Source organism: Sminthopsis crassicaudata, chromosome 6 (assembly GCF_048593235.1).
Source record: "Sminthopsis crassicaudata isolate SCR6 chromosome 6, ASM4859323v1, whole genome shotgun sequence".
Taxonomy (NCBI): Eukaryota; Metazoa; Chordata; class Mammalia; order Dasyuromorphia; family Dasyuridae; genus Sminthopsis; species Sminthopsis crassicaudata.
In genome coordinates, this window is record NC_133622.1 from 164,567,550 (window position 1) to 165,144,265 (window position 576,716).

The following is a 576,716-nucleotide window of genomic DNA, read 5'->3' on the forward strand; positions in this document are numbered from 1 at the left end:
TTGTATTACTAGAAAACTTGACATAGACAATATCTTGAAGAAGGGAAAGTACTAAGTGTTGGATCATAAGAGGCAAGAATTTGGGCTGCCATGTTGTTCTTAGCCTGGCCAAATTTTTCTTTGTTGATAGTTAAGATTCCAAAGTTTCTTTGCTGCTAGAAACAAATATAACAACTTTACTTAAGAGTATTTGTGATCCACAAGAAAAGCCTTGGGAGATGGTTTGGCTAGTATTCACCACTATTTTAATTTATGACTTTTGTCATATGTAAGGCTATTAGCTATTTTAATAATTGGCACTAGATATAATCAATACATTATCTTTCCTTTTTTTTCTCTCTTGTCCAAAGGGTAACAAGCCTTGAATATCTTTTCCAGATCTGTTTGTGAAACTATTCAGGTATGTATTCAGTCATTTTCAGTCATGTCTAACTCTTCCTGCCCCCATTTGGAATTTTCTTGGCAAAGATCAATATCTTTATATCAGGGTTAGCGTGCTTTGCTGTTTTCTTCCCTTGTTCATTTTACAGATGAGGAACTATAGGAAACAGAATTAAGTGACTTGTTACATAGCTAGTAAATGTCTAAAGCCATATTTGAAATCAGAAAAATGAGTCTTCCTGATTCTAACTCAGTGCTCAAGGTACTGTGCCACCTAATTGCCCTTGAACTATAAGGTGATATTGTCCAATGGAGACAATACTCATTGTAACTAGCATCCATGAATGCCTCTATCCACATAGATTTCAAACATTTTGAGGTTGCTTATAGGTATCTACTCATTAAATATAAAATAGTTGGGAAAGGAAGGTTGAGTCAGCAATATCAAAGATTTTACGTGCAGAGGAACAAAAGGTACCCAGAGATGATGTGGAGTTCTTCTAGTAGCTAGGATGAATTGTCTTGATGAGAATATATGCTAATATATGCTAATATATATACACACATATACATATATGTACATGTGTGTGTGCGTATGTGCGTGTGTGTGTGTGTGTGTGTGTGTGTGTGTGTGTGTGTGTGTAGATGCCACACTTGATTTGGATATGGCCTTTTCTGAAAAATGCATGAAAAGTTTAATCTGGAAGATGCTTATCATCTGTGTCAATTTGGGGAAAATAAAGAGATTCAGAATTTTCTGGGGTCACATCCTGGTACCTTTCTTCTGGAATGCTATTTTCAGTAAGGAAAAAGTAGGTATAGCTGTTGCCTTAGGCAGAACCCTTGCAGATCTCTGGGGAATGGATGACTTTAGGACCTGGAGATTGCATGAATGACATTACCTAGAGAAACAAGAATTTTTGATTTAATGATTTTTTTTTATATCAGGACACAAACTTTCCAAGGTACCCAAAGTCTATTTCTGAATCTTGAGCAAATCTACAATCATTCCTCAGTTCCATTACTAATGACTGTCTTAACCTCTAAAATTATAGGATAGACACGTTTTTTAATTGTCATTCATTAATTCATTCAAGTATTTATACCTCAGTTAATTTACTTATATTTATTTAGTATTCATTCATTTATTTTTACAAATATTTATTATCTTTTCCACACCCACAATGGAGCAATAAAATATAAAAATAAACTGTACTCATAACAGAAATACATGATCCAGAAAAACAAATTTCCTAATTGACCATTATATATTGCTTTTCATGAATATCTATAAATTTTTTCATATTTAATGGTTCCATCAACACCCATGTTTTATCACAACTCATCCATGTCTTATTTTTCTGTGATTCTTGCCCATGTTATTCCCCAAATTACCAATGAAATTAAAGTTTTCTAGATATTTTAATAATTGGGGAATATGTACCAGGTTATCCATTATTCTTTCCCCTTGCTACCTGACTTGCTTACTTCCTATCATCGTTATCCATGTTCTTATTGATGCCATTTATACTTTTCTGTTTAACTTGCAATGTTTAATGTAACAGCTTTAGAATAGTTTCAAACATATCAATCCCTCTAAAATATGCCTTAGAATACAGAATAATGTACCTTCTTATTAAATGCAAACTTTCTTTTCATAGTGAACTGCGTCAATTTTTTTACATTGATCCTGATGCAAAAGGAATTTCATATTTCATCCTGGAACACAAAAATTTTCTATTCTGAAACAGAATAACTGCCAACAATTAGCTGCTTAAACTCTCATTTTCTATATAGGTTAAAAGGCAAATTTTGGAATTTTACTTAATTGTTGCAAATGCAAATATACATATTTAAAAAAAAACCTTAGATGGAATAATGTTCTGGAAACATTAAGACAGAAAGTTTAAGAAAGAACTATCAATTCTATTATTTGATGTACTTAATGGCAACAACAAATAATGGATTTCAAAATAAAAATTCACTATAATATTTGCAGAATCATTCCCAAAATAATGCAATAAGAAAATAAAAATAATTTTATTCCCCCTTTCAAATTATTTTCCCTAAATGAGGCAGTTGGAAGTTACAGTGGAGAGAGCACTGGACCTACAATCAGAAGACCTGAATTTAAAAATGACTTCAGATACTTACTGTGTGATCCCGAACAAATCACAACCTTTGTCTGCTTCATTTTCTTCAATTGTAAAATGTAAAAAAATAATAAAAATAGAACCTCTCAATTTGTGAGGATAAAATGAAATAATATTTGTAAAATACTTAGTATAGTACCTGGCACACTGTAGAACCTAAAGGAAAACAAAAACAACCTTGCAAAAATTGCTAAGTGAGATTTAGTTCACATGTTTTTGACCTTTTCCATCTCTTCTATTTAAACCTTTCATCCTTATCTCCTTATGTATTTTTGAAAAGAAATGTCTCAATGGAGCTTCTGTTCTTTTTTTGTTTTTAATTTTATAGTTGTATTTCTCTTTTTAGTTCCCCATCCCAATTTCTTTTATTGTTTGTTTTTCTTCTAATCCATATTCAAGTCTTTTTCTTGTCTTTCTGTTGTCCAGGATATCTGCAAAGCAAATAGTCTTCTCACATCATTATCTGTCTGTCTGTCTATGATCTATCTATCTATCTATCTAAATGAGTCACAGATTCATCTTAGAGAAAAATTTAGTATAAGGTCTGTATATCTTGGCTATCAACTTCCAACAATTTCTAAAATATGATCTCATATTAATAGGGTCCTTTAGCATGGACATTAAATCAAGCCTTCCTCTTTTGAAGCTGCCTGAACTGTTTCAGATGAATAATAGTATTTTGGGGTCATTCTTGTCATTCAATATACTTTTATTAAGCATCTACTATGTGAAATACTTTATACATGATAAAAGGGATGATTTTATATGGAGCATGGTCCCATAGAATATCATCTCATGACAGTATTAATTTGCATGTATTTAATTACATAAGATCATAGATTTAGAGTTAAAAGGAACCTTAGAGACAAACCTTTTGTTGAATAGAAGATGATACTAAAGCCCCAAAAGATTGTGATTCATGAAAGGTCACACAGGTTAACATCTACATGTGGGTTTTTAAAATTCTAAATCCATTGCTTTATTTGTTCTTGGCAAAGATTGGGTTTTCTGCAGCTTTGTCTACATCATACCAAGAATCTAGAAGAAAATTGCAATAGTCAAAAAGTTATCTATGTCTCATTTACTTTTCTTCTGGAAGCTCTCTAATGCTTGATTGGTGAGAAACTCATGTCATTCTCCTTGGGTATCCATATCCATATATGCTAGGCTGGTTTCCAGGTTGGCAATGCCTGTTGGAAATTATATTTCCTGGAACATGATATCCAGCCCAATGGGTAGATGCCAAGTGATGAGACCATTGAGGGTGGGGTTGACTACACACCTTCTTCAATAACATGGGGGCCAGAATGGATGTTCTCTATACCATGTTTAGACCTGGAACCAATTGTTATTGATGAAATTTGAACTAGAACCTATCACCGGTTTTTCCATCCTGAGCAGCTGATCACTGGCAAGGAAAATGCTAACAATATCTATTCCTGTGGACACTACCATTGACAAGAAAATCATTGACACAGTTCTAATATATTAAGTTCCTTAAAATGTGAATTTTTGTCTTCTTTTGTAAGAAAGAGAATGAGAGACAGAGAGAGACAGAAAGAAGACATATTGCTGATCAAAACACAGATCTTCCAGGTTTCTTGGTGAGATTTTGGTGGTGGGACTGGCTTTGGTTTTACCTCTCTGCTGATGGAGTCTCAGTCCATTGATTTATAGCAATAAAGCCAAGCTGGACTTTTCCATTTACCTGTTTCCTCAGGTTTACACAGTTGTAGTTGAGCCCTACTATTCCATTCTGACCACTCACACAACACTGGATTACTCTGGTTGTGCCTTCATGGTAGACAACAAACCTTGATGTTGAATGCTCAAATTATACTATTCTGTAAAACTTTATTAGTTAAATCGTTCCTTTCACATACTGCCTTTCTCTGATTTGATATTGCCCTGAATGTTGATCTGGCACTTTATCCCTGTATCCATTTCTCTTTATCCACATATGCCCCAGTCTTTTCTAATGATAAAACATGTCATGAGCAGCTACCTGTAGCAGAGATCACCAGTGCTTGCTTTTAGCCTGCCGACCAAATGAAGTGAGACCTTCTACAGTAAAAACATGGCTTGCTGCCTATTGTACTGTGGTGATATGGTTCCTAAAGATGTCAAAGCTGACATTGCTACCATCAAGACAAACCATGACATCCAGTTTGTGGATTGGTAGCCAACTGACTTCAAGGATGTCATCAATTATCTGCTTCTCTCTATGGATCCTGCTAGTAACCTGGCCAAAGCTGTGTACACGTTGAGCAACAATACAGCTATTGCTAAGGCCTGGGTGTGCCTGGATCATAAGTTTGATCTGATGTATGTCAAGTGTGCCCTTGTTCATTGGTATGTGGGGAAGAACGTGGTGGAAGGAGAGTTCTCCGAGTCATGGCAGGATCTCTTCCCTGGAAAAGATTATGAAGAAGTAGGAGCAAGTAGTCTGGGGGGGGGGGAAGATGAAGATGAGGAATATTAATTTTTTATGTTGTTTATACTTAATGTGTCTCCTTTATTTGTTCTGTGAAAATGTCCTCTGAAGTCATTAAATGACAATAAAAGGTGTGGTACTTGAAGAAGGGGGAATTATTGATATATTCCTTCCTTCCTTCCTTCTTTCCTTTCTTTCTTCCCTCCTTCCTTCCTTCCTTCCTTCCTTCCTTCCTTCCTTCCTTCCTCCTTTTTCTTTGTCTCTTTCTCTCTTTGTCTATGTCTATTTCTTATAAAAGAAGACAAAAATTCCAATTTTAAGACACTTAGAAGCACTTAGCTACTGAAATATTTCATAAATTTAGGCACTTATCCTCAGAAAAATTCTCAAAAATTTGGAATAAAACATGGAATAACCCGGTTTTATGAACCCAAGCAGTGCTCAGAAGTTTCATATAGATAATGGGGGGAATAGGTAAGTTAGGATTAAAACTACCCAAGTACTACAAATTAACAATTTAAGTGTAGCCAAAATTAGAAAAGGATATAAAGAAACTTGCTCATTCGAATGAGGTTTTGACATGTTTGCACTGGTTTACTTTTGACTCCATGTAACTATTTAGGGTACACAATGCTATGAGACTCAGAGAATACAAAGAGAATGGAAGTTGACAGTATTGGATCTGGAGGTAGGAAGACTTCGGTTCTTATCAGGTTTCATACAGTTAATGAGCTATTTGACCCTTTTTATCTCAGTTTCTTTATATCAAAATAGAAATAATAATAGGATTTAAGCCCCCAGGTTGTGGTAAGGACCAAATGAGATAATATTTACTAATTGTTTTATAAACTTAAAGTGATATATAACTTCTAGCTCCGATAATGATGAATTAGGAAATATTTGACTGAATTTTTCCACTTTCACCTAGATTTAGCACCCCACAGATACAGCCTATGTGTATATTGGGAAACATAGGAAATGATTGTGGTTTGGCAGGAAATAGAAGCATGATCGTATCATAAGGGTAGCCTCATCCCCTCTCCTCCTCATTCTTCTGTCTGCTCTGTAGTTCTGAGAGAGTGGAAGTAGAAGCAACAAACTGGTTTTGAGCTGGAAAGGACCTTAGAGACAATCTAGTCCAACACCATCATTTTACAGATGAGAAAACTGAGCCCACACAGGTTGTGTGCTTTATATGTGATCCCACAAGTGGTAAGTAGCAGAGTCAGGATTCAAACTGAGATGCTCCTTCTGTACCATGTTGTCTTGAAGAGAAACTCTCTTGTGTGTGTGTGTGTGTGTGTGTGTGTGTGTGTGTGTGTGTGTGTGTTTAATGTAGAAGGTAAAAGAAGAGAGAGAGAACTCTGGCTCAAGAATGAAGTTGTAACAGAATGCCACTGTATATTCAATATTCTCATTGGGTTTTGGTTTCCCTCGTTCAATCCCAGAGTATGCAATCATAGACAAATAAGCTTATGGTAGGTCATGTGGTTTCTTCAATAGCAGTTTAAATAGCATAGAAACTGAAAGCAAACAGTTAAGGAAGTAAAGCTTCCAAAGGTCACTTACTTCCACTGGAAGTTAAGAAGGAGTAAGAAAACACTCCTCTTGCCTGCAACAGGGAGGAGGAAGTAATGATGGACTGACAAATGGGATAATGATTTCCCTTCTAGAGGGATGGATGGAGAGGAGAAAGGTACAAATTGAGTTCATGCATATCTCTCTGATCTTCCCCCTGGCTTGCCTTGGTCTCCCTTCATGACTTCTTTTAGTTGAGTACTTTGGTTCCATTCTCATTCTCAATTTCTCTATCTTGTGTTCTTCCCCACCTAAGAATATTTGTAATCCAGGAAGGGTCCTGTAAACATGGATGCTGAGGGATATTTCTTCATTCTCAAGCTTTCTACCTGCCTGTGCAGGCTTTACTGAATATATATTCTTAGTTTCCCTGCTTTAGGGTCTTTAATGCCACTCCAAACTCACAGGAATTTTGGGAACACTGGGGAATGGTGAACATTAACCTTAATCTGTTAATTCTGCATGGTAATAAACCTAGAAAGAGGCATAATGGAACAAAATGAGACAAAGTGATTTTTAAATGTTAGGGGTGTGATTTTGGTCTATTATTTTCTATTTTTCCAGAGCTGTGTCTCAGTTCTATTTATCAATTCAGGGAATTTTTTTTCTAAAAGTTCAATGATGGCAAAGCCTTTTAAAAATCAGATATAGGGAAATATACAAAAAGGTAGACCATCTGAAAATTAAATGAAATGTTAATGGGCATCCATCTAGACACAAACATACACACACATTGGGCCTGGGAAGAAACCTAATTTCCATCCTGTCTATATTTGTAATTGCTTTAAACTATTGATTTCCCTTTATCTCAGAGATCACCAAAATTGACTAGCTAAGGATAGTTATGAAAAAAAAAGGAACCTAGATCATTGCTTCTTCTCATTCACTCTGGAAAGAAGAGACTAGAAAAATACATTGAAGATGGCTGTCAGTGTAGCATAGTAGAAAAAGCACTTCTCAGAAATGTTGGGTTCAAATCCTGGATCTGGTGCTTACTTGATGTCATCTTTTCAGTAAAAAGCTGAAGCCAAGGCGACTTCTGATTGGCTGCTAAGCCAAACTGAGCCCCAGTTCCAATATTTTAGAAGGAAAATAATGCTCATACTCTTTGTTTCACAGTGTTTCTGTGAGTATTGAATTAGTATACATAAAGTGTTTTGTTACTACACAGGGTCTTACAGTGAGAGAGATTTTTTTCTTCCTCACTTTTCCTCCCATGCAGTTATAAAATGCATAAATTCTGGGAACAAAGCATATTCAAACTTTTAATCTTGAGTACATTTAGTGCTCTGACGTTTGGTGTTTAAAAATGGTGTTTAATAAATGCTTGGTGAATTAATTGGAATGATCAGAATCACACTATCTGTAGTAATTAGACATCTTGAATAACGGAAGGGAAATTGATGTTTTGTCCAACATTGTGAAGGGTATATTATGAAAGAGCAATTAAATTATGCATCAAGAGTCCTTCTGAAGAAAGAAAAAATGATGAACCTATTCAGCATAACCTGGTTCCATCCAGAAATAAAATCAATGAATTTTTCTTTAAACCTTGCACATTTTACAGCCTCTTTCTTTTCCTCCTGAGAGTAATAAATCCTTTATTGTCAGACAGTTCAGTTGCCAAAAGGGAAAATTCTAATGAGATTTTTGGAAGTTAAATGAGAAAAGGTTCACAATTTTGAAAGAAAGGGGCCCACTTGTTGTGAGGTATAATTTACTCAAAGGCTGATGCAGTGACCTTCCTTGTACACAAACTCTTCCAAGCACCTTAATAACCCTTGAGTAAATTAGTGAAGAGAAGCCAACATTCCCCTATTACAATCAAATCTGCCAGCATTCTTGGCAAAGCTAAATCTACTTATAAAAAGTATTTGGATTATTTGAAATGTCTCTGGGATAGAGAAAAAATATGAGAACAATAAGAGAGAAAATGCAATTTTCACTAACTTAATCATTTTAATTATCATTTCAAGATTTTAATAATGGAAAGAATTTATTATCCTTTAACCCTTTATACCTCTTTAGATACTAGAAGATAATATAGATTCAAGATCCAACCCATATCCAAATGAAACATAATGGGAGATTGTCTGATGATAGCCCAGTTATTATATTATAGACGGGAGACACATGGAGATATTTGGTGTGTCTATTCCTGGAAATACATATTGATACAGAATGAAGAAACCCAGTTCTCAGCTTCACACCATGCACAGAGATTCTGTGATTCTGTTATGTGTACTCACTACATGGTTAAAAAGGGGACTCCTGATTGATTACTAAACTACAATTAAAAATCCATATAGAGAAAACCTTTTTTTTTTCTTTTGTGTTGTTCATAAGGTATAAGGAAGACTCCTTGAGCTCTGGAGGGCTGTGAAAAGGTCTCTTTTCTCTCCATGCTAAAGTGCTAAACCTAAATGACCTGAGTTTTTTTTTTTTTTTTTTTTAAATTTTTATTTTATTTTATAATTATAACATTTTTTTTTGACAGTACATATGCATGGGTAATTTTTTACAACATTATCCCTTGCACTTACTTCTATTCAGATTTTTTCCCTTCCTCCCCCAACCCCCTCCCCCAGATGGCAGGCAGTCTTCTACATGTTAAATATATTACAGTATATTCTAGATACAATATATGTGTGTAGAACCGAATTTTTTGTTGCACAGGAAGAATTGGATTCAGAAGGTAAAAATAACAGTTTACATTCATTTCCCAGTGTTCCTTTTCTGGATGTAGCTGGTTCTGTCCATCATTAATCAATTGGAATTGGATTAGCTCTTCTCTATGTTGAAGAAATCCACTTCCATCAGCATACATCCTCGTACAGTATCATTGTTGAAGTGTATAATGATCTTCTGGTTCTGCTCGTTTCACTCAGCATCAGTTGATGTAAGTCTCTCCAAGCCTCTCTGCATTTCTCCTGTTGGTCATTTCTTATAGAACAATAATATTCCATAACATTCATATACCATAGTTTACCCAACCATTCTCCAATTGATGGACATCCATTCATCTTCCAGCTTCTAGCCACTATGAAAAGGGCTGCCACAAACATTTTGGCACATACAGGTCCCTTTCCCTTCTTTAGTAGTTCCTTGGGGTAAAAGCCCAGTAGTAGTATGGCTGGGTCAAAGGGTATGCACATTTTGATAACTTTTTGGGCATAATTCCAGATTGCTCTCCAGAATGGTTGGATTCTTTCACAACTCCACCAACAATGCATCAGTGTCCCAGTTTTCCCACAGCCCCTCCAACATTCATCGTTATTTGTTCCTGTCATCTTAGCCAATCTGACAGGTGTGTAATGATACCTCAGAGTTGTCTTAATTTGCATTTCTCTGATCAATAGTGATTTGGAACACTCTTTCATATGAGTGGAAATAGTTTTAATTTCATCATCTGAAAATTGTCTGTTCATATCCTTTGACCATTTATCAATTGGAGAATGGCTTGATTTCTTATAAATTAAAGTCAATTCTCTGTATATTTTGGAGATGAGGCCTTTATCAGAACCCTTAACTGCAAAATTTTTTTCCCAATTTGTTACTTCCCTTCTAATCTTGTTTGCATTAGTTTTGTTTGTGCAGAAACTTTTTAATTTGGTGTAATCAAAATGTTCTATTTTGTGATCAATAATGGTCTCTAGTTCTCCCTTGGACACAAACTCCTTCCTCCTCCACAAGTCTGAGAGGTAAACCATCCCATGTTCCTCCAATTTATTTATGATTTCGTTCTTTATGCCTAAATCTTGGACCCATTTTGATCTAATCTTAGTATGTGGTGTTAAATGTGGGTCCATGCCTAGTTTCTGCCATACTAATTTCCAGTTTTCCCAGCAGTTTTTGTCAAATAATGAATTCTTATCCCAAAATTTGGGATCTTTGGGTTTGTCAAAGATTAGATTGCTATTTTTATTCACTATCTTGCCCTGTGAACCTAACCTATGCCACTGATCAACTAGTCTATTTCTTAGCCAATACCAAATGGTTTTGGTGACTGTTGCTTTATAATATAGCTTTAAATCAGGTACACTTAGACCACCTTCCTCTGACTTTTTTTTCATTAGTTCCCTTGCAATTCTCGACCTTTTATTCTTCCATATGAATTTTGTTGTTATTTTTTCTAGGTCATTAAAATAGTTTCTTGGGAGTCTGATTGGTATAGCACTAAATAAATAGATTAGTTTGGGGAGTATTGTCATCTTTATTATATTCGCTCGGCCTATCCAAGAACACTGAATGTCTTTCCAATTATTTAAATCTGACTTTATTTTTGTGGCAAGTGTTTTGTAATTTTGCTCATATAATTCCTGACTCTCCTTTGGTAGATATATTCCCAAATATTTGATACTATCGACTGTTATTTTGAATGGAATTTCTCTTTGTATCTCTTGCTGTTGGATTGTGTTGGTAATGTATAAAAATCCTGAGGATTTATGTGGATTTATTTTGTATCCTGCGACTTTGCTAAAATTCTGAATTATTTCTAATAGCTTTTTAGCAGAGTCTTTGGGGTTCTCTAAGTATACCATCATGTCATCTGCGAAAAGTGACAATTTGATTTCTTCATTTCCTACTCTAATTCCTTGGATCTCTTTCTCGGCTCTTATTGCCAAGGCTAGAGTTTCTAGTACTATATTGAATAGTAATGGTGATAGTGGGCAACCTTGTTTCACTCCTGATCTTACAGGGAAAGGTTCTAGTTTATCACCATTACATATGATGTTTACTGAAGGTTTTAAATATATGCTCCTTATTATTTTAAGGAATAGTCCATTTATTCCTATACTCTCAAGCGTTTTTAGTAGGAATGGATGTTGGATTTTATCAAATGCCTTTTCTGCATCTATTGAGATGATCATATGGTTTTTATTAATTTGATTATTAATATGGTCAATTATACTAATAGTTTTCCTAATATTAAACCAGCCCTGCATTCCTGGTATAAATCCCACTTGGTCATAGTGTATTAACCTGGGGATGATTTTCTGAAGTCTATTTGCTAATATCTTATTTAAGATTTTAGCATCAATATTCATTAAGGAAATTGGTCTATAGTTTTCTTTCTCAGTTTTTGATCTACCTGGTTTAGGTATCAGTACCATGTCTGTGTCATAGAAGGAATTTGGTAGGACTCCTTCAATCCCTATTTTTTCAAATAGTTTACATAGCATTGGAGTTAGTTGTTCTTTAAATGTTTGGTAGAATTCACCTGTAAATCCATCTGGTCCTGAGGACTTTTTCTTAGGAAGTTGGTTAATAGCTTGGTCTATTTCTTTTTCTGAGATGGGACTATTTAGACTACTTACTTCTTCTTCTGTTAATCTGGGCAAGCTATATTTTTGAAGGTATTCTTCCATTTCATTTAAGTTATCGAATTTATCGGCATAAAGTTGAGCAAAGTAGCTCCTAACTATTGTTCTAATTTCCTCTTCATTAGTAGTGAGTTCACCCTTTTCATTTTCAAGATTATCAATTTGCTTTTTCTCTTTCCTTTTTTTAATCAGGTTTACTAAGGGTTTGTCTATTTTGTTGGTTTTTTCATAAAACCAACTCTTAGTTTTATTAATTAATTCAATAGTTTTTTTACTTTCAATTTTATTAATCTCACCTTTTATTTTTTGAATTTCAAATTTTGTGTTTGTCTGGGGGTTTTTAATTTGTTCCTTTTCTAGCAATTTTAGTTGTAAGCCCAATTCGTTGGCCCTCTCTTTCTCTATTTTATGCAAGTAGGCCTGTAGAGATATAAAACTTCCCCTTATTACTGCTTTGGCTGTATCCCACACATTTTGGTATGATGTCTCATTATTGTCATTTTCTTGGGTGAAGTTATTAATTATGAATGACCTGAGTTTTAAAAAATGCCATATGACCCTATGCAAGTCAAAAAATTTTGCTCAGCCTCCATTTGCTCATATGTGAAGCTCAAATGGAATAACCTATGTAAAGTACTTTAAAAAGTACAAAGTAATAAATGCTAACTATTGATTATTATTGTTTTTGCTGTTATTAGATAATTACTAGCTATTTGACCCTGAGAAAGTCCCTTAATCTTATTTACCTCAGTGTCTTCATTTAAAATGAGCTGGAGAAGGAATGGTAAACCACTCCAGTATCTGTGCCATGAAAACCCCAAATGCAGTCACAAAGAGTCAGTCATGATTAACAAGAATTGAATAATAACAAGTTATTATTATTATTATCATTATGCTAATCTATGGTTATATGTGGCTTCCTATGTAAGTCTTTACTTGGTTAGTTTGTATATTTTTTCATTTGATGCAGGATCTTGTGAAATCTCAAAAGTTCAAAGAACCAGAGTTTACTCTCAAGCAATTTTAGTGAGATATAACCCCAACTCAATAGTAAAGATATCATGTCCTGAAAACAGGACAATAATTTCTTCCATTAGTCATGTTGCATTAGAAATAAATGTGGTGAGGCACTTGCTTTGTAATAATTACTTTGAGCTTGAGCCCGCTCTCATGCAGGAATCAGAGTAGTGGAAAGGATAATATGTCTGGGTCTAGGGTGTTATGTTTGTACTTTTGTTCTTGATATATCTTTTCACTAAACATTCCTTAATAAAAATTAGTGTTAATTATTTTAGCTATAAGTTAATTTAATAAATGTCAATTGGCTAAATTCACAGTGTTATGCTAAACAATTTTATTGATAATACCAAGGACATATAATCAACTTAGGATCAAATAATATTTCAGAGAAAACACTGGAATGGATACTTAATACTATAGTATTAAGACTTTTTAAGTCTTTAGGACTGTTTCCAGTACCATCAGGACTAGATGAACCTGGAAGTGCTCTGGGAAAAATAAATTCAGAGTTTGGTTACCTATAGGAGCTCATCTAGGATTTATATTAGTGCCTTTGCCTTTACAAGGACCTATTTATTTGAGAGATTTTCTATCATGAATTGGATTGTTATTGGATTTTTTTAGGAGATTTCCTACTTTTATTATTAGATTGTTATTAGATTTTCTTGTTTTTATAAAACTTGCTATTTGTTTTCTCTTGTTCTTTCTTTTGTTTTTTAAAATTTTAGAAATTAATTCCATTTTAATGACTCAATTTGGCCTTCAGGATAATTTTTTTAAAAAAAAATTGGCTGGTCATTATTCAAGAAGTTCTATAGAAAGTTTATAACATAAGTTAACTTTTCTAGTTTTAATGCCCTAAATCATGAGGCAATAAATAATACCTCAAAAAAAGTTCTATGTAGAGTATCATTGAAAAGGTTAAAAATCTGAAAAAGCATGAAGTCTAGAAATGTTCTGATCTGATCTGCTAAAGTCATAGAATTGAGAATACAGCTCAGTTCTCACATACAAGTACAGGAAAGTTGTATATTCAATACAATAATAAATAATACAATAAAACACATATGTTTTTAAAAGTATTACAAATTAATATGAAACTATATTTTTATCTTAAGGAGGAGATCACAGATCAACTCATAGAAATAATTTCATAAAAATAACAATATGAAACAGCATAACAAAATTATACCTCTAAACTCTTTCATCAGCAAAAGAGAAAGAGAATGGGTCAACAAATTGGACACAAGATTAAAAAAAAATTATGCTAGAAAACTAGTAACCTAATAAACCTCAAGGAACACCAAAGCAAAAATTATAAAGATCAAAGAAAATATCAACAAAATCAAATCAAACAAATAATTAAATAAGGCTAGAAGCTTCTTTTGAACATAAAGTAGATAAAAAGATAATTTGATTTTAAAAAGAAAAGAGAACCAAATAATTTCCCCAAAACAATTGGAAATAAATTTCCCATTAATTGGAGAAAGATGATTGAACAGATAAAAGATGAAAGGGATGGTTTTAGAAAAGCCTACAAAAAATTCTATGAACTAGTGCTAAGTGAATTGATCAAAACCAGGAAATCAATTTATTTAATAACATTTTAAAGGAGAAAATACTTTGAAAGAGAGACAGAGAGCAATGACTATATACAATTCCAGAGGACTAAAGATAAACCATTTGGCCCTCTGACAGAGAAACAATGAACTCAAGATGTAGAATGAGACATACAACTTTGGACATGCCCAAGTTGGCAATTGATTTGCTTAACTATGTATGTTTGTTAAAAGAGTTTTTTTTTTAATTTTCTTTTCTAATAGGGAGGAGAGTGGGTGTGAGAGAAAACAAATGCTTCACATCTTCCCCATAACTCTGACACATCATTACAGAAATGACTTGGGAATCCATATCCATCTTGCAGACCATTTGGAGCCATCTTCCCCTCCCCTTCTACTCAAGTTATCCTACCTATAGAACTTACCATGAAGTCAATCAGCCTAGTGTTTGATGAGCTTCTCTTCTCTTAAATGTTCTACTCCTCAGAAAGCAGACACATCTGTTTCTGGGACCATGCCTGAAACCTTTTTAGAATATAATAAGTTCCTACAATCTATATTTTGGTAACATGGCATTAGAAACCCAAGGTCAAATCTGTACCAAAGAGAAACCTTATAGAGTTGAGGATATCAGCTGTAATTTTTGGTAGATGAAGTCAGTACCATTTATTGATTTTTTTTCTAGTGACACTGAAGAAGAGCAAAGAAATTTAAGAATGGCATTATCCATAGATGAGGATTGGCAAGCCTGAAATTCTGAGAGGGTTAAGGTGTTGAAGGATTCTCACGGCTAATGAGCATTATGGTAGCAAACTATTGGAACTTGAAAGGAGTAGAGGCAAGTGAAATGATGGACTGAACTTGAAAAAAGTAAAAGGAGAATAAAATGAAGAGTGTGGTTTAGTGAAAAGAGATGACAATGGAAAAATAGTAAATCTAGTATGACTGCATAGTGGAATTAATAGATAAATAAGAGTTGTGAAAGTGAATTTTCAAAGGTATAGATCATGGAGTTGGTCCAGTTCTATGAGATACTGAGATCTACAATGTGATCACTCTGATGTGTAGACAGTACTGGTATGGAGAAAAAACTTGATGGAGTAAAAAAGGTTGAGAAACTATGTATTCTGCATTTTAAAAAGTCTGACAATCCTTCTTGCTGACCCTACTACTCAGGGGAAGAGGTAGGTTGGAAGTGATAAGACCAGAGCTTAAGGATGTTTTGAGATCTTCAAGGGGAAAGCAAGGATGTACAAACATGTTGAAGTAGCAAATGAAATTAAATCAATTACCATTCAATATTATAAATTTGGTTTTCCCTCCATTGTGCTTAGGCTCTGAGTAATTTCTTATTATAAAATTTCCCTCATTTTCTTTGAGTTAGTGAAATCCTAGTTTTGCATGTACACCAAGAAGCTCCTTCTGACAACCATCCATAGCCTTAGACAACAATTTTTATACACTAATGATCATCCTAAAAACAATCATAACCCTAATTTTTGTTTTTAAGATAATTCAGCTCTGTAGAGATTTTTTATTATTATTAATTTTACTCCTACCTCTCCTTTGTCAAATTATTTTCTCTTCTAATTTCTATACTCTTCTTTCTTTGATGTTTCTATTGACAATAACGAAGTAATAATTTTTTCTTCACAATCTTTCTTTCCTTTTCTTATTTTACTGCATAATCCTAGGCAAATATTTTTTAAATTTATATGTTTTTTTCCTTATTTGTTACTGTCCCTCATCTGTAAAAAGGAAATAATAACAGCATCTACTGTTGAAGGATAAAACGAGATTAATATAAGTAAAGCATTAAAGTCTTATGTAACTATTAATTATCATTATTATTTCATAATTTATTTAAATATATTTTAAAATGTTATTTAAAATAAAATTTAAATTTATTTAAAATATAGTTAAAATTAATTGTTCTCATATTCTTCAAATGTCATTTAATTATTAATGAATTAATTAAATTATCTTACTTCTGGTCATTTTTAATTGATCATAGAATAATAGAATATGAGAGTTGGAAGAGACCTCATTGGCCATCTAGTTCGACCTATACGTAAAGAAATCCCTAAAATTACATGTATGGCAAGAAATCACCTACTCTTTGCTTAAAGACATCTAAGGAGAAAGAATAGACTACTACCAATTGAGTCAAAGTCTATCTTGTCTTATAATTTCTTTATAAAGATTCCAAAGGGAGAATAGACCAATAGTTGCCACTATGATACCCCTTCTCCAGTACCTTACTTTGCACATTTTTTGAAGATAATTACAGTCTTGTTGCAACATTTAACAGTCACCTCTGGCTTTGTGCTAATTTTGAATAACATTTATAACAAATCTGCCAAAATCTGCCCCCATCCCCAAGTTCAACCCACTATTGTTTTTCTAACTTTGTACATTTATCCCAATCCTCTTAGAGGAGTCATTCAATGAATTCACATCAAAAAAATGAAAGTATCTCAGTGAGTTAAATATTATTTACATATTATAAAATACACTTTTACTTGATGGTGGCATTTGCAATTTTCCCTGGGTATTGTAAATTTTCTTGAGCAAGTTCTTGGAAAACTGTTATTTGACTCTTTGCATTTTAGAGTTATAAGAATGATTTTTATATTGTCTTCCTAAATTCTTATAGTTCTGTCTTATGTTTTCAAAGCTATGTCCACCTGCACTTTCCATTCATCTTATTTTACTGATTTTCTCCTATTTTTTCTGTTGTGTCTTCCTGCTCAAGATTTTTATTTCCTATTGGCTTCATTCACCTACCCCCCCCCCAATTTTCCATTGTTCTCTCCACATCATTGTTGGTAATATGTTAGTAGTGTGTCTTCTGTTTTTGCTGACAGAGTTTTCTTTATAGATGTTAGGTTTTACTTGACACATGATCCTTTTTCATGGCCTTTAAAGTGCTTGATTTAACGTTTCTCAGGGTAGCTCAAACTTGATTTCTTGGAGCTGTTGGTGAACTTGATTTGTTATTTTTTTTTCCTTCTGGTGATATCAGTTTAGGGTTTTTCATGTTATAGAATTTATTCATTGTGTTGGAAGATTTCTCCCCAGTTTTTTGCTCATTTACTTGCTCTTTCCTTTTCAGTCAATCATTCGGTCAATAATTAACAAGCACTTTTGAAGAATTTACTATATAATAGGCAAAGGCATTGCAAAAGTAGAAAAGTGAAACAATTCCTGTGTTCAAGATGTTTATTTTCTGTGGGGGAACATATAGATGCAAGCATATACAAAGTAAATGCAAGTTAATTGGGGAGAGTTATTAGCAGGTGAAGATAGGGGTCAAGAATCAGAGAAGTCTCTATAGAAAAGATAATTCTTTTGCCTAAATTTGAAGGAAGTTAATGATTCCTATCTATATCTAAGCAGAGGTGAGGAAGGCATACATTCCAGGGAGAGGGACCATCTTGGACAAAGGCATTTGAACAAGAGATGAAGTATCTTTTTCTGCAAAATGGTGAGTGTAGCACCTATTATCACCATTACACAGTTGATCTGAGGAACAAATGCAATAATATATTGAAGGTGAATGAATGAAAACATATTTGTTAAGATCTTACTATGTTCTAAGTTTGGTGCTTAGTGCTAGGAATAGAGATACAAAAGTAAAAGCATTCTCTGCGAAGGAGCTGTTTTTTCTGAGGAGGGGAAACAACGTGGAGTATGTGATGAGCAAGAGTTTGGGAGATGATGTGAGACTTGGAAGAAATCTGAACCTCAGGCCATGGATGACTGAGGCAACCACCAACCACGCCAGGGAGTCCCCTTGTTAGACATTTGAAACATAAAGTCCTCTAGGACTTGGTTTCTCGGGGTAGGAAAGGAAAGGGAAAGGGCAGTAAAGAAATGGCCAATGGCATTTCACAAATCTTAAAAAAATGACCTAAATATAAATTATGTCTGTTAGTGTGCTAGCCAGAGAATAGATTATCCCAAGTTGCTACTTTGGAAAGGAGTTCACTTCGCTGCAGTCTGTGAAGAACTGCCTTACTTCTTTCAAGGCAAATGCGTGTGCTTTCTTTCCTCACTTATGCAAAGGAATCCTTTGAAATCTCCCTAGAGTTCTCTTTGCTATACACCTGAAGAAGGATTACCTAAAATATTGATGGAACTTTCAAGAAATAGGACTGTTTTAGGGCAAGGAACCCCGACTTCCTCTCAAACAATCTGGCATCAGCTAGTGTGCATTGTACACATTCAACTAATAGCAATGGGAAAAGCAGATTTTCCATCTGCCAACAATCAGAGAAATAAAATTGTAGAGGAATGGACAGTAGGAACTACACAGAAAGGACCTGCCTACTTATGCCTCCTGGTAAGGACATTAGTGCAGAAAGCTTTGATGTTTAAGCAATCACATAATTGAATCTACTGTTGGAGCCAAGAGTCAAAGAGTTGGATGCTGGAATGAGCCCTGGACAGCCTTAAGATATACAGTGACAAAGGTTAAATGGGCTATTCTTTGTGGAAACTGTGATAGAGCAATAATACTTTGCAATCTACTTCTTCCTGTATGAGTAGCTTTAAAATGCATTCTAAGTGTTCCTGAGTCAAACAACTCAATACAGTTGAGGTTATCTGTGTAGAAGAATATATCTTTGGATTTCTTTCTCTTTGAGCAGAAATGATTGGATTTAAATAATCAATATATTTTTTTTCTTCTGGATTAACTTGTACCTAACAAACAAAATATTGAATTTTTTTCTTGCATGAGTGGTGAGATCTGTTTTCTGGGAGGTTTTTATGAAAGAAATGCTTGTGATGATCGAGGGATTATGCTGCATTATGACACAGTAAAAAGAGTCCTAGTCCTGAAGTTTGTGAGTTCAAATCTGGCTCCAGACACTTAGTTGTATGACCCAAATCCTATTTGCCTCAGTTTCCTTGTCTGTAAGATGAGTTGGAGAAAAAATTAGCAAACTACTCCAGTTTCTAACCTCAAGAGGGATCAGAAAGAGCCAGAGATTACTGGAAAGGGCTCAATAATACAGAAAATTATGAAAGCTATATATGAAATTATAATGCTAATAATTAAAAATATTTTATGAACATTCTGTATGAATTAAAATAAAGTATCCAGAAAAACTTCATAGCATATCGCCTGCAGATTTAATATTAAATTTCTTTTTTAAAATAAATTTTGCTGAACATAAATAACATTTCAATAAAATAAATTACAACTTGGAAGGTATTTCACATAATGTAATAATCACATATAAATTTAATTTTGATATTGGACTTTTCATTTGAACAAAAATGTGCTATATTTGGCTCAACACTGGATAAACACAATCAAATATGGTTCCATACTGAATTTATTTCTGTATTTTTATTTGAAACATGAATAAAGTGAAAATGCTTCCTCACATAAACTTATGATGGAAATAGTGGATGAATTTTATAAGTTCTTTTAATGAGAGAGAGAAATTAAATTTTTTATTTTTAGACAAAAATTTATAAAGCCATTATTTTTGAATGATGTTTGTAGTCAAAACCAATTAGTCTATCATTTAAATTGTCTTCTTTCATCCCTTGTCAGTTTTTCAGCTAAAGTCATAAAAATATAACAAATGGTTGAAAGTCCAATTTATTTAAATTTTCAGAAAAATATTAATCGAAAATCATTTTTAAGAATTTCAGATGATCATCTCATGCTTTACTTGGCATTTTGATACAAAGATGGTTCAGTTTCTAATAAGAAATTAGGTAATGTCACAAGGGACTCAGTATTTTTCTTAAATGTGTGGTCACAAAATTTAATTAGTCATACCTTTTATTTTGTCTTGAATATGGAATACATTAGCATTTGCACTCTGTAATGATGTGTTAAGTTCATTAATTTTTAAAATGATGTCTGCTAACTATGCTAATCTTTGTATGTCATATCATTTGTATACTCAGACAAATGAAAAGAATGATCTGTGAAGAACTCAGCTAATTATTCTCCTAATCAAATAGACAAATAATAATTTTGACATGGGAAAGTAACTAAATATCTATGGGTCTTAGAAATTTAGCATACTCATTGCCCATTTCTCTGCTTAAAATGGTGAACAGCCGAGCGTTAGTGGGTCCTGATTTTATAAAAATAATTACTCATCATCATTAATTATTATGACATAAGTTGTTGTGACATTATGTTTGGTGCCAAAACTGATTTGTATGTACAACAGCATGTCCATATTATATTCACATTAGTGTTTTAAAATATTAAATTGCATTCAAAATTTTTCCAGGCATCAGTTTTGCTCCATCTGTGCTAATTTAACAATAGGACCAATTGATGTATTTTTCTTCAAAGTATGAATAAATTACATTTAAAATGTCTTCCTCAATGGCACATCCTGTTAACCAATGATAAAACAACACATTCTCTTCCATCTTATCATCGTGCAGATATCTTATGAATATAATTCAAATTTCTAGGTTTCAAATGGCAGTTGTCTCATCCGATTTCAAAGTGTAAGTATTACTTTCTTTTTTTTTTTAATGGTTAGATGAGCAATTGTGTTCATTTTATTTTTATTTTTTTCCTTCTATATTAGCCATGGAAGTTTTCTTTAAAATTTGCGGACAAACTATTCTTCAGGATACTAAAACTCAGGCTGTTGATATAACTTCTGGATCACCTGAGTACAAAACAACCCAGGAAGCTCTGGGTCTTGTCCAATGCTTTGAGGACCCAAATGGACAACTCAATCACAGAAGCTTTGCTACTCTGAATCAGCGTGATGTGATTGTTTTCAGTAGATAAGAGCACTAGGCTAAGAATTAGGAAGATTCTTCTTCCTGATTTTAAATCTGGCCTCATTCACTTGTTAGGTATGTGAACCTGGACAAGTTACTTAAACCTGTTTGCCTCAGTTTCCTCATCTGTAAAATAGCTGGGGAAGGAAACTGACAAACCATCCCATTATCTTTGCTAAAACAACCTCCAAAAGTCACAGTCAGACGTGATTGAACTTCAACAGCAAAATCTTCAAAACATATTCCTGCTGAATACTTTTCTACTGTTATGGTTAAGTCAATCTCTTTTTGTAAACTGTTAGAAGACCTGTGATTGTCTCATTTTGTCAATACTTGACTCAGGCCCATCTCAGAACAACACAATTTCATCTCACTGTTTCTGTAACATGTTTTCTATAACTTACAAATTAGCTGAAGTCCAAAAGAGACTAATCCTTAGTGTGTGTCCACATGGGTCAGTACTGTCACTTATCTGGACCTCAATTATATAAAATTAGAATAATAGAATAGATAAATTATCTCTAAGGTACTTTCTACATCTAAATCTCAGAATCCCACAAGACTTGTTATTGTTGTTTGTTCTCTATTTTCAAAGAGGACAATGACATTATGGGTGAGGTTTTAACTTACATATAAATTGGATTTAGGAGAGACATAGTTCCATACAGTCACTCTCTCTTCCACAGTCATCAAAGTATAATGCCGGGACAAAAGTCAGGACCACTGACTATGGCCCAGGGTCTTCTATGGCTGACCAAACTCTAAGTTTTCTACAGCACGCGATTCAGCAATTTTCATGGCTGTTGAAACAAATTGTTCTCATATTCTCATTCCACTAAGTCTTCACATGCTTAGGGTAGATATCCCTCTAATTCACTGACAGGATTGAGGCTGTCAGTTACTCTCATTTAGCTTGCCTAGCAAGGTGGTTGAATAGGGTGTGATCACTGCTATAGCTTCTTGTAGCCACAATGAGCGTTGAGTACCAGGTAGACACCATTAGCAGCCTGAAAACACTTAGCAAGCCCTCACACCCCAGGGGCTAGTCTTCTAAGAACATCCTATACACATCATGTCTACCCCTATATATGGCAGTACTAAGGAGGTTAAAAATATATCCCATATTTCAAAAAGCTAGGAAAAGGATGAAAACACAGACATGATACTCAATGAGCAGTTATAATTATAATGAGAGGATAAAACAGTGGAGTGAATTTGATATTCTATCTCCTGTGCTACCAAACTTCTTGTAACTGCTTAGTTATGCCTTAATTTTTGTAAGAAACCCGTCTCTCCAGGTACATTAAGATCTAGATTTTTCTAAAGTCTCATATTTTGATGGCATCATTAATAATTTGGCAATGGAAAAAGAATTCATGCTTCAAAGCACAACAAGATCCTCTTATAGGAAACATCTTCCAGCTAGTCCTCTGATTTCCCACTTGTGGTTTCTCAAATTTTTGAATCAGGTCATAAATGAACATTCATTTACTTAACTTCTACAATATCCTTCTGAGTGAATCTAATATTATGATGCTCTGAACAGACAAGGAAGCAGACAGATGGTAGTTAAAATGATTTGCTGAAGATTATACAGTGAATCAGCTGCATGGTTAGGATTAGAATGTACAGTTTTCCATATTCAGACCACAAAGTTATGGGGCCATCAAATTATTATCTCAATGTCTTTGATGCCTTATTTGAAAACTGACTCTTGATTTCTATTAGATAATCTTGAAATTGCTCCTTAGCCATCTTCTTGATGGCTTTATCCTTGATTGAATCAACATTGGATATAACAATGTAGTATTTATCTTGTCAGGAGAAAGATATTGAGAATATATCTGTGTAAAAGAAGTAAAGAAAAAAGCTTACCCTCCCAATGACCTATTTGAAATATGCTAATGAAGAATTTTTGTTTCTTTTGAAATAGAGTGCAAAGTTTTATTCAACATTATTTTAGTAAATTCAAATTAAGATTTGGAACTGGAAGGGGCCTCAAGTCATTTTGTCCAAACCCCTCATTTTCCAGAAGAGGTAACTGAGGCTCAGGTACGTAAGTTAGGTAACTTGCCTAAGATCAAGTAGATATTTAGGTCATAAATGGGATTTGAACCCAAAATGGATGATGTTTCTTTTTCTTTGAAGAAGGAACTGCGTAATTTTTAGAAATTGTGCCTTTTCTCTGTTGGTCTTCTCCAAATTGTCCTGTTCATATCTTGTTTGGTATTCAATATTCTTCATAGCCTGCCCCTCCTTACCTCTGATGACAATGACCTTCTGGGAGTTCTCCAAATAAGATACTCCATCTCCTGACTTGTACTCCAATCTCCAGATTTGTACTAACTTGCTCTCCTCTTCTATACTTACTGACCTCCTTGGCTTCCTTTAAAAACATCCAACTAAAATCCTGACTTCTACAGAAAATCTTTCCAAATCCTCCTTAATTCTAGTGATGTCCCTCTGGGGATTAGCTCTAGCTGATTATCTTCCTGTCTCTGACTCTCTCTCTCTGTGTCCCTTCCTTTCCCTGCCCATCTCTGCCCATCCCTGCCCATCCCTGCCCTGCCCTGCTCTTTCCTGCCTTTTTCCTTCTCTTCTCTTTTCCTTCCCTTCTCTTTCCCTTCTCTGTCCTACCCTTCCCTGCCTTGCCCTGTCCTTCCCAACACAACATCCAGAAAGGAAAGTGCAATCATTATTTTCTATTTTAGAGTTGGGAGACCTGAGGCAAACAGAAGCTAAGTGACTGGCCCAGTCACTAGCTAGAATTTGAATTTATCTTCTTGACTTCGGGACCAGAGCTTTTTAACCACTGTGCCATGTAGCTGCCTCCTAAATGAATATAAATTGCAGTTTTGAAATCTATTCCTCTTTATCCTGGCCCAGACATTTCTTCTCTATTTTATTTTCTGAGCTGTATTTGTGTAAGGACACACACAGATCAATAACATAATGGTTAACCACATTTATCTGAACAAAGTGCTTATAAAAAAACAAAAGACCAGAGGGAGCAAACAAATTCTTGAGGAATGGGAATTTGGGGAAACAAGCTTTCCAAGTGAGGAGAAGGGGAAACAAAGACATCATCAGTCTTGGTCTGTTCCCTTGAGTGAAAGAAGAATGATAAGATCCACTCATGTCCTGGATTCTGCTTCATATGGAAACTTATCATTAGTCATAAAGTCTTGTATTCTATATCAGGTTACTTAGTCCATGGTAAGAAAAGGGAAGTGGAGAAAGTCAGGGTTAAGATGGAAATACACAAATTTTAATTAGGATCAGGAGCTGAGTATCTATTCAAATATTAATAATTTTTATTTTATTAGTAACATTTCATCTGATGTACACTCTACATTTCAAAGAAAAGAGCTATGGGGACCTGAGGGTCAGTAGGCTAAAGGCAAGTATGTGTGTGCGTGTGTCTAGGACAGGTAAAGCTCGCAGTATAAGTTCTCTGTTAGTTTTTTCTTCAAAATTAAACTCCACAGGTGATCATCTGACAGATTTATTTTGATCTTTCCTCACTCCTTAGGAATACCTATAGCATCCATTATTGCTGTTGATATTCAGTCATTTCTGACTCTTCATGTTTCCATTTGGGGGTTTTTTGGCAAAGATACTGGAGTAGTTTACCATTTTCTTCTCCAGCTCATTTTACAGATGGGGATATTGAGGCAAACAGAGTTAAGTGACTTTCCTAGAATCACACGACTAAGAATTGAGTTTTTCAATTCAGGAAGTGTTCCTGATTCCAGGCCCAACACTCTATCCACTGTACTATCTACCTGCCCACCCATCATTAGTGTAAGTCAATTATGCTCAGTCACCTTAGGCTAAAGGAGAAATTTGTTTCTCTCTAACTCTCAGGCAGGGGCTTTCCTCTCTACTCTATTCTGTAAGATCTAGTTTGTCATTGAATTATGAATTCAAAAAATTGAACTTTACCTGAAATCTCTGTAACAACTACCAGCTCCAAATGAAATTGAAGTTAGCTTATGATTTTAACATAAATAACTGAGCTTACCAGGCTCAATTGATACAGCTAAGGAAAACTTTACTCAAGACTCCCATTGCTAGACTTCTGATGATTCTTCCAGCCTTCCAAAGCTCAGAAGGTCATTCCGCCTCAGAAAAAAAATCACTATGATTATAAATATAAGCAAAAAAGTCACAATCTCTGCCCTCAAGTAGCTTACATTATCATGGGATGGTGGTGGTGGTGGGAAACAGCACACAAAAGAATGATGAAAAGCAAGATGGGGGAGACATTTGTGCAAAGGCCTCAATGAAACTGAGAAAGTATGAAGCTGAAACTGGACGAAGGTAAAAGTTGTTTGGTCTGGGCCTCTCCCCAAAATGGAGGCCCTGGGAAGAACTCATCAGTGGAAAAAGAGGCTGACATGGCAGAGGAATGTTCCACGAACAGAAAATAGCTAAGTTTCAATTATGGTTTGTCCCCTAAATTCCAAAGGGAAATTCTGACTTTATTAAAGTTAGTTAGAACACTCTTTTTCTCTTCTCTTTGTCTTTGTCCCTGTTTCTCTCTGTCTCTGTCTATCTCTCTCACACACACACTTACACACAAACACACAACTCCTTTGAAGGATAGAGAGGTATTTTAGATGCCTTTCTTTTCCTTTCATCTCTTAGGATTCAATTTAATTTTGTCGAGATCACAAATAAAAATTAGTTGAGTGAATTGGAAAGACCACAGGAGGATATAATAACCCCTTTTCTGGGTGGTCTTCCTTAGCTTTAATTTTTTTTTCTCCTCACCTATATTTTCAAATCCATTTTAGATAACTGAACAAATAAGGCAAGGAAAACCAATCCTTGTTATAAATGAACCTGCCATGAGAGAAGAAAAAAGATACAGCAAAGAAAGCCAAGGAGTGGTTGATATTTGCTTCCTGAAGCTTCCAAAGAAGCCAACCTCAAATGCTGTCTAATAAAATGAACCAAGAGTGAAAAGGTCGAATCTTCCACTTTCCAGTAGAGCTGGCTTTAGCAGCACCTGAGGGCCAACATCAACAGTACGCTAGTGAGTAGTTCATGTTTCTGTCTAGTCTGTGGTGAACTGCTGAGATGGCATCCTTGGAAGGGGATGAACTGCCTAAAACCCAAACAGAACCTTGATTTCACAGAAGCCCAGTGACCAGAGGTCAAAGACAACTTGGCTTCTGCTACCCCATCCATCCTTGTTGCCTTACCCACCCTCTCCTCTCTATTCTTTAGCTATAAAGCTAAAAGAAACAAAAACAAAAAAAGGGGGTAAAACATCAGGATTTCCAACAAAAGACCTTTTGTTTTCTATGAATGCCATGCACTATATGAAAGTTGCTGCCCAGCTGGGAGACAACTGACATTAAATTAACAGTCTCCCAAACTGTTCACATCAATGGAGATTTTTCTCTTCCAGGAAAAAAAAAAATCCATAATTGCCTTGGCTTCAACAAAGCAGAAAATAACAGAGTGGAAGTAGACGATTTTCTGAGTAGACTGCAGTTGAACTGCAGTTCACATATGCTGAAAGTCTTTATAATGGGCTTTGACTATAGAAGCTCTAACAAGCTATTTAATACCTCAAGCTGGTTTCTACCAAAGTACAGATGGTTCACGAATGTGTCACGGCATGAGAGGCTAAACATTCATGAGAAATTCTGCGGGGAACCATTTTATGACATCCATTTTATGAAATGATTATAGGATTTAGAGCTAGATTGTAAAGGTCATAGAGTTTGACTCCTCATTTTACAGATGAAGAAACTGGTGTTAAGAGAGGTGAATGGCAAAGGTGGGGACCTGAATTCAGGTCTTCCAGGCTCCAAATATGACACCTGATTTATTACAATGGGATGTTTCTGATGCACTAGCTGTGAGTATTTTAAGGCAAGGCAGATGGTGAACAGACAAATGGGTATACTCCACTATTTGTCACTTTTAGCAGCACTCATGTCGTGGACTAGCTTCTGTTTTTCTCTCTAGATTACTTCACTTGGTGATCCCATTAGCTCCCATGGATTCAATGATCATTTCTATGCTGCTGACCTTCAAATCTACTTATTCAGTCCTATTCTCACTGCTGATTCCCCACACATGTCCAATGGCCTACTAGATATTTCAACTGGATATTCTATAGACATTTTAAACAAGATATATAAAATAGAATTCATTATATCTCTCCCCCCCCCAAATCCCTTTCTTCCAAACTTCCCTATTACTATCAAGAAACTACCATCCCTATTAAGATATACCACTATTCTCCCCATCCTCCAGGTTCACAACCTAGGTAGACTTGAATCCTCACTCTAGTTCACCTTTGTAATATCTCTTAGATATAGTCCCTTCTTGTCCTCTGACATTCCCACCACCCTGATGCAATTAATCTTAAAGTTCTTTTTTTTTAATAGCTTTTATTTACCAGGTATATGCATGGGTAATTTTACAACATTGACAATTGGGAAACCTTTTCTTCTAATTTTTCCCCTCCTTCTCCCCCCCCCCAAGATGACAGATTGACCAATACACAACATTAATTTTCAATTCTTTTATGGATGCTGTTCTTTTCATTTACCTAATTTTGGACAATGTGTAGGTAGGCTCTACTTATTTTGGTTTGGAGCTATTCATTTAAATCTTTCAATGTTTCATGATATTGTAGAGAGCAATGATATCGTATTGCATTTATGTATTCATTTCACACCTCCTTTGTTTCAACTTCTTTACTACTACAGAAAATATTCTTAGGAATATTTTGATTTATGTGGGAGTTTTCTTTTCTTTTTTTTCTTTCTGATTTTTGTTGCAAAAGGAAATGAATTGTTTAGCAACTTTATTTACCTGAAACTAAATACTTTTTTTTAGGATGGTTGCACTAATTTACAACTCCAACACTGCATTTTTGTGCCTGCCTTTGTACAACCCTTCCAACACTAACCCCACCTTTTGTCCCCCACTTTTTGTCAACTTCAAGATTATTTTAATTTTTGTTTCTCTTATTATTAGTGACTTGGAGCATTCTTTTGTATGTTTATTAATAGCGTGAATTTTCTGAGAACTGTTCACACTTTTTGAAAATGTCTATTAGTGAATGGTTTTAGGTCTTCTAACAGAAACACATTTCTGTCAATTGTTAATGTATTCTGGATATGAAACCCTTATCAAAGATATTTAATGGAATGATTTTTTCCAATTGCCCTTTTCCTTTTACAAAATTTTTTAGTTTGGCAAAAACTTAAAAAATAAATATGAAACTTAATTACTGAGGGGGGGAGATGCTAAGTTTTAAAAAGTGAATGGAACGTTAAAAATGAAATTAATAAAGTCCAAATAATATCAAAATAGGTGGATTTTTCTTAAAAAATTGAACCATTTTAATTCAAGGCATTCATATCAATTCTGTATACATAACATAATATGAATTTTACTTGTCCAGAAACTTTTCTTTTCAAAATTATTTAAGTATTTTTGGTAATTGTCTCTATCCTTTGTTGATTAAGAATTTATCAATGCATAGCTGTGAAATATATATGATCTTGTTTTCTACTCATTTTTAAAAAGTTTCATCTTTAATATTCAGGTGCATCCATTTTTAATGTACTTTGGGAAATGGTATAAGATGTGGACCTAAGCTTAATTTCTAACAGATTACCTTCCAGCAGTTCTTATGAAATAGTCTTTTTTCAACTAATCTATGTATAAAGAGAGCTTTATCTCTTTATACAATTCCCCACAAGTAAAAGACTAAGGAGCACAATTCTGGAAAAGTATAACGATGAGTAATAGAAATGCCCTGATCCCTAATTTGAAGCATGTGGACATTCTATAGCTGATTCCAATCATTTAACCCTAAAATGAGATGACAAACTATTTATCAGACGCAAAGGTGGATGGTCATCCAGGGCTTGTCTCTTGGCTTGATTCTGTCCTTTTTCTACCTGATATGTTCAAGTGGAAAATTAAGGATTCAATTCTTGATAAGAGAAAGACTTCAGGTTTTAAATCTTCTAATTAGAACCATCACCATGTGACCAATGAGCTTGTAGCTCTTTGGTTATTTCTTTCTCTTTTAGGTCTGCTTTTAGGTAGAGGAAATTATGTTTATCTATGTTTTGGGATCTCTGAAAGGTCAGAATGGTGATGGCAAAGATTGATAGAGCGACCAATCTGTCTGACATAGTCCAGCGGTAGCTAAAATGAAAATTCATTCAGCAACTATGCTGCATTTGGAAGTAATCTTGGTGGGACTGATACTAGTCAGGGGCTAGTTTCAATTTGAACTTATTCTCTCTAGATACCTAGGTGGTAAAGATTAAACAAGCTTAGTATATGCCCTGATCATCTAAAAGGGAATTACCCACATTTTTTTAAGAACAGTCTTTTCCCACTGACTACTTAGCTAGATTTGTCTTTTAATCTCCATTACTAACTACTGTTTCTTTCTTTTCCTACATTTCTGTGTAGAGATATGGACTTTTTAACTTACAGCAGGTAACACCATGTGGAAAGGGGATAAAGCTTGTGACCAATTCCCTTTGCTTAAACCATTTGACCTCCTAAAATGAGCTTGGGGCTTTTGCCTTATATTTTATTTTATCCTTTTTGGTTTGAGGTAGGAGAAGGAGAGTTCCTGAACTAAGAACTTGAGCTATAGGACTTGGATTCTAGGATTCCAGGCAGCATATTGCAATCAGCCCAGGAAGAAAGCCTTAAGAAACCAGATCCAGAGATGTTGAGAAATGTAACATGTAACAATGTGCCCCCACGTGTTGGGGAAGAGAAAAATGTGAACTTCTGTTTTTGCTGTACCATCAAATTAAATATGCCCTTTTAAAACTAATTGATGTTAATTTGTTTAAATGTAAAAGGAATGCTAATTGTTACCAGCTAACCTTGGGGAAAATGCACTGGAATGGGGTTTGAGCTGATAGACTTACCCTAGGAGCTATATTCCAAAAGAATGAGTCCAGAGTCAATTAAGGTATGTCTATTCCTTTGTCTGAAATAAAATCACACCCCTTTGCATTTTCAGGAACTATGAAGCCCTTCTTTACATGAGGCTTCTATTACTGGACGTCATAGTTTGGGGAATCCACTGGAGAAAAATTGGCCAAATATTTCTATATGTAAATGTACGTAAATATGTAATGTAAATATAAGGTAAAATGTAATATTAATGTAAAAAATGTAAAATGTAAAAAATGTAATGTAAAAACGTATGTCAAGTACACAAAAGTAAATAAAAAGCAATTTTTAGGGAGGGAAAACACTAGCACTTGGAAAGAACAAGAAAGCCTTCATGTAGGAAATAACTAGAACTATGCCTTGAAGAAAACTGGGAATTCCAAGAGTCTCAAGTGATTTGGGAGTCTATGCCAAACATGGAGGATAGCAAGTGAAAAGGGATAGAGAAGGAGATAGTTTTGTTCTGCTTTCTTTTTGCAGGGGCGAAGGTGGGGAAAAAAAACAGCAAGTAGTCCTATTTGGCTAAACTTTAGAGGAATAAAGGGAGCAAACATTTGTTTAGTGGCTATGTTGTGCCAGACATTATGTTAAGTGCTTTGAATTATCATCTTTTTAGAGATTTTCCCAGAGCTTCAGGTTTCACATGCCAGGGGTCATCTAGGACTTATGTCCCAGTTACATCCTATGGGTCATTCAGGACTTATCACTATTTTTTACCTCCCATATCTGTTGCCAACTGCCAATTTCACCAATGCAATATCTCTCAAATATTCTGCCTTCTCTTTTCTGACACTGGCCTTATTCTAATTTTGAATTCTGACACTAGTCCTCATCACCCCACTCCTGGACTATTAGAAATGCCTGCTGCTGAGTCAGCCTGCCTCAAACCTCTCCTCTCTTCAGACCATATCCTTCTCATACTCAAATTCTAATGACTTCCTATCAACTCTAAGATCAAATATTCATCAAAACAAAATATTTGTTGTCTTTGAAAGTCCTTCATAATTACCTGTAGCGAGCTGTCGTCTCTAGAAGCTGCCGGATCGCTCTCTGGGAAGAGATCTGCTGTGTCTACTCAAATCTTTAAGACAGATTCTTCTTCCTGTAGTGAACCGTTGTCTCCAGGCAGTTACTGTTAACTCTTGTCCTTAGAAGTGACTTCCCTTCCTGCAGAGAGCCCCGTCAGGCCTGATGTAATGCAGAGAGTCTTCTCTTGAATCCTGGCTCTGAATCTCCTCCAGCTCTTATCCTTCTCCAGGCCGATCTGCCCTTTGCGCCCAATGCTGTCTCTTTTTATCCTCCCAGAGAATGGGCGTGGGATAATGCAAGGGCTTCTGGGAAGAACCACCCCAGCCAATGAGCTTGCCCCCTCTATCAAGTCAACCTGAGTTCTCACCTTGTAATTGTCCAGAAAACCTGAATTCTCACCTTGTCACCATCCAGACAACCTGAGTTCTCACTTAGTAATCCTAACATCTCCCCCTTTCTTTTGATTTAGAACATAGGACAGTCATGACCTTGAAACATAAATCCATCAATATGGGAAGTATTACAGATAATTACATAAATTACATAAGCATATAGTAACATAGTAACATAACACATGCTAGAAGTATATAACATAATCAAATAATCATAAATTGAAAATTTATAAATGTCCATAAGTCCATTGTCCATTAGTCTCATCTTGTGTGAGGAAGTCCAATGATTCCTGCTGGTTTTAAAGTTCTTTAACAGTCTTTTAATTAGCCATGCTCTTTCGGTGTAAGATGTTTCTTAGATCTTCTCCTTTATTTTGAGGTCTTTCTCTTTTTCTGTCTCTCTCTGATGGACAAGGCGAATATGACTCGTTGGCACCCATCTGATTCCTTCTCCTGCTGAAGAAATACAAGCAAACCCTCTCTCCCAGGCAGTTAACCTATCTAATTACTTTCTATTTACCATTTTCTAAATCTCTTCTCATCATCTGGCAATTACATTGGAATTGTTTGCACTGGACACAGCCCTGTTGGTTTAAAAGGCCTGTATTCTCCCCAAGTGTAATCCATTTTTGCAATCTGATTGCCTTTTGACTCACTTATCAGGTAATCCCTTTCTGCCATGTGATTGCTTTTCTGCTGGTTGATTAAATCAGAGTCCTGGCCTTCTAAAGGTTCTTTGGGTGTAACATCAGCTGCCATCATGCCCCAAGTCTTTTTTGCCTGGGGCCCTGGACCTGGGCCCCTCATCCCATTTCCCTGAATTATTCTACACTCTGATGCCCAATGGAGTCCTCTGTTGCATTTTGGACATGGGGTTTTAGGTCTTCTTTCACCCTGTCTTCTCACTGTATCTCCATACCTACACTGAGCTCTTAGATGTCCAATTTTTCCACATTGAAAACATCGCCGAGTTTCTCTAGAAGTCCCTTGCCAGGAGGGACCCTGTCTTTCCACATTCATCATTGTCCGGGTGTAAAAAGCATTTGTTCCCACTGTAGCACAGCGTCTTATGATCTCCTCTAAAGGAGCATCTTTGTCTAATCCCCATATAATTCTTTTGCAAATCTCATTGGCATTTTCCTTAGCCAGATGTCTGGTCATTATTTCTGTAGCTGAATTTTCTCCAATAGTTCTTTTGACAGCAGTTTGCAAACGTCCCACAAAATCTGCAAAAGGTTCATTGGGACCTTGCTGTATTTTAGTGAAAGCCTCTCCACGATCTTTCTGTCCAGGAAGGACACCCCAAGCTTTTATTGCAGCCTTAGCAATTTGCTCATATATTGTCATGGTATAATGAATCTGTTCCGAATTCTCTCCATACTGACCTTCACCAGCTAAGTGCTCAAAAGTGAATTGTGTGTTAACTCCTATTTCCAAATTGCATCTGACTTGAATTTTACATAATTCATGAAATTCCGCAAGCCATAATAAATTTTCTCCAGGTTCCAGGCATATCCTTGCTATGGATTTCCAATCATTCGGGGTTAGGACTTCATAAGACAAACCATCTAGTAACATTTTGACATAAGCTGATGTAGTCCCATAAAGGGTACAACCTTTTTTCAAATCCTTAATTTTATTCAAATCTAAAGGTGCATATCTTCTCCTTTTTTTACCTACAGAGTCAGTATTTTCAATCACAGGATATGCATGTATAAAATCACTTATATCCTGTCCTTCTCTCTTAGCTTTAACCAATGCTTTTTCTAATCTTGTCATAGGCTTAGGCTGCTTCACAGGCAATTCTGTTTGTGTTTCTGCCTCTTCCCCTCTTTCTTCCTCCATCTCTGAAGGTGGGGTTGATGTGGGCCTGTCAATAATCTGTTCTCTAGGCAGGGTTGAAGCTTCTTCAAGAGAATCATACCATAATTCCTCATTTAAATCCTCTTGCTCTAGGGAAAGATCTTGATCTTTCCTTTTTTCCTCACACTTCCTCCTCTGTTCATTTTTAGAATTTTTCCTTCTCCTACAACTTGCTTGATAGTTTAAGGCTAATTGAACTATGTTGTAGATATAAAATACTTCTGCAGAAATTGAACGAGGCCCATTTTTTGCTTGAAATTCTTTCATTTCATATCCCACTAGCTTCCATTTATCTACATCTATCTTTTCTTCCTCTAAGAACCAAGGGGATGTGCGTCTTAATGCAGCCAAGAGTTTAGCAATCTGTACCCAGGTTACAAGTAAACTCTGCTCCTCAATTATGTTGATTATACTCTCTATAGTACCACTCCTGAATGGGGGTGGAGCTGAGGTTGCTTCTGGGGCTGGGGTTGAGTTGGCTGAGGTCCAGGGATTGAATATAGCTAACATCTGCCCCATTTCAGCTATAAGAGATTCCTGGTTTAGCCCTTAACAAGTTAAGTTCCTTATTTATCTATTAGCACGCTCACTTAATCTTTAACAAAGTTTCCTCGTTACTCACGGTTCTGGGTCAGAGAGACTGAGATCTAGATCAGAAGCTTTTCCACTGGAATCAGGACTGTGTCTGTCCCTGTTCGGGCGCCAAATTGCGAAGGTCTGGTCTAGCTCCTCTTGTCAGGATAAGCAAAAGTCCTTGCCCCACGTGTGGACGCCAAATGTAGCGAGCTGTCGTCTCTAGAAGCTGCCGGATCGCTCTCTGGGAAGAGATCTGCTGTGTCTACTCAAATCTTTAAGACAGATTCTTCTTCCTGTAGTGAACCGTTGTCTCCAGGCAGTTACTGTTAACTCTTGTCCTTAGAAGTGACTTCCCTTCCTGCAGAGAGCCCCGTCAGGCCTGATGTAATGCAGAGAGTCTTCTCTTGAATCCTGGCTCTGAATCTCCTCCAGCTCTTATCCTTCTCCAGGCCGATCTGCCCTTTGCGCCCAATGCTGTCTCTTTTTATCCTCCCAGAGAATGGGCGTGGGATAATGCAAGGGCTTCTGGGAAGAACCACCCCAGCCAATGAGCTTGCCCCCTCTATCAAGTCAACCTGAGTTCTCACCTTGTAATTGTCCAGAAAACCTGAATTCTCACCTTGTCACCATCCAGACAACCTGAGTTCTCACTTAGTAATCCTAACAATTACCCTCTCTCCAACCCTTACCTTTCCAATTCTTTTTTACCTTACCAGTGCCTCCTGATTATTTCATAAGTAAGACACTCCATCTCTCAGCTCTGGGCATTTTTTTCTGTTTAGAATGCTCTTCCTCCTCATCTCTGAGTACTGACTTCCAGAATTTTTATCAAGGTCCAGCTAAAAATCTCTTCTATATGAAGCCTCTCCCAACCATTCTTAATTCAGATGCCTTTTTATTCCCCTGAGGCAATTGGGGTTGAGTGACTTGCCCAGGTTCACACAGCTAGGAAGTGTTAAGTATTTGAGACTAGATTTGAACTCAGGCCCTCTTGACTTCAGGGCTGGTGCTCTATCCACTGATCCTCTCCAGTGCCTTCTTTCTGTTAATTACTTACTATGTATCTTATATTTAGTTTGTACACATTTGTTTCCCTGTTGTCTCCATGTTAGACTATGAGATTCTCCAGAGTTAATGATTGGTTTCTTTTTCTTTCTTTCTTTTTTTTTTTTTTTTTTTTTTTTGTATTTCCAGTGCTTAGCACAATACCCTGTACATATTTGGTGCTTTTTTGTTTATTGCCTGACTATGAAAATTAAAGACTAATAAATTAGATTGTGCAATGTTTTAAATAGCCAGTGGAGAAATTTGCATTTTATCATTTGGGAAAATGAGGTAGTCAGAACTATGCCTTAGGAATATCATGGTAGAGAATAGTTTAGAGAAGAATGGAAGCAAAGGAACTCATCTCAAGAATAATGTAATGATGTAAATAAGAAGAAATAAGGACCTCAACTAAGGCAGCCACTTTTTGAGGGGAAAGAAGAGGACAGATATTGCCAGGACTTACTAGCAGATTAGATCCAGAGTGAGGGAGAATGAAAAAACCAAGATGATTCCAAGGGTTTAAATCTGAGGGACTACAAGGATTGGGTTATCTTTGGAAAAAATAGAGAAATTAGAAAGAGGGATTTGGTAGATATGATAATATCTACCCTATAACATAATGATAAAATCAAATCAAATTATAAAATTATAACTTCTATTTTAGACATGTTGAGTTTAAGATGGCCAAAGAATGTCCTGTTGGAAATGTCTGGTAGGCAGTTGGTAATGGACTGGAATAGTCTGTTTATTGGGCACATTTGAACTCACAAGAGCCATGGAGACCATCAGACAAAAAAAGAGTAGGGGACCTAGAAAAGAGGGCCTGAAAAAGGAGAGAGGAAACAAACATTTGTTAAGTTCTTATTATATGCCTGATACTTTATAATAACATATAATTTGTATATATTTAATCTATAAAATGACATATATATTATATGTAATATATATGTATCCTATAATATAATAAATATATCCTATAATAGGTTATTATAGATTATTATATTACTTAATATAACAATATAATTCACATATGTATAATATATAATTCATACATATATACAATATACATGTCTATAGTATTATATATACACACATGTGTATATATATGCATACTTATGTATTATTTCATTTGATCATTGCAACATCCCATTATACAGTTGAGAAAACTAAGACAGAAGGAGGTTAAATCACACAGGGTCATATAAATTTAAGAATCAGACCAAATTTTAACTCCGGAATTTCTGACTTCAGGTCTAAAACTATTCACTGCATCACTTTATTGCAGAAATTTCATTATAAGCTTGAGAAACAATTTTGAGCTGCATTTTGAGGTGAAACAGTCAGAGCAATGCAAAGCATTCTTCAACAGAGAGCATTGGGCAACTGTTTATCTTCTGGGAAATTAGAAGAAATTCAGGAAATGGGAGCTGCAGGGCAGAGCAACATAGGACGTCAAAAAGGGCCCAAGACGGGGGAGAGGCCATTGACATCTGGAAACAGTCATAATGGACAGGAACTATTGGGAAAGAAAGATTGTACAGACCAGAAATGAACATAGAAGCATCAATATGGGAAGAGAAGTGGAAGTGTCCATTGAGTTCAACTCAGAGCAAACAAGAATACCCCTTTAAAATTTGTTTTATAATTTGTCCTTCAGTGACTAGGAGGATTCCACTACCTTTCAAAGCAACTTATTACACTTCTTTAGATTTAATTGTTAGGAAATTTTTCCTTAATTAAAGTTAAAATCAACTGATTTGCAAGTTTCACACATTGAGAATTTTGGTAAGAAGGATGAGAGAAGTTATGTTCAATTAGCATCTGGGGCATCCTGATGTCAAGGGGAGGTTCCTATAATAGCTACCTCAGGTTCAAACACTTCATGCCTTCACATGCATATATAAATTTTCTTTTTTGAAAATTTTAAATTTTATTCTGGGTACTACATACTGGTTTTACAAATAATAACATCAACAAAAAATATTAAAAGGACCTTACATACCATATTCTGTATCTTCATTTTACTGATGAAAACTCTGAAACTTAGGGAAGTAAATTTACTTGCCTAACATCACACAGTGAGTAAACATTGGAAGTGGGATTTAAACTCAGATTTCTGATTCCAGAGTGCTTTGTTTTTTCATGTAACTACCATTGTTAATGGATTCACAGTCTGCCACTTGAAACCATAATCATATTTTTTCCAAGTCCCCATTCATGTTTACTTTTTTCTAGTCAGAGGATACAATTAGTTAAAAAACAAAGGCATTAATGAAATAGCATTGTTTTAAAAGTAGAAAAAGAATTTTCACCTGACAAACTTAGGACTCATTCGCTTACAATTATAGACACCATTGGTGAAGAGAGAGAGAACATGCATAGAAGTACACATATAGGATATACCTTTGGCCCTTTCATGACCTTTCCTAATCATGAAGTGATAATTCACCTCTGTTATTCAGGATCATGGACCCTAATTATGTCATTGTATATGACTTGATATGATTTTTTGGGTATTACTTCACTGGTCTCAGATAGTCTTGTAAAGGCTACCCACTTCTGGGATTATTATTTCATGTAGAATCTATGTAGAGCATTTAGAGTTTCTATATTCATTTTAAAGGCCACCTTCTAAACATTTTCTTTTGTCTTTTAAGCCTTTAGAATCTAATCTAATCTAATATCTCCCTCATAAGGGCAGAATGACAACTCTTCTGTCTTAGTCATCTTATCCAGCTAACAAGAGCCCACTTGTGTAAGATGGCACTAGACTAACATGAAGTCTTTTTTTTTTTTTTTTTTTTTTTTTTTTTACTTCTTTGACACACTCCTGTTTTAAAAGGATTCTACACTCAGATAGTTCAGCATCATCTGTGTCATTGTTCAGTCAAAACAACTGTTTTGTGTGTGTGTTTTATGTGTCAGTGTGACTGTGACCTCATTTGAGGTTTTCTTGGCAAAAATATTGGAATGATTTGTCATTATCTCCCCCAGCTCATTTTACAGGAACTGAGGCAAACAGGAATCGCCAACTACTAAATGTCTAAGGCCATATTTCAACTCAGGAAGATGAGTCTTCCTGATTCCTAGCCCAGTCTTCTATCAACTGTACCACCTAGCTATCCCAGCATCATCTGTTTATTCCCTTTTGCATTCAAAATGAATCCATTTTAAATCTCCTATCATAGTTTTCACTATCTCAGCACTCTCAGCTGTATTCATGCCTGGGACTCTGAGAGAGACTTAAGTTTTTGCAAGTATATTGAAGCTCTTAATGAAAAGATAAAAGAAAAGTTTTCTTCTGTCCTCTTCCCATATTTTCGTGTATGACCTGATATAGCAGCTGCAAGGAGAGATTTGTTTCATAATTTGAAATTCCCTCTTAGCTTCCCTGTGCATTCTAAGGGCTTCTCCCTTAGATTTATGACAAGACATTCAGAATCCTATGCAGTTAAGAACCATATATATGTTTTGAAAAATGGAATAGATTGAGCTATCACTGTTCATACTCTAAATATCTATTTCATCTCTGAATAGAGACTATTAAAGTTTAATTAAATTAGATTTATCTTGATTTAGATAATTGCAGAAATCAAGGAGAGAAATGAGCCTTGAAAAACTATTCATATGGCAAAATGTGAGTCAAAATAAGAGAGAAGACAGTAAAATTTCTCACTGAATGTTATGGAATATTATTGTTCTATAAGAAACAATCAGCAGGATGATTTCAGAAAAGCCTGGAGAGACTTACATGAACTAATGCTGAGTGAAGTGAGTAGAACCAGAAGATCATTGTACAGGGAAACAACAAGATTATACAATAATCAATTCTGATGGTCATGGCTCTTTTCAACAGTGAGGTGATTCAGGATAGTCCCAATGGATTTGTAATGGAGAGAACCATCTGCACCCAGAGAAGACTGTGGGGACTGAGTATGGATCACACATAATATTTTCACTTTTGTTGTTGTTTTATTTGCTTTTTTACTTATTTTTTCCTTTTTAATCTGATTTTTCTTGTATAGCATGATAAGTGTAGACATATACATATAAAAGAATTGCACATGTTTAACATATATTGGATTACTTGCTGTCTATGGAAGGGGGCAGGGGAAAAGGACAGAAAAAATTGGAATACAAGGTTTTGCAAGGGTGAATGTTGAAACTATCTATGCATATATCAATTCTTTCCATAGAGGGGGTAAAGATTTTTAAGGCCCAACTGCATCTTCATTCTTTTCTGCTATTATTTTGGGTTAGTTTTTAATCAATCATTCCCTTAAAAACAACCTAAACCTTCTTAACGTTTTATTTTTTTCATCCTAGACCTCTTTCGTCATCTGGGGATGAGGGGCTATGGATTTCTCAGAATAATGTGATTAAATGCTTAACGGAATTAGAAAGGAAATTAATTATATGAAAATAAAGTTATCAGAATATTGACAAAAACAAGTTTCCAAACCCAAAGTTAAGAACCTTTAACATGAAGGGAGTTAGTTAGTTGCCTATTCTATGCTAATAAAAAGAAGTTGAAGCCAAGGAAGTTTTTTATAAAACATTTTTAAAAATTGATTTTCCTGAGAAGCTAAGAATAAGGATGGACAGAATCAGAAACAGTTAGAAAATGTTGTGTTTAATTCACTGAATAAATATTTTAAAGCACCTGCTATGTAGGAACTTTCATGGGTGCTAGGTCACAGAAAGACAATAAAGAAAATGATTCATGTATTAAAGGACATTAATGAGATAATATCTGTCAAGTGCTTAGCACAGTTTCTGGCACACAGGCACTATAGAAATGTTAGCTATTAGTAGCTATCAAGCATTTAATTGAACTCCCTTGAGCTGGGCCACCACTTCACCAAAAATAATTCAATATATTTATATTCATATGGTCTGTTTTTTTTCCTTGGTTTAGCCTTCACAGACTTGCTCCTGATGGTTGAACTCAAAATTGCCAGGTATAGTACCTAGCTTCCCCTTCTGTATTGTTTTACACTGACTTCAAATGTCTGCTACTGGGCATTGATGTCATGGGAAAAATGCCTGCCAGGGGGCCCTTCTAAAATTCACAGGATGTAGAAGGCTGCCCCAGTGACTTAGCTAATAACAAGAAGCTGAAGCCAGAGTTGCCACAGCCTATTACTGAAAATGTCAGTTCCTTGTAGACCTCCTTCCGTTGCATCCAGTAAAGGGGCAATGGAGCCAAAGCCAAATTGTTGAGCATGCTCCAGACTGAAACCAGAAGGAGGGCAGAGGAATCATGTCACCTTGAAATAATCATTTGAGTGAGTCATGCTCCACTCCTTTTCATGCATCTGTTTTTGCTAACTATTGCCAATATGGTGAAAATGATTTGTTGGAGAGGTGGCAAACTTCTTTTTTTCTATTAAGGACCACTAAGCCACAGAGAAAATTAATCTGGCCACACAGAAATAGAAAAGCAATTTAATTTAGTTGGCTGGATTTTTTTTTCCTAAAAAGGTTATAATTATCTGATCTTTAACTTAAAAATCTGATTTTCAATTTCATTTTATTTCTTTCTCTTTCTTTTTGTTATTACTTTTTCTCCTTCCTTCCCTCCATCCTTCCCTTCTTCTTCCTTCACCTTTCACCCTTTCTTTCAGTTGGGATTTGGGATTTAATGTATGGAACTCCTGGTCAAGAAACTCTACCACTAGTGTATATATGTGGAAACATTCTACAAACTGTTTGAAGTCCTCGGGAGTCATATGAAGGCACTGAAGGATTACATAATCCACTGAATCATTCTCATAAGTAAGACTTGAATGAGCTCTATTCTGTAAAGGGCTAGAACTGAGCAGATGCACTTAACCAAGATAACCAAGCACTTGAGGCTAATTACCAATTGGACAATACTCTATTAACATATTCTTGTAGGATGAACTGCTCAACTATTCTGTGCTGGCTAGATCTGTGGCTGTGGAGAGAGAAGGGTTAAAGAGATCACAGGGTGGAATAGGACAAGCAGATTCATTCTTTGGAGGTGGAGAGAGAGAAAGGAGGTGTGGAGATTCCTATATCTAATCCCCTGATGGTGATCCCAAAAGAGCAAGAATAAAGACTTTTGCTTATCCTAACTCTTGCTGATTCTAAGATAGCCAGGGTACTAATGCAGTTACTACATTTGGTGCCCAAGGTGGGGTCAAACACCCTACTTTCAGTGAAGAAGTCCTCCCGTGACCAGGAAATTAGGTGAGTATTTTAATAGACAAACAGGGAATTTACTTTGTTAAGTGCTAAACTAGTAACCTTTTTTAGCTGAAATGGGGAAGATGTTAGGAAAAGATTCCCCCCTCGACCTCAGCCCCACCACCACCCCAAAGGGTGAAAGAAATGCTTAGAAAGCATGCTTAAGTTAATTGAGAGGGAAAGGTTTAATTATAACCTGGGAACAGATTGCTAGGTATAATAGGTACATTAGGGTACATTAGGATGCACGCCCCCTTGGTTCTTAGAGGAAGAAGAAATAAATGCAGATAATTGGAAACTTGTAGGAGAAAAACTCTGTGAATACTATAACAATAGATGTCCTCATTCAATTTCCACAGAAGCATTCTATGTACAACATAATTCAATTGGCCTTAAAGAATCTTGCAAGTTATAGAAAAAGTAAAAGTTTTAAAAACGACTAGATGAGGAAATATGAGGAAAAAGAGGAAGACAAAAAACAGCCTAATGACCATATTGCCAGAAGGCATGGGAACTTAAATGAGGTTCAAGGGCATGGTGATTCTGGCTCTCTAGAGGAAGCTTCAACCCTGCCATGCCCCCATCAACTCCACCTTCCCGGATGGAGGGAGGAGGAGTAGTAGGAGGGGCAGTAATATCACCAGCACCTCCCCCCCAGCAATCACCCCCTCCTATGACTAGATTGCAAAACACAGTACTTAAAGCCACAAAGGAAGGGAAGGATATAGGTGATCTGATGCTCCAAATATATCTGGTGATTCAACAGTTTAATTCTTCAGGTCAAGAGAGTAGAAGATACACTCCTTTTGATCTAGAATCCTCAAAGACCTGAAAAAGGCTTGTTCTCTTCATGAGGCTACATCAGCTTATGTTAAGATGTTATTACAGAATTTGGCTTAAGAAAACTTAACCCCTAGTGACTGGAAATCTATAGCAAGGGTATGCTTAGAATCGGACAAAACTTGTTGTGGCTTTCTGTAGTGAGCTCTGTAGGATACAAGCCCAATAAAATAGTCATAGTGGAGCTAATCCTCCAATCACTTATGACCAACTAACAGGTGTAGGTTCTTATGCAGAAGTTTCAGTACAGATTAATTATCCCTTAGCAGCATATGAGCAAATTGCTGCTGCTGCTATCAAAGCATGGGCTTCTCTTCCCAATAAAAACGACAAGGGAGAGGCCTTCACAAAAATTGTACAAAGATCAAATGAGCTTTTTGCTGATTTTGTGGGATATTTTCAGACAGCTGTGGACTAATGGTGAAAATACAGTAACAGACACTTTGGTAAGGCAACTTGCTAAAGAAAATGCCAATGAGATTTGTAGAAGGATTATACTAGGACTACACAAGGATGCTCCTTTAGAGGAGATCATAAGACCCTGTGCCATAGTGGGCACAAATGCCTTTTATAGCCAGGCTATGATGCAGACTTTCCAAGATCCCAAAATGGGAAGATAGGGTCCCTTTTGGCAAGGGACTTCCAGAGAGACTCGTCAATGCTTTCAATGTGGTAAAGTAGGCCATCTGAAAACTCAATGTTGGCATAGAGACAGAGTGAGAAAACAGGCTGGGAGAACAAGACCCAATACCCCATGTCCAAAATGCAACAGAGGCTTCCATTGGGCATCAGAATATAGACTGATTCAGGGAAATGGGATGAGGAGCCCAGCTCCAGGGCCCTAGGCAAAAAACATTTGGGACATGATGGCAGCTACACCCAGAGAATGCCTAGAAGTTCAGTACCCAGACATGACCAATCAGCCAGGAAGCCATCTGATGGGAGAAAGGGATTACAATTGAGGAGGATAGAGTTGTATGCAGCTGGGACAACTGAGATAGCCCCTGGAGAGGTGAAATCTGTTCCTCTCCAGCCTATGGATACCTTGCCTCCAGTCACAGTAGGCTTGATCATTTCACTTCCTGAGAGTACTTATAAAATCCATACACTGATGTGGGAAACTGAGGAATGTGTAGATAATATCCTAGTCACTAACACAGGTAGACAATGTGTGACTTATCAACCAGGAGAAGTAGAAGCATCAGGTTTACTGATACAGACTCCTAATAAGCAATCTGGTGACAGTTGCCCAGATTCTGACTCCAAGCAACAAAATCCAGGAATATACTGGACAGCAACTATGACAGCTGACCGACCTATGCTCACTATTTATATAAATGGCACACCATTAGAAGGATTGGTAGACATTAGTGCAGATCATACAGACATTAGAGGTGCCAACTGGCCCAGTCACTGGCCAAAGATTAAGGCAGACACCTACATGTCTGGCATAGGAGGATCAATAGCAGCTGAAGTTAGTGCTACCCCTTTGAGATGGACTTTTGAAGGCAAAACAGGAGTTTTTACTCTTTTTATAGTTGAAAAAATCCCCATCGATCTGTGGGGAAGAGACATTTTACAACAATTAGGATTAAAAATGAGTACTTCAGTTGTTTAGGCAGGGCTGCTGTTGAAGGCCTGCCAACACTTTCACCTGTTCCTATCCCATGGAAAACTGATACACCAGTGTGGATAGAACAGGGGCCCTTAGGTAGTGATAAAATTCAGGCCTTATTAGATATAGTACAGGAGCAACTCGACCAAGGACACTTACAACCTTCTCTAAGTCTTTGGAATTTCCCAGTATTTGTTGTAAGAAAGAAATCTGGAAAATGGAGGATGTTGACTGATTTAAGAAAGGTAAATGAACAAATGGAAACAACTCTTCAACCTGGACTTCCATCTCTTACTCAGTTGCCAAGAGAATGGCCTCTGTGGGTTATAGACATTAAGGATTGTTTCTATTCTATCCTTCTAGATAAGGAGGATATGAAAAGATTTGCCTTTTCAGTGCCCAGCGTTAACTTAGCTGAGCCTTATAAAAGATATGAATGGACAGTTTTGCAACAGGAAATGAAAAACAGCCCTACTATATCTCAAATATATGTTGCTGCTGCTCTTACTCCAGTAAGAAAATCATTTCCAAAAGTAATGTTATTACATTACATAGATGCTATATTGGAATGTGCTCCTGAGGAACAAATGTTATAATCATGTCTACAAAAAACATAGAAACACTAAGGAATTATAAATTACACATAGCTCCAGAAAAAAATTCAAAGACATGCTCCTTTTCAATATTTAGGATATGGAGTATATCCTAAGGTGCTTATAGTACAAAACACTTTCTTTAAGAATAGAGAAGCTAAACACCTCAAATGACTTCCAGAAATTGATAGGAGATATCCAATGGATGCATCCAGTGTTAGGCTTGACTACCTATCAATTGCAACCATTATATGGTGCTTTAAACTCACCATGCCAGCTTACAAAAGAAGCTCAAGAGGCTTTGAGAGACGTTGAACTGGCTTTATCCAATGTGATTGGATAAAACCCTTGGAAATATCATTTTTGCTACACAAGAGGCACCCACAGCAGTCCTTCATTAAGGAGACAGTGTGATAGAGTGGGTGAACCTCCCAGCACAACCAGAACAAAGCCTTACTCCTTACCCAGTACTTATGGTTAGAATTTTATTAAAGGCCATTAAGCTAGCAATACGATTCAGTGGGATAAGACCTGACAAGATATATACCTTTTATATTAATGCACAAGTTATTGTGTGCTGTGAAACCATCCCTGAGTGGCAAATTTTATTAGCCATGGCTCCAAATTTTACACACAGGTCTCCATTAAAGATAACCAGACTATTATATAATTGGCAACGGATTCTTGAAGAAAAGGCTTCTAAAATTCCTCTTAAAGGACCAACTATCTTTACGGATGCATCTAAACATAATATTTGTGCTGTATACTCTTGTGACTTAACTATAAAGAGAGTAGTCAGAACTCCTTTTCAGTCCACTCAGCAGCATGAATTGTATGCAATCATTCTAGCTCTTACTTATTATACAGGAGATATAAATATAATTTGGCCTATTCAGTAGGTGTGGTACAAAGAATTGCCACAGCCCAAATAAAATTTGTAGCCTCTAATATATATCAGCTCTTTAAAGAACTTCAAGAGCAAGTGAGAAAGCATCCAGGTAACATTTATATCTTGCATGTCCACTCTTATAGTAGACTTCCAGGTTCTATTTTTTATGGTAATTCAAAAGCAGATAGCCTAACTATGTTGGCCATTTATTTCAAGAAGCCCAAGAATTTCATTTTAAATATCACCAGGCTGCCCGAGCTTTACGTTTACAATTTGGAATAACAAGAGAAGAAGCTAGGAACATAGTAAAAGCCTGTCTAGCTTGCCTTCCTTTCCACGCTCCTAAACACCCTCCAGGGAAGAACCCTCGTGGTTTGAGACCTAATGAAATTTGGCAAATGGATGTGACCTATTATAAATCTTTTGGTCGTCTGTCTTTTATCCACATTGTGGTAGACACCTTTTTAGGATTCACTTTTGCAATAACAGCAGCAAAGGAGACAGCCCAAGTGGTCACTAAATTCCTTATACCAACATTTGCAATTATGGGTGTGCCACAAGAAATAAAAACAGACAATGGACCTGCATATACTTCTAAACATTTTGCATACTTTTGTGCACAGTATAAGATTTTGCATACCACTGGCATGCCCTTTAATCCTCAAGGACAGGCAATAATAGAGAGGAGAAACAGAGACATTAAGACACTCCTCCAAAAACAAAAGAAAGGGGGGAGCCCTTTATACTATTAACTTCTTAATCTTTGATAAAGATGTACTGGCTCCAGAAGACAGGTTTTATAACCCACCAGAAGGGCAGTGTCCAATGTGAGCAGCTACACTGTCTTTAGATAATCTCCAGGTCATGTGGAGAGACTCAGAAAGTAGTGAATGGAAGGGACCAGATAGGCTAACTGCTTGGGGGAGAGGTTTTACTTGTATCTCTACAGATGGAGAAGGAATCAGATGGGTGCCAATGAATTGTATTCGCCTTGTCCATCAGAGAGAGACGGAGCAGACCCTTGAAATGAAGACCCAAGAATCATTGGGTGGTTCCATTGCTGACTGTGCCCACCACTGAAAGAGCCTGGCAGTTATGGCATTTGATTCATGGACGTCAAAAATTATTGGACTTCAAAACCTCAAGAATCATTGGATTCTCTGAGACATCATACGACTGTTGTAGGACTTGAAAACCTTCAGGAATCATTGGATTCTCTGAGACACCATAAGACTGTTGTAGGACTTCTAAACCCTCAGGAATCATTGGATTCTCTGGGACATCATAAGACTGTTGTAGCACTTGAAAACCCTCAGGAATCATTGGATTCTTTGAGACATCATAAGACTGTTGTAGGACTTCTAAACCCTCAGGAATCATTGGATTCTTTGAGACATCATAAGACTGTTTTAAGACTTGAAAACCCTCAGGAATCATTGGATTCTCTGAGACACCATAAGACTGTTGTAGGACTTCTAAACCCTCAGGAATCATTGGATTCCCTAACATATAAAAAGACTGTTGCAGGACTTCAAAAACTTGTGGGGATCATTGGATTCCTTGATACTGAAGCAGTGGACAATAGATTGGTTTTGGACTATCTCTTGGTTGCTGAAGAAGGCATATGTGTGACTGATGTTTACATACCCTTCTTCTTGGACTTCTGGAAATCTTTTACAAGACCATGTTGATTTACATTGTTTGTTATATCACTACTTGCATGTACGATTCATGTTTGTTATACCACATCGAGCCTACACTGACTGTGGGAAGAGTCATCACTGATAGCCTGTGCCTTATTGCTATGTGCTTGTGTAATACCTCCTATGCTGATGGATTTGTGCATACCTGTCTCTAATATGACCCGTCAGCTCAGAAACTCGCTAGCAATCCCCACTTCCCTTTGGTGCTTTTCATCTCCCTTCCTGAGAAGTCAGTGGTGGCATGATCACCTCCTTTTTGGGGTTCTCGCCTCCCTGAGAAGTCAGGGATGGAGTGACCACCTGTGTTCTAAAACAAAAGAAAGCTGGAGATGTAAAGGGTTAGAACTGAGCAGATGCACTTAACCAAGATAACCAAGCACTTGAGGCTAATTACCAATTGGACAATACTCTATTAACATATTCTTGGAGGATGAACCTGCTCAATTATTCTGTGCTGGCTAGATCTGTGGGTGTGGAGAGAGAAGGGTGAAAGAGATCAGAGGGTAGAGTAGGACAAGCAGATTCATTCTTTGGAGAGAGAGAAAGGAGGTGTGGAGATTCCTATATCTAATCCCCTGATGGAGATCCCAAAAGAGCAAGAATAAAGACTTTTGCTTATCCTGACTCCTACTGATTCTAAGATATCCAAGGTACTAATACGGTCATTACACTGTTCTTCATGTTCCTAAGGCCAGTTCTCTTTCCACTGCCCTTCCATTTTATTTCCTCCCAATCAATTAAAAAATTGACCTTGATAATCAACAAACATATACTTTTCCACTCCTTCCACTGCCCTTCCATTTTATTTTCTTCAATCAATTAAAAAAACTGGCCTTGATAATCAACAAATATGTACCTTTCTATATACAAACAACAGAAAAAGAGGATTACTTTTAAACTGAGACTGTTTCAAATATGTTTTAAGTTAATACAATATGACCCTTATTGTCTATTTAAATTGTTTATGTTTAAAGTTGTTCTTCTTATCCAATATTTTCTGAACTTCCTTCTGCTCTTTTCTTTACATTTAAAAGAACCAGAACTCAAACCACAGAACAAAGCAGTAATCATAAGAACAAATTGGTACTGCATAGGAAATATAAAGACTGAACAGTAGAACAGATTAAGTATATGATATATGGAAGCACATAAGCACAGTAGTTTAATGTTTGATAAACTCAAAACCCACAGATATTATTGTATAAAAACTGATGAGAAAATGGGAAAGCATTTGGGAGAGACTAGTTATAGTACAACATCTCACACCATATAGCAAGATAGCTTCCAAATGGATACATAACTTAAATACAAATGGAAACATCATTAAGAAATTAGAGGAACAAATAAGAAATTAACTTTTAGATCTATGGATAGGAGAAGTGTTTATGACCAAAGCAGGGACAGAAAGACTCATAGAAGATTAAATGGATAATTGTGATTACAGAAAATTAAATAAGGATTTTTTTGGATAGGAATATAATCAACACAGCTAAAAATCAGAAAGGAAAAATAATCAAATGGGGAGAAAATCTCTACAATAAATTTCTCTGAAAACTCTTGAATATATATAAGGAACTGAATCAAATTTATCAGAATAAGAAGTTTTCCCAAATTTAAAGTAATTAAAGAACATGTGTAATTGTTGAGGTTAGAAAAAGGACCCCAAAAGTTTGGAGTCACAGACCATAAGGTCATAAGGTGTCTCAAAAGAATTTGCAGGCTTGAACCCATTTCCCGGTCAAAGAGCAAAGTTTATTGTAACTATAACACCATTACAAGCAGACTAAATTCTAAGAGAATTTAGCAAAGAAACAGGAGCAAGGACACATTTAACTAGTTCTTCATGTTATAGATATGCTAATTTTATGGCCCAGAGTTAGGATCAAGGAGTGGTCCCTGCAATTTGGCTGGAGTTTGGTTTGTGGGGACCAGCCAGAAGCTGGCCTGAGGGTGTTTGAAACCCCCCAGAAAGAGAAAGGGTATTCCCCCTTTCTCTCATTATCTCCATGAGTGTGCAAAATATGAAAAGCATTTCTGGAGTCTGTATAAATGTTCTTCTCATTCCTTTCCCCAGTTTTAAAGCTCTGATCAGGGCAATGAGTTCAGTTTTCTGGGCAGAAGTCCCAGGAGGCAGTGACTTAGCCTCCAAGGAGCTATTTAGGGTCACCACAGAATAACCTGCCTTCCTTTCCCCATTTTCAAGAAAACTTGACCCATCTGTAAGCCACTCCCCATCTAGGTTGCACCTGACTGAGTGTAGTCAGGGATCAGAGTGGCAGGATTAAGATTGTGACACAGAGGAGAGTCTAGTTAGGAGTGTCTAGCAGGAGAGCCTGATAGCTGGTCAGCCTCCCACTAGCAGCCACTGATGCCCTTTGGCTTCCAAATGGTGAGCCTAGAGGTTTCCTCAATTAGAAGAGCTATGGCAGGTCGCTCTAGGGCAAGTAGTTGGGACTCCTAGGACCTGGTCCCGCCTTCCATCAATGTACAGTGTAAAAGGCTTTAGGTAGATTAGTTTAGCTTTCAGGTTTTTCACAAACTAAGTGTGGGCCTTTAGATTTTAGACAACTTCATGGCCCCAGGTAGGGAAGGGGCTGGAAGTTAGGGGTTTGTTCAAATGTATGGGGGGCTGTCACAAAAACCCTGAGCTACCTCCATGTAATGGACATAACTATCCATTCATTAGTGAGGGGTTACATTCCCCTGCATTTGCCCCTTCAAGGGCAAAAAGAAATTGTGAGTCATTATGCAATGGTATGCAAAAGAAAGCATCTCTAAGATCTAAGGAAGAAAACCATTGTGTCCTCCTGGATACTTGTACTGGGCTCATGGCTTCTACTGACCACTTGTTCTGATTATAGAAATTTGCTATGAGAGGAAAAAGCAGGGACAGGATTATAACAGCATCAAAACTTGTCCTTCAGGCCTCAGCCTACATGACAGGATAAAGCACCCTTAGCTCTGACAACCAATTATGCAGTAACAATTCCACCTCATAGCCAGATTCAAGAATAATCAGGTGGGAAGCAAAGAAACAGAACTGGGAAACTGAGTCAGAAGGATTCCATCTTAAGCAGAGGCTAAGGTTGTCCTCCCAGCTCTTGCCCAGATAAGTTGTCTACCTAGACATGTCAGGAAGGCATTCTCTGAGTAATTTATGGCACTTAAGGATAAATTGTTGATTTAATGATCAGACAATGAAATTCGGAACTCAAAAGAATATCATTTACAGTCCAAAGAGATTTTATGTCTAATAGCAAATTCTACCAATCACAGCTTAGGGCTAGAAATATTATTTTAAAACTTTACCAGGATTTATATACATCGGAGATTTTGACTTAACTTTAGTTAATGAGATTCTCTAAATTCTGATTAAATATTCTCGACAAACTGAATTGCTATTTGGTTATTTTCCAATCTACACAAATCATTTCTCTTTTGTGAGCCAGGAAAAGGGTTAGGGTGCTAGTTTTTACTGAGAGGACCCTGAGAAGTGTGATTCTAGTTAACTAGAATTTTTAAAGTAGTAGCAAACTGCTTTTCTGTCTTCCTAAAGCTAAAGTTATCAAATATGAAGCAATTATATCCAATAAAGCAGTTAACATTCATATAGCATGTTTTATGCTAAGAACTTTTGCAATCATGGTCTTCACAACAATTATTACTCCTCTTTAAAAATCAGAAAACTGGGCAAAGATAAAATAATTTGCCATAAATTACATAGCTAATACATATCTGCAATTGAAACAGAGAATGGTGATCTTACCAAATGCAAAGGCTGACTGGCTTTCTCACCTCAGGCTGCCATGCTGGGTGGTTCAAGGGGTATCCCAATTCTTCCTAGGCAGTTTCTGGATAGAACCTGCTGAAAGCTGGGGTGATTGGTGCGAGGATCTCTCTTCAGTGATAGTTTCAGGTGCCAGGGTTCAGGGAATGCTGATCATTGAACCTGACTCCCACTTCATCTCCATTCCCTCAAGATGGATTGGGGAGGCATTTGGCCAAGGTTGTGTGAGTAGGCTGCATCCCCTACTTCTACAAGTGAGGCAGAATTTGAGTTTTAATTTATCTGCAATGAGAAGGGTTAGCAAATAGAGGGATTTGGGCTATGGTGATCTTGTTAGCAATCCCCACAACTGAGATACACTCAAGGCTACTCCTGGACCCTCTAGGGTGCTTTCACAAAGGAGCAGAAGGGGAACTCTGGACAAGATAGGAGTCAAGGAAGGGTTAGCAAAAAGTTGCTACTTACCTGGTTTGTTTTTTTCTTTTTCTTTTCTTTCAGAATGGAGTAAAGTACTGGAATTATTTCCAATGTTTTTTGCATTTTTATTGTAATCTTAAAATAATTGCCAAACTTATTAATCACTGCTCTCAAAACTTTGAGAATCTGTAAAGATGTTATTTTAATTTTAATTAGCTAACTTTACTTCTGTAGTCCCCAGCTTAGCCAGAGCTGAGTTCCACAGGAAAAAGTTAGTTTTTTTTCCCTTTTTAAGATGGGGAGTCAAGGATGTTAAGAAATTTCTCCAGCATTCTAACTACTGCATAGAAGTTTTTTTTTCCCTTACTGGTTGTGTTTTAAATCTTTCCAGGTAACAAAATCTAGCTCATAGAACAAACATAACGCAACATTTCATTCTGCACAGAGACACAGACACAGACCAAAATGACATGAAAGAAGACAGTCCCATCTTTTCCAAAAGCCATCCTATAGCACTTTGTCTCCCCTGGTATTCCAGAAGAGGTGAAAAGGTGGCAAAGGTTCTCTAGAAACTTTGCTGAAAATTGTAAGAATTTCCAAGTCTGGGCATCCCCAGTCAAGGAATACTTCTTGAGCATGGAGCTCAGCATGACCCAGACAAGCCTTCTCCCAGTGGCTTGGGGTGACCCAGTTACAGTTGTCTAAGGAAAAAAAAATCCAAGCTATTTTTTATCCCCAAGAAAAAATACCTCAAATCATTAATAATTAGAGGAATTCAAATGTAACTGTGATATACTACTTCACATCTATAGGACTGAGAAAGGACAAAAAAAGGAAAATGATAAATGTTGGAGAAATTTTAGGAAAATGAGGACATTAATGCACTGTTGATAAAACTGTGAAATGGTCCAGAAATTCTGGACAATAAGTAGAAACTATCCCTCAAAACTTACTAAACTATGCATATTCTTTAGTCTGGCTATCTCATTACTAGATCAATATCCTAAAAAGATTTTAAAGAGGAGTAAAAGAACTTATATGTATTAAAAGATTTAAAACAGCATTTGGTTTTGTTTTTGTAGCAGAAAAGAAAAGAAAAGTAGGTGGTATCTGTTAATTGACAATTGGCTGAACAAATGGATAAAATTGTAATGTAATGCTCCTCAAATCTTTTTGGAGGGTAAATATTCTTATAAAGTAATGTGAGGGGCAGCTAGGTAGTGCAGTAGCTAGAGCACCAGCCCTGAAGTCAGGAGGACCTGAATTCTAATCTGGTTTAAAATACTTAACACTTCCTAGCTGTGTGACTCTGAGCAAGTCACTTAACCCCAATTGCCTCAGCAAAAAAAAGAGAAAGAAAGAAAGAAAGAAAGAAAGAAAGAAAGAAAGAAAGAAAGAAAGAAAGAAAGAAAGAAAGAAAGAAAGAAAGAAAGAAAGAAAGAAAGAAAGAAAGAAAGAAGGAAGGAAAGAAAGAAAGAAGGAAGGAAAGAAAGAAAGAAAGAAAGAAAGAAAGAAAGAAAGAAAGAAAGAAAGAAAGAAAGAAAGAAAGAAAGAAAGAAAGAAAGAAAGAAAGAAAGAAAGAAAGAAAGAAAGAAAGAAAGAAAGAAAGAAGGAAAGAAAGAAAGAAAGAAAGGAAGGAAGGAAGGAAGGAAGGAAGGAAGAAAGGAAGGAAGAAAGGAAGGAAAGAAGAAAGAAAAAGAAAGTATTGTGTGAAAGTAAACTAGATGTTGATATATTTAACCTATGGGAAATGGGGATTTAGATGCCTGTGACCACAAAAACCTATAATCGTTTGCTGGAGATCGCTGAAAAAATACTTTTCTGTATATACATCTTTATAACAAAAAATTAATTCTGATAGTATGCACTTTTCCTAACACCATAACATTGGTGATTCATTAGCACTAAACTCAAAGTCAATGCAGTGGCTGTAGAATTTTCAGCATGTTGGATATCTAACACCTTTATTTTCATCTATCTATCTATCTATCTATCTATCTATCTATCTATCTATCTATCTATTCATTTATTTATTTTTTATTATAGCTTTTTATTTACAAGATATATGCATGGGTAATTTTTCTTTTCTTTTTTTCTTTTTTTTTTTTTTTTTTTTTTGTTGTTGGTTATGTTGATCTGTTTTTTTTTTTTTTTATTCATTTTTCCAAATTATCCCCTCCCTCCCTCCACTCCCTCCTCCCAATGGCAGGTAATCCCATATATTTTACATGTGTTACAATATAACCTAGATACAATATATGTGTGTAAATACCATTTTCTTGTTGCACATTAATAATTAGCTTCCGAAGGTATAAGTAACCTGGGTAGATAGACAGTAGTGCTAACAATTTGCATTCGTTTCCCAGTGTTCCTTCTCTGGGTGTAGTTATTTCTGTCCATCATTAATCAACTGGAAGTGAGTTGGATCTTCTTTATGTTGAAGATTTCCACTTCCATCAGAATACATCCTCATACAGTGTTGTTGTTGAAGTGTATAGTGATCTTCTGGTTCTGCTCGTTTCACTCAGCATCAGTTGATGTAAGTCTCTCCAGGCCTCTCTGTATTCCTCCTGCTGGTCATTTCTTACAGAGCAATAATATTCCATAACCTTCATATACCACAATTTACCCAACCATTCTCCAATTGATGGACATCCATTCAACTTCCAGTTTCTAGCTACAAGAAAAAGAGCTGCCACAAACATTTTGGCACATACAGGTCCCTTTCCCTTCTTTAGTATTTCTTTGGGATATAATCCCAATAACAGCAATGCTGGGTCAAAGGGTATGCACAGTTTGACAACTTTTTGGGCATAGTTCCAAATTGCTCTCCAGAATGGCTGGATTCTTTCACAACTCCACCAACAATGTATCAGTATCCCAGTTTTCCCACATCCCCTCCAATATTCATCATTATTTGTTCCTGTCATTTTAGCCAATCTGACAGGTGTGTAGTGGTATCTCAAAGTTGTCTTAATTTGCATTTCTCTGATCAGTAGTGATTTGGAACACTCTTTCATATGAGTGGAAATAGTTTCAATTTCATCATCTGAGAATTGTCTGTTCATATCCCTTGACCATTTATCAATTGGAGAATGGTTTGGTTTCCTATAAATCAGGGTCAGTTCTCTATATATTTTGGAAATGAGACCTTTGTCAGAACCTTTCCTTTTAAAAATATTTTCCCAATTTGTTACTTCCCTTCTAATCTTGTTTGCATTAGTATTGTTTGTACAGAAACTTTTTAGTTTGATGTAATCAAAATCTTCTATTTTGTGATCAATAATGATCTCTAATTCTCCTCTGGTCATAAATTCCTTCCTCCTCCACAGGTCTGAGAGGTAGACTATTCTCTGTTCCTCTAATCTATTTATGATCTCATTCTTTATGCCTAAATCATGGACCCATTTTGATCTTATCTTGGTATATGGTGTTAAGTGTGGGTCCATATCTAATTTCTGCCATACTAATTTCCAGTTTTCCCAACAGTTTCTTCCGAATAATGAATTTTTGTCCCTAATGTTGGTATCTTTGGGTTTGTCAAAGATTAGATTGCTATAGATGTACCCTTTTTTGTCCTTTGTATCTAATCTGTTCCACTGATCTACCGTTCTATTTCTTAGCCAGTACCAAATGGTTTTAGTGACTGCTGCTATATAATATAGCTTTAGATCAGGTACACTTAGACCACCTTCCTCTGACTTTTTTTTCATTAGTTCCCTTGCAATTCTCTCTTTTTAAAAAAATTTTTATTTTATTTTATAATTATAACATTTTTTTGACAGTACATGTGCATGGGTAATTTTTTACAACATTATCCCTTGCACTTACTTCTATTCAGATTTTTTCCCTTCCTCCCCCAACCCCCTCCCCCAGATGGCAAGCAGTCTTATACATGTTAAATATATTACAGTATATTCTAGATACAATATATGTGTGTAGAACCGAATTTTTTGTTGCACAGGAAGAATTGGATTCAGAAGGTAAAAATAACAGTTTACACTCATTTCCCAGTGTTCCTTTTCTGGATGTAGCTGGTTCTGTCCATCATTAATCAATCGGAATTGGATTAGCTCTTCTCTATGTTGAAGAAATCCACTTCCATCAGCATACAGTATCATTGTTGAAGTGTATAATGATCTTCTGGTTCTGCTCGTTTCACTCAGCATCAGTTGATGTAAGTCTCTCCAAGCCTCTCTGTATTTCTCCTGTTGGTCATTTCTTATAGAACAATAATATTCCATAACATTCATATACCATAGTTTACCCAACCATTCTCCAATTGATGGACATCCATTCATCTTCCAGCTTCTAGCCACTATGAAAAGGGCTGCCACAAGCATTTTGGCACATACAGGTCCCTTTCCACTCTTTAGTAGTTCCTTGGGGTATAAGCCCAGTAGTAGTATGGCTGGGTCAAAGGGTATGCACATTTTGATAACTTTTTGGGCATAATTCCAGATTGCTCTCCAGAATGGTTGGATTCTTTCCCAACTCCACCAACAATGCATCAGTGTCCCAGTTTTCCCACAGCCCCTCCAACATTCATCGTTATTTGTTCCTGTCATCTTAGCCAATCTGACAGGTGTGTAATGATACCTCAGAGTTGTCTTAATTTGCATTTCTCTGATCAATAGTGATTTGGAACACTCTTTCATATGAGTGGAAATAGTTTTAATTTCATCATCTGAAAATTGTCTGTTCATATCCTTTGACCATTTATCAATTGGAGAATGGTTTGGCTTCCTATAAATCAGGGTCAGTCCTCTATATATTTTGGAAATGAGACCTTTGTCAGAACCTTTCCTTTTAAAAATATTTTCCCAATTTGTTACTTCCCTTCCAATCTTGTTTGCATTAGTTTTGTTTGTGCAGAAACTTTTTAATTTGGTGTAATCAAAATGTTCTATTTTGTGATCAATAATGGTCTCTAGTTCTCCCTTGGACACAAACTCCTTCCTCCTCCACAAGTCTGAGAGGTAAACCATCCCATGTTCCTCCAATTTATTTATGATTTCGTTCTTTATGCCTAAATCTTGGACCCATTTTGATCTAATCTTAGTATGTGGTGTTAAATGTGGGTCCATGCCTAGTTTCTACCATACTAATTTCCAGTTTTCCCAGCAGTTTTTGTCAAATAATGAATTCTTATCCCAAAATTTGGGATCTTTGGGTTTGTCAAAGATTAGATTGCTATTTTTATTCACTGTCTTGCCCTGTGAACCTAACCTATGCCACTGATCAACTAGTCTATTTCTTAGCCAATACCAAATGGTTTTGGCGACTGTTGCTTTATAATATAGCTTTAAATCAGGTACACTTAGACCACCTTCCTCTGACTTTTTTTTCATTAGTTCCCTTGCAATTCTCGACCTTTTATTCTTCCATATGAATTTTGTTGTTATTTTTTCTAGGTCATTAAAATAGTTTCTTGGGAGTCTGATTGGTATAGCACTAAATAAATAGATTAGTTTGGGGAGTATTGTCATCTTTATTATATTCACTCTGCCTATCCAAGAACATTGAATGTCTTTCCAATTATTTAAATCTGACTTTATTTTTGTGGCAAGTGTTTTGTAATTTTTCTCATATAATTCCTGACTATTCTTTGGTAGATGGATTCCCAAATACTTTATACTCTCAACATTTGTTTGGAATGGAATTTCTCTTTGTATCTCTTGCTGTTGCATTTTGTTGGTGATATATAAGAATGCTGAGGATTTATGTGGATTTATTTTGTATCCTGCCACTTTGCTAAAATTCTGAATTATTTCTAATAGCTTTTTAGCAGAGTCTTTGGGGTTCTCTAAGTATACCATCATGTCATCTGCAAAGAGTGATAGTTTGATTTCCTCATTTCCTACTCTAATTCCTTGAATCTCTTTCTCAGCTCATTGCCGAGGCTATCATTTCTAGTACTATATTGAATAGTAATGGTGATAGTGGGCAACCTTGTTTCACTCCTGATCTTACTGGGAAAGGTTGCAGTTTATTTCTATTGCATATTATGCTTACTGAAGGTCTTAAATATATGCTCCTGATTATTCTAAGGAATAATCCATTTATTCCTATACTCTCAAGAGTTTTTAGTAGGAATGGATGTTGGATTTTGTCAAATGCTTTTTCTGCATCTATTGAGATGATCATATGGTTTTTATTAATTTGATTATTAATATGGTCAATTATATTAATAGTTTTCCTAATATTAAACCAGCCCTGCATTCCTGGTATGAATCCTACTTGATCATAGTGTATTATCCTGGGGATGATTTTCTGAAGTCTTTTTGCTAATATCTTATTTAAGATTTTAGCATCAATATTCATTAAAGAGATTGGTCTATAATTTTCTTTCTCAGTTTTCGATCGACCTGTTTTAGGTATCAGTATCATGTCTGTGTCATAAAAGGCGTTTGGTAGGACTCCTTCATTCCCTATTTTTTCAAATAGTTTATATAGCATTGGGGCTAATTGTTCTTTAAATGTTTGGTAGAATTCACATGTAAATCCATCTGGTCCAGGGGATTTTTTCCTGGGGAGTTGATTAATAGCTTGTTCTATTTCTTTTTCTGAAATGAGACTATTTAAGCAATTTATTTCCTTCTCTGTTAATCTAGGAAGCCTATATTTTTGGAGGAAGTCATCCATTTCACTTAAGTTATCAAATTTATTGGCATAAAGTTGGGCAAAGTAACTCCTTATTATTTCTCTAATTTCCTCTTCATTGGTGGAAAGATCCCCCTTTTCATTTGTAAGACTAACGATTTGATTTTCCTCTTTCTTTTTTCTGATCAGATTTACCAAAGGTTTATCTATTTTATTGGCTTTTTCATAAAACCAACTCTTGGATTTATTTATTAATTCAATAGTTTTTTTTACTTTCAATATTATTGATTTCTCCTTTTAATTTTTGTATTTCAAGTTTAATTTTTGGTTGGGGGTTTTTAATTTGTTCTTTTTCTAGCCTTTTAAGTTGCAAGCCCAATTCGTTAATCTTCTCTTTCTCTATTTTCTTCAAATAAGCCTCTAAAGATATAAAATTTCCCCTTATTACTGCTTTAGCTGCATCCCACAGATTTTGGTATGATGTCTCATCATTGTCATTATCTTGGGTGAAATTATTAATTGTTTCTATAATTTGCTCTTTCACCCAGTCATTCTTTAAGATGAGATTATTCAGTTTCCAATTACTTTTTGGTCTATTTATCCCTAACTTTTTACTGAATGTAGCTTTTATTGCATTGTGGTCTGAGAAGAAGGCATTTATTATTTCTGCCTTCCTACATGTAATTTTGAGATCTTTATGTCCTAATATATGGTCAATTTTTGTATAGGATCCATGAACTGCTGAGAAGAAAGTATATTCCTTTCTATTGCCATTCAGTTTTCTCCAAAGGTCTATCATACCTAGTTTTTCTAATGTTCTATTTACTTTTTTAATTTCTTTCTTGTTTGTTTTGTGGTTTGATTTGTCTAAATCTGAGAGTGCAAGGTTGAGATCTCCCACTATTATAGTTTTACTGTCTATTTCTTCTTGCAACTCTCTTAACTTTTCCTTTAGGAAGTTAGATGCTATACCACTTGGTGCATATATGTTTAGTATCAATATGGCTTCATTATTTATGCTACCTTTCAGCAGGATATAGTTTCCTTCCTTATCTCTTTTAATTAGATCAACTTCTGCTTTTGCTTGATCTGAGATAAGGATAGCTATCCCTGCTTTTTTGGCTTTACCTGAAGCATAATAGATTCTGCTCCAACCCTTTACCTTTACTCTATATGTATCTCCCTCCTTTAGGTGTGTTTCCTGTAAACAACATATTGTAGGGTTCTGCTTTTTGATCCAATCTGCTATCCGTCTCCATTTGATGGGAGCGTTCATCCCATTCACATTTACAATTAAAATTACTAATTCTGTATTTCCTGCCATCATATTATCCCCAGATTATGCTTTTTCCCTTGACCCTCCTGAACCCCTTCCCCAATATTTAATTTATAGACCCCCCCCTTGTGACGCACAGCCCTCCCTTTTTTTTTAGTATCCCTCCCCCCTCCCTCCATGTCCCTTCCCTTATTCTCCTTTTCCTTTTCCCTTTTCCTCTCCCCCCTTTTAATGAGGTGAGAGAGAATTCTCTGAAAAACAAATATGACAATTATTTACTCTTTGAGCCTCTTCTGATGAGAGTAAGATTTACACAATGATTCTTCCCCTCTCTAAATTCCCTCAGATATGGTGTATTTTCTATGCCTCTTCCTGGGATGTAGTTTCCCTCTTTTTATCACTCCCTCCTCTTTTTCTGATACTACCCCCTTCCCTTTACTGCACCCCCTCCTTTTTTTTTCTTTTATATCAGTAAAATCCAATTATCCATGCGTACTTTCTATATACCCACAACAGAGATATAGTTCTCAAGGGTTCTGTGTACCTTTTTCTGTTTCTCTTCAGTCTTGTGGATGTAGATCAAATTTTTTGTTTAAGTCTAGTTTTTTTCTTAGAAACATATGGAATTCCTCTATTTCATTGAATGACCATCTTCTTCCATGGAAAAAGATGCTAAACTTAGCTGGGTAGTTTATTCTTGGTTGCAATCCTTGATCTTTTGCCTTTCAGAATATCAGGTTCCAGGCCCTTCTATCTTTTAATGTGGAGGCAGCCAGATCTTGTGTGACCCTTATTGTGGCACCTTGGTATTTAAATTGTTTTTTTCTAGCTGCTTGCAGGATTTTCTCCTTTGTGTGAAAATTCTGCAGCTTAGCCACAATATTCCGTGGTGTTCTTTTTTTAGGGTCTATTTCAGAAGGAGTTCGATGAATTCTTTCAACATCTACTTTCCCCTCTGTTTCTATTATCTCTGGACAGTTCTCTTTGATAATTTCCTGTAAAATAGAATCTAGGCTCTTTTTTTGGTCATAGTTTTCGGGAAGTCCAATGATCCGCAGATTATCTCTCCTAGATCTATTTTCCAGGTCTATAGATTTTCCCAGTAAGTATTTGACGTTGTTCTCCAACTTCTCATTTTTTTTTTTTTTTTTTTGTTTTGTTTGACTGATTCTTGGGTTCTCTGTGAATCATTCATTTCTATTTGTTCCATCCTGACTTTTAAGGAGTTATTTCTTCTTTCACAGTTTTTAGTTCTTTTTGTAAATGCCCAATTTCATTTTTAAATGAATTATTTTGCTCTATTGAATTTTTTTCCATTTCCCTAATTTTTTTTTGACAATTATTTTCTTTTTCCAATTCAGAAATCCTATTTTCTTGGGACTTTTTTATCTTCTCCAATTCAGAAATCCTATTTTCCTGTGATTTTTTTACCTTTTCTAATTCACTAATTTTGTTTCCCTGCATCTCCTGTGAATTCTTTATTTTTTCCAACTCCAATTTCAGAACGTTGTTATTCTCTATCATAGCTTCCCTTTCCTTTCCCCATTTTTCTTCAAACTCTCTTAACTTTTTAATAGTCTCTTCATAGAGAGAGTTATGTGATGGGGGGCAGGAATCATTCCCTTTTAGGTTGTTATCTGCTGACTCTCTGCTGTTAACTTCCTTGGGGTTGGATACCCGCTCTTTCTCTGTGTAGAAGGAATCTATGGTTTTTTTGGGCTTCTTGCTCATACTTAAAAAATCTTTTGGGGTCTGTCCCTGGGGTAGGAAATTATTTATTTATTTCTTTACCAGTTTCCTCCCAGACCGGATGGATGCAGCGGCTCCTGCGCCTGAGCTAAGATAGAGCTCTGGGAGAGAGTTCCCCACCCCCTCCCTGGAAGTGCCTCAGAGGTGACTAGCACTGCTGTGCCCTGAGGGCGCTGTGTTTTAGTGGCTTCCCTGAGGTTAAGACTGACCAGTAAAGGCGACTCAAAGCCTAGCCTATGTGTCCCGGTGGGGCGTGGATGTCTGCAGCAGGTGACGTGAAAAGCCCCTGCGCTCAAACTGGAAGTGTCTGCCAGGAACCGTGGTCCTGAGTTCAAAGGTTCCGCTTCTCTGGGACTTCTGTTCCACAGCCTCCAGCCAGCTGAGCCAGGCACTATGAGTTACCGCCCCGCCCACTCTTCAATCTCTTAACTACCCCAAGGCGAAAGCCTGGATTGCCTATGTGGGCCACACCCCCGGTGCCAAGATCTGCTGAGTCACCCCTGGGATCCGGGAAAATCCAATCTAGTTTTAAATTTTAAAGTGGCTTATATTTCTCCTCTGAACTACTGTTTTATAAGCAGAGAAGAGCTAACAGCCTGTGCCAGATTCTTTTATGTCAGTGGATTCTCTGATCCCAGAACCCTCCCCAGCGCGACCGGTGCAGTGTGCCACTACCCCACCGTCTGCGCTGGCCTCTCTTCTTCCTCCCCTGGGAGCCGACCTTTCCTGCTGAAACTCCAGATTCTCTTCAGCTGGTAAGTCGTGCTTCCAGTCCTTGTGGATTCTATCAGTCCAACGCTATTTCTGAGGCTGATTAAATCTAGTTGGTTGTGAGGGAAGAAAGGAGCTTACACAGTGGCGTGTATCTTCTCTGCCATCTTGGCTCCGCCCCCCATGGGTAATTTTTCAACATTGACAATTGCAAACCTTTTGTTCCAACATTTCCCCTCTTTCCCCCCACTCCTTCCCCCTGATGGCAAATTGACCAATACATGTTAATTATGTTAAAGCATAAGTTAAATACAATATTGATATACATGTCAATATAGTTATTTTGCTGTACAAAAAGAATTAGACTTTGAAATAGTGGACAATTTGCCTGTGAAGGAAATCAGAAATACCTGCGGACAAAAATAGAGGGATTGGGAATTCTATGCAGTGGTTCGTACTTATTTCCCAGAATTCTTTCACTGGGTGGTAGCTGGTTCAGTTCATTACTGCTCTATTGGAACTGATTTGGTTCATCTCATTGTTGAAGAAGGCCAAGTCCATCAGAACTGATCACCATATAGTATTGTTGTTGAAGTATATAATGATCCCCTAATTCTGCTCATTTCACTCAGCATCAGTTCATGTAAGTCTCTCCAGGCCTTTCTGAAATCATCCTGCTGGTCATTTCTTACAGAACAATAATATTCCATAACATTCATATACCACAATTTATTCAGTCATTCACCAATTGATGGGCATCCATGTAGTTTCCAGTTTCTAGCCACCAGAAAGAGGGCTGCCACAAATATTCTTGCACATGCAGGTCCCTTTCTCTTCTTTAAGATCTCTTTGGGATATAAGCCTAGTAATAACACTGCTGAGTCAAAGGGTATGCACAGTTTGACAACTTTTTGAGCATAGTTCCAAATTGCTCTCAGAATGGCTGGATGTAGTCACAATTTCACCAACGTATCAGTGTCCCAGTTTTCCACATTATCTTTCCCTGTCATTCTAGCCAATCTGACAGGTAACACCTTTATTTTCTCAATAAACCATATTATTGATTTTGTACATGGGCTTAGAACCAAAAAGGCTTGCACTATGCTTTGTGGGGCATTAATTACAAAACAAAAGATGAATTTTAATGGCAACTATCAATGCATATGCAAATGAAAATATGCAATGAATATGTGGAGAGCTCTTCATAATGGTAGGTTGAAAAAGATCAGTAAAGCACTTAGTAGGATACGGGCTGCTCCACATCAGCCCTTTTTTTTTTTCTCACTGCACAAAACTGTGAATGTGTTGCCAACACAAAAGTAAAAATGAGGTTAGTAATAAAATCATGTAACAGTTTAATGTTTCAAAAATTAAGTTCAGAAGAATTGACTGTACTGTTTTTCTATGAGAAATGAAGGAATAATTTCAGTGGAACTGGGAAGTCTTGAATGAACTAATGCAGAATCAAGTGAGTAGAACAAGGAGAAATTTATTCAATAACAATAATAATACCATAAATAAAAACAGTTTTGAAAGACTTAAGTTATCAAAGGATGACTATCTTTGCCGACTGAAAATCAAGCATGTTATATACCACTTGACAAAATGATGATGGACTCAGAGTTTCAAAATTGTGTGTTTGTATTCAATCTTCCTCTTCTAACTCCTCCTCCTCCTTCTCTTTTCCTTTAAAAAAAAAAGTAAACATAATCCTGATAATCTAGGACTTTCATTATCAGACAGCCTGGATTTTCTAAGCAGGGAAATAGGTAATCTTTTTGTTTATCTTCCTCTCTTACACTAGGTCTCTCTATCTTGCCTAATCTGGAAATTTGGTGGGCGCATGGGAGCCTTTATTCCCATTCTGTTTTTCTGATCTGGATTGGTTGATGCCTTCTTTGACAGTCTGGTTGTCCTCTGGTTTCAGAGACTCATTATTTATTCCTGCTATAGCTCCAAACTTCTGAGCTTAAATGATTCAGCCTTTTCCTCAGAAACAGCAGCAGAGATCATAGTATGCATAAACATTTCTCTATCTCTTTCTCCCTCTGTCTTTCCTCCCATCTCTTGTTTCTGCTTTTCTTTGTCTCTGCCTCTTACTACAATTGTATCAGTAGTTTTTTGCTTTTGTTTTTGGATTCGTTTCCTTAAAAATCACTTCAGTTCTTTTGAGATAACCTTTGTTTGTTTGAATGCTTACGTACTGATAAATGTGGAATTCCTGAAATTTATTTTGTCTATTATAGTTAATATAAAAGAATGCATTATTTGCATCCCTAGATGCAAGTGCCTAGCAAATTTACTTAGAGCATACACTAATGGCTGGTTATTATTCATATACTTTTTCTTTTTAAAGAATATCTAGAAGGCTCAGTTTACTTATGACACAAGTCTAGATTCCTTTGGACCTTAAATCCAATGGATAAAGTTTTTTTTTTTTTTTTCCTGCAGGCCTAGAAACTCTGAATAATCCAGTCCAAACATTTAATCCCTTTTCCTTGAATCCTCATTCTTATTTGGAGCCTATTTGATCTTGTTTTATTCAGTCTCTAATTGAGTTTTCTTGCCTTGTTGTTGAGTGAGTTTCAATTTCTAGTCAAGAGAACTTTTGCTTTTGACTAGGATCCATTGCAAAAATTTTGGCTGCCTTTTGTGATAAGCAATTTGAGGGAATTTGTTGATTTTAAAGGGGATTGCTAATGATAAGGGACCCCAAAGAAAGCTTGATATGATCTGTATGGAAGGGGACACTTAGAAAATGTCATCCAGACTTTAGTTAGGTGGACTTTACATTCTGTTTTTTGTTTGTTTGTTTGTTTGTTTGTTTTTTGCTTTTTTTTTTTTTTTTTTTTTTTTGCTGAGGCAATTGGGGTCAAGTGACTTGCCCAGGGTCACACAGCTAGGATGTGTTAAGTGTTTGAGGCCACATTTGAATTCAGGTTTTCCTGACTTCAGGGCTGGTTCTCTATCTACTGCACCTCCTGGCTGCCCCTGACTTTATATTCTGAGAAATTCATAGAAGAGTTTTCACCCAGGATATTTTAATTTCTCACCACAAAGTAGAGGGGATGACTTCAACATAAATTCATGTGCCCAATTTCTGGCAGATCCCTGTTGTAGTGATTATATCTTCATTCTCAAATGGAAAGCTTGGCTTTCTTTTCATTTTAAAGTTAATTAGTAATTAAATCTGGTGTGAGGGTGGGCCTGATGTGGCCTGATACCCTGTGGTTCAGGTTTGGAGGTGCTCATAGATTATTAAACAGCTAACAAAAGGAGATTTACACAATCTTTATCATAGAAAGGACATCCAATAAAGATATAACAACATTTAGTTTGAATAGATATAGTTCACTTTGTGTCCATGTGGAAATGCATCTTGCTAACAGGTAAAGCTGTGGTGACTAGTGCAATCTTGGGGTATCTGCCAACTCTAAAGGATCCTAACTCAATGTAATTGGGTCATTTTATGTCTGTGGGTGTCAGGAGACCTCAGAGGCTACCAGGACGCTACATTAAAGGAGACTCAGCTTAAACCTTAGTTCTATGAACTATTTAAATCCTGGGGACAGTTTTCTCACCTAATTTGTTTAGGGAAAGGGGTTAGGATATTGCTCTTTGAAACTATGTATGAGGGTCCAAAGGAAAGGGGGCTATTTAATGGGAAATACAGAAGACAAATCAACTCGGATTTCCCTATAGCCAGTGCTAGTTTTCTTGCAGCATTTGGTACCCAACTGAGACCTGTGTAGAGAAATCTCTATGAGTAAGGAGGAGTGCAAGGACCTCAGTCCCCTAGAGAGCCAGTGTTCTATTGTTGTTACATAAGAAGTTTGGTTTCTAACACAAACCAACCCAAGGTCTCTAATCTTTGAGAAGAGTTCAAATATTCAAGGAATACTCTAGGGAAATGAGGTGGTTTTTTTGTTTGTTTGTTTGTTTGTTTGTTTTGTTTTGTTTTTACCCAGTATAAAAGCTTGATTTTCTTTCTTTTTTTCTTTTTTTTTCTAAGTTCTTTTTTTTTATTTTAGTAGGCAACAAGACAGGTGGATTATTTTTAGGTTTTATTTTGTAAAAGAGTATTGTTTTTGTGGTGGAGCCAAGATGGCGGAGAAGGCACACATGAGAATCTGAGTTCCTCTCACCCTCATTACCAATTTTTAAAATCAGCCTCAAAAATAGTGCCAGACTGGTAAGGTTCATGAAGATTGGAAGTACAACAACTCAGGAACCAAAGATAATCTGGAATATTACCAGAAAAGATTTGTCCTGAATGGTGGGAGTAGACTGGCGCAGGACAGGGATAGAATCAGGAGCGGGGCAGCCTCTGAGGTTGGAAGGTTTACATAGAGCTCTCTGCCATAGCCTGACTGCTTTGCTTTGGTGGCCGAGTAGTGGACCAGCAGAGAAGTTGGAGCCTAGGGTAGAGGATACTCTGAGGGATGCCAGAGCCTAAGAGGATATGGCTGCACCCACCCAGAACCGGAAGTGACTCAGTGCAGACCATAACACAGCTCTTCACGACATTCTGCAGCTAGGGGCTCTTGTGGGGGGGGGGGGCAGTCACACACAACAGAGGCACAGTTTAGGGCAGTCTCTCTGTGGGGGGCTCAGCCTGGGATAGTGGAATTTCCCCAGCTCGACTATACTGCCCAGGCAGAGACACTTCTGGTGCCATGAGGGATAGGGCCACTGCTAATATTCAAAGCAGGAGTTTGTGAGGGGCAGTGATACTTTTCCTGCTTAACCTCTGACCCCAAGGCAGTCGCTAATCCTCACAGCAGGGGTCTTGGCAGGGCACTTACACAGATCAGCCCTTGTTGCCCAGGCCTACTCACTTCCCTATGGAGTGCTTCCCAGAGCTCTTCTGCAGCTTGGCCAGTTCCTTGCAGCCCATTGAGAGGACAGTTACTGTCCATATACCCATCCTTGCTCTGCAGAGGAAGCTGGTAACCTCCTTGCCCTGAAGGCAGACCCTAAAGGCTTTTTTAAAAATGAGTAAAAAAAATGAAGAAAATGATTGATAGCTTCTATACAGAAAGAGAGTGGGTTTCCTACCCCGAGGAGACTAATAGCAAACAACCTCCAGACAATACCCCAAATAATGCTCTCCTATAAGAGACTATTAAAAATCTCAAAAGAGAATTAGAAGAAAAATGAGGAAAGGAAAGAGAAGCTATGCAAGAGAGTAACAACTTCTTGAAATGTGAATTGGAAAAGATAAAGAATTCACAGGAAGTGTAGAAACAGAATTAGGGAATTGGAAAAGGTAAAGAAATCACAGGAAAGTAGGATCTGTGAATTGGAAAAGATAAAGAATTCCCAAGAAAGTAGGATTTGTGAATTGGAAAAAGAAAATAACTCACTAAAAACAAATTTAATGAAATGGAAAAAAATTCCATGGAACAAAACAACTCATTTAAAAACTCAATTGGACATATACAAAAAGAAGTAAAAAAAGCTAATGAAGAAAATAACTCATTAAAAATCAGAACTGAACAAATAGACATGAATGATTCATTGAGATACCAATCAAAAGCTAAAGCAAAACCAAAAACATGAAAACCTGGAGAAAAAATGTCAACTATCTACTTGGAAAAATGATAGACCTGGAAAATAGATCTAGGAGAGATAATCTGAAGATTATTGGACTTCCCGAAAATCATGATGAAAAAAAGAGCCTAGATACTACTTTACAGGAAATCATCAAAGAGAACTGCCCAGAGGTAATAGAAGCAGAAGGTAAAATAGGCATTGAAAGAATTCATCAAACACCTTCTGAAAAAAGACCCTAAAAAACAAAAAACAAAACAAAACAAAAAAAAACCTCCATGGAACATTGTGGCCAAATTTCAGAACTATCAGACTAAGGAAAAAATATTACAAGCAGCCAGAATTACAATTCAAATACCAAGGTGCCACAATAAGGGTCACTCAAGATCTGGCTGCCTCTATATTAAATGATAGAAGGGCCTGGAAGCTGATATTCCGAAAGGCAAAAGAACTTGGAATGCAGGCAAGAATAAACTACCCAGCTATGTTTAGTATTTTCTTCCATGGAAGAAGATGGACATTTAATGAAACAGATGAATTCCATTTGTTTCTAGGGAAAAAACCAGATCTAAACAACAACAAAAAAATTGATTTCCAATCATAGGACTCAAGAGAAGCAGAAAAACTGCTTGAGAACTGTATTTCTTTTGTGGATATACATTAAGACTACATGTCATAATTTGATTTTACTGATAAAAAAAGGGAAGTAGAAATGGAAAAGGGATAGTGTCAGAAAAAGGGAAAAGGGGAGATAAAAAGAGGGAAACTACATCCCACAAAGAGGCAAAGAATACCTATCATATCTGAGGGAAATTAGAGGGGGGAGGAACATTGTGTGAACCTTACTCTCATCAGAATTGGCTCAAAGAGAAAATAATTGACATATTGATTTTACAGAAAATTCTCTCTCACCTCATTAAAAAGGGGGAGAGGAAAAGGGAAAAGGAAAAGAGTAATAAGGAAAGAGAACAAGAAAGGGAAAGGGATTTTAAGGGAGGAAGGAGGGATACCAAAGAAGAAGGACTACATGACACAAGTGGGGCCCATAAGTTTAATACTGGGGAAGGGGTTCAGGGGGGGCAAGGGAAAAATGCATAATTGGGGGATAACATGATGGCAGGAAATACAGAATTAGTCATTTTAACTGTAAATGTGAATGGGATGAACTCCCCCATTAAGCGGAGACGGATAGCAGACTGGATCAAAAGTCAGAACCCTACAATATGTTGTTTACAGGAAACACATTTAAAACAGGGAGATACATACAGAGTAAAGATAAAAGGCTGGAGCAGAATCTATTATGCTTCAAGTGAAGTCAGAAAAGAAGGGGTAGCCATCCTTATCTCAGATCAAGCAAAAGCAGAAATTGATCTAATCAAAAGAGATAAGGAAGGAAACTATATCTTGCTAAAGGGTAGTATAGACAATGAAGCAATTTCAATACTAAATATATATGCACCAAGTGGTATAGCATCTAACTTCCTAAAGGAGAAATTAAGAGAGTTGCAAAAAGAAATAGACAAAACTATTATAGTAGGAGATCTCAACCTTGCACTCTCAGAACTAGATAAAAAACCACAAAACAAATAAGAAAGAAATTAAAGAGGTAAATAGAATATTAAGAAAATTAGGTATGATAGATCTTTGGAGAAAACTGAATGGTGACAGAAAAGAGTATAGTTTCTTCTCAGCAGTTCATGGAACCTATACAAAATTGACCATATATTAGGATATAAAGATCTCAAAATTAAATGCAGGAAGGCAGAAATAGTAAACGCTTTCTCTTCAGATCACGATGCAGTAAAAGCTAAATTCAACAAAAAGTTAGGGGTAAATAGATTAAAAAGTAATTGGAAACTAAATAATCTCATCTTAAAGAATGATTGGGTGAAACAGCAAATTATAGACACAATTAATAATTTCAATCAAGATAATGACAACGATGAGACATCATACCAAAATTTGTGGGATGCAACTAAATCGGTAATAAGGAGAAATTTTATATCTTTAAAGGTTTACTTGAAGAAAATAGTGAAAGAAAAGATCAATGAAGTGGGCTTGCAACTTAAAAAGCTAGAAAAAGACCAAATTAAAAAACCCCAATCAAATACTAAACTTGAAATTCTAAAATTAAAAGGAGAAATTAATAATATTGAAAGTAAAAATACTATTGAACTAATAAATAAAACTAAGGCTTGGTTTTATGAAAAAAACCTAACAAAATAGATAAAACTTTGGTAAATCTGATTAGAAAAAGGAGAGAGGAAAATCAAATTGTTAGTCTTAAAAATGAAAAGGGGGAACTTTCCACCAATGAGGAGGAAATTAGAGAAATAATGAGTTACTTTGCCCAACTTTATGCCAATAAATTTGATAACTTAAGTGAAATGGATGACTACCTCCAAAAATATAGGCTTTCCAGATTAACAGAGGAGGAAGTAAATTGCTTAAATAGTTCCATTTCAGAAAAAGAAATAGAAGATGTTATTAATCAACTTCCTAAGAAAAAATCTTTAGGACCAGATGGATTTACAGGTGAATTCTATCAAAAATTCAAAGAACAATTAGCTCCAATGTTATATAAACTATTTGAAAAAATAGGGAATGAAGGAGTCCTACCAAATTCCTTTTATGACACAGACATGGTACTGATACCCAAACTAGGTAGGTTGAAAATGGAGAAAGACAACTATAGACCAATCTCCCTAATGAATATTGTTGCTAATATCTTAAATAAGATATTAGCAAAAAGGCTACAGAAAATAATCCCCAGGATAATACACCATGATCAAGTAGGATTTGTACCAGGAATGCAGGGCTGGTTCAATATTAAGAAAACTATCAGTATAATTGGCATTAATAACCAAATTAGCAAAAATCATATGATCATCTCAATAGATGCAGAAAAAGCATTTGATATAATCCAACATCCATTCCTATTAAAAACACTTGAGAGTATAGGAATAAATGGATTTTTCTTTAAAATAATCAGTAGCATCTATTTAAAACCATCAATAAGCATCATATGTAATGGGGAAAGATTGCAACCTTTCCCATTAAGATCAGGGGTGAAACAAGGTTGTCCACTATCACCATTACTATTCAATATTGTATTAGAAATGCTAGTTTTGACAATAAGAATAGAGAAAGAGATTAAAGGAATTAGAGTAGGTAATGAGGAAACTAAATTATCACTCTTTGCAGATGATATGATAGTATACTTAGAGAACCCCATGATACTAAAAAGCTATTACAAATAATTCACACCTTTAGCAAAGTTGCAGGATACAAAATAAACCCACATAAATCATCAGCATTCTTACATGTCTCTAATAAAATCCATCAGAGTTACAAACAGAAATTCAATTTAAAGTAACTACCCATAGTACAAAATATTTAGGAATCTATCTGCCAAGGGAAAATCAGAAACTATATGAGCAAAACTACAAAACACTTTTCACACAAATTAAGTCTGATCTAACCAATTGGAATAATATTAAATGCTCTTGGATAGGGGGAGCAAATATAATAAAGATGACAATACTACCTAAACTAATCTATTTATTTAGCACTATACTAATCAGACTCCCAAAAAACTATTTTAATGACCTAAAAAAATAACAACAAAGTTCATTTGGAAAACAAAAGGTCAAGAATTTCAAGGGAGTTAATGAAAAAAAAAAATCAAATAAGGTGGCCTAGCTGTACCAGATCTAAAATTATATTATAAAGCAGCGGTTACCAAAACCATTTGGTTTTGGCTAAGAAATAGACTAGTTGATCAGTGGAATAGGTTAGGTCCAAAGGACAAAATAATCAATAACTATAATAACCTATTGTTTGACAAACCCAAGGACCCCAGCCTTTGGGATAAGAACTCAATGTTTGACAAAAATTGCTGGAAAAATTGGAAATTAATATGGCAGAAACTAGGCATTGACCCACACTTAACACCGTACACCAAGATCAGGTCAAAATGGGTTCATGACCTAGAAATAAAGAATAAGATTATAAAATAAATTAGAGGAACATAGGATAGTTTACCTGTCAGACTTGTAGAGAAGGAATGAATTTATGTCCAAAGAAGAACTAGAGTTCATTATTGATCACAAAGTAGAAAACTTTGATTATATCAAATTGAAAAGTTTTTGTACAAACAAAACAAATACAGATAAAATTAGAAGGGAAACAATAAACTGGGAAAACATTTTTACAGTCAAAGTTTCTGATAAAGGCCTCATTGCCAAAACATATAGAGAATTGATTCTAATTTATAAGAAATCAAGCCAATTTCCAATTGATAAATGGTCAAAGGATACAAACAGACAATTCTCATTTGAAGAAATTGAAACTATTTCTAGTCATATGAAAATATGCATATGAAAATATGCTCCAAGTCATTATAAATCAGAGAAATGCAAATTAAGACAACTCTGAGATACCACTACACACCTGTCAAATTGGCTAGAATGACAGGGAAAGATAATGTAGAATGTTGCAGGGGATGTGGGAAAACAGAGACACTGATTCATTGTTGGTGAAATTGTGAATACATCCAGCCATTCTGGAGAGCAATTTGGAACTATACTCAAAAATTATCAAACTGTGTATATCATTTGACCCAGCAGTGTTACGACTGGGCTTATATCCCAAAGAGATCTTAAAGAAGAGAAAGGGACCTGAATGTGCAAGAATGTTTGTGGCAGCCCTCTTTCTGGTGGCCAGAAACTGGAAACTACGTGGATGCCCATCAATTGGAGATTGGCTGAATAAATTGTGGTATACGAATATTATGGAATATTATTGTTCTGTAAGAAATGACGAACAGGATGATTTCAGAAAGGCCTGGAGAGACTTACATGAACTGATGATGAGTGAAATGAGCAAGACCAGGAGATCATTGTATACTTCAACAACAATAGTATATGATGATCAATTCTGATGGATGTGGCCATTTTCAACAACGAGATGAACCAAATCAGTTCCAATAAAGCAGTAATGAACTGAACCAGCTACACCCAGCAAAAGAACTCTAGGGGATGACTATGAACCACTACATAGAATTCCCAATACCTTTAATTTTATCCACCTGCATTTTGGATTTCCTTCACAGGCTAATTGTACACTATTTCAAAATCTGATTCTTTGCAAAACAACTGTTTGGACATGTATACATATATTGTATTTAATTTATACTTTAACATATTTAACATGTATTGGTCAACCTACCATCTGGGTGGGGGGGAAGGAGGGGAAAATTAGAACAAAAGGTTTTGCAATTGTCAATGTTGTAAAATTCCCCATGCATATATCTGGTAAATAAAAACTATTAAAATTTTAAGAAAAGGTTATATAGAACCTATTCAAGTCACTAAAATGTTATCTAGGATTTTGAACTTTGTCAAACACCTTCCAATGTATTTCTTGGAGTAGTAATCATTAAGACTGAGAAGATAATATAATGGTTGGGTAGACTGATTTAATCAATTCACTTCACCTTACTTGAAAGTGAGAAGAAACCTTGATACTTTACTAGATGAGAAATCTATCACTCTCAATTGTACCTTTAGTATTTCCTTTTAGGAAGATTAATTTGACAGCTTCGAGGACAGCATGGACTGGAGTCAGGAAAGACTTGGGGAATGGAGACCAATAGGCACTCTATTTCATAGTAGTACCAAAATAGAAACAAAGAGACTTGGCAACTGATTGGATATGAGGTAGTGGTGACAGGGAATGAGAAATGTCATCTTCAAATGACATATAAGGTAGGTATGAGCCTGGGTGACTGTGAGGATTGTAATATTATTGATAATAATGGGAAGTTAGAAAGAGATGAAAGTTTTGAGGGAAAAATGATGAGTTTAATTTTGTATATATTGAGTTTAAGATATCTATGAGATATTAAGGGATACAGGAAAGGGTAGAGCCAATTACCAGTTGGGAAAAATAGAAGGAGAAGACAGAAGAATCAAAGTCAAAATTGATGTTGCACTACCATAAGAGAATCCAGAAGCCAGGAAATGAAGCAGAGGCAGGGACACATTCCCTGTTATATTATCTATTAGACATCAGAAACAATTGCCTCATAGAGAACAAACCATCAATCTGATTTCCTAGGGCTTTCCAGTAAGAATGTCTCATAATAGTACCCAGTAAACAAATGTTTTTCTGTTTCTAGCTGGAGACTGTATATCTTCCTCTAAGCTTCTCCCTTCTTTTCCTCCAGTGTGATTGCCTGACATATCAGGTTTCTGTCAGTTAATTAGAATTGCCTTCAAGTAAGTGTAGCATGGCTTAAGCCACAAATTCAGAGAATACAGGAGCTACTACATGGGAAAAGCTTAAAGGCTGAGGGATTTCTACGAATTTTTTATAGCTCTAGCAACAAATATTGACTCTTTTCACTCTGATTCAGGGCTAGTAACTTAAATTGTTTGTCAGTTAATTTGATTGACATAAGCTAGTGACAGATCTACTTACCAAATTTTCCCATTGGGGGTCTGGTCTATGGGCGGGTTCCATAGTGGTTTATGAACATACACTTAGAAAACCCCCCAACCAACCTATATCATAATATATACTTATCTTAATATTGAAAAAATTATTAAAAAATCAGATCATTTTATTATAAGATGATGACCTAGTAGAAAGTAGAATCAGTTACATCAAGGCAAGAAGTATATTCTCATTATATTTTTAGTTACCCTATCCAAAATGATACCAGCAGCTATGTGGAGACAGAAGTAAACAGGGCTTGCTCATCCCATCTGGGAGTTGGAGAGAAGAACAGATCCCGGCCCTACTAAAAAGTCTAAAATCAGAAACTGAGATTGGAGATGTGAGCAAACAAAAGAAAATAACTCACACTTTAAAAATTATCCATAGGTTAAGAAAAGCCCAAGAGACATCCTCCAAAGAGGGAACTCCACAAGTAAAAATGAGTCTTGGAAAAATAATAGTATAAACATAAATAGCTTGATAGTAACTAGAAATGAAATGAGATTTTTTTTAATGCTACTAGAGCTGTAGATAAAAAAAAATTAGAAGAATAAATAGCTTAGAATAGAAGATAGAGAATATGGCCCAAGTAGTAGATCTCCTACAAAATTAGACAGAACTTAAGAGATACAACATAACCATAAATTTTAGAACAAAGTCAAAAGACTAAAAAATTGGAAGAGCATATAAAGTATCCACTATGAAAAAACAACTGACTTGCAGAACAAGTAGAGAAGAGAGAATTCAAGAAGCACTGAATACTATGACTAAAGAAAAAACCTGGGCAACATATTTCAAGAAATATTTATTTAAAAGATCATGCTTTCATTGACTTTTTAAATGATATTATATGAACCCCAAAACTTTCAGTGATAGATAAGGAAGAGGATGCCTTTCTCTGTGCAAGCATCTAAACTTTGCTGTCTCAGTTTCCCTATTGTTCCCAAATTGGGATAGAGGGAATAAATTAGGCCAACATTTGTGCCTCAGGCTGTTTTTTTTAAAAAAAACAAACCATATGTGCTTTTTCATGATCTTAAGAGAATGAGTCACTGGAGATGAAAATATCTAGACTTGGAGAACAAGATTTTGACTTTTTTTTTTGAAAGTCCCAACAATTTGAGGTAAATGGCATAGATTTACTACATCTTCTCCACTGTTCTTGGAGAAAGGGTGACCACTGACAAAATGAGAGGGTTCAGACTAGACATTTTACCAGTAGATGTTCTGGGATTTGTTTGAACTGGGCAGAGCCAAGATGAAATGCAAAATGCCTAATCAGTAGTCCTGAAAATTGCTTTATGTTTTGATGAGATTTAAGTATTAGTCTCCAAGAAAATAATAACAGTTATTTTAACTAAAGTTATTGAAACATGATGTGTATGTGTGTGGTGTGTGTGTGTGTGTGTGTGTGTGTGTGTGTGTATAATACATGCTTATTAATCTTTCATTATCATTAATTATGCCTGGGGAAAAAAGAGAAAACATCCAAATCTAAAAAAATAGAGGGTAAAGTAAAAATAGAATCTATTGGTCACTTTCTGGTGAAAAAATTTCCCAATTCAAAACATCCAGGAAAATCAAAGCCAAAATTCAAAGTTTCTAAGAAAAAGAAAAAATACTGTAAGCAGCCAGAAGAAAAGAGTTCAAGGAACAGGAAGCCACAGTCATAACCATACCAAACAATGCTACTCTGTTTCTTAAAGGGAGAAAATTTTGGAATATGATATTTCAAAAGGCAAAATATGAAGGCAAGATAACAACCTACTGAAATATAAATCTATGAGGGTGGGGAGGAGGACTTTTAGGGAACTCTCCATGAGGCAAGGAATAAATGAATGAAAAATTTTTAAAAATTTACCATATGCTAAGGTGTTAAAAATGAGAATACAGAATTCAAAAGGAAAGAAAATTCTTTCTCTCAAGGAGCTTACATTCTAAAGTAGAGAATAATATCCAGAGAAGGGGGGGGGAAGGAAAGTACAGTTATAGAATGATGAATGGGGCAATAAAAGATTATTAGAATGCCATATCCTTCCCAAGAAAAATGTTGGAACTAAAGGCTGAGAAGAGTTTTGGCATACTGTGTATATGTTAGAAAGAATTTAGAGATGTCTAGAGCAGAGGGAGATGAATAGTGGGACTTAATTAGTGTGTCAGGAAAGGGAGTCACTAATTAGGACAATAAATCCCCAAATTGAAAATTGTTGGGGTTTTTCTTTTAAGTTATTGTCTTTGGGGAAGGCAGCAAAGTAGTTGTTGAAGAGACTGAGGAAGTAACCAGAGAGAAAAGAAAGTGGCAGAGCAAAACCCTCTTCCTTGCTTCTCACTACTGCTCCAAAAAAGATTTTCTTTTTAAATACTGAAGAAAAAATCACAAATCAAAGAAAAAAACTGGGGCAAGTATATTTTGCCAGTCCAAGTCTATACAAAGAGGCACCCATAAGTCTGAAATACTAGACAACGGGTTCAAACAGAGAGGACCAAGACTAGGAGTATATCTTATTGAATCAAGCTACAGAAGCTAGGGCACCCAGAAATAAACACAATTTTAAAAAAACAAGCAAACCTTTATCACCCTCTATCTCTTTCATATTTCACTGGAAATAGTAAGAGAATTGGAACTCCTGATCGAGCCATTTGTTAAGAATGTTGATCATAAGAAAAAAGAAAGAATAAACCTGAAGGTGCCCAATGTTATCTCCTTTGTCCTGTGAGCCTTGTGACTGTATATATATAACCAAAAGGAAGAGTTCTGAACAAGTTTGCCTACACAAAATTCAAGTTTAGACACTTGGAGAATCAAGCCACAGCATACAGAGGTTTTTATTAAGAAGGTATCATTTTTAGGATTGCACCAAAGATGAAGCAAAAACAAACAAAACGAAACACCAGCTCAGTTTAATTGGTTTCATCTGTATGGATAATGAACAGTTATTTTAATGTGAATAGTGATTTTAAGGAAATAAATAAAATCTCTATTTAAAAATATTATTTGGCTCTATCTCAGTTTCTAGCTGGATGTCATATTAACAATATGCTCATTCTAGTACAGGGCCTGACTGATCCTGTCTGGTTTATCAGGTATAGCTTTGAGGTGCTCTAGCTGTGAGGTCTATAAGAAGGGAAATTTTTTTTTTTTACTAGAAAAGCAGAGACCCTGGATACTGAAGGGAAAAAAGAGGTCTGCATTGTTAGTAGAGAGTTCTCTTTTCTCATGGTAGCCTAGCAACCAAACTACATCCCTTTGATGGAAGGTGTTCCTACTAGAAAATAGCTTTATGAATGGTGTCAGGGTCATCTTTAGAAAACAAAATTAAACCTCTGCAAAAAAAAAAATCCTACCACCCAGAAGACAGGGGCTGGGAGAAACCTCACAACTCAATTATTCAGCAGCACACAAATGTGCCTGTCAGGTCTTCCTAACAACATTCACCCCAAATTTAATTATGTGAGCCCGGATAGCATATGAATGGCTTTGGTAGAATTGGGATAAAAAGCTTGAAGTCACGCAGCTTAAGGGTATTGTAGAGAAGGGTACAACATTTTGAAGGGAGGAAATTTCTCATCCATCTCTATGCAGATAATCTTCCTAGAAGGTGTTTTCTTTGGTTGGATGATATAAGAATGAGGCTACAAATGAATAATCATTCCTTGAGGAACTTAAGAAATTACATGGATCTTTCTTCAAAAAATAACTTTGGAAAGACCCTACAGTGTACTCAAGAAGTGCTAAAGTCCTCTGGATGGGCCATTTGGGGAAAGCATCTTTCTTTTTTGAGTCTGTGCTCCCTCCTTGCTCAGATCCTATGTGAGAATCCTTGTCGTGTGACAGTTCCTTATAGACAACCAAGAACTTTCTTCAGTGTTTCTTTGTGTTCTTCCAATATCTTTCCAATTAAAGCCATCCAGGTACAAGACCCCTTCCATAAAATTTTTTCTCCAACTAACTTTTAAATACTTGAGTGTATGATCCAAGGTACTTAAGGATACCTGCTGCTTTTCAATAGCTTATTTACAAGTTAGTTGTAGAAACAAGTGGAGACATTCATGGAGTATGAAGACACAGAAATGGTTATGCACTTGAATGGCCTCATCACCTTTGGAAAAGCAGTCTGTTGATTAACAAACATTTATTAAGTATCTACTATGTGCCAGGCCCTATACTAAACACTAAGGATAAGAGGGAAAAAAGTTCTTGCTCTAAGTGGCTCACAAAACTAATCTATATAGAAACATGCTATATGCAGGGTAACTAGAAAATAATCAATAGAGAGATAGCACTAGCAGCAACGTGTGGGAGAAAAGCAAAAGCCTCCTATATAAAGAAAGAATTTAGCAGGAGCTTAAGGGAAGCCAGAGAAGCCAGGAGGCAGCGATGAGGAGGCAAAGGATTTCAGGAATGAGGGAAAGTCAGTGAAAATGCCTGGAGCTCAGAGATTGTCTTGTTCAGGACCACAGGTCAGAAATTGGAAGAATAGCTCAAATTTTAGCTCAGCCAATGAAAACTATCTTTTCCTAGTCGTCCCCTGACAAAGGAATCTAATTGTATAATCCCAGTCCCCAAAATCTAGAGAAATCAGTCAATACATTTGATGTGCTAGTTTCTTCATCTGTAAACTGGGAATAATAATATTATCTATTTTATGGGGTTGTGGGAATCATAGGAGATTGATCAGTCAGCTAACACTTATTAAATCATTATTATGTGACAGGCACTGTGCTACCAGGGGTAAAGAGAAAGGGAAAAGGTAGTCCCTATTCTTTTTTTTTTTTTTTTTTTTTTTTTTTTAATTTTTTATTTTATTTTATAATTATAACATTTTTGACAGTACATATGCATGGGTAATTTTTTACAACATTATCCCTTGCACTTACTTCTATTCAGATTTTTTCCCTTCCTCCCCCAACCCCCTCCCCCAGATGGCAAGCAGTCTTATATATGTTAAATATATTACAGTATAGTTTAGATACAATATATGTGTGTAGAACCGAATTTTTTGTTGCACAGGAAGAATTGGATTCAGAAGGTAAAAATAACAGTTTACATTCATTTCCCAGTGTTCCTTTTCTGGATGTAGCTGGTTCTGTCCATCATTAATCAATTGGAATTGGATTAGCTCTTCTCTATGTTGAAGAAATCCACTTCCATCAGCATACATCCTGGTACAGTATCATTGTTGAAGTGTATAATGATCTTCTGGTTCTGCTCGTTTCATTCAGCATCACTTGATGTAAGTCTCTCCAAGCCTCTCTGTATTTCTCCTGTTGGTCATTTCTTATAGAACAATAATATTCCATAACATCCATATACCATAGTTTACCCAACCATTCTCCAATTGATGGACATCCATTCATCTTCCAGCTTCTAGCCACTATGAAAAGGGCTGCCACAAACATTTTGGCACATACAGGACCCTTTCCCTTCTTTAGTAGTTCCTTGGGGTATAAGCCCAGTAGTAGTATGGCTGGGTCAAAGGGTATGCACATTTTGATAACCTTTTGGGCATAATTCCAGATTACTCTCCAGAATGGTTGGATTCTTTCACAACTCCACCAACAATGCATCAGTGTCCCAGTTTTCCCACAGCCCCTCCAACATTCATCGTTATTTGTTCCTGTCATCTTAGCCAATCTGACAGGTGTGTAATGATACCTCAGAGTTGTCTTAATTTGCATTTCTCTGATCAATAGTGATTTGGAACACTCTTTCATATGAGTGGAAATAGTTTTAATTTCATCATCTGAAAATTTTCTGTTCATATCCTTTGACCATTTATCAATTGGAGAATGGCTTGATTTCTTATAAATTAAAGTCAATTCTCTGTATATTTTGGAGATGAGGCCTTTATCAGAACCTTAACTGTAAAAATTTTTTCCCAATTTGTTACTTCCCTTCTAATCTTGTTTGCATTAGTTTTGTTTGTGCAGAAACTTTTTAATTTGGTGTAATCAAAATGTTCTATTTTGTGATCAATAATGGTCTCTAGTTCTCCCTTGGACACAAACTCCTTCCTCCTCCACAAGTCTGAGAGGTAAACCATCCCATGTTCCTCCAATTTATTTATGATTTCGTTCTTTATGTCTAAATCTTGGACCCATTTTGATCTAATCTTAGTATGTGGTGTTAAATGTGGGTCCATGCCTAGTTTCTGCCATACTAATTTCCAGTTTTCCCAGCAGTTTTTGTCAAATAATGAATTCTTATCCCAAAATTTGGGATCTTTGGGTTTGTCAAAGATTAGATTGCTATTTTTATTCACTATCTTGTCCTGTGAACCTAACCTATGCCACTGATCAACTAGTCTATTTCTTAGCCAATACCAAATGGTTTTGGTGACTGTTGCTTTATAATATAGCTTTAAATCAGGTACACTTAGACCACCTTCCTCTGACTTTTTTTTCATTAATTCCCTTGCAATTCTCGACCTTTTATTCTTCCATATGAATTTTGTTGTTATTTTTTCTAGGTCATTAAAATAGTTTCTTGGGAGTCTGATTGGTATAGCACTAAATAAATAGATTAGTTTGGGGAGTATTGTCATCTTTATTATATTCGCTCGGCCTATCCAAGAACATTGAATGTCTTTCCAGTTATTTAAATCTGACTTTATTTTTGTGGCAAGTGTTTTGTAATTTTGCTCATATAATTCCTGACTCTCCTTTGGTAGATATATTCCCAAATATTTGATACTATCGACTGTTATTTTGAATGGAATTTCTCTTTGTATCTCTTGCTGTTGGATTGTGTTGGTAATGTATAAAAATCCTGAGGATTTATGTGGATTTATTTTGTATCCTGCGACTTTGCTAAAATTCTGAATTATTTCTAATAGCTTTTTAGCAGAGTCTTTGGGGTTCTCTAAGTATACCATCATGTCATCTGCGAAAAGTGACAATTTGATTTCTTCATTTCCTACTCTAATTCCTTGGATCTCTTTCTCGGCTCTTATTGCCAAGGCTAGAGTTTCTAGTACTATATTGAATAGTAATGGTGATAGTGGGCAACCTTGTTTCACTCCTGATCTTACAGGGAAAGGTTCTAGTTTATCACCATTACATATGATGTTTACTGAAGGTTTTAAATATATGCTCCTTATTATTTTAAGGAATAGTCCATTTATTCCTATACTCTCAAGAGTTTTTAGTAGGAATGGATGTTGGATTTTATCAAATGCCTTTTCTGCATCTATTGAGATGATCATATGGTTTTTATTAATTTGATTATTAATATGGTCAATTATACTAATAGTTTTCCTAATATTAAACCAGCCCTGCATTCCTGGTATAAATCCCACTTGGTCATAGTGTATTATCCTGGGGATGATTTTCTGAAGTCTATTTGCTAATATCTTATTTAAGATTTTAGCATCAATATTCATTAAGGAAATTGGTCTATAGTTTTCTTTCTCAGTTTTCGATCTACCTGGTTTAGGTATCAGTACCATGTCTGTGTCATAGAAGGAATTTGGTAGGACTCCTTCAATCCCTATTTTTTCAAATAGTTTACATAGCATTGGAGTTAGTTGTTCTTTAAATATTTGGTAGAATTCACCTGTAAATCCATCTGGTCCTGGGGACTTTTTCTTAGGAAGTTGGTTAATAGCTTGGTCTATTTCTTTTTCTGAGATGGGACTATTTAGACTACTTACTTCTTCCTCTGTTAATCTGGGCAAGCTATATTTTTGAAGGTATTCTTCCATTTCATTTAAGTTATCGAATTTATCGGCATAAAGTTGAGCAAAGTAGCTCCTAAGTATTGTTCTAATTTCCTCTTCATTAGTGGTGAGTTCACCCTTTTCATTTTCAAGACTATCAATTTGCTTTTTCTCTTTCCTTTTTTTAATCAGGTTTACTAAGGGTTTGTCTATTTTGTTGGTTTTTTCATAAAACCAACTCTTAGTTTTATTAATTAATTCAATAGTTTTTTTACTTTCAATTTTATTAATCTCACCTTTTATTTTTTGAATTTCAAGTTTTGTGTTTGTCTGGGGGTTTTTAATTTGTTCCTTTTCTAGCAATTTTAGTTGTAAACCCAATTCGTTGGCCCTCTCTTTCTCTACTTTATGCAAGTAGGCCTGTAGAGATATAAAACTTCCCCTAATTACTGCTTTGGCTGTATCCCACACATTTTGGTATGATGTCTCATTATTGTCATTTTCTTGGGTGAAGTTATTAATTATGTCTATGATTTGCTGTTTTACCCAATCATTCTTTAGTATAAGATTATTTAGTTTCCAATTATTTTTTGGTCTATTTTCCCCTGGCTTTTTATTAAATGTTATTTTGATTGCATTATGGTCTGAAAAGGATGCATTTACTATTTCTGCCTTACTGCATTTGATTTTGAGGTTTTTATGCCCTAGTATATGATCAATTTTTGTATAGGTTCCATGAACTGCTGAGAAGAAAGTATATTCCTTTCTGTCTCCATTTAGCTTTCGCCAAAGATCTATCATATCAAACTTTTCTAGTATTCTATTTACCTCTTTGACTTCTTTCTTATTTATTTTGTGGTTTGATTTATCTAATTCTGATAGTGCAAGGTTGAGATCTCCCGCTATTATAGTTTTGCTATCTATTTCCTCTTGCAGCTCTCTTAATTTCTCTTTTAAGAATTTAGATGCTGCACCACTTGGTGCATACATGTTTAATATTGATACTGCTTCACTATTGATGCTTCCCTTTAGCAGGATATAATGCCCTTCCTTATCTCTTTTAATTAGATCAATTTTTGTTTTTGCTTGATCTGAGATGAGGATGGCTACTCCTGCTTTTTTGGTTTTGCCTGAAGCATAATAGATTCTGTTCCACCCTTTTACTTTTAGTTTGAATGTCTCATCCTGTTTCAGGTGTGTTTCCTGTAAACAACATATAGTAGGATTCTGACTTTTAATCCAGTCTGCTAACTGCTTCCTCTTTAAGAGGCAGTTTGCCCCATTCACATTTATGGTTAGAAGGACTATTTCTATATTGCTTGCCATCCTATTAACCCCTGCTTATGCTTTTCCCCTTTCCTTCCCTTTTACCCTCCTATCCAGTATTAAACTGGTAAACACCACTTGCTTTTCACAGCCCTCCCTTTTTAGGATCCCTCCCCCACCTTAAAGATCCTCCCCTTATTTTATCCCTTTTCCACGAAATTACTGTATTCCCTTCCCCTTAGCTTACTCCTTCCCTTTCACTTTTCAATGAAGTGGAAGAAGTTTCACCATAAATCGAATATGTCTATTGATACACGCTATGTTCATCTCCCTCCTTTCTTTCTCTCAGATATAATAGGTTACCTTTGCCTCTTCATGAGATGTAGTACCACCACTTTATACTTTTTTATGATATAATCTCCTTTCCACCTCTAGTTTCTAAGACAAATTGTACATATGTTCTTTACATATTTTTTTGACAGAAGTATAGTTCTCAAGATTTCTTTTTACCTTTTTTAGAAGTCTCTTGAGTTCTGTATTTGAAGATCAAACCTTTTATGTAGGTCTGGTTTTTTCATCAAAAATAGATGGAATTCATTTATTTCGTTAAATGTCCATCTTCTTCCCTGGAAAACGATGCTCATTCTTGCTGGGTAAGTTATTCTTGGCTGCATACCAAGTTCCTTAGCCTTTCGGAATATCATGTTCCAGGCCCTGCGTTCTTTTAATGTGGACGCTGCTAGATCCTGTGTTATCCTTATTGTGGATCCTCCATATCTGAATTGTTTTTTTCTAGCAGCTTCCAATATCTTTTCCTTTGTCTGATGGTTCTTGAACTTGGCCACTATATTTCTTGGCGTTTTGATTTTAGGGTCCCTTTCAGTAGGTGATCGATGAATTTTCTCAATGTCTATTTTACCCTCTGTTTCCAAAACGTCTGGGCAGTTCTCTTTGATAATTTCCTCGAAAATGGTGTCCAAGCTCTTTTTTTCCTCCCATTTTTCAGGGAGTCCGATTATTCTCAAATTGTCTCTCCTGGATCTGTTTTCCAGGTCTGTTGTCTTTCTGGTAAGGTACTTGACAGTCTTTTCAATTGTTTCATTTCTCTGGTTTTGCTTGACTCCCTCTTGGTTTCTCCTTGAGTCATTCATTTCTACTTGTTCCAGTCTAATTTTCAATGATGTATTTTCTTCACTCACTTTTTTTATATCTCTTTGTAATTGTCCAATTGAGTTTTTATCTTCTATGGAATTTTTTTCCATTGTATCCATTTTATTTTTTAGAGAGCTGATTTCTTTTTCCAGCTCTCTAATCCTGTTTTCCTTGGAGTTGTTTACCTTTTCCAGCTCACTAATCTTGTTTCTCAATGATTTGATTTCTTTATCCATTCTGTCTTTGAATGCATGGGATGACTTCTCCAGGCTCTCTTGCCAAGCTTCCCTTTCCTTTTCCCATTTCTCTTCCAGCTCTCTTGTGAGAGCCTTTTTGATTTCCTCTATGAGGTTCTTTTGTATTGAGGAGCAGCTTATATCCCTCCCAGGGGATACATCTGGGGACAGTCTGTTCCTAGTCTCCTCAGCATTTGAAGTCTGCTCCCTCTCCACACAGAAGCTGTCAATGGTTAGAGCCCTTTTGAATTTTTTGTTCATTTTGTCAGAGTAGGAATCAAAGAAAACAAACTGACAAGAGAAACAATTGATCTGTTTTGCGGGGGATAGGGCTGGATGGTATTAATGGGCTTCCTCTACAGACTGGGGGTAGGGCAGCAGAGAGCCACTAACAGAACAGCAATGACTGTACTGAGTCTGCGCTCTGAGGCTCTGAGAACGCACCGAGTCAGTCCAGGTGGGGGTTGGGGGTGGCCAGGCTCTGAGAGACACTGTCTTTCTGGGGTTTTAATCTTCACCTCCGGTGTTTACACCCTTTGCACCGCTCCTGGCTTGCTGCCAAGACGGAGCATCCACACTGGGGCAAAAGCCCTTTCACAGAAACGGCAGAGATCACACCCCTCCCCCTCCGGTCTGAGCTGTGTGAGCTGCCTGTCTTGCTCTGGCTGTCTGCCCTCAGTCTGCGCCCAGTCTGATTGACCCTCCCCCGAACAAACACAGACCTTTTCTGGAGACTTTCAAGGATGTCTTCTCTTGGTGATAATTTGTGGATTTCTTTCTGGGTCAAGCATTAAGTCAGAGGCTTGTCATGAAGTAAGTTCTGAGAGAAAACGAGGAGCTCAAGCAGCTGTCTGCCTCCACGCCGCCATCTTAGGTAGTCCCTATTCTCAAGGACCTCATAATATATTGGGGAAACAACATACAAAGAGCCAGGAAAAACAAGCATATTGGATAAATTAAAGATAATAAACAGGGATGACCCTAGAATTAAGAGGGATCGGGAATGACTAAAAGCCTCCAGGCCATGAAGAGACGCCAAAGTCAGGCTCTCTGACTTTACTTCTGAACTGGAGGAATCAATAGTCTTGGGATGTTCTATGCTGCCACTGGTTTCTCTTTTCCTGGAAGTTCTTCACAGGCTGTATGAGTGACAAAGGTGTTCTCATACTAAACCACAGCTTGTGACTTGCAATAAATTGCTGGGGTTCATCTCAGTTCACATGAAAACTCCAGGTCTATGCTATAGAATGAATGTGTCTGCCTTCTTAACACCAACTGCTTTCCTAGTGAACTTCAGGTTCACTCTGATGTAGCCCTAGTGTGTGAAATCCTTGTCATTCAGTGCACAGTGTGCTGAACATAATGATTACTTGGAAATTGACTATTCAACATAGGAGGTCATGGCACTTTTTATTTTCATGGTGATTTTTGCACAAGTTGTATGAATTCAAGTAGAAAAGGCAAAAACAATTTTAATTTAGGGCAAGTTCATCAAAGCCAAGAGTGTTCATTTTGCTAGGTTTCATACTTGTTTCCTCAAAGAACATATCTGTAGACTATGTGGTCAGACTGGACAATCAATGCTTCTGATGCTGCTGGCCAATTATATCTTCTGATGATATCTGCTTCTGCTGGTCTCTACTTAATACGTAGACTTGGCCAGATGACACAGCACTAAACATTGCCCAGCTTGTCTTTTACAGCATACTTATGGCCTTTTACACATTTGCTATAAGCAACTCTGATGGACACTGGACAATGTTCTTCCAGATGTACATTTATCTATTTGCTTTATTGGATTGGATACCATTCTACTATATACAAATCTTCTAGTTTCTTACTTCAGTTGAAGTCTTTAGCTTTCACTGTTGCTTATGTTCTTTCCCTCAATTTTTATGAATGTATCTTATTTTTATATTAGTAGAATTTTTCTAGTATTCCTCTTTTTCCCCATTTCTAGAGTCATACCTTATGACAAATAAGATTTTTAAACGAGAAGAAGAATAAAAAGAAAAAAAATCAGTAAAACACATTAATAAAAGTCTGACATTATATGAAATATGCCATGCCCATGGATCTTCTACCATTGCAAAGGAATGAGATGGAATCATCTTCTAATTTCTGTTTCTGAGAACTATGCTTATTCTTTATAATTTTGTTATGTTCACTTTTGATACTTTGGTGGTTCTTTCTATTTATATTTTTGTAGTCATTGGGTATAATTTTTTTTGGTTTTTGCTTCATTGTTTCAGATTGTGTAAGTCTTTTCATATTTATCAAATTCTTTATTTCTTATAGTCAAGTTATTCTTTGTTACATTCATGTATTACAATTTGTCTATCCATTCCCCATTTAAGGAACATATTTTGTTACTCTTTGCTCCCATGAAAAGTACTGCCATAAATATTTTGGTAAACAGGAACTTTTTTCTGATCAATTATCTTGTTGGGGTATCATCCTAATAATGGAATCTCCAGGTCAAAATACATTACAAATTAATTTGCAAAATAGTTGTACTGATTGACAGCTCCACCAAGAAGAATGCATGTGTTCTTTTTTCTTTTCTTTTCTTTCTTTCTTTTTTTTTTTTTTTAACAACCTCTTTAACATTGACTTTTTCTTTATTGTATTTGCCAATTTGCTGGATGTAAGATGAAATGTTAGAACTGATTTTATGTGCATTTTTTCTTATTGTTAGTGATTTGCAACATTCCTTCATTTGTTATTAGATTGCAGCATTCTTTCATATTTTAGTTAATAATTTATAAGGTTTTTTTGAGAATTATTTGTACATATCCACTGATAGTTATCCATTTGGCAATGACTTTTGGTCTGATTTATGATGATTGTCCACATACATTGGATGCCAAACTCTTATCTGAGAAATTTGATAAAAAGATTCTTTTCCCATTCTACCACTTATCTTCTTACCCTAGATGCATTCATTTTATTTGTGCAGAAGCTTTTCATTTTTATATAATCAGAGTTATCTATTTTATCTTTACAACTATCTCTGTTGCATGTTTGGCTACAAATAAATCTCCAAACCATAACTCTGAAAGTAATGTGATCTGCTTTTCTTCTCATTTTTTATGTATGACTTTTAATATTAAGGTCATCCAGCCATTTTAAATTTATTGTGTAAAATTTGGACTAAGATTTAGAAAGTTATAATTTCTGATAGATTGCTTTCTAGCTTTCCTAGTGGGATAAAAATAATCAAAAAGGGATTTCTTTTTATAAGTAATAAATGCCTTCTGGTTTAATCAGCATTGGGCTATTAAATTTCAGTTTCTAGTTCTGTTTTAACTAGTCTACTGATCTACTTCTTCATTTATAAACCAATGCCAAGTGGTTTTAGTGAATGCTACTTTATACCATAGTTTGAGTCTAGAAATACTATTCTCCTTTCATCCACACTTTTTTGTTTATTATTTTGCTTGTCATTCTAGATGTTTTTTTCCCCCAAATGAATTTTGTTGTTTCATCAAGTTCTGAAAACTTGATAGCTTGACTTAATGCAAATTAATTTTAGTAGTATCATTTTTATTACATGAGCATGCCCAGTCATGAATACTTTATAATTATAATGATATATTTAAGTATTTTGGGTGATTTGGTAAATAGATCCCCAATTATTTTAAGCATTTGGTAGTTACTTTGAATTGAATGTCTATTTTTATTGTTATTTTAAGTATTTAGTTATTTTACTATAAAACACTGTTATTTTTTGTGTGTTTGCTCTATAGTCTACAATTTTGTTGAAACTATTGTCTTTTGGTTCTTTAGAATTTTCTAAGTTTCTAAGTCATCAGCAAATAAAGATAGTTTTATCTCTTTTTTACCCATCTTTATACCTTTAATCTATTTTGTTTTACTGTTATTAGTAGAATTGTTAAAATGCTATCATATAATAGTGGGGAAATTAGACCTCCTTGTTTTATTCCTGGATATACTAGAAAGTTTCTAGAGTATCCCCAGCACATACCATATTTGCTGTTGGCTTTAGATAATACTTTTAATGACATTGTTTTTTGTTTTAAAGCCTCTTTATACCTATATTTTATAGGGTATTTGTGTTTTGTTTGTTTTTTTAAAAATGCAAATGAATATTGCATTTTGTCCACACTTTTTCTGCATGTATTGATTTAATGATGTGTTTTTCTTTAATGTGATTTTATTTTTTCTAATGTTACTTCTTGTATAAATCCAACTTAGTCATAATGATTGATTTCTTTGATAAATTATTGTAGTTTGACAGTATTTTACTTTAAAATTTTAAATCAAAATTCTTTACTTATATTTGGCTATAGTTCTGGTATGTTTATTTTGGTATTTCTTTCCATTCCCAACACTTACCATAGTGACTGGCACATAGTACACATAGAACAAATGCTAGTTTGAGGGCAAGTAAAAGGGTATATGATAAGGTCAGACCTACTCTTTAGGAAGAGCATTTTGACAGCTTAGTGGAAGGTGAACTGGAGTGGGGAGAGACTTGAAGTAGGGAATCTAACCAGTAGATTATATGATAGAACTTGCAAAGAAAGGACAGGATTTGAGAATTGGCATAAGTTCTTTCATTCCTCAAAAAATTGAAGTTTCTATAGCATCTATTTTGCATTTTCTCCTCCAAACAGTTTCTATGTTAGTATCCCCAACTCTCTTTTTTTGTTGTACCTCAGAAGTATCAATTCCTGCATAATATAGAGAAGATAGAAGTATTGCTCTTGGTAGAAATTCTCCTTTGTTATCAATCCTGAGGTCTATTCTTATCCTCTGACTCTTTCAGGATGATTTCCCCACCCTCACTGGACATGAAATGACCAAGAAGATCAAAATTATAATATTACCTCAAATTTCTATCACAATTATTTCTCCTGTATTGTTTCTACAATATGATTGATTTTATGCTGTATTGATTTTTGTTAGGATTACTAGATGAGAACTCAGGTTGTCTGGACAATTACAAGGTGAGAACTCAGGTTGACTTGACAGTTCTCTGGCTCAGACTTGTAAAGGGAGTTTACACCTTAGGAATCCTAGAAGGAGCAAGCTCATTGGTTGAAGTGGTTCTTCCCAGAAACCCTTGCATTATCCCACGCCCAATCTCTGGGAGGATAAAAGAGGACACCACTCCAGAGATAGGAGAAGTCTCTGCATTACATCAGCCTGACGGGGCTCTCTGCAGGAAGGGAAGTCACTTCTCTGGACAAGAGTTAACAGCAACTGCCTGGAGACAACGGTTCGTTACAGGAAGAAGAATCTGTCAGAGAGATTTGAGTAGACACAGCAGATCTCTTCCCAGAGAGCGATCTGGCAGCTTCTGGAGACGACAGCTCACTACAGATTTTTGTAATTAAGTCCACATCTACCTAATCCTACTTTTCTTTATCCCTGAGTTGAGCTAAAGAATTTAAATTCTGAGTTAGTTTTTTTTTTTTTTTTTTAAGTTGCTCTTGGGATACTCCTTAGACATCTGTTTGTTATCTCTAAACCCCACAAGTTAACTTAGTATGATTCCCCCAAAGGATTTTTTTTATCCCTTGCCTTTGTGCAGTTAGGGGAGGTGTTGTATTCTCTCTCTCTCTCTCTCTCTCTGTCTCTCTCTCTGTGTCTCTCTCTCTCTGTCTCTCTCTCTCTCTCTCTGTCTCTCTCTCTCTCTCTCTCTCTCTCTCTCTCTCTCTCTGTCTCTCTCTGTCTCTGTCTCTGTCTCTGTCTCTGTCTCTGTCTCTCTCTCTCTCTCTCTCTCTCTGTATGTGTGTTTCTGTCTCTCTCTGTCTCTCTCCCTATTTCTCTCTCTGTTTTATCTTCTATAGCAAGTCTTGTAGTTTTAATCCCCTAGCAAAAATTATAAAATGCATATGGGTCCCCCCAAAATTACCATTCCTTAATTGTTAGAAAGGAACATGATTAGCTTTATCCAGACTTCTTTGTTGAAGTTAATAAAAGGGTTCCCTCCTTCTCATGGGGTTACTAGTTTTACTGAGGTAGCTATTTTAACCTTCTTATTGTTAATAAATTGATCTTGTTTGGAGTCTGTACCTTGACCTACCTTTATTAAGTTTACTCTGGACATGACAATTATAAAAACTCTTTAAGGCAATGCACTTCAATAGGATACCTTTCTACTACTAAATTAGTATTTATTTCCTACTTTCAATAGTTTTTTGTTTTGTTTTGGTTTTTGGTTTTTATCAACTCATCCTGTAAGACTTCTGAGACACTACAAGAGTTAGTTTCCCTTTCATTATTATCATTGACTAGACTAGGATGCATTACACATTCCTCTGTATATTCTGTATTCCCTTCCCTCTCAAATGTTCTTATCCATTCTGCATTTTAGTTCCCTTGTGTAACAAAACAAAATGTTCATTCATTTGTAGGCTAAATGTTGTTAGATTTATTCTATGTTTTTATGGTTTATTCTTTCTCTATAATTTCTATTTAAGTTCTTGTTCTCTTTTATTTTCTTGTGTACTTTTAAAAGAAACTCATCAATGATATTTTGCTGTTGCTATTGTTTTTAACCTAAGTTTAAAATTCTTTCTCTTTGTTAGAGTAATTTACTGTGGTTTTTTTTTTTTGCTGTTTTATTTATTTGCCTTTTTTTATGTTTCTGTTATCCAAAAGGTTTGCAAAGCAAATAATCTGTTAAAGTCTATTATTTTTTGTAAGAACCTCAAATGCCTTTCTTTAAAATGCTTATTTTTTCTTTGGTGACTAAATCCAAATTTTCATAGTATGTGAACTAAGTTTGCATCTTGATCTCTTTTGCTCTTTGGAACTTTTTCTTTCTTTCTTTCTTCCTTTCTTTCTTCCTTTCTTTCTTCCTTTCTTTCTTTCTTTGTTCCTTTCTTTCTTCCTTTCTTTCTTTCTTTCTTTCTTTCTTTCTTTCTTTCTTTCTTTCTTTCTTTCTTTCTTTCTTTCTTTCTTTCTTTTTCCTTGAATATGCAGAATAGTCTTATGTTAGTTGAATTTCCTTTCCTTTGAACTCTAAGCTCTTTCTCCTGGTCACTGTCAGAAGTTTTTGTTTATCATTGAAAATTCTTAAATTTAGTAACTTTCTTGGAATTGTAGCACAAGATTTTATAGATAGTTCATAGATTCTTTTGATTAGCACTTTGTTTCCTGTATTCAGAAGTTCTATATAGTTTGTGTGTGTGTGTATGTGTGTGTGTGTGCAAGTGTGTTATTCTTCACATTATAGTCTTCATGATTTTTGTGTGCCTGATTATGTTATTTGGGGGAACTCGTAGTTCTTAATTTGTCTCTGTGCATCATATCTTCTAGAGAAATATATTTTCCTCATATAGAAACCTTGTTTTCTTTTAATATTACTTTTGTGTATGTGTGTGTGTGTGTGTGTGTGTGTGTGTGTGTGTGTGTGTGTGTTTCTTCTTCCATTTACTTTTGCATATCTGGATCCCTTATTAGTTAGTTTCTTCCCAATCATTCTCTCACTTCTTTGGTGAGCTTGCCACTGTGAATTCAAGGTTATCTATTCTGGTAATTATTTTTGTTGCATCAGGCTATAAATTCTAATTTGCTGATTCTTATTTTTCTCTTGAACTATTAGGGAACACTTTACTATGGTTCTGTGTTCTCTTAGAAATTGGTAGGATCTTCTGCCTCATCGTGTCTCAATTAATTTTCATCTTTCTTACAATATTTGTTCAAAAATGTTAGAACTCATTTAGATGCCCAGGAATTTATCTTATCTTCTATTATTCATATCTTTCCTCTTTGTTCCTTTGCTTGTGTTCCAGATTTCTAACCAGTTTTTTTTCCTCCTGAGAGCATTGGAAATTTTAGTCTTTCTTCCTTTATATTTCCCCATCTTCAATTCCTAACATTTTCCCTTTCATGGTTCATCCCTTGATCTCTACAGTTAAAAACTGAATCTGTCTCCTCCCACTTTTTCACTTTTCAAGTAAAATTCGCTTTCAACAGCCTCAATCTTTACCCCAAGTGATTTCTGATGGGAGGTGGATGGGAATAAGGGCAGAATTTGACTTAGCTAGATAGTAGTTTTCTTTCCATTAAGATGGCTAGAGCCTGACACACATATATTGGAAGCCTATGCCAGTTCCCTCTGTTCCCTAGTTCTCTGGCTGTACATTTTTATAAAGGACACTTATCCTTTGTGGGGTCTTTTTCTTCCTCTCTAAAATTGAAAGTGACCTCTAAAATACCATCTACTTCTAAATCTATTTTTACTAAAATCTAACTATAGATCATGACAGAAAAAATAACCCCTATTTCATTAAGACATTCTCAGTTTTTGGCATGAGCTTTTTTTATAAAAAGAGCAGAGATACTCCTAGCTAAATAGCTATTCCCCTCAGGCTCACATCTATCTGCCCCCCCTCCCCAACCCCCACCTTAATCTAAGCTTCTTGCTTCAGGGACTTTGCCATTTTGTGAGAGATCTTAGTTGATTTATGTTGAATATTCCCTATGCCATCTGATGTTAACCTCTGAAACCTAGACCTCCCTTATTCATTTTTCTTATAATGTGGATTTCTCCAATAACTGGCCAAAAACTAGAGTTTCAAGTTCACCAGTATTCCATCTCCAAACCTTTTCCATTTAGACAGAAAGGCAGAAACTGAGAATAGGCAGAGTTAAACTCATAGCCAAAGCAACTGTCTCTTCCCACCTGCCTAGCCTTGCCTATGTAGATAGAGCCAACTGAAGCCTAAAGAGTATTTAAGTTTATCGCTGCAAATTTTTGGAACACAAACAGAAAAAAGTATCTTTCTGATAATAAGTGTTGTAAAATGTTAAAGGAGGCTGCTAAGGGAGAGTATGGGTCCTCCTTTGGCAAACTTTAAAGCAATTGGAATTATTATGTGTCTGGATTTCATTAAAGGTAGACCTGGTCAAAAGCAGAGGGACTGACTAGATAACACTTTGAAGTCCTTTCTAATTCTAGAAGTCTACAAAACACAGTCTAAATGTTTTCATATGGCAGGAGGTGGGGAGGAGAATGGGAGAGTAGTTTGTACAATTTGGACAAACCCACAGAAAATGTTTGCTTTCAGAAAAAAATTCCCTTATTTGGTAATTGCTAATTGCCAGAGTAGCTTCAGTTCCATTACCATGGATACAAGTACAGTGATAGCCAAGATAGGTTTTTTTTTTTTTTTTTTGTCTTCAACACCATAAGGTGTTTCAAAGATATTTGTAAAATTCTCAAAATTAAAAAATTAGGTTTTTTGCCAGTTTTAATTTGCTTTAGAAATGATTTTTATTCATTCAAAACAACCAAACTAAATATATTGTGTTTTGTAATGATTATTACATAAGGTATTTAACTTAATTGTCTCTTTTTAAAAGATACAAGCTTTGCTTACATATTACACCCTCCCAGGGGAGAATCTTTTCAAACATTTTCATTGCCTCCTTTTCTGTGAAACATTCTTCTAAAACTTTTAGTAATTTAGTCAATAGTGACCTAAAGAGGCTTTCATTTCATTAGCACTTATTCTATTAGTCATTCAAAAATATCTTTTTTATGAATGTAGTTTGTTTTTATAATGTGTGTCATTATAGTATGTCTATGTTTCTTTCCTTTCTTCTCCCTAACAAGCCATTCTTTTAATCAATGGTTTTAAAAGAAAGACAAAAAAATCAATTTATCAAAAAAAGCAAAATATCAGTGGTCTGAAGGAACATGCAATACTCTATACTCCTAGTACCCCCGCATCTTCAGTGAAGAGAAGTTACATTTTAATCAACTTTCCTCCAGGTCCAAGTTTGAATGTTTAATTGTCCAGCATCAAACTTGATGCTACTATATTTTACATTATTGTTATTGTACTTTTGCATTTGTTATGGTCATTTTTTATGTGTTTTTTAACTTGGATCTGTTTACTTCATACTATATCAACTCATTTAAGTTTTCCTCTTAATATCAGATTTTTGTTTTGTTTTGCTTTGTTTTGTTTTGTTTTTTTGTGAGGCAATTGGATTAAGTGACTTGTCCTGTCTTCCTGATTTCAGGGCTGGTGCTCTAGCCATTGTGCCATTTCCCAAGAATTCTTAATATTCATTGTTTCTTACAGTAAAGCAATGTCCATTTACACCCATTTGTTTAGCCTTTATCCATTTCATTAGTCCCAACTTTGTTCTTTGCAACCACAAAAAATGCTGTGATGATCATTTAATTCGATCATTGTAGAACTTTTCTGTCTTTGATCTCTTTGAGGTAAACACCCAGTAGTGGAGATCCCTGCATTGAATCATCAAAGGGTATGAACATTTTCATCAGTTTTTTAACCTAAATATACACTACCTTCCAGATTTGTGGGGCTACTTTACACATCTATAACCAGAATATTAATGTATTCATCTTTCTGAAGACCTGCCAACATTGACTATTTCTATCTTTTGTCATCTTTTCCAGTTTGTTGAAGATAAAACCTCAGAGTTGTTTTGATTTTCATTATTCTTAATATTAGTCATTTGGAATATTGTCTTATGATGGGGGCATTATTTTACCCATAGTGTAAGTTCTCAGTGTTTGCACTGACACTTTCTGTGTAGTAGAACCTAACAATGCTTATATCCTTTGTATATTTTTGTCAAGATCATTATGATACTTCTTAATTATCTGTGTCTATCAATTTGAACTTTAAATGCTTTATTCTTGGCTGTAATTTTTCTGCATCCAAATTATCTTTTGTTTTTGTTGGCCCACGATAACTGGGAGGGTGTTTGTTGATTGCTGATAGAACATGTCTTTTTTTCCATGTGTAAGGTATCTTTTTTTTTTTTTCTTTTTCTTTTTTCCAAATTGCTTTGATGGCCTTAACATTATTGTATTAGTTAAGAGGGCTCTTTTAAAAATTGAGGTAAGGAACTATTTGGGCTGAAAAATCCAAGTTATCCATTTCCTCTCTCTGCTTCTCTCCACACAGGAAATTCCCAATTAACTTTTCATTATTTAGCACACTGGTAGTATGTGTTAAAAATACTTTTTATTTTTGGAAGGAAGAGGGTTTGAATTGTATTTTTCATTAGTTTATAAAACTCCTGGTATGAAAACTCCCTCTAGTCTTCCCTCAGTGCCTTTTGACAATTCAGCAACTTGGCTGTAGTGTGTCTTAGAAAGTTGCCTGGGACATTGAATGGCAACATGATTTGTCCATGGCCATATGGTTATTATATGTCAAAGGTAGGACTTGAATACAGGTCTTTCTGGCTCCAAATCTGGTCCTCAATCTGCTAAGTTTTGCCACCTTAAATATAACACAGAATGATATAATCTCAGGGTTAGAAGGTATTTAAAATTAATTGTTTAAACCACTCAATTGACAGAAGAAGCAAATGATGTTTGGAAGTGTTTTAATTTATTCATTTCCATAGCAAATGGATATATGTAGAAAAACAGCAAATTCTATAGTTCACTCTTTAGATGGATCAGCAAACCAAAACAGGTTTCCATAATTAATAATCATATTCAGTTAGGGATAGGAGGGCTCCTGACAATAGCTCAACTCTTATTTACCTACATTTAGCCCCTCTTCTCTCTTCAGAGAACAAAGATTCTCATTGTTTCTTTTGGCTTTCTGGCTTCTGCTTGCCATGATCCATTTGTCCTTCCATCTAGTGAAAATGATTCTTCTTATCAGCTAGGTGACACTGGATATGAGCCCTGAGCTTGGAATTGGAAAAATTTGAGTTCAAATCTGGCTTCAGTTACTTACTTAGCTATATAATCCTGGGCAAGCCAATTAATCTATTTGCCTCAGTTTCCTCAAATGTAAAATGATTAGGAGAAGGAAAGAGCAAATCACTCCAGCATCTTTGCTAAAAAATTACCAAGACAGGGTCACAAAGAATTGGACATGACTGAAATGAGTAAATAACTGGTACATAGTACTTGATAAACTCTCATTTTCTTTCTTTTTCCTTTCCATCCTTTTCTTCCATTTTTAGCTTCCTTCTATCATTTTTTCTTTTTTCCTTTTTTTCATCCATTCCATTTCTCCCAATCTTTCCTCCCTCCTTCCCTCCCTCCCTCCCTTCCTTCCTTCCTTCCTTCCTTCCTTCCTTCCTTCCTTCCTTCCTTCCTTCCTTCCTTCCTTCCTTCCTTCCTTCCTTCCTTCTTTCCTTCCTTCTCCCTCCCTCTCTTCCTTTCCCCTCACAGGCTTTTTGCAGAAAAGGGGTGGCATTCCTCCCAGGCTTTTGGAATTTTGCAATCTCTTGAAAAAATTCACTGTGACATACTTGATATTTGAAATTACACAGCATAGCATCCAATTGAGTGTCAATACCTGCTGGAATGAAGATGAACAAGTCAATATCCCAGGTAATAGGCTCAGCATCCCATTTACGTGAAATATACAACAAATCTATGTGAAACACATAAAAACAGTGATTACAGTCTACATTTCATGCTAGTTATAATATATGTATATGCCATAGCAGTACATGTAATTCCACATAGCACAAGCAGAAGCAGAAAAATAGAGCTACCTAGCTAAAAGGTCAAAGCATCTATTATATAGATGTCATATCAATAGAATGCTGATAAACAGAATGAGAAATAAGAATCAGAGGCTTACCTAAACATGCAACAATTAACATGCACAACAATATATGTAATAATGGGTATATGAATTAACCTTGGCATTAGCTCCTGAGTGTGTGTGCATCTCCATTTCTCAGATTTAATCAAGAATCTTGTATAATAATTTGGTCATGGCTCAGATTCCTAACTCTTTTGTGACCAGCTGTCCTTTCTGCCTGAACCCATATTACTGAACTTTAAAGTGTGTGTCTGTATCCTAGGAGTCTGTGACTGAGAAAAGACATTTCCTATTATTTAAATTTGTTTTTGTGGAGGTGGAAGCGGATATAGTATACAGGGTTTTCATAATCTTAAGTGTCTATTTCTAATCCATTGTCTGCATCAGATGGTCCTTGCATGACTGGCAGGCACTTTCTTTTGCTTAGAGTTTACTGAAGCAAGGTGAACCCCAACCAGTCCCTGGTGCTATTTTGTAAATAGTTGAGTTGATCATTTTCTCCATAATTAGAGTTGGAGCAACTTTCTGTCAGTCTTCTAACTCCAGTGTCCCATGGACATGGAGGTTTCTGAGCAGAACCAACCAATCTTGTGGAAGGTTTTGACAACAAACATGGGAATCATTTCATAGTTTACTGCTTTCAATGTTCTTCCCAGCAGAATTACTCATGATTACAGTCAGTTCATCTTTTCTTGAAACTGGTTTACTGCTGGCATGCTTTCCCCTCTCCTTCCCCGCCCTCGATCTGTAAAAGACAAAAGTTCCTAGGCTTTCTCTGTGACCATTCAGTCTCTTCTAACTAGGAAAAATTAGGCTTACCACCAGTCCCTTTACAGATAAGTCTCTTATCTGTAAGTTATTCTTTCTCCTTCCATTTTTTACTTCAGAGCTTTAATTTTAGCTCAAGATTTCCTTTTTAAAAAATCTCTTGCTTAAGTTTTTCTAGGCATTATTAAATCCTTGTCACCACATCAACCTTTTCTCTGAGTATCAATTTGAATTTAAGAGTTCCCTCCCGGACTTTTCTCCACACATATTTTTCTATTGCTGATCAGAAACCCTATCCTCACCCTCAGTTTTTATGTTGAGACTTCATGTCAGATTTTGGCTCTGCCCACACTTTTGGTGCCTAGATCTTGCTTGGCTCTGACTTTACTGTAGTTCTGATCCTGCTGCCTGGCCCATTCTGGATATGGTAGACAGGTCTGTACTATGTGCTCTGCGGGACTGATTTGGCTCAGTCTTTTGGTGGCTAGATGTCTTTTTGACCTTGACTCAATTTCTGTCTTCTTCTCCTTGTATATTCTTTACCAAGAATTGGTTTCATCCCTTGCTGTGGCTTCAGCAGGCCATAGGGATTTTAAAAAATCAAGAAGGAGGAAAAAATTAAGGCATGATTCTATTAATCATTGCCATAACATTGATTGGAAAAGAAAGAAGATTGTAAGAGTTCCAACAATCCATTGATCCAGAAAGTAGGAAAAAAGACCTCAAGATTATGAAGAATACAAATATTTCCGAGAGGACATTAAACATAAAAGCCAAGAGATATAGTCCATTGATTGTAATGTTAGTAATTCTTTTGGAAGATCTGGGGTATTTGAACTGCCCAAGTGCTGGCCTTGGCTCTTCTTGGAACTCTCGCACTCAATGCCTGGGGGTTATCCTGAGTTTCATGGATGCTCTGCCCATAGTCTATAAATCTGATGTAGGCTTGGGTGCTATAACTTCCTCCAACCTTGTCTATCTGAGCATCTACAGGGCTCCTTCACTCTTGTTCAATGTAACTAAAGGTATTTCTTCTTGTTTTTCTTTTTCATTATTCTTTCTGGCAAATTAAAAAAAATCTCTGGGAGAACTAGGATCCTCTGATGGCTCTCAGGTTTCATTCTTTCTCCAGTTTCATTCTTTTTTTTTCTTCTTCTTTATTATAGCTTTTTATTTAATATATATATATATATATATATATATATATATATATATATATATATATATGTACATGCATGGGTAATTTTTCAGCATTGACCCTTGCAAAACCTTCTGTTACACCTTTTCCCCTCCTCCCCCCTCCCCCCTCCCCAGATGGTAGGTAGATCAATAAATGTTAAATATGTTAAAGTATATGTTAAACACAATATATGTATACATATTCATACAGTTATTTTGCTGCACAAGAAAAATCAGACTTAGGAATAAGGTAAAAATAACCTGAGAAGGAAAACAAAAATGTAAATGGACAAAAACAGAGGAGTGGAAATGCTATGTTGTGGTCTGCACTCATTTTCCATAGTTCTTTCGCTGGGTGTAGCTGGTTCTCTTTATTATTGAACAATTGGAACTGATTTGTTTCATCTCATTGTCGAAGAGAGCCACATCCATCAAAATTGATCATCATAGTCTCTCCAGTCCTTTCTGAAATCATCCTGCTGATCATTTTTTATAGAACAATAATATTCTGTAATATCATATACCATAATTTATTCATCCATTCTCCAATTGATGGGCATCCATTCTCCAGTTTCATTCTTAAGTGTTGTTGGGATGCCTTGGTTTAATTGGGTCTCTTGTTAATCTTTTCCTAAGCTATTTTTTCCTTCCACTACTCACTATTTTTATGAAACATCAGTGTTCATAACTTTCTATTATACTTCTAAGTATGAGCTTATAAATCAATTCATATTTATTCATGGTTGACATATTTTGTCATCTGATAAATGACTGTGCTGATTGTATCATACATGAAAAAACATGACAAAATCTCCTAAATTAGTCCATAATCATTCCAAACACTTTGCAACATATTTCCAGAAAGGAAAAAAACAAGTAGATAAAGGATTCCTGTTGTCCAAATCATCCTCAAAAAAAATAACTGATGGAAAGTTATGTCTTCCACTGGTATTCTCTTTGTGATTCAGTTGTTTTCAGTTGTGTCTGACCCTTTGTGACCAAATTTTGGATTTTCTTGGCAAAGATAATGAAATGATTTGTCATTTTCTTCTCTGGCTCATTTTACAGATAAGTAAACTGAGGCAAACAGAATTAAGTGACTTTCCCAGGGTTATACAGCAAGAAAGTACCTAAGGCTATTTGAACTCAAGATAAATCTACCTAAGGCCAGTTTAGAACTCAAAAAGATGGATATTCCTAACTCCAGGCCTGGTATTCTATTCACTGCCCCACCTCACTGCCCAAAGTATTCATTATGCCAAGAAAAAGTAAGGCAAAGGAATAGGTTGGGTAGGTGAGCCCTTTGTAGCAAAATCATGAAAGGATGTGAACAAAAGTTTCACAAGATGAAGAAATATGGAAAGATTGCAATCCTTACGTCATTGAGATTCCAAGGATGAATATCCAATTTCCTTACATAAAACACAGGCTACTGTGTCCTTCATTTCTGATATACAACATGCTAAGAGATTCTGATGCACAGAAATTGTGTCTTAAAGTAATAGATTGTAAAAACACAATTATATTGTGGGTGACTTCAGAATAGGAATTTAAGTATTTGCTTTTCTTGGTATTCCCAGCACTTAGTACAATGCCTGGCACACAGTAGATTCTTAATAAAGAAATACTACTTAACTGATTGATCTATCTCAACTCTGTAAACTAAATGATATTATTGTTTCCATTTTATATATGAGGAGGCTAAGGCTGAGAAAGCTTAACTCATTTATTCAGAGTCATAGAGCTAGTACGTTTCTAAGGATAAATTTCTACTAAGGTCTTTCTGGGTCCAGGTCCAGTGCTCGATCCACTGCATCACTTAATTGTCACTGGGTTCTGTTCTGACAGCTATTACCCTCAGAGTGACATGGCTTTTAGCTTTGGGGGAGAAGGGAAGTAATAATAGGGAATTGTTCAGGACCCAAAAGTAATTGTAAGGAGTTGTTCTTCTGACCTGTCAAACAAATCCCTTCTCACTCAAGTGGACAACTGCCATCAGGACCCAAAATGTACTTCTGTCCAGGACAGACAGAGGGAAGGAAATATTATCCAACTTACACTATTGGGTTTGATTTTTCATCTAGAATCTTGACTCCTATATCCTCTGATGATTCTCAGTAAAAGTATAATTAGCACATCTATATACAGAATGTATTAATTTTTTGATGGATCTGAGACTTGACATTCCTTGAGGATAATTCAACTGAATCTTGATTCTATGTAGTTCTCCTGGGTCCAAAATCAGAGCTATTCTACTAATGAGGTTTTTTTTTCCCTCCCATTTTTAAAATTATGGGATAAAACACGCATTTCCATAACATAATGTAATAAAAAAGATAATTGAACATAAAACTGCAAATCTATTATGTACAATTTCTTATTCCTTTTAATTATAATATTAAAGTTATCATGTACATTGCTTTTTGTTCTTTTTCCTTTCCTTCTGCCGCCAAAGATATTTTATTTGTTAATTATAATACTTTGGGGAATATTCCATTTTAATAGAAAATAAATTAAGAATCCAAGAGGTTCAAGACTGATCAAATTATTAATTAGTCTAGATTATTAAACATGATAGAGGCTAGAGTAAAAACAGAGTTCTTGACTTATTGTGATTGATCTGAGAAATAGTCTTAGTTTATGCAGAACTGGGAACTCAAGTCAAAATTTCATAATCTCAACTTCAATTTCAGTTCCGTAGTGGGGAGACCTTTTAGGGTTTCTATATTTAATTTTTTAGCATTGATTTCTTTCATTTATTGAAGTTTTTCCATTTGTAAACTATATATGTGAATTAGATACAAAATCCTGATTGGTGTGATTGAGTTATGTGTTTCTGTATAGAGCATCTTGAGCTACTCTTGAGCTAGACCTCTATAAAGAATAAAATAGAATATTAAACTAATGTTCTAATAAAATTCAAGCTAATAAAATTTTGAAACATATTCTTTTTAATAAAAAATTAAGATTTTTCTAAAAAAGTATGTCTTACAAAGTCAATAACCATTGATTAAATGCTTACTATTTTTCAGGCACATGCTAAGTGCTGGGGATATGACTGTAACCACAAATAGAGACTGGTTCCTGCCTTTGTGGACATTCCAGTGGGGAAGACAACACATAAAAATGAGATGAAAAGTAAGGAGGGATTGGGATATAAAATAACAGCATAATAATTAAGGATGATAAGATGCTATTAAGTTCTATAGTGTATTATGTAATCTATATTTATAAAGTTTATATCAAATGCTGCACTTGAATTTACAAAGACTAGAAGTAAATCTTGATTTACCTATGTGACCTTGGAAAATCACTATGTCTGTGTTTAAATTTCTTATCTATAGCAGGACCAAGAGATCATTATATACTTCAACAACAATACTATATGATAATCAATTCTGATGGACATGGCCCTCTTCAACATGAGATGAACCAAATCAATTCTAATAGAGCAGCTACACCCAGTGAAAGAACTCTGGGAGATGATTATGAACCACTATATAGAATTCCCAACCCCTCTATTTTTGTCCGCCTGCATTTTTGATTTCCTTCACAGACTAATTGGACACTATTTCAAAGTCTGATTCTTTTTGTACAGTAAAACAACTGTTTGGACATGTATGCATATATTGTATTTAATTTATACTCTAACATATTTAACATGTATTGGTCAACCTGCCATCTGGGCGGGGGAAAGGAGGGGAAAAATTAGAAAAAAAGGTTTGGCAATTGTCAATGCTGTAAAATTATCCTTGCATATATCTGGTAAAGAAAAACTATAAAAAATAAATTTCTTATCTATAAAATGAAGGGTTTGGACTATGCTTACAAGATCATTTTTACTTCCAAGCCTATATTTTAGCTTAAAGCAATTATTTTATAATTATTATTATTTACTAATCTCTTACCCATTCGTGATTCTATTACTATTATTATTATTATTATTATTATAGCTTTTTATTTACAAAACATATGCACGGGTAATTTTTCAACATTGACCCTTGCAAAACCCTCTGTTCCCATTTTTCCCCTCTTCTCCCCACCCCCTCCCCTAGATGTCTAATAACATGTTAAATATGTTAAAGTATATGTTAAATCCAATATTTGTATACATATTTATACAGTTGTCTTGCTGCACAAGAGAAATCAGATCTAGAAAGAAGGTAGAAAAAACTGAGAAAGAAAAAAAAGCAAGCAAATAACAGAAAGAGTGAACCATAGTTCTCTCCCTGGGTGTAGCTGATTCTCTTCATTACTGAACAAATGGAACTGATTTGAATCATCTCATTGTTAAAGACAGCTATGTCCATCAGAATTGATCATCATATAGTCTTGTTGTTGCCCTGTACAATGATCTCCTAGTTCTGCTCATTTCACTCAGCATCAGTTCATGTAAGTCTCTCCAAGCCTCTCTGTATTTATCCTGTTGGTCATTTCTTACAAAACAATAATATGCCATAACATTCATATACCACAATTTATTCAGCCATTCTCCAATTGATGGGCATCAATTTCTATCAATCAGTTTCCAATTTCTAGCTACTACAAAGAGGGCTGCCACAAACATTTTTGCACATGTGGGTCCCTTTCCCTCCTTTAAGATCTCTTTGGGATATAAGCCCAGTAGTAACACTGCTGGGTCAAAGGGTATGCAAAGTTTGATAACTTTTTGAACATAGTTACAAATTGCCCTGTAAAATGGTTGGATTTGTTCACAACTCCACCAACAATGCATTAGTGTCCCAGTTTTCTCACATCCCCTCCAACATTCAGCATTATCTTTTCCTTCATCTTAGCCAAACTGAAAGCTGTATCTCAGAGTTGTCTTAATTTGCATTTCTCTGATTAATAATGATTTGGAGCATCTTTTCGTATGACTAGAAATAGTTTCAATTTCTTTGTCTGAAAATTGCCTGTTCATATCCTTTGACCATTTATCTGGAGAATGGCTTGATTTCTTATAAATTAGAGTCAATCTCTATATATTTTGGAAATGAGGGTAAAGCAATTATTTTAAAATAAATAGACTCTGCATTCTCTTTTTACTGGGGCTGATGGGTCAATCCTTGATCATTTTGATAACTTTATAGAATCTCTAATGGGGATGGAGAACAACCTTTTGGGTAGAAGTATAGAAATAAATATTGATACCTTGTTTATAAGACTCTGACAACAGACTAGAAGATGACTGGAGTTGCATTCAAGATGAGTGAATGAACCAAAATCAGATATAATAGAGTAGGAGCATTCTGTGCTACTTACATGGACTCACCCAAAGTTCTTTAAGCTAGATCAGAGACTAGACTGAATTGTGTTTGTGGGTCAGTGAACTTCCTATTCAAAGAGATGGCAGTAATCAGGGCAATGTTAGTGTTTTTGCAGAAATACATGGCAGAAGCATACATGTCCTTGTTCACAGGGACTGATCTTTCATGAATGATATAAACCCCAATCATCTGTGTAGGAAGGAGGGGAGATTTCAATGCTATAAGCATTATCCCTAGTATCAGCCAGAGAAGGGAGATATCCAGGGAAGAGGAAGAAGAAGAGGAAGGAGGAGAAGAGGAGGAGGAGGAAGAGGAGAAGGAGGAGGAGGAAAAGAAGAGGAGGAGAAGGAAAATGAGGAGGAGGAGAAGGAGGAGGAGAAGAAGAAGGAGGAGGAGAAGGAAGAGGAGAAGGAGAAGGAGGAGGGGAAGGAGAAGAAGGAGGAGGAGGAAGAAGAGGAGGAAGAGGAAGAAAAGGGGAGAGGGAGAGGGAGAAGGAGGGGGAATACAATATTTCCTGAGAAGTTTTGCCTCTTAGGAAAAGGAAGAAAATTCACATAGTTGTGAAGCAGTATTCTTTTTGGAAAGGCAAGCCATGGCAATGGACGTAATATAAGTCTGGATCTTTCCAGGCTTCACAATTATAATGGATGGGGGTAGCTATTTGACCCAGTGGATAGAGCACTGACCCTGAATTCAGGAGGTCCTGTGTTGTGTCCTGCTTTCTAGAGCCTCCACACCGGGGTGATTAAAATATACCTTCCTAGTGGAGAAGTGATAAGGTGGGACTCCTGAGGATAGTGGAAAAATGGAGACCGTTTATTTCAAGGACTATCCCATATATATAATGTAACAAAAGCAACACTGCTCACGTGGGACCACATAAACAACTTGCTATTGTCCATAGTTTGCCACCTGGTATCACTCTGCTTCAGTCTCAACACAGGTTGTCACTGCCCCCTGACTTCTTAGGAAGGCTGAGAGCCCTAAGGGGGGATGGAGAGCCCAACCAGACGTTGTTAGCAGGTTCCCTCTGGGCTGAAGGGTCTTATACCTTACCCAAAGTTTCCCCACTGGCTGTGACATTCTACAATCCTAAATTCAAATTTAGCTTCAGATGCGTAATACTTCCTAGCTGTGTTACTCTGGGTAAATCACTTAACTCCAATTGCCTCAGGAAAACAAAAGAAGCCAATTACAATAATGATTTAGAGTGAGTGGTCCTCAGACTTTTTAAATAGGGGCCAGTTCACTGTCCCTCAGACTGTGGGAGGGCGGGACTATAATAAAAACAAAAACTCACACTGTCTCCATCCCTCAGCCCATTTGCCATAACCTGGCAGCCGCATAAACGTCCCCAGCGGGCCTCATCTGGCCCATGGGCTTAGTTTGAGAACCCTGATAGACAGTGTATGGCAGGTAGAAAGTCCTTTTGCAATATACGATGTTGATATGATCCTTAGGGAGAGGGACTGGTCATTTAGCAATAGTAATTATGAAAAGAATTTTGAAGCAAGATTGTCTGACGTAGGCCTCATTTCTCAAATGTATAATGAGCTGAATCAAATTTATTTAAAAAAATAAGAGCCATTTTCCAATTGATAAATGATCAAAAGATATTATCTATGTCCAAAAGATTGTAAAATCATACATATCCTTTAGTCTAAAAATAATACTACTATTAAGTAGTATTATTAATCCTAAAAGAGATTTTTTGAAAAGAGGAAAAGAACCTATACATATAAAAATATTTATAGCTGCTCTTTTCTCAGGGAAAGGAATTAGAAATTGAGGGGATGGCCATGAATTGGGGAATAGGTGAATAAACTGTGGTATGGGATTATGAAGGAATAAGATTGTTGTATAAGAAATGATGAGCAGATTGCTATCAGAAAAGTTCTCCATGAGCTCAAGCAAAGTGTTCTTATTGAACATGTTAATAAGAAGTTGTGAGGTGCTATCTGTGAATGACTTTGCTATTCTCAGCAGTATAATGATCCAAGACTACTCTGAAGGATTTATGATGAAAAAAATGCTATCCATACCCAGAGAAAGAATTGATTGTGTCAGAACACAGACTGAAGCAGATTTTTTTAAACTTTCTTTTTTTTTTCTTGAAAATTCTTTTTTTTGAGGGGAAATCTATGTTTCCTTTTGCAACATGACTTTTATGGAAATGTTTTGCATAACTTCACATGGGCCTTCTCAATGGAGAGTATAGGAAGAAAGGGGGAGAATCTGGAACTCAAAATTCTAAAATCAAATGTTAAAAATTGTTTTATATATTACTGGAGAAAATAAAAATATGTATTTTTTTAAAAAATGTGCATGCGCTTTGATCCATGAGTGCCACTAATGGGTCTGTATACCAAAGAGATCATAAAAAAGGGAAAAGGGCTCACATGTATAAAAATGTTTGTAGCAGCTCCTTTGTAGTGACAAGAATTTGGAAACTAAGTGAATGCCCATGAATTGGGGAATGGTTGAATAAGTTATAATATATGAATATAGTAGAAATTATTGTTCTATAAGAAATGATGAGCAGGCTGATTTCAGAAAAGCTGAGAAAGACTTGCATGAACGGATGCTGAGTGAAGTAAGCAGCACTAGGAAAACATTATATAATTAATTAACAGCAAGAATGTATGATGATCAGTTATGACAGACTTAGCTCTTATTAATAAAACAGTGATCCAAGGCAATTCCAATAGACTTGGGATAGAAAATGCCATCGGCATCCAGAGAAAGAACTATGGGGAATGAATGCAGATAGAAACACACTATTTTCACTTTTTTGTTTTGTTTTGTTTTTTCTTTCTTGTGATTTTTCCCTTTTGTTCTGATTTTTCTTTCACAAATATTTAAAATGGAAATATATATTATATGTATAACTGAGATCAGATTGCCTGCTATCTTGGGGAGGGAGGGAGGAAAGGGAGGGAGAGAGAAACAAAATTGAAACTTAAAGTCTTAGAAAATGAAACTTGAAAATTATCTTTACATGCAATTGAAAAAAAAATACTATTAAATGAAAAAAAGAAAAAGAAAAAAGGCTACCTTGGCTAAATGGCACATGTAACTTCTATTATTTTTGTGGGCAATGGAAACTGTAAAACTAATTTGGGAAACTATTAAAAATTAGTTTAAACTAATCAAGTGACTGAAAAGCTGGCTTTTTATTGTCCAGTAATCAATCATGGAAATACTTTCTAGATTATTAAGCACAACCAGATGATTGTCTTTATCTTGATAGAACAGATATATACACAGAGCAATGTCTGCTTACCTTTTAAAAACTCTTTTGATGGGGTACAGACTGACCAATTTATTAATGTGAAAAGACAAGAAAAGCAAAAGGGATATGATTGAACAAGATGGAAGATGAAACCCATTTCTATAGAATTCATTGAAAAGAAATTAATTCAAATGTCAAATTCTAAGTTCTGTTGAGATACAAATATGATGATCACTAGATTCAACTGGTGAGTCCAATGAACACCAGAAGGCAGAGACAATGTCAGTGGAAAGAATGCTGGGCAGGGAGATAGAAGTAATTTAGGTTTGAGTCCACTTCTGCTTTGGCATTTACTGGTTGAGTTACCTTGAGCTAGTCAGTTTCTATAAAGCATAATTCCTTTATCTGTAAAATACCTGCCATTTCTACTTGTCTTGATTTTATCTTGCCTCTGGCTTGAGCACTAGGAAGACAGAGTGAGGCTTATGACTTTGCACAGCTCAGCTTAACTTAAATCCAGTTCACATACATGTGAGTTAAGGCTCCCTCATGATGCCACTGATCCTCTGAGAATGGACCAAAAATACCCATTGTATATACCTCATGTGTGTGCCTCACAGGATGCTATAAGAATAAGTGAGATAATATAGGTAAAGCACTCTGCAAACTCTAAATGACTTTTAAAATATCAATCAATTAATGAATTAGCTTTTATTAAGTAATTGTGATATGCTAGGAACTGGGAAGAAGAATATGCAATAGCATCTGCTCTGAAGGAGCTTAGTTTTATACATCTATCTATCTATCTATCTATCTATACATATATATATATGTATGTATGTATTATATTGTAATATATAGTAAATATTGTAAGTAAATATTGAGTATTCATGAGATAATTACTATGTAGAGTAAATATGAGGTAATTATTTTAGGGAGAAATCGGAGAAAGTTCATTTAAGTAAATGTATCTGCTGTATCATCAAATTAAAAAAAAACTATTCTGAAAAAAATTGCAAAAACTTTTAGAAAGAAAACATCACCTTAAAAGTCTCCAATTTTAAAGTAAATTTAAAGTAAATTTGTGCAATTCTACAAAATACTAGTTTGTAGGAAAATAATTGCTTACAAGGTAAACATGCAATATTACTATGCTTCCTAATTTTGAAATACTTATTAATGACAAATAATCATATCTTTTTTCACAGAGCAAACTAATGTTAATATTAAATTAAGAATAAATTACTCTTGGGGAATTTCCAGAACTCATAAACCTGAGCTATTCTTCTCCCTCCTCCAAATGATCTGCAAATATAGTATTTATATACATCTGTTTCTATATAAATGTATTTACATGTACAATGTAAAGACATATACTTGGGGGAATACAGGTACAAAGAAAAGAGCATTAGGCCTGCAGTCGGAAAGTCTTCAAATACAGCTTCAGACACCGGACAACTCATTTAATCTTTGTTCACCTTAGTTTATCTGTAAAATGGAGATAACAATAGCATATACCTTTCAACGTTTTGAGACTCAAATGAAATAATAATCATAGAACACTTGGCACAGTGCCTGGCATATTGTAAGCACAATATATATGTTAACTATTATTATTGTTGTTGTTTACATACCTTTAGTTATACTACCTATATTGGCAGAATATTTATCCAGAGCCCCCTATAAAAATTGAATCACAGATTGAATCTTTCTCCATGTCTTTTAAATCATATCAGTACCAACAGTATTGAATAGAATTGGCACATCCTATTCAATTTATCACTTATTAAATGCCTTCCATGTCTAAGTTCTGGGGGTACAAAGATTTCTTTTAAAATGTGGTTTTTCAACTGTTTGGACATGTATACATGTATTGTATTTAATTTATACTCTAACATATTTAACATGTATTGGTCGACCTGCCAATGGGGGGGGGGAGAGAGGGAAAATTGGAAAAAAAAAAGTTTTGGCAATTGTTAACGTTGTAAAATTACCCATGCAAATATCTGGTAAAGAAAAACTATTATTATTTTTAAAATGTGGTTTCTGCCCTCAAGGAACTTACAGTTTCTTAAATGGGTTAAGGCAAGCACATTAATTACTGTGATGAAGTTAAAACCCTTCTATCTTCAACTGGAGTTCATGGACTTATAAAACTTTGAGAATAGATTTCAGGACAGTCCTGAAGTAAAAGGATACAGTAATCCAGTGTTTAGAACAGTGTTCTGTACACAATAGAAATTTAATAACTGCCAGTTGATTGACTGAGTGGAGAGAAATTATTTTTTACTATTAGTAAAATATTAAATATATTTTTAATGTGTTGCTGCAAACTTGAGTAACTTTTGTTTAAAAGCAAGGTGGTCAACATCCATCCCCCAGCAAAGAACAATTAAGTTGAGAAAACATTTATTTAGGGTTTTCTAGAGACAGGACAGGGCAGGCAGATGTCCAAGTAGATAGAATATCTGGAACCAGAAGGACTAATTTTTGTGAATTCAATTCTGTCCTCAGACATTTACTGGCTGTGTGATCCTGAGCAAGGCACCTCTCCTCTGTTTGCCTCAGTTTCCTCATTTGTAAAATGAACTGGAGAAGGAAATAGCAAATCTCTCTGTATTTGCCAAGAAAATCTCAAATGGGTCCCGAACAATCGGACACGACTGAACAACAGAAGCTCTGAGGCATCTAGCAAAACGTTAGATGAGACGAAACTTCTATTTTGTCGTCCAGGTGAGATAAAGCAACGCTTTACAAGCCTTAGTGGGATGTTTCTCCCTCACTGGCTCAAGCTCGGGATCCCCCAGCGGAAGGAATCCTGTGGCACCGAGCACCCCCGCGACGCGGTGCCCCGCGTTCAGGGGGAAACTTCTGATTTCTGCAGCCCCGCGGCTGCTTCTGGGCTCCTTCCTCTGTGGGAGCTGGGCTTCTCCGGGCAGCCCAGTAGTTCTGCATTTCTTCCATCCTCCGCCTTGGATTCTGCCCCGCTCTGCTTCCTTGATCGCCTCCATACTTTCTCTGGGTTTGCAGCGATCACCCCCAACTCAAGCCAAGGAGTCCCATCCCCTCACCCAGTCTCCTAAAAAGCAGTCGGACAGTGCTGGAGCTCTGAGCGATCTCGCAGCACGCATGCATATATGCACACGCAAGATCATGCATGCACTTCGACATGCATGCACGCATCTTTCCTTTCACGCTGCCCCCGCTTGCTCCGGGCTCCTGTTGTTCCTGCTCTCTGGGGAGTCGGCTCCAGATCCCCCAGCCCTAAGCAGGCCGTGTGTGTGTGTGTGTGTGTGTGTGTGTGTGTGTGTGTGTGTGTGTGTGTGCCTGTGTGTGTGTGCGTGTGTGTGTGCGTGCGTGTGTGTGTGTGTGTGTGTGTGTGTGTGTGAGTGTGTGTGACGTGGGCAGGGGCAGCTCCCACCGCGGTGGTGCAGGGAGGAGCTCGTGCTGCTTTATTAGCGCCCCGCAGGTTGCAATGAGGGAGCAGATTGCAGCTCAGAGAGCCACGGGAGTCAGCGAGGGGCGCTCTCCTTCCTCCGCCCCCCCAACCCCCATCCCGCGCCTCCCGCCCCCGCCCCCGGGTCTGGCTACCTCCCTCCCTCTGCCTTCTTCTCTCCCTCTTTTTTCCTCTCTCCCTCCTGCTAACGCCAGACCCAGGCGTCCTCGGCTCTGCCCGGAGGGACCAGGACTGATTGAAAAGCCCAGGGCAAAACCCAACTGAGCCCAACTGCTTGGGGATCGCGCTGAAAGCCGCCCCTCAGTCTTCTCCTCCTCTTTCCTGACCAGCCTCTCTTCTGTCTTTCTCACTCACTCACTCACTCACTCTCTCTCACTCTCCTTTTTTCTCCTTGCACACTGGGTTTAAGAGCAAAGGGGGGAGAGAAGCTGCAGAGGAGGAGGGGGTGGGGGTGGGGAAGGAGGCTGGGATAAAAGCTCAAATTTCATTTTCGGTGAAGGAAAGCGCAGAAGAGCAAGTCTTTTTTTTTTTATGTTTTCCTTTTTTTTTTTTTTTTTTTTTTTTAAAGAAACTTTTTTTTGGGTTGTTGTTGTTGCTCCCCCTCCCCCGCCCCCTTTTGGGGAGTTTTGCTTTGCCCAAGTAGTTGAAAAGTGAAATCGACTCGTGATGGTCCTCCTGTCCCTTTGGTTGGTAGCAGCTGCTCTGATAGAGGTTAGGACTTCAGCTGATGGACAAGTAAGTGGAACAAACAAACAAACAAACTCAACTCTTCCTCCCTCCCCCCCCTCAAAGAGTTGATTTCTCCTCCCACTTTTAGCTCTCTTTTGCAGGATCCAAAAGTGACGATTGGATCAGGACGGAAGGATGGATGGATGGATGGATGTGTATGTGTGTATGTGTGTGGTATTTCTTTTAAAAACAATTAACTGCATGAGATTTCAGAAAATCTTCCTGCCCACTATGTAATAACCAGAAGAATTATTGGTGGGGGGGGGGGCAAATTTCCATCCACCTTTTGGAAATCTGGGATTCGCCTGCCCCTAAGTGTCAGATCATGAATGAGATCCTAGAGGAGAGTTTCCTTAATTTCTTCCTTTTGCCTCCTTCCGTCCTATCCTGTTTTCCCTGGATTTTCTTTCTCTCGTGATTGTAATCGACGAGGATGGACCCAACAGCCAGTTATACACGTGTGCACGGAGAATCGCTGCCCGGTTTGGGGTTTGACAGATGGGGAGGGGGGCCTGAAAACGTTTCCTGACTTTTACATTTTCTTGCCCCACCACTCTACCCCTGTTCCCTGTTCCCTCTTCTCTCCTCCCTCCTCCGCAGCCCCTTCCACTACAGCTCCTCCTCCTCCTCCCCTCTTTCTAAAAAAAAAACCAAAAAAAAAAAACTAAGTTCTGTTTTCTTTCACCCTCTTTCCCCTCCCCCCACTCTTTGGAGACTCAAGGTGAATGCTGTAAACTTAGATGAGTCCTTGAGCACTCTAAATCGAAGGAAGGAGCTGAGTTTTGTAAATAAAATATGGACAGGAAGACTGTGGTATGCACGCACTCAGGCTTTGCTGAGTGTGCTTCGCGTCTTCCAATCTGCCTACTCTGAGCCAAAGCTATAAGTTAGAGAAACTGATTTGTTGTGATTCTTCCCTGAGCTCAGATCCCGGGAGCTCTGTCCTTTTCCACGACAAATCCCATTCCCAGTGACCTTCAGCAACCCTACCCCCTCTATCATCCCGCCTTTGTAATTTAAACACTTCCTTTCCTGACCAAAATCTTCTTCCTTTTAATCTTTTCAACCTGGCCCAGATTCAGTGATTTTCAGAATACAACATTCAGAGTTAAGAGGACTTAGTTGGGTCCCTGAAGTGGAAGAGTTTGGGTGTGTGTACAATTATGTAAATACATTGACATATGGTTATAGACAATATCATTGAAGAATTAAGGCAGAAAAAAATTGTGACAAGACTTTCACTCAGCATAGTTTTAGTGCCTAGCTAGTTTCTGAAAATCAATACTTGAAAGTAGAAAACTTTCCGGAGAAAATGCTTATTTGACAGGACAGGACCTCAAGTAATTTTTTTCTTTCTTTTTTCTCTTTCCCCTTTCAGGCGGGTAATGAAGGAGTGGTGCGAATAGGTAAGCCCCCTTATTTATTTTCACACAGCAAATCAAGTAAATTCAGAAACTTAGCTTAAAAATGTTTCTGATGGGTATCCTCATATGTAGTTGGAAGTGCTGCCCCCATTCATTAGTTTCCTGAAGATTTCTCTGAATAGTTAGGGTGATAACTTTCCTTCTTTTACTTATTCCTTCCATTTTCCTCCCTTTCTTCTTTTCTGGTTAACAGGGCCTTCTTAAAATTTTAATTGTTATTGTTTTAGTTATTTTATACTCTTTATATATGTGTGAGTATATATGAATTATATGTGTACATATATATTTGAATGTATGTGTGTTTATACGAATATATGTATTATGTATAAACATGTATGTTTGCATGTTGTATACAAGCAGATATATATGTACACACCTATGAATCTTGTTTGCTTATATTTTGTTTGTTTTCCATATTAAATTGTGAGCTCATTGAGAGTAGGTATTGTCTTACCTCATTTTATACCCTAGTTATTAGCACAGAGCCTGGTATATAGTAAGTACTTATTATTATTTATATGGACAGACTGATGATAGGATTCTACAAATCTTAAATTTATCATAAAAGTTTAATTATTATAATATACTCCATTATGAATATTATAGTACCCTTACATGTAACATTATAATTATAATAACTTATTGCTGACATTCTTGCAAGCAAAAGAAAATACTTTCTAGGCAATAAGCAAAACTTTTGTTCATTGTCTTTGGGTAAACATTTTCTGGTAGTTGCTTAGAAAAAAAAATTATCTCTTTGGGTAATGAATTTGCCTCATTGACATAATTAGGAATATTATAGTCACCTTTAAAAGAAGTTATACTTTATGCTGCACATCCATATACACACGCACCCACATCATCCATCATTACACTGTGTGTATGTGTAAAATTACTGATGGGGAGAAGATAAATTCTAACAAATTGTTGCTATTAAAAGATAAAAAAGTGATGAAGAAAAGATAAATTCTTGAAATTTGTTGCTATTAAGAGATAAGGAAGAATTCTACTTGCCTCATTCTTACTTATTAAGTTTGGATCCCTTAGGTCTTTTGTCTTGGACAGTGAGAGCAAGTCATAGATCTTGTGGAGTAGGAAGGAAAGAAAGTTTTTTTGTTTTTATTTTGGCATGTGGACTTTACAAATAATTATTTATAATTTCTTTTTATTTCTAGCCCATATGATTTAGAGATCAGCACATATCTAAGGTCTCTTCAACTTTTTGGTCTATTGATCTTATAAAGGAACTTTTAAAACAACCTATAAAACCAATAATTTCCTCAGCAGGGAATTCCCTTCTATCAATTCACTTTCTGACTTGGTAAGTAGGTTGCCTGAGTGCCTGAGGGAAGGTTCAAGTCTTGCTTCTAACACATAATAATTGTGTGGCCCTAGGCAAGACCTGCAAATTCTCTAGGCAGATCTTAAATTGTCACTCTATCTATGGAAAGAGTTCTTACAAAACTGACATCACAATCTAGGACCAAATATAATGATTGTAAAGTTTACAAAATCATATAATTCAAATTATGAAACACCTTTTGCACAGAATCCCAGCTACATTGATAGTGCAAGTGTTATCATCCTTATTGTACACATGAGGAAACTGAGACTCAGTCTTGACTTGAAATCCAATTTATTTTCTATTCCTACTTCATGATACTTTTGAATCAACTTGGGGACTTAAAAGGTAGTTTTCTTTATTAACTACGAACTAATATTAAAAAACTTTGTATAGAACTTAAGAACAAACCTTTGACTTTAAGAACTTGTTTATAATTCTAAGGAAACACTTCAGTTTAAGTCAACTTGTTTTAGGTGGGACTGGTTCTTCCACAAATTGTCCCAGCTCAGGCTAGAGGCCTGATTTTTACATTATTATCAATAATGGATAGAGATCTGGCCTAGGAAAATGGGAAAACTAGGTTCATCTCTGAACCATACTAATCAAATGAGTGGGTAAGTTTTTAACCTTTTAATAATCAAGGCAAATCCTTAATATTAAAGATTTTTTAAAAGCTGATTTTACAAAAGCATTGATAGAAGGAATTTCCTCATATGGAAGTTCCCTTTAATCATTGTAACCATAGAACCATTTTTATGAATAATAATTATAGCAGTAATTATCCAAGAGCCTGGCTGACTTTTTCCAGGGAAAAGAGGTAGGATTATGGAAAGAGAGAGAATATATATAAGGAAACAGGAAATAGACACAGAGAAAAGAAGTATGTATGCGCTAATGACTTTCTTTGAACATTAAATGTGATAAAATGAATACCTTAATATTTAGAGGTATCTTCTTGCCTAAAAAGGATACATACATACATACATACATATATATATATATATTTCTTTCTACAGAGTTGCTTGAATGACACAATACATAGAGTAATGGGCTTCAGCTCAGGAAGATCTGAGTTCAAATCCTGTCTCAGACACTTATTAACTCTATGATCTTTGTGAAGTCACTTAACTTCTATTTGCCTCAGTTTCCTCAACTATAAAATCAAAATATCACCTACCTTCAAGTCCTTTCCCATCCCTTCTCCTTTCCTTCTGATAGTAATGAGTTGTTGGCTTCTCAGAGATGCCATTGATAGGAAACCTTATATTATATACATTCTTCTAACATCTGAATTGGATCAAATTGTACATTTCTGATTAATTTCTACATAATTAATTGTTAAAGGCACAGCAAAAATTTTTCAGGAATAATAACTATAGAGAACCTGAATTTTATTATCATCCATTTGACCTTTTCAAGTACCTACAGTAGATGGAGGTACTTAATAAATATATTTTAACTTCTGATGTAAACAGAGAGATGACCTATGTTGCTAGGGAAAGGGGGCAGTGTTTCTATCCTTATTCCCATACTACCCTTTGGAAACATTGATTCTTGTCTTGTAGTTGGGTCTGATGTTGCTAGAAACTGAGCTTCTTCAAATGACTCAGATTTCCAATCATGACCCATTTCTCCATCTCCATCTCCATCAAAGACAAATGCACATCTGTGTGCTTTCACATGACTAATCTAATCCCTCCCTTCTTCCAAAAAGCCTTTCATTTCTGACTCATGAGATGGAATTGTGGGCTTCTTGGGGGGTAATTATGGGTACTCTTGCTGACTCTCCTTATTGGGTAATGAAGATAAGCTCTGGTGACACACAAAGTTTGGGACATCTGAGCATGCTATAAAAACTGGAGAACCTGCCAAAAAATCTCTCTGATTACTACCTTTCTTCTTCAGGAACCACACTGGGGTTGCTGTGAGTTATTTTTGGGGAAAACATGGCCAAGATTTATTGTAGTGGTGACCATTCCTCCCTATCATATTCAACACCTCCCTTCCCTCTGCTATGGATATGAATGGGACATATTGATCTTTTTCTGGTTGGATTTAGTTCTACATTTTCCTGGTTTTTTTTTTCCTTGCCATTCTTCCCTGTCTCCATCATGGTGTTAATACCATCTTCTGACTGCTCATTTGTCCTGAATTTCTTTTGATAATTTTAAAGTCTGCTTGATCAAACAACAAACATGATACAATAAAAATTACCATGATGATGAAAATGATGATGATAATTGGCATTTATAGCAGAGATAGCTAAGTGGTTTAGTGGATAGACTGCTGGGCCTGGAATTGAGTTCGAATCCAGCCTCAGATACTAGCTACCTAATTCCAAGCAAAACACTTAACCTCTGTTCTCTTCAGTTTTCTCTATTGTAAAATAGATAACAGCACTTATTTCTCATTGTTGAGATATTTATAAAATGATTAGTCTAGTTTCTGGGACATAGTAGGTACTTAATAAATGCTTGTTCCATTCTATCCCATCCCAGACTTTAAGGTTTATGAAATGCTTTTTGGATATTATCTCATTTGATTTTCATAACCATTCATCGGGGTAGTGCTTTTATCATCTCATTACAGATAACGAAATTGAGCCTGAGAGATTTAGTTAGGAGTCACAAAATGACTGTTTAAGATAGGACACAAACTCTTTTCTTCTTGATTCCAGTTATATGTAGTTAGGTGAATACTCAAAATGATCTGAAGCCTTCTCTTCTTCTCTCTGGTTTACTTCCCTACAAAATGCAATGTTGATAACATTTCACAAGTGATTGCCCAAAGATGGGTCCAGTTTGAGGGTCATTAAGCTTCTAATTTTAGTTTCTTCGACTGTATATCCTCAATCATTCAACAAACCTCTTTTAAATTCCTTCTGCTTGCAAAGTACTGAACTTTGAATCATTTTCCAAGGTATGGGAAATAAAATAGTTGGATATTCAAATTAGTTCCATTTGTTATCAATTTGTATTGAGGTGTTTGATGGATGGTAAAGTTGAAATTATTGACTGAATGATGGCTTAAAAAATATCTTAGGACTTGAATCATTTATGGTGTTGAATTTCCTATAGCCAAAGAGAACTAAGCAAATATTTGCCATGGTCATTTATTACATTCTGTTATTACATGCTTTAAGTTTTTTATATATGATATTTATATAGCATATTATCAGCATGAACTTTCTTTTTCCTTTATCATTGAAGTATTCCACCCCCATGATTTTGATGCACCCCAGCTTCTTTCACTTCTGTGTCTCAAGTAACTATGGTAAACCTAATCCTGGAATCCTAGGACTGGAACAAACCCCCAAGGTCACTTTGAGCCTTTCCCTGCTTTTAGGCAGGGCTGATCAGCCTTTTGACTGAGGGTAGCCAGCCCAAATTATCTTGAAAATCCATTAGGGGCAATTCTAGGTTGCCTGGTAAAATCATCAGTGGTTCAGATAGGAAGAACTTGGCTATTCTCCTAGGAATGCATGTGTTGCCAATGATGACCTGAATTTGGGACCCTAGCTTAATTTCTCAAAGTAGAATGCCATCAGCATCAGTCTTGGAAGCCACTCCATGGTCTTCTTTTGTCTGATAACCAGGTTATCTTTTCCCCTTTGGTGATATACTGCCTGCTACATAATTATGGTAGTATAAAAGTTTTTGGCATTTGGTTTTTTTTCCAAAACTTTTTTTGGCCTTGGCATACCTAAGGCTGATAATTGTAGTATGTCACAGAGATTACAAATTTTAATTCTATTTTTTTCCTCCTGAAAGTTGGGACCAATTAACCATTTAGACAGATTTCTATTTTCTAACTATCCATTATATCTATCTATCTATCTATCTATCTATCTATCTATCTATCTATCTATCTATATGTGTGTATGTATACATACCCACACACAAACATATACATGTATATAACTTTATTGCTATTAGAAGGTTCAATTCCTCCTTAAAATAGATTTATGTTCCTCAGAATGTGGATAATGAATTTCTTGACTTAGTAACCTCAGTTGACATGTAATTAATTTAGTTTCATTTCTCAGATGCTTTCAGAGTACTTTGATGACTTGCTATAAATTCTTGAGAAGACAGTCTAATGTTTTGTGGTAAAATTGTAATATATTGTTCATAAACATGATTATTGTGGGTTCAAGATGAGAATTTATACAAATTTGGCCCCATTTGAGCTGCAGGCTTATTTAAAGGTTTTATCTGATAATTAGAAAGACAGGAAAACACATAGAGGTTGAAATGACTTTTAGTGTGCTGCAATGTCAATGAAGAAAAGGCTGTGGACCAATAGGAAATCACTTCTTTGACAATTTCTAGCGGAGAGTTAACATACATGGCCATGTCCTGCATATTTGAATACATTAAAGGAGAAGCAACTTCTTTAGCTCTTTTTCTTTCTTTCTTTTTTATTATAGTTTTTTTATTTACAAAACATATTTATGGGTAATTTTTTCAACATTGACCTTTGTAAAACCTTCTGTTCCAGATTTTCCCTTTCTTTCCCCCACCCCCTTCCCTAGATGGCAGGTAGTCCAATTCATGTTAAATATGTTAAAATATATATTAAGTCCAATATATGTATACATATTTATACAGTTACCTTGCTACACAAGAAAAATCAGATCTAGAAAGAAAGAGAAAACCTGAGAAGGAAAACAAAAATGCAAGCAAACAATAACAGAAAGAGTGAAAAAGCTATGTTGTGGTCCACATTCAGTTCCCACAGTCCTCTCCCTGAGTGTAAATAAATGGCTGTCTTCATTACTAAACAATTGGAATTGGTCTGAATCTATCCACTATTGAAGAGAGCCATGTCCATCAGAATTGATCATTATATAGTCTTGTTTTTACCATGTACAAATGATCTCCTGGTTTTGCTCTTAGCACTTAGCACCAGTCTCTCCAAACCTTCTCTGAAATCATTCTGTTGGTCATTTCTTACAGAATAATAATATTCCATGACATTCATATACCATAATTTATTCAGTCATTCTCCAATTGATGGGCATCCATTCACTTTCCAGTTTCTATAAAAAAGGCTGCCACAAACATTTTTATACATGTGAGTCCCTTTCCCTCCTTTAAGATCTCTTTGGGATAGAAACCCAGTAGTAACACTGGGTATGCACAGTTTGATAACTTTTTGAGCATAGTTCCAAATTGCTCTCCAGAATGGTTGGATTCATTCAAAGTTCCTCCAACAATGTGTCAGTATCCCAGTTTTCCCACATCCCCTCCAGCATTTATCATTGTCTTTTCCTGTCATCTTGCCAATCTGAGAAATGGTTGAATCACTTTACAGTTCCACCAACAATGTAGTAGTATCCCACTTTCCCCACATTCCCTCTTAGCCAATCTGAGAGGTGTGTAGTGGTATCTCAGAGTTGTCTTAATTTTCATTTCTCTGATCAATAATGATTTGGAGCACCTTTTCATATGACTAGAAATAGTTTCAATTTCTTCATCTGAAAATTGTTCATATCTTTTGACTATTTAGCAATTGGAGGATGGCTTGATTTCTTATAAATTTGAGTCGATTATCTCTATATTTTGGAAATTAGGCCTTTATCAGAACTTTTGAATGCCAAAATGTTTTCCTAGTTTATTGTCTTAGCTTCTAATTCTGTCTGCATTAGTTTTGTTTGTGCAAAAGCTTCTTAACTTGATGTAATCAAAATTTTCTATTTTCTGATCAATAATGATCTCTAGTTCTTCTTTGGTCAGAAATTCCTTCCTCCTCCACAGGTTTGAGAGGTAAACTGTCCTATGTTCTTCTAATTTATTTATAATATTATTCCTTATCCCTAGATCATGAACCTATTTTGACCTTATCTTGGTATACGGTGTTATGTGTCGGTCAATGTTTGGCTCTGTTTCTATGTTTTGAAAGTTTTTGATTTAATATAGCTTGTAGATCAGTTTCTCTAACAATCCATTGAAAGCATAGTTTTAAAATGATTTTTTTTGTTCTCATTTTTTCAAGAAGTTCAGATAGTAATAGTCCTGGAATAAATTGATGTCCTGATAGAAACATTCAATGAACATTGCTGAAATGGATGGTACAAACACATTCTGGAAACAACTCCATAACAGACAGGAATGTTTCCCACAAGGTCTTTTTAGCCAGACTTTTATGCTTCAAAAGCTTTTCATTCCATGTAGGTTGGAAACTGAGGTTTGGGACAGTGACATCTATTCAACCTTATGAAGTTTTTCTGATTCATTGTTATGTATGTAATGTCATTGATGGACCCAACTTGTATAGACTTCTTGCAGTGATGCAGATCAGACATTTTCTCCATTCTCTTTTCTTATGAATTTGTTCTGTTTCTTTCTCAAGAAATCAACGTTTCTGATTGATATCTAAATGCTTATTTTGGTCATTGTGCTACATTAAATGTTTGATTTTCAATTACTAATTTTTACATAGCACCCATTATGTGCCATTCTAATGGGGGAGATAAGTCCATATGCATATATCTTACAAATATGAAATAAATCCAAACCAGTGGATTTGTAGTTTAGGGAGGGAGGGCACTACCAAAAAAGGCTTTATACAGAAGATACTGCTTGAGCTACATTTTAAAGAAAGTCAGAGGAATTCTTTGAGGTAGAATTAAGGAGGCACAAATGCCTCGTGTGCAAACACATAGAGATGGAAGATGGGATGTTGTGAGTAAGAATTCAGTATTGTCTCCAGAGCTCAATTTCATGTTCATAAAGTGTTCATAAAGAATGCCTTGACATCTACTTTTCAGGGACCATGAAATCCTCCTCTGGACATCACTGTGATTAGCATTCCCCTATTTTGAGCTTGCTGCCCCAAGCATGGATCATAGGTTGACCTTTAAGGAGGAAAACTAGGAGGATGATGATATGAATTAACATGATTGTTATTGAGGAAGGAGGCAAGCAGTTATTAAAATTATGTGTCAGACAATGTTCTAAGTGCTTTACATAAGTTATATTATTTGATTCTTACAACAATCATAGGGAGTAGGTGCTATTGTTAACTCTGTTTTATAAATGGGGAAACTTGAGGCACACCATGGTGAAGTGGCTTGCCTAGGATCATATAGCTAGAAAATGCTTAAGGAAAGATTTGAATTTAGGCTTTCCTGATTCCAGGCTCAAGGTTCTACCTAATACACTATCTATTTGCCAAATAATTTTTATTTGGATAACTTTTAAAAATTTAATTGGAATCTTTTGAATCTAAACTTTCCTACTTATATTTGTGGGATCTTGGGTAAGATATATTTCTATAAATCAGCTTCTTCATCTACAAATCTTAGAATAGGAAATTTCTAAAGACTCATTTTTTTTTTGGATAGTCCTTTCTCCCCCTTAGGATAATTTTATTGATATTTTTTGACCAGGTCTATATTTCCCAATATATCCATTTCTTATAACATAGACTAAAAAAAATTGGAAAAAAGCATCCAAGAAAACTAAACAGTGCATTAAATAATCTGACATTATCAACAGGATTCCACTCTCATAGTTCTCTACCATTGCAAGGAAGGGATATGAACACATGCCAGTGTATGTATGGTGCTTTCTCATAGCTCTTCCTTGGAGTCATATTTGGCAGCATTGTTTTGATTGTTTTGCTGTTGGTTGTAATTTCATTGTTGTAATCATTATATGTATAGTTTCCATGTTGACCTTTACTTTGCATCAGTTCATATAAGTGTTTTCATATTTCTCTGTATTTGTCATATTTGTAATTTCTTACAGCACAATCACAGGCAGTTATATTCATGTACCACAACTCTGATTAAACATTCTGTAATCTATGGATAGTTACTTTGTTTCCAGTTCTTGCTTCATAAGAAATGCAATTCTCTCAATTATCTCTTATGTATGTGTGTATACATAATATATATATATATATATATACATATATATATATATATATACACACACATATATACATATGTGTATATCCTTATCTATCTAGTTATTCTTTCTGCCTTTGAGTTTTTTTGGGAATATATCTGACAATGGAATTAGAGTCAATATGTATCAATATTTTAGCTTTTTTTTATAAAAAAATTAATTCTAAATTGTTTTCTAACATGGTTGAACAAATCATAGCTCTGACGATAATATATTCTTGTTCCTGTCTTTCCCTAGCCTTTCATTAATGGTTCTTGTTTGTCATCTTTCCCAATTTGCTGATGAAATCTTAGTTGTGTCTTGATTTGGAACTCTTTCATGTATTTAATAATTTAGAATTTTTATTTTGAGAAATTTTTTTAAATTTTTTATTATATATATATTTTTTATAATATTATCCCTTGTATTCATTTTTCCAAATTATCCCCCCCTCCCTCTATTCCCTCCCCCTGATGACAGGCAATCCCATACATTTTACATGTGTTACAATATAGTCTAGGTACAATACATGTGTGTGAATATCATTTTCTTGTTGCACAATAAACATTAGAATCCGAAGGTACATGCAACCTGGGCAGACAGATATTAGTGCTAACAATTTACATTCACTTCCCAGTGTTACTTCTCTGGGTGTAGTTATTTCTGTCCATCATTGATCAACTGGAAGTGAGTTGGCTCTTCTTTATGTTGAAGATTTCCACTTCCATCAGAATACATCCTCATACAGTATTGTTGTTGAAGTGTACAGTGATCTTCTGGTTCTGCTCATTTCACTCAGTATCAGTTGATTTAAGTCTCTCCAGGCCTCTCTGTATTCCTCCTGCTGGTCATTTCTTACAGAGCAATAATATTCCATAACCTTCATATACCACAATTTACCCAATCATTCTCCAACTGATGGACATCCATTCATCTTCCAGTTTCTAGCTACAACAAAAAGAGCTGCCACAAACATTTTGGCACATATATGTCTCTTTCCGCTCTTTAGTATTTCTTTGGGATATAATCCCAGTAGTAGTGCTGCTGGGTCAAAGGGTATGCACAGTTTGATAACTTTTTGGGCATAATTCTAGATTGCTCTCCAGAATGGCTGGATTCTTTCGCAACTCCACCAGCAATGTATCAGTGTCCCAGTTTTCCCTATTTTGAGAAATTTTTATACAAAATTTAAAACTTTGATCAAAACCTTTGGTGCAAAGATTTTTTTCCCTCCTCATTGACTGCTTCCCTTTTTATCCTAGTTGTGTTGCTCTTGATTGTATAAAACTTATTGATTTCATGGAAACAAAATATCTATTTGTAGTCCATGAGTTTGAGCTATTTTCTCAGGGGTAGCCCTGAGGAACATGGTAGGATTTGTTATTGAATGCTACAGGTTCATAAGTGTCTACTGGTGTGTTCCCTACTATATTTAATAACTTATTTAATTTAATAAACCAAATTCAATTATCTCTCAGAAAGGGACATTTTTCTAAGGTAGTAGAAAAGGTAAGGTATATTCTAAGGTAGTTTATTTGAATAACCCTTGCTCCTCCAAAGTCTCTGTCATACTCTTCTATAAATATATACAGATTTCAAAGTAACATGGATCCAAGCTAAGAAATCAAACTAACAAAGGGATAATTCTTACCTCTTGGAAGCCCTTTTGTTAACATTTTCAAAATGTTCCCCTAGCTTTTCTATTGGATTCTTTGTGGTGCTTTGAATCCTCACCTAATCTATCCTTGGCTTTTAATACATATGCTGCCTTCAGATGATTTGGGGAAACCTGCTAGTGGAGGGTTGAAAAGTGTCCTTGGGCAGCTAGATGGTACAGGGGATGGAACCATGGACTTAAAATCAGGAAGATTTGAATTTAAAACTGGCCTCGGACACTTATTAGTTGTGAAACCCTGGGCAAGCCATACAAGGTTCCTCTGCTTCATTTCCCTTATCTGTAAAATGGTAATAATAAAAGTACTAACTCCCAGGTTATTGTGAAAATCAGAGATGATCATTGCAAAGCAGTTAACATAGTGCCTGACACATAGGAGGTATTTAAGAAATGCTTTTCTTTTGGTCTCTCTTTTCTTTATCTCTGTTTGTTTCTGGCTCCCTCTTTCTCTTCTCTCCTTCACTACCCACCTTTTCTCTTCTTTTTCCTCTGAAAGGTCCAGAGCTCTTTATCTCCATCATCTAATCCATTCTAGGAACTTAAGTAGAATGTTCTCTTCCTTGCATTTGCTCAGCTGTCCCAGGTTCTGAATTACCTTCCTCCTTTTTTATATGAGAATCACAGGGTATGATGTCCTTGACCTATCCCAATCTGGATAAATTTCCTGTATCTCATTGAAAAATTGTCGTTTCAAAGAATTCACATATAATGTTCATTTACTGATTCAATCAAGAAATGTCATTCCTTAGTTAATGTACTGGGACTTAGGATCATGTGACTTTAAAGGCGGTAAGATGATTTGATTGATATGCTCAACCTTACTCTTACATATTTTATCTTTTATAATGACCTCAATCTCTTTATCCTCTAGACATAAGTGCAACAGGTACCTGATCTAGATGTTTTATAATTTTTAAAAATCATATAATCTTTAATATTCTGTTTATATTTATTTTGTATAGTATAAAATTATGGTAGCGAGGTGGTGCAGTGGATAGAGTGGGGACTGAGAATTAGGAAGAATCTTCATGAGTTTAAATCCTGCCTCAGACACTTATCAGCTATATGATCCTGGGAAAATTACTTAATACTGTTTGCCTAAGTTTCCTCATCTGCAAAATGTGTGGGAGAAGGAAATGGCAAACCACTCCAGTATCTTTGCTTCAATGGACTTCAAATGGAGTCTAGAAGAGTTGTATGTGACTGAAAAACATTTTCTAAGCAGCCGTCTTCTCCCAGTAGTGAGGTCTTCCTCCCATTCAGTAGCCTAAATTCAAACCTCCTTTTTGCTGTCTTTTAAATTTTTCTACAGCCCATAGCTAGGGTCATAAGTTGGTCTATGTGATGTTTTTTTTCTTTTCCACAATCATTTTCTCTTATGTTTTAAAGTTCTTCTTACATCTTTATTCCATTTTCCTTTTTTATTTTGTGATTTTTTTATATTGTAATTCAATATTGTCTCTGTTTATTAGTAATCAATCTCTACAACATGATATAAATGGCCAACAGGTTATCTATATCTTTTAGATACCACATTTTTATTGGAAAGTTTGACACAGGATTGTTTTACCCCATTGGATTGATTCTCTCCTCCCAGCTACATTAATTTTGTTTGTTCAAAAACATTTTCTTTTTGTGTTATCTATTTTATCTTCTGTAACCCCTTGTTTGGTTAAGAATACATCTCCTACCTATTGCTATGACATGTATATGATAGTCTTCTCAGAATAATCTTTCATATTAAGGTTACATATCCTTTTAGAATGTGTTGTGGAATATGGTGTAAGATGCTGATTTGAACCAGACTATTTCCTGGTTTTCCTCAAGTTCACCACTGTTCCTTAACGATGTACCCTTCTCATTTGTCATTTACATTTTGGTAACTCATTTCATGGGCTTTATCAGAAGAACTCCTCAATATAAAGTTGTCCAACTCCTTTTTATAGGAAAAGAAGCTAAGGTCCAACTAAGGTCCTTTTTCAAGGTTACCCAGGTATTAATCCAATTGGGATTGAAACCTACACATTCTAATTCTTTAACCCTATGATCCCCTCTTATATGAAATTGTTTCATTTACTTTATCATTATAAGTATTTATATTTATAAATATATAATATTATATATAAGTATATTATATTATAACAATTTTTCCTTCCATGATAATCTTATTTCCTTCAAATTCAGTATTATTGAACTTCTTGGGGGACATTGTATAGGGAGAGAGATGGAAAAGGAAAATGTGGATGATGTATCATTTGCTATACCATGATATCGAACAAACACAAACAAATATAATTTGAGAGTGAGGAAACTTAGGGGATTGTGCCATACTAAAAAGTTCTGAGAATAGCTCTTGAGACAGCATACTCAATCTTCAAACATGGTCCATTATCTTGATATTTCATATTCAATGTGCCTCATAGATAAACACTTTTAATGGCCCTATGCTTTTTGATGGATAGAATTTTTTTTATTTCAATACAAACAAAAGCTCCTTAGATGCAGAATATATTGGTCTGTCAAGTTTTCTTGCTAACATGGATTCTTACAAGGGAAGTTAGGCACTTGAAGAGATGTTAGCAGCAACACTAAAAGTCAAAAGGTGCCATGATTCCAAAGAAAAGCTGTATTACACATTCATATAGCTCTTTAAATTTTACAGAACACTTCCTTTGCCATCACCCTATTTAATAGACTTATAACAGACATTATTATTTATTATATAGCCCCCTAAACTATAGCATCATTGATTAATGCTCTAATTTAAATTTTCACTATTCTTTCTGGTACTGTAGTGACTCATATTTCATGTGCTTCAAGAAATGCCTCATCTAATCTCAGGAACAGTTTAAAAATGGAAAAAAAAATCTGATTAATTAAAGTTTATAAATAATTACAGATTGAAGAGCCCGTAACTAGACACATAGCAATGTTTTCTTGCTTGTAAGTTTATTGGTACTTCTTTTGAATTGACAGAACTCTGTATCTGATAGGGATCTGAAAAATGCCATAGATTATATAGACATTTTTAAATTATAATGATTTTAATGGGATTTTTTTTCCCCTGGATTCTTATTGCCCCAATGAAATGATCATTTTTTTTTTTTTTTTTTTCTGGCACTGATTATGTTGCTTATTCTTTGCTCTTAAAGAAGACTTTGGAAAGGTGATGTTATAGCTTGTAAATGAATTTGATTTAAGTTAGGCAGGGCTATGCAAAGTCACCAGTTGTACTCTCTCCTCTGAAGCCATGGGGTCCATTGGCAAGATATAGATCAGGACGACTAGAGATGGCCCCTAAATGCTGTAGGGGACCTTGGTCTTTTTAAGCTAAGATCTTTCCCAAGTCTCAATTTGTCTGAGGCAGCATCCATTCAATGATTAAGGATAGGCAAAAATGAGCCTTTTGAGGCAAAAAATGACCTCTTTTATTGAGCAAAAAACCTCCAAACAAACAAGCAAACAAAAAAACAAACAAACAAACAAACAAACAAACAACACAAGAATCTGGGAGGAGAAGATTCTTAGCAACCAAAAATAATTGCTATTTACACCAGGGCCCAAAGGATGACTAAAAGAGTCTTGGGCTGGGACCTAATGTTGGCCTATTAATGAGAGTTGTTTGACTTGGGTTTAAGGCACAATACTTAGAAATAGAGCTCATAAATCCTGATATGTGAAATTTCAGTGATCGAAATTTATATTCCTTTGGATAGTGCACCTGCAGGTAAGAGTATAATTTCTTATGTGGACAGAAGAGGGAGGAGGGAAAGAGAGGAGGAAGAGAAAGAAGGAAGGAAGAAAGGAAGGAAAGAAAGAAGGAAAAAAAGAGTGAGCTATATGAAGAGCAAAGCCATCATTACACTCATTGTTGAAGACTTTTTTTCTGGCATTTATGTCTCCTTGTCAAAGTATTTATCACTTGACATCTGCTGGGTATTAGTTGCCTTATTGATACCATATTGATGATGACAAATTAGTGATAAGAGTTACTTATTGACACTATGTTGATAATGATGGATTGGTGGTAATGGTTGCCTCTTGACACCATGTTATAATAATGGATTGGCAATTGCTGATCAATTCATCATTAGTTCATATACCTCAGATTACCTTTGTACTTGGCCTTCTAAAGCTTATAGATAAAAACAGCAGAGACTAAAAAGTTATAGAGAAATACTGAGAGAAGAGGGGCTATAGGAAAATGTGATTCCCTGAAAGGTGTCCTTTCCACTCCCCTGGCATCCTTCAAGGAAGCTTGTGACCCCAAGACTGGCAGCAGATGGAGAATATAGAATAGTAAGGAAATCTTGGATTAGGCTATGATATGAACCATCAATAGTGGTTGTAACTGAACAACAGAATTCTTGGGCCAAGCAGAGAAGTTCTAAGAGCTGAAGATCAGCCAGAACAGAGAATCACAGTATGAAAGAGCAAACCTGGACCTCTTCATGGTTATCATAAGCTATGTAGGTTGAGTAGATCTTGGTGTAATGTATTGTTCTCTTTTGACTATAAGTGTTTTTACCTTTCAGAGGGATGATAAAAACATTTCCTTATCTGGGAGTCCTTTATATCATTTAAATCACAGGGTTCATCTCTGTTTCTATTCTTGCCCAAAGCCAAATTTACTTATTTAAGGTCTTGGCTCTGAAGCTTCTTCTTATTTGCTTCTAATTCTAAGTGTTCTCATTCGTGAGTGTTTGGGGGAGAATTTTTGGCTTGAAATCGTATAGTAAAGACAACTTTAAAAAAAATTATTTTATTCCCTCCCCCAATTACATTTGCAATTTTAGCTTCAATTTTTACAAGATTTTGAGTTCCAAAATTTCCTCTCTTGCTTTCTTTCTCTCTTCCTCTCTTCCTAAGAGCAAGCAATTTGACATAGTTTATATGTGTAATATCATATAGAATATATTTCCATACTAGTCATAGTTGTGAAAGAAGAAGTAGATTAAAAGGGCCAAAAAACCATGAAAAAGAATAAAGTGAAAAAAAGTATGTTTTGATATGCATTCAGAATCCATCAATTATTTATGTGTATAGTACTTTCCTTTGTGAGTCCTTTGTACTTGTCTTGGATCATTGTGTTGCTGAGAAATACTGAGCCATTGACAGTTGATCATCACATAATATTATGATAGTGTGTACAATGTTTTCCTGATTCTGCTCATTTCATTTTGCATCAGTTTACACAAATCTTTCTAGGTTTTTTCTGAAATTGCCCTATTTATATATTTATTTTTTTATTGTATAATAGTATTCCATTACATTTACATATCACAAGTTTAGCCATTCTTAAATTGATAGACACTCTTTCAATTTTCAGCATTTTTGCCAGTATGCAAAGACTGTAATAAAATATTTTTACACATGAAGGTCTTTTTTTCCTTTTTTGTGATCTCTTTAGGATATAGATCTATCTAGTAGTGGTAATATAGGTCAAAGAGTACACACAGTTTGATTGCCCTTTGGACACAATTCCAAATTGCTTTTCAGAAAAGTTGGATCACTTCACAAATTCTTCAAGAGTGTGGATTAATATCCTAATTTTCCCACATTCTCCAACATTTGTAATTTCCCTTTCTGTCGTATTAGCTAATCTGATAGATGTGAGGTAGTGCCTCAAAGTTGTTTTAATTTGTATTGTCTAATTAAAAGTAATTTAGAGCACTTCATATGCCTGTAGATAATTTTGATTTCTTCATCTGAAAACTCTTTGTTTATATTCTTTGACAACTTACCAATTGGGTAAATGGCTCATATTTTTATAAATTTAGTTCCTATATGTTTGAGAAATGAGGCCTTTAGAAGAGACGCTTGATGTAAAGATTTTTTTCCCTAGATTTCTGCTTTCCTTCTAATCTTGGTTGCATTGATTTTGTTTGTGCAAAAGCCCTTTAATTTAATATACTCAAAATGATATGTTTTATAGTTTGTCATGTTCTTTGTCTATTTTTTGTTCATAGATCTATAATTGATTTAACTTTTCCTTTAAGAATTTTTTATGCTATACCAGCTAGTGCACACATATTAAGTATTGATATTACTTCATTGTCTTTGGTACCTTTTAGCAAAATCTTGTATTCCTCCTTAATTCTTTTAATTAGTTCTGTTTTTTTTTTTTTTTTTTTTTTTTACTTCAGCTGAAACAAAATAGGTTCTGCTTCAGCCCTTCACCTTTACTCTGGGTATGTCTCTCTCTGCTTCAAGTGTGTGTCTTATATATAAACAACATGTAGGATTCTGATTTTTGATCTACTTTGCTATTGGCTCCCATTTTATAGGATAGTTCATTCCCTCCCATTTTATAGGATAGTTCATTCCACTCACATTCATTACTGTCTGTGTATTTTCTTACATTCTATTTTTCTTCCTTTTTGTTCTCTCTCTTCTTTTAGCCTTTTCTTTTTCATTAGTGTTTTGGTTCTATCTACCATCTCCTCCGATCTGCCTTACTTTTTGTCAGTCCTCCTTCCCTTTACTTAATTTCCTCCCTTTCTACTTCTCCTTTTGGGTAAGATAGATTTTTATATTCAATTGCTTGTGTATATTATATCCTCTTAAAGCCAGTACTGATGAGAATAAAGTTCAAGTGATGCCCATTGCCTATCCTCCCATCTTTCCCTCTACTCTAATAGGTTTTTTGGTACATCTTTGTGTGAAATAATTTATCCTATTCTGCCTCTACCTTCCTTCTGCAGCCAATGTACTCCTCTTTCTCATACCTTTGTTATTTTTTGTCATTCTCTCACATTCAACTTATACTCATACCTCCTATGTATCTTTCTCCTTGCTACATTATTAATGATATAATTTTTACATATTAGAAAGGATCATCTTTCTATATAGGGATGTAAACAGTTCAGCTCCATTGAATCCTTTGTGCTTTCTTTTACCTTTTGAGACTTTTGAGACTTTGAGGTTTTGATTAGAGATCATATTTTTGTTTAATTCTAATCTTCTTAAGAAAGCTTAAAATCTATTTTATTGAATGACCATTTCCCCCTTGGAATATTATGTTTAATTTCACCAGATAGGTGATTCTTAGTTGTAGTCCTAGCTTCTTTGCCTTCTAGAATATCATGTTCCATGACCTCTGATCCTATAATTTTGCATCTGCTAAGTCTTGTGTAATCCTGATTGTGGCTCCCTGATATTTATAATTGTTTCTTTCTGGCCACTTAAAGTATTTTTTCCTTGACCTGATAGTTCTATAATTTGGCTATAATGTTTTTTGGAGTTTTTATTTTGGGATCTCTTTCTTGGCATTTTACCTGGTGTTGACCTGGGGTCTTAATGGTGCTGTCTATTGTGTGCAGAAGCCAATGGGGGTATTTCTGCATTTCTCTGGGGCTACACTGAAGCAACTAGAAGTTGTCTGTTTGCCCAGGTTATGCTGACACATATGGTAGTCTTGGAGCTGGAGTTCGCAAATTGCCCTGGCAATGCGGAGATATGGGGAGGGGGCATCTTTGTATTGAGGTTTACCTGTTCCACTTCACAGAAACTCAGGATTTCCCACTGGTTCCTGAGGTGATCAGTAGATTCTTTCAATGCATTTTGCCCTTTGGTTCCAGAATATCAGGGCAGTTTTCCTTGATAATTTCTTGAAAGATGCTATACTATGATTATAGCTTTCAGGTAGTCCAGTTATTCTGACATTATCTTTCCTGGATGTATTTTCCAGTTCATTTGTTTTTTTTCATGAGGTATTTTACATTTTCTTCTATTTTTTCATTCTTTGAATTTATTTTATTGATTCTTGATGTCTCATAGAGTCATTAGCTTCCACTTACCTTGGCCAGGGCCATAAGTAAGTGTTAAGGGTCTGAAGGGCATTTGAATTCAGGTTCCTCAGACTCCAGAGCCTGGGTTCTATCCACTAAGCCACCTAGCTGCCCCCTAATTCAATTTTTTTATTAAAGCTTTTTCTTTTTCAAAAAGCATGCATGAATAATTCTTAGACCCTTGCAAAATCTTGTTTTTCAATTTCCCCCCTTCCCCCACCCTCTCCCCTAGATAGTGAGCAGTCCAATATATGTTAAACGTCATAGAAATATTTGTTAAATCCAATATATGCATACATATTTATACAATAATTTTACTGCACAAAAAAAATCAAATTAAACAGTAAAAAAATGAGAAAGAATACAAAATGCAAGCAAACAACAACAAAAAGAATGATCCACATTTAGTTCCCAGAATCCTCTCTCTGGGTATAGGTGGCTCACTTCATCACAAGATCATTGGAACTGGCCTGAATCATCTCACTGTTCAGAAGAGCCACGTCCATAAGAATTGATCATTGTATAATTTTTCTATTTCCATGTACATTGATCTCCTGGTTCTATTCATTTCACTTAGCATCAATTCATATAAGTTTCTCCAGGCCTTTCTGAAATCATTCTGCTGGTCGTTTCTTACAGAACAATAATATTCCATAACCCAATTCTAATTTTTAAGGAGTTGTTTTCTCGTTAGCTTTTTTTAAAACCTCCTTTTCCATTGGACCAATTGTGCTTTTTAAGGAACTGTTTTCTGTTTTCAAGGCATTGACTTTTTTCATAATTCTCTTGCATCACTTGTTTCTGTTTTCCATTTTTTCTTCTACCACTCTCACATCATTTTTAAGCGTCTTTTGGATACTATTTCCAATTTTTCTTCAGGGTTTTGCCCATAGGTGTTTTGACATTGTTGTCCTCTTCTGAGATTGTGTCTTGATCTTCCCATCACTATAATAATCTTCTATCATCATATTTTTGTTGTTGTTGTTGTAATATTTTGGTCATCTTTTTTTTTGACTTTTTCTCCTTTCTTTTAAATTTTAGCTCTGCTCCCAGGGTGGAAGGGGCAGTGTCTTAGGTTTCTTGTGTGAGGGGCTATAGGCTCTGACTGTTTATCTGGTGCTGCACTGATTATGCCCTGAGGCCCATGAAGGACTTTTGTGTCTGGTGCAGTACTGATGGAGTAGGGTGGTGATGGTGGCTGGTGCTGCTGGAGACTCTAGGAATCTGACATCTTACCTGGTATTGACCTGGGGTCCTAATAATGTTTTCTGGTGTGTATAAAATGGGATGTTTCTGCATTTCTCTGGAGCTACACTGAAGCATATGGTTGTATGGCTACTGGAGGTTGCCTGTTTGCCCAAGGCTCTTTGAAGCATATGGTGGTTCTTAGAGCTAGAATCTGCTCCTTCCCATAGCAATGTTATAGTATGGGGGGGACATCCTTGTATTGAGGTTTGTTTGCCTGCTCCACTTCACTGGGGCTCAGGATTTCCCATTGGTTTGCTAAGATGGGGCTTGATTTTCTTGGGATACTTCCTATTTTGGACTGCATTCCTCTTTTGTCTGAGTGAGATAGACCTTTCTTGGAGATCTTCCAAGTTTCTTAGGCTGAAAAATTGTTTTGCTCCATCTTTTTGTTGGTGCTGCTATTTCAGCATTTGTTACAGGCTGCTATATTATGGTTATTTGGAGGTGAATATAAGAGAATTGTGGTGATTTACTGCTTATTCTGCCATTTTGACTCCTGGAAGTCAGGATTATCTCTTGATAACTTATTTTGTACAGGTCTCAGGACAGATCATGGACCAATAAATATTTCTGATGGTCATGAACAGTATCAATTCCAAATATTTTTAAAAAGAATGTGTCCCCAGAGCTAATATTAGCATATTAACATTCTCACCTTCTGGTACATTTTTTTTTAAAAGAGCTCTTTTCTACATTTATCAGCAAGCTAACCACATTAATATAAATTGAACCAAGTTAAAACTACCACAATATTTTCCTTCAAAATATTTTCCTCTCTTTTTAAATTCCCTCCTTACCTGATTTTATGCACTGAAAGAATGTGCTGTTCTTAACTAAATGTCTTTCTTGAACACAAACATTGGGCAATTGGAGTTTATTTTCAAAACTAGATGAAAAAAAATGAAAAGAATTTTAAGATCACAACTATTTGTTTCCTCTTTCCTAATAATGAACAAAAAATTAACATGTGCCTTCTTTGGAAGTAAAACAAAGATTTGCAGCTGGGATAGAAAGCTCATGAACATATTTCTTGGGACTGAAATGATAAGGGTCTAGAAATATAGTGGGCCAAAAAGTTTGGCAGGATTAAATTTTTCTACACATGTCACAATTAATTTTACTTGCTTTTGAGAAAAGATGCTTCCTTTTTATCTCTATATTTACAGACCACAGAAGACCTTTATGTTTGGCCAATTCCTTTATATGGTTTCTTAAGACCATCATCCCACCTCATTTTTTTCGCTTCAGGCTCTTTTCATTGCTGATGGCATTGTCACTCTGAACAAGACAACTGAAAACTATTTTTAGAGTAGTTTCTTTAGCTACTGAAAAAAGTTCACTTGAAATTATTTTTGAGGTCAATTTGTTGCATGTTTAGCGTGTATTCTTGTGTAAAGGAAATGCCTTTATAGCTAGCCTTTGATAATAGATGCATCACTAATTTGTCCTGCAGCATAATGGGTAAAGATCTAGATTTGAAATGACTAAAACCTAAATTCTAGTGGGACTCTGAGCAAGTCACTTACACTTTCTAATCTTCTTTTTTGGCAAGGTATTTGGGATTAAGTAGTATGCCCAGGGTCACACAGCTAGGAAGTATTAAGTATCTGAGGATGAATTTGAATTTAGGTCTTCCTGACTCTGGCATTTTATCCATTGTACCACCTAGCTGCCCCCATCCCCACTTTCTGGTCTTCTGACCAGATCTAGTCTTCTGTGATCTAGTTCTATAGATTTCTTGATTGGCTGGTTCCTTTTGTCTAAAATTTGTACCTTCTCATCTGTCTCTTGGCTTTCCAGGCATCTTTCAAAGTTTCAGTTAAAATCTAAAAAGTCTTTCCAGATCTCCCTTAATATTACTATCTTACCAGTTAATTATCTCCAATTTATCCTCTATATGGCTTGTTTATATCCAATTGTTAGCATGTTGTCTTCTTCATTAGATTGAATGTGTTCCTTGAGGGCTGGTATTATCTCTGTCAATTATCTCCAATGTATCCTGTATATAGTTTGTTTATATCTAGTTGTTAGCATGTTGTCTTCTCCATTAGATTGATTATATTCCTTCAAGGCTAGGACTTGTCAGTTTTGCCAGGTTTTTTTTTTTTTTTTAATTCTCACACTTAGTACATTGTAGAAACTATTAAATGTTTGTTGACTGATTGAATGACTGTTGACAACATCTCATTGATCCTTTCTTTTTTCTTTTCTTTTCTTTCCTCTTCTTTTTTTAAAATCAAGACAATTAGGATTAAGTGACTTGTCTAGGGTCACACAGCTAGGAAGTGTTAAGTCTGAGGCTAGATTTGAACTGAAGTCCTCCTGACTCCAGGGCTTGTGTTCTATCCATTGTACCATCTAGCTGCCCCTGGAATTTTCTAACAGTATAAATTGCAGAAAAATGGTAGCCTGCATTAATAGCATTAATAATCTTCCCCTTTTCTGTGTTCAATGAAATCATAATTTGATGTTCCATGCCCCTTTGTGTAGCAATAAAGATATATAGTGTATATAAAATTGTGTAGCAATAAAGAGTATGTTATAAATTTTCAAAGTGAGAATTTGTATCTTAGAAATCTGCAAATGCTGCCAATCAGGACTTGATTTGTAGTTTTGCTGATTGTTCAGATGTCAGCAAAGCTAAATAAGTAGACATTACAAATATTTATTTACAATAAATATAATTAAATTTAAAAATGAAATGTAAAAATGCAGATTCAACTTAAAGATGTTTTATGTATAATTTTTTTTGGAGGGCTGATTGTTAAGTATTTTTCACATAATCCTATGTGTATATATATGTGCATTCATAAATCTATAGCTCACATTTGCATAAAACTTTTACATTTACAAAATACTTTCCTTATGAGAGGCCTCTGAGTTCAGTTCTTGTTAATCTAGGACTTCACAGCTTTTGAGGGAAGGGATAATGAAAATGTTGGTATTATACCCAGCTTAGTCTGACACCTGGGTCAGTTTTTGACTGTAGCTATCAGAGAAAGTTGGGTGAGATAGCCCTAGTAATGATCTCATATTTTTTATTTCTAGAGAGTCAATAAACTCTTCACAACTTTGTACTAGAAAGAGTCTCCTGAAAGGGAATGAAGGAAAGAGGGTTGTTGTTGCTATTATAGAGATGAAAACACTTTCTGTGTTGAGTGCAGTGGGATGAAATAGCTATGTGGACTTGTACTTTCAGGTGCAAGTGGGGAAATGCAGGTGAGGAGGTTCCTGCTGAATCTCCTTATGGCAATACTTTCATCCCAAATTCATCTTATCTCTTCTGATATGATAGATATTTATTTTGCTCAGCCATGGGAAGGAAAGGGAGACTTGGTGTTTGAATGCGACAGAAAATGGGGACAGCAGAACAATGGTAGAGGGGCCTAGATGGAGAAAAAACTTCCACTTGAGTAAAGGATGATAAAAAAATCCTCCTGGACCCAATTATTGTTCTTTATCTCTGTTCCTTCTCACTCTACCCAGTTTATTCTGAGCAGGGACTTGAATCAAGTCTTCCCTTGTTCTTCTCTACCATGAAGAGGCTGAGGCTGCCCAACTTCAGGAATTTATATATTACTTTTAATGGGGTGGAAGAATCCAAAAACTTGAAAGAAAAACTGAAGAAAATTGCCTGGCAATACAAAAAAATTAGAAGGTTTAATTAACCAAAGACCAAGGACTTGAGTAAAAAAATCTAGCTCACAAGTAAATCAAGAATCAGTTGAAAATTCACAAACTGATAGGCGAGTATAGTATAATGAACAAATATTACTTAAGGAAGGAAAATGAACCAGAATTCCTCATTTAAAAAAGAATCCAGCTTATTTCTCAGAGATCATGAAACAGTAACAAGGAATTCCAGAATTCATCTTTCTGTGTTCAAATCCAACCTCACACACTTACCATCTATGTGACCCTGCACAAGTCAGTTAACCCTGTTTAGTTTCCTCATCTGTAAAATGATCTGGAAAAGGAAATGGCAAATCACTCCAGCATTTTTGCCAAGAAACCCCAAATGGAGTCATGAAGAGTTGTACTGACTGAAATGACTAACAATAATAATGAATTGAGGGGTTAAAAGAAATAACATAAAGGGATCATCATAGACAAAAAGCATCTAAGAGGTTGAAAGTAAAAGGAAACTTAAAGGATAATGAAGAATTGATAAGTGAATCAGTGTGTGTGTGGTTTTTTTTTTTTTGTTGGGAAGAATAGCACAGTGATAGATTGTATAAATGGGGGAGAAGAAGAATTAATAGATATGGGACACTAGAAAGACATCATAAAGTGAAAAGATATGTGGGAGTGCTAATAATTTCCTAGAGAATGATTATGGTTAGAGTGGAGGGTAAACTCGATGTCATGACTAGTCTAGAGTGTCTCAAGCCAGAGTACAGTACTTCCAGTTGGCATTGCTTCCTTCTCCAGTTAATATTTCTAGAAATTAAGATATCTTAAGTAAAGAGGATGTGGTATAATTGGCAAGGACAATAATAGTATAAATGAGAGTTCTGAGTATTTCAAAAGCTTTACCCTTAGGAAGAGAAACAATGAAGACAAAAAAATAATTCACAAAAGAATATTACTTAACACACAGATGGAGTTTATGGATGAATATGAACCATAGGTTTACCTGAGAAAAGTGAAAAGATAAAACCTAGAAAGAAAGCGAGCAGAACCATAAAATCATTGTATAGCAGTGGCAGAAAGATTGTGTAATGATCACCTATGATAGACTTGGATCTTCTCAGCAATGCAGTGATCCAAGCTGATTGCAGTAGATTTGGGATGGAAAATGCCATCTGTATCCAAAGAAAGAGCTATGAAGATTGAATGTGGATCAAAGCATCCTATTTTCACCGTTTTTTTCTTTCTCGTGGTTTTTCCCTTTTGTTGTGATTTTTCTTTCCCAAGATGACTAATATGGACATATATTTAAAATGATTGAAAGTGTATCACCTATATAACCTTCTGTTTTGAGGGAAGGGAAACAGAAGGGAAAAAATTGCAACTCAAAATCTTACAAAAATTTATGTTGAAAACTATCTTTAACATGTCATTGGAAAAATAAAATACTATTAAGATAAAAAAGAAAAGTGAAAGGACAAAGGGAAAGTAGAGGAGAGACAAATTTTTAAAAATTAACAATCAAAAAATTAAAAACTCTTTTTTAGAGAAGGTACATAGGAGCAGAGCAGAAATCTGTGGGGAGAAAATCAGCATCAAAGTAAGTTTAAAAAACTTACTTATTCATGACATGAAGTACTGACTTTATAGAGGAGTGGATGAAATTGTAACCAGTTCTGAACCCCATGGTTCAAGAAGGACTTTGATAAACTGGAGAAGTGTCTATTGCCACTAGAGTGGGAAAGGGCCCTGAGCATCAGTTGAAAGAAATAGATATGCTTAGCTTAGAGAAGACTTAGGGATGTATAATAGTTGCCTTTGTCATATGAAGGATGGATTAGACTTGTTCTGTTTGAACCCAGAGGGCAAAACTAAGAGCAATAAGAAGTTGCCAAGGGTAAATTTTGATGCTGGGAAAAACTTCCAAATAAAACTGCCCCAAATAAAAGGAAAGGCTTACCTTCAAAGGTCATAGATGTCTTCTCATTGAAAAGAGAGTAAGAGTAATGGATTCTTTTGGAGGATGCCTCGATATATTCTCCACATTGTCATGCTGTAACCTAGTGGGTTCCAAAGATTTTCCTTGGGGATTTAAGAATACTTCTAAGGACTATTCAGTGTCAATGGATATAGTTCATTTTAAAAAATCTATAAGAAAGAGAAATAACACTAATATCTGTCTGCCCAGGTTACATGTACCTTCGGAATCTAATGCTTATTGTGCAGCAAGAAAATGGTATTTACACACATGTATTGTATCTAGGTTATATTGTAACACATGTAAAATGTATGGGATTGCCTGTCATCGGGGGGAGGGAGTAGAGGGAGGGGGCGATAATTTGGAAAAATGAATACAAGGGATAATATTATAAAAATATATAATAAAATTATTAAAAAAACTATCTTTTGAGCAAAGAAAAAAGAATCACCTATAAGAAAGCAAAGAAAACATGGAGAGTTGTGAATATAATTTCTCCATTATTATGTGTGCTTCTTGAAAAAGAAATTTGTTAGAAGACCCAACTCACTTCTAGTTGATCAATGATGGACAGAAACAACTACACCCAGAGAAGGAACACTGGGAACTGAATGTAAACTGTTAGCACTACTGTCTATCTACCCAGGTTACTTATATCTTCGGAATCCAATACTTAACGTGCAACAAGAAAATTGGACTTACACACATATATTGTATCTAGGTTATACTGTAACACATGTAAAATGTATGGGATTGCCTGTCATCTAGGGGAGGGAGTAGAGGGAGGGAGGGGAAAATCTGGAAAAATGAATACAAGGGATAATGTCATAAAAAAAATTGCTCATGCATATGTCCTGTCAAAATTTTTTTTATAATTATAAAATTAATAAAAAAAAGAAAAAGAAAAAGAAAGAGAAATAATAGGGATGAACTTATTAATTTTCTTTTTGCTTTCTTTTTTCTATAAGTAATATTTTATTTTTTCTCCCCAATTATAGGAAAACATTTTTTTAAAAAAGTTTTCAGTTACAAATTCTATTCCTACCTCCTCTCTCCCATTCCTGAGAGAGAGTGAGCAATTCCTTATTGGTTATACATGTGCAATTATATGAAACATTTCCAGGTTAGATATTTTGTTGAAGACTAGAAGGAAGAAAAAAAAAGATACTATGCTATACCTAGTTTCTGCCATACAGTTTTTCAGTTTCCTCAGTAGATTTTTTTTTTTGGTAAATAATGAGTTTTTAAACCCCAAAATCTGGATCTTACCAAACACTAGATTCCTACAGTCATTTACTACAATATATTGGAGTGTATCCAGTCTGAATAGTACTTAATAGCACCACAGAAGTTTGAATTGATATTTAGCAAATTTTGAAAATAAGATAGTGTTTTTTTAAGAATTAAAAATGCTGGCTTCCCTAAAGATAAAGGAGAGATGCATTGTGGGTATGAGTACTTGGTAGCACATTACTAATTAGGAAGGCATGTTATCAGAGAGGTATTTATCCAGACTGACCTTCAATCTCCATTTACAGATATGTAAAACACCCAGAATTCTAGAGCAAATTCCCTAGCCTTTTAGATGAGCTCCCAATCATGAATTTATGCAGAATGGGAAGCTGCATATGAGGTGCAATCTGCCCAGTAGGAGGGAGTTACTAACAGAATAAAGATCACAAATCCATCTAAGTTTTGAAATATGATTAGGGAATTTGTGCTTCCAGATCAAGATGGCCCTGATCTTCTTGTAACAGAGTTTGGTTCTGTGAGAAGAGCAGTAAACTTGGAGACAGGATGCCTGAGTTTGAATATTGACTGTCATTGCATGACCTTTTAAAAAATTAATTTCACCACTCTGGGCCTAACTTTCTCATGAGGAAAGCATTTTATCACTGTAATGAATTATAAAATTATTTTCTATTAAGTTATTCTAGTAAATAATGATAATTGAGTTCAATTTTTAGACATGAGGAGTTACAGATGTCTTTAGGATATCCAATGTGAAATATCAAATAGGGAATAAATGATCTGGGACTGAAGCTTAGGGAGGATGTATAAATGTATATACACATGCTTATAAGCACACATGGAAAGGTTGGAGGGAATAAGCAGTTAGTTGTATAGTCCCTACTATGTGCTGGATACTGTGAAAAGCTTTTTATAAATATTATTTTTATATGCACATGTTATCTTTCTGTCTGCTTATCTATCTCAAATACCTACATCAAAATGATATTTATACCTGTGGGAGTTCATGAAGTTACCAGGTAACCAGGAAACTCATTCTAATGCTGAGAAGGTTGAATATACTCCCCTAGGATATTTGTATTTTAAGAGGAGACATAGGATTTCTTTGGCTTAAGCTAAAGGAACTAATTTCTAATTGTGGAATTTAGATGACTAATAGGAAAGTTGGGGAATTTGTCTTCTTGACGTCCCTGAATGTGCAATAGAGATAAATGTTCTGATTCAAAATCCCATGTAATTAATTGAGTTCATGTTTCATGGGAGAATCTGTTAGGTTACAAAATGAAAATGTAGTTAACTCTGAATTAATCATTCCTTGAATACACATCTTGTTTATCGCTTTTCTTTCTCCTTCATTTTTTCTGCTTTCACCTTTTCTTTGCTTATTAGCACTCTTGCCAACACTAGGATAGCAGATGAATTAGAGGTGGTAACTTCTATCACAGGAAGATTCTTTTTGTGTGTGTGTGTGTGTGTGTGTGTGTGTGTGTGTGTGTGTGTGTGTGACAGATTATTTATTCTTTTACTTTCCAGCAGAAATCTTTACCTCCCATACTTTGTATGTACAAGACTCTAGAGGCCAGGATGTGTTTGATAAAAAGCTCTATAGGTAAATTATTACTGAATTTGGTTAGTAAAAGTTTGATATACATATGAAATATTTGAAATGTACTTTTTGGGTCAAGTAAAGAGTGCGATTGCTAGTCATCATATTTTTAGTTCTATTTTTCCCTCTCATACAGAAAGAGTTCTATCGCTATATTTTTTTCTTTCCACAGATTTGCCAAAAAAGCTATCTAGAGAGTACGAGCTGGTCACTCCCATCAGCACCAACCTCCAGGGACACTACCTCTCCCACATTCTTTCTGCAAGTCATAAAAAAAGAGTACCAAGGGATGTGTCTTCCAACCCTGAACAATTGTTTTTCAACGTGACAGCTTTTGGAAGGGACTTTCACCTCAGGCTGAAGCCAAATACTCAATTAGTAGCTCCAGGAGCCATGGTAGAGTGGCATAAGGGCTCCGTGGTCACCGAGGAGAGACCCAGCCATTTAAATGATAGCCAGCCTGGAAGTGATGCAGAAAGGATTTGGAAAAGAGAGCCTTTATGGACCAACTGTGCTTATGTTGGAGACTTAACAGATATCCCAGGAACTTCTGTTGCCATTAGCAACTGTGATGGTCTGGTAAGACTTTCCCCCCATTTTATCACTTTTCTTATCCACCATTCTTGCTCCCAACCTAACCCCTCACTGAGATATTTCTTGTCATTCAGCATGCTTTAGGAGAAAGGTGGATAGGATCTTATTTCAGGTTATTAGACACTGCATTAAAGATGTGAGTGTCTACTTGGTCTGCTGTCTTTATAAGAAACTAGAAAGGCATAGAATAATGTTTCTTAGATATGTTATTTGTATCTTATACACAAAGACTTCAAAGGAAAATTGCAATGTGTGTTGGTTTTAAAGTTGGAAAGCTAATAATTATCTTTTTACTTCATTCTTCTAGTAATAATCAATGTGTCTTTTGAATTTTAGAAATCTCAACATTTTCCAAACTAATATAGATTCTTTTACATCTTACATCAGAATCTTGTCCTTCATTTTAAGAGAATTTTGATACAAAACATTCCTTATCTTCTCCAGTGAATGCTATAAACTATGAATTGATCTCTACTTACCCCTGACCATTTTTAATGTCATAAACCCATTGGCAAGTCTGAGGAAGCATATGGATCCTTCTCCAAAAAATGTCTTTAAATGAATAAAGCATATAGGAACCCAGTTATATTCAATATAATGTAAAAGTTACCCAAGTTATCTAAGGTCCAGCTCAGGATAAAGACCCCTGCCTTACAGTCTGTGTACTTTTCACCCAGAAGAAGGCATTTTTTGAGTTTGGGTGAGTGAGTAGGTATATAGTCAATGTAGTTTGCTTTTTTTTTTTTTTCCTTTTTTTTTAATATGCTTCTGCTGCTGATTGTGGTAGAAAAGATGAAAGGACACCTTACTGTCATTGTTATATCTTGATCTTTGGTTTGCATCTATAGCTATTATTTGGAAATGTTCACTGCTGGTGACTTTTCCTATATCCCCTGTCAGCTGTTTTCCCACAACGAAGTTCTCTAAGGTTGTTTCTTTGGAAGGAAATGGGGTATGGGGAAAGAGCACTGATATTGGAGGCAGAGGACCATGTCTGATTCTGCCTATCTGTGTGGTCTTGGAAATATTCACTTTGCCAATTTGAATTTCAGTTTCTTCGCCTGTAAAATAAGATGACCAAACTAGATAATAATAGAAATAACAATAATAACAATTACTGATAACTTTGAGGTTTTCAAAATCCTGTATGTGTGTGATTTTTACAACAGCCAGGTAGGTGCTATTTTTGTCCCCATTTTACAGATGAGGAAACTGAAGTGATTTAAGTGCTTTGCCCAGAGTGGCATAGCCTTTAAGTGTTTAAGACAGTATTTAAATTCAGATTTTACTGACTTTCAAGTTAGTAATCTATTCACCGAACTGCTTGAGTTGCCAGTGGTTTTTGGAGTCCCTTTTAGGTCTATATTTATGATCCTATGATTTCTCCTGGCCAGCATTTAGTTTGCCATACAACTTAGGTTATCTGTTTTCCTCACGAGCAACTCAATGGAATTTTGCTGTTATGGGCTTCAGTGTTGGTAAATTGCTTATTTTCAGGATCTTATTTTTAATGATTTTGTTTTTACTTAGTAGGGTTTGTAGCTGATACTGAAGAAATTAGTCTAAGAAGCTACATGTAATAGGTTTAGCTCTCATATTGACTGAATATATGTGTACATGTTTATATATGTGTGTATGTATATGTGTATATATGTGTAAGGTCATACAGATAAGAAGTATCAGAGCTGGGAATAGAACCCAGAACCCAGACTCTCAGAGAAATATTTTTTAGAACTTAACATACAGTTAAAGAATGGTATTGTTATGGATTTCTTTTTGAGAAAAACAAACAAACAACTACAGGTACAGACATATGTAGCCAATATCAATTAATTGATTGAATCTTTCAGGGAGCCTGATTTTAAAGAGAGAGGATCTGGGCTTTTAGTACCATAAATTTTGTTCTGACTGAAATCCAGACTCTTGGGGAAAATTGAGTTGTCTGGGGCAGCTAGATGCTGGCTAGAGGGTTGGGCCTGGAGTCAGGAGGATCTGAATTCAGATGTGGTCTCTGATACATACTAGTTGTGTGACCCTGCAAGTCACTTTTAACCTCTGTTTGCCTTAAGTCTGTTGGAGAAAGAAATGGCAAAACTTCCAGTATCTTTACCGAGAAAACACCATGGACATTATTGGCATGATATGGACCATGGATTCATAAATTCATTGGATATGACTGAGCAATAACAACAACAGCTCATGTTTAAGGTCAGGATCTCCAAAGGGGAGCATTCCTTCTAGAGAAGTTATTTAATGTACAAAGTGATAAGTATCAGGAATAGGACAGTTAATTATTTCCTTCACTGAAAAATCATGCTTCAAACACAAAAGGCTCATAAGCATATGTAGAGAGCCAGAACTCTGGAGAAGCATACTTGAAACAAGGTGTTAACTCAGAGGAATTGATAATACAATGGTTATCTAGTTTAGCATGGTGCTTAATAGTTCTTTAGTTCAGTACATGTACTTAGTACTTAATATAGTTCTATAAGATTGACACCTACAATGATGTAATTTATAATAGAGTCTATAAGAGCCAATAAGGACTGGATGAGAGACATTCACTCCATCTCCCATCACCCTGGTGGCTGGCCTGTCCTTCTTCATTTCTCCATTGAGACCAAGGCCAGTCTGAAGGGCCTCCAGAAAGTTAGTCCAGGCCCCAGGCAAGGGGACAGACTGTGAAGGGGATAATAAAAAATTTGGACTTTATCCCTGGCTATTCTCGTGATGATTACTCAGCTGAAACGAAAGCTAGTCCAAAGACCTCCAAAAAGCTAATGGGGACATTACAAGCATACATTGACAGATTCTTAAAATGTACTTCTTTCCTGGGAAATAGACTTCATTTTCATTTTAGTCTATTCTGTCTGAGTTGCTTTTCTCTCTCCCACTTCCTTCTCTCTTTTCTCCTTTCTCCTTACTCCTTACTTCCTCCTCCTCCTCCTCCTCTTCCTCCTCCTCCTTTTCCTCCTCCTCCTCCTTCTTCTTCTTCTTCTTCTTCTTCTTCTTCTTCTTCTTCTTCTTCTTCTTCTTCTTCTTCTTCTTCTTCTTCTTCTTCTTCTTCTTCTTCTTCTTCTTCTTCTTCTTCTTCTTCTTCTTCTTCTTCTTCTTCTTCTTCTTCTTCTTCTTCTTCTTCTTCTTCTTCTTCTTCCTTCTCTCTCTCTCTCTCTCTCTCTCTCTCTCTCTCTCTCCCTCTGTTTCTGAATCTCTATTTTATCTGTCTGTCTCTCTATCTGTGTCTGTCTGTTTCTTTCTCTTTCTCTTCCTCCTTTCTTTCTCTCTCTTTTTTCTCCTCTTCTTCTTTCTCCTCTTCCCTCCCTTGCTTTCTGCATCCTCCTTCCCTCCCTGTCTTTCTCTTTCTGTCTCTGTCTCTATGATTTTGTCTCTTTCTTTTTCTTTTCTTTCTCTCTCTTCTCCCTCCTTCTTTCTCCTCTTCCCTCTGTTTCTTTCTTCTCTTTTGAGTATGTCTCTTTGAATTCTAAGTGTCCCTCAAGTTCACAGTGGGATAAAGAATCTTTCTTCCTTCCCTTTCTCAAGGAGCTTCTATGGAGGCTCTGAGCACATGGCCCTGAGAACATGTGCTTGCCTTGGATAGGACCTCTGGTTCCTGGCTACCTTCTCTACTTCACATTTCTTTTCCACGTCACAAGTATATGAAAAACAATATTGAACAAGAGCTGTTTTTGCTGGTGGCTACTTTGTGAATTCAAGAGATTCCTAGTTACTAACTACCAGTAGGGAAGTGCTTCCCATTTCTTAGAGGAGGGGATGTATAGAGAGCCAGCCTTAGAGTTAGAAAAACTTAGTTTCAAGTCTTACTGGTAGTAAGTCTTAGCTGTAGGACTTTGGAAAACTCATTAACATTTCATTGCCCCCTAAAACTAAGATACTAGCAATTGGGAATCTTCAGTGATCATCACTTATTCTCTATACTAATAAAGTCATATCTAGACAAAAAACTAAAACATTATAATATTAGTAATCTCAAAAAATCAGAATACTAATGGAATAACAGAACACTAATAATCTCAAAACATCAAGCTTTTAGATTAATGAGAACTATGAGCTTAATTTATTGAGGTCAAAGAAGCTAACATCTTACTATTTTAGAAATATAGTATCACCTCCTAATTAAGAGCCCCTAAGATATTTGAATAACAATACTATTAAGTGTTGTGTGAGTAAAACACAGCATCACAGAGAAAGAAGGCATGTGAGAGGCCAGCTAGACCAAGGTGAGTGACCTTGCAGACTCTACTTAAAGACCTTCATTGGGTTAGGATTTGGAGTATTAATTTTCCACTTAGCAGCCTATTTTCTTTTTGGGGAACTTTTAATAGTTAAAATGTTATATTAAGACATTATCTGCATCACTTTACACCCACTGCTCCTATTTCTGATTTCTGGGGTCAAGCAGACAAAGCTACTCCATATGACTGTCTCAAACCAACTGCATTCAGAATTGGCCCGTGTTTTGCAAGTCATGATAATGGATACTGTAAAGCATGATGGAAAATGTTTAACAATAACTTTGTTAATAAACAAAAGGAAAACTAAATATTTGGTTTTGCTTTGTAAATATTACCCTAATTTCAGCCACTTATGGTAACTGCTGATACTTTGTCTCATTACTGTGAAACATGAGGAAAATGGTATAGATCATTAATCTTGCATCATAAAGCTTTGTTCTAAATTTTGATTACAAAAAGAAACTTTATAGATATACTGAGTTACCATCATAACTTGTTGATTGTTTATGCACAACTTAAAAAAAGGGGGGGGGGAAGATACGATGAGGGAGTCCCCTCTGGTTCTAGTTTTTAATGATTCTATTAGTGTATAAAAGTGGCACTTAAAAAAAAAAGTAAATTTGGAAAAATTTTAATAGGCCAGATGCTTACTGAATTGGCTAACTTTATTTGGAAAATGGAGAAATCTCCAAGATTTTATGATGACTAAAGCTGGCAATTAATCAGATTTTATATATTCCTCATTCACTTATGGTTTACATATTATTTATACTATTAATTATTATTATTTGCTATTTTAAAAATTATTTATGCTATCCATATCTTCACCATTTTTGGAGGGCAATCTTAAATATTTGATTTTACATAAAAATAATAATGATGATAGTTAGAATATTTTAATATTTGTAAAGCTTTTGACATATGTCCTCTCATTTGATCTTCCCAATAATTCAGATAGGTGGGTATTATTATCTCCATTTTACAGATAAGGAATCTGAATCTGAATGACATTAAATGACATGGCTAGGGTTCACCAAGTTGGCAGGTGTTCAAGATAGAATTTGAATTCAGAACTTGTGTCAGAGAAACCCAATTGTGGGAGACCATAGTGAACATAAGTGGCAAAGTAAATATTATAATGGTTCAAATACAGTGCTAATCACAGTCAACTTGAAATTCATGAGTAATTTTCAAAAGATCAGTCACATCTCTAATACTAAATTTGTTTTTTTCTTCTAGGAAGGTGGTATAGAGTATGGGACCTAGTGTCTATTAGATCTTAATTCAAATTCAGCCATGGACACTAAATAGCTGTGAGATGTGGACAAGTCTTTTAGTCTCTGTCTCAATTTCTTTTGTCTGTAAAATTGGGATCATATAGCATCTCTTCAGAGTTGTTGTATAGATTAAAAGAGATAATAAATGTAAAATATTTTATAAACTTTAAAGTCCATATAAATGTTACTGTTATTGCTATTATTATATCCTTGATACTAGTGCCCTGTTCACTACCATCCTTAGAGAGGGCAGAGATTTCTTTAGATTATGCATACTATAGTATTTGGACATATATGAATTCTAGAGACACTGGCTGATCCTTTTCTCTATCCAGTCAAAATAGCTGTTTTGAGACAGGAGAAACAGACTTAAATCACTGGTGCCTGCCTTTAAAATGCCTGTGCTTAGCTGTTCCACCCATGTGAGCTCCCAGCAGACTCATGCCTTTTACCATCCTCCACTTCCAGAGGGCAAAGGAAGAAAGCAGCTGGCAGTAGCTTTCTGTGAGCATCACTTTTCAAAGGGAAAGTTTTCTGTGAGTTAATGCCAATGTTAAGTCTTGGAATACCCAGCTGGATGACATCCTTCTCCCATTCTGGTCCTTGTGCCTTGATTGAGAAGTAGTCCATTGGGAACTAACAGTGCTTCCTGAACTCTGTGTCCCTGACCATCTCAACTACGTAATTAGAGGTGCTCTCAGGTCCCTTTGGAAGTAGGCTATTTTTTTTCATTGCCTACTAATGGAAGACAGTTTGAAATATTCTTCATAATTCTAGTCATTATGTATATATGAAATTAATTTTACATATGTAAACTTTTCCCTAAACACCCCAATTAATTGAGAGTTGACTGTAATTGTGATTACTGCAATTTTAGTTGTGTGTGGGATCATCTTTGGAAAAAGGATCCTAGTGTGCTTTCAAGATATAAACTTGGAAGAAAAAATAATTAGAAACACAGTCTCAAACTGTTTCTCTATTCTGTTTTGCAGTTGTTGATCTTTTCAGAATTAATTTAGGGAGGCTAATGTCAAATATTATTTGTTCAATCATATATACCGCTGACATTATTATAGCTTTGAAGCAAAAATTTCACCCATAGGAATTAATATATTTTATCTATTTTATTAAATATTTCATAATTACATATAATTTTTTATACTTAATCATTCATTTAAAATTAATTTCCAAATTCTCTCTCTGTAGTCCCTTTCATATATTATCTCACTTGTTCTTCACAACAGCTTTATTGTATGTATGCTATAAATCCACCTTACAGATAATAAAATTGAGGTAGACTAAATCGAGAGACAAAATGACTCAGCTTCCATGTTGAATAAATGTGGAACCAATCCTAAGTACCTTCGGCATTTTTAGTCTGTGAGATAGGAAGAGTCAGTCTTTTAAAACACACACACACACACACAAAGGAATATGTGTGTGTGTGTGTGTGTGTGTGTGTGTGTGTGTGTGTGTATAAAATAGCATGGAACTCAGCTGAGATCCTCCTGCTTCATTGTCAACAAGCCATATTGACATTTTTCCATTACTAACTACTATTTCCATCTTTTCTTTCAACCACTTTGGAATCTAATTCTATTATTTTCTTGTCTGCATCCATGTGTTTTCTCCACAAAATGCTTTGTCAAGAGCTTTGCTAATATCTAGGCAAAGAATATCCATAGCATTTTTCTAATCTATCAGTAACCCTGTCACCAAAAGGAATGAGGTGAATCTGGCATGAGCTATGCTCAGTGAAATCACATATAACTCCTTGTAACCATTGCTTTGCTTTCTAGATGTTGGCCAACTATATCTAATGATCAGTTCTAAGATTTCCCCCAGAAAGCCAGGCTCAGTGGCCCATAGTTTGTCAATTCTGTTTACTTCCTCCTCCCTTTAAAAATTTAGGACATTTTCCTCCCTATAATCTTATTATACTTTGCCTTTTTCCACAATTTTTTTTGATATTATGACAGCAACTCAGTAATCGTCTATCATTCATTCAGTCTTTGAATAAGTAGCATATCTGTGCAGATGACTTCAGTTTATCAATTCCATCAGCTACTTCTTAACTGCTTATTATTTTTGTAATTGGTGGGGGCGGGGGGCTGGCCAATGAAATAAGAAATGAAGAAAGCAAACAGGCAATTAGTGAGTATGTTCTATGTGCCAGGCACAGGGGCTTTACAAATATCTCATTTAGTCCTGTAAACAATTCTGGATGGTAGATCCTATTATTATTTCTCACATTTCATAGTTGTGGAAATTGAGGCAGACAGAAATTATGTGATTTACCCAGGGTCACATAAGTAGCAAATACTTTTCTCTGGCTCTTCCCTAATTCTGGAGTTACTTCAAGGAAATCTCTAAAGCAAAACTTTGGTTTTGGCTTATATCTAATTTCTTCCTACCAAAAGTGGGTAACAGGATCCCTTCCATAAAAATACTTAGTGGACAATATAGTATCAGCTGTGGGACAGATTTTTCATTTTCTTCTCTGAAAATGAATAAGTTGCTGAAGACTCAGGTACACATTACCATACAGAGAAAACAAATAACTCATTTTATTTTCCTGGATAGTAAAGACAATTTTGTGGAAATGTTGCCCAAACTTTAGACCTCTACCTTTTAAGGAACCCATAAGAGCTAGATCTTCTGCAGTATGACTAAGATTGGTAACAGAAAGCTATGTTCAAATACAATAAGGCTATATATCCCTAATGATTCTGTCTTTGTTCTGTCTTTGAATGCCTTTCCTATGATATGACTAAATGAACCTCTTTTGTCAACTATACCATATGCAACTCATTTTGCTACAATCTCAAACCTAGGGTACTAGATCAGTTTGAGTAAGGACTGGCCTGGTAAATTTTGACTATCCAGAAGATCTGGAGGGCAGAACTGATCAAATTCCCCAAAACATAGCAGAGAAAAAGAAACATAGCCCCAGGAAAACCTGTTCTGTTCCTGCAAGTGCTACCCCCAAAGCACTGAAGTGGAATATTGCTCAGCTTTTTTCCCCTGCATGAATGTCTTGACAACCTTACAAATCCCCTTTGTGGGCCTCCCAGTCAGGTTTTCAGGCCAACCCTGTGACCCTGGTTGGATTGAGGGATCACTGCCAGAGAGAGGCCAGGGCCAGGCTATTTAAAGATGTAAGGAGCCACTATAGATCAAAGAGAATGCTCCAGCAGCAATCCTTGCTGTTACCTATAAGCAGATCAGTTGAACAGGCAGCCACTAAGTATTTAGTCTGCTAGGCATGTATCACATGCAGCAATGTTTTTTGTTTGTGTTTTCAAATTATTCTTCCCCACTGAACAAGTCTAAATTCAACTTTCCACCCATGAGTCCTAAATTTACTTAAAATATTTTTTCTTCACCCACATAGCATGGAAGTTGTCAAAATTACCAAAAATTCCTCTAACTACACGGAATGCTGGGAACATCCATGGGAAGCACATTGGTCAGCTGTTGTCCTTTGTTCTCAAAGATGACCAAAATGACATTACTATGTTGGGGTCAAAGTACAGTGTGTCTGACTGTGGTTGATCAGACCAATACCAGCTCAGAAGGCTCTACCGCAGGTCCGGCACAAATACATTAGGAGTAGCCATGTCTCTAAATTTGCACTATCACATTTCTTTTGAGCTATTATAATTCGGTTTTGCTCATAGAGTATGGTGACTTCTTTGATGGAATCACAGCATGCTGGGTAATCTTATGTCAGTATCTCCCATGTCTCACAATCAAATCCTAAGTTCTTCAGAGAAATCTTGAGAGTGCTCTTATATCACTTCTTCTGACTCCCAAGTGCTTCTCTTGTGTGTTCTCTGTAAAAATATTCTTTTATAGAAATGTACTTTTGGCATTAAAACAATATGGCCAGCCCAACAGAATTGCACTCTGAAGTAGAGCTTGAATGCTTGGCAGCTCAGCTCAAGAACGAACCTTGATGTCCAGTACCTTATCTTGCCAGGTAATCATTAGAATCTTCCAAAGACAATTCAAATGGAAGTGATTCAGTTTCCTGAGATGGCACTGGTATACTTATCGAGGTTTTGCAGGCATATGGCACAACAGTTCTACAGAACTTCAGTTTGGTAGGCAATCTAATACTTCTCTTCTTTCCCAGACTTTCTTTCAGAACCTCCTTTCCCAAACACTGGGCTAGCTCTAGGAGTGTGTGTGTGTGTGTCAATCTCATCATTTAAGTATAGATCCCTGGAAGATATATTGCAAAAATAAGTGAACTTATTCATAGCATTCAAAATTTCTCCATTTCCTGTAACAGATGTTTCCATATGCTGGCTGCTGGAGAATCTCTGTTTTCTTGGTGTTAAGCAGCAGAAAATTAATCAATAATTTGTAGATCTCAGCCTCAGAGGCTGCATGGAGTGCAAAATCATCTGAGAACAAAAAATTGAATCCCAACTCTCCCTTCACTTTAGTTTTGGCTTGCAGCTTTTTCAAGTAAGTAATTTCTTATCAGTACAGGAACTAAATTTGATGATATTTTCATCTTTATTATATGACTGAAGCCGTCATGCCAAAAAAAAAAAAAAAAAAAAAAAAAAAAAGAATGGGAACAAGCACACAGTTTTACCTCACTCCAATAGTGAGTAGGAAAGTCAAAAAAATTGTCCATTATCCAGAACCTGTGAGAGCATGCTGTCATGAAACTGATGTACAGTACTGACAAACTTCTCTGGTTAATCAAATTTTGACAGAATTTTCCACAAGTCCACATGACTGACAATATAAAAAGGCTTGGTTAAATCAATGAAAACTCTGTACATACCTCTTTTCTGCCCCTGGCATTTCTCCTAGAGCTTTTGAACAGCGAACACCATATTGACCATTTTTTAGCACTTTCAGAAACCATACTAGCTCTTGGATAGATGACTGTCTTCCAGGGAAAAGATCAACCTTCTAAGGAGGACTCTGGCAAGTATCTTGTCAGCAATGACTAAAGGTAGAGGACTCTTTGTGGTCATCACAAGACAATATATTTCCCTTTCCATTATAATAACAGACAATGGAAAAATCATTGAACTCCTGGGGAATAAACTCCTCTTACCATATAATGTGAAAAATCTCTGTCAGATTTTATATGAGCACTGGACTTCATGCCTTATAAATCTCAGGTGAAATAGAATCAGCACCAGGCCCTTTACTACATAAAAGGAGCATAATGTACTGAGACATTAATATATAATTGGTAGAGTTGTGAACTGATCCAACCATTCCAGAGAACAATTTGGAACTATGCTCAAAAGGCTATCAAATTGTGCATACCCTTTGATCCAGCAGTGTCTCTATTGAGCTTGTATCCCAAAGAGAGCATAAAAAAGGGAAAAGGCTTTACATGTGCAAAAATGTTTGTAGCAGACCTTTTTGTAGTGGCAAGGAACTGAAAACTGGGTGGATGTCTATCAGTTGGGCAATGACTGAATAAGTTATGATAGATGAATGTAATGTAATGTTATTATTTTATGAGAAATGATGAGCAAGATGATTTCAGAAAAATCTGAAGAGACTTGCATGAACTGATAATAAGTGAAGTGAATAGAACCAAGATAATCTTGTACACAGCAACAAGAAGAATTTAAGAAGATCAATTCTAATGGACATGGCTCTTTTCAACAATGAGGCAATTGAGTCCAATTCCAATATACTTGTGATGGAGAAAGCCATCTGCATCTAGAAAGAAGACTAGGGACTAAATGTGGATCACAAGATAGTATTTTCACCTTTCTTGCTGTTTACATGATTTATTTTCTTTTTTTTTTCCTTTTTGATCTAATTTTTTTGTGCAGCATGTTAATTGTGGAAATATGGATAGAAGATTTGCACATGTTTAACATATATTAGACTAGGGGATCTAGTATTGTTGTTGAAGTATATAATGATCTCCTGATCTTGCTCATTTCACTCAATTCATGTAAGTCATTCTGTTGGTCATTTCTTACAGAACAATAATATTCCATAATAGTCATATACCACAATTTATTCAGCCATTCTCCAATTGATGGGCATCCATACAGTTTCCACTTTCTGGCCACTACAAAAAGGGCTGCCACAAATATTCTTGCACATACAAGTCCCTTTCCCTCCTTTAAGATCTCTTTGGGATATAAGCCCAGTAGTAACACTGCTGGATCAAAGGATATGCACAGTTTGATAACTTTTTGAGCATAGTTCCAAATTGCTTTCTAGAATGGCTGGATGTATTCATAATTCCACCAACAATGTATCAGTGTCCCTGTTTTCCCATATCCCCTCCAACATTGCGCATTATCTTTCTCTGTCATTCTAGCCAATCTGATAGGTGTGTAGTGGTTTCTCAGAGTTGTCTTAATTTGTATTTCTCTGATTAATAATGACTTGAAACATCTTTTCATATGGCTATAAATAGTTTCAATTTCTTCATCTGAGAATTGTCTTCATATCCTTTGACCATTTATCAATTGGAGAATGAGTTGATTTCTTATAAATTAGAGTTAATTCTCTATATATTTTGGAGATGAAGCCTTTGACTGTAAAAGTGTTTTCCCAGTTTATTGCTTCTCTTCTAATTTTGTCTGCATTAGTTTTGTTTGTACAAAAACTTTTCAATTTGATATAATCAAAATTGTCTATTTTGTGATCAATAATGATGTCTAGTTCCTCTTTGGTCATAAATTTGGGTTTTTCTTAACATAGGTAACTAGAGTGCTTTGCCATTTATTTCCCTCTCTAGCTTATTTTTATGAGAAAACGATGCTAACTGGGTTAAGTAAGTTACTTGCCCAGAATCACACAGCTAGCAAAATGTCTGAGTCTGGATTTTAACTTGAATCTTCCAAACTCCAAGTGAGGCATTTCATTTACTGTACCATTTAGCTATTCCTAGCATATAGTAGGCACTTGTCAAATGCATGTTGATTTGAATATATTATATTTTTAAAAAGTTATCTTTTATTTCTTTTTTCCCCTAGTTTTGTTAGCATGCAACTTTTCATAGTAGAGTAGGATAATATTTTTATTTTTTCTGGTTTTGTTGTAATTTTACTTTGTTCATTTATCATTTTGCTAATTTGGTTCTCTCTTTTTGTTTTGTGGTCAAGTTGGCTAAATATTTATCATTTTTATTGGTTGTTAAAAAAAACCCTGCATTTAGTTCTTTTCATAGTCTTTTTGATTTCTATTTTTTCTACTTTTTTAACTTTGTGTCTCCTTTATGTGCTTATTTTGGTTTTGTTTGTTGAATTTTTAATTTTTAAAAATCTGTATTCATTTCATTTATCTTTTCAATTTTTGTTTTGTTAGTATATGCTTTTAGGTATATCATTTCTCCCGACCCCCAAGACTAGTTGTATCCCAGAAATTTATCTGTGTTGTTTTGTTATTATCATTGGCCTTCACATAATAACAATTACTTAGTTCCATGATTTTCTTTGATCTCCTTTTTATTCACCTTTCCTTTAGTTTTTCTCTATTGGGGTCAGTATATCTTATTAGCGCTCTAAAATCATTACTAATTTATTATGCTATGCTATATGAAGGATGTGTTTGTTCATTTTTTTAATCTTTTTACTTATAATATCTCTGTGCTGTAATGCATGGCAGATTTTTATAAAAATTTCATGTGGTTCTAAGCAATATCTATATTCTTTTAGTGATCTTATTTAGATTGTCTCTTTTTTTAAATCTCACTAGAAATTTGTTCAATATTTTATTTTCCTTTTTTGTTGATCTTTCTTTTAGATTTATCCATATCAGAAATAAGGAAGCTAAAGTTTCCTAATATTGTTCTGGTATATGTTTTATAAATCATTTACTTTCCCCAAATTTTTTCTTATGTATTTGCTACAATTGTGTTATATTGTATATTAATGCTAATTGTTCTTATTTGATGATGCTCATATAATTTTATCTTGTAGATCAAGTTAGAGGGCATTGTTATTAAACCTATTTATTTTCATGTTTGTCTTGCTTCTAATTTACTATGGTTTATATGGTGCAATTTACTGCTGCTAACTTGCATTATTAGAACATTTGGAGAATAGGTATCCAGATGTAGGAAAGTTTGGGTTCCTATAGTGATCACCTTATCTTTGGAGTGGTCTCAGAAAAGTTCTCTCTTATCCACTTTTCTTTTCATTCTTTCCCTTATGTTCATAACTGATTTATATGAGAGATGTTTTGCACATGTTGCCAGATTTTTTTCTTATAAGTAATGCAACTACTCTTTTAACTGAAAGTATATAAAAAAATTACCTGAAAATATGTTGGTATGATCTTTTTGGGGGGAGGGTGCTAGTTTTTTTTTAAATGACTACATATCATATGCACTATTTTTAGTAATTAATACCATCCTGTGCTATTTTTTTTTAAACCACTATTAGAACAGCAAACGATTGTTCAGTTTTTTGAACTTGGCATTTAGAAAGTACAATAGAGTTCAGAGGCCATCATCCATTTTTCTTGGGAAACAAAACCATTTCATATTAGTCAAACAACTATATGATCATAATTTATATTATGATTAACTGCAAACTAATTTCATATATGGGGATACTGAGGTTTGGCACTTCGGTGCCTGAAAGGTCTTTGGTGTCTTTGACAATAAAGGAAAAGTTCTGAAGTTTGTAGCAGGGTCAGCTACTCATACAAAAAAATTAGAGGGCTTAGTGCTTACTTTAGTCATTTATTCATTATTAAGTTTGATGACATTTTCTTACAGGTTAAAAAGGTGAATCTCCATAAATTCTAAGCTGTTTGCTTTAGATGTTTTACTTCCCCACCCCCTTTTCAAAAGGATTTGAGACAATTTATATATTAAACAGTGTCAGATAAGATAGGGATAAGTCTGAACTAAAGATGTTGGAAGGAAGCAGGGACCCAAGGTAAGGAGATTACAGAACTCATGATAAATTTAGCTCTGTTTTCTGGCAGCTGAGACCAAGCTGGGTTACTCGCTTTAACTTTATTGACAATGCAAAAGCTTACACATTTGTCTGAATCAGCTCACTTTTTCCTGGAATTAAAGTCAAGCTGAGGCCAGTACCAGGAGCTAAAATAACCTTGATAAGCCAGAACTCAGATCATAAATTTTGTAAGGTCTAACTTCACGTTAAGGTCTTCTTTTACATAATAGTTTAATTAGATCCAGAGTATATGGTAGGGATACAGTCGTTTGGATACACATGGAAATAATTAAATGCCATACTGTGAGTCATAACTGAACAGGCTATGTATCTTTGGTTTCATTAATTTTTCAGACTAGAAAAGGCATCAGGGATGGCTAATGAAATTAGTTAAAACTGCTGTAAGCAAAGAGATTTTTGGCTAGGTCAATTATATTTAATCTGAGAACTACATTTGTATAGAAATTTCAGAGTGATTGGCACTTTTCACATCAATGGAAAAAATCCTTCTGTTGGAATATGCAGTAAGAAGAAAGCAGGTTTTTTTTTTTTTTATGGCTTCACTTTCTAAATCCGAATCTAAGATTTATAAACCAACTCATTTCATCTGTATGGACATTGCATTTCAGAAAAGTTCCTAGAATTCATAGATGAAGAAGGAAAAGAAAGGACTCAGACCAGTGTGAAAGGAATATTGGCCTATAATCAAATTGTGTTTTGGTTTTTTTTTGTTGTTGTTGTTAAAGTGTGAAAAAAGCAGATGTAAAAAGTAGATTGAAAATATTATGTGTATTATTGATTTGCTTTTCTGAAACAAAAATTTCCATTCCATTATTTCTGACTTTGTATTAGTTTGGTAAGCATTAATTATGCCTCATGATTATTAGGGATGTATAGATATCAGATTATTAGATTTTTGTTTTAGGAGCAGTCCTTTAGCAAAATGTCATTGAATGCACCATTTATTATTTGCTTTTATTAAAATAATTTTTTATCTTCAGGTAATCTAAAAAAACCTATACAGTGTCTTGGGAATTACTTGATTATTGTAGTGGTGGTTGTTCTGTCTTATTGCTTTTTGCTTATTTTAAGTTGGCAAATACCAGCTGTTCTTTCTTTATTATAGTTATGACTCATCTCTTTATCCCATATTTCTCCAAGTCTGCTACATCAAGGTGTAGAGATTGCTCCAGTATGGTTAAATCTGGGGGTGAGGGTGGGTGGGTGGCAATGCTTAATAAATTTTATTTGATGGTGGGTGTAGTTAGGTTGCATTGAATTCACAATTTTAAATGTCCAGATTTCATAGTACCAATGTTTGTATACTTGCAGTAACCAGGATGAATCACAGAATAACAGAATTTAGTATTGGAAGGGACTTTAGCAGCCATCTAGTGTCCAACCCATATATTAAAGGAATCGACACTATAACATACCAGACAAATTGTGGTCTAGCTTTCCCTTGCCTCTCCAAGCAGCCCATTTGTTGTGGGCCAAAATATTGGTGGAAAGCTGAGAAGGATTCAGTTACCTACAAATCTACCCCCTCTCCAGTATTCCCTCCCACCTCCCATCAGCCTCTACTATTTCTGCAAGCACTGAAGTTGTGGTGTAAACCTGGGGGGAGTTAAATCTTCACTCCCCTTTGTAGATTGATCTGGGATCCAGCTGTGGGCCTTTTGGGTAAGGGGAATGAAAAAGTAACATTCTGAACTGTTTTCAGGAGCTCTTGAGACCCAGAGAACCTTCTTGATGACAGCTTTAAAATTTTCATTAATATTTTATTTTTACAAATACAATGTAAAGATAGTTTTCAACATTCATTTCGTAAGACTTTGTGTTCCAAATTTTTCTCCTTCCTTCTCTTATCTCCTTCCTCCCCAACATAGGAAACAATCTGATATGAAGTAAATACATACAATTCTTTTAAACATTTTTCCATATTTGTCATGTTGTGCAAGAAAAATCATAGCAAAAGGGAAAAAACCCGAGAAAGAAAAAAAAGAGCCAAGTCCTTGATAAGTGCTTTTAACATTTTTATTATTTGGAACTACTTTTTAAATTGCCTTGAGAACTACTTCTACATGAGGGTGTTTTTGGTAAAAGGAATGTTTGTACTTCTGAGGATTGGAGTGACCTATTGTTCCACGTATATAACACTAGTGGCTACTACTCCACTTTTGGACAATGATATTACATTGAGCCTAATTTGATCTCTGTAGCTTCCATCTCCTTCTTCTAGGACCCAGCTGAGCGAGACTAATCTCCCTGCCATATAACCACCATTTAGATACTTTTAAGCAGCTATTATACCTTCCTTGAGTGTTCTCTTATCTTTTTCAGGCTACCATTCCCTTCAGTTGATCCTTAAAACATAGCCCTACAGCCCTTTACCATTATGGTTGCCTTCTCTAGACACTCTCCAGCTTATCAATCTTCTTCTTAAACTGTGGTGCCTGGAAATGGCAACAGTATTAGAGATAGGACTGAAGAGACCACCTGGAGTCCAAGATTACATCCCATGGCGCAAGATTACATTAGCTTTGTGAAGTTTGGTGACACACTGAGGAGTCAAGGGTTATCTCCCTCCAAACCAAGACTCCTGTTTTCAAGCTTTAACTAATGTTGATTCACATTCTTTGGCCCAGTCCTAATGAGCCAAACATAAGAGAATTCTTCTGTCATTGGATAAGAATTACAACCATGATAAGATAAGCTGCATTTTATAGTCTTTTCCATTGCAAGAAGGTGGACCCTGGTAATGAATTCAGACGGGGTCTGAATTAGAGACTTTATACTAAATTCAGCACAGGATTTGGAGTCTGGTTTAATCATGGCTCTGTTATTGTGCTATATTCCTAGGCCGGATAGGTGATTTCTTTGAATCTCAGCTTTTTTCAGTCTGAAAATTGAAGGAGGCTGTACTAGATCATTTCTAAGGTCCCAAACGTCTCCAAGTCTTGTGGTCTAATGAGCATTAGGAGGCTTTCATGTGCTTTAATTTAAATGGGTATCCTGGGAGATTGACTATATTTACATTTGGTAGTTATACCCTCCAGATCGTCATGACTTTCAGCTCTTACCACAGGCAATTATATGAATAAGTTACCACCTTGGAAAGGGATATCAGCAAACATGACATTCACTAATTCATTTAGATCCTAGGGATAGATTTCTTCTCTAAGATTTTACCTATTATTGTAACTCACTTTGTTCTATGGGAAGTAAATAAACATTTATATAGCTCCTCCTATATAGTGTACCAGGCACTGTGCTAAGAGCTTTTCATAAAAACTGTCTCATTTGATATCTGGTTAATAAATCCTGAATTCCTGTCTATTAGATCTTACCATCTGCCTTGCCAATATATCCTAAAATATTTTGTGTCTTACTATATGTTCTCCCTTTCTATCCTGCTTGCCTCCAGGTTCTATCATATGATTTGATTAAAACAAGCAAACAAAAAAACCCTGCCTCTTGCTGGGTTTCAAGGCATTTCTATTAATCTTGCTACTCAATTCTTTTTTATGTGTTGCTCCCTCAGTTAGAATGTAAACTCCCTGAGGGCAGGGGCTATCTTGCTTTATCTGCATATATTCTAGTGCTAAGGATATGCTTTGTGCATAATTAGAACTTAATAAATATGTTTTCATTCATTTGAAGATTCATTCTTTCATTCATGTATATAGAGTCTGCCCCCATCCCCAGAATGCCCTTCAACATTTGCTGTCTGTTGAAATCCTGCTCTTATTTCAAATTCCTGTTCAGGACCACATTTACTATGAACCTTTCCTTGATTTCCCCTGGCGAATGTGTTCCTCATCCTCATATTTTCCCAGAGTGCTTTGTCTGCCTCTCTCCCTCATACTGATTCCCTCTCTTTGGACTTCCTTGCCTACACATCCTTCCCGAATATCCTGCTCAGATTTTTTTTTTTCTGAAGAACTATCTGTGAAATCTAAGCTGGGGCAGGTTCCTGACAAGCTCCAGGGACATTCTTAGAGCAGGGATGGGTAGTGTGCCATGAAGGACCAGCCCATCTCAACTGAGAGATATTCTTCACCAAGATGACTTTTGGGAAGGAATTTCTTTTAGCCACAGTCACTCAAAAAGCATCAACTAAGTGATATAGAAGTTTCTGTCTTTTCTTGGAAGGACTACTCATGTCAAAAAATTATATCCTAGAAGTATTAAGGTGTGAAAAAATGTCATTTTTTTCATTTTTATATTACTAGTAACAACCACATAAACTTGGATGATAATTGTAAATCCATCATTTTCTAAGAGAACCAGTGATATCATGGGGTCATGTTTTAGCTGGCATGTGATCTAGATTTAAGTGAATCAGAAGTCATCTCTTTATGAATGATTAAAGTCCAGTGACAGGACAGAAGTCAAGATAACTGCTGATGATCCAGCATGCAGTGGATGACCTTGGCGCCTGACCAATCTCTAAATGCTTCACAATTCTTTTTTTCACCTCCTTCATGGTCATTGGGATATATTATTGTCATCTGTCTATTCTGCCAGGGAAAATCTTCAGTGCTTGGTATAGACACCCTCCTCCCCAACCCACCAGTGGGTTTGAGCCCATTGGTTCCTCTCCACTTGATTTAGCCTATCTACCAAGATAGTTTTATCAGAGTGTGTGTATTCTACAGCTTCTTGAAACCTCAGGTGAGAAATGGGTGGCAGGTGGACACCAAAGGTAGATGAGCAGTCCTGAAAAGGGTTCTCACAATAAAGATGCTCATCCTCCTTGAACACCCCATTATATCCCTAGTGTTAATAACCATAAGCAACAACAATAGTTATAAAGCTTTTTAGGATTTACAGAGTGCTTAAGAAATATTATCTCTCTAACAATCCTAGGAAATAAATGTTATTATTCTCCTTTTATAGGTAAGGAAACTGAGATTCAGAGAAATTAAATTACTCTCTCGAGATCATAAAGCTATTAAGTATTTAAGGCAGGATTCAGACTCAGGTCTGTCTGACTGCAAATCTCTCTCAGTATTGACTGTGCCATCCAGATGCCACTTAGATATTGTAAGTGCTTAATAAATGTTTGTTGAATGAATATTGAATAAGTAGAATGAGGACAAACAAGGTTAGCTCTTTTATCATGTGGATTTTTGCTGTCGTGGCTCATGCTCTTGACCAGGTGCTAGAAAACTCAGAGTGTACTCTTTGGGCCCCTGCTTTTCCTACTGTACCAACTTAGAGGGGCTGTGGTGAGAAGACCAGTTTCAACTATTTTGTTCAGCTGCAGAACTGTATGTAGGAGAGAGCATATGCCGCTTCCTATCTGATGATGAAATATGTATCCCAGGAGGCCACCCTCAGTTATTAGCAATTTCCATAGATTACCCAACTCTCTCACTTCATTTCCACAAAGGTCTCTTCCAGCCTTATTGCATTTTGCCATTTGTTGACTTGCATTCTCTTCTCATGGTCTTGAGATCTCCCTTCCTGTCCCTTAAAGGAAAAGTTTAAATTGTCATGTTTCTATAAAAACTGTCAGAACCATTTGGAAGGGGCCTCCGATGCCATCTAGCCCAACATGTACAATTCCCTCTTGGTCATGCCTGCCAGAGATTCATTCATTCTTTGCTTATTTCCAGTCTAATTCAACAGAATCAATCATTGAGTCAATAAGCATTTATTAAGTATCTATAATGTGGTAGTAACTCTGCTAAGTACTGGGAATATCTGTACAAAGAATCTGTACTCTCAAAGAATTTGCATTCTAATTGGGGAGATAAGTATAAAAAAGACCTAAAAAGAAATAAGGTTAATGTAATTCATACATATATTAATATAATTATGTATAATGTTATTTTGGATGTATGACATAAGAAATTGGTGTGGAGATTTAGCTTAGAAGGGATTTAAGCAAAATGGCTTTTAAAAAACACTACGTATTTATCTTTTAACCAAGAAGCAATAATTACTAGAATTGGTTGAATTGTGGCCTTACTAACTGTATGTAAAGCATTGGCAATGTAGAGAAAACTGCCTGCCCTCAAGAAGTTTTTGTTGTTGTTGTTGTTGTTGTTGTTTTGTTTTTGTGGGGAAATGTAAATGTTAATACTTAAGTTTTGTCTATAGTGATTTAAGAAGGGACCTATGAAGGATTTTAAGGGGACAGAGGTGAAGGCTTTGCTGTAGGTAATCCGTAATCTTATTCTTATTCTGAGGTTATTTGCAAGTTCAACATAAGATTAACCTTTATTGGTAGGAAGGGTGAATGCCATCTTGTAAAATCTGTTTCATTGAGTGTGTGTGTATATGAGAGAGACATAAGGAGACAAAGAGAGACAGAGACAGAGACAGAGAGACAGAGACAGAGACAGAGAGACACAAGGAGAGAAACAGTGACAGAGACACACACACACACACACAGAGAGAGAGAGAGAGAGAGAGAGAGAGAGAGAGAGAGAGAGAGAGAGAGAGACAAGGAGAGAAACAGTGACAGAGACACACACACACACACACACAGAGACAGAGAGAGACAGAGAGAGAGAGACAGAGAGAGACAAGGAGAGAAACAGTGACAGAGACACACACAGAGAGACAGAGAGAGACAGAGAGAGAGAGAGACAGAGAGACAGAGACAGAGAGAGAGAGACAGAGACAGAGAGAGACAGAGAGACAGAGAGAGATAGAGAGAGAGACAGACAGACAGAGACAGACAGAGACAGACAGGCAGAGAGACAGAGAGACACATGGAGAGAAACAGACAGAGACAGAGAGAAAGACAGAGAGGTAGAGAGATACAGAGACAGGAATAGGGACAGGGACAGAGAGAGGAGAGATTAAGAGTAGAGAGATTGAGAGATTAATTAAGAGAGAGAAAGACATTGGGAGAAGGAAAACTAGTGAGACAAACACAGACATAAAGACAGTTATACACAGAGCTCTAACAATCCTTTTTAAAATCAGTTTCAAGACTTTTAAAATAGAATTATTTTTCACTATGGGAACTTGATTTTATTTGTCATGGTTTCAAACACATAGTTTTGCCACATCTCATACATGCCCAGTTCTGTATCCATTAAGTCATTTTGTCTTTCAGCATGGACAGGGAGAAGATAGGCAGATTGAAAGCTCTTTCTAGATTCTGTGGGTGGTGAAATGATTAGTCTGGTTAGTTCTGATAATGAATTGAGATTCTTGCATGCTAACTAGCTACCTAATCCTCAAGTGGTTGGAATCCAACTTCTAAGAGAAACAAGTGAAATTCATTCATCTGAACTTGAAAAATAACAGATTTGGGAGGCTCTAGACAGCCACAGTTTGTGTGCCTGTCCTATGCTGGAAAGTTCAAGTAATCTATTGAACCCCATTAGTGATAGGAGTTAGGAATGATAGTTATTTCGTGTGAATGAGAAATGCCCAACAGTGTATGTTTCTATTGATTAAGTGTCTTGCCCTTCAAGGCAATCCCGATAGACTTTGGATAGAAAATACCATCTGCACCCAGAAAAAGAATTATGGAGATTGAATGTAAATCAACACATGCTATGTTTATTCTTTTTTCTCTCTTTTTTTCCCTTTCCCAAGTTTTTTCCCTTTTGTTATGATTTTTCTCTCCCAACATGATTCATAAAGCAATGTGTATTAAAAATAAAGAAAAGAGAAAAAAATAGATACAAACAGTATGGATATTTTGGATTGATAGTTAAAATAGACAATGAATTGGGTCCAGAGTTAAAAAGGAGGGAGATTAGGCTAAATTGCTTTCAGGAAAAGAGAATTCTTGTCTAGCCCTAAATTTCCTATGAAAGCAAAGGGGCATTTAAAAAAAAATACAAACATTTTTCTGGTACTGCTATATGGCATTGAGATTATAGAAAATAATCAGTATCCCAGTGAGGTTCCAGAGTATGCAGGTGATAGATAGTAGCCAGTTGTAACATACAACCAAAGAAAGAACAGGAATAAGGACTTTGTATTGACATTGAGGACTTGTATGACATAAAGATATGAGCTGGTTATGTGTCAGAAGCAAAAAATAAAAGGTATTTTATATTTGTAGCAATTTAAAAAAAGTTTCTTGCCCTTTGCTATTGGTTGGGTGGTTTAGCAAGGTCCTCAGATTATGGTATAGAGAACTGAGAAGACAGTTGAATATAAATAAAAAGTTTTGAACGTATTTTATAATGTTTACCTACTTTTACAAACTCACTTCATACCTTCTCTGTCTTTCTTATCTATTTACTAAAGTGTTAATGCTGACAAGTATTAGAACATAGTAGGCATTTGGTAAATATAAATATATGACATATCATGTGAATATATATATATATATGTGTGTGTATACACACATTCATATATGCAGAATACAGTCTCATACATATGTTTGTAGATATATATCTATCTCTCTTGAATGACAATTATTTAGAACCTCTGATTTCTTGAGGAACTCCTGAGAAGGAAATTACTTACAACAATGCATTATTCTCCATTGTTCAACAACTTGAGTCATTGCTCTTAATTTGAATCTCAGAGATATGGGAGTAACTGAGACATTACATGATACTTTGGAGTCACGTGGCCAATAGGTGCTAAAATAGTCTTTATGAATCTCAATTGATTCTCTCTGCTATCCTAGATTTGCTTGTTCATTCAGAAAATTAATGGAAGAGCTAACTGAGAGAATCAATGTTTTAGAAAATTAGTGCAACTCTAAAAAAGCTCTGGTTGGAAAAATAAAGTGCTATTTAGGCATGATGGCACACATTTGTAGTCCCTGTTACTAGAAAGGTAGAGGCTGATGAATTGCTTGAGTTCATGAGGCCTGAGCTACAATCCAGATAAAAGCAAGTTGGGTATTTGCATGAAGTTGAGCACCAATATGGTGAAAGTACAGGAACCAAGCATTGGGTTACCTAAAGAAGGTCTAATTAGCTCAGGTTATAAACAAAGCAAATAAAAGCTTCCATAGTGATCAGCAGTGAGATTGGTCATGTATAGGCTGTATTTCTAGCCTGTGTGAATTAGGGAGACCTAATTTCAGAAAGAAAGAGAAGAAAGAAGGAAAGAAGGAAGGAAGGAAAACAATGTTTTATAAAAAGTCATCAAATCACTCATTACAAAAAGAGGGAATGGTTTCACTTAATTACCGAACTATATGAATTTTAAAAGGAATATTATAGTTTTGTTTCCTTTAGGCAGTAGTAATATAGGCTAATAAAAAACAACTAATGTTTGCATAGCATTTTAAAATTTGCAGAATTCTTTGCGTACATTATCCTATTTACTTTTCAAACCTGATTCTACCAGAACAAGCTATTAATGACTAAATAGAGATTCTTAGGAGACTTGTTTATATATCTGTATATTATTTATATATAAACAGTAAGACTCATTTAATAAGACTTATTTGTGATATACTAGTTACATATAAATTATTTTTAATTATGTTTGAACATGCTGAGTGATGCTTAAAGACAATTTTAAAAATATTTTGGCTTAGAATAAAGAAGATATTCCCAGTAATTAGAGATGTTCAGAAGTTGAATAGGATGCCTCTAAAAACAATAAATTCTAAAATTAATGGATGTGAAGAAGCAGATGTTGGGTAATCTCTTTTTCAGAGCAGATGAATAAAAAATTAAGCAAGGTGGCATGAAACTTTTTCCAGTAAAATCTTGTAAGCAATGCTTAGCTACCTAAGCCAAGCAAGGCATTCCTAGACATTGGAGCTACAAAGAGAAAATGAAAAAGATGGTTCTTGCCCTTAAAGAGCTTTTACATTCTGGGGGCGGGGGAGGAGAGAAGGGGTTGTAGAGAGTATAGTTTGAACAAATGAATGGATGAGTAGTGTTTATTAAGCACTCATGTTGTGAAGGAGCTCATCTTCTAATGAGGGAGACAATACATGTGGAGAATTCGAGTCATAATATATGAACAGATAAATTGATGTAGGATTAGTGGAGGAGAAGGGAGAACAAGTACTGATAATTAAGGAAATCAGTAAAGGATGGTACATGAAAATGTATCTTTAGGCAGCCACATAGAAGTGTGAAGGTGAAAGCTGGACTGTAATTTGGGTAAAAGCAATGAGGTCTATTTGGCTGGTATCTTGGAAGAGGAGTAATTATTCCAGAGGAAGCAGTCTGGGAGTGTGTCTTTATGCTTAAAAATGCTATGAATGCATCCTTAATATTAACCTGGAGCACTTTTCCTTTAAAATTTCCTTAGTAGCTTTTATATGAGTATTCTTGCTAAATCATTTGTAGGTTTTCCAGTCTGAGAACTTTTATATCCTAGGAATTATTTTTTTTAAAGAAAGAGTTCAGTATGTGGTTTGTATTTTTATTATTCTTCCCAAGTGTCATGAAATCTTGGTTTTACTGAAACATAAGAAACAGAGCAGAATGAGAATTAGATAATTACCTGAATATTTATCTAAATCCAACTGCTTCATCTTCGGTCCCTTTACTTACATGGCAGCGCTAATGCCTGAATTCTTTTGACCAAAACATCCAGATAGAAAACCAAATTGCTTTTGGATTTTACAGTCTCATTTCTAGGTGTATGATATATCCAACCCAGGAATTCTAAACATCTGTTTAAATCGCATAGTTTCTGACATTCCAACTGTGAGACTCTGCAAGCTCTGTTGATAACCCGATTCAAGAGAAAAATTGATTTCTGGAAAACCTGAAGAGAGAGAGAGAGACAGAGAGACAGAGAGAGTATGTGCGTGTGTGTGTGTGCGTGTGTGTGTGTGTGTGTGTGTGTGTGAATGTACAATCAAAGGAAAGGATTCTTAGTGCTTTAGATAACTCCCTCCTTAAAAATTCAGAGATGCTCCTAAAAATAGCCCTGATAATCTTCTAGGAAATAGGTAAGATTGGATTGTTCTACAGCAGGGGAGAGAGAATCAGAGAGAAGTAATTTCTATGGTATCGTGCCCAGTAAAATCCTCTGACTCAAAGCTCTGTTGCTTCAGTCCTATTAATCACTGAAGAACTCCGACTAATGCTGAGAAGGGACATGATGTTGGGTATAGACAGCTGTCTGATACATCCTGGTCACTGTGTGACCCCACCAATTCTCAGTATCCTATGCATCTCTCCATCATAATTATGGGGTGAGAATTTATTTATATTAGTAGAGGAAAGAAAAATGTATTTATTAAGCATTTATTATGTGCCAGGCATTGTGTTAAGTACCTTACAGATAATATTTGATCCGCACAACAGTACTGAGGCAGTTGCTATTATCATGCTCATTTTATGGTTGAAGAAACTGGGATAGATAGAAATTAAGTGGTTTGCCCAGAGTTACCAGAGTTTGAGACCGGAGTTGAACTTAGGGCTTTCTGACCAGCAAAGAATTGAAATATCGGATTTGTAATGGTCTTTCTCTTTCTTCTATCTCCTTCTTTCCTTTTTCTCTCTTTTTTTCCTCTCTCAATACCCAGATTTATTGCAATATTGTAACAGCCTCCCAACTGGGTCTCTCTGTCTCAAGCCTTTCCCTACTTTAGCTCTTCCTATATATTATTGTCAAAGTAATTTTCTTTTAAATATAGACTTGACTATGTAATTCCTCCACTCAATGAACTCCACTGGCTTTCTATTGCCTCATTTATTGTCATTTTGATGTCTATTGTTAAATGAACAGACAATAGACACTAGACACCATATATAGGCACCAGACCTATAATGGCCAATGTACCTGTTTTAAGTGTTGGGGGAAATAGGAAGATAAATAAAGCATAGTTCTGGTTCTAAAAGATCTTAAAATTAATAGAAGTTTCCATAAGGTCCTCCAATTTCTTAAACACAATATTTTGAACCCATGCATAAATATATGCAGCTATTTGAAATAGTAGATAGAATTAAGGACCTGGAGTTAGAAATACCTGAGTTCAAATTATATTTCAGATACTTGCTAGTTGTGTGACTCTAGGCAAATCACTTAACAATTTCCTCAACTGCAAAACAGGGATAATGATAGCAACCATTTCTCTGAGTTGTTGTCAGTATAAAATAAGGTGATATTTGTAAAGTGTTTTTCAAACTTTAAAGTGCTATGTAAGTGCTAATTGCTGTTGTTCTTTTCATCATTTTGGCTATTAATGGTACTCTGTTATAATGCAATGATTATAATGCAATTTCCTTTTGATCAGAAATTTAATAAGCCTATTGAGCAGATAGGTGATTCAATGAATACAGTGCCAAGCCAGGAATCAGAATGACTTGAGTTCAAATTCAGCCTCAGACACTTATTAGCTATATGAATGTGAACACGTCACATCTTCATTTACCTCCATTTCCTCATCTGTAAAATGAGTTGGAGAAGGAAATGGCAAACCCTTTTTGTATCTTTGCCAAGAAAACCCCAAATAGGGTCATGAAGAATGAGACAACTAAACAGCAACAATGATAAGCGTACTAAAATAATATGTAAATTATTCTCAATAAGCCCCAAATATTGGCTTTGTAGGCTTTTCCTGGGGACCGCAGTGGCATAACAACAACAATCTAACCTGTTAGCCAAGTACTTTGATTATACCAGAACATCTTTCCCCCTGTTTTCAGGGTCTTAATTAAACTCTTGATATCCAGTTCATCCTTTCATTTATAACTAGAATGGAGTCATGGTGGTAGCAAGGCCTTTTTCCATTCTGACATTTTGACATTCAAGATTCAAGAGATTTCTATTTATGGTTCTACACTGTCTTCACATAGCCATATTTGAGGATTCCACAGGGCAAGAATATGCTTTGGGGACTGAGGGTACTGTGATAGTGAGACAAAGGCATCCGTCAGTCGGTCAGCTTTGTCCTTGCTTCTTCCCAGTGGTCTCCTAAATACATATATATATATATATATATATATATATATATATATATATATATATATATATATATATATATATATATATATATATATATATATATATATATATATATATATATATATAATTATAAAAACAGAATGTGAGTGAAGTTGCACAAATCACAAATACATCAGGACCATTAAAAACTCACATCCTCTTTGGTAGCACACCAATAAAGCCATTTCCCCCCATTTTTGTATCTGCTGTAGCAGATTTCCTTAATTGAAACAGATGCTTTTGAGAGTTTGGCTAGAGATGCTGTCCCATGAGTTGAATAGCTGAGCCATTCAAGTGATTAATGAATCACTGTGAATTTTTCCAGGAGAAGTGATTGGTGTGGGAAACACCTGGTATATTTAATAAAGACCTATCTTTCTGTTTGGTGATGGTTTGTGAAGAATTGGTCTGTAAATCAATAGCCACATAAAAGTGTTGGGGCAGTTTATGAAACCCTCTGCCATGGAATGGGAATGTGTTAGCATTGCCTTGAATAAGAATAGTGGTGCTTAGATTTGGAATCGGAAAGCTCTTAGTTCAAATCTCTCTTTAGACATTTCTCTTAGAATCAGTTTGCGTGAAATAAAGGAAGTGGCCTGATGGGCTTCAAGGTCCTATTTGATCTAAATCTGTGATCCTATAATATTGTGATATCTTAACAAGAATCACATTATCCTGGGAGGTTAATATTTAAACTGCATTTAAATATAAGGGCATTGTTGTAGGATTTCTGAATAGACTTTTCCCCATTCATCTCATCTCTGCACTGTTCCCACTTGGGGCTGATATTTCTTGACAAGAGGAACCAGAATGTAGGCTCTTTTTGATAGTCATCTTCTCTAAGAACACTAGAATCTTTCCTAAAGTTAGTTTTCCACTGAAGGACCCAATACCATTGAACCTATTGAAATTACGACATGACCTTCAAGTCTGGATATGTTCATCTTGAGGTCTATACTCATTCACTTTAATAGAAAAGGCCAAGAAGAGGATGCCCTAAATTCAGGATAAATTTTCCATTGACTGGCGGAATATGGGTTTTTAGCTGCCATGTCCTAGTGAGCAGATGGTGGGCCAGGTGGAGGATAGAATGAACTGCCCTTCCCCCATCTTTCATAGGAAGTTTCAGAGCTACATGATACCATCTGGAAGGTTGAAAGAATAGAGGGCCACTGGGGTAGATTCATTCCTTTTTTTAAAGATCCACTGAGACACCAGTGGCCATTAAGACTATTTGTCATCACCAAAGAGCCTTTCATTGCTAAGGCACTGGAAGCAGCATCTCCAAGGCCTGAAAGCAGTAAGCTAGTATACATACATGTTCAGCCAGAACCAGTAAGGATAGTTCCATAAATGTTCTGTGTCACCCAATGTCATTGGGACAGGATGAAGGTTCTATGGTGTGACTAAAATGGAATTTCTCAGTTTGCTTTTGAACATTCATTTTGGTGCTTTCTATTCATAACCTCCCTTTTCAAATCATGAAAATTGTTTTTTCTTCTTCCTCAAGCATATCTTCTTGAATTGATCTAATATTGAATATACACTAAAGATTAATCTTAAGAAAAAATACCACTCTTATTTTTTACTTTAGAATCCAGTAGTCAGTGTCTAACAGATTAACAGATTTCAAAACTGACTCACATTTCTCATGTCAAAAACCAAGATGAACATTTTCAGAAGCTTGTCAGGCTTCTTGGAAATATGAGCAGCAAGTGCAAAGAATCTTCACATTTAATTGAAACCATGTCCACATAGCTGCAGCAGTAGAGGAAATCTATAATCAATGATTCCCCTCCCACAGCTCTATTTGGATGAGGTTGGGCAGGAGAGAGGGGAATGTACTAAGGCAAAGCATCCTTTTTCACCCTTATTTTCCTTCTGATCAATCAGTCAGTGTTCAGTTCAGTCTGGCTCCAGAAGGTTTTGGTTTGGGGATTAAAAAAGGGAGCAGCAGGTAGCAGTGACGCAGGTCTTGCTGGTCCCAGTGCTGCACACACCTTAAGCTAACACGACTGGTGAAAGGTGACAGTGTTTGAACTGAGTCGGGGGGGCGTTGATGGAGCAGCACCTTTTCCAATAAAAAGCACATTTATACCAGCTCCTTAAGAAGTTTAGACTGGAGGGCTGTCTCCAGAAGCTGGCTCCCCTTCAACCCAGTCCCATATGTTTTTCTTGGCAGTCTGGCAATGTCTGCTTGGCTAGTGCTAATGCTGGGATATTAAACTGATGAAATGCAGAGTTCTTGATCTCTTTTTACTGGGACTTCTATTTAGCTAATGACAGGGAAGAACACTCTGCTGTTAGCCACCTGTAATTGTCCAATTTTTTTTAAACTATAGAGGGGGATCAGGAGGAAATTTTTGTTTTAATACTTAATTCTTAACTTAGCATATATGTATGGAAGATTGCAATCTTTTTATATTGGGAAAATCGATATGACTTTGATTCTGAAATCTACTTCATCTTTTCTTTGACCTAGACTGGATGCTTAACTCTGGATGAAAAAAGGAAAGGGGGGTGGGCAAGGGAAGAAGTATTTATTACATATTAGGCGCCTCTTATGTGCCACTTACTTTGCTAGAACCTTTACATATAATATCTAATTTGATTTTCCCAACTGCTTAAAAGAGTAAGTGCTATTTTTATTCCCATTTTATAGTTGAGAAAAATGACATAGACAAAATTAAGTGACTTTTCCAAAGTTATACAGCTAGTCTTTATTACAGTCTAGAGTGGGATTTGAACTGGTCTTCCTGATTTCAGCCTTAGCAATCTATCTCCTATATCACCTAGCTACAAGGAATGTAAGGGAAGATTTTTCTAGATGTTATGATATATAATACCATTTGTGTCCTCTCAAGCAAATTCTTTCTTAGACCTCATTTTCCTAATAGGAAATGGGACTAAATAATACCTAATATATCTGACTCAGACTTATAGGGCATTATTTATTTTTTTCAATAGTATTTTATTTTCCAAAATACATATAAAAATATTCATGTTTAACATATATTGGAGTACTTGCCATCTAGGGGAAGAAGTGGGAGAAGGGGGGAAAATCGTAATACAAGGTTTTGCAAGGGTTAATGTTGAAGAATTTATTATTCATGAATATGTTTTGAAAAATAAAAAAGCTTTAATTAAAAAAAATACATGTAAAACAGTTTTCAACATTCATTTTTGTAATACTTTTCCAAATTTTTCTCCCTTCCTCCCTTCCTTCCCACCCCTGACACCAAGCAATCTGATAGAATTTAAATATGTGCAATCCTTTTAAAAATATTTCCATATTTGTCATATTGTGTAAGAAAAATCAGACCAAAAGGTAAAAAAAAAATGAGAAAGAAAAAGTAAACAAACAAAAAGGTTAAATACTATGCCTCAATCCACATTCAGTCTCTATAGTTCTCTGTCATGATATGGGAGACATTTTCCATTCCAAGTCTATTGGAACTGTCTTGGATCACTGCATGACTGAGAAGAGCTAAGTCCATAATAGCTGATCATCACATACTGTCTCTTGGTCCTGCTCACTTCACTTAGCTTCTATTTGTATAAGATATAGGGTGCTATCTTTAGAGGTGAAAGGGACTTCAGCAGTATAACAACAACAACAGCAACATAGCTAGCATTTATATATCTTTGAGATTTGCAAAGTGCTTTATAAATATTATCTTATTTTATTCTCATGACAATTCTGAGAGGTAAGTGTTATTATTCACATTTTATAATTAGGGAAGCAAGACAGAAGTTAAGTGATTTGCTCAGAGTAATATAGCTCTTAAGTCTGAGGCCTCATTTGAACTCATTTTCTATCACCAGATCTAACCCTCTAGCTAGTTCAAAGACCTCATTTAACAGATGAGGAAACTGATCCTCAGATAGATTGAGTCACTTATTCAAGGCCACACAGGTAGTGGGTGCTCAAGCCAAAATGTAAACACAAGTCTTCTGTCTCCAGTAGCCAGGGCTGTTTAAACTTTATCCAGGAAGAGTTTTCTCTCTTTTGTGGTTGAGCTATGGCTGAGAGATACTGCCTTTCCAAATTTCTCTTGTGCTGACACATGTTTGGTTTGATTGGAATGGTGCTAAATGCCAGACTGCTAATCTTCATTATCATGGGCTGTTTTTCTGTATGGAGTGAATCTCATTTCAGTTAGAAGCATTAGATATAAGAACACACAATTAGGAGTGACAAAAAGGTAAATTTTCTTTACTCTTCCAAGGATTTCATCCAAGTGGACCTTCCCTCTAATGACAGAATCAAAACCCTCTGATAAATGGTCTTTGTGAGCTTTTTGACTACACTTACTCTGACTATACTCCCCCTCAACCCTGTTTGAATTTATTCAGGATGCCAACTTTCCTAAAAATGAACACCTCTAACCTCATGGAATAGTCCTCATACAACTGAGAAGCTGTTGCTGAATCCATAATCGAAGTATTTTCATTGAATAGGACCTAAAGGATTTTAAACCTCAGTAGTAACATCTCTGAGAGCCTGGTAGGACATTGGAGAACACTGGAGAAATCCAATTTCAAATAGCAATGTAATTGTTATTATTCTGTTTCACAGTTCTTTGTGGTACCATTTGGGGTTTTCTTGGCAAAGTTACTGGAGTGGTTTGAAATGTCCTTTTCTAATAAGAAATGATCAGCAGGATGATTTCAGAGAAGCCTGGAGAGACTTACATGAACTGATGCTAAGTGAAATGAGCAAAACCAGAAGATTAGTATACATGGCAACAGCAAGATTATATGATGATCTTTTTTTGCTGAGGCAATTGGGGTTAAGTGACGTGCCCAGGATCACACAGCCAGGAAGTGTGATGATCAATTCTAATGGACGTAGCTCTCATCAATAATGAGATGATTCAGACCAGTTCCAATGGTCTTGTGATGAAGAAAGCCGTTGCACCCAGAGAGAGGACAGTAGGAACTGAATATGGACCACAATATAGTATTTTCACTCTTTTTGTTATTGTTTGCTTGCATTTTCTTTTTTCTCATCTTTTCCCTTTTTGATTTGATTTTTCTTGGGTAGCATGATAATTGTGGAAATATGTATAAAGGAATTGCATATGTTTAACGTAGATTGGATCACTTAACAACTGGTGCTGGAGCTTGGGTAAAGGAAGGGAAACCATTAGAACACAGGGTTTTGTAGGAGTGAATGTCAAAAATTATCCATGTATATAGTTTGAAAATAAAAGTTTAATCAAAAAAAAAAGAAAGAAATTTTCTTCTTCAGCCCATTTATAGATGAGAACTAAGGCAAACAGGGTTATGTGATTTGCTATGATCACACACCTACTAATGTTGGAGGCTGAATTTGAACTCAGAAAAATGAGTCTTTCTGACTCTATGCCTGATGCTGTGTACACTAAGGCACCACCCAACTGCCCTAATAGTAGAAGTGTTTTTGTGCGTCCCCCTTTTATAGATAAGGAAACTGAGGCTAAATTACTTGCCCAGAATTATACATTGGGGCAGGATTTGAATCCAACTTCTTGATATCCAGCATTTTATATATTAGTCTACCTAGTATTGCTTTCTGAAAGCAGAGTAAAATAGTGGAAACTGTAAAAGGAAAAATTAAGTGTGTATATATGAGGAAAGGTCCTACCTATGACATCTAGACTATGTAATGTTCTTTTGGGGAATTGCTTCCTTAAAAGTGTTATTGAGAATCTTATTAATCACACGTGGATACATGGGAACCCTTAGTGCAATTTGGAATGTAAATGGTAGAAATATCTAAAGATGAGTTTGGGGTGTAATTTTTTTTGGCCCTAGGAACTTGTAATCATTGATGCAGCCAAAAATAAGGCTACATAAAGACACATAAAATAGGCCCAGAGGACTAGAGGGAAGATGAAGGTTGAGTTCTGGACTGAAGAAATGAAATTCAATAATGAAAAGAGATAAGGTTTGAAAAAATTTTTGAGGATTATTAATGAACATTGCATACTTGATGTTCTGAGCTAGAAAAGGTATTTTTTTCCTATATCAAGCCTCTCTATTGGTGATGGGATTGTCTCTTTCAGAGTACTCTTTGGACTACTTGACTTTTTAGTATCTTGTGGCATGTGATTTCCTTGTTAGAGATGAGTATATTAAAGGCTTTGGTGGTGCAGCCCATATTGTTACAGACAGATGGACTTGACTGAGGATAACAGACCTATCCCCTGGGAAAAACAGGAGAATGCCTACTACATGACAGATGGCATGAGAAATCTCCTGTCAAGTTGAGATTAGTAATATTGGATTAGTTATCATTCCTGATACTCTTGTATAAGAAGAGGAAATATATTGTAAAAATGACTCTAATTATGTCTTTCCCCCGCTCTTTTAACACATTGTTGGTGAAATTTACAACCACATTTGGGCACAGATGGCATCTTTATTTGACTGACTTTGTATTTCTGGTATAGTAATTTTCAGCATGTCTAGGCATCTGCTTGTCTCTGCTTTGGGGGCTTTTATGCAATTGTTTTTTTTTAATAAAACATCCTATTAATTTTTCTAAGGCATTTAGAAATTTTTGAGTGTGGGCATTCCTAAATAAATAATGGTTGCTGGCTCAAAGTGCTTCATGAATATCTTACTTCTTAGGTGATCTCTATTATCATTAAAGTCTTGAGAACTTTTTATTCCATTTTTTTCTCTCTTCTCCATTTTTGTCCTTATGAAATCTTATCTAATATGGAGTAAATTAGCATTTAGATGGATGTCAAATGATCAGTTAAATTCCTAAATATTAGAATGCCAAGCCCATCTTGGATTTGAACAGAGCCATGGTTAAACCCATGCTAGAAATGGCTCTTTCCTGATTATATACTAATAAAAGAGCTAATAATTTGTTTTCCTGCTTTAGAAAATAACAATTTATGTAACAGTGACAAATTTATGATCTTAAAACTTTTCTTTCATTTTGTATGCTATATTGAATTTTGAATGTATTGTATTGCTAACAGAAATGGGAACAGAAAGATTATGAATCACCCTTTTACTTTGGAATAGAAGAGAGAGAGAGAGAGAGAGAGAGAGAGAGAGAGAGAGAGAGAGAGAGAGAGAGAGAGAGAGAGAGAGAGAGAGAGAGAGAGAGAGGAGGGGGGGAGGGAGGGAGAGAGAGACAGAGAGAGAGAGAGAGAAAGAGAGAGAGAGACAGAGAGAGAGACAGAGAGAGAAAGACAGAGAGAGAGAGAGACAGAGAGAGAGACAGAGAGAGAGAGGGAGGGAGGGAGAGAGAGACAGAGACAGAGAGAGACAGAGAAAGAGAGAGACAGAGAGAGAGAGAGAAAGAGAGAGACAGAGAGAGAGAGAGAGAGACAGAGAGAGAGACAGAGAGAGAGACAGAGAGAGACAGAGAGAGAGAGAGAGAAAGATAGAGAGAGACAGAGAGAGAAAGAGAGAGACAGAGAGACACAGAGAGAGAGACAGAGAGAGAGACAGAGAAAGAGAGAGACAGAGAGAGAAAGACAGAGAGAGAGAGAGAGAGAGACAGAGAGAGAGACAGAGAGAGACATAGAGAGAGAGAGAGACAGAGAGAGAGACAGAGAGACAGAGACAGAGAGAGAGAGAGAGAGACAGAGAGACAGAGAGAGACAGAGACAGAGAGAGGAAAGCAGGGGGAGGAAGGGTCTATAGTCTAATTCTTAGAGAAAAGACTTTGTTCAACTTCTGAGACTAACTTCCACAACAAGTTTTATAAAATAGCCATTTCTTTACATAATAGATAAGTATAGAGAATTAAAGCTTATCTTTCATTTTCTATAATGTATTGAGTTTTGAAGGTGTATTGACAACAGAAAAAATTTTGTGTGGTTTGTTTTGTTTCTTAAAAATTCATTTTAACACTCCACCTTCAATGCTTCCCATGTAATCAGAAATAGCACACTATATTAGTTTTATGTATTAAGGAGGATGAATTTGAGGAGAAAGGATACAAATGTAACAATTCACAGGGAGAGGAACTGATGAATATAGGGAGTGGGGGGAAAAAACAGCGCTATAGATTTTCTGAATTTCAGGAGCAAGGACAGGCTTCCTAATCAGTGAGAGACATCTTGCCTTGAGAGGAGGCAATCTCAACCAAACTGGATTCAACCCAAAGTTCAGTATTATTATATTTGAAATAGTTTGACTACTTAACAATACAAGATTACCATAATGTAATGTCCTTTTGTTGAGTTGTTGAGAATACCACTTGATAATTGTGGCTTTATGTATTGTGTTCTTAACATCCTCTTAAAATTTAAGATCTTACTCCTTACCCTTTGGTATAAAGGCCATCATTAAACTGATCTGAACTGCCTTTATCCACCATGCTGACTTTTTGATTAATGTTACTTTAAGAAAGGTAGAGAGGTAGGTGTATTTTTGTCTCTGTTATCATATCTACCATTTGGCTTTTAATTTGTAGGAATAATTCTATGTATGAGTCCTGAGAGAGATAGTTATATAAAGCAGGAGAATTTGGACCTTCAGATGTTTGTTTACTTTGACCAGACCAAGTTATTTCTAAACCTATTATTTCTGTGATTGGTATAGATAATTCTAATAACCTAAAAAGCAATCACAGGATTTCCTCTTCCCTTTTAACCAGTCAGTGCAGGATAATTCTCATCTCTTTTCTCTGTTTATTCTGCCAAATGTTATTAAAAGTGAGTTCCCAGAAGGCCAATCAAGGTAAAGAAAGCTTGCTCTTATAAGATGGTGTGAAACTCTTGGGTCCTTGGCTTTGGTTATTTGAAAGGGAGTGGAGAGATGATTGCCAGAAATTCTCTGTCCTATCTACGCTCTTCCTAAATTTCCATTTTTTTTTTATCATGGCTCACAAAAGATTCTAAATTACAGAAACATGCTTTTCTTGGTTGTTTTAGAGGGAGATAAACAGTTATTGAATGAGAAGGGTGAAGGGAGGAAGGATACAAAATTTGTAGTTGTTTATGAAATTTACAGGGAATTTGGACAGGGGTGATTGACATGGCATAATCTCTGGTTCTAAAAATCATGACTTCTGTAACCATCTGTTTTCTTTGACATTTCAGATGTTTTACTAATTCTGTCAGGGAGTATCTAACATTTGCATATTCAAAGCAACAAAGGAGATGAAAAGTAGATGAATAATTTTATAATCTGAACAACATTTTTTGGATCACAGAATTAGAATTGCAAAGGAGTTAGGAAGTCATCTAGTATTATCCATCCAATAATAAGAATCCTTTTATGAGATTCTTGATCTATTATTGCTTAAAGATCTCCAGGGATAGATAACCTTTTCACTTTTGCATACCCCTAAACATTAGGAAGTTTTCCTTTGTATCCCATTGAAATCTATGTTTTTTTGATGGATTACTTGGTAATATGCTTTGTAATAAACAAAACAGATTAATTAATTGTTTTTGCATATTCCTTGAATTTCCAATGGATTTATTTTGATAGAATTTCATCTTTCAGGTTCATTATATGCAGACACTCCAAATTAATTAAACATATAATTTAATAGTCAACAATCAGGCAACAAATATTAAGCACTTAACTTGTGCCTGATGTTATACTAAGCATGCAGGATGCAATGAAAGATAAAAACAGCCCTTATACTCTAATGGTGCTTACAATCTAACATGTAAAGAATTCGGTACATAAAAGATATATGTAGAATGGATGGAAAAGTAATCTCAAACAAAAAGACACTAGAAGCTAAAGGGTAGGGAAAATGCTTCCTACAGAAGGTGGGATTCGAACTGAATCTTGAAAGAAGCAAAGGAAAATGAGAGAGCATTCCAGACATTGGGGTGAGCCAGCACAAAGGCACTGAGAAGGGAAATGGAGTTTTTTGTGCCAGGAACAGCAAGAAGTCCAGTAAAGCTGAATTGTAGAATGTGTGGGGAGGAGGGGAGAAAAGTGTAAAGTAGAATGGTAGGAATCAATTTGGTTAAGAAGAACTTTAAATCCTAAGGAGAGGATTTGATCCTGAAGGTAATAGGGAGCTGCTCAAGTTTAATCCATAGGAGTGTGACAAGTTTGGACCTGCACTTTAGATTTCTATAACAAATTGTTTTTCTTCCTTAGTGACCAATAGAGGCTTCATATATGGGCTCTGACATAGTTGCATGGGGTGTTGCATGGTAAAATAAATATGGTGTTAAAAAGAAGATAAGCCAGGATAGATGAATGCAAACATAGACATGCATATACTTACACATGTGTGTATATAAATATATGTATATATATACACGTGTGTATATATTTGCATATATATACACACATATATATGTTTATATATACACACACATGTCTATGTATATATTGAAAAGTGTCACTTCTTTTCATGAGTACCTTCTTTTCCCTTTTCCCTTCCCTAAAATATATTTCTCAGAGGGCCAAGAGCTGTCTTCATTTATTTATTTATTTTTTTGACTTCACATAGTGCTTAGTAAAGTATTTCATGTATAGTGAAGGCATGATGAATGCTTTTGCCTGAATGATGAAATTTACTAGGGAATAAGGTGAAAGTGGGGCATAGGAGTGCCATTATTTTAGGAAGTATGGATGAAAATTTAGAAAAATTAGGAGCTCTTCTAATTAAAAGATAAGCCAAATGTCACTGTTATCCATCTAAGATAATAATGCTCTACTGATTCCATCTTTCTCACTAAAACCCTCTTTTTGTTGTTTTATCATGGCATGGAGATAACCAAGCTGCATCAGTGGATTAAAAACTTGTGACGTTTCTACCAATAAGGAAAAATCAATATTTTGGTTATTATAGCCCTGATGGAAGATTGTAGATGTGTTCTTCAGGATTATAACAGAAGGATTATTTAGGGTTGGGAAGATGAGAGAATGTGGACAAAATCATGAATTTGTGAAGTATTGCAGGGAACTTTTCTTCTGATTTTAGGATAAAGTAAGAATTTTAGAGAAACTTAGCCTAATTAATCTTAAGAAATTAATTGGGGTGTTTAGGGTATCCTGTTTTTCAATTTTTTTCAGTTCCATTTTTTTTTTGTCTACTTAGCTTGGGAATTCCAGTGACAAGAAGAAAATGTTTTCCATCCATAGAGATCTCATGTAAATATAACTATATGCAGCTTATATATTTGATTCTCTGTCTTTATCTCGAGAGAATGTAATGTTTTTGAGGTTATATCATTTGAGGCAACTCACCAATTATCTTATATCCCTCCATGCATCAATTCTAGTAAGTTTTAATTGACTCAAATATATTTCTGTAACAGATAGCACAAGGAATAGAAACAGGTCACCTGAGACTCTAATTTTCATGTTGCCTTTGACAGGCTTAGACTTTACCCTACTTTTTTTTTTTGGTCAGGATTTTTAGTCAAAATGAAAAGCCAGAACAAAATTTATTATGGATCAAGCTAATTTTTTAAAAAGCAGAAATAACAATCCTGTTATCAAGCAAAACAAAAATAAAAAATTTCTACATATAAATGTAAATAAAAATATTTTACTATGCATAAGGGATTGTATCAATATAATTTAAACTTTCTATGTTCCAAAATTATATAGCATCTAAATTAGCATGAGAATAATCAATTGAATTGCAAAACCAAAACAAAAAATACCTCCAACAAAACAACATAATACTAGCATGATAGTTTAATGTTCCTCTCTCAGAAATGGACCTGTCTATAGGATAATAAGCAAAAGGAAAACAGACTTGAATTGTTGGAGAATTTATAGCAACATATTTATGACACTTTTTTGAATGGAAGATGTGAAGAGTATACATATTTTTCATTCAATGTGTACTTTAAGATTTTGTGTTAAGGCACAGAGAAATTTCAAATAAATGTAAAGAGGTAAGTAATAAACAAGTCTTTGCAGACCATAAGATCATTTCAGGGAGCATAAAATAAATATAGACCTAAATGGAGAATTAAAATGCTAAATAACAAATGGGCCAAAGAAGAGATTGTAAAAAGAGTTAGGAATTACATGAATACAATAACAGTGAGATTGTGTGATGATCAATTATGACTGACAGGTCTTCTCAACAATATAGTAATTCAAGACAATTTCAAGAGTCTTCTGATGGAAAATGCCATCTACATGCAGAGAAAGAACTATGGAGACTTAATTCAGATCAAAACATACTATTTTCAGTTTTTTTGTTTTGTTTTTTCTTTCTTGTGGTTTTTCTCTTTTGTTCTGATTTTTCTTTCACAACATGATTAATATAGAAATATGTTTAACATGAGTGTGCCTGTTTAACATATATCAGATTGCTTGCTGTCTTGGAGAGGGAAGAAGAAAGGAGTGAGGGAAAAAATTTGGAATTCAAAATTTTACAGAAATGAATGTTGAAAACTATATTTATATGTAATTGAAGAAAGATAAAGTACTGTTAAGAACAAAAAAGAATTATGTGAGTGACAACGATCATGATGAAAAACATACCAAAATTTCTGGGATATAGCTAAGCAATCTTCAGAGGAAAAAAGTATATTTTTCAAAACATATTACAAAATAGAAAAGGAGATTAGTGTACATTTAAAAAATTAGAAAGCCAAGAAATAAATAAACCTACTATAAACACAAAAGAGGAAATATTGAAAATCAGAGGAGAAATAGATAAATCAGAAACTAAAACAATTATAGAACTGACAAAACTCAAAGATGCTTCTTTGAAAATGCTCTTTTTTATAATATGATGGCAGGAAAGACAGAATTAAGTTCTTTGAAAATACTAACAAAATTGACAAACCATTACCCAACTTGATTAAAAAGGTTGCAGAAAATCAAATCAACAAAATAAAATTGAACAATGTAAAATCACAAAAATTGCAGAAAAAACTTAATAAAACCAACTATGTACAATTATTTCAGTGAAACTGAAAATACTTAAGAAATAGAAAATTTGGGGCAGTTAGGTGGCATAATGCATAGAGCACAGTCTTGATGTCAAGAGGACCTGAGTTCAAATCTGGCCTTAGAAACTTAACACTTCCTAGCTGTGTGACCCTGGACAAGTCACTTAACCCCAATTGCCTCAGCACCCCCCAATAGAAAATCTATAATATGTTTAAATGTGTATTTTCAAATCTATGAAATATCCATATTAACAGAACACCAAATAAATTGAAGAGCTTAAGTAATCCAAGCTTAGAAAAGGAAATAAAACCAATAAATAAAAAAAATAGCAAAATCTTGGTTCAGATAGTTTTATAATAAAATTATAACACACCTTTAAAAAACCACTAATACCCAGGAAGGAGACAAAAGGATGATTTGATGAGTCAAATACAGAACCAATGCCTAAACTAGGGAAGGATAAAGCCAAAAAGAGGACTGTATGCCAATTAATGAAGATCAAGTTTAAAAATTTAAATAATTTTGTCCTAAAACAAAAATATCACATAAAATCATATTCTTATGTCAATCAATAGAGGAAAACCTTTGAAGAGGTACAATATTAATTTATGCTTTTAGCATAAATTAATAACAGTTCTGGAAATGTTAGCAACAATAGATAAAAAGAAAGAAATTAAAAATATATAGGTAGAAAGGATGCAAAACTAGCCATAATTGCTGATGACATGGTGATATATATATAATATCTTAGGAAGTCATCAAAAGAAATAATTTAACAAAATTAGTAGTTTCAGTATAGTTGAAAGCTATAAAACAAACCTACAAAACCAGCATCTTCTATATAATAATAACAAAATACAGAAGGCAATAATAAAAAGCCATTCAAAATAGGAGATTATTGAAGACAACAAATAAGGCACCATGGAGAACAAAATATTTGCAGCAACATTTTTTTTGTTATTGTTGTGGAGAACTGGAAATAATTTAGATGCTCATGAATTAGGAAATGGCTGGGGAAATTGTGCTTTGATAATACAATGGAATATTGATATGCTGTAACAAGCAACAAATATGAATTTGAGAACATTGAAAGACATTTACAGGCTGCACAGTCTAAAATAAAGCTAGTAGAGTCAGGAAAAAAATTAAAAATAGCTTCAATCATGTAAATGGAAAGAATAACAATAACAAAATAATTGAAACTGAATGGTATAAAATTAAAAAATAAGCTTTACCCCAAAGAAGTGATTATCAAAAAAATCCCCTTTTTTTATCACAAAGGCGGGAAATAGTAAGTATGGAATGTTGCATATAATTTCTGATTTTTTCATATATTCATTTTTGTTAAATTTTTCCTTAAAATTTTCTTTTAATTGAAGGGATTGGTTTTGAGGAGAGGAAGGGAAAAGTAAATATAGATATGATGACAAATATATCAATATAAAGTTATTTTAACAAGAATAAACTCATCTTTAAAAAAGAACATTGTTAGATTCTGCAAAAATAAGAGGAGGGCAGAAGGGAAAGCAATTTAAAGAGATATATGAAGCTCATCAGCCAACTTAGCATGAGGGCAAATGACAGGAAGAATAAAAAGCATGACATAGTACCATAAGTGTTAGAAAAGGTAGTGGTCTATATCTCCAAAATTGTCAAAGAAAGCTCAAGATAATAAGTTCTTTATATCTGTTTTGAGTAAAAAAAGAGAATTAATAAAGTACACACTATTCTTTTCTCTGGATCCTAAGATAGGGAATGGGAAAAATTAATCCTGCCCAACAACTAAAAAAGATCAAGCCAAAGCAGTCTTTACAGCCTAGAACCCAACTGTCTCAGATATTTCCAGGAACTATTTCTAATAGTTTAGAGGTAGCCTTAATCTTTTACCACAGTGCTAATCAATTTATGGACACACTCTGTGGATGACTCTTTAGTGTGGACAAGATGATACTAAAAGATGATATAGAGAAAGTTGAATTGCTAAACACATTTCATTTTGGCTTTTTTCTTCCAAGGAGAATGATCTTTTGGCTATGTGGGCTAGGGGAAAATGACTTATGAGCATTTGATACCTTGGGTAATTAGAGACTTTGTAAAAGAGCACCTGACTTCTCTAAAAGAATTCAAGCTCCAAGCTCAATTGAATAGCATCCTAGACTTTAAGAACTGGTAAATAGTATTGATGAGCCATTTATTCTAGTGATCTTTGAAAAGTATTGAATAAGAACATAAAACAATCCTATATAAAGATAAGTATATTCCTAGTTATAAATAGGGAAAAAGGGCAAAGTCTGAATATTACAGGCAACATTTGCGGAATCTGAACTGTATATTGAAAAACATTTTAAATTTGAGAGGGAAACATGGATGCTGTTCATCCGTCAGTTACCAGTAAACCATTAACTCAAAGTAATTCATGATTTCCCCAACTGAACACACTATATTCTTTTTGATAACTAGAAATTTGAGATGTTTTTGTTCACTTGTACATTTGACCATGCCAATGGCTTCTAGAACTTTCTAGAATTATCATTTGTGATATCATATCTTTGCTAAACTGGGTTTTTGGCAAGTACTGAGTAAAAAGTCAACGTGGTTCAGGAAATGTGAGTGGTGATGTCCAAGGTTGGAGAAGTCAGCCAAAAAGGTAAATATATCCCATTAGTAAGTAATTTAAGAATGAAATTAAGTTTTTTTTCTTCAAATTGAACTGTATCTTTTTTCCCAAACTACTACTAAGTAATCAAGACATTAATACTTATTAATTTGTTTGGACATTGCCTCTTAATAAATGGAATTGTTAAGTGTTTCTTTTGTTTTAGGGGAGCCATTATTGGGACAAAATTACTGACTGATCCATTATTTAGACAAACTTACTTAGACACTAAATGAATTGTAAATCAAAAATGTTTTGGAACTTTCAATCTAAAATTTGACTTTGATTTTGACTCAGGTCTAGATCCCCCAAGAGCAGACCATGTCTAGAAAATTAAGTTTTTTGACAATATCCTTTAAACTGGTAGATTAGGGAACTGATAAAGATAGCTGCCTATAATTTAATAAAGTGTTTGGGAAAACATTTTCCTGCCATTCCAGGGAAGTTGGAGAGAGATGGAAGTGATAATAAATGATTGAGTGGATGAACAAAAGAAATAGTCACTAGTGGCTTGATAATCAACTTGGAAAGAAACTTCTAGTGAAGTGCCTTCTAGGATCTGTGCTTAGTCCTTTGGTGGCAGACATTTTTTTCTAATGGCTTTAAAAATGCATAGATTATACGTCCATTATATTTGCAGATGACAAGGCTTGTCCAGAAAAGCAAACTCTTATTTTCTGTGTTCATATTGTTTGAGATTTGATTTTTTTTTGTTTTTATTTTTGTTGTTAATACACTGATGATGCCTAACTCAAAGCATCTTACTGGTTGATAATTTTTCTCATATTTATAAGCTTTTTTTCAAGTTTTCAAGCTATGGATTCTTGTTTTGTTGATTTACCCCCCAAAAGTCTTCATTTTCTTTTTGAATCATTACCTCCACCTGGAATTTACTCCAAGAAAATCTACAAATAAATCTCATATGTAGCTTTTAACAGGTGTAATTAGCATAAAGATCCTAAGTTTCCATACATGTTCTTAATATGGTAAATGATCACATGGATAATCCTCTTATTCTCAAAGATTTTTCTTGCTCAAGAAATCTCCATTTTTTGAAAAAGTCTGATAATCTCAAATTTGAGATTTCTTTGAGGCAACCTCCAAAGCAGATGCTACCTCCAAAAATCCCTAATATTTTTGGCTAGAAAGTTAGACTTTGAAATCATATTCTTTTTTAAAAATAGTTTTTCCCCCAATTATATATAAAGACAAATTTTAGCATTCATTTTACAGAATTTTGAATTCCAAATTTTTCTCCCTCCTTCCCTCCCCACTTCCTAAAACAGTAAACAAATTGACATAGGTTGTGTCTGTGCAATTATGTAAAACATATTTCTTTATCAGCCACAGTTATAAACAGATTAAAAGGAAGAAAACCATAAAATATAAAATGAATTTAGCATGTTTTTATCTACATTTAGAGTTCTTTCTCTGTATGTAGAGCATTTTTCATGAGTTTTTTTTTTTTTTTTAATTGTCTTGATGAGAAAGCATTGAGACTTGAGGTGGAAGATTGTGTGGAATAGTAAGAAGGCATGTTTGGTCAGACTGAAGAGTGTATGAAAGGGTATAGTGCCTAATAAGAATGGAAAAGGTAGCTTGTAGACAATTAATTAATAAGTAGAAGAATTTATATTTGATAACAGAGATAGTAGAGAGCCACTGGAGTTTATTGAGCCTCAGTATAATATGATCAAAGTTATGTTTCATGAATATCACTTTGGTAGCTGTGTGGAAGAGGAATTAGAGAGAAGAGGGATGGCTGTTTTAGTAGTCCAGGGAACAAGTGATGAGGCCTGAATAAGAATGTGGTTGGGAAGAAGAAGAGCAGTATGAGAGATGTGGAGCTCAAATAAAAAAGACTAGAGAACTGATGGGATTGTAGAATGAGAGAGAGTGAGAAGTCAAGGATGGTTCTGAGATTACATCTCTATGCTTAGAATGATGCTCTCAAAAGAAACAGAAAAGTAATGAAGAGAGGTGATTTGGACATGGGGGAAGATAATTATGTTTTCCACATGTTAATTTTGAAATTAATCCAGGGGAGAATGTTTACTAGGTAATTGGTAATGTGGAATTTTAACTCACAAGATAGATTTATAAAAGAATAAATTAATATAAAAGCAATAACAACATGAAATAAAAGAGGTCTATACATAATTTTTAATATTAGAAATATTTTTGTATTTTACCACATATTTCCATTCATTTCCTTACCTCAAAAGCTTATGATGCTTTTCTTTCCTTCTTTCGATTTCTAGTTGTCCACTACTTTGAATCCTGTGTAGCACAAAGAGAAAGCACTGTAAGATATTTTTTCCATAAAACTTTCTTCAGTAGCAAAATTAAAACATATACATTTTAAAAATAAGAGCATTTACTGAGGATATACTTTGTGCAAAGTAATGTGCTGAGTTCCAGAACTATAAAATACAAAATACAAAATTAGGATTTCCTCTGATCTTAACTTCCAAAATTTTAATAAGAGGAGATAATATAGAAAGGGGAGTGGTGACCAGAATTTTGTTTTGTTTCATTTGTTTATTTGTTATACTATAGATTTGAGCTATCATAGGACTGGTGAGTAGAGCCATAAGGGAATTGATGGACATTTGTTTTTGTTTTTCAGTATCAATAGCAGGTTTGATTTGATTATGGTTTCAGAGTTAAAGAGACATCAGTAGAGAGTACATGCTTGGAGAGGGATTGGAGAATGTGGGGCAATGGGGTAGTGGGGAGCCAGTTGCTAGGTGTCTGGATTTATAGGGTGGGGTGTAAAGTGAAGCATAGTTTGGATTGAAGTGATTTGAATTAATTAAATATAGTAGGCCATGTGACATACTCACCAATCACGATAGTCCCAGGTTGAGAGAACTAGGGCTAAGAGGCTTTAGGTCCTTTGGTCCAGAATGAATAATAACAGCGTAGATAACAAAATATTATTTTCCAGATTGTGAGCAGTGTAAAATGCATCTAGCAAAATAGATTTGAAGGTTATTTGCTTGATTATAATAACCAAACCCAGAAAAATGGATATGATCACCAAAAGAAAGTATAGAGAGAAGAGAGAGCCTTGGGGGAAGCACCTGTAATTAGAATGTAAGCTATGGATGAGGATCCAACTAAGAAGACTAAGGAAGATAGGAGAACCAGAAAATATGTTCTCATTAAAGCCAAGAGAGAAGAGTATCAGAAATTTCAAATCCTGCAGACAGGGTAAATAGAAAGAGGTATAAGAAAAGTTCAATGGATTTGGGGACTGTCTACAATTGGCTGCAGAATCACAAGGAGAATTCTGTGTTTCTAATTTCTGATAATATGGTATAAATGCATGTCTTTGTTTCCCGTCCTGGTAACTGACTGATACCCGCTTACCTCTTTAGTCCACTGCTTTATTATACTATTGATAGTTTTCAGTTAAGATACTTCTTTTATTCAGAAAGAAAAATTTAAGTGATTTAATTAAAATATCTTATTTCCAAAGCTTTAGCATTATTTCGTTGTTCTCTGGTCACTCTGTTTCAGTTGACAAGTTCCTAGTGGATATAAAACTCTAGTACTGCAACTGGGGTTAAGTAACTGGCCCAGGGTCAAATAGCTAGGAATTAAGTATCTGAAGTTGGAATTTGAACTCAAATCCTCCTGATTTCAGGACTGGTGTTCTATCTACTGCACCATTTAACTGCCCTAGTACTTGATTTTCTAATGTGAAAAGGCCCTAGTAGAAAAGATTTTAAAATTTAGATCTCTTTTCTAAGTAGAGAAGCACCAAGTAGTCTGTAGAAGCTGTCAGATTCACTTTCCTGGTAGAATCTAGAAAGTGCAAATGAGGAGAGGGTGTAACAGGAGTGGCTAATAGCACTAACCAGCTCTTTTAGTACTGAAAGAAATAAGAACCATGGGGAAAGGATGACAGTCACTAAGTTGAACAAGTCAGGGTTTAAGTGGTAATGTATCATCCAGAAGAGGGCAGGAGATTGTAAAGATGCTTTGAGGACCACAACCCTTTCCTACAGCATGGCAGTTAACAGAGGAAGAATGCTCTTTTGGTTACTGGGGACTTGCCAGTTGATTAAATCATACACTTTTTCTAGAGGGGGAAAATAAGAGAAGAGGAGCCTGGGAAAGGGAGAAGGGCAGAGGGAAGGGAAGGAATGTCATCACTTCTGTCAGTAGTTGTAATTAAGCTGTTGTGAATTGGTTCATTCAGCACTGAGATGGGGACAGCACTTTCCCATTTGCAAATAAGCATCTGTACATCCCTATTGCAATATTTTATGGGGACAACAGCACTGAGAACATTGAAGGAGTACTAAAAGCAGTTAAGAGTGACAAAAGATAATAACATCTAGAATTGGAAGAGACTGGATATCTTTGAGTTCAAACCACTCATCTTAAAGATAAGGAAACTGAGGCTCAGAAAAACAAAACAAAACAAAACAATATTTATAGCAGAGTTAGCTTTGATATCTTATCTTCTGACTCCAAATCTAGAACTCTTATTATTCCTTTACATTTTCATAGTTATATAAAACTTATTTCATTTTATGTTTCTAAGGTCCTCTAAATTGTTCTAAAAAGAGTTGGAAAATCCTGGTGAAACTCCAGGGATAGTGAGGTGGGGGATGGGGCACAAGATTGACTAATTTTCTCAGAGAGAGGCTTACTTATCTTATATGGGCTTTGATTTCTTTGGGGTGGAAACTCACAAGGAAATGATTAGGCTTGACTTGAGGCATCATTTGGTACGGTCTTGAAGTGGGAAAGGATCCTTACTCAGCATTTCTTTTATAGTGCTTATTCTCAGCCTCTACACTAAAAAGTCATGGAATTTCTTTTCTTTTTTTTTTTTTTTTTTTTTTTTTTTTTGATAAAGGCCTTATATCTCTCAAAAATATAAAGAACTGAGGCAAATCCATTTATTTTATAAGGATACAAGGTACTTCCCAATTGACAATTATCAAAAGATAAGAATTACCTAATCTGTAGGTTTTTAACCCATGCTTGAATATCCTGAAGACCTTTGAAGATAGTCAATTCTACTTTTTTTTTATTTGTTTGTTTTAGCTCAATCCACTTTTGAACAGCTTTAATTGTGAGCACTTTCCCCCCCTCAGGACATCAATCTTAAATTTGCTTATCTATTGTTGCTAGGCTATGAGATGGTTGTGATTAGGATTTGTGTGTGTGTGTGTATGTGTGTGTGTGTGTGTGTGTGTGTGTGTGTGTCTTACTTTGCCCCAGAACTTAGAAGAGTTTAAGATAGTAAATGGTTAATACATGCTTGCTGACTTCCTTTTCTCCTAGTTTTCTCTGGATTAGGCAGAATGAATCATATTCCACTTTTATGTGAAACTCCTTCAAATACTTGAAAATTCATGGCCAAAGTGAATTTTCTCTTTTCTAGGCTAAATATCATCAGTTTCTTTAGTTGTTCACCACAAATATATTTTTGAGAACTTAAAACAACAACAAAAATCACAATGATGTTGCATTTGTTTTGCTTTGAATACCATCAGGGGTTCTTAACTGTTTTGTGTGTGTGTTTGACCCTTTCATCAGTCTGATGAAGCCTCTGGGCCCCTTTTTTTAGAATAATAGTTTTACTTGTATAAATAAAAACCATAGGATTACAAAAAACCCAATTATATTGAAATATAATTAATATAAGCATACATATATATCTCTCTCTGTCTCTGTCTTTCAATATAATTTATAGACATATATAAACGTACCTTAATAAATATACGAATCCATACTATAAAATTTATTAATGTTTCATCAAATGAGATATCTAGAAATGAATAAAATACTTGAGCTCTGAGTAGAGCATTGCAAGTTGGATACCATATCTCTCTTAATGTAGCCAATAGTTTCTTTTTTGGCTGCTATCTCACACTATTGACTAATCTTTCCACCCACAAAAATTCCTAGATTTTTTTTCAGGTAAATTGTTGCCTAATCATGTCTCCTCATGCTAAGGGCATATCACTATCAGTATCCATGGGTTTAATTATGGTCTCCATGTATCCAGATCATATAAGCAGCCTTTATCTCTCTCCTGAGTCACTACCAACTACCAGATATTTCAAACTGGATGTCTTTGAGGGAGAAGCAAACTCTCCTTGTCCAAAATGGACATCTTTCTCTCTAAATCTTCTCTTCTTCTGAACTTCCTTGCTTCTGTAGAGTGTATCATAACTTTTCTAGTCATTTAGGTTCATAGCCTCTTTACTATCCTTCATATCTCACTCTCTTTCACACCACATACCAGTTATTAATTCTTGTCATTACTATATTTTTTGCATCTACTCCCTACACCTACAGCTATAATTCTTTTTCAAGTCTTCATTTGACCTCCTGCCAGGACTATTATAATAGTCTACTAATTGGTATCTTCTTTAATTCCAAACCATTTTCTGTTAAAGTTTGGATTTGACCATGGAACTCTCCTACTCAATAAACTTCAGTGTTCTCTATTTTTTCTAGGATCAACTTTACATTTCATTATTTATCATTTAATGTTTTGGATGTAGCTTGTTTTTCCAGCCTTATTCAGTTAGTCAGTCAGGAAGTATTTATTAACACCTACATGTTCCAGACATTGAAAGAAACAAGCATTTATTAAGTGCCTACTGTATGCTAGTATTATGTTAAGCACTTTACAAAATATCTTCTTTGATCCTCACAATAATTCTGGGAGGCAGGTGGAGTATTATTTCCATTGTAAACTGAGGTAGAAATTAAACAATTTGCCTAGGGTCACACAGCTAGTAAATCTCTGAGGTTGAATTTGACTTCCTGACTCCAGATCCAGTGTTGAATGATTTAGATGCTCTAGGATACAAATTCAAAAGTAAAACAAGTCTTCTTTCTGCCATGTGTGAAGGCTAGTGAAATTGACCTTCTTGCCAGTCCTTATCCAATAATCCATTCTCTTATCCCTGATCCAGTCACACTGGCCTCTTTGCTCTTACATGGACAAGACTATTTCAACTCTGGTTATTTTCTCTGACTGTCTCTTCTGTCTGAAATTCTCTCCTTCCCCATTTCTGCCTACTGGTTTCTCTTATTTCATTTAAGTCCTGATTAAAATCCTGTTATTTACAGGCAGATTCCCAAACCTCTTTAATGCCTTCTCTGTTTTAATAACTTCCTATTTATCTTGTACATAGTTCATACATATTTGGTCATTTGTTGTCTGTCCCATTGGAATGTGAGCTCCTTGGGGACAGTGACTATCTTGTGCCTCTTTTTATATTCCCTTTACTTATCCCAGTATCTATACATAGGAGGTGCTTAATAAATACTAATTGTTTTTCCATCACTGTTCTCCCCAGTCTGGAGTGAATTCCCTTCTCGCTTCTGCCTCCTAGAATCCTTTATTTCCTCAAAATCAAACTCAGTCTCTCTCTGTCTCTCACTCACTATTTATACAAAGATGATAATTTCATCAGTGGGGTTCATCCTTCCAACGATCAACATTTTTGTTCCCTTACATTTTAAGAAAAAGTACTCCATTCTTGAATCATAAGATTTAGAAGTAGAAATAATTTAGAGAACTAATATAACTTCTTAATCTTACTGATGAAGAAATTGGGGCTGAGAAAAGTGAAATAGTTTGTTCAGAATCACAGCACTAGTAAGTATCAGAGTGAAAATAAAACACGGTTGAACTGATTCCATTCATTTGATATTATTCTGTATATCTATTTGCTGATACATCATGAGTTGTTGTTTAAAAAAAAAAGGTCATCATCTACTAAAGTAGTGAACTTTTAGTTAAAATGTCAATGAGCCCACTTTTCCTGCATAAGGCCAAGGGGATATCTGAAAAGTGTTAAGGGACAGGTCAATTCTCTGAGAGCCTCCACAGCTGTGAATAATAACATCTGAAGAAGTTGCAAGGCAGCCTTTGCTGACACAGGTGTTTCAGATTGGGAATGAGATAAATTGGAAGCAATGGGAAAAGGAGGGAGGTCAGGCCTCTCAGTCAGAGAGCAGAGAACAGCAACTGCCTTTCAGTCTCCTTGTATTATCTTCTCAGAAAAGGAGATCCATTCTGGGTTGGATTTCCAGCAGTCACTGTCAGGTGGCTCCTGTGTATTGCAACCGCTCTCCCATGTAATCCAACAGAAAAGGATCTCGGAAAGTAAAAGAGAAAACTGAAAATAAATTCAAGAGCTCTTCTATCTAGATCACAACTATTTAATCAATCAATCAAAATTTATTATGTACCTACTATGTGCTAGGGATTCAAAATAAGAGCAAATGAGATTCTTTACTCTCAAGGAGCTAAAAAAATCTAATTATGAAGGCAACAAACAAATATATACAATAAGTTTCCAGCATAAAAAGGAAAAATTAAGTGAGGGAAGGTACAAGAATTTAGAAGAGTTGGGGAAGGCTTCCCATGGAAGAAGGGACTTTAGTTGGGACTTAAAAGAAACCAAAGAAGCCAAGAGCCTGAGATGAAGAGGGAGAGCAACATTTTAGTTGTTGAATGGAAGGTAGAATTGAGTTGGGAGAGACTTGAGGCAGATGTAACTGCCATGAGGCTACTGCATTATTCTAGGGATAAAGTGATGGGGGCTCACACTAGAGTGATGCAATATAAGGACCAAAGAGGATATATTTGATAAATGCAAAGGTAAAATGGATAGGTCTTGTCTCTAGATTTGATGTTTGTGTGAGGGTAAGAGATAGAGAAATCCATGATTACAAAACTAAGGAACTAGTAGGATGGTGGGGGGTCCTTTTAAAATAATAATAGAGACCTACCAAACATTTAAAGTAAGTTAACTCAAATACTATGTAAACTATTTGAAAAAAACAGGGAATGAAGGACTCCTACCAAATTCCTTTTATGACACAGACATGGTACTGATACCTAACCCAGGTAGTATGCAGAGAAACAGAGAAAGAAAACTGTAGATCAATCTCCCTAATGAATATTGGTGCAAAAATCTTAAATAAAATGTTAGCAAAGGAATTACAGAAAATCATCCCAAGAATAATACATCATGACCAAGTAGGATTTATACCAGGAATGCAGGGCTGGTTCAATATTAGGAAAATTATTAGCATAATTGACTATAACAAAAACTATATAATTTTATCAATAGATGCAGAAAAAACATTTGATAAAATCCAACACCCATTCCTATTAAAAACACTAGAGAGTATAGGAATGAATAGACTTTACAGGAGGAATGAATTTGTGACCAATGAAAAACTAGAGATCATTATTGATTACAAGATAGATAATTTTGATTATATTAAATTAAAAAAGTTTTTGTACAAACAAACTAATGCAGATGAGATTAGAAGGAAGGCAACAAACTGGGAAAACATTTTTACATTCAAAACTTCTGCTAAAAGCCTCATTTCCAAAATATATAGAGAATAAGAAATCAAGCCATTCTCCAATTGATAAAGTGTCAAAGGATATGAACAGACAACCTTCACATGAAGAAATTGAAACTATTTCTAGTCATATGAAAAGGTGCTCTAAATCACTATTGTTCAGAGAAATGCAAATTAAGACAACTCTGAGATACCACTACACACCTCTCCTATTGGCTAAGATGACAGGAAAAGATAATTGCCATTGTTGGAGGGGATGTGGGAAAACTGGGACACTGATACATTGTTGGTGGAACTGTGAACAAATCCAACCATTCTGAAGAGCAATTTGGAAATATGCTCAAAAGTTATCAAACTCTGCAAACCCTTTGACCTAGTAGTATTACTACTGGGCTTATATCCCAAAGAGATCTTAAAGGAGGGAAAGGAACCTGTATGTGCAAAAATGTTTGTGGCAGCCATTTTTGTAGGATTAGAAACTAGAAACTGAATGGATGCCCATCAATTGGAGAATAGCTGAATAAATTATGGTATATGAATGTCATGGAATATTATTGCTCTGAAAGAAATGATCAACAGGATGACTTCAGAGAGACTTATATGAACTAGTGCTAAGTGAAACAAGCAGAACCAGGAGATCATTGTACATGGCAACAAGTCTATATGATGATCAATTCTGATGGACATGGCTCTCTTCAACAATGAATTCATTCAGATCAGTTCCAATTGTTTAGTAATGAAAACAGCTATTTATACTCAGGGAGAGGACTGTAGGAACTGAATGTGGATCACAACATAGCATTTCACTCTTTCTGTTGTTGTTTGCTTGCATTTTTGTTTTCCTTTTCAGGTTTTTTCTTTTTAGTTCTGATTTGTCTTATGCAGCAAGATAACTGTATAGATATGTAATCATATATTGGATTTAACATATATTTTAATGTGTATTGGAATACCTGCTATTTAGGGGTGAGGATGGGGAGAAGGAGAGGAAAATTTGGAACAGAAGGTTTTGCAAGGGTCAGTGTTGCAAAATTACCCATGCATATGTTTTGTAAATAAAAAGCTACAATAATAATAAAAATTTTAAAAATAATAATAGGAAAAATAACAAGGTAGGAAGATTTAAGGAGAAATATGATGAGTTCCATTTTTCAAGTAAGGATGGCAGAAAAGGTTACTAGCCACATCAGGGAAACTAGCACCAAATCAAATAAACTTAGAATCTGGAAGAGACAAGCAAAACCATGTCAAAGAAAAAAAAAGCATATACTCTTGTTAATGGACTTGAACTCAGCCAGAGCTTTGAACAGGAAGGTTGCACACCTAACAATCTCTTGAAGTTCTGAAGTCAGATCCTGGTTCAGGTTTGTCCAAATGAAAATTAGGAACAGAAGTCCCTAACTATTAATAGGAAGAAATGCTGAGCATTGCTGCATATTATTCAAAGCACTGGGAGTTACATACATTGTATGTAGTTACATACTGGGATGCTCTACATTGGCATCAGTATAGAAAGGGGTTCTCATTAGTAGGCTTGAGATCAATATGATCTCCACTATTCCATTAGAGTTCATCATGGCAACAACAGAAGATAAGACCGATTTCTAATTGACAATTAGTACAAGAAGATCAGAGAGACTGTCTAAGGTCAGAATGCAAAATGGACAACAAAGATACTGAAAAAGAAGCCAAAGATGGAGGCAGAAGGTGGAATCTATAGTGATGAATTCTATTCAGATTGTCATTCAGACTTTAGAGAAAACAGAGCCAACCAAGACCTAATCAACCCATCTAAGACTGTCATAAAATCCCTTTCTAAGAAATGATACTGAAAATATGACCAAACAGAAGAAAACACAAAATCCAATAAAGTAAAATGGTGAGTTAAGACAGGGATTAGCAAACTGCTGCTATTGGAATATAGATTGGATCCTTGGGTTAAGAGAAATCTAAGAGGTAAAGAAGAAAAACAAGTAACTTCAAGACAATTCTAAGTAGAATTTCAGGGAAAAATCAGCTTGACTACAAGGACTATATATGTGGTTGGAAGAAATGGTAATTATCTTTAAACCTCAAAGGGAACCAAAATGACATCACTTTGTTAGAGTCAAGTTAGTGTATCTGACTAACTGATAAGACCATTATGGGCTTGGAATATTCTGCCACAGGTTGGACAAATAGTCCCTATGAACATTTGAAGTGGATTCTCTAATTTTGCACATCTTGTCTTTCTTCTGAGTTAATTCAATTCTGTTTTACTCATATAGCACAGCATCTTCTTTGATGAGGACACGCCATGCTGGGTGGTCCTGTGCCATTGTCACCCATGTCATACAATTAATCTTAAAGTTCTTTTTTTTAATAGTTTTTATTTACCAGATATATGCATGGGTAATTTTACAACATTGACAACTGCCAAACCTTTTGTTCTAATTTTTCCCCTCCTTCCCCCCACTCCCTCCCTCAGATGGCAGGTTGACCAATACATGTTAAATATGTTAAAGTATAAATTAAATACAATATATGTATACATGTCCAAACAGTTGTTTTGCTGTACAAAAAGAATCAGACTTTGAAATAGTGTACAATTAGCCTGTGACGGAAATCCAAAATGCAGGTGGACAAAAAGAGAAGGATTGGGAATTCTATGTAGTGGTTCATAGTCATGTCCCAGAGTTCTTTCACTGGGTGTAGCTGGTTCAGTTCATTACTGCTCCATTGGAACTGATTTGGTTCATCTCATTGTTGAAAATGGCCACATCCATCAGAGTTGATCATCATATAGTATTGTTGTTGAAGTATACAACAATCTCCTGATCCTGCTCATTTCACTCAACATCAGTTCATGTAAGTCTCTCCAGGCTTTTCTGCAATCATCTTGTTGATCATTTCTTACAGAACAATAATATTCCATAATATTCATATACCACAATTTATTCAGCCATTCTCCAATTGATGGGCATCACTCAGTTTCCAGTTTCTGACCACTACAAAGAGGGCTGCCACAAACATTCTTACATGTAGAGGTCTCTTTCCCTTTGTTCACATCCTTTGACCATTTATCAACTGGAGAATGGCTTGATTTCTTATTAATTAGAATCAATTCTCTATATATTTTGGAAATAAGGCCTTTATCGGAAACTTTGACTGTAAAAATGTTTTCCCAGTTTATTGTTTCCCTTCTAATCTTATCTGCATTAGTTTTGCTTGTATGGAAACTTTTCAATTTGATATAATCAAAGTTTTCTACTTTGTGATCAATAATGATCTCTAGTTCTTCTTTGGACATAAATTCATTCCTCTTCCATAGGTCTGAGAGGTAAAATATCCTCTGTTCCTCTAATTTATTTATAATCTCATTTTTTATGCCTACATCATGAACTCATTTTGACCTGATTTTGGTGTGTGGGTCAAAGTGTGTGGGTCAATGTCTAGTTTCTGCCATATTAATTTCCAATTTTCCCAGCAATTTTTGTCAAACATTGAGTTCTTATCCCAAAAGCTGGGGTCCTTGGGTTTGTCAAATACTAGATTATTAAAGTTATTGATTATTTTGTCCTTTGGACCTAACCTATTCCACTGATCAACTAGTCTATTTCTTAGCCAATAACAAATGATTTTGGTAACCGCTGCTTTATAATATAATTTTAGATCTGGTACAGCTAGGCCACCTTCATTTGATTTTTTTCCTCATTAATTCCCTTGAAATTCTTGACCTTTTGTTTTTCCATATGAACTTTGTTGTTATTTTTTCTAGGTCATTAAAATAGTTTTTTGGGACTCTGATTGGTACAGTGCTAAATAAATAGATTAGTTTAGGTAGTATTGTCATCGTTATCATATTTGCTCCCCCTATCCAAGAGCATTTAATATTATTCCAATTGGTTAGATCATACTTAATTTGTGTGGAAAGTATTTTGTAGTTTTGCTCATATAGTTTCTGATTTTCCCTTTACTGATAGATTCCTAAATATTTTATACTATCGGTAGTTACTTTAAAATGGAATTACTTTAACTGTTGGATTTTGTTAGTGACATATAAGAATGCTGATGATTTATGTAGGTTTATTTTGTATCTTACAACTTTGCTAAAGGTGTGGATTATTTCTAATAGCTTTTTAGTAGAATCTTTGGGCTTCATCATATCATGTCATCAGCAAAGAGTGATAATTTAGTTTCCTCATTACCTACTCTAATTTTTATAATCTCTTTCTTTACTCTTATTGCCAAAGCTAGCATTTTTAATACAATAATGAATAGCAATGGTGATAGTGGGCAACCTTGTTTCACTCCTGATCTTATTGGGAAAGGTTGCAATCTTTCTAATATCTTTTTGGCAGAGTCTTTGGGGTTCTCTAAGTATACCATCATGTTATCTGCAAAGAGTCATACTTTGATTTCTTCATTTCCTACTCTAATTCCTTGAATCTCTTTCTCGGCTCTTATTGCCGAGGCTAGCGTTTCTAGTACTATATTGAATAGTAATGGTGATAGTGTGCCCAACCTTGTTTCACTCCTGATCTTACAGGGAAAGGTTCCAGTTTATCGCCATTACATATGATGTTTACTGACGGTTTTAAATATATGCTCCTTATTATTTTAAGGAATAGTCCATTTATTCCTATACTCTCAAGCGTTTTTAGTAGGAATGGATGTTGGATTTTATCAAATGCTTTTTATGCATCTATTGAGATGTTCATATGGTTTTTGTTAGTTTGGTTATTAATATGGCCAATTATACTGATAGTTTTCTTAATATTGAACCAGCCCTGCATTCCTGGTATGAATCCTACTTGATCATGATGTATTATCCTGGGGATGATTTTCTGTAGTCTTTTTGCTAATATCTTATTTAAGATGTTAGCATCAATATTCATTAGGGAGATTGGTCTATAATTTTCTTTTCCCATTTTCAACCTACTTGGTTTGGGTATCAGTACCATGTCTGTGTCATAAAAGGAGTTTGGTAGGACTCCTTCATTCCCTATTTTTTCAAATAGCTTATATAGCATTGGAGCTAATTGTTCTTTGAATGTTTGGTAGAATTCACCTGTAAATCCATCTGGTCCTGGATATTTTTTCTTAGGGAGTTGATTAATAGCTAGTTATAATTCTTTTTCTGAAATGGGACTACTTAAGCAATTTACTTCCTCCTCTGTCAATCTGGGAAGCCTATATTTTTGGAGATAGTCATCCATTTCACTTAGGTTATCAAATTTATTGGCATAAAGTTGGGCAAAGTAACTCTTTATTATTTTTCTAATTTCCTCCTCATGGGTGAAAAGTTCCCCCTTTTCATTTTTAAGACTAACAATTTGATTTTCCTCTCTCCTTTTTGTAATCAAATTTGCCAAAGGTTTATCTATTTTTTTTTTTTTTCATAAAACCAACTCTTAGATTTATTTATTAGTTCAATAGATTTTTTACTTTCAATATTAATTTCTGTTTTTAATTTTAGAATTTCAAGTTTAGTATTTAATTGGGGTTTTAAAATTTGTTCTTTTTCTAGCTTTTTAAGTTGCAAGCCCAATTCATTGATCTTCTCTTTCTCTATTTTATTCAAGTAAGCCTCTAAAGATACAAAATTTCCCCTTATTACCACTTTGGCTGCATCCCACAAATTTTGGTATGATGTGTCATCGTTGTCATTATCTTGCGTGAAATTATTAATTGTGTCTATGATTTGCTGTTTCACCCAATCATTCTTTTTATTAATTTTATAATTATAACATTTTTGACAGTACATATGCATAGGTAATTTTTTACAACATTATCCCTTGTACTCCCTTCTGTTCCAAATTTTTCCCCTTCTTTCCTCTACTCCCTCCTCTAGATGGCAGGCATTCCCATACATATTAAATATCTTATAGTATATCCTAGGTACAATATATATATATATATATGCAGAACCGAATTTTGTTGTTGTTGTTGCAAAGGAAGAATTGTATTCAGAAGGTAAAAATAATCTGGGAAGAAAAACAAAACAAAAAAATAATAAACTCATTTCCCAGTGTTCCTTTTCTGGATGTAGCTGATTCTGTCCATCATTGATCAATTGGAATTGGATTAGCTCTTCTCTATGTTGAAGATATACACTTCCATCAGAACACATCCTCATACATTTCACTCAGCATCAGTTGATGTAAGTCTCTCCAGCCTCTCTGTATTCCTCCTGTTGGTCATTTCTTACAGAACAATAATATTCCATAACATTCATATACCATGATTTACCCAACCATTCTCCAATTGATGGACACCCATTCATTTTCCAGTTTCTAGCCATTACAAAAAGGGCTTCCACAAACATTTTGGCACATACAGGTCCCTTTCCCTTCTTTAGTATTTCCTTGGGATATAAGCCCAGTAGTAGCACAGCTGGATCAAAGGGTATGCACATTTTGATAACTTTTTGGGCATAATTCCAGATTGCTCTCCAGAATGGTTGGATTATTTCACAACTCCACCAACAATGCATCAGTGTCCCAGTTTTCCCACAGCCCCTCCAACATTCATCATTATTTGTTCCTGTCATCTTAGCCAATATGACAGGTGTGTAGTGGTATCTCAGAGTTGTCTTAATTTGCATTTCTCTGATCAATAGTGATTTGGAACACTCTTTCATATGAGTGGAAATAGTTTTAATTTCATCATCTGAAAATTGTCTGCTCATATCCTTTGACCATTTATCAATTGGAGAATGGCTTGATTTCTTATAAATTAAAGTCAATTCTCTGTATATTTTGGAGATGAGGCCTTTATCAGAACCTTTACCTGTAAAAATGTTTTCCCAATTTGTTACTTCCCTTCTAATCTTGTTTGCATTAGTTTTGTTTGTGCAAAACCTTTTTAATTTGGTGTAATCAAAATTTTCTATTTTGTGATCAATAATGATCCCTAGTTCTCCTTTGGTCACAAATTCCTTCCTCCTCCACAAGTCTGAGAGGTAAACTATCCTATGTTCCTCTAATTTATTTATGATCTCATTCTTTATGCCTAAATCATGGACCCATTTTGATCTTATCTTAGTATGTGGTGTCAAGTGTGGGTCCATGCCTAGTTTCTGCCATACTAATTTCCAGTTTTCCCAGCAGTTTTTGTCAAATAATGAATTCTTACCCCAAAAGTTGGGATCTTTGGGTTTGTCAAACACCAGATTGCTATTTTTATTCACTGTCTTGTCCTGTGAACCTAACCTATTCCACTGATCATCTAGTCTATTTCTTAGCCAATACCAAATTGTTTTAGTGACTGTTGCTTTATTATAGTTCTAGATCAGGTACAGCTAGACCTCCTTCATTTAAATTTTTTTTCATTACTTCCTTGAAATTCTTGATATTTTGTTGTTCCATATGAATTGTTGTTATTTTTTCTAGGTCATTAAAATAGTTTCTTGGGAGTCTGATTGGTATAGAACTAAATAAATAGATTAGTTTAGGGAGTATTGTCATCTTGATTATATTTGCTCGGCCTATCCAAGAGCACTCAATATCTTTCCAATTATTTAAATCTGACTTTATTTTTGTTTCAAGTGTTTTGTAATTTTGCTCATATAATTCCTGACTTTCCTTTGGTAGATATATTCCCAAATATTTTATACTATCGACAGTTATTTCGAATGGAATTTCTCTTTGCTCAACTTTATGCCAATAAATTCAATAACTTAAATGAAATGGAAGAATACCTTCAAAAATATAGCTTGTCCAGATTAACAGAGGAAGAAGTAAGTAGTCTAAATAGTCCCATCTCAGAAAAAGAAATAGAACAATCTATTAACCAACTCCCTAAGAAAAAATCGCCAGGACCAGATGGATTTACAGGTGAATTCTACCAAACATTTAAAGAACAACTAACTCCAATGCTATATAAACTATTTGAAAAAATAGGGATTGAAGGAGTCCTACCAAATTCCTTTTATGACACAGACATGGTACTGATTCCTAAACCAGGTAAATTGAAAACTGAGAAAGAAAACTATAGACCAATTTCCTTAATGAATATTGATGCTAACATCTTAAATAAGATATTAGCAAAAAGACTTCAGAAAATCATCCCCAGGATAATACACTATGACCAAGTGGGATTTATACCAGGAATGCAGGGCTGGTTTAATATTAGGAAAACTATTAGTATAATTGACCAAATTAATAATCAAATTAATAAAAACCATATGGTCATCTCAATAGATACAGAAAAAGCATTTGATAAAATCCAATATCCATTCCTACTAAAAACACTTGAGAGTATAGGAATAAATGGACAATCATTTGCAAATAAAAAGTCATGCACCAGCCCTCCCTGAAATTTTAGTTTTGGCTTGTAGCCTCTTTAAGTTGAAGAATTGACTAAGATTATTGTAGCTGATTTCCATGCCATGTTTGTCCTCATTGGAGGTGTTTGACAACATCATGCTAAATAAAGCATGAAAGCATGCACAGAACCTTGTTTTACTTGATTGGTAACTGGGAAAACTTGAGAACATTGTCCATTGATGTACTATGCTGATCAATTTTTCTGGGCAACCAAATTTTGACATAATTTTCCATTAGCCCTTGTAGCTGACAGTATCAAAAGCCTTGGTCAGATCTATAAATTCTGTATAGAGACCTCTGTTCTGCTTCTTCATTTCTGCTGGAGTTGTTGGGCAGCAAACACCATATTAACTGTTCCTCAGCTCCTTCTGAAGCCGCACTGGCTCTGGTAGAAGACTGTCTTCCAGGTGTACGATAAGCTTATTAAGAAGAACTACTGTGTGTGTTAAAGCTTCTTGGAGCCACACATAAGTTTTAGGATTAGGTGGACTACAAAGATAGAAAATATCCCTTCAAATGGCTCAGCAGCCCACATTCTGGAGGGACTAGTCTTCCCTGAAAACACTTCACACCCTGGCTGGAAGAAAGAAGCAACAGATTACAAAAGGAAATTATAAATGAGAGTTTGAGAGGAAAAAATGAGAGGAAAATAAATATATAAATATATAATATGATAGTCATGTAAGTAAATATATAAATAAATATTGTCCAAATTTAAAGGTCCTTGAAAAATAGGATGGAACAAAAAAATCCAATGATTCCATGAGAAAATAAGAACTACTAGTATAAAGTCATAAAAATATGAACTATCAAAAATAACTGTACTATTGGAGATGGAGAAAAAATTTGCAAGTATTACCAGGCTCTTTGGGAATCATGACCAAATTAAAAACTTTGAAACTCTATTTCAAGAATTCATAAAAGAATGCTTTTTTAGAGCTGTTAAAACTGTGAGACAATGATCAACTTTGGAAAGAAATGCCCAAAGGAAAAGTTCCAAGAATGTCACAGTCAAAATCAAGAACTTCCAGTCAGTGAAAAAACATTGCCAACTTCCAGAAAGAAAGAATTCAACCTACAAATAACCAGTCTGGATCACACATGACTTAGTAACAGATATTGTGAAAGATAGAAAATCTTGGAATATAATTTTTGAAACAAAAAACTTATTTTGCAAGCTAAATATTATCCTATCAGGAAATAATAGACCTTTAATGAAGAAGGACTTTCAATAATTTTTCTTGGATATTTAGTTTTTTATTTCTGTCCAGTTACATGTAAAAATAATTTTTAATATTTGTTGTTAAAACTCTGAGTTCCAGATTTTCTTCCCTTCCACCCCTCTACTGAGAATATAAACAACTCAATATAGATTATACATGTGTAATCATGTAAACATTTTCTTAATAGTCACCTCATAGATAAAAAAGCCTCAAGAAATATAATGTTAAATATCCTTAATCTGCATTTAGATACTATCAGTTCTTTCGCTGATAGTATTTTACATCATAAGTCCTTTAGAGTTGTCTCATATCATTGTATTGCTGAGAATAGTTTGTCATTTACAGCTGATCATCTTACAATATTGCTGTTACTTTTCTCACAGTACATTTCACTTTGCAACAACCCTGTCTTTCCAGATTTTTCAGAGAGCATCTTGCTCATCATTTCTTATAGCACATTATTCCATCATAATCACATTCATTAAGCCATTTCTCCAATTTATGGACATCCCCATAATTTCCAATTCTTTGCCCTCAGAAAAGAGCTGCTATAAATATTTTTGTACATATAGGTCCTTTTCCTTTTTGTTTTTCTCTTTTTGGATACAAACATAGTAATGGTATTGCTAAGTCAAAGAGTTTCTATGATTTTATAGTCCTTTTTGGGGCATAGTTTTAAATCACTTGCTCTACAGAATGGTTGAGTAAGTTCACAGCTGTACCAACAGAGTTTTAATGTCTAATTTCCCCCACATCCCCTCCAAGATTGGTCATTTTCCCTTTTTGTTCTATTAGCCAATCTAATATGTATGTGGCAGTACTTCAAAATTATTTTAATATGCATTTCTCCAATAGAGCATTTTATATGGTTATAGATAACTATTATTCCTTTATCTGAAAACTACTCATAACTTTTCATCATTTATCAACTGGGGAATTGGGGAATAGCTTTTACTTTCTTATAAATTTGGCTCAGTTCTCTGTATATTTCAGAAATGAGGCCTCTGTTAGAGAAATTTTCTTCACTGTTTTTTACTCTTGCTAACTGTATTTTTCCTCCTGTTTATTCTATTCTCTCTCTCCTTTCACCCTGTCCTTCCTCAAAAGTGTTTTGCTTCTGATTACCCCTCTCCCAATCTACTCTATTTTTCATTATCCTCCCCCCCCTATCCCCTTCCCTTCCTACTAGATTGTAGGATAATATAGATTTTTATACCCAATTGAGTGTATATGTTCTTCCTTCTTTGAAGCAATTTTGATGAGAGTTAAATTTCACTCTTTCCCCTTTTTCCCCTTCTTCCCCTCCAGTATAAAAACTTTTTCTTTGCCACTTTTTTGGCATTTGATAATTTACCGCATTCTACCTTTCCTTTTCCTTTTCTCCTAATTCCTCTCTCACACCTTAATTTTATTTTTTTAGGTATCATCACTTTGCATTCAATTAACACCTGTGCCTTCTGTCTAAATATAAACTCTTTCTAACTGCCTTGATGAGAAAGTTTTTATGGGTTACAAGTATCATCTTCCCATGTAGCAGTGTAAACAGTTTTACCTTATTAATAAGTCCCTTAAGATTTCCTTTTCCTATTTACCTTTTTATACTTCTCTACAATCTCCTATTTGAAAGTCCAGTTTTCTGTTCAGGCTCTGATTTTTTCATCAAGAATGCTTTAAAGTCCTTTATTTCATTGAATATAAAATTTTCTCCTGAAGAATAATACTGTTTTGCTGGATAGATGATTGTTGGTTATAATCCTGGCTCCTTTGCCCTCCAGAATATCATATTTCCAGCGCCGCCCCCCCACATCCTTTAATGTGCAAGTTGCTAAATTTTGTGTTATTCTGACTGTGGCTCCATGATACTTGAATTTTTTTTTTTGGCTGCTTTTAACATTTTCTCCTTGACCTGGGAGCTCTGGAATTTGGCTATAATGTTCCTGGGAGTTTTCATTTGAGGATCTCTTTCGGTAGGTAATCAATGTCAAGCATTCTTGATTTAAAAAACTAAAAGAGATCTGAGTAGAAACTTTGAATTGCAAACATGGAGTTAAGGAAAACCTAGAAAGTCAAATATATTTGGGGATTTGGAAGAGGCAAACCAATGATGAAGTACTTATATTTTAATAGGATTCCTTCAGAATCTTTGTCTTTAAGGGCTACAGAGGGATATTAAGATAAATATAATCTGGAACTGGCTTCTTTCTATTTCATTAATTTTGGAAGAGGAAAGAAAAAGGAGTTTAGAGGGAGGAGAATAAGAATTCATATTGGACTTACTATGTTCTAGGCACTATGTTAACTCTTTCAAAATGTTATCTTGTTTAAATCATACGAAAATTCTTTAAAGTAGATGCTGTTATTATCCCCATTTTATAGGTGAAGATACTGAGGTTAAGTGACTTACCACAGAACAAATAACTAGTGTATCTGCAGCTACATTTGAACACAGGTCTTCAAGTCCAGTGTTTCAAATCCATTACTCTAGGGAAGAAATGAGGAAGGAAAAGAAATTTACTATTTGATGTCAGTGGGTTATGAAAGAACAAAAGCATATAAACCTAGAGAATGGGTGGAAACCACTAATATAATAGTCTCATTGTTAACTGAGTAAGATAAAGGAATATTGATATATACTCACAAAGTGTTTGTATAGAAATACATTAACTTGATAGGGAAAGGAGACAGGGGTCAGGAAAAAAAGAAGGAAGATGAGTATAAGAACGAAGTAAGGGAGAATTCAGGATGGAATTTTCAAGAGAAAAGCAAATTTCAGCTCCAGAATGTTGTTCATAAGAGAAAAAATAAAAAGAGAAGGAAAGTCATCAGAATTAGAGATTGGGATCTGGATATAATGAGGAGATAAGGGATCTAGCATTAAGAACAAATCATTTCCATCATTGATTATGAGTCGGATCATATTTTTTTCCCTTTCACCACTTTTTTCTTTGTAAAGAGAAAAATAGGAGGAAAAGAATCGAAAGTATAAGAAGCTATGTTGAAGAGAAGTACAATCTTAATAATGCATGTGGATCAAATGAACTCTCCCATATGATGAATGGAAGATAGCAGAATAAAGAACATATGCCAATAACATGTTGCTTAGATTATGATCAGTTGAATCATAATTAAAGTTTTGCAAAAGTGAGGATAGATTGTAATTTGCATTGTTGAAGAGAATTCTGACATGGAACACTTGAATCTTCTCTATTGTTATTAAAACACATTTTCCTAGAATAATTTCTCAAAATACACTTTCTTCTTGCTGTAATATTAATTAAAATAGTAATCTTTGGTTCAGAAAGAATTAGAAAGATTAGCAATACAATTTAATGGTTACTTATTAAGTACTAATATAGACAGTCATCAGAAAACTGAATTTAGTGCTAAACTGCCAAGGGGGAAAAGGAAGAACTCAGTGAAGTATTTAATGACAGCTTTTTAAAACCCAGGATAAGATCAAGATGACAACCACCAACTTATTTTTATGATTAAGGAAAGACAGGAAAGATAATATTTCATCACTGTGATTTGTGGGACAAATATATATAAAATGCCTTGCTGCTTTTTTAGATTTCTTATATATTTTTATAGGAATAGCTCCATTAGATAACAACAGAAGGGACTTTGTGCATTGTGGGGGGATGATGTTTTCTCAGAAGTGAAATCAGCACAGGTGTAAAGTATCTGCTTCATTAGTCCTCAGAACTGACATCTTTTATTTTTCAAATGCTACAAGCACAAGGAATCCCTATAAGAAGGAAAACTTCCCCTATGTGCCTGTCATTGAAATAGGCTTGGATTCAACTTCCTCATTCAAATAGGGTAGGATCATGCCTTTGAGAGACCCTTTTGAAGTGATGGATTTTTTTTTTTCTGACTAAGGTATTTGAATTGCTACCCCTTAATCTCCCAATTTCCTTTTTATTTTGTAGCTTTAATGAAATCATAACTTTAAGTAACTATTGGCCTAAAGAATGTGGTGCTTGGCACACAGTAGGGGAGAAGAGATTGTACAGATAACATTGTAATATTGTACAGAGGAGAGTGAACTATTTATTTAGTAGTTCCTTAAAGTTCCCTTCCCTTTCTTAGAAAGCATAAATAGGTACTAGGTCATTGTTTCATGTTTTAAATGAACACTTGTGAAACTTTTTTGTTCTAAGTATTTCTTTTGTTGTCAAAGAAATAAATAGGTTACCTATACCAAATATCTGCTTTCAACATAGAGCCTTTTTAATCCTTTTAGGAGAGATTCTAAACATGAAGACTTAAGCTTTATTTAAAAGATCTTTTCCCAGAATTCAGGGGTGGGAGCAATGGGTCAGAGAAAGTATAAGAAATCTATCTTCAGTAACACACTCTGACTTGGGTGCCAAGTTTCCCTTGTATTATATTCTCATTCCCTGTGAGTACCAAACTTATTTCTGTTATAGGAACAAGTGACCATTGGGTCCCTGTTGATAGTTTCTCATATTGCAGAAAGTATTTTGAAGTACTTATTATGTACTAGGTACTGTGTAATAACTTGTGCTTAGTTATGTGCTAATTATTAAAATTTTTGAACTTTGCAGTTTTAGTAGTAATTGTGTGGTAGAACAGGGCAAGTTTTAAGGAAGGGGAATCTGAAAGATACTTTTGTCTACATTGGATGGAAAAAAAGTTAATCTTAAGTGAATTGAAAGCTATTAAAAAGTTCAATGGAAAATTCTGCAATTTTACTTTGGTACTCACAGTTTTACTTTGGTGTTCTAAAAAAATGAAAAAAGTTATTATATAGCAATAAGCTTCTTTTTCTCTGTGGATTTGTAGACATCACAGAAAAGAAAAAAAAATCACCTCCTCCAGTTGGAAGGAAAAGCTAAGGTTAGCTTTTCTTTTATATTGCCTTTGGAAATAGATATTTTAAAATGTAGGCAAATAACTTTGCAGCAAATGGATTATTTAAACAAAACTTCTGTGCCAAGATAAGGTCTTATACCAGTAACATAGCAACTGTAGGTATAAACTCAGTTTTGCCCACAAAGATGGCAAGAAAGCGAGTCATTAGCATGAAAAGAAAGTGGTGGTGTTTTGCCAACTCAGAAATGCTAATTATCCTACCTGAAGAGGGAAACCTACTGGTATGTTGGCAAGGTTTTCTTCCATCTCTGAGTCTTAAGCCCATGGGATCACTGTCCTACTGTCATTCATATCAGAGAGGTTCTTGAGAATTTCCTATAAACATATACTTAATTGGGCCCCAATTAAATTATGTGCCTAATTTTGAAGAAATACATTATCGGAGAAACATAAATGATAGAAACAGATGACTATTACTTGACAGAAAACTTAGTCATACTCCTAGGTAATTTCATTTAAAATAAACTGTTAGAGTGAGGAGGCAAGACATGTCTTGGCACTTGAATATAGTAAAACAAAGTTTGTGTGCTTCATGAAAGAAGGCAATATGAAAAAAAAATATTTTGTTTATTTTTTCCTACTTTTAAAAAACTGTGGTTTTGTATATTATGAACTTGATAAAAGTTTCCACAAGCAAAGAGCAACAAATGAGTGCTTATAATTTTTTAAAAAAATATATGACAAATTTAACAAAATTACATACAATATGATATATATATATATATATATATATATACGTACATATACACGCATGTAAATTTCTAAATTTAACATGTTTATTTCAAAGCTATCATGCTTGTTTGCATCTGTTAGTTAACTTCTGTTCTTTATTGTGAAGTAAGAAAAAGTTTTCATTGACATACAAAGACTTTTGCTTATCCTGACTCCGGCTGATTCTAAGATATCCAGGGTCTCAACAATACAATTTTTTCTTTTGTTCATTTTTTGGAGGCATCACAATCACTAGCTTATTCCCTCTTTTTCCCCTCCCACAAAACTCTGTGCTTCTAATAAACAAAAGTAGCCAAGGAAAACACCGCAACCCCCCACTCCCTCACAGATTATCAGTGTTAGAGAATGTATATTTTGTTTTTCACCTACAATCCATTCCTTCCTTGTCAAAAATGAGGAGCCTGCTTATTCCTTAGTGTTCTGCCCTCATGACTATTCATTGAATTGAGCTGAGTTCCTATAACTTTTGCCATTTTGTTTTTGCAGTTTTATAGACACTAAGAAAATTGTTTTCTCATAGTTCTTATATCACTTCATACAAGTTACCTTAGATTCATCTAAATCTGTTCTTTTTTGTCATTTGTCATGGCATAATCACATTTTATTATCAAATATCATAATTAGCTTAGCCATTTACCAATTGTGTAATTTCCAGTTTTTTTGCAACAACCAAAAATACGTTGCTTTGGGTGTATGTGTCTCTGTGTGTATACATGTGTACTTTTGTTCTTTCTTTTGATCTTATTGTGATATAATAATATACAATAAGGATGATATTCCTGAAACAATTGGTATTTATGAATTTATAATTTTTGGTGCATATTTAAGGGATGTTATTCTCTGTGTATGCTGCTCATGTAAATCATATATCTTAAATGTGTCTTGCAAGAGGCAAGAGTAGATTTCATTTGAATCTTCTCTACCCTCTCTTTCCAAGGAAGACTGATTTTTTGCCAGAAGGAAGATGGGTTGATCACTCTGTTCTCCTTAGATAAAGGAAGTACTGGGCTAGAATTCTATCTCTATGCTTTCTAAATAATTAGTTCAGTGGAATAATTTTTAGGTTTCAGCCAAGCTCTTATTCACTGTCCTTTATTGAAGAAACTATACCCTAATCTATATATTTAAGCTTTGACTTTCACCAAATGCCAGTTTCACATTGAACTTGTATAGCTAATAGTATTTATTTGAGCTGATAACAAAGAAAAACTTGAGAAAGTATACAGATGAAGCAATATAATGCATAATACAGAGAGTAAATGGACTGTCCTTCAGGAGTAAGAAATCTCAGCTTAATCAAGAGAGATTTCTAGATCTCACCCAAGGGGAATTTGCCTGAAGTCTTCAGTGTAGAAAAATTGGATAGAGAGACATGTTCAAAGTGTCAATTCGTGAACGTCAGCTTTTTCCCAGAGTATTTTTTCCTGATTGTATTTGCTTTGGTTTTATTATTAGTGAAGTAGAACATTTTTTTTTCATGTGGTTATTGATAGCTTATATTTTTCCTCAAGAATTATCTGTTTATATTCTTTAAATATTTCTCTATGATAAAATGACTATTAATATCATCTATATATTATATTTTCTTTTCCTTTTCTTTCCTCTCTTGATACCATGCCTTTTTCTTATTTTTAAATCTTTTTCACTTTGTTATGATATTTCTTGGTGTTTTAGAATCATTAAATTCTAGTTTATTTAGTTTATAACAATCTATTCTAGACTATTTAACCTTAAAGTTTTTTTTTCCCTACAAAATTGTTTCATTTTTTTAACCTCTTGCTTCATTTATTCCAGGTACTTTTCTGTTCCTTTTTGACATATCATTATTTTCTTTGAGATTCTCTGAGATTGTGGAATTTTACTATTTCTGGGTTCATCTTTTAGACATCTCCTAATTCACAAGATTTCTTTATTGTGTTGGGTGTTTTGTTCTCTTTATTCATATTTTTCTTGTTGTTCAGTCATTTCAGCTGTGTCTGACTCTATGATCCCATTTGAAGTTTTCTTGGCAAAGATACAAGTGGCTTGACATTTCTTTCTCCAGCTGATTTTATAGGCTAGGAAACTGAGGCAAACAGGATTAAAAGATTAAAAGGGTCACATAGTGAGATTATGTTAGGATGATTCATCTTTTTGACTCCAGACCTGGCACTCTAGTTACTACATCACTTAGCCTTCCCATTTCTTTCCTCTTATCTTTATCTTCTGTTAATTAGCATAGAATTCTATTCTGGGACTAAGTTCTACCCTTTCATGAATGCTTGAAAAGGATAGTAAGACTGTTGTTTGTACCTACCTGATTTCTATACTCTTCTATCAATTTTCATCTTTCTTAGTGCAGTAGACTTCATCTCTCTTAGAGAATCCTCATATAGAGCTGAAGGCTTCATCATATGGAATATCCTCGGTAATAGTATAAAGCTTTAGGCCTTCTGAAGTTTCCCCAGCTATTGAAGGTTTCAGTCCTGATTATGTGAAGTCAAATTGATGTCCCTATCTCATGACTTACAGATCTGTAGCTATCTTTTTATACATTCTCTCTTGTCTTCTACCACTCCTTCACTCAACTTTTGACTCTCTATGCCTTACCATCATGACTCAGCTATCTCCTCACCTTGGAATTCTTTAAACACCTGGGGCCTTCTTGCCCTAGCACATCACTCTGGCATGCTATCCCTAATCTCAGGAGAATTCTTTCCAATATTTTAATTTTGGCAATGGGCCTTGCAATCATGCATCCTTTCCTCCTAGCTGTTCATTTGGCTCTTTGAATTTTACAATCATGTCCTCCTCCCACATATATCTCCCTCCCCCATTTTTAGGTTATTCTTCCATTTTGTCTTCCCTAATTAGAATGTAAGCTCCTCAAACATTGGAATTGTCTTTTTTATTTTTTTGGTTTATATTTTTATTCTCAGTACTTAACACAATACATGGAATAAAGTTAAGAACTTATTATTGCCTGCCTAATATTCCTGGACTAGATGGAGGAGTGGATTTCCTTTTATATATATATATATATATATATAAATTTTTATAATTATAACTTTTTTTGACAGTACATATGCACAGATAATTTTTTTTTACAACATTATCCCTTGTATTCCCTTCTGTTCCAAATTTTTCCCCTCCTTCCCTCCACCCCCTCCCCTAGATGGCAGGCATTCCCATACATATTAAATATCTTATAGTACATCCTAGGTACTCTATATATGTGCAGAACAGAATTTTGTTGTTGTTGTTCTTGCAAAGGAAGAATTGTATTCGGAAGGTAAAAATAATATGGGAAGAAAAACAAAAAAACAAACAAAAACAAAATAAAATGCTCACAGTTTACACTCATTTCCCAGTGTTCCTTTTCTGGATGTAGCTGATTCTGTCCATCATTGATCAATTGGAATTGGATTAGCTCTTCTCTATGTTGGAGATATCCACTTCCATCAGAATACATCCTCATACAATATCATTGTTGAAGTGTATAGTGATCTCCTAGTTCTGCTCGTTTCACTCAGCATCAGTTTGATGTAAGTCTCTCCAAACCTCTCTGTATTCCTCCTGTTGGTCATTTCTTACAGAACAATAATATTCCATAGCATTCATATACCATAATTTACTCAACCATTCTCCAATTGATGGGCATCTTTTCTTTTTCCAGTTTCTAGACACTACAAAAAGGGCTGCCACAAACATTTTGGCACATACAGGTCCCTTTCCCTTCTTTAGTATTTCCTTGGGATATAAGCCCAGTAGTAGCACTGCTGGGTCAAAGGGTATGCACATTTTGATAACTTTTTGGGCATAGTTCCAAATTGCTCTCCAGAATGGTTGGATTCTTTCACAACTCCACCAACAATGCATCAGTATCCCAGTTTCCCACAGCCAGAGTAGATTTCCTGATCCTTATTCAATCTAAGGCTTCTTTTAAATATTTGATGAAAAGTATATATTTCAAGACCTCTGCATACTTTAAAGTATTATGTAAGTATTCACTATTATGTATGTGGGAGAGCTGGGCTTTTCCAAGCTGGGCATTTCACAATTTCATCTTAAAGTTTAAAGAATACTTTGAAATTAACTCTGAGCAAATAATTATTTTTGTTCAATGTATCTAATTGTAAAGAAAAGGATAAAATTAGTGATTGGGGAATAGATATTAAAGGTAGAAATGTACAATTTTTTGCTATGAAAGTTTAACACTCATGGCTAATTATTGAGCTATATTGCTTCCTTTGTAAGGTCCTAAGCCACAAGAATTTAAATAATTCAGATTGTGAGTTTCCTCAGTAGGATAAAATAAACATTCATATTGGCAGATGAATTGCATGCTGCTCAAAAGAACCCTCTGGTCTCAGAAGACCTGTCTTATGCTATGGGATAGCATGTCTTGGTGCTAGTACCAAAGCTAATATCACTGGGAATCAGGTATTTCTGGTCCTATTTTGTGTACTATTTTGAAAGGGTCTTAGAATCTGCCTTTGGACAGATCTTGATGGAAGTCCAATTCAGGCAATGGACTAATAAGCTTTATCCTTAGAGTGGTGAGTCCTGGATGACCTCAAGGTTTTATTATTTGTACCAGTTTTCATACTGGTGAAGTAATAAAAGAGAATCAACATTTTCTTTAAGAGTTTTTGTCAGAAATAACAAATGCTTGGAAAAGTATCTGTAAATATGAATGTGAATGATTAGAGGTCATGCTTTTGAGAGCATAGAGTTTCTTTGATTGTATAAAATGTTAGGAATCTAGTTTAGAATTCCTGACCATTCCTTAATGATTAATTTAAGTGCTTGAAGACTTCCTGAGTCTCTATGCCATTCTACTTTCAGCTAACTTATTGGTAGCAGCATTCTCTTTAGACAAAATGTATTACTCTATTTTATAATTGCTATTTTGTCTTACTTCTCTACTACACTCTAAGATCCATGTGTGCAGAGACTATGTACAATCTAAAATTTTCTTAATTAAAATGTATTATTTGAACAAACGACAGATCATTTAATCAATTAGCTTTTTAAAACAATTTTTGAGCCAATCATTGTGTTAATCACTAAGAACATTTAAAGACTTCAATGAAACTCCCTATCCTCAAGAATCTTACATTTTATTGGGAGGAAAATATTCTGAAACCGTTCCCTCCCCAATTCTTGGTGGTCTCTGATGGCCATACAAAAAAGATAGTGAAAAAATGTGAGGTTTAGCCCTAAGCTTCAGGTTCCAAGATCATCTTAGGATTCAGAATTGGGGTTAGGGTTTGGAGGAATATAATGATATATATTAATTTCTTTTTTTTCTTTTAAAATATTAATGCATATTCATGGAATAAAACAAGATATTCTAAAATATAGTTCAATGAAAAAGATGATTATACATTCAAGGCTATTATTACACAACTTGCTGTTCCTTTCATATATACAACAAAATTATCATGTAGTTTTTTCTTCTTTTTTTTACCATCCCCTACCCTAGAGATAACTACCATTAGACACCCCTCCACACACCCATACTCTCCCACACACACACATGTAAAATTGTTCTATATATACACTTCTATTTAATCAGTTCTTTCTCTGAACTCAGTGTCTTTTTTCAATTGTCTTTTATAGTTAATTTGATTATTTATAATACATAAAATAACATTCACTCAAAGCCATTCCTAAAACAATATTGCTGTTATTGCATACAATGTTCTGCTTATTTCATGCTTCATTATTTCATGCAAGTATTTCCATGTTTTTCTAAGATCTTTGAGCTTATCATCTCTTATAGTACAACAGTATTTTGTAACAGTCATATACCGCAACTTGTTCAGCTATTCTCCAATAGATGGGCATCCCTGGAATTTCCAGTTCTTTGCCACCAGAAAGAGATCCCCTATAAACATTTTAGAATACACAGGTTATTTTTCTTTTTCCCTAATCATCTTTAGAAATAAATCTAAAAGTAGTATTGCTGAGTCAAAGAGTGTAGATAGCTTAATAACTCTTTGGTTATAGTTTCAGATTGTTTTCCAAAATAGATTAGTACACAATTCCACCAATAGTAAATTAGTGTCCCAATTTTTCCATATCCCCACTAACATTTGTTGCTTTTCCCTTCAATCATTCCATTCAATCAATTTGGTAAATATAAAATTATATCTGAAGGTTATTTTAATTTACATTTCTCTAAGTGGTAATGATTTAGATAGAACTGTTTTGTTTACTGTAAATTGTTTTGATTTCTTCACTGGAAAATTGCCTGTTAATATCCTTTAACATTAATCAATAGGGAAATAATTATGATAATATATTAAATAAATATTCTGTATTTATTTTTGGAAAAAAGAGTAGTAGGTATATACCATCTGAGAAAAGATGGGACCTATGATTTCACTGGCATAAAGAACTCTCTCTCTGTAAGATCAGATTTAAAAGTGTTCAAAGAGTATGTAGCATTCAATGATCTGAAATACTGTGGAGAAGATCAACCCAGCTGTAATGAAAAACTTTGGGGATGGAATTCTGAAGGCAGAAAGAAAAGCAGCTCCTATAAGGCTTGGTCCAATAGAAAAGTGGTAGAATTTGGAGTTAAAAAACCCCAAAAGCATGGATTGTAATCCTGACTTTGCTTTTTACTACTGATGTGACATTGAGGAATGTTGTGAGGAACAACAGAGATAATTTTTAAAGTGCTAGCTTAAATACCAGCTCTTCTTGGCAAAAGCTACAGATCAGAGTGTAACTTATTCTTTTATTGCCTAGGATCAAAAAAGATGATAAAGCAAATACTAATACCATTAGGCTTAAAAGTGAGTTATATATGTTTCCCACCCTCCTTTCCAGCCCCACCACCCAGAGATCTGTTTTTTGAACATTTACTATCAAAAACCTGGTCTAAAAGAAATGTAAGAAGATAGGGTATCTGAACTGATTTAGATGTTGAGGTTTTCCCTTCTGATTCTATGTATAATGTTAATCTTTTTTCTTTGGTTGAACCATTATTGAACATATTATCTTAATGATAATATTTATTATTATATTATTATTGTTATTATATTATAACAATTATAATATTATTTTATTATATTATAAACTTTAATAACATCATTTCACTTAAACTTGGGATACAAATAATGAGGAATAAATTATAAAAATAAAATATATGAGGGCCAACTCTAATAGTTCAACTAGAATTTTTAATCATAGAATTATAAAATAGGAAGGAGTTTATATTTACCCAATTTTCTGATTTTTACAAATGTGAATGGGAAACTTTCATCAATAACAATAAATTACTTGCCCAAAGTAATTTCTTGATAATTTAATATCTAACTTGATTTTCCTTATTTCTCATCTACTAACCCAGTGTGGTATTGGGTATCTCAGATTAGATTGGGAATCTGGGTTTTGGCTCAAAAGCATTATCAGCTATTTGGAGGAGAGATGAGAAAGTAAAGAAGGGAATCAACTCAGATAATGGGTGATTATCAAATGAGATAATTGAATGTGAAAGCACATTTCAAAGTGATAAAAATTGGTTTCCTTGAATTATCCACTGCCTAATTAAACAATCATAGAATTCAATTTACTTAATCAAAAGGATGGCATTTTAATTGGGGTTTTTTGGGTATGTTGAATTAAGTTAAGCTTTTGCTTATTGCCTTTGTAATTTTAATATGTCTAATAGTTGAAAGGCATACAATCTCGAAGGCTTCTACAAACTAATTGAATCCATTCTTTAGAACCTTTTTTCTAAGATTCCTATAGGAACCACGCAATAGTTGAACTGCTGGTCATGGATAAGGAGATTATGGATAAGGCTGAGGGATTTTGGTTTGCTTCACTTTAAGAAATTCTGAGATGCAAAAAACAATTGAAGATGTATTTTTCTTATGAAAGAAATATATATTATATATATTATACTATTGTGATATTCTCCCTTTAAATGGATATTTAAGACACCAAAACATAAATGTTTTGTAGACACTGCTGAATCAGCATTTTGCTTCCAATGGAGCTGATTCTTTCTCCCATACACTGTCTCTCTCAAGGCATGTCTTATAAACCAGGCCTCGGTTTGGACCTCTACTCCTATTGATATTTCGGCTTCTCTTCCAAGAAATTCTGTAATACTTTTTTGGGAAGCCTTCCATAATGCGTTGATTGAAAGATCCAGAAACTTTTTAAATTTTTAAATCCAGAAACATTTTAAATTCACAAGAGTGCTTCCAAGACTGGAAATGTTCATCTTGGGATCCATATTCAGTCTCATATGCTCAGGAAGGAATTAAGGTACTGTGTTGAGATCCAGGTCCCAGAAAGTAGTTGAATGTGTGGGTGTGGGAAGAGAACCCATTGTATATGTTGAAAAAAGTTGAGCAAAGATTGAAGAGAGTAGGATAAGAACAAAGAAGGGAATTAAGTTCAGATTGTTTAGAACATTAAATACTTGAAAGATGAGACAGTACTATGAGATAAGAATTTGAGTCCAAGGAACATCAGAAAATGGTATTTAATGCTCAGCAGGCAGAGGAAATCCTTGAAAATATTCCAATAAAGAAGTAACATGATCACACCAAAAGGGGACTATTTAAACATACAGGATAAATTAGATAGAGAATTAGGTAAAGCCCTTGAGGATATCATTGTAATAGTTGAGACAAAAGAAATTATGGTGTATAAGAAGAGAGGGATAGATATAAAAGACATTGCTGAGATAAATCAACAGGTCTTGGAAACAGTGAGTATTTAGAACAAAGAACTATGAAACAGTTACAAAGAAATTAATGATATCATCAATAGAATGAAAGAAAATTAGAAACAGAGGTAAACTTAGAGACAAAGATTAATCACTTCAGTTTTGCCAATAATGATTTTTAGGTGGTGGAGGTATAAATAAATAGAGACAATTAACTGATGGTTGGAATCATAGTGCTGGATTTTGGAGAGGAACCAGGGGAGATATGGAATTGGAACTCATATGCATGTAAATTATAGTTGAAACATTTGATATAGATAAGATTGCAGGGAGAGAGAGAGAGAGAGAGAGAGAGAGAGAGAGAGAGAGAGAGAGAGAGAGAGAGAGAGAGTGAGTGTGAGAGTGTGAGAGTATGTTCGTGTTGGTTGGAGAAAAAACCTTAGAATAATAATTCATGTTTAAGATAAGAAGGGGAAGAGGATGAAGAGTCAGAAAAACTAATTCTTTATTGTTTCTTCAAAAAAGTCTGGCTAACATTGATATATACAACTGAAGCAACTGCTTTTCTTAGTACTATCAGTGGGTAAACTGCTATTATTTCAACCAAACCATAGTCTTGTTATTTGAGGAAAGTCAAATTTATACATAGAAGTCAGAAAATATGATACTAGTTCTTTATCTATCTTTGTGTGTTTTCCGAACAAATCCTTTGCTTCTTTGTAGTTCAGCTTCTGTACCTTTAACATTGGGGGAGTTTGATCATGTAATAGCTAGGGCTCTTTCCAGTTTGACAACTGAGCAGCCATAACATGACTGCATGGAGAGAACTTCTTCCTGTTTGGGCCTTCTTCAGGAAAAAGTATAAATGAATGGAAGAAGAGACTCAGCCCAAATGGGAAGAGACTTTTTGACACTGCACTCTGGGAACTCCAGGAAGAAGAAGGTGGAACATCATGGGGAAACTCATAAATTTTCCCAAGATGTTACATTTATAGTACCAATATTTAAATAATTATTTACAGATGTCTAAAAACTTTTAGAGTCTTAATATCCCAACCACCTTTTGTCACTAAAGAAAATTCTGAATCAAAATCCTGCTTGTCCTGAATGGTGTCTGCTTCTCCTGGTTTATTATTTCAGGAAAAGCATTATTCCTGACTCACTAGCTTTCTTTTCTTCCTTTGCAGGTGCTCTTTCCTCACTCTAGTATCCTCCTTCCCGTACTCCCCATAACCTATCTGGAAGAACTAATTGATAGCCTCAACTCTGTTCTGGGCAGTTAGGCTCCAGAGGGCAGAGTCAGAGCATAGCTGGACATGATAGTTCTTTTTTCACTAATTTTTTTTTTTTTTTACCTCCAAGGGACATATAAAAATTTCCAAGAGATAAAATAATCATTGAAATTTAAAAAATTGGAAACCAAAGAAGAATTGATTTACCTAATTAATTCTTAGCAGCAAGATGGTATAAAATGCTGGACCTGGAGTCAGGAAGACCCCAATTCAAACCCTATACTGCCTCAGTTTCCCTTTTGGTAGATAATAATAGTGCCTACCTCACGAGGTTGTTATGAGGATCAAATGAAAAGATACTTGTAAAACACTTTGAAAATTTTAAAGCACAATACAAGTGTGAGCTATTTTCAAAGACTTGCCCTTTCCCATTTTGAAATACAAAATGAACTATAACAAAAAAGTCAAAAAAAGTTTTGCTTTAAGTTATGTATACATTGTGTTCTTCACTTCCATTTCCTTTCTCCAGGCTGGAATGATAAGGACAGATGATGATGAATATTTCATTGAACCTTTGGAGAAAGGTAAGCAGAAGGAAGAAGAGAAAGGAAGGATTCATGTGGTATATAAGAGATCATCAGTCAAGCATGTACCCTTTGACATGTCCAAAGACTTTCTATACAGAGGTAGGTATCTTTGCTAAACTTTAATTTTAAATTTAAATGACAAGTACTAAAAAAAAACATAATTTCTCCCAAGTTGCAAGAATTTGGCTGCATTCATTAGAATGAGTCAAACTTCACAAGTAGAAGAAAATAAATGATTGAAGGCATAATATGCTGAGTTACTTTACTCTGGGTCATTGAATGAACTGTAATATTCATACAAATAAGACATAGAAAAGCCATCATCAGAGGAAGTTCTGTGTTTGAATGCTGATTTAGACAATTACTACCTACTTGAATCTTCTTGGGCAGGATATTTAACCTGAGTCTCAATTCATTCATTTGTAAAATGAAGGGATTTGAAATTAATGATCTTTAAGATAACTTTCATCTCTAATGCTAGGATAGTATGCATATTTTGATATCTAGCCAGATCATTACTTACCTTAAACCTTTAGGCAAAACTGTTTTTAAGCCTAAAATGTGAAGATATTTGTGCTTTTCAGTTCTCTTTAAAGAAATATATACTTTTTATCTTTCAAAAATCTTTATAATATGTTTATTTGATATGAATGTATATCTTAGTATAGAAAGATGTATGTCTTGGTATAGCATACAGTTGATTATCAATTTCTAGTTCAGAATTTCTCCCTCAACTTTTTTTGAATGTTGGATGAGCCCAAAACTCGAGCAACAAATAGCTCTTTATTTTTTGGGGGGAGAATAAAGAAAAACAAACTCTGGTTTTCTTATAGGTAGTTTCTTCCCCATTATTTTTCTAGTGATGTCTGAAAATAGTTGTTATTAAGTAATTATTCCTTTGAAAAATTATTTTAATTTTTTATAAGTATAGGATATATAAATGGGAAATAGTTATCTCAGTTTCCAAGTATATAGCCTTAGACTTAAAACATCTGCATCTAATTGCTATTGTGAAGCTTTCTAATTTAAGGTTTAAAAGTGAGTGTATCTTTTCCCAGATCTGCTATAACAATGATATTCCAGAGTTTAGTAGGGACATCCTTAACAATGTTATCCCCTTTAGCTGAAGGTTTTATGTATTTTGTTCATTATGTTTATTATTGTTATTTAACTCTGGAAGCTGAGATAGACCTGTAATATTTTCAAATGATATTGAGGAAAGCAATTGTTTCACAGATTTTTATTCGAGTTCCTTGAAGAAGCTGAGAAGTTGTGTTTTATTAGTCTAATGCTTACCTCTATGCAACGATTATGTCTTTGGACAGTTTTGATGCAATTTGACTTTTATGTAACATCATCCCCTCTTACACAGTGCTTATAAGAAATATTTACTTTACTCTTTGTTAAAATTAAACACATTTAAATTTCTAAATTAATATTCATCAGTGATATTGCTCTATTCTCTTTTTCTGCTTTATCCTTTCCTAGTTTAAATATTTACAAGACATGATGTAATGGTTGGAACTGATTTAGGTATATCCTTTAGTAGTTTTATTTCAGTTTTAAAACAAAAATATATTTGTATGTCATTCACTATTTTAATATCACAAAAATATTAAGCAAGAATACTGTGTCACTTTTCAGTTCAGAAAAGTATCTGGTTAATAGGGAAGAGTGTAATGTCTCCCATGACCTTAGGACATCCACCAAATCTGAATGGCTTCTTCAAGGAACTCGAATAAAAATCCTAGTGGATTGTAATCCTATCACCTATGTTATAAAGTTAACTTCTGAGGGCTGCTAGTTTACTTGCTTAGTAGTTTTAATGACTATTCTTACCTTCTGAAGTTCACAAAGTTGTAATCTGATCTGTTCTATTTTTTGCTATTCCACATAAGAGCAAGAAAGAATAAATACACCAGAAATAAAAGAAACAGATACAATACCCTGCATTCACTGCCATCTAATGCTTAGATGGGAAGACAGGACAGAAGTACCTAGAGGCTTACAATAGTTTTTACTTTCCTTGTTACTACGGAGCCAACACTGAAGATGCCCAGTATTGAAGATGTCCTCCCTCCTCCCTTGTTTTCTTCCTTTGCCCCCTTATTCAGTTGGGGCATCCAAAACTTGTATGGCTTTTTCAATGGCACATTTGACTTGAGCAAAATGGAAGTTCATCAACCTTATTTTTGGTTAGATAGAGGAAACATTTAACATTTACCAAACTTTCACTGCCTCTTAAGACTTCCAGGCTATTCCTACAGATCCCTCAGATCATCATCTCTACCATTTACGTAATATAAAGATCCCAAGCCTTGTCATATCTCTTGCTTCTGAACCTTGCTTTCTATCAGCTTAGACTTCTTTGATGTGTTCTCTGGCAATTAGAACTATGAATTTCTTGCAAACAGGAAGTACCTTACTTTTTTCTATTTGTATCTTTCATACTTGGCATGTATTAAGTATTAATGAATGCTTTTTATTCATTCATTTAATTTTTGAATGACATTTTTTTCTGGCTTAAGAGTTTTATTGACAACATACAGAAAGGTTGACGATATGTGTTTATTTTTATATTCTCCTATTCTACTAAGGTTATTAACTTTTTAACTATCTCAGAGTTTCTCTAAATAAACCATCATATTATCTAAAAAAGCAATCATTTTGCTTCCTTTTGCCTATACTAGAGGTTTCTACAATGTCTCAGTCCATGGTGCCTTTGGTAATTTTTTCATGGAATCTCAAAGCCAAAAGAAATACCTAACAGTTCTGTTTATTAAGTAGTTAGATCCAAACAGCTTAATAAGTTGTTGTGTTCTAACAACTTAGTAGCTATTAAAAATCATAATACACATAATTTCAAATAAAAATAATATTTTCATTTCATTTTAAAATAAACACAATTACATACTAATGAGATGTATGTTCCTGTTGGGTGCTGCATAATTTCACAAACCTTGGAATCATATTAGAAACCACTATATTTACTGTCCCACATTGACTTTCTTGAATTACTTGCTTTATATCATAGCAAGTGCTGAAAATCCAGTCTCACAAAGATATGATATAGTAAATGGAATTAATAGTGGGTGAATTTTAGCACTTAAAACTAGATATTCATTCATTAAAATGCGAGGTTTGAAAACCACAGGTCTATGTGTATTCCATACATTTATTTGTTAGTGGTAACAGTGAGCATTCTTGCTTTGCCTGTGATTATATTGGTAAGACTTCTAACCTTGCCAATTCACTAAAGTGCTTTAGATAGATGCTCTTATCACATTAAGGAAAGGCCCATTTATTTCTGTGCTGTTTAATGTTCATAGCATAAACAAATATTGTATTTTGTCCATATTTTTCTGGATTTATTTATATAATTATGTGATTATTAGTCACTAACATGTTTTCTTATGTTTATAATTTCCTTACTATGGAATCAACACTTCATTTCTGATATAAATACACTGTACAGTTTTATTATATATTCTTCTCCCTCATACATTCTACCTCCAGCAAAAGAAGAATACTAATTGTTGTTGTCCCATAGATGAAATTCCATTTTCTGTATTTCTACAGTCAGTTCCCTGTATCTTGAATTCTCTCTTTCTCATATCTCTAGCTTCCTGCACAGTTCATCTCAAGATATATCTTTTTCAAATGGCCTTTCTTTTTTTTTTTTAACAGTATTTTATTTATGCAAATACATGTAAATATCATTTTTAACATTCATTTTTGCAAGACTTAATATTCCAGACTTTTCTTCCTCACTCACTGACTTCCACACCAAGTCAGAAAACAATCTAATATATAGGTTTATATATATGCAGTTTTTAAAAATACATTTCCACATTTGTCATTCAAGAAAAATCAGATCAAAAGGAGAAAAAAAACATGAAAAAGAAAAAAAACAAGCAAACAAACAACAGCAACAACAACAAAAGTGAAAAATCCTATGTTTTGATCCACATTCAGTCTCCATAATTTTTTTTTCTGGATGCAAATGTTATTTATTGGAATTGTGTTAGATTACTATATTACTGCAAAGAAGCCAAGTCCATCACTATTGATCATCACATAATCTTGTTGCTATGTATGATATTCTCTTGGTTCTGTTTATTTCACTTAACTTCAGTTAAGTGGTTGTTAACTGATGAACTTAACATCAATTCATTTAAATCTTTCCAGGCTTTTCTGAAATTAGTATGCTCATTATTTCTTATAGAACAATAACATTCCATTATATGAACCATTCCTCAGTAGATGAGTATTCACTCAATTTTCAATTCTCTTTGCCACTACAAGAAGAGATGCTGCAAACATTTTTGTATTCTGGCTTCTTTTCCCTTCAGGAGATCTTTCTTGATACCACCTCTTGCCAGGGCTCACTCCCATCCTCCTGAAATCACTTTCATTTACTTATAAATATCTCACTTATACATCTCTTTGGATCTATAGTGCAGTCCCAGTGATGTAAACTGATATGTAAACTTCTTAGCTTCTTTGAATCCCCAGAGCATAGCATAGTTCCTGGGACATAGTAGGTGCTTAATAAATGCTCAATTGATTGACTAAATTCTAGCATGCTATTAGTTTGATAATTCAACAATGAAATGTTGAAGTATGTATATTTTTTAGGACTTTGGTGGATTGTTTTTAGAAATCAGATTCTTGGAAAGAATTGGAATTATTTTAGAGACTATTCTCCTGCACCATATTAAGTAATAAGTTATGTCACTTAATACAGAAAATTCAACAACAAGAAGAGAAAAAGTAAAAGAATTTGTCTTTTGTAATAAGATAGGTTCTTCTTGCAGAGTGAAGACCCCTTTGTTAAGCTGTCCCTTCTGAAACACTGACAGTGCTTCTGCTCTATTCCCCATTCCTATAGTTTGCATACTAGGGGAGACAGGAGCATGAATCCCATGGAAGCAGAAATTTTAAGCAATATATTTTATGGTAGTTCCTAAAGACAGTCTTTCAGTGGCTCTTTTTACCAAGTTGGGAATTTCTCCCTTTATTAGGAGCTTCCTCAATCCTGACTTTCTTCCTTTATTATTATTATTATTATAAGAAAGGATTATTATAATAACTGGTATTTACATAGCACTCCAAGATTTACAAAGCATTTCACAAATATTGTCTCACTTGATCTTCTAACAGCCTTGGAAGGTAGGTGTTATTATTATTCCCACTTGACAGTTATAGAAATGAAAAAAAAAAACAGGTTAAGTGATATGTCCAAGTTCATACAACTAGCTGTGTCTGAGGATGGATTTGAAATCAGGTCTTTTTTTTTTTTTTTTACATTTTAATTTTTATTTATGTTTTTGATGAGGCAATTGGGGTTAAGTGACTTAACCAGGATCACACAGCAAGGAAGTGTTAGATGTCTGAGGACAGATTTTAACTCAGCTCCTGCTGACTTCAGGGCTGGTGCTCTATTCACTGTGGCACCTTAGCTGCCCCTTAATTTTTTTTTAAATGTGAGTTCCAAGTTTCATTCCTCCCTGCTTCCTGTTACCTTCCCTAAAAAGACAAGAATTTTAAATAGATTATATATGCACAACTATGTAAAACATATTGATTTTACTCATGATAGAAAAGAAAAAGATAAAATGGAAAAATCAAGAGTATAAAGAAAGTGAAAATAATATGCGAACTGACATATCTAAGGCAAAAGATATTAGGATACAATTTGAGGGCACAGACAGCAGGTCCTAGATTTTTAGTAGGTAAAAACACAGTCGGAAAATGGATTTCTTTTTGTTTGTGGTTTGAGGCATGTTTCTCCTACATTTTTCAGTTACAGTTATTAGAGGGGTCTTGTCAGTGTCAGAATAGCTGATTTTACCTCCTGGTAACAGTATTCAGAACTGAGACTCAGGTTCTTAAAAGTTCATAGTTGTACAAATATAGGATTGTACAGAAAGAAAACATTTTATCCTACTGCAAAATATATATTTCCTTTTTTTAAATTATAGCTTTTTATTTGCAAGATATATGCATGAGTAATTTCACAGCACTAACAATTGCCAAACCTTTTGTTCCAATTTTTCCCCTCCTTCCCCTCCTCCCTCCCCCAGATGTCAGGTTGACCAATACATGTTAAATATGTTAAAGTATAAATTAAATACAATATATGTATACATGTCCAAACAGTTATTTTGCTGTAAAAAAAAGAATCAGATTTGAAATAGTGTAAAATTAGCTTGTGAAGGAAATAAAAAATGCAGGTGAACAAAAATAGAGGGTTTGGGATTTCTATGTAGTGGTTCATAGTCATCTCCCAGAGTTCTTTCGCTGAGTTTAGCTGGTTCAGTTCATTACTGCTCTAGTAGGACTGATTTGGTTCATCTCATTGTTGAAAATGGCCACATCCATCAGAATTGATCATTATATAGTATTGTTGTTGAAGTATATAATGATCTCCTGGTCCTGCTCATTTCACTCAGCATCAGTTCATGTCAGTCTCTCCAGCCTCTCTGTATTCCTCCTGTAGGTCATTTCTTACAGAACAATAATATTCCATAACCTTCATATACCATGATTTACCCAACCATTCTCCAATTGATGGGCATCACTCAGTTTCCAGTTTCTGACCACTACAAAGAGGGCTGCCGCAAATGTTTTTGCACATACAGGTCTCTTTCCCTTTTTTAAAGTTTCTTTGGGATATAAGCCCAGTAGTAATACTGCTGGATCAAAGGATATGCACAGTTTGATAACTTTTGAGCATAGTTCCAAATTGCTCTCCAATATGGCTGTATCTATTCACAATTCCACCAATAATGTATCAGTGTCCCTGTTTTCCCACATCCCCTCCAACATTGTATATTATCTTTCCCTGTCATTCTAGCCAATCTGACAGGTATATAGTGGTATCTCAGAGTTGTCTTAATGTTCATTTCTCTCTTTAATAATGACTTGGAGCATCTTTTCATATGGCTAGAAAGTTTCAATTTCTTCATCTGAGAATTGTCTATTCATATCCTTTGACCATTTATCAATTGGAGAATGGCTTGATTTCTTATTAATTAGATTATATTATATATTTTGGAAATGAGGCCTTTACCAGAATCTTTGACTGTAAAAATGTTTTCCCAATTTATTGCTTCCCTTCTAATCTTATCTGCGTTAGTTTTGTTTGTACAAAAACTTTTCAATTTGGTATAATCAAAATTTTCTATTTTGTGATCAATAATGATCTCTAGTTCTTCTTTGGTCATAAATTCATTCCTCTTCCATATCTCTGAGAGGCAAACTATCCTATGTTCCTCTAATTTATTTATAATCTCATTCTTTATGCCTAGGTCATGAACCCATTTTGACCTTATCTTGGTGTATTGTGCTAAGTGTGGGTCAATGCCTAGTTTGTGCCATACTAATTTCCAATTTTTCCAGCAATTTTGTCAAACATTGAGTTCTTATACCAAAAGTGGGGGTCTTTGGGTTTGTCAAACACTAGATTATTAAAGTTATTGATTATTTTGTCCTTTGAACCTAACCTATTCCAATGATCAACTAATCTATTTCTTAGCCAATTACCAAATAGTAACCGTTGCTTTATAATATAATTTTAGATCTGGTACAGCTAGGCCACCTTCATTTGATTTTTTTTTTCATTAACTCCCTTGAAATTCTTGACCTTTTCTTTTTCCATATGAACTTTGTTGTTATTTTTTTAGGTCATTAAAATAGTTTTTTGGGAGTCTGATTGGTATAGTGCTAAATAAATAGATTAGTTTAGGTAATATTGTCATCTTTATTATATTTGCTCGCCCTATCCAAGAGCATTTAATATTTTTCCAATTGGTTAGATGAGACTTAATTTGTGTGGAAAGTGTTTTGTAGTTTTGCTCATAGTTTCTGATTTTCCCTTGGCAGATAGATTCCTGAATAAAATATATATTTCCTATCATTTTTCCCCCAAGATCTCTATCATATCGGAATTAAATATCTTGTTTATAAGTGAAACTTGGCAGTTTTTGAGACTGCCTTTGTGAAAAGATTTTTTGGCAGTTTAAGGTATGGGGAGAACTTTTTGGATATTCATATTGTTTTTTACTTCATGAAAGTCATTGGAGGCAAATAACAGCTAAGTCAGTTTTAGGAGTTCAGTGATGAAAAAGAAATCACTTGATATAAAAAAGTAGGCTATAAAATGCTTACATGATTTTTTCTAACAAAAACTAAACAAGTAATAAGCATGAATGTATATGTAGGATATACAAGAAATTTATTAGTATAGTTCTTGATAAGGATTTTATATACTTTCAGAGACTTCAGTTTACATGTCTCTAACCTAAACAAAACAAAACAAAACAAAACATCAGTTTGTTTTGTTAATGCTTTGGACTTAGATTAATTTAGTAGAAAGCAAAGAAAGATCTCTTTAACAAACAAAACAAATAAGCATAGAAGCCAATTTTTTTTACCATAGGTAATAATTGGGAGAGACACGTTTACTATTAAAGAAAATAGGAGGGAAAAAATAAAATATTTTTAACCAAAATAAAAATTTACATGCATAAAAATATAGACTTATGTGTATATATAAAGAGTTTACTTTTGGGACAGTAAGATTTTTGGGGGAAAACATATTTGTGTATGTGTGTGTGTGTATGTGTTAGTGAAATATCTACCATATTCACCATATTAAAAATTAACATATACTGAATTACTTTACTCTTGTTTGATTCTGCCTTGAACCTATTCCTTTTTAACAAAAGTAGTTTTAGATTGTTTGAAACATATACAAAGTTTAATAGATATCAAGAATATGTGTCAACGTCTAAGCAGCATCTGTAAAATTTCTGTTGAATCACATAATAGTGACTATATTTTAAAGCTATGTTGAAATTTGACATTGCTCATAGTTCTAAAAAATGGCAGCTATGTCTCAATTAGTGAAAATAAAGTAAATAAAGGATCCCCTGAAGTGATACTATTATTCAATTTTGCACTGTGTATTTTCATTAGGCCAGAAGCAATTACAATATTTTACATAATTGCAATTTCAAATAGTATGAATTAAAATATATGTTGTAATTACAGCTGGGTCATAATTAGTATGAATTCCCTGAAATAATAGTATTGATTTGAATTTTCACTATGTATTTCCATTGGACTGGCAGCAAAGACCATCTTTTCATAATTATTATTTAGTATAGTGCAAATTCAAATAAACATCACTACTTCAGGGATGTCCTTATTCATACTAATCTGTACTTAACTGTAATAGAAAAAAAATATTTGTTTTTTAATATAGGAATTTATTCCCACTACCTTCCCTTCCCTCCATCCCCCCATGTCCAGTTTTATCTAATAAAGACTATAAAAGATAGTCTTTAATTTTATGGTTTAAAGAAAAAATGGCCAAAACCATTTTAGGATCTTAAAGGAAAGTCTAATAGAATTTTGTAACAAATGAAAGGGTAACATTCAGTTACAAAGTGACCGAATTCCGTTCAATAGATGTAAATTAGAAAACAATTTGAAATGTTTCCCATAATTTACATTCACTTAGTGAATTACTAAATTCAAAGTCAACTATGAAGCAATTTTATGGAAACAGAGTTGCTCCTTAAATGTCAATTGAAGATGGGTTTACTTTTAAGTTAGTGTTTACTTTATTTTTTATTTACATTTTAATTATTGTTGAATGTCTTGAAAGCTTGAATAGACTCCATTTTTGGCACAGAGAAAAATCTATTAATTTATGAAACTGCTTTTCCATGTTGGTGGATGTTTAATGAACGGGGCCAGAGGTAAACCAATTTGTGACATAAATAAATTTATTTTCTGAGTCTCTGTATACTTCTCTTTACCTCCTTTTTCTGTCGATTTTGTTGCTCTCTGTCTTTATTCTGTCAGGTATTGAGATTCAGTATTTTTATATTTACTGGATGAATTAATATAGAAATATATCCATTGATTTGGGAGTTCTGAACAATAGTTTAGATCTGAGCTTATCTTAGACATTTCATGCTAATCCCCAAATTCACAGAAGTTCTATCCATAGTCCATATTTCCTCATTTTTTCTAAATTTTGAAAGGATATCAGTGGAAAGATCTAGATGTCTGCCTGCCATTCCTATCTCTTGCACTTGGCCAATTCATTTATTCTTCCTATCATCAAATTCCTTGCTAACATACTTTATTTCTATATTTCAGAATTTATTATTTAAATGATATAATTTACTGAATTAAAATATTTATTAATCACTTTCTATGTGACATCACACACTATGAAACATTCTCTGTTCTCAAGATCTCACATATTTTTCTTAATTTAATGAACATCAAGAAAAAATTAATATTTCCATAATGAAAGTAGAATAGAAAAAAAATTCCTATTAATCTCTGTTATGTATAGTTTGCTTGGGTAAGCTTACATTCTAATTGGGGGAGACATTACGTGTAGGAAGGTTCTATGTTGGAGCAGATGGAAAGACCCAGGGGTCTTCAGTGTATAGTATCAGGACAGATGAAAATGCCCAGGGTTCTGCATGGCTCAGTGGATGGGGAGATGATGAGACTTAGTGGGGCCTCCATCTTACTAGAGAGATTTTAGTTGGTAATTCCCTCTTCAGCAAAGGGTATGAATCCCTACTATACCTAAATCCTGGAGTCATGGTAGGGATAGTCCTGACTCTGGTCAGTTCCCTAGTAGTTTTGATTTGGTATGGGAATGAAATGAAAATGTCATCCCACAGTTAACAAATGAGGCTTATTTAGTCATGAAGTAGGAAGGGTATTCAATAAAGATCCTTATTTGCTAGTCCTCATTTGGCAATGCATATGGTAATCAGAGCAGAATTTGGTGATATATATAGTCTTAGGAAACCTGCCAAGTCTGGAGGGCCCAGACTGCACATTTGTAGAGATGGAATTTGCAAAACTGGCACTTGGTTGAAAGACCAGTTCTAAGAGGCCTTTAACTATTTTCTACCTCTTTCTTTTGTCATGCATAGAAGCTGTTGGCAATTTGGTGACATTACTGGACATATTAGAGTAATGATTTGTTGCTTACATTTATAATTAATGAAAATGTTAAATTTTAGTTAAGAGGTCAGTGAAAATAGGTGTAATTTTTATATCTATCAAAAGGTTTCAGGGTAAGAACCCTTAGGTTATGGTTCCCAAACTTTTAGTATTCAGGATCTTTTATTCTTTTAAAAATTATTGAGAAAAAAAAGAAAAAAATTATTGAGGATTTCCAAAGACTTTTTACTTGTATGCTTTATAATGATAAGTATTCACCATATTAGAAATTAAAATATTTTATTATTAAAAGTTGAACCAAAATTTGGGAATAAGCTTCTAAGGAGATCCAACTTTTTCACATATTTCATATTCAGTTGATGCATATCTGTTGCCTTGTTGCATTTTGGTATCCATAGATACTTCTATTATTTCAACACTAGCAAGTCACCAAAGAAAAAAATTTTCAGGCTATATCTGAAGTTGAGAGGCCAGTGCTCTTTTGATGTTCACTGTCTCATTACTTGCCATTATTGTCCATATGATTCTGTACAGTTTGCATGGAAAATAAGTGTTCAGTCTGTTGACTTCACTATCCTCTTGTTATTTTGAATACACTGGAATTGGTTCCAATAAATTCTGTGTTTCTTACATGCAAGTCACAGTATCCAACTTTTTGTTGATGCCAGTTGATTTAGAAATATCTCATCTTTTCTTTAATGGAACTCAGAGTCTTTGTCATTGTGTCCATCAAGGTGTAGTGTTTTCATAGGCTATAAAGATAATTTACTTAAGATGTCTCCAAAATAATGATTGGATTATGATTATGATTGAATTACACTGTCCAGGATAGCAGTACATCTGACATCCTCATTCTTCACCATCAACTTTGTTACAGGGTCATTGAATCACAGAACTTGAGAATTGGAAAGAATCTTAGAAGAAACTAGTCTAAGCCAAACAAAAATATACCTACCATGATATTCCAATGATAATTTCCTCTGAGTCCAAATGAAGTGGACTCATAAGTACCTGATGATGAAGTTTTAATTACCTTTGCATTACATTCAATATTTGAAGTAACCATATTTCCTATCTCCATTTCCAGGGCAGATTCAGCAGCCTTCAGCTTCAACAGGATCAAGGCTGCCTTTTCTTGGCAAGTGAATCTAACATTTAGATGGCTATATTATCCAAAATTTTAACAATAGATAGTTCTTGTAGGCTTTTGCTTTTGAATCCATGTTCAGCATATCAGCCTTGTTTGACTTCTATAGACTGTATATGAAGAGTTGTTTCCAAATTGATTGATGTTAAAGCTTCCCAGTAGCAAATCTTGATAATTATATCATATACATCATATTCATCAATGAAGTAAAACAGATTTGTGACTGGAGTGCAGTTCCTTGCCCTCCTGGATAGAGTTCATTCTTCTAATCATTCACTGCACTTTGACCATATTTTCAGTTGTTACAGCTCTTCTGTGAATCAGTCTCTCTAAGCTGGCAGCTACCTGAGTCACTAACTCATTTGCATTTTTTCCTTTATACTGAACTCTAAAGTTAATAACTATAGCAAATTTTCCCATGGACTCTATTACTATTACTAACAGTAATAGTAATTACTAATACTAAATTGACTTTTAAAACTGTTAATTGTCATGAAATGTCAGATGTTATGTTCTTAGGTTTAACACAAATCTCAACACTACTCACCTAAAACTTTCCATCAACATATTTCTATTTCCTCAACAAACTAATCCTACAGTGTTTCTTACACAAATGACTTAAGTTTCTCATAATTGTTCTGCAGGACAATTTGCTTTTCTTTATGATACGATTCCTATAATGGACTTCTCATAGAATATCCCTGTCCTTGGACTTACCAGTGATGATGTTTCTCTGGCCTTAAAGCTGGCCTTCACTTCATCTAAGGGTGTGGCTTCAATTATTGACAGAGGGAATATGGTCTCTCCCTTGCCCACAAATAAGATGTCTATTTCTGACATAGAAAAACTAGCCTTAGTCTCATTCACCTAGAGGTTTCTATTTCTGACTGTAGTTTGCATCATAATTTCTTTGCTGAGGTTCTCCCTTTGCTTATTAAAGTGGCAGATTTTCTCAAGAACACCTTTTCTTCATCCTCAGATGGGGAGAAATGGGTGTGGGGGTAGAATGAACTTGTTGATTTAGATTCATAAGGGAATAGTCACAAGTAAAACAAACTTTAGTTTCAGAAGTAGAGTCATACAGGGTATATTAAGAGTAAAGAAAAGGTAAGGACAAGTAATTAGGATGGAAAGGGAATATGGGAAACAAAGTAGAAACAGTTTGCTTCAATTATGTTTTACTAGTGATAGCCACCTTACATTTTCTCTACTTTCTTTTTGCTAGGAGAGTTAACAAAGTGAAAGGGGATATGAAGGAAGGGAATATAAAATTGAGAATCATAATAATGAGGTAAAGGAAAGGGGGAACCCCATTTCTCAGCGCATAGATAATAAAATAATCCCATGAGGCACAGTGTCCTCTGTAAATGAATTTACAAGCCCCAAAATAAAAGGTTTATTGTAGAAATTTGGAAATAAGGTTAAGTTAGAAAGATGCCAGGGCCAGAGATGGCCGCTGGGTGGGCAGGAACCCTTACATGGTGTTGGCTGGAAGGGCTCCTGCGAAGAGGGAGTTCCGGCTCACCTCTTTTTACCTAAAAGATTGTTGGCAGTTCCAAGTTCTTGTCGGGCTTTTCAGTTAGCTCAGATCAGGTGAGGGCTGGGGGAAACTGAGCTGATAGTGGGGCTGGCCCGGATATTCAAAGGGTGCCTTTGACCAGGATTTGTGAATCAAGGTCAGCCAAGGGTTGGGCAATTAGAAAAGAATCTTAAAGGGACCTCGACCCCCATCAATAATTGTGAATGTGAATTTTAAAAAATCAACCATAAATAGAAGAATAGAAGACATGCAGAATATATTAGAAAATAAAAAAGACTCTAATAAATATTTACCAGAAACCTACTTATAAAAAATACTCAGAGTTAAAATAAAAGCCCAGAGCAGCTGGAAGATGGTAGTAATTCTGCTGTCAGACAGAGCTCTAAATCACTAATACTAAGAGAAATGCAAATTAAAATAACTCTGAAGTTCTTACTCATCAACTTGCTAAAGATGCAAACCTCCACCCCATCCCCCCCAAAAGAAAAATGACAATAGTGGTAAAGCCATTGAAAAAGAGACATATTTTACTGTTGGTGAAGCTGCAAACTAGTTCAGCCATTCTGGAAAGCAATTTTGAATCATATCCCAAAAGTCCCTTAATTGTGATTTTAATTCAACGATAACATTTCTAGTCTCATATCTAAAAGAGAAAAGAAAAGTCAAGGACTCATTTATGCAAAAGTAGCATTTTAAAATATAGGAGAAAATCCTGAGAAAATAATTTATTCAATAATTACATATTATACAGTGATTATTCTACAACTACAATATACAAGATACAATACAAAGAAAAACCCTCTGAAAGATTCAACAGCTCAGGATTTCAGATGACTAATGATGAAGAAACTCTTGACAGAAACATGATGAAACACATATTTTACGACTGGACCAGTGTGCAGATTTATCTTACTTGACTGTTTGTTATAATAGAGCATTCTTAAAAGATAAAAATTGCATGGGGGAAGCAGACTTAGGGACAATTATGCCCTCCCCTAAAATAAAAAGAAGACAGAAAAGAAATTCATTAATGTATTTTTTATTTACAAATGACAACAGAAGAAAGTTCAAAGGGATATAGATAGATAGATAGATAGATAGATAGATAGATAGATAAGCAAAACAACTTTGAAGCTGTGTTGAATTTATTATATGCTTACTAAAATAAGCTGTATATACTAAATTTGTGGCTTCATGTATTGTTTTTCTTTTTTGTTCTTTATATGTGGAAAATTTATATTTTCAATATTTGTCTAATTCAAATGAACACAATATTTAAAATATTAAATAAAAATACTGTATGCTTAACCAAAGATAATAGTATGTAATTAATAGCAACTCAAGATCACATTCATATACCAGCAATTGGTATGTAACTACTTAAAAGAAATCAATTCAATATGAGTGACATATATACATATTCTCAATTAGATTTACTATATTATTTGATAATATTGAATAGTGTACTGTTATATTTGTCATATGAGTGCAATAGGTTGATTTTGATAGAAAAGTGTGCATGGAGATGAAAATAAATATAAAATGAAAAATAAATTAAATACTATTTTAAAAATGTTAGATTGTAAAACTTCATTGAGCTTGAAATAAAATTGTAAAATTAAAAATAAAATTAAATTTAAGAAAAAACAGGAAAATATAAACTAAATTAGACTAGAATCTTAAAATCATCGGAAGGAAAAATACATTTTCCTACCCACCCATATCAGACTCCCTGTAAGTATTACTGAAACAACCCTGGAAAAACAAAAGAACAAATCTTTTAAGTGTGTGTGTGTGTCTGTGTGTATGTGTATACACATACACATATAAACATAGACACACTCATTTTCATAAGAAGCCCCATTTATAACCACTAGGTGGCATTGATTAGCAAAGCAAACTGTCAATCAAACCATAGCCTGAAGGGTCTGTTTGCACATGTTATGGAGTGAGAGGGGGGCTGGAAAAAGACTCATTTCTTCTCTTTACTTCTCAGAAGCATAGTTTTCTGTCTCAGTAACTTATATGCTATTTTTCTGGTGGCTTTAGCTTTCATTTCAGGTCTAATATGTTTTCCAGAGGTGCCTTATTCCATTCCCTAATTCACCACCCTGGTTTTTACTAGCTTGTATTTACCAGGAGGATCTTGACCTAAGGATGATTTTCTCTTTCTCCATTTCTCTTTCCTCTCATATAGAGAGAGAAGAAAAGAGGGCCAAGGTTTGGAAGACACTGAGATGAGTGGTCAGATAGGCAGGAGGAGAATCAAGATGAAGTAGTCACTGAAAACAAGGAAGAAGAGAATATCAAAAAGAAGATGGTGACTGATTCTGTAAAATGTTACAGAAAAGTCAAAAAGGATGAGGACTCAGAAAAAGCTATAACATTTTGCAACTCAAAGTTCATTGGTAATGCAGAAAAGATTAGTTTTGGTTAAATAATGCAGTCAGAATCTAGACTATATAGATTTAAGAAGAAAGTGAGAGAAAAGGAAGTGGAAGCATCTGTTGTTAATGACCTTCTCAAGGAGTTTAGGTATAAAAGGGAAGAGAGAAAGGGGACAGTTAGTTAGTAGTCGAGATGGATGGAACAAGTGAGGGTTGTTTCAATTTAAAGAAGACACAGATATGTTTGTAGATAGTAGGGAAATAGCCACTAGATAAGGAAAGATTGAAGATAAGAGAATGAGAAATGACAAAGAGCACAAATTCCATCTTAAAGGATGGAAGAGGATAGTTTGTGCATATTTTCCTTGGCAAGGAAAAGAGCCACCTCATTATATGAGAGAAGAGTAAGGAACAAGATATAGCAAAAGAAAACTGAGATATTAAGGAGGGAGAAAAGATGGGGATAATGACAAATAACCATTATTTGTTCATTAAAATAATGCAAGGTTCAATGGGAAGTTGAGAAAAGATAGAAAGGTATGGAAGAACCCTTGTAGTGAGTGTAGATAGTCAATCAGGGAATTGTAGAAGGATTATCTAGCATCAATTAGGGCCCAATTAAAGTCCTGTAACATAAATTTGTAATGTATCCATTCAGCACAGTTCCATAATTTTCTGAAGAAAATTCAGCAGCACATGTGAAGGGAAAAGGTATCCATCTGATAACTGAAACTTAATAGTGCTAACTCAACAATTAAATAAGTGGGCAAGGGATTTCAAAGAAAAAGACAGTGCAGAATGGAACTAGTTCACCAAGTAGCTAAGATAGGAGAGGGAGGATAGAATTATCAGTGATGGTCTGGGAAAGAATTGGAGAACTGAGGTTTTGGAGGTCACCATGAGGATTAAGAGCATCCTTGGGGCTGCAAAGCAGAGAATGAGGTGGAATGGCAGTAGATTGTAATCGGATAAAAGAATTTCAAAATTCATGAACATGGAATTGGTGCATTTGTGGAAGATGGTGAAATCAAGGTCATGACCATCTCTAAGTAGCTGAGGGAGAGTGGAGGAATAGTTCATGAAAAATGAATAAGTTGAGGAACTTAGAGGACAATGCCTCTAAGCGAGTCTCATTGTATATGTTGAAGTATCTAATATGAGAGGAAGAATTGAGGAAATAAGAAAGACTATTAGACATTAATGTTATTGTGGAAAGAAAGGGAGAGTCCTACAGGTCACTAGGTAATAACTACCAGAATTTTAATTTGTTGGCAGATATAGACTAAGTAAACCTCAAGGAGAAGAGGTTATTGAATGATGTTTATAGAGAGAGACATGGAAGTGGCAAGGGGAAGAAGGATTACTCCAACTTTCCCACTTCAACTAGTGATTGGATAGAACTTATGGAAGAGAGATAGGGAGAAATGAGTCAAAAGACAATCAGTAATTGAAAGGGTGGCCAGGGAGTATATGTTATCGGGAGGGAGAAAGATTTCAGTGAGAGCAAGAAGAAGGAAGGAGCAAGATAGGGAAAAAAATTAAGATAAAAGTAAGTTTGTTATTGTTAAGCAAGGATGATACAACAGCAGTAACAAAAGGTGGGAGGAAACAATAGAAAGGGAACTTTTCATTCAAGATGTCTGTAAGACATACAAGATATATAGTTGCCTAAACAACTGAGAGAAAATTTATATAAATAACATCTACAAAACATTCTTTAAAGTAAATAAATAATTTGAAGGCTACTTAGTGCTCATGGTAGGGCTATACTAATATAATTTTTTAAATGATGATACTACCTAAATTAGATTTAGTGATATAGAAATTAAACTACCAAGGGGAAGGGTTTATGGAGCCAGATAAAATATTTACCAAATTCTCTTGGAAGAACAAAACCTGGAATGTCAAGAGAAAAAATGATAATGTGTCAAAAAGAATAAGAAATAATACTTCCAGATTTTATATAAGGAAGTTGTTTTTGTTGCTCAGTCATGTAGTACTTTTTGTGACCCTGTAGATCATATTATCCAGGGGGTTTTCTTGGCTAAAAGACTTTAGTAATTTGACATTTGTTTTTCCACTGGAAAAAGTTTTTCTTATTCCAGTCCCAACACTCTACTCACTGACCTATCTAGCTGCCTATAAAATAGATTTGGTATTAAAGGACCGGGATCCAAATCTTATCATCTCATCAACTCATCAAAATTATCTGTTAACAAGTAAGAATAGAAGAATAGGTTAGTATAATAGATTAGATAAAGATGAATCAGAAATCCCATGTTTGATAAACCTGAGAATATGAATTAGTTGGGGAAAAATAACCTATTTTAAAGCTTCTTAAATTATTGGTTGTGAGCCTTTATGGGGTTGACATAACTAAATGTGGTCAAATAAATTATGATTTATTATCAATAAATGTTTGATTTGTAAATCTATTTTATCTACCTATATAGCCAAGATCATGTGAAAAATTTCTGAGGTGAAAAGAGATATTGAATGGAAAAAGTTTAAAAAGTTTAAAAAGCCTTGATTTATTTGACAAGAATTTCTAGAAAAACTTGAATTCACTTTGACAGAAATTAGGTTTAGAGCAATATCTTACAACAGATACCATAGTGAGAGCAAAATGGATATTGAAAAAAATTAGAAGAAAACTAGATTATATACTCTTCACAGAAAGAAGAAATATTAACCAAAGACAGGATAGAGGTTACCAAAAATATAAAATAGATATTTTCACTTATAGGAAATTTTCCTTTACTTTAAAAAAAGAAATTATTTTGTTCAATAGGGAAGTTATTTTGGAAACAATAATAGAAGATAATTTCCAAAAAAATCTTACTGTGATAGGAAGATAAGAACATCTATTTCAGTCTCACTCATTTAAGTAAGAAACCTAAAACAATTTATTCATTTGACAACAGAAAGTAATACATTCTACTCATGTCATAGCTGGCAAGTTTTCCTTGGGCATAATGTTGCCACTGTCTAGCCAAAAGAGTCCTTGCTCTTCATTAAAACAACAGCAAACACACAATATCTATCTCTCTCTGTCTCTGTCTCTCATACACACACACACACACACACACACACACACACACACACACACACACACAATCTGGCATGCTAAGTCATAGAGACTTACTCACTTCATCATTAGGGAAGAGTTCAATTTCCTTCTGCCTTTTTGAGATTTTTACTTGAGAATTAGGTAAATAGCATCTGTCTTTGCCATTTTCACTCTGGATAAAGTCATTTTCTCCTTTTAACTTCTTTTCCTTAAAAATCATTAGAGAAAACCTGGATAGGGAAAATATTAAAGGGTCATATAGGAAAGGATTACCTCTCTGGCAAACCAAGGACTAATTTAGTGGAAAGAGCATTGAAATTGGGGTCAAAGTAAAACCTGCCTTTGAATTCTGGCAATGCTACTTTGTGACCTTAGGAAGCTCATTTAACTCCTATTGCCCCTGTTCCTTAACATATAATATAAGAAATTTTCATTAGATGTCCTCAAAGATATCTTCCAGGTTCAAGTCTATACTTGTGGTGCTCTGAACTCTGAGTTTTAAGTCTGCTTAAAACCAATTAAGTAATCAAAAGGTAAAATATACTATTGAGTTACTCAGCTTGAAAAATGAGAGAATCTGCATCACATTTCTTTTTAGTGAAATGTGGCTTGGAAGGTATTTTTTTTACTGTACTGTACATAATATCTTTGCACTTCTTTACATGCTTTTAAAAAATTTATTTGGGCACAATTTCCCCCTGCCTCCTTCATTCACTAGAAGTGCTGTGTTAAAGTAATTTTGGTAATTACTTGGAAACCAGGAATAGGAAGCCTTTATCTCTTTGCTTCTTTTCAGGGTTTTCATTTTCTCTCATGAACTCAAGTGCTTGAGTGGGTGGTGTGGTTGTCATGGCACTGTCCTTGAACATCTTTGTCCCAGGTGACAAACATGTAGGAGTCACAGATGATTTGGGAGTTGTTCCTGGTTGCCAGGGAATGAAATCGTGAGTCAGAAGCTGGAATAATGGGAAGACTATTGCTTATTTTTAAAATCCTAAGAAGGTCTAAAGGCACAGTGATATTTCTTAATGCCACAGTTGCATCAGCAGGGGCCAAAGCTCTTTCTCTCTTTTGGAATTTCTCATGACCTGTGCACCCTGATCAAAGAGATATTCTTGCCTGCTTTGATTCATTGCACTTCAGAATTCAATAAGAAAGAGTAACTTTAGTGAAGTTGATTTCCCCCTCCTTACTAATATAAAGGCATAGAAGACGATAATATTAAAATCAATAAAATCTATCCAAAGAACTGTTGCTGTTTTAAGTTCTGCAGTTATGGATAAATACAAATGTTTTACAGCTATCAGGACCAATTTATTCACGAAGTTATCAATCCAATAGAACAGGTATACACCAATCTAAAAGTCAGTTCTATTTTTAAGTCTTGCAAATATTCATTGATATTAAGTTTATAAAAGACCTAAATTTAAGTTGGAAGGAATCTTAGAGCCATTTAATCCAACCTATTACAATGTATTTGTCAATTGGTCATCTAGCCATTGCTTAAAAACTTCAGGTGGTGGTAGCCTACCTCTTCTAGACAGAGTCATTTTCATTTGTCATCATTTTAATGATGATTTTTACAATTTATCCCATCATTCCTTCTCTGCCTTCTGATGTCAAATGGAATAAGTCCAATACTCCTTCATATTTTCCTCTCTCTACCTTCCTACAAATATTTGAAGGCGTTTTCTGAGCCCACCATGGATCTTCTTTTCTTCAGCCCCAGTTGTTTCACTCAATCCTCATATAACATGGACACAGGCCCTTTACTAAAGTGGTTGCCACTCTCTGGACACCTTACAGCTTGCCATCACCCTTAGACTGTGGTGCCCAAAACTGAACCCAGTATTCTAGAGGACGTCTGGTAAGAGTAGAATGCAATAGGACTAATCACCTCCTTATTCCTATAGGGAGTCATGTCTCTCTTAATATGGACTGAGATCTCATTAGTATTCTGGGCTGCAACATCACACAATTGATTTAATATTGACCTTACAGTCCACCAAAGGTCCTGATCTTTTTCAGAATAAATGCTTCCCTTAGCTTGTGTTCAGTTAGCCAATGAACAAGCATTTATTAAACAACTACTGTATTCCAGGCCTGGTGCTAAACAGTGGGTATGCAAAGAAAGGTTTTGTAAATGGTGGGATTTCAGCTGGGGCTTACAGGAATCCAGGGAGGCCAAGAAATTGAAGTGATAAGAGAATTACAATGATGATGGACAGTCAAGTGAAAATACCCAGAGTTGAGAGATGGAAGGTCTTATGTCAAGGCAAGGAAGTCAATGCTATTGGATCACAGAGTATATAGTAGGTATAAGACTTGAAAGGTTGAAGGGGGGCAAGTTGGGAAATACTTTGCAAAACAGAGGTTGTAAAGCGTTTTGAATGTCAAATATAAAATATTCAGTAATGGAAGTGATAGGGAACTACTGGAATTTATTGACGAGGGATGGTGATGTACTTTAGGGAAGATCAGTTTGACAAATGAATTGAATAGGGAGAGACTTGAGATAAGTAGAAAGTTATTGTGATAATCAGAACTTGTGTGGATGAAAGCCCACCCTGCAGGTGGGCAGAGAAGAGATGTATATACAAGAAATGTTGTAAAAGAAGAATCTACAGGACTTGTCACCAGTTTGGATATCTGATACTAAGCACACACACACACACACACACACACACACAGAAAGAGAGAGAGAGACAGAGAGACAGAGAGAGAGAGAGAGACAGAGATGGAGACAGAGAGGGAGAGACTAAGGAATCAATGATGATACCAAAGCATATTAGAGCCACAATCAGCCTCTGGGGGAGCCTGTTGTCTAGGAGAGGGGGCAGAGACATCCTAATTTGTAATCTGTCATTGATCTTTAATATAAAAGACAGGGCAAACTTTGTCTTTTGGTTGGCCTTGTCTTTAAATCTAGGTAAAGGAACACAAAGGACAGAGTTTCCAAAGAACTAAAATTTATCTTTCAATGTTATAAAATGACATTTTATATATATATATATATATATATATATATATATATATATATATATATATATATATATGAAGAGTGAGTTCCTCTGTCCTCTTGTTTCCCCCTTATGGGGAATCTTATGGGATTCCATACCAAAGAGACCTAACGTTAACAGAAAAAGACATGTTAACTGTGTTGTTGTTGTTGAATTGTTTTCAGTCATAACTACATTTGAGCTTTTCTTTTCAAAGATACTGGAATGGTTTGCCCATTTCTTCTCCAGCTCATTTTTCAGATGAGGAACTGGGGCAAACACAGTTAAGTGACTTTCCTAGGGTCACAGCTAGTAAGTATCTGAAGCAGATTTGAACTCAGGAAATTTAGGTCTTCCTGATTCTAGGCCTGATGCGCTATCCTCTGCCACCTAGTTATCCCTTCTTGCTTTTTAAAAAAAGAATTAGATTAGATAATTCACTATCTCCATAGTGTGGGTGGTGATGAGAGGTGAAAATGCTATCAAATATGCCAAACCCTACATTAAGATGCAATCTGTAAGGTAGATACTTTTGTCTTACTGGTGGCCAAATGTGGATATACAAAATCTGGGACTAAGTTCCTTAAAAGTCTTGTGTTAACTGTAGTATATCTGTCTTTTTACTAGTAGTAGTACAACCATTCTTAATATTAGCTGACTATAAATATATCTTCAAATGAAGAAAAATCCATCAGTGTATTTATAAAAGTTCTTCATGGGGAAAACTTTTCATCTTTGTTGACTCTACAATTTGTTTCATGGAAGGAATAATTCATTCACTACTGCTGGGCTTCCAAAGTTAGATCAATGTCCTCTATTGTTTCAATTATAATCATTACCATCTCTTTTTGTGTTAGTTTTGCACATAAAGATATTCTGGCATCTACAGAAGTACTTAGGGTCCTCTGAGCTAGTTTATTGATGAAAGTTCACCTATTTTATTCCTTAAATGAATATTCTTGAAAAATAGGGATTATTTAACCATAAGTACCATGCAACAATTAGGAAATAGTTGGTTTTATCTGAAAAAAATCATTCCCATATTTGTATTATTGTGGGCTTAAGGACAAAAAGTCTAACAACATGTTTGTTATTTGATATTCTTAGAGGGATTCATTGTTAGAAAACAAGTGAGTTACTTGATGATAGCATAAACTTCTCCTGTATGGATCTGAAAAAAAAAAAAAACGATCTCTCAAGGCAAGTTAAAGTAAAATTTTGTTAGCTTTGGTCCTAGTTGAATAGGTCAGAAAATAATTTGGAATATTCAGTTTATAACAAAATTTTACATTACTTGGTAGAATATGAACCAGGCTCATGATCTCACGAGTCAGGGCTTTCCCATTGTGAAGAGAGATGCAAAAGAAGAGTGTTGAGTGTGGGAAGGGGAATACTTTGGTATGCTGCTGCCCTTATCTTTATGACTGTCACAAAAATCTTCCTAGTAATCTTCATCTACTTCATCAACTTGACTTTTTGAGTCTAGCACATGATGGACTGCTATAGTATTAGAACACTTTTAACTAATAAAACGAACAGAAAAAACAAATTTTCCATCTAAAGATTTTTCAGCTTACACAGCAAATTCCACTACTCAGAATTTAGGGTGGGGTATAGTTGTTTCTCCATTAACATTAATAAGGATTACTGACATTGTTTCACATCTGTAACTCAATCCATAAATATAATAATAATAATAACACAGTAATAGCACATTGAAAGCATCTTTTTTACTCATTAGGTTTATACATAAGCTATTTTAACATTTCAAACTCCTTTTCCTTTGGTTCTACTAACAAACTTTAACAAATTGTAAATAACACATTATGATATAACAAATATAATATATATTAGTAAATATTATAAGTCAGTATTACAAATAACATTCTATTCATAGTACAATTCAAAGAAAACATCAATTATGACTTTTAACAATCTTTTAAAAAAAGCAATGATATGAGATTTTACAAAGCAAATGTATATGTAAAAGTTTATATAGAGAGAATAGATTAGGATCTAGAGCAATGTAAACACTCCTAGGATAGGATCTATATTTTGAAATGATGAAGGCCTTGAAGAGTTTTTTGATTTTATTTAAAAGGTAATAGGAATAAACAAATGTTAATAATAGATATTGCTACGATCACTTTAGAATCATATGCCTTTGATTTGATTCCCTTTAATCATTTCCAGCAAATTAGTCCCAGTCATTTCCTCTCCCCTTATTTCTAGTCTTCAACCTCACTTTGGCCATTGGATCTTACTTACTCTGTTGCTTCAAACATAGCCAAATCTTCCTCATTCTTAAAAAACAAAAAAGAAGAAAAAAACAAACAAAAAAAACACCTTACCATTCATTTAACTTATTTCCTACATCTTCCTTCCTTCCTTCCTTCCTTCCTTCCTTCCTTCCTTCCTTCCTTCCTTCCTTCCTTCCTTCCTTCCTTCCTTCCTTCCTTCCTTCCTTCCTTCCTTCCTTCCTTCCTTCCTTCCTTCCTTCTTTCCTTCCTTCTTTCCTCCCTCCCTCCCTCTCTCCCTTTCTCCTTCCCTCCCTCCCTTTCCCTCTTCCTTCTTCTCTCTCTCTTTCATAAGAAAAAAAAGAAAGAAGAGGTTATACTCACATGTTCTCTATATCTTCTCCTCTCACATCTTCCTGATTGCTTTGCAATGTGGATCATAATTGAGCCAAAATTGCTTTCTAAAATTGACATTGTCCTTTCAACAATGAGGTGATTCAAAGCAATTCCAATAGATTTGTGATGGAAAAAGAGCCATCTGCATCCAGAGAGAAGACTATGAAGACTGAATGTGGAGTAAAGCATACTATTTTTACCTTCTTTTGATTGTTGTTTGTTTACATGGGCTTTTCCCCCTTTCTTGTATTTTTTTTTCTTATTTGATCTGATTTTTCTTGTGCAGCATGACAAATATGAAAATAGTTTAGAAGAATTGCATTAGGTTTAACCTATATTTGATTGCTTGCTGTATGGGGGGAGGGACAAGGAGAGGGAAGGAAGGGAGAAAACTTTGAGAATACAAGGTTTTTCAAGAGTGAATGTTGAAATGAGGTGATTTTCATTAACTTGTGATGGAGAGAGCCATCTGAATGGAGAGGGGATTGAATGTGGATCATAACATAGCATTTTCATTATTTTGTTGTTTGTGTGCTTCCTTTTTTTTTCTCTTTTTTTCCTTTTTGTTCTGATTTTTCTTGTGAATAAATGTAGAATGATAAAATGTGGAAATATATTTAGTAGAATTGCACATATTATATATATACATATACATATATATACATATACATATATACATATACATATACATATACATATACATATACATATACATATATATATAGGATTATTTGCCATCTAGAGGAGGGGGGTAGGGTAATGAGAAGGGTGGAAGAAACATTTGGAACACAAGGTTTTGCAAGGGTGAATGATGAAAACTATTTTTGCATGTATTTGGAAAAATAAGATTACTATTTTAAAAAGAAATAAAATACCTAGCAATAAAAAAATAAAATAAAATTGCCATTGTTCTCGTAACCCTAACCCTAAACTTGTAACCCTAAAAATTCTTCTAGATGTGGAGAGAGGGGATATTTAAAGACGAGACTAGGTTTGTGAATGTAGGTTTGCTGTTATTGTTCACTCGTTTCAGTTATGTTTAACTTTTCATCATGTCTAACTTTTTCTGACCCTGTTGGTGTTTTCTTACCGAAGATATTGGAGTGATTTGCCCTTTCCTTCTCCAGTTCATGTTACAGATGAAGAACTGAGGCAAAGAGAGGGAAGTGAGTTGCCAGGTTTTCACAGCTAGTAACTGAGGATGAATTTGAACTCAGGTCTTCCTAACTCCAGGGTAGGCATTCTATCCACTGCACCACCTAGATGCCCAATGTATTAGCCTGAATTACTGGACAGAAATTCAGAAGAAGGGAGAGTTTGGGGAACAAGATAATGAACTTTATTTTCGATGTGTAAGCTTCTTGTGATTAGGAGTTGTTTCACTCAGTTTTTGCTTCTTCAGAGTCTATTACATTTTTTGTACCTTGTAGGCACTTAATAAATTCTTATTATTTGATTACAAAAAATTGGCACAGGAGTTATTGGAGGAGGTTAAACTCTTATAGTGAAATAATATTCTTTTCATATATTGCATCCTCATTTTTGTATTTTTATTTTTGAATTCAAACTTAGAATCAGAATTCAAAATTTTTAAAAATATCGTCAAAGCTAAAAATCATTCTATTCCATTGTCTGTTATACAGATTGCTCAGACTCAAATTAATTTGACATTGAGATTACATGCTTTCCAATGTCAATATTATAGCTTAAACATTTTAATTCACAGCATTCAAAGACTTTCTAAGGCACATATGCAATTTTATAAGGAAAACCTTTTTCAAACACATTTGAAATATTACACTGTATATCTTTAGTTATACAAAGTACCATGATTATTTTTTTTCTCCAACTATAAAAGATGTCTTGGACACATGAGAGAATGATTAGATCAAAGTAAAAACATACAAATCAATCCTTCAGTTAAGTGAAGGGGAGTAAATAGGATTTAACTTAGTTCCAAAAAGCACTTAAACATTAAAAAAACTAAAAACAAACAAAAAACCAAACAAATGCAAGAATTGGTGAGTGTTTGTCTTCGGTTTTAAGAAAGCTTTTAACACAGCTAAATACACTCAACAGTTGTACTCTGAACATAAAACTTTTCCCATCCTGAGGCAAGAAAAAAAAAAGGCTCTAAATACACATCTGTTTCATAGGAGGAGTGCTATATTCTGTAATTTCTGCCTTTGTGAAAGATGTGTGGGAAAGCAAGGTCAGAAGCCTGGATACAAATTAGAACCTTTCCCCCCTATATATTACAGTCAAGGTAAAAATGTCACGAAGTTCAATTTGTAAAAATCCTTTAGATAGTTACACATTTTGTAAACCTCACTCTGACTACTTTAATTTGTTTAGCACTCTTTTCTTCTTCTCATGGAGCTGGTATCATCCTATCCAATAAATCTTGCTTCTCCTTTGTTTATCTTTTAAGTCGATACTATCCCAGAGGAGCAGGGAAACAGGCAAGAGAAGATTAACAGCTGCTCAGAAATGATCCTAAAACCTAGATATTTGGGTGGCTTAAAATACTTTGCTACTAAAAACAGAAGAAACCAAAACAAAGAACTCAAAAAAGTTTCCTTCTGAAAATAGACTATACCTTAGTTAATTGATGTTCATAAGCCCATCAACTTGAGCAGGAGCAGAGAGCACATGTAAGAAAACCTTTTAAAATCTCATTTATCAGGCCACTATAGTAAAGTATTCTACTAGAACCTGGTTCCAGTTCACTTCACTATAAGTAAACAGACAGCTTAATAAAACACTTTCCCAGCCTCACCCCTACCCACTCACATATTGAACAAACCAAAGAAGTATTCTCTGGATCTCTAATGTACACTCAAATACTTAGCAAAAACAAATCAAGCTCAAATCCAAGCATATTGTTTTGTTTTGTTTTTAACCCTATGATACCAGTTAAATCTTAAGAGAATAAGGCCTCAAATAAATATTGCCTGTCCCTGCATAGACACAAGGAAAAAGAAATGAAGGACTTTTAACTTAGGATCATTTCAATGTGAGAGTCCAATCGTCTATTGAACTAACGGTGAGGAGGAAAAAAATCTTAAAGGAAAATCAAAAAGATTTAGACAGACAAAGAAGGAAGGGGTAGACAGACAGCAAATATGCTCCCTAGAAAACCTTGCAAGAGGTCTCAATTCTAAACAAAACATCTACATTCTCTGGGGTTACAGATATCAAAACAGGCTAATACTCTATTTGAGATTGGGGAGACCAGAGTTCATATTTGACCTCTGACACTAGAGGTGTGATTTCGGGCAAGTCACTTGACCTTTACCAGTGGCAAGGTACTGTTTTGAGGCAAATTAGTTTGAATTCACTTATATCAAGTATCTTTATTTAGGAGTATTCTATTTTTGTTAAGATATTATATTCAGTACATTTCCATTTTGTGTTTGCCAAGCTTAGTTGTATAAAGAACATTATAAAGAGTGTGCTTATTTCTCCTCCCAGAAACATCTATTTTTATACTTCTGATGACGGTTCGTAGGAGGCATTTGTGTAGGAAAACTGATTAGTTCCAGAGGTTTGGGAAATCTATTTCTTGGCACATAATTCTAAATTTTCGTTAATTAGAAATTTTTCTTAATAACTTTTCTTAATCAACAAAAACCCTTCATTAAGTAGGTTAGCTTTTTGCTTACCTTCATTCTCATGTGTATGTCATGAAACCTTTCTGGTTTCATCATTTCTCTTCTGTGGAATACTTAGTTATATATTTTGATTGGATTTCTTCTGCAAAAATCATCCTATTTTCTACTAGACATCTTGAGATGTCATGCTTTGGATAAGATCCTATGTCCAGTCTCATGGAGCTGTGACCAAGTGGCCCTCTTGGGACCTCCTCACATTCCGTACTCTGATTTCCCCCCTATTCTCTATGGTGCATTATGTGGCAAAAATGTATATATTATGTGGTAACTGGGAATAAATATACACTGAAAAAATGGTTTTATCTTAAGGATGATGATGTTTCAATTTGACATGTTCAGTGATTTTTTAAAGGGATCTATAAATTGCATTTATTTTCACATAAATTCATTTTGACTCCTAATTATTTTATAAACCTGGGAAACTTGTAATGGATATTACTTAATTTGCCTCATTTCTTTTTTCTTTTTTAAATACTCATCTTGGGGATGGAGCCTATATTTTCTTCATGTGCTTTTAAATAGTCTTTCTTGGATTTAAAGGATAATGCTGTCCTCTCAGACTGTTGTAAGTAGATAAAGTTACTTTATATGAAAAACTGACCTTGAGACTGATCTCATTCAAGCAAATTTGCATTTTATTGTTGCCATAAATTGAAGTATTAAATAGATAAGCTTCCCAATTAATATCTAGGGGGAAGAAACATTAAATAAAGCATATTTATATGGTATCTCAGATCTGGGAAAAATAATTAAAAAGACCTGGAAAATTTTTATAAATTTATTAAAGAAACTTCATAAGGACCCCACTGTATGCTTTTGAAAAAGAATTATGCCTGTGTTAAGGACAAGATGGATTTAAAAAAAGATAATTGTGATTTAGGAAAAAAATCTTTGAATCCAATATTCTGATAAGAGTCTGATATCCAGAATATATAGGCAATTAGGAGAAATATGTAAGGACTATCTCCATGATCTGTTTCTAGAATGCTTCCCTTCCTCACTTCCAATTTTTGGAACTCTTACCTCATTCAAGACATTTTATGTTTAACCTAAACAGTCTTCTTTAAATGGAATGAAATCAGTTCCAAGACTTGTAAGTAGAGATGAGGCTTTGGAGATTATCAAGGAATAATGATGAAAGGAAGCATGACATAGGAGAGATTTAGCTGTGAAGTCAGGAAGGCTGGGTTTCAGTTGTTGTCTGTGATACATAGTAGATGTGGGAGTCTGGTAAAATGTTGTCTCAGTGCTTTAGATTAAGACAAATTTGTAGAAAAGATGCTATCCTGCCTTGATAGAAAGAGATTCCTGGAATTACAGGTCCAGTATTTAACTATCCCTACATCTTAATATTCAATTTCACCTCTTGGTTTTTAAGAGCAACATCCCAAATCAAATCTATCTCTGCTTAAGGAAACTAAGTGACTCAGTGAACAGAGCTCCAGGTCTGGAGTTAGGATGGTTCATCTTCATGAAGTCAATCTGACCTCAAACTTACTAGCTATGTGATCCAGTTACCTCAATTTCCTCATCTATAAAATAAACTAGAGAAGGAAATTGCAAACCCTTTTAGTATCTTTGCCAAGAAAATCCCAAATGGGGTTATAGAGACTTGGACACAACTAAAAAATGACTTGATATTATTTCTATTTTAAGTTCAGTGTAGACAACTGAGTAAAATTTTTAAAGGTTCTAATTCACCATTATAGATTTCAACAAGTTCAGTATCAGTGAAACACTTCTACTTCACCCCTTCATAGTATAATTTATATTACATTTTATATATATTATATATACATTGTATTATTTCTGTCAAAGTATTGCACAGCTCTATGTTAATTTGCATTCAATTTTTTTAACTTTACCTTTTGTTCCATATATCTCAACCCATAATCAAGAAAATAAATAATTTTATTATTAAATATCAGACAGTTATTAAGTATTTAGCATTTTGTTTCAAACATTTCTGAAAGCTGTATCTATCGTGGCTGCTGTCAGAACTGGGGAAAGGGGAAAAGGAACAAGAGGAAGAAAAAAAAGACCCAATTCCAAAAAACATTGCAATAAAACAGAAAGGCAATGATAGGAATATAATAATTTATACAGGCCATAGATGTATGGTTCCCGTTCCCAAGACATAAATCACTAAATTAATTATTTACATATTATATAAACCATTCTTTTACACTTACATTCAAAACCCCAGTTTTGTGTGTGCTGCCTGGTTTTTAATTATTCTCTAAATGATCAATGGTTACCTTTTCCAAAGGAAGAATTCATAAGGGATTCATAAATTTACAAAAGCTTTTATATATTAATCGGAGATTTTAAATAGAAAATCAGTTCACTAATTTCTGTATTTTAGAGAAATATAACTTTTTTTATTGAATGTAAAGGAACATCTAGTTTCCATTTTAATTTTAAGCTGCTTTTTTCTCCCCACAGAAATTATTTTGTCAATTTTTCCATTCACATAATTAATAGTGCAAGGTCTTGAACAATTTAAATAATCATTTTGTTTGGTGAGTTCACCTGGCCAACTTGACATAGCCAGGCCCAGATTATGGTTGCCTTCACTCCCTACTCCCCATCTGTCTTTTTGCTGCCTGGATCAGAGACTAATCTTTGGATTTAATCTTTTTATATCTTAAAACTTAAGTCTCAGGGCTCTGCAATTCCTTGTCTTCCACCACCATTTGGAACCATGCTAAAAATCAGCTTTTTGATTTTGACAATCCTGGAAGGAGTATTTCAGATTACTCCCCTATTACTCCAGCACTATTGGTATAAATTCTCTGGTTCAAAGTGCTTCCCCCAGCTATGACATTCTTATATTTGTTCTGTCCCATTAAAATGTAAACTTTTTGAGAGCACGGGCTGGTATTTTGTGTGTGTGTGTGTGTGTGTGTGTGTGTGTGTGTGTGTGTGTGTGTGTGTGTGTGTTTGAGGGGGAATTTATATTCCCAATACTTGGCACAGAGTAAATACTTAACAAATTCTTGTTTTATCATTCATTCACTCTTTATTTTTAAATGAGTATTTTATTCCCCCTCCCAATTATACGAAGAACAATTTTAGCTTTTTTTTTAAATTTTGAGTTCCAAATTCTCTTCCATCTTCTTCTCTCCTACCATTGAGATGGCAAGCAATTTGACATAGATTATACATAAGCAGTCATGCAAAATGATCTTTCCATGTAAATCACACTGTGAAAGAAAACACAGACAAAAAAATCCCCAAATTAAGAAAGTAAAGAAAAAGTATCTTTAATCTGCATTTAGACTTCATCAGTTCTATCTCTGGAAATGGATAGCATCTTCTATCAAAAGTCCTTTGGAATTGTCTCAGATCATTATATTGCTAAGAATAGTTGTTATTAGCCATAAAACATCATATAATATCATTACTGTGTATAATGTTCTCCTAGTTTTATTTATCATTCATTCATTCTTAAGTGCAGAGAATCTATGTTTTGACTATATGAAAACTGTAAAGACTCTCTGTTAATTTTGCATTAAAGATATACATTCTAATTCACTGAATAGTCTTATAGGAAATAAAGAAAACAAAATTTTAACAAATCTTTCTGCCAAGTCTAAGGATTCATCATATTTAACAAAATGTAAGTTATTTTTCCAGCTTTACTCACATACATACACTCAAATATCAGAAAATAAAAGAAACTCTCAGTTTCATTCACATAGTGAACACAAATAAAGCTAGAGTTGAATCTAGCTGCACTTTAATATATGCTCTCATTTTAGTTACAACTTAAAAGAATACTACATGACATACATGGAATCTTTTATGGCAATATATTGAAAGAGACCTGTTTCTTCCAAAGTCAGTGAGGAAAATATGGAAGGACTATCAGCCTTCAGTTATATCAATGGTGGTGGTGGCAATGGCTGTTGGTGGATAAGGGGTGGGAAGGTATCAACCCTTTCTCTAAGGGTGATGATGGGCAATCTTCAATTAGGCTGAGGAAAAAAAAAAACATAGAAAACAAAGAGAAGATCAGAAAGCCAGAGGCAGTTAAGGAAAGTGAGAATACACCAACAAAGATCATATTCCACTAAAATATGTGTGTGTATCACTCACATACTACACACACACACACACACACACACACACACACACACACACACACACACATACAAGCTCTTACACCTAAAATAAATAAATACACATTTTTCTGGGACAGATAGAGATAACTCTCCACAATAGTTAATGTAGGTCATAAAACAGACTATCTCTTATGGGATCTAAACTCTAGTTTGTCCCAAATAAACATTCTTAAATCCTGGACTCAAACTGGAGAATAATAGTAATGAAAGTTTTTGCTATCCAAACAACAACAGATATCTAAATTGTGAAGAGGTTAAAAAAAAAAAAACTCACTTTGGTGTTCTCCATTCCCTGCACTGATTTAAAGAGTTTCCCAGTGACTGAGACATTCATAAGTTGCCTCAGTTCTGATACCAGGAGAGATAGAAGAAAGAAATAGCCAGCATATTCATCATTATATAGACATAGATAGGTATATATAGTATTTAGTCACACTGGACTCATATAAAGGGTAAGAATTAACTCCAAGGGGGCCTCCTGGTGGTTTAGATTCAAACAAGGGACACTCATAGATCATTCAACAATTAGCCAAAGATTTACTTAGTCATAGCAGGTAAAGTATATTTTTTAGAGATGAGCATTGTGGATACATAGCTTTGATTCAACTGATTGAAATGCCCCTGACTTGCTCATCAATTTCCACCAACAGAACATTAGAAATATCTTGGAGTTCTTTATAGTTTTGTGATCAGGTGATGAGGAAATGTCAACATGTAAATCCCTTAAACCATATCTCATTTTGAGGCATGGCAAATGTTAGGATAGTTATCCTGTCACAGTTTTCATTTAAGTCAGTAACTGACCTGGGAAAAGGTAATTATAGTCTAAAAGAAGGCATAGAAATTTTCTAAACTATTAGTTTATTGTTGGCCTTGCAAGCTTGAGACAAGGCAAACTCTGTCTTATGATTGACCTAGTCCATTATCTCATAGAAAAAAAAAAAGAAAACAAAGGAGCTAATTGTGACTGTCCATTTATACTGAAATGGAAGCTTATTCTAAAAGGGCATTCCTCATGTCAAAGAGGGAAAATACTGTCTTTCTCCTTCTTTCTCAGACACCAAGAATATTTTTTCTTTTGTTTTATATTTTCTTTATGTTTTATATTTGTTATTATTATGTAGAAAAAAATTTTAATCCATAAAAATAGAAGGAAAATCATCTTAAAAGCTTTTCTTCATGGGAAGGGCAAAGTAGGCAAAAGATAAGAACAAATAGTTCTCAAAAAAAGACTTTAAATAGCCATATAAAAGTATACTTTAAATCACTAATAATAGAAATATAAAAATAAACCAAAGTTTTACTTCATACCTGCATCTTGACTAATATGACAAAAGATATAAATAGTATTGGGAGATATGGAAAAAATAAGGCACACTACTGTGCTGTGAGTGGAGTTGTGAATTGGGTCCAGCCATTCTGAGAAGCAATTTGGAATTAAGAGGAAAATTATTAAATTGTTCATATTATTTTACTCATAGATTCTTCTCCTAATCACATGTTTTTAAGGATGTCAATGATGAAACAAAAGATCTCACATATACAAAAATATTTAGAATAGCTCTTTCTGTAGCAAAAGAAATTGAAGGGGCAAAAAAGATTCTCATCTGTTGGGGAATAGCTAAACAACTTATGATAGAGGAATTTTGTTAAATATTACTGTATGATAGAAAGGATACAAATATTATAAAGGAGCACAGATAATATAACTGATGCAAAATGAAGTAAGGAGAATCAGGAAAATAACACATGTTATGACTGTTAATGGAAATCCAGAATTTCTCTGGATTTCTAAAGACTGAACTTTACCCCAAAGACAAGATTTGATAAATCACCTCCCCCTGATTCTTTAGAGAACCTGGATGACTTATAAGACGGTCATATTGTAATATATTGTGGAATTTTTTATATATTGCTGAGTTTTTCAGAACTGTTTTCTCTTTTTTATTCTTCATCTTTTCAGGAATGGGGAGAGGGAGTAATACCTTGGGATCACACATAATGTTTATTATTGGGGGAAGAAAAAACCTTAGTCTATACGATTGATAACCAAGAAGCAATAAGAGTTACAGGCCTTTTTTTACATGTAATATTTAAAATTATTTTTACGTTTGTTTTTTAAAAAAATTTGAGTTCTAGATTATCTTCCTTATCCCCACCTTCAACCCCCATTAATAAAGCACATCTGAAGTTATGCAAAACATTTCCATAAAAGTTATATTGTAAAAGAAAATATAGATCTCCCTCCTCCTTAAAGAACCTTCAAGAAAAATAAAATTAATAAAAGAAAAAGAGTATGCTTTAATCTGTATTTAGACACAATCAGTTCGTTCTCTGGATATGGATAGGATTTCTCACCTTAAGTTCTTCAGAGTAGTCTTGGATCATTGTACTGTTGAGAATAGCAAAGTGATTCACAACCATTCATCCCAGAACATTGCTGTTACTTTGTACACAGTACATTTCACTTTGAGTTCATGGAGGACTTTCCAGGTTTCTGTTGAAAGTATCCTGCTCATCATTTCCCATAGCCATAATATTCCATCATAATCACATACCATGATTTATTCTGCCATTTTGACAGGCATGTACAATATCTACCCTTTTTCTTTTTTTAAAAAAATTTTTTTTGAGGATTCATGCCTAGTAGTGGAGTTAAGTAGTTAGATCAAGGGACAAGCATGATTTTATAGCCCTTTGGACACAGTTCATATCTTTGCTACAAGTCACTTTTGATGTATGAATTCAAGTTACCTGGCTCAAATGAATAACATTTTCATGTATGAAAGAATTTTCATGTATGTAGAACTGGCAGATGTTATTGCAAGGTCATATGATAACAAGATGATAGAAATAAGATAGGTAGTTGTCTTAGGACTAGAGAATGGAAAATGTCCTTTTCTTTCTTCTTTTATTTTTTCTTTTTTTTCTTTTTTTGCTTAGGCAGTTGGGGTTAAGTGACTTGCCCAGGGTCACACAGCCAGGGAGTGTTAAGTGTCTGAGGTTAGATTTGAACTCAGGGCCTCCTGACTTCAGAGCTGGTGCTCTATCTACCGCACCACCTAACTTTCCCAAATGTCTTTATTTTCAAAAAAGGAAGGAAAATAAACTTATCCAGTCTTTAGGCTAGTGAGCTTAACTTCATATATAGTAGTCTGTAGTTTCCCTTCACTCTCTTCAATTCTACCCCTTTAATTGATGCACAAAACCCTTCCATCTCCCAGGCTAGGTATCCTCAGAATGGGGTATGTGAAGCTCTGCAGTTGTTCTTACCCAGAATAAACTTGTGGGCAGAGTACTGACCCTCAATTGGCCATCATTATAGCCCCTTTCTCTTGGGCAGAAGTGGTTTCTCCAGTAGCCTTTGCCTTTGAACTGTCTCTTTCTTCTGTCTTCTTTTGTCTCCCTGTTCTTCCCTTTCTACTTTTTTTGTAGGCTAAAGAGTGGAAGTTGGCTGGGTCAGGTAAAATCTCTAAGGAGTAGGGTATGGGGTCAGGCAATAATTCTCATGGTGAATCCCTAAAGCACCATCCTGGGAGGTTGCTAATGCCAGGTTAGTGGTAGAGGCAGGTGATGGGCTTCTCAGTTCTCCGATTTTTTCTGAGATTTTAAATGTTTTTATTTAATCTATTTATTTATCATCTAGCTGTCTGTCTGTCTATCTACTTGCTTATTTTCCTCCCTGAAGTTTTTAACTTTGTTTTCTTAGGAATTCAGCTTAAGTTGCTGAATATCTGGTGCATAATTCCTTTTTTTTTTCTTTAAGATTTTAGGATTAGAAGAGTATGCCATTTTGTACCTCATGATCTGACTCATTTTGATAAATGCATTTTTTTAAAAACTATAGGAAGAGAAAATATGTCATTCATTCACATTTTAGAGCTTAATTTTTAGATGCTAGTCTGGAAGATACCATCATCATCTTGGGAAACTATGTTCTCTGGAAGCAATGACATCATTGTTCCTTCATTGACTTCAGAATTCAAGGGGAAAAAAGACTAAACTCTGCAAACGTTAGAGAGAATCTTTGTGATTAAGAGGAAGCCAAGAGTTTTGCACTGAGTCATGGAAAGGTTTGTGACTCCTTTCCCATTTCCTTTGTGAAAGCACGCAACTGGCCTTGTAGAAGATTAACCCCCTTAACATTTCAGCAAAATGTTAAATAGACTCCAAGTAGCTTGATCACCTCTTTTCATCTCTGTTGTTAATTCAGTGTTATGGTTGGCATGAATTATTTTGAATTCCCTAGGAGAGGCTGGGGCAGTCAATGGGGAACTCTGAATGAAGGCTCTCTAAAATGCTCTGTTGGGGCTTTACTTGGAGCTTTCACACTCTTTGTGGCATTATTCCCCAGAAAGCCTTCCATCTAAAATTGGGGTCAGTGTAGGACCCTTTTGTACTGCTTAAAGGAACCTTCCCTTTAATCTTTTCCTTCCTGTGGGAAAATGAGGATGAAAGAAAAGATTGAGATAGTCATTACCTTCAAATATAGCTGGTTTGATTTTCATTTATCACCACTTTTTTATAAGGAAAATGGTCTCTTTTCAAATGCATCTAAGAAGGGAAATAACTCTCTCCACTTTGTGTAAAAGTAGAGATAGCTTTGTTAAACTGATATTAAGACCAAACAATTTAGCATTCTTAATGCAATTTCCTTTTCTAGTTCATATCATGAATGCTACAGACTTTTTTTTTTTAAATAAAAGTCCCTTAAAAGTTTACTGCCCTAACAATAATTAGCTTTTATTCTCACCCCTACATCCTCATTCTTCCCTCTTCCCACACAGATGTGGTTTTAGGCATCCTGCAAATTGGAAGGCATCTAATTTCATATTTTATCATTACATATCAAACTGATATGTTTTCCAGTTGAATACTGACATGTGGCTTTTCCATTTATTCCCTTTTATGACTTAACCAAGACAACCTTCGGAGTTGAATTTCTTTTGAGGAAAGTGGGATGTAATCACCTGGGTAGTGTGCCACTTTGCTGAGTCTCCTTTTCCTGTTCATGGGGGGGTTAATCTCAGGACCTTCCCATTGCTTCTCATGCTCCATTTTTTATAAACATAGTCATTAAGAAAAAAACAAACAAAACATAATTGTTAGAAGAAACAATAATCAACACCTAACCTTATTTGTTCAATGATATATGTCAGCAAAGATGAGAAAAGAGGATCAGCAAGGCTCTCAACAAATTATTGATAGGGATAGGCTTACACAGGACTGGAAGCAACCAACTCTGTCATCTTCTTTTCTCATCCCTCATCCTTGTTATTGTCTTTGTAGCACTTTATATTGTTGCCCCCTCTCTCTTGCTGACCACTATTTCCTTCTGAGTTTTTATGAATCTTTTTGTCTCTGTTCCTTGCTCTCTATCTCCTCTCTGCATTTTGTCTCTGTTTTTGTTTCTCTCTCTTTCTCTATCATCTCTTCTCACCATTTAATTATTATGTCCCACTCCTCTCTCATTCCTGAGTGCATCACTGGAGTTGGTATAGAAACAAAGTTAAATTCTTCTTGATATTCTCTCCATCATATATTAGAAAGCCTTGCTTTTCAACCATAGGATATGAGCAGTAAACTGTGAAGACACATTACACTGAATTTACTCAAAAGGAATGGCTATGCCCATGGTGTTAAATCTTAGTATTTTTTCAGCCCTGATCCTTCATGACTTCTCTGCAGCATTTAATAGTTAACTCTCTCTATTCATTCCTATCTTAGTTTCCATGACACTGCTCTCTGTGTTTGTGTGTGTGTGTGTGTGTGTGTGTGTGTGTGTGTGTGTGTGTGTGTGTATCTATCTCTATTTCTCTGTCTCTCTATGTGTCTCTGTCTCTGTCTTCTTTTCCTTTCCTCCCTATATGACTTCTCAATTTTCCTACTGGTTCATCATCCTTATGACTGTCCCTAACTGTGGATATTCTTTAAGGTACTCTTCTTTTCTTTATTCTTTAAGGCTCTCTTCTTTTCTCCCTATGCATTCTCTCTTAGAAAATTTCTTCACTCCCAAGAGTTTAACTATAAAGATGATATTCATTCTCTTTCCTTCCTTCCCTCTCTTTTTTTCCTTTCTCTCTTCTCTCTTTCCCCCTTTTTCCTCCTCTTTCTCTCCCCCTTCTCTTCTTTCATCTCTAGCCCCAATATCTCCCCTGAATTTTTTAAATGCCAATTCTATATTTTACATTTCAAACTGGATTGCAGATTTAAATTCAAGAAGTCAAAATTGATTTTATTTTCTTTCTGTTGAAACATTTCCATTTTCTTTTTTTTTCACTATTTCTGTTAAAGTCCCACCAGACTTCTAGCTTCCCAGTTTTGTAACTTTGACTGCTAACGTTCCCTCAGCCCCACATCTAGAGAGTTGCCAAATCTTGCTATTGATCCCTCCCTCTCCTGTCTTGTATCCAATTCTTCTTCTCTATTCTCAGCTGCCATCTTTAGTCGAGGCCCTTATCACCTCTCACCTGGATTATTGCAATAACTTACTAATTTGTCTTTTTGCCTTAAACCTTACCCTACTCCAAGGCCACTCTACACACTTCTGTCAAAGTAATTTTCTATGATATTTGATCTAATCTTGCTTCCTTTCTACTCAATCAATTCTAGATGTATACCTTCACTGAGAATTTTGATTGTGTTCAGCCCTTTCATTTAGAGAACTCCCAAAGTGGAAACTTTATTGATGAAGAATACAAAATCTCCTAATTCCTATTCTAAAAGTGGCTTCAGATACTGAGGAGGTCAGTAATTTGTCCTGTATGGATCAGGTTCAGAAATTGGACCCAGATCTAATTCCACAGTTGTCCTTTATCAGCTACCCACAGTGCGATTATTGGAGTGCTAGTCATATCAGTTAAGATAGTTGACAAAGACATGACAAGTATGTGTATATAATTTGTGGACACATCATGAAATCAATTAATTGCAAAGACTGGTAACATTTCTGGAGTGCTATGAGTATAAGAAAGAAGTGAAAAAAATGCCTATCCTCAAGGAGCTTACACTATTAGGGGAGATGACATGTAACTAAATAAATAAAAGGCTGAGGATCCCTTATCTGGTTAAAAGGCTTCTTGATCTTGGAAAAGGGAAGGAAAACATTTATTAAGCACCTAGTCTATCCCAGACACTGTGCTTAATGCTTTAAAAGTATTATCTCATGTGATCCTTAGAACAACCCTGTGAAGTAGGTAGAAAACTTATCATTATGTTGCCCATTTTACTTTTGAGGAAACTGGGGCAGAGCTAAGCAATAATAATAATATAACAGCTACCATTCAACTAGCACTCACTATGGGCCAGGTTCTGTGATAAATACTTTACAAATATTATGTCATTTGATTCTTACAACAATTCTTAGATGAAGGAATTGAGGCAAACAGAGGTTGACTTGGCCAGAGTCACAGAACTAGTCAGTTTGTTTCTGAGGATGTATTTAATTCTTAATTTCAGGCTTAGCCCTCTATCCATTGTACATTCTAGCTGCCTTGATTTAGATGAGTACTTGGTTCAGTTCTTGGGGAAAGTTGATCTGTACAGAAATGAGTGAGACTTTTCTCATTATCTTTGACTTTTTTAAAGCAGCCACCATGGAGATATTGGGAAAATCACTTAAAATTTAGATTTGGGTCAAGTCTAAAGCCCGTTAAAAGGGAGTAGGTAGGTATATAGTTACCAATGTCCAACAGGCATAGGATGTATTTTCCCCACAAAAAGGACATGCCTAAACACAAAAGAGCCAAAGGCAAATCTTGACTAAGAATTAAAATGTGAAATATTAATTCATAGTCACTATTATACTATACCAAGAGATTGGTAAAAATGTGCATTTTTAGTACTCCTGAATCACTATTTCACCTTGACCTTGGCTTTATTCTGTTCACATGACTCCTTAAATATTTGTATCTTTCTCTCACCAGGACCCGGATTCATCTTCCTATTGGTGGTCATTGCCAAAACTTAGTATAATAGCTTCTGAAAATTCCTCCTGCTTCCAGTCCTCTTTGGCTGAGAGAAACAAGAGCTCCCAAATTCTAAAATTTACAAAGTTGTCTTAAAGTCTGGGTATATCCATCTCAGTATTCCTGTTTGGTCACTTATTCTCAGGAAAATAAATATTTGAGGTCAAGGATGCTCATAATTGCCGAATAGAGAGTTTCCTTGCCATGTTCTAGAAAAAGAAAGAAGAGAAAAGAGAGGAATTTCTTTTTCCTTTTAAAGTCTGCTGATTGGACAATTCTTCTTGGCTAACAACCAACCTTCTAAACCTACTTAATCCTACTGCCATCATAGGTACCAATAAGTTGTTGTATCATCCCTAAATTCTTCCATAATGAACATATATATTCCATGTTTTATGAACCATATTTCCCTCCCCATTAAATATAGACACACTATAAATGTAATGTAACTTTTTTTTTTTTTTTTTTTGGCAGGGGCAGGATACTATCATTTAGTGGAGTCAGGAGGGGTGTTTGAGATGATGGTGTTTGAGCAGAGTTTTGAAGGAAACAATAGATTCTGAAAAGACAGATCTGAGGGGAAAGTATCTTCTAGGAATTAGGGATAACCTCTTCACAGAGGCAGGTATGAGGGATGGAGAATTGTGTGTGAGCAAATGCAAGACTAGATTGGCTGAATCAATAGAGTACAAAAAAGAAAAGGAAGAAGGTTGGAAAGGCAAGTCGGGGTCAGGTTTTGAAGGGCTTTAAAAGCCAAACAAGGGAAATTCCATTTGATCCTAGAAGCAATAGAGAGCCATGGGAGTTTATTGAAAAGGGAAGTGACAGTGTTAGATTGTTGCTTGAGGAAAAACACTTTGACAGCTATTTCTATAATGGATTGAAGAGAGAAGGAACTAAATCCTCATTTAAATCTCTTGGCTCTGCAATTTATATACTGGTATTAGAATGATAGAACACCCAGGGATGGCTTGGCTAAAAGCATAACTGGCAGCAGACTTGCAGATGATGAGATGGAACTGGGAGGGATAGTTAAAACACTGAATGACAGAATCAGGATCTCAAAATATCTCAACCCAGTGGGCTGATTCTAATGAAATGAAATTTAATAACAATGACTAAAGCTTTTTCACTAGTTTTCAATTGCCATGATATGAAATGGGAGAAATATAGTTAGAAAGTTTTTCATGTGAAAAAGCCCTGTGCTTTAGCATGCATTTTACACTTACTCTATGCAAGAATACATAAAACAGGAGCACATCCAAATCAGGGATTCTCATTAGAAGCTAAGTTTATTCTACTTCGGTCAGACCACCATAATACCTACCTTGACTTATATGACATGAACATTTAAAGCAATAATAAATTTTTATTGCTATCTTTTGCTTTTATATAAATTATATTTTAATCTATTTTTTAAAATCAATTAATAATTATTATTATTATTGTTATTGTTTTTGTTTGTTCCTTTGTTTGTTTGTTTTTGTTGAGGCAATTGGGGTTAACTTGCCCAGGGTCACACAGCTAGGAAGTATTAAGTGTCTGAGGCCACCTTTGCACTCAGGTACTCAGGTCCTCTTGACTGGCACTCTGTCCACCGTGCCATCTAGCTTCCCCTTTTAAGTTTAAATTTAATGAATCCCAAAATCCATTTCCATATGAAAAGTAGGACACATACAAAAGATTCTTTATAGAATAGTTAATACTGATTACTTACAGCTTATTTATGTTTTTTTGAATATATAAGTTCATGTTACTTTAAAGTTGTCTAATTTGACTTTTTTCTTTCTGTATTCTTTTTTTCCCCCCTGTGAATTAAAAAAAATGCTTTAGTGACCCTTCTTTCCTTTCTTATTTTTTAGGAACATTGTTCCTAGTTCCCTTCTTTCTTTCTGAAGTCTCTTATCCCAATTAAAAAAAATAGAAGTTTGATCCTCATAATAAACTTAGTCAAGCAAGATAAAATAAAATCCTGTATTAGTACATCCAAAAAATTGTATATTGAATTCACAATCTCTGTCACGAGAGAGTAACATGCTTCATATCATTTTTGGGGACTCATGATTATTCATTGAATTGATCAGTTCTGTTAAGTCTTTCAAAGTTGTTTTTCATTACATCATTGATATTAGTAGATAAAATGTTTTTTTCTTAGTTATATCTGCTGAATAATTGTTCATCATCCTACCATGTTTTCTTAGGATTCCCTAAAACCACCCCTTTTGTCATTTCTTACAGTATGGTTATATTTACATAGTGTAATTTGTTCAGTCATTCCACAATTGATGGTCATACACCCATTAAAGTGTCTGAAACCAGATTTGAACTCAGGGAGATGAGTCTTACTGACCCCAGGTCCGGTGTTCTGCACAACTTAGTTGTCTTCTCCCCCACCCTTGTTTCTAATTATTAGCTAAATAAAAAAGATCTGCTATAAATATTTTTGTTCCCATGATTCTTCCCTCCTCTTTTTCTCTGATGCCTTTGGCATATAAATCCAGCTCACCTCCCCTTGGTCAAAAGGTTTTCATAGATTAGTGACAATCCAAATTACTGTCTAGATTGACTAAACCAACATTACGTTAGTGTGCCTCTATTTTTCCTCTAACAATTGTCTTTCCCTTTTTTCCCAGAATTGTTTAAACTTTCATTTATCTAATTATTAGTGGGTTTGAACATTTATTCATATCTTAGCTTGGTTTTCTTCCTTTGAAAATTATCTCTTCCTATCTTCTGACTAGATGTATATATATATATATATATATATATATATATATATATATATATATATATATATATATATATATATATATATACACATATTTATAGGAATGGCTGTTATTCTAACACATTTGAATCAGTTCTTTCATTTCCTTCCTTGTTTATATTGGATAGTGCACCTTTACCAGAGAAACTTAATGTTAGTATTTATCCTCCAGTTAACTGTTTCCCCTTCTCATTTAATTCATTTTTTAATAAAATCCTTAAATTTTATGTAGTAAAATTGTTTTATATGTTTTTGTATGATCTTCTCTACCCCTAGTCCAGTCAGTCAAGGAATATTTAATAATTGCTCAGTATGTGCCAGGCACTAAGTATTAGTCACGAACTCTTGACCTCTCCATAACTATAAAATATGTTTCTTTCCTTGATTCTCTAACTTATAACTGATGTGTCCTCTTAAAACTAGGTTGTATATACATTGGGAATTTATTATAGTATAGAGTATGAAATGCTAGTCTAAACTTAATTTCTGCCAAAGTACTTTCCAGTTTTCTTAGCATTTTTCTTTTTGTTTAAATGTGAGTCCTTACCTTGAGATAGTTTCATTATTGCCAGGTTCATTTTCTTCTTTATGTTGTATACTTAATATGTAGTCTTGATCAGCTCTTCTAATTTGTTTAGCTCATTACCAAATCATTTTGATAATTATTGCTTTATACTATGATTTGAGATCAGGTGTTATTAAGACCCCTTTCTAACTACTTCTTTCATTATTTTCTTTATGCATCTTCACCTTTTTTTCCTTAGTGTGTTCTTTGTTATTTTTTAGAGTTCTCTAAAGTAAATTTTTTTGATGTTTAGTATATATATAAATTACTAGGCAAAATTGTGATTTTTATTATATTCATGTAAACATTTTTAAAAATTAAGAATTTTTTCAACATAGCCATTAGATTCCTTTGAAAATCAGAGGGAGAAGAGTAAAAAGGTAGGCAAAAAGACTGTTGATGTATCTCATAAAAAGGTGTGAAAGACCTGAAGTTAGTGAATGGTGACTGAAAATAAGAAAGAAGGTATCAATCTCAGAGACATCACAGAAGTGGAATTGGCAGGAGGTAGTTGAAGGTTAGAAATACTCCTGTGTTCAACAAGTTAATTTCAGAGGCTGGAGAGGTGCTCATTTGCTCATTCATTGCCCAACATGGCAATGGACAGTCTTTTTGAAAACATATTTATGGTCTTTGGAGCTTTGGCTTGAATTCAACAGTCTGAACAACTTTGGACACTGGTAGCTATTTTCTGTTTGAAAGGCTTATATTGTACAAAATTATGCTCAGGATAACCTTGAAGGGGCTACTGTTAGAGTCGGGCTGAGTCTGTTATAATATTCTTTAAAGAGAACTGTTACTTCAATGTGCAGCCAGAGAACCTTTCACTCTGTAGTGTGCATATGTTATGTGTGTGTGGGGATGCAATGGGAGAGCAGAGCTGGCTTTTTATATGTTGACCTAGTTGATATAATCAAAGAAGTATTCATGTGTTAAATGAAGTGCAAAGATATCTCTATAACTTATTATCCTTTTATTAAATAAAACGTTTCCCTGATGAAATTGGAAGGGTGTATTGCTACAGTTAGGCTAAGGATTAGCCATGTTTGGTGGCCCTTAAAAAAGGAAGCTTACCATCCTTGAGAGTGAGATTGGGTGGGAGGCAGCTTTGTGGATATGTTCTTTTCTGAAGAGCGGTAAGAGTGGCCAAGAGTGCTGAGACTACATTCAGGAAGATTCGTATCTATGAGTTTAAATCTGGCCTCAGACACTTACTAGCTATATAATCCTGAGCAAGTCACTTCATCCTGTCTGCCTTAGTTTCCTCATCTGTAATATGAGCTGTAGAAAAAAAAAGGCAAAACACTATAGCATGTAATTAGTGCATGATAAAAACACGTTATTGCTAGTTCTTAAATAAAGTTATTAAACTTTTTTTATTGTTTCCAGGAAGGCAGAATCATTATTTATGTTCTTTTTTGTAAGCTGAAGTGTGTCAAATTCTTGGAAAAATATGACAATGAAAGGCATCTGGGGCTTCTAGTAATAGAAAATCTCAAATGGGGTCACAGAGTCAGACATGATTGGAATGATCAAACAACAATAACAAAAAAGCAATTTGGGAAGCAAGGGTAGGATTTTTCTCTTTCCCATTCCCATCAGTACAGCATCATACTCTATACTTACTCATCCATCACAAACACCAGGGGGAAAGAATCAGAAGGGGCAATGGAAAAAACCAATTATGGATTTGAAAGATCATTATCCTTGACATTTTGGAGTTGAGCTGTGGTGAGAGGGTTCAGAGAGACTGAGTGACTGAACTATTTAAGATGCTACACTTATTGGGGACATCCCAAGGAAAGGATAATAGGAGCCCGTGTTACCTGAGATGTGTGTTGCCTTGACTACATAGATTTTCTACATGAGTCTAATAAACATACTAACAAGCATTTATTAAGCCCTTATAATATGTCAGGTATTGTGTAAGTGCTGGAGATACAAATAGAAGGTATAATAAAGACAGTTCTTACCTTTCAGGAACTTATATCTGAAGAAGTGAAGACAATACATAAAAGGAAATTGAAAAGTACAGGAAGGGAGAGATGAAGGAAGGTATATGGCGAGTAAGGAGCAGAGCCCAGAATGGATGAAGGAGGGAATGTGGCTGGCCTGAAGGGCCTTTTTAAAACTGGAATTTCTGAGAGAAAATGACCAAAGTAAGGTACCATAGGTGCATGGTACTGAAGATAGCTTCTAGGTAAAAAGGCTACTGGGACATATTGAGGAAGGAGTCCAGAGAGTTAGGAGTGGAATGCAGAAAAGAATGAAGGAGCCTGTCTACTTCTTTTTTGCATCCCACTCCTAACTCTCTGGACTCCTTCATTCTTTTCTGTGTGTATATATATATATGTATATATATATATATATATATATATATATATATATATGTGTGTGTGTGTGTGTGTGTGTGTGTGTGTGTGTGTGTGTGTGTGTGTGTAGGTGTTAAATTTGTGTTCACTCTTCCTACTGACATTGTGTGTAAATATGTTAGTGTTTGCCCTACATCTTTGAGGGCAAACATTGCATAGCTATTATTTTTGCTATATCATCTCAATAATCTCTTCTTAGTAATAGTATCTACTGGTTGGCTACTAAAAGTATGTTCCTCATGGGAGCTCACGAGCTATAGTTTTAGATGTAGTAGGGACCCATAAAGTAAATCAGAGAATAACCTGCTCTCTGCTTCTCCACCTTCTCCTAACCAAAACCTCCCCTTCTGTGAGTGTTAAGTTGAAGGCATATAGCTTGGGAGTACTACAAACATACTTCTATTTATATAAATCTTCTCTCTACTTAGGAAGGGAATTTCTACAAGTTATACTATAATTTCCCCATCCATTAAGCAATAAATTAACATATAGGGTCTTCATTCATCAGTGAGCTTTACTTCTGTAGGTAGACATTAATATATCAATGAAACATCAAAATAGGAAGGGGCCACAGTAGTCAGAGAAAGCATTACCCAGCAAAGGATACCCCACAGTAGGAATTGTTAGTGAAAAAGAAAAAAAAAATCAAGTAATAAATGCATTTAAGATTCTTTGACTATGAGTCACAGAGGGTAGCTAATGGTAAATAAATTAATAATGAAAGGCAGTTTCAGGTTGAAATGGTGAGTGCAAGTTTTTTATGTATTTGATGCCAGCTTGGACATCCCATAGAACCGAATGAAGTTCGTTCCCATCTAGGTGTTTTTCCTTTACTTGGAGCCACAAATGTTGGAGGACTACTTTAAATCTTCTCTCAGCTCACAAGAAGTAACATACGTCTTTGCTTCTTCCTGTACTATGGCACTTTGGGGGCCAAAATTATGAGTAACCAGTAGAGGAAATGTATTTATTTTTAGCTGAAAATTGCTTTTTCATAGGGAATGAGATAATCGAGGAAGAAGTGGGTGAAATAAGTTAAGTTACAGGAGGCTAATATTTCAAGGAAGATCTGCCATGAAGAACTCTGGGGGATTAAAAAAAAAAAAAAAAAAAACCTGTTTGACATTCCATGAACGCAATTGGTATGCAAACCTCATTAGATTAAGATTATGGAACTGGGATTTCTGTTGATCTGCCAGGACTTCCTCCTTGCTTATTGCCATTCCAGAATATGTAATTAGTGCATGATAAAACCACAATGTTATTGCTAGTTCTTAAATAAAGTTATTAAACTTTTTTGTTTTTTATTGTTGCCAGGAAGGCAGAATCATTATTTATATTCTTTTTATAAGCTGAAGTGTGTCGAATGTCTTGGAAAAAATATGACAATGAAAGACATCTGGGCTTCTTGTAGTATATTTTCAGCTTGGAAATGTCTACCTCACTATTGGGAACCTCTGAGTGTTTCAGAAATATAGACTATATCCCTTCCTTTTTCTTCTCCATCTCTTTTCCTAAGACTAATTATTTTGTGGGTGGTTAAAGAAATTCAATAAACATGATAAATTATTTACTTACACATCTAAATAACCCAATTGAAACACATTGTGCTTAAATGAAGGGAGTGTATAGTACGGGAGTTTTGAATCCCCAATTTGATTAATGGAATATAGAATAGGTGATACGAAGGGCAAGTAGTAGAGATAGATCTTAAGTGACCATCTTGAGTGGCCGTCTTTACACAGATGTAAGTGCTTCATTTGAACTTGAAAGGCTCAGAGAATGCTGTTGAAGATTGGCCAATTTCGTGAACCTGCTGCCTTTTTAATCTGCTCCCCACCACTTACACACCTGAACAAGAAGAAGTATGAATTTCAAAACAGTAAAGCCCACCTGATCAGTAATTGAACCATGGAGGCAGCTGAAAAGAATTAGCTGTAGAAGTGTCCAGCTCTTGAGAATTTGTTCTTTGCTTTCTTTCTTGTGTCTCTTAGAGTGCGCAGCTAGAGAGGAGATGATTATTTTTTCTCTTTTTTTTTTCATCCAATGATGTCTTGGTCACATGTGTCACCTGATATTACATAACCAGGGATGGTAGAAACAGTATAGCTACTTATGATAATAGGGCTCTTTACAATTCCATCTCTAGTAATGATGATTTATTGCTAATTCCTTTAGAGCATTGGAAAAGTTTATAAGATAGTAGTGATTTTAAAAAAAAATTGTTCCTCAAAAAAGAGGCAGGATCAAGTTTTCTTCTTTTTGAATTTTGTTATTATTTGAAATTAGTTTTTCAGAGCTCTTCATTTGACCTTATTTCATCAGCTTGTCAAAGATCTAACAATTGGTATTCTCGAACCTGGGCCATTTCCATTAATTTACATCTGCTGTCTTTAAAAAAAAATCTTTTAATAGCATGCTGAGTATGTCAAGGAACATAGATTTCTCCCAGTATGAAGGAGGAGGATCTAGGAAAATCTCTTAAGAAATTTTCACCATTTTACAAGAGAAATTAAAACAAACTATATATCTTATTTAAACATTTGTTTGTTTGTTTTAAATGCTTTTCTTTTCCTGGTTAAGGAATGACTTTTTCCTCCAGTGAAATGAGAGCTCACTACTACTTGAAGGCTCCTTAAAGTTTACAAGTTCCTGGAATCATAGAAATATTGTAGGAAAGGCCTCATCTTGAAGGCAAGAACCCATCCTTATCTATATCTCCAACAGCTTTAGCTTGAAGACCTCTGGTGATGGACTTTACCCATCTGGGTGGCAGCTTCTTTCTTTCCAGGTTTTTGATGGTTCACTAACAAGCTGAATTGGTTAAAAGAGGAGAAACAATCAAAACTCAAAAGAATTGGATTACTGCAGGCACCATATTTAGCTGGAAAATCATAAATAAACATTACATGTGATGTATTGTACTTTTACTTATTTTGTTGAACATTTCCTAATTATGTTGCAGCTTTATTTATTTTGTTGAGTATTTCCCAATTACATTGTTGTCTTATTTATTCTGTTGAACATCTCCCAATTATATTGTAATTTAATTTATTTTGCTGAACATTTCCCAATTATTATGTTTTAATCTGGTTCAGACTGTACATGGGAATATTGCTAGCCCTGAGTTTGACCCCTCTGGATTAAAATATGTTAAGATCTGAGATTCTGTCCCTTATTGCATCTGTGACCCTTGGCATGTCCATTTACCTTTGTAGGCTCTCATTTTGTCCTTGGTAAAATTAAGAGATTGGTCATGATAATGCCTACAGACTAGGTCTAACAATATCTATGAAATTATGGACAAGAAAGGACAGAAACATAGATTAAAGATTAAAGCAAATATATATTTATATATTTTAAAACCTATTAATGTATTTTTAAAATTTTCCCTCTGTCAAAGAAAATGAGGTCCTTAAAATCTACTAGGTACTTGTTCCCTTATTTCAAGCTTCTAAGGATTGTATCCTTCATTCTGTACCAATTTCAAAAAAGATAAAACAAAAAGTTAGGGAAATTCCTGGCCACAGGACACAATTTATCAATAGCAGAACCCAGAATAAAGTTCAGATCTCCCACTTCCAAAGCCTGTAATCTGTCCTTTCCTCATCGTGTTTCCTCCTCACCTTGGTTATCCATCTCTCCAAGTGTCTTTACTGACTGGACAAGAGCATGGGGAAAAACATGACAGGTAGGTGTGGATCACTCATGATCAATGAACAGGCATATATTAAGCACCCATTTGTGCCAGACACAGCTTTAAATTAAATTCTATTGATTCAACTACATAAATGGTATAGTCCCTGTTGAACAAAAAACTTATAGTTTTATTGAGGGAACTTACCTATAACAAAATTAATATGAGGGTTAGGAGATCAGGAAAACCAAATTATATGTTTACAATACTTCTTAATTTCAGCTCATTAGTTGGGTTTTTGATGGTCAAAGTGAGTGCATATAGCAGCTGTTCTTGTTCTGGCCAGAAGCTCTGAAGATCTACTACTTCCAGCTTGCTTCATTTGGGAAGGCAAATTAGACTACATTTTGCCTCTGTTTTTACCCAGCCTTTAATTATTTAGTGGGCACTCCTTCTGACAAACTGAGACCGGGGAAAGACCTTAACTTAAAAAGGCCATTGCGTCCTGGGCCATTGCCACTCTTGACAAATGTCTTATCCTTGAACTCCAATGATTGGAGGGGAGAGAAAGGATGATAACTTTCCACAGATTTGCCTCAAATCCAATAACTTGCAAATCAAGATATCACCTTCCTTTAAATTTTTTTTTTTGATTAAAGCTGTTTATTTTGAAAATATGCATGGATAATTTTCAACATTCACTCTTGTAAAACTTTATGTTCTAATTTTTTCCCCTCCTTCCCACACTCTCATTCTCCTCCAACATTTATCATTATCTTTTCCTATCATCTTAGTCAATCTGAGTGGATGTCATTGGTCCTTTTCTAGAATGAAAGACTAACAACAACATTTTCATAGTTCCAGGATTTTTTTTTATATATTATGTCCCCTCATTCTCACAGCTATTCCATAGTTGCAAATATGAGTACCCCTGTTTAACAGATGATGAAATTAAGATATAGGAAAATTACTGGGACAACTTATCAATAGCAGAGCCCAGAATAAAGCCCAGAACTCCCACTTCCAAGATCAGTGGTCTCTACTCTTCTCATCACTACTAGACTAAATGACTCGGCATGTGGTGTGATAGAAAGAACATTAGGCTTGGATTTACCAAAAGAATAAGCGACTTGAGGTTTGATTTTACTCCCTTATTAGTAACATATTTATTACTTCCCAAAGTTTTCTGAGTCTCAGTTTCCTCATGCATAAAATGGGAACAATAACACATTTTATTAATCATAAAGTACTACAAAGAATAAGCTACTATTATGACTTCATGGCTGAATTGCTGTACCATCTCTATCCTATAAGGACAACATGGTCATCCAGAAGCACACTTTGCCATTTTCGTTGATTTTGGAATTCAGCAATGTCTGAGAATCCAAATTGGATAACTGACCATTTTGGGTCTAATCTTGTCTTTCATTAGGTTCATACTTTGATGTCAGAAAATTACTTCCCTCATGGCTAATGTTATTTAATGACTTTATTGAAGAATTTGCAACACTGTGTTTTTCTTTTTTTTCTTTTTTTTTTTTTTTTTTTTTGCTAATTATATATTCTAAGATGGCACTAAGGAATATTTTAGGACCTCAGCCTTTTAATCAACTGGAAAGAAATTGGTGAGCTTTCTGAATTTCTGAACCCATGTTGGTATGTTGCTTTGGGCACTGAATTCATGCTAATGCCAAAAAAAAAGATAAAGGAACTGTTCTTAGCAGGCCCAAGTTTCACCATGTACAAAATGCACTTTTTATTGAAAATTGTATGTCCTTAGTCCAGCAATGAAATTCACACAAATTTGCCCTTTTATCAGAGAAGACTCCTCAGATCATTTCTTCCAACTTGTTCTCACATTTAAGTGTTCTGAATTAAAGAAGACTAGTTACCCATGTGTTTGGTAGTGATAATTAGACATAGGAAATTCTGTTAAGTGTTTGTTTTGTTTATCACAACTTGTGACTTTTTAAAGTATCAGTTATAATGAACAAATTACATTAATTTATGTATTTATGGGATTTAAATGACATATTTTTGCCAAAGGCAAAATTAAAAGTTATGAAGTAGTCTCAGGTCTCAGGTCAGTTAAGTGGCACAGTGGATAGACTGCTGGACCTGGTGTCAGGAATCTGTGAGTTCAAATACATTATTAAACACTTACTAGCTATGTGATCCTGGTCAAGTTATCTAATTCTATTTGACTTAGTTTCTTTGTCTGTACGATGAGCTGGAGAAGGAAAGGGCAAACCACTCTAGTATCTTTGTTAAGAAGACCCTAAGGTCATGAAGAGTCGGACATGACTAAAATGATTGAGTAACAATAATAAAGTGGTATCAGATTATTGGTTTACATGATGTAATAAAATAAATTAATTGGGCCAAATTATCTTAACATTTATATTAACTTATATGAGATATATTAATTATGGACAATTAGATACTATCTTGTTCTTAACAGGTAATAGAGTGGCAATGGAATGGTTGGAATTAGACAATCTGAATTTGGAATACTTAGCATCTTACTTTCTATCTATATGATATTGGTCAAGTTATGGGTTCTCATTTTCTTTTTCTGTAACATGGGAAACAATAATCTCCCAAGCTTATCTAATTTTATTCCTTTTATACATTTAAGAAAAGCCAATATTTATTTCAAATTTCAGTATTCACAAAAAATGAAGAGAATTAAACAGTGACCTGACACTACTCACATCCTGTACAAATAAACAGAGAGTACCAAAAAGGCATCATGAAATACTGTGACTGTTTACATTGCAAAATAAAGTCTGCAGTAGCTGAAGTCAGGTCTCCTGTGACCAGATGAAACCAAACAGAAGGTTTTTTAGATGGGTACATTTATTCTTATATTAGTAACAAAGCCCCACCACTATGAAGTCTTTAAATGAAAATGAACTAAATATTCATATTTAAGATGTATAATGTTATATCTTAGAGCCAGTTCTCTTTATTGCCCAAAGCAATGAAGATTTTTGCCATTTGTCTTCCTTCCTCTTCCCAAACCAGTGGAGTTTATTGAGCAGGAAATTTATATAGAAACTCACTTTAGAAGCTTTGTGGAGAATACAGAAAATAAATTGGGTTAAAATACCACTCACGTTTCACAAAGTTCCGATAAATTTTTTTATTGAGGAAAATTATGTCAAAATTGCCTAATTTCATTTCAATCCAATGGGCTGAAGGCTCAATTCTTTAGCAATATTGAATGGATAAGTTTACTTTTAGTCAATGGAACAGAAGACAGTGAAAGGTTCTCAAAGGTTTCTTTATCTACTGAATTTGGCTCCTCCAGTCCATACTCTTATCACAATTCCTGGTTTTTAAATGAGAGAATGAAATCTGTACTGTATATCAAGAAGAAATATTAATCATTAAACATTTATTTAAGTGCCTAACCTCTTGTTGTTTGTCCTTTTTTCTCTAAGAGAACCAATGACCAAAGTCAAGACCTACAATGAATTAGGTGACCTTGGCTTTTCTAAATTTAGGTCTTTCTCTGGTCTCAGTTTGCCTGAGATCATACCCATTCAGTGACTTCGGGTCACAAACTAGCTACTACTATGCTAAGCAGTGGATGTTGATGATAAATCTTGCTTCCAGATCTCTTTCTTGATTTTTTTTGACTTTATAATTTATAACTCTTTATACACAGAGGAAACAAGATCCAACAAGAGAGAAAATTCAGTATACCAAGATGTTCCACCTAAATAACTTTCCAAAGTGGAAGAAAATACATAACTAGCAAACACCCTATGATCAATCCAAAAACCACATAACAAACAAAAAATAAAAATCAAATAACAAAAAATCCTTTTGCACACCCTGATTTATAAACAAACAAATTGAGCATGTAATATGTTTATTTACAAATTAAGATATACTACTATAGTAATAATTATATGGAGTATTAAACTTCCATATAAGAATTTTAATAAAGATGAAATAATACTTGATCTTAGAGTAAAGAGAGAACCATTAACATTAATGGAACAAATGAGTGATATAGAAAATCCCTTAAGCAATTTTGTGGAAGATTGGAGATGGGACTTTTAGGATGATCTTTCAAGAGGCTAAACTGCTAAACTTTGTGTACAAAATTCTGTTTCCTACCTTTGTTTATATGGGTCTGGTTGAGCTCATCCCAGAGTCACCCATAGGGGTTTCAATTAGAGTACTTTTCTCACTACAGAGTATCTTCTTTTTACCACATGTTGATTTTTTTCTGCTTCATGGCTAAGTATACCCCACATGCCTCTTTTTCTGTTTATTTTATTTTGGGTTTTTTTTTTCCTTTCCCTGAACAATTTATCCTTTTAATTTTCCCTCCTCCCCTAATTGCCTTCCTAGGTATTCTACATTAACTTTTGGACATCTTGGCTAACCTTTCAGTAAGCCTTTAAGGTTCATTAAAACCTACTGTACAGGAAATTGAGAAGCAGTCCCAGAGGATATTGGGCAAGAGTATGTTAATAAGGAGATGCCTTACCTTTTGAAATGGCCTCATCATTCTTAGTCAGAGAGTATGTATGTGTGTGTGTGTGTGTGTGTGTGTGTGTGTGTGTGTGTGTGTGTGTGCTTTACTGTATAGGATGACTGAAATTTTAAAAAGATCCTCTATAAATCAAGCCTACCTTGACAACAACTATCCCCCTTAGTGACAGTATTTTTTCTCTTAACTTCTACAGTACTTCTAATAGAATACTTTAGCAATTCCAAATAAAATTCAGGAAAATCACTTCATCTGAGTGAAATGGAGCTTAAGGGATGATGCTTATAATGCAAAATTTTGCCTGTCATGTTTTGAAAGTGAAAGGTACTACTGTGAAGTGATAAATTTTATACACATACATGTATTTACACACACACATATACATATATATATATACATATATATGCATATATATGTATGTATATATATATATATATATGCATATATATATATATATATATATATATATATATATGTATATATATATTCCTAGGGGTAGAGAGTGGGAAGGAGACTTTAAAGTAGCTGCTGAAAAAAGAAATATGTTTCTTAGTGGTGGTCCTTGTTGGCTTTGCTCATACTTTGAACAGAGCTATTCATCCATTTTTGGGTGGGTGGGGTAAATACCAAACTGGGTTTTTTGCATTCCCTCCCCCTTAATACTTCTCTGTGTCTGTGGATATGTAAGAGTGGAAAGGGGATAAGCAAAATAAGGGGACTAGACAAAACTAAAAATATTCTCTGTTTACATGACTATTAACAGTGGGAGATTTAAAGACACTATTTCTTAGATTAGGAAGAAGTAGAGGACTGAAATGTGTCGAGAAATTTATTATCTTATGCCATGTTCTCTGTGAGTTTCTTAAAGGGATAGGGAGTAGGGGAAAGGATGGGAAGGAGACTGAACTCCAGCATGATCTACTGTGATGGGTATTATGAATTCATCTTATAAGACTTATTTAGGGTTAACTCATTTAAACAAATTTTTTGATTTGGTGGAAAAGTGATTTTTTTTTAAAGATATGAATGTAGCATATAATAGACAAATGTAAAGTGTTACTATTGTGAAACATCTGTATCTTATTTCAGTCTCGCATTCTTGAATAGATTAAAGGTTATCTTACTTGTGTCTCTGGAATTAGTTTTTAACTCATCTTTATCTTTAGTTGCAAAATCTTCTCCAAATGATTATAAACAGCATAAGATGTCTGATAACTTAAGATTTAGTGCAAATCATAGCTGGAGAAGTTAGTTGTAGCATTAGAACTAGGTTCCTAGATCGTTGTCTACTTCAACAACTATACTATATGATGATCAATTCTGATGGATGTGGCCATTTTCAACAATGAGATGAACCAAATCAGTTCCAATAGAGGCAATAATGAACTGAACCAGCTACACTCAGCAAAAGAACTCTAGGAGATGATTATGAACCACGATATAGAATTCCCAATCCTTCTATTTTTGTCCGCCTGAATTTTGTATTTCCTTCACAGGCTAATTGTACACTATTTCAAAGTCCGATTCTTTTTGTACAGCAAAACAACTGTTTGGACATGTATACACATATTGTATTTAATTTATACTTTAACATATTTAACATGTATTTGTCAACCTGCAATCTGGGGGAAGAGGAGAGAAAATTAGAACAAAAGGTTTGGCAATTGTCAATGTTGTAAAATTACCCATGCATATATCTGGTAAATAAAGACTATCAAAATAAAAATAATAATAAAGTATATATAAAATCAGGGTAGATAGCAAAAAAAAAAAAAAAAGAAAAAAGAAAGAAAAAGAAAAAAAGAAATGGGTTCCTAGACTGAAAACAACTTTTTTGTGAGACAAAATAATTTATCTTTATTTCTTTTTACCAAACTTTCCCCTATATATTCTTCTACCCTCAGTTTTTCCTCTGGATATGAATAGCATTTTTCATCATGAGTCCTTTGGAATATGTCTTGGATCATTGTTTTGATCAGAGTAGCTAAGTCTTTCATAATTGATCATCCTTATGATATTGTAGTTACTATGTAGAGGGTTCATTTTCTATTAGTTAATATAAGTTCAGAAAGTTTTATGTTAATTTTGCAAGCTTCTGAGTAGTTCAATCTTTTAGCAATGGGAAATATTCAGCAATGGGAAAGATTCTCCTAATCATCCATCTTGGAAAAATTAAAATGAGGGAAATGCACAGTCTCAGTTAATATGTGTAGCTGATTGGGTAGAGTTCTTAATTAGCCCAGATAAATATATGCATATGTCTTAAGAAAGGAAGTAATGAGGAAATAGAGAAACTAAGGCACAGACTTGAGTAGGTTGAAGAAATCACATGAGAGAGCATTTGAGAAATCATATAAGAATTTTTGATTCCCCTAAATCAGTCATCATTATAAAAGCTCTTCTTATTTTTGTTGTTCAGTCATTGCCCTAGATGGGGTTTTCTTGGCAAAGATACTTGAATGTTTTGGCATCTCCTTCTCTTCTTTTCCTTATAGTAGAATCCAAAATTATCTTGACTGACAAGAACATTGGACCACATTTAATAAAGTGAAATTTGACATGCATCTTTTATCAAATTATTATTGACTCTTGGATTCTTAACCAGCATAGGATGCAGTGCATAGGATTAAATAGTATTAACATGAAAGAGGTGTGGGGTTTAGTGAACTGAAATTTCTATTTATTTGTATTAAAAGTGACACTTTTTTTGCAACCTGGATTGAGCTTTTTTACTTCCTTGCTGCCTAGGACATAAAAGGCTCAGCCTGGGTGAAGTTGGTGTCAGAAATTTCACTCAACTCATACTGCTTTACAGGAAATGCTTTTATAATTTAGTGTGGCTGTTTGCCATAGTGGCTGTGGAGACTCCATGGAATAGTGTATTATCTATGTCTATAACCTTTTAAATCTCAAATAATATTTTCTTTAAATAACTTTATCAGTACAGATGTTTTTATTGCATTTTATGATCCACAAGAGTCTTTATTGCATTCTGAAACTTAAGACTGAAAAGGTTAAACCAGATATATATATATATATATATATATATATATATATATATATATATATATATATATATATGTTATACATTCTGTGTGTGTGTGTATACAATTGTATGTGTACATGTGATATTGTTTATCCTTTCAAAGAGGGTCACTTTCAGCCACCTTTATGACTATTGGACACAAATTGTTCCTAATATGTCCATTCCTTTGGGGAAAGGTTTCATGTGCTTGGACTAAATATCCCCTTAACTTATTGACAGGTTAAATCCTGTAGGTTCCCCTCAATCTGGTTTAGCCATTTCTGAGACAATTTGCTGGGATTGGGCCACTGTTCTTGCTACAACTTTTTGGAATATGTATGTATATTTATGTTTATGTACATGTTTACATAAGTCAGCTAAAAAAGTTAGTTTTTTATGAAGCTGAATCAAGAGAGTTATAATGTCTAGGACAGAGAAGATGATGCTAAGTCTTTTATAGTTGACCAACCTTATGATTTTGTAGTTACTATGTATAGGGTTCTCCTGATTTTATTCACTTTATTTTGTTTCAGTTCATATAAGTTCAGAAGACTTTATGGAATTGTATCAAGCCTTCAAGTGGTTCACTCCACAACTGAAGGATGTTCTTAGTAGAAACAACAAGATTTTGAAGGGCCCTCAAGGTCATGCTAAATGAGGGCTGGATGAAGGAAGTGAATCATTTTAACTTTAAGGAGAGCTATAGGGATGCGTTGAGAAGGGTAGCAATCATCTTCTATTTGAAGGAAGAGTAGGTCTGGACTCTACCAGACCCATTTGGTCATTCAGATTTGAAATTAGCATGAAATTTTGTAGCCCATCTAATAGCTGACAAAATGAGATGGAAATATCCATAAATATTTCTCACCCCACACAGAAAACATTGACTATAGAATGTGTTGTGATTCTCTGTGGTCTCCATAACTCTTCAAGTTACAGTGAATGCTTGAGTTTTTTCAGGGAAGAGAAGTGAAAGGAGCTTCAGTTAAGGGGGAAAAAACCAGCCTCTGAATAAGTTCTTCTTAACTCACTATTAAGGAGTTCTAATCATGTTATGCAACATAGGCAATTAGGTGATACAGTGGATAGACTGCTAGGACTGCAATCAGAAAGATCTGAATTCAAATGTGGCCTCTGACAAAGCATTTTGCCAATTTTATCTTATTTCATCCAGACTACACTCCTGGGAGATAGGTGCAATATTATCCCCATTTTATAGATCTAGCTATAGAAGATTAAGTGACTTTTTCAGGATCACTCTGCTAGAAGTGTCAGTGGTTGGATTTGAACCTGATTCCAAGTGCAGCTCTTAGGCACTGTACTATCTACCAGCCACCTATTTATTTCATGATTTCAAGAGTACCTTCATTCATAAGACCTTTTCTGGGTATGCATTAGAAATAAATAAAATCAGCTCAGGGGCAGCTATATCGTGAAGTGGATGGAGTATCTAAATTCCTGAAACAGGAGGACCTTAGATGCTAGCTATGTAACATTGGGCAAATCACTTAACCCTAATTGCCTCCAAAAAAATAATAAAATCGGCTTTTCTGAGAGGGATTATGCAGATATTTATATACTTAAATGATGAGACAAAGAAGTTTATAGTATTCATTTACATGCAAGTAGTAACCAAGTTTTGTTTGCTTTGATTCAGTCATTTTTCAGTCAAGTCTGACACGTTGTGACCATATTTGGGGTTTTCTTGGCAAAGATATTGGAGGGATTTGTTATTTCCTTCACCAGCTTATTTTACAGATGAGAAAACTGAGGCATACAGGGCTAAGTAACTTATTTGATTTGAACTCATGAAGATGAGTCTTCCAGACTCCAGGCACGGTGCTCTATCAACTGAGTCAATTAACCAAGTACAGTATGTGAAAATAAGGAGGAGTAAAATATTTATGTTTATTTCTATTCCATTAACAGCTTCTCTCCTGTTTCCAATTGTCCTACAGAAGCTAATTCTCTTGAACTTTTCACTGGCTCATTTCCTTATCATGCAGTACAATTGTCAGCAATTCTCCAGTTTTCATTAGATAGAGCCCACACTTCTGATGCTCTAAAATTCCAAATATATCCTGAAAAACCTGTGTTTTCAGTCAGACCCAGCACCTGTAGAGGCATTGACCTAGGTCCAAAGTGGGAGAACCTCTTTGTTGGCCAGATGCCTGGATAGACCCAGAGCCAGAGGGAATGTCACAATCCACCAGGAGCTGAAGGTGCAGAGCTCTTGGTACTGGATCCATGCCATTCCAGATGGTACCTTGCTACTCACTAGTATTTGGAGAAAGGAAAGCTTACTTAAACTGCTGAAAATGCCCTGGCAAGAAGATAGGTGATCTTTTATTCCAGAGACCCTTCTTTCATTAGAAATCTAGTTTGCTTCTCTCTCTCTCTCTCTCTCTCTCTCTCTCTCTCTCTCTCTCTCTCTCTCTCTCTCTCTCTCTCTCTCTCTCTCCCCCTCTCTCTCTCCCCCTCTCTCTCCCCCTTTCTTTCCATCTCCATAGTCACCCAGGCAGAACACTGGATTTCATTTCAGAAAAGCTATCTCCCAAATTGTGACTATCTGCATGTTGATACAAGAAGTAATCATACAGATGAAATCATTGATCTTGAAAGGATATTTTATAGCAAAGTCCAATATAGTAGGTGTTCAATGAATATTTGCTAGTTATTTTCCAAGTACTCTTCACAAGTGATTTTTAATAAGCTTCTGCCATACCCTGAAGTCCTTGTGGGTCACCATGACATTGGCTATGCCCCCTCTGCTTTGTCTCTTGACCTCACTTACAAGGCTCTAGGAACTGGCTGACACATATGAGGAAAGGAGAAAAAATTAGAGGAAGCCACAAAAATTGCCTGTAGTGAACAATCCATTAGGTACTCCCAGAGAAAAACATAAAATATAATTATAAATTGGAATTAGATGAACTTTCCATATAATAAAAATAAAATATGGTAGGAAAATATGATTCTCAGATTCTATTATAATATGTTGCTGCCAAAAATTTATATTAGGACACCTATGAATGGTATTCCAAACATATTATATAAATACACACACACACACACAAAGTTCAAATGTGTAGTTCTGCCTGCTCTGCCATATTGCTTTAAAAGTGGGATTCTGACAATTTAATATTCATATATGAAGTACTTAACAAAGGCACTTTCCTTCTTTTTCCCCCCACATTCCCCTTTTGTATTTATACACATATAATGTTTCATGGTTAATATACCATCAGAGAGAGATCATTGTTTCTAACTTATTCTCCATTACTTTGTGTTAATGGAGGTAGGTGAAAGGGGATAGCTAAATAATGAATATCCATAATTTTAAAACTTTTTTTAGAAAGTCATTTGACTTTATATAGTAAGAAAAGAATCTATTTTCAATTTAGGAGCTATAATTTCATATTCCAGATTTAATAATTTCTCCATTATATTTATTGTTAAGTCATTCAGTCATGTCCAACTTTGTGATCCTCTGTACTATACATAACTCACCAATGCTGTCCATTAGGTTTTCTTGACAAAGATACTAGAGTCATTTTGCCATCTCCTTCTCCAATGGATTGGTAACCTAATGTTATTTGTCCAGAGTCACACAATAACTCACACATTTGAACTCATATGTTCCTGACTCCAGACCTAGTATTCTATCCACTGAACCACTTAGTTACCTTAGCAAGCAGAGGTTAGTAATTTGTCCAGGGTCACCCAAGTTTCTGAGGCCTGATTTGAATTCAAGTCTAATAGATTTTTGTCTAATTTAGCTAGTTGAATTAATTATATTTTATTTCATTTTTATTTTATCTTTATGTTTTTCTTGTATTTTCATTCAATCAGAAGTGAAATTTGAATCCTGGTCCTTTAATACCATGGCCTAATTTCTTTCTGCTGAATCGTGTTACAAGTGATTGAAGATGGCTCTTCAGTGTGCTTTGTTAATTAAAAAAAAAAAAAAATATATATATATATATATATATATATATATATATATATATATATATATATATATATTTTGCAGGGATTGGGGGGAAGAGATGGTCCTTTCTAGAAGGGGACAGTTCTGGGATTCAGCACTTGTCAGAGAAGTAATTTATCTCAAATCTACAAGCATGTTCCTAGATATGGGTAGAACTTTGCCTTCCATTTTATTCTGTTCTAGAGTAGGGGTTTTGGTCCTATCACTTTTTCAGAGACTGAGGATTCATAGATATCAGTTGCCATGAGTAGAAAATAATCCCTCCCATAACAGTGATTGAGGTTAAAGGTATAGTTCAAATCTTTCCTGAACTGGTCCCTGTCTGTTTTCAAGCACCTTGAGGGCCCTGGTTACAAATTCCATATGCTCAGAAACAAATACCTTTCACAGCTTTTTATACAGAGCATTTGTGTAAAAGCCTAGTCCCTCACCTCATTCCCATGTACTGAAATAGTCATATATAATCCAGCAAGAGGGAAAAAATGGAAGGAACAGGAGTGGAAGAAAATCATGCATAAGGGAAAAATATCATAAAAATCTATTACATTTGGGTTTTTAAACATCACTCTGTTAATTATTAGTGACATCTCTTGCTTCTGTTTATAGCTTTCTTCTTTTTTAACCACCTAAAAAAGTACCTAGCTCTTCTTATTTTTGTGTAAGTATTTTTCATTGCCCCCTTCTCCACGCTGACTAGATTCAGTCTCATCTATGCCTTCATCTTCTATAAATGAGAATCTGACCTATTGTTGTTGTTCTTAATTTTTTCTAGTTGTGTCCAATTCTTTATGACCCCATTTGAGGTTTTCTTGGCAAAGATATTGGAGTGGTGTGCCATTTCTTTTTTAGCTTATTTTACTGATGAAGAAATGGAGGCAAAAAGAGTTAAGTGATTTGGATTTAGATGAAGCCCATCAGAGGCCGGATCTAAATTCAGAAAAATGAGTCTTCCTGACTCCAAGACTTCCAGTCTATCTACTACACCACGTTGCTGTCCAGTCTCAGGAAAACCTTAGATCAAATACTGCCTCAAACATTTATTAATTGTGTGACTCTGGGTAAGTTATCTAACTCTTCCCAAACTCAGTTTCCTAATCTATAAAATGGGGATAATAACAGTACCTGCCTTCTAGGGTTGCTGTGAGTATCCAATGAGATAATATCCTTAAAGTGCTTTGCAAATATATATATATATATATATATATATATATATATATATATATATATATATATATATATAAAATAACAAAATAATATAGAATAACAAAACCAGATTAGACTAGAAGGCAGATGTGCAGCTAGACAGACACAGTAAAGAACTAACAAATACCTGCAAGCATAGCCTCCCATATCAAATATATATATATATACATATATATATAAATGTATATATATATATGTGTGTATATATATGTACACACATATACACACATAGAGAGAGATTAAACCATAGACCAGAAATCCAATGAAATGAAGTCCAAGGAAGTGAAACTATTCATATTTTTGTGGTTAAAATGTTTAATGAGCAAATGAGAATATATCAACCACATTAAAATAAAAGACTAATAAGGTTATTTTCATAGGAAATTAAAAATTAATAAAATTTTATGTCCCTTCTTTGAGCTAATTGTGTCTACTGGCTGAGCATTAAATAAAATTTATTGGTGGGGCCTCATGAGCTTTAGTTTTAAAAATTTAAACTCCTATTATACCCTTGGAAACTGGGAGCAATTGAGTCTTCCCATAGTCTCAATCTTCAAATCTGTGAGTTCCAAATTGGGGAGGTACCTCAAAGAGGGGTACACATTGTAGTTAGCCTTTGTGGGGAAAATGGGATTATATATATATTCAATTTAACACAGTAATAACAAAACTACCCTAGTTGTCTGCATTCCCTTCTGAACTTCCCTCTGTTATTTTCTGTATATTTAAAAACTTTTCACTGATACTTTTTTTTTTACTATGAATTACTAGCACAATTTACCAACTTCCCCCACTAACTCCTAGTTATTCTTGGTTTAATTAACTTTTATTTGAGCTTTAATTTCACTGGGGGGAAAATGAATGTACAGATAAATACTCCATCCTACCTCCTCTCCTTCTGTTTTGCTCCATCTTCCCTATCCAGCAAACTATAATCCATAGTTTGGAAAATTCAATTTTAAAGGATAGATTTAAATATCAAATAGTTGACAAGAAAGAGAACATTTGAACAAGGATAAAATACATTTATATGAAACTTTTTTGACCTTCCTCATTCCCACAAATATTCTTTTGATTCTAAGAGTTTGAACAAATGAAATTGTTATATTGAAAGTGTCATAGTCTATATATTTATGATCAAACAGTTCCCCTCAAGGCAGGATCTTGATATGGGAGGCTATGCTTGCAGGTATTTGTTAGTTCTTTACTGTGTCTGTCTAGCTGCACATCTGCCTTCTAGTCTAATCTGGTTTTGTTATTCTAGATTTCTCTCTTAGTCCTTGTTTTTGCTTTGACAGAACTAAAACCCAACCCCATTTATTATCCTTTATTCCTAACAGTACATTCAAAATCCCTTGCTCTATAAGACTTCTTTGCTTCCATCTCAGTCCTGGAGTCTTCTCAAGCAGGTGAGACTAATTGGCATCTTGTGGTTCTCTGCTGCTCTCTGCTGTCACTGGGAAAACCCACTCTTTTCAGACTGATTTTACTGCCTGCCCATTAACCCCAGTAGTTATAGATACATATAACATCCATTGTGTGACATTATCTGTGTTCTTCTGGAATTTGCCATCTAATCAGAACAGTAAATGCATATGCTAAATATATATATATATATTACATATATATATATACATACATACATATATATGTAAAATAACTAGAAAATAATTTGAAGGCAATAACCCAAATAAGTCATAAGTACATTCAAATCAGGAAAAACATTTTTAAGGCAGGATTCTTGGTCATTAGGAAATATAAAAGAAAAGACTAGTCTTAAGTCCTGAAGTATAAACATAGAGAGGCAGGAATAGGAACTGGATCTGAGATTTAATTGATATGTAGGTAAGTCTAGTAATTGGGGGCAGCTAGGTGGTACAGTAGAGTGAGCTTGGAATTGGAAAGGCTCTGCTTAATGAGTTCAAAGCTGGCCTCAGACACTTACTAGCTTTGTGATCCTGTGTACATTTTATTGTAAAATGAGCTGGAGAAGGAAATGGCAAAGCAAAAAAAAAAAAAAAAAAAAAAAAGCAAGCAAACAAAAAACAAATGGGGCCACAAAGAATCAGACTCAACTAAATAAAAAACAACCTTCTAGCAATAGAAGTTTGATAGCTTGTCTGTGACATATTAAAGTGACTTGTCCAGGATTACATAGCTGGTATATGTTAGAGATGGGTCTTGAACATATCTTTTTTTATTTTTAAGCTGCCTGCCTAGTCCTTATGACTTGGACACTTTTCTAGAAATAATATAGGTATTTAGTAACATTATGAAGGCGTTAAAATCCTTTAAAAATTTAAATACAAATCTTTGAAATTAGAGGAAAAATAATGATCCTGTCCCCATAAATTTTTTTTCAGAAATAAGAGTTCAAGGAAGTTTGAAGGTGACCAATGTGAATAAACAAACTAATATTTAAAGAAGAATTTTATAGCACCTTAATGCATATTTTATATTTGATATGCATATTTATATAATGAATGGAAACCACTGACCAGACAGTATGCATTTAATTTCCATAAAATCCTGTTCCTTCTCTCCAGTGGTATTCATTTCAGAGCAAATCCTGACAAATCACACTCCTTATTTCTCTTTCCATGAAAGGTGTCCTTATTTTAATGAGAAAACAAATGTTAAATTCTATTGGCAAAAGTTGGCTCATTTTGATGGGGTTTCTATCAGCCAAAACCAGGATCATGAAAGTCAGTGGTGATAAATTGCTATTGCTGCTGCTAATTGACATGATGATAATGCTAAGATTAATATCTGACATTTGAACTTTAACAAAAAATTAGGTTCTTAAAATAATTTTCCCTCTAAGTTTTAAATTTAAGGTATTTCATTGAATTTTTTTCAGACAGCTGAGGGATCAGTGGATAAAGTACTAGGCCTGCAATCAGACAGATTTGTGTGTAATAGTATGCATCTTTATGCTAGGAGGAAGGGGAGAAAGGAAAAAAAGGAGGGGGAAATTTTACATGATAACTTTGCTGATAATTATTTAAATTGAAATAGTAAGTTGTGCATAGCATTTTTGTACTTTCATGTGCAATCATTTTTATTATGATATGTTGTAGAAATGATTGCTTTGTTCCTTAATTAAAATAAAATTATAAAAAAGGCCTGCATTCATATTTGGCTCTAGATACTTACTTGATTTGTAACTCTGACAAGTCACTTAAAATGAATTTGCCTTGGTTTTCCTCATCTGTAAAACAAGAATAATAATAGAACTAGCTCCCTTGGTTGTTGTGAGGATTACATAAAAGTATTTGCAATTCACCTAGCACAGTATCTTGGGTATATCAAGTCATACAAATTATTATTAACTCTATTATTATCATCAGCTAATTATTAATTATTAATTTCATACAAGGTAATACGCTATCGTCTATCTTGCCTTTAAAGATATCCAGTCAAACTTCTACTGAGATGAATAGCAAGGGGAGGGAATCATGACCAAAACGACAACCCCAATCATCCTAAAATAAGCAAACAAATAAAAAAAAAAAAACCCAAATTCAAAGAGCTATGAAGTCTCACAGTACTGAGAATAGGACTTGAGGGAGAAAAGATATGAATCTTGTCAGCCCATCTCGCCTAAATAGTCCTCTGCTTGTCTCTATTATAATTATGTCCACATAGACCAAGGAGGGATAACTTACAAGTATCACTTTCCATATGGAGCCTTTCATGTTCTGCTAATGCCCTCCTTCCTTAAATGTCTCATATTTAATGGTTTATTTTGTATTTATTCTGCATCATTCATTTTGCATATGCACATTGTCTCCCACCAGAGAAAATAAGCTTCCTAAGGACTGGGATTGTCTTGATATTCCCAGCTTCTAACATAGTCCCTGACCCATGATAGACACTTAATAAGTGCCTATTGAGATCTACATGTGCAAAAATGTTTGTGGCAGTTTGTGACAAGGAACGGGAAACTTGGTGGATGCCCATCAGTTGGAGAATGGCTGAATAAGTTATAGTATATTAATGTTGTGGGATATTATTGTTCTGTAAGAAATGGTCAGCAGGAGGATTTCAGAAAGGCCTGGAGAGAATTAAATGAACTGATGCTGAGTAAAATGGGCAGAACTAGGAGAACATTATACACTTCAACAAGATTATGTAATGGTCAATTTTAATGGACATGCCTCCCAATAGTGAGGTGATTCAGGCCAATTTCAATGATCTTGTGATGGAGAGTTATCTGTACCCAGAGAGGTCTGTGGGAACTGAGTGTGGATGACAACATAGTATTTTCACTCTGTTATTTCTTTGCTTTTTATTTTCTCTCATTTTTTCCCTTTTCAACCTGATTTTTCTTGTGCAGCATGATAAATGTGGAAATAGGAATAGAAGAATTGCATATTTAACACACATTGGATTACTTGCTGTCTAAGGGAGAGGTGAGAAGAAGGGAGGGAGAATAAATTTGGAACACAAGATTTGGAAGCATGAATGTTGAAAATTATCTGTGCATATGTTTTGAAACTAAAAAGCTAATATATAAATGCCTATTGATTGATAATGTGAGTTATCTCCTACCAGTCCCACATCTTGAGACTTATATAAAAATCAAGTTTATTACAAGAGAAATGAATGTGCACGTAGAAGAACCCAAAGGATTCCCAATCCATACACAAGTTTGCATATTTATAATGGCACAACAAAAAGAGGAGGAAAAACAAGAAGGGACATGGCATGGGAGGGGAAAGTGCATTAAGGATAGGGAAAAAGGGCAAAAACATTCTTTACATGGAGGAGCAAAGTGATGGCAAAAGCCATATTCTTTTCCATTGAGGACAGAACTAGACTTGTAATTTCTTAAACTGTGGTCCATGACCCTATATAGGATATTATAACTGAATATGGGGGTTGTGAAGTTATGTTTTTGTTTTTTTTTTTTTTAATCAGGAAAGTTTGATTTGTTTAACTGCTATTGGTGTCTGTATACCTGGGATCACATAACTGGTATCATACAAAATTTTCTTGGGCAAAAAAGGGTCATAAATCAAAAGAGTTTAAGTAACCCTGAACTAGATGATGAAGATCAGAGGATCTTATCTGCAAAGGACCCCAGTTGCACAGACATTTTCCCAGCTTGGCACGGACAGGCTGACACCTGTTTTGCCTCGCAAAGGTACACAGAGAGTCCAACTTGGAGTCCAACAACATTATGTCAGTTGGAGGGGCAGAGCTTCATCCTTGTCTCATTCAGTGCTTTGTGCATGCTCTGGATCCAGTGTTTCTGGAAAAAATGGCAAATCAAATAGACAAGCTCAGGGGACCTCTTAATAGCCCCATAACAATAGCAAAATGAGAATCCCAGGAAGACTACTCCTTTTATATATGTGAGATAGTTCTGTTATTGTATATTTTATTCTTTTCTCCCAACTAAAAACTTTCTGGTAAATATGTAGTTCTCATTAGGCAAGTATACTCAAGCGATCATTCAGTGGATTCTCATCAATAATAATCTGTTATATTTATGTAACACAATTTTTTGTGTTTATTTTCAGTCTTTGAATACACAGTTTGTATACTTTTACTGTTACAAATGTTGCTGTGATATATATATAATACATATACATACATACATATAAATACATACACATACATATAAATACATATATATATATATATATATATATATATATATATATATATATATATATATGTATATATATATATATATATATATATATCATTTGGGACAGCTAGGTAGTGCAGTGGATAGAGTTCTGACCTTAGAGACAGGAAGAATCATCTTCCTGAATTCAAATCTGGTCTCAGACACTTATTGTGTGACCCTGTTTACCTTGGTTTCCTCATCTATAAAATGAGCTGAAGAAGGAAGTGGCAAACCATTCCAGTGTCTCTGTCAAGAAAACCCCATATGGGGTCATGAAGAGTTGTACATGACTGAAACGACTAAACAACAACAAAAATAAAACAATTCATGGCTCTTGCATCAGGAATTTAGTATGTCTGTCTTCCTATATCCTTTTCAGTTTTTCCGATTTTCATCTCTTTGCTAGGTTGAAGTTATAAATGGATTCCCTAGGCTTTGCTTTCTATTTCTCTTAGTGATATTAACCACTTTTTCTTGGAATTGTTGATGTTTATATTTATTCTTTTAAAATTATTAATTTAATTATTTTGATATAGCAAATACTTCTTATCAAAAAACCCTTCCTCTCTTATAGTGTACATTTCCTCCAAACGGTTCATTTATTGGTTAGAGGAAAGGAGATATGTACCCTTTCACTTTGTTGGCATGTTCCTTTTTTTCCAAACTGGAGTGTTTTTGCTCTTAATTTTTATTCTTATTTGTTTTAGTTGTACAGATTATTCTTTTGATTATATGTCCTAAACACTTAAGTTACTTTATATCTCTTCTCATATCACTTTAAAATTTTCATGTTCATTATTCCTTGATACAGAATTATATAATTGCCTGTATATATCACAATTTAGTTTGTTTAATCATTCCCTATTTGTCAGTCATACATTATGTTTACAAATTTTCTGCTTTTATATAAAAACAGTGTTATGGGCATTTTTCTTCATATGTATCTTATCTTCAACTAATATGAAGAAACATTTATTAAATACCACATGCTAGGAGTAAAACCAATGGTATATTTTGAAGAGAAAAAAATACCAACATAATAGATCAACATATTTAAAAAGTCCAAAAAAAATTGTCATGTTTAACACCAGTGAACCTCCTACCTTTGTAAAGGGATACTTTGAAGCTATCTTTTCATATTTCTTTATTTGAGCATTGCATGATTTTTGTAGCCGTTAGTATCCACCTTTGATACTTCTATATATGTTTTTCCATTTACATTTTTATAGCACTGTGCATAGTTCTTTTACTGGATGTAGATATCCATTCATGTAGATTTTTAAAAATGATTATCTGTATTCATCACACACATCATTTCTTACAGCAAAGTAAGATTCAGTCATATTTATGTCCCATAGTTTATTTAGCACTTCCCCAGTATTAATAACCACTTTGTAGCTCTGAATTTTAGGTGAAAAAAAATAGCTCTAGGTGAACATACTCCTTGGTCCCTGAAGTATCTAAGGTATCCCAGATTTCTCCAATGAAACCCCCAAAACTTATTGGGTATTCTGAATGGAAGCTTGACTTCATCTTCCCCTGGAGCAACCTAGTTTAAAAAGAATTTGATCTAAGAATCACTCCTCCCAAATAGTGTAGGATTCCTTCAAATTATTAGACACTTGGGATTCATTATTTGGGTCTTCTAGAACATCATGTAAACTTGGTCCTATGGGCTTGTAGTTCATAAGGACTTCATAAAAGCTACCCAGATTCATTATAAACAAGACAGGCAGTCTCAGTCTGATTAAAAGCAAAATATATTATTTATAAACATGGAAAAGAGCCGGCAGTTATATTACCAGGAAGCATTTTTCTAGAGAGACAACATCCATTCTGCTTTTGCCAACTTTTATACTCTTAATGGGCACAAAAATGAGATAACTATTAGTACTTCATCACCAACAAGATGTTATTTTGAAAATATAAACCAGAAAAGTAATTGTTCTGTTACAGTCAAATATAAAATAAAGAGGGGAAATATTTTTTTCCCCAGCAGAATTTTGCAGTCGTAGGTCTTGCAAATCAGAGAAAACAATTTTTTCCCCAATGGTCTCTAAAAGTTCTAAGGCATGCCAAATATATCCAAGAACCCTTCTCATGGAGCTACTGCCCCAAATCACACATATATTTGCAGCCCCCAGATTATTACATGAGAGTAAAAAGTAACTTGTACGTTTTTAATATAACTCATGAGGCCCCACTGGTACTTTTACTTTTAAGAGTTAAATCTTTTAACCCTATACTGCTATAAATTTCTCTTCCTGTTAAAACCTATAGCTTTTGAAAACAAATTAAAACTGTTTTAATTTAACATCATATGAAATCATTAGTTTTCTTTTTAAAATTTGTTCTTGATTTTCATCTTTGTTCTATTGAGTTGGTTGTAAACTATACATAAATAATTTACAGAAAAGATCACATTGGTAATAATTTGATCCTAATTCATTGAAATATAATGTTCTCTTTGTGATATTATTTAACTCATCTTTATTCTCTTTTTTTTAACGATAACATACATGATATATACTCCTTAGGCCTCAAGATAACTTATAAACTTTCAGTTCTTAATCCTGGGATATGTTTAAAAAAAGTTTTGTGGCTTTCCTCAAGCATATGTGCAGTGGAACTGGGATGGAGAAAAACTTTATTTATCATCCATAAATTTTTGTGTGAGCATGTTCAGTTCAAAGATATTGTGTCAGACTGAAGGTCAAATGAATAGCAGAGTAAAAGTATAATCCTAGATTCTCTGATTCTAATTTCATTTCTATTGACAGTATAGTTCAGAATGTATCTTTAAGTTTAAATGCATTGTTTTTTGTTTTCCTAAGATGACAATCATCTTTTTTTAAAAAAGGAAGAAATTTTTAACAAATTATTTTAAATAATTTTGTTAATTATCATGATTCAGCAAATTTGAGGGAGTATTTTTCTTATAATTTACTTTTACTAGAATTACTGTTTCTGGAAAGGTTATTCTACTATTTTCACTCAAAAAAATCTGGAAAAGAACAGAAATACTCAAAGTCTTCTTGAAGGATATATCATTATTAGATTAAATAATGCCTATTTACTGCATTCCTTGCTAGTCTTGATAAATTCATATTTTTGAGTTTAATTTTGTTGGAAACTTGAAAATTCTTACTATCATAGTGAACCACCATGTTATTTGTTTTACTTAACCATTTCCTAAATTCCCTACTCTAACTCTTTGCTCTGTGCATTTTCACAAACTATTCTAATCCTCAGTTCATTTTGTATTACACTTACTTGTTTACATGCCTTCTCCAAACCTTAGTAGAATAGGTTCTTTAAAACAGGTGCTTTTAATTTTTTTCATATCCCAGTGCTTAGCTTGATGTATTACTTTTATAGGAGGCATTTAATGAGTCTTTGTTGACTATAATCAACTTGAAAGTCATTAATTTTTACTAGATAGAAATATTGGTTATATTTCTCTTGAAAGGTTAGCTGAAACAACAGCTGGTTTTACTTAAAGAGCTATGAAATTTACCAAAGGAGTTTCCACACTTGCATAAATACCAACCTAGTTTATATCATGTCAGGAATATGGAAGGAAAGCCTTTTGAGGAATGACCTCATAAGCATTCTTTGGCAAAAAGTATGTATGGCGCATGTCCTAGGTGCTTGATTCATTTCTAAAAATAATCCTTGCCTTCAATATCCACATGTACCACACATTATTCTGCTTGACTTACATTAGTCAAACTGTACGAACCCCCAAAGGTAAAAGTTGGGTATAGATTTATAGTGCTTCCATGAGTACCCTGGTGCCATTGACTAGATCCTATTCTATCTATCTTGTATAAAGCATTTCTAAATAGTTTTGAATAAAGTATTCTTAAATAGTCTTTTTCTCTTCTTTTTAAATAAAATTTATTTAAACTTTTTGTTTCTGGATATACCGCCCCTGCCTAGAATTGAATACCTTTAATTTAGCAAAAATCATTGACACAGTGATCATGTTTTGAAATGAATGTCATATATAAAACATACTGTATTTATAAACCTTACCTCTCTGTCGAAATGAGGGAGATAATTATCTTCTCTCCTAGACCATCATTGATTTTTCAGTTATTGAATTAATTTTAATGTACTCTTGGTTCTGTTTTTTTCTCTGCATCAATTAAAATCAATTTCCCCATATTCCTCTGACTCCAGATATTTGTCATTTAGTATAGCATAAATAAATAATATATCTTTATATTAACACATCACAAACATATATAAATTAAATATGTATTACATATATGTGTGTATGTATGCATGCAGTAATATATTTATGTGTGAATACATACACATATATTCCCAGCTATTCCCCAGTTCATCAGTCTACACTTTCTTTCAGGTTCCTTGCTTCTCTAAAGAGGGCTGCTGTGAATATTTTGGTATGAATTCTGTTCTTTGACTTCCTTGGGCATATATTATTAATGGGATCAAAAGGGTATAGACAGTTTCCTTGACTTTTATTATGTAATTCCAAATCAATATCTATAATAGTCAAATACCTTTAGTATTCCCTCATCAGTTTTGTATTTTTAATTTTTTTAGCTTTGTATTATTTTTAATATATTTTATTTATTTCAGTATTTCCAAATTATATTTTAAAATTTAAACATTTTTTTTAATTTTTGAGTTCTAAATTCTCTTCCACTTGCTGCTCCTTCATTCCTTGATTAGGCAAGCGATATACTAATTATGATGTGAAAGCATACAAAACATCTTTCCATATCAGCCATGTTGCAAAAGAAAACATATCCATATAAAAAAGTATAATTAAATCTACATTAAGAATTCATCAGTTCTTTCTCTGAAGTCGATGATCAGCTTTGTATTAATGTGTGTATCTTCCTACAGTCCCTTGAACACTATTTTCCTTTTTTGTCATATATTCCATTATTTGTATGGTTTGAAGACAAACTTCAAATTTGTTTTCATTTGCTTTTCTCTTGTAATTAGTCATTAGCCTCTGCTCTCATGTGATCATTTATTGTTTGGAACTCTTCTTTGGAAAGCTAAGCTTGTTTAGCTTTGGGGGAATAGCTCTTGGCATTTATTATATACTTTTATTAACTATATATATGTATATATATATATATATATATATATATATATATATATATATATATAACTTGAATCAAACTTTTTATCAGTGAAATTGGCTGAAAATATTTTTGAAACATTTCTGAAAATTAATTTTGAATTATTTTTATTCTCCCTGCATTGAAGTTGCCAGTTGCTTTTTGAGATTTCATTCTATAAGTTCATGTAAGTTTTTCTATATTTTTCTGAATGTTATATTACAATTGTATTTAAAAACTTTACATTATATTTATATAACCATAATTTAACTATTACCCAATTGATAGGAAATCATTTTGTTTCCAGTTCTTTGCTGCCACAAAAAAGTGCTGCTATAAATATTCTTATATTTATATTCCTTGGATAGAGTACTGGTCCTGAAGCCAGAAAGACCTGAGTTCAAATCCAGCCTCAGACATTTACTAGATGTAAAACGCTAGGTCTCCCTCAGTTTCCTTACCTTCCAGTGTTGTTGTGAGGATCACATGAGATATGTTTAAGCTTTTAGCACAGTGCTTGGCACTTAGGCTCTTAATAAATGTTGTTCCTTTCTGTTACCTTTGCATTTATGGGTATTTTTTCTTTCAAGTATAAGCCTAGTAGGAATATCATTGGATAAAAAATTAGTAACCTTTTTGGAGATGGTTCTAAATTGCTTTCCAGAATGACTATATTAATTAGCACTTTTACCAACAAGTTGTTTGTGAATGTGTCCATTGTATCATAGCCCCTCTAATACTCCCACTACTGTAGTGATAAAAATATATATCTTCTATGTCCTCTATTTTTAAGTGACATTTCATTTAAGTCATGAAATCACAAGAATTTTATTATGACAAAGGTCATAAATTATTGGTCTAACCCTAATTTATAACAGACTGCTTTATAGTTTTCCAGAAAATTTTGTCAACTACCCCAGTTTTTACTGCAATACTCAGTGCCTGTGACTTTGCTATTATCTTCAATGCTATGTTTCTAGGTCTTATTTATCTTCTCTTTTATTGATTTTTTTTTCATTTTTAACTAGTATGTACTAAATTGTATTAATAATTAATGCTTTCTACACTAGTATATTCCTCTTATATTCCCTTCTATTTTTTGTCTTTAACTCTTAGAACATTCTAAGGTCCTCTTTTAAAAATTTAATTCCCACAATATTGCTTGAAGACATCAAGATTCTCAAGGGACACTTGTTTGTTCTCTCCCAAATGTTAGTATTATGTCCTCATATAATTCATTCCAGTTGCTTAAATAAAGTTTTCTAGGTATTTCTTGACTTTTGTGTTTATATTTCAAAGTTTGTCCTCAGATCTGTCCTTTTCATCAGAAATGATTAAAAGTTTTTTATTCCATTAAAAAATCTATTTTTCATCCTCTAGAATTTTAGTCTTTTGGAATAAGTCATTCTAAGATCTCTTCTTTTTTTAATTAGAAGACTAAAATATCTTTTTAATAGAAATAAATATGCATATATATGTACATACATGTATCTGTATATACACACATGCACATATCTACACATCTGGACAAATAGAGCACAAATGTAGTGAATAAAAATAATAAACACAAAATACCTAAATACAAGGGAATTTGAGGAAACTGCTAATAATTGGGGAAAAGGGTAGGAATCAGGCAAAGCTTCATATAAAAGATGGTGCATCTTTTAAACTGCATCTTTAAAAAAGAGATCTCTGTGAGGTGGAGGTAAGGAAAGGTGTGTTCCAGCTGGAAGAGTGCCAGAACAAAAGCGTGAAAATGGAAAATGAAGTGATGTGTGAGGAGTAGAGATAAGACCAGTTTAATAGCATTGCTGGAATTGGGGGAGTGAAAGAGGAAGGGCAAAGCATCAAATAGGGAAATATAAATATAGTTTGAGAGAAGTTTGTAAAGAATTTAAAAATGAACAGAGGAGTTTGTGTTTTGTCCTTGAGACAATAGAGAGCCATTAAAGTTGAATGAGCAAAAGAGTCATATGATCAAATCTGTACTTAAAGAAAACTGGAGGATGGACTGGAGTGGCATCTCCAATGGCACCTTGAAAGAACTGAGGTTAAAAAACCTCAATTAGGAAGCTATTACAATCATTTAGGCAAAAAGTGATGACTATAAACTAAGGTTATAGCTATATAAGTACAGAAAGGGAGTCAGATGTGAAATGTGGAAGTGGAAAGGACACAGTTGGCAACTGATATGATATTTGGGATGGAAGAAAGTGAGCAGACAAATATAATGACAATTTTATGAACCTGGGGAACTGAAAAAAAATTGTGTGACCTCTGAGAGAAAGTGGTCAAGAAGAGAAGTTTGTTTTTCTTTTTTGGAAAGCTATTAATCAGTTCAGTTTTAGATAGGCTGAGTTTTAAGCATTGCTGGGACATCCCATTTGAAATGTTCAATAAAAAATTAGAGATGTAGAATTAAAGCTCAGAGGAGAGAATAAAGAGGAATATGGGAATTATTTGTAAAGAGATGATAATTAAATTCATGAGAAGTAATGAGGTAGCCAACAAAGAGTATAATAGAAAGAGAATAGGAAAGAGCATAATTGCCCCAACATAAAAAGCTAGTACACACAAAGCCTTTCAAATAAATAGTGCTATTATCAAAATTGTGTAAGGGGAAAAATTCTCATGACTGTATAGTATGGAGTAAAAAGGGAGAGGAGAGGAAAGGAAAGACAAAAAAAGAGAGGAAAGGAAAGGAATGAAGAGGAGATAGAAAGAATGTAGCAGTGAAGAGAGCTAGAGTTTTGCCTTATGAACATTGTGTAGGAAATTTTTTTCCCCAAGAAACTATTTTACTGACCTAGAAATAATAACAACAAAATTCATCTGGAAGAACAAAAGGTCAAGAATTTCAAGGAAATTAATGGGGGAAAAAAAGCAAATGAAAGTGGCCTAGCTGTACCAGATCTAAAACTGTATTATAAATCAGCAGTCATCAAAAACATTTGGTACTGGCTAATAAATAGAGCTGTTGACCAGTGGAATAGGTTAGGTTCACAGAACAAAATAGTCAATGACTACAGCAATCTAATATTTGACAAACTCAAAGATCCTAGCTTTTGGGATAAGAATTCACTATTTGACAAAAACTGCTGGGAAAATTGGAAATTAGTATGGCAGAAATTAGGCATTGACCCACATATAACACCATATACCAAAATAAGGTCGAAATGGGTTCATAATCTAGATATAAAATGACATTATAAACAAATTAGAAGAACGTAGGATAGTTTACCTCTCAGATCTATGGAGGAGGAAGAATTTATGACCAAAGAAGAAATAGATATCATTATTGATCACAAAATAGATAATTTTGATTATATTAAGTTAAAAAGTTTTTGTACAAACAAAACTAATGCAAACAAGATTAGAAATGTAGGAAAATTAAAAGAACTTGATGATAAATTAAATAAAAGGGAAACAAATTGAAATTTGAACTTGGGAATCTGGCAGATAACATTCTGTTAATGGTATTAAAGTTAGGAAGAGTTGATACTCATGGGAAAAATAATTGAGTTTATTTTAAGATTTGATTTTAAGACTTTTTAAATCAGTAAGACATCCATCTGAATGTATCCTCTAGGCAGAGACTAATGCAATTTAGAGTGTAAAAAAATCAGTTTCCCTGTACCCGAAGAAAGTGGTGAGGTATCCAAAATAATTTGAATAGAATAAGGTCAAATGAAGCATTGATGGGAAGTTAACAAATAGGGAGAACAGAAACCATAAAATGAAGCTCCAGAGAAAACTATAAGCTGAGGCTGCAGGAGTTTTATAGTACCAAAGGGCACAGAGGTATCTAAGATAATATAATTAAATATTTTAAAATAAAAGTTAAAAATCATCTTTTGACATGCTCTCTTTTTTTACAGATGAAAAACCTTGAGATATAGCAATATATTTTTATATAGTGGAAAGCTCATTGCTGGTTTGGAATATTCAGATGTAGGAACCACTTTTCAAGAGATACCCCCTACCAAAAAAAAAGCAGAAATAACTTCAGAGTATGGGGGGGATCCCTATTATATGAGAAATTTTTGAAGTCATTTGGAATGTTTAACAAAGTAGAGAAAAATATATCTATTTTCAGGTATTTGTTTAAGAGTATTAAACTTGTTCTGTTTCTCCAGAGGGATAGGGTTACAAATAACAACTTGAAGTTATAGTGATTCAGACTGAGGTTAAATTAAGGGAAGAATTCTCTTGCAATTAAATAGAACCATCTGAGAATGGAATCATTGGCCCCTAATGAGACATCAGTAGAAGTGTTGAAGCATAAGCTAGATGACTATCTGGCAGAGATGTGGAGGAAATCCCTCCATTGGGTGGAAGCTGGGACTAAATGACTCCAGAGATTTCTTCCCAGTCTAAGTACCTAGTAAAGTCATGAATTGATGTGAGGGTAGAAAGGGGGAGCAAAGTGAGCATTAATTGATTTCTTTGGAGTGGCATTAATTGATTTCTTTGGAAAAAAAGAGAACAGGCCAAAATAAGGGAAAGTACTTATTTCTTAAATGAGGAGGGAGAGAAATTATTTGATTCAGTAGAGGTCAGTATAAGGGCAAAGCCTGGAATTAGTAAATTGAGATGAATGAGATAGAAAGTACAGGTGATAAGAAAGATTAATGTTGATCACAAGAATCCATTAATTCCCGCTACTCATCTCAGTGGGGGTCAACTGGTTTCTTACTTTCCCCAGGTCTTCGGAGGTCTTCGGCTCTAATTATCTCAATTAGAGGGCTACCTCTTTAGAGGTTCCCCACACAACACCCGAGTCCCTCAAGTATGTGCCAGTAGGTCTTTATTCTATCACTTTACATAGAGTTCCCTCTGGAGTTTTTCCTTCTGGAGTTCCCTCTCTCCATCTTCTCCAACCCCCTTTTTATAGTCCCCAGCTGAGAGTGTGCATATCAGCAAGGGAGAGGAGGCTTTCCCTTGTTAATGAGGTTTACTCAATACCATCCTTACCTTGTTTGTCAGGCTCAGGCAGAACATGCCTCTGTGTGCCTCCTATACTCTGCCCTTGAGATCTGCCCTTTACTCTAATAAGAACCTATATCTTTATCTGTAGATTATACACCCACACTACTGCCAGAATTTGCCTTTGACCCAAACCAACAAAAATAGGTGGGGAGAAACAGGTAGCAAGCCTCATAACCCCAACCCTACCCACTGTGAACAATCATCAAAATCCTTAGAATCTGTAACCATTTTAATGTATGTGCTATTCACTTAAACCCTTAAGGAGCAAATTTCTAACACCTGTTAGTCTCCCTATGCTTATATAACTTAATCATCGTCTACTTTAGTCTACCTCTATTCCTGACATCCCATCTTTTCCTACATTAAATTTAAGGCAAACTGCAACATAAAGGTACAAGTATGATCAATTCATTAGTAAAGTATGAATTTATTAATAAATAAGATCTCAGCTTCGTCAGCAAAACTGACTCCTAATAAGGTAGGCAGCTTTCTTATAATTTGGGAGAGGACAGAACAGAACAAAACTTATTTCTTTTAAAAGCTTGACATTATGAATGGCAAACATCAGTATAATTGTTTGTTATACTCTAGGGCATGGGAGACAATATGGTTGGTTGGAAATTGGGAATGAGTGGCTAGCAACAACCTACTCCTTCCCTCCTGTGGATAAGAAACTTTATTGTTTGAATCAATCTGCAGGCTGAGAAACAGAAGATCAGACTTTGGATAACAAGCCAGATATCTTTGACAAAAGAATAGAACACTGCTTAACAAGAAAACTGGATTCTAAATTTAACTCATTAAAAGTAAGCTGAATTTTGAACTAAGATCAGAGACAAAGAACCATGACCTGAAATCAATTAACTATAATTTGTAAAAAATGATGCAGTCAATCTAATTATTTCATATTTCCATCTTTTTCTAAACTCCTCTTCCCTTGTCCTAGTACAGTTCTTCTGAGATGTGCCATCTGGAATTCTTATTCCATAATGAGTAGACTTCATTTTGGATTCCTGTCATCCTTGCTAATTTCACTCACAGAGAGATGACTTCCCCCAGAAGAATTTCTTCTTTCAATGTTCACTGAATTAACATTTTTACTCTATATAGATTAGAGGGCTAATAGGTAATTGATTTCAAAATACATACTGATGCTCTCTCCAATACCTAACCTCCAGACTAATCCTTTGTGTCAAATTCATATAGAGCAGGGACTAAACCATTCATAAAGTTCCCTGAATGCCTCTGACATTTACTAGTTGTGTGATTCTGGGTAAGTTATTTAAATTAAGTTATTTAAATTCTCTTTGCCTTAATCCACCGGAGAATGAAATGACAAAGCACTCCAATATCTTTGCCAAAAGCCCAAAAAGGAATCAAGAAGAGATTGGCATGACTTAAAGATTGATTTAAAAATCCCAAATTAACATTTACATTATATATTAGTATATTCAACATATATCAGTTTATGTCATATTTTATATATTTTGATAAATATTTCCAAATTATATTTTTAATTATGCAGTGCCCATATAGTGCAAATCCATACATGTGACACCTCTGCTCTATGTGATCTGAGCCATATAGGAATGTTGCCACAATGGATATAAACATTATCCACAAGTATTCCTGATCAAAAACTCTAATCTTCTATCTGAGAAGTCAGAAAATTATGACACCTGCCATCTGACCATAACTTTCTATCATTCCATCCATGTATGATTCTTCTTAAACCTATTTATCTTCACCAGGATTTCAATTCTCCTGTTAACTACTTCAAATTCATTCTGTTCTTTGATCTCATACCTCTCTCTCCCTTATTCTATTGATGTTCTGCCTTTGCCAAACCTAAACCCTGGATTGCTTCCACCATCTGCTTCTTCTGAATCTACTCATATGCTGCTAAATGGAAATCAAACAACTGTGCCAACTGAATTCACTACAAATCTATTTTATTTTATTTTACTTCAATTGTGACTTCATTGTACACAATAAATCTTTTTAAACCATCTTTATTGATTCCTTATCCCAGTTTTCATAGAAACTTCTCCTCTTTTCTTTTAAGTTTCCCACAGTTCCTCCCCAAACATTTCAGCTGAAGACCTCACCTCTTATTTTGTTGGAAAAATTGAGGCCATTCAGTATGAAGTTCCTTTCCCTTTATCTTTTTATAAAATCTTGTATTGTCTTCTACTTTTTTCCTCTGATTAAGAGGTAGACCTTCTTTCCAATGACAACTCTAAGGCTTCTTCAGTGCCTTTGATCTTGTTTTCCCCAGCAATTTCCCCTAAATGCTTCCCTTTTTCTAAAATTCAGTCTTTCTATGTCTATGGTCTGTTTTCCAACTGTTTCAGGAATGCTCATTCTTCTCTCTCTCTCTCTCTCTCTCTCTCTCTCTCTCTCTCTCTCTCTCTCTCTCTCTCTCTCTCTCTCTCACACACACACACACACACACACACACACAGATGCTAGTGTCCCCTGAAGCTATCATCCTAAGTCTCTGCTTCCTTTCTCAGCCAAATTCCATTTCTCAATGTTACCAGTGATCTTTTAATTGTTTACATTGATGGTCTTTTTCTTCCTTTTTTTAGTTCATTTGCCACTATTTACTATATTCCCTTTGCCACTGCCAATCATCTTCTCTTTCTAGAAATCTTTTCCTCTCTGGGTTTATATGATACTCCTGTCTTTTGGTTCTCAATCTACCAAAGCATTTCTAGTCAATCTCTTTTTAGTGGATTATTATCTACTTCATGGCTATTAACTGCGAGTGTATCCAAAACTTTGTCCTGGGTTGACATTTCCTTTTCCTTTTTAACTCTCACAGGGCTCTTCTCAGCCCTCATGAGGGAAGATGAACAGATGAACAGAAAAGGTTGAGGACAGTTCTAAAATCTGGACTTAGAATTAATAAATCCTTACTATAAAAATAAAGATCTCAAAATGTGTATTTTTTCACATGCAAAATAATGTAGTTTTCCCCAACAAAAATTACATATGTTTCCCTAGTCAGGAATCATTGAAAATAGAAGGAAACACATTTATTTCAGAACCAAGACTGTAAGGGAAGAGAAGTTATGGAAAGTTATATTCATTCATAGTAATGGGTTTTTTAAAAATTGAAACAGTTACTTAAGTTCAATTTCAGAATTGACATCATAAGTTGGCCAGAATAATTTTCTTTGAACTAATATGATGGAATTTCCCAGTTGGTAAAGAATTCATCAGCTTTATGGTCCTAGAAAAATAGTTAATTCTCCATATTCTTCACTATATACCACCTGTGGCAATATAATTATTACATTTTTAATAGGATACTTTAATCATTTAAAATTAATGTGCTATTTTAATAAAACCAACATTTCTAGATATCCAATTCAAATAACATAATTGTATTTTACCCTTTAGGTTGCTAACAGATGGAATTGATTGACCAGTACTCCATTTTTTAAGGGTTGGTTCTATGCAACACAGTAGGGAATCTCTTAAGTCACAAAATTTGGTTTCAAATGCAGCCTCAGATACTATATGATCAACTAATTTCTGTAGACCTTAATTCCTTTCAGTTAATAAGCATTTATTAAGCATTTGTTGTATGCCAGGCACTTTCCTAAATGTTGGAAATGTAAGCACAAGCAAAAAGATAGTCCCTGACCTCAAGAGACTTGCATTCTAATAGGGGAAGACAGACAGTTCTTAAAAGGAAATAAAGGGTTGGAAGGGAAAGAGAAAGAGACATAATAGAGGAAGCCTAGAGAGATAGAAATGGAGTCCAGAGAGGAGTAAAAACCTGGCTGGTCAAGATATTTTTTCCTAAAAATGCAGGCTCTGGGAGAAATTAACCAATTAGGTCCTCTGGAATGGAGGATACTTCTGATGTCAGATGGTCAGGGGAAGAGGGAATTTCTAGTGAGAGGAGGCTGCTATGGCATAGTGGAGAAAGTTATGAGTCAGGAGTAGATCTCTAAAAGGAAGGGATTGGAATATGCTATGTATCTTTCTGAAGATCTTTTGTCTCTTACTTATGGTGCCTAAAATCTTAATAAATTTCCTTCCCTCCGTTCCTTCCCTCCTTCCTTCCCTCCTTCCTTCCCTCCTTCCCTCCCTCCCTTCCTCGCTCCCTTCCTTTTTTCCTTCTTTCCTTCTTTCCAATCTTTCCTTCTCCCTCCTTCCCCCTTCCTTCCTCCTTACCTCCATTCCTTCCTTCCTTCCTTCCTTCCAATCTGCCTTCCTTCCTCCTTTCCTTCCTTCCAATCTTTCCTTCTTCTCCCTCCCTCCCTCCCTCCCTCCCTTCCTCCCTTCCTTCCTTCCTTCCTTCTTTCCTTCCTTCCTTCCTTCCTCCCTTCCTTCCTTCCTTCCTTCCTTCCTTCCTTCCTTCCTTCCTTCCTTCCTTCCTTCCTTCCTTCCTTCCTTCCTTCCTTCTCTTCCTTCTCTTCCTTCCTTCCTTCCTTCCTTCCTTCCTTCCTTCCTTCCTTCCTTCCTTCCTTCCTTCCTTCCTTCCTTCCTTCCTTCCTTCCTTCCTTCCTTCCTTCCTTCCTTCCTTCCTTCCTTCCTTTCTTCTTTCCTTCCTTCCTTCTTTTCTTCTTTCCTTCCTTCCTTCCATATGTATATGGGGAGATTGCTAGTCTACCTACTATTCTAATCATGCATTTCTTTAATGATTTCCTTTTTTTTTTTAATTTTTTTATTCATTTTTCCAAATTATACCCTCCCTCCCTCCACTCCCTCCCCCCGATGACAGGCAATCCCATACATTTTACATGTGTTACAATATAACCTACATACAATATATGTGTGTAAATACTATTTTCTTGTTGTACATTAATTATTAGCTTCCAAAGGTATAAGTAACCTGGGTAGATAGACAGTAGTGCTAACAATTTACATTCACTTCCCAGTGTTCCTTCTCTGGGTATAGTTATTTCTGTCCATCATTGATCAACTGGAAGTGAGTTGGATCTTCTTTATGTTGAAGATTTCCACTTCCATCACAATACATCCTCATACAGTATTGTTGTTGAAGTGTACAGCGATCTTCTGGTTCTGCTCATTTCACTCAGCAACAGTTGATTTAAGTCTCTCCAAGCCTCTCTGTATTCCTCCTGCTGGTCATTTCTTACAGAGCAATAATATTCCATAACCTTCATATACCACAATTTACCCAACCATTCTCCAATTGATGGACATCCATTCAACTTCCAGTTTCTAGCTACAACAAAAAGAGCTGCCACAAACATTTTGGCACAGGTCCCTTTCCGCTCTTTAGTATTTCTTTGGGATATAAGCCCAATAACAGAAATGCTGGGTCAAAGGGTATGCACAGTTTGATAACTTTTTGGGCATAGTTCCAAATTGCTCTCCAGAATGGCTGGATTCTTTCACAACTCCACCAACAATGTATCAGTGTCTCAGTTTTCCCACATCCCCTCCAACATTCATCATTATTTGTTCCCGTAATTTTAGCCAATCTGACAGGTGTGTAGTGGTATCTCAGAGTTGTCTTAATTTGCATTTCTCTGATCAGTAGTGATTTGGAACACTCTTTCATATAAGTGGAAATAGTTTCAATTTCATCATCTGAGAATTGTCTGTTCATATCCCTTGACCATTTAATTGATTTCCTTTTTATCCCTTTTTCTGAACAGTTTGTTGTTGGTGATTATGTTGTAGTTTAGTGACATCAATCATGAATCCTTACATTGCCCTTTGAGTGTCCTTCAAATTTTAATTCTTTGGAGATGATATTTTATGATTCTCTACAATATAACACCACTATAGGAATTATTTTTGTAAAAACATGAGCTTTTTGTTAAAAAAAATACTTGGGAACATCAAAAGAACTTTCCAGCTACAATCCAGATTCCTCTCTTCCACATATTCCATTCTAGGCTTAGTTTACCTTACCCCTCATAAACAAAAGCACTCCTTTACAATAATAACTAAAGTCATAGAAAATAAATCCATACATTTTAGATATACATTCACACATACATATACATGCATTTGTGTGTATGTATGTAAAATTTCACACCTCAACTTCATTACCTCTTTAAAAATATATTTTATGACCAGGCTTATGGAGTCCTGATACATCATTGCTTTGATATGAGTCCTGACTTTTTTCTCCTTAAGAATGTTTTCCTTAACATCTCTGTTGTCATTGTATAAATAGGTCTCTTGGTTCAGCTGAGTTCATTCTTCATCAATTTATATAAGTGTTCACAGGTTTCTGTGAATATGTCTCTCACTATGTATTACAGATTAACAATATTCATTTACATAGACCCAGCATAATAGTGGTGATAATGGATAACCTTGTTTATCCCTGATTTTATTGGAAAGACTTTTAGCATTTCTCCATTACAGATAATGTCAGTTCTTGGTTTTAAGAAGGTACTGTTTATTATGTTAGAGAAATATCCATTTGTTACTAAATTTAAAATAGAAATTGATATTTTATTTTGTTAAATTTTTTCATCTATAGATATATTTATGATGTTGGTTATTTTTTATTAATAGTGCCTCTATTACATTCATAATTTTCTGAATATTAACCCAAGCCTATGTTACTGCTATGAATCCAACCTATGTTGGAATCCAACCTAATTATGATATTTTTAATATTTTGATACTTCTCTGCTCATATTTTAATCAATACTTTTAAATCAATATTTCTTTTAAATACTGTGTTTGATTTTACTTCTCTACATTAATTTTCATTGTTACTAGTATCAGTACCATATTAATGTCAGTGTCTTTTTTCTCTTTTTTAAGAATTTATGTAATGTTGGAATTAATTATTATTTGAATATTTAATGTAATACACTTGTAAATCTAATTTGTCCTGAGAATTTTTCTTTAAGAGTTCATTTTTATCTTGTTTGATTTTTTTTCTCTACTATTGGGTTGTTTAACTTCTCTATTATCTTTTTAATCTGTGTATTGCAGATATTTTTAAATCTCCATTGATTTGTTTTAACTTACCACTTTTGTTAGATTTTAATTGTGCAAAATTTTCTAAAATGTATGTTAATCTTTCCTTACTTCTTCTGAATTCTTCTTTTAACTCTCCCTTCCACATGATCTCTTTCTTCTTAAAAACCTCTTTACCTTTTCCTTATGCTTTGGATAATTTAACATATTTCTATACCAAATTCAGTTCAACTCTCTTTTTCTAATTCAGATAGCAGTGTCTTCTCTATAAATTCTTCTCAGATTCCCACAATTATTATAAAAAGTTATTCCCATTTTTCTTAGTGTATTCAATTTCTCCTACATTTTTATTCCTTTCTTTGAACCAACAAAATAGAACATAACCAACCTCAGACCCTGTGCTTATCTTTCTCTACTCTCTTTATGATTCTCAAGGCACTGACATTCTGGTAGAATATTTGTCTCTTCTCTTCCTATTAAAATATCAGCTGTTCATCACCATTATCACTTTCCATTTACTCAAATGTATTTCTCTTTTAGGATTACTCTTTTCTCCTTTATTTGAATTTCTATGCATTCATTCATCTCTAATCTTTTTATAAGGAATATTTAAAAACCACCTATTCTATTAAAAACCATTTTATTTTTTCCTATAAGATTATGTTTAATTTTCAAAATAATTTATTCTGGTTATAAGGTGAATCTTTTGTCTCTTGGAATATATATATATATATATATATATATATGCAGATATATATATATTTATTTATTTAATATATACATAATAGACATTATATATAAATAATACATCATATAAATGAAATAATATTTACAATAGTATAGCATTTCTATTATGTAAATATATGTACATATGTATGTGTGGAAGTATTTATAAGTATATCTTTCTATGTCCATATATCTATATCTATCCATATCTATGTCTATGTAGATATATATACTTGGAAGCTCTAGATTTTGACTATGACATTTTTGAGGCTTTTCATATTAGGGCTGGTTTTATAAGCTGATTGGAGTATTACGGGTATTTTATTTTTGCTTTCTGATTTTAATAGATCTGGATAGTTGTGATGTTTTGTAATATAATTTCCAGATTTTTTTTCTTTTGTCATGATTTTCTGGGAATCCAGCAATTATAATTATATCTCTTTAACCTGTTTTTCATATCAGTTGTTTTGGATAGTAGCTACTTTATGTTTTTTCTAGTTTTTCAATCTTTTGATTTTGTTCTGATTTTTTTTTCATCTTATAGAATCATTGAATTCTGTTTTCCCCATTCTATTTTTCTAAGAGTATAACTTGGATCATATTTTCCACCTTTTCTAAATTGTTCTCTTTCCATTTATCTTCTCAAGAGTCTTAATTTCATTATTTAACTTGTGTTATTTCCTCTAACAACTCTTGTAGTTTTTAATGGATAAACTTCTTTTATCTGGAGCTCTACTTGTACTTAATGACAAGATAACTACTCTGGGTTCATTTCTTGGGCTTTTCTGAACCTATAGTTTTTTCATTTGTTTTTTGGCATTTACTTCTTATTATTTATGTCTTCAGCCCAAATTCTAAACCCAAGGCTTAACACAGTGTCTGGCACATAGTGGATACTTAATGAATGGTTATTGAATTGGATTGATTTGGAAATTCTTGGACTAGGATTTTGTGCCAGAGGCAGACTCCTCCCCAAAATGAATTCAAGGACTGGAGTGTGGTCAGGCCTTTTTTGGTGATATTCCTTGGTGGTATGGGTACTATTGCCTTATACAATTCTGGGTGGATATCTAGAATTAGGCTCATCTCTCTGTTTCTTTCTTCTGATAGGCTAATGTAGCTGCTGGCCCAAAGCTCCATCTCTGCCTTTTATTCTGACATCCTCAAATGGGAATTGCTTCCAACTGCATCTTCCTTCTTCTGATAAGCTTGGCAGATGAACAGATCCTGTCTGCTGCTGTAGTATAGGAGCCTTTTAGAGGTTTTAAAACCCATGCTATTGCCTGCCCTTGTACCCCTGGGCAATGGTTTACTAGGGTCTGGCTCTGTCCCTTGCTATGGTACTCCAAGTCAGGGCCAAGATTCCTTCAGCTCCAGATCACATGTACCAGAATTCTCACTAATTTCCATTCCCATACTTCTCGAAGTGCTCTAATATACCATCTGGACCAGTTTTTTCTGCAAAACTGCTCTGAATGGCAAAACTTATTGTTATCATTGACATTGAGTGAATCACTTATTTAGATCTCCTATAACTATTAATTCATTTCAGATTAATTGTCCCCAAGGTTGGGAAATGTGAATTGATAAATAAAGTAGTTTCTTCTTTAAAAAGAAAGCCAAAATTATGTGAGAGGTTTGTGTATATATATATATATATATATATATGTGTGTGTGTGTGTGTGTGTGTGTGTGTGTGTGTGTGTGTGTGTGTGTTTGTGTGTGTGTGTGTATGTGTGTGCACACACATGCATTTGTGTTCACTGTAGACCATGTTGGTTTGATAGCAACTTTAAAAATAAGACTAAAGTTGTTAATATTTCTAAAACCTGTGTCAGTCTTTATTTAGATCACATAGTGAATCTGTTGACTCTCAGTTAATCAAAGAAAGTCTCCATCGATTGTTTCTTAGATCTCTTTAACATATAAATATAAATTGATTTTGGTTTGTTTAATTTGTCAAAAAGCAATCGTTATTTTGAGATATGAGAGGCTTTCACAATGAGCACATTCTGGGATCTTATTTTCCCTCTTTGGGAAGCAATAGAGCATGGGAAAACAGTGAGGTTTTATCTGTACCATCTCATTTGATCCTCACAATAACTGAGTTATTGTTATACTATTTATCTGTACTACTATTATTATGTTATATTATTATCTGCAATTTATACATGAGGAAATGGAAGCTGAAAAGAGTTAACTCTCTTAAAGAGGGTCACATAGCTAACAAGTTTCTGAGGCAGGATTTGAACTCTGGTCTTCCTCTCTGCAAGTGGAATACTCTACCCACAATGCCACTTGATTGCCTTGCTGGTAGAAAGACTAATTTGGAATATGAGCACCAAGCTTTGCAACTCCTGTGTTTGCTTCATAAGGCCTGTATTACTTTAGCAAGTCTCTTCCTATTTCTAGGTCTATTTTCTTCTCATTAAAAATGAGTTGGTTGGACCAGATTATCGTTAAGCTCTCTTCTGGCTCTAAAGCCAGCAAACTACAGTAAAATGAGTAGATTGTACTGAAAGGATCCAATTATGGCTAAACTTATTTCATGATGTGTCAAGGTTGCCTGCTATAAATAGCAATGTCAATATGGGCAAAGGGCTGGAAACTAGAATGCCATTTTTCTCCAAAATGTTTGACATTTCGCATTAGAAGTCATATAAAAGGAAAATTGTATGGTATGAGGAAAATATGTACTTGGGGAGTCTTGGTGGAGAAAAGGCAACACTTGGGAAGAAAAATTTTCCTTCTCATTTCCTCAGCTGTCTCATTCACAAAAAGGGGATTCTCCTCTCTTCCCAATCAGAATCCTTCCTTATTTAAGAAGAAATGGAAAGCAAGGGTACTATACAGAACAAAAAGTACTATCTTTCTGAAGCCATACCTCCCCTTATTCCATTCATGCAGACACTGTTGTATGATGACATTTCCAGTGTGTTTCCTTTGGATGTCATAGGTGACAGCTCTTCCAGGCACAAGTATTTTTAGAATTGGAATCTCATGTATGAGTTTCCCACTTGTATATGAGGTACAACCATGTGCCACATTCTGAAGTCTGAAAAGATTTGAGGATCAAATGTAAAACTGTTGGTGAAACTTCTTGTTGTTTTATATGGCCAGAGATGGGAGTCATTTTTTATTATTGAACCACTGTGATTCCTCAGTATAGTGAGAATTTCTTATTTAATAAAGCCAACAGGTGGGTTTAAGTCAAGATGAATTATAGTGCAAATTTTAAATCTGAGTGGTCATATTCAGGTCTTATAACTATATTTGGAGTGGGCGTTTCCATATATTTTTCTGAGCTGGGGAAGCTTTGAGTAGGGTTTGAAATTCTGCCACTTCAAATAATGCGGAGTTGGTTGGGACTATGTCTACATTCATTTTGGCCAAGACACAATTTTAAAAACAAATTTTCCCCAACATTACCAAAACCCCAAAGATGGAAGGAAAATGCCCATTTATTAGTGTCACTAGACATTGATTTAAGTGACTTCCAGTGTTGGTAGATTATTAAATATTAAAAGCATGAGTTAAAATGTGCCATTTTTAGGAAATCAAGGTAATTTATAATTATGATATGTTTTCATATTAAAATATTTTGCACATGGATGAATATAACCTAAAATTTTATACTGACTATAATCTATCAATCAGCCTTTTATTAAAAAGTCCGGTATGTGTCTGACACTATGCTAGATATAATATTTTAGAATTTTCCCTGATTAAGAATTGAAACTATACATTTGATTTTTCATTTATTTTATATTATATATTATCAACTATTTTATGATATATTTATACATAAATATATTTAAAATGAAATGTACTGTATAATAACATATATATATATATAATTTGTTATTATAAAATTTATAAATAAATTGGGAGAGGCAAAACAGAGAATGAATATTTATTTATCTGTTTATATATCTATCCATCCATGTATGTATGCATGTATATATTTTTCTGTGTATCTATATGTCTATGTATCTATGTATCTATCTATCTATTGGGTGTCTCTCTATTTCTCCCAGATAGAAAAGATGAGAGAAAATTTATGTGCCCTATCCCACTCTGATGAGCATGAGAGCTTTGATCTGCTCAGTTTCTCACCTCAATTGGTTCAACTCTTCTTAGGCAACCTGCTCCTGAAAGCTCACTATGTTAATGCTGAACTTAGCGCAGACACTTGAGGGCCTTAGCCCACTACAGCTCAGAACTACCACATTTGGCCCAAGATAATATTTTTAAAGAACTCTGTAAGCTTCAAAACATTGTATAAATAGCATAATGTTAATAATTATAGTGCCATAATAATAATTTTATTTTATTATATATCATTATATAATGTTAATTTTATTTGCAATAGATTATATTATATAACATATCATATATAAAAATTTTATATATTACACATAATTATGATAGATTATTATATCTCATTGCTCTGTTGTACCAGAATCCCTCCTTCTTACTTTCCTTGGGATAATTCTTTGAAAGAAATATTTCAGTTTAGATGATAGGAAATGTAGACATATGAAATAATAATATGAACTATAGTCTATGACAGATTATTGATTATTTAAGCATTACTTAATAAAATTAATTTTTCAGATCATACTTATTCATCCACATTTTCATATTACCCTTATAGTAGATATTTTCTTCTTTTTCTACTTTTTTGTTTTTTAGTAATTTAATATAATTTTTTTGCTTTTATTTTTATTTTTTTCCAAATTTATTTTATTTGAAGAAACAGAAACAAAAAGCAAAACAGAAAAGCAATGCAAAAGAAAACATTATCATGTACTCAGCAGAACACCAGAGAGAATTCAAAATATATAATAACAAATACCATTTTAAGACAGCATATGTATTAGTAGAAGAAATTATATTTATGAATGTCTTTTTTTCTTCATTGTAAATTATTCTCTTGTTCTATGCTGCACACCCTATTTACTTTATTCTTTTTCCTCCCTTTTGTCACCCCCCAAGCAGACTATAGTTAAGAAAGGATATATTTTTATATACGTATGTAAATATATACATACACATACATACACACAGACATACACTTATCTCCTTTTCATCCTCCCACTATCTCCAAGTAAATGATCATTAAGAAAAGATATATTTGTGCATATATACATATATATATGTGTATATATATATATATATATATATATATATATATATATATATACACATACACATACATCTTTCCTATCCCTGCTGACTTTTATTAAATTCTGCTCCATAACTTGACATACTATTATTTAACCTTCCTCCACCCCGGGATCCCTTTCTTGTCTTCTTCCTTCATCCTTTGCTTCCTCATCCACCCCCTCCCCCTTATTTCTTTATAGATTTTGGAGAATGCTATACCCTTCATGTTATATGTGTAGTGTTGCTTATTGATTCCCAATTGTGAGTAGGATTTCAGAACTACTAGTTCTCCTCACTCCCCTCTAATGCCTCTTTGTCTATTCTTCCTCTGCACCTCGTTTGTATAACATAATTACTATTTTTATCTTTACTCTGCCAGTCTTTCTTTTGAGCTTACCCAATTGTTGAAATATAAATCCTAAACATAAAGCATACATTTTCCACGTAGAAAAAATGAGCAATTTGTCCATATTTTAACATTTGTCCATATTGAGTTCCTTAAAACTGATTTTTGATATTGGCTAATTATGTATTAAATTTTCTGTTGAGTTCAGGTTTAATTGATAGAAAGTCCTGAAAATCTGCAAATTCATTGATGTCCATTTTTTTTTCTCATTGAAAATTATAGATAATTTTGTTGGATATGATTTTTTTGGCTGCAGGCCTAGTTCTTTTGCTTGTCTGTTGATATGATTCCAAGACCTGTGGTACTTTATTATATCTGCTGATAAATCTTGTACAATTCTAATTATTCCTTCAGCATATCTGAACTGGTTTTTTTCCCTTCTTTCTTGCAAATTTTTTTCTTTTATCTGGGTTTTTTCAAAATATTCCTATATGTTTTCCACAAAGGATCTCTGAGTGATAATCAGTGGATTTTTAAATTTCTACTTTCTTCTTATGTTCTATCACTCTAGGACAGTTTTCTAGGATTATTTCCTGCATTATTGTATCAAAGTTCTCTTTTTGGTCACAACTTTGTGGCAGTCCAATTATTCTTATATTTTCTCTTCTTGATCTGTTCTCTAGGTCTGTTGTTTTCCTTATGAGTGGTTTTTATTCTGTTTTATTTTCTCATTCTTTATAATCACTTTTGCTATTTCTTAGTCTCTCATGGCTTCACTGCTTTACCTTTTCCTGATTTTAATTTTCAAAGAGTTATTTTTATCTCTGATAAATTAATAAAAAAAATACCTCTAATTATGGGATGGAGAGATGGTGCCTTAAGCTTCCCTTCAGCTCTCCACTCTTACCAGGAACCCCAAACCAAGAACTCCACCTTCCTGCAAGTGCCCACATACAGCAGTGTCCCATGTCTTGCTGCTTCTGCACTCACTGGGAGCTGATTTCTTTTTGTCCAGGGCCACATTTCAGCAGCATAGCTGGGTCTGGTATTCCCAATCACCCAAGGTTCTCTCTGTCTTCCCAGACTCAAGCCCTCACTTTACAAATAGTCTGCAGGGTAAAAGTCTTTGTGATTCCTGTGAAGCTAGCCCAGAGGTGTTCGCAATTCTCATGGTTAATCCTGGCCCAGGGTGTTTTTTCAGACCTTTTCTGGTTGAAATAGGAGTACCCTGGTTCTGCCCCAAGTCTTCTAGTTTTTCCACAGTCTGTTTTTGCCCTGAGGTGTAAATTTGTTCTATTTGTGAGGGAAATTGGGAGAGCTTGAAATATACCAACCTGGTCTACAGTTTTCCCAAAATCCTCCTATAAAGTAAATATAGTCAGTATGTATTGGGTCATCTGTGAATGAAATTCTAAGCAACTTATGAAAAGCTATTTAAAAAAAAAAAAGTTCTTTGAAAAAAAAAACAGAAGTAATATAGGTAAGTTGAAATATTTAAATTTTTTTTTATCATTATTTTTCAACAGGGCCTGAGTGGGAGGGCCTTGATGACCTCAGTACCAGTTACAATTATTTTGAACAACAGCTGAATGAGACAATGAGGAGAAGAAGGCATGCGGGGGATAATGATCACAACATTGAAGTGCTCTTAGGTGTGGATGATTCTGTAGTCCGCTTCCATGGCAAAGAACATGTCCAAAACTACCTCCTCACTCTCATGAACATCGTGAGTATCCATTCCTTTCTACTTTCATTCTGGATTTTGAAATTTGTCCTCTCACTGTCTTTGACCTCTACCCCCTTGTTGACTCTATGTAAATGTGTGCATTTCATTGAAATCTGAGGATTTGAAACCTGGGCATAGTAAAATTGAATAAGATAAGAACCAAGAATTTTTTTTTAAACAGGTTTTCCATTAGTGAGGATAGATAATGCTTTTTCAAGGGCACAAAAGGCTGTGTCTGAATTCAAAACGAAGTTTCTTAAATCAGAGCAGAAAATGGGATTTTTAATTCATTCGGATGAAGAGCCACAACCCACTGAATCTTTTTCTATATTCCATGAGTGTTAGTATAAATGATAAAGTCATTCTTCCTCCAATATTTGCTTGATGAAATTTGATGACAGTTGAGGAAAAGGTAAAATATTTGATGAGGCTGATGATGCTAAAAGTTAGCATTTGTAATGCTCTTTAAGGTTTGAAAAGTTCTTTGCATATATTATCTCATTCAATCTTCACAGCACTCCTTGGAGGGAAGCCCTCTTATTACTCCATTTTATAAATAAGGAAACTGAGGCTCAGAGAGATTAAATTTAGGTTCATATAGCTTATAAGTAACTAAGGCAGGATTTGAACCAGTGTCCAATGGTCTAATTGCTAAGTCCAATGCCTTTTTTTTTTCTCGGTCCTTCTTGACTTCTATGAAGCTTCTGACATTCTCTATGCCTCCATCAGTGGTTCATCACTTATAGTCTCCAAAGGGTTCATGAATAGTTTTGAGGGGGTCCATAAACTCAAATGGGAAAAATTATATCTTAATTTTCACTAACTTTTGTATTCCATTGTAATCATTTTGTTTTATTTTGTTCTCTTAAATGTAGAATTAGGGTTAGTGTTAAATATAGAGTTTTAGGATTAGAATTTCAGGTTAGGTTAGGGTTTAGAGTTAGGTTTTGGAGTAAATTCAGAGTTCAGGATTAGAGTTAAGGGTTAGGGTTAGGATTATTTTGAAGAGGAACTCATAGGCTTCACCAGATCATGGGGATTGAAGACAGGAAAAAAAAACAAAACAACAACAAAAAAAAAAAAAAAAAAAAAACCCAGGAACTCCTGTTCTAGCTAGATGTGGTGACATTGATCTCTACTAGTTTTTCTTCAAATTATATGGCTCCTCTTTGGCTTATCTTATTCAAATCTCAGTGACTGGGGATACTCCTAGAATCTTTGTATTATCTCTCCACATCCCTCTTGGGGATCCTATGGATTCACTGATCCTTTCTATACAGATGACTCCATATCTCTATATCTATCCCATGACTAGTCTCAGCTCTATCTCCCATTTTTTTTAAATATTTCAAACTGGATGTCCCCCATATCTCCAAATAAACATGTTCAAAACAGGGCTTATCCTTCTCCTTTTCCCAATTCATTAACTTCTCCCTCTCCTCTTACCAATTTTACTCTTTCTATCCTTTTAGTTTTTTCTAAGTTAATTATCTCAAAATCATCATAAGGCATTGTGAATGTTGAGCACTGGAACTGGAGTTAGGAAGACCTTTTTTGAAACCTGCTTTGGACATTTACTAGCTATGTCACCATTTGTACATCCCTTAACTTCTCTGGGGCTCAGTTTTTCCTTCTCTATAATTAGATGGCTATGCTCAGTAACTGCTAAGGTCTTGCCTAGCTTTAAGTCTATGATCCAATGAATCTTGTTGTCCCTTAGTCCATGGAATCATATCCAATCAATTGCTAAGGCTTGTTGCTTGTACCTTCACAACCTCTCTCCTATCTTCCCCTTCTCTTTGATGCGATTACCATCCTAGGTCCAGACCTCACACATGGGCTATTATAATAGCCACCTACTTAATTTGCTTACCTCAAGAACTCCCCTTTCAGATCCAGCCTCCAGATATTCAAAGTGAAATGCTTAAAACCAAGTCTAATTAGATCAGTTCCCTGCTTTAAAAGTTCCAGTACCTTTTAATAGCCTTTAAGTTAAATTAACAAATTTTATTTAGCATTAAAAAGTCCTCCTTTACAATCTAGTTCTCGCTTGTTTTTCCCAAGCCTATTCTATATCATTTTCCTTCTTATTTTCTTAGTTTCTAGATGAACCACCTTATCTGCAATTTCTTGTTTATTTCCCATCTTCATGCCTTTGATCAGGCTGTTCCCAATGCTGGAATATATATTTTTAGCTCTCTTCAAAGCTCAACTTTATTACCACTTTCTACATGAACCTTTGCTAATTTCCCCCATGGTATGAATTGTACCTGTTTCGAAATGGCAGTTAATGTGGAGTAGAGATCCTCATTGGAGAGAAACACTGAGTAGCCATGGAAATGTATCTTTTACAGATGAGATCACATCCAGGCCTCCACTATAATTGGAGCTTCTTCCTCATCTTTTCTCATTTACCACTTTCACTCTTATTCATTCCCTTTTTTTGATAGCCTCACCCTGCTCCTTATATCTTGATTGATGTATATAACCTATCAAAAGCACCGGGCTATTTACTCATTTTGCTATCTGAAGGATAAGAGATTTGGCCCACAGAAGGAAATTGTGTAGATGTTCATCTGAGCTCAATACTTTTCTGAATTCCTGACCTAAGTTAACTGGTTGCCATAGCAAACTGTGGAAGTAGAAAAAAGATTGGGTTTTATAACTCCTGAACTTTAATAGTTGTTTTAGTTTTAGTCAGGTAATAAAACATGAAAAAATATATTATTACTTATTATAATAATTTAATTTGTGTAAATATAACTCTTACAAATATTTACCTGGCACATAAAAAGGGAAATTATTGTAATGTAAAATTTGTATAGATGATTATTATCATATATAGTAAAGTCCTGGTAGGAGTCAAACAGCTTTCATTCCTCCCTATGGGAAGATAATCACTCACAGAATGGTAGTCATAGGAGCACAGTGAAAACAGGTGTGCAATTAGGATGGTCAATTATTGGCACATTCTGTTACTATATATAGAAATCTATTGGCAGTATACTTGTGCTGACAAAACACTGAGGAACATACTGGCACTTTTGAAAATTAAAAGGGACATATGGATTCTACCACAAGGAAGAGAAGACTCAAGGTTAGATTTAGTTAAGACTTGGCAGTTGCCTTAGAATTCCAGTTCTTAGGTCTACAAGCCACTTGAGTTTAAAAGTAAATACAGAAGATTACAGTTATTAGCCTGGGAGGTCCATGAGAACATGAACTTTCTGAACTTAAGATCTTTCCCAGCACCAATCCAGACTTAGACATTTTTATCAAACTGATTTAATTATTTGACTGGCAGAGAACTTCTTTAGCATGGATTCTAGATTCTACTTCAGGCAGAGGGCATACGGTCTTTAATTACTTTAAAAATAAAGAACAATTCAAAATATAAGGATGGTTTAGCTGCATACCTAGCTTCCATTTGTATTTGGATAACAGTTATGTACTTTTTATTTATTAATGTCTTTTGAATGCCTCATTGCATCTTAAACTCCAAATCTGATAGACTAGCCCATAATACCCCTAAGTAATAGAGTCCCCCTCCATAATTTTTTTACTGTTTTTCAATATTTATACTTTGTATTTACTTATATGTGTATGATGCCCCTTTGGGACTCACTTATCTGACTCAGGCCAACAATGCCCTTCTGGGTTCTCAAAAAGTAGCTATTACTTTATATAGTATTGATCTCTAAATTGTGAATAGCTAGAACCACAAAAGCAAACATAGGCATAGGTTTTTAGAGATTGCATAGCAGTTTAATGAGTTACCTTGAGAGTAAAACATGCCCTTTGCAAACTGGAAGTTCTCTTGGGCAGAACTCACCTGTTGCACTTAAGTCAGAGATATTATAGAAGTGAAGAAAACCTGAATTCAAATGTAGCCTCAGACATTTACTAGCTCTGTGACTCTCCATCTTCTCACCTGAAAAAGAATAATAACAGCAGAATGAGGATGAAATAAGAAAACATCTTTAAATGCTTTGTAAACCTTAAAGCACTATGTAAATGGTAGTGATTATTATTATCATTATTATTGAAAATTAAAAGCATAGGAAAGAAAAAAAGAGAGTGAACATTTGTATAGCACCTACTATGTTCTAGAAATTGTGCTAAGTACTCAAATATCCCATTTGATCTTCATAGAAACCCTGCAAAGTAGCTGCTATTATCATGCACATTTTACAGTTGAGAAAACTGAGGTTCAGTGGTTAAGTAGCTTTCCTAAGATCATATAGTGGATGTCTAAGGCTATTGAACTCGGGTCATCTTGACTTTTGGTCTAGCATTCAATCTACTGTGCAAAGTATTTCAAGGAGAAGGCAGGCTTTTGCAAAAGAGTAGTTCAGGATAGATGTACTATACAAGATGGCATTTGAACTGAGATTTCGAGAAAATGATTATATAAGGCAGAGAAAAGGGGGTAATGTACCTTAGGCATGGGGAACAATCTGGGCAAAGGCATGGAGAGAGGAGATGGAAGATCACAAAAAAAGAACACTGGCCCGTTTCCCTGGTATATATGGGGACGAGTGGAGGAATAGTAAGTTGTAGTAGGAGAGTAGTTTGGAGTAGTAGACAGCTTTAAAATCCATGAATGTGTTTAGTCCAAGAGGCAACAGGAAAGTACTAGAAACTCTTGAATTTATCTTCATTTAATATTATGCCAGGACAACAAGATGGCATAGTGGATAGAGTACCAACTCTGAAGTCAGGAAACTACCTGTGTGACCTTAGGCAAGTCATTTCACCCTAATTTTATTACCTTATATTTATTTAATGAATGAATAGATAAATGAACGAATGAATATGTATGATTTACTTGCTTAACAAATATTATGCCAGTGGCAGTGGTGCAGATAACATGCAAACTAGATGAATTTCCTAGATAACCATTGAGATGCTGCAGGAATAATAACAGTCCTGTATGTCCTTGGGAAGCAGTTCCTTCATTTTACTGGGCCTTAGTTTTCTCATCTGTAAAATGAGAGATTGGACTTTGTGACCTCTCATGAACCTTCTAATTCAAACTTCATAATATCTGCTAGGCAAATTGCATTTATTAAGCATCTCTAAGCTCTGTGCCTGCTAAGAAGACAATAATCATCCATGCTCACCCCCAACATTGGATTCCATTTGGGATATGTATTACAGTGCTGGTGTTAGCCTCCATGTTTATAGCCAATGGCATCTAGGATGTCCTTAAAGCCACAGGTAGTTCTAGGTTTTTGCCCACCATTCTCCATCTTTCTCCTCTCAGCCTTGTACTGAAGAGGGAGTCTAGAAGAAGTGTTTGAACCTTAATGGAAAAAGGAGAAAGAAACTAACATCCTCTCCACTCTTCTCACCTATTAGATTGGTCAAGGTTCAGTCTTCTCAAGCAGTCCAGTGGCCATCAAAAAAATGGGCTCAAACCTTATCACCCATTCTCCTTCATGGGGTTTGGGGTCAGACAAGGCATTGGGAAATAGTTATGGCCAAAGACCTCACTGCTAGGGAGAAAGGATTCCTCAGCATACGAATCTTGATTTGCTCTTTCTAAATCCTTATTTTCCTCTGGGCCCAGGGAAGGAATAACAAGAATTCGAAAGCTGAGGCCAAATAAAGCTAAAGTCCAAACTTTAGATAATATCTGCATCATGGAAAAGCAATAAACAAATTCATGGTTCAGTGAATCATCATTGTATTGAACTGTCTGTTTGGAAGGATAAGCATTTGCGAGGGAAAGCCAAATATTATGATTTGATTACAGTTGTTCGTTCTGAGAAAAGTTAGCAAAGCCTTTCCTGTGAAACTGAATATACTTCAGGAAATTCAAACACATTTTCATTTACTTCTGGAATACTAAAAGCTTTTTTACCTGAAACCCATGATTTGCCTTACATCAAAAATATAAACAGTACCTTAATAATTAATTTTCTAATTGTTCTTGCTTACTGTGGGAATTAGTTGTTAGTTATTAGAATTTATTCTAATAGTTATAGAATTAATTAAAGTGCATACCCATATTTTCATGAATGGATTTCTTATTTTCTTTGCTGAATCCCTATGTATATTATTTAAATGCAAAATGAATTCCCTTTTTTATTCAGTCTACTTCTTAGTTTTCTGTTGCCAGCCAACAATCAATAAATCAAATAGTATTGATTAAGCATGCAATATATGTCAAGTTCTGTTAGGTTCCTATACTGAACAATACTTTGGCTTAGAATGTTTGAACTCTGAGTGATCATGAAAAAAATCAGATATAACTAAAAATTAATTTTTATTATCTAACATATTTCACTCTGCAAGGTTCATTTCAGATGCCACTTTCTCTCTCTTTTTTTTTCCTTTTTTAAAAATTAGTCATTTATTTTTCCAAATATATGCAAAAATAGTTTTCAACATTCACCTTTGCAAAACCTTGTGTTCCACATTTTTTTCTCTCTCTCCTCCCACTCCCACTCCCACTTCCCAAGACAGGAAGCAATTTGATATAGGTTCTAAATATATTTCCATAATCTTCATGTGCAAGAAAAATCAGATCAAAAAGAATAAAAATGAGAAAAGAAGAAACAATAAAAGGTGAAAATACTTTGCTAATACTATGACCCCCCACATTCAAGTCCCTCCATTGACATTGAAAGTTCATGATATCAGGCAAGTGGCTTAACTTCTCAATTAGCTCTCTGAGACTTAAGTTATCAAACAAACCCTGATATGCAATGATAGAGTAAATGTCTTCATTAAGAGTTCTCTGCCAGCTATCCTTCTCCAGACAAAAAACTGATGGAATCTGATTGCGGATCGAAGCATAGTTTAGTTTTCAGGGTTTTTTTTTTTTTTTTTTTTTTTTTTTAACTTTTGTTTTTCTTGTTGTTTTTTTTTGCCTGTTTTCTTTCACAACATGACTAATATGGAAATATGTTTTACATGACTGCACATGTATAAGCTATATCAAATTTCTTGCCCTCCCAATGAAGGAGAAGGGGAAAGTGAGAGAGAGAGAATGTGAAATTAGAATTTTAAAAAATGAATATTAAAAATTATTTTATATGTAATTGGAAAAACATAAAATATTAATATAATATAAAAGTTTTCTGCCAAATAAATCACAGATCTGGTTCAAAAATTATAAGGCTGATTAATTTTTTTTAAAAAATTGACATTGTTCTTTCTCTACCAGTTTTCCAGGAAGCATTAGGTGCAAATATATCATAGACTTAGCCATAGCAGCAAAGTTTGCTTGTTTTCTAGTTTTGTAGATTAACCTCTTAGATTTGTCAGTCTCCCAATATCTTCCATGATGTGCAGAGACATAGAAAATATATCATTTTGTACTCATGTTTGTATTGGTTTAGAGTAGGAGATTTTTATCCTTTTATTATCATTAATTTGAAGCTGTGGTAAGCACAGTTTCTGTACCTCAGTAAAACATCTCAGCAAACAGGCTGAATCAAGTTGAGGATAATTGATAGACCTCTGTTAGATAGAAGTCTGTTGTTGAGTTAAAGGAGTGTCTATTCCAAACATGGGAAGACTTCCCCCAGCATGATAAGTGGATGAGAACAAATTGTTCCAACAGCCATGAAGATGGTTGAAGCAGGCATTATAGAGCTCTGAGAGCTTGGTCAGACATCAAAGACACCAAATTCATCTATTACATCCTGGGCCATCACTAATCATCTTGACTTTTGGGCTGCCATTGGAAGAGAAAATTGACTCTGTGCAACTGTACCTCACTTAAATACAATGCACACATGAATTGAAATAATCATTGTGATGTCATTAGTCCCCTCTGAAAACAAAGGACAATCAAACAGAACTTTGCATGTTCAGGAAGACCTTTACAGAATAATATCCTCCAATACATAAAATAAATACATGAAAATTCAGATATAAAAATAATTTAAAAACAAGTTCATAATATGTTTTGAATCCTCCCTGATGTTCTGTTGGACATAGTACAATGTTTTGTTTTTTATTTTCCTTTTCTGTCATTTTTCAATTTTTGTTTTTTTCTTATTTTGTATTTAGTTCAACAAATAATTTTTAAAAAAGAAAAAAGAAAGAAAATAAGTAAAAACAAATTAAAAACCAAGTTCATAAACCGTTAAAGTCTCTCATTTATAGTAATAAATAACATTTGGTGTCTAGGTGATAGAATGAATCTTACATTAGTCTTAGTGTCCAGAATATCTTAATTCAAATTAAGCTTTAGACTCTTATTAGTAATGAAGTCATCTAACTACTTTTTGCCTCAGTTTCCCATGTAAAATGGGAATAATAATAACACCTACTTAAAAAAGATTGTCACAAAGATCAGATGTGGTAATATTTGTGAAGCACTTAGAGCAATGCCTAGCACATAGTAGGCCCTATATAAAAGCTTTCCAATAATAGTAATAGTAATGGCAGCAGCAGCTGCTAGGAATTATATAGCACTTCAAGGTTTGGCAAGTATTTTACAAATATTATCTTATTTTATCCTTTAGAGTCATTTTCTCACCTGAAGTTATTATAGAACTAGAAGAAATCTTAGAAGTCTTCTAGTACAGAGGCCTCATTTTTAAAACTGAAGAAACCACTGAGGTCAAAGTGGTTAAGTGATTTTTTTCAAGTCTACATGGGTTATCAGTGACTGGCAGAATTTGAACTCAGATTCCATCTTTAAATTCTATGCTCTTTCCACACTACCATTTTAAATTGTTTTTTTTTTTGTCATGTCTACATATTTAATATTTTTCTATGAGAAGTAAACTTCTCATAAAGACTACATTTTGCCCTTTTGAAACTAGTCAGACAAAACAGGTTGCGTTGTCCTGCCAGGGAAATGTCCTGGGAGAAATTGTCCTTTCTGGGAACAAACTTGGAAGGAGTTTTCATTTCAAGGAAAAAAGCCCTTGGAGGAATATTTGATTTGATTTCACTCCCCCCCCTTCCATCTCTCTCACATCACTGGAGAACTTTTCCAATTTAAGGTCATCTGAAAATTGGATTAATGTTCTGTTTACCCTCCTTTTTTCTTGATATTTAATAAGGAACCTGAGTTGAACCTTGGGCATCTCAGAGGAAATCTTCCTCTGGTATAGTGGGTTGATTAAGTAGGCCTTGAATATACAGCTGGATAGTATTTGTTGATGCATATTATGGAGTGTCCTCTATTTCTTTGCTATTTTTGTATCATAGGTTCTTCTCTTAAATTTGTGATTTGTTTTCAGCTCCATCCTCCCTCCCTTAACAATCTAACTAATTGCTTTCTTCTGATTTCTTTGTTAAAGCATTTTCTTCCCTGGGACAAAACTCTGCCTCCATTCTATTATTTGTTATTATCAATTTGGAGATGACTTTCAATTTATGATTCATCTTGTAGTCTTTCTGATTTATTGAATAGTGACCTGAAGGCAAATTATAGAAAAGCATTTAATGGAGGATTTCTTCCCATATATGCTTTCTTCTTATGCTTTCCACATAAGGCTGAACCATTACTGATTTTTTTTAAAGTTCAGGTCTTTTTTTCAGTAATGATATTCTTAGATTTTCTAACCCATGAAGTGAGTGTCAAACTAATATTTAGGTCATAAAAATTTAAATAGTTAAAATTTAATAGTACTGATTGTTGAAAACTATCTTTGCATGTGTTTTGAAAATAAAAGCTATTATTTTTTTAAAAATGTCCACAGCCACCCCAGTCTTTAGAACCATCACCCTAATCAGTCAAGATTGAGGCAATACCTCCTCTAAAACAAAGATTACAGTTCCTTGAAGGATTAGATCATGTTTAGCATTTTTAGTGATAAAATATTTTTAATTAAAAATTTTATGTAGCTCTTTAATGTTCACAAACTGCTTTACAAATATTATTGGGTGGCATATGCTATTATTATTCCCATTTTAAATATGAGTAAACTGAGGCAGATAGATTAAGTGATTTGCCCAGGATCACACAATCAGTAAACTTCTGAGGTCATATTTGAATTTGAATCTTTCAACTCTTATTGCAAGGCTATCTGCTTGTACTACTCTCAAAATGCAGCAGTTGTTTATTAAGCAACATTAAGTCTATTCTGGCATTATACTTTTTATACTTATACTTCACAGTATGAAACCTTCTTTGTTTTCCTATACCCATTCTTTATCACATCTGAACCAGACAACTTACTATCTCTCATGCATAATCAGGGTTTCCTCACCTTGGTGCCATTGCTTGTGTCATTCAGTAAACTTTTCCTTCCAATTGTTTCCTCCACCTATTGACACTTTAATTCATGTCACCTCCTGGAAATCCCTTTGGAAAAGAACTAAGTAACACTTTAAATTTCTTATTCTCTTGATTCTGTGTTGTTTTGAATTACTGGGATTTGGGCGCCATCATTCCCTATTATACTATTACATTTTACTTAGGCTTGTTTTATTGAAAGCTTTGGCTGTCTTGTAGGGTCCAATATAATGTTCTTCTGCACACAGTGAGCACTTGTTAAGTGCTTATTGAATTGAATTGTCTCCTGAGGAATTGAATATATAGAACCATAGAGCTAGAACTGGAGGCCCCTCTAACAACTGTCTTTTTTTCTTTTTTTGTCAGCTGTCAAAATGATGACTATAAAATAGAACATCAAAGTAGTTTTATTTTTAATTTGTCATTATTAGTGATTGGGAGCATTTTAATCTATTTATGGTTGCTTAGATTTCTTCCTTTGTTAACTGCTTGTTCAACTCTTTATCATTTACACACCAGGGGTTGACTTTTGTTCTTATGTTTATTTTGCTTCCTATTTTTCTTAAATTTGGTGCAAAGATGTTCTTCCCTGTCTCCTCCATTGACTGATTCTCGTTATTTAACTGCAGCATTTTTATTTGTTCAAATAATTTTTCAAATTTATATCCTTAAAATTGCTCATCTGTATTCCTTATTAGAGATCAATAATCTTGATCATTAATGTTTTTCCTTTCACTATCTACCTTTGAATATTTTAACAATTAATATGATATTTTTATATGTAGGTCATGTATTCATTTTTAGATCATTGTTAACCTATTAACCTAAGCTTCAATTCATCCTGATTGTTTTCCAATTTTTCTAAGAGTTATTGTTGCAGTAAGTCCCTAATCATAGTCTTTTGTATTTCTGATTTTATCCAACACTGCATTACTGTGTTCATTTTTTCTGTATCATGTGTGCTTAATCTGTTTCATTAATTAGATTTTCTATTTTTAAATCTATCCTCTAAATTCTCCCCCTATGAAAATTAGGTGAATATTTTCCTTGAAAGGTATTCAGAACTTTCCTGAGACTTGGTTAAACTCAGAGCATTGAAGGTTTTAGACTCTTGATATCACTTCCCATTTATCTAAGCACAAAAGTAAACTTGAGGAGGTGCTCTGATACTTGACTGGTGGATCAAGATGGAAAACTCAAGCATTTAATTGAATCAGTTCAAAGGATTTTTAATGCCTTACCTTCTTTATTCTTGTTAAATCAAATATGGCTAACGCAATTTCTTTTTTAAAGTGATCAAAGTGGCCCCTTTTTTTCCAATATCAAACCTAAATTTAAAATGAATTGACCTTTTTTTTTTGTCTTAATTGTATAGTCAATATTTCTAGAACTATATTAATAATAGTGGTGACTGCAAACATTTTTTCTTTAGCTGTAAACTTATTGGTAAAATGTCCAATGTTTCTCCATTATACATTTTATCTGTTGTTCAATTATTTCAGTCATTGGACTCTTTGTATCTCCTTTTGGGGCTTTCTTGGTAAAGATACTGGAGTGCTTTGTCATTTTCTCCTCCTAGCTCATCTTGCAGATGATTAAATTGAGAAAAATAGGATTAAGTGACTTGCCTAGGGTCACACAGCTAGTAAGCATCTGAAGTTAGATTTGAACTTAGAAAAATGATTCTCCCTGATTTGAGACTGGAAGTGTAAAAAAAAAAAAAAAAAAAAAAAAACTTTTGTTTGTTTTCTGTGATAAAATTATACTAATGCTCCAGAGTTTTTCTTTAAAAAAGATATGATAATCATTTCATGGTTTATTATTCTTATAAGCCAATATTATGACAGTGATTTAAACTATTTCTGGCAAGGAGTTGACTGATTTACTTTGTCTTTCTAAAAATACTTCTAATATTCTTCATACTCTTTACTCATTATTATGAATATATAAAATTTGGTTTAAGAAGTAAGAAATATTAAGATTAGTAATATTTATAAAATCTGTAGTGATTATTCAAATCCTGGAAGATGCTATTGCACATAATTGGGTAATATTTCAATAATGTCAACATTCATATCTTCTGGCAAAGTTAACAGAACAATACAGAATTGCACATCAAAACTGTTTATTTAAGGTCTTATCTTGCTTCCAAAATTGTTATTCCTGGGAATATCACTCCTAAGATGTGTATGAAGTAATGTGTATAAACTTATTGATAATTATTTTATTTTCAACAATGACTCTTTGTTAGCAGGAGAAAAAGCTATGAACATTCACTTAGATAATGTGACAACATTTACAAGCAAGACTGACTGATTAGAACATGCCAGCTTTTCAACTATATGTTCCTGTCCTCCTTCTAGGAATGTTGACCTTAACCTTAAGCTCCAAGTTGTCAGGGTTTTCTGCACTTACTTTCAATCTTATGTGAGTGGATTCCTTCAAACCAGTAATATTTCCATGTTGATTGTTCACCTTTATTTAACACAAAAAACCTAGAATATTTTCCCCCATTTCTTGATTAATGTTTCTCTAGATTTAGGAGAAAAAATTCAAATTTCCTGAGAAATTCTGGGAAGGTATTCCCAATTGGAAACACTACTTTGAAATTCAAGTTAATTATAATACTTAATATGCCAAGAATTCATATCCTACCTCCAGAACTATGGCAGAGTCAAGCCTTGGGATCACATCTGAAGTCAGTAGGCTAGAAGAATGGGCAAAAGAGAATTTTACCATAATGATCTATTACAGTGGTGTAGACACTCAAGATGTAAACACAGAAGAAGAGAATGAGTCCAAAACACCTATAACAATGCTTTGCGGGGGAGGGGAACGCAGGTTGGGCAAAAACTCTACTAGTTTTTGAAAAAAAAAAGAGTTAAAAGTATTTTTATAAATGAAATGAGAACACTTAAGGGGTGTTTTTGAAAAGAAATGAGAGCTATGAAAAAAAGAATTTTTTTAGAGAAACCTGGGAAGATGCGGATGATGTCAAATGAAGTAAACAAAACCAGGAGACCAATTTATATAATGATAGCAATATGGTAAAAGCAAATGACTTTAAAAGAATTAGGATGTCTTATCAGCATAATGACCTTAAACCTTAGTCTCAGAGGGCTAATGATGAAACATGCTACCTATCTCCTGATAGAGAGATGAAGAACTCAGAGTACAGAATGCAGAGGGCAGAACGTTTTTTGAATATGACCAATGTAAAATTTATTTGGATTGGCCTTTTATGTGTCTATAATGGGATTTTTCCCTTTATTTCTTAAGTGGGGAAAAAGGGTAAGAAGGCAAAATTTTATTGATATACATATATATATATATATATGTATACACACACACACACACACACATATATATATATATATTCAAGTTAATCAATTTTACTACTTATGAATAGACTTGGTTAAAGTCTATTTTAGAAAAGAGATTGAAGCTAATGACTAAAATGTTGGTTTGGGGTTATGAGTAGTTTTGCCTTATCTCTATATCTCTATTGCTCTAATAGAGCATGAAAATTAACTACCCTAACAGAATAGAATTGGCATCAACATCACTTCTAGAGCTACTTTGATAATGGATCTCAATTTCCAAATAGCAGAATGCTAAATGTTTCTGCAGGAAAAAAAGGAGGGAAGGAAAGTGTAAAGGACTGAAACTCTTGAGTTGATACACTGAGGTCGGACAACCAAGCACTTGGGGCTGATTGCCGATTGGACAATATTCTATGGGAATGTGCTTGGAAAATTTTTCTTCCCACTAGCCTGTGCTGGCCCAATCATTTGGTGTATACAGAGAATTGTAGGAGGGACTAGGGGGTGGAGTAAGACTAGTCAGAGTCACTTCTGTGTGGGACGAAGAGATGATGTCGCGGAGATCCTAGGTATCCATTCTCTTCACTTCTACTGCTAAAGACCAAGGACTTTTGCTTATCCTGACTCTGGCTGATTCTAAGGTATCCAGGGTGCTAATGCGGTCATCACAGGAAGGAAAGAAGGAAGAAAGGAAGGAAAGAAAAAAGGAAGGAAGAAAGAAAGAAAAGGAAAAGGAAAAGGAAGGAAGGAAGGAAGAAAGGAAGGAAGGAAGGAAGGAAGGAAGGAAGGAAGGAAGGAAGGAAGGAAGGAAGGAAGGAAGGAAGGAAGGAAGGAAGGAAGGAAGGAAAAGGAAGGAAGGAAAAGGAAGGAAGGAAAAGGAAGGAAGGAAGGAAGGAAGGAAGGAAGGAAGGAAGGAAGGAAGGAAGGAAGGAAGGAAGGAAGGAAGGAAGGAAGGAAGGAAGGAAGGAAGGAAGGAAGGAAGGAAGGAAGGAAGGAAAGGAAAGGAAGGAAGAGAGAGAAATGCAGAGTGAGAGACAGTTAATTAATCTTTGTCTTAGGAAACTAATATGGCCTCTGTAAAGATGATAGAGGCCCTTGGTTTAATCATGCCTCTGCTGGATATGATCTCTGTGACTACAAGCAAGTCATTTGATCATCATAGTGATCGGGTGTGTGTGAAACTTTGTCCCCTTTAATCTGTAAAATAATCATTCTGCCTCCTTTGATTCCTGGCCTCCCAGACTCCATAGAGTCTATGAGAGAGCATATTTTCCAGCTTAGGCTTTTCTAAGGCAAATCACCCTCACACACACACACACACACATTGATCTTTTGGATAGCCAGATCCCCATTCAGGAAGCCTTCAAAGTGATTTCCATTCAATTGGGAGAACTGGGGCCATTGGCTTTCTTTTCAATCTTAGCCTCAGACTCCTATAAAGGACAATTCTAAACTCCACATTTTTGCAGTAGTCCTAAGTAGTATGCTTTGCTCTTTGGCATAGCTGCCTGACAGGACTCCTGCCTGCTATGAAGAGACTCTCTTCTCAGTGCTAATAAACTTCCTTTTTGCCACTGATATTTTGGGTTCATGAATTCTTTCACATTGAACCTGCACTGACCAGAAGGGGATTCTCATCTCAACTCTCTCCACTGCCACTAGAACAACATCAGTAGATCTCAATTTTCTTATCTATAAAATAAGCTGGACTAGAAAACCTCTAACAATCCTTCCATATGATCCTATCATGAGAGAACTTTACATTTTTTGAAGTGTTATATAAATGCTGTTATTGTTAAAAGTAAAATTAACATCTTATCCCCCAATAGGATATGAACTTTTTAAAGGCAGGTTGTTATTGCTGTCATTTCAGTCATGTCTTACTCTTCAAGATCCCATTTGGAGTTTTCTTAGCAAAGATATTGGAGTAATTTGTCCTTTCCTTCCCCAGCTTATTTAACTGATAAGGCACTGAGGCAAATAAGATTAATGACTTATCCAAGGCCACACAGCTAATACATATCTGAGGCCAGCTTTGAACGCACAAAAATGAGGCTTCCAAACTATAGACCCTGTAGTCTATCTACTGTGCCATCTAACTATCTTTAAACTCATATCTTATTTCATTTGAGGTCAGCTTTCTATAGTGGCAAGAGAAAAAAAAAAATCTTTCCATTTGATGCTGTTTGATCACTGGTGATTCACTCTCTCTGGGATTTCCCTATCCCTCCCATATATAAGAGTTAAGAATACCTGAGATCTTTAGTGATAAAGATCAAAGGAAGATATTTCTGTAGTGTGATTTGGATCTCCTTTCACTATTGCATTAAAAAGACAATTGCTTATCTCTGACTTCCTCAGCACTTTCAACCTTGCCTTGCATATTGTAGGTCAAATGAAGAAGGAATATTCCTATCCCTAACCAGAGAGAAATTTCTTTGTCTCTTAGTACATTTAACCAGTAAATGATGGTTGAATTGAATTCAGATCTTTGACCATTTGAGTCTTGTTTCTACCAGTAAATGTATGAGCTTAGAGAAATCATTTATGCTATTGGAATCTTGCTTTACTTACCAGGAAAATGTGAGGCTTGAGGGGAGTTGTGAGAATTGATATCTCTATGGTCCCTTATGCCAATAAAATTCTATGATACTAAGATTTCTCTTCTCCTAATTACTAGTTAAACATTTGCACATGACTTTTAAAATTTAACAAAATACATCCAATAAAAATTGTGATTCTTCCACATGAACACATTTCCCTTCCTCTCCTTGCTTCCATAAAGAGAGATTCTGCTTCATGCTCAAAGTAATTATAGGATACTAGGAAGTTTACTATTTTTGTCTAGTTGTATCTACACAGCACTAATATGAGTTACAGGTAAATTATTATCTTGCTTTTTTCATACCCCCCTTTTTAAATGCCTTTTTTTTGAAAGCTTGACTGTTTTGTTTTTAGGTGAATGAAATTTACCATGATGAGTCACTTGGTGTACATATTAATGTTGTGCTGGTACGCATGATAATGCTGGGTTATACCAAGGTAAGAATGGTCTAATACTATACATAGAACTTGGGCCAGAGGAATAGTGATTTGGGAAACCTTGGACATCCAATTTCTATAGGTCCAAATTACAGTGGAAGAGTTTGCTCTATACCAAAGAAAAGGAACTGTTTACATGAGAAAGGAAACTCCATACCTTAGCTTGAGAGGTATTTGTTTGTTTCTTTCAATACAGGGAGCATCTTAACCTATGAAAATGGTGATTCTTTTCCAGTAAGCTGATTCTTGAAATGAGCATAGAGGCCTCAGAGAGGCATAAATAAAAAAAAATTTACACTTTTTTATTAATTCTTAAACTTCTATGGATAAGGAAGAGTATTTTATATAGTGTTATATGTGCTCCCTTACTCAACAAATATTTGCTGAATGAATTAAATAGCATCCAATTACAGAGAAACTGTTAGTCACTAAATGACATTACTTAGACCTGTTTTACCTACATATAATTTATTGAAATAGTCTTCCCTTTGTGGGAAGAATAATTCTGGATAATTTCTCCATTTGGTTATTTTTTTTCCTTTAGGAGAAGGGACTGGAGAAGAAAAAAAATAGTTGTCATAAAAATTTATGACTTTTATTAGAAGACATTGCATGGACAGCATTTAAATGACACTGCTGTGATCTTCAGAGTCTACCTCAAGAAATTAGTTGATGCTATTTTGTCGATGCCTTTGATAGAATTTACTGTTATTTGATTATAAAAGTCTGATAGGGGAGATAGAATGTCTAATTTCATAATTTCTATGATATTTAAGTATGAGTTTTTCTTTTACTTTTTCTCTTGCCAGGTTTAAAACACTAATGAACTTGTTCATTTAATAAAGAGAAACAAGTACTATTATGTTAGTATTTCATTCCTTATTTAGTATTTATCTCCTTCTTATGAGATAAAATGTCAGAGTCTTGATTTAGTCTCCATAACCTAATCTACTTTATCTCAATCACAGAGAATGTAAGCAGATTACATTAATGGCCAGGGATTAGTAGCTCCATCATTTGTTGGGGGATGTATGTGTTCTGCATGGAATCCTCCTGGTTATTTTATTAAAAATATAAACACTGATAATAGCATTTCTTAAAACATAGAAGCCAATCCAAGAAACATTTTAACCACTTTCACAAAAAGACTGATGTTAGAATGTTGTATAATGGAGAATCATCTTATTCAGATAAGACTTATATCACATGATGCACACTTATTAACAAGAATTGGCAAACTCACCAATCATTTTAGTGATCAGAAAATGCACAGTTAGGAGGCAGAGAACACACTAAATACTATTCTTCTCCCCATTATCTCATGGTATGGCCTACATTAAATAGACACTTAATTTTTTAATGAGTAGATGCCCATCATTTGGAGAATGGCTAAATAAGTTATGGTATATTAAAGTAATGGAATGTTATTCTATAAAAATTATGAATAAGCTAGTTTATAAAGGCCTGGAAAGATTTACACAAACTGATACAAGGAAAAACAAGTAGAACCAGGAATATATTGTACACAGTAACAGAAAGATTGTGCAATGATCAAATTATTAAAGACTTGGTTCTTCTCAGCAGCTCAATGACCCAAGGCATTTCCAACAAATCTTGGATAGAAAATGCTGTTTGCATCCAGAGAGAGAGAGCTATGGAGACTGAAAGCAAATCAACACATGCTACGTTTACCTTTTTTCTTTTTCTTCTGTTTTGTTTTTCTCTCATGGTTTTTCTCTTTTGTTCTGATTTTTCTCTCCCAAAATGATTCATACAGAAATGTGTATTGAAAATGAATGTACATATACAACCAGAAAAAATAAAGCAATAAAAAGGAGGGGGAAAGGACTTGGGGGGGGGAAAGAAGAAAAAATTAAATAAAAATTCAGTAAGCAAACTTTTATTCATTTTCTATTCCACCTTCTCCCATGTTGAAAAAAAAACAAAAACCAATAACAAAACCCTTGTAATAAATATCAAAGAAAGTCAAAGAAAATGTCAACAATTTCTATGTCTGAGAGTCCATCCTCTCTCTTTCAAGAGATAATTGGTATTTTATATTTGGTCTTCTGAAATACATCCAGAACCTCATTCATTGTTTTCCTGTTCACTGGGTAAAAAATGTAATTGTTTAAGAATTAGAAACTCAAATGTTTAATGTCAAATAAAGGCCCAGAATATAGGCTTTGGGAAAAATCTGGCATGTTCATGCTTAATTCATTGTTACTGTTCAGTCCATCAGCCTCATAGAAAGAGGAAATCCATCCAGGAGTCTGGAGAATGTATGCCGCTGGGCATGTCAACAGCAGAAGTCAGACCCCAACCATCCTGAACACCATGATCATGCCATTTTTTTAACGAGACAAGACTTTGGTCCTGCTGGTATGCAAGGTAATAATACAATCATGTTGAAGAGTTCATTATTCCTGTGTAACCCCAAAATTAGGCAGTGCTGTCAGTTGTTCCAATTAGCTCAGCGCATGAAATTTTATCTTATTTGGGTCTATCTCTTCATTCTAACACTCTCCATAGATTTCTTTGGAGTGTTGCAAAGACAAGAATACTTCCTAGTATCAGTTACTTTCAAACTGTAATAATAAATCAAAGAGAAGTATCCTGGATAGAAAACTGGCCTGTAAATGAGGAAACTGGAGTTATTCTGAATCTGATACATATTAGCAACATGAAGTGAGACAAGATACCTCTTAGTGTTCTAAAGGCAACTCTGTTACATTTTGAGTTACCAAATTATATTTTGAGTCAGCAACATTCACTGGAAGAGAGAATTTCCTTACCAGGAGTTTCTATACCCATCAGATAAAAATCCAGATCAAATGATATTAGTAAAAAACCAAACTTTTCATAAATTACCACTGGTATAGATTTTGGAAGAAATTAATTGTACTAACTAATAACACTAAAAATTAGGATCAACACAAGAAGATGACTTCTACTTATCTTGTGATGAATTCTGACAGAGATACAAAGGAGAAAACAGATTTCATACTTTTATTTTTTATAAATTTTCATGGAATTAAAAAATTGGTCAGTATCATGACATCAAAATCATACAAGTTATCATCCTTGACCTCAGTTAAAGTGAGGGGGTTTGATTAAATAACTTCTAAGACTCCATCCAGCCTAAATCTGTGATCTGTGCCCTATGTGGCCAATGAAAAGATTCACCACTGATGAGACAATGCACACACAGCTCATATATCTTAATTCAAAAGAAAGGACAGATTCAAATGGCTGTTGCTTTGTAGGACATATCTTTATTAAGGACAAGTAACTATTCTTGTTTTACAAAAGATTTTGGGTAGGGAGGGATTCAGCAGCAATTCTTAATGGATTTTCAGATGAAATGATCATTTAAAAAGTTATTATTCTTTGCAGGGTACGCACCAGTCACAGGAATGTGTCATCCAGTAAGAAGCTGTACTTTAAATCATGAGGATGGTTTTTCATCAGCATTTGTAGTAGCCCATGAAACTGGCCATGTGTAAGTCATTCTTTACCACCAAGGGACAGAAAAACAAACAAAAAACCCCACAATTTTTATTTTGTTCCTGCTTCTTCTAATTGTGTTTATACTTTGGAAAGAGGCATGTCAGATCTCCTAGGTGCTATTTTGATTTCTTTTACACTATCCATGTTTCTAAAACAGGAAAGGGGTCATGCACTAAAACTATGAACGAATGGCTCCTCATTGGGACACCCATACTGGAAATAACACCAAGATATAAGTAGTTGTTTTGTCTCATTATACGCTATCCCATAATAAACGTGATTTCTCAAAGAATGCCAGCTCACTCCCAACTGAATTAAACGTTAACTTTATATTGTTTTTGGTTTAGTTTGGGATAATTGACACAGATCCTCTTTTCATGAACAAGTATTAAAAAAATTTTGAAATTATAAAGCCAGTTCATATTCTCATCAGCATGCCTTTGATTGCTTCTGATCTTATCTCATTTTGGATTTTTCTAGGTTAGGAATGGAACATGATGGTCAAGGAAACAGGTGTGGTGATGAGACAGCCATGGGAAGTGTTATGGCTCCATTGGTACAGGCAGCATTTCATCGTTATCACTGGTCTCGGTGCAGTGGTCAGGAACTGAAAAGATACATACAGTAAGAACCCTATGGACATGTATAGAGAGTATTGGGATACCATAACTTGAAAAGAGCCATGAGCTGTTCTGTCTATCTTCTTTGGTCACGTGAAGACATATATAGTAAAGTATAATTCTAGACATTCAAAATAAGTAATTTCATAAGGTCAACTATTTTGAATTGGAGGAAATCCATTTGTCAATCAACTGCCAGTCATTTATTAAGAGCTACTGGGTGCCAGCCTCTGTGCTAGGTGCAGAGGACAAATATTAAAGTGAAATAATCCTTTAGTCATACTCTCTCATTTTATAGATGAGAAACTAAGGTAGGCCCAGAAAAGCGATAGGATCACAAGAAGAGACTTTCATTTTAAGAATGATAAACTCTCATGTCCTAAAGAAGCTGGCATTTGGCCAAGGACATACAAAGGGTACTGGGGCCAGGATCTGAATCTTTTGCTTCTTTGACTCACATTCTTTCCCCTGCACTATGTTTTTGGAAGCTACATTTATTTGGCAAAGGTATATGAAATTGATGAAGAAAAATAAAAGTATTTTCAAAGAATTGGTCATTAAATATATATTAAAACTCCCCTAAGGACAGGGTTGCTTTAGTGAAGTTTGCCAATCTGCAGTCACAGAATCTAGAATTAAATCCCAACCTTGATTCATATTATCTGTATTACTGTGATCAAGTAATTTACTATTCTCAGCCTTAGTTTCCTCATCTTGTTAATTTTGAGATACAAGACTACAAGGACCCAAGAGGTAATAATAAAAAATGCCTAGATCCTGTGCAATTAAAATTTTTCAGATCAAAAATGTTAAGAAAGTTGGTTTTGTCTTTAAGATGACTTTTAAGTTCTAAAGAGCATGAATAAGTGCTGATTAGGGCCTAATACAAAGAGGGTCAGGTTTGGATTCATGACTGAGTTCCAGTACTTGCTATGGGTATGGGCACGGGCAAGTCCATCAATCTTTCTGAGCTTCAGCTTTGTCATTTATAAACTGATGATCATACTATTTATTTATGCTATATATCTTAGTGGTTATAGAGAAAGATTTCTGTAATATTTGAAGTATCATATAAACATAAGCTGTTTTTATTATCCTTATTGTCACTCATCTCACTTTTCTCATCTTTTTTGATAGAGATCAGATAGAAATGGTGCTCAGTCAAGTCACTGTCTTGATAGGCGGTGCCATATTGTATGGAGCACTGGGCCTAGAGTCAGGAAGACCTGAGTTTTAATTCAGCCTCAAATAGTTACTAGCTCTGTGGCTCTAGGCAAGTCTACTTCAGTTTCCTCATTTGTAAAATGGGGATTATAATAGCACCTACTTCCCAGGGTTCTCATGAAAATAAATGAGATAATATTTGTAAAAATACTTTTCAAATCTTAAGGTTCTGTATAATTGATTGTAATTATTACATTTTATCTTTTAATATTGTAACTAGCATTATTTTGAATTATTTATTATATGGTCAATGTAGCATATTAATAACAATTTATTAATATGATCCATATTAATATAATTTTATATGGCAACTATATAGCATATATTTTATATTATCTGTCTGATGTTATATTTAATATTTATTACATTAATGATATGTTAAATTTAACATTAAATTAATATTGATTTAACTTAAAAAATAACCTCTATAAGTTTAAAAATTAATTTGATAGATTAATCATTTAAGATAATTTACTTTGATTTAGTAATATTAAAATGTTCAAGTATATTTAAGGAACTATTCTACAGACAGGTAAAATAACTGCTTTTTTAATGTTAACATAAATATTGGGTTGTAAATTTAATTTCTATAATTACACTAAAAGTATCTGGAATAATTTCAATATCAGACAGGACAACAGGAATGCTTGTTTTCATGTGATTTTGATTTGGTATCTAGCTTTGGAAGCTTTATCATTTTTGTGTAGTTTGAAATTAATGAATATTTTTGTGAAGCTACATCTATCCAGTGTTTTTGAGTTTTTATGAATCAGTGTTACATTGATGTTTTTGTGGGCAACAGTTCTGTCTATGATAATGAGTGGGTTATAGTATAACTCAGCCATTTGATCCTGAAGAATATTTTGAAATCTGTGTCTGTGGAGCAAGTATTTGTATAGTATAACAAATTATATATATATATATATATATATATATATATATATATATATATATATATATATATTAACAAGTATATAACATATATAACATATATATACAATATATATATAACAAGTATAACAAGCACCTGATGCAGGTGACAACATTTAGTTTTTGAAAGGCAAAGAGTTTCTGATCTACAATCCTAATCACCAGGTTATACTTTGTCTTTCATATTTGATTGGTGCTGAATTCTGCAGGCTTCAGGGATATGTGTTATATATGTTCTATCATTTCCTTATATAGTCTCTTTTGTTCACTAAGTACAGATTCCTTGAGCATAATATTAAAAGCCTTTTCTATCTCATAGACTTTTTTCCTTATTATAACAAAAATATTATTTGGACCAGATGTATTATAAAATGCTTAGTACACACCAAGGAAGGGTAACACAGAAGATTCCAAGCTTGAATCCAGAGGTCAAACTGAAGCAATGCGTTTGAATAAATATCTAGTATTTCTCCAGGCAAGAAGCCAAGGCATCAAGAAGATATCTGTGATCTGATACATCAAGAGATTTACCAGACTTCTGAAAGAAAATTCAATGACAATAATATGTTGAAAGTAACCAATGTGTATGCAATTTCATATTTGTAAAATAGACCTTAATAAATTTGAAAAGTATTCTAACAACAACCCTTACAATGTTAATAAAATACAAGCCTTATCATCCTAAGGCAGTTATGGAAAGATGAATATTTTCTAATAAAAAGGAGGCAGCAAATTGACAGTATATTCTCAGAACATATAAGTCAGTTGAAAATGTATGGCAATACTTTTGGAACCAACAGGTATAACTGGATCAAGCAATAGTAAAGGCTGGCATTAAATTGGTCAAAGGTAACCAAAAATGATTTACATGTAGATGGAACTTATAATATAATTATGATTCAAGAGTAGAACTAAAAGGCCCCTCAATTAAGATGTCTGCATGAATCCAACTTCCTCTTTCTTTTTTCTCATTTTTCTTCTCCTCTTCTTCCTCCTATGTTTTTATCTCTTATTCTTTTCATTATAGTTATTATCTTCAAGGAAACATGTTCAAAAACTTAACTATGTTCATTATTTATCTTCTCCCAGTTCCTATGATTGTCTTCTTGATGACCCCTTTGAACACAATTGGCCCAAACTCCCAGAACTACCAGGAATCAATTATTCTATGGATGAACAATGCCGCTTTGATTTTGGTGTTGGATATAAAATGTGTACTGCGGTAAGTCACCTAAAGTAATATTAAAATTTAAATGATAAAATCTATGCAATTAATTCTGATTAGTTGAGTTGTGCTGAATGAACATCTTTTATATGAATTGATTTATACTATGACAGAAGATGATTGGCCTCAGATCCACAGAGATTTAGGAAGAAAGGGAATGAAGAGGAATAATCTAAGTTTTCTTGTCACTCAAAAGGCTCCATGAAGAAATCTAGTTCTGAGTATTGCTTTTCTTCAAGTTTAAGCAGTGATTCATAGACCTACAAAAAAAGACAGTAGTTAACTGTGATGATTTCCATCCGATTCCTTTAAAACCTATCTTTCTTTTTTACATTTAAATTAAAGGTAGGTGAATTCCTTTGCTTCATAGTATTATCAGAAATTAAAAAATACCTACTTGCCCTTGTCTTAGTGTTGCCAGGGAACTAAATTTCATGAGGAGAAACTTATTGGAGGAAAACTTCTAAGTACAAGATACACTAATGAGGGAAGGCCTGATGCTATAGTTAACTAATGTGGGTTAATATAGAATTTCTAGAGTTGGAGAAAAGATCATATATGTATTTGAATATGCAGATGCATATATGTACCTACATTTGTGGGTATATTTGACATATATGCACTTGTGTCTATTATACACACACACATATTTGACATATATGCACTTGTGTCTATTATACACACACACACACACACACACACACACACACACACACACATATATATATATATATATACTTATTTATCAGTTTAGCCTATTAGAAAGGGCACTGATTTCAGAGTGAGAACACTTGGATTGGATCCCCGGTTCTGGTACTTTTCCATATATGAGATTAATTAATTTTTTTCTCTGAGCTTTCACTTTCCTCATCTATAAATAATGCCACAGCATAGGATTATTGTGATAAAAGACCTCTGTGAATGATGGAGCACTATACAGGGTGTCCCAGAAATTCTAGTTCCGTTTTATACTCTTCAAGCTTAAAACTTGAATTTTTAATCTTAGAGGGAGTTGGGAGCCATTGAAGATTTTTAAGCAAGGGAGTTCAGACATGTACTTTAGGAAGATTGCTTTGGTACTTGCAAGGTAGATAGATTGAAGAGAGGAGAGATTAGAGAAACTGAAGCTTCAAACTGCGCTGAGAGTTTTGGGACACCCTATATAAAAATACCTCTTTATATAGATCTAAATCTATCTATCTCTCATCTTTGTCTCTGTCTATTTCTCCTGCTCCCTTTCTCTCTCCCTATCCCTCTCCCTCTCTCTGTCCATTCCTCAATCCTTCCCTTCCTCCTTCCCTCCCTTCTTCCTCCCCCCCCCTTTCTCTGCTATTTCTATTTATTGATCAATTGACAGATCTACTGTCTCTACCATCTCCATCCATTTATCCATATGTTTATCTGTCTGTCTATTTATCTATTTGCCTGTCTATTTTCTGTAAAAGCCTGTGTTTGTGTATACATAATTAGGTTGTTAAATACCAAATAGCATATTGGGAAAATATGATGGAAATAAACTCCTCACCTAAGAATTCCCTATATCATTAAAATCATAGGTTCATTTCCTATGTCTAAACATATATCTCTCAAATAACAACCCTTTCAAATATAATTATCCTTTTTTGTTCCATTCAGCTGAATTAAAATCCACAATTATTAAATTATTTACTTGGTTCATAGGATTTCATAGGAAATCATTAGAATTATTTTGATTAAAACTTTGTCTCACCAAAAGAGTGCATGATAATTGTCACTGTCTCCTTCCTAAATATCAACATTGTGAATTTAGTTATACTAAAACTAATGACATAGTGTTATATATTTAAATATGGAAAGGACCTTGAAGTCAAGGTCCTTCCTCATTTTACAGTGAGGTCCTTTATAGATGAGGAAACTGAAGCCCAGAGAGAAAATGATGACTTTCCATCATATCATTTGTGGAAACAGCTAAGCATGATTAATTGAATAATCATAAGACTAGAAATTGATTAATTTGATATTTATTTAGCAATTTATTAATATGATGTTTTAGATAAATCAAAAAGATTAATTATTTGGGAATTACATAAGTCATCATTATATATAAAGTCATACTGTAATTTTTGCTAATCAACTAAAATGGAATATAAATAAAAAACATGGTATGAATTAGATATGAAACATACTATTGTTGAATCTTATCTATGATGTCATGTAAGTTTTTTTAATCTATTTTTTCAGTTCCGAACCTTTGACCCATGTAAACAGCTATGGTGTAGTCATCCTGATAATCCCTATTTCTGTAAGACTAAGAAAGGACCACCACTTGATGGAACTGAGTGTGCCCCTGGGAAAGTGAGTATATCTCATTCAAATTTTAGCCTTAAAATGTGCTGGTGTGTGTTTGCATAAAGGGAAATGACAAATAACGACTGTTCCCTGTCTTTTCCACAGTGTATTGACAAGTATAAATAACCACTGGTGTTTCAGATTTCAACGTAGTTAGGCTTTGAGTTAAAATTCAAAGCACTAAATCCCTTAATATACTTTGTATATTTGTGTATATAGAGAGATATCATATATATTATATATTAATTATTCTGTGTTAAATATATCTTTAATATAATGTAAATTATACCATTAATCATGATATTAATATTTTTACATTACATTATTACATTAATATGTTTATATCAACTATATATTATTATGTATAATCCATCTCTTCTCCCCAGCACCTAGTTTTGTACCTGGTACTTGATAAGCATTTAGTAAATGCTTACAGATGTATTGGTTGATAGTTCATACTTTATTCACATAGTGTTTCTTAAGAAAGACCAGCCTTCCAAAACCAAAACTTCAAAAAAAATTCAGAGTTGATTTAGGAAAAAAAACAACAAATCTTTCTGTTAGGATGCTTCTAACCAGACAGCTTTTCTAGAAAACCTGGATTGTAATCTCTCCCATGCCAGTTCTTACCCATGGGAGTGTTGATAATTCACTTAATCATTCTGAGACTAAGTCTTTTTACCTTCCTTATAAGGTTGTTTTAAGTTTCAAAAAATAGAGAATGTGTGAGAAAAAGTTTTGAAAATGATTTATATATTATTTTTGTTATATAAATCAATATATGTCAACCTGCCTTTTATTTTAAAGAGTATAAATCTTATCTTGGAGGAACTCCAAGATTGTAATTGATGATATACATGAGAGAGGACAACATTACAGAGTCCCTCATTCAAGTGCCTGGGTGACCCCTATGTTCTTGTTGGTCATGATAAACTCCTTTTGCTTGAATGTGGATTCCATGACTGTTAGAGTTGGAATAAGGTCCTTCTGTGGAATATGTTCTCCCTACTCTGTTAGGAAAAAAGTATGTGTGTGTTATATAGTTATATAGATATAGATATAGATATATTGTTGTAAATAAATCATGTATTCTCACTTATTAATGCTTTTGTTCTTACTGTATATATAATTTTAAAAAACTAAATTATCTACTTTTTCATGTTTATGATTATTTAGTTTAATTTAGGGAAATAGCTGTACATTTAAATTTATCTTTCTGCAATGCAAATTTCAGGTTTTATATTATGTTTGGGGCTAACTTTATTTCCTTTAACTGAGAAGTAGAGAACAGAGGAATTTTATTAATCAATCAATAAATAATCAATAAGTAAATAACTATTTGTCAATGGTCCATTGTATTCCAGGCATTTACATTCTTTTGGGGATGATGATGCATATAGATATGTATAAATACAAGGACACTCTCAAGGTCTCTCTGAAGAACTTTGGAATTGATTGTGAGACATGAGGGACACTGGCACAGGATGGCTCTGTATAGTGTACCCCTATCAGAGAAGGCACTGTGCTCTGAGCAAACCAGAATTGCAATAGTTCAAAAGAAACATGAGATGTGTCCATTTAGAGACATTTCTGTTCCAAATGTTCCTATAGACTATTTGTGCCCAATCCATGGTAGTCTCCCAAACTCATATTATTCTGACCAGCCACAGTTGGACATAAGGTACTTTGACCCAAACACAATGTTGCCATTTTGGTTCTTTCTGAGAATGAAAGATAATTAAAGCACACACATAGACACACTTATACACATGCACATGTGCATACACACCTACATCCACATGCCCTTTTATCCCTTCCCCCTTATTAAGTATTAGTGGTTCCTTTATATTTCTGGGATCAAATATAAAATCCCATTTGGTCTTTAAAGCTATCTACAAGTCAGCTTCAGGCTAGGTCCCTAGACTTATTTGTTTTATTCTTTTTTTTTTTTTGCCTTCAGTGGTCCAACTAGACTGACTAGTTTTATTCTTTACATACAACATCACTCATCTCTGTCTTCATACTGGCTGTACTCCATTCCTGGAATGGACTCTTCCTCATCAATGCATTTTCAGATCCTTGATTTCTGTCAGGGCTCGTATCATAAGTCTTTCCCCAAGTGTTAATGCCTTCCTCACCATGGTCACCCTAAATTTTCTCTCTGCATCTTTTGTGTCAACCTGTACATAGATCAGCTAGATGGTACAGTGGATGGAGCATCCAGCCTAGAATCAGAAAGATTCATCTTTCTAAGTTCAAATTTGAATTCAAACTAATACTAGCAGCATCACCCTAGGCAAAGTTATTTGGCCTAATTTGCCTCACTTCCCTTAGTTGTAAAAAAAATGTAAAATGGCAAACCATTCCAAGTAACTTTGCCCCCCCAAAAAAAAATCTCAAATGAATCATGAAGAATCAGCTTCAACCGAAAAATGACTCAACAATAAATTGTTGTTTTCCTTTTAGAATATAAACTTCTTTAAAGGCAGGGATTATTTTACTTTTGTCTTTTTATCTCCAGCTTTGGCACAAAATGGGCACTTAGTTGACTATTCATTGATTGATGTGAATCATGCTCCATTTCAGCATATTATTTTCATATTATTAATTCATCAATATTAATTATGTTAATAATCCAGTTTTTGTCTTGATTTTCTCAAGTGGTGCTACAAGGGTCATTGCATGTGGAAGAATGCCAATCAAGAAAAGCAGGATGGAAACTGGGGATCCTGGACCAAATTTGGCTCCTGTTCTCGTACATGTGGGACTGGTGTTCGCTTCAGGACACGCCAGTGTAATAATCCAATGTAAGTAAGAATGTACTTTAGGGTAATTGTGTAATATTATTATTACTATGCTATTAGATACGGTGAACTTGAACACTAACCTCAGAGCCATTTCTATGGAGCAGCCAATCTCACTTGGAAATTTGGGCAATTCCATCTCTATTTCGTAAGTAAAAAAGTAAAACAAAAAATCCATTAAAATTTCAATAATTTTGTCAAAATTTTACATAGGAAGAAATAACCTTTACATGGGTGGCATTCCCTATGGGTGAACTTCTCCAACTTGGTCCTTCTATTCTTAGTTTGTGTCCCCAGAGGGCAGCTGCTCCTCCCAGATTCTGGGCTAGAATTTGAGGATCTGTGAGCCTGTTCTTTGAATACATTAAGTCAAGAGCTTCAACTAGTATCATTCCTATCAAAAGTCAGCCAAAGCAAAGTGTTCACTAAAATTACATAATAAAAAGAGCAAATATAAAACATTTCTTCCCTAAATCTATGTTGTTTTTCTCCTAATATATGCAGCTTTTGTAAGAGTGGACATAAAATTAAAATATAATGGTAGTAACTCGCAAGAAACATATGTAACCAAGTCTACTTACTCCTCAGAACTTCCTAACCTAGAAGCCCTTTCTTTCCTGTGGAAGCCTCACAAAGCTCCCCCTTCTTGTTATATTCCTTCTGGATGGGTTGCTCACCCAGAGACTGTTCCTCTCTAAGGGTGAATGTTTGATTGCAAGCCTATTTCTAGTCAATTTTATTCTTTTCTGCCAGAGATCCTACTCTTATAATTTGCTTCTGGTCTTGAGTGACTGCTTTATATCAAAGCCTATCAGGATTTTGTGCCTTTTTCAACTATGATTTAAATTCTCTTGAAATGACTTTCTAAAGTTGAAAAGATGTTTCCCTTTGGAGAGTAACTCTCTTGCTAGTAGAGGGAAGTGGGGTGAAAGGAGGAAAATCTTCTGTTGCTCTCAAAAACAATTGTGTGTTTTTTTTGGTTTTGTTTTTTTTTTCCCAAGGACTGGGTTATTTTTCTGTTTGGGGCTTCTAGAGCAGACTGTCTTAAATTCTCCAACTTAACTATCATTTAAAGATCACATGACATTTACCCATCTTCTATTAGCTACTTGGGAGCTATCCCTCTAATTAAATGAAGGCTTTCACATGTCATAAAGAAATGACAGTTTTACTAATTTTTGTTTTCTCTTTTTTCGTGTGTTAATTTTTTAATTTATTTTGTTTTGTTGCTTAGCTTCCTTGTTTTTTTTTTTTTTGTTGTTGTTGTTATTTGCAAAACAATCTGCTCGTGTCTGATTTCCTTTGTAGCAATGCTTTAAATGTCTCTTTTTTATCAAACACACACACACACACACACACACACACATACACACACATGCACGCGCACACACACATACGCACGCGCACACACATATATATTTCATTATGATTAGGTTCAGGTTTGTGAAATGTATCATCTTGGGTTGAATTTTTTAACTCCTTTGCTTTTTGGGAAACATATTTCATTATTTTCTCCAGTTTCTGGTAGGCTTTTTATTCTGGAATTGAAGGGGAAGAGAAACAAGGAGATGGGCTCATTCAAAATCTCTGTTCTCTCAAACAGCATCTTGCTTGAAAAAGAAAGGCAATTTTCCAAAAGTATTCACAAAAGGAAAGAAATATCTTTTTTATGTTGAATAGAAGAAGTTCCTTCTTTGGATAGGATTTTTTGGACTAGCAATTTCTCCAGTCTCTGCTATCATGCATAAATTTGCTCACAATATTGGGTTTTTCTGCCCCTCTCTCTGTGAGGGCCATTTGGAGATAAGACTTTTTTTTTTTGCTTTCTTGGGATAAGATTTGATTAATACCTCCTTCAGTAGGAATATATGTCAGTAGTATATGTTGGGGGATACAGAATCCCTTTTCTGATCACAGATACTCATTTTTTTCTTCTTATATTATTAAAATATATATTTTTCAACTTTGAGCATTTGTCTTAAGTATACTGTCTCATGTATGGTAGAAAGATTTTTAAGCTAAGAAGTCTGATTCCAGTCTCTTGAAGCTGGCAGCTCAAAGCCCCTGGCACTGTGCCTGCCGGCCCTGTATAAGAAAACTTCCCATCATGAATCAAGAGCCAAGAAGGCTTTTTAAAGATCATCTTTTCTTTAGGCCAATCAATGGTGGTCAGGATTGCCCTGGTGTTAATTTTGAATACCAGCTTTGTAACACTGAAGAGTGCTCGAAGCTCTTTGAGGATTTCAGAGCCCAGCAGTGCCAGCAGCGGAACTCCCACTTTGAATATCAGAACAGCAAACACCATTGGCTGCCCTTTGAGCATGCAGACGGTGAGTCGAATACTGTTGCTGTGCATGTCTTAATCCATGACACTTTACAATTTAAGTTCAAGGTCCATCGGGTTTATTAAATTCGACTTGATGACACAGGAGGTAAGTGCTGCTCAAAAACCTGAGTTTTCACATGTGAGGACAAATTGAGGCTAATCAATCACAACTGCCTCTTGGGCTTGGAATTGGAACCAGAATAAATGGGACTGGCTAACATTTCAGGGTCCAAAGTGGACTCTACTTCCTGGACATTTCGGCTGATAAAGGGTTGACCCAGCACACATACACACACAATACACACACACACACACACACACACACACACACACACACACACACACACACACATCTCTTTATGAAACACAAGACAAGAGCATTTAATGAAAGGATATTTGGAAATTTTTCTTATTCAATAGAAACATGTTAAGTATATTGATGTACTATAGCAGCATAGAAGGAGTTAGGTGACATGGGCCCAAAACCTACATTTGATGCTATTTATTTATATCTGATCTTATACCAATCATGTAATTCCCTTCATAAGTAAAATGAGTTTTGGCTATACTTTAGTGTCTATATTTCCTGCTGCCTTTAACTTTATGATCTATTAAGTGAAAGAAAGGGAAGAAAGGGGGAAGGAAAGGGAAAGTAAAAGGAGGGGTGAAAAGGGAAAGAAAGAAAAGAGAGAGGGAGGGAAGGGAAGAGAAGAAGAGGGAAAGGGAAGGGAAAGAAAAAGGATAGGAGAAGTAAAAGGAGAAGAGAAGAGATGGAAATGAAGAGAAGGGAATGGAGGGAAGAGGGGGAAAGAGAAGGGGGAAACAGAAGGAAAGAAGGGAAAGAAAGGGGAGGGAAAAAGGAAGGAGAGGGAAGGGGAAAGGAAAAAGAAAAGGAAACAGAAGTGGAGAATAAGTGAAAAGAAAAGAGATAAGGGAAAGTGAAGGGTAGAGAAATGAAGGGACTGCATTCTTATTCTAGCAGTGATTATCAGGAGAAGGACCAAGAGAGTGAGAGATTATAATCCAGTCCAACTGACTTCTAGACTTTAGTACTTCCTTGCCTCTATTATCTGTTCCTAAAGATACAGTGAAAAAGAGGTTCCACCTCTTCTGGCTACTTCTCTGGCAGAAGGATAGAAATGGTCAAGCAGTGCGCCAGTTCAGCCTTCTAGTTTGCAAGAAGGGAGCTCTGAGTTTTTCCACCATCATGTCTTATTCTGCCAGGGAACAAGGATAAGAATAATCAAAATGACCTTCTCCTTCGCCATTCTGCTCCTCAGCTTCCCTAAGGGTAGGAGATGAAGTCACAGCCTCCCTATATTGAGCACTCCTCTATATCTGAAGTTGGATCCTGGCTTTTTTTAGGAATCATGAATTTAGGGAAGCTGGAGGAAAATGAGAACAATTCATTCTGCTCTGATCAAATAATAATTTTTCTATTATAAGCTGGCATTTTGGGCTCTAGGAATTACAAGGTTCCAAGAGAAGTAGGTCCTGGAAAGGAACAAGTATGCAAATGCCTAGTAGAGGCAGCAGGCAGTAAGTTACCTGCTATCTACAAAAATCTGTAAAGTGAAACCAGAGCATCAGCTGGAAGGCTGTTAGCCTGATTATAATTCAGTTCATCTACTCTGAGGTGGGTTTCTTTTCATGTTTTGATATTGCTAATTTTGAGAAAATTAGCACTTCTTTGGCATATTTAGAACTAGGAATAAAATGAGTTTTTTTATATCCTATCTGTGAATATAATGGCCCAGGATTTAAGAGCACTTTAAAATTCACTTTTCCATTACATAAAGTTTCTAAAGTACCGATAAATGGATTGAATTTCAGACTGAATTGTTACTTCCATTTGAGAGGCTGCTAGGTGACAACTCTTGGAGTCAGGGAGACTCAAGTTGAATTGAATTGAAATCTTAACTCAGATACTTGCTTTGTTATCCTGAAAAAATCACTTAACTTTTCTGTGTCTTAGTTTCCTCATCAGCAATAACTGTTATGAGAATCAATGAGATGACTTTTGTAAAGCAGTTTTCAAAATCAACACTGTATAAATGCTAACTATTTTAATTTAGAGTGAATCAAAGAAACTATCTGTGTGAGATTACAGCACACAACATAACCTAACTCATTGCCTGTTTTAAAAGAGTTGAGGCTTCCGCTGTTAGAATGTATGACTTCATTAACAATATAATATGTTGTCTGTCTCTGGGGGGTGCAGTAGATAAGAGTACTGAATCTGTAGTTAGAAGGACCTAAGTTCAAATATGGCTTCAGACACTAAGTAGTTGTGTGACCTTAAGCAAGTCACTTTAACCTCTGACTATCTCAATTTTCTCATTTGAAAAATGAAAATAATAATAGCATTGATTTCTCAGATTGGATGAAGATCAAGTGAGATAATATTTATAAAGCATTTAGTATTATGCTTGATATAAATGCTTAATAGATGCTTCTTTCCTTCATTTCTCACTCTTATCTTAAGTACACATACAGAATTCATCATGCAAAAGTAGCTTTTATTAAGAAACTATGAGAACCTAGATATTGTGTTCAGTGACTCTTACATGCCAAATAAGGGGCTTGTTCTTCAGCTCTGTTGTATTAGTTAAAACCAACTGGAATATGCTGTAAAATCTGTGTCAAGCTCATGTGCCTAAAGAGTTCAGAGTTCCATATAAATACTGAGAATATGGATTTGTCTCCACTGTATCGCTTATTTTTATTTCTTTGTCCAGCATCCCTTTTGACTTCATGTGACTTTGTTAAAACTTGCTATTTTAAAAATAAAGCCAACTCTTCTGTTTAAACTAATCCATTAAATGGAAACAGTTGACATTCTTCTCCATCCTCTGCAGCCAACAAAAGATGCCATCTTTACTGCCAATCCAAAGAGACAGGAGATGTGGCTTATATGAAACAGCTGGTGCATGATGGAACCCGTTGTTCTTACAAAGACCCATATAGCATATGTGTGCGAGGAGAGTGTGTGGTACGTTCAAAGGGATTCCCAATTGATCTTTTTGCATTATGTCTTATTCTTATAATTTTCCCTGTTATACTATCTTGGGGGTTGATGACAGAGATGTGTTAGGATAAGATCCTTTAGGTAATTCCTTAACCCTCCACTCCAATTGCTTATATGGACTATTTGTGCCTGATCTCTGGTAGAGCCTTCTGAGTTCTTATTGGTCTGATCAGTCACAGTTGGACAAATTGTACCTTGATCCAAAATAGTTACATCATTTTGGTTCTATTCTAGAATAAAGGACAACAACCAATTAACCCTTGAAGAATGTAGTAATAGCACAGTTCTGGAAGACCTTATACTATATCTTAACCAAGTCAAGTTGTATCTCTTGCTGATATTGTGAAAGGCAGCAAGAGTCAAAGTAGCCATCATGATGATGGTGGGAGGGGTAGGATGCAGATTATTAAATTTGAAATCCAAAAGACCAGAGTTATAATTCTGTCCTAGTTATGGGCAAGTTAGTTAACCTGTTTGTACTTCCTTTTCCTCATCTACAAAATGAGGATAATAATAGCACTTGCTTCACAGGATAGTTGTGGATAGAATGGCCCAATGGATAGAATGCTGGGCCAGGAGTTAAGAAACATCATCTTCCTTCCTGAATTCAAATCTAGCTTCAGACATTTACTAGCTTGTGTGATACTGGGCAAATCACTTAATCCTATTTGCCTCGATTTCCTCATCTATAAAATGAGTAGAAGAAGGAAATGGCAAACCAATCTAGTATCTTTACCAAGAAAACCCCAAATTAGGTCACAAAGCATCAGAGAAGACTGAATAATGACTTAAATAGAGCAATAACAAAGGGTAGTTGGGAGAACTCTAATAAGAAATATTTATTAAACACTCTGTAAATGTTAAAGCACTTCAAAATTATAATTCTTTTTACTATTATTATTACCTGTGGGATTAAAGTCAAATCATTTAGCCTCTCTGGGCCTTTATTCATGAAAATGTCAAGTGTCAAGTACATAGTATAGGGAGATGCAAAATTCTCCTTTCAAGGAGTTTATAATCTAGTAAAAATAATATCCTTAATTTGTTTCCCAATTTATGACACATCAGTCTAGAAAAGGCAACAGAGGAGTTCAAGATTCAATTTTACTGCTCATGAACATTTCTTTAAACAGAAAAGGGAAATGGAAGCCAGGGAGTTCTGGAAAGTTTCAGATCATATGAATTGTTTCACTTATTCTTATCTTGATTGGGCCGATTTCTAGAATATCCCAGTCTTAACCTGGTAGCATTTATGGTCATTTTTCTACAGAAAGTGGGCTGTGATAAAGAGATTGGCTCCAATAAGGTTGAAGATAAATGTGGAGTCTGTGGAGGAGATAATTCTCATTGTCGCACTGTGAAGGGAACATTTACCAGAACTCCCAAGAAGCCTGGTAAGATCAGTGTCTGTGTATATTCATGTATGTATGTTGGGCTAATACTGGTACACTGTTATTTACAAATGAGAAATTTTCCAAAATCTTTCCCCTCCCCTTGCAAATCACTTTTTTTTTTTACCAGAAGTCCAAAGTGGCATGGGTATATACCTGCACACACATGTATGTATTTATGTGTATGCACATATGAGTAAATATATGTATATGTGTGGTTAACTGTAATTTGATAGGCTAACATGTAATTAACTATAAAGGATCTACTCATTTGGTTATTTCAGGGTAATATTCTTTTAAAGTATTTATATATGTGTGTATGTGTTTCTACATATAAGTATATGTATATATGTTTATATATAAATTCTTTTACTGAATTCATATATATTTCAATACTTGTGTAGAAAAAAATTCATATGAAGATCAAATGATTATAACTATTTAGAACTTTTCTTTGTAAACAAAAAAGCAAGTAGAATACTTGGATGACATATATCTTTTATTTAGTGATTTGCTTTTGAATTTTTGATTAAGCTAGCGAAGACCTGACAATACAAAATCTTATTTTCAGTTGTTGTAGTTTTTGTTCTGTATTATTTTTGTTCTTTTTATTTTAATAATGATGATATTTATTCTGTTGCTATATCTTCTAAGCCAAGCTTTAAATCCTTTTTAAATGCCTACTTTTAAAAATAGAATTAAAGTTCCACTGAAAAGTGAAGTGTTTGCTATTTGGTAGATGACACTGAGTGAAATAATGTTTGTAGGACTCAGCTTGTTTAATGGGGTAAAAGCTATATAAAGTCACTAAATAGCACTAAAGAAAGTACAAAGCCAATTTTTTTGTAATTTTCATCAAATCGGTCAGCTAACATTTCAATGATACTTATGTATATGAATATATATACACAGACTACATACACATGCTTATATATATGTGTGTGTGTGTGTGTGTGTGTGTGTGTATTTCTCAGCATTAGAATAGAATTGTAGATGGAATACTGAACTTGGAGGAAAAGTAAAATTCAAATCATCCTTCAGATATTTGCTAGCTATGTGAATCAGCGAGTCACTTAATTTCTTTGTACCTCAGTTTCCCCATAAGTCCAATGGGGATAATAACCCCTATCTCCTAGGGTTATTGTAAAGATTAAATGAGATAACATTGGTAAAATGCTTTGTAAACCTTAAAGCACTATTATTGAAAATTATTATTATTAAATCTATTCAATTTATGTAATCATTAAAGCAAGATATAGATTTAATATTTTTATTATACCAAATGCTCTTTGTATATGCGATATTATTGACCCATGATCCCCCATCCCTACAATGGAGTGAAGTGCTTTTAGAAAATAATTAGTTCCATGGCATCAGTGTTATAAATGTGCACTCCCTTCATGGAACCAATATAAGGTTTGATGATTTGGAAGTAGGATTTGGATATAAAATATCAATAGGAGTATTGCAATATTATGAGACAAGTTATCATGACTTATACTTTTATTTCTATAATGTTTTTGACATTATATGATTAAACTTGGACATTATATGATAAACTTCTTATAAGTGTAATTTTTACAAAGTGAAAAATGTTCAGTGAAACATTTCTTCTTTGCTATAGATCATTCATTTGGGACCTGGGACAGGCAACGAGGAGCATTTCTGTTCTTGTATCAGAAAACCTATCATACATATATTTTATGGCATATTCCTTGTTCTTTCTAAAGCCACCTTAAGCCAATGTCTTAAAGAGTGGGGGGAAAGTAAACTTGATAAAATTCACACTGAAATACCATCATTACCAAAATGGCCCATGGGAATAATGCTTTAAAAACTTAACTTGCATACAACTATTCTTCCAGTGTATTTTACTCCTACACATGCCAAACACACAAATCAAAATTATTTCAGTGCTATCTTTATTCGGTACAATAGTTTTCTGAGGAAATAATTCTGGGTTCATAATGGTACAAGGATTTGGGCCACTAATCCATTCCCTCCTTCCCAATATTTTTGAGCACTGCTATCCAGAATTATTGGTGTATAATTTTTTCATAATTGTAGATCCTTTAAATATTGTCATTTATCATGAATTTGAGTTATGTATTATTATGAATTATGTTGTTATGACTTTATGTTATGGTCATCCTATAAGCAATTTTCCTGAAAAACTCAAACATTTATTAAATGTCAGCTATTTGCTAGTGTGTTAACAAGTACTTGGGATGCAAAAAAAAGCAGAACAGTCTCTGCTATCAATATTCTTAAAGTCTAATGGGAAAGACAACATCCAAACAACTATGTACACACAAGATATTTGCTGGATAATTTGGAGGTAATCAATAGAGGAAAGGCACTAGCTCTAAGGGAGATTAATTAAGCATGAATAACTTTCTTTCTATATAAAATCAATGAATATCTAAAAGCATTTCAGGCATAAGAACTCATTGTTAGCAAGGTTGTATAGAATGGAATGATGTTTCAGACCGCATAAATAATCAACCCAGAGGTTTAAGGCAGAGGTCATGAGAATGAACTATACCTGTGAAAGGATGCCAGAAATGACTTTCCTCAGTTTCAGAAATTCCAACTAAAATGTAATGTTAATTTGACATCAGTTGTTTTGCAGAGATATTGATAACATAGTAATTCAATAGACTAATCAACCTCTTCCAACAGGGAAGCACTTAAGCAAGAGATGCCAAAAGGAACTCAAGTTACTGGAAAATGAAATCTGCAAGTATCCAAATTTAAAATCACCTACATGATTTTTCATTCATACTTAGTCTTACTTTCATTGACTACTAAATTTGTATCAATTGTATTTAGATTGATAAAATGCCTATGGCAGACAAATGTAGTCAATGAAACAAGAAGACTTTAGATCCTGAAAGCACTAACTTAAGACATTTTATTTAAGGGAAGACAAGAGGAGCCTTCACATTGCCCAAAGGAGCTCGCAATGTATCTCTTTTTGAAACAAAGGCAGCTAAAAATGTTCTGGGTGAGTGATGGTAAATGGAAACAGCAGCAAGATGGGCCTCTATGACGGGCATAAAGGAATGGGCTGCAAGTGGCTTCTGGAGCTTGGCACTTAGAAGCATCCCAGATATAGGCAAAAGTAGTACATTTCACATGTTTTATGATGCATGAATAAGTTTGTGTTATCAGGGACCACAGCAGTTAGTCCATTCAATCAAACTATTAAGCCTCACTAGGAAAAAAAAAACTGAGAATAATGATTTGGTTGACTGCACTAAATATTTGACTGAATTGGTTTGTTAATTTTGCCTTTGAGCATAGGTCTTGACCATTTCTCTGCAGTCAGTTATTCTTAACTGTAGTCTCTGACATAAAGAACGAAAAATCATGACCACCAGCTTAAATATCTCTGTAATATTAATGGGCTAAGTTCAGTTGTGTAGAAGTAAAAGTAGCATAGTAGATAGAGTGCTAAATCTGGAGTCAAGATGACCTGAGTTCAAATCTAGTCTGAGACACTTACTATGACTCTGAGAAAGTTACATAATTCTGTTTGCCTCATTTTCCTTATCTGTAAAATGAGCTAGAGAAGGAAAGGGCAAATCACTCCAGAATCTTTGCCAAAACAAAACCAAAAAGGGTCACAGAGTGTTAGACATGATTAAAACAAACCAACAGCAACAAAAAAGAGATGGAATTCTTTGAATAGCCAATAGGCCAGTATCATGGATCAAAGACTACACAGAGGAAGGGGGAAGAAGTTGTAAGACTAGGAACACACAGATCATGCACGCAGGCAATTAGTCAACTGACATTTATTGATAGCAAATTATTAATAAAATTAAAATAGTAATTAGCAAATGCTTGTTGAATTAAATTTATTGAATTATTAAGTATGCTGTGTCAAGCCCTGTGCTAAATGCCATAAAACATTAACTTGCTGATATTGCTAAATATTATGGCATGGTATGGTGTGGCATATCAGTGGAAGACTGATTTGTATTTATCCCCAATAGGTCCTAATTTCCAATCACCAATCAATTTTTCTTTTCCTTTTTTAGGGTACAATTAACAGTTTTCATCTTGATATAAAAATATTAAATCATTAGAGAATTAGCCATCAGGAGTCCCTATGTAAAAATTTTAAATGGCAGATAAAGATGAGAATATTTAAGAATTTCATGAAGCTCATATAGTCAGGGGTAGAAGCCAACATGAGGGTACTCAATGAGGAGAATGGTTACTTGTCAGAACATAGGAAATGTACAGCTTTTGCCTGAGTTGTTGGTTGTCATGATACTGACAGCCCAACAAGAGGAAGGATGCATAGGTTTGTAACAAAAATTGATGGACCATCAGTAAGTGCTGAAATCTCGAGATGGAGTAATGGGCTTTACATCCCAACTCTACCATGTACCACCCATGTGACTGAGCAAATTTCTTCATTTCTCTAGGCTCAATTGAAGGAGATGGACTAGTTGATCTTCATCACTAATTTATTTCTCTCCTCCCATTAATATGTGTTCATTCTATGCATCAGATGTTACAAAACCTATCAAGTATGCTGAAGTGGCAGACTGCATTTAAGTTTGCGTGCACCCTTCTGCAAGTAGAAGCAATAATAATAATAATAATAATATAGTTTGCTACTAACCTCAGCTATTCCTTCTGTTTCCTTCTTGTGTCCTCCTGATTACTGAACGTGCAAAAGGGTACCTTAAGATGTTTGATATTCCCCCTGGTGCTAGACATGTGTTAATTCAGGAAGACGAAGCCACTTCTCATATCCTTGGTAAGTGTTTCCATCCTTGCATTCTGTACTGTCTACTAAGGTCTATTTAAATGGTCAAGGATCAAAAAATGCATTGGTTTCAAGAACTGAAGGAATATTAAAAAAAAACAGTAATGGTGTACAAATAGACATACAAAAAGGAAAGAATTTCAAGTAGTAGGAGACAAAATCAAGAAATGAAAGCTTTTTAGCTTTGGAGATGAATCCTTGTTAGTTTGTTAATTTAAGGGAGGGAAAGTAAAAAAAAATAAAACATTGCCTCCATTTCCTCACTTATACAATGAGCTGGAAAGGGAAATTGCAGACCACTCCAGTATCTTTGCCAAGAAAACCCCAAATGGGGTCATGAAAAATCAGACATGACAAGAAACAATTGAACAACAACAAAATATATTAAAGCATAATAATATTACAGCATTTGACTATGGCTATGATTACCCTACTAAAAGTAGGGCATTCTACCTATTGCCATGTTGTAATCTGGTGATGTCACATGTCAGATATTCTCTGGCCTGAATAAAAGCCATGTGTTTTGAGTGGATTTGCACCTCTTTGGGGAAAAATATCTGGATGATTTTAGCAAATTTATTCTTGGCCACTTCTGTATTTTCCAGCTTGCACAGTGATCAATAGTATCCCCAATGGTCCTTCTCTTTTTTTCCCTCAGGTACTAATAATCCATTTGAGAAATTACCTGTTCTATTGGCATAAACAAGTAACACAAATAGACTGTGACTAATGTTCCACTTATAAGTACACATTCAGACTTTAAATGTGATCCGTCCTATTGTTAAAGCAACATTAAGGTTTCAAAGACCCAGCTAAAATCATTTGTTGCTTCAGTGGAATTTTTTTTCCATTTTTACCCTATAAGTTGAGAAATGAAATTATTTATACAGTGTTTAGTTGAATCAGTTTTTGAAAACGGATTCTCACTGTTTTTACTTAAAACAATAATAATTGTAAGACCTAGAATTTTGATGTGGTTCTTCTTTCAATTTGTTCTCTCTCTTTTCCTTTCCCTCAGTTGCACAGTTAAGTAAATGAAAATATTATTTTTGTGGACCATAAATTGTTTGCAAGTTATATGCCAGATTTTAACCCCCCAAAAGACTAGAATATATGGGTTTCTGCTTTTATCGTTCTATGCTATGGAATTTTAAATTTTGAGTGCCAGGCAAAAAGTATGCATATGCACCCAATACATACAGAGCCATTTATCCAAACTTAATGTATTTCCTGTCTCACATTACCAGCTATATATTGGACATCTTAAGCTAGATGCCCTAAGACATCTTAAATGTAACATGCTCCAAACTGAATTTATTATCTTTCCTTTCAGCCACTCCCCTCTTCCAAGCCTCCCTGTTACTGTTAAGGTTACCATTATCTTCTGTGTCACCTAGGCTCTACCTGAGAGGCAGTATGGAATAGCAAATAGAGATCTGTCCTCAAAGCCAAAAAGGCCAAGGTTCTAGTACCATCTCTAACAAAACTGTTCTATGACTTTTGGCAAGTTATTTAATCTTTCATCAGGAAATGTTTAATTAAATAAATAAGAATACAATGCAACACAGATAATGTTAATTTGTAATTTTCTAAGTCAGTATGGGGCTACAGGGATCAGTTTCTATTTGAATTTGATATCCCCAGTTTAGGTTACTCTCTAAGACTACTTACTCATTGAAGAGAAACTGTCAGGGTATATTAGTAGAGGGAGATTCCTCACAAGGAATTCCTATTACAATGAAATTACAGATATGTGTGTGTATATGCATGTGTCTATACATATACATTTGACCATGTATATACATATATGCATATTGAATATGAATATATCATATAAGTATATAAATACATGGTATCCTAAAAATCTTATTGCATTTTAAACTCTATCAAAGCTTTAAATATACATATATATATGTATATACATATGTGTATTCATGTATGTATTGTAAGTATATATGTATATATGCATCTCCCATCTAGGAATCTTGCTAGAGATGCCAATATTAATATCCATTGTGGGAAGCGAGAGTCACTTCAAAACAATGAGGTATACTGTAATTGTTATTCTTGCTGTTTAATGATGATACATAAAGATAGAGAAATAGCTTTTAGTTTTTTAGAAAATAATAGGTTTACCATGGATCCTTAGTTCTATAATAACTGGCTTTTCAATTTTCTCTTTCTTTAGCTATCAAGAACCAAGCAACAGGACACTACATTTTAAATGGCCGAGGGGAAGAAGCAAAGTCTCGGACATTCATTGATCTAGGAGTGGAGTGGGACTACAACATTGAAGATGACATTGAAACTCTTCACACTGATGGGCCTTTACATGACTCTGTCATTGTTTTGGTATGTCATATCATAGTCACAATTTCCTTGGTCATCACTTAAAAAATTAAATTTCATTGGGTAGCTTTTATATTGAACAACATCCTTATTGAAATGTATCTTCATTTGGAAGGTTTTAATTGGATTATTTGTTTTTTAATGTGATTATATATAAGGTATTTTAAAATTTGCTTCCACTAAGTTCCTTGCTTTTAGGAAATTCAGAGTATCGGGTTACCTTCTTGTATCCTTAACGTATAACTTGAAATCAGTTCAAACTTCAAACATAACATGATTAACATTCTGAAAGAGTCAGAGGCAATAACTATGTTCTAGGCACTATGGTAAACACCTGAGTTACCCCCCCTCAAAACAAAACAAAACAAAACAAAAAAACAGCATAATTATCCCTGCCTCAAAGACCCCACAATCTACTTGGGGAAGAAAACACATAAAAAGAAGCTGGAATGGATGATGGGAAGTGTTGAATCCTAAAGTCACTGTAGAGAATGGCTTGAATTGATTTCATCCTTTAGAATGATGAATTTCAGGAGATGATGAATCTAGGAAGTCAGGTGGGTGATAAATGATGGAGTGAATGTCCTCGAGCGCCTCCTTAAATTCTTAAATGATGGAGGATCTGGGAGGAGCTTTCCAATATCCAACCTCCATTCTTTTCAATTAAGAGGGGAGAAATCTTTCCCCCCCCCCCCCGTCCCATGCATTGTCACCCTCAATTCAAGACTACTCCATGAATAAATAAGAAACGAAAAGCCAAATTAGAGTACCATTTACCATCAGGTTATCATTTTCTTCCCATATGCACCACTCCCAAACTAGTTTTGAAAATATTTTCACTGACCTATTTAACTTGGACAGGACTTGATACGTTACCACACTTCTGCTTTACAACACATAACCCACTTAGAAGAACAGTGTTGAGCAAAGAATCTGGCACCATCAACAACCCTTGATGCTTCAAGCTCTCAGTAGAATTGACAAGCATCGCTGAATCAAAGGATTAAAAGAAATGAATGGGATCTTAGCCATGGTCCTCATTTTATAGATGAGGAAAAACAGGTACAAAAAAGTTGTCTTTCTTTTAAAAAGAGAACTAGAGAAGAGTAAATGCTATCCTAAATTTCAGAAAGAAAAATAGAGTAGTCTGCAAACTATGGGCAAGGGAATTTAACTTGGACTGCTGGCAAAATTTTAGAATAATTATTAAAATGATACTTAGGGGGAAAAGACAGGGAATAGTCATAAGGAGTAAGTGTAAGCCCATTCATTAAGAATTGGCCAGAAGAAGAAGAAAGGGAAAAGAAAAAGTCATTCCAGACAAACTTCATTTACTTTTTTTGACAAGGTTAAATGTCCAGTCAATCAGGGAAATGCAATAATGTAGTTGACCTAGATATTTCACATGTCACATATAATTAATCTCATATGGATGAAACAGTAAGATGTAGTCTAGGTAATAAATAATATAGATAGGTGGAATTGATTGATATCTAGATGCAAAGAATAGCCATTAATGTTTCAATGGCAATTGAGAACAAGTCCTCTAGGATCATACCTTGGACAAATCAACATTTTATTTAAATGGTTTAAATGAAGGGTTCTTTATTTGTGGTGGTAAATGAGAAAGAGAGAGAGAGACAGAGACAAAGAGGTACAGAGACAGAGACAGAGACAGAGAAAGGAGAGAGGGAGGAGAAGGAAAGATAGACAGACAGACAGACAAGATAGAGACAGAGAGAGAAGGGTGAGGGAGAAAAAGAGGGAAAGAGAGAGGGAGAGAGACAGAGACAGAGACAGACGGAGAGAATCTCTCCTTGAAACAATTTATTTCCTTTTTGATCATATCTACTTTATTTTAAGCATTTAGAATATTATTTTGGGAATGTGCCTATAGTTTTCATCAGACTACCCAAGAGATCCCAGACACAAAGGATAGAGATATGATCAAAAAGGAAGCAAATTGTGAAGCACACTAAACCTATTTTATGCAAGCAAAATTGGTTTTTTGAACCCAAGTATAAGATTTTACACTTATTGCTATTAAATTTTACTATAATAAACTAGGACAATGTTTTAGTCTATGGAGATCTCATAGGATCCTGACTGTCATTCAGCATATTACTTATCCTAAGACTTTTTTCATCTGCAAATAAAAAGAATGTTATCTGTGGCCCAGTGTATTATGATGAAATTTAATAGCAATAAATGAGTTTTATACTTGAGTTTAAAAAATCAACTTTGTTTGAATAGAATAGGGGAGGCCTTGTTTGAGGACAGTTCATCTAATAAAGTTGGAGAAGATTTAATGGACTTCAAATACAATAAGTATCAAAAGTATAATTTAGCAACCAAGATGTATTAAGAAAGAGGTTATTTCAGTATTGTAAATATAGTATCTCTGTATTCTTTTTTTTATTTTAATTTTATTTTATAATTATAACTTTTTTTTGACAGTACATATGCATGGGTAATTTTTTACATTATCCCTTGCACTTACTTCTGTTCAGATTTTTTCCCCTCTTCCCTCAACCCCCTCCCCCAGATGGCAGGCAGTCTTATACATGTTAAATATATTACAGTATATTTACAATATTTATATATACAATATATGTGTATAGAACCGAATTTCTTGTTGCACAGGAAGAATTGGATTCAGAAGGTAAAAATAACAGTTTACACTCATTTCCCAGGATTATGAATTCTTAAAAAAACTTTTTAGCTGTACCTTGTTTCTGATTTCCCCAAAATTATGGTTTGACTTGAGAGTTGCCTTCTTCCCCAGAAGACAGTATCTCTGTATTCTTAAACAACATCTACATTTTAGAAACTGGCCCTTTGTGCTGGCTGTCCCCCATTTTTAGAATTCACTCCTTCTCTCCCATATCTCTTGGTTTTCTTGGCTTCCTTTAAGAGACATAGAGGTGGCATAGTGGGTGCAGCACAGGGGTCTGGAGTCAGGAAACCCTGAGTTTCAATCCAGTCTCATGTACATATTAGCTACGGGAGCCTGAATGTGTCACATAACCTGTCTACCTCATTTTTCTCTACTGTAAAATGGAAATCACAATAACTTGACTTTTATTCTCCACTTCAAATAGAAATAAATAACAGGATCATGGCTCATTAATATAGATCCAGAAGCATCCTCAAACAACATCTAATCCCTAACCTTCTCAACTACTTTACAGAGGAATTGGATAAATCAAATGAAATATTTTTAAAGTAGTTAGTATAGTACTTGGCACATAGATGTCTAATGAAAAATCTAATAAACAATATGTCGAATCACTTCCCTCAAAACTCAGCTAAAATTCCACCTTTTACAAAAACTTTCCCAATGCCCTTTACTAAAAGTGCCATTAGTCTGAGATTACAGACAATTTGTCCTGTGATTTGGCTTGTTTGTACATAGTTGTTTGCATTTTCTCTTCTCCATTAAACTGTAAGCTTCTTGAAGACAGGAATTATTTTTGACCCTTCTTTGTAACCTCTGTGTTTGGTATGGTACCTGGCACATGTAAGCACTTTAAATTTACATTGACTTGATAAGTGGGGATGAGTGTCCAGACAATGAGAAAGAGAATAATGAAAGACTTCAAGATCACATCCTATGGAAATTAGTTGAAGAAATTAGAGATGTTTAGTTTGTGAAAGTGAAATCTTAGGAGGTAAGATGGCGGAGAAGAAACACACGACTCAGTGAACGTCCTCACTCCCTCACAACCAATTAGATAAATTAAGTCTCAAAATTAGCTCAGGACTGATAGATACCACAAGGACTGGAAGCACGACTTACCAGCTGAAGAGAATCTGGAGTTTCAACAGGAAAGGTCAGTTCTCAGGGGAGGAATAAGAAAGACCAGCACAGACGGTGGGGTAGGGGCACACTGCGCCCATTGCGCTGGGAGGGGCTCTGGGATCAGAGAAGCCACTGAGGTAAAGGAATCTGGCACAGGCCGTTAGCTCTTCTCTGCTAATTATTTAGCAGTTCAGAAGAGAAAGCCAAAATATTTTAAAACTCAGATTAGATTTTCCCGGGACCCTGGGGGTGACTCAACAGACTCGGCACCAGGGGGTGTGGCCTCAGCTACCACCTGAGAATAGTTAAGAGATTGACAAGTGGGTGGATACGGCCCAAGGCAACACACACTGCCTAGCTTAGCTGGAGGGAGTGGAACTCAGCTCCAGGAAGTCCCAGAGAAGCGGAACCTTTGAACTAGGGACCGCGGTTTCTGGCAGACACTTCCAGTTTGAGCGCAGGGGCTTCTCACGTCACCTGCTGCAGACATCCACTCCCCACCCGGACACATAGGCTGGGCTTCGTGCTGTCTTCACTATTCTACGCCCTCGAAGCACAATAGTGCTAATCACCTCTGAGGCACTTCCAGGGAGGAGGTGGGGAACTCTCTCCCAGAGCTCTCTCTTAGCTCAGGCTCAGGAGCCGCTGCATCCATCCGGTCTGGGAGGAAGCTGGTAAAGAAGTAAATAATTTCCTACCCCAGGGACAGACCCCAAAAGATTTTTTTAAGTATGAGCAAGAAAGCTAGAAAAACCATAGATTCCTTCTATACAGAGAAAGAGCGGGTATCCAACCCCGAGGAAGTTGACAGCAGAGAATCAACAGACAACAACCTAAAGGGGAACGATTCCTGCCCCCCATCACATAACTCTCTCCTAGAAGAAGCTCTTAAAAAATTGAGGGAGATCGAAGAAAAATGGGGAAAAGAAAGGGAAGTTATGATAGAGAATAACAACGTCCTGAAATTGGAGTTGGAAAAAATAAAGAATTCACAGGAGATGCAGGGAAACAAAATTAGTGAATTAGAAAAGGTTAAAAAAACACAGGAAAGTAGGATTTCTGAATTGGAAAAGATAAAAAAGTCTCAAGAAAATAGAATTTCTGAATTGGAAAAAGAAAATAATTCTCAAAAAAAAAATTAGGGAAATGGAAAAAAACTCAATAGAGCAAAATAATTCATTTAAAAACGAAATTGGGCATTTACAAAAAGAACTAAAAACTGTGAAAGAAGAAAATAACTCCTTAAAAGTCAGGATGGAACAAATAGAAATGAATGATTCACAGAGAACCCAAGAATCAGTCAAACAAAACAAAAAAAATGAGAAGCTGGAGAACAACGTCAAATACTTACTGGGAAAATCTATAGACCTGGAAAATAGATCTAGGAGAGATAATCTGCGGATTATTGGACTTCCAGAAAACTATGACCAAAAAAAGAGCCTAGATTCTATTTTACAGGAAATTATCAAAGAGAACTGTCCAGAGATAATAGAAACAGAAGGGAAAGTAGATGTGGAAAGAATTCATCGAACTCCTTCTGAAATAGACCCTAAAAAAAGAACACCACGGAATATTGTGGCTAAGCTGCAGAATTACCACACAAAGGAGAAAATCCTGCAAGCAGCTAGAAAAAAACAATTTAAATACCAAGGTGCCACAATAAGGGTCACCCAAGATCTGGCTGCCTCCACATTAAAAGATAGAAGGGCCTGGAACCTGATATTCCGAAAGGCAAAAGATCAAGGACTGCAACCAAGAATGAACTACCCAGCTAAGTTTAGCATCTTTTTCCATGGAAGAAGATGGTCATTCAATGAAACAGAGGAATTCTATATGTTTCTAAGAAAAAAACCAGACTTAAACAAAAAATTTGATCTACATCCACAAGACTGAAAAGAAACAGAAAAAGGTACACAGAACCCTTGAGAACTGTAACTCTGTTGTGGGTATATAAAAAATACTCAAGGATAATTTGATTTTACTGATATAAAAGAAAAAAAGGGGGGTGTGGTAAAGGGAAGGAGGTCGGTTCAGAAAAAGGGGAAGGAGTGATAAAAAGAGGGAAACTACATCCCAGGAAGAGACATAGAAAATACACCATATCTGAGGGAACTTAGTGAGGGGGAGAATCATTGTGTGAATCTTACTCTCATCAGAAGAGGCTCAAAGAGTAAATAATTAACATATTTGTTTTTCAGAGAATTTTCTCTCACCTCATTAAAAGGGGGGAGAGGAAAAGGGGAAAGGAAAAGGAGAATAAGTGAAGGGACTTGGAGGGAGGGGGGAGGGATCCTAAAAAAAAAAAAAAAAAAACAAGAGGGAGGGTTGCGCGTCACAAGGGGGGTCTGTAAATTAAATATCGGGGAGGGGGATCAGGGGGGTCAAGGGAAAAAAGTATAATCTGGGGATAATACGATGGCAGGAAACACAGAATTAGTAATTTTAACTGTAAATGTAAATGGGATGAACGATCCCATCAAACGGAGACGGATAGCAGATTGGATCAAAAAGCAGAACCCTACAATATGTTGTCTACAGGAAACACACTTAAAGCAGGGAGATACATACAGAGTAAAGGTAAAAGGTTGGAACAGAGCCTATTATGCTTCAGGTAAAGCCAAAAAAGCAGGGGTAGCTATCCTTATCTCAGATCAAGCAAAAGCAGAAGTAGATCTCGTTAAAAAAGATAAGGAAGGAAACTATATCCTGCTGAAAGGTAGCATAAATAATGAAGCCATATCAATACTAAACATATATGCACCAAGTGGTATAGCATCTAACTTTCTAAAGGAAAAGTTAAGAGAACTGCAAGAAGAAATAGACAGTAAAACTATAATAGTGGGAGATCTCAACCTTGCACTCTCAGATTTAGACAAATCAAACCACAAAACAAACAAGAAAGAAATTAAAAAAGTAAATAGAACATTAGAAAAACTAGGTATGATAGACCTTTGGAGAAAACTGAATGGCAATAGGAAGGAATATACTTTCTTCTCAGCAGTTCATGGATCCTATACAAAAATTGACCATATATTAGGACATAAAGATCTCAAAATTAAATGTAGGAAGGCAGAAATAATAAATGCCTTCTTCTCAGATCACAATGCAATAAAAGCTACATTCAGTAAAAAGTTAGGGGTAAATAGACCAAAAAGTAATTGGAAACTGAATAATCTCATCTTAAAGAATGACTGGGTGAAAGAGCAAATTATAGAAACAATTAACAATTTCACCCAAGATAATGATAATGATGAGACATCATATCAAAATCTTTGGGATGCAGCTAAAGCAGTAATAAGGGGAAATTTTATATCTTTAGAGGCTTATTTGAAGAAAATTGAGAAAGAGAAGATTAACGAATTGGGCTTACAACTTAAAAGGCTAGAAAAAGACCAAATTATAAACCCCCAACCAAAAATTAAACTCGAAATACAAAAATTAAAAGGAGAAATCAATAAAATTGAAAGTAAAAAAACTATTGAATTAATAAATAAAACCAAGAGTTGGTTTTATGAAAAAGCCAATAAAATAGATAAACCTTTGGTAAATTTGATCAAAAAAAAGAAAGAGGAAAATCAAATTGATAGTCTTACAAATGAAAAGGGGGATCTTTCCACCAATGAAGAGGAAATTAGAGAAATAATAAGGAGTTACTTTGCCCAACTTTATGCCAATAAATTTGATAACTTAAGTGAAATGGATGACTTTCTCCAAAAATATAGGCTCCCTAGATTAACAGAGGAGGAGATAAATTGCTTAAATAGTCCCATTTCAGAAAAAGAAATAGAACAAGCTATTAATCAACTCCCCAGGAAAAAATCCCCAGGGCCAGATGGATTCACATGTGAATTCTACCAAACATTTAAAGAACAATTAGCCCCAATGTTATATAAATTATTTGAAAAAATAGGGGATGAAGGAGTCCTACCAAACTCCTTTTATGACACAGACATGGTACTGATACCTAAACCTGGTAGATCGAAAACTGAGAAAGAAAATTATAGACCAATCTCCTTAATGAATATTGATGCTAAAATCTTAAATAAGATATTAGCAAAAAGACTTCAGAAAATCATCTCCAAGATAATACACTATGATCAAGTAGGATTTATTCCAGGAATGCAGGGCTGGTTTAATATTAGGAAAACTATTAATATAATTGACCATATTAATAATCAAATTAATAAGAACCATATGATCATCTCAATAGATGCAGAAAAAGCATTTGACAAAATCCAACATCCATTCCTACTAAAAACTCTTGAGAGTATAGGAATAAATGGATTATTCCTTAGAATAATCAGGAGTATATATTTAAGACCGTCAGTAAGCATAACATGCAATAGAAATAAACTGCAACCTTTCCCAGTAAGATCAGGAGTGAAACAAGGTTGCCCACTATCACCATTACTATTCAATATAGTACTAGAAACGCTAGCCTCGGCAATAAGAGCCGAGAAAGAGATTCAAGGAATTAGAGTAGGAAATGAGGAAATTAAACTATCACTTTTTGCAGATGACATGATGGTATACTTAGAGAACCCCAAAGACTCTGCTAAAAAGCTACTAGAAATAATTCAAAATTTCAGCAAAGTGGCAGGATACAAAATAAATCCACATAAATCCTCGGCATTTTTATATATCACTAACAAAATGCAACAGCAAGAGATACAAAGAGAAATTCCATTCCAAACAAATGTTGAGAGTATAAAATATTTGGGAATCCATCTACCAAAGAAAAGTCAGGAATTATATGAGAAAAATTACAAAACACTTGCCACAAAAATAAAATCAGATTTAAATAATTGGAAAGACATTCAGTGCTCTTGGATAGGCCGAGCGAATATAATAAAGATGACAATACTCCCCAAACTAATCTATTTATTTAGTGCTATACCAATCAGACTCCCAAGAAACTATTTTAATGACCTAGAAAAAATAACAACAAAATTCATATGGAAGAATAAAAGGTCAAGAATTGCAAGGGAACTAATGAAAAAAAACTCAGAGGAAGGTGGTCTAAGTGTACCTGATCTAAAGCTATATTATATAGCAGCAGTCACCAAAACCATTTGGTATTGGCTACGAAATAGACCGGTAGATCAGTGGAACAGATTAGATATAAAGGACAAAAAAGGGTACATCTATAGCAATCTAATCTTTGACAAACCCAAAGATTCCAACATTAGGGATAAAAATTCATTATTCGGAAAAAACTGTTGGGAAAACTGGAAATTAGTATGGCAGAAATTAGATATGGATCCACACTTAACACCATATACCAAGATAAGATCAAAATGGGTCCATGATTTAGGCATAAAGAGGGAGATAATAAATAGATTAGAGGAACAGAGGATAATCTACCTCTCAGACTTGTGGAGGAGGAAGGAATTTATGACCAGAGGAGAACTAGAGATCATTATTGATCACAAAATAGAAGATTTTGATTACATCAAACTAAAAAGTTTCTGTACAAATAATACTAATGCAAACAAGATTAGAAGGGAAGTAACAAATTGGGAAAATATTTTTAAAAACAAAGGTTCTGACAAAGGTCTCATTTCCAAAATATATAGAGAACTGACCATAATTTATAAGAAACCAAACCATTCTCCAATTGATAAATGGTCAAAGGATATGAACAGACAATTCTCAGAGGAAGAAATTGAAACTATATCCACTCACATGAAAGAGTGTTCCAAATCACTACTGATCAGAGAAATGCAAATTAAGACCACTCTGAGATACCACTACACACCTGTCAGATTGGCTAAGATGACAGGAACAAATAATGACAAATGTTGGAGGGGATGTGGGGAAATTGGGACACTAATACATTGCTGGTGGAGTTGTGAAAGAATCCAGCCATTCTGGAGAGCAATCTGGAATTATGCCCAAAAAGTTATCAAACTGTGCATACCCTTTGACCCAGCAGCGCTACTACTGGGATTATATCCCAAAGAAATACTAAAGAGCGGAAAGAGACATATATGTGCCAAAATGTTTGTGGCAGCTCTTTTTGTTGTAGCTAGAAACTGGAAGATGAATGGATGTCCATCGGTTGGAGAATGGTTGGGTAAATTGTGGTATATGAAGGTTATGGAATATTATTGCTCGGTAAGAAATGACCAGCAGGAGGAATATAGAGAGGCCTGGAGAGACTTAAATCAACTGATGCTGAGTGAAATGAGCAGAACCAGAAGATCACTGTACACTTCAACAACAATACTGTATGAGGATGTATTCTGATGGAAGTGGAAATCTTCAACATAAAGAAGATCCAACTCACTTCCAGTTGATCAATGATGGACAGGGGTAGCTGCACCCAGAGAAGAAACACTGGGAGGGGAATGAAAATTGTTAGCACTAATATCTGTCTGCCCAGGTTGCATGTACCTTCGGATTCTAATGTTTATTGTGCAACAAGAAAATGATATTCGCACACATGTATTGTACCTAGACTATATTGTAACATATGTAAAATGTATGGTATTGCCTGTCGTCGGGGGGAGGGAATAGAGGGAGGGGGGGTAATTTGGAAAAATGAATACAAGGGATAATATTATAAAATATATATATATATATATATATATATATATATATAAAATAAAAAAAAAAAAAGAAATCTTAGGAGGTATGAGATTACAATTATTCTATTCCATCACAGAAGGCAGGTTTGGGAATACTGGATAGAGATTACAGAGAATCTATGTTCTGTGTGGGTCTGGTATTAGGGAGAATTTCTAAACAATTTGAACTGTCTAAAGGCACAATGGGCCTCATCAGGAGAAAGGGGAATCTCCTACATAGAAAGAAGAGTCTTCCAGGAAACCGTGGATAACTATTTGTCAGATGTGATACAGCAGGAACTCTTAATTCAAGTTAAGGTTAGAGTGGAAAGCATCTGAAATGTCTCTCCATTCCAAGACTCTGGGATACGTATAAGTTAAAGTTCTACTAATCAGAACATTCTCATCAGTGGATTCCCAGATTTTCTACTTGGTCCCAATTTCCTGAAAGCAAGGTACCTATTTAAAATTTATTTTAAAATATTAGATCCTTCTGTAATTCACTTATATACTAGATGTGTGATTATAATAGTTAGATATATATATATGTTTTTTTTTTAAATGCTTCCAAAACCCAAGTACAAATCACTTTAAAATAAACCTTAGGTAACTCATAAAATGAAAGGACCTTTTATAATAGGAATAATTTCCCTTAACATTTTAAAAATAGATTTTTCCACCCTTACTTTTAAAAACATAGCATGGGGCTCTTAACATGTAACCAATACACCTGATTAAGCTGCTAATTTTTACCGGCTCCTTGAACAAAAAGGAGGCAATTCCTGAAGCAATATAGAACATTTTATTTAAGAGTTTCTGAACTCCATTAGCTGAACTTATAGAGCTATATTATATATTTAATAGATTATTCCTCAAGAGAATGATACACGTTCCAGTTTAACATACAAGTATATCATTCATGAAGACTCAGTGCCCACCATTAACAGCAATAATGTAATTCAAGAAGAATTAGATACTTTTGAGTGGGCTTTGAAGAGCTGGTCCCAATGCTCGGAACCCTGTGGTGGTGGTAAGTAGATCACATTTCTCTCATAATAATATACAACAATAAGAAGAGAATAATTTTTATTCATCTCTAGACTCTAAATACTTTGCCATTTTAGTTTTAGTGATGTACTTCAAAAAAATCTCTTTTTATAGTTGGCATGCTTTTGATGAACTATTGTTTAAAGCTAGTTTTTTTTATATCACCTGGATAAACTTTTCCATTGGGTCCAAAGTAACCTCTTCAAACTTTTCCCAGGTTCTCAGTATACCAAATATGGGTGCCGCAGGAAGAGTGATAATAAAATGGTACATCGCAGCTTCTGTGAAGCCAGTAAAAAGCCCAAACCCATTCGTAGGATGTGCAATCTTCAGGAGTGCACAAATCCCCTGTAAGTATGATTGTTTAAAATATTACTTGATATTCCCTCTCTACTGCAGATAAAAATGAAAAGCAGAATCATAGCACCTGCCTATAGATCTGGAAGGTCATCTAGTACCCAATCCCTTCCTTTACAGATGAAAAGCTGAGGGAAGTGATTTGCTTTAGGTTGCATAGAATAAGCATCAGAGGTAGAACTTGAACCTAGCTCCTCTTACTATAGAACCAGTCCAGTGAACCTCACCATTTCAGTAAATGTCTGCAGATACACATTTAACTATGGATGCAACATGAAGAGAGCCTAATGGTGTCAGATTCTCATTTCTTTGTCCCATCCTAATTTACATGCTCACAAAGATAGAATAGACTGTGTCTGTATAATTTAGTTCTTATTTAATAAACACTTAGTAACAATTAACTGTGTGCAACACTCTGGGAAAGAAGATGATCATTCTAAAAGGCAAGGATGAGGCAAGGCTTCATTTTAGGTAATAGGGATTGTTTGTGCAAATACACAGATGATAGAGATGGTATTCAGGCAGCAGCTACCAGTCTAATTTGTCTGGAGTAGTAAATTTGAAGCTAGATTTATTTTAGAGGCACTGTAATCATTAATCATTATTACTGATCACAGTACTGCCTGCTGAATAGATATCTCTCCTGAGTTCTCTAGACATACAATGTCAGGATACCTTAATAAAACTCATCATTCCCAATAAACTTGACAATTACCCAAACTCTCATTCATGTTGAGATCACTAATATAACCTTCAGTCATTTAAAATATAACCTTGAATCAATTCTTTTTTCTTCGCTCTTCCTCATACCTCAGATCCAATGAGTTTTCTTTTTTGATTATAGTTTTTTTTTTAATTTATTTACAAGATATATGCATGGGTAATTTTCCAGCATTGACAATTGCAAAACTTTTTGTTCCAACTTTTCCCCTCCTTCCCCCCACCCCCTCCCCTAGATGGCAGGTAGATCAATACATGTTAAATATGTTAAAGTGTAAGTTAAATACAATATATGTATACATATCCATACAGTTGTTTTTGTTGTACAAAAAGAATCGGACTTTGAAATAGTGTACAATTAGCCTGTGATGGAAATAAAAAATGTAGGTGGACAAAAATAGAGGGACTGGGAATTCTATGTAGTGGTTCATAGTCATCTCCCAGAGCTCTTTCGCTGGGTGTAGCTGGTTCAGTTCATTACTGCTCTATTGGGACTGATTTGGTTCATCTCATTGTTGAAGAGGGCCACGTCCATCAGATTTGATCATCATATAGTAAGTATTGTTGTTGAAGTATATAATGATCTCCTGATCCAGTGAGTTTTCAAGATGTATTTATTGTACTCCATGATATTTTTCCCATCTGTCCCATCTGTCTACTCACTTAGTCACCAACATAGTTCATACTCTCATTGCCTCTGTCATTTGGATTACATTCACAATTTCCTAATTGATTTCTCTGATTCAGGGTCTTGCCTCTCTAACTCATTCTCTATTTTCTAGAAAAATCATCTTCCCAAGGCATTACTATCTTCCTCAGGGACTTTCCATGCCCCACCATTGCCTCTAAATTAAAATCCAATTTCATACTCCATGTTCCTGCCAAATAGACTACTAACTGCTCCCTGAACTCAATCTCTCACTCAAATCTTACCCAATTCATAACCAAAAGAGTGTCTCAACTACAACATACTCAGCCACCCAGTCTATTTTTTAAAATCTCTGACAAGAGGCTACCTCTCACCTTCATGAGTAACCGTTTCCTTTTTTGGACAATTGTAATAGAAGATTTTTCCAGATATCATCTAAATTTTCCTCCTGGCTATTTCCATCCACTGCTCTAGTTTCCCCAAATTAGGACAAAGCACCAAACCTAATCCCTTCTAGTCCTTGGAGACAATTATTATGATACCTCATAAGATTGCTCTCTTCTCTACTAACCATCCACAGTTACTTCAACAGATTTTAATTTATGTACTCAAGTTTATTTATCATTTTGTTTGCCTACTCTGGAAACTTGTCAGCTTATTAATGCCCTTTCTGCCCTGTGACGCCCCAAACCAAATGGAATTATTCTCTCCTTTCTGTGACTTTCTTAATGTAATTCATTTCTTATGTTTTCTATTTAATCTATTCTGCCATTTCTTCCTTTTCTTCAGTGAATGTTTATCTTTTTTCCAACTATTAAGCCAATTCTGTTTAAAAGGTATTAACTTTCATTATTATTTTTGTGCTTTTTTACCCAAGTTGTTAATTTTTTTAAATATTATTTTTTGCATCATTTTCACATATTTTCCCAACTTTTACTCTGCCAATTTAAAAATTTTTAAATTCTCCCAGGAATGCTTTTAGGTGAAGGTTCAATTAGCATTTGGGGGAGTTTTGGTTGTAGCTGTTTTCACATTGTTGTCTTCTTCTGTATTTGCATCTTGTTCTTCTCTGTCACTGTAATGGATATTTGTGACCAAATTCTTTTTTTGTTGTTTGCTCATTTTTTTGAACTTTGTGTTAAAATTGGGTTCTCCTTACCTGCAGGTACTGCACAAGCTTCAGGCTTTTTTATGCTTCTGTTTTCAGGGCTAGTTCAGGGAGTCTTCAAGTTTTCAAGCTTTCAAGGTAGTGTGATCCCAGGAGAGGTATGAGCCTTGCTCTCCTGGTCTGTACTTTGGTTTTTACCCAGGAGGAGCCCCTGATATGGTGGAACCAAAAGAGCTAGACTCCTTTTACCCTGAAACTATGAAGGACACTTTCTCGGTTGTGACTGACCTCCAGCACTCCTCTGTACCTTGGAACTATGGCCCACAACTATAAATGGACAAGAGAGTTGCCAGATAATTTCAGATTTTGCACTTGGTGCCAGAAAGTAGTCTTCTATAATTTCTTTCTGGCCAGTTTTCTAATCTTCTTACCCTCTCTGTGCTGAGAGCTCCCAAGGGTTGCTGCAACTGCTGATTTTATGGCTGCCTCCAAGATTCACAGTTTCTATATCCACCTTGTGTGATCCAGGCTAGCCCCTCTTCCTTGTGACTGACTTCTGCTGGCCTCCTAAACTGCATTAGGGGGAAAATATCTCACTCTGACCTCTTGCTTAGAAATATATTTGGTACATTATTTTAAAGTTATCTGGGGGGGGGAATTTGGAAGGATTGCCATCTCATTCTGCCAACTTGGCTCCATCCTCAGTCCTAGGCTCTTGAAGGCTACACCAATGTACTGCAAGCTCTGGTTCTAATAAGCAAGAAAAGTAAGACTCAGCAATGGATTTACATGTCAGTCCATCAGTCATGTAATCAACATTTATTGAATGCTTACTTTGTGCCAGAGATTATTAAATACAAAGAAATGCAAAACAATTCCTAACCTGTAGGAGCTATCTCACTACTGATCTCCAGACTTGCCATCACTGACTGCCTTTCAGACATCTCTTACTGACATCCAGTAGATATCTTAAACTCTATCCAAAACGGACCCCATATTCTTTCCTCCTAAACTGTCTCCTCCCCACCTCCTCTATTTCTCAAGAGACCACCCCCCTTCAATCCCTCAGGATATCATCCTGGACTCCTCACCATCTCTGATGAACCACATCCCATCTGTTGCCAATGCACATGGATTTCATCTTTGCAACACCTCTTGGATCTGGACCTTTCTCTCCTCTGACACTATTATCATTCTAGGGAAGGGAGGGATTCATCACCTCACTACCGGTCTATTGAAATAGACTGCTGATGCATCTGCCTGCTTCTTGTCTCTTGCTACTCTAGTCCATCCTCCATTCAGCCATTAAAGTGATTTTGCTAAAATGCAGGTTAACGTTAATTAACCCTAATCAATAAACTCTAGTGGTTTCCTTTTGCCTCCAGAAACAAACACAAAATGTTCTGATGGATATCTAAAACCCTTTGTAACCTAGCCTCTTACTTTTCCAATCTTTTTTATTCCTCACTATCTGACACTATTTTAATCTAGTTGCACTGGTCTCCAGGATGTTACACAAACAAGGCACTCCATTTTTTGCCACTAGGCATTCTCTCTAGCTGTTCTCCATACCTAGAACTTTCTCCCCTCCTACTAGTGTTCCTATTATCTTTTGTGTCAATTAAAATTCTGCTTTCAATAGAAAGCCTTTCCCAGTCCCCTGTAATTCCGCCTTCCCTCTGTTAATTACTTTCTATTTATATTTTACTATATTGCTTTGCATACTGATGTTTTCATGTTATCTTCCTCACAGACTGTAGGTTTCTTGAGGGCAGGGACTGACTTTCGCTGCTCTTAGCTCAGTGCCTGGCAAATAGGTGTTTAATAAATGATGATTGAAAGCAAATCACATTCTAGTGGAGAGAGGCACGATAACCAGGCACCTACCTATAAGCTATATATGTATACATATATATGTGGATATGTGTTTATATATATTATATATAGGTATGTATATGTATATACATATATATATATATATACACACACACATATACATATACATACACATACATATATACACACACAATAGGCCAAACAATTAGGGGGAAATCAAAGACCCCCTACAGAAGAATGGATTTGATTTGACTCTTAAAGGAAGCTTAGGGAACTTTGTGGAGTCAATATGAGGAGCAAAATCATTCTAGTGAAAAGATGCAGAGATGATTGGTAGATAAATGAAGATTCTTATCACCAGAAAGGGAATGATTTTTTCAGTCATGAAAATTCACAAGTTCTCTTGGAAGACATGGAAAGGATGCAGCCTGTTTTAGGGAGGGGGGCCCACATCGAGAAAGTCAAAGGTCCCTGAACAAAATGAGGACTGCTTCTGGGTCCCAGGCTAGGTGACTTCTGGTAAAGGGCCAGCATGTCTCTGCTTTGACTTGAACATTGCTGATAGGTATTTTCCCTCTACATCACTCGAACTGTATGTCGTTTCTTCCTTTCTGTAGCTGGGTGGCTGATGAATGGGAATATTGTACCAAAACTTGTGGTAGTTCTGGGTACCAGCTCCGTACAGTACGATGCCTTCAGCCTCTCCAGGATGGAACTAACCGCTCTGTGCACAGCAAGTACTGTGTGGGAGAGCGTCCTGAGACCCGCAGACCATGCAACAGATTGCCATGTCCTTCTCAATGGAAAACAGGGCCTTGGAATGAGGTGGGTATATGGGTTTATAGTATTTTTATTTATTTATTTTTGTTTCCTCCCTTAAATATAATGATAACATAATTGGTAATACATAATGGTGATTGGTAATATAGAATGAGGAGGCATCCATGTGTGTATAAAGCTAAAGCCACAATTCCTGTTTTCAAAGAGCTTACAACCAATTGACAAGACAGGTAGCATTTGCTGGTATATGTGTGTGTTTTCTTTTAGATTCAAGGAGGCAGTTATGGGAAGGGATTAATATCCATCCATTACATCTCTACCTGAATATCATTCTAAATGTCAAAATCAGCTTGTTTAAAATTAAACTTATTTTGTCTCTCCCTAAAGTAGAAATTTGACTCCTAAGCTATTTCCTATTTCTTTTATTCTTTGTGTCTTATATCATTCACTCAGACTCCCATGTTTGCAACCTTAGGGTTTTTCCTTTTTCCTCATATTTCTAATCTAATCACTTATCAAATGTGATTGATTTCACTTCAGCAACATCTTTTCATCCATCCATTCCTTTCTATCCTAATTTATTCCATAAGTACAAAATAGGGAAATATAGTCAGATAATTTTGGGGGGGATATTTTTCTTTAGGAGTGAGAGAATTCTGGGGAGATTGTGAAGTAAATTGTATCCTGTAGACAGCTCTCACCACACTACACCCACCACACCACATCACACCATCTCACATAATACAGTTAAAGACCCCACCAAATTCATCAGAAAATTCTTCAGTGATATAAATACAAAGAGCCAGAGTCCATATCACAATAGTCCATATCACAATTGTTCAACATTTCTCAACGAAGGAATTGAATCAACATCATCTCAGGAAGATTAATGAATTTCAATTAGTTTTGTGAGTCCTGAAATAAAAGAGTAGCAACTCTAAGAACTAGTGGAATCATTCAAAAGAGGAATCAAAGAATTAGGTGAAAACATCAAAGCAATTAGAGCTCTTTAAAAGGAAATTATTAAATTTAACTGGCAAGTAGAAAGTTTCTAACAATAAATAGTGTCACTCTCCATAACAATAGACTAAAAAGAACAATAAAATTGTATGCCAAAAATGCAGAAGTAAAATAAAAAAAATGATGATGAAGATGAAGATGATGATGATGATGATGATGATGAAACGATTTCTTTTAAGTTTGTAGGAACACATACAAAATATCTGAGAGGAGAAAGGTGGATGAATTAGTCTAAGTAAACCTTTTTTTCAACCCTTCAACCTCCAAAGAAAGACATCAGATGTAGATTTTTTTTTATTTAGCTATCATTTATTAATATCTACTTTCTACTACTCACTGTGTTAAGTGCTAGGATTATTTATCATTATTATTCAGGTGTTTCAATCATATCTTAACTTTTTGTGACCCATTTTGGGTTTTCTTGGCAGAAATACTAGAGTCATTTGGCATTTCCTTCTCTGGCTCATTTTATAAATGAGAAACTGGCACAGATAGGATTAAGTGATTTATCCAGGGTCACACAGCTAGTAAGTATCTGAAACTGGATCATGAGCTCATGAAAATGAGTCTTCCTGATTTTTAACCCAGTGCACTAACCACTAAACCAAAAGGAAAATATGTATATATATATATATATATATATATATATAGAGAGAGAGAGAGAGAGAGAGAGAGAGAGAGAGAGAGAGAGAGAGAGAGAGAGAGAGAGAGTTCCTTCTCTCAAAGAACTTATAATCTAAGGAATTTTTAATAACTATATCCTCCTGATAAAAACAAATAGTTCTGAGGAAGATAAAAATATTATGAAATAGTGCCAGAGACATGTAATACTTAGAGTAATCATTCTCCACAACTACAACTACCACCTTCCATTTATTTGTAGAAGTATAAGTTAAGTCAAAGGCTTATGCTAGGCAACAGACCAGGGCAACAGAATGCTGATGCCTCAATAACTCTGTCCAGACATCCCTTAGTTCCTCTTATCAATAAGAAATAAATGGCAGGTGCCAACTCTCTAGTCAGGGAAATAAAAGGAAAGAAGAATCAAGATGGCTGAAAAACAATGCAGGTATTGGAAGCTAGCTGCCTCAGTCTTTAAAGAAACGCAGCTTGAAACTTGGCTGGGATCCACCTCTTACCCATAAGCTACAGAGATTCCTATGCCTTCAGTGACTTTTTCCAAATGTCTTTCACTTTATGTCCCCTTCTAAAGGGTGACAAATGATGATTCTGTACAACCAGGTGAAAGAGAAGAGTAAGGACAAGGAAGAATTAAATGTACTGAAAATTGTACTGTCCAACTGGATGTTTTGGATGTAAGAGAGAGAAGAGTGGCAACATAATTAGGAATTATCTTATATTCTGGATATTCCTTAGAATAGGGAATGATGAATAACAAATCCTCAGTAAGAGGAGTACAGTTCTAAAAGAGAGGATTGATGAATACAAGTAAAAGACTGAAACACTAAATAATTGAAGAGAATAGTTGAACAAGCAGATTAAACAACAAAAGATACTAGAAACATGAGGGAAAAATGAATAAAACCAATAAAAAGGTACCATCAGCAAATATTTCAATATTAAGCAAAGTGAACCCATTAGTAATTGATTAAAGGGCTTATGGATTCTTTAGAAATGTTGTTGGACTATGACTAATGTTCCAGTTATAAATAAAAGCCAAAAATCTGTTGCATAAAAGAAAGATCTGAAATAATCAAAATATGTAATGAAAATTAGTCTAGAACAAAATATATTGTGCATCTTCAGATGAAGTAAAAAACAAAGGAGTTACAATCATGCCCTCAGAAAAGGAAAAACCCAGAAAGTTATACTATCAAGAGAGAGAAATTAGGAAACTATATTATACTTAAAAAACCATAAATAGTGAACCAATATTAACACTAGATATTTACAATAACTGGCATAATATCCAGATTCACAAAGGAAAAGCTAATAGAATAGTAGAAAGACATAGACAGTAATAATAACCAAGCAGACAAAAAAATTCCTTAACTTTCCTTTTTCAGAGCTGGACAATTCTAACAGGAAAAAATTGAAATAGAAAATATAGAATTTAAAAAACTGTGAATGAATTTAAAGCTGAAAGAAATGACATCTCCTGAACAGAAATTTAATGGATACATATGTTTCTCAAAATTACATAGTACTTTTGCAAAATTAAATTATGTTTTGGATCACACAGAAATGGACAAAATCATAAATGTTAAACATATTCTTTATATACTATATTGCAGTATCAGTGGTAATTAGTAGAGAGAATACAAAGATCAGTTTTGAGTTCTATGTGTTTTAAACTAAATTTCCTGCTGCATTTGACCAACTCTGAAAGAAGAATATTAAAGATTAGTGTAGAAGTGGCACAATAGTGGTCCTAAAACAAGATTTCTAAAGGAAAACATATAAAAGACAAGTGAAAAAATATTAAACTTTAATCTCCCCAAAAGAGAAAGGAGAAAATGAATAAGTAACAACAAATTATATGCTTCTGTTTCCATCAATACAAAATCATTCTGAGAGTTAGCTAGTAAGCAATGAGAAGGCTTTTGTAAGTAATATTTAACAAACATCTTTATAATTTCTCAATTATCTGAAAGAATTAAGGAATATAAAATCTCATTTTGATTAAGTATTTTTTTATTATGGAAAAAGGTTTTGATTTGGGAGAACAGAACACCACCTTATAGTATCAACAATAGTTCCAAATTACTCAAGATTCCTTAGAAAACAAAATAATCTTATTAGTGACTTTCTGATAATAAACATCAGCTCAGGCATAAATAGGGAGAAATATTTTAGACAGAGGTATTTATCACTGAGATAAAAAATACACACAACACAGTCTGGATGAATGATTTTTTTAATAAATGGTGATATTCCCCCAGAATTTTCCAGTGCCTTCTAAAAAACAGAAATAACTCAAAGAAAATAGAAAACAGAAGTAACTCAAAGCCAAGTGGATGAAGAATGTGTGCCACTCAAATTTCAGATAACCCAGATTTTCCTAACTCTAGCTCCAGTGTTCTAGGCACTCAACCATGTTACCTCCTTGATATAAATCCCTAGTTGTGAAATCTCTGGGTCAAAAGAAACGAATATTTTAGTGATTTGTATACAATCTTTCAAAATAATAATTTTGCCTGTGTTTTCATATATTTAGTGCTGTATAAATCACATTACTGAGGGTATACTTTTTATTAGTACTAGACAAAATAATAATGAAATTCATCTGGAAGAACAAAAGACGTGAAATCTCAAAGAAGACGAGAAAAATAATGAATACAAGGAGCATCATATTAACAGACCTTAAAGCCTATGTATTATGAAACAGGAGTCATCAAAATGACTAACTCTTAGTACACAAACCACACATCATTGCATCATTGGAATAAACCAAGAAGTTAAAGCAATGTAAAAAAGTATTGCAGTGTTTTATAAACTCAAAAGCAGAAATTACAATGGAAGAGCATCCTTTTTGCTAGTAACTGCTGGGAAAAATTGAAAGTTTGACACAAATTAGGTTTAGAGCAATGTCTCATACACAAGCCTGTACTTAAGCTCAAAATTGCTACAAGACCTACCTATAAAAGATTATTAAAATTTTAGAAAATACAAATATCCAGGACTTTTCAGGTATTATGTGGAAATAATTCTGAACTAAACAAGGCATAAAGGAGATAATAGCAGATAAATGAGATAATTATAATTACTTAAAATTAAAACACTATTGCAAAAATAAGATCAATGAAAATAGAAGTAAAAAAGAAACTATAAAGTATAGATAATATCTGCTTCAACTATCATGAATAAAAAATCTGATAAGCAAAATACATTGGATATTTATACAAATAGATACTGTAATAGGAACCTTTCTTTAATAATAAAAGGATATGAATAAATAATTTTCAAAAGAATTGTAACCTAGAAATGATTAAATAAAAGCATAGGCATATGTTCAGAGAAATACAAATTAAAACAACACTTAAATCTTACCTTACATCATGAAAATTAACAAAGATGACTTCCTACCCAAAAATGGGACTAGTCTATGTTCCAGGCAGATCAGGCCACTTTGAGTGAAGCTATGGGGTGATTCCATTGCCCTTCATGTCTATTTAGAATCATCCAAGAAGAGATTAAACTATCCATACCTTTTGACCCAGCAATCCCTCTACAGGGCATATGTCTCCAGGAAGTCAGAGATAGAAACAGAGATCTAATATGTACTAAAATATTCACAGAATCTCTCTTTGTGTTAGCAAAGAACTGGAAATTAATTGATGCCAATTGAAAAATAACTTGTTATATATAGTCGAATGTTATTGTACAGTAAGAAGTTACAAATATGAAGAATTTAGAGAAGAATTAAGGTTTGTATGAACAAAATCAGAGTAAGATAAATAGAACCAAGAAAAATATATTTTTAAAAATGACCTCAACACTTTAAATTACAAAATTACTTAAAAGGAAATTGAAACTCATAAAAGTTTTGGAGAATAAGGGCCTACATTGTCAGATGCTGCCTCTATTATCAGTTTTTTTGTTTAATTGGTATTCTTCGTCCTTTATCTGGAGGAGAAGAAATGACTGATGTAAAGAAAGAGATATCAATAAAATATTTTTTCACTCTTCTATCCTCCCCACCAAAAAAAAATTGAACCAAAAGTTTTAATGAACTTCAAACTCCATGTGGCAAGCAAAAAGCTAATGTAATGTCAGAGTGCATTGAGATGAAGAGCTTGCAGGAAGAGGGAAGTGAGAAACCCATTTTATTCTGCCTTCAGACGTCATCCACAATTTCTATGTTTTGTTATCGAAACATTTAAAGAATGGCATTGGTGACCAGGATTATGAAAAAGGACTCAGAGGGACATAGTAGCTGTTTTCTAATTTTTGAAGTTTATTTTGTTTGTTCTTTATTGTTGCTGTGGGTTGTTTGTTTATTTACTGCTAGAAAATATGATAATGAAATTCATTTTAAGAGAAATAATACTTTTTCTGTTTTGCCTCTAAATCTGGAGCAAATGGATAGAAGTTGCAAAATGGTAAAATTAGTCTGAATACTGGGAAATGTTTTCTAATAAAGCTTCCCTAAAATAAAGCTACCTTGAGATGGCTGAGTAGCATAATGGTGAGAATGTAGGCAAATCAGTCACTTAACTTCTGTTTACCTCAGTTTCTTTTCTTTTTTAAATTTTCAATAACATTTTATTTTTTAAATACATGTAAACATATATTTTTATAAGAATTTTTGTTCCAATTTTTCCTCCCTCCCTTCCTTTCCCTTCCCCCAACACAGCAAATAATCTGATATAGGTTAAATATATTCAGTTCTTTTAAACATGCGTCCATACTTCATATTGTGTAAGAAAAAGTAGAACAAAAGGGAAAAAACATGAGAAAGAAGGAAACAAACAAACAAAAAGTTGAAAATACTATGCCTCAATCCATATTTAGTCTCCAGATGTCTCTCTGGATACAGATAGCACTTTCCATCACAAGTTCATTGAAATTTCCTAGAATCAGCCCATTGTTGAAAAGAGTCAGGGCCATCACAGTTGATCATCACAAAATCTCGTTGCTGTGTACAATGTTCTCTTGGTTCTGCTCACTTCACTCAGCATCAGTTCATGTAATTCTTTCCATTGTCTCAGTTTCTTTAACTGTTAAATGGAAATTGTGGTAAAGAGGTTAAATAGTTTGCCTAGGATCATACAGTAAGTGTTTACCACTGCATTTGAATTAAAGTTTTCTTCACTTCAAACCCAGTACTCTTATCTCCTGAATCACCAAGTATCTTGATATAGAAAAAAGTTTTAATTTCTAACTTCCTATAGTCACTTAGTTTTGCCTTTATTTATGTGAGCATATTTGAGTCCCTTCTGAGTTTGGAGTCATGTGAGATGTAGATTTGAATGTTTTCTCTAAAACTTACTGTCTTTAAACAAAGGTTAATATGTTCAATTTGTCCAATAGAAGGGTCCATACAAGCCTTCTTTCATATGTAAAATGGGGGATTTTAGTAATATAGAGCATCCATCTCACAGAATTATTATAAGAATCAAATGGGATAACATATGTAATCTTAAAGGTTCTCTGAAGTATTTTTCTGAGTTTTATTCTGAGATTTTGCCTCTAGCTATTTAAGCTGAAATTGGAATGTTTGGATAGGGCTTGAAGAATTGTCTTTAACTTTGTGTGCGTGTGTCTTTGTGTGTGTGTGTGTGTGTGTGTGTGTGTGTCTGTGTGTCTGTGTATCTATGTGTGCACATGTACATTAGGAGTTAGGACAGCCTATTTTTGCAGAATTATCTATGACCCTTTCCTTTGTTTTTTTTCAGTGTTCAGTAACTTGTGGTGAGGGAATAGAGACGAGACAAGTCATCTGCAAGACTGGAGACCAATGTAATGGCGAAAAACCCCTCTCAGTGAGACTCTGTAAACTTGCTGCTTGTAATGGTATGTGTAGCATTAAAACATTTTACTGCATTGATAAGGTTTAGTGTAGAGCATAAATAAAAGTTCTCATTCAGCATTGCACTGGTGCCAAACGCATGACAACACTATCAAAATCAATCTGATAAGTTTATTTGCAAAGTTTATACCCAAGCCAAAGCCTTAAATGAGTTAATGACTATGGATGTCAAAGAGTGACAGCATTCTTTTTTGTTGGTGGTCCTGTAGGCTTGTGTAATCTACTTTAATTTAGTCTGTTCTTGTGCTTTGGGTTTTCTGCTCAATGTATTATCTGAATGTCAAGAACATTATGGAAGTCTACCATGATCAATATGTTCCAGATTCAGAAATCTGTCAGTGAAATTGATCGGGGGAATGGTAAAGATCCTTATGAATTTCTACAAATAGAAACGCATCGCCTCTATTTTTGCTGTGTGGGATTTTCATCCCATTGATGGGAGAGTCACCAAGTCACCCACAGTACAAAAAATAACAAGATCATAGCTTATCCTCGCTGTTGTTCAGTCATTCATTTGTGTCCAATTTTTCATTACACTATGTACCATAGTATGCCAGGTCCTTCTATCCTCCACTCCCTGATTTAAACTCAGTTCTTCCCAACTCCAGGTCTGATGCTCTATCTACTGTACCACTCAGCTACCCTGAACCTCTCCCATGCAAATGTAAAAATAATTACTTAGATTTAGTGATATACTCATTGAATCAGTGGTGACACTTTAAATATATTAGTTCATCTTTATTCCTTATTAAATAATATAAGGAAAAGATTGGTTATCTTTCCAATTGGAACTTACAGGATTTTATAAAGCATTTGTAGGAGGTCTTAGTTTATACATCTGTGTAAATATAAAGAAACGTGTACTCCTTTCTGTATCTATATGTATGTGTGTGTATATATATATGTACATATATATATATATATGTATATATGCATTTTCCTTGTTTCACTAAATGAGAACTTTGAAATATATAGATTTTCTCATGTAAAAAAATTAATTCCTATGAATCTAAAGAATTTCCCATGTTTTTTTTTTAAACCAAAACATGTATTGCCTTAAGGAATGGATTTATAATATACTTCTCTACATCTGTTTATCAATGCATACTTCATAGAGTTGTTACTCATCTACCTTGCATTTTTTTAGTGATTGAAAAGTTAAATGATATTTACTATGTAAAAAAAAAACCTTTGATTCCTATATAAATATTATTATCTGGATGAAATTTTTTAGTTCTGAAGAATACTTGGATGAATCAGTTATGATGATTGTCACCAATTTTTTTCTCTGCTTTTGAATTTCCAAACTCTGATCAGAGATATATATCTAGGCTTCTGGAAGTTTAGTTCTACCTAATTCTGCCTTTTCTCTTCCCTTCCTCCCTCCTTCCCTTCCTCCCTCCTTCCCTTCCTCCCTCTCTTCCTTTCATGTGCCTATCTTTCCCTGTCTCTCTCCCTCTATCACCTTTCCTCTTTCTTTCTTAGATTTGCCAATGACATCCAATAACATTGCTTAGCATTATTACTAGGATTCTGGGATAAAGAAGTTTGTCTGTCCCTGGCTTAAAGTATCTTCACCTGCTAAGTAATGTTTTCTGCCTTTTAAAAAATAAGTAGGTAACAGACACTTCTTAATATGGTTTTTCCTTTGCTAGCTCAGCAAGTTTTTAGGAGGGGAAAATATTTTGGAGTAGACTTCATTTTAATATATTATTGTATAGACATGAAGAAACACTAGGGGGAGGCAGAGTACATTAGTATTTAGTGAAGTTCTGAAATAAATTTATGCTTGAAATGGCTAATTCAACAGGAACACTTTCAAAGCTGAAGATCAATTTTCAGAGTCAGGAGTTATAAATATTAGTGTTTCATTTTTTAAAAAAAATCTGTCACATATCTTTTTTTAAAAATGAATTTGAGAATTGGAAGGGATTTAAATATCTGTCATTATTGGTAGAATACTAAATGTCTTATGAATCACTCTTTACCAATTCAGACAGCTCCATCCAAAAACTGGGAAATAATTTCATTGTCTTCTCTTGTCTTTTCAATGTTTGTTAAGTAATCCCTTCACTTCATAAAGGGGCCCTTTAACCAAAGTTTACATATTTACTTTTTATAATGAAGGAAGCTATAAGATGGAAATATGTTATTGAGCAATGAATTTCAGGTGAATATAGTCCATTAAAAAAAAACAAAAAAACAAACAAACAAACAAAAAAAACTCTCCCTTCCCCCATTCAAAATCCAAGCCTGGTCTTGTCTTGGAGACTTCAGAAGGACTACAATTTTTTAAGGAGAGTATAAGATAAGAGAAATAATACTTATCTCTATCTCAGATAACAATTGGAAGCTAAGCATTCCCTTTACCCATTTCCCAGTTTCTCTGGTATTAAAAAAGGCTGAAATTCATTGTTCTCACAGACAAGCTCATAGATTGAAATCTGAAAGTGATCTCTGAGACCATCTATTCCCTTAATCCACTATAAGAAGAAGAGGCAGTAACTTGATGGAGTAAATGCAGAAAGTAATTATTAGGGCTCACATTTCACTCAGGTTCTCTGATCCCCAAGTCAGTATTCTTTACTCTTGTTTTTTGGTTATTTTAGTTATATCTGTCTCTTTGTGACACTATTTGAGGTTTTCTTGACAGAAATATTAAAGTAGTTTGCCATTTCTTTCTCTAGTTCATTTTGCAGATGAAGAAATTGAAGCAAGCAGGTTTAAGTGGACTTAACCAAGGTCACACAGCTAATAAGGGTCTGACCCCAGATTTGAACTCAAGAAGATGAGTTTTCCTAACTTTGGGCCTGTTAGTCTATCCACTATATCATCTAGCTTTCCTCTCTCTCTATAGTGCTATGCTACAAAAGTGCCATTTTAATTGCTGTTTTTGGATCCATGGTAATTCTCATCTGGTAGATAAGTATAAGCTATGTTCCCCTAGAGGTTTCCTTCTGAGAACATTTTCTTCAGGCATTCCTCTTCCTTCACCCTCAACAGATTCTTAAGCTAGATATAAATCTATTATATCTTACTTTAAACAACATTACATTATTTATAAGCTTTCAGACTTTGAGCTAGAAGGAATCTTAGCTGCCCCTGTGCATCATTTTAAAGACATCTTTATGATAGCTTTATAAGTTAACAGCTGGAAAAGGCCAAAGAGCTCACAAAATTGCAGGGAAAAAATTAACTGGAAAAAATTCTGGTGATAAGAGATTACTTTATTTAAAGGTGTGGTCAAATAATTTAATTTAGTTCAGTTCAGTTCAACCAACACTGATCAAATACTGGGCCTGGAGAAATATAATGATAAAAAAATAAGTAGTCCTTCCTCCAAGAAGCAAACATAGGAGAAAAGGAAATGCAATATGTACCCAAGTAGTAATGCAGAATATGTACAAGGTAAAAAATAAAAGGTTCCAGAAATTAAAAATGTTTTCAGATACTTTTATGAGTCATTCTCAAGATCACTTGGGTGTACTATGCAAAGTGTTCTCCAATGACCTCAAGTGTTGTTATGATATATCTATATATTTTGTACGTGTATGTGTATGCATTTATTAAATTAGAAACCTTAAATTAGGCACTTTGACATTTAAATATCAGATACTAGTATCTGGTATTGTAATGTTCAGGCTAGCTTTCTTGGAGGTCCTTTGGGACAGGCTTTGGACTAGATGGAGAAGTGATAAAGGCAGGAGAGCCACCAGGAGGATGGACAAAAATATAATGTCTCATTTCTAGTCCTTCTCAGCCTTTATATAACTTATTGTAATTATTACAGCATACTGAATATATGTGAACTAGAGAACTATTATATCACCATACTAAGTACTAAATATATATGTGAACTAGAGTACCATTATTTCATCAATTCCACTGAATTAACATCTTGTTTCAAGTATACTTCTCCAGAGTTCTGGCCCTCTACATGGAATATATTCAATTTTTTAGTAATAAGTAATTTTTAAAATATGTTCAATTTTTTAGTAATAAGTAAATTTTAAAACACTATATGCTAAGCAATGTGCTAATTTCTGAACATACAAACAGAGACAAAAGGCACTAATTACCTTCAAGGAGCTTAACATTTAATGAGGAAAACAATATGCAAAGAAATATATTCAAAGCAAGCTGTATAATGGACAAGTAGAGAAAGAAATTAACACAAAGAAGACACTAGAATTAATAGGGATTGTAACATACACATTCATACACACACACATATATATCTATATATAGATATATATGTGTGTGTGTGTGTGTGTTTATTCATGTAAACACTAAGAGGAGCTGAGGCAAAGTTGTAAAATAAAGCAAATATCAATAAAGTGGCATAATTAATAATTTCATTACTAATCAAATACCGGGAATCACTATCCTTCATCATTTATAAAACCTTGGTCCTCCCTTCATATATTCTCTTATGGACTATAGAATGCATATTCATAGCAAAGATCTTGAACAGTTGAGGAAACTGAGGTTCCTAGTGTTAAATGACTTGATCACGGTCATAAGCGTCAGATGTTGGAATCAAACAATATTCCTTCCTCTAACTTTATCAATATGTATTTCACTACTTCCACAGTAGTATAGTTTTGTTTATATACAATAAGTTCTTCTTTGGGGCATGAAGCCAACATTAACTTAAGTCAAAAGTATTATATAATGGAACCATCAAAAATACATTGAAATTTGATCTTGATTATGCTATATGTTGGAAACGAAAATCTGGGATTAGAAATCAATGACATCCTTACATATACAGTTTTTTTCTTTTTCTGCATCCTGAATATTGGAAAGAAAAAACAAATGCAAGAGTTTTGCGGCTTTTATTTTCTTTTCAAAAAAATCTGTACATTTTAATTTAAAGTTTTGAGTTCCAAATTCTGTCTCTCCCTCCCTTTGCCCTTCCCTGATATGGTAAGCAAGTATAGTGCAATTAAGTAAAACACTTCCATATTAGTCATTTTTGTACAAAAACAAATACCAGAAGAAAATGAAAGAAAGTAAAAAAAAAACATGTTTCAATCTGTACTCAATCAATATTAGTTCTTTCTCTGGAGGCAGATAGTATGCTTCATCATTAGTCATTTAGAATTATTTTTCATTGTTGTATTGCTGAGAATAATTAAGTCATTCCTAGTCTTTCATCAAACTATATTGCTGTTAATATGAACAACATTCTCCTGATTCTGTTCATTTCTCCATGTATCAGTTCATGTAATTCTTTCTATGTTTTTCTGAAATCATCCTGTTTGTCATTTCTTCTAGTACAATAAAATTCCATTACAATCTTATACCGTAACTTGTGCCCAATTGATGAACATCCCTTTGATTTCCAATTCTAGCTGCTATACATATTTTTGTAAAAAAAAAAATAGGTCCTTTCCCCTTTTTTAGATGTCTTTGGGATACAGATCTAGCAGTGGCATTTTATGATCTTTTGGGCATAATTTCAAATTGCTCTCCATAATGGTTAAATCAGCTCTTAATGCTAGCAACATTGAATTAGTATCCATTGTCCCCACATCCCATCCGATATCCAGGGTTTTTTTTTTTTTTTTTTTTTTTTTTGCCACATTAGCCATTCTGATAGATGTGAAGTGATACTTTAGGGTTGTCTTAATTTTCATTTTTCTGATTAATAGTGATTTGGAGCATTTTTTCATATCACTATAGATAGCTTTGATTTCTTTGAAAATTACATGTTCTATCATTTGACCATTTATTAATTGGAGGATGACTTCTATTTTTATAAATTTGATTCAGTTTAATATTTGAGAAATGAAACCTTTATTAGAGATCCTTGTGAAATTTTCCCCTCAGTTTTCTGCTTTTCTTATAATTTTAGTTCCATTGGTTTTATTTGTGCAAAACCTTTTAAATTTTATATAATCAGAATTCTGAATTTAGATTTTATAATGCTATGTCTCCTTTGGTCTTAAATTCTTCCCTTATCCATAAATTTGACAGATAAACTCTGTTCTCTTAATTTGCTTATGGTATCAACCTTTATGTGTAAATAATATATCCATTCTGACCTTATCTTGGTATATGGTGTGAGATCTTGGCCTATAGCTAATTTCTATCATGCTGTTTTACCAGTTTTCCCACAGTTTTTTTTATCAAATAATTAGCCAGTACCATATTGTTTTGATAATGACTGCTTTATAATATAGATTGAGATCTTGTATGGCTAAATCTACTTGCTAAAGCTTGTTATTTTCATTGATTCCCCTGATATCCTTGAGTTTTTGTTCTTCCAAATGAATTATTATTTTTTCTAAATCTGTAAAATAAATTTTGATAGTTTGATATGATACTGAATAGATTGGTTTAGATAGAATTGGCTTGGCCTGCCCAACTAATAGTAAATAGTAATATTTTTATTAATATTTTCCTAATTGTTTAGTTCTGACTTCCTTGTTGTGAAAAAATATGTTATAGCTGTGTTCATGTAATTTCTCAGTTTGTCTTGGCAGGTAGACTTCTAAATGTTTTATATTGTTTACAATTATTTTAAATGGAATTTTTTGTTTTATCTTTTGCTATATTGTAGACTTTATTGGTAATATATAGAAATGCTAATGGTTTATGTGGCTTTATTTTGGATCCTGCAACTTTGCTAAAGTTGTTAATAATTTCCAGAGGTTTTTAGTTGATTTTCTCATATTTCTTTTCTAAGTATTATATTATAACATCTACAAAGAATGATAGTTTTATTTCTTTATTGCCTTTTCTTGAGGCTATTTATTTTTTATAATAACTATTTTCCAAAATACATGCAAAGATAGTTTTCAATATTCATCCTTGCAAAATTTTGCATTCCAAATTTTTCTCCCTCTCTTCCTCCTACCCTCTCCCTTAGACTACAAGTAATCTAAAATAGGTTAAGCATGTGCAATTTTTATACATATTTCTACATTTATCAAAAAGATATAAAAAAGAATAAGATCAAAAAGGAAAAATAAGTAAGAAAAAAAGCAACCAAACAAATAACAACAACAACAACAACAAAAGTTAAAATACTATGTTGTCATCCACATTCAGTCCCCATAGTAATTTCTCTGGATGCAGATGGCTCTCTTCATCACAAGTCTATTGGAATTGGCCTGAATCATCTCATTGTTGAAAAGAGTCAAGTCTATCTTTATTAATTATCACTTAATGTTGTTGTTGTGTACAACATTCTCTTGGTTCTACTCACTTTATTTAGCATCAGTTCATGTAATCTCTCCAGACCTCTATGAAATCATCCTGCTGATTGTTTCTTATAGAACAATAATATTCCATAACATTCATATACCATAACTTATTCAGCTATTCCCCAACTGATGGAATCCCAATTTCTTGTGGCTATTTAAGACTTACAAAAACCTCCTTTACTGAGTATTGAGTTAATTACTAGCCTATTTTAAAATAAAATTGACATTAATTTCATTAAAACTAAATTGAATTCATTTGTTTTTCAGAGAAAATTACTTTCCAGAGAGATCATTTTCCCATCTTGATGCTTGTATAAAACTTAATGGGAATAACTAAATGGTGCAGTGGATAGAGCTTAGAGCCTAGTCAGGAAAATTCCTGAGTTCAAATTCAACTTCAGACTTTTATCAACTGTGTGATTCTGGGAAGTCCAGAATTTCCTGGGGAAGTAAAAAACAAAATAAAACAAACAAACAAAAAAAAACCAAAAAGCTTAAGGGTTTTCACTTAACCCTGTTTGCCTCAGTTTCCTTATCTATGAAATTAATTAGAGAAGGAAATAACAAACCATTTCAGTACCTTTGTCAACAAAACCTCAAATGGGGTCACAAAGAATCAGACATTACTGAAACAATTTGAAAACATTAATATATCCAGTACCCATCTCACAGCACAAACCTACTAAATGTCAACTGAATTAAGAGATATCTCTTAATCAAAATGGCATTTTAAATATCTTTCAGTTGCTTCCTAAGTGTAGTTCCTTATCTATTTTATTTATATCATTTATGGTTCTTACATTCTAAGGTCTATCCTTTGACTATACTTTTGGTTTAAATTACATGCATTCTTGCCAAGTTGACTCTAAAATGGATCCTGTTTTTCCCAAAATTTCCATTAGACAATGAGCCACAGATTGCTGCTAAGATGTGCCTCTGGGGATTGAACTGAAAGCTGTGAAAGAATCAAGAGCTTATTAAGCACTAACCTCAGCTGTGTTTATTATAGGCTGTTAAGCATAGAAATATTCATCCCATGAATCGGTTCATAAATTCTTATGTATCACAATGGAAATTCCATTTGATTAGTTCTTAGCATTCCACTTAAATCTTTTGAAATATTAACTAAAATTTGTCCTTTTCTTTTTTATGTACAGATGAGCCATGCTTGGGAGATAAGTCAATTTTTTGTCAAATGGAGGTCCTGGCACGATATTGTTCTATTCCAGGTTATAACAAACTTTGCTGTGAATCCTGTGGTAAGCGTGGTACTACGCTCGCCCCACCATACCTTACAGATGCTGCTGAAACTAGTGATGGTGCAATTTATCACCCCAGTGACTTCCCTAGTTCCTTAGTAATGCCGACACCTTTGATACCTTATCAGGTGGGATCCACCGCCAAAAAGAAATCTCCAAGTAGGTTGCCCTCCTCCGAAGACAACTCCCGTGTATATACAGACAATAAACCCAATGGTGCTAACTTACTCCAGGGGAGAGCTCACCAAACAAAAAGCAAGACCTTGAGACCTGATCAAGAACCAGCCCCACCTTCTACCAAGAGTCAGAGTTTCAATTCCTCTTCTCAGGTGGCATTTCCTCCTGTGGCAATAAATGCTTCCTCTGGTGTTTTATCTCCAGCAAGAACATCAAGGAAGAATATGAAGGCAGCTGATAAGAAACATCCTTTAAGACCATCCACTGTGGAAAGATGAGAAAACTAATTTTGAAAGGGCAGAAACCATAGGAAATTCTGGACACCCCATGGTGCATATTGCTTTTGTTAAAAGCAAAACTCTCCACAGGTCATCAACTCATTCGTTTTATGTATAAATGGAAGAGCAAAAAGTGCTGGTTCACTTTCTAACTGCTTTCCTCCTTTCATTCTCCTTTGTCTGATTAGCTTGAATTCATTGGAAGAAAGCACCAAAGATTATTAGCAGAAGTGAAAGTGAGTTGCTGAGTGTATCAGCCTTTCCTTGGTACAGAAAAGGGTGGCTGGAACCAATTTTGCACATCAGCTGATTTTTTATTTTTTAAAAAATCACATGTAAAAAATAAACCAGAGGTATGAAATGTTTACATGTCCACAAAATATTTTAGAAATGGAACAAGAGAATCCATAAGACTTGTATTCCTATTTATCTATATAACAGATATTATATGAGCAAATTTGCAGCTGTTGTGTAAATATTGTATATTGCTAAATCAGTATTATTTTAAGAGATATGTTCTCAAACAATTGTTTACTCTATTACATTTCTAGATATTCTAGGTGCCACCCATTGTGTACTGATGCCTTATGAACATTCCATGAATTGATTTTTAAAACAGCCCATGATGTAGGGGACCTCCAGTTTGATATGAATTGGAGAGAACTGGAAATGCAAAGGGTTTGGTTGGGTCAACAATGTGATGCTTTAAAAAAAATTAAACTCAAGATATAGATATGTCAGTCCAAAAAAGCATTAAAATTTTGTGGATAGTCAAATACAATAGAGAAAGTTGTTAAATGTGCATGTTCTGAGTGTAAACCAACCAGAGCTTAATCATCTTGGTCTCAACAAGTACTGTATGAGTTTGAGTAACCATGTGTCTTCTTATTTTCTCATTCTTTTCCCAAGAAGTCTAAATAGCATATGCTCTGAGAGGTATAGAGAGTAGTTATCTGGTTACTTGATGAACTGTTCACAAGGGAAGAGGTATTTAGCAAAATTTGTTTGACCTATGGAAGTCAAAAGAAGCATCACAAATCCAAAAGAGGCATTCATGTACATTGCCAAGAGCATATGGCAAAAGCAGGGCTTGGGAGAGAGAGGACATTTTAAGGAAGCTTCAGTTGAAAGTTGAAATAGAGATATGTGTTCAGAATAGTTTGCTATGGCACCCACCACCATTTATCTAAGTGCAAATCCAATAACATAAAAATAAATTGTGTCCATTCTCACCTTTCCTACCAGAAAATCAACCACACTAGCAAGCAGATGTAAAGTACATGTATATAGAATTCAGAACTGAAGATATTTATTAAAATGGATGTTTTTCTTGATAGTATTTTATGTAATAAATATTTACACTAATAGCAGTGACATTGTGGTAAAAATAGAGAGATCTAATTAGAGACATATGTTATACTGTATACCTAGAACAGAAATTTAAGCTAATTAAACTACTGTAGTTGAATTCTTGAACTCAATTTGAGAAAAAAAAGTCTGATGGTGATTACAAACATCCTATACTTTTAAAGTTAGTTGGTCAAACTTTAATGAGATCACCTTCAAAAAATAATAATAAAAAAACCATCAACCAAAAATGCTTCATCCTATGATAGTCTAAGATGAAAATATAAATCAATGAAAAAGTAAATTCATAGCACTAAATGGAGCTATGATATAGATTAGGACTGAATGCATTGCATTTTGGAAAATAAGAGAGAAAATGGAAAGTTTAAGAATTGTGATTTTCCAGATCAGCTAGTTGAGTAGAAATGCATCCCCCATCTGTGGGGATAGACCTAATGTAAACTCGAATGTAGCTTGGTTAATACCAGAAAGACCAGGATGTGAAACACGTGGCTCATGGTGCTCTTTGTCATGTGGACTTGGTAAGCTAGCCCACTCAACATTAACTCAGTACCTCTCACAAACTGCTGCTGCTTTATGCAAGCCATTTGAAGGTCAAAGTAATTTAGTGAGCTGTAGATTTTTTTAGACCGTCCCTGAGCCTCAAACAGACCAATAAGATGTTTATTTTTTCCTCATGCTGGTCCAGAAACACAACTCTTTCTATGTTGCTGAGGTGTCAGCATTTGTCTGTATACACAGGGGCATATGCAGGTCTATGTGGGCATACATGCACCTCCAATAAAGATGTATATATTATTTCCACTCCAAGTCTTTGGACTTTCTTTTGTACCAAGCTCAAATTTCTTGTTCATAGAAGTGTACACTACTGATGCTATTTGTTGTATTGGGGAGCATGTAGCAATAAAAATGTTAACAAAATCCATTTCTGTCTGGGTTGAATTAGTTTTTTTTTTTTGCTTATACTCTTTCAGCCCCCGATTTTTTTAGTGGTGATTTTTTATCCTATGTTTTCCAAATTCTTCTCCAGTGGCCAGGTATAGATCAAGATGACTGGAGTGAGCCTTGGATGCAGTGAGAAACCCTGGCCTTTCTAAGCTAAGGTCTTTAACAGTATCACTTTGACTGAGGCCATACTCATTCAGTGATTAAGATTAGGTAGCAATTAAAGCAAAGAATGAACTCTTCTACCTAGTTAAAAAAATATAAATAAATGGGGGGGGGGTAAAACCCTCAGGATTCTGACCAAAACAGAAATTATTGCTATTTACATTCACCCTGAGAGAATTAGGACCCAAACAACGACCAATTGGATCTTAGCTTTGGGACCTATTGTTGGCCACTCCATGACAGGTTTAAGGTCTGCCACTGGATCCAAATGGCTCTGGCGGGGAAAGTGAGGCAGATGACCTTGCCCAGCCCCCCTCACTTAAATCCAATTCACTGACAAGTTATTGTGTCATCTCCCTGATGTCATGGTACTCCTTGAGAAGGAAGGACAAACAACAACAATGGTGATCTTAGAATCATAAATTTAAAGATGGACGTTATCTTGGAATAACACAACTGTTGCTAACAATTCCAAATTGTTGATTTCTTGGAAAGCATTTAGAAGCGATGTAGAATAGCAAGAAAATGCTTTGGAGTCAGGAGATCTGAATTCAAATCCTGCCTCAGAGTCACTTGTGTGAAATTGGGCAAAACATTTATTCTCTTAAAGTCTCCATTTCATCATTTGAAAAATAAAAGTGTTGGATTTTGTGGACTCTTAGGTCTTCTGTCTCTACACCTATGATTCTATGAATTTTATACACAATCTGGGGAGAAACACATAATTGTATTATATTGCCAGATGCTGTACTAGGCACTGAAGGTACAAAAGTAGAGACAAAAAATATCTCCTTTCTTAAAGACACCTCCATTCTCATGGGGAAAACAACATATATAAATCAGAACATATAAGGCTCTACCTTTTCTTGTTGTTCAGTCATCTTCAGGCTTGTTCCACTCTTCATGACCCTATTTGGAATTTTCTTGGCAAAGATACTGGAATGGTTTGTCATTTCCTTCTCTGGGTAACTTTACAGATGAGGAAACTGAGGCAAACAGAGTTAAGGGGATTGAGCAAGATCACACACCTAGCAAGTGTTTGAGGCCAGATTTGAACTCAAGAAGATTAATCTTCCTAACAAGGCACAGTGCTCTATCCATTGCTAACTTCTTTCCCCTATACTTATACACATATCCTGGGGTGGGAGTGGAACCTCTTGCTTCTTTTGCCATCATCACTGAGCATCTTTTCTTTCTTTGAAGTCTACTGAGTCCACTTTCCCCAAGATTCTGCCTGGAGTCCTCTCTATATATAGTCATTCTCTTGGGAACATCATCAAGTTCCATGGATTTAATTATCATCTCAATGCAGATGACTTACAGATATATATATATATATATATATATATATATATATATATATATATATATATATATATATCCCTCTTCAGCCCTCAATTTATCTCTTGAACTTCAGCCTTATGTCAACATTTGTTTATTGAACATTTCCAACTCATTATCCCAGTGACATCTTGGACTTAAAACATGTAAAACAGTCACAATCCTTCCTCCCAAATAACCTGAATGTTCCTAGTTCTACACTACTATCTTTCCAGTCATCCACATTTGAACCTTGATGTCACCTTTTACTCATTCTCCCTCACCCTACATATGGATTCAGTTTCCAAATCTCTCCTTTAAAAAAAACCTAAGACTGTATATTTCATGTACAATTATCATAAAGAGGAGGGAGAATTTTGAGTTCCTAAACTGTGTGATCCTCTAATCTAGCCTTTAAGTCAGACAATGAAGGTTGACAGTGTCAACTTTGTAGTAGGCCCTACACTTGATTTTTTACACTGTAATTACATAATTATAATTCAATTATATATAAACTTAATGAAAATATGATTCCAGAAAACATTTCTAAGGAATAACTTTATTTTACTATTCTATCTGAAGCAAGATAGTTTAAAATGGAATGAGAAAACATTTATTAAGCCTTATGACTATATGCCAAGTACCATGCTAAGTGTGCACATAGGAAACAAGGCAGTCCTTGTTCTCCAGAAGCTTACATTCCAAGCAGAGGAGACATCATATATTAGGAAGATAGGTTCAGCTGCAGATCAAATGTAGAGGCCCCAGTGATCCTTGGGGTGTACGAGCAGGGTGTGTGATAAGGTCCAAGAGTCCTTAGAATTGGCAATGTTTAGGGATTTGCTGAATTTCCCAGTGGTCCCCCATTTTACAAGAAGAATTATTATGGACAATTCCTTGCTTGCCTGTGTACTCTGATTGGGCATGTTTAACCAATAGTTGAGAAGCAATTATAGACCTGAGGGCCAGAGTAGAAACTGACTACTATGTAGATCAGAGGTAAAGATGGAGGATGCAATTTCCATAGCATTCAGACAGTCCCCAATTCATTAGCGAGCAATAGGTCAGGGAAGAGGAAGTCCTACAGTTCCCTATAATCTGGGTCCTAGGTTTATCTGATAGAATAAAGAGTAATGTGATTTTTTTTACCCTCCTGAAAATATCTCCTTTCATGAGATTCAATTTAATTTAATTTTTTTAAATCATTAAATTTTTATTATGTGCAAAATACCACATCAGGCCCTGAGGTTCACAAAGCAAAGCAAAATAGTCTCTTCCCTTAAAGAACTTATTTTCTAGAGAGGGGCACATTCTGGGCGAGGTCTAAACCAGACCAGGTTTGGAATGAAATGAAATGTTTGTATTCCATCTAAGAAAAAGATTTACTTAAGCGTGATATGGAAAGGATATTTAGCAAGGATCCAATTTTTTGTGGGCTCAGACCTAGGATTATCTCTACATTTGCTGTGACAGTGTGGTCAGTCAGAAGGGTGTCAATCCTCAAGATTACTTGCTCCTTTGGGTGCTTGTCTTTTGAATAGAGAAGACCAGGAAGCTACATCTATGGTTTGAATCTTAGTTTTCTCAACTAATTATGACTTGAGGGTTATTTCATTGCCATTTAGGCAAAACCCAGCATGTTTGCATGTTTGTGGAAGAGATGTTGCCCTTTCTACAGAGTTTCTCTATTCCAACAGAGGCAACTTTTTAGTCAAATAAGAAGATAATAAGAGAAGGAAAGTTCAGCGCATCCTCCATGGGTTGATTCTTACAGGTCCATGTCCATGCATGCTTTATGAGGAACTAGGAAGGATCAAAAGATAAATTTCCATCTTTATTTTGATGAAGGAGTTGTAATCTATGAAAATTTCTGCTTTTCCAGGCAGACATAAACCCTAATTTTCTACAACCCCACCAAATATTTCATATCCATCCATTGATCATCTATTATCTATCTATCTATCTATCTATCTATCTATCTATCTATCTATCTATCATCTATCTACCTATCTGTCTACCTGTCTATCTTCTATCTATCTAACACATACACACTCACACCAGGGAGTGTTTCAAGAGATGCAATTCTTAAAATAATTAAGCTCCATTAATTGAAGTGGAGTTAAAATTCATAAAAAAGAAACTATATCTAGCTGTGAAACAGTAGTCTCTATAACACTTTTATGCAATTTCTTTCATAATACTCTTTTTGTTGGAAGCATCTCCTAGATCTTCCATGGTCAGTTCCTGCTTGGTCTTGGACTGAGGTTCTGAGGTCCTCCTCCTCAAAGCAGCTTTTTCTCCTGTGGGGTTCTGAAATGAAGGGTTCTGTGCCAGCTGGGTAGACATAGCTATGGCAACATTACCCTTAGCCCTTTGTGGATAGGTTTCCTCCACCCTTTTCTGGCAGATCTGGACCCGAAGAATGTTTTGAAAACCACCACGGAATTTCTTATTGAAGAAACCATAGATAATGGGGTTCACACTACTGTTGCAAAAGGCAAGCCAATGTGCAAAAGGATAAACATAAATGTTGATGACCTGCAGCTTGTATGCAGAGAGGTTGCTGTAGTCAGAGAGCATCATCAAAGTCCAGAGGGGTAGCCAGGATAACATAAAGAGCAAAGCCACAATCAGAAGCATCTTGATGACCCTCTGTTTCTTCTTAGATACCATATGACTCTTCTCTTGAGTCTGCTTGATCCTTAAAGACTTTGCAGTCCTAGAGAGTGAAATCCCAATTCTGCCATACATGATGATGATGATGAACAAAGGGATCAGGTAGATGTTGGCAAATAATACAGTGGTGTAAATTTTCCTCATTTCTGGGCTTGGCCAGTCCTCCCGACACCAGTAGAGAGGGCCGGTTTCATTAGGGGAACTGAGCTTAACTCGGTAATATTTTTCTTCCTGTACATGTAGCATGACTGCAGATGGAGAGATGATAGTGATGGCCAGGACCCAGATTATCACAACAATTCCTAATGCTGCCTGCATGGTGAGCTTTTGCTTGAACGGATACACAATACATAGAAACCTGAAAAGAAAGGCAAGAATCAAAGAGCAATTACTATGTAATAATAGTCCCAATCATCAGGTACATTGAATAAAATTATTATGTCTAGGGGAAAGAACACATACATTTTATTTAACTTATTTCTTTTTTCAAAGTGCTTTAAGATCTATCTGGCAGTGGTAATAAGGGAAAAAAACAACTAAAGATGAAAAGAAATAGGCTATTTTAATTTTAAGAAGAATCAATCAAAAGAGTCATTGATTAGTTTGATGAAGAAATGTATATATATATGTTATACATACATATATACATAGTATATATACATATATATACACACACACATATATATATGTATGTATCCACATATATTTATGTAAACCAGGTTTAAACATTTTCCTAGAAGTTTTCTAATTAGCAAAAGAAATGTTAACAGGTTATTGCCGGCCTAAGAGAAAGAATTGAACCTAGAAATCTAGAGAAGAGAGATGTTTTTCATTTGCTCTTTGAGAGAGATTCTAATAGTTCAGATTCTCTTCAGAAGAAGAAATAGAAAGACCTCTTAAAGACTCATAGAAAAAGCTACCTTTTTAGTGAGGTCCTGATTTCTGGCTTGCCTCTGACAGACTTTGTGGTAAAAAAAGTCTCATTCAAAATGCTCAAGGATTCACTGGAAACCTGAGTTAGATCAATAACATAGACATACAAGTTATTGCTTGCAAAGTTATGCCATGCACATACAGCTTTTCATGGAGCCTTCTCCATCCATCCCATCTTTCTTCTAGAGTAGAACTTCTGCTTAATTCTATGTTCTGCTCCTACTTTTCTCTTCTTCCTCCAGAACTGTCTCATCCTTTTTTTGGAGGAAAACAAGATTGTCCTTCCTCTGCTACAGCCCAATGGCTCTCAGGTTCCCTGACCTCAGGTTCTGAAGTGTCCTCTAGGTGAAATAGAAGAGTATACTCCCATTTATTGCTATAGGACTTCCTGAGATTATGTCTCTGTATTTTTGAGTGGAGGAAGGATGTTTTTCAGTGTTATTTACATTAGATTCTATCCTTGGCAAAAGATGAATCAACTTAGATCAAACTTCTCCAATCTGTTCACCATTTAAAAACTCAATTCAGGAACATCAACCAAGGTCAAATGCTCTTGCTTAGATTGATTTGGGGCAAGAGAGATGTAAGAGAGAGAAAGGAAACTCCTGATTTTACCTGATATTGATTTTATCACATATTTTTAATCTTCTCTCCTATTTTTCTAGTGTTTTCTTTAACTAGGGAAAGTTTTTGTTGTGTTTGCTTCTTTATGCTTATTTCTATCTCTTCTCAAATCCTCTCTTTGAACATATGACATGGTCTGGAGTCAGGAAGAGGCTGGGTACTAGAAAATGTATTGCATGGAGAGAAAGGGAAGGCACTAGTTATTGGGGCAGATGTTGGAACTGAAAAATGTCTGCTTCAGAAGGTGGGCTTTGAAGAAAGTGTTGAGGGAAGCCCCAAAGTAAAAGTGAGGAGGAAAAGTATTCTAGACATGGAGAATAGTCAGTGAAAAGGCAGGAGGATGGTAGATGGAATGTGAGGGATAATAAGTAAGCCACAGTAGCTATATTGTAAAGTGCATGTAAGGAAGGAATTTGCAAGAAGATTGTAAAGAAACTAAAGGACTTTTGATGATAGAAGAATTTTATGTTTGATCTTGGGGGTAATCTTGATGGTAATAAGGGGCAATGAAGTTTACTGAGGGGGTTGATCATATCTTTAAGATTTAGGATTAAATTTATGAAATTAGGAAATTCACTTGGCAGCTAAATGGAACATAACTTGTGCTAGAGAGAGAGATTAGAGACAAGGAGGGAAATTAGAAGACTATTGTAGTAGTCCAGAAAGGGGGTGGTAATATCCTGAGCTATGATGATAACTGTGTAACTAAAGCGAGACATATCCTAGGGATGTTATAAAGATACAAATGTCAAGATCTGGCAATGGATTGGATATGCGGAATGAGAATGATGAGCTGAGCATGACACAGAGGTTCAAGACTGGATCAAGAAGATGGTTTTATCTTCGATAGTAACAAGGATATTCTGAAGAGGGTAGGGTCTGGGAGAAAGATAAAGATCTGTTTTGAATATGAAATGTCGAATTTGAGTTGCAGTTCAAGATGTACTAAAGGGAGCTAAATAAGAATAGCTCAGGAGATAATCATGCTATAATAATCATCTGTATAGAGATGATAATTAAGCACATTGGAAGCTGGATCACCAAGTGAGAAAGCATGGAGGATTTTGTTTTGGATTCCTTGTTCCCCTCTCATTTCTTTGACCAATTACTAGCTTCTCTTCCTCTTCTCAAATGAATTAATTCTGAATATCTCTCAAGGCAGATTCTTGTCCTTTGTTTCATTTTCTATAGTCACTGGAACTTCTAACAACTTTCATATTTTAATAATAATAATCAGGCACCATTTTGCTTTTGTTTTCTGCAAGGAAGATGACCAATGATATTTATTCTGCTTTCTCTCCAAGTAGATGAGATTATTTGAGTCAAGGCTTGAAAAAATATTTACTAAGTGTTTACTATGTGCTAAATATAAAGAGAAATATATGATATAACCCTGTTCTCAATGAGGTCATATTCTAATCAGGAGAAACACATTTAGAAAGTTTCATCTGCAATATGATAGAAGGACCGTATGATCTTAAGGGTTGGGGCAAATGACAAGGCTCAAGATCCATCCTCAAAATGTTTTGGTTAATGAGAGGGCAATATATGGGAGATCAGAAGTACATAGTTGCACAGCAGATGGTTATGTCTGATGAATACATGCCTGATTGTCTTTCATCTTGTAGGGATATGGTGACTCACTGCTCATCCAAGTGGTTTGGGTAATCAAGTGCGATTTGTAAGGGATGGGAAGTGATTTAGTGGCTTAATACTAAGTCTCTTGAGAAGATGGAGGTGAGCTCAAGGACTGGAGTAGAGTGGGGACTCGGGATTCCTTCCTGAAATACAGTGAATGTGGAGTTCAGCACTGAGCTAGAAGGGGCAAAGGAGAATGGAACTTTAGCAGAGAAATTAGAGGGAAGAGTTCCCCATTAATGTTTGGATCAAAAATATTTTGGGATAATTGGAATTGAATTCTTCCCTTAAATATTATTGTTCTGTAAAAAATGACCAACAATATGATTTCAGAAAGGCCTAGAAAGATTTATATGAACTGATGCTAAGTGAAATGAGCAGAACCAGGAGATCATTCTAGTTGGCAACAACAAGACTATATGATGATCAATTCTTTTGGAAGTGGTTCTTTTCAACAATGAGATGATTCAAACCAATTCCAATTGTTCAGTAATGAAGAGAGCCATCTACATCCAAAGAGCTGAGTGTTGCTCACAACATAGCATTCTCACTCTTTCTGTTGTTGTTTGCTTGCATTTTGTTTTCCTTCTCAGGTTTTTTTTTTTATTTCTAGATCCAATTTTTCTTGTGCAGCAACATATATGTGTGTGTGTGTGTGTGTATTGGATTTCACATATATTTTTAACATATTTAACATCTAGGGGAGGAGGTGGGGAGAAAGAGGAGAAAATTTGGAACAGAAAATTTTGCAAGGGTCAATGTTGAAAAATTACCCATGCATATGTTTTGTAAATAAAAAGCTTTAATTTAAAAAAAGAATATATTAAGTACAAAAAAAAAGGAATTCTTCCCTTATTCCTATCCCAGATCATTGTTTAGGTCAGTGGTCACCTTCATTATTTAAACAAACATAGTGGCCAAAAGACATTGAACTAGGTATACAGAATACAAAGATATTTCCCAAACCAAAAAATATGATTGTTATGAATTATATATTAGTTGTTTAAGATATATGCACAGATTTCATTGTATACTAATTTAATATTTTTGACAACATATATATATATATCAATCAATTCTCCAGGACAGTATTGTCAAACTTGAATAGAAATAAACCCCTTCAGGTAGCATATCAACTTGGAACACCACAAATCAATACTACCTCTGTGGTATTGTATTTTTGTTCATTCTGTTAGACATGTCCCAATTATATCTTAATCTAGTTCTTCAGTATCAAGAGTGTTGCAGGCCAAACTCTTCAAAGAATGGCAGCTCTGCTCTAGGCAATTCTCTAACATGATAAAATACAGAAAAGGTGCTGTGCTGCCCCAATAAAGGTAATTTCCTCCTCTCAGAGTTCTCTATACTAATGAAATCCCTACCCTCATCTAAATGGCAGGAAGAGTATTTTTTCTGCTTTGTGTTTCTTGTACCTTTATAATCCAATCCAAGGAGGTTTTCAATTTCATGGAGATTGTGATTATATAAAGAATCATGGAATCTTAAGTTCAAATTCAAAGCTCACATTTATGACATGTGATAGCAGGTTCATTTCTAATTCCACAATCTATATATAAAGTGAATATAACTGAGCCAGTGTCTAAATAGTGAATTTAGGTGGCATGGTAGATAGAGCATTGAGTTCAAATTTGACCTCAGACATTTACTAGTTGTGTGATCCTGGGAAAACCACTTAATCATGTTTGCCTCAGTTTCCTGATCTGTAAAATAAGCTGGAGAAGGAAATGTCAACCCATTCTATTATCTTGCCAAGAAAACCCTAAATGGGGTCGTCACATAGAGGCTGACATGATTAAAGAATAACGAAACAACAAAAATGTCATGGTCAGTAAGTGGTACTTGCTTCAACTATTATATGTCAGCTAGCTGATGTAATAAGTAGAATTCAAGTCTGAATTCAGGAAGATTTGAATTCAAGTTTAGTTTCAGAGATTTACTGAGTGTTTTGTCCTGGGTAAATTGCTTAACATCTGTCTCAGTTTCTTCATCTGTAAAATGGGGATAATAATAAACCTTCCTTCCAGAGTTGTGAGAAAAAAAATATAGTATTTGTAAAGTGCATAGAACAACAGTACTTGGCACATAGCAAATGTTTAATAAGTATTTGTTAATTATTTTTAAAATGACTTTACAGCAATATGCACTACATATAGAATTGTCCTAAAGTTCTCTTCAGGGGGAAAAAAATCCCAGTTCACTGATTATCAGTTTTCCTAAATTTCTTAATCTAAAAAATCATGTAGAACATAATTAAATTTTATATGTAATAACTTTGAATCAATCTTTTTCATCTTAAATAAAAATTCCTATGATTATCAAATATTTCATATCTTCTATCCCTGAGGGCAATTTAATAAAACTAGAGTAATAGTTTTTCACTACTGAATCTTTTAGAGACATGTGAAACACTCTGAATGGAGGAGAGATTTAAGAAGTAGTAGAAAGATAAGCTTGAAAATAGGTGCCATTTGTCATCATGCACACTTTTTTTTCATGATAGTGTGACTGTTTGGCGTGATTTCAGATTCTGACAAGGGCTTACCTATCCCCTGCTATGGCTACCAAAGTGAAAACGGATGAAGCGACTGATATGCCTTGAACCATTCCACTGATCTTGCAAACGGTGCTTCCAAATGGCCATCCTGACAGGGAGAATGAGAACAATGTCAGAGGAGATACTCTTTTCTATGACATTAAAAAGACTGTTCAAAGAAAAAGCATTAAAGCATGGCAAGGACTAACTTTTATTGTGACAACCAAGGTTTTTTTTAATACCTGAGGATCTATCAAATACTGTGATTATTTCCATACCATCTTTATAAAGTCTTTATATAAGTGAAACCAGCAGAACTGGGAATACATTGTACTCAACAACAGCAAAAATGGGCTATGATCAATTATGAAAGGCTTGGTTCTTGGCAGTTCAGTGATCCAAAGCAATCCCAATAGACTGAATAGAAGATGCCATCTGAAAGCAGAGAAAGAACTAAGGAGATTGACTGTATACAAAGTCATAATGTTCTCTTCTTTGTCATAAATTTCTCCCTTCTCCAAAGATCTGATAGGTAAATTATCTCTTGTTCTCCTATTTTGTTTATAATATCATTCTGTATGCCCAAATCATATATCCATTTTGACCTTATTTTGGTATTATTTATAGTTATATTAAATATTATTTTAGATACATTTTCATCACCAGATACCATAAATATGTTCCTAGAGCCTTTCATTTGAAAAATGCTAAATTCCTTTGTTTCTACCACCTAAAATGAAAGCCAAAATGTTTCCTAACATAACAAAGAGAAAAATGTGTAAAATTGAACTATTTCCTGTTTCCTGCTCTCTTACACACAAGCTGTCAGGGAATACATAGAGACTAGAACTTCCAAGTTTTCTTCCATTTTGCATGACATAGGAATCAACATACCTGCTATGATATTATCCAGGAGGGTTATAGGCATGCAAAATATCCCTATCAGCAAATCACTGATGGCCAAGTTCAAGATGAAGAAGTTAGTGACTGTGTGCATGTGTTTGTTCCATGTCACGATGAAGCAAACCACTGTATTCCCCACTATGCACAGAACAAAGATAAAAAAGTAGGAAATGATGTAGACAGCTGCCACCTGAGGCTGGTGGAGATAGTAATCTACATAGGTTATGCTAATATCCAGATGCTGCTCTTCCTTGGTGTCATTGACACTCCTGGTCTGAGGACTAGCTTCAGAAAAATTGGAGTCCATTTCCTTATTCATGCTGAGCCTTGAACAATAATAACAACAATGGGGGAAAACACAATTAGAAACTACAGATTTAAGAATTGCTACATAATTCATATATTGGATTTAGCATATACTTCTACCATGTCTAACATATATTAAATTACTTGTCATCTAGGGGAGGGGATGGAGGAAGGGGATGAAAAAGTGGAACACAAGGATTTTTCAACCTATCCATGCATATGTTTTGAAAATAAAAAGTTTTAATTAAAAAAATACACACACAAAAAGAACTGCTACATAAAGTCCTTACCCCTCAATAAATATCTCAGATCAAAGGAGCAGAATTGTAGGCTTTGAGATGAGGGAAAGGCACTTTGGTGTTAGCTGTACCACTGTATAAAATAATCCAAAATAAATGCTTGGGTCTTAGTAACCCTCTGGATATATTTTGTTATAAATGGCTTTAATTTCATCATCTGAAAATTGCTGTTCATATCCTCTGACCATTTATCAATTGGGGAATGATGATTCTTATAAATTTGACAAAGTTCTTTATATATTTAAAAAATGAAATCTTTATCAGAAATACTGGCTGTACTTCCTTTTGTACTTCCCTTTTAATCTTGTTTCTGTTGGAAATTATTTTGCATATGTATATCTTATATATAAATGTATATCTGTGTTTTTTTCTATAGATTACATTTTTCTTGAAGACAAAAACTTTCTGCCTAGCGGAGGCTAGTACTTACTCGTAGGTACTTAATAAATAAGTATTGACTATTTGGTTCATTTCACAGGATGCCTCACATAGTACCTGTAAAGGGCTAGAACTGAGCAAATGCACTTGGATAATGGAGCACGTGAGACTAATTGCCAATTGGACAATTCTCTATTAATATGTTTGAAGGATGACCCTCCCCAACTATTCTGTGCTGACTTGATTGGTGAAACAAAGGGAAAGTGACTTGTGTGGGTGGAGTAGGAGGAGAAAATTGAGGCATTCTCCTGGCGGTTGGGAGAGAGGAAGGAGGTGTGGAGATTGCTAGATCTAATCCCCTGACTGAGACCCCAAAAAGAAAAAGAATAAAGATTTTTGGTGATCCTGACTCCGGCTGATTTCTGGGAAGACAGAGTTCCAGCAAGTACCAAAAGCTTCCATACACTAAAGTAAATAAACACACACCATTAGGTCAACTAAAACAGTTTATGTGGAATGGTGGAGAGAGCATACCTGACTGCAAACTCTTACTAACTGTGTGACCTTAATCAAAATCCTTAATCCTGTTTGCAAAAATTTGCAAATAGGATCATGAAGAATTGGACATGACTGAAAAAAGCTGAATAATAATAACTAATCATGTCACCTTCGACTATAGAACCAAAATAAACTGAAATAAAAGCAAAGGAACAAGGCAAAAAAATATAAAAAAGATGAATAACTACCACATGTGTCATTGAACATTAGGGGGAAAATCAATCCTTTTTCCTCAGTTAAATGTTTGGATCATGGGAACTGATAAGTAGAAAGGAATATATGTAAGCAACCTTAAGTATCAGAAAAGTCACTAAGAACGAATATATAAAAAAAGCATGGATTGATTACTTGCAAAGTGCTGAGCACTATTCTTAGCATTATCAAAGCCAGTAGAAAATCAGACAGTTCCTGTCTTCTGGGAACTCATTCTCTAACAAGAAGGAATAATATATAGAGTGGCATCTAGGGAGGTATAGTTTGGTCTTAACAGACTATAGTTATAGGACTAGATTGATATACTCTTTCAAGGAACAATGATACAGTTTATTTGTTTATAGTTCTAGAATTAGAAAGTAAAAACAGTTAGGGTATATGAAATATAGTCAACCAACAAGCAACATTGCCAACCTACAATATTTAATACAATAGAGCCTGGGTGGTTCTAGGTGTGGCAGAGTTAAGTTTTTCAGGGCTTGATTTTTGGTCAGAGCAGTATGGCAGTTGGTAGAATGGCCCAGGAATTAAAAAATAAAGATATACTTCTAATTTTAAAAAAATATTTAAAACTAAATACAGAATAAGAGAAAAAAATAGAAAAAGAAAGACAGAAAAGGAAATTTGAAAAAAATTGTCAGGTACTCAGCAGAACATCAGGGAGATTCAAAATTTGTAATGATAAAAAAGAGAGATTATATTGATGACTATTCCTCTCTTCTTTAATTTAGTATAGATTTTTTTTTGTTCTCTGTTTATATAATTAAAATTTACAAAGAAAATTAAAATTAAATCAAGATATAAAAAGAAATAAGTTAGTGTACTTTAAAAGGGTATTCTACAACTCTCAAACCCAATTAACCTGTACTGTCATCAGATGAGAATGATTCTGATTGGATTTCAGAATCTATCAGTCATAGGTATGAGTTAGGCATAAATAATCCATAGATACCTCTCTTGGATCAGTCAAACATTATAACTATGTAAAACTAAATGAAACAGATGACACATGGAAAATGTCACATGGCTAGGTGAATAACAGTAATATCTATCATCTATAAAGCACTTTAAGATCTGCAAAGCAGTTTACAAATATTATTTTATTTGATCCTCATAGCAACACTGGGAAATAGGTACTATTATTATCATACATGAAAAAATTGAGACAGCGGTTAAGAAATTTACCTGAATCACACAGTTGCAAGTTTCTGGTATGGTATTTGAATTCACTTTTTCCTAGCTCCAGGTTCATCAATCTATTCACTGCATCACCTAGTTGAAGAGAATCAATCATGCTTCATGGGATTTTGATAAAACAAGTCTGTGAAAAATTTAAAAATTGCATTATCAATTCACACTAGGAGAAAATTGCTAGGGCAAGGGAGAGGAGAAAGAGCCATCGTCTCCTCTCATCCTGAACTTCAAAAGATCAAAAGATTTGGATTTCCCAACAGTATCATTAGCAGTGTTCCCAACAATTATGGCCAACGCCATTACTTGCATTGAGATTTGAGGACCAACCAACCATACACCCAAAAGAAAAGTAGCTATATTCACCCAAGGCACTTCATGAAATCTCTACAAAGGAAAAATTACTTCTAATAATTAGTTCTGTGAATTTACCATTCAGCCATCTGTTCTTTTAAGTGCTATGTACTTTTCTCAGGGACCTTGTGTGTTTAAGGAGAAAGTATGTCATAGATATTTGGAGTAATAGATTTGTACTGTTCTTATTCTAATACTTTAGTAAAAAAATGAAGTCCAACAAGATGATAATCAATAGGGAACACCAGATGGGAGCTCATAATTGATAGTAATAGAGAGACATTTTAATTCTATTGCTAGAATCCTGAAAAGAATTAGCTACTTTCTAAAGATTCAACCTGCCAATGGGAGAGGAGGTCCCACATTAAAAATGGTTATTCACATTAGAAAGAAGTTATTTGCTTTCCTAAGGCTTTATAACATAGTTCCTTTAAGTACCAAGCACTCATTATATCTCAATATGAGTGACTTAGGCAAAAAACATATTTTTAATAAGCATATCAAGAACATAAGTATTGTACACATTAAAATCATATAGCAGCCTATTTCCCACAGGTTAGAGTACATTTTTCCTCATTTATCTCAGACTTTTGATCAATTCTAAAGCTCTAACCTAACTCAATTAGAGGTGAAGATAAAATCATCTTCATAATCCTTGGGAGTCATTTGTTATTCTTTCTTTTCTATAAGAAGATCTAGACAAAGCTTAACAATTCAATAATGCAAAAAATTGGAAACTCCAATCAATCATAAAATACATTAGAATACTTCAGGAAATGATATGCTTCTTGCAAATGTAGAAGCTTGAATTTTGTGTTTATTGACTGTTTCAAGGCTTTTTGTCAAAATTTGGTGAATTGGAATTTTTAAAGGCAAGCCTTTTAAGTCATCTTTTAAATTTACCACTTATGAATATAGTGAAAGGCTAAGCACATTAAAAAAAAAAACAATATTAATTCAACAACCATAAAAAACATTATGGAAAAATATTCCTATCATTTCACCCTTTATGCTTACCTCATATAAGGCAGGTGAATTTTGAAGCTCTATGTTTGTGTAGTTCTAATTTATTGATTAATTTAGATATGTTGATTATTAATCCAGCATCTACCATGCTCATCTTTTCAGGAAACAAGTGAGACAATATGTGCAAAAGTGCCCTAAAAATCATAAATTAACACCCATATGACATTTTTCTATTATTATAAAATAGTTAAGTATATTCAAAATTGGTTAAATGGTTATAGGACTAGTAGAGGTATTGCTGATAGGCCTAAATCTACTCTACAAATTCTGAACATATCTAACTGCATTATGAGCTAGACATATACAAGGAAGAGCAAAATTAGAGGAAAAAGTCCTGTTATGTACCAAAATATTTATAGTGCCTCTTTTTGTGGGTGAGAGCTGGCAAATGATGGAAACTAAAGTGATATCTGTCAAATGAGGGATAGCTTATTAATTCTGGCATATGAATTAATTGAAATGGTATTGTGTCATAAGAAATGAAGAAATAGATGATTTAAGAAAGACATTGAAATATATATTTGAACTGAGACAGAGTGAAGTGAGAAGAAAGATAGGTTGGTTCCAGGTCATTCATGGTTAAGAAAGAAGAATTATAAAAAGTAGCTATAAAATGGTGATTTTATATTTATATTACATAAATAGCAATTTTGTTTATATTTATTGAAAATCAGCTTTACATCCCCCAGTATAACACTTCACAAACTTATTTCCATTTTTATATTCTTTAGCCTTAAGTCATAGTTTATTTCCTTAATCACAAAATGTTTAAAATATGTTTAAATACTCTTTATAAGCTAGCTGAAGATATATAATATTTTGAAACATTACTATATTTCTATTTTATATGATTAAAATGTTTTAGGTACTTAAATTGTCAATCTTGTGTTAACTAGAAAATTAAGCTGAGGAAGATGACATTCTAAAATGATGACAGACAAATGATAAAATATAGTATTTTTTGTTTTTATTTTGAATAACTTTTTCCATATTTTGTATTTTCTCCACCATTTGTTGATATTTTGGATTATATCAAATAAATATATATTTTATCATGATGTTATTTAAGTTTTATTAAATTAAAATTAATAATTTTTACTAATTTGGGGAATGGCTGAATGAATTGTGATATGTGATTGATGGAATATTACTGTTCTTTGAGAAATGATGAGCAAGATGCAAACTTGGAAAATCCTCCATGAACTCAAACAAAGTGAAATGCACTGTGAACAAAGTAATAAGAATGTTTTGGGATGATCAGTTGTGAATGACTTTGCTAAGCTCAGCAATACAATGATCCATGACTATTCTGAAGGATTTAGGATGAAAAATCCTATTCATACCCAGAGAAAGAACTGATCGTGTATGAACACAAATTGAAGCATACTCTGTCTCTGTCTCTATCTCTGTCTCTGTCTCTCACTCTCACTCTCTGCCTCTGTCTTTATCTGTCTCTCTGTCTCTTTTTGTCTCTGTCTCTGTCTGTCTCTTTCTCTCTCTCTCTCTCTCTCTCTCTCTCTCTCTCTCTCTCTCTCTCTCTCTCTCTCTCTCTCTCTCTTGCTCTCTCTCTCATACACACACACACACACACTAACTTCATACTAGGAAGAAGTTGGCACAGAAATAGCACAACACCAGTAGTAGTATTGATGTTATTAAAGTCAAATGTCATGGCCCTTATGTGGAATCTGGTTGTTCACAAATCTAGAATCAACCTTGAGCACACAAAGAATTATTTAGTGCCATTCTAAACCATGATAAAATCAACACAATTTAAAAGCAGGAGTATAGTGATATGATCTGACTTGAACTAAGAAAATAAGCAAAATAAGGATTATGAATCACTGATACAATCAGTTTTATATTCAATGACTTTTAAGTAGAAAATGACAGCAGGAGAAATCTGAAGAGAGAGTTGAGTCATTATCAGAACAGCTAGGTAGTGGAATGGTTAGTGTACTAGGATCAGGAGTATCTGAGTTCAAATTTGGCTTCATACACTTGCTAACTGTATGTCTCTGTGTATATCACTTGACCCTTTTTGCCTCAGTTTCCTCATGGGTAAAAGAGGTAGAGAAGAAAGTGGTATACCTCTACCAAGAAAACCCCAAATAAAGTCACAAAGAGTTAGACACAACTGAAATGACTAAACAATAACACAGATAATTATCAATGTGATAAATGTGTGTATTCTGATTGCTCTACTGACTAGCTATTACCTAGTTTTTTTCCCTCTTCCTGGTTCCCTATACCCTAAGACATAAGAATATTGCAATCATCCAAGTAATGATCCTACAGTGGCCTGTAAGTTTTTACATTGAGTGAACTAGATCTTAATACCCAACTGAGTATAAACACTCTCCAGTATAAAACCTCTTCCTTGTGTGCCTCTTTTAGGTGAGAAATTTTTATCTATTCTACTTTTTCCTTTCCTCTTCTCTCAGTGCATCCCTCTTTCTCACTAGCTGCCTTTTAAAAAAGATTATTCCCACGTAATCAACTCAGTCCATGTAGACTCCTAATTTTTCTAACTTCCCTAATGATAAAGTTATTATAAATTACATGTCATCTTCCCATATAGAAATGTCAAGAGTTTAATTTAATTGATTCCTCTTTCATAGTTTTTTATGCTTCTCTCGAGTCTTGTGTTTGTATGTGAAATTTTCCATTTAACTCTGGTCTTTCACTCAGGAAAGTTTAAAAGTCCTCTAATTTATCAAATATTTATTTTTCCCCCTGAAGGTTTATACTCACTTTTTTTCTGGGTAGATTATTATTGATAGTAATCCTTGCTCCATTATCTTCTGTCCCAAGTCTGAGTGATGTAATTTGAGAAGGGAAGAAATGGAACCTCTCCATATTTAGAGAAAGATATGATGGAAGATCTTTAACTAGAAGGATGGAATAAAAAGGTAACATGGGAAACTTGAGGGGGAATGAAAAGGTTTGGAACAGCAGCCATGTTGAATGGGTAGTGCATAGATTAGGGAAGCATCAAAATATTGCCTTACTGCTAAGAGGGAGAAATTTACAATTCAAAAGAAAAGGTGTAAGGGAAACAAGGAGAAAGGAAGGTTAACATTGTAATACAAGTATTTAGGAAAAAGCTTCGACATACAAAAAAAAATTTAAGTTATTTATCCACAAATTGGAATACAGCATATTATCAAGTGGTGAACATCAGATCAAATGAGAGCTTTTTAAGGATGGGAGTGAGAGGACATGGGCATTTTTTGTAGGTCTTTGTTTAAATTAGATAGAGTATTTACATTCAAGGGGTTTAAAGGTTACTGGAGGAATGAGATACTAGCAAAGATGATGAAAATTCATTGCAATAATAGCAGCTCACATTCATATACGTTTTAAAGCTTGCAAAATGCTAGAGATATATTTTTAAACCCATGGCTCAGCTCTTTCCCAAAAGATCCTGATCTCACATGAGCTGAGTCTATTTGGAGTTAGGAAGACATTGAGCATTAGAAGGATGGAAGCAAACATTTATTAACTACCTACTGTGTGTCATATTAAAACAAAAAAAATTGATTTCTTGATCAATGAGGAATAAATCTTAATAAACTTGTATAAATTCCTATATACTTTGAATGTCAGGTATTCATCAGAAAATTTAATACTTTTAATTTTTAATATTTTTTAAATTTAATTTTTAAATCTTTTCATGACTTTTTTCTCACTCTGCCTGCATTTATTTTATTTGTGTACACTATTTTAATTTATGCAAATTGATTTAATTCCACACAATTGAGTTTGTTCTTTTTTGTGTCCTTGGGTTTCTTCTATCTTATTTAATTATATATTTTTTCTTAAATGTAATTTTGAAAATATAACTTCCCATCCTTCTGTAATTTTTAATGATTCAACTTCCAAATCCATTTGGAATTATCACTAATCCATTTGGAATTAAGTTTGGTGTAAGGTATAAATCCAAGGCATAAAAAGCTAACTGAATCCTAATTTTTTTTTTTTTTTTTTGGCCAAAATTTTTACCTCTTCCACAAATTCTTGCTAGAATCTTTTCCATAGCAGTTTGCATTAGCAATGCATAGCATTGCATCAGAATTAGGGTTCTCTCTAAGTTTTCTCTTTGGTTTTATTTATCTAGTTCAGCCTTCCTCAAACTTTTTAAATAGGGGGCCAGTTCACTGTCCCTTAGATTGTGGGAGGGCCGGACTATAGTAAAAACAAAAACTCACACTCTGTCTCTGTCCTCCCTTCAGCCCATTTGCCATAACCCGGCAGGCAGCATAAATGTCCCCAGAAGGCTGCATGTGGCCCGTGGGCTTAGTTTGAGAACCCCTGAATTCATTCCAGTAATCTATGCTTCTATTTTATTTATCCCATTCCAGAGAGTTTTGATGACAACTATTTTGTTATGTGATTTGAAATTTGATAATACCAAACCCCTTTCCTGCTTTTTTTCATTATGTCTCTTAATATTCTTTACCTTTTATTGCTCCAAAAACTGTGCTCTTATTTTTGTTGAATTCTATAAAGTATCTCTTTGGTATACAAACAATGTTGCATAGGGGAGAGGGTGCTGAACTTGGATCCATGAAGACTAAGATTAAATCCTACCTTTGATACTTACTATTCCTTCACTTTGGGCTTAATATTTATATGCTTCAAGTAGCATCTGTTTTACTTTTCCACAGAAATGTCAGTCTCTGTTGGTGAAGGCAATTCCCATGTGTGCTCACCCTGAAAAAATCACAGATTCTTTGCATAATTACATATTCCTTTTGTGATATGCTTGATATAGTGTTGAGTCCATGGAATAATTTGGATAGCATTAGTCACCCTAGTTTGTTGCATTGAACCTACATTAAAATCCTGCCTCTCATTGTATGAGATATTGGTCAACTCATTAAACTTTTTTGAACCTTAGACAACTCCCTCAGAATTATCTACTAAGGTAGAAATTATTTGAAACTTTCATTGGTTGATGGAATTTCCACACAGAAAGAAAAAAAATCACAATTATTTGATGAACTGATATATATATATAGGTATATATATACCTATATATATATGTATGCATATGTGTATGCAGGAACATATGTATGTATATATGTATACGTATGAAAGTATATAGATGTGTAAATATGTATATACAACTTGTATAGGTTAATTTCTTAGATGAGTAGGTTAATTTCGAAATGCTAAGTGAATCTTGAATATTCTTTCTCTTTCTTTTGAGTTTTTAAAGCAATTTACATAAAAGTATTCTTTTCCATAGATTTAATGTGTTTTCTGATTACTGATCTTATTAATTTTCTAGCTTAAGTTTTGTGTCCATTATTATTCTCTATATGTAAATAAATTCTTTTTTTTTTTCATTTTGGTCTTTACTTATTGCATCAAATTAATTTTTTTCTCTTCTTGCCATAGACAACATATCTAAAATGTCAAATTATAAGGAAAACTATTTGTTTTAACTAGGATTTTTTAAAAGTTACTACTGTTGTTCTATGAAAAATAGTGTTATTCTTTTAGAGAGATAACCTTGATTGTATTAAGGAAATTTGTTTTATTTCTATGCTTTCAACATAAAGTTATAAGTCCTTCATTTTGACCAAAACATTTTTTCTGCCTGTTGATATATGCTATCATTTTTGTAATTATTTTTACCAACATGATTTATTATATTTATATTTTTGTAATGTTAAATCATTCTTACATGCTTAAAATAAAATAAACTAGGTTATAGTAGACAAATATATATGACAATAACAGTATTTTATTGTTTTATCCATTTTCCTTAGTCGTGTACATGATAATTTTCTTTCTCTGCTTTACTTCTCTTCCTAGTTTATACATCATGGTAACATTTATCTCACAGACTACATTTGGTAAAATATATTCTCTCTTTTGGCAAATAGTTCATATAAGAATTCTTGACAAGTCTGATAAAATTCATTTGTGTTCACATATGTGTATATGATACCATTATTAGAATTGGCAAGGAAAAATGCTACCTAAAAGGCTCTTCACAAGAAATGTGTCGCATGAACATACATATGTAATTTCGTACCTACTTCACTATTTTCCAAGAATGTCTCTGCATATAACAAAAATTTTAAAAATTAAACTGGTCACTTGAAATTCCTCCTAGATTTAACACAAAGAGGTAGTTTGGAATGGTAGATAGAACTTTAAAAACAAAAAAACCTGGGTTAAATTTTGACATGTGGACTGTGTCACCTTGGACTATTCACTAAACCTCTTCACACTAAAAGCAACTCTTTAAGATATGAATCATAAAATTTTACTAATCTTCATCACTGGAAGGAGTTTTATCATTGGGAATTCCCTACACTCAATGAAATCATAAGTCTGTGCCAAAACAAAACAAAACCAAAAAGTATAGGTTACCATGTTAGGCAGTGAGGATAAAAAGGTCCAATGAAAAATAGTCTTTGCCCTCATGGAGTTTACATTCAAATCTTGCTCCTAATATTATGCATGTGAAATGGTTTATAAGCTTTCCTTCACTCTCCCTAAATAACTTACATGCTTATTTTCCAGTTATTACTATAGCTCATGACATTTAAGTTGTAGATCATTCAGAGGGCAATCAACCTACTCTTTGGAACATACAATCAGAGGAAGTTAAGCCATTCTACATGCTCCCTTGGCATCCATATCACATCAATTAATCTAGAGTCTAAACTCATTGTTCAGCTGCCTTTTGTTTGAGGTTTTCTTGCAAAAATACTGGAGTGGTTTGTCACATTCTAGACTAGAGACTCTTAAACTTGGATTAAGATCACAGATGGTCTCCTTCATGCCTTCTAAAAGTAATGTTTTTAAGTTAATAAAATAAAATCCATAGAATTACAAAGGAATACAATTATACTGTTATAGTTATCAGAAATTGTTTAAGTTCATGTTGCTCAGTTTAAAAAACTCTACTCTAGAGGAAGATCACCAGCAAATTGAGTGTAGCCTGTGAAGGATTTATTGGAAGATGAATAAAAAAGAGATGTGATGTGAATGTGTTGAGTTCTGCCAGAGCCATAACTAAGAATATGAAGGCAAATTTAATGGCTCATGTTAATGAGCTAGGGTCACTACTACTACCACATGACAATGAGGCATCAGCAGAGTATTTTACCTTAACAGATAAATGACATATTCACTCATATTTATTTCCCAAAAGCCAGTAGAGTTAATGTTCAAAAGACTTACCACAAGTTGACCACAGTATTATGAAATGTAGAAATGTTGTTGTCAGAGTGGGTGGATGAATAAAAACATAAATCCTTGCATAAGCCATAGTGATGGCCTTCTAAATAGGCCATTATTATTTCCTTTCAATCACTGACACAAGTCTATTTCTTTTTTGTTCCTGTGCTCTATCACTTTTTCAATAAACACAATTTTAAGTATGTTAAAATAGTTTTTAAAAATGAAATAGAGTTCATTTTGAAAGACTTGAGAAGTTTAACAAATGTTTCCTGAAGTTTTATGTAGACAGCAAAAGAACAACTAATTCTAAAGTATGCTCTAACATACTTTCATTAATAAAAATATGTACAAGGCTGTGTTCTAATTAATAATTTAATAGAAGAGATGGGAGCTGAGTGCCCTATCTTATTCTCCATCTTGCCAAGAACTGGAGGTAGTAACAGGTCTCCACCAAGGAATAGATATAATAGGGTGATGGATGACTATCCCAGAGCTGTGGCATAGTTAATCACTCCTGCATGGGATAATAAGGGATAATAGCTGAATGCACAGGGTGATGAGACATGGAACACAGCTCTGAGGGGCTTTTTAATGTCCATTTAACATCACAGTATAAGAAAGGATATCACTTCTCAACCCTGTAGGAACTTTAGTTCCATGATGACCATTGATCACTCTGTGATTGTGATTGTATTTTCACGGGAGGTTAAGAGGACATGGGAAGCTGTATTCAGTATATATGTAGATATATATGTATGTATATGTGTGTATATCTACCTATGTTTTCTAGTTTTTTCTTGAGATCTAGACTGCAAAGTTCTTGCATCTGTGCCTGTTGACATATGCAAAATGTGAATCAAGGATCCTTTAAGAACTGTGAGATTACCCTGCTTTTCCTGCTGAAGAGAATTCTGTTTATGTCCTAGAGCTTCAGGATCCAAATCAGTCTTATGCATCAGGGACTACTGAGTTCTGGAGAATGGAAGGCTTAAAATCATTAAGTAGATATGTATTTCTTCTTTTATGAATTGTGTCCTCACTAGTAAGTACTATGCATTGATTGATTTGGGGCTAAGAATAAAAACCACTCTAGAATTCTTGCTTCTATTAGGAACCAAATCTATTAAGTCAATCGCATGTCTACTTTTTCATGAAATACCACAACTCAAAAAGGAGCAGAAGCAGTCAGTAGATGGGGGCTCAGATTTAAGTTCTAATTGATAAATCTATGAACCCATATTACCCTAGACAACAAACATGCTTCCCAGAAGAGAGTGAAACTGAGAGATGGGTTGACAACTCTTTGGTAACAAAAAAAGAGTTTGACTTTTACTCAGAACTTATACTCTTGTGGGGCATGTGCCGCCAGAGTAAGCAATAATTTAATTCATTTTTCATTTCATCCTAGTTTAGTGATGATTGGCATCATCTATCTATTGTTGCATAGGCATAAAACAGCAAAAGATACAAGCAGACTATGTCAGTTGACTCATAAGGACATTATTTGGGAATGAGTGGCAGAACCAGGACTAGAAATCCAGTGTGCTGAATATAAGTAAATGCTTTAACTGGATATGTAATTTTAGAGAAGAAGACCAGTTACCACTCTAAGACTTCATTGTCTTATCTGGCAAAAAGAACAGATAAAACAGATTATCACTGAAGTCAATCTGTAAGCTACAAGGACATTTAATGTCACTTATAAAACTAAGCAATATTTTTCTGATAACCTATATATTTCATCTCTTTACTGTTCTCTAGAAGTGTAGTGGGACTTTGTTACCAAGTAAGTGTACAACTCATTAAGCTCAAACTTTTATAGGGCCTTTAAAATTTACAAAATACTTTATTTCCAAATACTCTCTGAGGGAGGTAGTGCAAATATACCACCTCTTTCCCATTTAGAGCCTCTAAATATTTAAGTGTGTTTCTTGCATACAGAAAATTTTGGAGTTTTTACTTCCAGATCTATTCTGTCACAGATCACATTCATAGTTATGGTGGTAAAATTCATATTTTCTCCCATCAAATTATTCTCTATCAGTAAGAATTTATTAAGAACCTACTTTGCTATGTGCTTTAATACTTTTTATTCAATTCTATCTAGAATTTTTTTTAAAACTTGATTTACCAGGTTCCTGTTTTTTCTCCCTTTCTTCTCAAACTTTACTGAAATCATGAGGTCTTCCCTGCCCCTTTCTCTTCTTTTTTCTGTATAATAGTTGTGAAGGTCTTTTATTTGGTAGAGGTTAATTTGTTCTTGATGTCTTTTTCTGATACAACTTTTTCCCAACCTTATCTCAACCCAAGACACTACTTATTTTATTGTACTATGGTACTATTACTACAAAAAAGACCCAAAAAACTTCTTTTCTCTCTCCAGGTAATGCTGAGATTCCTAAGATCCTCACTTCATTTTTGCCTGAGGAACCTCAATTAATATCCCTGGATAATTTTGACAGTAATTCCCTGGTACATGATCTGTTTGTCTCATTCTATCCCCTTGAAACATTTTCTTTTCCTTTTTAAAAAATCATTTTACTGATAATCCTTTTTAAAATATTGCAGTTGTTTCTGTATATAAACTACCCACAATCACATCTATCCAATTATCCAATGAGTTTTCCCATTTGATTTTTAAAAACAAGTTAATCTATGAAACACATAAATATTGAATGGTGCATGTTGCATGTTGTACTCTACATCCATACTCCTTCACTTTTCCAAAGGTCAAAATTTCTCATTACCTCTCTAAGGCCAGCTCTGGCCATTATAATTACAAAGAAGTTCATTTTATTTTAGTTATCTTTTTATATTATTATAATCATTGTCATATTGTTTTTGACTATTTTTTACCTTGTATTAGTTCAGATGAGCATGTATTAAGCTCCTACTATATGCCAAACATTGTATTAAATGTTACCATCTTAGTTCAAGCCATATAACATTTTGCCTAAACTATTGAAATGCTTTTTTATTGGTCTCCCTGCTTCAGATATCTCCCCAACGCATTCTATTCTACACATAGTCACCAAAATGATATTTCTTAAGTGCAGATCTGACAATGTCACTCCCCCCTTAAATTCTAGTTGTTTTTGGTCCATTCTGATATAAAATATAAACTCCTACATCTGGCTATTGAACTCCTGCTAACTCAGCTGTATTTTATTCTTCAAACTTCATTATACATTATTCTCATTCCCACAACCTGATACATAGCCAAACTAATCATATCTGTTGTTTGAATGCAATATTCCATCTCCCATATCCATTCTCTGTGCTTGAAATGCACTACCTCCTCAACTCTGTCTCAGAGAATCCTTTCCAAGACAAATCTCAGGTACCAACTTCTACATCAAGCTTTTCTTGATTCTCCCATTTGCCAGTGTTCTAGTTCCATAATTATCTTGTATTTTGTGATATTGAATTTATAAATATTTTTGTATGTGTGTGTCTATATATGTACATATACACACATATTCTAGATAAATTTATAAATGTGTGCTTTTTGTCCAGTCTGATCATTTAAAAAAACTCATGACAATAGATATTGTTTTATTTCTTGTATTTGTATCTGCAAAGCCTAGCATATGCTAGATACTTAATAATTTTTTTGTAGGATTGATTGTTTGGATTTTTTGATCACATACAACATTTTCTCTTTATTCTGGGAGCTCTAGGGCTTGGTAATCATATCTCTGTGTACGGAAAATAATTGTTTCTTCTTTGCTGGTGTCCTTTGGATTTCATTACTCTATTCTATCCCATTCTAATTGAGAAGGATTTGCCATTGCCATTTGATTCCAATATTTTCAAGAAATTTTATTTTATAGTTTCCCAAAATGTGATATTCATGTTCTTTTCTTCATAGTGTTTTGTTTATATTTCATATGATTTGTTGTCTTTATGCCCTATAGATAACTAATTTCTTTCCTTTTTTTGCCTCACTAAATAGTTGTGGTTTTTGTTTTGTTTTTTGAGGCAGTCTGGGTTAAGTAACTTGCTCAAAGTCATACAGGTAGTATGGAATCTGGGACAGGATTTGAACTCAGGTTTTTTCTGGCTCTGAGGTCAGTGCTCTATCCAGTGTTCCATCTGGCTGCCCTTGTAGTTCTTGGTTTATTGTTGATTTATTTGCTAATTTTCTTTTAAATTGTCTCCTTGATTAAAAGGTAGTGAGATACAGTGAAAAGAGTAATGGGTTTGTATTCAAATGACACCTGAATTCAAATTCAGCTTCTGTTTCTTTCCACCTCTACACCTTGAGCAAGTCACAGAATATCTCTGGGACTTAATTTCCCCAATTATAGAACTAAGGATATTGGACTAGATAACTTCAAAGTTATCGGTAATCCCTTGATGATCCTATGACAATTTCTTTCAGGGTGTCCACTGCATCAGTAAGTTTTCTAGGTTCCTTTCTAAATTGTCCAATTTACTTCTGAGTTATTACTTTATTCTTTAAGCCTTTCTTCAATAAATCTAAAAAATATTAAGAAATACTAATATAAGAATTGTCTTATATTAGTATTTCTTAATACTTTTTAGATTTATTGTGCTTCTCTTCTGTTCCTGGGATTCTATAAGTAGTATTTAAGAATTACTTCCATCTGGACTCAGATCCTGGACTTTTATTCTGCTATCTTATATTCATGAGGTTAGAAGCAAACAATCAATTAACAAGCATCTACTAATGTGAAAGTGAAATAAAATCTACTTCCAAGAAGCTTTACATTCTTTTATCCTAGGAGCTTTGCTTTTCTTATGCACTTCAGTGAGGCTCTATATAAGGATTTCTTGCTTTCCCCCCCAATTTTCCTTCCCCTTTTACTTATCATTGATTTTTATTAGTTTATTAGGTATATTTCTAGCAGTTTTGAGATAATCAGAGAGAACTGGGCTCACAACAATTAACAGATACATCTTTCTAGAAGTTCTATCCTTAGATTTAATTCTTATTAATCTTCAAAAAGCCTACATTTTTAGCCAACAAAAATGATATATTATTCAATTAAATAATTAATTCCGACTACAATTATTTAAGACCAAAAGTTGACAAAAAATAAAACATCTAGATAAATAGCAAAATGCCAGTTAATTCTTCCTTCTTCCTACTTAATACTTAGTTACTAAAATCTGTTGTTTCACTTTGTTTTTATGTAGATAACTTCATTTTATTTTGTAAAGCATTCTCTTCTGATGATCATATCAGCTTAAGTTATCAAACTTTTTCTATGATTTTGTCCTCCATCAAAGACGATTATTACCAAATAAAAATCAATTATGCTTTTAGTTCATTGTCAGCAGATATCATAAATGCCTCTCCAAATAGTGACCGAATTTTCATCAAAATACTCACATTCATCATCCATATTTAGATTATTTCCAAGGCAACCTCAGTATACCAGCTAATAGAAAGATCAGTGAATAATGTACATTTTAAAATCATTTCTTTGTAATCATTTAATAATTCAAAATTAACATTTTAAAAGAGCATTATGATGCCAAATCTGAAATGGGCAATTAAGAAGTTAATTCAGTTTCGAAAGAAAAACATTTATATGGGTCTACGCTGTGTAAACCACTGTGCAGAAATGAAAATTGCAAGTTTTTATAATTCAGTTGTGCTCAGCTATCCTACCAAATATTATATACCTTAATCAATATAAATCACCTGAGTGCAAATAAATTTAAAAAAAAAAACATTTAAGTGCTTACTATGTATCAGACACTGTGTATGATTTCCTAACTTAACCAACTTTTATCATGGCGAAAAATACTGATTAAACACCATTATGTTTGCCCAAGGAATTGCTAATGATGGATAACCACTAGCATTTTCAGAAAGCTAGCCTCATAGATTTTGAGCTAGAAGGAATCTCACGGGGCCATAGCTTAAACCTCATTTTAAAGAGGAAGAAACTGATGTTTACACAGGTTAAATGACTTGCCCAGAGTTATCCAGATGATAAATTGCAGAACTAGGATTTAACTAAGATCTGGCAAAGGACCACACACCTCCTGCATCTCACTTCCTCTTGAGTAAACGGTTTAATTAACTCCATCTTAAAACATTCTAAATATAACAAAATTGGATCAAAGGTAATTTGGCTTCTCAAGGGCAGCTAAAAGTATCTCCTTTGTACTTCATTATTACTCGCCTGTCCATATCAGAAGGGAAAAGGAAAAGTAAAGGGAAAACTCAGAAACACCCAGACTCTGCAATTGAAGGCTCCACAGGAATGCTAAACTGTCATCCCAGAGAGCTGAGGAGTGCCCGCAGCAGCCAGTCCAGCGTCTCACATCTGGCTGCCCTGGCTTTCTTGCCCAGTCTGGCTGCCTTACCTGCTCGCTCCTCGGGAAGAGTTGGGAAGCCTCCTGAGCAGGTACTGACAATACGTCCAGTTCAGGTAGGGGGTGGAAGGGAAATGCAGACTCCCGAGGTTCCAGGCACCGCTGCCCTCCAGTTTCTGCTCCCAGCCGGGCTGGAGATGGGAGTCCCGCTCCTTCTACTCTCTAGCTCATTCTTCCTCTTCTCCCTCTTCTTCCTCCTCCTCCCTTTTACCCCCTCCTCTTTTTTTTTTTTCCTCCGGCCGCGCGACTTGAAAGGTCCTGAAGCCACAGGCTGCAGGACACGAGAGAGAAAAGGAAAGTTAGCAATCCAGGAAACGTCAGCTCATGGGTAGGTTCAGAGAGAGACGTGCCTGTCAAGACGAAAGAAGCCGTGGCTAGCGTTTCATCAGCATCATGTTGGGCAAAGGACAGATCTAAATCTCCAGGAAAATCCACCACTCTCCCTCTCCTGCAACATTCTTTCACCCCACTCCCTAATTATACACACACACACACACACACACACACACACACACACACACACACACACACACCACACACATACTTAAGACTAGGTTCTGTCCCCTTTTTCCCTAAAAGAGCTAAAGCTCTATGGAAAATTCTCTTGTATTTTGTGGCAATCAATCAATCAGTATTTATTAAGCAACTACTACATACACAGGAATAGGCTCTGTTCCCTTCTTCCCTAAAAGAGCTAAAGCTCTATGGAAAACTCTCTTGTATTTTGTGGCAATCAATCAGTATTTATTAAGCACCTACTACATACACAGGAAAAGGCTCTGTTCCCTTCTTCCCTAAAAGAGCTAAAGTTCTATGGAAAACTCTCTTGTATTTTGTGGCAATCAATCAGTATTTATTAACTACCTACTACATACACAGGAATAGGCTCTGTTCCCTTCTTCCCTAAAAGAGCTAAAGCTCTATGGAAAATCTCTTGTATTTTGTGGCAATCAATCAGTGAGTATTTATTAAGCACCTAATACACAGATTAGACTAAGCTCTGTCCCCTTCTTCCCTAAAAGAACTAAAGCTCTATGGAAAACTCTGTTGTATTTTGTGGCAATCAATCAGTAAGTATTAAGTACCTACTGTGCTAGGCATTGTGAAAAACAAATTACAAAAATTGCATTACAAATAATGAAACAATATTTGCTCTCAAGTAGCTTACATTCTAAAGTGAATGTATAACACATGACACACACACACACACACACACACACACGGACAATAATGCCTTAATCAACACATCTAAAAACTTTTTCTCAGACCTCATCCTTCCTGACTACTCTGCAGGTTTGGACACTGCTGCTGACTGACTTTTCCTTGTTTCTCTCTTCTTTTTAGGTTTTCATGATACTGCTCTCTCCTGGTTCTCCTCCTACCTGTCTGATTGTTCCTTCTCAGTCTCCTTTACTAGATCTTTATCATTCCTGGTAATCTTGGCTAATCCCTGAGGCCATAGCCACCCTGGTCTACATTTGAACCCACATCTCTTCTCCTTATAAACTATCTTCTTTGGTTATCTTCTTGACTCCCACAGATTCAATTCTTATCTATAGGTAGATGATTCTAGATCTATTTATCTTATTCTTTTGCTAACTTCATCTCCTAACTTCAGGTACCTTTTGAATATCTTGAACTGGATGTCTCATTTTAAACTCAACATGTTCAAAATTGAACTCAATATCTTCTCCCCCAAACACTCTACTACTACTACTACTACTACTACTACTACTACTACTACTACACACACACACACACACACACACACACACACACTCACACACACTTTCCAAATTTTCATATTACTATGGAATCACCATAGTAATTTCACAAGATGATATCACCATCATCCCAGTCAATAAACATTTAGTAAGCATTTAGAATGGGCCAGATACCATGCTAGAATTAAGAAGTTGCACAAGATAGGATTTTATATAGAACTTAAAAGTAATGAGGTACAGCCAGAGAAAATACTCAGAGCCAAGAGATGGAATGCCTTGTTCATGGAACAGCCAGGAATCCCAGTTACCTGGCTTCCCAATCTCAGGATCATCTTTCAACTCCTCACTCTCATTCTTCAAATCCAATCTATTGCTCAGTCTTATTATGTCAACTCATCTCACTCCCTCCATTCAATACACTGCAGTGATGCCCCATCACCTCCAGAAACAAATGTAAAATACTGTGGCTTGTAAAGTTCTTCATAATGTGGCCCAAGGTACATCTGTCCATAAAATCCATTTAAAATAGGGCACATACTCTTACAACTATGAGACTAGTAAGAATGGGCAAACTCTGAATATATTAGCAGAAAACACAAGTACAGGGACCACATATGGCCAAATCAACTCACTCTTTGAGCACTGAAGGTCCTCCAAGCCATTTCTTTCTCAGTGTGTTTCTTTTTATTTATTTCTTCAGTTTATTTCCAGTTGATTTTTCTTAGTCTTTATTCTCATTGATATTTAGGCTCCAGTGCCTGAAATGTTTTCTTACCTGGTGAAATGTCCTTTTTTCAGGACCCCATCTCAGTCACTCTCTCTCCCTTCCTCCCAACTAAATAAGCTCTTTCCCCACTATTATTAAGTTTTCCCAAGAGCTCCTGCTTCTTTGCCCTTGACATATTCTACCCTGCACCATATTCACTTGCATGTATACTTTAGCCACTCTTTTATAAGGTATTTTCCCCCTATTTGAATAGCCTCTAATATAGTGTCTTGTCCATAGCTGGTACTACAAGTTTGTTGGATTGAACTGAGTTTACAGATATCTTTAATTGTACCTTTGGTATGTAATTATCCCATATTATTTTTGTATTATAGTTGTATTTGTGTCATTTTGACTGCCTTAAAAGATTTATAATGACTCCTGCTATTTACTCACACATCAATGGATTTCTTCACTTGGACATTCAGAGTACTGGCAGAATTTCATTGAATCAATTAGCACTGTTTTGTTTTGACTAAACAATAAGTTCCCCCAGTCAGTTCCCCCTGGTCTTGTATATCAGTAGCTAAACTCTGACTAGACTGTAAGTCCCATGAAGCTGTGACCATGTTTTATCTAAATGTTGCACTGTTTCCACTAAAAATTATAATATAAAATAGTATAACATAAACAATAAATGTAATCTAATATAACAATAAAGATAATATAATGCAACATGATGTGATTTCATACAACAATATATCATAATATAATATAATAATATGTTCTGATATACCATAATATAAATGTAGTACTTATAAAGTACTCAGCATTGTATCTGGCACATGGTAGGCATTTAATAAATGTCCCTTATCTGATTGATATAACTATGCAGCACAATGCTTTTAAATGCTAGAGAAGTACTTGTTGAATTAGATGGAATGGTTTGAGTTTTAGGAAAGAGGAAGGACCAATGGTAGGCAAAAGTATAATACCTATATGAAATAATCCCACATAAGGCTGCCATGATGTTGAAAATTCCCCAAATTAAAGTTAATTCTTTGGTTTGAAACATTGTCTTCAAGAGATCTCTAAAAATGCATACATGTATTACCTCAGGGAAATGTTATTATCATGTCATTAAGAACATCTTGTTCATCTCAGATACCAAATCCTGAGAATATGAGAGGGACATATAAGATAAGTATTGACAGAGGAGAAAAAGTTCAATCGATCTATCAATAAACAAGTATTTATTAAGCACCTACTAAGTACTAAATCCTGTACTAGGCCTTGAGAATATAAAAACAATGAAAGGAACATTTCTAGCAAGTAAGGGGATGACATTCTAATGGAGGAGATAAGTACCTCTGTAAATATATATAGCATAAATACAAAATAGTTAAATTCAAATTACTTTCAGTGGGAAAGAATACTACAAAAAGACTAAGTTTCTCCTAAGTATTCTAGGGGACATTTGGAGATAGCTGGAGTAGCTATGAAAAGGCCCTGGTCTGGTATGAGAAAGAAGAGAATAAGCATTTAATAAGCACTTATATGTGTCAGGGACTATGCTAAGTAATTGACAGACATTATTTCATGATAATTTCTATTTTTCATAATGTTCATGATAGACTTGGGGTAGGTGTTATTATTACATCCATTTTACATTTGAGGAAACTGAGGCAGAGGTCAAATGACTCTCTCAGTGTCACCTAGCTAATAAATCATTGAAACTGGATTTCAACTCAGGTCTTTCTGACTCCAGGTCCAGTGATCTGTAACTACTGTACCATTTAAATGCCTCCACCTGGCTAGGGAGTTATAGGAAAGAAAAATGAGCACTAGACTAGAGATTAAACATTGTAAATTTTAACTCCAGCTCTCATACCAAACAGATGTCTGTTTTGCCAAATCTGTAAAATGAAGGGATTGGATTTAATGATCTTTGGGTTTCCTTTGAGTACTAAGATTCTATTGTTTTACTTTCTAATTTGCCTACCACCAAGAGGAAAAAACCTTCTGTCTATTTCTTGAAATAGAGACAATAACAGCAATATTGTCTTAAGAACTACTTTGAGTTGCTAAATCATTTTGACTATTACAAATATACAAATTAAAAATAAAGGACATAAGAAGAAAAATACTGTCTGCAGTAGACAAAGGACTGACAAATAGACGTATAGAACAATTTAATACATATGCATACATACATACAGATAGAGATTTAGATGGATATATATTTGTATTTAATGTAATCATCTCTGGGAGAGGAGGGGGGAAATATGGAAGAAAAATGTGTTTCATAATGCCTAACTCATGGAGAACATATTTCCTTTTTTTCTATTACTTACTATTCTGGGTAGGATCAATTTCAATATCTCCTTGGATGATCCTTTTAAATCAAAGAAAGAGGTTGTTAGATGGACTTTTTAAATTAACCTGTCTTATGTGAGAGGTTTAGGTAAATGATCAGTTCAGTCTTATCTCTGTTAAGATGAGCAAAAAATCCTCGGTTTCTATGCCACAGTTCAGTCTGGAATTAAAGATGCTTTCTGATTCAAAATCACGTGGGAATAAGATGATATGTATGTATAATCCCTATCATTCTGTCTATTACTGGGATTGTCCTGAGATGTTTTCAATGAGCTCACAGAGGGTGAGTTTATGTCCCACTACTTATATTCAATTACAAAGTATAGTTTATTTTATCCACTTATGCAGTAGTCTGTAAAACAACAAATAGAAAATAATAAGAAGAATATAGTGATTTGTCCCAGGAATTGAACTCAATAAGACAGAAATGAAAAAAGACAATAATAATAATATATTTAAGCTACTAAATTCAATAACCCATTATAGTGGAATTAGAAAAGAATATGGCATCAGAATACCTGAATTTAAATACAAACTGCAGTTTATTAGCTTCATTTTGCTCATTTGTAATAATGCTTACATTGCTTTCTTCATAAGAGGACTGTTGCAAAGATAGTAATATGTAAGCAGCCAAATGTTACATAAATACGATCATATTTAGGAATTGGTCTGTAACCTCATCCTCTACTATTTTTTCTTCTTAAAACTGTATTTTAATAAAAACAAGTATTCCCATAACATAATATAATTTTAAAAAATTGTAGCACATGAAATCAACTATGTATTTGCTATTTCTTTTAAACATATAACAAAGTTATCATGTAAATTGTTTCTTTCTTTCTTCCTTCCCTCCCTCTACCACTGACCTAGAGATGGTCACTACCGTGTTTCCCCGATAATAAGACCTATCCTGAAAATAAGACACCCACATACTCTTTAATATTCCGCTAAAATAAGCCCTCCCCCGAAAATAAGCCCTATCGAACTTACTATGAAAACGGTCATCATGGTGATCCCCTGCGCTATATGCTGCGTAGCGGTACCTTCAGTAAGCAGCGCCGCCCTCCCCTCCCGGGTGAAACGCACGTCGCGCTCCGAGCTGCATCCAATCAGAGCTGCAGCAGTGAGCGCGTCATCCTCTTCTTCCCTGGTGATTTGCTTGCTGGCGCTACTGAGAGCAGCGCCGTGGAGTAGAGCTGAGACAGGACCATCTAAAAACTCGGTAAGTTCAGTAAGCGATGGAGAATAAAATAAGCACTCAGGGGGCATGATGGAGGCTAAAAGGGGCATGATGGAGGCTAAAATGGGCATGATGGAGGATAAAAGGGGCATGATGGAGGATAAAAGGGGCATGATGGAGGATAAAATAAGCCCTCCCCTGAAAATAAGCCCTCTGGTGTTTTTTAGTCCCAAAAAAATAATAAGACAGTGTCTTATTATCGGGGAAACACGGTATTAGCCACAAATACATACACATACACACACACAAGTAAATTTTTCTATACATGCTTCTATTTGTCAGTTCTTTCTCTGGATGCATATACCATCTTTTGTCATATGTTCTTTATTTTTAATTTGTGTATTTGTAATAGTCAAAATGACTTGGCCACTCAAAGTTATTTTAAGACAATATTGCTATTACTGTGTACAAAGTTTTATTGGTTCTACTCATTTTGCTCTTCATTATTATTATTTCATGCAAGTCTTTCCAGATTATTCTGAGAGCATCCTACTCACCATTTCTCATAACGCAGTAGCATCTCAGACAATTATTAGCTATGCAACCCTGGGCAAGTCACTTAACCTGGTTGCCTCTGTTTCTTCATCTGTAAATGAGTTGGGGAAAGAAATAGTAAACCACTCCATTATCTCGGCCAAGAAAACCTCAGCTGGAATCATGGAAAGTTGGACATGACTGAACAACAACTGAACAACAACAGCAGCAGCATACTGTCCAAGTATGCAGCACAACTTGGTAGTAATTTCTCTTCCCACATTCAAAACACTTCACACTTAATATAGTCATCTAGCACCAATTGGGACTGATATAATTTACATCTAGCTAGTTCAAGAGTTCTCTCTTGACCCAAAAACAAGGTCATTATGTAACATCTTCAGGGTCAAAAGATGCAAGTGCCTAGGGCAGTGCATATGAGATCAGATCCAATACAACACTTCATGATATAAGACCTGTGTAATTCCTCCATTGTCTTAAGGTGACCTCCAACGGAGCAAAAGCTTGAGTCTTTGTGGGTCTTGATTTTCCTAAAGAAGCCTCATCATTATACAGATAACCACCACAATCCCCAATGACCTATAATGAGCCTTTTCTTATAACAAGAGAAAACAGTTAAAAAGGGTTAAGCAAAACTAACTAATTTGGAGATTCAGTTGATTGTTAATGCAATATTCAAGACCTGTAGTACTCCTGAAGAAAAGAAAGTAGATATTTCTTCATCTCTTCACTGGGATATGATTGCTCATCATATATATATATATATATATATATATATATATATATATGTATATATATATGCATTATTCAGCTTTTCTTTAGTGTTTTTTATTGTTTATTTGTTTTTTACATTATTGTAGACACTACATACTGTCTCTAGATTCTCACCCTGTTACCCTTGATTTTGCTTTTTGGCTTTGCTTTTTCTATATCCATACAAATATTTTTCACTTTTCTCTGAGTTCTTTAAATTTGTGATTTTCTCTAGAATACTATTATCATCCGGCAGCAATGTGACACAGTGTATACAGTGCCAGGCCCAGAGTTAGAAAGAGTCATTTTCCTGAGTTCAAATCTGGCCTCAGATACTTAATAGCTGTGTGAGCCTGAGCAAGTCACCTAACCTTGTTTGTCTCATCTATATAAAGGGGCTAGAGAAGGAAATGGCAAACCATTTCAGTATCTTTGCCAATAAAACCCCAAATGGAATCCCAAAGAATCAAACACAACCATAGTGTTGAGCAACAGCACTATTATCATAATACATCACATTAATATGTAATAATATATTCAATCATTCCCTCCTTGTCGAAAACTGACTTTTCTTCCAATCTTTGCTATTTAAAAAAATGCGTTGGTGACAATGTTGACACATGTCCATTCAATTGTAAGCTTCTTGAGAGCTAAGTTTTGGTTTTATGTTTTGTTTTATTTCATTTGTTTTTTTTTTTTTTTTTGCTTTGCACTGCATCCACAGCATTCAGCACACTGTCAGGTACAAAGAAAGTGCTTGTTAAATGATTGTTGACATGATTTGACAGATGGGATTTTTTTCCCCTATCTCTAACGAGTGGGACCAATGATGAATTTTCTGGAAAAAATAGAAATAGTTTAGTAATATTTTTGTTTCAAAGATTCTTTTTTAAAAAATGTATCATTGTAGTTTAATTAGAAATTACATTTTCCCCACAGAGCTCCCACCAATTGTATAAAGTATAATCACAAGTACAATACAAAATCAACAATAGCTGTTTTATTGTTGGAATATAAAAGAAAATTATGGTAGTAATTTTTGTTGGGTTAATTGCATTAACCTATAAAAGAAACATGGCATCACACACAAATATACATTTAGTTGGAATTCATCATCCTGTATGCTATTTAATAGTAATCTCCTATTTACTATTAAAATATGATATAAAATTTTAAATATTTTAAATTTACTAATTTTATAACATATGCTTTTATAAATTCTTTAGTTCACAAATCACACTAATTTATATAAGCATTTTCAGCAACCATGTATACATGCTAAACATTTAAATTCAAAAAGTTATGTGAATTTTTTTGTTCCTTTTCCCCCAGAAAATGGGAGACCATTTCAGTGGCCAATATAATTTTAACAGTACATAAAAGATACAAAATCAATAACCATCCATACCATTAGATATTCATTCTCTCATGATGTTTGCATCCAATGGATCCCAATAAGGCCTACATTTTAAAATAATATGACAATATGTATGCTGCATTGAGAAAGATGACTTATAGACTGACACAAGATAAAAAAGTTATTCAGTTTGTTATGCTTAGAAGCTTCTTTTAGCCTGAATATTTACAATAACATATAAACACAAAAATATATGTATATTTTCTACTTTCTTGTAAACAATTTTCAGTATACTGTTATATCTCTTTGTCATTGGCATATAGATACAGCAAAAATATACAGAAGAAAACAATTTGCCTTCATTTAGTGTCTGCAGAATTCAAGTGATAAATAGTCAATGCTCAAAGCAGCTTATACAACTAAAAACAACATTCATTCTACTGTTAGCAAAAAAAAATTGTTAAAATACTATTTTTTCACCTTCCATGTTATCCCAATATTTATGCCAATGCCAGAGATAGCTATAAAGATTTATCTAGCACTTTTTGAGAATGAACGATAGAGCAATTCCACTTTATACTGGAATAATGGCAGCAGCAGCTGGTGCTACCTCTTATTATTTCAGGCATTTTTCATTTCTAGCCATTTTTAATTTAAAAAATAAAAGAAAATTTAACCAAAAGAATTCATTCAATGTTTATTTTTTGAGTGCTTTAGGAACATCATATGTTAGATATGTCTTTGTAGACTATGAGCTGGCTGGTTGTTTATACTGTACTTTTGATTGACCACACAAACTCTTGTCTAGGTTTCTGACTTCTAGTATATTTTCATGAGAATGCTGAGAATAATAGCCAAAAGTTATATAATATTTACATGTTACCTCATTTGATCCTCACAACAATCTTCAGAGGCAAGTGCTTTTATTATTCTTCACAGGAAACTGAGCCTGAGGGAAACTAAGGAGCTTACCCAGAAAGTAGCATCTCAACTCAGGTCTTCCTCATTCCAAGATCTACATTGTACCACGTAGCTGTTGACATTTGTGGCTCATGTGAACTTTGGGAACTTTTACTTATTTTGGAGTGAATGTTATGAAATAGCTTCTTTCCTGTAGCAAAAGAAAACAGAGGAATACTATCCCTGCTCAATCCCACAAGCTATCTCAGAATAACGGGATACATTCCTCCAATTCCTCCTTCTATCTTTCAGAGGGAGAAACCTTTAAGTTCAATTTCAGGTCATCTTTACTGAAGCTTTTATTGGTGGGTGATATTAGAATCCATAATTTAAGCAAATCAATCTTATTTTAAACACCAGGTCTTTTTCTGGTCGAGAAGCAGAGTGGATAGTGTTGGTTTCAGAATGAAGGATGAGTTTGATCCTGCTTCAAATACTTACTAACTCTGTGCCCCTGGGTTCATCACCTAATTTCATTTCCAATGGGGACAATAGAGCACTTATTTCACAAGGTTTTTATAAGGATTATGTGAGGCAACACATACAGAGCTCTGCAAAACTTAAAGTTTAATCTAATTTTAGCTATATGCTATTATTTCTTTGAATTTGCAGTAGGAGTTTTAACTTTAACTAGAAACATATCTGCAGTTAACTGTGGTTCTTGGTACAATGTCTAGCAATAGTAGATACTTAATAAGTTCTTGTGCTGACTGACTCCAAATGCATGTTCTCTGCTAGGGCAATCATATATAGTTTTCCCTTAAGTTTATTTTAAGTGGTTCTAATTTTAGTTCCCTTTTATGTTTAATAAATGGCATTTTTCTAAGAACTATTTTAAGAGCAGCCAGTACTGGCCTGTAGTGTTTACTACTCTCTGACCTATATTGTAATTTAGTTGAAGGATAATTAGAGAGAATGTCAGTTATGTGATAGAATCCAGAACACAATGGGCATAGAATTGGACTTTCTGGAAGTTAATGTTGTACTGACAATTGGACAATGTAATCTCCTATTTCTGTGAATATATTCTAACCTTGCTGATTCTCAATGCTGACACCAGTCTTGGTGAGGTGCCAAATCATATAAATCATAGCATTCTTGTGGTTAGTATTGCCAGGTTATAAAGGATAGGACTAATCTGATTGCAATTTTCCTTGAAATCCAAGGTACTGCTATATCAAATTCTGATATAGATGGAATATATATTGAAGTGGAGCTTTACTGCTGGAGGGGGGATAGTTCCAAGCTTCAAGGTTTTGGGGGAATTCTTTTTGGAGATAATTCTGAAGACATTTAAGTTTTGAAATCTTCAAAGATCACATGATCTAGGGAGAGGTGTGTTTACTACTTAGTGGTCTGTGCTCTGGTCTGTAAGTGACCACAAATGCTTTCTCCACCCCCACCCTCCCAGCTCCCAGGTCCCTGCTCCTCTGGAATCGTAAATTCTGCTATAGTAGCAACTTCTCATGCAGGGACTCAGATCCACATACGAACAGTACAGCAGAGTTCTGCCCTCAAAATGATCCCTGTAATCTCCTTCTGCACAGTTGTCTGTCCACTTACCATCTGTACCCTGAGAGGTCTAGAAACTGACACTGGATTCTGTCACCCTCAAGATCTGCTGGTTTTCTGGTACTCAGCCTGTACTGGATTGAGCTCTACTCTCAATTTAGTACAACAGAATTTCCTGCCAACCCTCTAAATTATCTTGGATTGGAAAATTGTTTCACCCCTCTCCTTTCATGAATTCTGTCATGCCAGATTTTTTCCCCTCAGGCATTTGGGCTTAAGTAACTTAGTGTTAAGTGTTGCTGCTGGATTGGAACTCAGATCCTCTTGACTCCAGGGTCAGAGCTCTATTCACTGCACCATCCAGCTGCCTCTCAGATTTTGTTCTGAGGAATTATTTAGAGACATTCTGATGAGTTTGAGGGGTATCTAGCTCAGAGAAGTTCTTAACTCTCAAGTGTGCTCTTTCTTGAAAGCACTTCAGAGAAGGAATATTTAGATGGACCAGGGTGGGAGGGAATGAGAGGGGCCAGGAACTAATTGTTTAATTTGTATCAAAGAACAAAGGTAGCAATGATGCGGTTTGAATGGTCTCAATTCAGTGGTCAAGAGGTTAGTGGCAATAAGTGTTGTTAAATCAGCCACAGGTTTAGTAGTGAAAGAATTCACTCATTCCCGAATGATTAGTTGCAAAATGAAAGTTTATTGTTGCATAGAAATCAGTTTCTAATGGGAAGGAGCCTGGCAGCTGAGAGTGACAGACATCTCAAGCTACTTAGGACCATCTGCCAAGACCATAGTTGAGGGAAGCTGTTATATTGGGTATCTTGATGGGGGCTGGGACAGCCCAAGCTGATCAGATCAGGATTCCTCAATTGAATGAGAATTTAGAATTTCTATGAGAATTAATTTGCCACTGAATAGTCTTGCTTCTCTTATCCTGAAAGGTTTGGGCTCTGTCTGGACTCCTTAGAGCCTGGGAGATCCTCATCAAAGGGGACACAATCTCAAGGTGATAATCTTAAAGGGAACAGTTCCCCTCCCTTTTTACCCCCCAAGTAGTTAAAACCCAAATTCATTTGGAGAAAATGGATGAAGATCTCACCTTCATGTAATGTATCAGGTCCCATCTGTGGGTTGCCTTAAAAATGCTGATAGCCCACCTAACAATACTGAATACCCCCAGTGCTCCCTAGCTGAAAGTAGTAAAGGAGTTTTCAAATAATTTCTGTCTCTCCCTCTGACTCCGTCTGACTCCTGCTGCAGTCAGGGAACGAGGAGAGAAAAGAAAGAAACTATCTTCACTCTCTTAACAATTTAATTGAATTGCTTTGGAATTTTATCCCCCAACCATTATTCCAATGGATTTTCCTAAAGCTGCAACTTTGGCCAGAGTTGTAGCCTACAGGAAAACAGACTTTTAATTGTTGGCTGGGGTATAGAATGCTAATCCAGAAAAATAGGAGAGAAAATTCTAGGAGCCAAAAGTTCTTATCTGCAGTAAAAATGTTAAGTGGCCTAGAGTCTAGGGTGTAAACTGCCCTTTCACTCCAATTTCCAGGAAAGCTATCATGAAAGACTCCAGGAACTGTATGTCACAGCAGAGTGGGAGAAGGGCTCAAGCATGGCTTCTCTAGGTTTCTCCATTTAACTCCCCAGGACAGATCAAAGAGAGAGTGCTGGCCTGGGACCCCAAGAGGGTGAGGTTGGTCCCCAGAGTAATGGCCAGGTTCCTCCTTGGTCAAGGGAATGTTCAGCTTTCAGAAAGAAACACTTCCTCTCCTGTCTCGAGTTTCTGCCTGAGGGCAGAGCTTAAAATCAGAATCCTGGAAAAGCTGGAAGGCCCAGGATTGAAGTCAGGTGAAAGTAAAAGGAGTTTAGGATTGCCTTGAGATGCAAAGGAAGGTTCCTTTGTCTCGAAAGGGACTGGATAGAGGGAGTTGGATTCCCTTCCAGCAAAAGCTAAACATCTTTAAGTTTTCCAGTTAGGGGATTTTTCTCTAGCCAAATGTCTCTGCTCAAGGAAGGATTTTTAGAGGCAGAGGTGTTTTATCTCATTAAGGATAGGTAAAAGCTTTTAGTTTTTCCCAAATTCTTGCAGAACCTCTCATGTGTCTAGAGACAGAGATCAACAAAAGGCCTTTTGTCAATCTGCAGCAATTCTCATGGGCGTCCCCCAAGAATTGTGCTCCAGCATAGAGCTCTAACATGATGGCCCAAGCCTAACCTGGGTGCTTGGGCATCCACTACAGAATAGGGAAGGAAGAAAAAAAGTTTACCTTGTCCAGATTTTCAGGATTTCCTGGTCCCACTATCTCTAGATATAGAGTGTGACAAAAGGAGGCCTTTTGTCAGAAAACGCAGTATTCTCTCCAGGAGAATACTGCTTGAGCCAGTGACTCCAACAGCCCAAACTTAATGTGGTTTTGGGTGTCCAGGTCTCAAGATTTCCCAGTCAGGGAGCCATCAGTACGATTCGGTTTGAATGGTCTCAGTTCCTGGTGGTCAAGAGGTTAGTGGCAATAAGAGTTGTTAAATATCCTCTTTAAATGGGCCATAGGTTCACTCATTCCCGAATTATTAGTTGCAAAATGAAAGTTAACTGTTGGATAAGAAACCTGTTTCTAGTGGGAAATGGAGAATGCTTTCTCAGTGGGCAGAAGGATCCTGGCAGCTGAGAGTGACAGAGATCTCAAGGCCATCTGCAAAGATCTTAGTTGAGGGAAGCTGTTATACTGGGTATCTTGATGGGGGCTGGGACTGCGTAAGCTGATCAGATCAGAATTCCTCACGTGAATGAGAATTTAGAATTTCTATGGGTATTGATTTGCCCCAGAATAGTATTGCTTCTCTTATCCTGAAAGGTTTGGGCTCTGTCTCCTTGGAGCCTGGGAGATCCTGATCAAAGAAGACACAATCTCAGAGTGATAATTTTAAAGGGAACAGTTCCCCTCCCCCTTCAGTAACATATTGTGTGGTGGTAGATTCTCATTGTAATGCCTAAGAACCTGAAGAAATACTTTGGATTTAAATTAATTTTCTAAAAAATGTACATGAAGAATCAATTTTCTGTCAAACTGAGAGTTAGAGACACTTCTTGAACTCTACCTTAGAATACTCTTCTTTTAAAATAAAACTCTCTCAGATTTCCATCAGTAACTACCCTTTAAGAAAAGAGCCTTGAAGAGACAATGCACCACAATAAGCTTCTAGATGGAAATTTTGGAGAAGACAGAAAATCTATGTCTGGTATTCTAACTCATGAATATGCTCAGATGAGTAATAGAGAACTAATGTTTGATGCTACCCCTGACATTTGTTAATTCTTCTTTCCTTTATTATAATTTATTATAATTTTTTCTGATGATAGCAGGAGAAAGCCAGGCTATGAAATATTCTGTTAAGTCTGAATTTGAGAAAAATAATTGGTTCTTGTCAGAAGAAAAAGAACTACATCTGCAGAGATCGGATCAAGAAGTAAAAGATAACCTGGCAAAGTTTGAAGACAGAAAGACAAAAATGGACCAAAATATCTAACAATCTATAAATAGTGATATCAGAAGCAGAGAAAAAATGTGACAATCTTCCCAATTAAATTCTCCAGGTGGGTCCCTGAAACAAAAATTGAGAATGATTGGAACAAGAAAAGTGATGTGGAGGGAGGAAGGGAAATCATATCACTATTCAAGTACTTTGACTGTCTAGCCCTATAGGGATTAGACTTGTTTTTCAGAGGAAGGAACTAGGGCCAAAAAAATGAATAATAATACTGAGAATTATTCATATCAGTTTGGTGCTACAAAAATCCAAAGTATCTCATATCCATTGTCTTAATTTGAAGTCACATTAATCTTTTGAGGTTGTCAAGACATTGCTATTATCCTAGAGAAGGGCACTGAGCTTCAGAGCTTCCTTAGTGACACATAACTCCTCAATGTCAGAGACCATATTTCAGCTCTTGCTGATTCCACCATAATCTCTATACCAAGGGATAATCTCAATCTGCAGAGATGTTATTCATAATGATTTGATTTCCCTCTGAAGATGGTTACTTCCTTACCAAAGGAAGATTTAAAATGGAGGCTTAAGGGCTATTATTCTGATATCCAATAGGCATCATTCATGTGTCATTTATTACTCTTCATCTGTTATTCTATTCCTCTATGCAAATAATGCATGGACTGTGTCACAGGAATTTTCTACATGAGAGAGGGAAAGCAGAGTTGAGTAAGAACGGCACTTTTTTCATAATGAAATGATTCCCCCATTTTACAAGGGATCCAGATGGCATCAAGACAATGAAAGAGGGCCAGGGGTGGTTTTTTCCAATTATAAATTTCTATTTGGGGGGGGAGGAGAAAAGAAGAGAATGTGTATAATATAAATGGACTCTGTTATGACGATTGACCTTTAGTCAGCAGATTAAATCTCTTGATTTTTTTTTCTTCTCTCTAGGATGCAAAAGGCACATTAGAAAGATGGCAAACTGAGGAGTCTGATTGAATGATGGGGCTCTTGGGATCCATAGTACTGGAAACCAGTACTATGTATTTTATCATGATAGATTCCCAAAATCTCTATACAACTTTTGTAACTGAGTATGTTTTGTTTGTAGGACTAAGATGCTACTTCTTCAAAATCTGGTGGTTGCTTCACCCAGATAGACCATGTGCTCCATCTCTGACATGACAGAAATATTGACTTTCCACAGTAAATTACCCATAGTGACCTCAATTGACACTTCAGAATTCCCAGAAGCTCCCCTATGATTTGCAATGTGCATATATAATTGAACTACATATGTTTCAAGTTGCTTTGAGATTTAATTCTCTGGAAGAATAGAAAAAGAAGAATGATAAGGAAACTGGAAAAAGGGTTGGGAGTTCTGGGAGACTGGAAAATATTTTTTGTTAAAGTGGGAATGGGTAAGTAATGTGTTCTGAGATTAAAAAGACATTGTTCTATCTTCCACAATGGAATTTGAATAGATCCCAGAAGTTTGAAATAAGTTGCATTCCAGTGTCTTATTAATAGCGAAATTCTACCTAACTCAACTACTCTTATCCCAAAGAAGTAAAGAAAACTATTAGCCATTATTCATCCACACTAGAGAAGAGATATTGTATTGATTGTTTATTGAAGGGAAAGAAGAATATTGGAATGAATAGAGTTCTCAAATCCTACCTACTTCTAAAAGAGGTGACATCACCAGTCTGAAAGAATTTCAAGACATACAATGCACATATGATTTGATCAATATGATGATCCAAGAGAATTTTTAAAAACTCATAATGAAAAATGCTATCTACCTTTAGAGAGAGAACTGAGGAACTAAGAGTATAGATTGAGCAGATTTCCTTTCTTTTTTTTTTAACAACATGGTTAATATGGAAATATGTTTTGCATGACTTCACATGTATAATGGTTGCTTGCTTTCTCAAGGGATGGCGGAGAGCTTAAGGAAAGAAGAGAATTTGGAACTTAAAATGTTAATTTTTTTTTTATTCATTTTTCCAAATTATCCCCTCCCTCCCTCCACTCCCTCCCCCTGATGACAGGCAATCCCATACACTTTACATGTGTTACAATATAACCTAGATACAATATATGTGTGTAAATACCATTTTCTTGTTGCAAAAATGTTAATGTTTTAAAAAATGAATGCATACCCATGCATTCATGTCTGGTCTATATTGAAGGCAGAAGGCAAATAAAATGCAGATTGTTGGTAATCATTACATAGGATGTCTATGACAAATTCTTGCTTGTGATCGCTAACCAGGCATATCTCACCATGTCTATATGTGAGTATCTCAGATCCAGAATCTGTAGCATTATAGTTTCAAATACAACCACATCTTAGGTCTACTGAATGTGTGTGTCACTTTTTGTGTCTGTCTAATGACATTTTTAAGTTTCAAAGCGACTGTTCTTCCACTTTTGCAGTCAAGAATAGCATAGTGATATTATATTTTTATTAAATTCAATGAAATGATAGTCAATATAAAATCTTGGGAAACACAGTATTAGGTATTTATAAATATATTGTGTATATATGCAGGTGTACATACATACATATGAGATATGACAAGACACTGCTCTATATAATCTCTTGGATAAAGTTGGTCACCTCTTGGATGTTAAATAGGTTCATTTCTGCCTTCATCCCATAGAGATAGCTTGATATGTTTTCTATCTACTCCCAGCCCCAAAACCATTAAGTATCTCTATAGTAGGATGTCATGACATTTTCTCCTGGTCCAATGCCAAAAGTTTTTTTCTAGAATAGTTGGACCAATTTTCAAGTCCACTAAAAATGTAGTAGTTTGCTACAGAGTCTACTTAATTGGATACTTATGTCTCCTCATCCTTGTCAATTTGTTGGCTAAGAGGTGAAACATCAAATTTTTTAAAATTTGTATATAGTGATTTAAAGAAACTTTTTTGTGTAGTTACCAACTACAATTATTCTTTCAACTGTTTCTTACTATCATTAGATTATTTATCAGCAACATAATTTATTTGTGAATAATTTATTGGATCTGTTTTATGTTTGACTCAATTGCTCATTTGACATCTATTAAATTTGATATCTTTTGCCTTTGTGAGTTCTGGCACTATTTTCATAAGACTGGTTGGGGGGTAGCTCTTCTATATTTATACTCATTAATCTGTACTTGCTTCAGATTTTTAAAACTGTCTTTTAAAATCTGAGTTGGATAAGGAGTTCTCTGGTGGTTTTTCTAGTGGTTTTTTTTTTCTTTTTCATAAAAATATAATATCTTTCCTCTAATACCTAATACAGACTCTGTGACCTTGGACAGGTCACTTAACAGTGCCTCAAGTAACTGTGTCATTTGCAAAGACTTTCAGCTGTAACACAGGTTCTGACCTGCCTTACAAGAGGAATTTTTCCTATACTAATGACAGCACAAATATAATCCCAAAATAAAAGGTGTTTTTCAGCATCCTGATGATACAAAGACATCCAGAGAAAACGGTCTCTGCCCTCAAGAAAGCTACATTCTATTACATAGATAAGCAAATATAAGGAAGGAGACTGCACTAACCAGGGCCATCTAAGTAGATTAACCTCCAGAGGTAACACCTTTGCTGATCCCTGAAGGAAAGGCCTCTTAAAAGCAGGAGGGAGGTACCCTATGCAAAGACATGTAGGAATGAAGCTGAATATTAATAAATCACATTGCTATGGTATGGAGTTCATGAAGAGGAGTAATATAAAATGATGATGGTCTGATGCTGTATTTTATCCTAAATTCTCCATTGCTTAATAATCTAATGATGCAAACATCTCACAATTTCCTCTTATCATGGCTTATCATAAATGAGAGAGCTTAAATTCAAGTCATATCATTATGCTTCTAAATATGGTTTTCAATAAGTTTTCAGATCTCTCAATGATCAAGTAATGATCATAACTGACCAGAATATTGTTAGGCCATAAAGAGTACCATAATATATTTGTTCAAACTAGAAAAATAGTATGAAAAGTTGGTTGCTGTATATATGTCATTTGTAAATTTGATCAACATCTATGACTTTACCCAAATCACTGATAAAAATGTAAAACAAAATAGGTTCAAACAGAAATTCCCTGGGGTATTCTACTGGAGATTTCCTGCCACATTGGATAGATGGAATAACATTTACTAAGTATCTATTATGGGCACTATAGTAAGCAATTTACAAATCTTATCTCATTTGATTCTTATAACAATTCTGGGAAGTAGATGCTATTATTATTCCCTTTTGCAGGTGAGGAAACTGAGGCAGGGAAAGGTTAAATAACTTGTCCAGGTTCACACAGCTAGTAAATATCTGAAGTCAGATTTGAATTAAGATCTTATTGACTCTAGGTCCAGTGCTTTATCCACTGAGCCACTAACTGCCTCAATATCCAATGGTGATGAATGACTATGTATGACTATGTATTCTTAGAGTCTGACCATTCAACAAGTATTGAATCCATCTAACCTTTCTGTCTTCTTCACAAAAAGAAAATACTTCATCAAGAATTTTGCTGAAACCTAGTAAAGGCAGGTCACTCCCTTTTAAAGACTCACTAATTCTTTTGCTCTTCTTACTCATTGATCAATAAGGGAGTTTCTTAATAATCTCAAAGCATAACCAGTCAACAATGAGTACACATGCCTTAAGAGTGCTTGAAAGTTTCCAATGGGTTTCTGACACAGATTCTCTCCTTCTCATACATGCTCCAATGTGTAGTGGGCAGACCATCACTTTAACCCCTGCTATGTTTCCCCACCCTTGCTTCAGTCACAACCTTTTCCCATACATGAAAATTAAAGATGTAGGTGATATCATGAATGAATGCTAGAGCCAGGTCATGGAATAAGGGGAAAGGAAGAAGAATCAAGCTTACAGGCATATAGATCAGCTGTATAAGTTAGGCTTCATAGTAGAGACAGCTCTTTTTAGGCTGGAGAAAAACGTAAGAAGGAGGATGAACACACTAAAAAGTTTTGAAGATGGAGGACCATTACTGGCAGAGGTTATACTAAATGGCCCTTATCTTCTTTGAAGGTTGGGGTCAAAACATGGGACAATATAGGGAGTTCATTGGAGGATAGTTGATAATGAAATGAAAAAAGAAATAGAAGGAAGAACAGACTCTCTCTTTGGGGAAAAAGTATTTGCTAAAATCAGACTATTGCTTGTCGTGGAGATTGTGGAGCAGTAACAAGAGTTTGACTGGAGTTATATATTCTGAATTTGTGGTGGGTGAAATTTGCTCATTATGCTTTAAAGCACAGGAAAAGAGTTCAGGAAAAAAAATGGATTATGGGGGTTACTTAGTGATAAAGATATAAAGGCTAGTAGGAAAACAGAAAGTCTAAAGTCTTGCCTTAAATGTTTCAGTTGGGGAAGGTGGCAGAAAAAGGAAGGGATGGGAAAAGTAAGGATGTGCTTCTCAACTGTCTAAAGTAGCATGCTAGGAAGAGTTGTTGAAATTCCCTTTGTCCTAATGCTCAACTCCAGAGAGAGTGTGGGCATATTTGCTACTTTCAGCCTGCACTACTTATCAGCATTTGAACCTCCTAGTAGGCTTGGTCACTTGGACTTTCCAATTACCATTAAGTCAAGTCAACAAACGTTTATTAAGCTTTTACCACATACCAAGTATTTTGTTAAATACTAGGAACATGGGCCATATGCGGCCTGCCGGGTTATGGCAAATTGGCTGAGGGGCAGAGACAGAGTGTGAGTTTTTGTTATTACTATAGTCCGGCCCTCCAACAAGTCTGAGGGATAGTGAACTGGCCCCCTATTTAAAAAGTTTGAGGACCACTGACATACACAAAAGGCAAAGCATATTCCCTGCTTTTAAGGTGCTTTAGTCTGAAGGAAAGAATAACAAGAAAAGAACTATGCTACATTTAGAATAAATTGGACAGAAGGTATCAGCATTATAGAGGACCAGAAAAGACTTCTTAAAGAAAGTTGAACTTGAAGGAAACCAGAGAAACAAGGAGGTGAAGATGAGGAGGGAGAGAATTCTACATAGAACAAACAGCCAGTAAAAATACAGTCAGAAGATGAATTTATTGTGTGAAGGACATTGAGGAGGCCAGTGGCATTATAAAAATTATTATAATTCTCAAATAATCAATTAGACTTGTCTCATTAATTTGAGAGTTTCATTCAATGATACAAATCACAATCTAATCATGCTACCCTTAAGGCAGAATATGCCTGTGTTTTCTCAAAAGTTTGCCACCAGAGATCCACTCAACAAAATGGTAGTCTTCCTTACTTTCTCCTAATATCACCAACCTTTTTTCCTCACTTGAATTGAAGGAGTAGAGAATAGAGTTTCCCTAGTGTTTGTAGTATAAAATATGGAAAATTTCTAGAGACAGCCACAGAATGAATAAAAAGATGAAAATTAATTATAGGGTAATAAAAATGCTTGTGTTACAAATATGTGAGCAAAACATAGAGGCCTTCAGGAAAAAGGGGGAATATGAACATACTGGATGTGATTAAGCTACTAATGGCTTGAAATCTTCAGGGAACATGAATAACAGCTGGCAAATATTTAAAGGCTTTCTCTAAAAATTTCATTTAAAACTACTACAGCTATCATATATAAAAAGAGGCAAAAACAACCCCAAATCTTAGTCTAACTACATTTAAATGAAACTCATGTAGAAAGATTGGATTTTGGATGCAGAGTATAAAGATTGTGATGTTTCTTACCTATTAAAAAAAAAACCCTCAATCTCTTTTATCTGTAAAATAAAAGGGTTGGATTCAGTGGAGTTTTTTAAGTCCCTTCCAGATCTGAATCTACTCTGTGATTTGATTTTGTGATGAATAATTCTGTGACCTTAGCCAATCACCTAATATCCATGAGCACTGGTTTCTTAGTTTTTTAAATAATAGTGAGCATTTATATGCTCACTTATATACTTATATATATATATATATATACACATATATATTTAATATATATACATACAAATATACATATATAGTATATACATATATATATATATATACTTAACACATGATAAACTTGTTGAAGATAATATTTGCATTACCTCTTTTATAAGGTTGTTATAAGAAAAAAAACACCTGATAAATAATAAAGACTTTTAAAACATGAATTGTTGTTTTTATTTGAATAAGAACATAAGGCAATCCTAAAGAAAGAATGTGACTTCTGTACTGCAAATTAATCAGTCAGTCTAGCATTTATTAAGTGTCTACCATGTGCTATCCTTTAAGGATACAAAGAAAGGCAAAAGACAATTCCTATACTCAAGAAACTCACAATCTAATGAGGAAGACAAAAGGCAAATAAGTGCACACTATCTACAGGATAAACTGTTATTGTTTAGTTGTTTCTGATATTTAATGATCCCATTTGATGTTTTCTTGAAAAAAAGATACTGGAATGGTTGTCTTGTCCTTCTTGTGCTCATTTTACAGATGAGGAAATGGAGGCAACATGAGGCTACATAATTAATTAATTCCTGAGATGGAATTTGAACTCACAAAGATGAATCTTCTTAATTCTGGATGGAACACTCTAATCCACTGTACTACCTAGATCACATACAGATTAAATAGGGAATAATTGAAAAGGGAGGCACCAGATTTAACAAGAACTGAAAACCATCTTGTAGAAGATAGTGTTGCAACGTGGCAGAAAACTTATTGTGCATCAAAGGTTGAGGTAGCCTCGGTACTCCCTCTCAGCAGAATCCCATACCCTTTCAAGATGTTATTAAAATAATTGGTTCATGAAGGAAGAGCATTCCAGGCTTGGGGATCTGCCAGAGAAACTGTCTGGAGCTGAGAGACAAAATATCTTGTTTATGAAATTGCCAAAAGGCCAATATCACTGATCAAAGAGTATATGGTAGAGTATACGTGTGGGACGGGAAGAGAGAGAAAGAGAAAGAGGGAGGAGATGGGGAGAGGAAGAGAAAAAGAGTGAGGAGATAGGTTATGAAGGGCTTTGAATGCCAGATAATTTTTTTATTTGACTACCTTTGAAATGCATGTATTTTATATTCAAGAAAAACTATGGGCCCCAATTATTATTTTTTTTGTCCTGGAGTCTTTTGAATATATAGGAATGATGTTATTAATTTTTTTATGTTTTGGATGCTGGCATTCTAACTAAATCAGTACTGGTAAGCTTAGGCAACCAAGGTAATCTGACCTACAAGGACGATGTTGCTTTAGGCATTAGGGCAAATCTCTGCTGAGAGTCAGCCAAAAAAAAATTCTTCCAATCCCAAGAGATTCTTTGCTTACTCTGACAATATATATCAATATTTGGGTGCATAATATAGCATCACACGACAGAAAGAGCAGTTTCCTAGGATCATTTTCCAAAGGACTACCTAAAGCTCTTAGATCATACCCCAGATCCCTCATATCATGATCACTCCCAATAATAACAATAGGTTCTTTGACTCATCTAGTTTTTCCCAAAGTAAGAATCTCCAGCATTTTCTAGGTTTTATTTATTTGTGTCAGCTTTTAAAATTTTCCCCTTTTGCTAAAAGCCTCTGGGTGCATTTGTACAAGGCTCCAGAAGTCAATTGCATTTTTATTAAATCACCCAAGAACAGCACAACAGCTCTAAAAAAAAAAATCACCCTCAGTGTGGATGTTTAATAGGGTTTAAGCAGCTCTAGCTGCAATTCCTCTTTTTTTCCCCCCATTAAATCTGAAAAAGTGACAGAAATGTCTTAGAAGTCAATGGGGACTCAATGCTTGTTTCAGCTCCAGGAAACATGGTGAGAGTAAGATGCGATAGAAAGGGACTCTGGCCCATCTTTAGATCAAACACAAAAAAGAAAGAAATTGGCATGATTTTCCAGACACCTATGTCTCAGAGGAAGTCTCCTTGAAACAGAGAAACATAAAATTTAAAACCAGAAAGCTCATAAAGTTCAGTGATCCTATCTCATCTCAGTCCACCTCTTTATTAAAAATGAAGAAATGTAGGCACAGACCATTGTTCAGGTGTGTGGAGATGGAGGTAATTTTGAAAAAGTTTCCTGCAGATGATGGGAGAGTTCAAGGATGTAAGGAACAATCTAATCATAGAAGCTTAAGCCTCACCAAAAACAAAACAAAATAAAACAAAACAAAACAAAACAAAACAAAACAAAACAAAACAAAAAACAAACAAACAAACAAAAACATACCTGAACTTACAAAATAAGTACGAAAATCTGAGTCTGAAAATCAAGCCTAAGTTTGGAGTTTTCTTTCTCATGAGGCATTTTAGGTAAGAGAGAAGATAGAGGTAGCTTTAAAACAAAAGAAGCAAAAATTAAATAACACCTCAGAGAATCTTAGAAGCCCTTTACCAATCTCAGGGAATTAAGTCAAAGAACTGTCTATAAAATTAAATATAAATAATTGGCTTAGAAAAGGAATAATAATCATTTGGTACTGATAGAAGGAAAGCAACTTGGGGGGATGGGATAGTCAAAAGCAAAACACTTCTGAACATGGACAGGTTGAAAGGAGAGAGTAGGATAAATGGGGTAGGGAGGAATAGAAGACAAGGAAATACAGTTAGTAACCATAATTTATGACAAAAAAATTACATCAAGTATCTCTAATAAAGGCCTCTTTTCTAAAATATGTAGAGACCTGAATCAACTTTATAAAAATAAAAGCTATTGAGAAATGGTCAAAGGTTATGAACAGGTAGATTTCAGACAAAGCAATTACCTGTAGTTATATGCAAAATTGCTCTAAATAACTATTGATTAGAGAAATACAAATTAAAACAACTCTGAGATACCAATTGTAGATTGGCTAATAGAACAGAAAAAGAAAATGACTAATGTTAGAGGGATGTAGAGAAATCAAGACACTATTGCATGGTTGTTAGAGTAGTAAACTAAGCATTCTGTAAAACAATTTGGGAATATAATAGAGGAATGGCTGAATGGCTGACAAATTTATGGTATATGATTGTGATAGAATATTGTCCTCTCAGGAAAACCTGTATTTATATGAGCTGATGCAATGTGAAGTGAGCAAAACCAGGAGAATAGCATAGACAGCAACAGCAATATCATAAGATGATCAGCTATGAATGACAGCTATTCTAGGCAATACAGTGATCCAAGACAATTCTGAAAGCCTTATAATGAAAAATGCTATCTCCTGAGAAAGAGCTGATGAAATCTGAATGCAGATTGAAGCATATTTTTTACTTTATTTTTCTTGGGGGTGTTTTTTTTTGTTTGTTTGTTTTTGGTCTGTGTTTCCTTTCACAACATGACTAATATGATACTATGTTTTGCATGACTGCACATGTAGAATCTATATCAAATTGCTTGCCTTCTCAATGAAGGGTGAAGAAGAGGAAGGGAGAGAATTTTGAGTTTAGACATTTATTTTTTTAAAAACCCACAAAATGTTAAAATTTGCTTTACATACATTGAGAAACAATTAAATATTTATTAAATAAATAAACAAAAATTACGCTTAGTTTGTGGAGCCATTCAAGTATGTCTCAGTGTTTTCATTAAGTAGACAGATTAGACAGAAATTGGTTTACTTGGAGGGAAAAGCCCAATCTCAGGGAAATTCTGCTGCAAATGCATTCAAATCACAAATAAATCATATCAAAATCCTGCTATACATGAAATAAATATCCTATACTTACTATTGGAGGAGGGAGTAAGGTTAGAAACATCACTGACAAAGAAGGATAAAGAACCCAAAATGTAGCAAAAATAAAATCACAAAATAGCATCAGAAACCTTAGGAAAATAAGTCATTGTGTGTGAAGGCTTAGCTTGCTTTGTTAGCCAATGCCAGTACCATCACAACCATAAGACATGTTTCTAGGGGCACTCACACAATATATACACAACAACATTAGAAACTGCAAAGCAGGCATTCCAATCAGCAGAAAAGAGATTAAAATAAATCCACTTAGAAATAAAGAACAGTTATTGGCTTAAGAAGGTTTTTGTTTTTGTTGTTGTTCATTAGCTCTGAAAATAATCTTGTTGTTCACATGAGACTGATAACAAAAGGCATTAATTGTGAGATTGTTTGACACAGGGTTTCATTTTATATACCTGCTAATTTTCATGGGGCAATGATCTGTGTCATTACCAAAAGGTAACAATTCATATTTCTTTTAAGAATATGAATGCTAATTCTGAATTATAACTGTCTTATATAATAAAGAATATATTGTATTCTTTTCCTTTCTGCTATACCTTGGGGGAGGTAAGTCACATAACTGCATTCCTTGGGATCGTCTATCTTCATCTTCACCTTAGACATTTTTAGTCCTTCTGAAGCAAATCTTTTCCCTACCTTAATGAGTTCACTACCCTAATACCCAACCTCAGATACTTACTACCTTTGACAACTAATAAATTGTGTTGAGGTCTTCAGCATCCTCAACTGTAAAATGGGAAATACCTGTCTCCCTAAAGTTTAGTTATTAACTAAGTTAACAAAGAGCTTTAGTAACTAAAAGTTAGTTATATTTGAGGTATCCAATTCCTGATGCCAATCATTTCTTTCCCTTTACATATTTAGGAACTATAATAAAATCACCACTAACTGGAAACATCCACTATTCTTCTACTCAATATCTTTGTTACTCTTCAGTCTATAATTCTCTTTTTTGGCTTACATTCTCCTATATATCATCTCCATCAGAATATAAGCTACTTGAGGGAAGGGGCTATCAGGCTTTTGTACTTGTACCTTGAGTGCTCAGAGTAGTACTTGACACATAGTAAATATTTAATAAATGCTATTCATTTATTCATTTTGAACAGTTCATTTGAGTGGACAAGAATACCTTCTAAATACTTATTGTTTTTATTTTATACCTAAAACCTTAATCTAAATGGTGATAGGAAAACTAAGGCCCAAGTCATCTCAAATTTTACTCCTTGACAATTCTACTAACCAAGTGATAATCTCTTAGAATTTCTTTTCCCATTTCTGTATAATATGATAGGGAATGTCAAAATGATGTAGTAGAAAGAAAGCACATTGGTCTAAGTGTCAGAAAAGGACCTGAGTGCAGATTTTCCATTCTGCCATATATAACTTGTATGACTTTGGACAAATAATTAATTTAGTCTCATTGTCTGTAAAATGAAGCATTTGAACTAAAATCTTGTTGTAGGTCTTTATGAGCCTAATGGCCTTATGATCCAATTTAAACTATGATTTTGTGATTTAATTAATGGTATTTTTATTTATTTTAATTTAATAAAAATAGTAAGACAAAAAAGAAAAAGAAAACAAAACAAAGCAGAACACTGTCATGTGCTCAGCAGTTCAAGAAAGGATATATAATAGTAAAAGAAATTATACTTACAAGTGTCCATATTTTCTTTACTTCCATGTCAGCTTTTCTTTTATTCTCTGCTGTGTACATTTTTTAGTTTGTTCTTTCCTACTCTTTTTCATTCCCCTCACCTCATTCAAGCAGGTTATAGCTAAGCACAACTATATTTAATAGATACACACACATGCACACACACAGACATACACACATATTCACATATATTCATACCCCAGACCCACATACATATATATATATATATATACACACACATAGAGCAACATGCATACACATCTACATAAATCAGACACACATACACACACACATATATACACACACATGCATTTATCCATATGTAAACATGCATCTAAAACAATATTAGCATGACTGACATATAGTGTAAATTTCTCTCTTAATTGAATCTTCAAGTTTGACTGTTTAAGTTCAATGACTACTAGTCATACTTTTTTTTCCTAATAAGTTCAACTCCTGATTCATGTCAAAGTATTTATGTACATCTCTTCTTTCTTATCTCTGCTAAGTCTTCTAATTTAATTCTGCTCCTTGATATTACTTAACCTCCTCCCATCCACAGATCCTTCCATTCTTACCCACAGTTTGCATCCGGATCTACATTTCTCCTCCCTATTTCTTTATAGATTTTGGAGGGTGCTATACTCTTCATGGTACACACATACACACACACATATATCTATAAATATATCTATATATCTATATCTATATATCTATATCTATCTATCTATCTATCTATCTATCTATCTATCTATCTATCTATCTATATAAATGTTGCCTATTTAACCCATTCCTGATGTGACTAGTTTTCAGAACTACAAGCCCTCCTCCTCACTCTAATGCCTCTGTGTCTGTTCTTCCACTGTTCCTCATTTGTATAAATATCTCTTTTGAGCTATCCAATTCCTGATGTCAATCATAAATTTATATTATAAATTTCCATGTAAAAAACATAAACAATTTGTCCATGTTAAGTTTCTTAAAATTAATCTTGGATATTGGCTCTTATATGTTAAATTTTCTATTGAGTTCAGGTTTGGTTGATAGAAAGGTCCTGAAAATCTGCAAGTTCATTGAATGTCCATTTTTTTCATTAAATATTATAGATAATTTTGCTGGACATGATATTTTTGGCCACAAACTTAATTTTTTTGATTGTTGGTATGTAAGATTCCAGGACTTGCAGTCACAATAAATGGCTCTGATAAATCCTATAAAAATCTAATTGTAACTCCAGAATATTTGAATTAGTTTTTTTCTGGTTTCTTGCAAAATTTTCTCTTTGACTGATTTTTTTTGAAATTTGGCAATAATATTCCTATATGTTTTCTGCAAAGGATCTCTTTGAGGTGGTGATTGGTGGTTTTCCTATTTCTATTTTCCCCTCATGTTCTATCACTCCTGGGCAATTTTCTTGGATAATTTTTTGGGTTATTGTGTCAAGATTTTTTTTTTTGGTCACAGCTTTCAGGTAGTCCAATTATTCTTATATTTTCTCTTCTTGATCTATTCTCCAGATCTATTGGTTTTCTTATAAGATGTTTCACATTCTGTTCTATTTTTTAATTCTTTATATTCTGCTTTGTTATTTCTTGGTCTCCTAGGTTCACTGACTTCCCCTTCCCCTTTCAGAGAGTTAATTTGGTCTTTAAGATTCTGTATCACCTTTTCTAGTTGGAAATTTTTTTTCATAATGTTTTTCTTGGATGATTTCTATTTTTTATTTTTTGACTTTTCATCAATATCTCTCATTTGATTTTTAAATTCTCTTTTGAGTTTTTTTCATAAATTCTCTCTGGGCAGAGAGCCATTTCATTTTACTATTTGAGGTAGAAGAAGCTCTTTTTATTTGCATCTACTTCTGAAGATGAACCCCATCTTTCTTATTCCCATAGGAAGTTTTTATGGTTGGATTTTTTCTTCTCTGCCAATTCGTTTTTTAATAAGAAGTATATTGTAAGCACCTCTAATTGTGGAGTGAAGGATGTTGCTTCTGCCTTCACTTCAGGTCTCCCCTCTGGCCTGGAATCCCAAACCAAGAGCTCCATCTTCCTGCAAATGCCAGCAGCCAGCAGTCTCCCTGCCCCACTGCTTCTTCACTCACCAGGTATGCTGGTTCATTCTCACCCAGGACCATGTCTCTGCAGCACAGTTGGGCCACAGTTCCCTCACTTTGTCAGACTCAGATTCCCAATTTCCCAGGCTGTGCTGGAGGTGAAAGTTTCTGTAGTTCCTGCCAAGGCTCCAGCCAAACCCATATTGCCTTAGGGGTCCCCACTTGGTATTTATGTGATATATTATTGGTATGTTATTATGCTAGCTTGGATGTGTTTGCACTGCACATGAGTTAAATTTGGTCTGAGGTCTTTCTTTGGATCTTCTTGAATTGCACTAAGAAGCCCTCTGTTCCACTTCAAGTCTTTTCTTCAAGTTCACTCTGAGGCACACATTTATTGTGGGAGAAATCTGGAGAGCTTAAAATTTACTGATTTACTCTGCTATCTCCTCAGAATCCTCCATGAATGATTTCATTTTCATCTAAGACTTTAAATCAAATAAATGGAAATTAGGGAGCTCTTTTGCAGGAGTATAATAGGCTTGAAGACAACAACAGGAGTTCAGAAAGGACTTTAAAAACTTCAAATGAAACAAGCATTTCTATATACATAAGAAAGAGGGTTGCACTTTCTTATGTTGAGATTGTTTTTCATTTTAAATATAATATAAATTTAACATGAAACTTTCCAAGCTATCCCGTTTCCTTCTGTCTTCCTTCTATTCTCTTTTATACCTTAAAATACATACTTTATTACCTTTTTTCCCCTAGCAAAAATCAATTCCCTGTTTCCTTCCATTATTCTCTCCACCATTTTGAAGGGGGAAAAATACATGTAACTAATTTCTTCCTCAGCCATATATAAAAAATTCAATCATTTACTTGTTAGAGGTAGATAGCAGACCTTATCATTAGTACTCTGGAATCATGTTGGAATTAAATTTATCAGAGTTCTTAAATTTTTAAAAATTCTTTGATTTTTGAAACATGATAGTTATCATATAAATTGTTTTCTTGTTTCTGTTCATTTGTCTCTGCATCAGCTTATAAAAATCTTTCCAGATTTCTCTGAAATCATAGTATTGCTTATTTCTTATAGCAGAATAGTATTCTGTTATATTCATATATCATAATTTTTTTAGTTGTTTCCCAATTTATAAGGGATTCCTTATTTTCCAAATTTTTGCTTCCAAAAAGAGCTACTCTAAGTGTATATATGTGTGTGTGTATGTATATACACATATATGTATGTATGTATTTATACTTATTAATATGTAAGTTATTTTCCTCTTTCTTTGATCTTTTTGAGTTTTAAGCCTAATAATGGTTTCACTGGATCATGGTTGTGTTTTGGAGGTCATACTCTAAATTGCTTACCAAAGGGGCAGCTAGATGGCTCATTGGCTAGAGGGCCAACCCTGGAATCAGGATAACCTGAGTTTGAATCCATTCTCCAATACTTAATATTTCCTAGCCTTGTGACCCCAACCCAACCCAAGAAGACCAGGAGAAACACCCTAGATTGGGCTTAGCCAGCGCACCTTCAGTTAGCAAACACTTCCAGGCTAACTCTTCAGAAATACTGAGTGGGAACTCCTGGGGCTAGGTGGGCTTGACTGGAGTCTTTGCAGGAACCACAGAAACTTTCACCTCCTGAACAGACTGGGGAGTCCCGTGTCTGAGACTCAGAACCTCGGCTAATTAAGAACACAGGCCCACTATGCTGCTAAGATGTTGTCCTAGGTGAGAAGGCACCAGTACCTGGTGAGTGCAGAAGCAGTAGGGCAATCCTGCTGCTGACTGCCAGCACTTGCAGGAGAAGGGAACTTTTGGGGTTCTAGGTCAAAGGGGAGAGCTCAAATGAAGCTAGAGGCACAATCCCCCCATGATTAGAGATGCTTATACTAATACTTCTCATTAAAAAATAAAACAACAAAGAAAAAGAACACCCCCCCCTATAAACTTACTATGGGCACAGAGAAGACTGGGATTCTCTGTGCAGAGGAGGACACTGATGTTAAAAAAAAAAAAAAGCTTCCACCTCAAAGAATAACATTAAATGACTCCCTGTCCAGAAAGAATCTATAGAAGAACTCAAAAAAGACTTCAAAAATCAAATGACAAACACTGAGGAAAATTTAAACAAAACAAAAAGGAATCATCCAAGAAAAAACAAGATTATGAAAAAAAAAAGTTAACCAACTAAAAAAAAAGATACAAAGTCTTATAGGAGAAAATAATTCCTTGAAAATTATAATTGGGCAAGAGAAAACCAGTGAAATTCAAGAGACCTAGAAATAATAAAACAAAATATAAAAAAGAGGGGGGCGGTGTGAGGAACAAGAATTTATCAAATGATACTATTCGTAAAGCACTATGCTAAATGATTATCAAATACCTCACTCAATCTCCACAATCACTCTGGGAGGAAGTTGCTGTTATTATCCCCATATTGCATTTGAGGAAACTGAGGAAGATATAGGTTAAGTGACTTGCCCAAGTTCAAACAATTAGTAAATGTCTGAGGAACAGAAGTTAGCTCCCAAATCTTTATTTTCCTTTTGTGACTACTTTATTGGAACTTAAGATCACTCTTCAACTTAATAAAGACCTAATTGCTCTTAATTGTTTTTGTCTTTTAAGTGCTAAAGAACCAAGAGGGGAAAACCTGAATCTCTTTGACTGTGTTCATTTTATTTGGCTATAAAGTCTCATTTTCCAGCTTGGCAAGAGACATCGCTCTGGGGCTTAAGCATTATTACTTTTTTATTAAAAATTGACAGTAATAAGGTTCTCAAAATTGCAAGAAGGAAGGATAGCTCTTGCCTTAGACTTAGAAACCTTAAGTTTATGTCTTTTATGCCCAGCAGACTAGGTAACTTTGAAGCACACTCCCAAGGCAAAAACTTCTACTTTTCCTCCTCTGCTCAAGAGAAAGGGGAGGGACTAAAATAGAGGGTAAGATAAGTAAAGGTCCCAAAAGGTAGAGTTGCCTCAAATCTAGTCTGTGGGGAAAGAGGTTTGGTCTAGGAGATCAAGCTTACACCTCTATTCTGTTGGGGGGTGAGAATGCATGTCATCGTAGCCATCTCCTTCCCTTCCATAGTATCATCTTCTAGAAGATAATGTGAAATATATTTTAGAGCACTATTTAATAATGGAAGTTTAGTTTTCAAAGTAATATCTGAAAATAATCAAACCTGCATGCAAAGCTGTAAATATAGTAGAATAATGAAGATTGAGCAGTGAGATCCTTCTTTTGGAAAATCAAGAATCTGCTGGCCCGCACCATGTGTTGCAATCACCTTGTCTTGCCTGACTCATTAGACTAACCACTATGATACCATCATAGTTGTTGGTTTTTGTTCATCCTTTGTTCTCAAAGAAGACCAATGAGTCATAAATATGATGTCTTGACTTGCAAGTTAATTGGATTAACTGAGGGAGAGTTATGCAAAGTCATAAGTCTCACATTGGAGTCCAGTGGCAAGACATAGGTCAGATCAACGGGTGATGTCCCTCTCTCATCAAAGTGGCACCCCTCTAAAGTGGCCTCATCCTCATAGCCTCATAGCCATTATGAAAAAGTGCTAACCTCTAAGGGAAAGTCTGGCCCTCCCTTAGTTCATCTGTTCTTGAGACAGACCATTCTCTCTAACATCCTGGCTCTATCCAAATGATTATGAACAACTTCAAGAATTTCTAGTTCTCACTCCAGACATGCAAGAGACTTTAAAATTTTTGCTAAATTAAGACAACTCTGAGGAACCACTACACACCTCTTAGATTAACTAAAAAGACAGAAAAAGATAATGATGAATGTTGGAGGGGATGTTGGAAAACTGGGATACTAATACATTGTTGGTGGAGTTGTGAACTGATTTAACCATTCTGGAGAACAATTTGGAACTATGCCCAAAGGGCTATCAAACTGTGCATACTCTTTTATTCAGCAGTGTCTCTACTGGGTCTGTATCCTAAAGAGATCATAAAGGAGGGAAATGGACCCACATGTGCAAAAATGTTTGTGGTTATCTTTTTTTGTAATGGCAAGAACCTGGAAACTGAGTGGATGCCCATCAGTTGGAGAATGGCTGAACAGGTTATTGTATATGAATATTATGGAATATTGTTGTTCTAAAAGAAATTATCAGCAGGATGATTTCAGAGAGGCCTGGAGGAACTTATATGAACTAATGCTAAGTGAAATGAGCAGAACCAGGAAATCATTATAGACAGCAACAGCAAGATTAAACAACGATCAATTCTTATGGACATGACTTTCAACAATGAGATGATTTAGGCCAGTTCCAATGGTCTTGTGATGAAGAAAGCCATCTGCACCCAGACAGAGGACAATGGGAATTGAATGTGGACTACAACATAGTATTTTCACATTTTTTATTGTTTGCTTGTACTTTGTTTTCTTTCTCATTTTTTTTTCCTTTTTGATCTGATTTTTCTTGTGCAGCATGATATTTGTGGAAATACATAGAGGAATTGAAAAAAAAATTAACATATATTGATTCACTTGCACACTGGGGAAGGGGTGGGGAGAAAGGAGGGAAAAATTAGAACACAGGGTTTTGTAGGGGTGAATGTTGAAAATTATCCATATCTATATTTTGAAAATAAAAAGCTTTAATTAAAAAAAAAGAAAAAAAGAAATGATGAGCAAGAGGATTTCAGAAAAAACCTGGAAAGACTTATAAGAATTGATGCTGAGTAAAGTAGACAGAATCAGGAGAATATTGTACATAGTACACCAACATAGTGCAAGGATCAACTATGATAGACTTTGCACTTCTCAACAACACAACACTCTAAGACAATTATAAAAGACTCATGATGGTATGTAATGAGGATAAACTGGAACCATTCCCATAAGATCAGGGATGAAACAAGGTTTCCCACTATCACCATTACTATTCAATATTGTATTAGAAATGCTAGCTTTGGCAAGAAGAGAAGAAAAAAAGATTAAAGGAATTAGAGTAGGTAATAAGGAAACCAAATTATCACTCTTTGCAGATGATATGATGGTATACTTAGGGAACCCCAGAGAATCTATTAAAAAGCTATTAGAAATAATCCACAGCTTTAGCAAAGTTGCAGGATGCAAAATAAATCCATATAAATCATCAGAATTTTTATACATCACTAATAAAATTCAACAGCAAGAGATACAAAGAGAAATTCCATTTAAAATAACTATCAATATTATAAAATATTTGGAAATCTATCTGCCAAGGGAAAGTCAGGAACTATATGAGCAAAACTACAAAACACTTTCCACACAAATAAAGTCAGATCTAAACAATTGGAAAAATATCAAGTGCTCTTGGATAGGTTGCGCAAATATAATAAAGATGACAATACTATCTAAACTAAAGAAAGATAAGCTGTGTAGCTTTTTGCCATGCTCCTAGCTTCTTTAGTTATCACAATTTGCAAATATAAGATTCTACCAGCCTGATTGTAAACAATTTGAAGGTCCACTCTGAAAATGGACATGTAGGGTATATTTATCTGAGTGCTTTCTCACTTACTTTCGAAGTTCTTAAAAGAGCTGATACCTTTTCAGTGGCCTGTCACTCATACAGTTAATGAAAAAAGAACACTCGGCTATATCCCTGAATTCTTTTGCCTAAAAATCAAAGTTTGAGTTTCTGATACCAAATTGTACTTCAGGAGGGTGAATCAATACATCTGATATTACTTTTCCTCCTGGGTCAAAGATCACACACTGTCTATTTATTCTAGTGATTAAAACAGCAATTTTCCAAACCATTCTAAACATAAACACTGTTTTATAAGTACTCGAAGGGGGTTGGGAAATCAAGCCCACCTTTGGAAGTAGAAAATCCTCGAGGTAAGAAAAGAGGAGTTCCAACTCTCCAAAGACGATCCTAGCAGTTTTACAAGTATAAAACTCCACGCTCTCTAACTGCAAGGTCTTATCCCTGTAAGGTTTCTTAGAAATTAACTGAACTGTATTTTTAAAATTTTTCTGATCATAAAGCCCACTCCTGTCTTTTGAAATGAAGACACAGGAGTTTTAAATGGATTAATGGGCAGTGCTGATATTATCGCCCTTCCTTTTCCTCCTCCTTCTCCCTTGGCCCACGAAGGTGAGGCAGAGGGAAGAGGAATTGGAAAATTCTCCAAAGGCTGATTTAAAATCCAACCTGAGCTTTGCACATAAAAAGAACTAAATTTCTTCTCTATGGAATAGTAATCAATAGATTCCTTAAAACAACAATACACAAGGTAAACCAACAAAATGCTAAGAAGAATTTCTACAACTTTAGTCCATGTGGTTCCTTTATTTCCTTCCTTAGTTTCAGCCACTGGTTTGAACTCTTCCTGTTCTATCTGTAGTAACCTAGCTTTTTCTTCTTTCTCTATCTCAATCTGTAGTTTAACCTGCAATTCCAGCAATTCTTGCTGTGGCATTTTATACTCTATACTGTCATACATATGCATTAGCTCTAGGTTGCTCCCTCTCTGAGATATATTTAGTGAGTATGGGGATAGCCTTCTGGGAGCTTGATTACAAGCTTCCTGCTGTTCTTCAGTGGTGATCTTTGTTAAAAGATCTTCCATCTGGCTCTTTAACCTCTTTATATAAGCATTATGTTCAGCTGTGTCCTTGAGCCTGATCCCAGAGTTACCGGGGTCCATATTACTTCTCTGCCTTCCTTCCTTCCTAAGTGACGTTTCTACCGGATCTTTCAGAATTTTAATTCTGAATATTAAATATTTTCAAAACCTGATAATTCCTGATGCATCCACATTGAGCGCCATTTGTAACGTGCTCTCCTGGCAGTTACAATTACTAGTCTGCAGTAGGCCTACCAGAGTACCTTTGACCACTGACCTTTGCAGTGTGAACTCTACCCGGCTTGCCTCCTCTGAGGCATTCAAAGGTCTCTGGCCACAATCTCTTGAATCTATAGTTTAATAACCGGTAGCGCACTCAAGAATAGCCACGTGTAATCTTAAAAGCCTTTATTATACCTACTCACATAATGCCCTGACCGATGCCCTGACTTGTTGGTTCCCAAGTGAACACCTGGTCTGAAGACTCACGTGTTCACTACCAAAATCCTTACCTCTTTTGGCTACCCATCTTGGCTTGGACACCCAGGCTAGGGAGCCAGGGTGAAGGGAGCCAGGGTGAAGAGCGCCAGGTTAAAGAGAGCGACTGCTGCCTGCAGGGGGCTTATAAAGGGCCTGTGAGGTCACACACACAGCCAATCAGCAAGAGAGTCACCCATTACGAAGCTATCTCAAAATGGACAGGATCACACCTACAAGGCAGTCCTAATATCCACAGAAATTACTTCTGGGCCTCAATCTCCCGATGCACTGTGGCGCCGCCCATTTAAAGGGCCCTTACAGAGAATGGCTTACATTTTCATAAATTTGTCTCAGTTCTATATATGTTTGAGAAATGAAACTTTTATCAGAGATACTTGCTGTAAAGATTGTTTCCCAGCTTTTTGTTTTCCTTCTAATCTTGTTTGCATTGACTTTGTGCACAAACTTTTAAATTTAATATAATCAAAATTATATTTTTGCATTTCATAATGCTGTTTCTTATTTAGTCATGAATTATTCCCCTCCCCATAGATCTGACAAGTAGACTATTCTTTGCTCTTCTAATTCATTTATAATGTCACCTTTTATATTTAAATCATGCACCCATTTTGACCTTATCTTGATATATGTTGATCCATACCTAGTTTGTGTCCTATTGATTTCAATTTTTCCCAGTAATTTTTGTCAAATAGTGATTTCTTATCCCCAAAACTCTTGAATTTCTTTATTCAAACCCTAGGTTATTATAGTCACTATTATGGACACTACTGTGTCTCATGTACTAAATCTTTTCCATTGATCCATCACTTTTGTTTCTTGGTTGGTACCAGGTAGTTTTTGCTGATTTCTGCTTTACAAGATAATTTGAGATCTGATATTGTTAGGATACTTTCCTGTGTATTTTTTTCTCATTAATTCTCTTGATATTGTTTATCTTTTATTCTTCCAAGTGAATTTTGTTGTGTGTGGCTTTTTTAGCTCTCTCAAATAATTTTTGGTAGTTTGATTCTAAATTAGGCAAAAATGTCATTTTTATTATATAGGATCAACTTACCCAAGAGCAATTGATATTTTTCTAATTGTTTAGATGACTTTATTTGTGTGAAAAATATTTTGTAATATTCATATAGTTCCTGGATTTGTCTTGGCAAGTAGACTACTAACAGTTTTATATTATTTACCGTTATATTAAATGGAATTTCTTTTTCTATCTTTTTCTGGGGGCTTTGTTGGTCATATTCATTCCAAGAATTCTTAATAATTTGCATCATAAGCCCCACCAGCTCTATAGGCAAGCTATAAAATTCTCAATTTATAGAATAATGTGTTTTTAATGTCTAAAATACAGAATGTCATAAAAGACTTGTCTTAAGTCTTAATAGCAAAACTGAATTGACTCTTGGGACACTCTGATTAGTACAAAAGATTACAAAGGAAGCCAATTATATCAAAATACAGCTACCAAAATATTTTTAAAATACATAATTCATGAATCCCAGGTTAAGATTACCTTCTCCAGTTATTTTTTTTTAAATCCATTCTTTTGGGTTTATATGGTCAGGAATAAAGCCCATTTCTGGTATGACTAAACTTTTGCTTATCAATTATCTTTTAAAATAAAAGATGCCTCATTAGTCATGCTAAGAGTTTATAAGCAGCCATATCTTTAAAAACTGGTTCTACACATTTAATATGTATAGGATTGCCTATCATCTAGGGAAGGGAGTAGAGGGAGGGAGGGGAAAATTTGGAAAAATGAATACAAGGGATAATGTTGTAAAAAAAATTACTAATGCATATGTACTGTCAAAAATTATAATTATAAAATTTATATATATATATATAAAACAAAAAAATGGTTCTCTATGAATATACCTATATAAATACATATAAGCATAAATTGTAAGCAACACATAAGAGGCATATCCATCCTAAAATGAAGAGGCAAGATATGATTGGATATTTTCGACACTAATATGAAAGGCATTATTGTGGATAAATGCTTATGACTGTCCAACTTCAAGATGTCATCTTAAAGGGATGTTGTTGTCCTTCCAGCCCCTAAGCCCAGTGTTTATTTTTACTAGACTATTGTGTTCTATGAATAAGAGAAGAATTCATGACCAAAAAGGTATGTAAGTGGTAGCAGCAGATGGAGTGTTTGGGCTGAAGTTAGGAAGACTCATCTTCCTGAGATGAAATCTGGTTTCAGACATTAACTATCTATTTGACCCTGGGACCTTGGTACCTTTATCTCTGTCTGTTTCAGTTTCCTCATGTGTAAAACTATCTAGAGAAGAAAATAGTATACTACCCCAGTATCTTCACAAAGAAAACCCCAAAATGGGGTGGTTGTTATTTCAGTAATATCACAAATAGAAGAAAGTACAAGTATTTGAAGTTCCTCATTCTTGGACTCTCAAGAATATTTCTCCTCTGAATGGTGATGTTGTTATTGATAATTATAATAATAATTACAACAACCTTACTATACAGTCTTCCCATTTCTCATCATAATTTGTCTATAACTGGCAACTGACTTGCACAGTAGAGATCACTGAACTTGCAACCAGGAAAACTAATCTAGTCCAATCTAGTTTTCTTAACTGTGGATAAAAGTAAATAATAATAGCACCCAACACTAAGGGCTTTTGTGAGGATCAAATAAGATGTTTGTAAAACGCTTGATACAGTGACTGGAACATAGTGGGTGCTAGATTAATGCTTATTTTCTTCCTACCTCCTATTTTCAAATATATCCTCATTTGTAGTAACAAGAAATAGTAATGAAAATTCTTTTGATCTTGGTGTCTTGGGGGTTTGCTTGTTTATTTAGTACTTAAATGCTTTTGCCATCAGGATCAAAGATTTCATTTTCATTTCATTTCATTAACTACTTTTGATCATGTAAAAAAGGAAATACACATTCAGAAATCTCAAAAATAATCACAGGTATGTATTTTGGATTACTGCCATACTGGCCAGTATTTTTTTTTTTGTCCATTGTTTGCTTGGATGATTCTAAGTTTTGTTTAAAATATATAATATCCTCATTTGAGTCTCTTATTTTTCAGGATTTCTCTCTTAAATTACCCACCCAAGTTTTGGGTTTTTTTTTTTTACATTGTTAATGGCTGCTGCGTGGGTGGTACAACAGCAAGGTCAGCATGGGCTCTCAGATTGACTACAAAAGCTGCCATGCTTACAATGGCTAACATTGCCTTGTCTTTCAACTACTGGTGATTTGCTTGGCCTCAAATGAGTAGCAAATTCCCATTTCCCCTTATTCTCCTAATACCTGTTTTTTCTAACAGTCTTCCTTTTTGATCTCCTCAACTACCTACTTATATTTTGAAACTCAAATCAGTTATCCAAGTTTTCCAGCCTCAATTTTAAGTGTTATTACCATCACTATGCATAACTAAGTCATCTGCATTTCTCCTCAGCGATGGGTATCATAGTTTAGATGTGGTGGTAACTTTATCATTGATGGAGAAATAAATTCTTCATTACTTTTAATTTCTTACCTGAGGTTTTTACTGATTCCTCAAGTTTTTCCTAGTCACTTTTCCTCCCAGTCACCCCTGCTTTAAGCAAAACATTAATTTTGAATTTATTTATCTGTGCACATGTTAAATTTTTCCAGTATTATTATTCAAGGTAGGGACTGATTTATTTTTCTCTGGACATTCCCAAAGCTTAGGTCAATGTCTTGCATTTGTTATGCACTTAATAAATAATTATTGAATTTAACTAAATTGAATTGAATTGAGTACGTTACAGAAATCATTACAAATCCCCCACCTACTTAAGAGATTTTCCCTATAATGCTTCATCTGTATTCTGTACTCTAAATGTAGAAAGGTAGTACAAAGAATGCTGGACCTGGAGTCAGGAAAATCTGAGTTCAAATTCATCTTTACATACTTTCTAGAGTTGTAACCCTGGGAAAATCTGTCTCAACGGAACAATAAGAATCATATTACCTACCTCACTGGATTATTATGAGAGTCAAATGGAAGAATATTTGTAGCATTTTTTTTCATTTTCATTGTAAAAATTTTTTGTTTTTATTTTCACTTTCAAATTCTCACTTTCCTTTCATCCCTTCCCTCCCCATTGAAAAGGCAAAAATTATGATTCCCATTGTATATATTTATGAAGTCCTGAAAAATATTTCCATATTAGCTATGTTGTAAAAATAAGGAAGAAAAATAAAGGAAAAAAACTGTTCTAATCTACATTGAGACCATCAGTTGGAGGCAGAGAATATTTTTCATCATGAGTCCTTTGGAATTATCATGGTTGGCTGTATCATTCAGAGTACCTAAGTTTTTCCTGGTTAATTAATATTAGAATATTGCTGTTGTGTGTAGTGTTCTAGTTTAGCTTACTTCATTTTATATTAGTTCATGTGAGTCTTCTCAGGTTTTTCTGAAATGGGTGAATATTTGTGAAATCCAGTACCTGATACTTAGTATGTGCATTAAAAATTTTGTTTCTTTACTCTATTCCACTTCCATCTATTCCAAACTATTCTTTCAACAAGGGTGAAATAGGGAAATTGAATAAATCAATCTATATTTTGGTCAGGAAAATGTTGTTTCTCTCAGGAATTATGATTCTCTCCTTTAGCAGTGATTTTGGAGCCACTTTAGTACTAAAGAGTAACAACAATGTGTGATATTGGGCATTTTTGTGCCTTAGAAAGACCATGAAGGAGATAATTAGAGATAAATCTTCTGGTGTCATATTGTTGGGAGCTGTAGCCCCCTTTGATATTTCTTGTTTAATCTCCAACTTCCTTTGGGCATTTCAGTTTTCAGCCCCCATTCTAATGATCTGAAATTCCTTTCTGGGGAGAGACTGAAGGAGATAACAATAGAGAATTTTTGTCTTATTTACAACAACAGAGAATTCTTGTATTATTGACAAATATCTCCTGAACCTCTTGATAACATCTCTGCAAACATTGTTTTGATGGCTCTAGTCATCATGTATGTATATAAGGAAGGCTGAAAAATAAAATCTTTGCATTTGGTATATATCAGCCAAATGCCCATCAACTGACGTCCCCCTTTTCAGGCAGTTTGGTTCTTCCTGAAGGCCAAATGCCTGTCCATCCCTTTACTATCAATAAAGACTTTGTTTCCATACAGCATTAAGTAGCAAATTCCTTTGCTGCGGAACCCCGCCCTTGGTTACTTTGGGGAAGGAAAGAGAGAGAGAAAAGGAACTGATCCATCTCGGTTTAGAACCTCAGTTTACTCCATCAATATGACATATAGTAAATGTTCCTATCCTCTCAACTAGTTTGACAATCCATAAGAGCTAATTGGCTGTTTGGTGTTTCAGTCAAAGAACAAAATTAATATTGATGAGAGTTAGGAAAGGGGGAATCCCTTTTGAGTTGGTGCAAGGATAGTCCCTTGACGGCCCAGAGTCCCCTGTAAAGGAATTTACAGGCCTGAAAACCTAGATTGATAAAAAGTTTTATTGTAGGGATTTAGAAGTAAAGTTTAGTTAGTAAAGTTGAGAGTAGAGATAAAAGGGCACTGGAATAGGTCTGGTGGGCAGAAACCCTTGACATGACTGACATAAGGATGCCATGCTTAGGACTTCTGCAAAGCCGTGGACTCCAAAGTAGCCCCTTTTATAACGGGGGCTCTTGGTGATCTTGAAGATGGGTGAAGTCCAAGGCTCCTGGCAGATTTTAGCCAATGTCAGCATTGAATAGAATTCAATGGGTTTAAACTGTGGGAGTTGGGAAAACCCAAATTAGCTCAGATTTGGTGGGGGCTGGGAAAAGCTTGGATATCATTGGAATTCAAAAGGGTGCTTTTTGTTCAGGATTTGTGAATCAAAAGATCCTAGCTTCTTCAGCCATGGGGGGGGGGGTTGGAAATCAGAAAGGAATCTTAAAGGGACCTCAACCCCCATCAATATGATCCATGTATGTAAAAATCAAGAAGTGTCAATAGAGTGAAAATAGATCTTTCCCCAAATTGCAAGATTTTAGAATTATCAGGACTCCCTTAACTTATGAAGGAAAAGTACATTTAGGAAAAATAGAAAACAGAACTGCTTTATATCATTAGCACTAAAATGAAAGGGAAAGACAGGCCCAGAGAGAGGGAGAAAGGGTAAAGAATGTGGAACAGAGAGGGACAGACAGAGAGACAGAGACAGAGACAGAAAGAGAAATAAGGAGGAAAGGACTCCATTTTAGAAAGAGCTTCTTTTTTAATTTATGGAATAAAAATTGAGCTTTTTCATAACAGTATGAAAAAAAATGATTTTACATGAAACTGCAAATATTTTGGTCATGATTTGCAATTCCTTTCAAACATACAACAAAATTATCATTTAAATTTATTTTTTCTTCCCTCCCCAGACACAAATATTTATTATATTTGTATATATGCATACATACACATACACATATGTAAAATGTAAAACTATTCTATATATAACATAAATTATATATATATATATATATACACACACACACACACACATATATATATATATATATATATATATATATATATATATATATATATATATATATATTTCAGTTCTTTCTCTGGGTACAGATAATATCTTTCTTAGAAAGACTTTCTGCCTTTGTGTATACCTGAATTGAAGCCTAAACAGAATGTTCAGTCAATATGGCACAAGGGAAATAATTTAATTAAGTTGATAAGAAAGGCAGTGTAACTTGATTGACAGCTATGCAGGTAGTTGAGAAATATGTTTCACACAGAGATACACCCAAGTTAGCCTAATCTAGGTATTATAGCCCCCAGATACATGTCAGCTAACATCCTGCATCACTGTTGTCCCTCATATCCTTTATTCAATCCAACTGTTGCTAATTTCCTTGGTTCTTTGCAACAATAGTGAACTTAGCCATACTTCTGCTTTCATTGCAATATATCCATCCTGTTGCAATAGATCTATCCTATTTCTATCCATGAGTGGGCTATATGTTTTCCTTCTTGAGACTTCCAAATAAATGACTTAATTGGAGAGGGGGAAGCGTTTATCTTACTATATGTTAAGCATTATGGTAAAGTGCTGAGGATACAAATACTAAACTGAGCTAGTCCCTGCTCTCAGAGAGTTCATATTCTAACAGAGAAGACAACACATATTGAAAGCTTCAGTTGCAAGTCAGGTGGAAATGTCTCAAAGACCTTAGGATGAAGCAACAAAACAAACAAATGCCTTTTCTTTAATGACATTTCTATTCATAAAATTCTATCAGTTTCTAATGTTGAACCATTTGACAGAGCCAAAGACTGGTAGGCAAGAGCTTTATTTTCTGGTATGTATGGCTACATCTAGTGGTTAAAATTTTATATATGAAATCTCTGCTAGATATTTTTAAATTTTTTATTTAATTTTTAATCTATTTCCATGAGATAGTATAATATAAAAAGATTGCAAATGAACCTGCAAATCTATTATGTGCAATTTGCTATTCATTTTAAATATATGATAAAACTAAAACATTATTTTTCCCTTTTTCTTCTATCTTAGAGATGGCTATCAATAGACACAAATATGTACATATATACACATATGTATATGCATATACACATATAACCATTCTACATTTATCAGTTTTTTCTCAAGATGCAGACATCATCTTCTATCATATGGTTTTTATAGTTAATTTGGATATTTATGATGTATTATATATAAATTGATATATAAATGTATTATATATAAAATTGTTCTTAAACAACATTGCTGTTACTACATATAACATTCTCTTGGTTCTGTTTATAGTGCTCATTATTTTCTGCAAGTTTATGCATGTTTTATGCAAGATCATTGAACTCATTCTTTCTTTCAGCATAGTAATATTCCACCATAATCATATAACACAACTTGTTTAGTCATTCTCCAATTGGATTTTTTTTTTAAAGAATGGGTGGTGGTTCAGGGGTGGATAATAGTATTTCAACATGGTTCTCTCAAGAATAGCCTTATTGAATAGATGGTCTTCTGAAGTTCACAATCCCAGAATAAAATTCTACAAAAGTCTTAGACAAAAGATGTGTGACCTTTTGTACAATCTGAGAAGACTCTGATTCTTCAAAACCAGATTTCTTTTTTTTCTTGACATTTTAAAATGTTTTCTCATTTTTTCATTAAGACAAAAAAGCAACATTAAGTGATTGAATCTGACTGCTGAGACCTACCTCATCGCAGAAAAAAGCAAATAACAACAAAATAGACTGATGTCTAAGTTAAAACCATTCTAGAGTGAAATGTCAAGATAAAACAGACTGTTCAGAAGCATGCATTTATCAGAATTTAAACTTGTTTTTCTGAAAAACAATGAAAAGAAAATCAGTTTTGTCATGTAATTTACTGATAAAGTGAGATTTCTATAAACCTCAAAATGTAATCTAATTCCACAAGCCTTTATTGTTTACTAGATGCAAAGTACTTGTGGTGGTGTCAAAGATAGAAATATAGAAGTAGGTAGTTTCTTCAAGTCAAAAGGTATGCAATGTGACCTAAAGTAAATATGGTAAAACATGAAATATGAAAGAAGAACATAGAAGTCTAGACCAGATGATCTGGGAAATAATATGCAGAGAGAAGATGCTTTTAAAGGGTGGAATCATAGAAGTTTTCAAGGACTACTTGGTTCTTGAGTTCTACTGTGAAAGACATTTTCAACAAGATTAAAAGATTATGTGTTCCTGGTTTGGAAAAAGTCAAGCTCAAATAATGGAGTTGGGACAATGCAGAATGATCATTGCTTCAGAGGTTTAAAAGTGAAACACTTTCATTTTACATATGAAGATAGCTCAGAGTTGTTAAAGAACTTATTGTAGGATGGACAATAAATATCTGAGACAGGCAAATCCAGTTTTTCTGATTTAAAATCTAATTCTCTATTCACTATATCATCATGCTGCTTATCCCAATAAGATCAACAACTAATAGTCTCATTTGGCTATAATTCAGATTGTGTGAAGGAGGGTGATAAGTCAAATAAATGTCCATCCATTTCTCACAATTTCCCCTCTTTTTTCTTTTTTCATAAATTTTTTCCACATCATTTTCTAACCCCTCAAATGGGGTTAATGCATTTTTACATCCCAGTTCATAAAAGTCTATTAACCCCTGCACAGATCTCTTACCTTTGATGGTTAATTAATCCCTGAATTCTCTGCTAATTCTTCTGACAAAATTGTACTAGCAGTGAAACTACCTCTAATTGAATGTTTCCTCCTTTTTGACAATAACCTTTTTAAGAGTCATTCTATTTTCTCATGCCATTTTGCTAGTAGCATCTAATTACTCTGCTATTTCCTTCACTGCCTCTCTGGTGTAATTTATCCAATAATATTTACCCATCAGAGTAGGAATGACCCAAATCCAGAACTAAATTCCTAGCCTTGAATTCATCAGCTACTATCCTTGACTTAATTCTTCCTAATTCAGTCTTGCTTTCTTCATCGAATGCCAGAATAAAAGGAATAGTCAATTGAATTGGTGCAGAGGTGCCCACTCAGTTCCAAGGCAAAGCAGGTGTGCTGCCTTCACAATAACACCCAATGTTCCCTGAGAAATGACCCTCAGTTACCTTCTAGACTCAGGTGCATACCACTATAATTCCTAGATTTTTGGAACCCTTCACTCTTCCATGACAGCCAAACTGATCCCCCAGAGATAAGGGGTTAGTGTAGCCGGCTTTATTCACCAAAGGGAAAGGTAGAACAAAGCATTGCAATTCTCCCCAGGAATGTTATTTTGGAAACAGGAGGACCTTGCACTTGAATCCACTCCTGTGTTTTTCCATACCAAAGGGGAATGGTGTCATCTGGGCATGGGGTAATCCATAGCACAGACAAAGAAATTGTTTTTTGTTCAGACTCTTTACAGAGTATTCTACCAACTCTATCTAGGTAGAAGTTTCATTGATGTAACAATATTCCATAAGATTCACTACAATCCTCTTCTCTAAATGATACTAAAGATGTTTCAACTTTAGTTTCAATAATCATTTCTATCACTTGTCTTAAGTCCTTGACTTGATTACAAATTTTCCTAAGAGATCTGTAACTATTACATTTATCTACAACTTAGCTCTTTGATCTGCCTTTTCTAAATGTCCAGACCTTTGTAGCAAACCAAACACTATTCCAAATTGGATAGTCAGTTCTATAAAATCCTCTTTCTCTATTACGATACAAATACCTAATGTAACTACTTTTCTATGGCTAGTCAAGCCTCTATAATTTTATAATTTGACAAGCATCAAACTGAATAGTTTGTGAGATATCTTTCTCAGTAATAATAATCCAAATCTTAATCTAATGTCCCCATCCTAAATCCCAATTACAGCAGGAGAGTAGCATTAATCCTATATAGCCTCCCCCCTTCACAGGATTGATGGATCCCATATAGGGAAGCCACTCAAACAATGGGTAATTTGGGGTCCATTCACCAAACTAGTTCCAGTTCCTTCCTAAACAAATGGGGCCCAAAATCCTTTGGGACATGGGGCAATAATTTCATTTTATGAAACTATTTCATGCTGAGAATAGATGTTGAGCTGGGCCATCCTATAGGGTCTCATTTGAAGAGGTTTAAGCTGATTGAAGATCCTGTGGGTTTAGTCATATCACTGAAGCTGATCAAGACAGCTGTCTAGTGCTGGTCATTTGAAGGTGAATTGCTCAAAGCCTTAGAAGAAAACAAACCTGAGACAGAGTGAGAGAGCATTAAGAACAGAATCCTCATTCTTGGGAGGTATGCTTATATATTCCCTGAAGATTCTGAAAGTACTCAAAAGTAATTTTTGAAAGGGGAAATCCCATCAAAATAATAGGTGTCCACAAGATTCTTTCTTAACAGGTCTCATTTACCTGTCCAAAGAAGGATATTGAGATAAATATTCTACACGAGGCATATGTGAAGCCTCTTTGCCAGTAATTTTTTTTCCTAGCTAAGTATCCCTCTACTTGGAGAGGTCAATATAGATTGACCAGCAGTTTTTCATATCAAATAAGTTATTCAAAAGAAAACATGTTTGTGCTACAGGACACACTATACAAACAAATGTTATTCCCACATTAAAAATAAACTTAAATAAAATTGACTCACCACTAATGTAACAATATTTCATAAGATACACTAAAATCCTCTTCTCTAAACTGTACTAAAGATGTTTCAGCTTTAGTTTCAATAGTCAATAAAGTAACAGGCCCCACAGCAGTTATATCAATTATTTTTATATTTTGAAACCTTAACAAACCTTATTTCATACAGACATATACATCTAGCAACAGATGACTAGGCCAAATAATGAGTACTACTACATGTTATACTACATGTTTTCAGATTGAAAACAGCAAGTTCTGGCATACTTGTATTGTGCTCATGGCTTCTACTGACGACTTGTTCTGATTAAAGAAATTTGCTATGAGGAAAAATTCAAAATTCAAAGAAATTTACTAGCAAATTCTGCTAATTATAGCTCAGTGCTAGATACATTATTTTTACTTTCATGAAATTGCAATAAGCAAGAAAAGTTTGCCAGGACTCACATACATAAGAGAATTTGTTTTAATATCTTTAACATTTTTTTTCTTTTCTTCTTGAGTTTAAACTCCTCCTGGTGCAAGGACTACTCAGAAAAAGCTTTCTATATAATAAACAAGCTTTTATATTCTTAATAAACACATTCTTTGTTTGGGAGCTACATCCCAAACAAGCTCATTTCTCAAGGTTGATAACTTGCCTATAACTATAATTTAAAGAATATTGACAAGCTTATAAATTAAGGGGAGTTGATAAAGACCCAGAGAAGGGGCTGAGTTTGCTGTTGCCCACCCCAATTATCAGCTTCCATGGGATGTGCTGTTTGATATCTTTTGCCATTATGTGAAGAAGAAAAAATGATGTTGCATGCCATTATACTGAAGGTGAACTTATAAGGCTTTCAACCTCATCTCTTTTGTTCCACACAAAGTAATTACTAATTTTAGGTTTAGCATGATGACAATAATTCCAAATAACTTAGTGAACAATCTTAGAATTTTCATAAGTAATAATCAAATAGTCTTAGCTGTAATTTCCTCTTAATTTTCCAGCAAAGATGGAAATACCTAATTCTCTAACTTACTTTTATAAAACAAGATTAGCAAGGCTGATGAAATAAACTTTCTACTTCCATAATCCTATCAATTGCTTTTGCTATCAAACTTTCTTGTCCCTTTTTAAAACCACATTTTTTTGAACTTTCTATAAAATTCCATAAACCTTATTCTAAGTATATTTCTTTAAGTATATTAAATATATTTAAGTATATTTCTTTTTTAAAGGAACAAAGGAAGACAAACCTTAAGATTCAGAATATAGGTAATATATAATTTAAGAACAAATTTCATAAATTTATACTATGTGTCCAGCACAGCTGACAACATTTTAATGCATCTCTTATATATTTTTTATAAATTGCCCAATATACAATTTAGAAAGCAACATAGTACCTTAAATATATTTCATCTAATTAGGAGATAAAAATATGTGACCTCTTTAGTTAAGTTACTAGACAACTGTTTTAATACCTTTTTATTTAAAATCAAATCAAATATAGATATAAATTTCTGGTAGCAATACTTCAATATTAACACACACATATTTCTAAAATCATGTTCCCAAATGTATCAATCAAAAGTAATTCTATCATATGCCATTTAGATTTAAATACACAGTAATTTAGGTCACATTTTTGGGATAAAACTCCTATTCCCCCCTGCAACAACTCTACTTGTTTAGGCTCCTGAAATCTTTGAAATGGCAGTAAACTATGAGACGTGAGATGGAGACACAGGTTCCTGGGAGCAAAATAGCAATGGGTCCTATTTCTCCACCAAGTGTAAAGTATATTACCCTAGAAAAAAAATTTCCCCCTTTCCACCAACTAGGGACAAGCTCTTATATCACCTCTGTCCCTAGGGAGGAGCCCAACTTTCAAGCAAAGACTCCAAAGCATTAATCCTCACCAAGTGTAGTTCCAAGTGTGGCAGAGATCTTGAACAAATCATTCTCTCTTGGGTGACTTGAGTCCAATGCTATGAATCAAGCCATTCACTTAGTGGAAGCATTTTTACTAGACTTGGCTGACCACAAAACTCAGACATAAATTCTTATCATTGTACCTCTTGTCTTCCAACTTTCTAAAATAATTGACACTAGTTTCATTTCCAATCCTCCTTTACCTGAATAGAAAAGTATAGACACAACTTAGAAACAATAGCTGGACTTAACATGGCTTCACATTGACTTAGGATGAAAGAGAGGCAGTTGATTATATTTTCTTTGTAAAAGCTTATAGAAGTCTGCCTTCATCGATCACTACAAGGAAAAAAAATAACAATCAAATTCTCCATTCCTCTGGACCCCCCAGTTATTTGTATTCAGGTTCAACACTAGCTCATCAGCCAATGAAAAAAAGCCCTTTCTTCATAATGCAGAGTAGAGAGTGATAGGACATCTGTACATGTAAATAAAAGCAGAAGCATCAAGCCTGGAAAATCCTTAAAGGACAGAAACCAAGATGTTATTGATTAATGTAAAAATCTTTCTCTCTCCTTTCTACTTCTCTTTTCTGACTCTTTTCTCTGGAGGAGTATACTTTCAGAAAAATATAGGTAAGAAGCAGACAGATGATTTCTCTGAAGTGTTCAGTCATATATGTCCAATTTCTATCCATTGACTTTTGAGGCTGTAAGAAAATATGGTTGTTCAGCTTTGGATAGCCAAAGGCTCTGGAAGTTTGTATATGATTCCTCTGCATCACACTTCACCTTTTCTGCCAAAAGCATAAAAAAATGTCTTTAATAAAGCACTTTGAAAACATTAGCTATAATTTCTGCAAAAGGTTGGATCCTTCCAGCACTTACATATTGCCATTTACTTTTATTTTTTTAATACATAAAAGAGGAAGAAATTCATAACCCTTTAATATCAGGTAGTGCTGCCTCCCTGGAGCTATATTCTTCAATATGGACAATTTAAAAATTTTCCCATGTTGTGTTGCTTTGATGATTAATAAGTTGTTCTTCACAAAGCATTTGACCTTTAGAACAAAAATTAGATGAGAAGGAATCTGATTTATACATGTGTTACCTTGGAATATTCAACAGGAACTGTTTGTCCTTTAGCAAAATATGGAAATAAATGTCCATGGACAGTAGGAGAGACTAGATTAGCCTTATGAAATAGAGTAGCCTTATGAAGTATATATGTCAAAGTTATTGTTGAACAACAACAACAAAAAAGCAGTCAAATTCAACTTAATAGTTGAAGTCATTAATTCAACTAATTAATTCTTATATATTAAGTATTGTTTCCTCCAGTGCTCCTCATTTATATTTTAAATTTTTATAGAGGTAACATTGATTCCTTAAAATGTTACTATAAATTAATTTGTCAGATAGTTTACCTCTACATTAGAAGGGACAAGGCATAACAATGAGCATTTGAATGAAAATACATGCTGAAAAAAAGAAATTTAACATATAAGAAATATCAATTCTCACATAGACAATTCTGTATTGCCAAAATGGACATGCATAAGCATGGCCAGAGTTTGTGAAAGATATGTTTCATAAAAGGCCATTATCAAAAGTGTCATGTGGCAGAATATTAAATTTAGATGCAGAGGAGTTTGGTTTAAATTCTAGTTCTGGTAGATTTAAAACCAAGAATAACCTACCCAGAAAACAGAATACTTTCAAGGGGGGGAGGGGAATAGATATTTAATGAAACAGAGGACTTCCGAGGATTCCTGATGAAAAGACCAGTGCTGAAGAAAACAATTTACATTCCAACATAAGATCCAAGAGAATCTTTACAAAAGGTAATCATGATTGAGAAATAATAAGGAATTCGATATAGTTATGTTATTTATATTCTCAAATGGTAAAATGTTACATATAGCTTCTAAAAATCATTAAGATACTTGGAAAGAGCTTACTTAGAAGGCATGTTTGAGTCTCTTATGTTAAATTGGTCCCAAAAGAAAAAATGTAATGGTGAGAAAGAGACTATGTACTGGGAGAAAGGGAAAGGGAAAGGACAAATGGGGAAATTAGAAAATTAAAAGCGGTGTGCAAAGAATAGTTTTAATAGTAGAGAGACAAACGAGAGCAAGTGGGTAATGCTTGAACCTCATTTTCATCAGAGTGGTTCAAAGAGGGAAATATGTGTGAAGAATAAAATTTTAGATATGAAGGAGAATAGAATTTTATAAAAATTTGATATGATAATCTCTGAAAGACATTAAATGTGAACAGAAAGGAGCATACCTTTTCTCAGCTGTACAGAGTTCTCATTGTTTTTGTTTAGTTAGTTGTACCTGACTCTCTGTGACACCATTTTGTGTTTTTCTTGGCAAAAATATAGAGTGGTTTGTTATTTTTTTCTCCAGCTCATTTTACAAATGAGAAACTGAGGCAAACAAGGTTAAGTGACTTGCATGGGGGTTACACAGCTAATAAGTGTCTAAGGCTGGATTTTAACTCAAAGATAAGTCTTCCTGATTCCCAGTATTCTATCCATTGCACTACCCATGTTCCCAAGGTTCTGTACCCAATACTTTCACAAAAATTAACCATATATTAGAGCACAGAAATTTCACAAACAAAATGAGGGAGAGGGGAAGGCAGAACTATAAAATATACCCTTTTCATACCATAATTCAATAAAAATTGCATGAATAAAAAGCCTTGAAAACATAGACTTCCTAATAAGAAACTAAATGATCTAATCCTAAAGAATGAATGGCTCAAAGAACAAATCACAGAAATAATTTCATTAAAGATGACAACAATGAGATAACATACCAAAATTTGTGGGATGCAGCCAAAACAATATTTAAAAGAAAATTTTTTAAATTCATCAACCAAAAAAAAAAGAAAGAGAATAGATCGATTAATTTGGAATGCAACCAAAAAAACCTAACAAAATAATAATTTAAAAATCTTCAATTGAACATTTTGAAAACAAAAGGAAATATTAATAAAATTGAAAGTTAAAAACATTGAACTAATAAACAATAGTAGGAGCTCATTGTATGAAAATAGCAATAAAATATATAAAACTTTGACAAATTTGATTTTCTAGAAAGGAAAGAAACCAAAATTACCAATATAAAAATAATGAATATGATGATGAATTCATCACCAATTAAAATAAAATTAAAATAAGTGTTAGAAAATAATTTGTTGCCCAATAATATGCTGCTTAAAGCAATGAGCAGAAAGCAGAGACCCCACCTCCACCAACTCCCACTATCTGTCCTGGAAACCCTGTCATCACATACCAACAGATTGACATCTGGCAACCATAGAACTACAGCACTGTGGGACAATAATCAGGAAACCTCACCCAGAGGAAGACTGGAGAGGTGGGGACAAGAAGATGAGGCCATCATGAATGCCTCTCATCCAAACAGCTTTCCTAGGATAGATACTAAACAATGTTTTTCCCAGATTCCTACTTTTGTTTCCTCAAAGGAGTGGGACAATGAGTAGAACATTGTGACCTTAAGTGAAAATGATCTCTTTTAGCACAAACTCTAGAGTCTTTTTAATAATCTTTTTAGAATTTACTTGCCTGGCAGGTATGTGAGAGAATGAAGGAGTCAGGAGTTGGAGAATTAAAGGTGCTATGGTCAGGGGCAAACAGACAGCAGCATGGGCAGCTGAATCTGCAAGCTTGTTTATCTTGACCTGAAATGAATCCCCCTTCCTTTTTGAAACATTACAGAAATTTCTCTAGATCCATGGACTGCATGTAGTAATTGTTCCCCTGTGTTCCAGTTTATCGCCATTACATATGATGTTTACTGACAGTTTTAAATTTATGCTCCTTATTATTTTAAGAAATAGTCCATTTATTCCTATACTTTTGAGTGTTTTTAAGTAGGAATGGATGTTGGATTTTATCAAATGATTTTTCTGCATCTATTGAAATGATCATATGGTTTTTGTTAATTTGGTTATTGATATAGTTGGTTATGCTAATAGTTTTACTAATATTGAACCAGCCCTGCATTCCTGTTATAAATCCCACTTGGTCATAGTTTATTATTCTGGGGATGATTTTCTGTAGTCTTTTTGCTAATATTTTATTTGAGATTTTAGCATCAATATTCATTAGGGAGATTGGTCTATAATTTTCTTTCTCTATTTTCAGCCTACATGGTTTAGGTATCAGTACCATGTCTGTGCCATAAAAGGAATTTGGTAGGACTCCTTCAATCCCTATTTTTTCAAATAGTTTATATAGCATTGGAGTAAGTTGTTCTTTAAGTGTTTGGTAGAATTCTCATGTAAATCCATCTGGTCCTGAGGATTTTTTCTTAGGGAATTGGTTAATAGCTTGTTCTATTTCTTTTTCTGAAATGGGACTATTTAGACTATTTCTTCTTCCTCTGTTAATCTGGGCAAGCTATATTTTTGAAGGTATTCTTCCATTTCATTTAAGTTATCTAATGTATTGGCATAAAGTTGAGCAAAGTAGCTCCTATTGTTCTAATTTCCTCTTCATTAGTGGTGAGTTCTCCCTTTTCATTTTTAAGACTAACAATTTGCTTTTCCTTTTTCCTTTTTTTAATCAGATTTACTAAGGGTTTGTCTATTTTGTTGGTTTTTTTCATAGAACCAACTCTTAGTTTTATTAATTAATTTAATAGTTTTTTTGTTTTGTTTTGTTTTGTTTTTACTTTCAATTTTATTTATCACACCTTTTGTTTTTAGAATTTCAAGTTTCGTGTTTGTCTGGGGGGTTTTAATTTGTTCCTTTTCTAGCATTTTTAGTTGTAAGCCCAATTCGTTGACCTTCTTTTTCTCTATTTTATGCAAATAGGCCTCTAGAGACATAAAACTTCCCCTTATTACTGCTTTGGCTGTATCCTACACATTTTGGTATGATGTCTCATTATGGTCCTTTTCTTGGGTGAAGTTATTAATTTAGTCTATGATTTGCTGTTTTACCCAGTCATTTGTTAGTATAAGATTATTTAGTTTCCAATTATTTTTTATCTATTTTCCCCTGACTTTTTATTAAATGTAATTTTCATTGCATTGTGGTCTGAAAATGATGCATTTACTATTTCTGCCTTACTGCATTTGATTTTGAGGTTTTTATGTCCTAGTATATGATCAGTTTTTGGATAGGTTCCATGAACTGCTGAGAAGAAAGTGTACTCCTTTCTGTCTCCATTTAGCTTTCGCCAAAGATCTATCATATCAAACCTTTCTAGTATTCTATTTACCTCTTTGACTTCTTTCTTATTTATTTTGTCATTTAATTTATCTAATTCTGAGAGTGCAAGGTTGAGATCTCCCACTATTATAGTTTTGCTGTCTACTTCTTTTTGCAGCTCTCTTAATTTTTCTTTTAAGAATTTAGATGCTGCACCACTTGGTGCATATATGTTTAATATTGATACTGCTTCATTATCTATGCTACCCTTTAGCAGGATATAATGCCCTTCCTTATCTCTTTTAATTAGATCAATTTTTGTTTTTGCTTGATCTGAGATGAGGATGGCTACCCCTGCTTTTTTGGCTTCACCTGAAGCATAGTAGATTCTGTTCCACTCTTTTACTTTTAGTTTGAATGTATCACCCTGTTTCAGGTGTGTTTCTTGTAAACTACATATAGTAGGATTCTGGCTTTTAATCCAGTCTGCAAACTACTTCCTCTTTATGAGGGAGTTTACACCATTCACATTTATGGTTAGAATGACTAATTCTATATTGCTTGCCATCCTGTTAACCCCTGCTTATGCTTTTCTCCTTTCCTTCCCTTTTACCCTCCTACCCAGTATTAAACTTGTGAACACCACTTGCTTTTCACAGCCCTCCCTTTTTAGTATCCCTCCCCCACCTTAAAGTTCCTCTTCCTATTTTACCCCTTTTTCTCACAATTTCTGTATTCCCTTCCCCTTAGTTTACTCCTTCCCTCTCACTTTTCAACAAAGTGGAAGAAGTTTAACCCGTTATAACCCTAACACTAACCCTAAATGTCTATTGATACACACTATGTTCATCCCCCTCCTTTCTTTTTCTCAGATATAATACGTTACCTTTGCCTCTTCATGAGATGTAGTATCACCACTTTGCCCATTTTTATGGTACAATTTCTTTTCCACCTCTAGTTTCTAGGACAAATTATACTTGTGTTATTTACATATCTTTATGGCAGAAATATAGTTCTCAAGATTTCTTTTTACTTTTTTAGAAATCTCTTGAGTTCTGTATTTGAAGATCAAACATTTTGTATAGATCTGGTTTTTTTCATCAAGAGTAGATGGAATTCATTTATTTCATTAAATGCCCATCTTCTTCCCTGGAAAACGATGCTCATTTTTGCTGGGTAAGTTATTCTTGGCTGCATACCAAGTTCCTTAGTTTTTCAGAATATCATATTCCAGGCCCTTCATTCTTTTAATGTGGACGCTGCTAGATCCTGGGTTATGCTTATTGTGGCTCCTCCATATCTGAATTGCTTTTTTTCTAGCAGCTTCCAATATTTTTTTCCTTTGTCTGATGGTTCTTGAACTTGGCCACTATATTTCTTGCATTTTGATTTTAGGGTCCCTTTCAGTAGGTGATCAATGAATTTTTTCAATGTCTGTTTTAACCTTCTGTTTCCAAAACGTCTGGGCAGTTCTCTTTGATGATTTCCTGGAAAATAGTGTCCAGGCTCTTTTTTCCCTCACATTTTTCAGGGAGTCTGATTATTCTCAAATTGTCTCTCCTGGATCTGTTTTCCAGGTCTATTGTCTCTCCAATATGGTACTTGAAATTCTTTTCAATTGTTTCATTTTTCTGGTTTTGCTTGACTCCTTCTTGGTTTCTCCTTAAGTCATTCATTTCTACTTGTTCGAGTCTAATTTTCAATGATGTATTTTCTTCACTCACTTTTTAAATATCTTTTTGTAATTGTCCAATTGAGTTTTTATCTTCTATGGAATTTTTTTCTATTTCATCTATTTTATTTTTAGAGAGATGTTTTCTTTTTCCAGCTTACTAATCCTGTTTTCCTTGGAGTTGTTTACATTTTCTAATTCACTAATTTTGTTTTTCAATGATTTGATTCCTTTATCCATTCTGTCTTTAAATGTGTGGGATGACTTCTCCAGACTTTCTTGCCAAGCTTCCCTTTCCTTTTCCCATTTCTCTTCTAGCTCTCTTGTGAGAGCCTTTTTGATTTCCTCTATGAGAGTCTTATGTATTGAGGAGCAGATCATATCCCCCTTAGGGGATTCCTCTGGAGACAATCTGCTTTTAGTCTCCTCAGTGTTTGAAGTCTGCTCTCTCTCCATATAGAAACTGTCACTAGTTAGAGCCCTTTTAAATTTTTTGTTCATTTTGTCAGAGTGGGAATCAAAGAAAACAAATTGACAAGAAAAACAATTGGTCTGATTTTTTTTTTGGGGGGGGGGTTGGATGATGTTACCAGGGTTTCTCTACAGACTGCAGGAGACAACAGTGAGGCACTAACAGGACAGTGATGGCTGTGCTGGGTCTGTGCTCTGAGGCTCTAAGGATGCGCTGAGTCACTCCAGGTGGGAGTGGGGGTGGCCGGGTCACTAGCTTTCTGGGGCTTTATTCTTCACCTCCAGTGTTTACACCCTCTCTGCTGCTCCTGGCTTGCTGCCAAGATGGAACATCCACACTGGGGTAAAAGTATTTTCGCAGAAATGGAAGAGATCACACCCCTCCCCCCTCCAGTCTGAACTGTATGAGCTGCTTGCCCTCAGTCTGAGCCCAGTCTGTTCATCCCCTCACCCAAGCAAACACAGATATTCTCTGGCAAATTTCAAGGATGTCTTCTGTTGGTAATTATTTGTGTGTTTCTTTTCCGGTCAAGCATTAATTCCAAGGCTTGTCATGAAGTAAATTCTGAGAGAAAATGCGGAGCTCAAGCAGCTGTCTGCCTCCACGCCACCATCTTGGCCAGAAGTCCCTCACCCTTGATTATAAAGGAAGGATAGAAGACTTATTCTTTGGGGAAAACTAGCTCAAACCGGTTCTCTAAGGGGTAAACAGAAATAAGAGAAACAAGGTGCCATTTGGGAAGGGTGTAACCTACGCTAATTAAGAAACAGATATCTTGGGGACTGGGAGTGATTACATTACTAGATCAGGCCCTTCAAAAACTTCCTGCACTTCAGAATAAGGAAAATAAATTATCTCAGAGTAATATTGGTTATTAAATAATATAGCACAATATTAATTTTCCTCATTAGAACTAGGAAAGAATGGTCAATAAATTCAATTCTAGTGCATCCTAGCTAAGACCCTAGACTTGTGCAAGAAAAGGCAAAACCTGACCACTTATATACACAGAAGAAAGACCATTTATGGTCCCTAAAGGCAGCTATTAGAAATGGCAGTGGCAGCTGAAGCTCCAGGAGCTTTCAGCACAGAGCCTATAAGGGGCGGTCAATCAACTTGGTCACAAAAAGAATATAGAGAACTTTTTACTGACACCATGAACCGCTGGCATTTCATTGGCAGCTTTATTGCCCATAACTAGTTCTTCATCACAGTTCAAGAGTAGAAAGGAATACTTATGGTTTATCACAAGCCAACATGCAAGAGCTCTGGTCACAATAGGTCAATGCAGAGCAATGTTTGCAGCTGCAGGAGAACATAAGACCTCATCATAGATCCAGAGTCAACAGGAGCCCTAATGCATGCAACTACATGAGAGCAGAGACTGCCTGGATAAATAGCATAATATGGATTAGGAGATCAATGACTGTACCTCTCCCCAGATCATACTACCTTACGAGCACTGAATACTTGCAGACCATCAGAACTAACTCTGCAAATAGCAGCACAAAAAAGCCAGAAATTGAAATAATGCCTCCCCCACTTTTAACATAAAGTTTAAAGTAAATAAATAAGGTAGAAAATTATTAAACAACAACAACAAAGAACTTGACTTTTAAAAGTACTACAATGGTGGGAAAGACCACGACATAAACTCAAAACACAATAAGGTAAAATCAGGTGTAAGTGAAACCTCAAAGAAAAATGTTAATTGTATCCAGGCCCAACAAGAATTCCTGGAAGCATTAAAGAAAGCTATAAGACTGGTAGAAAAAAAATGGGGAAAGAAATTAAAGCAATGCAATAAAATTATGTAAAGAGAATTCATAATTTGGTTAAAAGGGGTACAAAAATTATTGAAGAAGACAACACCTTAAAAATAGAATTGGCCTGATAGTAAAAGAGGCCACAAAAATTTGCTGAATTCTCCTTAAAGAGTATAATAGGACAAATGGAAAAGGGGATTAAAAACTTAATTAAAGAAAGTTATTCCTTCAAATTTAGATTTGGGCAAGTAAAAGTTAATGACACCAAGAGACATTAAGAAACAATAAAATAAAACCAATAGAATACAAAAATAGAAGAAAATGAGAACAATTTAACTGAAAAAAACTAACTTGGAAAACAGAATAGAGAAAATTTAAGAATTAAGAATTATAGATCAAAAATGTCTCAGCATCTTATTTCTTTTTTTAATTATTTATTTTATTCTAAACTTAAGAAATAAAACACACATTTTATAATGTAGTAGAATTAAAAAATATTTTAAATGAAACTGCAAATCTAAAATGTATATTCTGTTATTCCTTTTAAATATATAATGAAGTTATCACATAATTTTCTCCCCCCCCCTTTTTTCTTCCCTTCCCTCCACCTCACCCTAGAGATGGCTTTTTTCAAAAAGCTTTTTATTTTCACAACATACACATAGATAGTTTTCAACATTCATCATTGCAAAACCTTGTGTTTCACTTTTTTTTCTCCCTCCTTCTTCTCCACACCCTCCTCTATATGGCAAGTAATTTATTATATAATTATTTTAAAACATATTTCCACAATTATCATGCTGCACAAGAAAAATCAGATCAAAAAGGGAAAAATGAGAAGTAAAACAAAATAAAAGCTAACAATCATAAAAAAATGAAAATACTACATTGTGACTCACGCTCAGTCCCCACAGTCCTCTCTCTGGGTGCAGATGACTCTCTCTATCACAAAACCATTGGAACTGATCTGAATCATCTCACTATTGAAAAGCGTCACCTACATCAGAATTGATCCTCATATAATCTTGTATATTTCCTTGGTTCTATTCACTTCACTTAGCATCAGTTCATGGCCTTTTCGAAATCATCCTGCTGATAGAATGGAATAATATTCCATAACATTCATATACCATAACTTATTCATCTATTTTCCATCTTATGGGCATCCACTCAGTTTCCAGTTCCTTGCCATTACAAAAACGTTTTTTGATATGTGGGTCCTCTTCCCTTTTTTTATGATCTTTGGGATACAGGCCCAGTAGAGACACTGCTGGATCAAAGGGTATGTACAGTGGAATAATTTCTTAAAATAAAATGAAGGAGTTAGAAAGAAATAAGAAAAGTAATATATATGTATAAAAATATTTTGCAGCTCTTATTGTGGTGGCAAAGAATTAGAACTGAGGGATACTCATCAACCTGGGAATGACTATGGCATATGATTGTAATAGAGTACTATTGTGCTGTAAGAAATAATAAGGAGGCAGTTTCAGAAAAAACTTGGCAAGATCTATATAAACTATTGCAAAGTGAAGTGGGAAGAATGAAGAAATCATTGTGCATAATAACATCTATGTTGTAACATTGATCAACTGTGAAAGACTTGACTATTTTGAGCAGCACAATAATGTAAAACAATTAAAAGGATTCTAGATGAAAAAAAAAATGCCATCCACCTCAAGAGAAAAAACTGATGAACTTGAAGTGAAAATTGAAATACATTTTTCACTTTTTTCTCTTGCTTTTTTGTGATATGATTCATATGGAAACATGTTTTGCATGATTTCACATATATAATTGGCATCATTTTGCTTGTCTTCTCAGAGGATAGGGGAGGGATGAGAAATTGGAACTCAAAATTTAAAAAGAATAGAATATTTAAGATACATTTTTTTTAAAAATGAGTGCTAAGTACACAGAAACTGAAATAACTACTCCCTTCAAGAAATGGGAGTCACTAGGGATTTTTAACTAACCTGATTGTAATTCCTTTTCTATGTATGCTTTAGAAATTTCCAGAGGACTTGTGGGACTTTTTATTAAACCATTCTATTTCAGGAAATTAAAGTTAGATGACATAGATGACAAATGATTCATAATCCAACATAAACATCTAGTAGTTACCCAAGGCACAAAAGAATTTTGGAAATAATTTTTCTCCAAATTACACAGGAATAGTTAACATTTTATATACTATTGCCCCATGTCCAATGAGATTCTATCCTCATAAAATTGCTTTGAAAAAATAAATGACAAAAAACAAAAAACAACTCAGCACTCATTTTTAGTTGTCCCATTTTAACAAACTGATAAAAAGTGATTTTAAAACACTTTTTTGAATGTGAAATAAGACTAAAGATTAGTAATTTTACATCTAGTGTATGCTGGCATATATATCAATGGGTAAGTAAATAAGTATTTATTAAATTCCACACATGTGTCAGGCATCTTACAAATATCACATTTAAGCCTCATAATAGCCCAGTTATGTAGTTGTTACAATAATTCCCATTTTTACAGTTGAGGAAACTGAAGCACATATCAATGAGATTACTTACCCAGAGTCACATATGTAGTAAATGTTTGAGATTGGGTTTCAATTCAGATTTCCACTGCTTTAGCCATAGTGCCATCTAGTTATCTAGGTGGCCAATTTGTCAAAAGTAGCATATCTTTAGTGTGTTCTTTCCCTCTCTCTCTCTCTCTCTCTCTCTCTCTCTCTCTCTCTCTCTCTCTCTCTCTCTCTCTCTCTCTCTCTTACATATATACATAGATAGATAGATAGATAGATAGATAGATAGATAGATAGATAGATAGATAGATAGATGTAGATATATAGATATATAGATATAGACTAGAGGTAAAGGAAGGAGGAACAAATGCTTCAAACATTTACTGATCAGATGACAGTATGTCTCTCACATATCCCATTTATTCTCTTCTCAAGGATAGGTGAAAATCCATAGCCATGTTGAATGTCATGATATAGTGATACATTATAGGTTTAAAGTTAAATATTTTGGCTTTGTCCTTTATCCAGGGAATGTATAGTTAATAAGTTATAATATAGTCCTTTTTCTCATCTTTCTTGGATTAATTAAAATTGAGTTAATTAAAATAATCTCTCAAACTTCAAAAGTGATATTATAAATATACACACAGATACACACATACACACACACACACACACATATATATATATATATTTAGATTAATATATCAAAGAGATATCTTGGGTAGGAAGTGCTGATTAAAAACTTTATTATAACACTTTAAAGAACTAATAGCATGGTTTTTTGCAGCAGGAGGATTAATTAATTATTGAATGAATGGAATGAATCATAATAGTGGAATGAGAAAAAAAACTGTGGTATAATACTGGGGCTTAGTAAGTTTCTGAATCCAGCTGATAGTTAGTAGGAAACCAAAAGTATAAAACACAAAGACGTGGGCTGGATGGATTACAGCAGAAGATGCAAGGCATTACCAAATAGCTAAATATAAGTCTCAATGATTCATGAATCCCTATTGAGCAAATTAAATGGAAAATAAAATTTATCTGTTTCAGGACAAATGCATTAATGTGATTTCTATAACAAATACCAAATAATTCAGAAAAATCACATGGCATAGTAGAAAGAAGACTAGCCTTTCTATCCATGAAGTCCTGGATTCAAATTAAGCCTCAGACAACATCTTGGAGAGAAGATACTAACTTGCATTGGTAGAGAAAAATTCCCCATTTTGTAGTTCACTATATAAAACAAATCAATGGTCCACTTCTTATTCCTGAAGTCTATTATTAAGATGCAAATGAGCCCTCTCTTTTTCCATATAAGGGAACTCCATTAAGATTGCTGCAAATACCATTGTATTTAATGGAATGAAGATTATAAGTAGGAATGTAATGCCTTGTGATGAATAATAAATAGTTTCACTTTCTTCCCACCCGCTGAGGAGAAGCCTCTATAAGTAAGAAAATGCTTTTGGATATTTATTTCCTTTGCAATGCTCTAAGCTCTATCTCTTAATTGTTATATTGTCAGAAAACAACATACCTGCATTATACCATTTTAGTGTTTCAATGAGGCACTTTTATTGAGATAAAATTTAATATCATGCTCTTGGGTTTTATAGCCAGTCATATCAATTTGAAAAAATGTTTATTTCTTTTGAAAAATTATGATTGAAGAAACTGCCTATTTGAATACTCTGTCAGGAATTCTGTGATTCATTCCAAGTAGGATTCACTAGTAGGAAAAGCTTTATTTTTTATAAATAAATGTCTGCATGACATGAGAATCAGAAAAAAATTTGGTTATAAGAAATCAGTTGAGAATTTAGTCAATCAATTAATAATATGCTTACATTATTATGATAACAATAATTACATCATTAGCTTCTTCATGGCTCTTTGTTTTCCCTACTAATAGGTATTATACTACAATATTTTATAAACATCTAACTGAAAAAGGAGAGTAAAAGTTATTTTAGTACCTGGCTAAAGGCTATAGTGCAACCAAACTGCTAGAAAATGTCAGAAGAAATCCAGATTCTAGTACTAAGTCTATTCTTTTGCCAGCTTTTTTTTTTTTTTTTCTGGCACTGACTCATAGTCCTCAGATCCAATCAGTTATCAGATTTAAGATTAGAAGATTCATTTGAATCTTTTTTAATTCTTGAATGTTAGTCTATATCCACAAAAGCCATTTCAGTAACTTCACCCAAGAAAATCTCACTGAAGATGTATAGCCAGACAGAAGAGATGGGGCTCTCTTCTTCCCAATAATGTTTGATTGACATGAAAATAAATCTAGGGGCAAGAAAAAGAATTCTTTGAATACACAAGGAAACTTTCACCTTTAGTCTCTGTTTTGATCTTTATTATACACTACTAACAATTTCAAAATTTCTGCATTTTAATTGTGTGCTCTCTTCAAGAACTCCATTATGTAATAATTTTTATTCAATAGAGGTTGAGAAACAGTAATACTATCAAACAGGGCCTGAGTAGAAGGACATATACTGAAAGTGTATTTCTTTTGTTTTATTTTGCCTCTCTGGGGAAGGCTTAACAATGTTCCTGATATCCAAAATGGCAATATCAATAGCAAGAAACTAAAATAATAATAATAATAATAACAACAACATGCTTTCCTTATTATAGCAGTCTATTCCATGATGATAATGCACTAATCATTTTTATGGGATTCAGTAGGGGATTTGATTATAACACATCAAATGAGAATTTGATCAATCAATACATATTTATTAAAGCAACTTACTTGGCAATTATGCACAAGATCAAAAAAGTAGCTATTACTAATTCCATTACAAAAAAAGCAGTTTTCCTTCTCCTAAGTATTCTATCCCCAAATATACAATTGAGAATTGAGGTTTTCATCTTTCCCACATGACCATGTCTGGGTTAAATTATTTGGCATGAAATTATAAAATAATTTGAAGCAAAACAGTGGACAATATTGTGGATTTATTCAGAAAATGGGTACATGAGTTGGTCATAAAGGATGATACCATAAACAAATTAGGAGAGAAAGGGATAATTTACCTATCAGATCTTTAGAGAGAGGAATTTAGAATCAAAGAAGAACTAGATAACATTATAAAAGGCAATTTTGATTACATTAAATTAAAAGGTTTTTGCCCAAACAAAACCAATAAAAACAAGATTAAAAGGAAAGTATAAAACTGGGGAAAAATCTTTATAGCCAGTGTTTCTGGTAAAGGTCTCATTTCTAAAATATATAAAGCACTGTGTCAAATTTGTAAGAATGCAAGTCATTCATCAATTGATAACTGGTCAAAGAATATGAACAGACAATTTTCAGGTAATGAAATTAAAGCCATCTATAGTCATGTCAGAAAATGCTCTAAATCACTATTGATTAGAGAAATGCAAATTAAAACAACTCTGAGATATCATATCATACCTCTCAGACTGGCTAAGATGACAGGAAAAGATAATGATAAATGTTGAATGTGGAAAAACTGGGACACTAATGCATTATTGGTATAGTTGTGAAATGATCCAACCATTCTGGAAAGCAACCTGGAACTTTGCCCAAAGAATTATCAAACTGTGCATACACTTTGACCCAGTAGTTCCCTTCCTGAGTCTGTATCACAAGGAAATCATAAAGGAGAGGAAAGGACCCACATGTGCAAAAATGTTTGTAGCAGTTCTATTTGTGATAGCAAAGAATTAAAAAATGAGTTGATGTCCATCAACTGAAGAATGGCTGAATAAGCTGTGGCATATGAAGATAATGAAATATTATTGTTCTATAAAAAATTATGAACAAGAGCTGATTTTAGAAAGTCCTGGAAAGATTTACTTGAATTAATGCTAAGTGAAACAAGCAGAATCAGGAATAAGTTGTACACAATAATAGCAAAAATGTACAATGATCAATTATAAAAGACTTGGTTCTTTTCAGTGGTAAAGTGATCCAAAGCAGTCCCATTAGATTTTGAACAGATGCCATCTGCATATAGAAAAAGAACTATACAGATTGAAAGTAAATCAACACATACCATGTTCACTTCTTTTTATTTGTTATTTTTTTCTTTTCTCATGTTTTTTTTTCCTTTTGGCTCTGATTTTTTTTCTCCCAACATGATTCATAAAGCAATGCATATTAAAAATCAATATTTTTAAAAGTACATGACTTGACACACAGTATAGATTATAGAAAAGACTTGAATCTAGATCTCCCTGTTTCCAAGGCTAGCCTTCCATCTACTATATCAAGGGTCCTTGTTCCTCTAATTTGTTTATAATGTCACCCTTTATGCCTAATTCACAAATTTATTTGTTTCTTATTGTGATGTAGTGTGAGATATTGGTTTACATCTAAATTCTGCCATATTCCTTTATATTTTTTCCCAGAACTTTTTCTAGTAACAATTTCTTGTCCCAATAATAGAGTCTTTGACTATGGAACATAAATCTACTGGATGCATGGAGTTCATTGGCTGTCTCAAAGGAATAAAGACTCTGGCAACTTATATCATTTCCTAGCTGCCTGAGAAATGGTCATAGCATGTTCTATGCACCCTTTCTGATGCTTGGCTAGTGGAACACAATGGACAACTCAGGCAAGGGAGTTTTACCTAGCTGAAATGGGAAGGGTGCACCTTGCTTAAGTCTAAGAATTTGTATAGTCAATATCTATTATTGTATCATGTCCTTCTCTTGCTATGGCTAATTCATCTCTTTCTGCTAAATGTAAATTGACCTACTAATGTTAATATCAAATCTGAACTACCAGCGCATTGAGTCAGCCTCTACTCCTAATAAAGTAGAATCATCCCTATTTATCACATCAAGTCAACCTTTAAAAAATAGATAAAATCTTGGGGCAGGGAATAACCCAAGTTTCTGTCCATTCTATTTACATTGGCTTGAAAAAGTTAATAATTAAAATGTTCTAGACTTTTCCCATCATTGCCCTCTAGGATATCTATTTGCATTTATATGACTTTATGTCCACTGGTCCAAGGATGTTTCCCACCCCCATCTGTTTCTGTGTAGAGATTAATTATTAATTTGTTCATATCATATATGGAAAGTTCATTGGAAAAGACAACCAATTTTTGAGATAGAATCTCATAAAGGTAATGAGCCCTGTGCCATCAACATGAATTCAAATAGCCTAAGAATGATGAAAGTCCTGGTTTTGTTGCTTTCTGTAACATTTATTCATGCTGATTACAGAGGTAAGATTCTTAAATCTGAGATTCTCTACTAGAAATCTTTTCTATGCACATATTTCATCATTTTAAAAAATCAAAAACAAATTGCAATAAAAAGCTGTGGTTTTCCTCTTTTTTCCGATAAGCACACCCAATGGGTAAATGGATTTTTAAATATTTAGAAGCTTTAAAATTAGGGTGTGTGCTTTATGTAAGGCTTTAGAGGCAAAGTATCAAGTTATAAGTTTTTCCCCTTATTTCTTTGACAATAGGGAATGGTGTCAAATGCATGGCTTTTAATTGTGAGAATTAACACAGATGGCTAACACAGTACCTATAATAGTTGTGTGTTTGCTAAGTCTCAAGTTGACATATCCATAGGCCCAGGGAAATGCTACATCTTTTATTAAATTTTTCATGTTTCTGGGGGAGAAATAGAAAAAAAAGTATAGCAGAGAATATGACCCAAAAATGACAATGTTTTCTTCAAACAACATTTTGTACCACCTTCAGCTGGTAATTTTTCTGGAAAGCTAGATAATCCTTCTGGACAAAAAGATGCAGGCCATTTGAAAATCTGTTCAAACATCTGAAATCAGCTTGCAACTATTCCATAATTAGAATAGTTTAACTTAAAGAAGATCCTTAGATATTTACTAATTGTGTAACCTTGGACAAATTACTTAATCTTACTCAGGTTCAGTTTTCTAATCTAAAAATGGGTTCAATAATAGCAATTACCTCCTACGGTTGTTGTAAGAATAAAATAAGCTAAAGTGAGTTATATATCTTAAAACCTTAAAATGCTATATACACGTTTGATATTGGTTATAATCAAAATTAAAATAATTGATGGCTTTGAACCAAAATAAAATTATTCATATGTATACATATATTCATATATAAAATATATATATACATACTGAGAATACATTTTATACATTGCATATTTTAAGTATATATATATATTATATATTACAATATATATTGTGTACATGTATGTGTTTATAGATAGATAGATAGATATGTACATATATTCAGAAAAGATTTTCAAGGATAGCCTCAGCTCTGGGCATCTCTAAATTTTTAACAAAAATGATGCTGTTAAAAGAATGTAAAGGAAAAACTTTATTCTGATGGATAAAATTATTCTTGATTTCCCATTGTCTTTTTATCATTTACTGAGAGATCTGCATTTATCTTGGTTTGTCAGTTGTGAAATTATTTTCATATTCTTGCAAGGTAGAACTTTAGAATCCATTTTAGATAACTTTTTCAAAATGAAATATCAATTGAATTTCTCAGAGGAGTCATCTATTAGTCCTTTAGCATTAAATTTAGTTAGGCAAATATTTGTTAAGCACCTACTCTGGGAAGAGCACTGTGCTAGGGGCTGGAAAGGGACACAGTGAAAATTGACATCATGAAAGATATAGTCTAGAAACAAGATATGCCCCTTCTCCAAATGCAATACAAAATAAAGTTACTACAGAAAAAAGGTGGAGGTAAGATGTCACGTGGTGTCTACTGTGAAACAAAGGTAATTACAAAACTTGATCATTTGTACCTTTTCTGAAGATTCCAGAATTGGTTCACTTTTCGAGAATTGTCACACCCAAGTCTAGGACCAGGAGTTATTTCAGATTGGGATGGTCCTCAAACCTCAAGAAATAGTCTAGGGAGTGTAACTGCAGGTGAAGGATGTACCCATGTAATGGAAGCTTCTTCAGGTACCTGCTGTTTCAGTTTATAATTATTGATTTCATGCCAGGACATTTTAGCATCAATGGTCAATGAATAACACCAGAATATGCTATGATTCTAAGATGAATAGCAGAGTGGATAGAGAGCTGGCCACAAAACCAGGTAGATCTGAATTCAAGTTAACTCTGATACATACTGACTTCTTGAACACCTAATCTGTGTGTGTGAGGCAACTCTAAGGTTATACATGGCATAGAAGGGATAGAATTGCATTGGAAGAGAAACTTTGCTCACCAGATGTTCCCTATAGTAAAGAAACAACAGACTAATTTCTATTTCTATTTAATACTAAATATTGCCAAAGATCTGGGAAAAGGGGAGTGGGGAATTTCTGTCTTAAATAAGCAATACCTCTCTTTTCCTGTATTCTTGTTACCTTCCTGTCACTTTTTTTTTCTCTCAGTCTAGTGCTGGATCTCCCTCCATATTTGTGATAGGAGCTAAATATGTTTTTGTGTGGGCAGGGAGTGAAACACTGGGGAGTCTTAGTTAAGTAAGCAGTGTTGCAATGCAGATATGAGAATGGGGTTCAGTCCACAAGTCAGGGCCACATCAAAAGCCCTGTCTTTCTACTTACTTTTTCATTCCTCCATTCCCTTTCCCTTATTTTTAGCCTTCATATCCTCCCAATGTCTAATACTAACCTTCTAGAGGCTGGGTAGACTATTGATTTCTTCCATATCTTAAGTATAAAAGGCCTACCTTGGCAGGAAATGTTTCCAAAAAATACCAGTAAGTTTCAACAATCTGCTGGGAACAATTTACTGCATCCTTGATTTGGTGACTGTAGGAAGACAGAGGGAGCGTGAGTCTTTTGAATCCTTTTAACTTTCAATCAGTCAACAAGTCTTCATTAAGAATTTACTATGTGTTTAAGCACTGTGTTAAACCCTGGGGATACAAAGAGAGACAAAAAGTAGACCACATTCCCCTAATAGGGGAAGGAACATGAAAATGATTAAGTATATACAAGATATAGTCAAAGTATATTAAAGGAATAAATAAGGGAGAGGCACAATGACATTTAGATGGATAAGGGAGCAACTCAAGCAGAAGTAGAATTTGGACTGAGTCTTGAGAGCATCCAGGAAAGTTAGAGGGGCGGAAGTGTGAGAATGGAGGACATTATGGGTTTGGGGATTGATCATTATAAAGATTCAGAGAAAGAAAATAAAATGCTTTGTTGGAGCAAGTAGAAAGAAGCCAAAGTCACCAGATGGTAGAATATTCAAAGGGTAGTAAAGACTAAGAAGACCAGAAAGGTAAGAAGGGATCAGATTTTGAAGAGTTTTAAATGCTAACCAGAGGAATTTATGCTTTATTTTGGAATTAGTAGGGAGACACCAGAACTCATTGAACAAAGGGGTGACGTAGTCAGATCTATGCTTTAGAAAAATTAACTCTCTTTATGTTTTGCCATACATTTGTGCTTTATTTCATTCAAGTTTGAATCATTTAAGAGTCCTAACATAGGGCTCAGAACAGCAATCCTTTTCTTAAACTATGAATGTTTCCCAAGAATCTGTCTTGATCTCTCCATCTTTCCTTGATCCATAGCTTCCCTTTTGATGATCTCATTAGCTATCATTGGCTCAATTATCTTTATGCAGATGATTCCCACCTTGATACAGATGATTCCAGCGCTAGTATGTCTTGTGAGTTGTAGTCCTGCATTTCCAACTTATTAGGTGTTAGATATTTCTTACCAGACGTTCCTTGGCATCTCAAACTCATTGCATTCAAAACAGAATGAGTTACCCTTTCCACCTAAGCCTTCATCTAAACTTCTCTCTTTCTGTTAAGGGTACACAACTAATTAATCCCAATTCTTGATTTTAGGGTCGTACTTGAATTTCATTTTTCTTCCCTCGTCATGTATAAATATTTGTTCTAAGCCTTGTTGATTATCCATTTATAACATCTCTAACATATATGCCCTTTCATTCATTATTACAATCACCACTTTAACTCAGACCCCATATCTTTTCTGGACTACTACAAAAATAGTTTTAATAATAATTATTATACAATATTGCTCTATTATATAACTCCAATAATATTTATAATAAAATATTACAATAATAATTATTCTACCTACTTTATGTCTCATCTCTCCAATCGATATTCTACAAAGTTATCAAAGTGATACTTTTATTTCATAGGTTTTTCCCCTATTTTTCTACTTACTAAAAATTTCATCGGTCCCTAATTTCTTTAGAATAATAGACAAATTTAGGCATTTAGGTAGTGCGGTGGATAGAGCACCAGTCCTGAAGTCAGGAGGATCTGAGTTCAAATCTGACCTCAGACATTTAACACTTCTGAGCTGTGTGACCCTTGGCAAGTCACTTAACCCCAAATGCCTCAGAGGGGAAAAAAGAACAATAGATAAATCTCTGGCATTTAAAGGTTTTTATCATCTGCTTCCTCTCTAACTTTTTAGGCTTATCATGCAAACTGGCATGAATTTCTTCTTCATATAAATAGGCATTCCTCATTTAATTGCATTTTGCTTTATTTAGCTTCACAGATATTGCTTTTTTTTTTCAAATTGAAGATTTGTGGAAATCCTGCATCAATCAAGTCTATTGGCACAGTTTTCCCTCAAGAGCATGTATTCATATTATATTGTGTCATACTTTGTTAATTCTCACAATACTGTCAACTTTTTCATTATTATTCTCTCTGTTATTATGATCTGTGATCAGTAAAATACTTGATGTTACTATTATGATTGTTTTGGTGAACCAAAATATGTGCCCATATAAAACAGAAAACTTCATCAATAAAGGTTATGTATGTTCTGACTGCTCTACTGACCAGCCATTCCCTATTTCTCTCCCTCTCCTCAGGCATCCCTATTTCATTAGGATATAAAGAAATTGAAAAAATATTACATAAACTTATTTGATGAAGCAGCTTCAGGGTTTGAGAGGATTGACTCCAATTTTGAAAAGAGTTCTTCTGTGGCTAAAATAAAATCAAACAGCATGCTTTCTACAGAGAAATCTTTCATGAAAGGAAGACAATTAATGAGTCAAACTTCATTGTTGTCCTATTACAAAAAAATTGCCACAATCACTGCAATCTTTAGTAACTACCTCCCCAATCAGTCATTAACCCTTAACAATGAGTCAAGACTCTTCACCTCCATAAAGATTATGACTCACTGAAGGCTGAGATTATGATTAGTAATTTTTAGCAATATTTTAAATTAAGGTATGTACAAATTTTTTAGACAATAGGCAATTATCTCAATAGAATGTAGTTTCCTTGATGTTAGGGAACATTAGATTTTTTTTCCTCTTTATATTCTTCACACTCAGCACAGTGCCTTGAACATGTTGTTGTTCAGTTGTTTTATTGGTGGGTGTCTAATTCTTCATGACTTCATTTAGAGTTTTCTTGGAAACATACAGGAATAGTTTGCCATTTTCTTCTCCATCTCATTTCACTGATGATGAAACTGAGGCAAACATCATTAAATGACTTACTCAAGGTCATAGAGTTAGTAAGTCTGAGGAATGATCTAAACTTGGGAAGATAAGTCTTCCTGACTTATCTAATCACTCTAACCACTGCTGCCCAGCTGCTTTCCTGCACAGAGAATGTGCTTTAAGATGTTCATTTATTGATTGATAGTAGTTATTGACTCAGTATGTTGGGACACATCTTGTTACTCATTAAATTCCTGATCAGGAGTATTGTGTATGGCTATAAATCTTTGAAATATGAATTATTTTGAATTATTTCAGAGGTGATGGGAGCAATCCTGTTTAGCAAGACACATAACTCAGATCAATGAGATACTTAGGAAACATTTCACTCTCTCCTCTTCCCCCACGTTCAAAAACATGCACTCAAATTTCTTCATAATATCTTTAGAGCTAGATGGAGCCCATCAAAATGTTATGATAGGGGCAGCTAGGTGGCGCAGTGGATAGACCACCAGCCTTGAAGTCAGGAGGACCTGAGTTCAAATCTGATCTCAGGCATTTAATACTGTCTAGCTGTGTGACCCTAGGCAAGTCACTTAACCCCACCTGCCTCAGTCCCCCAAAATGATATTAGAATTTAAATGTGGTTGCTTCGTGCTTCTTAATTATAGAAAGAGCTGGCTATAAAAAAAAAAATCTTGACTTTTTTTTTCCAATTGTCTTTCTGGTTTTTTGTTCTCCTTCAGTTTCATTCTTAAATGCCTTTAATTTTTATTAGCTAATGTGGTCTTTAGGATCTTTTGGTCTCCTTCTGGCTATTGGTTTAGAATCATTTTAACTTCACTATGAAATTGTTATTTTTGATATTGATATCCTTTTCATTATCACGATAGGAGAATTCATAAAACTGAGAGATATGAGTTGCTATGGCCAAAGAATTCATCACCAAATGGTCAGTCTACTAAAAATGAACTCTTACATACTCAATAAGACTAGTCCTAGAAAAGTAGATTTAGACTATTTCTGGGACCATATTGGAAGCCTTTGTTTCACAGTAGAAACTGTCAGTGCTTGGAATTCACTTTTTTAGCCTTCAAAATCTGATTTTCAGAATTTACCAAACATGAGCTTATTCCACATTTTTATAATATTTTATTAGGACAATATATACAAGCATTGTGTAGGGCATTATTAATATAAGTACCACTGGTGAACAAAAAGACCTCTGTTAAGCGATATATTATCTTAGACACCATATTGAATACCTTTGCTGCAAGAGATCTCTGAGATGAGCCACATCTAAGTTTTAAGAGATTTCTCTAAAATGAGTAAAAGCAATGAGAGAGAATGAGAAAATTTGATACAACCTTCATTTGATTGCATTGTGCACTCATCAAATTATTCTCAATCTATGTGTATCTAGAGAGTCCCTTCCCTCATAGAGTCCACTGGGCTATCAGTTACACCATACAATAATTATTGTACATATCTGTGCATAACAATTCTCTCTCCTATCATTTTGAGGAAAAAAATAAGAAAACTTAGTATCATAGACTTAGATTTAGAAGAAACACCAAAATTTATCCAATTATGACCCTCCTCATTTTATAGACAAGAACGCTAAAGCCTATCAAGGTTAAATGACTTCTTCAAGATAATTTAAGCAATAAGGAGTTAGAATTTGAAACCAGGTACTCTAATTCCAAATGTAGAATTTTTTTTACCATGTCTAAAATGTGACACTGCATGTGATCTGCCCATTTTCATATTTGTGTTTTCTTTTTTTTGTAGCATTTGAAAAAAATTCAATGTAGTAATGGAGAAAATAAAAACTAAGAGTTAACTCCCATTGGACATCCCATTTCTCTTTCTAAGTGTTACAGGCATTGTTCATATATAATGAAATTATTATAAATCTCTTCTTAATCCCACTAAAGATGATGTCAGTGTTACAGAAATAAGTACTTACTGAGTACTTATCACTTATTAAAAACATTTCCATTTAAAGGCAAGGATTTTTTAAGTGTTTCATTTAAGAGAAAAAAAGATTTCTCAGTGCCCAAATGAATTAAATAAGCATTATTGTGTATGGAGGAAAAACATATGCCAAATATGGTGGTACATGCTTGTAGTCCCTATTGTGGAAAACCCTGAGGTTGCTTGAATTCTGGAGGAATACATTGTAGTAGGGTTAAAACCTACTGGATATCCACATCAAATCTGGCACCAATATGGTGAACCATTCTCTCCATTACTTCAAAAGCAAAAGTTTACTAGGTTGCCTAAAAAAGGGCAAAGTACCTCAGACTGGAAAAACAGAACTTGTTAAAGCTTCTGTGTGTACCAGTATTGAGATTTAATTCCTAAGTGTCTACCTGCCAGCCAGAGCAATATCTTTAAAAAGCACAGTACAACATAATAACAAGTGTATTTTTATAATAAAGAATTATTGAATTTAGACTTTATTTTATGAAAGTATGATAAATCTGCAAGAGCAAAAGCAATAAATTAGGAAGTGAGAATTCAATATTAATTGAACAGATTTAGCCTATACACAATGATTCTTTGTAGAGAAACAGGAGAAAAGGAATAGAATAAGCATTTTAACTGTCTGCTGTTTGCCAAGCACGATCCTAAATGTTTTACAAAATTTTTCACTTTTTAAAATGATATTTGCTTTACAAAAATTATATTGACAAAAACTTTTCAAAGGATTCTAATTATTTACAAAGTAAAATACATGGATTTTCTTAGAATTTTATCCAGTGCCTTTTGTTTTGTTTTGTTTTGTTTTTACAAAAACTGAGTTGTAAGTAATTAGGTTGGGATAGGGATTAGACTGTGATTTCCCTGGTTTAGGGAACAAGATAAGGAGACTTTCTCTATCAATATAAGTCAACACCTTTCATCTTTCTACATCTTTCAGTCTTTTGGATATATCAGGAAATCAGATGAATTGCCCAAGATAACACAGCCAGAATGTGTCAGAAATAGGATATCTTGGTCTTCTTGGTTCTAAGATCAGCATTCAATCCATTATGCCACTGATCCACTGGACCATTATATCATATAGTAAAAAATAGATTTCAGTGTTGTCAAAAATTATCTTAAAATTGGAGCCTGAAACTTCAAATTGGAGCCTCAAACAATGGAAAGAGTCCTTAAAGCCAAGGAAGCTGAATCCAAAATTTATGTGAATCTAAATACACACACACACACACACACACACACACACACACACACACACACACAAGCAATAGAAAATCCCTGAAGGAGAATAATGATTGCCTTCTACTCTTAATATACCCAGCAGTGACACGCAGTTGGGAAATAAACCTTTGCAGGTTCTTATTCAGATTATTTAAAAATAATTTTACTCATTTAGTATTTCACAGAATCTCTCTTTTTTAAAAGATGAATATAACATTTCATTTTTCTGTAGCTCTTTTAAAATTCAATTTACAAATAAAGAATTCAGATTATGTGCCCAAAACAGAGTTAAAAGGTGGTTATTAAAAAGCATAAGGGGTAGTTAGACTGTGCAGTGGATAGAGCACCAGCCTTGGAGTCAGGATAACCTGAGTTCAGATAATTAATGCTTACTAGCTTTGTGACCCCAGGCAAGACACTTAACCCCAATTGCCTAAACATTCCTCCCTGTCCCCCCAAAAACAAGAAGTACAAGCCATGACTCTTACCTTTATGGAGGTTTTAGTCATTGAATTGGTAGCTGTGGTCCCTACCTGAAAGAAGGTGAATAGTATTTTTCCCCAGTGTTTCATTTATTTGTTTTATTTTACTGTTAATTTATGGAATAAAGCAAGCATTTCATAATACAATATACTAAAAAGATGATTGTATGTGAAAGTGCAAATCTGTGCACAACTTGGTCCTCCTTTCAGATATACAGCAAAATCATCATGTAAATTTATTTTTTCTTCCCTTACTCCGCTCTCAGTGTAAAAATGGATGACATTAGAAACAGAAAGATACACACACATGTACACACACACACACACACATACAATTATTCTATACACACTTCTATTTATCTTTTCACTTTTTTTTGCTTTGTTCAATTTCTTCTTCTAAAAAGGAGCTATTTAAATATTTTATTTCCTCTTCTATTAATCTGAATAATTTATATTTTTTGTAAATATTCATTTCACTTAGATTGATAGATTCATTGGCATACAAGTGGGCAAAATAGTTCCTAATTATTGCTTTAATTTCTTCTTTACTAATAGTGAATTCACCCTTTTCATTTTTTGATACTGGTAGTTTAGTTTTCTTCTTTTTTTCCTTTTTAAATCAAATTAACCAAAAGTTTATCTATTTCTTTCCCCATAAAACCACCTGTTAATATTATTTATTAGCTCAATAGTTTTCTTGACTTCAATTTTAATAATCCCTCCTTTGATTTTTAGAGTTTTTAATTTAGTATTTAATTGGGGATTTTTTATTTTGTTCTTTCCCCAGCTTTTAAAATCACATGATCAATTCTTTTATCTGCTCTCTTTCTCTATTTTATTCATGTAAATTTTTAGAGATATGTACATTTTCTTAAGTATTGCTTTGGCATAAATTTTAGTATGTGGTCGAATTATTGTCATCCACTTTGATGAAATTATTGATTGATTATATGATTTATTCTTTAGGATTAGAGTACTTAGTTTCCAATTATTTTTAGTCTATCATGATCCTTTATTACATGTAATTTTAATTATACCACGATCTGAAAAGGATACATTTAATATTTCTATCTTTCTGCATTTGATTGTGATGTTTTCATGCCTAACACATGGTCAATTTTTGCATAGGTGCCATGTACCACTGAGAAAAAAAAGTATATTCCTTTATATCCCATTTAATTTTTTCCAGAGGTCTATTATATCTAACTTTTGTAAAATTCTGTTTATCTTCTTAACTTCTTTCTTATTTATTTTGTGGTTAGATTTATCTAGTTGAGAGGAGGTTAAGGTCCCCCATTAATTTTGCTGTCTATTTCTTCCTGTATCATTTAACTTCTCCTCTAAAATTTGGATGCTGTTCACTTGGCGTGTGTGTGTGTGTATGTGTGTGTGTGTGTGTGTGTGTGTGTGTGTGTGTGTGTGTGTGAGTTGTATGTGTTTAGTATTGATATCATTTCATTGTCCATTATATCTTTAGCAAGATGTAGTTTTTTTCTTTGTCTCTTTTAATTAGATCTATTTTTGCATTTGCTTTCTCTGGGATCAGGATCACTTATTTTTTTATGTCATCTGAAGCATAATATATTCTGCTCCAGTCCCTTACCTTTACTCTGTGTGTGTCTCTCTGCTTCAAATGTGTTTTTTGTAAACAACATACTATAGGATTCTGTTTTTTAATCCACTGCTATTCTTTTTCATTTTAAGGGGAAATTTATCAAGTTCACATTCACAGTTATTATTACTGTTATTATTATTATTATTACTATTATTATAATTATTGTTATTTTCCCCTCCATCCTACTTTCTCCTTTTTTATACTTTTCTATTCTTTTGCCCTTTTTGCCCTTTTTGTTTTGCTTCTGATCACCACCTCCCCCAATCTTCCCCACAGGATAAGATAGATTTCCCTACCCAACTAAGTAATTCCCTCTTTGAGCCAAATGTGATGATAATGAGGTTCAAACCTCACCTACTCCACTCTCTCTACTGTTATATCTATATCTATATACATATACATATATAGATATAGATACACATACATGTGTGTCTTTCATTTCTCTTTATGTGATATTATTTTTGTTTTGTTCAGAAACCCTGAGAATCTTCCCCTCCCAAATTTTTGTTTTGTTTTTGTTTTCTTTGTAACTACATAAAAAGGCTATTCTTTACCTCATTTCTTTTTTTACCTAGTGTTAATCATTAGATGGAATATTGCTACAGTCAGACTAAGACCTGTTAAAGACCTTACCTTAAAAAGGGCAAGCTCTCCCACTGTATCCAGGACCATCTCCTATCATCCTAATCTATGACTTGCCAACTCACTTGCATATCATGGCATCACATCCCTGATGTCATAGTTCTCTTCAAGAATGAAGGATAAACAACAATGAAATATAATTTACCCTATTCTTCCTTCCATTTTCCTCTTCTCCCAGCACAATTTGTTTCACCCCTTAATTAACTTTTTAATCATCACATCACAGTCAGCCCACACACTCTATCTAAGTATATTCCTAACTGCCCTAATAGATACAGTACTTAAGAATTACTAGTATCACCTTTCCATGCAGGGATATAAACAGTTTAACTTTATTGAATGCCATGTTTGCTTTTCTTTCCTGTTTAATTTGTTATGCTTCTCTTGAGTTTTGTATCTGAAGATCAAGTTCAACTCTGTTCTTTTCATCACAAAAGTTTGAAAGTCCCCTATTTCATTGAATATCTAAATTTTCCCTTAAAATTTACACTCAGTTGTGCTGGACAGTTGATTTTTGACTATCATCCAAGTTCTTTTGCCTTCTGGAATACCATATTCCAAGTACTCTAATTCTTTCATGTAGAAGCTGTTAAATTTTGTGTAATCCTGGCTATGTCTCCTTGATATTTGATTTTTTTTTTCTTGCTGTCTGTAGTATTTTCTCCTTCACATGATAATTATGGAACTTGGCTTCAATATTCCTTGAAGTTTTCATTTGGGGATCTCTTTTAGGAGGTAATTGGTTGAATTCTTTCAATGCCTATTTCATTCTTTGGTAACTTTTACCCTCAAGGCAGTTATCCTTGACCATTTCTTGAAAAACATTCTTCAGGCTCTTTTTTGAATGGCTTTCAGGTACTCCAATAATTCATAAATATCTCTCCTGAATTTATTTTTCAGGTCAATTATTTTTCCAAGGAAATTTTTTTCTATTTTTTCATTCTTTTTAATTTTGTCTTGATTCTTGATGCCATTAGCTTGCATTTGCTCAATTCTAATTTCTAAGGAATTATTTTATTCAGTTAGCTTTTGCATCTTCTTTTCCATTTGGCCAGTTCCAGTTTTAGAAGAATTGTTTTCTTCAGTGAAATTTTTCCTCATTTGGTCAATTCTATTTTTTAAATCTATTTATTTATTTATTTTTTATAAAAATTTTATGCACAGGTAATTTTTCAGCATTGACAATTGCAAAACCTTTTGTTCCAACTTTTCCCCTCCTTTCCCCCACCCTTTCCCCCAGATGGCAGGTTGACCAATACATGTTAAATATGTTAAAGTATGAGTTAAGTACAATATATGTATACATGTCCAAACACTTATTTTGCTGTACAAAAAGAATAGGACTTTGAAACAGTGTACAATTAGCCTGTGAAGGAAATGAAAAATGTAAGCGGACAAAAATAGAGGGATTGGGAATTCTATGTAGTGGTTCATAGCATCTCCCAGGGTTCTTTCGCTGGGTGTAGCTGGTTCAGTTCATTACTGCTCTATTGGAACTGATTTGGTTCATCTCATTGTTGAAGAGAGTCTCGTCCTTCAGAATTGATCATCATATAGTTTTGTGGTCAATTCTATTTTTTAAACACTTGTTTTCTTCAATTTTTGTGCTTCCTTTTTAAAAAAATTTTAAATTAATTTTATAATTATACTTTTTGACAGTACATATGCATGGGTAATTTTTTACAACATTATCCCTTGCACTCACTTCTGTTCTGAATTTTCCCCTCCTTCCCTCCACCCCCTCCCCTAGATGGCAGGCAGTCCCATACATATTGAATATGTTATAATATATCCTAGATACAATATATTTGTGCAGAACCGAATTTCTTGTTGCACAGGAAGAATTGGATTCAGAAGGTAAAAATAATCCGGAAAGAAAGACAAAAGTGCAAACAGTTTACACTCATTTCCCAGTGTTCCTTCTCTGGGTGTAGCTGATTCTGTCCATCATCGATCAATTGGAACTGAATTAGATCTTCTCTATGTTGAAGATATTCACTTCCATCAGAATACATCTTCATACAATATTGTTGTTGAAGTGTATAGTGATCTCCTGGTTCTGCTCATTTCACTCAGCAACAGTTCATGTAAGTCTCTCCAAGCCTCTCTGTATTCACCCTGTTGGTCATTTCTTACAGAACAATAATATTCCATAACCTTCATATACCATAATTTACCCAACCATTCTCCAATTGATGGACATCCATTCATTTTCCAGTTTCTAGCCACTAAAAAAGAGCTGCCACAAACATTTTGGCACATACAGGTCCCTTTCCCTTCTTTAGTATTTCTTTGGGATATTAGCCCAATAGTATTGTGCTTCCTTTTTTAAGATGCTGACTCTTTTTTCATAATTTTCTTGTATAACTCATACCTTTCCCCAATTTTTCTTCTATCTCACTTGATTTTTAAAATCCTTTTTGAGCTCTTCCAAGTGGAATTTTTGGGCTGAAACCAATTCATATTCCCCTTTGACGTTTCACATTTTGACTCTATTGTCCTCTTCTGATTTTGTGTTTTGATCTTTCCTGTTGTCACAGTAGCTTTCTGTGACCAGGGCTCCTATTTTTTGTTGTTGTTCAATTGAAATGAACTGGAGTACAAGAGACACATTCCCAATCTTGCACTGGGCAAGAGGGACCTAGTTATTGGCTGTCTGTGTTAGGGTCCCTGGGGCTAGTGGCTTGTTCACTGAACTAGTGTATCCCAGTCTGGTAGCACTTCTTGTGCTCTGGCATCTGGGTCTGGCAGTTTGCCTGTTGCACTGGGGCTGGAGGCCTCACACCTGGCTTGCTATGACACTGGCCTGCTGAACCAGAGTCAAAGGCCAAGGCAGCCACCAAGGTTGCTGATCTGTGCTTTGGCTAATAGCATCCCACTGGCTTGCCCAGACACTGCCCAAGTGAGATAGACCTTTCCTGAAGTCTTCCAAATTATCTTGCACTGGAAAATCATTTCATTCCATCTTTTTTTATAGATACTATCACTCCCCTATTTCCAAGGGAAAGTAGAGAGAGTTCAAGTAACTTCTTGGATTTTTTCCAGGGTCTTGGTTCCACTCTCCCCCTTTTCCATATTTATTTGTTTTTAAGATTTTTATTTTCAGTTCTAAGTAATCTCTCTTCCTTTTGCCTCTCACCCACTTATTGAGAAAGAAAGAAATTCAATATCCATTATAAACATGAAGTCATGCAAAACATATTTCCCGATTAACCATGATGTGAAAAAATATACAAAGAAAAACAAATTGAAAGAAAATTTGTTTCAAAGTCTACTAAGTGTTAAACAATTCCCTTTCTGAAGGCAGATGGCATTTTTTTCAATCATGAGCCATGTGAATTCCTTTCTAAGTATAATAATGTTAAGTATTATTCTTCAAGTGATTGACAAGATTCCTAACTTGTCCCATTAGTTTAAAGTTTCATCAGACTCTTAGCTTCTTGTGAACAGTAACATTTTTTAATCTTTCTTTTTTACCCCAACACATAACACAGTGCCTGACAGAAAGTAATAAATGTATATTGCCTTAAAACTTATGATTGATTGGTTGATATATTTTCTTATTTAAAATCTCAGAAGATAATTTATCTCTTAATTTAATTGAGGTGGGATGATTTGGTTGATTTACTTCATCAATCTTTCTTCCTTGCATTTTCCCTTTAGTTTTAATATTTGCCATCCTCAGTAAACCATGAAAAGAGTTGCTATAAATAGTTTTGCACTTGTAGTTCCTTTTCTTTCTTTCTTTCTTTCTTTTTTTAATGATCTCTTTGATATACAGACTTAGGTGTTGCTGGGTCAAATGGTATGCATAATTTGGTTATCTTTTGAGAATAATTTCAAATCACTCTCCAGAATAGTTTACAATTCCACCAATGATAAGTGAGAAAGGATATCTTAGAGTTGTTTTAACTTGCAGTTCTCTAGTCAAAAGTGGTTTAATGAGCTTCTTCATATTCCTATAGATAGCTTTGATTTCTTCATCTGAAAACTTCTGTTCAGATCCTTTGACCATTTATCAATGAATTCTTTGTATTCTTGTAAACTTGACTTAGTTCTCCATATATTTGAGAAATGAGGCTTTTATCAGGAAAACTTTCTGTAAAGATTGTTACTCAGTTTTCTGGTTTCTTTTTAATCTTGGTGATATTTTGCTTTTTTGGTACAAAAACTTTTAAAATTTAATATAATCAAAATATTCTATTTTGCATGTTATAATTCACTGTATCTCTTGTTCAGTCATGAATTTTTTTTCCTTCCCATAAATCTGACATGGGGACTATTTCTTGCTCTTCTAATTTGCTTGTGATATTTAATATTCTATTTGTCCCCTTAATTTCCTTATATGTATATTTATCAAATATGTAATATAAAATATGTAAATTTATCAAATTCTGAGAGATGACAGTTAAGGTCACTGGTATAGGGTTTTTCTGTTTATTTCTTCCTGCAACTCATTTAACTTCTCCTTTAAGATTATGAATGTTGTACTACTTGGTACATATATGTTTATTATTGCTATTGCTTCATTGTCTATGGTAATGTTTAGCATTTAGTTTTCTTCCTTATTTAATTAGATCTATTTTTGCTTTTACTTTATCTGAGATCAGAATTGCTACCTCTGCTTGACTTCAACTAAAGCATAATAGATTTTGCTCCAATCCCTGACCTTTACTCTGTGTGTCTGTCTGCTTTAAGTGTTTTTGTTTTGTTTTGTTTTGTTTGTAAAACAAAACAAAACAAACACACATAATACAGGATTGTGGTTTTTGATTCACTATGCTCTTCACTTCCATTTTATGGAAGAGTTCATCCCATTCACAGTCATTGTTATGAATACTACCTTGCACTTCCCCCCATCCTATTCTTCCTGTTGTTTGTGTTTTCTCTCTTTTCACCCTTTCTCTCCTCAACAGTGGTTAGCTTTTGTCTATGACCTTCCCTGATCTGCCTCCCCTTCTGTCAGTCTTTCCCCCTGCCATTTATTTAATCTCCTTCCCTCCTATTTCCCTGTCAGTTAAGATAGATTTTTATATCCAGCTAATTATGTGTATTTTTCCCTCTTTGAGTCAATATTGATAAGAATAAGGTTCAAGTGATGCTCAGTGCCCACTCTCCCATCTTTCTCTCCACTATAAGTCTTTTGTGCCTCTTCATGTAAAAAAATTTACATATTTCTAATTTATGCCATTCCCTCAAATTCACCTTACACCCATTCCCTCTGTCTATGTATTCATTTTAGCTGTATTGCTAGTGATAAGATTTTTAAGAATTGTATGTATCATCTTCCCAAGTATAAATGTAAACTGTTTAGCTATATTGAATCCTTATGTTTCCTTGTCTCTTTTTACCTGGTTCTGTTCTTCTTGGGTCTTGATTTTGGAGGTCATATTTTTGGTTTGGTTCTGGTCTTTTCCTTATAAAAGCTTGAAATTCTTCTATTTCATTGAAAGATATTTTTTTTGCCTTGATGTATAACATTTAATTTCCAGGTAAGTGATTCTTGATTGTAATCTCACCTTCCTTGCTTTCTGGAATGTCATATTCCGTGATTTCTGATTCTTTGATGTTGCATCTGCCAAGTCTGGTGTAATCTTGATTGTGCTTCCCTGATATTGGAATTGTTTCTTTCTGGCCACTTAGGTCTTGACTTCATAGTTCTGAAATTTGGCTATAATATTCATTAGAGTTTTAATATTGGAATCGCCTTCCTGAAATAATCAGCAAATTATTTAAATGCCTATTTTGAGGGTTCCAAAACTGTCCATTAAGACAGTTTTTCTTGATAATTTCTTGAAAGATCCCATACAGGTCCTTTTGATTGTGGCTTTCAGGTAGTCCAATGATACTGATGTTGTCTCTCCAGAATCTATTTTCCAGATTCGTTGTTCATTTGTTTGTTTTTTTTCCATGAGGTATTTTATATTTTCTTCCATTTTTTCATTCTTTTAATTTTGTTTAATTGATTCTTAATATGTCATAGAGTCATTAGCTACCACTTGCCCAATTATAACTTTTAAGATGTTGTTTCCTCAATTAACTTTTGTGCTTTCTTTTCCATTTGGCTAGTTATACCTTTTACAGAGTTCCCCCCCTCCCAGTGGGTTTTAAAATCTCCTTTTCATTTAACAAATTCTCCTTTTTAAGCAACTTTTAAAGCTATTGACTCTTTGACACCCACAGCATTGCCTCCAAGAATGGATGTACACTCTTACTGTCCAGGCACCTACAATTAGGAATAGAAGCACAGGTAAAGAGGCATCCAGAGGTCCAGGCTCAAGCTTTCCTAGATGATCCCTTCTTACTCAAGGAGCCATATCGACACCCTTCCAGGGTTAGCCTCAAATATAAAGACACAATCCCCAAATTAAGGAGAGAGGACAGAGAAGCACACAGAGAGAGACAGACACACAGAGAGAAACAGAGAGACACAGACAGACAGACAGACAGAGACAGAGAAATACAGAGACAGAGAGACATAGAGAGAAACAGAGAGACAGAGAGAGAGAAACACATAGAGACAGACACAGAGAGAAACAGAGACAGAGAGACACAGAGAGTCAGAGACAGAGACAGAAAGAGAGAGAAACACACACACACACTAAGAGAGAGAGAGAGAAAGAGAGAGAGAGGAGAGAGAGAGAGAGAGAGAGAGAGAGAGAGAGAGAGAGAGAGAGAGAGAGAGAGAGAGAGAGAGAGAAACAGAGAGAGACAGAGACAGAGACAGAAAAAAGAAAGGGAGGGAGAGAAGCAGGTTATTTCCCTTTAAAAATCCACTGAATCATCAGTTTTTCTGGCTTAATAGCCAAGGAATTACTTCATCATTCCCAAAGGCCCCATGTCCTTCAGTACTGACCTGAAGCAGACAGGAGAATTCTGTCCATTTCTCATGGCTTCTGTTATATTTGTTTGCTTCTTCATTTTGGGTTGGAAATTTTGTGGAAATCAACTCTGCCACCATGCTTATTACCTCCTCCTCTGTTTGACAGGTGAGGATGCAGAGATGCTAAGCCCCTTAACCAAGGTCACATAGGTAGGAAGTGTCCAAGCTTGGAACTGACTCTAGATGCTCTGACTTTCCATGCACCATGATGAGATGAGGTACCCATGGATCTGAAAGGGGAAAAATCATAAGTGCCTTTCAAAATGCTTCTCGGTGATAGTACTTAAAATTAGCTTGGCAAAAATCTCAGTGATTGTCTATGTCATCACTCAAATGGAGAATATGGGGAAGACCAAGGCAATTTCAAAAGGACTATGATAAGACAATACAAAAAAACTGAATTTAGTTTAAACTTTCACAAGACTAGTGCAAAGTAGGGCATGATGTTACAAAATGTAGTTTAATGAATAAGACAAACAAACACTGGAGGCAGATTAGGATGAAAACCCTGACATTACACTGGAGTTATTAGGTTCATGTGATATTTACTGTGACTAGGTCGAAGTCCAGACCACCCACTTTGTAACCAAAGGTCATAGTAAGAGTTTGTTAGTTCTTTAACAATTCCTCTGTAATGTGGTGTGTGAGTGTGTGTGTGTATGTGTATGTTTTTAATGAACCAGAAGAACTCTATAAATAATGTTAAAATATTAATCACTAAATAATATACAATTAATATGTGTATTTCCTTTTGTTAAAGAGAGAAAATATTTCATTAACTTGCATCCGTCCTTGGCTTAAAATCTGTATACCATCTCTATCATCCAGCAAATTAAATCAGATTTTTTTCCTTAGCTAGGGCTCACATCTGAGTGATAAATGATGTAATATCTCCCTCTGCAGGCCATTATTACAGCAGCAATTGTTCCAGTTTTAATCCTGGTTTTCCAAAAGTCTTTTAAATCCATTTCTCTCAGTCTCATTCTCTGCCTGTCTCCGTTTGTCTCTCTCAGTCTTTTATCTCTGTATTTCTCTGACTCGGTGTATTTTCTACTTTTGTCTCTCTCTCTCTCTCTCTCTCTCTCTCTCTCTCTCTCTCTCTCTCTCTCTCTTTCTCTCTCTCTCTCTGTCTCTTTCTCTCTCTCTCTCTCTCTCTCTCTCTCTCTCTCACACACACACATACACACACACACACATATATATATATATACATATAATACATGTGTATATATGTATATATATATATATATATATATATATATATATATATATATATATATATATAGATTCAAAAGGCTAAAAAAAGGCTGAAGGTCCTCTGGATCTTGATACATAAACTAATTTCCTTCCTCAAAATCCTGTCTTCTACATAGAACTGAAAATGAATTTCTATGTACTTTTTATAGAGAAAAACCAACTGATATTAAATGCAATGTAGATATTTTACTAGTGGTTAGATAGGGATTAGATCTACAATTTTGGGGATTTGATTGAAAAAATGAAAACATATACATATATATATATATGTATATATGTATGCGTAGTTGTAATCTTGCATGTGCATATTTATATGGGCATATATGTGACAAATAAATATAATATGTTTTGCATATATAAATGTATATATATATATATGGAAAACACACACATACCTTATGACAGAATATAATTTGATAGTATTGTTACCTATATTTGAATGTATTGTGTATAAATAGTACTTCTGAAATGAATATTTGAAGTTTCTATCTTCTCTCTGACCCTTTGCTTTCAAACATTCGTTGAGACTGTGGCTAATGAGGTATATCTGTCCCACATCTATGACTTGTGTTTTCATTAATAAAAGGAACTTCTATTTGAGGAAACTCCCTTTCTCAATGAAGGTCAACCAAGAGTGGCTAGTCCTAGATACTAATATTTAAGTGATTTGGCCAAACTCATACAATCGATATCTGTCAAAAGTGAAACTCTATACACTTGCTGCAAGCTCTCTTATTTGTGAATATAATTTTAAAATAAATTTTATTTTTGTTTTAAGAGTTTTTTTTAAGAAAAAAGGAAAATAAGAGCCAAAAAAGCAACCTGAAAAAGTGGCCAGCCAATAAAATAATGGATATTAGTTCCTTTGATAGATTGATGTTTTTCCCAAACCAAGTAAATATGTCCCAGATGGAAATAGACAACATTTTATGCTATTCTCTCTTCAGTGTACTGAGGGAGGGAAGTGGGTACTGGGGATTGAAGTTTTATTATAAAGGAATTAGATCTCTTCAAGTTAATCCAGTTTAGGACAGACAGCTTTATAACTTTGGGATTGGAGAATATTCATTTGATAAAGTGAATAAATATGGTCATTCTTAGTTATCTCAAAAGGAATTTCTTGGATCAAAGAATCATTGTGTGGAAAGAGTTATTAATGGTCCTCTGCTCCAACCTCCTATTCAGTATAATAATCACTTCAATTATATCCCCAATATTTTATTTCTACTGGAATACTTCCAGTGGTAGGAAACTCACTACTTCAAGAGAGCTGTTCTACTTTTGGACAACACTCATTTTTAGAACATATTCTTTTCTATTGATGTTGAACTTAGTTCTCTTTTAAGCAGCCTAGGTGACTAGTGGATGAATGCTGGACCTGGAGACAGGAAACCTGAATTCAAATCCAGCCTCAGATAAGTTATTAGCTATGTGATTCTATTAACTTCTGTCTTCCTCAGTTTCCTCAAATGTAAAATGTGTATAGGGTTATTATGATGATTAGATGAGATTATATTTGTAATGCTCTTGTCACTTGTCATATAGCAGGGATTTAATAAATGGTGTTTTCTTTCTTCCTTTCTGTCTTTTGTGGGAATTCAAAATGAATCTGCTGCTTCTTCCATATGACTTCCCTATAAATTCGAAAGACAGTTATCTTCTCTCCCCTTAGTCTTCTCTTTTTTGTATTGTGGATATGGGTATGAATAGTAGAACACTATCTAGAATAGGTGAACAGGACTTTGTCCTAGGGTGCTGATTTCCCATGGGGCAAAGCCTACTTCCTTCCCACTTAAACACCTCTCCCATTCACTTCGAAGTTATACAGGAAGGCTCTGGGACCCAAATACCTACTGACTCTCTGTCAGATGAAATGTTCTCTTTCACAGAACAATTACATATGCTGTCATACTGTTCCTCTCTGACACTTCCTCCTACTCTCAACTGAATTCTTTCCTAGGGAACAAATCCTATCTCTGCTAGTCAGAAATTATGAATTCCCTTCAGTTAATAAGCAGCATTCTTGTCTCTTTAAAGTACCATTTTATATGTCTAGATGTTACACTAGAAGGTACAAATTCTCTTGTTTCTGTTTTTGCAGGGCGTGATTATGAAAAATCTAAAGTTTGCAAGGAATTCACCAATCTGGGGAAAGATGACTTCCAATCTTTGTACGTATAGCAGAGCATACTTATTTGCACACCATGTTTATTCTAACAAGGATAAGTTGATCCAGTCAGATATAGTACTTTAGGGTCAGCCCAATGGATTAAGTGACAACATCCAGAAAAAAAAATTAACAACAGGAAACTTTTCCTCCCCCTGCCAATTATCATCCCTATCTTTGACCAATATGGCCTGAAATTCCCACTGTAGATGACAGACATAATGCATTTGACATAAGAAGGCCAGCAATAAAGTATCCTTTAGGAGCAGTCTCTGATCCTAGTTTAGTTCCTGATTAGACCCTTTAGGTCCTGAAGAAAATTGTATTGAGGAAAAAAAATGATGGCAGGAGATAAAGAAAGAAGTAAACAAGAAGCAACTAGTTTCTAATGGGTAGGGGTAGAAGGAGAAAGAGAATGGGCAAAGAAGATCTAAAGAAAAGAAAGAAGATATAAAATGTTTTTTCCTAATATAACTAGAGCAAGAAATTATTTTAAGTATTCTAGTATTCCTCACTTAAGTCGCAAGACAGAAAATTTGGGATAAAACTGATAGATAAATTTTTCATAGATTTATTTCAACATGATTTGTTGTAAGTGAATGGAAAATCTTATTTGATTGTGTTACCCTGAGATTTTTTTTTCTCTTTATTCCCCAGATCATTTGTTCTGTACAGCAGAAAATTTCCCAGTGGCACCTTTGAACAGGTCAAAGCCTTAGTGAATGAAGTTGTCTCCCTGACAGAGACTTGCTGTGATGTGAACGCTGACCCTAACTGCTATGATAGAAGGGTAGGTCTAGATGACTGCATGTGCTCTGACGTTATCCCACAAAAACTAAGCTATTAGAGTACTAGATCTTTTTGCAAATGTAAAGGGCCTAAAACTGTGGGTAGTATGCAAAACATATAGTGCTATATAACATTGGCTTGAAAATGTCATGAAATCTAGAATCCTCAGAGTTCAGGATTGTTTGGAGGAATAAGAAGTGTCGCTCTAAAGAAGGGAGCACATTTGGTTAGAGTAATTCTGGTCCTAAATCATCACAAAAACAGAGCTTCAAAGTAGAAAAAAAAAAAAAAAAAAAACAACCTAGGTAGTCATCTAGTCCAATCCATACCAAAACATATCATCGAGTGCTCAAGCAGTCATTCGGCATTTGTTTCAAAATACACAGGTAAAATAGATAGATAGAAACGTAGATAAGACAGAGACAGATGGACAGACAGACAGATAATCAGATAAGACAGATAAGACAGTGACTGATAGATAAGACCAACAGATAAGACAGATGGATAGATAGAAAAGACAGACTGACAGACTGAGAGAAAAGACCAACAGATAAGACAGACAGAAATTCAGATAGACAGACATTTAAAACATACAGACAGACATTTAAGACAGACTGATAAGACAGATAGATGGATGGATGGATACATGGATGAATGGATAGATGAATAGATAAGTAAATAGAGAAAGGAATATATGTGTGTGCATGCAAATATATGCATATGCTCATGTATTTGTATGTGTATAGGAAAAATTTGTATGTGTATAGAAAAAAATATACATTAAGGGAAAGGAAGAAAAAAAGAAAAAAAAGAGAAGGAAAACACAGAAAGAGGAGAGGGGAGAGACAGACAGAGAGACATGCAAAGAGACAGAGAAAGACTTAAAACCTTTTACTTGATCTAAACATCCCTATTAGTTCAATGCCTATAACAGGCCATCTACAATTCTCTTTTTCTATTCTCACTCTCATCTTATTTCTCTACATTTTGACATCAAATCTTATCATTCCACCTAAACTCTTCTCTCCAAAGTTACTATGACCTCCAAATCACCACACCTAATGCCCTCTTCTCCATCCTTCTGCATCCTCCTTGACCTCTTTGTAGCCTTTAGAATTGTTCACTCCTTTCTCCTGGATACTCTCTTCTTTCCCAGTTCCCATTACTCCCTTGTGGTTCTTTCCCTACCTCTCTGACTACTCCTTCTCAGTTTCTTCTATTGGATCTTTATACAGGTGTCTAGCAAAGCTCTGTCTTGGCTCCTCTTACATTTCTCTCTATACTCTTTTGTTTGGTGATCTTGTCAGCTCCCATATATTCAGTGACTACATCTATTTATCTAGCCCCAACTGACTTCTAGTTTTGTATCACCACATTAACTTCAATGTTTCCTTATTTCCTCAAGGATCAAATATAAAATCCCCTGATTTTAAAGGCCTTTAATAGCACAGCCTCTGCTGATTTTTCCTGTCTTCTTGCATCAGACTGCTCTCCATGTATTTTATTCTCTGGCAATATCAGCTTTCCTGTTGGTTCTTGCACACACCAATACTCCATCTCCCAATTCCATCATTTTTCATTTACTATGCCATCTCATCTCTGCCTTCTGAGTTTCCTAACTTCAAGACTCACCTCAAATTTTACCTCCTCAGAAAGCCTTTCCTAGTTCCCATTTCTCCCATTCCCACTTCATCCTATTGCCTTCCCTCAGAGATCATTTCCTCTTTATACAATAGCTCTTTTGTACATGCACAGTTGCTTGAATATTACTATCCCCCCATTAAACCATAAAATTCTTGAAAGCAGGGATCATTTTTGGTGTAGGGTAGAAGAGTTACTTTTCTTGGTATCCCCAGCTCTAAGTATAATAATAGTACATAAAACTTTTTAAATGTTTGCTGTATGTTATAGAATGATCAGTTGTGAATGATTTTGCTATTCTCAGCAATACAGTGATCTATGTCTATTCTGAAGGATTTAGGATGAAAAATGCTATCCATACCTAGAGAAAGAACTAATTGTCTTTGAATATATATTGAAGCAAATTGTTTTGTTTGCTTTTTTTAAACTTCATTTTTCTTGAGTGATTTTTTTGGGAGGGGAGTTATATTTTCTTTCATACCATGACTTTTATGGAAATGTTTTTCATAACCTCACATATGTCTTCTTAATGGAGGCTGAGGTGAGGAAGAAAGGGAGAGAATCTGGATCTCAAAGTTTTAAAAACAAATGTTTAAAAATGTTTTACACGTACATGGGAAAATTAAAAATAATAACTAGAAAAAAAGAAGTTGTGAAGTCAAAATAATCAATAAACAAAGATTTTCTGATAAAATAAATAAATGTTTTATGACTATCTGGAAAAACAGCCATAACCTAATAAGGAAAAAGAATATAAGAAAAAGAAAATAAAAGCCAATATCTTTCTAAAATTGCTTTGAATTCAAGAGAAAAAAGTCATGTATATTTATGTGTGTATATATGCACATACATAATATGTGTATTTACATATATACACACATAAATATGCACAGCTTTTATTTTCTTTTTCTTGCTTTCATTAGAACTTGTTGGGCAGAGTAAAGGTAAGGAAGAAACATGGAAGGAGAACAGGAAGGAATAAAAGGAAAAGCAGAAAGTAAAACGATAAGAGTAAAAGACTGATACTTAAAGTTTATAAATGATTTTCCTACTTCTGAATAAATGATTGACAAGTTTTTAGCAGAAAAATCCTATCGTAGCAGAGAAAGTGAATAAAGTCTTGTAAGAGAAATAGGAGAGAGAGAGAGATAAAGAGGAAGTAACACTGAAAGAGAATATCATTTCAGTGGGCAGAAGGTTGCAGCTTATGTCAAGGGGAGAGAGAAGTGCCTTGGCATGGCATGTTAGGTCTTCTGCACTACTACTATGGGCAATGTTCTCTTGGTTCTGCTTACTTCACTTTCCATCAGTTTATGTAAGCTTTTTCAGGTTTACCTAAAAACATCCTTACTTCTCATTTCTTATAGCATAATAATAATCCTTCACAATCATATAGCACAATTTGTTCAGACATTCCTCAATTGAGGGACATTCCCTTGATTTCCTATTCTTTACCATCACAAAAAGAGCTGCTACAACTATTGCTGTACATATAGAGTCTTTCCCTCCTTTTTTAATCTCTTTGAAATAAAGAGTAATGGTAGTGCTGGATCAAAGGGCATGCACAGTTTTACGGCCCTTTGAGCATAGTTCCAAATTGCTCTCCAGAATGGTTGGAATCGTTAAGAATGCCAACAAAGCATTCTTATCCAAATTTTTCCATTTCTTCTCCAGAATTAGTCATTTTCCTTTTCTGTCATATTGATCAAGCTGATAGATATAAAATGGAACCCCAGAGTTTTGTTTTTTTAATTTGTGTTTCTCTAATCAATAGTGATTTATAGAATTTTTTCATATGATAATAGATAGCTTTGATATTTCTTCTGAAAATTACTTATTCATATCCTTTGCTGTTCAGTCATTTTTCCATCATGTTCAAATCTTTTTCATCATATTTAGGGTTTTCCTGGCAAAGATACTGAGGTGGTTTGTCTTTTCTTTCTCCAGCTCATTTCACAGATCAGGAAACAAAAACATTTAGGGATAATGATTTGCTCATAGTCAAATAGCTAGTAAGTGTCAGAGGCCAAATTTAAATTCACAAAGATGAGTCTTCCTGACTCCAGGTCCAGTATTCTATGCACTATATTACATAAATACCTCATAAAATCAACAGTGGTTGAGTGATTTGTCCAGAGTCACTCAGCTATTAAATATCAGAGGCCAAATCTGAACTCAGGTCTTCTTGATTCCAGTGCTAGTCTCTATCCAATGAGCCCTCTAACAGCCTCAAGATCCTTTGACCATTTGTCAACTAGGGAAAGATTCACATTCTTATAAATTTGACTTGCTTCTCTATATATTTGAGAAATGAGTTCTTTTTTTTCAGAAAATAGCAATAAAACTCCCCAGTTTTCTATTTTTCTTCTAATCTTAGTTGCATTTTTCTTATTTGGAAAAAAAAAAACTTATTTATTTCTTGTAATCAAGAAAATACTTCTCTATTTCATGTTTGGTGATAAATTCTTCCTTAGCTATGACACGTAAGTTATTTCATGATCTCCTAATTTCCTAAGCAATGTCTAAGCAAAATATCCATTTTGCCCTTATCTTGGTATATAGTATGAACGTTACTCTATACTTAGTTTCTGCCAAATTGTTTTCTAATAGTTCCAACAATTTTTGTCAAATGGTGACATGGATCTTTGGATTTATCAATTAGTAGATTACTATAGTCATCTATTCTATAGCCAGTACCAGATTGTTTTGATAATTACTTCTTTTTCTACAATTTGATATCTGGTACTCTATACCACTTTCCTTCACATTTTTTAAATTCATTCCCTTGATATTCTTGACCTTTTCTTCTTCCAGATGAATTTTATTATTTTTATAGCTCTCTAAAAATATTTTTTGTAATTTGGCTAGTATGACACAGAATAAGAGAATTTATTTAGGTAGAATTATCATTGTTATTATATTGACTCTCCCTATCTGTGAGCAATTAATATTTTTCTAATCATTTAGATCTGTCTTTACTTCTGTGTAAAGTTTTTAGATTTGTATTCACATAGATTTATCTTAGAAAGTGAACTCCCAAATATTTTATATTATCAATATTTTATATTTCTTTTTCTATCTCTCTCTGCTGACCTAAGTTATATCAATTTATCTTATATCTTGCAATTTTACTAAAGTTGTTAATTATTTGAACTAATATTTTTAGTTTATTCTCTAAATATATCATCAAATTATCTGCAAAGAGATAGGTATGTTTTCTCATTACCTATTCTAATGCCTTAAAGTTCTTTTTCTTCTCTTATTGCTATAGCTAACATTTCTACTACAATGTGGAATAATGATGGTGATAAGGAGCATCCTTGATTCACCCCTGCTCTCACTGGGAAGACATCTAGCTTATTCCCATTATAGATAATGCTTCTTAATGGTTTTGGATAGATACTACCTATCATTTTGAGGAAAGTTCCATTTATTCCTATGCTTTCACTAGCATGTTTAATAGCAATGAATGTTGCATTTTGTTGTGGTGTTCTTGTTTGATTTTCTGGAGATCTCTTGGGCAGCCTTCTTTTCAGTAGAGTATTCACCACAAGAATAGCCAGATGTTAAAGTCCAAATCCTTTATTATCTCCTTCACAGTCTAGTTTCCTTGCCTGGGACCCAGCTACTTTCTTGAGAGTCTTTAAATGGCCTTGATCTCTGCAGGGGGGGGAGGACAGGACAGCCACCATGGTGGTGTGAGATGAAGTGAATGAATCTGTTTCTGAGTCCAAGGGCTTGTGCTTTAGCCTCCAGCCACCACAAAAGTGGATGATGTAATGAATCTGTCTCTCAGTTCCTGCTGGATGTTATATCCTGTATTATAATTACATCATTGTAGGTACAAATCTTCTAAAACTATATTAAGTACTAAGTACATGTACTGAACTAGAGAACTATTAAGCATCATGCTAAACTAGATAACCATTGTCTTTATCAATTCCACTGAGTTACACCTTGTAAGAATTTTTAAGGACACAATTCTGGCCCATAACATTTTGTCAAAAGAATTTTTTTTCATCTCCTGAGATGATCATAGATTTTTTCTGTTTTTGTCAATAATGTGGTCAATTATACTGATCATTTTCCTAATATTGAATCAGCCTTTCATTATGGTATAAATTGTACCTGTTTACAATACACTAGAACCATAGAACAGTCGGATTTAGAGAGAGGGTTTTCAAAGTTAGTTCATGTTCTTTTATTTTATTATAATTTTCAATATCAAAATTAACCAAAGATTTACTCTACTACTATCTAGGAAAGCTGGCAATAATGACAACCTCCACCCCCCATTTTTAAAACAGACTTCAGAATTGTCTGCCAAATCCTGTGAAAAGGATGCTCCATATCCCAAACATCCAGAAACTGACAAGTGCTGCACCTTCGAAGGTCTTGAACGAAAACTCTGTATGGCAGCTCTGACACACCCACCCCAAGAGTTCCCAACCTATGTGGAGCCAACAAACAACGAAATATGTGATTCCTTCAGGATGGACCCCAGAGGCTTTGCTGATGAGTAAACTCCCTCCCAAATAATTTCATTAATTTTGAGTGTGTGTATATGTGCATGCATATGTGTTCATATATATATATATATATGTATATCATATATATGGACTTTTGATGTCATTTGTATAGGAAACCTCCAAGTGAGGAAACTCCCTCTTCCCATGTGGGGAGTTCTCTGTGACTTAGAGAACTTCTTTATTTCTTAAAGATTGCCTAGGGCACTTAAGAAATTAAGTGATTTGTGCAGGGTCACATATCCAGTATATATCAGAGGTGGAATTGAACTAATTAAGGTCTTCTTTTCTCCAAGACTGGCCCTGTAGTTAATTGTCCATATCATGGCCTTCTTGAAAGTTTTGCCTAGACTAAGAACCAAAATATATAACCATTCCTGGAAATTTCATCCTTAACCTCATTTAGCAAAGTTTTACAAGTTGAGAATTGAAGAGAAAGATCTATAAGCAGCCCTTGAATAGTCTATCAAACTTCAACTTCTAAATATTTTAAAATAAATTTAATTAAGGTAAAATCTATTTGCCTTCTTTTTTTGCCACTTGAGGATAACTTGTAAGTAGAGAATTTAAACCTTCTTTGATTTAGATTTACTATTTTATTTGAGAGTACAAAGACCCTATATTTTCCTAGAAAAATGAAAACAAGCATTGATGTAGGTAGGTCTATATTTCTTCTGTGTGTAGTAGTTGATATTAAACAGATTGTTTTAGGGTTTTCAGCTATTGCCATTTTTAAAAGCAGTCCAACAAACCCAACTTGTAGCATTATATATAGTTTCCTTTAAGCTGGAAACCCCAATTTGTGGTTCCCCATAGTAAACTTTCCTGCACTCCTTATTCAATATGAAAAGAAATAAATTCTAGAGTTCATCAAGACTGCCTGCTTGAGAATAACACGTCAGAGTTTGCAAAGTGTCTTGGAAATATTATTTTTAACTCCTACAACAACCCTAGGAGGGAGTATCATCTTTATTTTACAGATGAGGAAACTGAGGCAAGCAGAAGTTAGTTGGCTTGCCCAGGATCACAAAGGCTGGATTTGAATTAAAGTCATCTTGATTTCAGATCCGGTACTCTATCCATTATGCAACCTACCTATTGAAATAAAATAAAGAAAATAAAAAAGATTAATTCATTTTAACAAGGTAACAATTATTTATCAAATATTTCTTTTAATCCCTTAACAAGTTTCTTATGATCCTGGAAAGGCTACATTTACCCCACATTAGGGATTACTTAATGCATATATATCCCCACAAATTCATGGGATGCATAAAATTCTCATCTGTAATATTAATTAAAACTCAGTCTGTTCTTTTCAAGCTGACCAATAATTCTGGGTTCTTTCAGGTTTTTATATGAATATTCAAGTAATTATGGACAAGCTCCACTCCCATTATTAATAAGTTACACAAGAAATTATCTGTCCATGGTCGGGACCTGTTGTACATCAGCCAACCCCACTGCCTGCTTCCTCACAGAGGTAAGTACTTTTTTTTGAATTCTTGCTTAATTTCAGTTTTTTGATCAGAGCTTCCATGATCTTCCACATATTATTTCTGAGTTAATTTAAATCTTTATCTTAAGTGACCTGTTTTACTATTTCTTTGATTGGTTGAAAGTTGAGATTGAAACATAAACCCAAGTCTAGACATATTAACACTCAAAGAGCCTAGAAATGTTGGGCTTTTTTTGACTGAAGATCCCCATAAATAGTTGTGAGTATCCTTCTAGGGATTTTATCTAGAAGAGAAACTATATGTTATTTTTAGAGCAATTTGTCAGATTTTCATCTTGATGTAAATGAGAGGTTTTGTTTCCATTGTTTCCATTGAGAAGCTAATGCAGCTGGGGTGTCCCATTAAGAAAACTTGTGGTGGAGAGAGAACTGAAAGACATCTTTTATAATTCTGCCCCCATATACTTCCTACTTGGGTGGCTCTGGCCAAATCAAGTGAACATCAGTTAGTTTTAGTTGCCTCACCTGAAAAATGAGTGATAATGATAGCACTATGTCATGGGGTTCAAGTGAGATGATATATGCAAAAAACTTTGCCAACTTTAAAACCTTCTATTAATATTAGTTATTGTTACATAAAATGGTTAGAACATTATAAAGTATTCTGTAAATGATAGATTAACTTTCTCCTCCTTTATCCCCAAAGTACAGATAGTGTGGGATAATGGTAATAAATTTTTATAAAATATTAAATATGTGTATGCAAAATATACTTATATATTTATTTGCAAATTTATGCAAAGTATTTTATCATTTGAATCTCTAATCAACCCTTAAGATCCATAGTTATTATTATCTTTATTTTATAGTTAAAGAAACTAAATAATGAAGTGTTTTCCCCATGGTTGCACAGAAAATCTCAGGAATTTGGGATTTCCATTCCCTGTATCTATTCTCCATCCACATCACTAGGTGCTGGATATAGAGTCAGGAACAACTAGATTCAAACCCTACCTCTGTCATTTGCTGTGTTATCTTGGATAAACTGTCCAACCTCTTTGCCCCTTGAGCAACCTTCTAAGAGTAAGACATCTAGATGGATACCCAAGTTTGAATATACACTAGACCTTTCACATATTCCCTATAAATGGCATAACCTTTTTATTCTTATGTTTCAAGAGAGATTGCCTCTAAAATTTGACTTTTAATGGGTTTTCTCATCCTATTTTTCTTTCTGTTTCTGGATTGTTTACTCCAGAAGAGATATGGTGCAATATTAGCATTGTTAAGTTTTTTAAAGTTCTCTGTGTTCTATAATTTTTATATACACAAACATACACATAGTTCCTAGCATGGCAAAAATTTCAGGGTAAGGCTTATTTTGGGTTCAATAAAATAAATCAATTTTATTTTTAAAATGACATTTCATTAAACATTTCCCAATTCCATGTAAAAAAATAACAATCATATATAGAAAGGATGTGCTACAACCAGTTCACACTAACTAGTGAGAGCCAATTGTTAAATTTTCAGTGTCAATATTTATATCTCTGAAATAGGTATGAATCAGGGCTTGATGTATTTATTGTTTTGTTTGTCATTTAGATTCAAGAAAGTGATGGGGGAAATGTTCAAAAGTATATTGTATGTCCTTTTTTTTTTCAGAAAATCATTTGTTTGGAAAATCATTGCTAGAACTATAAAAATAAAGACACCTATTAAACATTTTAGATGTTTAGGTTTAATATATACGGTATAGTATAGTATAGTTTTAATATTTGTTCCCATTAAATTATTTTTATTTGAATCAATCCAAAGTTCTAGGCTGTCAAGATACTTTTAGATCTTGACTCTGATCCAGTACCCTCCCAGATTTCTTGTTATCTACAAATTTGATAAGCATGTCAACTGTGTCTTTATTTAAGTCATTGAACAAAATTTTAAATGGCTCATGATCAAAGACAGATTCCCTGGAACACTCCACCAAAGAATTCCTTTTAAACTGGCATCAAATTACTAATGATGTTCTTTAGGTATGACTATTTAACCAACCCATCTCTTTTCAGCTTTTCCATCAGAATAGAAAAGTTAATCTTTGGCAAATTCTTTGTTAAAATCAAAGTAAACTATATCTACACATATATACATATAATCAGGATTGTGTTGGTAAATATTTAACAAACAGCTCTTCCTCCAGGAAAAAAAAACAAAGAAAACAGATATATTTCTAGGTTTAACACTGCATTATTAATATTTTTCTCCATCACTTTTGAAAGACAATAAACAGAACAATAAATTAAGTCTTGCCTTTGCAGATTTTGGAAATGCTTCTATGCAAAATTTAACAATGGTTTAACATGACCTCAGCATACAACCTGCTGTTAAATATTCTGGTCTTTGTTTCAGGTCAATTTCTAGGTGTTTCTAATTGCCATCTTTCCTTCTACCATGAGGTCATTCTCTATATTGTATCTCTTCTAGTAGACTGTAAGCTTCTTCAGAGCAGAAACTACTTTGTTCTTTATCTCTGAATATCCAGGGCCTAGCCTAGTAACTCTATCTTAAACATTTCAGGTGTTAACAAATGTTTGTTAAATTGAGCTGAATCCAAAGTACCACAGAGTAAGTATTTTCTATTTGAGAGGTTAGCTTATGGTGTTTAGAGGTAATATATTCTATCCAGTGAAACACTTTCTTTATAATGTTCTAGAGGCTTCAGAATAAACATCTAGCACTACTCACTACAATGTCAAATAGAGTCTGTTCACAATTTGCTGTCTATGGGGTGAAGAAAACGAGATTCAGGTAAGAAACATTGTTGCCATGCTTGCCTTCAAATTATCATTCTTATTTCATGCAAGTCTATCCCAGTTTTTCTAAGATCATTGAGCTCATTATTTCTTACAGAACTGTAATATTCCATCACATTCATATGCCATAACTTGTTTAGTAATTTCACAATTGACAGGCATCCCTGCAATTTTTATTCCTTTGCCACTACAAAGAGAACTATATAAAATAACTATTACAGAGTGTATAATTCCTTTGCCTTCTTCCCAAATAATTTTTGAAAAAAGATCTAGTAATGCTTTTACAGAGTCAAAGGGTATAGGCATTTAATAATTCTTTGGGCATAATTTCAAATTACTTTCCAAAATGATTGGATCAGTTCACAATTCCACCAACAATGAATTAGCTTCCCTGTTTTCCACATTCCCTCCAACATTTAACTGATAACTTTATAATATATTTACAAGGGATAGCAAGCTGTATTTGTAGTTTCATATGCAATCATCTTTTTATTATAATATATTATGGGAATGATTATTTTATTCCATAAATTAAAAATAAAATAAATAAAGTATTACTACTTTTTTATCCATTGGGAATAGAATTCTCTTTCCTTTATGTGATACACAGGGGGCTAGGGGAAAATAAAGATTAAGTAGAATGGTCCAGACTACAACATAAAAAAGAGCTAAAAGGATGCTTTTGAATATTCCCTTTCAAAAAATATTTTGATGTCAGAAAACTCTATTCATCATGGAACATTGGTTTTATCTGTGATGAGTTCTATGCATTACAGTGAAAATTGGTAGAGCAATATTCTTTAAACACCACCTGTCCCATTCTTCTCCAATCCACTAAAAAATTGTATACCTTCTTTGTGGCTCACCTAGTAAGGAGCTTCTCCCAACTGGTTCCCAGATACAGGCATACAGTTCATTAATGGGTCCAATCTCAGAGTCAAAAGTGCCCATTCAAGGATAGCATCATAAGTCTAACTAAATAGCTAAGCCAGCATAGGCTTTGTGACTTCTCCCTCTAGTCCCATGTTGTCTATTTACACTGACAGCAGTTGTTGTCAACTTCCACAGTTGTCTCAACTTCCTGCTCAAATTTCACCAACTAATTATCCCAAACCTCAACAGTTGTGTAGTGGAGGAGACTCAAAGTTGATCTATTCACAAACCAGAATTTAATTGTCCATGAGATGGGAGTAGATGTGGTAGGCCTTGAGTGTGCATTAGTGGTGACAGTGTGTGGAGGTGTGGGGATGTCTGCTTTTGCTTTTAAGAACTTCACCCCCTTTATTGCAGATGCTCATCTGTGAACTGGCTACAAGGGGAATTTATTTTTTTAATTTTTTTTAGTTGTAAAAGCTTTTTATTTTCAAAATACATGCACAAACAGCCTTCAACATTCACCCCTGCAACTTTCCCCCCCCCCCCCGGGGAAATTCATCTTTACCAGGCTAGGTGCAAACATCACAATCACCTAAAAAAGAACAAAGAACATCTTCCCATTTGAAGGCTGTAACTACTTTGTTTGGTGCTATAAAGTACAATTTAGCAAGTTTCTTCTAAGTATGGAACAGGTTCTCAGAATTGGCTTTAAGTGCTCTCCAGCAGCTACCTCAGCTCCAAGATGAAGAGGGCTCATCCAGAGGCTATGATCTGAAGCAAGGAGTCACCCTCCTTCTCCCTCCTCCTCCTCCTCCCCCCTCTTTTTCCTCCCCTTCCCCTTCACCCCTCTCCTTCCTTCTCCTTACCCCCTCCTCTTCCTTCTCTTCTTCCTCCCCCTCCTATTCCTCCCACTTCTTACTCCTTTCCCCTCTTCCCCTTCCCCCTTTTACTCTTCCTCCCTCCCTCTTTCTCCTCTTCTTCTCCTACTCTCCCCTCGTCTTCCCCTCTTCCCCTCTTCCCCCTCCTCCCCCTCTTTTTCCTCCTCCCTTCCCTTCCTTCTCCTTCCCTCTTCTCTTCCTCCCCCTTCCCTTCTTCCTCTTTTCTCCTCCTCCTCCCTTTTTTCTCCTTCCCTCTCCTCCTCTTCTCCCTCTTACTCTTTTTTCCTCCTTCTCCTCCCCCCCTCCTCCTCCTTTTCCTCCTCCTCGGAGGATCTGGCACCAAGCAAACATACTCTTAGCTCAAGCTGTTATGAAAAGAGGCTCCTGAAAGTCATTAAAACATTTAACAAAAGAAGGGTGAGTTTTTACCTGAAAACATCAAAAAACTAGAAGGAAAATACAGTGGAATTTTTAGCTTCTGTGGAAGGGGGCATGGCCTTCCTATTCCTTTTACCTCTAAACCAATTTTTGCTATTGACTGATCAACGATCATCTACCTAAGAGTACATGTAAAGGCATAATGTAATGAGGAAAAAAGTCTTAGGATCATAAATCTAGAAATGAGGAAGAGACTGGAGAGGTTACCTAAGCCAATAATTCCATTGGTCATATGAGAAACCTAAGATCCAAAGATCCCACAGGGGCAAGTGTCTGGGAATGGATCTGTACTTGGGTGTTTACAAATTAGTTCTTCAGGTACAAGTATAGTACTCAGCAAGTATAGCTCATTGTTATTTTATGGCCCACAATTTCATTTCAGAAGTTGAACAAAATTATAATGGCCTTTTTAAAGTCATTTTCAGTTGTGTTCAACTCTTTGTGACTTATTTTTGGATTTTCTTGTTAACAACCTGAGCAGAATAATTGTGACATATAACCATTGATAAGTTGACTCTACTCACGGAATCTGGTTCCTTTGTAAATGAATGAGAGCTGTTGGCAGAGGATCCCAGATTACAGTGTGCTATTGTTCAGCAAGACCAACTCTTCATTACCCCATTTGGAATTTTATTGGCAAAAATATTGGAGCAGTTTGCCATTTTCTTCTCCGACTTATTTTACAGATGAGGATACTGAGGAAAACAGGGTTAAGTGAGTTGCCTAGAGTAAATGTCTGAGGCCAGGGAAATAAATCCCCCTGACTTCAGGCCCAGAAATCTATCCACTATATCACCTAGCTGTTTAACACCCACTGGATAACACTTAAAAGGCTTATAAATGAGCTAGAAACAACCATTTTATCTCCAAATAGTGTAATGTGTTATACTATATAGTAGTAAACAAATATAGTTTATTTCATTATCATAAAAGTAAATAATTAAAAGTAAAAAATATTTGTGACCTAAGAAATCTGCAATCTATCTGTCTAGCTACATTGTTAAGTATGCCCAGAAAGTACCAACAGCTGATTTAGAAGATGTAGTCCAACTGGCTGAAGATATGACCAATGTTCTCTCCACCTGCTGTAACTCCATCCTTGAGGACTGCATGGCCAATAAGGTGAGAGGAAATGATAGTGCTTTTAATAATTTTCTTGTGTTTGCATTTTCAACTAACAAATTGCATGCTAGTTAATGAGGCAAGTGGCTTCTAGTCCCTCCTCTGAATGTATAGCCTTGGAGAAAGCACAGACCATGCTCACTTGCTCTAGGCAGCTGATTCAGACTAGAAAATCTTGATCAACATGGATAGAATAACTTTCTTCATCTGGGAGTTACCTACAATTCTTTCTCTTTATTTTGCATAATGCCAAGAGTTTATTGGGATTAATCAGCTTTCTGGGGGGGAAATCATTAGAGACAATTTTGAGTTTAATTTTTATTAACATTTTCTGCATCACTTCCTTAAATCTAGACAATTAACAAATCGATAAATCACACCCTGATTTATAGTAGTTTGCTGACGTCCAAAGTGCAAGTGTTCATGCTAAAAATTAGTCATCTCTCAGGAACCAGTTAGAGCTGATGCAAGCATATCACTATTGTATACTCTGTACATAACCTTCTTTCAGTGGTAGTGCAGACTTCCACAGATCAAATGATCTATTTTAATGTGAAGCTAACCTTATACCCTACCTGATATAGAGAGAGCTCCCTACATTATTTGTTAATCCTACATTATTTGTTACGAGCAAAATATTCCTATCTCCTATTTTCCTTCCATTTCCCCTCTTCCCCTTTCCAAAATTCTTAATTGCTTCAAATAGATCCATAGGATGTGACTGGGATTTGACTGTGGTCAAATCAGGAATTCCCTTGGGGATCAGGATTATTAGTGAACTCTATATGAATATATCTGGGAGCCAGAGCAGACCCATATACCTATATTTTTCAGAGGTACCTTTTTGTTCTGAAAACTAGGCTTAGGAAGCAGGATAGTGGAAAGATTGCTGGATTTGTTAATAGAGGACATGGATTCAAGTTCTGTTTCCCTGTAGTGCTGGGCAAGTCACAATATTCCTGGATCTTAATTTCCTCAACTATAAAATAAAAAGATGGGGACAGATGACCTCTAATATCACTCCAGTCCTTAATCTATGACCTATGATCATGTGGCCTCAAATTAATATCCTTGTATTATTCAAATGAGCTTCCCGAGTTCAAATCTGCGTTCAGAAATTTTCTTACTGTGTGACCCTGAGCAAGACACTTAATCCTGTTTGCCTCAGTTTCCACATCTGTAAAATGAGCTGGAGAAGGAAATGATAAACCACTCCAGTCTCTTTTCAAGAAAAACTCAAATAGGCTCAGGGAGCGTAATGACAACTACTAAAGGGCAGAACTGGTGGCCTATATTTCCTTCAACCATGCTTCAAAGAAACAGAATTCATAAAATCATGGAGATGGAAGGAATCTTTAAAATCATTTGATCCAATCTCCTTACTAGATAAATAAGAAAGTTAAGTTCCAGAAACGATAACTGGTTTGGTCTAAGTCATACAGTTAGTGCATATCTAGGACTACGACTCAATCTTTGCACATCTTGTCCAGTTGTCTTTTCACTATACAACACTAAGAGAAAAGCCAATACACCTTCCCCCTATATCCTTTCCCCTCCTAGCTTAGAGTATAAGAAAAAAGTGAACCCTTAACATTTCTTTTATAGTTAGCAGAACATACTGTGAAGGTTTGTGAGAAGCTTTCCACCAAAGATAAGAGATTCGAACATTGCTGTGGAGAAAGCAGCCCTATGGACATTTTTCTGTGCATTTATTCTATGCCAGCTGCTCCAGCTTTCAAACTTCCAGAATTTGTCAAACCCAGCCATAAAGATATATGCAGCAAAGAAAATGACAAAGCACTGGATAGGTAAGCAGATTTGAAGTTCATTTTCATTTTCATGTGATAAATGAAAAGAAGGGAGGAAGGAAGGGAGGGGGGGAAAGGAAGGAAGGAAGAGAGGGTGGAAGGAAGGAAGGAAGGAAGGAAGGAAGGAAGGAAGGAAGGAAGGAAGGAAGGAAGGAAGGAAGGAAGGAGGGAGGGAGGGAAAGGAGAAGGAAGGGGGAAGGGGAAAGGAGGAAAGGGAGGAAGGAAGAAAAGAAAGAAAGGAAGGGACGATGTGGGAAGGGAGGAAGTCAATGTCTACAATTTTTATTATACTCTTTGTCATGGTCTTCTTTCATAAGTTTAGTTCAAGTTCATGGGTTTGAATCATTAAGGGTATAGATAGCCATTAAATTTACAACTAAAAGGGAACTTTACAGTCATAAGGTCCAAATCTCTCCAGATGAAAAAAATGAGACCCAGCCAGGTAAAGTGAATGATCATAAGTGGCAGAGCCAAAATGCTAACTCAGGCCTTCTGGATTCCAATTCTAAATCCAGTGTTCTTTCCAATGTACCATGATTACTTCTTGAGCAAATAAGTAATTAAAATGCAACCAATCTGTAGCCTATCTGTTTGCGTGAGTATATTAAAATCTGTTATTAGGTAAAAATGAATTGATAATAAAAGGAATATATTATAATGGAAAGCTAACACTTTCTGTGGCAAGAATGAGTTTAAATACACTCAATATAATAAAAATACAATTTAATTCCTGGGAATGCCTCAAACAGTATTTCTGGATTTCAAGAATATTTGACAAAGTCCTTCACTATTTCCTTGTGGAATATGTTTAGACATGGTTGAAATAATACTGTTAAATAAATTAGGAACATGTTGAATGGTAGATGACTCAGATTTGTGCTTTGGTTAATATGGAGATGCCAAGTGAGAGAGAAGGGCAGAAGATGAAAGCTGGCCTATATGTTGTTGGGTTCAGTCCCCAGATAACCTAAGAGGACATCTAGCTGCTCAGAGCAAAGAGAGGAGCCACTTGAAGGAACCCATCTTGAGAGTAAGGCTGACAACTGAAAACTGAACTCAGACTGGAGAAAGAATCTAGGAAATATTTTAATTCACTATTGAAAAATGTGTACATTGTACACATATATCTGCGTATATCTATCTCTCTGTAAGGGATTATATATATATATATATATGTGTGTGTATATATATACACATATATACACATATATATGCATAGGTATATGTTTTATCTATGTATATGCCAATATTTGGCATATTATTGCATTGTGGTTATATTATAAACATAATGCACATACATATTAAACATGTTGTTGAGCCCTTTTTCAATCATGAATAGCTCTTCATGACCCCATTTGGGTTTTTTTTGACAAAGGTCTTAGAATGGTTTGCTATTTCCTTCTCTAGCTTATTTTACAGATGAGAAAACTGAGGCAAATAGAATTAGTTTTTTTTTTCTTTTTTATTTATTTTTAGCACATGTTGCTTTATGAATCATGGTGAGAGAGAAAAAGTAGAGCAAAAGAGAAAAACCATGGGAGAGAAAAAAAAAACAGAAATGAACATAGCATGTGTTGACTTACATTCAGTCTCCTTGGTTCTTTTTCTGGATACAGATGGCAGGATTAGGTTAAATGACTTGCCCAGGATCCCATACCTAATAAGTATCTGAGGCCAGATTTGAACTTAAGTCTTTTTATCTCTAGTTCTGGCAATCGATCCAGTGTACCACCTAGTTGCTTTCCTTATTTTACATATATAATATATAGCATAAACCTATTGAGTACATCTAATAAATATAATAGTGTCATATTATAAATATATATGGATTCTAAAAATAAACATAATCTAATAAATATAACACATTGTATATTACACATGCTTAGTAGATATACAAAATAGGTTTATATATTTGCTCTTATGGCCTCTACTTATGATTTCATAAAGAAACTTTTGCTGAGCGTATCCCTTCTTCTAATGAATATCATTAGTGACTGTGCAATTTCAACTGAGAGCTGGTCACACAGATAGCATGTGTCTGAGCTAGGTCTTGATCCCAGACCTTCTTGATTTAGAGGCCAGTCTTCCATTTGTAGCACTATGCTGCCTATTAACATGGATCTAGGGATATAATTTTCTCTTTTCTTGTGTATCTGTCAACCACAGAAATTTGTTCATTCAGGATACAGATTTATGGGAATGTGGATACTGAATGGAGTTTTTGTTTTCCAATCTTTTTTCTCTTTTAGGAGCACCTTTAATTATTTAACTGAGCAAGAAATAGACCTTGCTTTGGGATATACCTCATTATAAATCAGCTTTTAGAGGTTAAAGAGGTTTTAAAACATGTATGTATCCATGTAGCAAGCACTTATCTGTACATACAGATTCTGAAGATGGGTACATGGGTTACACACACACACACACACACACACACACACACACACACACACACAGAGAGAGAGAAAGAGAGAGAGAGAGAGAGAGAGAGAGAGAGAGAGAGAGAGAGAGAGAGAGAGAGTGTGTCTTTTTACTCTCCTTTTCTTTCCCATTCCAGATACACATATGAACAAAGCAGGAGGAAACCCAATATTCCCAGAAGTGTTCATCACAAAACTACATGGCTTAATGCTCAAAGTCATGAGTGACTGTTGCAAATCTGTGGAACCAGAGGCTTGTCTACGGTCCCAGGTAAAGATCCTCAGTTTGTTTGCTTGTTTGTTTTTTGATGGTGGCTATTGATCCTAGACACTGTAGTCTAATTTATACACAAAGAGCTAAAAAAAATCAGCAAGTATTTTTCAAGCATCTACTAAGTGCTTAATAACTTGAAGGTAAGAGGGATTCATTGGAATTTATTGGGGAGAAGGGGTGACATGATCAGATCTGTGCTTTAGGAAAATCATTTATGGCAACTAGTAGGAGGAAGGATTTTCTGAAAGGGGAGACTTAAAATAAGAGACCAATCAAAAGTCAAGTAGTGAGAAGAGAGGTTATGAGGTCCGATGGAGAGTATGGACCGGCTACAAGATATTGCAAGGTATAAGATTTGGCAGTAAATGAGAGCAGTGGGATGAGAATATGGAGTCCAGGATGACATTCAGATTAAGGGGCTGGTTAACTGGGAAGATACTGACAACTTTGATAATAATAGGCATTTTCAGGTTGCACAATGTTTTAACAAAAGCACATACTTTCTGGAAATAATCTTATTAATGTATTACAGAGACCATTAGCAAGAAATGAAATGGCCTTATTCTTCACCAAGGCAGAAGAATTATGTGGTGATTTCTCTCAACATACTTTTACTGAGTACAAGAAAAGGTAAATTATATATTTCGGGTGATACAGAAAGATTACTGAGATCACATTTATTAGTCTTAATTTTTAGTTTTAGTAAGGTTATAAATATAAGAAAATGTGTTTGCTCAGAGTTGGCCCTGTGAAGGAACTTCTACATGGATTTTAAAGCATCCCATTGTAAGGGTAAGAGCTGAGGAGGAGAGGAAAATAGTGAGCCAGATGCTGAATCCTTTCCTTGAGAAAATAGGAAGGATATATTTTAGCCACCATTATTTAAATTTGGTGGAAAATTTTGATAGAGTGAACTTCAAAAGAAGAAAAATGTCTGAGTAAAGGAGGTAGAAAGAGTGTGGAAGTAAGTGAAGAATAACAAGTATTCTGATTCCTCCTTCTGGCCCAATGTGTCGATGGAAGGCTCAGGCGGTGTAGTGTTTAATCATAGCTACAATGTTCTTAGCAGAGAGTCAGATCTCCCTGATAGTTGGTAGTTGGAAAGGCTGTGCAAGGCTGAGCAAATTGTGATATAGGAATGTAACAATGTTACTGGATAATAAGAAATTGCAAAAGAAATGGATTCAGAGAAACTAGGAAGACTTGTATGAAGTGCTACAGAGTGAAACAAGCAGAACAAGAACAATAATTTATACAATGTTTACAATAATGTAAAGAAAGACAATTTTAAAGGGACTGATTACTTTAACCACTAAAAGGACCAATTATGACTCCTGAAGACTGATCATGAAGCATGTTTCCCAACTTGAAAGAGAGAGATGATGAATTTTACATGCTAGGTCAGACAAATGTTTTCAAACATGGCCAATATGGGAATTTTCTTTTTTTGCTTGATTATACTTAAATGTTGCAAGAGAATTCTTGTTTTGGTAGTGGGGAGATTTGTAGGTAGAAAAGATTTATGTAATGACCCAAGAAAAAAATTCAAACTTAAAGAAAAAAAGACTATCCACATTAATACATACATACATATATATATACACATTATATATATGTATGTATATATATATGTATGTATATATATATATATAAAACAACAAAAGGAAGTTCAGAAGACAGTTAGTTAGCAAGCATATATCAATTGCTTTCTATGTATCAGGCATTGTGCTAAGCTTGAGCAATCCTGTTAAATTTAATAGATATTTTAAAGAAATATCTGTATATATTACATATATGTGTGTGTGCACGTCATAAATATATATTCATATTGAGGCTTCTTTTTTGGCTTTGTATATTAAAATGTTTATATTCATTGATGTTTATTAAATTCATGATAAAAAATATAATTTCAATAATAATTTTTGTTTCTCCCCCCAGGTTGACAGAACACTTCAGGACCAAGTTTCCTGAAACTGATTCTAAAATTATTAAGGAGATGGTTGAAAATCGGACTGACTTTGCCTCTAAGTGCTGTCTGATGAACTCACCTCCCTTATACTGTAGTACTCATGTAAGGATATTTAACTCTTTTCCATTTATCACCTCAATGTCCATGGCATTGATTTTCTCTGAATTACCCTGTTCTTTCTTCACAATTGCCTTTGTGTTCATGAAATCATCTTTCCAGGAGCCAAAAAGATCTATTTTATATAAGACTTTCCTTGGAATGCAAATTAGCAAATAAGTAATGACAGAAGATCACTCATAAAATTTTATACATTTATCAATAGGAAAGTTCATGAGAATAAAGCCTACACATTTTAAGTAGTACATATCCTTGAATTACTTAATGAAAATGGCATAATTTCTTTTATGTTATTTCCAAGGAAGACCACAATACCTTGCATTTCCAAATTTATCTAATTCTCTTTCTTTTCTGAATTTATGCATCCTCTGAGCCTAGAATTCTCCACCTAGGCTCCTTAGATCCCCAAATAAGCTGCAGATAGATTTTAGAGTCAAACAGGATCTTCATGCAGCTAAAAATGAGTGAATGTTTCCCATTCTAGTAGTTTTTAAAGTGCAACTTATTTTAACTACAAAGCCAATGGAAAGGGGTTGTTCCTATTAATATGTTAGAGAATCAATGTCTTCTCCCAAAAGCAGGACTCTACTCTATCCTACAGAGTTACCTCCATCTAAGGTGATTTGGGCATTCTCAAAAGCTTCAATACATGTTATAATCTTTAAAACAGTCAGTTGTTAGTATTATTGGAGAACTAAGAGACTTGGAAGAAAATATGTTCTATAAACTTGGTTGGAAAAACCCATCTTTATTTTTTCTCATCTTTAACTGAAATTTTTCAATTATCATTAAAAATATTATTCTAAGAAAGGTTCACAAAAGTTTACACTAGACTGCACAAGAATTATAAAGAGAAGCATGGCATGAAAGAAGTTAAGAAATCCTGCTCTAGTCTGATTTCAGAAAAGCCTGGAGAGTCTTACATGAACTGATGTGAAGCAAAGTGAACAAAACCAGGAGAATTTTGTGCATAGTAACGAGATTGTGTAATAATCAACTATGACAGGCTTAGCTCTTCTCAGCAATATAGTGATTTGAGACAATTCCAATAGACTTAGGATGGAAAATACCTTTCAATCCAGAGAGAGCATTATGTAGACTGAATGAGGATCAAAGCCTTTTCACCTTTTTGTTTTGTTTTTTTCTTGTGGTTTCCCCTTTGTGTAAAGGGCTAGAACTGAGCAAATACACTTGGATAATGGAGCACGTGAGACTAATTGCCAATTGGACAATTCTCTATTAACATGTTTGAAGGTTGACCCTCCCCAACTATTCTGTGCTGACTTGATTGGTGGGACAAAGAAGGGGAAGTGATGTGTGTGGGTGGAGTAGGAGGAGGAAATTGAGGCATTCTCCTGGCAGTGGAGAGAGAGGAAGGTGGTGTGGAGATTGCTAAATCTAATTTCCTGATGGCGATCACAAAAGACCAAAAATAAAGATTTTTGGTGATCCTGACTCTGGCTGATTTCTGGGAAGACAGAGTTCCAGCACCTTTGTTCTGATTTTTCTTACACAACATGACTAATATGAAAATATGTTTACATGGAAATATGTTTACAATGATTGTACATATAATCTATATCAGATTGCTTGCTGTCTTGGGGAGAGAGGAACTTTAGAAGAGAAGAAGGAAAAAATTTGCAACTCAAAATCTTACAAAAATTAATGTTGAAAATAAAAATCTGTTTTAGGCAGATCTGACTATTCACCATTATCCAACCCCAACTTACTTCTGTACCCTTATTTACACTGCTTCTTATGAGTGTAATTTCTTTCAACCCAAAAGGACTTATTTTTACAGATGAATAAACCAAGTCACAGAGAAAGGAAATGATTTAGATAACACTGGGTTTATTAGTCAATAAATATTTATTAAGAATCTATTATGTATCAGTCACTGTACTATACCCTGTTGACAAAAGGTGGGGAGAGGCAAAGATTTTTAGTCCCTGCTCCAGAGAGTGCAAATAACTAAATAAAAAAGTAGTTATAGACAGGATAAATTGGAGATAATCAACCCAGGGAAGACACTAGAATTAAGAGGTATCATGAAAGGCTTCCTGTGGTAGGTGGGATTTTAGCTAGGACTTGAAGGAAGCCAGAAGACAAGACATGAGGAGGGACAGAGGTTCTAGGTATTGCTCATAATTTCTTTGACTCTGGACCTAGCATCCTTTTCACTCAAGCCTTTAAATAAGTTAGATCTGAGGATCTGGTGCCTTATAGAAAAGTGGGGATCTGGATTATACTTACAAGGATACACAGTCACAAAGTCTTGACAACTGCCAAAATACTAAAAAGAATCTGTCCTAATGGTAGTACAAGGTATAGAGTAACATCTTCAAGTACCATGGACAGCTCATCAAGGTTCCTAAAATGAAACTCCTTCAAGATAAGAAGCACTCTGACAAGAATTGAACTTTGGGGATTTGGAGGGGTTTGATCTGTTTTGTTTATCAAACAACATTGAACCTGGAATCCTGTATCCAAGGTTTCCAAAGACTACACTACCAGTAACTAGTACTGAAAGTGCAACAAACCAAAATTGTATTCAAATTTCTTGGAGTCACCAAGTCTAAGGCATGGTGGAAGTTAGCCTTCCCCCTCCATCTTCTAACTCAGTGCATGGTGCACATGCTATGGATCAAGAAGGACCTTCATCCCTTCCTGCAGCTGGAAAGAATGAAATTCTCTGTCTAGAGCTGAATCTTGTAGTTCTAAAAATATATCTTGTTCCAGTTGCATAGGCAATGGAAAAATACTGTTCCCACCATCCATGTGGTAAAGTATCAAAGCATGACTTCTCCCAGAAGTAGGTCTCTGCCCTGTCCCACAGGGGCACTGCCAGCTAAAATGATCTGGGTATGCACAGAGGACTTATTACATTTTATGATATGTAAAGCACTGTTTGTTGTTACCATTATTGAAGAACTAAAATTAATATAAATTGATAATATAAATATGATATAATATAAATTAAGTTAATTATATTTGTGTGCTTTATTTCCAGATTGATGCTGAAATTAAAAATTTCTGTGGCCACGATTCATGTCTATTGTCTCTGGTATGTATAGAAATGTAAATGGATATCATCAGAGATCAGAACCATATTTTACTGTAGGCTAAACCATCTTTGTAACAGTATCATCAGTTTCTTACTTTTGCTAAAGATCTTAACTATATGAAAGGGATGCTTGAACAGTATCACCAAAATGCACTCACAACACATATACACATACATACACATGCATACATATATGTACACAAACATAATGCACATGTGCATGCACATCTGCCCATAAATACACACATACATGCTCACATTATACAATGGGGGTTGGATTAAAAGATTTTTATAATTACTTCTAACTCTAATGATATATAACCTTATGCTTAACATGTATATTTCCATTTTTGAAAAAAAATTAGTACATTAATTAAATGTTAATTAAATATAAAACCAAATATTTGGAAAAATTAATTAGATTTATCAATTAAATCATATATTTAATGAGGAAAGAAAATGATGAACATTGCTCCTGATATATATTCTAATTGAAAGAAAACTTTTTTGATGATGTTCCTGTCCATTTTCATTTTGCTAATTTATGAGTTCTCCAGTAATGTGGAAATAAAAAAGCAATTCAATCTTCTGGTAGATTAAATTGTTTCAATCTATTCAGCAATTAACTAACCCCATTCTTTTACTTGGGATAGTAAAACAAAAATGTTTAAAATATTTTTTTTAGTCAAGAATGCTTCTCTAAGCACAAAAATTAGATATTATAGGCAACTGATTAGCACAGTGGTTAGAGAATTGGACTTAAGTATTAACTTAAGTCCTAAATTCAAATGTGACCCCAAATATTACTAACTGCATGCTTCCAGACATTTAACTATTTGCCTTACTTTTCTCATCTGTAGGAATAAGGATAAGAAAAGCATGTTCTTCCCATGATCCAAGTGAGGATAAAATGGGATCTCTATAAAATGTTTTGCAAACTTAAACATTATGTAAATGCTGGCTTTTTTTCTTAAAATGTCTGAGATCAGATTTGAACTCAGGTCCTCCTTACTTCAGGACTGGTGCTCTATCCTTTGCATCATCTAGCTGCCCCTTAACATATAACTTTCAAAGCTATATGTCCTGCCTATGATTCTTCTGGTTTTTCTTCCATTCTGTACATTTTTAAAAATACTTCAATGATCTTCTTTTCTTTCTCATTTTTATTTTTAGCTACCCTAACCCTAGCTCTTCCTCTTACTACAACTCATTCCAAATTAGAAAAATAAACAAGAAAAACAAAAAGTTTGCTACAACTATGGAAAACCAAGCAAAACAAATCCCCTCATTAGCCATATGTAAATATGGATCTCCTAATCTGTTTTTTGCATGATTTCTGCTGTGTTTCTGGTATCATTTCTGCCATGTTTCATCATCAGCCCTCTAGAATACTGTGTGATCATTGAATTAATCATAGTTATAAGTATTTCCAACTAGTATATTTTTATTTTAGTTATTTTTAATTTATGAAAGCATTTCCATAACACAGTAGAATTAAAAAAATACATGAAGATACAAATCTGTTATGTACCATTGTATGTTTTATAAAATTATCATTACATGTAATATATTATGTTATATGAATTATTCTCCTAGTTCTGTTCATTCCATTCAGTATTAGCTCCTAATAGTCTTCCTAGAATTCCCTAAAGCCACACTCACCATTTTCATGGCACATTAATATTTGACTACATTTATATACCATAATTTGTTATGGAGCCCTAGCTGATAAGCACTTCCTTCTTTCAAGTTCATCAATAATTTCATATGAGAAAGAGTTGCTATAAAGATTTGTGTACTTATGAGTCCTTTTCTTCTTTCTTTGATCTCTTTGGAATACAAGCCTATACATGTATTATATGGTCAAAGAGTATGCAAAATTTAATTACTTTATAGGCATAGTATCAGTATACTTTCCAGAATCACTAGGCCAATAAACAATTCTCTTAACATTGAAGTAATGGGTCTGTTTTCCCACAACCTCTCCAACAATTGTCATTTACTTTTGAAATCATCTTTGTTTATCTGATGTGGATGAGCTAGAATCTTAGGGTTGTTTGCAAGTCTGTTATTAGTTCACATCTTTTGAATATTTGCATGTGTATATATATATAGCTCTTGCCATCAGTTTCAATAAGTTCTTTAGATATTTTGAATTTGAGAACTTTGTTAGAAAAACTTGCTACCAAAATTGTTTCTCATGTTCCTGTTTCCCCCTAATTTTAACTACATTAGTTTTAGTTGTGCAAACATATTGGAATTGTAATAATAAAAATTGTCCATTTTATTTTCTTCCCTTATTTGGTCATAAACTCTATCTCTACCCACAATTGCAAAAGTTATTTTCTTTCTTACTCTTATAAATTGTTTATGATTTAACCATCATATCTAAATGTTGCATACATTTCTTATTAAACAGTGGTTAATACCTAATTTCTACTAGTTTGTTTTCCAGCTTTTCCAAGAGTTTTTGTCATATAGTAAGTCCTCACCTGAGTAACAGAGGCCTTTTGAGCACTCTGCTACAAGTTTTTTTTTTTACTTCTGTGTGTATGTGATTAATCCATTACACTCATTTGATTTCTCTATTTCTAAATGAGTACCATATAGTTTTGATGGTTTCTATTCTTTAGTATACTTTGAGATCTATCCAGTCCTCTTGTCACTTTTTACTTTTTATTTTCATTAAGTTTCTTGACCTTTCATTCCTCTAGATGAATTTGAAAAAATTCTGTCTTTATGAAGTAATTCCTTTGTTAGGTTGATTAACATGGCCATGAATTGAATAATGAATTATTATAGGTAGAATCATTACTTATATCACATTATCATTACACTTATGATCAAATTATATTTTTCCATGTATTTAAATCTGTATTTCTGTAAATAATACTTTGTAGTTACATTCACATAATCCCTATGCATGGAGAGAGAGAGAGAGAAAGAGAGAGAGAGAGAAAGAGAGAAAGAGAGAGAGAGAGAGAGAGAGAGAGAGAGAGAGAGAGATTAATTTGTAATTAATTTGAATGAAACTTTTCTCTACTTCTTGCTGGGTTTTGTAGGTCACATATCAAAATACTGAATATTTTTAAATTTATCTTGTTATTTTGCAACTTAGCTGGAGCTATTAGGTCTGTTTATCTCTATACTCTCTATTGCTATTGTTTTTCTATAGAAATGTGTTAATTTTTTTTCAAAAGCTGTTTTAGCTTTTATTGATGTCATAATATTTCTAAATAATATTTTTACATTGTTTCTGATTTTTCTATGGAAGAAAAAGACAAAGTCTTTTTTTAGTTTGGAAATTTGGAAATGACAAAGCCAAAAAAAAAAAGGTTAGCAGGGAGATGATATCAAAGATAAAAAGATAATAAGAGAGTAGGTAACACAATGGATAGAATGCTGAGTGTGAAGTCAGACTCATCCTTCTGAGCTGAAATCTAGCCTCAGAGACTTACTACCTGTGTGCTCCTAGACAAGTCAGTTAATGCTATTTACCTTAGTTCTTCATCTGTCAAATGAGTTTGAGAAGGAAATGGCAAACCACTCCAGTATTTTTATCCTGAAAACCTCAAATAGGGTCGGGAAAAATCAGACATGGCTGAAAAATGACTAAACAAAAGAGATCTATAGCTGCTATTAATGAATGAATTTAAGTTAGCTGACCTAGGAGAATTGGGTCCTGAAAGAAATGTGATAATTGAGCCTCTACGTTGATATTTTACAAAACTAAGGAAAAAACAGGTAGCACAAGATTAAGGAAAGGTAAATGTCTTGATTTTCAAAAGAGGATTTTTAAAAAAAATAAGAAAGAACAAGAATATGTGGATGAGGTTGTCCTCAATTTATGGGCAAACTACTAGGCTTCTGTAAAAACAGGTCATACCACACTAATTTTATTTTTTGAAGTTTTTTTTTTTTTGCATGTTTTGTTTTTACATTACAAATATTTCCAAATTACACAGGAGGTCCTTCCTCATCTTAGGTTTATCCAGCTGTAGTAAGTGGCTGTTGGATTTACATAAGTCAATCATGAAGATGTTCAGCTGCAGGCTTCAGAGTACTGAATATCATGCAAGTTTTCTGAACATATGCACCCATTTGTACAATTTTTTTCTAACTTGGAACTTCTTTTTTTTTTGCTCCTTTAGGAATAAATATGATGAATAACTTCTGGAGGCCTGAACTGAAAGAAAATTGCTAAGTTTCTGGAAGAAGCATAGAATCGACATGCTTTTACCCTATGAAGCATATTCCCCAGAATTACAGAAATACAGAACATATAAATAAAAATAACTAATTTGAAATGTATATTAAAGAAATTCTATAAAAAGTGCCATCACACCAATGACCTGGAATATCATTTATTCTTTTCCTACCTAGAGTCTTTGACAGGCAGGTCCTGCCCTAAGGATATGGGTTCCTTGAAGACTGGGAATTTTCATTTTTGTTGTGATATACCCAGAACTTATGAGGATCCAGTACATAGTTGGTGCTTAATAAAGGTTTATTGACTGAGTGATAAAAATCCTGTCCTGTAACGTGCTCTCCTGGCAGTTACAATTACTAGCTTAATAACCGGTAGCGCACTCAAGAACAACCACGTGTAATCTTAAAAGCCTTTATTATACCTACTCACATAATTCTCTAACTGATGCCCTGACTTGTTGGTTCCCGAGTGAACACCTGGTCAGAAGACCCATGTGTTCACTACCAAAACCCTTACCTCTTTTGGCTATCCATCTTGGCTTGGCCACCCAGGCTGGGAAGCCAAGGTGAAGAACACCAGGTTAAAGAGGGCGATTGCTGCCTGCAGTGGGCTTACATAGGGCCTGTGAGGTCACACACACAGCCAATCAGCGAGAGAGTCACCCATTACGAAGCTATCTCAATATGGCCAGGATCCCGCCCAAGGGCAGTCCTAATATCCACAGAAATTACTTCCAGACCACTCAATCTCCCGATTTGCTGTGGCACCCATTTAAAGGCCCCTTACACTGTCCCTTTTAGAAACTGTAATATTTGATAGCCATTTTACCAACCCACATACCTAATTCTTCCCTATAATTGCTTTTCCATGTAGAGTAGATAGCACTATTGAGATGTTAACTGAGTTTGTGGCTTTTCCTGGTAATTTGAGGTACTTCATTGCTCACTTATTCAGAGAATGGGTCCTTCTATTTATAATTATTCAGTTTCTGTTTTACTTGGAGAAAAGTCTTATGGGATAGAGGGGATATTAGGGGATGAGGAAGTCTTTTTACACCTCCAACAATGAAATTTTTTTTAAATTAGTGATCTGATAGACTCAGGGCTCTACTGGTAAGAAATTTAACAACTGGCTCTTCAGAAATATATATTTGTATATATAGGACACACTGTTAAGTTTAATCTGAATTGTTAACATTTTCTCTTTTACTTTATTAATCTACCTCAAAAAACAACAAATCAATATATTATTTATGGCATTGGCTGATTTCAAAGATATTCATATTCATAGTACAAAGTTAACAATCGATTCTTTCAAACCTTCAGACTGATTCTATCATATCCACTTCATAGATTTCAAGCTCTGAGGGCAGGAACTATTTTATTTTTGTCTTTATGTCTCCAATACTTAGTATAGTGCCTCGTATAGACAGCTATTGAAATATTAATTCACAATCTAATTAAACAAGTCCATATGTCCATCATTCCTAACCTCTTGGTCATTAGGGAGTTGATAGTACTGAATGCTACTTAGCCAAACTTGAAGCTGAGTAAACAAAATCAATTATAAGAAAATGACATTCCTCCCCACCCCCACCCCCATGTTCACTCATTTTCAGTCATGTCTAATTCTTCATGGCTCTACTTTCAGCACAGAAGTGGAGTAATTTGTCATTTCTTTGTGGAGCTCATTTTACAGATGAAGAAATTAAGACAAATTGGACTAAGTGACTTGGCCAGAGTCACACAGCTGGTAAATATCTAAGGCCAGAGTTGAACTCAGGAAGATGAGGCATGATTCTGGAGTTACAGTTTTCAGGTTCCAAGATGGCCTCCAAGTGGTATAATCAAGAGTACTCTGGACTTGGTATAAGGAATGCTAGGCTTATATCTACCTATATAATTCTGGATGAAGTTGGTGCTCTGTTTCTACATCTATAAATTAATGATAATAATCTACTAAGAAATATTTATTAAACATTTTCTTTTTATATCAGACACTGTGCTAGGTTCTGGGAATACAGATGCAATGAATGAAATAACCCCTACCCTCAAACTCCTGCTTCTTTTGACATTCTATTCCAATGACTTTTACTAGCTTGAAGGCTTGCTTCACAAGACTATAGTGAAGAAAACACCTTCTGATTTTTCAATATGTCAATGGATGCAGAATGTCACTGAAATAAATAGGGCCTTCATTGTCATCAATCCCAATTCATCCACACCTTCTCATCCTGTGTAACTCTTCTCTGATAAATTATCCACAAGAGGTTTACTAAATGAACTGAGTGCTCCCCTTTAGGTTGCTTCCCATTATATAGGTATATTAAGAATGTATTGATAATAATGACCATCCATACTATATGTAAGGGCAGTGAAGTGGGGCAATGAACAGAACTGCAAATTTGGATACCTGACCTCAGACATTTAAGTGGCTCTGTGGGCAAGTCACTGTTTGTCTCATTTTTGCAAAATGATCTGGAAAAGGAAATGACAAATCACTCCAGCATCTTTGCCAAGAAAACCCTCATGAGGTCAGGGTAGCAATTCCTAGTTTGAAATAAACATGTGACAATTATACAATGGCCATCTCTTTGCCAAAAGGGATATTTATTTAGAAGAAGAGGTTACAGACAAAATGAGGAAGTAAAATAGGCACCAGGAGTGGCAATTATGAAATAGGTCCATTAAAGGATATGCCATGAGGCCTGAGTATACTGGCAGTTTAAATCCATAAAGGAATTTAGCAGACTAACCAGAGTTAGCTACAGTAAGGAGAAAGACTTCATTAAAGTGAATGAAATATGAGGGAAAGAGAGAGAGTCTTAGCCGTAAAAAAAAAAACTTAGCAAAGATCTTCATCAGGAATGCATCTTTTATAACTTTGGGGGTTTCTCAGGGGAGGAGAGCAAATAGCAGGGAAGAATTTGTAGCTAAGAGGGAGGGATCAAGGAGGAGCCAGAAGGAATTCATCAGGCAGAAAAGGCTCCCAGACCTGTCTAAAGATAGGCTAATCAGTATTTCAAAGGTTTAAAGATACTCAGAAGTTGGAAGGATAGAGAATGCAGGCTAATAAAGAGTTCCAGTCTTACCATGTCTCTATACAAACAAGATGGTCTGGCACTTAGCTTAGCCAGATAATAGCCAGATGGACTTTTTCCAGAGAAGGTAAGAAAATAAGCTCAAAGCCCACATCAACCCCAAATGATCTCATAAGAGGTCTTAAATAATCAAACAACAACAAAACTGCATGTACATGATCTATGTGTATCAATGAACTTTCTCTATTGACTATCCATTCAAATTCATTTAATAAATATTATAGTTAAATATGGATATTTACACATATTTATTTATATAATTTATGTTTATAAATAAAAATAGTATTTTTACTGTAAATTATATACAAAGTCATCTGGGAAACCAGGAACAGAATTCCCAAGTTCTGAATATAAACTTTTACTTTGGTGAAATGCCTTAACATATGGATATTTTAGTATTTCAGCACGAGACAAAGCTCTGAGAATCCTGGTAAGCACCATGTGCAAGAACAGAGTGGATAGTATAGGATGCACCTAAGGAAAGAATTCTGAGGATAACAGTCTGTGGTATGTTGTTAGGAAGTGTGACAAAGATCATCATGGCATGAGTGAGCAGCCCTTTGTAATTTGCATAAAAAGAAAAGCCTGATAGAAGCCAAGAATGGTAAAAAGTTTCCTCATCACAATCTCATTCTTTTTCAGTTTAAGGAATGATAAATCTGGGGATATTTATCTAGCTGCAGAACACAGAAAGGGAGTAGTTATGACCAAAATCAAGATGCAAAATGAATGCTTGAACTATTAGGTAGTAGCTGAATTGAGACACCAAGAGGCTGGAAAAATTAAAAAAAAAAAAAAAAAAAACAATTAATAGATGAGTTCTAAGGAAAATTCAAAGAACAAGCCTACTCTAAGTCTAAATAAGAGTTTCTTAAGCCCTGACTAAGAAGATTGACTAAAGAGAGCTATAGCATTTCTCTGTAAGTGAGAGACTTATCAATTTTACATCATTCCTAGCACATGGAAGACAGAATACAAGGTGGCCCTGGAGCTAGACCCTTGACCAACCACTATAACTGAACCACACAGCAGGAAGCTGAAGTGCTAGTTAAGAAGAGCTGTAACTGTTGGGGAGTGGGGCTTGAATCCCAAAAATATATTGAGGTTTGGGGCTTTTTGCAAATTATCTCAAAAGAATTTGCAAGCTTATCCCATCTCCAAATCAAGAGGCAAAGATTTTATTACAGTGCTGATATCAGGCTAATTTCCAAAAGGGAATTTTAGTTTTAAATAAGGGGAAATATGTGAACTCAGTTCCCTAGCAGAATTCCCTTTTTAAACAAGAAGGAAGTCCCCATAAGGTAGGGCTAAGTTCTAAATGAGTTAGCAGGAGATTATGTCACTTTTAGTGGAAGACTAAGTTCCCTGAAAGAAGTTATATAGCTATTATCATGTTTAATAAATAAAAAGAAGTTAACAAAGAAATGTGGTACCACTAGGTTCTTTTATAAGAGAAAAATAACTTTAAGGATTGACATCATAATTTGGTCTAGATGGATACAGTACCTGTGGGGTCAAGATAAACAAGGGCCTACTGCAATAAAAGTGCACTTAAGGTTTACAAAAGACCAACTTAAGAACAAAAGGTCCACTTAAAATGTTTTCACTCAGATAATTTTTTTCTCTGCTCCTCCCTTCTTGTCTAAGGAAGTAGACTAGCTTCACAATTCTTTACAATAATTTAGGCTTTCTCTTATTAATGCCCCCCCCCCCCCCCCCCGTCATGACCCAATTATTGGTAATTGGGTAATTGGTTAAAAGCCCAAGTATCTCATCTTAAACCCCACTAATTACTAAACAGAATACTCTTGATGATGGAGAGAGTTTTGGATACCCCTGAAGACAGATGAAGATGCATAGAATATGAAACGGAAGGCAGCACATAACTAAAAGTAATAGCTAACATTTATTATAGCACTTTCAGAATTGCAAGTTACTTCACAATTTTTAACTTATTTGGCTCTCACAATAACCCTATGAGGTAAGTGTTATTGTTATTCCCATTTTCTAGATGAGGAAACTGAGACAATTAGTGGTTTTAAGCAACTAACTGGGGTCATACAGTATGTTTGAGGCAGGATTTGAATCCAGGTCTTTTTGACTCTTTTAAGTCCAGCACTCTATTTACTGCCTCATTCCCAAAGTCAAATGGGAAATAGGTTCAGATAGTACTGAACACTGGCTACTTCATAGCATTGGAGGTGTGAACTAACCTCTTCATTGGAGTGCCTTAATGTTTCATGTTCTTTGTCTACCTCTTCATATAATTACCCTGACCAGACATGTTTCTCATGTGTACACACTCCACACATGAACCCTATGCTGATCCAGTCTTCTCATTGAAAACATAGTTATTTATGGGAAAAAGAGCTCAAGAGGGATTGTGCTTTGCTGAATTTTATTAATACATTATTTCATTAAATGCCTTTTTGTGAACTAAATATGTCATTCAATTGATTAATAAAAGTAAACACACTGATGAGGGCTCATGATCTAAAGTTTAGAAATGATTTGGATCTATAACATTTTTCTAATCTAGGATGGGTACCTGATAGCTTGTTTCCTGAATGAGGCAGAGATTCTCAGTGTCATATATTTTTAGCAGCTTGTCCCCCTCACTTTTTTTTTTTAAGTTTATATTAGATTCTTCACATAAAGCAGTAAGGTCATTGATCATGATTTGCAGAATGAGCTAGTTTTCTTCAAAATGAAATAAGTATTCTCTGGCTATGTTGTTCTCATCTAAGCAATTATCACTGCCAGTTCTTAATGAGATTTCCATAAAATGCAGTACCATTTTCCAAAAGCACCATTTAATTTCAACAGAATCTTCGACACACTGATTTGTTGTTAAGTCAGTCAATTTCCATTGGCAATCCTTTTTTGAAATAAGAGCTTCTAGATGCACAGATGATACATAGGAAGCTTGATTCATTTTTGCAAATGTAGATAAAGAGGGGAAAATAGAATTATTTTGTTGAATATCTTCCTTCTTAAAAACCACAAATGAACACTATTGTAGATGTCGATGGGTGATTTTTAGCTGGAATAAAAAATGAATAAAATCTCAAGGTTTCCAAAGATACTCATGTTCCTTTACCATTGATTTAAAGAAAAAAATTAAACCACTGGTCTTCCTATTTTTCCCTACTATAAATAGATATGCAGGTAGGTATTACTGAGATACATTTTTAATTCAAACAGGCTATGGATAAAGAGAAGGTATACAGTGCCACCTAATGGTAGAAGAGGAATATAATATAAGATGCTACCACATTTTTCGAAATTCCCCATATGCAGAAGAAAAATTTAGTACCCTGAACTTTCACTGATTCTGCCTAAACCTTCAGTGCAAGATAATGGCAGCCTAAGCAAGTTAATTTGGAAGTTCCCTAGTTATATAAATATAATAGATAGATAGATTAGATAGATGATAGACAGATATAGATTATAGATTGATAAATAGATTAGATAGATAGATGTAGATTATAGATAGATAGATTAGATAGATATAGATTATAGATAGATGATAGATTATATAGGTGATAGACAGACAGACAGATAGATAGATGATAGATTAGAGAGATAGATATAGATTATAGCTAGATAGATAAATTATAGCTAGCTAGCTAGCTAGCTAGATAGATAGATGATAGATAGATAGATATAGATTATAGCTAGATAGATAAATTATAGATAGATAGATAATAGATAGATGATAGATAGATAGATATAGATTATAGCTAGATAGATAAATGATAGATAGATAGATGATAGATAGATAGATAGATAGAGATTATAGACAGACAGATAGATAGAGATAGATTACAGATAGATAGATTATAAAAGAAATTTAGTTCCTGTGGCTGCCCATTCATCACTACTCTTGCCACAATGGCATGATTTTCAGAAAGTGTCTTGGGATCCTATTCCGATGCTAACAGATCGAAAGTGAAGCCAAAAATTACTTCTTTCCTTCTCTAGTTAAGAACAGCTTTTCTCATTGCTTGTGCTGGAGATGGTAAGAGATGCTTTTGAATTACAAAATTGGAAGGGGAGGTGTGAGTGATTTGGATTACCTAAACTGTCAGAAGTCCGAACTTTCCACTGTTACCTCTAACTATAGAAAAGCACTGGGATAATTCCTCCGTTATTACATAGTTACACAGTTCCTTGAGTCCATGGCTTTTAAAGCCTAAATCTTGTTAGAATACAACACACCCTATCTTCTCTTTTTGCCTCTTAAAATATTTATCTACCTTTAAAACTTTCCACTTAAAACTTTCGGTTTCCACTTCCAAAGGGAGGTCTTTTCTGATTACACCAGTTATTAGTGCTTTCTTTCATGGCACTTGGTCATTCTCCTTTAACATATCCATTGAGATGACACAATGCATTACAGCATTGGAGTCAGGAAGATTTGAGTTCAATAATTCCTTAATATGCTTGCTCCTGTGTAATGCTAGATACTACAACTCTTCAACCACAAAATGGCAAAAATAATAGCATTAAAGGATTGTGGGGAGGCTCAGATGATATAACATATATAAAATGCTTTAAAGACTTCAAAGCTTTATGTAAATGATAACTACTATTACTATTGTAGGGAGCTAGTTGGGACAGTGGATAGAGTGTTGAGATTGGTAGAAGAGGAATCTTCCTAAGTTCAAATCTGGCCTCAGATACTTATTGATTATGTGGCTTGAGCTTGGAAGGCACTTAACCATGTTTGCATCAGTTTTTTCATCTGTAAAATGGGATGGAGAAGGAAATGGAAAACTACTTCAGTATCTTTGCTAAGAAAACTTCAAATATGGTTGCAGAGTCAAACCTAACTGAAAAAAGACTTAACAACAATACTATATCATCATATTTTCTTTTTTAAAAAATTTTAACAATAGCTTTTTATTTTCAAAATGCATGCAAAAATAGTTTTCAACATTCTTCCTTGCAAAACTTTATGTACCAAATTTCCCCCCCTCCTTTCCTCTCATTCCCCATCCCTAGATAGCAAGTAATCCAATATATATTAAAGGTGAGCAATTCTTCTAAACATATTTTCACATTTATCATGCTGCACAGGAAAAATGAGAAAGGAACAAAAGCAAGCAAACAACCACAAAAATGGTGAAAATACTATGTTGTGATCCACATTCAGTTCCCAAGGTTCTTTTTCTGAATGCAGACAGCTCTCTCCATCTCTCCATCACAAGTCTATTGGAATTGGCCTAAGTCACCCCATTATTAAAAAGAAGAATTGACCATCTCATAGTTTTGTTACTGTGTACAGTGTTCTCTTGGTTCTGCTCATTTCACTTAGCATGTAAATCTTAGCATTCATGTAAGCATTACCAGGTCTTTCTGAAATAATCCTGCTAATTGTTTCATATGAAACAATAATATTCCATTATATTCAGGTACCATGTACCATAACATTCCATTGAAGGACATCCACTCCGTTTCCAGTTCCTTACCACCACAAAAAAGGACTGCTACAAACATTTTTGCACATTTTCCCCTTTTTATGACTTTGGATTACAGACCTAGTAGAGACACTGCTGGATCAAAGGATATACACGGTTTGATAGCCTTTGGGCTTAGTTCCAAATTGTTCTCCAGAATGGTTGGATCAGTTCACAACTCCACCAACAAAGTATTAGTATCCCAACTTTCCCACATCCCCTCCAACATCTTTTCCTATCATTTTAGCCAATCTGAGAGGTGTGTATTATAAGCTACCATTATATATGTAACACTGCTATTCCACCAGTAGTAATTAATCAATCAATAAGCATTCATTAATTGCTCACTATATGTTTGGAACTATTCTTGATATTGTATATACAAATATAAAGAAAGGAATATAATACAAAATTATCTAGAGTAAGAACATTTTTTTTCATTTTTCCTTTGCATTCCCAACATATAACATGGGATCCTGTAGTTAGTAAGTACTATTAAATGCTTATTGAGTAAATGGATGAATGAGAATGTTTAAAAGTATAAGATGAATTGAAATTGAATAAGAAAAATAGCTTTCTTACTCTCCAACATGTCCACAATCAAATATCACCTCTACCTGACCAGGGGATAAGGTAGCCCCGTTAACACAAGTACATGCCCAGTACTATTTATCCTTTCCTGTTCTATTTCTCTATAAATCCACCATCACCTGGATCTTGACTCAAAGACAGCATGAAGAGAAATAGAAAAACCTAGCTGTGGAAATACACACCCTCCCAGAAAGCAAAAACAAAAACAATTCATTAGATTAAACTATCATAGAAGAAAACATCTCCATCCAAACCAAAAGTGCAAAGTGAAGAATGCCAGAAAGCTGTTCCTGGATAAAAGAGTGGTGGGTTAAAACAGAAAAATTAAGTAGAACAACTAGATTGTACTGAAAACAAGATGATGAGAAACACAAATCAAAAAGATTAAAAATAGAAGAAAATAGAAATTATCCTGCCAAAAACAACCAATATAGAAAAGAAGTCAAAAGAAAGTGATCTAAAAATCAGCAGGTCCCCTGAAAACCATGAACAAAATATAAACTTGAAAACTTTATTTTAATGCATTATAAAAGTACAAAATATCTTAGAAAAATAAAGCAAAATTAAAATAGAAAAGATCTGAAGATTACTTCCTTTGAAAAAAAAATTAAAGAATAGCCCAAATCCAAAGATTTCAAGTAAGTTAAAGAATTCATGTATTAAGTATAGTCAGGATCACACAAGATTAGGTTAAACTACTTAAAAAAAGAGAAAACTTTGAAATTCAATATTCCAAAGGGTTGCAATCAAGAATAATTAGTAGTACTTTATACATCAAAATTAAGTTTACTCCCAGAGGGGAGAATAAAACTTCAACATAATTGAGGATTTTCAACACATTTCAGATGTATAGAGCAAATCTGGGCCAAAAAAAAAAAAAAAAAAAATTAAAATGCAAGCAAAGAAAATAAGAGAAGCCTAGAAAGAGAAAGACAAATTAGCATTTAAAAGATGACAGTGAACCAGTATTTATATTTGGAGGAAAGAGACAATTCAGAATTCCACTCTCTCCAGAGTTCACAAAAGGAATTTGACAACAAATAATATGGAGACCAGACTCAGTTTTGTTTTCTTTGATTAATTTTAAGAGGAAAAAAAAGAATAGGGAAGAGGAAATGGCTGAATGAGAAAGAAGGAAGCGCTTATTATTTCACATAATTTATTCTCTTATTCTTATAAATCTGGGCTAGGGAACTTTTTTTTTCTGCCAAAGAAATATCATTTGGGTATTTATAATATCAAACATGGGCCCTATGAAATTAGCCTTTAGAACTCAAATAGTGGGAGATTGTTGTACCTAGATCCCAGCTCATCATTGCTTGTGGTTGCCTTAGCAAATTGTTTTGCTGACCTTATATGAGCCCTAGGCTGGATGTTCCCCTCCTCTGAATTATAAATGGAGGCAGCCAGATGGTGCAGTAAACATAGTGTTGGAGTGAGGAAGACCTGAAGTTATATCTAGCCTCAGATTCTAGCTTTGTGATCTCACCTCTGTCTGCCTCAGTTTCCTCAGTAAAATGAAAATCATAGTAACAACTTACAGAGTTATTACGAAGATCAACTGAGATATATATACAATACTTAGCATAGTGCCTGGCATATAGTAAGTATTTAATAAATGCTTATTCCTCTTCCTTTACAATTAAAGGGCACAAAAAGAATATCCTCTTTTTTTATCTCAGTCTCCTAAAGGAGAGTTGAATGAACACACATATAAGTTTAGTGTCTACTCATATTAAACAAAAACAAACCACCAAAAAGGAAATAAGTTAGCCTAGAGAAAGGAAACAGGTGTGGAAATTGAGGACAGATCAGGAAGCAAACACAGGTAAACACAAATCAAGTTTAGATCATAAAGATTATAAATGATGGGTGAAAGAAGAGAAAGTGTAAAAACTAAAAAACCATGTCTAAACTTGTTGAAAAGAAATGGGACAGACAAGTAGGAACATACTACTCAAATTACAAAATACTTATAATGATCAGATTCCTTCAATTCTGTTTCTTTTAATAAATGGGGAGGAGGGGAATGGGATGAACAACCATAAAATAAGATAGAAAAATATATTGGAAATCAAAATCCAATAATTTTTAGAAGAAAAAACAAGACAAAATGAAAAATTTTGAACAGAATTTATTATACTTTAAGTGATTTTTTTAAAAAGCAGGGATAATAAATATTATTTTGGATAAGAGATAAATTTAAAATATGAAAAAGATAACTTCATATGCTTAAAAGCATTATAGGCAATGAAATAAGATCAATACTTTAAGGACTAGTAAACTCATGTTAACTGGAAAATTTTAATATTCTCAAATAAAGCAAGCACAACTAGAAAAAAAAAACTAGGGGGAAAGGACCATTTATAATTCAATCTAAAGCCCCCCCAAAAGAAATTTTTGTGTTGTCCATTACCTTGAATCATATATTTCCCTATGATATTCAAGCATTGCTATATTTTAAAAGCATATTAATTATGAATAAAAAAGAATAAAACCATTGTCAACAATCAATTGTTGCCAATTCCAGAGGAAATCAAAACCTTTAAACCCTTCATTTAAGTTTTACTTTCTTCTCCATTGAAATGTAGACACTTTTCAAATAGAGATGAATTTGTTCTTTGTATGGTCTGTCTCCAATGTCAAGAACAGCCTAGGCCCAATAGGAACTTAATAAATGCTTGTTGATTGATTTATTGATTGATTTCTAGATTATCTAGACCAAAAAAGATCTTAAAATTTCCATCAAAGATTAGTGCTCTGTATATTTTTTCCTTCATTGAAAGAGCAAATTATTCAAATTGCCCAGAAGATGGCAGCATTTGCTTCTATAATTTGAGAGAGCAAGAGAGAGACAGAAAGAAAGAGACAGAGAGAGGCATAGAGACAGAGACAGAGAGAGAGAAACAGGCAGAGAGACAGAGAAAGAAAGAGAGAAAAACAGGGGGAGGGAGAGAGAGAAGGAGAGGAGAAAGGGAAAGAGAGAGATAGAAGGAAGGAGGGAGAGAGAGATGACAGGTGACATATTTTCATCTCCAGGAAATCATGGACCCTTGAAGTCCTAAATGAATATTGTGAACCTTAGACCAAATGACAATAAATGATTTGCCCAACTGAACAATTAAAAATCAGAGCCAAATGACCAGCAATTCATACTCCATTTTCAGGGATCTTCCTACTACCTTGCATTGCCTTCAGTCAAACTCACAGTGTGAAGGAAAGTTTGGAGAAAAGAATCAAGGTGGGAAGACCTGTTATGAGGTTCAGGTGGGTCATAATTAGGTATTGTACTAGAATAGTTAACTGCAGGCATAAAGGAAGGAATGGAAAAGAGTTTGACTGTAGAGCTGCTATGCGAATCACTAACTTGTAACTGAGTTGTTTCAGTCATTTTCGACTCCCTGTGACTCCATTTAGAGTACTCTTGTCATACTATCTCATACTGAGATTATTATATGAGAAATATGCCATTTCTTTCTCCAATTCATTTTATAGCTGAGGAAACTGAGGCAGAGTTAAGTGACTTGCCCAGTGTGACACATATAAGTAAGTGTATGAGGCCAGATTTGAACTCAGGAAACGTCTCCTAGTCCAGCACTCTATTTACTATGCCAGCTTGCTGCCCTGAATCACTTAATAGAGGTCAAATGTTTTAAATGGATGTTTTATAGGTATTTTCTATAAAGCTCAACATGTCCAAATTTGAACTTATTTCTCCTCCTCCCTACTCTATTTCACATCAATGGTATTTTACATCATAGCAGTCACTAAGAATTGATTTCCTTGCTATCTTTGACTCTATATGTATGTCTCTGTCTCTGTCTCTGTCTCTCTCTTTCTCTGTCACTCCCTGTCTCTCTGTCTCTCTCAATCTCTCTCTGCCTCTGTGTCCCTGTCTCTATCTCTATGTGTATCTCTGTTCCTCGTTTCTCAGAGAGAATCAATTGCCAAATCTTTTCATTTCATTTCTTCTGCCAAAATATCTCTTATATTTACTTCTTCTATATTCACTAGTCACCCTCATCATCTCTTGCTCGGACAATTGAAATTACCCCCTAATTGGTCTCTCTGTTTCAATTCTCTCCCCCTCTCCAATCTCGTTCTTCCCAAAAGTGCCAAAGAAATTTTCCTAAAGCACAAGCCTGATCATTTCATTAGTCCTCAATCAAGTGCAATGACAATAAACTTTTCTGTTTAACATTTAGTAGCAACTTAACCTCATCCTACTTTTCTGTTCTGATCACTTCCTTCCATGCATTACACAGTCCAACCAAACCGACCTTCTTGCTGAATGAACTTAAACCTGAGTTTAAGTTTTCTGGGTCAAGTACAGGATTTGGAGTGATTGTACTTATGAAATTTGGTCCCTAAATGTTTTGATATCTGTTTACACGTTTGTTTCTGTTGTTCTTTACTAGTTTACATTTAGATCTTATCTCCCAAGATGTAGTGCTTACAGCTGGAGGACAAAGAGAAGGTCTTCTAGCCAGGGAACCAGTAGCCATTTATACTACTTCTTGATTAAACTTTGCTAATATGCTGCAATCTATCTCCTGTATCCATGCCTTTTCACTGAAGATCTCCTGGATCCAGAATGCAATCAATCCCTCTTCATCCCTGCCCCTTGGAATACCTAGGAACTAGGAATTCCTTCAAAACTCATTTCTTGCTCCCCTCAATTGCTAGTTATCTCCCTCTCCCTGCCACCATCTTGCATCTATTTGTAGGTGTTTCTAATTGCTTATATATGTTCATTGTGTGCCCCCTAATAAATTGCAAGCACCTTCAAGATATGAAATATTGTCTTTTTATCTCTATATCCTCAATGCCCAGAACATAATAAATTCATGATTGATTGACTAAGCCTAGGTAATTGGTTTGATATTGACAATGAGAAAGAAGGAAATAGATAAGCCCAGACTCAAAGATAAGCTGAAGATAAAGCCTGAAGATAAAGAGGAAAAAAAAAAATGTTCTCAGTAGGTCAGGTGAAACTCTGAAAATTCCAAGGTTCCATCTTATTCCCATATCTACACTCTTTTTATCACCTTTGTAAATATCCACAGTTTCAGAACAGTCCAGTCAAAGTAAAAAACAACTACACAGTATATTTCTTTCCCCTCCAGGTATTTCAAAAGAATAAATTATTCATTCATTTAAAAAGCTCATTCAATATTTGTTAATTTATTCAAGGTAGGAAACATTTTCCATTTAGTCAATCTAGATGTTACTGACTGGAGGGGATATTAACAAAGCAAGTTTAATCAAGAGATAGTTTAAATCCCAAGCTAGAAAGGTAGATGAAAAGAACTAGAAGGACTTCTTCTTGTCCAGATGTAGGCAGCTCATATTAGGAGATAAGATCTATATATAAGGGAACTAGTAAAGCATAACAGAAGCAAATGTGTATACAAATTTCAAAAACATTTAGTGAGCAAATTTCATAGGAACAGTTACTCTAAATCCTGACTTGATTCAGACCCTCAAACTCAGGTTTAAGTTCATTCAGCATCCACTTGCACCCCTCCTTCAATTCTAGATATTCCTGGGACCTCAGAACTATATTGAGCTAGCAGAGGTTCATCTTCATAGATCCCAGTGGGGGCTGCCTGCCTTTAAATGCTGCATCTTTTCTCAATCATCCCAAACTCCCCAAAAAAGATTTCAAGCAAGGGGATAACCCAAGTTTAGCTGGAACCTGAAATGCAGCCTCAATTGCCAGAGGATCTGCACCAGAATAGTACCCTCTGGTTATAAGACCCTAGGCACATACACAGAGAAGACACAAAGCATTCTCTCTTATCTCCTCCACACCCTCCCTTATCTATTCTCTGCATAATCTCCACATTCTCCATCCAAACACCCAGGGGCCAATTTCCAACTCTCTGGCACTGCAATTACAGGTTCAGAAGAACAGCCTGATGCTCTTTTATAACCTAGGGATGGGAGGGGATGGATATTAAATCTTATGGACAGTTTCTATTCTTCTTTGATTCCACTTGAGGGGCTATAAACTCTCATTTTGTTTTGTTTTGTTTTTCCTCCAAATGTAATGTTTTTTCTTCTTCCAATCAATAAGCATTCATTTCTCTCTCTCCTGCCTCTCAATTGGGGTTAAAAAAAATATAGACACATAGCAAAACAAATTCTCACATTGACCAAAATGTATGTGTCCAAAAATGTATGTTTCATTCTATATCTTGATTTTATTACATCTCTGTCATCAGTCCTTGGAATCATGCATGTTCATTGTTTTTTTTTTTTTTTTTTAATCAGAATTCTTTAGTCTTTCCAACTTGTTTGTCTTTATAACACTGTTGATATCTTATAACTTTTTTCTAATTCTCAACTCACTTTGGTCCAATGAATACAAGTTTCCCTGAAACCATGCCTCTTGCCATTTTTATAACATAAATGCTATTCCATTATATTCACTTACCATGCTTTGCTTCAGTCATTCCCCAACTGATGGATAACTCCTTTGTTTCTAGTTTGATGCTACTACAAAGAGAGTTTCTGTAAATATTTTTGTGCAAATTGGGTTCTTTTTTTCTTTCTTTGATCTCTTTGGGTTATAAGCCCAATAGTGGTACTGTTGAGTCAATGGGTTTATATTCAGTGATTTAGGGGACATAGTTTCAATAGCTTTCTAGAATGATTGGACCATTTCATGACTTTACCACCAGTGTATTAATGTTCCTGCTTTCCCACTGTCCTTCCAACATGTTATTTTCAAACTATTAATTCTTCAGAATTTCTCACAACTGTCTTATTTAACTGAACTTGTGAACAAATACTCAGTCTTATTAAACATTAAATAGGACCTAAAAATGAATTACGCCAGCATAGGGAAATTCTTATTGCCAATTAGGATTGCCATTATGAATATGATTGAGGTGGTAGTCTTGCATCTTAGTAAATATAGTGTAATAGATTGGGAGTTAGTAACTTCTGTTGCAATCAGAATCTGCCCTAAATAACTGTAAGACTTTGAACAAGATACTTAATCACTATTGAATATCAATTTTCTTATTCATATAGTGAAGACTTTTGACTAGATGAACTCCAAGGTGCTATTCAATGCCAAAAATGTAAGCTGCCTACTGATAAGGAATATCAGCCAGAATAAGAATTACACTCAACTCTTCACGGTTTCCTACCCTTTTAATTCACATACTTTTCAGTGAGTGAATAATTAATTGCTTAAGAGAAATTTGCTAGAGATTTAAGCACTGGGAGGATTCCAGTGAATTTGCAAGAAGTCATCTTCCTGTGAACTGCAGAATGGAAAGATGTCTGTCCTATCTTCTCCACATACCTCAGGAAAAAGTTGGCTGATCTTTGAATGCACTTAAAGCTGGTGGCTACAATACAAATAGAAAAATGAGATTATGCTTTGTCCCCAAAAGCTTGCTTAGTAATTATCTTCCTATTTACTCCTGGAATGCACTTTGGGTGAAGCTAGGATTTGCAAAGTTTGGCTTAAATTAGATTTTCTGAAGCATTAAGATGAAACTCTTTAGGGAGACATGGCTGGCAAAAAGATCCTGTAATGTGAACAAACTATTGTCACGAAAGACACTGGTTGTTTTAAGCTTCAGTCTTAAGAAATTGGTCTAATCTAGGATTCTAGGCAGAGGGCAGGAAAGGGTTAAAAATCTATTCCATTGGGGGAGGGGAAGATGTCTTTCTGGTAAGTATGTGGGAGCAAGAACAGCCTTGAAATAAGTTGTTACTATTTTTCCCCTCTTTGAAACTCTTTACCATAATTTTAGGGCCCCCTGCTTTAATGTTTCTCAAACCACCTAAATTAACATTCTACTCTAATCTCTTTTCTCCCCACAAATTTTCCATTTAGTATTTTCTGCCTATTATTTCAAAGTCCTTCTCTTGACTATATGGCAAGGTTAGTTATGGATTAATATGTTACCCTTCCAGATACTGTCTTGTGCCTATTACATTTCAAGGCTTCTTAATGAATCTTCAAGGACTCACTGGAAATTTGAAACTTCAGAAACTATGGAAGGCCAATAGGAAAAAATTTGTCCTGGAGCTGAAGTTTGAATGGATTTAAGGTTTTTTGTTGGATTTGGGGGGGGGGGGTTATTTGTTTTTTTAATGACAATGACTTACTGGATATATATCATAGAGATATTGGAATAAAGAAACCTCAAGGGATGACAATGTTGAATTCTCTGTGTCATCCTTGGTCCTCTCTGCTTTGGCTCACTTCTCAAGAGAAGATACAGTCTTCTCCCTTGCCAAGATCTACCCTTTACCTGTACCCTTCATACCTTTCTCTCCCGTCTTCTCCAGCCTTTTGCTCCAGTAATCATTCATCTTCTTTTTTGGATACCTCTTTAGAATCTCCCTATCAGTGTCTTTCTTTCCCTCTGTCTATAAATATGTCCAGGTTTTTCCAACCCAGAAAACAAAACAAAAATTTGAAAAGCCTTCCCTTGACCTTGCTATCATTCAAGCTATTTTCCTTTCTACTGGATCTGGAATCAGGAAACTTCTTTCATCAGAATTTGGATCTATCTGGGTTTCTGGTCAATATAGCCAATTATTTCAGTTAAGGGTCTCTAAACTGTAGGGAGAGGTGGTCCAGTTTCCCAGTCACAGGAGGGGTAGGTTCAAACAGTGTACCAATAAGATTTTCTCCCAAAATCTACAAGTGAATAAAGTTTTTTCACAGGACAGAATGTGGACTAGACCCATAATTGAATAATAGAAAGGGAACTGAATTAGCTCCAGATTTGAATCACAAGATAGTCAGTGTGGTTCACTCAATTCCCACAATTAGCCACTTTTTGTCATAAATCCTTCAATTCCCTCAGTGTCAGAAGCATAGCTTGTTAAGATATGATTTAGAGATGAAATGAGGCTCTGACAAATCCTTGAACATTTTAAAAGGGAAGTTCACTTTGCCTTGTCACTGAAAGATTATGCAACAAGGATACAGTGGCTTTTTAGCTTAGCTTCTCTCTCTCTTCTCTCTCTCTCTCTCTCTCTCTCCCTCCCCTCCCTCCCTATTTCTCTCTCTCTCTCTCTCTCTCCCTCCCTCCCTCCCTCCCTCCCTCCCTCCCTCCCTCCCTCTCTCTCTCTCTCTCTCTCTCTCTCTCTCTCTCTCTCTCTCTCTCTCCTCTCTCTCTCTCTCTCTCTCTCCCTCCCTCCCTCCCTCCCTCCCTCCCTCCCTCCCTCCTCTCTCTCTCTCTCTCTCTCTCTCTCTCTCTCTCTCTCTCTCTCTCTCTCTCTCTCTCTCTCTCTCTTTCTCTCTCTCTCTCTTATAGTCACTTATGTGATCTTAGGCACCCACCAAATCTGATCAACCTAGACTCCTTTTTTATGCTTCTAAATGACCATGCAGCTGATTAAGGAAACTGGAGCCAATAAGGTCCTGGGAGTTTGCTTTGTCTTCTTTCAGAGAATGCTTCTCCATGTTGTGGGTAGTGGGGAAAATGCTGCATCAGGGAAATATGGATCCATTGGGAAATGGCTAAGCAGATTATAGTATATGAATGTGATAGATTTCTATGCCATAAGAAATGTTGAAACAATTGGACAGTCTCAGAGAAAACTGAGACCAGTATGAAATAAAACAAAATGAAGTGAGAACAATTTACATAATCAAAACATTATAAAGAAAAAAACAATTTATATAATCAATTTATATAATCAAACATTTTTACATGTTTAGAACATTTATATAATCAAAACATTATAAAAAAAAACTTTGGAAAAAACTTAAGAACTCCAGTCAATACAATGACAAATCATAATTCCAAAAGTCTAACATGAATTATGTTACCCATCATTTTCCAGAGAGAAAGATAGTAGACTCAAGATGCAGAATGAGACGGATACTTTTGGGTTATAGCCAATATGAGAATTTGCTTCATTTGATTAAGAAAATTTATTGCAAAATATTTTTTTTTTGTTTTTTTTTTCTTTAGTAGAGGTTGGGGAAAAATAAAAGGAAAAGAAATTAAATTGTTAATTTAAAAATAAATAACTTTTAAAATCAATATCCTTTCCACTGAATTTTGCTACCTCCAAATATCAAATGCTTGTGCTCTTACCTATAGAATTACATCAACTTTTAGGGCTCTACTCATATAAATACAAAATTGAATTTTTAGCCTTTCTAACTAATGTAGTTAAGGTAGAACAAACAACAGATCCATGATGTTAAAAAGTCAAAGTTTGATGGAGTTTGGAAGCACTTAATGGGATAAAGAGGCAGTTCTTTAGTAATGGCTAAAGACCTATCTTCAAGGTCTAGTCTCACCACTGACACCTATGCGTTGTTACCCTTACTTAATCTTGCAGTGTTCCAGGCAACTCTCTAAGATTATAAATCAAATGAGAACACAATGAGATAATAATAACAAAGTATTAAGCACAGTGTCTAGCATATGTTAAGTACTATATAAATATTAGCTGTTAGATATTATTTTTAAATTGTAGAAAAGGTATCTGTAAAGGTATTGATAAAGGAAGCTTCCTCACCAGAGAATAAAGTACTATTTTCCTTCCTCTCAATGAAATTTCAGATGAATTCTCAAAGATATACTTAATAAGATTGGTTATTGCTTAAATTTACTAAGAAACAATTAATGGAATTTCACTGGTTCTTTGGTGAATCTTGATTTATTGCTACAGATCTATTGATGTATTTTGTATATTTGTGAAGTATTTTGATACAGATGTATTTCTGAGACTGATATGAGATTTTAAGTTCATACTGTTTCTTTCTCTATGAAAGACATAACATAATACTTAGACCTGCAGATGTTTTATAATGATAGAAGCCTTAACTTACAATAAAATTTGGAATATGCCAAAAATAGACTAACAGTTCCCTGGGGTCATTTTATGAACAATCATAGATCACTAAAAAGTAGATGGGTTTCTTGTGTGTTTTTATCCATTATCTCATCTTCTGCCTTCAGAAAACTTTTTGGCTTGCTTCACAAAACCTCAAGATTTTTAATAGTAATTTTTCCAATTACATGTAAAGATATTTATCAGCATTTATTAGATTTTGAGTTCCAAACTCTTCTTCCTTTCTCCCCCCTCCCCAAGATAGCAAGCAATATGATATAGGTTATACAAATGCAATCATGTTAAACTTATTTCCACATTACTCATGTTGTGAAAGAGTTATCCTTGGCAAATGAAAGTTGAGTTGCAGAAGGAGCAAATTCTGGGAACTGACTAAGCAACCTGAATAGCAAAGAAGCTATGCTTTGGACAGAAAGAAAATTTTGCCTCAAATATCTATCTGTATAATTCTGGGCAAGTCACTTAATTTCATTGTGCCTTAACTTTCTCATTTGTAAAATTAAGGAGTCTCTAGAAGCTCTTCTAGATTTAAATTTATATCCACAAATAACCTTGAAGACTGACAGAACTGGAGAAGTGAGCACAACAAATGTGCTCCAAAACCTGGGCTCCTCTTCCCATGGATGCTCTCTTTGTGGAAGAATGTGTTTTGGGTTTATGCCTTTGCTAAGAATTAATTTTGTCTACTGGATGACCACTGATATTAAGTATACTGATTGAAGATTGTGAGCCATAATGTTATGGACACAGTCCCACATGGTATGGATGCTACAAGTAACATCCGTACTGTGAAGACTCAACTCACCAGTGCAATATTCCAGAGGAAGTGTGTCTAAGATTATCTAGTCAAACCCCCTCATTTTATAGTTGAAAAACCAGGTTCAAAATAGATAAGTGAATTATGCTAGATAACTAATAGATGGCAAAGGGGCAGCTAATTGGCACAGTGGATAGAGCACCAGCCCTGAAGTCAGGAGGACCTCAGTGTGACCCTGGGCAAGTCACTTAACCCCAATTGCTTCAGGAAAAGAAAAAAAAAATTAGATGACAGAGCCAAGATATGGACCTGTGTTTCCTGATACCAAATCCAGCATAACTGTTGAAAGAATTAAATAACATCACAGCATTTAAATGTTTATTGTGAATTGAACTGAATATCTATTTTAACTCATAGACTGAGGGTAAGGACAACCCAGGACAAAATTTCTGAGTAGATATTTGTCTTTGATACTTCTCCATCCTTACCTCCACATTTTATTAGTAATTTTATTCTTCTGAACATCTTCAGTTCCAATAGCTTATTGTCTAAAATCTCACACTTCAGTCTCTCACCACACAAAAAATCCACCTTTTTAGAACTTGGTATTAGAAAGACAAACTAATTCAAAAGATCTTGAATTGTATGAAAAATGCAACTATCTTTCTACCCTCCTCGATTTTCTCCTTCTATCTATTTCTTCCCACCCATCCATGTGGGTGCCAAATTAAACAGTTTCTTTATATATTAAAAAAGCTCTTCCCAGAAGACTTGTCTCTTAATGCTTATCTCATCAGAAGGAGGTTTTATCTGTCACTTTATTTGTTTAATGAAACTTGAAATCAAGTTTTCTCCCACAGAGTTAGTTCCTTTTTGTTTCCAAAGAAATGAATAATGAAACCCAGAACCCTAGACTGTGTGGTCCAGTGGTCTTAGAGTCAGGAGGCACATGGGTCTGAATCTTGGTTCTGGCATGTAATACTTGTCTAACCAATGTCAAATCTCCTAACCTCTTTTAACCTCCAGTTTCAGTTTTTTTAATGACCACATGAAAGCTTCAAGGCTGGCTCTTTTTTGATTAGTAGCTAAGAAAATATGGTTAGCTTGTCTCTCTTACCTATTCGACAGAAGGGAACCAGGAAATAAGTGCCAAGCAGTTAAATAGGGAATAGGTAACTGAGCAAAGAGTTCTGATTGCCTTAGCTTGCTTTATTCTTCTACCTGAGCCCATCAACACTATCAGTCTCAAGCTTGTTCTTTTATCTTCCTAACTCCAAAATTCACCTTGGTAAACTTCAAAGTAGGTGGAGGATAGGGTGGGAATGTGGTGCCATAAGCTCAAGCATATGGCTAGTTATTCTTTAAGCTGATTACTCCTCTGAAATAGAAGAAATACACCAAAATATGCTTGTAATTGAATGGAAATTTGTTTTGATCACATAAACCAATTTTCTCAATATTTAATGAGTCAGATGTCACATTAGAGAGTTAAGCCTTTTAGGGGAGATCAAAGGGAATGGATTAGGCCCAAAAATGGGGACAAATGAGGGAAAAGACTTTCTTAAGACTTGGTCTTATCTGCCTGTGTTATTAAACTATTTTTTTTAGCAATCTGATTTGCAAATATAAGAACTTCATTCTAAAGATAAAAAGACATCATCAAGTGAAATAAGTCTTGAAATGAAAATCTCTATGACATTTCCTCTTAATTAAATATCTCCATATATTTCAGACTCATACTTTCAGCTCTGCCAACACATACAGTGAACTTTTCCAAGTTTTAGTGGACTTTGAGGAATTGCTGTGGCCAAAGATATTCATTAACTAGTGGTCAACCACATAACAATGAGTGTCTCCAAACAGAATTATGTTGCTCTGTGAACAATAAATACCCTGTCTGGAATCAGGCATGTAGTAAAAGTTTTTCTAACTTGGTAAAACCTGACAATGCATGTAGTGTAGAAGAATAATTTTTAAGAATTTAGTCTCACCTTCACTTCGGTCATGAAAAAGCAGCTGAATTTTAGGTCAAGTCAACAAGAATTTATTAAGCTTTTACTTTATACTAAGTATTGTGTGGGCACGGGGATACACAGAATGGACAAAAAACAAAACCGGTCCCTGCTCTCAGGAACATCATACTTTAATGGGAAAGTGATGTGCAAACAATTATGTCTTCCCAGATATATACAGTATAAATTAGAGACTATCTCAAAGATAAATTATTAAAATTAATAATATTTTAAAATTTTAAATAAATATTAAAAATTAAAATTAATAATAATAAAATGATAGTAGAAATCATCTTGCAGAAGATGAGATTTTAGCTGAGACTTGACAGAATCCAGGGAACCCAAGAGGCAGCAATGAAAGGGCAGGACATTCTAGGCATCAGGAGCAAACTGAAAATGCAGAGTCAAAAGATGGAATGTTAAGTGTGAGGAGGATTAGCAAGGAGGTCAGTGTCACTGGATGTAGGAATAGGTTGTAAGAAAACTAGAAAGGTAAGAAGGGGTAGTTTATGAAGGTCTTTAAAAGGCAAAGGTAAAGAAGAGATTTTATATTTGAAATTGGAGGTGATAAGGAACAACTGGAATTTACTGAAAAGGAGAGGGACATGGTCAGACCTGTGTTTTGGGAGGATCTCTTTGGCAGTTGAAAGGAAGATACACAGGAAAGAGACAGTGAGATCAATTTACAAGCTATTATATAAAGAAGGCATAAGGAAATAAGGACCTATAACAAGGTGATGGCAGTCAGAGGAGAGAAAGAGGAATACATGAAAGACATTAAAAAATTAGAAATGACAGGACTTGGCAACTGATTAGATATGGGGAGTGAGTGGGTGAGAATTAGGGATTATGATAATGAAAAGTCCAAGAGGCATCATTTCTGGATAATTAACAATCATTTTATTAATTATGTCTTCATTTGAGTTGTCTTAGGAAGATTTGAAGATCACCTGGCAGGGCAATATACCAGACACTGACGTCCTTCCTTGGACTAAAGTGTCAAGCATTTCAACTCCATGAAAAAACCTCTATATTCTTATGGCTAATGTGCATTTGTCAAAAAAGATTCTTTTATGGAGAACACATACAGGGTAAGTATTCACAAGGTGGTAAGAAAAAGTGATACAAGGACATTCTCAGGATCTCTCTTAAGAACTTCAGAATTGATTGTATGACCTGGGAGAACTGGCACAGGACCACCCACTACGGTGTGCCCTCATCAGAGAAGTTGTCGTGCTCTATGAGCAAATCAGAACTAAATTGGCTCAAAATAAAACAAAACAAACAAACAAAAATAACACAAGACGAGCAAGGTTAGAGAATCCATCCCAAATGTCTTGACCTGTGACAGAGCATTCTGAGCTCTTATTGGTCTGATCAGCCAGTCAGACATAATGTAACTCAATTCTAATGTAGTGATGTCATTTTGGTTCTCTTTGAGAACAAAGGACAACTACCACACATTGATTATGCCTAGTGAATAATTAATAAGAGAGACCAGTGGCATTCTCAGAAGTTAAAAACAAACCTTGGGGACTGCTGAATACAATTCATAATATTGGAAGCTTGGTGGAAATCTTACTTTGAATAGTCAAAAATTCATGAGAGACCCTGAAATGTCATAATCAAAATTCAAGATTTAAGGAAAAAAGATAAAGGTAAAAGAAAAAAAAGATTTAGAAAAGTTTAAATATTAAAAAGACTCAATTAATGAGAAAGATGCCTTCTTGATTATCATTCTGAGATATAAGGGATTTTTTTTTTTATCAAAACTCTGTAAAATCTCTACCCTTTTTACAAAAGTTCAGAGATAAAGGTCTGCTTATTAGTGTAGTTTAGTAACCTCTAAAATTATGGCCATGTTTAAAATGTTTATAAATTCTGGTAGTTTTTTTTGTTTTGTTTTTTGGGGGGGGTTTTGACACAAAAATCACCTTCACTCTGCAGGTGACCCCTGAGTCTCAGAGTAGTCCTTATTGTCTTCACCACTTAGAGACCTCAACTATGTTGTGCATCAAACCTTCTTATAATAAAATTGCTTCTCAATCTGGAATTATGCCCAAAAAGTTATCAAACTGTGCATACCCTTTGATCCAGCAGTGCTACTACTGGGCTTATATCCCAAAGAAATACTAAAGAAGGGAAAGGGACCTGTATGTGCTAAAATGTTTGTGGCAACCCTTTTCATAGTGGCTAGAAACTGGAAAATGAACAGATGCCCATCAATTGGAGAATGGTTGGGCAAATTATGGTATATGAATGTTATGGAATATTATTGTTCTGCAAGAAATGACCAGCAGGATGAATACAGAGAGACTTGGAGAGACTTACATGAACTGATGCTGAGTGAAATGAGCAGAACCAGGAGATCATTCTACACTTCAACAACAATCCTGTATGAGGATGTATTCTGAAGGAAGTGGATATCTTCAACATAGAGAAGATCTAACTCAGATCCAATTGATCAATGATGGACAGAATCAGCTACACCCAGAGAAGGAACACTGGGAAATGAGTGTAAACTGTTTGCATTTTTGTTTTTCTTCCCAGGTTACTTTTATCTTCTGAATCCAATTCTTCCTGTGTAACAAGAAATTCGCTTCTGCACACATACATTGTATCTAGGATATACTATAACATATCTAACATGTATAAGACTGCCTGCAATCTAAGGGAAGGGGTAGAGGAAGGAAGGGAAAAGTCAGAACAGAAGTGAGTGCAAGGGATAATGTTGTAAAAAATTACCCATGCATATGTACTGTCAAAAAAAGTTATAATTATAAAATAAAATTAAAAATTAAAAATTTAAAAATAAAATAAAATAAAATTACCCATGCATATGTACTGTCAAAAAAAGTTATAATTATAAAATAAAATTAAAAATTAAAAATTTAAAAATAAAATAAAATAAAATTGATTCTCCATGAACCCTCTAGCTGTAAGAGCTCTTTAAGTATTGTGATTTTATTCATTTGCACGATGACTAAAGTGGCTTTTTTTTTAACATTTGGATTTATATGGAGTTTTGACTTTGCATTTATTCCTCTGTTGCTACCACATAATTTACTTAACAATTGTTTGAATAGTGAGAATGACCTAAATAATATAATCACCTAAAATATAAAATAAAAATAACAACCATCTAGAAATGGTGGTTAAAAGCATCAACAACTTTAACTTTTAAAAGAAATTAAATTTTTCTTTATGTAGCAGAATCAACCAAAAAAATCAATGGGATAAGGAATATTGTAATGAGAAGTGGACCTATTCTGCTGGGTATGTGACCATCATAATGCCACACCTGGACTATGAGACTCATTTCTATATCCAAACATACCTGTCTCTGGACAATCTAGACAAAGGAGCCTAATCCTCCACCCCATTCTTACCTATATTGAACAATGGTGGGGTTACTAAAAATCACATCTAGATAAGATGGTCTGAATGAGGTGAATTCTTTTGGAAAGGTCAAGAATATCCTCTAAAGACTATACTTTGAATGAGGAAATAGGGAAAGAACCTAGATTTCTACCATATATTAATTGGCTATTAATAATTACTTCTCTCGGAATAAAAGATGATTTCCAAGTTGTGGGCCTAGATGATTGAGAGAAAGGTGGTACTCATGATAATATAGTGAAGGTAGGAAGAAGGGAGGATTTTGGGAGGAAAAGATACTGAGTTTATTTTTTAATTCTAGTTCAAAATTTCTATGAAACAACCAATTCAAGATGTTTAATGAGCAGTTTGAGATTTTAGGAAGTTATGCAAAACTACATAAATATTATAAGTGTCAGAGCTTAAGTCCATCAATCAGCTATGTTGTGCTCATCACTGAATCATTAGTAGATTATACTATATTTTTGAGCTAGCAATTAATTAATTTAATTGCTGTTTTCCATTATCCTTTAGATAACAAAACAGAACATTTGAAACAAAAAATATCCCAAACAATATAGTTACAACAATAGACACATAAAATGTTTATTTTATGCTAAAATCCCTTTCTAGCACAGGCACAGGACCACTTCAAAAATATGATTTTTAAGATGTAGTACCAAAAACCAGATACTAGTAATATATACAATAAGGAAACAGAAATTTGCTTATTAATTTTAGTAGGAAAGCAAGGATACTATCTTTCCCTGTAGTTAAAGTTCTAGATATTTTAGTGGCAACAATAAGAAAGAGGAAATTAAAGATAGAAGTACAGAAAAAGAAGAGACAAAAGTATCCCTATTTGTTAATGGCATTGTGGTTTCCTTAGAAATTCCTAAACATTCATTAAGGACAGTAAGTGAGGAAATGAATTGCTTTAGTAAAGTAACAAGATATAAAATAAAATCAATAAACATTCATTAAACACTTAATATGTGTAAGATACTATGGTAAGGACTAGAAAAACAAAGAAAGATAAACACTGAGTTTCTGCTTTCAAGAAGTTTACATTTCAGTGGGGGAGGTAATATCACCTTCAATTCTATATCACAATAAAAAAATCTCGGGGAAAGCAGAGAGAAAAAAACACTGCACTAAAAAAAAAAAAAAAAAAAAAAAAAAGACTAAGCCTAAGTAACTGCAAGATGCAGAAAATAAAATATGTAGGAGTCTGACTTCTAAGATATGCTTTATTTATAAAGATTCCTTAAAGAATAAATTAAATAGCTTGAGGCATATTTGGTGTTCATGGCCAGACATGCCAGTATTATAAAAATTACAGCATTATCAAATTTGATTTACAAATGTATGGCTATCTCAATCAAATTATCAAAGGAATTATTTATTGAGCTAGACAAAATAATAAAAATTCATTTAGAGGAAACAAAAGATCTGGAATATCAAGGGAAATAAAAAAGATTGGAATGAAAGGGGGAAAACATTGACGATCTTTGGAATACATAATAAGGCAGTAATCATCAAGACTATTTGATACTGGTTTAAAAATAGAAAAGTAAATAATTGGAACATGTTAGACAAAAAAAGAATTGTAAGCAATTGATCTCAATAATCCAATGTTCCATGAGTCCACATATTCAAATCATCTAGGAAAGTTTTCTTTATTTTACAAGAATTTCTGGGAAAATTGGACAGCAATTTGACAAAAATTAAATTTTAACTATCATCTTATCATTTGCCATAATAAGCTTAAAATAGTTACCTTGCCTAAATCATAAAAAAAAAAAGATTGGGTATCATTAATTGCTGGCTACAGGGAGAACTTTAAAAAAATAATTGGGATAGAATTGCAAAAGATGAAATATATAATTTTGATTATCTGAAATAGAAAATCTTTTGCATGAGCAAATTCAACAGAACTAGAATAAGAAGAAAAGTGGTTGATTAGGAGAAAATCTTTGCCTCAAATATCTTTGACAAGGCTTAGTTGACCAAGAAATATATATATATATTACTACCAGGTACTTATCTCATAGTAAGAATTTAATAAAGTTTGTTAATTGATTGAATAGCTCATTGGTCAGATGATATGAATCAACTGCTCTTAAAGAACAGGTACAGGAAGATGACAGAGGAGGTCAGAAAACTTATAGGTTTCCAAACTTCCTCCACAAAAAATTTCCTCTGAATGTTGGTGGAGTGGCAGAAATAAACAGGAATTAGGGTTAAGCAGTTGTCTTCTCATGACAACTTAAGAAGACCCTATTTGATCTCCAGAGGTGGAGGTTTAGCCTGAGAGAAGTGCAAACATCTCTAGTTTGCCTCTGCAGAATTAACAAAAATTGAAGTCTTGGGGGCAACTGGGTTGGGAGGCAGCCTCAGACTCAGGAACTCTTACCTCGTGGATAGTATGGGGGTAGGATAGCTGTGCAGAAGAGTGAAGGACCTTCTGCTATTGAGAAATGTTGATATTATAGAATAGCAATAAATAATAAAACAAAATCAAATAAATGAAAAAATAAAAGTGAATGTGAAACATCTCATCAGAAAAATGATCTGGAGAACAGATCAAGGAGAAACAATATACAAATACTTGTACTATCATAAATTACAATAAAAAAGAATATTGGTACAACATTATAAGAAATTGTCTAGGAAAACTTCCCCAAAGTTCTAGAACAAGAAAGCAAAGCAGAAATAGAAAATAAATCCACCTATCATCACCAGAAAGGGTTTCCAGGAGGAAAACTTACAGGAATATCATAGTCAAGTTTCAAAGTTCCCAGAATAAGGAGAAAATATTGCAAGCAACAAGGGGAAAAAAAACAACCTCATGAAGCTAAAATAAAGATTGTAAGAGACCCAGCAACTACTCTATTGAAGGACAATAGATTTTGGAATACTATATTTTATAGAGCAAAAGAGCCGGGGTAATTTATTGAGCAAAGTGAAGTATAATCCTAAATGGGGAAAAATGGACATTTAACAAACTGAAAGACTTTCAAGTATTTGTGAATGAAAGAGGAGAAATTAATGAAAACTTTTGATATATAAAACACTGAAGAAATATAGGGCAAACATTAAAGAGAAATTATAAGGGTCTAAATTACATCAAATTGTTTGCTTCTTATATGTGAATATGTTGTTGGTATTCTTATGATTGTCATTATTTCAGTAGTATGAAGGGGGAAAAGGCTTTGACTAAGTTGTGTATTATAGGGTAATTCTAAAAAAAAAATAAAACTGTTTTGGGAGAGATAAAAGAAGTAATTATCTCATCCAAATGAGGAGTGAAAAGAAGAATTTGATATAGAAGTAAATCACAGGAAAGGGCGGGTAGTGTTAGAACCTTATTCTCATTGGAATATGGTTAAAATGGTTAAAGAGGAGCAACATATATATTTAGAAAGGCATAAAATCTTCTAACTTCAGAAAGCAATAAAAGGGCAAGGTGATGGGGTGAGAGGAAAGAATAAGAGGGACTTTTAGAATAGTGGCTAGGATAAAGGAATAGAAGGACAAAGTAGCAGGTAGAAGTAAACAAGAAAAGTGAGAAGGGAGAGGGTAAATAGAGTGAGAAAGATACTGAGGGAAAATAGGAAAGAAGTAAAAACACAACTAGTAATTATAGCTTATAATGTGAATGAGATGAATTTGTCCATGAAACAGAAATTGATAAAATATTAAAAATTTGAATTCAATGACGTGTTGCTTTCAGGAAACATGATAAAAATGAGAAACATACAAAAAGATAAAATAAAGGGCTAGAGTAGAATTTATTATATAAAAAAGCAGGATGATAAGCATGATCTCAGACTAAGTTAAAGCTAATATAGATTTAATTTAAAGAGAAAAATAAGGAAACTACTCTGTGTCAACAATATTATTGAAAATTGTTGTAGTCCATTTAAAATAACTAGAAAGTATAGAATATTTGAAAATATGCTTGCCAAAAAAGACATAGGAACCACATGAACAGAAACACAAAACATTTTCACACAAATAAAGTCAGATTTAAATAACTTAGAGTAGTATTTCTTGTTTGTGGGTAGGCAAAGCAACATAATAAAAATGACCATTTTACCTAAATAACTGATAATTCAATGCCATCCCAATTAAATTACTAAAAATATTTCATTGAGTTAGAAAAAATAATAATATCAAAGTTCATTTGGAAAAGTAAGAAGTCAAGAAGTTCAAAGAAACTGGGAGTAAAAGATATAAAGGAAAGAGATTCAGCAGTATCATACCCTAAACTATTGTTAAAGTATAAAATAGATCATTTTGATTATTTTAAATTAATATCTTCTTGTACAAACAAAGCTGATGTAACCCAGAATAGAAATAATGTATCAAACAAGAGGGAAATATCTTCATATGCAATCTCTCAGAAAGGATATGATATTGTTGGAACACTGCTGTGATGTAGGAAATGATGAGCTGGTTGATTTAGAAAAATAGGGAAATACTTGGATCCATGAAGGAAAATGTTATCCATCTCCAGAGAAAGAGATGACAAGTAGAAATATGCATAATATGGTCTTACATATATGTGTATGAATGTATATGTATATATGTGTGCATATATTATATATTTATGTTTAATTGTAATCCTACTTAGAGTGAGGGAGAAAAAAATAAAGTAAAAAGAACACCACAAAGAACAAAAAAAAATCCAGAGGGAAAAAATAAAAGCTGTGTAGTTTTGAAAACAATGTATAGTTTTTGTTATATAGATTTTCTTGAAATTGAAATTTATTGTTCTGTATTGAATCCTCTCTTCAGCTTTGTACATGGAAATGTTCTTTTTCTTGTTTTCTAGTTTTTATATTTAAGTTTAAAAAAAGAAAAAAAATTATGAAAAAGAGAAAAAAGGCACAAACTATTAACATCCATAAGAAAAATTACTTCAAATTACTAGAAATAAGAGAGCAAGCAATTCCAAGATTATTTTGAATCATACAATCAACAGATTGGTTGACAAAATATGGGATGACAAAAGATGGTAAATATCCATGTTTGGAGAGGCTAAAGAAATGTCAATATATTTTGGTGGAGCTATGAATTAGTCTCATCATTCTGGAAAGTAGTTTGGAATTTTTTTTATTAAAGTACTCTACCCTTTCCCAGAGCATCTACTGATAAGTAGAAGTCAATGACAAAAAGAAAAATCTTGCATATACTTAAATATTTATAGCAGTGTTTACTACTGTAACAAAGACTTGGGAACAAGATAAATGTCAATCAACTTGGGAATTTTTTTTTGTTTGCTTGTTTATTTGCTTGATTTATTTATTTATTTTCTTTAGCATATAATGGCTTAGAAGGTTGGATCCTTTCTTTTTATCTTTTTTTTGTTTTTTATTAAAGCTTTTTATTTTCAAGATGGAGGCATGGATCTGGAGAGCAGTTTGGAACTATACTCAAAAAGCTGTCAAACTGTGCATACCCATTGACCCAGCAGTGTTATTACTGGCCTTATATCCCAAAGAGATCTTAAAGAAGGGAAAGGGACCTGTATGTGCAAGAATGTTTCTGGCAGCCCTCCTTGTGGTGGCCAGAAACTGGAAACTGAATGGATGTCCATCAAATGGAGAATGGCTGAATAAATTGTGGTATATGAATATTATGGAATATTATTGTTCTGTAAGAAATTACCAGCAGGATAAAATTACCAGCAGAAAGGCGTGGAGAGACTTACATGAACTGATGCTGAGTGAAATGAGCAGAACCAGGAGATCATTCTACACTTCAACAACAATACTATATGATGATCAATTCTGATGGACATGGCATTCTTCAACAATGAGATGAGCCAAATCAGTCCCAATAGAGTATAATGAACTGAACCAGCTACACCCAGCGAAAGAAAACTCTGGGAGATGCCTATGAACCACTACATAGAATTCCCAATCCCTCTATTTTTGTCCACCTGCATTTTGGATTTCCTTCACAGGCTAACTGTATGCTATTTCAAAGTCCGATTCTTTTTGTACAGCAAAACAACTGTTTGGACATGTATACATATATTGTATTTAATTTATATTTTAACATATTTAACATGTATTAGTCAACCTGCCATCTGGGAGGGGGGAAGGAGGAGAAAATTAGGACAAAAGGTTTGACAAGTGTCAATGTTGTAAAATTGCCCATGCATATATCTGGTAAATAAAAACTATTAAAATAAAAAAAAAATGCATGGATATTTTTTCAATATTGACCCTTACAAAACCTTGTATTACAATTTCCCTCCTTTCCCTTTATTCCATCCTCTAGATGACAAGTAATCCAATATATGTATACATGGTAAAAATACATGTAAATCCAATATATTCATACATATTTATACAATTATCTTGTTGCACAAGAAAAATCAGATCAAAAGGGAAAAAATGAGAAAGAAAATAAAATGCAAGCAAATAGCGATAAAAGAAGTGAAAATATGTCTACACTCCATTCCTACAGTCCTCCTTTTGCATGTAAATGGCTCTTTTATCACAAGATCATTGGAACTGGCATCAATCATCTCATTGTTGGAAAGAGCCACGTCCATCAGAATTGATCCTTGTATAATCTTGTTGTTGCCATGTACAATGATCTCCTGGTTCTGCTCGTTTCACTCAGCATCAGTTGATGTAAGTCTCTCCAAGCCTCTCTGTATTCCTCCTGTTGGTCATTTCTTGCAGAACAATAATATTCCATAACATTGATATACCATAATTTATTCAGCCATTCTCCAACTGATGGGCATCCACTGAGTTTCCAGTTTCTTGCCACTACAAAAAGAGTTGCCACAAACATTTTTTTTGCTCATGTGGGTCCCTTTCCCTCCTTTAAGATCTCTTTGGGATCTTAATAGATCCAATAGAAACGCGGCTGGATCAAAGTGTATGCACAGTTTGATAACTCTTTGAGCATAGTTCCAAATCACTCTCTAGAATGGCTGGATCTGTTTACAACTTCACCAACAAATGCATCAGCGTCCCAGTTTTCCCACATCCTCTACAACATTCATTATTTTTTCCTGTCATATTAGACAATCTGACAGGTGTGTAGTGATATCTCAAAGTTGTCTTAATTTGCATTTTTCTGTTCAATAGTGATTTGGGGCATATTTTTCATATGACTACCAAGAGTTTCAATTTCTTCATCTGAAAATTATTTGTTCATATCCTTTGACTATTTATCAATTGGAGAAGGGCTTGAATCTTTTTAATTTTGAGTCAATTCTCTATTTTAGAAATGAGGCTTTTATCAACACCTTTGAATGTAAAAATGTTTTTCCAATTTATTGCTTCCCTTCTTTGTAAAAAACTTTTTAACTTAATATAATCAAAACTATCTATTTTGTGATCAATAATGATCTCCAGTTCTTCTTTGGTCACAAATTCCTTCCTTCTCTACAGAGGTAAACTATCCTATGTTCTTCTAATTTATTTATAATCTCATTCTTTATGTCTAGATCACGAACCCATTTTGACCTTATCTTGGTATATGATTAAGTGTGAGTCAATGCCTAGTTTCTCCCATAGTAATTTCCAATTTTTTAGCAGTTTTTGCCAAATAGTGAATTTTTATCCCAAAAGCTGGGATCTGTGGGCTTGTCAAACACTATATTACTACAGTCATTTTTTTTTGTCTTGTGAACCTAACCCATTCCACTGATCAACTACTCTGTTTCTTTACCAGTACCAAATGGTTTTGAAGACCACTACTTTATAGTTATAGTTTTAGATCAGGTACAGCTAGGCCACCTTCATTTGCTTTTTATTTCATTAATTACCTTGAAATTCTTGACCTTTTGTTTTTCCACATGAATTTTGTTATTTTTTTCTAGGTCAATAAAATAGTTTCGTGGGAGTTTGATTGGTATAGCACTAAATAAATAGATTAGTGGAATGGGTAAATAAACAAATAAATTGTAGAACATAGATCTAATGGAGTAATACTGCACTATATAAAATAATGAATAATAAAATAATAAAGAGAATTATAAGAAGATGCAATATGAAATGATGTAATATGAAATAAAAATAATCAAGAAAAGAATATTCACAATGATTCACAATAACAAACGCAAAGAACAATAAAGAAAAAGTAATTTAAAGTGAATGATATAAATTTATGATGACCAACTTTGGACCCAAAGAAGAGATATGGAGAAAGCTCCTCCTTCTGTCTCTTTGTAGAAATGAGGGATTATGGGTAGGTACATTACTGTCCAAATGATCTTAACTAAATCACTTTATCCCCATAGGCCTCATTATGAAATGAGGGAGTTGGGATTAGAATACTGTTTATCCCTCTTCCAACTATATGATTTTTAAAATTTTTCTGTTTTTCCTTATTTCATAAGATTTCCTCCTCACTTGGTCTTCTATTCTTTATGTGTTCCAATTTCTCCTTTTTCCCCCTATAAAATGGTGCCTTGAATTGAACAGAATACATCAATTGCGCTTTCCAGAAAGCAAAGTCCAAGCTATTCTCTCCCTCATTCTGGACACTAAGCCTGAGAATGAAGAAATAAAACACAGAAGGAAAAAAAAAAAAAACAAAAAAAAAAAACTATGAGAAGGAATGAAACAGAAAGGTGAAAGCTGCTAATGGAGATCATATTAGCACATATTATGACTTTAATATCAACACTCAAATGATTGTTTTTGCCCTCATCCCTTCAGATTTAGTGACCTCTTCATTGAACTCGTTAAAGTGGTGACAGTGGAACTTAATGAAGTAAGCACTGACTAGGAGCCAAGAAGATCCCAGCTTAGTGACTGACTAGTTCTGTCCCTTTGGGAACTTAACCTATTTCCAGTGGCAGTTCTTTCATCTGTAAAATAAAGGGATTGGGCTAAATGATTCCTAAAATAGTCCTTGACTCTCTAATTCCATGATGCCATTTTCCATATAATTTCATCCTCCCACTATGCAATATATAATAGGTCACCTCCAATGGATAAAAGGATCATAAAATTCCCACGGACATTTTTAAAAGTTTCATTAGCCCAAAGGATAATCTCTTGAGAAGATTAAACTGCTCAGTGTTTTCCTGCCAATTGGCTTATGTCAAGCAAGGGAAAGTTTGTACTGCTGATGTATAACTTATCACCCCAAATCCCTCAAATCCTTCTGGCTATGTAGGGAGTGGGGAAAGGTTAGGAAGGTGATTGAGGCCAAAAAAGGGTGACAAAGATATTGTTTCAATGATCCCATGGCCTTAGTATAACTCCCCCAAGCATCTTTCTGTCCTCATGTATATATTCATATGCCTGAAGGCACTTTTGTACTTCTATGATTCATACTTGTCATACCTAACATTTTTTTCCATTCCATCACATATTCATGTAAGCAATAACATTTTTAAAGGCAGCTGACTGCAAAGATCAAGGAATGTTTGTGTGGTTTTTTTTTTTATTATTTCTTTCCCGTATTACTGAAAAGAATTCCAGTTATTTGGTGAATTGATATCATATTATAAGCTTCTATCTCTTCATCAAGAAAAAAGAGGATGATCATGTGTGTGTGAAAGAGAGGGAAGAAAAAAGAAGGAGGAAGGGAGAGGAAGGAAAAGAGAGGGGGAAGGAATAAAAAATCAATATTGGGAGAGGACTTAGAGATTCTCTAGTTACTTTATTGAGAAGTTAAGGAATAGAAAGCTGCCTTGTACAAGTTCCTATATATATGCAAAACTAAGACTGGAATCCTGTGTCTCTTGACATCTAACCTACTTAGATCTTAGTTTCCCCTTCTATAAAATAAGGGAGTTGGGACAGATGACCTGTAAGGTCCCATCCAATTCTTCATTTATAATCTTAGTGTTCCTTCCTCTGCAGCTATACTGCTTCCCTAAGAAAATATTTGTATTAGTGGCAGTTAGATGGCATATTGAATAGAGTACAACCCCTCAAAAATAAGGAGGATCTGAGTTCAAATCCAACCTCAGGCAGTTAATGCTTTCTAGCTGTGTGAGCCAGAGAAAGTCACTTAACACCAATTGCCTCAGCAAAAAAAAAAAAAAAAATATATATATATATATATATATATATATATTTTTCTTCCAGGAAATATTATAATTATTGATTCATTATATCCAGTAATGCTGTACAGGAGCTCTGATAACAAAAACTAGGGGAAGAAGAGGAAAAAAGGGCAGCCAAAAGTTAAATGGGTAATCAGATTTCTAGCTGAAATCTTTGTTTCACCTGGAAATATGAAAGCCAAGCTCATTCTAGTTTGTGTCAGGAGGAAGAGAGAAAGAAGACAACCCAAAAGAGAGGTAGGAGGTCAACAATGTCAGGAAGACAAACAGGTTCTTTTGGTTTCCTCATCAAAGAAAAAGTAGCAGAAAATGCATGCCTGAAATCCTTTGGAGACTGAAAAATGCAGAGCCATGGCATGAATATCAACCAATCAAGTAATATTCAGGAGATGGGAATACTAAACCAAAATGAAATAATTGCTGCCCTCGAGCAGTTTACCTTCTATAAAGAAAGGCAACATGAGATAGCTAACATTTATCTAGTGTTTGAAGGTTTGCAAGAGATTGCCTCATTTAATTCTCCAAACAACTCTAGGATATGGGTGCCACATTCACACTCTTTTACCAAGAAAGAAAGAAGTTGCAGCAGCTAGGTGGCGCAGTGGATAGAGCACCAGCCTTGAATTCAGGAGGACCCAAGTTCAAATCTGATCTCAGACACTTTTAAACACTTCCTAGCTGTGTGACCCTGGGCAAGTCACTTAACCCCAGCCTCAGAAAAAAAAAAAAAAAAAAAAAAAAAAAAAAAGAAAGAAAGAAGTTAAATGATTTGCCCCAGATCATACACTTATGTGTCTGAGGATGGGTTTTAACTCAGATCTTCCTGACTATATCACCCAGACATCTACAAACATATATAAAACATAGGGTGAAAAGTAGGATATACTTTCTTGCTAAGGGGATCTTTCCAAGTGGGCGGAAAGTTTTCTAGTCCTTCATTCACCATCCAGACCTGCTATTCTCAGGAAGCCACCCTTAGGGTCATGTTCTGTGGTAACCCTCCTTCTAGGCAACTTCCCCCTTTCAAACCTCTGTAGGACTTTCCAGGCAATAGGGAAACACTCATGATCCCCAGTAATTGGATTGTACTCTATTTTGCTGCTAACTACCCATAAGACCACATGTGTTGACCCAAAGCTTAATTATTCCTAGTTATAACTCTGAAAAGAAGCAAAACAGGATGGATCTCCATCATAAAGACATTTGATGTGAAAGAGATTAAGCTATCCCCGCCTCTCTCTCTCTCTCTCTGTCTCTCTCTCTCTGTCTCTCTCTCTGTCTCTCTCTCTCTCTCTCTGTCTCTCTCTCTCTCTGTCTCTCTCTCTCTGTCTCTGTCTCTGTCTCTCTCTGTCTCTCTGTCTCTGTCTCTCTCTCTCTCTCTCTCTCTCTCTCTCTCTGTTTCTTTTTCCTCTCTCTCATTCTCTATCTATCTCCCTCTGTCTCTCTAACTCTGCCTCTATCTATCTCTTTCTTTTTGTCTGTCTCTATCTCTGCTTCTGTCTATTTTTCTCTGTCCCTGTGTTTCTCCCTCACTCTCTGTCTCTGTCTCTGTGTCTATCTGCTATCTGTCTGTCTGTCATCACTATCTAATCTGAGATGGGACTGAGAATATTCCCTAACCACTCCCCTCAAAAATATTTCTAGTTCCCTATAATTATTCCAGGGGAAAACTTTTTTCATAATACCTTGTCTATATCTAAATTTATCCTTACTCTACCCCTGTCCACTATTCCCTGACTCGCTGCCCCTCCTTTTTTTCTACTGGACAAGTTCCATCCAAGATGAATGAAAACATTTGTAAGAACAGAATAAAGAATCCTGTCCTGGAACAGTCTGGCCTGGAGGAGTTAGCTTTATTTCCTCTCAGCCATTTACTAGAGCATTGATTGCATGCCCACATCCCTACTCCTCAAGAACTTAGCAACTGTTCTCATTAGAGAACATTCAGCAGCAGTCTCTGACATTTGGGGCGTATATATTTTCTTTGACATAAAAATTCCTATAGGCTTTTACCACAGTACTGCTCTAACTTCTCTACCAGAAATACTGTGGAGCTTCTGTGTAGAGGAATGACTTCCCTTCTATATTTGGGGATAAACACATCTATACAATCTACTGACTTCTATGGGTCTTTGGCTAATGAATACTGATATGCATGACTACTGGCTAAGGAAATGAACTTTGGAAAAGAATCCAAGCCTCATTCATCCACTCTAGGCAGGAAGAGTTTGCCTGGGGAAAGTTGTGAAGTTGAAAAGTTTGAATTCAGCATCCCCTTCTCATCCTGGGTGGCCCTAATCCTGCCTTCTCTGACCTCAGAGGGTCCAAAATTACTCTTCATGCAGTTTATCTCCTTGTCAAAGTTTGTTTTAGATAAGGATCTGCAAACATACCTGACAAATATATTTATACTAAATAGAAATGAATAATAAGAGCAATATCACTTCTCCATGACTTGTATTTTAACAGGGAACAAAAAAATCTTTTGTTTAGAGCCCAAAGGAGGCTATTAATGAGGTCTTTTGGGTAATGCTGGTGACGTTGGTAGAAGTATATTTAGGGTTGGGAAACCTACTAATTTGAACCCAGTATAGTGAGTCAATCAAATATAATTTATTAAGTGTTTGCTATGTATTAGACCCTGAAATAGCTCCTTCTCTCAAGTTTACATTCTAATGACCAGTAAATAATGAGAAATATTTGTATATCCCCAGGCTATAGAATTATACAAATGCTCTTAAGTTTGGGAGGCTATATGTTTGTATATGCATAATGTGTGTATTTATATACTACATATATTTTATTTTGAGAATTTAGTGTTCTTAAATAATGCCTATTTGAAAAACAATGCCTTACCTGAAAAGTAATAATCTACATATTTAGAATATATAGATATATACACCAACATATATACATACTGTGATATGCTAATGAAAGGATGCTTAATTTAAAATATGACTTTCCAATTCTAAGAAATAGTTTCTGTAAAAAACAGAATTTTTTACCTTTAGAAACTGAAAGATGATTAAAATCAGAAATAAACAAAGACATGTTTTTCTGCATAAAACATAGACTTTCTTTAAAAAAAAATCTTACCTTTTCTGGGCTATATACAAAATCATACAATATTTTATTAAGTTGTTTTGTCCTTTAAGGGGGAAAGAGAATGGAAGAGAAGGGAATAAGTATTTATATGGCACCTATTATATGTCAGGCACTGAAGTGAATGCAAATATTTCACAGTAATTTTTCCTTCCTTCCTTCCTTCCTTCCTTCCTTCCTTCCTTCCTTCCTTCCTTCCTTCCTTCCTTCCTTCCTTCCTTCCTTCCTTCCTTCCTTCCTTCCTTCCTTCCTTCCTTCCTTCCTTCCTTCTTTCCTTCCTTCTTTCCTTCCTTCCTTCCTTTTTCACTTTTTTTTTTTCTTTCTTTCTTACTCTACTCTGGGCTCTCCCTATCACTTCTAGATTTAAATATTAAAATCTTCCTTTGGCATTCAAATCCCTTCATAATTTGGATTCCACCTACCTTTCCAGTCTTTTTAAACCTTACTTTTCCCACCCACCCCCCTTCTAACACTCAGTGATACTGATCTCTTTGTTATTCCTCTCATAAGTGATTCTAGTTCCAAACTCTGGACATTTTCACTGCCTCCTGGCTTCCCTAATTTCCTTTAAGTCTCAGCTAAAATCCCACCTTCTGTGTGAGACCTTTCATAAACCCTCTTCCTTTTTAATGCCTTATTTCTATTAATTGTTTCCCAACCTATCCTATTGTTTGTATATAGTTTTGTATGATAGGCTGTGAGGTCCTTGAAAGCACTGGCTGTTTTTCTTATTGGCTAACTGACCAACAGTCAAAAATAAAGAATAGAGGGTTAAAGGAGCCAGTTGAGTAATTTGAGAAAGAAAGTTATAGATTTCAATGTTGAGAAAAGGAAGACGGAGCAGAACTGTTATTCACCTTTAACCCAGAGAAAACTTAATCCTTGAAAGGTTCACTAATACAAATTAAGGAAATAGGGAAAAGGAAAAACTCCTTGCCCATTGTATTTCCAGGTATCACCAATGCCCTTTAATTTTTCAAGTACTGATAACAGCTGCTAGGTGTGACTGGCATTGGCTTTAGATTTAAATCTGGTTGACAGGTTTTTGTTGCTAAAGGACAAGATTTCACAGGTGTGGTTTTCAGGAATGATATATTTATTTCCATTCTGGAAAGAGTAAATCATTCACAATTCTGTAAATATGTAATCTTAATTCATACAGGGAAAACATGATTCATACTGAGGTTTAAAAAAACACCTGGAAACTACCTGTTTACAACTCAAATCATTCAGAATTGGTAATAAGTAAAATAATTAAATAGAAAAGAGACTCTTTCTTTGCCAAGTGAGGAAAATTCTATTTAATTTAAGAAACAATAACTGATTCCACAAGACAAATTTCACTATCTTCCTATAATAACTTTTAAATTATTTCAATATTGAATCCAACAGATCCATTGTATACAAAATTGGTGTGGGACAAATCTGAAAAGATTCTGACAGATACAGGCTTTTTCATTTTAAAAAAATTAGAGATTTAAATCAAATTCTTTCATCTCTGATAATAGTGCACATGAAATTCAATGAATAAAACTACTACTAGCG

The 576,716-nt window shown here is 34.5% G+C and overlaps 3 protein-coding genes and 1 pseudogene across 7 annotated transcripts; 3 read left to right on the plus strand and 1 right to left on the minus strand.

Annotated features, from left to right (window-relative positions):
- The first annotated feature begins 3,662 nt into the window (after window positions 1–3,662).
- On the plus strand, window positions 3,663–5,016 carry LOC141547303 (tubulin alpha-1B chain pseudogene; annotated as a pseudogene).
- Window positions 5,017–109,394: 104,378 nt separating this feature from the next.
- ADAMTS3 (ADAM metallopeptidase with thrombospondin type 1 motif 3) lies at window positions 109,395–391,246 on the plus strand. Of its 2 annotated transcripts, none has more exons than XM_074275098.1 (22): window positions 109,395–109,577; window positions 112,409–112,436; window positions 141,045–141,451; window positions 219,242–219,398; window positions 312,356–312,555; window positions 329,044–329,127; window positions 331,362–331,518; window positions 332,524–332,629; window positions 333,118–333,261; window positions 336,501–336,633; window positions 338,857–338,970; window positions 341,626–341,771; window positions 343,923–344,098; window positions 346,953–347,086; window positions 348,393–348,516; window positions 353,210–353,290; window positions 355,488–355,651; window positions 366,884–367,049; window positions 367,284–367,416; window positions 372,354–372,561; window positions 379,896–380,013; window positions 388,401–391,246. In XM_074275098.1, exons 1-22 carry the CDS (start codon window positions 109,548–109,550, stop codon window positions 388,955–388,957), a joined length of 3,567 nt encoding a protein of 1,188 aa, XP_074131199.1. In that variant the 5' UTR covers window positions 109,395–109,547; the 3' UTR covers window positions 388,958–391,246. The 2 variants fall into 2 exon arrangements, with proteins under 2 accessions (XP_074131199.1, XP_074131198.1); XM_074275097.1 differs by lacking the exon at window positions 109,395–109,577 and adding an exon at window positions 110,840–111,036.
- A 2,108-nt stretch (window positions 391,247–393,354) lies between these two features.
- Window positions 393,355–420,391, minus strand: NPFFR2 (neuropeptide FF receptor 2). Of its 4 annotated transcripts, none has more exons than XM_074275101.1 (5): window positions 419,960–420,388; window positions 405,023–405,158; window positions 402,075–402,221; window positions 401,190–401,289; window positions 393,355–395,789 (listed from the first exon to the last, which is right to left on the minus strand). In XM_074275101.1, the coding sequence occupies exons 2-5, from the start codon at window positions 405,129–405,131 to the stop codon at window positions 394,934–394,936; spliced, it is 1,212 nt and encodes a 403-aa protein (XP_074131202.1). In that variant the 5' UTR covers window positions 405,132–405,158; window positions 419,960–420,388; the 3' UTR covers window positions 393,355–394,933. The 4 variants fall into 4 exon arrangements, with proteins under 4 accessions (XP_074131202.1, XP_074131203.1, XP_074131201.1 ...); XM_074275102.1 differs by having other exon boundaries at window positions 405,023–405,109; window positions 419,960–420,387; XM_074275100.1 differs by having other exon boundaries at window positions 402,075–402,409; window positions 405,023–405,109; window positions 419,960–419,973.
- A 65,487-nt stretch (window positions 420,392–485,878) lies between these two features.
- GC (GC vitamin D binding protein) lies at window positions 485,879–536,002 on the plus strand. Its single transcript, XM_074273904.1, is given in 14 exon segments — window positions 485,879–486,030; window positions 507,398–507,467; window positions 508,121–508,253; window positions 514,201–514,412; window positions 515,770–515,902; window positions 518,589–518,683; window positions 521,873–522,002; window positions 523,608–523,810; window positions 526,368–526,398; window positions 526,400–526,501; window positions 527,037–527,134; window positions 528,443–528,575; window positions 531,601–531,654; window positions 535,806–536,002. Coding segments are annotated over 14 exon segments (1,479 nt in total). The 5' UTR covers window positions 485,879–485,951; the 3' UTR covers window positions 535,812–536,002.
- The last annotated feature ends 40,714 nt before the right edge of the window (window positions 536,003–576,716 follow it).

What these genes read in the sequence shown, in the direction of transcription:
- NPFFR2 (XM_074275100.1), bottom strand. Translation starts at nt 402,402, where the DNA reads ATGAATAAGGAAATGGACTCCAATTTTTCTGAAGCTAGTCCTCAGACC. An exon ending in CCTGGATAATATCATAGCAG is followed by an intron (nt 401,290 to 402,074) that starts GTATGTTGATTC and finishes TCTCCCTGTCAG; the next exon opens with GATGGCCATTTGGAAGCACC. An exon ending in GTAGCCATAGCAGGGGATAG is followed by an intron (nt 395,790 to 401,189) that starts GTAAGCCCTTGT and finishes CTTTCTTTTCAG; the next exon opens with GTTTCTATGTATTGTGTATC.
- ADAMTS3 (XM_074275097.1), top strand. Translation starts at nt 110,968, where the DNA reads ATGGTCCTCCTGTCCCTTTGGTTGGTAGCAGCTGCTCTGATAGAGGTT. An exon ending in TAATGCTGGGTTATACCAAG is followed by an intron (nt 329,128 to 331,361) that starts GTAAGAATGGTC and finishes GTTACTGTTCAG; the next exon opens with TCCATCAGCCTCATAGAAAG. An exon ending in CAGAACTCCCAAGAAGCCTG is followed by an intron (nt 348,517 to 353,209) that starts GTAAGATCAGTG and finishes AACGTGCAAAAG; the next exon opens with GGTACCTTAAGATGTTTGAT.